This window comes from Ranitomeya imitator, chromosome 4 (genome assembly GCF_032444005.1).
Source record: "Ranitomeya imitator isolate aRanImi1 chromosome 4, aRanImi1.pri, whole genome shotgun sequence".
Lineage (NCBI taxonomy): Eukaryota > Metazoa > Chordata > Amphibia > Anura > Dendrobatidae > Ranitomeya > Ranitomeya imitator.
The window spans coordinates 141,722,716-142,249,635 of NC_091285.1; the positions used below are offsets into that span (position 1 = coordinate 141,722,716).

The 526,920-nt window shown below is 44.9% G+C and overlaps 1 protein-coding gene and 1 long non-coding RNA gene across 3 annotated transcripts; one reads left to right on the plus strand and one right to left on the minus strand.

The window, feature by feature from the left end:
* Positions 1 to 107,785: 107,785 nt before the first annotated feature.
* LOC138675604 (uncharacterized) lies at positions 107,786 to 150,877 on the plus strand. Its single transcript, XR_011320696.1, has 3 exons — positions 107,786 to 107,834; positions 109,374 to 109,453; positions 150,825 to 150,877. It is a non-coding gene; the product is annotated as an uncharacterized lncRNA (long non-coding RNA).
* RGS14 (regulator of G protein signaling 14) lies at positions 113,165 to 383,785 on the minus strand. 2 transcript variants are annotated; one of them, XM_069763976.1, is made up of 15 exons: positions 383,650 to 383,785; positions 301,475 to 301,496; positions 298,157 to 298,317; positions 290,423 to 290,515; positions 287,438 to 287,581; positions 249,928 to 250,092; positions 233,623 to 233,752; positions 202,068 to 202,177; positions 193,665 to 193,868; positions 154,414 to 154,490; positions 153,110 to 153,236; positions 130,853 to 130,934; positions 118,144 to 118,196; positions 117,606 to 117,705; positions 113,165 to 114,291 (listed from the first exon to the last, which is right to left on the minus strand). In XM_069763976.1, the coding sequence occupies exons 1-15, from the start codon at positions 383,692 to 383,694 to the stop codon at positions 113,900 to 113,902; spliced, it is 1,905 nt and encodes a 634-aa protein (XP_069620077.1). In that variant the 5' UTR covers positions 383,695 to 383,785; the 3' UTR covers positions 113,165 to 113,899. The 2 variants fall into 2 exon arrangements, with proteins under 2 accessions (XP_069620077.1, XP_069620076.1); XM_069763975.1 differs by lacking the exons at positions 301,475 to 301,496; positions 383,650 to 383,785 and adding an exon at positions 298,425 to 298,628.
* Between the last annotated feature and the right edge of the window lie 143,135 nt (positions 383,786 to 526,920).

Sequence of the window (526,920 nt, forward strand, 5' to 3'; positions counted from 1 at the left end):
GCTGTGCAAACTGTCAGATCACTGATCTGTGATGTCCCCCCCTGGGACAAAGTAAAAAAGTAAAAAAAAAAAATTTCAAATGTGTAAAAAAAATAAAAAAAAATATTCCAAAATAATGAAAAAAAAAAAAAAAATATTATTCCCATAAATACATTTCTTTATCTAAATAAAAAAAAAAAAACAATAAAAGTACACATATTTAGTATCGCCGCGTCCGTAACGGCCCGACCTATAAAACTGGCCCACTAGTTAACCCCTTAAGTAAACACCGTAAGAAAAAAAAAAAAAAAACGAGGCAAAAAACAACGCTTTATTATCATACCGCCGAACAAAAAGTGGAATAACACGCGATCAAAAAGACAGATATAACTAACCATGGTACCGCTGAAAGCGTCATCTTGTCCCGCAAAAAACGAGCCGCCATACACCATCATCAGCAAAAAAATAAAAAAGTTATAGTCCTTAGAATAAAGTGATGCAAAAATAATTATTTTTTCTATAAAATAGTTTTTATCGTATAAAAGCGCCAAAACATAAAAAAATGATATAAATGAGGTATCGCTGTAATCGTACTGACCCGAAGAATAAAACTGCTTCATCAATTTTACCAAACGCGGAACGGTATAAACGCCTCCCCCAAAAGAAATTCATGAATAGCTGGTTTTTGGTCATTCTGCCTCACAAAAATCGGAATAAAAAGCGATTAAAAAATGTCACGTGCCCGAAAATGTTACCAATAAAAACATCAACTCGTCCCGCAAAAAACAAGACCTCACATGACTTTGTGGACCAAAATATAGAAAAATTATAGCTCTCAAAATGTGGTAACGCAAAAAATATTTTTTGCAATAAAAAGCGTCTTTCAGTGTGTGACGGCTGCCAATCATAAAAATCCGCTAGAAAACCCGCTATAAAAGTAAATCAAACCCCCCTTCATCACCCCCTTAGTTAGGGAAAAATTTAAAAAATGTATTTATTTCCATTTTCCCATTAGGGCTAGGGTTAGAGTTAGGGCTAGGGTTAGGGCTAGGGTTAGGGCTAGGGTTAGGGCTAGGGTTAGGGTTAGGGCTAGGGTTAGGGCTAGGGTTAGGGCTAGGGTTAGGGTTAGGGCTAGGGTTAGGGCTAGGGTTAGGGCTAGGGTTAGGGCTAGGGTTAGGGTTAGGGTTAGGGCTAGGGTTAGGGCTAGGGTTAGGGCTAGGGTTAGGGTTAGGGCTAGGGTTAGGGCTAGGGTTAGGGCTAGGGTTAGGGTTAGGGCTAGGGTTAGGGCTAGGGTTAGGATTAGGGTTAGGGCTAGGGCTAGGGCTAGGGCTACAGTTTGGGTTGGGGCTAAAGTTACAGTTAGGGTTTAGATTACATTTACGGTTGGGAATAGGGTTGGGATTAGGGTTAGGGGTGTGTCAGGGTTAGAGGTGTGGTTAGGGTTAATGTTGGGATTAGGGTTAGGGGTGTGTTTGGATTAGGGTTTCAGTTATAATTGGGGGGTTTCCACTGTTTAGGCACATCAGGGGCTCTCCAAACGCGACATGGCGTCCGATCTCAATTCCAGCCAATTCTGCGTTGAAAAAGTAAAACAGTGCTTCTTCCCTTCCGAGCTCTCCCGTGTGCCCAAACAGGGGTTTACCCCAACATATGGGGTATCAGCGTACTCAGGACAAATAGGACAACAACTTTTGGGGTCCAATTTCTCCTGTTACCCTTGGGAAAATACAAAACTCGGGGCTAAAACATATTTTTTGTGGGAAAAAAAAAGATTTTTTATTTTCACGGCTCTGCGTTATAAACTGTAGTGAAACACTTGGGGGTTCAAAGTTCTCACAACACATCTAGATTAGTTCCCTGGGGGGTCTAGTTTCCAATATGGGGTCACTTGTGGGGGGTTTCTACTGTTTAGGTACATTAGGGGTTCTGCAAACGCAATGTGACGTCTGCAGACCATTCCATCTAAGTCTGCATTCCAAATGGCGCTCCTTCCCTTCCGAGCTCTGCCATGCGCTCAAACGGTGGTTTCCCCCAACATACGGGGTATCAGCGTACTCAGGACAAATTGGACAACAACTTTTGGGGTCGAATTTCTCCTCTTACCCTCGGGAAAATACAAAACTGGGGGCTAAAAAATAATTTTGGGGGGAAAGATTTTTTTTTTTAATTTTCACGGCTCTGCGTTACAAACTGTAGTGAAACACTTGGGGGTTCAAAGCTATCACAACACATCTAGATGAGTTCCTTAGGGGGTCTAGTTTCCAAAATGGTGTCACTTGTGGGAGGTTTCTACTGTTTAGGTACATTAGGGGCTCTGCAAATGCAATGTGACACCTGCAGACCATTCCATCTAAGTCCTCATTCCAAATGGAGCTCCTTCCCTTCCGAGCCCTCCCATGCGCCCAAACAGTGGTTCCCCCCCACATATGGGGTATCAGCGCACTCAGGACAAATTGGACAACAAATTGTGGGGTCGATTTTCTCCTGTTACCCTCGGGAAAATACAAAACTGGGGGCTAAAAAATAATTTTTGTGGGAAAAAATTTTTGTTTTATTTTTACGGCTCTCCATTATAAACTTCTGTGAAGCCCTTGGTGGGTCAAAGCGCTCAGCACACATCTAGATAAGTTCCTAAGGGGGTCTACTTTCCAAAATGGTGTCACTTGTGGGGGGTTTCTACTGTTTAGGTACATTAGGGGCTCTGCAAACGCAATGTGACACCTGCAGACCATTCCATCTAAGTCTGCATTCAAATGGCACTCCTTCCCTTCTGAGCCCTCCCATGTGCCCAAACAGTGGTTCCCCCCACATATGGTGTATCATCGCACTCAGGACAAATTGGGCAACAAATTTTGGGGTCCAATTTCTCCTGTTACCCTCAGGAAAATACAAAACTGGGGGCTAAAAAAATAATTTTTGTGGGAAAAAAATTTTGTTTTATTTTTACGGCTCTGCATTATAAACTTCTGTGAAGCACTTGGTGGGTCAAAGTGCTCACCACACCTCTAGATAAGTTCCTTAGGGGGTCTACTTTCCAAAATGGTGTCATTTGTGGGGGGTTTCAATGTTTAGGCACATCAGTGGCTCTTCAAACGCAACATGGCGTCCCATCTCAATTCCTGTCAATTTTGCTTTGAAAAGTCAAACGGCGCTCCTTCCCTTCCGAGCTCTCCCATCCACCCAAACAGTGGTTTACCCCCACATATGGGGTATCAGCGTACTCAGGACAAATTGTACAACAACTTTTGGGGTCCAATTTCTTCTCTTACCCTTGGGAAAATAAAAAATTGGGGGCAAAAAGATAATTTTTGTGAAAAAATATGATTTTTTATTTTTACGGTTCTACATTATAAACTTCTGTGAAGCACTTGGTGGGTCAAAGTGCTCACCACACCTCTAGATAAGTTCCTTAGGGGGTCTACTTTCCAAAATGGTGTCACTTGTGGGGGGTTTCAATGTTTAGGCACATCAGTGGCTCTTCAAACGCAACATGAGGTTCCATCTCAATTCCTGTCAATTTTGCATTGAAAAGTCAAACGGCGCTCCTTCCCTTCCGAGCTCTCCCATCCGCCCAAACAGTGGTTTACCCCCACATATGGGCTATCAGCGTACTCAGGACAAATTGTACAACAACTTTTGGGGTCCAATTTCTTCTCTTACCCTTGGGAAAATAAAAAATTGGGGGCGAAAAGATAATTTTTGTGAAAAAATATGATTTTTTATTTTTACGGTTCTACATTATAAACTTCTGTGAAGCACTTGTTGGGTCAAAGTGCTCACCACACCTCTAGATAAGTTCCTTAGGGGGTCTACTTTCCAAAATGGTGTCACTTGTGGGGGGTTTCAATGTTTAGCCACATCAGGGGCTCTCCAAACGAAACATGGCGTCCCATCTCAATTCCAGTCAATTTTGCATTGAAAGTCAAATGGCACTCCTTCGCTTCCGAGCTCTGCCATGCGCCCAAACAGTGGTTTACCCCCACATGTGGGGTATTGGCATACTCAGGACAAATTGTACAACAATGTTTGGGGTCCATTTTCTCCTGTTACCCTTGGTAAAATAAAACAAATTGGAGCTGAATTAAATTTTTTGTGAAAAAAAGTTAAATGTTCATTTTTATTTAAACATTCAAAAAATTCCTGTGAAGCACCAGAAGGGTTAATAAACTTCTTGAATATGGTTTTGAGCACCTTGAGGGGTGTAGTTTTTAGAATGGTGTCACACTTGGGTATTTTCTATCATATAGACCCCTCAAAATGACTTCAAATGAGATGTGGTCCCTAAAATAAAATGGTGTTGTAGAAATGAGAAATTGCTGGTCAACTTTTAACCCTTATAACTCCCTAACAAAAAAAAATTTTGTTTCCAAAATTGTGCTGATGTAAAGTAGACATGTGGGAAATGTTATTTATTAAGTATTTTGTGTGACATATCTCTGTGATTTAATTGCATAAAAATTCAAAGTTGGAAAATTGCGAAATTTTCATAATTTTCGCCAAATTTCCGTTTTTTTCACAAATAAACGCAGGTACTATCAAATAATTTTTACCATTGTCATGAAGTACAATATGTCACGAGAAAACAATGTCAGAATCACCAGGATCCATTGAAGCGTTCCAGAGTTATAACCTCATAAAGGGACAGTGGTCAGAATTGTAAAAATTGGCCCGGTCATTAACGTGCAAACCACCCTTGGGGGTAAAGGGGTTAATTATAGTAGGTCTAATACCCCTCCACAGAGAGTGAGAATTTGAGTCCAAGAAGAGGTTTCACATGTACCCGTTCAGATGGAGACGTTTATTCTCAATGAGGTAGGTCAAGCGTAGGACCTCGTATAAGAGAGATGCCGTAAAGTGGCTACGAGGTACACATAAATATGGCCATTTTTATGCGCTAAAAGCTCTCATTTTTCATATTTCTAGTGCAGTAATGCAGTTCAAATTTCGTGTTTTCAAGTTTGCATGTTTTGGCGCTGCAGTGTGCTGCCCTTTTTACTTAACTATATACGAGTTGGCGACTCTGGGTTCAGCACCTGTTCACACTCAGTCTATGTTTGGATGTGCAGGTCAGGTTTTTGAAATAAATTCACTTCTATTAAGTCCCACTTTGCTAGCGCTCCCATCTTATATCGTCCCGATGTGGATAAGCCATTCCTAATGGAGGTGGATGCCTCGTCCGTTGGTGCTGGAGCAGTCCTCTACCAGAGGGATGCTCAAGGTCGGAAGCATCCATGCTTCTTCTTCTCTAAGACTTTCTCGCCAGCAGAGAGAAACTACTCCATCGGGGATAGGGAGCTGCTAGCAATGAAGTTGGCCTTTTCAGAGTGGAGACATCTTCTGGAAGGTGCGCGGTTTCCCTTCCAGGTTTACACTGACCACAAAAATTTGGTCTACTTACAGACAGCCCAGCGGCTAAATTCTCGCCAAGCCAGATGGTCCTTGTTCTTTTCCCGGTTCCACTTTTCTCTTCATTTTCTCGCCGGGGAGAAGAATATTCGTGCTGATGCTCTCTCTCGCTCCCTTATGTCAACTGAAGAGGAGGAAGAGGAGCCTCGGCTTATTGTTCCCTCTGAGAGCCTGAGAACCGTAGCACCGGTTTCGCTTGAGTCTGTGCCTCCGGGCAAGACTTTTGTGCCCATTAATTTGCGACCGGAGGTTCTCTCTTGGGCTCATTCGTCCAGAGTGGGTGGACACTTTGGGACAAAGAGGACATCTGAGCTACTGGCGAGGACGTACTGGTGGCCGCATATGGTCCTGGATGTCAGGGATTATATTCTGGCGTGTGTCTCCTGCGCCAAAAATAAATCTCTGCGTCAAAGGCCAGCTGGGTTGCTCTATCCCTTGCCGGTGGCAGATAAGCCCTGGGAGATGGTCGAGATGGACTTTGTCGTGGGTTTGCACAAGTCTCGCGGCTGTACCATCATTTGGGTCATCACCGATCATTTCTCGAAAATGGTGCATTTGGTGCCGCTACCACGGTTACCTTCTGCACGGGCCTTGGCTGCGTTGTTCATTAAGCACATCTTCCGCCTACATGGTATGCCTGACAAAATTGTCAGTGACCGTGGTCCCCAGTTTGCGTCTCGGTTCTGGAGAGAGCTGTGTCGTCTTTCAGTATTGAGTTGAATCTCTCTTCCGCTTATCATCCCAAGACGAATGGGTTGGTAGAGAGGGCCAACCAGACCTTGGTCACATACCTGTGACATTTTGTTTCAGCCAGGCAGGATGACTGGGCATCCTTGCTATCATGGGCAGAGTTTGCACTGAACAACGCCGTAGCCGACTCCACTGGACAAACCCCATTCCTCCTCAACTATGGTCAGCATCCACGGGTACCTGTGCCTATGCCCGTGTCTTCCGCCGACTCCAGGGTGGCAGACTGGGCTGTGGAGGCACGGGATATTTGGGACCGCACTCAGGATGCCATTCGGGCCTCTAAGGAGAGAATGAGGTCCTCCGCCGATGCTCATCGGCGCCCTGCTCCGACCTTTGCTCCTGGCGACTTGGTGTGGCTCTCCGCCCGTAACATCAGGCTGCGAGTTGAGTCCACTAAATTTGCTCCTCGCTACTTGGGTCCTTTCAAGGTCCTCGAGCAGGTTAATCCTGTGGTCTATCGTTTGGCCCTTCCGCCACGCCTGGGTATCACCGACACCTTTCATGTATCCCTCTTGAAACCCGTGTATATGTCCCGGTTCTCCGAGTCATCTGCTGGGACATCGGGTTCGTCTTCGGACGATTATGAGGTGAACGCTATTTTGGGGTGCAAGGTGGTGCGTGGTAAAAAATTTTATTTGGTGGACTGGAAGGGTTATGGCCCCGAGTACAGGTCCTGGGAGCCTGTTGAGCACATTCGGGCTCCGCAGCTCATTGCTGCCTTCGAACGTAGCGAGGCCCAAGGAGGGGGGGCCCTAGGAGGGGGGGTAATGTTAGGGGTCGAGTTCCCGCTTCTGTACAGGGGGAATCTCGAGCCACCTCCGCTGCGGTCTCCCATTCTTGTCCAGCCGCAGTGAAGTCTGCTCAGCGAGGACGTCGGTCCCAGCGTCTTGCTCATTCTCACTCTGTTCTGAGAGTTACTGCTGCTTCTCCAGTCTCTGCTATTAAAGTCTGTGCTGGTCAGCAGCGAGCGGACTTCTCTGGGACTAAGTCCTTGTCTGCACGTACTGAGCATGCCCAGCGTAAGGTCTCCCGTTGGAGATCGAGGGTCATGTGCTCAGGCTCTGCAGCACATTCCATTGGTCCTTTTGGCAGGTCCTAGAAGGGCAAAAGTGCTGTGGCCACTTCCTGTGCTGCTGCTATATAAACTGCGCATGACCGCACGGCCATGCGCTAGTATTGTCAAACAATTGCTAATGTGTGTATGTTGTGAGTGCAAGTCGTCCTTGGATACCCCTACCCTATAGTATGACTGTTCGTGGAAGGTGTATGGCTGCTACCTAGCGCCCCACTTATCCTACAGCACTAGTCACACATTATAGCGTCCAGTTGCTGTGACCGCCAGTACGGCGCCGTGCACTTCCTCTGTGCTTTCCTTACCCAAGCCTGGGTGGTTAGTGGCGTTCGTCAGTGCGGCACTGCATGCTCTTCTGTTTCATTTCACACCCAGTTGCGGTGTTGCACCAGCAAGGGTCTAATCGGACTTCAATCCCAGTTGGGGTTGAGTTCGCTGACTACTTGCTCGCGCTTTAGGTGCGGTACCGCGGTCCTGTGCCTTAACAGGATTGCTTCTTTCACGCTGGGTGAGGTTAACCCACGCGTGTATACTCTAGTGTACCGCCATATAGTCTGCTAATTGCTAGCAGTAGGTTTTCACCTGCACGGTGGACCCCGGACTGCGAACGCATCTATACCATCTGTCTTGGTGCGTTCCGCCAGTCCTAACAGACGGAGCAGGCCGACCCCGAGGACACCGTGGTGGCAGGTAAGAACGCCGACCCTGCTGTTGTGAATTCTGTTGTAAAGCTCCCTCCTGTGGTCATGAATGGTACTTCGGCTGGTTCTGTCCATGGGCTTCCTCTGGTGGTTGTGAGTGGAGCTACGGCTTCTGAGTTTCCTTCCACAGGTGACGAGGTTAATTCGTTAGCTGGCTGCTCTATTTAACTCCACTTAGATCATTGCTCCATGCCACCTGTCAATGTTCCAGTATTGGTCTAGTTCTCTCCTGGATCGTTCTTGTGACCTGTCTTCCCAGCAGAAGCTAAGTTCCTGCTTGTTTTTCTCTGGTTTGCTATTTTTCTGTCCAGCTTGCTATTTTGAATTTTGTCTTGCTTGCTGGAAGCTCTGGGACGCAGAGGGAGCGCCTCCGCACCGTGAGTCGGTGCGGAGGGTCTTTTTGCACCCTCTGCGTGGTCTTTTTGTAGTTTTTTGTGCTGACCGCAAAGTTACCTTTCCTATCCTCTGTCTGTTCAGTAAGTCGGGCCTCACTTTGCTAAATCTATTTCATCTCTGTGTTTGTAATTTTCATCTTTACTCACAGTCATTACATGTGGGGGCTGCCTTTTCCTTTGGGGAATTTCTCTGAGGCAAGGTAGGCTTTATTTTTCTATCTCTAGGGCTAGCTAGTTTCTTAGGCTGTGTCGAGTTGCATAGGGAGCGTTAGGAGCAATCCACGGCTATTTCTAGTGTGTGTGATAGGATTAGGGATTGCGGTCAGCAGAGTTCCCACGTCTCAGAGCTCGTCCTATATTATTAGTAACTATCAGGTCATTCCGTGAGCTCTTTACCACCAGGTCCATTATTGTCCTTACCACCAGGTCATAACAGTACAGGTGGCCCAAAGAATTAATGCATCTCAATAGAGGGATAAGAGAAGTTCTGAGACCATTTTTTTTTCTTTGCAGTGTGTTTTGTCTCTCTTTTCCCCTTTACCTCTGGGTGGTTCAGGATACAGGTGTAGATATGGACATTCAAGGTCTGTCCTCTTGTATGGATAATCTCACTGCAGGGGTACAAAACATTCAAGATTTTGTGGTTCAGAATCCGATGTTAGAGCCTAGGATTCCTATTCCTGATTTGTTTTTTGGGGATAGATCTAAGTTTCTGAATTTCAAAAATAATTGTAAATTGTTTCTTGCTTTGAAACCTCGCTCCTCAGGTGACCCTGTTCAACAAGTGAAAATCATTATTTCTTTGTTACGTGGCGACCCTCAAGACTGGGCATTTTCCCTTGCGCCAGGAGATCCGGCATTGCGTGATGTTGATGCGTTTTTTCTGGCGCTCGGATTGCTTTATGATGAACCTAATTCAGTGGATCAGGCAGAGAAAATCTTGCTGGCTCTGTGTCAGGGTCAGGATGAGGTAGAAATATATTGTCAGAAGTTTAGGAAGTGGTCTGTACTCACTCAGTGGAATGAATGTGCCCTGGCAGCAATTTTCAGAAAGGGTCTCTCTGAAGCCCTTAAGGATGTCATGGTGGGATTTCCCATGCCTGCTGGTCTGAATGAGTCTATGTCTTTGGCCATTCAGATCGATCAACGCTTGCGTGAGCGTAAAGCTGTGCACCATTTGGCAGTATTATCTGAGCATAGACCTGAGCCTATGCAATGTGATAGGACTTTGACCAGAGCTGAACGGCAAGAACACAGACGTCGGAATGGGCTGTGTTTTTACTGTGGTGATTCCACTCATGCTATCTCCGATTGTCCTAAGCGCACTAAGCGTTTCGCTAGGTCTGCTACCATTGGTACGGTACAGTCGAAATTTCTTTTGTCCGTTACTCTGATTTGCTCTTTGTCATCCTATTCTGTTATGGCATTTGTGGATTCAGGCGCTGCCCTGAATTTGATGGACTTGGAGTTTGCTAGGCGCTGTAGTTTTTTCTTGGAGCCCTTGCAGTATCCTATTCCATTGAGAGGAATTGATGCTACGCCTTTGGCCAAGAATAAGCCTCAGTACTGGACCCAATTGACAATGTGCATGGCTCCTGCACATCAGGAGGATATTCGCTTTTTGGTGTTGCATAATCTGCATGATGTGGTCGTTTTGGGGTTGCCATGGCTACAGGTCCATAATCCAGTATTGGATTGGAAATCTATGTCTGTGTCCAGCTGCGGTTGTCAGGGGTACATGGTGATGTTCCATTTTTGTCTATTTCGTCATCCACCCCTTCTGAAGTCCCGGAGTTTTTGTCGGATTACCGGGATGTATTTGATGAGCCCAAATCCACTGCCCTACCTCCTCATAGGGATTGCGATTGTGCTATCAATTTGATTCCTGGTAGTAAGTTTCCTAAGGGCCGACTGTTCAATTTATCTGTGCCAGAGCACGCCGCTATGCGGAATTATGTGAAGGAATCCTTGTAGAAGGGTCATATTCGCCCGTCGTCGTCACCATTGGGAGCAGGGTTCTTTTTTGTGGCCAAGAAGGATGGTTCTTTGAGACCTTGTATTGATTACCGCCTTCTTAATAAGATCACAGTCAAATTTCAGTACCCTTTGCCGCTGCTGTCGGATTTATTTGCTCAGATTAAGGGGGCTAGTTGGTTCACCAAGATAGATCTTCGTGTTGCGTATAATCTTGTGCGTATTAAACAGGGCGATGAATGAAAAACAGCATTTAATATGCCCGAGGGCCATTTTGAGTACCTGGTTATGCCATTCGGGCTTTCCAATGCTCCATCAGTATTTCAGTCCTTTATGCATGACATCTTCCGAGAGTACCTGGATAAATTCCTGATTGTATATTTGGATGATATTTTGGTCTTCTAGGATGATTGGGAGTCTCACGTGAAGCAGGTTAGAATGGTTTTCCAGGTCCTTCGTGCGAATTCTTTGTTTGTGAAGGGGTCAAAGTGTCTCTTTGGAGTTCAGTAGGTTTCATTTTTGGGTTTCATTTTTTCCCCTTCTACTATCGAGATGGACCCTGTTAAAGTCCAGGCCATTTATGATTGGACTCACCCGACATCTGTTAAGAGTCTGCAAAAGTTCCTGGGCTTTGCTAATTTTTATCGTCGCTTCATCAGTAATTTTTCTAGTGTTGCTAAATCGTTGACTGATTTGACCAAGAAGGGTGCTGATGTGGTCAATTGGTCTTCTGCGGCTGTGGAAGCTTTTCAGGAGTTGAAGCGTCGTTTTTCTTCTGCCCCTGTGTTGTGCCAGCCAGATGTTTCGCTTCCGTTTCAGGTCGAGGTTGATGCTTCTGAGATTGGAGCAGGGGCTGTTTTGTCGCAAAGAAGTTCTGATGGCTCGGTGATGAAACCATGTGCCTTCTTTTCTAGAAAGTTTTCACCTGCTGAGCGCAATTATGATGTTGGCAATCGAGAGTTGTTGGCCATGAAGTGGGCATTTGAGGAGTGGCGTCATTGGCTTGAAGGAGCCAAGCATTGCGTGGTGGTCTTGACGGATCACAAGAATTTGACTTATCTCGAGTCTGCCAAATGGTTGAATCCTAGACAGGCTCGTTGGTCGCTGTTTTTCTCCCATTTTGATTTTGTGGTTTCGTACCTTCCAGGCTCTAAGAATGTGAAGGCTGATGCCCTGTCAAGGAGTTTTGTGCCCGACTCTCTGGGTGTTCCTGAGCCGGCGGGTATTCTCAAAGAGGGAGTAATTGTGTCTGCCATCTCCCCTGATTTGCGGCGGGTGCTGCAAAAATTTCAGGCTAATAAACCTGATCGTTGCCCAGCGGAGAAACTGTTTGTCCCTGATAGGTGGACGAATAAAGTTATCTCTGAGGTTCATTGTTCGGTGTTGGCTGGTCATCCTGGAATCTTTGGTACCAGAGATTTAGTGGCTAGATCCTTTTGGTGGCCGTCTCTGTCGCGGGATGTGCGTTCTTTTGTGCAGTCCTGTGGGATTTGTGCTCGGGCTAAGCCCTGCTGTTCTCGTGCCAGTGGGTTGCTTTTGCCCTTGCCGGTCCCGAAGAGGCCTTGGACACATATCTCTATGGATTTTATTTCGGATCTCCCCGTCTCTCAAAAAATGTCGGTCATTTGGGTAGTTTGTGATCGCTTCTCTAAGATGGTCCATTTGGTACCCTTGTCTAAATTGCCTTCCTCCTCTGATTTGGTGCCGTTGTTCTTCCAGCATGTGGTTCGTTTACATGGCATTCCAGAGAACATCGTTTCTGACAGAGGTTCCCAGTTTGTTTCGAGGTTTTGGCGAGCATTTTGTGCTAGGATGGGCATTGATTTGTCTTTTTCCTCGGCTTTCCATCCTCAGACAAATGGCCAAACTGAACGAACCAATCAGACCTTGGAAACATATCTGAGATGTTTTGTTTCTGCTGATCAGGATGATTGGGTGTCCTTTTTGCCGTTGGCTGAGTTCGCCCTTAATAATCGGGCCAGCTCGGCTACCTTGGTTTCGCCGTTTTTCTGCAATTCTGGGTTCCATCCTCGTTTCTCTTCAGGGCAGGTTGAGTCTTCGGACTGTCCTGGTGTGGATACTGTGGTGGACAGGTTGCAGCGGATTTGGACTCATGTAGTGGACAATTTGACCTTGTCCCAGGAGAAGGCTCAACGTTTCGCTAATCGCAGACGCTGTGTGGGTCCCCGACTTCGTGTTGGGGATTTAGTTTGGTTGTCATCTCGTTATATTCCTATGAAGGTTTCCTCTCCTAAGTTTAAGCCTCGTTTCATTGGTCCGCATAGGATTTCTGAGGTTCTTAATCCTGTGTCTTTTCGTTTGACCCTTCCAGATTCTTTTTCCATCCATAACCTATGGTTCCATCTGTTGATCCTCCTGCCCCGGTTTTGGTGGAGGGGGAGTTGAAGTATATAGTGGAGAAGATTTTGGATTCTCGTGTTTCGAGACGGAAACTCCAGTATCTGGTTAAGTGGAAGGGTTATGGTCAGGAAGATAATTCCTGGGTCTTTGCCTCTGATGTCCATGCTGCCGATCTTGTTCGTGCCTTTCATGTGGCTCATCCTGGTCGGCCTGGGGGCTCTGGTGAGGGTTCGGTGACCCCTCCTCAAGGGGGGGGTACTGTTGTGAATTCTGTGATCAAGCTCCCTCCTGTGGTCACAAGTGGTACTGCGGCTTCTGAGTTTCCTTCCTCAGGTGACGAGGTTAAGTCGTTAGGTGCTGCTCTATTTAACTCCACCTAGTGCTTTGATCCTGGCCTCCAGTCAATGTTCTAGTATTGGTCTTGCTTCCTCCTGGATCGTTCCTGTGGCCTGTCTGCTCAGCATAAGCTAAGTTCTGCTTGTGTTACTTTTGTTGCTATATTTTCTGTCCAGCTTGCTTTAATTTGTTTTTCTTGCTTGCTGGAAGCTCTGAGACGCAGAGGGAGCACCTCCGTACCGTTAGTCGGTGCGGAGGGTCTTTTTGCCCCTCTGCGTGGTTGTTTGTAGGTTTTTGTGTTGACTGCAAAGCTATCTTTCCTATCCTCGGTCTATTCAGTAAGTCGGGCCTCGCTTTGCTAAATCTATTTCATCTCTGTGTTTGTACTTTCATCTTACTCACAGTCATTATATGTGGGGGGCTGCCTTTTCCTTTGTGGAATTTCTCTGAGGCAAGGTAGGCTTATTTTTCTATCTTCAGGCCTAGCTAGTTTCTCAGGCTGTGCCGAGTTGCATAGGGAGCGTTAGGCGCAATCCACGGCTACCTCTAGTGTGGTGTGATAGGATTAGGGATTGCGGTCAGCAGAGTTCCCACGTCTCAGAGCTCGTCCTATGTTTTTTGCTTATTGTCAGGTCACTTTGTGTGCTCTGAACTTCAAGGTCCATTGTGGTTCTGAATTACCTATTCATAACACTACCCCCTGAGTTACAGTAACAAACCTCGAAACCCCGACAGATGTACATAGTTAACTGTTTCCTGCTTTTGTTGCCTTAAACCCGTCCAGGGTTATTTCTTAAAGGGATCCCTTTGTTTACCCGGGATCCCTAATGTTTTCTATTTCTTTTTCTACTTTTGCACAAAGTTTATCATTGTTTCAAAGACAGCCGGATCATGGACGGTGAATGATTCAAAACTGTTTTTGTATATAGTTTGCACCTTCTTAAAGGTGCTCCCTACTGGTTTTACAAACGAGAGAAGACTTTGCGAAGATGATGCTTCCAGGGTTAGAGAGAGAGTCCTCCTGAGAGATGTAGAAAGATGGTCGGCACAATGGCAGTAGGCTCAGCCAAGGAGCTAGGCGGTCCTGCATTGGTGAAGTTAGAATGGAGAAGAAAGTTGAGTTGTAATAGTATTTTATGGTAGGCCTTTAGTGGGTTCAGCGAACACGCCCTTAAAGGAAGAGTTAGTTATTTGTTCAGACTTTGCACTTAAGTAGAATACCCGGCTGGGTACTGAGAGTTATTTATAGTCATAATGTTATTTAAAAAAAATATTTAACTGTTATTTTTGTTTGTAACGTTCAAGTGTTCTTACCTCCCATAAAGGGAAGCACCGTTTCTATTTATTTGTTCTTAGCATTCAAAAATTTTGTATGTCTTTCACTGCATTATATTGTTGTTCTTCTTCCCAGTCCAGGAGTACTGGATTTAACCGGGGGGGAGTGCAGCGCCCCAGAGACCTGGTCGTTGCAGTATAGCGCTCTGCCACTAAGGGGAGCAGCGGTACGTCTGATGGCACTAAAGAGTTATCCTGACCAGGTATCACCAGAACACATTACACTTCACACTCCGGCCACTAGGGGGAGAAAAAGGCTTTATTTATTGGGCCACTCCTCACACTGGTAAAACTAGGGGCTGGGGAGGAAGTTAGTCAGAAGCTGACTGGGTTGGAACCAGGCAACATCCCGTGGCAGGGGGTGTTGCAGGGAGAAGGCACAGGGGGGCCCCTGTCAGGCGTGGGAACCTGGCAGAACAGAACGTAACGGAACCGCGCCTGCACACCTTGCGGCGGTATCCTAAGAAAGAGACAAGAGGGGAAGAATATTGTGGAACAGTGTAAATGAGATCAGCACAAAGGAGAGCCAGTAAGAGTTGTGCCGAGAGAGGAAGGCAACATCTTACTGAGGCGCGTAGTCGGTGGCTGGATCACCGTAGGAGTAACTGACTTCAGGCCTTACTTCAAATTCCGCTGGACAGTTAATTATAGGTTGGCTGTCTACTTTCTACACCTACGAAGACATAGGGGGCAACATTGGGAGAGGGACGTCTCTAGGGTCCTGGAAGACCTCCAAGCCTTCCCGTCAAACGGGTGGCGTCCTAGCCATAACTTATCTGGGGGACGTTAGAAACTAGCAACATCTGGAACCAAAGAACGAGAGAGAGAGAGCTGTAGAGAACGAACGAACGAGAACAGCAGTTGTGAGGACTATTCCGAATGCTCAGCAGGGTAGGACTACAACACACAGGCGCTATTGGTAGGCAACGATTTCCATCTGCGAAGGAAACTCTGGATGTGCCCATCGGACCGGCTGGTCTCTGAGAGCTCTGTTAAACGTACTCTGGATTGAGGATCCTGAAGCCTTCAGTAAAGAGGTAAAGAGACTGCAATCTTGTGTCCTCGTTATTGACTGCGCCTTACACCATCACCATCCACCTTACTGGGAAGCCCTGGGGACATACTTCACCTGTGGGAAGGTACACCATCCGGCTGCCATTCCATCACCCCAGCGGACCCCACAGCAGCGTCGGTCACCCTGACCGAACACCACAGGTGGCGTCACGAACCATTGACAGACTGTACAAATCCCTTTACTGGACGCCCCTTAGCAGGGTCACGGACCGGGTCTAGCCACCGTGACAGCCTCAGAACCGAACAAGAGAGGCCCGGTACCGAGAACTCGTGGCCCTGTGTCTGGGGGCGCTCCAACTTCAACTGTCAAAATTCTGCGATATATTCTCATGCATCACTGGTGGCTCAGTGCTGACTTGGTTAGACCTCCCACAAGGTTCTAAGCCATAGAACATCCAAGATTCTGAGACACTGGAGTAAATAGGGATTCCATTATTCCAGCCTTAAAAATCACATGGTGAAATAAAATTGAGGTAGACAACGTTTTGGCCCAAAAGAGCCTTTTTCAAGCCAGAAGTACAATAAAAACTACAGCCAGGCTTAACTTCTGGCTTGAAAAATGCCCTTTTGGGCTGAAACGATGCTTCACTTGTCTACCTCAATTGTATTTCACCATGTGATTTTTAAGGATGGAATAATGGAATAAAGATTATATTGTATCCCCATTTTCTCTGGTACCTCGGAATCTTGGATTTTCTAAAATTCTGTGATATGTCCACAGTTATTAGGATATTTTGATGCTAAATTGATTCCCCAAGATTAATTTTTATTTGCCTATAGGATTGCTGAGTTAGAAAATAACAGATGATGACTAGACTAGAGATGAGCAAACCAGAACAGTAAAGTTCGGAGTCCGTACAGAACACTTGTTGCCAGTGACAGTTCTACTTTCTGGTTAGATGTTGGAGGAGAAATTCAATATCTGCAGAGTTTTTCAGGAAATTTCTGATTGAAGTTTGTTTGCATGTTTATCCTCATCCTCTCTTATTTGCTTTCTCCTGCCTATCACTCCCCTGTGTTACACTCTATTGTTTTGTTCATCTCTTCTTCAATCCTCCCCATCCATCTCACCTCCTCCTCAGAACTGTTCCTCAACATACAATCCTCTGTCTCCAAACACAGACAGCCCCATTATGCCCTCTCCTGCTCCCATCTGCTAACACTTTTTCTGCTCCTCCTCACTGCTGATGATATTGCTCTAAATCCTGGTCCTCCTCACCACATTCCCACAGTCATTTCAACCTCCCATCCACGCTCTATCACAACTTTCTGTAACCTCACTAACCTAATACCCATTTGCCAAGCCCCCGCTTCCCCAGTCCCACTAGCAGGAGCTCTATGGGACGCTCGCTCTGTTTGCAACAAACGTTCCTACATCCATGATCTTTAATTTACTCACAAACTTTCCTTCCTCGCCATCACCGAGACCTGGCTCACCCCCTCTGACACAGCCTCTCCTGCTGCACTCTCGTATGGTGGATTCCACCTTTCCCACACCCCCTGCCCCAGTAGCAAGCATGGTGGAGGAGTTGGTTTTCTCCTGTCAGATAACTGCTCCTTCACCCCAATCCCACTGCCACCCTCCTTTCCTTTGAGGTGCATTCTGTGTGCATCTACTCTCCCACCAACCTTCAACTGGCTGTCATTTACCACCTCCAGGGCCAGCCACCACCTTCTTCGACCACTTCACCACCTGACTACTTCATTTCCTCTCCGCTGACATCCCCTCTATCATCTTGGGCGACTTCAACATCCCCATTGACACTTCCCTCTCAGCTGCCACTAAGCTTCTATCTTTCACTTCCTCCTTCGACCTCACTCAATGGTCTTCTGCAGCCACTCGCAAAGATGGCCACACACTGGACCTCATCTTCACCCGCCTCTGCTCCCTATCCAACCTCTCTAACTCACCTCTTCCTCTTTATGACCACAACCTACTTACATTCTCTTCCCTCTCCTCTCCAGGTCTACAATCCCCACTCCACATACTCGCACACCTTCGCAGAAATCTTAAAAACCTCGATCTACACTCACTGTCTACATCCCTTCTCCCTGTTACAGACATAAGTTTCTTACACAATGCGGATGCTGCTGTCACTCTATATAACACCACAATAGCTACAGATCTGGAATCCGTTGCCCCTCTCACACATACCTAAGCTCACAAAATCAATAGACAGCCCTGGCACACAAGCCTGACCAAAGAGCTGAGACGGGCTTCCAGGGTTGCTGAGCGGAGATGGAAAAGATCCCACTCCAACGAGGTCTTCATCGCATTCAAATAGTCCCTCACTACTTTGAAGACCACACTCGCTACAGCTAAACAAACCTATTTCTCATCTCTCATATCCTCCCTGTCTCACAACCCTAAACAGCTATTCAACACCTTCAATTTTCTCCTCTGTCCCCCAGCACCTCCTCGCTCTCCATTCATCTCAGCTGAAGACTTTGCCTAATTTTTCAAGCAAAAGATTGATAACATCAAAGACAGTTTTGGTCAACAACCCCCAGAGCCCTTCCTCCTAACTGCTCAGCCCTCCACCTCTAAAACCAACTTCTCCACCATTACAGAAGATCAACTCTCCACTCTACTCTCAAGATCACATCTCACCACCTGTGCACTGATTTGACCCAATCCCATCCCACTTCATCCCATACCTCACTACAGTCTTCATCCCAACCCTAACCCATCTCTTCAACCTATAACAACTGGTGTTTTCCCCTCAAGATTTAAACATGCCTCAGTCACACCTATCCTCAAAAAGCCCTCCCTTGACCCATCCTCTGCATCTAGCTATCGCCCCATATCACTTCTCCCATATGCCTCAAAACTACTGGAACAACATGTCCATCTTGAACTGTCCACCCACCTCTCTTTTTGCTCCCTCTTTGACCGCTTAAAATCACCAATGACCTGTTAATCGCCAAGGTCAAGTGACACTACTCTGTCCTTCTACTCCTGGACCTGTCCTCTGCTTTTGACACAATGGACCATTCCCCATTACTACAGACCCTCTCATCTCTTGGCATCACTGACTTGGCCCTATCTTGGATCGCATCATACTGAACATTCAGCATCTCCTACTCGCACACCACCTCCTCACCATGCCCCTATCTATCAGAGTTCCGTAATGTTCAGTCCTAGGGCCCTGCTCTTCTCCAACTACGCCTTCTTGTCTTGGGACAGCTCATAGAATCTCACGGCTTTCAGTACCACCTCTATGCTGATGACACACAGATCTACATCTCTGGATCAGATATCACCACCCTACTAACCAGAATCCCACAATATCTGTCTGCTATTTCATCCTTCTTCTCTGCTAGATTTCTAAAACATAATATGGATGAAATAGAACTCATCATCATTCCCCCATCTCACTCAATCCCCATGACGGACCTATCCATTAAAGTAAACGGCTGCCCACTGTCCCCAGCCCAAGAAGCTCACTGCCTCAGGGTTGTCCTTGATAGTGATCTCTCTTTCAAACCACATATACAATCCCTTTCCACTTCCTGCCCACTTTAACTCAAGAATATTTCACTGATCCGTACATTCCTCAACCAAGAATCTGCAAAAACCCAGTCCATGCCCTTATCATCTCCCGCCTTGACTACTGCAACTTCCTGCTCTGTGGCCTCCCCTGTAACACTCTACCACCCCTCCAATCTATTCTAAACTCTGCTGCCCATCTAATCTACCTTTCCCCCTGCTATTCCCTGGCCTCTCCCCTCTGTCAATCCTTGCACTGGGTCCCCATTACCCAGAGACTCCAGTTCAAAACCCAAACCATAACATACAAAGCCATCCACAACCTGTCTCCACCATATATCTGTGACCTCATCTCTTGGTACTTACCTGCACGCAACCTCCGATTCTCACAAGATCTCCTTCTCTACTCCCCTCTTGTCTCCTCTTCCCACAATCGCATACAAGATTTCTCTTGCGCATCCCCCTAAGGCCGCCGTCACACATGCGAGTTTTACGGACGTAAGAGCGCAGAATCTACGTCCGTAAAACTCGCAAAAAATACGGCACAATTATTCTCTATGCCCCTGCTCCTATTTGCCGTATTTTACTGATCAGTATTATACGGCTTTCTACGGCCGTACAAAATCGCAGCATGCTGCGTTTGTCACCGTACTGCGCAAGAAATACGCCAATGAAAGTCTATGGAAGCGTGAAAAATACGGATTACACACGGACAAGCAGTGTGACTTGCGAGAAATACGCAGCGCTGTTAGAGAGAAAAGCCGGTAATTCAGTGCGGTGTACAGTAAAATCACACTGACAGCTTACAGTAGAATAGGTAGAATAAATGTGTACACATAGAATAGGTATATATATATATATGTCAGTGAGACACATATATGTATATATATTAATATTTATTCCAGCGCTAGACAGCTTGAAAGCCGGTAATTCAATTACCGGCTTTTTCCTTCTCCTTCCTAAAACCCGACATGATTTGAGACATGGTTTACATACAGTAAACCATGTCTTCTCTCCATTTTTTTGCAGATTCCACACTACTAATGTCAGTAGTGTGTATCTGCAAAATTTGGCCGTTCTAGCTCTTAAAATAAAGGGTTAAATGGCAGAAAAAAATGGCGTGGGCTCCCGCGCAATTTTCTCCGCCAGAGTAGTAAAGCCAGTGACTGAGGGCAGATATTAATAGCCTGGAGAGGGTCCACGGTTATTGGCCCCCCCCTGGCTAAAAATATCTGCCCCCAGCCACCCCAGAAAAGGCACATCTGGAAGATGCGCCTATTCTGGCACTTGGCCACTCTCTTCCCATTCCCGTGTAGCGGTGGGATATGGGGTAATGAAGGGTTAATGCCACCTTGCTATTGTAAGGTGACATTAAGCCTAATTAATAATGGAGAGGCGTCAATTATGACACCTATCCATTATTAATCCAATACTAGTAAAGGGTTAAATAAAACACAAACACATTTTTTAAAATTATTTTAATGAAATAAAAACAATGGTTGTTGCAGTATTTTATTCAACGCCCAATCCAGTCACTGAAGACCCTCGTTCTGTGAGTAAAAAAACATAATAAACCAACAATATACTTACCCTCCGCAGATCTGTAACGTCCAACGATGTAAATCCTTCTGAAGGGGTTAAAACATTTTGCAGCAAGGAGCTGTGCTAATGCAGGCTGCTCCTCGCTGCAAAACCCCAGGGAATGAGGCTAAAAATAGATCAATGATCTATATTTAGCTTCATTTGCGGTGAGGCGCCCTCTGCTGGCTGTTCATAGATCGTGGGAAATTACCTAGAAAGCTCCCTGGCTTTCTGGGGTGGCTGGGGGCAGATATTTTTAGCCAGGGGGGGGGCAATAACCGTGGACCCTCTCCAGGCTATTAATATCTGCCCTCAGTCACTGGCTTTACTACTCTGGCGGAGAAAATTGCGCGGGAGCCCACGCCAATTTTTTCCGCCATTTAACCCTTTATTTTAAGAGCTAGAACGGCCAAATTTTGCAGATACACACTACTGACATTAGTAGTGTGGAATCTGCAAAAAAAATGGAGAGAAGACATGGTTTACTGTATGTAAACCATGTCTCAAATCATGTCGGGTTTTAGGAAGGAGAAGGAAAAAGCCGGTAATTGAATTACCGGCTTTCAAGCTGTCTAGCGCTGGAATAAATATTAATATATATACATATATGTGTCTCACTGACATATATATATATATATACCTATTCTATGTGTACACATTTATTCTACCTATTCTACTGTAAGCTGTCAGTGTGATTTTACTGTACACCGCACTGAATTACCGGCTTTTCTCTCTAATATATGTGTCTACTGACATATATATATATATATATATATATATATATATATATATAGACAGTATATATATATTTTCTTTTCTTTTTGGGACACATGGATCACTTCTATAGCGGTATGTTGGTTTTGCTAGCCTGCGAGAAAACCACGCAGTACGGATGCCATACGGATTACATACGGAGGATGCCATGCGCAAAAAACACTGACACACCCTGCCTACGGAGGAGCTACGGACCACTTTTTTCGGGACTTTTCAGCGTATTACGGCCGTAATATACGGACCGTATTGTTTTACGCTGTGTGTGACGCCGGCCTTACTCTGGAACTCTGTACCACAACATATTACTCTTGCCTACCATCGAAACCTTCAAAAAGAACCTGAAGATCCACCTCTTCTGACAAGCCTATAACCTGCAGTAACCACCATTTGACCAAGCCACTGCACGACCAGTTCTACCCTCGCCTATTGTATCCTCACCCAACCCTTGTAGATTGTGAGCCCTCACGGGCAGGGTCCTCTCTCCTCCTGTACCATTGTGATTTGTTTCGTACTTTACCTGTTTTTATTATGTATACCCCTCCCCACATGTAAAGTGCCATGGAATAAATGGTGCTATAATACTAAATAATAATAATTATAATAATCCTATACACTTCACATTCTGGGGTAATCCTCTGGACAGCGATAAACTCGGTCATCTCCCAGTTCAAAGGATCAGGTAGGCACCATCCATCCCTAGTCACTACATAACAGCACTATTTTTGTTCAACGTGCTTCAAACTTAATATTTCTTGGCATACATATTGCGTACACAACTCCATCCTTTGAAGAGGTTGGGGGGAGAAAAGGAATATCATAAGGGGACGAAAAGCAACATATATCCTTTGACATATGATTCATGGCAAGCGTTAAAAATAAATTGATTGAAAACCATAATATGCATGAATAAAAACATAACTAAAATGGACATTAACAGTAAGTAGCTCGCTGTGTGTGATCCCAGCCTAACAGTTAATATGCATTCAGCTTCTTTGTTATATAGGGTGAGTTCTCTATTACTATTACAAATGTGAACGTTAGTTTGTTCACAATGACGGAGACAGACAGAAGAGGCCCCCTGTGCAAGAACAATATATGGGCCCTTTGCATTTCAATAACTTATCATAATGCACAATTCTACATGTTTTGGAGATAGAAGTGCGCCCCTTACCTCTTGTGCCCCTGTGCAGCTGCCCTGGTTGCACCAATGGCATGTTCGTCCCTGTTTATTCAATACAATACAGTATATTGCAAATGTAAAAAGATCCCTATAGTGTTTGTGAAGTAAATGCTTATCTGCATTAGATATATTGCACTTCGATTGTTGGGAGATATCAATTAGATCATATACAGACAAAAGAAAAGAGTATGTAGACGGCACCAGGCTCAAAATGCACTAAAGGCCCCTTCACATTTAGCGACGCTGCAGCGATACCGACAACGATCCGAATCGCTGCAGCGTCGCTGTTTGGTCGCTGGAGAGCTGTCACACAGACCGCTCTCCAGCGACCAACGATGCCGGTAACCAGGGTAAACATCGGGTAACTAAGCGCAGGGCCGCGCTTAGTAACCCGATGTTTACCCTGGTTACCATGCTAAAAGTAAAAAAAAACAAACAGTACATACTTACCTACAGCCGTCTGTCCTCCAGCGCTGCGCTCTGCTTCTCTGCTCTCCTCCTGTACTGTCTGGGAGCCGGAAAGCAGAGCGGTGACGTCACCGCTCTGCTTTCCGGCTCACAGACAGTACAGGAGGAGTGCAGAGCGCAGCGCTGGAGGACAGACAGCTGTAGGTAAGTATGTACTGTTTGTTTTTTTTTACTTTTAGCATGGTAACCAGGGTAAACATCGGGTTACTAAGGACGGCCCTGCGCTTAGTTACCCGATGTTTACCCTGGTTACCAGTGAAGACATCGCTGGATCGGTGTCACACACGCCGATCCAGCGATGTCTCCAGGGAGTCCAGCGACGAAATAAAGTTCTGGACTTTATTCAGCGACCAACGATCTCCCAGCAGGGGCCTGATCGTTGGTCGCTGTCACACATAACGATTTCATTAACGATATCGTTGCTACGTCACAAATAGCAACGATATCGTTAACAATATCGTTATGTGTGAAGGTACCTTAACTCTTCACAACAAGGAAGCACAGTGTCTCCACGGGAGTCATGCAGCAAGCACAAATAAAGCAGGATACGGGGGTGCTTCACAAGAAAAAAACCAAGTCCAGTCCATATAGTAACGAAGAAAATGTGGCACTCACCCAGAAGAACTGCTGAATTAGTTTTCTTTATTCATCGTGCGGTAAAACAAAACATTTTTGGAGAGGCGGCTGGGATCGGGTGATGGTGCGGGGAGAAGGAAAAAAGGACGACGATCGTTTCGCGCAAATGCGACCTGGACCCGTTGAAGCGCATTTGCGCGAAACGATCGTCGTCCTTTTTTCCTTCTCCCCGCACCATCACCCGATCCCAGCCGCCTCTCCAAAAATGTTTTGTTTTACCGCACTCAGTGTACTCAGTGGGAATCAGTGTACTCAGGACAAATTGCCCATTACCAATTTCTTCTGCTTCACTTAGAAAAATAAAAAAACTGTGGGCGAAAAGATCATTTTTGGGAAAAAAATGATTTTTTATTTTTACGGCTCTACGTTATAATATTCTATGAAGCACTTGGGGGTTCAAAGTGCTCACCACACATCTAGATAAGTTCCTTAAGGGGTCTAGATTCCAAAATGGTGTCAATTGTGGGGGTTTCCACTGTTTATGCACATCAAGGGCTCTCCAAACGCAACATGGCATCCGATCTTAATTCCAGCCAATTTTGCGGTGCAAAAGTAAAATGGCACTCCTTCCCTTATGAGCTCTGCTATGAGGCCAAACAGTGGTTTACCCCCACTTATGGGGTACCAGCATACTCAGGACAAATTGCACAACTATTGGGGTCCAATTTCTTCTGATACCCTTGGGAAAATAAAAATTGGGGTGAAAAGATAATTTTTGTGAAAAAATATGATTTTTTATTTTTACAGCTCTGTGTTATAAACTTCTGTGAAGCACTTGGGGGTTCAAAGTGCTTACCTCACATTTAGATAAGTTCCTTAGGGGGTCTAGTTTCCAAAATGGTATCACTTGTGGTGGGTTTCCACTGTTTAGGCATATCAGGGTCTCTCCAAACGTGACATGGCATCCGATCTTATTTCCAGCCAATTTTGCGGTGAAAAAGTAAAATGGTGCTTCTACCTATAGAGCTCTGCCATGAGCCCAAACAGTGGTTTACTCCCACATATTGGGTATTGGCATACTCAGGACAAATCGCACAATACATTTTGGGGTCCAATTTCTCCTGTTACCCTTGGTAAAATAAAATTGAGGGCAAAATGATCATTTTTGTGAAAAAAATATGATTTTTTATTTTTACGACTCTACGTTATAAACTTCTGTAAAGCACTTGGGGGTTCAAAGTGCTCACCACACATCTAGATAAGTTCCTAAGTGAATCTAGTTTCCAAAATGGTGTTATTTGTGGGGATTTCCTCTGTTTATGCACATCAGGGGCTCTCCAAACGCGACATGGTGTCTGATCTTAAAGGGACTCTGTCACCTGAATTTGGCGGGACTGGTTTTGGGTCATATGGGCGGAGTTTTCAGGTGTTTGATTCACCCTTTCCTTACCCGCTGGCTGCATGCTGGCTGCAATATTGGATTGAAGTTCATTCTCTGTCCTCCATAGTACACGCCTGCGCAAAGCAATCTTGCCTTGTGCAGGCATGTACGATGGAGGACAGAGAATGAACTTCAATCCAATATTGCAGCCAGCATGCAGCCAGCGGGTAAGGAAAGGGTGAATCAAACACCTGAAAACTCCGCCCATATGACCCAAAACCAGTCCCGCCAAATTCAGGTGACAGGTTCCCTTTAATTCCAGCCAATTTTGTGTTGAAAAAGTAAAACTGCGCTCCTTCCCTTCCGAGCTCTGCCATGCGCCCAAACAGTGGTTTACCCTCACATATGGGGTATCAGCGTACCCAGGACAAATTGCACAACAACGTTTGGTATCCAATTTCTCCTGTTATTTTTGGGGAAAATAAAAAATTGGAGATGAAAAGATCGTTTTTGTGAAAAAATATGATTTTTTATTTTTACAGCTCTACGTTATAGAGAAGCACTTGGGGGCACTTGGGGGGCACTTGGGGGTTCAAAGGGCTCACCACAGAACTAGATAAGTTCCCTTTGGGGTCTATCTTCCAAAATCCTGTCACTTGTTTGGGGTTTCCACTGTTTAGGGACATCAGGGGCTCTCCAAACGCGACATGGCGTCCAATCTCAATTCCAGCCAATTTTGCATTGAAAAAGTAAAGTTTCTCATGTTACCCTTGGTTAAAAAAAAGTGGTCCGAATTAAATTTTTTGTGAAAAAAAGTTAAATGTTCATTTTTTTTTAAACATTCCAAAAATTCCTGTGAAGCACCTGAAAGGTTAATAAACATGTTGAATGTGGTTTTGAGCACCTCGAGAGGTGCAGTTTTTAGAATGGTGTCACTTTTGGGTATTTTCTATCATATAGACCCCTCAAAGTGACTTCAAATATGAGGTGGTCCCTAAAAATATGGTGTTGTAAAAATGAGAAATCGCTGTTTAACTGTAAACCCCTATAACTTCCTAACAAAAAAAAAAAATTGTTCAAAAATTGTGCTTATATAAAGTAGACATGTGGGAAATGTTACTTATTAAGTATTTTGTGTGACATATCTCTGTGATTTAGGGGCATGAAAATTCAAAGTTGGAAAATTGCGAAATTTTCAAAATTTTTGCCAATTTTCCATTTTTTTCACAAATAAATGTAAGTCATATCAAAGAAATTTTTACCACTATCATGAAGAACAATATGTCAGGAGAAAATATTTTCAGAAATACCGGGATCCATGGAAGCATTCCAGAGTTATTAAATTATTAAGGGACAGTGGTCAGAATTGTAAAAATTGTAAAAATTGGCTTGGTCATTAACATGCAAATCACCCTCTTGAGTAAAGGGGTTAATGGAAAGTTGAGTGGATGGAAAAAGTGTAGTAGAAAAAGGTGCACAAGCAACTGGGGTAACCGCAGCCTTGAAAGGATTGTTAAGAAAAAGCCATTCAAAAATTTTCGGGGTGATTCACAAGAAGTGAAGTGCTGCTGGATAGTGATGAGCGAATTGTTTTCCTCACCTCAGCTGCATGATTTATGGCTGCTAGCCAGGCTGAATACACGTAGGAATTCCCTAACAAAAAGGCATTCCTCACATGTATTCAGCCTGGCTAGCAGCCGTAAATCATGTAGTTGAGGCTAAGAAAACTAAATGTCCGATCACTACAAAATACTCGGAGATCACACGAGCATGCTATTCGCTTATCATTACTGCTGGAGTCATTGCTTCCAGAGCCACCTAACACAGATGTATCCAGGACATGGGCTACAAGTGTCGCATTCCTTGTGTCAAGCCACTCATGGCCAATAGACAACGCAATATGGGTATGTGCACACGCTGCGGATTTTACTACGGATCCGCAGCGGATTAGCCGCTGCAGATTCACAGCAGATTTACATGCGTTTACAGTACCATGTAAACGTATGGAAAACAAAATCCGCAGTGCACATGCTGCAGAAAAAAAACGGGCAGAAACGTAGCGTTGTTTATTCCGCAGCATGTCAATTCTTTATGCGGATTCCGCAGCGGTTTACACCTGCTCCATAATAGGAGTCCGCAGGTGTAAAACCGCAAGTGAAATCCGCACAAAAACCGCAAAAAAGCGGTAATTCCGCAGGAAATCCGCGGTGCGGATTACCTGTGAATTTACCAAAATCAGTCCTTCTCCACTGTCTCTCCCTGCCATGCTCTGCTATTTTATTGTGAAGTCATAAATCAATAAAGAACGGACCTTTTGTACGGACGGTGAGTGCTCTTCTTTTCTTTCAACTTCTTCATTATTTGCAACAGTTTTTTCTCTTGAATGAGCACCCATAGTCTGGAGTGGCTGAAGCACGCTTCTTAGCTAAGGGAAAGTGTAACAGGTGAAATAGGCTGATTGTGCGCACTTCTATTTTTTCTACATTGCTTTGTTATAAAGTATTCTAATTTACTGAGACAATGACTTTTGGATTTTCATTGGCTGTAAGCCATAATCATCAACATAAACATAAATAAACACTTGAAATAGATCACTCTGTTTGTAATGACTCAATATAATATATGAGTTTCACTTTTTGCATTGAATAACTGAAATAAATTAACGTTTTGATGATATTCTAATTTTGTGAGAAGAACCTGTACATTACCACTAAGTACTTGTTGCAGAAGCAGGAGGAGGAGGAGGAGGTGATTTCCTGAACAAAATGGGTTTGGATAGTAGTGTATAGATGTTAAAGCAACTTCTCAAAAAAAAAATTGGGGCTGCTTTTACACTACATTGCCCCATAGGGGTTACAAAGTCTGAGGAAATCCAGCCCTTGTTCAATTTTAGAACAGTCAGCTTGTCTGCATTTCCCATTGACAGGCATGTGCGCCTATCCGTTATTATTGCACAAACCAAAATAAAAACCCACTCAGACAACACACACTTGTGGCAGTGCATGGCAGCACCTCCAAGGCATACAAGGAAAGGTCGGGCAAAATGTGGAGCTTGGACAACCAATAGTTAAAGGGCACTGAAGAATAAGGAAGGATGCTGGTATGGTCACTTAAGTAGTCCTTCACCATCTTGGTCAACTTCTTCCTCCTCGTCATAGTTACACCCACAGATAGCCCTTGCAGATGTGACGGTCTCATGAAAATGGCCCAGTTGGTGGAAATTCCCCCCTCCCAAGTTGCACCTGGTGTGCCTGGCCCTCCCCACTAATCCCTGTGAGTGAACAGAACAGGTATCTCTGCCAGCAGTGCTGTCTGAGGCTATTCTTTTTATCACGTCTTCCACAACGGCCCTCTGGCATGCATGCACTGAAAATGGCACATCTACCTCCGACATGAGAGAAAATAATTTCTCCTTGTACAATGAGTCAAGAAAGGTACACAGCCAGTATTTCATGTTGGATAAAATGTCTTAACCACGAGGGTCTTGGGAAAGGCATCTGGACATGAACTCTGCCATGTATGGCAGACTACAAAGAGTCAAACGTTCATTGTCCACACCAGGAAGAACACTAACCATCCTCTCCTCCTCGCGAAGCATAGCCTCCTCCTCTTCAGGCCATCCATGCTGGATAGGCATGAACCTGGGATTGGGAGTCCCTTCTGTAGCACAGATCAAACGCTCCTGTTCCTCCACATCCTCCTCCTCCTCCTCCTGTTCCTCATCATCACCCAATGTCACTTGAGAATATTGTGTGAGGCTGGGATGTGTGGTATCAGCCACTGTAAAATCTTGCTCCAGAGCCACCTGCCAGGCATTCATTTTTCAGATTCTGCAGGGAACGTTTTAATAGACAGAGCAGCAAGATGGTTACGCTGACAATAGAGTCATCACTCAGCGCTCACCATCTTAGTGCAGTATTCAATGTTTTGAAGAACCTCAAATATGTCATCAATCCATACCAACTCAACAGTTTTGTTTTGGGGGCTGGGTGTGCTCTGATGGGCATTGAGAGGCAGGAATTCAGACACTGCTGTTCACTAAGCCTTACGAACATATTAACCGCCTACAGCCGCAACATATTTATGTAACTATTCCTGTGTTGCCCATTCAACATTTTCTTCAGATCCGGGATCCTTGTATCATGTTCTCACATGCTTTATGCATTTATGCATTTAATAGCCCTCTGTGTCTGTACTTTTACACATACTGGTTGTTAACCGGTTCATGCAGCATTACATGAACACCCGATTTACTATATTATGGCTGGTCAGAGCAATGAAAGCAATTGTTACCATCCACCTTTCGTGGCTCACCTATTTCCTCATAGATTGTAAGCTTGCAAGCAGGTCCCTTATTCCTCTTGGTATCTGTTATTTACAGTATGTGATTATTGTTATTCTGTAATGTCTTTTATTGTCTGTACAAGTCCCCTCTAAAATGTAAAGTGCTGCGGAATATGTTGGTGTTATAGAAATAAAATTATTATTTATTATTATTATGAAAGGTGCAGCGTGTCGGCAGGCCACAAATCAGTAGGTGACGAGGCAAATTAAAGTCCTTCTGCAGCAAAGCGAGTCCGGCAGAAGCCTGAGATAATTATCGGAAATGTATGCTGACATGCCATACTTTGTCAAGTAGGTCCGGCACGTCAGGGTATATTTTGAAAAAATAGTTCAGCACTTGGATCATGCATGGAATGTGTTTACCAGCATGCCAAGATTTAAAGCCACCACCAAGTTGGACCCATTATCGCACACAACCAGATGTGGTTGGAGGTTCAGCGGGGAGAGCCACTGATCGGTCTGTTCTTTTATCCCCTTCAAAAGCTTGGCTGCGTTGTTAGCTTTATCACCTAAACAGTTGAGCTTCAGCAGAGCTTGCTGCCGCTTCGCCAAGGCAGTTCTGCAGACCTTCCAGCTGGGGAGTGATGGGGAGACTAGTTTTCATGAGGAGGAGGAGGATGAGGAGAGACAGGAACTGTAATATGAGGAGACAGAAACCCTGATGGAAGTTGGTACCACTATTCTTAGTGTGGGTAAGATGTGTGATGTCCCAGCCTCTGACTCTGTTCCAGACTCCATCAGGTTCAGTCAGTGTGTCGTAAGGGAAATGTAGTGTCCCTGTCCACAAGAACTTGTCTACATGTTTGTGGTAAAATAGACCTTCTGTGTGACATCACTGGCCAGGGCACGGCTGATATTGTGTAACACATGCTTATGTAATGCGTTGATGGCACACCAGGAAAAATGGTGTAGGATGGGAGTTGAGTACCATGGGGCTGGACCCGTCAATAGGTAGCGGAAAGATTCAGTTCCCACAAGTCGAAATGGAAACATTTCCAGGGCTACCAATCTGGAAATGTGGGTGTTTAGCATTTTTGCCTATGGGTGTGTGAAGATTTCGGCTTTCTGTAAATGTCTGGAGCAGGGACAAGTGAACGAACTGGACGTGGTTGCTGACTGTTGTGTCTGTGCAACTGCAGGTTGTTGGCAGGAAGCATCAGCGCCTGCTTCATGAACAGCAGATTGGGAAGGCAATAATACAGGGGAAGGGGCAGTGGTTTCACCATCAGACAAAGTTTTTGTACCTAGGTGTTCCGCCCACCTACTGGGGTTCTTGGCTGCCGTGTGATTTTGCATGCTAGTGGTGCTCAGGTTGGCAGTGTTCTCGCCTCTTCTTAGCTTAGTTTGGCAGATGCTTCAAAGTACAGTTGTTTTGTCTGTAGGACTTTTGGAAATAAACTGCCATACAGGGGAATAGTTCACCCTTGGCCTGTTATCTAGCTGAGTAGGGGGGCCCTGTGGAACAGTTGACCAAGTTCTCCCTCTGGTCAAACCAATACACTTTTGTTGCCTGTTTTCTTGTTACCGATCTATCCCTCTCTGCTTTGCTGTGCTCGCTAGGAGTGCAATCGTGCCAGGTTAGATCAGTGGCCTCATCATCAACCACATTGTCTTCAAATTCATCAATCTGATCTTCCTTATGAGCTGAGATTTGAGGCTGACCTAATGGCAACTGTGCGTCATGATTATCCTCCACCTCTTGTGACATGAAATGACCTTCCCCAACGTGGCTTTCTTCTTGCCGTGGGTGCTCAAGTGTTTCAGCATCACTGCACTCCACTTCCTCATGAATCTCTTTAATGGTGCACATTGAGAAACCTTACAAATTACAAAGGAAGTAAACAGTTCCTCAGAGTGGCCAGCGTTGTGGTCATATGTCTCCTAGGACCCTTGATGGTGGGGGGAAGGAGAACCAGGTTGAGGATTCAAAGGCCCAGACTCTTGGCTACTGTGACTGGACCATACCAACCACCAGAACTAAGGATGCACCAGGAAGACCAAACTAAATTATATAAAATAATATCTTTATTAATTAATAGCAGTGATACAAGATAAATAAAGTCAATAGATAAGCAAATAGTGTGCGAAACAGGACAGTCTATATTCAATAATTAAAAGGAAAAAATAAACCCTGAAGCACAATTAGTATGATGAGCACTCATATATCTGTGCAAGGTAATTAGTCCCCAGAATCGGGGTAAATAGTTCCCTGAAAATTAAATTTTATATAAAAGAAAACAAATGCCAAATAGAAAAATCAACCACCAAACAATGTGCAATGATGATGCAAAAAAGTATAAAGTGCTTTAGTGCAAAAGAAGTAAACTAGGGATAGGGTCTACTCGTACATATAGGGACCTCCATTAAACACAAAATAGTGCTACACCAAAACAGAGTGCTAAGTGCATATAGTGTATAATCCAGGGACACTATTAACAATCATTACCTTAGGGCACCTCACCGTCCTGGATACGCGCACACATCCGACGCACGTTTCGGAAATAAATTCCTTCCTGACGATTATTAATTGGAATCATTATTCGGTACGAATACATGGATATTAGAAATGATGCATGCTGATCTTCCCGAATCCGAATATTTCACTATTCGATCATAACTAATGACAATGTGAACAGAATGGGTATGATGCTTTATGTCTAATGCAGGGCGTATCTGAGTCCTAATTTTTGGCAGTTCTTGTTTTCTTCATAAATTACACTGAAATATCCTATTTTTAATTTAAAAAAATCAATTTCGGTTTACTTAAATTATGTTTTGAAATCCTTTTTAAATTTTGCCTTAGATGTTTCTTTTTCGTGGATGGCACACCGATGATATACTGTTGGCAAACGAATGGAACATTGATGCAACACTGATGACACATTGATGGCACACTGATGGTACATGGATCGCACACTGTTGACACACTGATGGCACACTGATGATATACTGATGGCACATGAATGACTCAGTGATTACATACTGATCCAAAACACTGATGACACCATCACTGTTTTTTCCGGTACCTGTTTTATATGGAAGTATGAAGGCGGCATGTAGGTCATAGTAAGCTGAATACACTGACACCTTGATATCTGCAATATGATGTCTTATTACAGACAAATACATGTTGTTCTTATTTATAAATGAGCTGTTCAGCTGACATTGACCCAGAGGCGTAGCTAGAGCTTTTGCCGCCCGGGGCTGTTCCCGAGTTTGGCGCCCCCCCCCCCCCCCCCCCCGGCTCAATACCAATACACACAAAGGTTACCAAAAATGGTTTTCCTGTTTTGTAGAACTTAAACTGGGCCTAATGGTGTCACCCCCACATGCCAAACCTGTGACTTAATACCACCACACCATGACCAGACCACATAGTGACCGAATAATACTACATACAAGGGACAAATACCACAACACCATTTCCAGACCACATATTACCACCACATAGTGACTGAATACTACAATACTGATCAGTAATAAAAAAAAAAAAACACAATACTATCACCATAAGTGCCAGTATTCACAGGAGATCTGTACTTAGTATGCAGTGTCTGTGTAGAGGTAATACAGAGATCACTGGTGACATTATACACAGGACCTCTATATAGTATACAGTGTATAGTGTCAGTGTTTAGGTAACACTGACTCACCAGTGACGTCTCTAGGTGAAGTCCTTCATCTTTCATCCAGCACAGACCGCCATCATTCCTTCCAGCCAGGACTCGTCTCTGCAGGAAATAACACAGTTATCTCGAGCTCCGCTTGCAGAACACATTACTTAATTTTTCACAACTTCTACATTACACCACATGAAGACAAAAAGGCGATATAGTGTCACTCTGCACAATAACAGTACCGCTCCCCCATTTAAAACAGTATACTCAAAAAATAAAATAAATACATCACTGCAGTAATAATATCCCTTAATTAGCCCCTATGGTAACACTATTCCCCACCCTGGCCCCGTTTATCTCATTCCTGGCTCCAGCCATATGTTCTCGTATCCTGCACTCATGACTATCCATTCTACCCCATATGATCTCCCCATCCTGCCCCACCAGCCTCCATCGTATCCGTCCTGCCCCATGATCCAATCCTGCCCCATGTCTCCAATCATGCCCCAAGTCCTGCCCCCAGTGTGTCCAGCAATCTGCCCCAGTGTCCAGCATTGCCCCAGTGTGTCCAGCAGTCTGCCCCAGTGTGTCCAGCATATTACCCCCAGTGTGTCCAGCATATTACCCCCAGTGTGTCCAGCAATCTGCCCCAGTGTGTCCAGCAATCTGCCCCATGGTCTCCTGTATTGCCCCAGTGTGTCCAGCATTCTGCCCCATGGTCTCCAGTATTGCCCCATTGTGTCCAGCATTCTGCCCCATGGTCTTCAGTATTGCCCCAGTGTGTCCAGCATTCTGCCCCATGGTCTCCAGTATTGCCCCAGTGTGTCCAGCAATCTGCCCCATGGTCTCCAGTACTGCCCCAGTGTGTCCAGCAATCTGCCCCATGGTCTCCAGTATTGCCCCGGTGTGTCCAGCATTCTGCCCCATGGTCTCCAGTATTGCCCCATTGTGTCCAGCATTCTGCCCCATGGTCTTCAGTATTGCCCCAGTGTGTCCAGCATTCTGCCCCATGGTCTCCAGTATTGCCCCAGTGTGTCCAGCAATCTGCCCCATGGTCTCCAGTACTGCCCCAGTGTGTCCAGCAATCTGCCCCATGGTCTCCAGTATTGCCCCGGTGTGTCCAGCATTCTGCCCCATGGTCTTCAGTATTGCCCCAGTGTGTCCAGCATTCTGCCCCATGGTCTTCAGTATTGCCCCAGTGTGTCCAGCATTCTGCCCCATGGTCTCCAGTATTGCCCCAGTGTGTCCAGCAATCTGCCCCATGGTCTCCAGTACTGCCCCAGTGTGTCCAGCAATCTGCCCCATGGTCTCCAGTATTGCCCCGGTGTGTCCAGCATTCTGCCCCATGGTCTCCAGTATTGCCCCATTGTGTCCAGCATTCTGCCCCATGGTCTTCAGTATTGCCCCAGTGTGTCCAGCATTCCGCCCCATGGTCTCCAGTATTGCCCCAGTGTGTCCAGCAATCTGCCCCATGGTCTCCAGTACTGCCCCAGTGTGTCCAGCAATCTGCCCCATGGTCTCCAGTATTGCCCCGGTGTGTCCAGCATTCTGCCCCATGGTCTCCAGTATTGCCCCAGTGTGTCCAGCAATCTGCCCCATGGTCTCCTGTATTGCCCCAGTGTGTCCAGCAATCTGCCCCATGGTCTCCTGTATTGCCCCAGTGTGTCCAGCATTCTGCCCCATAGTCTCCTGTATTGCCCCAGTGTGTCCAGCATTCTGCCCCATGGTCTTCAGTATTGCCCCAGTGTGTCCAGCATTCTGCCCCATGGTCTCCAGTATTGCCCCGATGTGTCCAGCAATCTGCCCAATGGTCTCCAGCATTGCCCCCAGAGTCAGACATAAAGAAAAAAAAAAAAAGTAAAATCCTCACCTCTCCCACTCCTAGCGCAGGTCCGGTGCAGCCAGTCAGCGTCTCTCCGGCTCTGCGACGCTCAGGACAGAGAGGCGCGCACAGTAGTGACGTCATCGCGCCCTCTGCTCTGAGACGTCGCAGAGTCAGAGGACGCTGTAGCTGCCGGCGCCGCAGGAACCAGGAGAGGTGAGTATAGAGCGGGGGGCGGGGGCCCCCGGGGGTGGGGGGAGCCTGGTCGTGGCGGCGGACGGCGCCGCCCGAAGATTTAAAGGGGCGTCTTTTTTTTTTTTTTTCTTTCTCCTGCAGCGCCGGCCGCCCCCCGCATTGTGCCGCCCGGGGCGGACCGCCCCCCCCGCACCCCCCTTCCTACGCCACTGCATTGACCTGTATGAGACTTTGCCTACAGAGATTAATTTATATAGAAGTGGTAGAACTTCTTTTATGAGCATGTTCTGTGGATCTGCAACAGCCTGATGTACAAGGTTTATGTTGACCAAAATAAGACTATTCCCCTTGTAATGTTATTTTTGTTTTTGTTGAGGAAAAGGACTATTTATAATAAACTCTTTCAGAATAATTTACTTCTTTGAAAAACTATCCTTGTAAAAATTTTATTCCTCACAGTGGTTGTCTCATTTTGTGTTTTCTGGAGCGCTATTTCACAGCTTGCCTATGGTCGGTGCAAGGCCAAAGAAACTAGCCACTTCTTCTGCAAATGTGACTGGCAACAATAAGCAGTAAATAATAAACTAAAAAATCCCTCCAATCTTGACGAAAGAGAACATTTTTAAAAGGAATGAAATTGCAAAGTTGGATGTTTTTTACTAACATGCTTCAATGTTTTCTTTTTTAGGGCTTGCTCACATAATCGGGAAAACATCGCATTGCACGCTGACCAATATTATACAGTGATTCAGGGCTCATCTACGAGTTCTGTCTTAGCTCGGATCAGACTGAGAAAAAAAATTGCAGCATGCTGCGATTGTCTGTGAGAATCGGTTCTCACTTGCCAATGCAAGTCAATGGGTGCGAGAAAAAAATCACACGGCAAGCAGACCATGCGTGTGTAGGCCGATTTTTATGCACACATCTCAAAAGAAACCTGACATTTCAACGGTCAAGTACAGTAAACTCACAGCATGAATCGTCAGAATGGAATAGATAGAATAAAAAGAAATATGTCAGTTAGATATACAGTATATATAATAAATGATTTGTGTGTTTATTTTCCTGTACTTGTATTAAGCTGATAAATAAATAAATAAATGAAAAAATGGCGTTGGGTCCCCCTTACTTTTAATAACCAGCTAAAGGAAAGCAGACAGCGGTGAGCTGGTGTTATTATTCTGGAATAGGCCAATATTCTTGAAGCTTCAAAGTCTTTTAATAACAGCTCACAGCTGTCTGCGTAGCCTTTACTGGCTATTAAAAAGGGGAACCTCCCTAAAAAATGATGGTCCCCTCAATTTTTAATAACCAGCAAGAGCTAAGCAGACAGATGCAGGCTGAAATTAATAGGCTTCGAAGGACCAAGGATGTTGACCCCTTCCCAGACTAATAACATCAGCTGTCAGTTGCCCCAGAAATGGTGCATCCATTAAATGTGTAAATTCTGGTGCTTAGCCTCAGCTCTCCTCAATTGCCCTGGTGCAGTGGCTATAGATACTCCTGATAGACATCTCTCCACTACTAACTCCTGAGTTTGATGTCAGCCAAAAACCATTACTCTGATTGCCACCACATTAGGGCACTTGGAAAGAGCAAAGGCTAAGCATCAGAATTGGAGTATCGAATGAATGTGCTATTTCAGGCACAGCTGAGGGTTACTGATATTAGTCTGAGAAGGGACAAATATCTAATGGATCTTCCCTGCCTATTAATATCAGCCCACAGGTGACTGCTTAGCCTTTGCTGGTATTCAAAAGGGGGACCCCCACATCATTTTTTGGTCCCCCTTTTTAATAACCAGTAAATGCTATGCAGACAGCTGTGAGCTGTTATTAATAGGATTGGAAGCTACATGGATATTGGCCCCTTCCCAGAACAATAGCGCCAGCTCACTGCTATCTGCTTTCCCTTAGCTGGTTATTAAAAAAAGGGGGGATCCAACGCTATTATTTTTTGTTAAATATTTATTTAATAAGCACTAAAAAGTGATAGTTTATTACATGAAGGGGCCTTGTGACATTAAATATCTACAGGACACGTGTCCTATTTATTCATGTATTTATCTATATATCTATTCAATCTATATCTGTAAATAAGATTGCATTATTAGTTTTTAAACTAGCTTTAAATTACATGTAGAATTACAGTACGTAAAAGCATATGTTAAAAACGCATAGCATACGCATGTTATACGGATGCTAGGTGAGGAAAAAAATTGCACACTCATGTAGCGCTAGCATGACATAAGTTGAAACATATGTGGATTCCACTCATCCAACTTTTCAGGAGCAACATCGGAGCTATTTTTTTTATATGCTAAAGTGAGCAAGCCCTTAGATGATGAAACACCTTGTTTAACCCCTTTATGACATATGATGCACATTTACGTCATGTTATGTTCCTGTCTTACATCATAAGTCGTGACCTTCATCATTTGCCTTTAACAAAATATAAAGTTGCACTCTGAATTGTTTAGAACGGCAAGTCCAGAAAATTAGAACTGCATTACTGCCATAGAAAATAGGTAAGTGCTATATTATATGTACATATACAATTTTGGAAAATTGGAACTGCAATATTGCTATAGGAAAATTTACAGTAAAAAGAAGGTGGTACTTAGAACATTAATTGGCTAATGTATATGAGCTCAACTGCCACCATCAAGGCGTACTGCCAAGGTGGCAGTACCTTCTTTTTACAGACAATTTTCCTATCGCAATATTTCAGTTCCAATTTTTTGCAAAATTCAATACATCTATAACATAACGGTGGGAGCGTCACTCTGTCCGAAGCCTTTATAGACTGTGCAAGCGCGACGCACCGCACCTGCGCAGTCTGGACCAGAGTGACGCAGCCGAACTTAATTATCCCCCCCATAATATACCGGCCGTGGGGGCTCCACCCCCCTCCCACCACCTGTGCGCACCCCCCTCCCACCTCCTGTGCACCCCCCGTGTGCCTTCCCCCCCGCTGATTAAAATACTCACCTAGCTTCCGGATCCTTCGCCGCAGCGTCCTCTTCTGGCCGCAGCCTCTACTGTATGCGGTCACGTGGGGCCGCCGATTACAGTACTGAATATGCGGCTCCGCCCCTTTGGGAGGCGGAGCCGCATATTCATGATTTTAATCGGCGGCCCCACGTGACCGCATACAGGAGAGGCTGCGGCCAGAAGAGGACGCTGCGGCGAGGGATCCGGAAGCTAGGTGAGTATTTTAATCACAGCTGGGGGGGGGGCGCACAGTGGGGGAGGCGCACCGGGGGTGGGGTGGGAGGGGGGGGGGGGGCACCTGGGTCTGCATTTTAAACACTAATATTTATATGTTCCCTGCAGCAAACGCTGCTGCAGGGAACATATCAATCGCGGCTTCAGCACCAGTGGGGGGGACAGCGCTTAATGTAGCGCTGTCTCCTGCACGGCACACGGACTGCACACGGACAATGTCCGTGTGCGGTACGTGTTTTACACGTCCAGCACAGCTGCCCCCAGCACAGCCACAGCCACGCACAGCCGCCCCAGCACAGCCACGCACAGCCGCCCCAGCACAGCCACAGCCACGCACAGCCACCCCAGCACAGCCACAGCCACGCAGAGCCGCCCCCAGCACAGCCGCCCCCAGCACAGCCACAGCTACAGCCTGTTGTGAATTCTGTTGTTGAGCTCCCTCCTGTGGTCAGGAATGGTACTTCGGCTGGTTCTGTCCATGGACTTTCTCTGGTGGCTGTGGGTGTTTCTGAGTTTCCTTCACAGGTGACGAGCTTAATTCGTTAGCTGGCTACTCTATTTAACTCCTCTTGGATCATTGCTAGATGCCAGCTGTCAATGTTGTACTATGGCTCTAGTTTGCTCTTGGATCGTACTGGTTACCTGTTACAACAGCAGAAGCTAAGTTCCTCTTTGCTATTTTGCTTGTTTGCTATTTTTTCTGTCCAGCTTGCTATTGTTAAATATTGCCTTGCTTGCTGGAAGCTCTGGGACGCAGAGGGGGGCCCCCCGCACCGTGAGTCGGTGCGGAAGGGTTTTTTTTTTCCCTGCACTCTCTGCATGGCTTTTGTAGGTTTTTGTGCTGACTGCAAAGTGGCCTTTCCTGTCTTCTGTCTGTTCAGTAAGTTGTGCCTCTCTTTGCTAAATCTATTTCATCTCTGTGTTTGTGATTTCATCTTGCTCACAGTCAATATATGTGGGGGCTGCCTTTTCCTTTGGGGAATTTCTCTGAGGCAAGGTAGGCTGATTTTTCCTCTTAAGGGCTAGCTAGTTTCTGAGGCTGTGTCGAGTTGCATAGGGAGCGTTAGGAGCAATCCACGGCTATTTTTAGTGTGTGTGATAGGCTTAGGGATTGCGGTCAGCAGAGTTCCCACTTCCCAGAGCTTGTTCTGTGTTTTTGTGGCTATCAGGTCTTTCCGGGTGCTCTTAACCATCAGGTCCATTGTTGTCCTTACCACCAGGTCATAACAACAGCCGCCCCAGCACAGCCACAGCCGCCCCCAGCACAGCCGCCCCCAGCACAGCCACGCACAGCTGCCCCAGCACAGCCACGCACAGCTGCCCCAGCACAGCCACACACAGCTGCCCCAGCACAGCCACGCACAGCCGCCCCAGCACAGCCACGCACAGCCGCCCCAGCACAGCCACAGCCACGCACAGCCACCCCAGCACAGCCACGCACAGCCGCCCCCAGCACAGCCGCTTCCAGCACAGCCACAGCTACAGCCGCCCCAGCACAGCCACAGCCGCCCCCAGCAGAGCTGCCCCCAGCACAGCCGCCCCAGCACAGCCACGCACAGCCGCCCCAGCACAGCCACGCACAGCCGCCCCAGCACAGCCACGCACAGCCGCCCCAGCACAGCCACGCACAGCCACCCCAGCACAGCCACAGCCACGCACAACCGCCCCCAGCACAGCCGCCCCCAGCACAGCCACAGCCACGCACAGCCGCCCCCAGCACAGCCGCCCCAGCACAGCCACGCACAGCCGCCCCAGCACAGCCACAGCCACGCACAGCCGCCCCCAACACAGCTGCCCCCAGCACAGCCACCCCAGCACAGCCACGCACAGCCGCCCCAGCACAGCCACAGCCACGCACAGCCGCCCCCAACACAGCTGCCCCCAGCACAGCCACAGCCACGCACAGCCGCCCCCAGCACAGCCGCCCCAGCACAGCCACACACAGCCGCCCCAGCACAGCCAGAGCCACGCACAGCCGCCCCCAGTGCAGCCACCCCCAGCACAGCCACGCACAGCCGCCCCCAGCACAGCCGCCCCAGCACAGCCACGCACAGCCGCCCCAGCACAGCCACCCCAGCACAGCCACAGCCACGCACAGCCGCCCCAAGCACAGCCACAGCCACGCACAGCCGCCCCCAGCACAGCCGCCCCAGCACAGCCACGCACAGCCGCCCCAGCACAGCCACAGCCATGCACAGCCGCCCCCAGCACAGCCGCCCCAGCACAGCCACGCACAGCCACCCCAGCACAGCCACGCACAGCCACCCCAGCACAGCCACAGCCACGCACAGCCGCCCCCAGCACAGCCGCCCCCAGCACAGCCACAGCCACGCACAGCCGCCCCCAGCACAGCCGCCCCAACACAGCCACGCACAGCTGCCCCAGCACAGCCACCCACAGCCGCCCCCAGCACAGCCGCCCCCAGCACAGCCAGTCACGCACAGCCGCCCCCAGCACAGCCACGCACAGCCTCCCCAGCACAGCCACCCCAGCACAACCACAGCCATGCACAGCCGCCCCCAGCACAGCCGCCCCCAGCACAGCCACAGCCATGCACAGCCGCCCCCAGCACAGCCGCCCCAGCACAGCCACGCACAGCCACCCCCAGCACAGCCACAGCCACGCACAGCCGCCCCAGCACAGCCGCCCCAGAACAGCCACGCACAGCCGCTCCAGCACAGCCACAGCCACGCACAGCCGCCCCCAGCACAGCCGCCCCCAGCACAGCCACAGCCACGCACAGCCGCCCCCAGCACAGCCGCCCCAGCACAGCCACAGCCACGCACAGCCGCCCCCAGCACAGCCGCCCCAGCACACCCACAGCCACGCACAGCCGCCCCCAGCTCAGCCGCCCCAGCACAGCCACAGCCACGCACAGCCGCCCCCAGCACAGCCGCCCCCAGCACAGCAACAGCCACGCACAGCCGCCCCCAGCACAGCCGCCCCAGCACAGCCACAGCCACGCACAGCCGCCCCCAGCACAGCCGCCCCAGCACACCCACAGCCGCCCCCAGCATAGCCGCCCCCAGCACAGCCACAGCCACGCACAGCCGCCCCCAGCACAGCCGCCCCAGCACAGCCACGCACAGCCGCCCCAGCACAGCCACAGCCACGCACAGCCGCCCCCAACACAGCTGCCCCCAGCACAGCCACAGCCACGCACAGCCGCCCCCAGCACAGCCGCCCCCAGCACAGCCACAGCCACGCACAGCCGCCCCCAGCACAGCCGCCCCAGCACAGCCACAGCCACGCACAGCCGCCCCCAGCACAGCCGCCCCAGCACACCCACAGCCACGCACAGACGCCCCCAGCTCAGCCGCCCCAGCACAGCCACAGCCACGCACAGCCGCCCCCAGCACAGCCGCCCCCAGCACAGCCACAGCCACGCACAGCCGCCCCCAGCACAGCCGCCCCAGCACAGCCACAGCCACGCACAGCCGACCCCAGCACAGCCGCCCCCAGCACACCCACAGCCACGCACAGCCGCCCCCAGCTCAGCCGCCCCAGCACAGCAACGCACAGCCACCCCAGCACAGCCACGCACAGCCGCCCCCAGCACAGCCGCCCCCAGCACAGCCATAGCCACGCACAGCCGCCCCCAGCACAGCCGCCTCAGCACAGCCACGCACAGCCGCCCCAGCACAGCCACAGCCACCCACAGCCGCCCCCAGCACAGCCGCCCCCAGCACAGCCGCCCCCAGCACAGCCACAGCCACGCACAGCCGCCCCCAGCACAGCCACGCACAGCCGCCCCAGCACAGCCACGCACAGCCAGCACAGCCACAGCCACGCACAGCCGCCCCCAGCACAGCCACAGCCACGCACAGCCGCCCCCAGCACAGCCGCCCCAGCACAGCCACGCACAGCCGCCCCAGCACAGCCACAGCCACGCACAGCCGCCCCCAGCACAGCCGCCCCCAGCACAGCCACAGCCACGCACAGCCGCCCCCAGCACAGCCGCCCCCAGCACAGCCGCCCCAGCACAGCCGCCCCAGCACAGCCACCCCAGCACAGCCACGCACAGCCGCCCCCAGCACAGCCGCCCCCAGCACAGCCACAGCCACGGACAGCCGCCCCCAGCACAGCCGCCCCAGCACAGCCACGCACAGCCGCCCCAGCACAGCCACGCACAGCCGCCCCCAGCACAGCCACAGCCACGCACAGCCGCCCCCAGCACAGCCGCCCCAGCACTGCCACAGCCACGCACAGCCGCCCCCAGCATAGCCGCCCCCAGCACAGCCACAGCCACGCACAGCCGTCCCCAGCACAGCCGCCCCAGCGCAGCCACGCACAGCCGCCCCAGCACAGCCACGCACAGCCGCCCCCAGCACAGCCACGCACAGCCGCCCCAGCACAGCCACCCCAGCACAGCCACAGCCACGCACAGCCGCCCCAGCACAGCCGCCCCAGCACAGCCACGCACAGCCACCCCCAGCACAGCCGCCCCAGCACAGCCACGCACAGCCGCCCCAGCACAGCCACAGCCACGCACAGCCACCCCCAGCACAGCCGCCCCAGCACAGCCACGCACAGCCGCCCCAGCACAGCCACGCACAGCCACCCCAGCACAGCCACGCACAGCCGCCCCCAGCACAGCTGCCCCCAGCACAGCCACGCACAGCCGCCCCAGCACAGCCGCCCCAGCACAGCCACGCACAGCCGCCCCAGCACAGCCACACACAGCCGCCCCCAGCACAGCCGCCCCCAGCACAGCCGCCACCAGCACAGCCGCCCCCAGCACAGCCGCCTCCAGCACAGCCACAGCCACGCACAGCCGCCCCAGCACAGCCACGTACAGCCACCCCAGCACAGCCACGCACAGCCGCCCCCAGCACAGCCACGCACAGCCGCCCCCAGCACAGCCGCCTCCAGCACAGCCATGCAGAGCCGCCCCCAGCACAGCCACGCACAGCCGCCCCCGCCACAGCCACGCACAGCCGCCCCCAGCACAGCCGCCCCCAGCACAGCCACGCACAGCCGCCCCCAGCACAGCTGCCTCCAGCACAGCCACAGCCAAGCACAGCCGCCCCCAGCACAGCCACAGCCACGTACAGCCGCCCCCAGCACAACCACAGCCACGCACAGCCGCCCCCAGCACAGCCACAGCCACGCACAGCCACCCCCAGCACAGCCACGCACAGCCGCCCCCAGCACAGCCACGCACAGCCGCCCCCAGCACAGCCACGCACAGCCGCCCCCAGCACAGCCACAGCCACGCACAGCCGCCTCCAGCACAGCCACGCACAGCCGCCCCCAGCACAGCCACGCACAGCCGCCCCCAGTACAGCCACGCACAGCCGCCCCCAGCACAGCCACGCACAGCCGCCCCCAGCACAGCCACCCCCAGCCCCCAGCACAGCCACGCACAGCCGCCCCCAGCACAGCCACACACAGCCGCCCCCAGCACAGCCACGCACAGCCGCCCCCAGCACAGCCACGCACAGCCGCCCCCAGCACAGCCACGCACAGCCGCACCCAGCACAGCCAAGCACAGCCGCCCCCAGCACAGCCACGCACAGCCGCCCCCAGCATAGCCACGCACAGCCGCCCCCAGCACAGCCACGCACAGCAGCCCCCAGCAGAGCCACGCACAGCCGCCCCCAGCACAGCCACCCGCACTCGGGCAGTAGAGCCGGAGAGAGAAAGATGGGAGCAACATATGGCAGAATGGAAACAGGAACAAGCAGAATGGGTGCAGCACATTACAACAGAATGGGGGCACAGGATGGCAACAGCACATGACAGAATGGTTGCGCACCATTGGAGCAGCACATGACAGAATGGGGGTGCACGATGGGAGCAGCATATGACAGAATGGGGGCGCAAACATGACAGGATGGGGGTGCAGGATGGGAGCACATGACAGGATGGGGGTGCAGGATGGGAGCACATGACAGGATGAGGGTGCAGGATGGGAGCACATGACAGGATGGGGGTGCAGGATGGGAGCACATGACAGGATGTGGACGCAGGATGGGAGCACATGACAGGATGGGGACGCAGGATGGGAGCATATGACAGGATGGGGACGCAGGATGGAGCAGCACATGACAGGATGGGGGTGCAGAATGGGAGCAGCCCATGACAGAATGGGGGCACAGGATGGGAGCAGCACATGACAGGATGGGGGTGCAGGATGGGAACAGCCCATGACAGAATGGGGGCGCAGGATGGGAGCAGCACATGACAGAATGGGGGTGCAGGATGGGAACAGCACATGACAGGATGGGGGCGCAGGATGGAGCAGCACATGACAGGATGGGGACGCAGGATGGGAGCAGCACATGTCAGGATGGGGACGCAGGATGGTGCAGCACATGACAGGATGGAGACCATATACTAATATAAATGCTCGCCACCCGGGCGTAGAACGGGTTCAATAGCTAGTACATAATATAGCACTTAACCAATGTTCTATGGCAGTAATGCAGTTCCATTTTCTAGATTTACCATTCTAAGCAATCAAGAGTGCAGTTTTGTATTTTCTTAGAATTGTTGTGTTAGCTGGCATCTGTTCACACTAGTTGGGATATACTGGTCAGTTTCTCTATTTACCTTTATCAGTTCCACCCACAGCTGTTAGCCTGTTTAAGGGCCACTGTCACCCCCTCCAGCCGTTATAAACTAAAAGAGCCACCTTGTGCAGCAGTAATGCTGCATTCTAACAAGGTGGCTCTTTTAGTTTTTGGTACATTTATTCCCAAAATAAAGCGTTTTATAACTTCGCCAAAATACCTTTCTTTAGACAGGGAGGCAGGTCTTAACCCCCCTGCTGGAAACGCCACACTGCCGTCACTCAAATCTTCAGGGGCGCCGGGCGCCGCCCCCTCCGCGTTGTTTTCCCATAAAATCCGGCTCCTGCGCTGTTTAGTACTGGCTGGTGCAGGCGCAGTAAGCTCTGGCTATCTGACGTCACAGCCAGGCTTGCAGACTGCGCTTGTGCGGCCAGTGTGGCCACCCACCTTGGGAATCCCAGCCCTGCAGTGTGTTATGCATTATGCACAGTGTGGGGCTGGGATTCATAGGCAGGGCGGCCGCAGAGGCGCAGTCTGCAAGACTGCATGTGAGGCCAGACGGCCAGAGCTCACTGCGCCTGCACCAGCCAGTACTAAACAGCGCAGGTGCCGGATTTCATGGGAAAACAGCGCGGAGGGGGTGGTGCACCAAAAACTAAAAGAGCCACCTTGTTAGAATGCAGCATTACTGTTGCACAAGGTGGCTCTTTTAGTTTATAACGGCTGGAGGGGGTGACAGTGGCCCTTTAAATGCCGCTGTCAATATCCAACAGTGGCATTTAACATGCAAGGGGCGCATGATTACATGAAACCTTCTGTATGCCCGTGACCTGATCTCGGGTTGCTGATGGATTACCATGCTGTCCAAGGGTCTGCTGAATATAACTGTGCTTGTCATGACAATTCTAGTGTGAAATCCAGCCAGTGGTTGGCGCTCATAGGACATCATGTATTCTGCTATACATAGTAGTGCTGATGCATTGCTATGCACAAGCAGATGATCGTAGATCCAAGTTCCCTAAGTAGACTAACAAGAAAAAAAAAGGTTCAAATAACCCTTTTTTGCCCAATTAAAACTAAAATAATATAAAGTACCATATTTTCCAGCATATAAGACGACTTTTTAACCCTTAAAAATTGTCCCAAAAGTCAGGGGTCGTCTTATATGCCGGATACGGCGTGTGCAGGGAGCGATTCTGGATGTTCCCAGGGTCTGAAGGAGAGCAGACTCTCCTTCAGGCCCTGGGATCCATATTCATGTAAAAAATAAAGAATAAAAATAAAAAATATGGATATACTCACCCCTCCGAAGGACCCTGGCTCTCAGCGCTGCTATCGTCTGCCTCCGTTCCTAAGAATGCAGTGAGTGAGAGGCCCTTCAATGACATCGCGGTCAGGTGACCGGTCACCTGACCGCTCATGTGACCGCGACGTCATCGAAGGTCCTTCACTCACTGCATTCTTAGGAACGGAGGCAGACGATAGCAGCGTTGAGATCCAGGGTTCGTCGGAGGGGTGAGTATATCCATATTTTTTATTTTTATTCTTTATTTTTTACATGAATATGGATCCCAGGGCCTGAAGGAGAGTCTCCTCTCCTCCAGACCCTGGGAACCACACGCCGTATAAGATGACTGAGCGTATAAGATGACCCCCGTCTTATACGGCGGGTATATCCCAAATTCCATATTTTATATGGAAAAGTTGGGGGTCGTCTTATACGCCCAGTCGTCTTATACACCAGAAAATACGGTAAATTACTCCAATCAGAAAAATGATGTAATGAGAAATAAGAGGCACCACTAACCAAACAATACCATGAAGACCAAGGAGATCTCCAAACAAGTCAGGTACAAAGTTGTTGAGAAGTACAAGTGTAGACTTGCAGATGTCAATCAAGAGTTAACAAATTGATTAACAGATGAATACTCCACACAGGGAGAAAACAGGTATGGGAGGCAAAGGATATAACGATTTGGGTACTGGTGGGGAGAACGAGGTAAACAGGTGTTAGGCGAATGTTCAAAAAGGGGAAAGACGAGTACAACTTATCAGTCTGTCGGCTTCTTTATTGCAGCATCTCGGTCTTCAATGATGGCACCGACAACAGCGGTACGGGATGTCTTGGGGTTGTCCTGGATGGACGGAGGTCTGGTTCCTCGATGCAGATAGAGAGTCTTTGCTACACTAGGCGGGTTCCCGTACCTGCGCTTTCCTCGTACTGGTCTCAGTTCTTTATACGGTATTGCCGGAGTGTGGCTCTGCTCCGCAGCACAGGTGGGAAAGGAGTCGGTATGTCGTGGCTCAGTCACTGGTACAAGGCTAGGCAGCACGCACGCAGCAGTATCTGGTCTCATGTGTGTCACCCCCTGGCACAGGGGACGTTGGGTGAGTAGTTGTCTGATCTCCACGAGCAGTGGACAAAATTACAGGGGTTGTGCTAGGTGGGCCTACATTTACAACATGCTCCAATATAAAGGCCTGCAGCTCACCCTGTTATGCGCTCTGTCTTCCCGCCAGAACTCCTTCCTTTCTCCTGCATGCAGCCCTTTTTATCTCAGACCCGCCCCTGCTGACAAGTGTAATGGTCGGTCCAGGCCAGAAAACTCTCCCCCTTGAAATATTGGTGACAGTCCCGACAGCTCCGGAACCGGCACAAGAAAGGTACCCCCGGTCTGGTTCATCTTCCTAAACAAGTCAAGGTTGGGTTATAAAAAAAAAAAATCCAATCTCATATGATCTCCTGGAGCACCATCAAATCCATTATCATGAAATGGAAAAGTCATGGTACTACAGCAAACCTGCCAAGGGAAGGCCGCCCACTAAAACTCTCAGCCTGGGTAAGGAGGGCATTAATCAGAGAGGCAGCACAGGGACTAAAGGTGACCCTCAATGAGCTGCAGAGTTCCCAAGCAGAGACTTGAGCATCTGTCCATATGACCACAATAAGCCATACACTCAATAGCGGGCCTTTAAGGAAGGGTGGGCAGAATAAAAGCCTTTAATTACACACAAATATTGTAACGCTAAGTGCACACGATGCATTTTTTTTCGATTGTAAATGCTCCAAAAATGCAATGGAATACTAAAGCAAGGTAATTCAATGACAATCCTGAAGTGTTGTGCACATGATCAGTAAATTTCCGTCCGTATTTGCAGCAGTTTATTTTCTGTAGCATGTCAATTCTTTTTGCGTTTTTTGACTCATTGACTTTAATTGAGTCAGTCATATCTGCAGCAAAAATGCAGGTGTAAAAAGGTTTTCTTATTTACTGCATATTTGCTGCAGATTTGCTGCCAAAAATGCTGTGATTTGTCAAAGGCAAATGATGGCAGAAGAAGGAAGACTGTGTGGGTAGAGAATGTACTAAGCGGTGGGCGTGATGTCATCTGACAAAACAAAGGTGACATCAACCCAACAAATATGAACCTCACTTGTCACCGCTATAGGACAAGTGGGAAGAGCGAGGCAAAGCGCCAGAATTGGAGCATCTATAAGATGCGCCATATCTAGGGCACCTGAGAGCTGATCTTTTTAGTCTGGGGGATGCCAATATCCATGGCCCCTTCCCAGGCTATTAATATCGCAGCTGTCTGCCTAGCCTTTGCTGGTTTGACTTTACAAGGAGACCCCATGCCAATTTTTTCTGGGGTTCCCCTGTAAGCTAGCCAGTAAAGGCTAAGCAAACAGCTGTGAGCTGAAATTAATAGAGTGGGAACCTTTGGCTATTGGATCCTTCCCAGAATATTAAGAATATTAACATCTACCCTCAGCCATCGGCTTTTCCTCTGCTGGTTATTAAAATTATGTGGGAGCCCACGCAATTTTTTAAAAAACTTTTTTTTTAAATAAACGGATATTGCATTTCATGCAAATTTCTGACAGTTGCTTTTTTGTTACAGCATTTGTAGGTTAATTATGTTAATGCTCCTACATAGGCTGGTGTGTGAGTGTCTTTATTTAATATTAATGAGAATATTTGGCTGAAGAGGTTGAACATGGAAATTACATCACAATTCTTTTTTTTTTTTAAGAATATATCTTTATTTGGCTCTATGGATTTACAAAAACGCATGCAAAAAGGCATAAAAAATGAATAAAAATAAGTGCGTATTTACAGCTGCATTTTTCTGCCAAGAGAAACCTTGCAGAAATTTCTGCAAGCAAATACACAACTTGTGCACATAGCCTAAGGCTCATTTTGAGTTTGCAAAAAGAAATTTTGGAAACCCCCCAAATGTATGGAGGAAAGTGCTGTGGTCAGATGAGATCAAAATTGAACTTTTTAACCACCAAGTTAAATGCTATGTCTGGCGCCAAACCGACACAGCTCATCACCCCAAGAACATCATCCCCACAGTGAAACATGGTGGTGGCAGCATCATGCTGTATGGATATTTTTTGGCAGCAAAGACAGGAAAAATGGTCCAAGTCGTGGGAAAAATGGATGGTACATAATACAGAAATATTCTTGAGCTAAACTTGTTTCACTCTGTCAGTGATTTGAGACCAGAATAAAGGCTCACCTTCCATCAAGAAAATGACCCAAAACATACTGATAAAGCAATGTTTTGGAGTGGTCTAGTCAGTGCCCAGACCTGAATCCAATTGAGAATCTATGGTAAGACTTGAAACCATCTAACTTGAAGAAGCTTGAGCAGTTTTGCCTAAAGGAATGGGAAAAAAAATCCCAGTCGTAAAATGTGGAAAGCTCATTGAGACTTATCCAAAGCAGCTTGCATTTGTATTTGTCGCAAAAGGATGCTTCTACAAAGTACTGACTTTAGGGGGGTGAATAGTTATGCACAGTCAAGTTTTCAATTAATTTGTTCTATTTCTTGCCTGCTTCGCAATAAAAAGAAAATCAAATGCTTAAAGTTGTAGGCATGTTCTTTACATGAACTGATACAAACCCTCAAAAAAACAACAGTGAAATTCCAAGTTGTGATGTTTCAAAACACGAAAAATGCCAAGGGGGTGAATACTTTTGCAAGCCACTGTAGCAATAAGTAACTGGCCACTGCATAGCTGGCTGACAATTTAGAATTTGCGCTATAGCTAAAACTTAAAAATCCATTCTTGAAAGCATTTTTAACAAGAACTAAATTGCAAAGTTACTATTAACCCTTTTAAGGGTACCATACATTGTTATTACAGGGGGCCCACTTTTCTGAGTCCTCTCTCGTTTGCTGTTCTAAAGGTGACTGGCTGTTCTGAATTACACAATCCTTCTGTGTTTTTCTGCCGATGATTTATTTATTTTTATTCAAAACTCTTTGATAGAAAGAAGCTCCTGAAGTGTTTAAAACGAGGATACACTTAGTAAGTAGAAATATCTTCCTTGCACCCAATAGCTATAATGTTGCAGTAGATCAGGTACGGACTGGGGATGAAATTCAGCCCTGGCATTTGAAATCAAACAGGCCCATGTGTCCCCGTCCCCAATAACTAGATGCGATATATTACTAATATTGCCCTGGATGGAGGAAAGGAAGGTTTACTACAAGACCAATATTTCTAATGATACCCACGGCATGCTGAGGTTAGTGACGGAGTGACCGGCTTTGTGCTCCGTCACAACTGTTAACAGTATGGGTATCTTGAGAACATTGATTCTGTTAACAAAGTAGCAGACAAGGTGGCCCACAACCAGACCGGCCCTTCTGGCAATTGCCAGAATTGCCAAATGGCCAGTCCGGCCCTGCAGTAGATCCTGCTGCTGCGAATGTATCTGCCATCCTGGAATATTGCTATGTGCTGTGACATGTCCGATAGTGGTCTGTACTAAAGGGACGAATCGTTAGGTTTCTCGTGTGCAGCGTAACTATTCATATAATCCAGAACAAGGCATTGCGCTATGTAGTCTATTAAACATCACAAAGCTCATTAACCCAACATTTGCCATTTCCTTAGGCAAGTCATGCCAGAGCCTTATTACTGTCACTTCCGAGACTTCTTCACCGAGATAGAATCCCATTTATTTCACGACCGGCGTTGAGATTGTTGCAGTAACCCGTTATTATTGCCCAGACTGTGAGGGATTTTTGTGGCGAGTGATAAATGCCAGGCCTTTGTCTTGTAATGCTATTGTCCTATGAGAACGCTTCGGATGGCTCCTTTGAAGCAGATGGGTATTACGTCTGACACATCTGTGCTAGATACAATGATGACTCACTGGGCACTTTGCCTGGCACATGAAACCAGGAGCTGGTTATTGTCGCAGAGATGTAGGATTACAATTTGCAGATGAATTAATAGAGTAGAGTAAATGTTTAGCTCAAGGCCTAAGCATTCTTTCAAATTAATCTTCTACCCCTAGGCAATAAACTCAGGATAATGGTGAAGTTTAATATTAATGTGATTCATGAAGTGTTCGAAAGTCATTGAGTTAAGTCCGGATGTTTGTACATATTGCTGTCTTGCAGACAAGTATACACGTGTTAAAGGGAATCTGTCAACTTGCTAAGCTGTTTTTTTTTTGCTGTTTCAATATAATCAGTGTTTTATCAGCAGAAGATTATCACTACCGGAAAAGAGGTCTTGTGTCTCTTAGTCCCACCTCTCACCCAGCACTGATTAGCAGCTCTCTGTCACTATACATTGTACACAGAAATAATGGTGGTGTGGGTGGGATTATACACAGCTCGACAACTGAGCTCTGCAGCAGAGAAAACTGGGACGCTATCATAACTGCTGCACCCAGTAAAGTAAGTCGCACATTGCTGGAATCAATATCTTTTTTCTAACGCATATCTATGGCTGATTACATAGACTTTGCTGGTAAGGTAAAATGCAGCTGAAAATTTGCATTAAAAAATGTATAAAAAAAAAAAAAAAAAAGTGGCAACATAGCCTTAAAGTAAATGTGTCTGAGTTACTCCATTTTGTTATTTTCTTTCTTTTCTTTAAATGATGTAAAGCTTGTATTAGAATATTTGTATATTGTTGTATTAATTGTCCTCCTTATTATTTTGTTTTTTCCAGGTAATTATGTTTCCAGATGGATTGGCATTATGCCTGTATTGTGTACCACTGGGACATTATTATTATCCAAATTCTGCACTCTTCAACATGTATATTTCTTAAAAGGGTACTCCAGGGGGATACAAAAATATTCTAATGGCAAAGCCTTCCTAAACAGTAAAGTTAACATAAATAGTACTGTTTGTAATAGTACCTGTAATTCAGGCAAAGAGCAGAAGGATCCAGCAATGATTAAGATGAAAGTCAAAATGGGTAGGTCCCATCTCTATTATTATTATTATTATTATTATTATTTATTTTTATAGCACCATTGATTCCATGGTGCTGTACATGAGAAGGGGTTACATCAAAATACAAATATCACTTACAGTAAACAAACTAACAATGACAGACTGGTACGCAAGGAAGAGGACCCTGCCCTTGCGGGCTTACATTCTACAGGATTATGGGGAAGGAGACAGTAGGTTGAGGGTTGCAGGAGCTTCGATGGTGTTGAGGTGACCGTGTGGTCATTACAGGTTGTAACTAAGCCTTCTTGAAGAGGTGAGTTTCCAGGTTTCTTTTGAAAGATCCAAATGTGGTGGATAACCGGACATGTTGGGGCACTGAATTCCAGAGGATGGGGATATTCGGGAGAAGTCTTGGAGGCGATTGAGTGAGGTGCGAATAAGCGTGGAGGAAAGGAGGTCAGTATTAGTACCATATTTTCTGGTGTATAAGACGACTGGGCGTATAAGACGACCTGCAACTTTTCCATATAAAATATTGAGTTTGGGATATACTTGCCGTATAAGACGGGGGTCATCTTATACGCCGGGTGTCGTCTTATACGACGTGTGCTGTCCGGATGGTTCCCAGGGTCTGGAGGAGAGTCGGGCAGCAGAGTTAAGGATGGACTGGAGGGGTGCGAGAGTGTTAGAAGGTAGGCCACAGAGGAGGATGTTGCAGTAGTCGAGGCGGGAGATGATTAGGGCATGCACAAGCATTTTGGTAGAGTGAGGGTTGAGGAAGGATGGATTCTGGAAATATTTTTGAGCTGGAGGCGACAGGAGGTGGCCAGAGCTTGGATGTGCGGTTTGAAGGACAGGGCCTAGTCAAGGGTTACTCCGAGTCAGCAGATTTTGGGGACAGAGGAAATTGTGATTTCATTTATTTTGATAGATAGATCAGGTAGGGAAGATATGCGAGATGGAGGAAAGATAATTAGTTCAGATTTGTCCACATTGAGCTTGAGGAAGCGAGAGGAGAGTACCTGTAAGTACTGTACATACCTGTACACATTTACAGCCAAGTGTGCTAACATGTGGACTAAATTTGGTCTTTTAATGGCTCAAATAAAAGCTATAATACAAGACTAAAAGCCTGCATCGCTGGATCCTTCTGTTCTTTGCCTGTTCATGTTGTGGCTGCTCTGCCCTGATCCATGTGAAGCTCTGGTATGCATTGGGAACTACACATCCTTACCTGTGAGATTACTATTTTTTATTTTTATTAATACCTGTAATTCAGTGTGATTCAAGAGCTGCTCCTCACTACTCCCCCTTCTTTCTTGGACATTAAGTCACAGATGAGACAACAGGGAGCTGTTTGATGTTTCCATTTCGGCATATTTTCTAACAGCACATACTTTATACTTTATTTTGCATTTTGTGGTTTAATTTACTCACTCTGAGTGAGATCTTTTCCTTTTTTCAGCACACTTTCCCTTTTGTAGGTAATTCTCTCTCTGCTCTGACCTCCAGTTCTTTAAGAGGAACATGATGCGCTCAATTGCCTTTTAGGCATCATAAGTCCGAATTGCAATCTTCTAGTCTTAGGGCTATCTCTGCTTAAACAGGAACGAGTAAGAACTGCGAGGTCAGGATCTCTAGTCTGTATAGTAGGGCCTGTTACAGTATTTAGATTTACCTATTATCCCAAGTGAGTAGATACTCTAGCATAGCACTCCCTAGACTTGGACGACAGAGAAAAATTGATGTAATGTTGCAACCCAGGATAGTCCGGATGATGGATAAGCAGCCCCAATAAAGTTCCAGAGATATTCAAGCTGTCCTGCAGGCTCAGGGTGCATCAGTGTCAGCAGAAACTATCAGTCGACAATTGAATGAAATAAAATGTTATGGCAAGAGACCCAGGAGTATCCCACTGCTAACACAAAACATAAAAACGGTAAACTTCAGTTTGCTAAAATGTACGTGAGTAAGCCAAAATCCTTCTGAGAAAGTGTTTTGTGGACAGATGAGACAAACACAGAAATTTTTGGTAAAGCACATCATTCTACTGTTTACCAAAAATGGAATGAGGCCTACACAAAAAAGAACACAGTACCTACAGTCAAATATGGTGAAAGTTCAAAGATGTTTGGGGGTTGTTTTGCTGCCTCTGGGACTGGGTGCTATGACTGTACGTAAAGCATCATGAAATCTGAAGATTACCAAAGGATTTTGGGTTGCAATGTAGTGCCCAATGTCAGAAAGATAGGTTTGCGTACTACATCATGGGTCTTCCAGCAGAACTACAAACATACTTGAAGAAGCAAGTAGAAATGGAAAATGGAATCAAAGCATTTGAGAATTATGAAGTGGTCAGCAATGGGTCTGGATTTAAATTCCATTTAACACCAGTGGAGTGATCTTAACATTGCTGTTGAGAGAAGGCACCATTCAAATATGACCAGGAGCAGTTTGCAAAGGAAGAGTGATCTAAAATTCCAGTTGAGAGGTGTAAGAAGCTTGTTGATGGTAATCTTAAGTGATTGATTGCAGTTATTTATTCCAAAGGGTATGCAACCAAATCTACTATATAATTGTCTAAGGGTCACTTCCGTCTTTCTGTCTGTCCTTCTGTCTGTCCTTCTGTCTTTCTGTCACGGATATTCATTGGTCGCAGCCTCTGTCTGTCATGGAATCCAAGTTGCTGATTGGTCGTGGCAAAACGCCCACGACCACTGCCATGACCAATCACAGTCTGGCGGCAATATGGCCGCTCTTTCCTCCCCGCAGTCAGTGCCCGCTCCGTACTACCCTCCAGTCATCCAGTCAGCCCTCACACAGGGTTAATGCCAGCGTTACCGGAGCGCGGTGTAACGCACTCCAGTTACGCAGCTATTAACCCTGTGTGACCAACTTTTTACTATTGATGCTGTGTATGCAGCATCAATAGTAAAACGATCTAATGTTAAAAGTAATAATAATTAAAAAAAATGTTATTCTCACCCTCCGACGTGCGTGCTGTCCTCGGCAGTGCAAGCGGCAGGTTCCGGTTCCAAAGATGCTATGCGAGAAGGACCTTCCATGATGTCACGGTCATGTGACCGCGACGTCATCACAGGTCCTGCGCTCATACCAACCCTGGGACCAGAAGCTGCTGCATGCACCGCACACAGGCGCCAGGACCACAAGGGGCCCTCAGAGGGTGAGTATATGTTTCTTTTTTATTTTTTAACCTGTTACATACATGCCTGGGCAATATACTACGTAGCTGGGCAATATACTACGTGACTAGCCAATATACTACGTGTCTGGGCAATATACTACGTGACTGGGCAATATACTACGTGGCTGGGCAATATACTACGTAACTGGGCAATATACTACGTGACTGGGCAATATACTACGTGACTGGGCAATATACTACGTGGCTGGGAAATATACTATGTGGCTGGGCAATCTACTATGTGGCTGGGCAATATACTAAGTCACTGGGCAATATACTACGTGGCTGGGCAATATACTACGTGGCTGGGCAATATACTAAGTCACTGGGCAATATACTACGTGGCTGGGCAATATACTACGTGGACATGCATATTCTAGAATACCCAGTGCGTTAGAATCGGGCCACCATCTAGTATTAAATATTAAGTTGAGGGTGCCAACAAGTTTACCCGGCCCATTTTTGCGGTTTGCTGTGACATTATCTCCAATTTGCCTTTACTCGTTTTTTTTTGCACTGTTCCAATACTCACAAAGGAAATAAACGTGTATAACAAAATGTGTAATTGCAAAAATTTTCTATGAGAAATACTTCATTTACTGGAACAATTTCAAGGGTGCCAGCACTTTCGGCCATGACTGTAAATACTTCTGTATTCACAATAAATCTCAGAGCATGTTGCAATCACACTTGCTGTCACTGGGGGACACAAATAGAAAAGGGCCCCTGTGCAAGAACAATATATGGGCCATTTGCAGTCCAATAGCATATCATAATTCACAATTTCACCTGCTTACCTCTTGGGACCCAATTATTTGCGACCACAAAGGTTGCACTAATGGTATGTCCATCCGTGGTCTGAATAAAGTTTCTTGCAGTAGCATTTGTAAACTGAGAATCCTGGGAGAACACACTTTTCTGCATTGGTGTACTGGTATATAGTACCATTATTCTGTTTGGGGGACTAGGTGGGAGTCATTATTCTGTTTGGAGTGCAGTGTGGGGCTATTATTCTATTTTGAGGGGTAAGTAGGGGGCATTTATGCTGTTTGGAGGGTTATGGCAGCCATTTTACTATTTTGAGGGCTATGTGGAGGCTTTATACTCTTTGTAGGGATATGCTGGAGGCCAGTATAATGTTTTGAGAGCTATGCAGGGTCCATTATTCTGTTTGGCGGTATGTTTGTGAGCCATTATACAGTGTGGAGGATATTATATAGAGTGGGGGCCATTATTCCATGGGGGGTTGTGTAAGGGCCATTATACTGTGTGGAGTCATTATACTGTGTAGAGGACTTTGGGGAGGGCATTATAGTTTGGAGGCTATCTTAGAGTTTGGGGGCCATTATGCAGTGTGGGGGACTATGTGGGGGCCATTATACTGTGTGCAGGCCATTTTACTGTGTGGAGGGTTATGTGGGGGCCATTATACTTTATGGGAATCATACTGTGTGGAGGGCAGTGATTGGCTATTATACAATTTGGAGGCTATTATATAGTGTGGTGACCATTATGCAGTGTGGGGGGCCTGATGGGAGCCATTATACTGTGTGGGAATCATATTTAGTGGAGGGCAGTTGAAGACCTTCATGCTATGTGGAGGCTATTATATAGTGTGGGGGCCATTACACAGTGTAGGGGGCTATGTGGGGGCAGTTATACAGGATGAGTGGTTTATGTTGAGGGCCAATATACAGTGTGTGAGCATTATACAGTGTTTTGAGCTATTTGGTCATCATTATAAAGTGTGGAGGGTTGAGTGGAGGGTCATTATGCTTTGTAGAAGGCTATTATGCCATGTGGCGAGCTATTATACCATGTGGCGAGCCACTATACAGTGTGGAAGCCATCATGCTCTGTGAAGGGCTATGTGGGGGCCTCATACTGTGTGGGACGACTGTGACCATCATACTGTGTGTTGGGAACTGTGAAAGCTATGGGGCTAAGTAGACTATCGAATCACCAGTGAGGCCTATTTGTGGGACTAGGCCCCCTTAGTCACGAGTAGAGATGGGCGGACCTGTGGATGTTCATGTCCAGCGGATTCAGCCGAACAGTTAAAAAAGTTCTAGTTCAAGTATCACAACAGTATCCTGACCTGAACCCGGACCCCATTCACTTGGAGGGCCTGACCATCCAGTGTTTGCCATGCTGTCATGTGCATGACAGCACGGCAAACACTGCTTCTGATCAGCGGTAAAATCATTACCGCTAGTTAGACAGCTGATGTTCCCATGTTGTCAAATGACGTGAGCCCGCAGCTGTGATCGGAGGTATAAAGATTACCTTCATTCACTGGCGTGGACTGATGGTACTACTGCTCCCATCAACCTACGCCTGCTGGTGCTAATAACAGTGAAAGCAGGTGGCGGCTGATGGGAGTAATCATTAGCCGACACCTACGTTCTAAATAAATCATTTTGAAAAAACAGCATTGGTTCCCCTGTATTTTTGATAACCAGCCAGGGAAAACTGAGAGCTGTCAGCATTAGCGAGGCTGGCTATCAAGAACAGAAGGGTCCCCACACTGTTTTTTTTTATTATTTAAATAAATTATTTAAAAAAAACATGTTGGGCCCCCCATTTTTAGCAACCAGCCTTTCTAAAGCACATCTGGAGGCTGATAGCCTCAGGCTAAAAATAGTAGCTTTTGCCCAGCTCTTTCCACTTGCCCTGTAGCGGTGGCAAGTGGGGTTCATATTTGTGGGGTTGATGTCACCTTTGTATTGTTTGCTGACATCAGGCTCACAGATTAGTAATGGAGAGGCATCTAGAAAGATGCCTCTCCATCATTATTCCTGTAGTTATATAGAAAGAATAACACTGACTCTTTTAATGATTCTAAATTAAACCATACTCACGTCATCCACCATTACATTGAAGCCCTCGTCTCCAGTAATGAATCAAAATAAAAATAACCATATCCCTCACCTGTCCGTTGTTCTGTCCCATTCCGCAATCCATGTCTGAGGATAAATAGTTTCTATCCTGGATGGTGACAAGATGCGATTATCCACGCTGAGAACCACTGATGAATGACAAGCTACGAGCGCAGCATCAGTGACTAGTGGTGACATCATCGAGGTTACCGCCGGTCACTGAGGCTGCCTTTCCAGCTGGGCAAATGATCTTGGTGAGATCCCCAGTAGCACAGTGAGAAAGTCTCACAGTGCAGCACTGAGCTCTGTTAGAATCTGTTTAGTTTGTGACTATCTGCCATTTTCTTGTGGAGTTCTGGCTGCTGTTCTTTTTCCTCTGGTGCTTGGTTTGTCTTGGGTCAGATGTTTGTATCACTCTTTATTAACCAGCACCTGCCTCCCAGTCCTTGCTGGACAACAGTGTTAATCTGCTTGAGCTCTAGCTTGGTGCTTTGCTTTGTCTTCTGTGTGTTATTTGTGCAGTGCTGGTACCTCTGGTTCTGCTAGCCTTAGTTTCTGTTTTCTATTGGTTTCTGCAGCCTTCTTTGTGTTTTGCACTAGGAGGTGACCCATTTTTATACCCAGTCCTTAGTTCTTTTAGGGTACCCTTATCTATAGGTCTTCGCTTGAGATTAACCTAGGATCGTCGATGGGTCTATTCGCAAGGAATGAGTCACCCACTCCATCGTAGGCTTTCAGCCTAGTCATAGTGCAGGGTCAGTTTTTCCCTTCTACCGTTGTCCTGTGTTACAGATTCGTAACAAGCTCAGAGTTCACCACAGTTCACTGTGAGAAATTTCACAGTGAAGCAGCTGACTCCCCATTGGTTCTCAGCCTGGATGGTCGCATCTTGGCACCGTCCAGGTTGAAAACTATTTATCCCCAAAGATAGATTACAGCATGGGACAGAACGATGGACAGGTGAGGGATATTGTTTTTTATTTCTGTTTTATTACAGGAAAAAAGTGATTCAATTGAATGGGTGTTTGGTGAGTATAACTGTGCTTGTTATTTTTAAATAAAAAGTAAAAGTGTGTTTTGTTTTATTTCAAATAAATACTTTTTACTGGCTGTGTGTTTATTTACAATACAACTCTAGGATTAGTAATGGATAGGTGTCTCATATAATCCTCTGCATTACTAATCCGTGGGCTTGATGTCACCTGACAATACAAAGGTGACATCAACTACACAAATATTACCCCACATGCCACCACTATAGGGCAAATATCTAAGGCCTCTTACCAGCCCCCAGCTGTCTGCTTTAGCTTGGTTGGTTGTCAAAAATGGAGGGGACCCCATAAATAATTTAAAACATCGAAGTCAAGACCCTTCTATTCTTGTTAACTAGACTTGTTGAAGCTAACAATTGAAGGTCGCAGCCCCCCTGCTGTGAGTTTTGCCTGGCTGGTTATCAAAAATACTGGGGGATGCACACCTTTTTTTAAAATTATTTATTTACAGCGCCGGTGTCGGCTGATGAATACTCCCATCATCCGCCGATGGGAGAAGTAGTACCATCAGCAGATGCCAGTGACGGGAGGTAAACTTTATACCTCCAATCACAGCTGCGGGCTGATGCTGTCATTTGACAGCGTGGGAACTGCGGCTCTCTGACCGGCGGTAATGATTTTACCGCAGATCAGAAGCAGTGTTTGCCACGCTGTCATGCACATGACAAAGCTACAAAGAGGCGAACCTGAACAGTAACACGGGCCGTGTTTGGTGTCCATGCCTGAAAACAAGGTTTTCGGGATGGACGCGGAACATTACTGTTCAGGTTCACCCATTTCTAGTCGCAAGCAGTCGGAAAAGTGAATGCACATTGGTCGTGAACATATGCTATTCTGTTTATTCCCTGTAAGCAGTTTTCTTACATCATTTACATATAAAATAACACCTTATGAAAATTACCAAACTGCTTCATTTGAGTGCCACGACAGTTGGAAGAATACAAAATTAAGTCCTTCCATCCATTCAAATGCCAAGAGGTGGACATTCAGGCAAAACTTTGGAGTCAACAATTTACATAGAACAACTCTCAATCTAATGTAAATCAGTTCTATTCATCCAAGTTACAGTAAATCTTTATCTGTCAAGTCTATACAGATTATCGTGCTTCACTTTCCTCAGCTTTCCTTCCTTTCCTATGGAATAGTCACTTTTTCCGGCCATTAAAATAAACTTTGTAGTTGAGTATTACACGTATGCATTATTCTTGGAATGCCCAGATTATTTAAGAGATCTGATCATATCTAGATTATTGCATCATCCATATGTTTTTAATTTTCTAGAGCTAAATCTATGACCACAGTTTTTTTTATACATTCATCTTTAATGCAATGGTCTTTTAATCTCTTGGTGGCCAGAAACGTACGACAGAGCAACCTCCAGTTATTTAGGGTCATTTGATTGCAGCACCACATTGAAATTTTGAAACTGATAGCTGTCACCCAGGCTGGGACACAGATAGAGTGCCATGGTAGTCAGAAAACTAACAAGGGTTCCCAGGTTCGCCATGTATGTTAAAGGGAACCTGTCACCCCGTTTTTTGAGATTGAGCTATAAATACTGTTAAATAGGGCCTGCGCTGTGTGTTCCTATAGTGTATGTAGTGTACCCCGATTCCCCATGTATGCTGAGAAATAACTTACCAAAGTCGCCGTTTTCGCCTGTCAATCAGGCTGGTCAGGTCGGGAGGGCGTGGTGACATCGCTGGTTCTTCCTCAGCTTTACGTTGGTGGCGTAGTGGCGTAGTGGTGAAGACACAGCGCGCGATCTGCGCTGTAATCCCTTGCATCGGTGGGGGCGGCCATCTTCCTGGGGCCGCGCGTGCGCAGATCGAGTGCTCTGCTGCACGGGGCTTCAGGAAAATGGCCGCGGGATGCCGCGCGTGCGCATTAGAGATCGCGGCGGCCATTTTCCCAAAGCCGAGTTTGCATCTCGGCTTTGGGAAAATGGCCGCCGCGATCTCTAATGCGCACGCGCGGCATCCCGCGGCCATTTTCCTGAAGCCCCGTGCAGCAGAGCACTCGATCTGCGCACGCGCGGCCCCAGGAAGATGGCCGCCCCCACCGATGCAAGGGATTACAGCGCAGATCGCGCGCTGTGTCTTCACCACTACGCCACTACGCCACCAACGTAAAGCTGAGGAAGAACCAGCGATGTCACCACGCCCTCCCGACCTGACCAGCCTGATTGACAGGCGAAAACGGCGACTTTGGTAAGTTATTTCTCAGCATACATGGGGAATCGGGGTACACTACATACACTATAGGAACACACAGCGCAGGCCCTATTTAACAGTATTTATAGCTCAATCTCAAAAAACGGGGTGACAGGTTCCCTTTAAGGTGGCCATAGACATATTGGCTCACCTGGTGTAGTGGATTCGCTAAGTTTGGAAGATCAGAGTTAGCAGCATAAACCAGAGTCATTTACTGCAGTGGATTGATGCACAGTCATTCATGAGTTGGATAGGCTGGACACTATTTAGAACAATGAGGATTTGTAGAGTTGGATATGTTGGACTACATGTGGAACAGTATAGCTGGATATGTTGGATGATACATGGAACAGCAAGGATCAGTAGAGAAGGGTATGTGGACAAACACTTTTTAATAGTAGAGGCAAGTGTTTGAACAGCACATTGGAGCAGCAGTGCAGTGCATGCAGTCAGGCATCTTGGCACAACAATGCCGAATGTGTAGACAGCACCTTGATCCAGCAGAGCCACGTGTGTGGAAAGCACATGGAAACAGCAAAGCCGGATTGGCAAACAAGCACCTTGATATAGCAAAACTGAGATTACGGACAGCACATTGGGACAACAGAGCTGGATTGGCAAGCAGTCACCTTTGAGTTAACAGAGCTTAGTTTGCAGACAACACTTTGGAACAGCAGAGCCAAGATGGCAGATTAGCACCTTGGTATGGTAGGGCTGAGTGTGCAGACAGTACCGTAAAACAGCAAAGATTTGTTGTCAAGCAGGCACCTTGATGCAGCAGAACCAAGTATGTGGTGTGATTGTCAAGAGGCATGCTATAATGAAAGCAGCAGAGCTGAGTTAGTCAAGGATGAGTGCAGATACATGGTAGCAGTGTTTTCTTACTATCTGAATACTTAGCCTTAAAAAGCCTTGGATCATGATTCATGACATGACCGCGTATCGCCAAAACAGGGTCTTTCCCGTACTCAATCTTCCTGACCCCCACCCCATCCCCAGGGGGCCATTCTCCCCTTCTCCTGTAAATTTAAATTAAACACCAACACGTAAATTTCTTTGGATAATTTTGGCCACAGCGGCCATTTTATTAAACAAACAATAACATAAATAACAACATATATACCATATGTAAAAACCTGGAGGGGAGGGTTCTTGGGGGTAAGAAATCTGGCTCAAAAATAGGCATAAAGCCACCACCAACTTTAAAACCAAACACTTCTTTACCCTCAGCCGTGACCACCAGCTCAAGGGCACCATGTAACCCATTTCGGGCAAACCAAAACCCCAAAGCTCCCGAGGTAAATTCCCCGTCCAGAGCCCGTAAACAAAAGCCAGATCAACCCCGTAAAAACGTCATCACCACCTCCAAGAACCCCACCCCCCGCCAAAACTGCCACTGTGACAATGATAACGAAAACTCCCCTCTGGCAATAACTGATTAAAAAACCGAGATGAGAAAAAACCCAACTCCCCGGCTACCCCTCCATCAAACTGTTCACTTAAACTAATCCACAATAAAGGGAGGGAGGGTGGGCTTCTCTCCTGATGATTCACCTCACAAGTGATCCTTCCCGCACTTCTCCAGCCCCTGCCTCCTTTCCCCACTAGGTCCACCCCTTATTCAAAAATTTCCACCAATCACCTATAAGATCCCTTTTTTTTTTTTTTTTTTTTTATTCAAAACTCTAAAACTCCCTTCTTGGCAACGCAGTCATGTGGGGGCTTTCATCCAGCTGCGCCCATTACAGCCCCCCTTCTTGACCGCGTATCGCCAAAACAGGGTCTTTCCCGTACTCAATCTTCCTGACCCCCACCCCATCCCCAGGGGGCCATTCTCCCCTTCTCCTGTAAATTTAAATTAAACACCAACACGTAAATTTCTTTGGATAATTTTGGCCACAGCGGCCATTTTATTAAACAAACAATAACATAAATAACAACATATATACCATATGTAAAAACCTGGAGGGGAGGGTTCTTGGGGGTAAGAAATCTGGCTCAAAAATAGGCATAAAGCCACCACCAACTTTAAAACCAAACACTTCTTTACCCTCAGCCGTGACCACCAGCTCAAGGGCACCATGTAACCCATTTCGGGCAAACCAAAACCCCAAAGCTCCCGAGGTAAATTCCCCGTCCAGAGCCCGTAAACAAAAGCCAGATCAACCCCGTAAAAACGTCATCACCACCTCCAAGAACCCCACCCCCCGCCACACACGAACAGCCCTGACCACCTCAGGCTCGTGAGTGCCCCACCGCCACCAAAGCTCTCTCGACTCCTTCCTGTAGCCCGAGTGCCCATAAATCCATACCAACATCATTAAGATGCACTCCATCATCCCTCCAATAATTGCCAATCCCATCCTCCAGCTCCAAATGTCTAACGGCAATACCCCCGTTCCGAGACACAAATCCTGCCACCGCCCTATTCAGCTTCACCCGGGCTCTATTGATCCCTCTATGGGACCGTACATCACGCCACTTCCGCCTTGGTACAATGTCCGACCACACCGTCACAACACCCGGGAAAGATACCCACAACCGTAAAAAATCAAAACGAATGTCTCTGATCAACTCCCTCACTGGCCTAACTCCCAAATCATTTCCTCCAAGGTGAACCACCAAAATGTCCGGGGGTCGATCCAATCTAGCGGCGTTGGCAACTGCCGGCAACAAACTCCGCCATAACATACCCCGGAATCCCAACCATCTAATAACCACCGAATCCCTTACAAAGCCTAATTGCCTACCATTTCGCCTGACATCCGCACGAAGCGCACCCCAATGAACAAATGAATGTCCGATAATCCATGCCAGGAGGGAGGTTCGACCTGAAAAAACACAACAATGATTAACACCATAACAAGGCTCTCTCCCCCACAGACCTAATTCCTAATATAAGACAGATATCGATCCGAACTCCATCTGCCTATTCTTTTGATAACATCAACGCCTAGGCCCAGACCATCCGCCTCGGACGCAGCACCAATTCGAAATGAATGCGACCCGAAATTCTTCGGGTCAACACCCAACGATCCCAAACCCCTCTTCAACAGCGCCGTAAATTGGTAGCGCGACAAAAATTCCCCGTTCTGATGTCGTAACAAAGGGCCTGCCCTCAGTGCCGACAGACGCCAATAAGATTCCAAACAGTGCTGCGGGCACATCCCGCTACCGTCAACTCTCCCCAGCACCACTCGCCTACCCCTACCAAGCTGATCAGTCTTAGAACGCCTGATCCAAAATACAATACCTCCTGCCCAAAAGTCAACATCTTCCGCTAACAGACCACCCACCTTATTTTTATTTGGGGACACCAGCTCCCCCAGGCGCAAAGCGCCAAAGAACGCTAAAGAGAAGGCTAACCTAAACAATACAACCTCAAACTGCGAACTACAAATACCGCCCAAAGCCTCCCCAAGCCGTTCCAGCATACCAAAAGAAATCGGCCTACGCTTATCAAAAGACACATTGCCCTTCCGAAAACCCTTCAAAGCCTGCCTTATCAAAAAATCTTTTGTCAGATCAGCTGAACCTTGCAACCGAAAACCAAAGGCCAGACCCGCAACAACTTTGTTTAACCTCGAAACGGACCATCCCCATTCAGCCGCCTTACCCATCAAAGCCAGCAGAGCCATAATCTTATCGCCGTCGGATTCCACTGGGCCGCATTGGACCAACCAACCTTCCCACATCTCCCACGCCGCTGCATAATCCGACCATGTCCTGCTCGACAGTGAGGCCTGTATCAAGCGACCTCCCCTTCCGCAACAATCTGCCACAGATGCGAAGGACATCCCGCTCCTGTAGGTTCCGAATCTGGCGCCAGTTCCCGGAATCGGTCCCACTGAAAACGAGATAAAGCATCAGCTATATTGTTTTGGACACCTGGTACATGCACCGCCGAAATCCACGAATTCAGTTCCAAACACCTCAACACCAATTCCCTAACCAACCTAATCACGGGGGGAGAAGAGGAAGATAAACTGTTGATAACTGACACGACACTCAAGTTATCACAATGGAATCGTACCCGACGATCCTTAAAATTCTCGCCCCAAATAAACGCTGCCACTACAATTGGGAACAACTCCAACAATGCCAAATTTTTGGTTAGCCCGTTTTGCCGCCATTCTTCCGGCCACACTCCGACACTCCATTTGCCTGCACAGTAGGCGCCATAACCGGCTCCCCCTGCTGCGTCCGTATAAATTTCACAATCAAAGGCGTTCAAATCCTCCTGCTGAATCAATGATCTGCCATTATAATTTTCCAAGAAACGCTGCCAAACCAACAGATCGTCCTTGTGCTCCCGGCTCAAACGTATGAAATGATGAGCTGCACGGACTCCCGCCGTAGCTCTGGACAACCTTCGGCAAAAAATCCGGCCCATAGGCATGATCCGGCACGCAAAATTTAAGCGCCCTAGCAACGACTGTAACTCCTTCAACGTCACTTTCCTCAATTTTCCGATTCTGGACACCTCCTGCTTCAGCAACAACAATTTGTCGTCGGGCAACCTGCATTCCATCTTTCTAGAATCGATAAGAATCCCGAGAAAACTTAAGACCGTACAGGGACCCTCTGTTTTCTCCTGCGCCAAAGGGACCCCGAAATGCCCGGACACCCATTCCATGGTGGCCAATAAATTACCGCAAACCGCAGAGTCCGGGGGGCCCACAAACATGAAGTCATCCAAATAATGAATGACCGAAGCAACATCAGAAACGTCTCTAACAACCCATTCCAAAAAAGTACTGAAAGTTTCAAACAACGAGCAAGAAATGGAACAGCCCATCGGCAAACACCTGTCTAAATAAAATTCTCCATTCCAAAAACAACCTAGTAACGGAATGCTCTCCGGATGTACCGGCAGAAGCCGAAAGGCAGACTCGATGTCTGTCTTCGCCATCAAGGCCCCCGCTCCGTACATACGAACCCATTGCACTGCCGCATCGAACGACGTGTATACAACCGAGCATAATTCCTCCGCAATGCCATCGTTAACAGAACAACCTTTTGGGTACGATAGGTGCTGGATTAAACGAAACTTATTTGGCTCCTTCTTGGGCACCACCCCCAATGGAGAAACGATCACCCCTTCCATAGGCAGCGAACTAAACGGGCCCGCCATTCTTCCTAACTCCACCTCTTTTGCTAACTTACTCGAAACAACATCCGCATGTAAACTTGCTGACCTCAGATTTTTTGTAGAAAAGGGGACCGTATGATTCGGGTGAGGAATCCTAAAACCTTCAGCAAAACCGTCCCTAATCACCACCGCCTTCAACCGGTCCGGATATCTACTTAGATAAGGGGCCATCTTTTGAAGCCTCACCGGCGTCACCCCCATGACCGCTACCCCCTGCTGGCTTGCCCCTTGCTTTTCTGAAACATTTTGAAGCCCCGTGTGAAGCTCCGCTACAATGGGAACACACGTGCTTAAACCTGCAGGTATTGCCATACTTGCACTGGCCGTCATTGAACTGCCAGCACGTTCCCGTTTTTTCCTTCGCCCCTTGATACCCCTGTCCTCCTCCTCCCCCTTGTCCTGATTGCTGACTACTACTCCCCGCGCCCCCTTGAAAGGACTGCCCGTACCTCACAGGGGCCATCACCTTCAGCCACAATCCAATGTCCTTATGCTCCCATTTTATCTCAGGCCTAACCGCCTTCCGCTGCCTGAATTGTTCATCGTAACGCTGCCAAGCCTGGCCCCCATACGTACGATGTGCCTCACCAATAGAATCAAAGTAACAGAAAAGACCCGAGCAATTTTCCGGGAATTTTTCTCCTATCACACTGGCCAAGATAGCAAAAGCCTGTTGCCAATTAACAAACGTTTGCGGAATCAGGCGCCAACGCCTTTTTTCCTCCTCTTCCTTTTTGCTATCATCTTTTTTCCCTTTGTCCAGATTAAATTTTTCCAAAGGGAGGAGGGAGAAAATCTCAACAAATTCATCCTTCCAGATCTTCTCCTTCACCTCCTTCTTTAAATGGGCACCGAGGGGACCCTCAAAGCACACAAAGACCTCCCCTTTTGCCCGATCATCCAACTTTATCTCATCCTTCTTACCCGTCTCCGTTTGAACCGACACTGACACCCCAGCTGCCTGGGCCGACGCGGCCGCCCCAGACCTCACTAATTCACCGGAGCCCCCTCCCCCGGCTGTACTAACAGGATCCACCAACCAAGCCCCAGCAGGTGACCCTCCCATATTACTTGCTGGCCCCGCGTCCAATCGCCTCAAAATATGCGACATACCTGCCAAAAGCTCTCTAACGCCAGGAAGCCCAGAACCAGCGTCCCCTACCCCCTCCACTAACCCCACCGTACCCGGCACCGAAATAGGAATAGACATGTACTCACGAGGCTGCGCAGGTGCTGTGTCCCCACCAGCCGTGTCTCCGGAATCCCGCTGTTCGCCATCTTCTGGATGTTCGCTCTCAGATCCGGGGTCGTCGCTGCCGCTGAATTGCCCCAGGCCCGCGCCCCTGGCCTCCACGTCACCAGGGGGGACCGAGACTGGCGATACACTCCTGTCGCTGGACCTCCTGGCGGATCTTGACCTGACGGCTGTTTGCAATCCACCTCGGCCTCCTGGCCTACTTGCCCGACCGGCACCTGCCCCACGACCAACGCGTCCCGGGCCCAGCTGAACCACCGATGCCAGCCTGCCCGTCGCCCTACTCTGTCGTCTCGTGCCGCTGCCAGGCCCACCTAGGGGAGGTGAGCCCGCCGCTGTCACCGCTGCTCCATAGCTCCCCCTCACTGCTGCCGTCGCTGGACTCCTGGCTCCTCCTGTTGTCGCCGCCGCTGACTGTGCTGTAAGTCTGCTGTTCCTGGCGCCGCTGGGGGGCGCCGCACTTCCCCTCGATCCCGGACTAGGCCGCACTACCTGTGCGGCCCTCACCGCTGACGTCGCTGTGCTCCCTTCTCCTCCTGACTCTGCCGCCGCTGCCCGCGCTGTGCTCCGGCTGCTTCTGGCACCGCTAGAGGGCGCCGCACCGCCGCTCGCTCCCGGACTAGGCCGCACTTCCGTTGCGGCCCTGGCTTCCGCTGCGGCCCTGGCATCGGGCCGTGCCTGGCTGGTCGCCGCTCCACGTCGCCGCCTCGCGCCGGCAGAGCCGCCGGGTGGATTCCTGCCGGAGGGGGGGACGGGCAGGATGGTCGCGCCGCGTCCCGCAGCCCCCGCAGGGTCCCCGGAGGGGCTCCGCGGCCTGCGCCTGCCGCGCGGTGACATGTCGGGGGACAATCTTTCTGGGGGCCGGGTTCTCCTGGTCCTGCTGCCCCGGCTCCCGCAGTCGCCCAGCAGCCTGGTGAGCTGCTCTTCCAGCCATCCATCGCTCCTGGACCTGGATTCCCTGCGCAGCTGCTCCACGAGGCTGTCTATGGAGGCCATGGTGAGTAGCTGCACACTTCTTCTCTCCTGATGATTCACCTCACAAGTGATCCTTCCCGCACTTCTCCAGCCCCTGCCTCCTTTCCCCACTAGGTCCACCCCTTATTCAAAAATTTCCACCAATCACCTATAAGATCCCTTTTTTTTTTTTTTTTTATTCAAAACTCTAAAACTCCCTTCTTGGCAACGCAGTCATGTGGGGGCTTTCATCCAGCTGCGCCCATTACAGCCCCCCTTCTATAGAGATGTATGTAAGACAACAGATGAGCCATGTGGAAATCGTTGTGCGCTTTTTTTTTATGTAAAAGTAACGTGTGTAATATAATGTATTATGGTGATGTACATGTGAGAAAAAAGGAAATGTAGCTCCAAGAGATAAAATCACTTAACTTTAAGAGTATTCATTTAAAATAGAAATAGGCTATAAGACATACAAAAACCAAATATACCGGAGGGAGAGTGCCTGTATAAACTGTATGTGTATCGATCACATCACTCTATGTGATAAAGGTCATAGAATGGGTAATGATGGGGAGAAGGCAATGATGGGGTCAGTGGAAAGAACTATGATGGGGTGGTGGCGAGGAGGCAATGATGGAGGCGGTGGAATGGGCAATAATGGGGTGGTGGGGAGAAAACAATGATGGAGGTGGTGAGCAGGGCAATCGTGGGGGTGGGGAGAGAGCAATAATGGGATGTGGGGGGAGCAGGACAATGAGGGGTGTGGGGGATTGGTTTAGGAGGAAGGGGGATTTATAATGGGTTTAGGAACAGGGGGAGGTGGAGGAAGATGTTATTATCGATTATTATGTTTTAGACCTTCCCTTAGTATAAAGTGTACTCACTTATTATGTATAGCACAGTCCCTTAGTATATAGTGTACTCACTTATGTATACACTCCCTGACAGAAGCTATGTCTTTTATCCATGTTATGTAAATAAAAGCTTATAACCTGATATTAAATTCATCCATTGGTTGTATAAATTATTCTTTTGAAAGCTGAAACCCTCCGAAATGTGATTTAGGTTAAGAAATATTGATCAAGTTAATTGACACAGAACCGTCAGATTTTGGCAAGACAAAAGTTTTGTCACCTGGTAATATAATGCACCTAATCCTAGTTTACATCCTCACCTGTGCTCAGTAAATGATCGGTTAATTAGTGTTTGTGTATAAAAAAAAAACCCAGAGCCCCAGACCATCACTTGAACTGCAACTTGAGCTCTGACAACATGCCAAAAATCCACCCTGCAACCAAAGACTGGATTATCAAGAGGCTGAAGACCAGATCCACTGCAGAGGTGGCTGGCATCTTTAATGTGTCTCAGCGTCAAGTACAAAAAATTAAAAAAAGATTTGAAGAGACTGGAAATATGCTTGACAAGCCCAGGTCCGGCAGACCCCACAAGACAACTGCTCAGGAGGAACGTTTGTTGGTTAGAAAATCAAAAGCAAGCCCCTCTTCCACGGCAGCAGAGCTCCAACAGGCTTGGTCACCTCAAGTCCCTGTGTCAACTAGAACATTTTGTAGGATTCTGTCTCGAAATGGCCTCCATGGTCGAATCAGTGCCCAGAAGCCAGCACTAAACAAGAGGTAAATAAAAAACCGTGTGGCATTTGCAAAGTCCCACAGCCTGCTAAACAGATGGACGCTGGAAAAGTGGCAGAAGGTGGATTTTTCTGATGAATCTTCAGTAGAATTACACCACAACCGCCGCAAATACTGCAGGAGACCTACTGGAGCCCGTATGGATCCAAAATGCACCCAGAAAACAGTTACATTTGGTGGTGGAAAGATCATGGTCTGGGGTTACATTCAGTATGGGGGTGTGCGAAACATTTGCAAGGTGGAAGGCAATATCAATAGCCTAAAATATCAAGAATTATTAGCTAACTCTTATATTACAAATCATAAAAGGGGTCAAATTCTGCAGCAGGATGGTGCTCCATCTCATACATCCATCTCTACAATAAAGTTCCTCCAGGCAAAAAAGATCAAGGTGCTCAAGGACTGGCCAGCCCAGTCACCAGACATGAACATCATTGAGCATGTTTGTGGTAGGATGAAAGAGGAAGGTTGGAAGACAAAACCAAAGAATCTAGATGAACTCTGGGAGGCATGTAAGACGGCATTCTTTGCTATTTCTGATGACTTCATTAATAAATTGTATGAATCATTTTTGAACCACATGGATGCAGTCCTTCAAGCTCATGGAAGTCGCACAAAATATTAAATATGACTCTAATAGCACCACAACTTCATTCACCAATGTTATGCAACATATATTTCTATTTTAAGTTAATTATTTGTTTGAATATCACATTACGTTCTGTGGGCGACAAAACTTTTGTCTTGACAAAATCTGATCATTCTGTGTCCATTAACTGGCCAATATTTCTGCATTGATGTCAATTTATTTTCTGAACCTAAACCACATTTCGGAGGGTTTCAGCTTTCAAAAGAATAATTTATACAACCAATGGATGAATATAACATCAGGTTATTAGCTTTTATTTACATAACATGGATAAGCGACATAACTTCTGTCAGGGAGTGTACTACAGTAGCATATAGTGTACTCACTTATCTATATATATAATTGTCTAAGGGTTTTTCCGTCTGTCTGTCTGTCTGTCTTTCTGTCTGTCTGTCTGTCCTGGAAATCCCGGCTCTCAAATCCCGGCTCTCTGATTGGTCGAGGCCGCCAGGCCTCGACCAATCAGCAACGGGCACAGCGACGATGATGTCATAAAGGACGTAGAAATCCCGCGTCTGATTGGTCGAGGCCGCCAGGCCTCGACCAATTAGCAACGGGCACAGCGACGATGATATCATAAAGGACGTAGACATCTCACGTTTCTGATTCAGCGAGGGGCACAGTATCGACGTAGATGTCATAATGGTTGCCATGGCGACGATGATGTCATAAAGGTTGCCTCGACCAATCAGCGACGGGCACAGTGTGCCGCGAATTCTGGAATCATCATTGTCCATATACTACGGGGACATGCATATTCTAGAATACCCGATGCGTTAGAATCGGGCCACAATCTAGTTATGTATAACACCATCCTTAGTTACATAGTTTCCTCTTTTGCTATGTATAACACCATCCCTCATTACATACCATCCTCTCTAGTTATATATGATGCCGTCCCTTATTATATAGCTTCCTCTGCTGTTATGTACAGTGCTGTTTCTCACATAGTGTATTCTTGTTATTTTTGCTTTTCACAGCACCCTCTTTTATTAAATAGTCCCCTCTTTTGTTAGATGTAAAATGACTACTGATGGAGGGGCCGGTGATCAGACAACCAGTCCATCAGCTCCTCCTTTAGAACAGAAGCTTTCCCGTGCTCCATCAGCCATCATTGCATTATACAGCTAACAAGACAAGACGGTATGTAATAAAAAACAGGGTTCTATAAAATCCAATATGTAAGGGACGGCAATACACGTAATAAAGGAGACTATGTAATATATACATGTATGTGTTTGTGGCTATATATATGTACAGTATGTTAGGGGTCGAGTTCCTGCCTCTGCACAGGGGGAATCTCGGGCCATCTCCGCTGCGGTCTCCCATTCTTCTCCTGCCGCAGTGGAGCTTGCTCAGCAGAGACGTCGATCCCAGCGTCTCGCTCAGTCTGACTCTGTGCTTAGAGTTACTGCTGTGTTTCCTGCTTCTCCCATTGAAGTCAGTGCTGGGCAGCGGCGAGCGGACGTTTCTGGGGCTAAGTCCTGCTTTTTACATTCTGAGCATGCCCAGAGTAAGATCTCTCAGTGGAGATCGAGGGTCACATGATCAGATACTGCAGCTAAGGTCCTTGTAGCTGCTAGGACTAAATCCTGCTTTGCACTCTGAGCATGCCCAGGGCGAGATCTCTCAGTGGAGATCCAGGGTCACATGCTCAGGTGCTGCAGCACTCCATTGGTCCTTCTTTGGAAGGTCCTAAACATGCTGCAGCTATTTAAGCCTCGCATGGCCGCACGGCCATGCGCTAGTATTGTCTTGTAAATATGTGTGTGTGTTGTGAGTGAAAGTCGCTCTTTAAATAACCCTCCCTATTGAATGTCTGTTCGCGGAAGGTGTATGTTTGCTATCTAGCGCCCGACTTATCCAACAGCACGAAACACACATTACAGCTACCAGTTGCTGTGTCCGCCAGTACGGCGCCGTGTGCTTGCTCTGCGCTTTCCTGACCCAAGCCTGGGTGGTTAGTGGCGTCCGTCAGTGCGGCACCGCACACACTCTTGTGCCTTTATATTACTATTTATGTTCCTCTGACACACCCAGTTGCGGTGTTGTGCCAGCAAGTGTCTAATCGGACTTCAATCCTGTGTAGGGGTTGAGTCCGCTGACTTCTTGCTCGCGCTTTATGTGCGGTACTGCGGTCCTGTGACGCAACAGGATCGCTTCCTTCACGCAGGGTGAAGTTAACCCATGTGTGTATACTTAGTACCGCCATATAGTCCGTCTTACTAGCAGCAGGGTCTTTTACCTGCACGGTGGACCTCGGACGGCGAACGCACCTAATACCATTACACCTTATACTTGGTGCGTTCCGCCAGTCCTAACAATACTAGCGCCAAGGTCTGGCTAGTAATGACGGACGATCAGCGTTTACAGCGGTACATCCAGCAGCTGGAGGGAAGGTTGGCGGCTCTTGAGCGTTCAACCTCAGCTGTGGATGTTACTGCTGTCGCTGTTCAGGCTGCAAGTGTGGCTGCAGCTACCTTGTCCACTGCCGCCCCTGTACCGACGCTATCTCGCCTCCCGCTACCAGAGAAATTTTCTGGTGACAGTAAGTCCTGTAGGGGTTTTGTGAGTCAGTGCTCTGTTGTGAATTCTGTGGCTGAATTCACTCCTGTGGTCACAAGTGGTACTGCAGCTTCTGAGCTTCCTCCCTCAGGTGTTCTGGTGAGCTCGTTGGCTGCTTTGTTATTTAACTCCACCTGATTCTGTCTTCCTTGCTCCTTGTCAATGTTCCAGTGTTGGATCTGAGCTTCTGGATCTTTCCTGTGGCCTGCTGCTCTGCTTAGATAAGTGCTTCTTTGCTTTTGTTGCTACTTTTTCTGTCCAGCTTGTTAATTCGTTTTGCTGGAAGCTCTGAGACGCAAAGGGTGTACCGCCGTGCCGTTAGTTCGGCACGGTGGGTCTTTTTGCCCCCTTTGCGTGGTTTTTTGCTTTAGGGTTTTTTGTAGACTGCAAAGTTCTCTTTGCTATCCTCGCTCTATCTAGAATATCGGGCCTCACTTTGCTGAATCTATTTCATCCCTACGTTTGTCTTTTCATCTTGCTAACAGTCATTATATGTGGGGGGCTGCCTTTTCCTTTGGGGTATTTCTCTGAGGCAAGTCAGGCTTGTTTTTCTATCTTCAGGCTAGTCAGCTCCTCAGGCTGTGCCGAGTTGCATAGGTAGTGTCAGGCGCAATCCACAGCTGCCTTTAGTTGTGTTTAGGATAGGTTCAGGTATTGCGGTCTACAGAGATTCCACGTCTCAGAGCTCGTTCTATTGTTTTTTGGGTTATTGTCAGATCACTGTATGTGCTCTGATTGCTGGCACACTGTGTCACTGGATTGCCTACATAACAGTGCTCATTACATCTCGAGCTTCTGGCCTCTCGTTTCCCTACAGAGCGGGCTAAGGTGGGCTTTATCGTATCTTTATTGTCGGACAGGGCGTTGCAGTGGGCTACGCCGCTGTGGGAGCGTGGCGATCATGTGGTGCAGAGTGCTCCGTTATTCCTGAGCACTCTGAAACAGGTCTTTTTAGGACCTCATGTCACCCATGATACGGCGCTCCAACTGTTGGCATTGACTCAGGGCTCGTCCTTGGTCAGCCAGTTTGCCGTCCACTTCCGCACGCTAGCATCTGAGCTGGAGTAGTCGGATAAGGCCCTTATTCCTATATTTTGGAGGGGGCTGGCTGACCACGTTAAGGACGCCCTGGCCACTAGGGAGATTCCCGCCACACTGGAGGAATTAATAACAGTATCCACTCGTATTGACCTCCGTTTTCACGAGCGGAGGTTAGAGCGAGCCCAGTGTAGGCAGAGGTTTCGGCTGGCTCCCACCTTCGCCAAACCTTTGGAATCTCCAGTCCAGGCTCCTGAGTCCCATGAGCCTATGGTAGTGTCACGAGCGGGATCTAAGTCCCGGACCGCTCGTGCACTCCAGGTTTGTCATGTTTGTCAACAGTCAGGACATCTTGCCACCAGATGTCTCCAGCGGTCGAGGAAACGTCAGCGTCTAGTGGTAGTAGGTGGAGGTGCACTAGACACGGCGACGTTTGCCTCCAAATTATCCTTTAAGGGGACAATAACATTAGGCTCATCCTCCCACTCGGTAGACCTCTGCGTGGATTCTGGGGCGGAGGGCAATTTTATGTCTTCTGCCTTCGCCCAACGTCACGCAATACCCCTGGTTATGCTACGTCAACCAGTAACGGTACGAGTGGTGAATGGGTCGACACTGCCCGCACAGATAGCACATCAGACCATCCCTTTTACTCTGTCCATGTCACCATCCCATCAGGAGATTATATCTCTGCTCATCATTCCTGAGGGGATAGATGAGGTCCTGTTGGGGATACCTTGGTTACGGTACCACTCTCCTCACATCGAGTGGTTCTCAGGCAGAATTCTGGGATGGGGTGAATCATGTGGGGGTAGGTGTCACCGAGAGTGCGTTCAGGTTGCTACTACAGAGGTACCCGCAGATCTATCCTCTCTCCCCAAGCAATATTGGTCGTATGCAGATGTGTTCTCCAAAAAGGCGGCGGAGACCCTTCCGCCCCATCGCCCCTATGACTGTCCTATTGATCTCTTGCCTGGTGCTGAGCCTCCCCGGGGTCGAGTCTATCCATTATCTCTCCCGGAGACGGAGGCAATGTCTCAGTACATTCAAGAGAATCTGGCAAGAGGGTTCATCAGGAAGTCAGTGTCAACTGCTGGGGCAGGGTTCTTTTTCGTGCAGAAGAATGGGGAACTACGTCCATGCATAGACTACAGGGGTCTTAACGCTATCACCGTTAAGAACAAGTATCCTTTGCCCTTGATATCTGAGCTTTTCGATAGGCTTCGGGGAGCAAGGGTGTTTACCAAACTAGATCTGCGGGGTGCTTACAACCTGATTCGCATCCGTGAGGGGGACGAATGGAAAACGGCGTTTAACACCAGAGATGGGCACTATGAGTATCTGGTGATGCCCTTCGGGCTCTGTAATGCCCCAGCCGTTTTCCAAGACTTTGTCAACGACATCTTCCGGGATATGCTTTCCACCTCGGTTGTAGTCTATCTGGATGATATTCTCATCTTTTCTCCAGATATTGACTCCCACCGGAGAGATGTTGGCAGAGTCTTCGACCTCCTAAGGGCAAACTCTCTTTATGCAAAGTTGGAGAAGTGTATGTTTGAGCAGGAGTCTTTACCATTCCTGGGCTATATCATCTCCGCCCAGGGATTGGCTATGGATCCTGCCAAACTACAGGCTGTGATGGACTGGCAAGAGCCCCATTCTCTTAAGGCGGTGCAGCGCTTTATGGGGTTCATTAATTATTACCGCCAGTTCATTCCCCACTTCTCAACTCTGGTAGCTCCCTTGGTAGCCCTCACCAAGAAGGGAGCAAATCCCAAAGTGTGGTCTGAAGAGGTCTCCAGGGCCTTTTCTTCTACTAAGTCTCATTTTGCTAGCGCTCCCATCCTACATCGTCCCGATGTCGATAAGCCGTTTATAATGGAGGTGGATGCCTCTTCCGTTGGTGCTGGAGCAGTCCTCTTCCAAAAGGATGCTCAAGGTCGGAAGCATCCGTGCTACTTCTTCTCCAAGACCTTCACACCAGCGGAGAGGAATTATTCCATCGGGGACAGGGAGTTGCTAGCGATGAAATTGGCTTTCTCAGAGTGGAGACATCTCTTGGAGGGGGCTCGTTTTCCCTTTCAAGTTTTCACAGACCACAAAAATTTGCTATATTTGCAAACAGCCCAGCGGCTAAATTCTCGCCAGGCCAGATGGTCCTTATTCTTCTCCCGATTCCACTTCACCCTCCATTATCTCGCTGGGGAGAAGAACATTCGAGCTGATGCCCTTTCTCGCTCTGTTGTGTCATCTGAGGAGGAGGAAGGAGAGCCTCGGCTTATTGTTCCTTCTGAGAGCTTGAGAACCGTGGCTCCGGTGTCGCTTGAGTCTGTGCCTCCGGGCAAGACTTTTGTGCCCATAAATTTGCGACCGGAGGTTCTCTCTTGGGCTCATTCCTCCAGGGTGGGTGGACACTTTGGGACAAAAAGGACATCTGAGCTGCTGGCGAGAACGTACTGGTGGCCGCATATGCTCCGAGATGTCAGAGATTATGTTCTGGCGTGTGTCTCATGCGCCAAAAATAAGTCTCCTCGACAACGGCCGTCTGGGTTACTCTATCACTTGCCGGTGGCAGACAGGCCCTGGGAGATGGTCGGGATGGACTTTGTAGTGGGTTTGCCCAAGTCTCGCGGTTGTACCGTCATTTGGGTTATTACCGATCATTTCTCGAAAATGGTGCATTTGGTGCCGCTTCCACGGTTACCTTCTGCACGGGCCTTGGCAGCGTTGTTCATAAGACACATCTTCCGCCTACACGGCATGCCAGACAAAATTGTCAGTGACCGGGGTCCCCAGTTTGCGTCTCGGTTTTGGAGAGAGCTTTGTCGTCTTCTCAGCATTGAGTTAAATCTCTCTTCCGCATATCATCCCGAGACGAATGGGTTGGTAGAGAGGGCCAATCAGACTCTGGTCACATATCTACGACATTTTGTTTCTGCCAGGCAGGATGACTGGGCATCTTTATTACCATGGGCAGAGTTCGCCCTTAATAACGCTGTAGCCGACTCCACTGGTCAGACACCTTTCCTCCTTAATTACGGCCAGCATCCGCGGGTTCCTGTGCCTATGCCCGTGTCCTCTGCTGACTCCAGGGTGGCAGACTGGGCAGTGGAGGCACGGGACATTTGGGACCGCACTCAGGATGCCATTCGGGCCTCAAAGGAGAGAATGAGTTCCTCCGCCGATGCACATCGGCGCCCTGCCCCGACCTTTGCTCCTGGCGATTTAGTGTGGCTCTCCGCCCGTAACATCAGGCTGCATGTAGAGTCCACTAAGTTTGCACCTCGCTACTTGGGTCCCTTCAAGGTCCTTGAACAGGTTAATCCTGTGGTCTACCGTCTGGCCCTTCCTCCACGCCTTGGTATCACCGACACCTTTCATGTGTCCCTCCTTAAGCCCGTATACATGTCCCGGTTTTCTGAGTCATCTGCCTGGACATCGGGTTCGTCTACGGATGATTACGAGGTGAACGCTATTTTGGGGTACAAGGTGGTACGTGGTAAAAAATTCTATTTGGTGGATTGGAAGGGTTATGGCCCTGAGGACAGGTCCTGGGAGCCTGCTGAGCACATTTGGGCTCCGCAGCTCATTGCTGCCTTTGAACGTAGCGAGGCCCAAGGAGGGGGGGTAATGTTAGGGGTCGAGTTCCTGCCTCTGCACAGGGGTAATCTCGGGCCATCTCCGCTGCTGTCTCCCATTCTTCTCCTGCCGCAGTGGAGCTTGCTCAGCAGAGACGTCGATCCCAGCGTCTCGCTCAGTCTGACTCTGTGCTTAGAGTTACTGCTGCGTTTCCTGCTTCTCCCATTGAAGTCAGTGCTGGGCAGCGGCGAGCGGACGTTTCTGGGGCTAAGTCCTGCTTTTTACATTCTGAGCATGCCCAGAATAAGATCTCTCAGTGGAGATCGAGGGTCACATGATCAGATACTGCAGCTAAGGTCCTTGTAGCTGCTAGGACTAAATCCTGCTTTGCACTCTGAGCATGCCCAGGGCGAGATCTCTCAGTGGAGATCCAAGGTCACATGCTCAGGTGCTGCAGCACTCCATTGGTCCTTCTTTGGAAGGTCCTAAACATGCTGCAGCTATTTAAGCCTCGCATGGCCGCACGGCCATGCGCTAGTATTGTCTTGTAAATATGTGTGTGTGTTGTGAGTGAAAGTCGTTCTTTAAATAACTCTCCCTATTGAATGTCTGTTCGCGGAAGGTGTATGTTTGCTATCTAGCGCCCGACTTATCCAACAGCACGAAACACACATTACAGCTACCAGTTGCTGTGTCCGCCAGTACGGCGCCGTGTGCTTGCTCTGCGCTTTCCTGACCCAAGCCTGGGTGGTTAGTGGCGTCCGTCAGTGCGGCACCGCACACACTCTTGTGCCTTTATATTACTATTTATGTTCCTCTGACACACCCAGTTGCGGTGTTGTGCCAGCAAGTGTCTAATCGGACTTCAATCCTGTGTAGGGGTTGATTCCGCTGACTTCTTGTTCGCGCTTTATGTGCGGTACTGCGGTCCTGTGATGCAACAGGATCGCTTCCTTCACGCAGGGTGAAGTTAACCCATGTGTGTATACTTAGTACCGCCATATAGTCCGTCTTACTAGCAGCAGGGTCTTTTACCTGCACGGTGGACCTCGGACGGCGAACGCACCTAATACCATTACACCTTATACTTGGTGCGTTCCGCCAGTCCTAACACAGGATATATTATATTTTTATGTATATACTAGCTGTACTACTCGGCTTCGCCCGGGTTAATAACTGCTGTTAGCAAAATAGAATGTATTAATAAAAATTTATTCTGCACACAAAAACCACAAAACAAATAGATAGAAATGTAATTATTAAAAGGCAAAAACTAAGCTAATAGAAGCATTTCACAACATATATTTCAACACCAGAGATATTCCACACAGATTTAACTAAATTGGCCAAGTAATGTGAAGTAATCTTCTACTACTTTTTCAAGAGCCTTTTGATAAACGACATTCTTAGTTTTTTCTTCAGGTGCAAAGACGAACAGATTTTTGGCTGTTCTAACTCTTGAACAGGCCACATAAATTTGACCATGAGAAAAGCATGGAGATTTTAAATCGATTCCAACTACTTTCAAGGACTGTCCCTGAGCCTTGTTGATGGACATAGCAAATGCCAGTTCAACAGGAAACTGGAGGTGTTGAAAATCAAAAGGCAAATCAGATGGAAAAAGAGGAATTGTTGGAATGAAAACATATTCTCCTGTGGCACATCCTGTCAAAATGGTTGCCTCAATTACATGTGGAAACAGGTTCTTAATCAAGAGTCTTGTTCCATTACACAGCTTTGGTGGATCCAAATTTCTCAATAGCAGAATAGGTGATCCAGGTTTTAGAAATAGGAGGAAGTTGTGAGGAGGAAGTTATTGTGGCTCCAAGGATTTGAGGAACTCAGTTGGATAAAATAATGCTTGAGCAGGGTCTATTACTGTATCCACTGACTTGTAGATTATGCACACACCTGGAAGGAGATTTAGAATTTGAAGATTGATCTTGTTGACGCTGTCATTTTTGGGAGCATTTTGAAGTTGAATGTTTGGAAAAACCTTTGCTTTCAACTCCTCAATGGAAGTTACAATGCAACAAAATTTGCTTGGGAAAGTGATCTGTCCAGTGGTTGAGTTTACTGGTTCCTTGCCATCTCCAATAGTCAGCAGCTGGCTAGAAAACAGTCCAGCAGAAACATCACCTGTCATGTAGACCCTCATGTTTGTGTTCAGTGACATTTTCTTTACTTTTCTCCAAAGGTACAATGCTTTGAGACAGGCATTGAGTTCGTCTTCAGTGGTTGATCTTGGAATAACAGGTAGTGTTTGGAGGAAGTAACCTGCCAAAACAACAACTTCTCCTCCCATGATATATTTGTTGCTACGCAGGTCTTGCAGCAGTCTGTCCACTGCTTCCAGAGCCCTTTTGTGTGACATGGTGCATTCATCCCAATTGATCTCACTGCATTTTTGAAGCAATTTGGCCAGTCCTGATCCATTGGCAATATTACACATAGGGCTGTCACTATGAGACAGGTTAAGTGGTAGTTTGAATGTTGAATGTGCTGTCCTGCCACCTTTTTAAAGCGTAGCTGCAATTCCAGAAGATGCCACTGCAAGTGCAATCTTTCTTTGTTGTCGAAATTTTGCCAGGAGCAAGTTGATTGCAAATGTCTTTCCTGTTCCAGCTGGAGCATTAAGGAAAGGAAGACAATCCCACCTTTCTTGATTTCACTGAAACTTAAAATGTAGTTATAGGTGTCCCTTTGATCTGGTATCAATATTGGCTCGTTCTGAGACACAAATGCTGTCAGTTCATCAATATTGTAGTTTGTTTCTATGAAAATCTCCCTACACATTTGGATGCCTTCAGGATTTCTTATTTGAGCAGGCAAACCAAGCAACTGTAAGGCTCTTCCTGACATTGCTATGCACTGATCTTCAAGCAGCATTAACCCCTTAAGCCCCGAGGGTGGTTTGCACGTTAATGACCGGGCCAATTTTTACAATTCTGACCACTGTCCCTTTATGAGATTATAACTCTGGAATGCTTCAACGAATCTTGGCGATTCTGACATTGTTTTCTCGTGACGTATTGTACTTCATGTTAGTGGTAACATTTTTCGATATAACTTGCATTTATTTGAGAAAAAAATGGAAATTGAATTTTTATACCCTTAAATCACAGAGATATGTCATGCAAAATACTTAATAAGTAACATTTCCCACATGTCTACTTTGCATCAGCACAATTTTGGTACAAAATTTTTTTTTGTTAGGGAGCTATAAGGGTTAAAAGTTGACCAGCAACTTCTAATTTTTACAACACCATTTTTTTTTAGGGACCACATCTCATTTGAAGTAATTTTGAGGGATCTATATGATAGAAAATACCCAAGTGTGACACCATTCTAAAAACTGCACCCCTCAAGGTGCTCAAAACCACATTCAAGAAGTTTATTAACCCTTCAGGTGTTTTACAGGAATTTTTGGAATGTTTAAATAAAAATGAACATTTAACTTTTTTTCACACAAAATTTATTTCAGCTCCAATTTGTTTTATTTTACCAAGGGTAACAGGAGACAATTGACCCCGAAAGTTGTTGTACAATTTGTCCTGAGTACGTTGATACCCCATATGTGGGGATAAACCACTGTTTGGGCGCATGGCAGAGCTCGGAAGGAAAGGAGCGCCATTTGACTTTTCAATGCAAAATTGACTGGAATTGAGATGGGACGCCATGTTGTGTTTGGAGAGCCCCTGGTGTGCCTAAACATTGAAACCCCCCACAAGTGACACCATTTTGGAAAGTAGACCCCTTAAGGAACTTATCTAGATGTGTGGTGAGCACTTTGACCCACCAAGTGCTTCATAGAAGTTTATAATGCAGAGCCGTAAAAATAAAAAATCATATTTTTTCACAAAAATGATCTTTTTGCCCCCAATTTTTTATTTTCTCAAGGGTAAGAGAAGAAATTAGACCACAAAAGTTGTTGTGCAATTTGTCCTGAGTACGCTGATACCCGATATGTGGGTGTAAACCATTGTTTGGGCGCGTGGGAGAGCTCGGAAGGGAAGGAGCGCCATTTGACTTTTCAATGCAAAATTGACTGGAATTGAGAAGGGACGCCATGTTGCATTTGGAGAGCCCCTGATGTGCCTAAACATTGAACCCCCCCCCCACAAGTGACACCATTTTGGAAAGTAGACCCCCTAAGGAACTTATCTAGATGTGTTTTGAGAGCTTTGAGCCCCCAAGTGTTTCACTATAGTTTATAACGCAGAGCCGTGAAAATAAAAATTCTTTTTTTCTTCACAAAAATGATATTTTAGCCCCCAGTTTTGTATTTTCACAAGGGTAACAGGATAAATTGGACCACAAAAGTTGTTGTCCAATTTGTCCTGAGTACGCTGATACCCCATATGTGGGGGGGAAGCACTGTTTGGGCGCATGGCAGAGCTCGGAAGGGAAGGAGCGCCATTTGGAATACAGACTTAGATGGATTGGTCTGCAGGCGTCACGTTGCATTTGCAGAGCCCCTGATGTACCCACACAGTAGAAACCCCCCACAAGTGACCCCATATTGGAAACTAGACCCCCCAATGAACTTATCTAGATGTGTTGTGAGAACTTTGAACCCCCAAGTGTTTCACTGCACTTTACAACGCAGAGCCGCAAAAATAAAAAAAATCTTATTTTTCCCACAAAAATGATTTTTAGCCCCCCACATTTTTATTTTCCCAAGGATAACAAGAGAACTTGGACCCCAAAAGTTGTTGTCCAATTTGTCCTGAGTACGCTGATACCCCATATGTTGGGGTAAACCCCTGTTTGGGCGCACCGGAGAGCTCGGAAGGGAAGGAGCACTGTTTTACTTTTTCAACGCAGAATTGGCTGGAATTGAGATCGGACGCCATGTCGCGTTTGGAGAGCCCCTGATGTGCCTGAACAGTGGAAACTCCCCAATTCTACCTGAAACCCTAATCCAACAACACCCCTAACCATAATCCCAACGGTAACCCTAACCACACCACTAACCCTGACACACCCCTAACTCTAATCCCAACTCTAATCCCAACCGTAAATATAATCCAAACCCTAACCCTAACTTTAGCCCCAACCCTAACCCTAACTTTAGCCCCAACCCTAACCCTAACTTTAGCCCCAACCCTAACCCTAACTTTAGCCCCAACCCTAACTCTAACTTTAGCCCCAACCCTAACTTTAGCTCCGAACCCTAACCCCAACCCTAACCCTAGCCCTAACCCTAACCCTAGCCCCAACCCTAACCTCAACCCTAGCCCCAACCCTAAACCTAGCCCTAACCCCAGCCCCAAACCTAGCCCCAACCCTAGCCCTAACCCTAGCCCCAACCCTAGCCCTAACCCTAACCCTAGCCCTAACCCTAACCCTAGCCCTAACCCTAGCCCTAACCCTAGCCATAACCCTAGCCCTGATGGGAAAATGGAAATAAATACATTTTTTTAATTTTATTATTTTTCCCTAACTAAAGGGGGGTTTGAATTACTTTTATAGCATTTTTTATATCGGATTTTTATGATTGGCAGCTGTCACACACTAAAAGACGCTTTTTTATAGCAAAAAAGTTTTTGCGTCTCCACATTTTGAGACCTATAATTTTTCCATATTTGAGTCCACAGAGTCATCTGAGGTCTTGTTTTTTGCGGGACGAGTTGACGTTTTTATTGGTAACATTTTTGGACACGTGACAGTTTTTGATCACTTTTTATTCCGATTTTTGTGAGGCAGAATGACCAAAAACCAGCTATTCATGAATTTCTTTTGGGGGAGGTGTTTATACCGTTCCGCGTTTGGTAAAATTGATAAAGCAGTTTTATTCATCGGGTCAGTACGATTACAGCGATATCTCATTTATACCATTTTTTTATGTTTTGGCGCTTTTATACGATAAAAGCTATTTTATAGAAAAAATAATTATTTTGGCATCGCTTTATTCTCAGGACTATAATTTTTTTATTTTTTTGCTTATTATGCTTTGTGGCTGCTCATTTTTTGCGGGACAAGATGATGTTTTCAGCGATACCATGGTTATTTACATCCGTCTTTTTGATCGCGTGTTATTCCACTTTTTGTTCGGAGGTATGATAATAAAGCGTTGTTTTTTGGCTTTTTTTTTTTTCTTACGGTGTTCACTGAAGGGGTTAACTAGTGGGACAGTTTTATAGGATGGGTCATTACGGATGCGGCGATACTAAATATGTGTACTTTTATTGTTTTGGTTTTTTTTTAGATAAAGAAATGTATTTATGGGAATAATATTTTTTTTAATTTATTTATTTAGTAAATTTTTTTTTTTTTTACACATGTGGAAATTTTTTTTTTTTACTTTTTTACTTTGTCCCGGGGGGACATCACAGATCGCCGATCTCACAGTTTGCACAGCACTCTGTGAGATCGGCGATCTCACTCATCGCTGCAGTCTTACAGAGCTGCAGCTGCAGCCTGCTCCTGACCCGGAAGTACTCCCTGCAGGACCCGGATGCAGCTCTGCGGCCATTTTGGATCCGGGGACTGCAGGGAGAAGGCCTCGGTACAAGATGAGCACATCACCTTGTACCGATCGTCTCGGGGAAGCACGCAGGGAGCCCCCTCCCTGCGCGATGCTTCCCTGTACCACCGGCGCATCACGATCATGTTTGATCGCGGTGTGCCAGGGGTTAATGTGCCGGGAGCGGTCCGTGACCGCTCCTGGCACATAGTGCCGGATGTCAGCTGCGATAGTCAGCTGACACCCGGCCGCGATCGGCCGCGCTCCCCCCGTGAGAGCGGCTGATCGCCTATGACGTACTATCCCGTCGGTGGGAATTAAGGCTCACCCCACCTCGATGGGATAGTACGTCATATGGGATTAAGGGGTTAAAATTTCATTGAACATTTCCTCAGTGAAGTTGATGAGTTGCTGAGGATTTTCCTTCCTAATCTGCATGAGGATGTCCTCACTGAGATCAGTTTTGTATTTTGTCCAAATCTCAAGAGGATTTGAAATGCTACAGGTTGTTAGAATAATAGCAAAGAGGTGTCTTAGTCGCTTTGGGGTTTGTGTGGCTGCTGCTTCACTGAGGGTCATGTCCCAGTGTCCATCATTTTCCAGAAGTCCTTTTCTTTGGCAAGCTTCCCTGAATGTTTCACACACATGGCCTCTGACGGTCTTCAGGTCAGAAAATGATGTAGGTGCATGTTGAAAATATAGAAAATGATGTAGGGACTTTGAAAACATGAAGTAACATGCGCAGGTAGAAGCACTCTGCATGTTGCATCTTCAGTGGTGCTCATGCATGGCTGGAGTCCGGCGATCATAGCTGGTGCGTCATGTTGGCCTTGGCAATGCCAGGAACTGACCCTGTGCGTCCGGTCACATGACGTGGCCGGTGTTGGTTTCCGGGTCATCTTAGCAGTGCATGCGCCGTACATGCTGCGGCTGCGGTCATCGGCGTCACATACAATTAGGGCAGTATATAAACCACACAAATTGAACAAACATACACCCCCTGACGAAGGAACAGTGCATCCGAAACGCGTGTCGGAGTGCCCCAGATAGCACTGGCGGTCCATATTTATCTACCAGGGATTCAAGCTTCAGGAGGCTAATTTGCATATTCCAGGTGCCTTCTGGGAGAAGCGAAGTCTCCCTAAGCTAGAAGATCGTTGGGTACAGCCGGGACCAGCTGCTTCGAAAGCATCACCAAACCAGGGATTCAAGCTTCAGGAGGCTAATTTGCATATTCCAGGTGCCTTCTGGGAGAAGCGAAGTCTCCCTAAGCTAGAAGATCGTTGGGTACAGCCGGGACCAGCTGCTTCGAAAGCATCACCAAACCAGGGATTCAAGCTTCAGGAGGCTAATTTGCATATTCCAGGTGCCTTCTGGGAGAAGCGAAGTCTCCCTAAGCTAGAAGATCGTTGGGTACAGCCGGGACCAGCTGCTTCGAAAGCATCACCAAACCGCGTGCCTTACGGCGCGCGAATTTTTGCCTGTAGGACATTATTGCAAGAGAGCTTGGCTGAGTAGATTACACAAGGAGGAAAACACACAGCAAGTCAGCAGGATCTAGGAGCAACATGGCAGATGTGACAACCTACATGGTGAGCTGCAGCATGTGCTACATGTTCACAGATCGACCAGAAGAAGAATCCAATTTCACCTGTCAGAAGTGTAGACTAGTGGCCCTTTTAGAAGAAAAGGTGCGGGGTCTGGAAGAAAGAATAGCAACTTTGAAACTCATCAAAGAGAATGAAGACTTTCTAGACAGAACAGAAGCATCTCTACTGGTCACAGAAGGTGCAAAAAGTGTCAGAGAACCTCCAAAAGCAGATGAGTGGAAGCATGTGACCAAAAGAAGCAAGAAGACCATGGAGAAATCACCAACCACACAACTGAAGAACCGATATCAAATCTTTGTAGAGGATGAAGATGGCACACCTAAGAATGAAGCAATACCAGCAAGCAAAAAAGAAAAGGGCACACAGCAACAAGTGACAGCAAAAAGTACAGCCAAGAAGCAACGAAGAGTGGTGGTGGTGGGAGACTCACTACTGAGAGGCACAGAAGCAGCCATCTGCAGACCGGACATAACTGCAAGAGAAGTATGCTGCCTTCCAGGTGCGATGATCAAGGATGTGACCGATAGGATACCAAAGCTCTTCAGCTCCAAGGACGTCCACCCATTTCTTCTGATACATGTTGGCACCAATGACACGGCAAGGAAGGACCTACCGACAATCTGCAAGGACTTTGAAGAGTTGGGGAAGAAAGTAAAGGAACTGGATGCACAGGTAGTTTTTTCTTCTATCCTTCCAGTAGATGGGCATGGCACCAGGAGATGGAACAGGATCCTTGATGCAAACAACTGGCTAAGACGATGGTGCAGACAACAAGGATTTGGATTCCTGGACCACGGTGTGAATTACTGGAATGATGGACTCCTCGCCAGAGACGGACTACACCTCAACAAACCTGGGAAACACACATTCGCCAGAAGACTCGCTACACTCATCAGGAGGGCGTTAAACTAGAAGAAGAGGGGACGGGAAGAAAAACATTAGACTCGTACAAAGACGACCCAGGAAAACATACTCAGAAGGGAGGTAAGAACATTTCTAAAACAATCCACAGTGAGGAGATTGGAACAAAACAAAATCCTCTAAACTGCATGCTCGCAAACGCCAGAAGCCTGACAAACAAGATGGAAGAACTAGAAGCAGAAATATCTACAGGTAACTTTGACATAGTGGGAATAACCGAGACATGGTTAGATGAAAGCTATGACTGGGCAGTTAACTTACAGGGTTACAGTCTGTTTAGAAAGGATCGTAAAAATCGGAGAGGAGGAGGGGTTTGTCTCTATGTAAAGTCTTGTCTAAAGTCCACTTTAAGGGAGGATATTAGCGAAGGGAATGAAGATGTCGAGTCCATATGGGTTGAAATTCATGGAGGGAAAAATGGTAACAAAATTCTCATTGGGGTCTGTTACAAACCCCCAAATATAACAGAAAGCATGGAAAGTCTACTTCTAAAGCAGATAGATGAAGCTGCAACCCATAATGAGGTCCTGGTTATGGGGGACTTTAACTACCCGGATATTAACTGGGAAACAGAAACCCATAAAGGCAACAGGTTTCTGCTAATAACCAAGAAAAATTATCTTTCACAATTGGTGCAGAATCCAACCAGAGGAGCAGCACTTTTAGACCTAATACTATCTAATAGACCTGACAGAATAACAAATCTGCAGGTGGTTGGGCATCTAGGAAATAGCGACCACATTATTGTACAGTTTCACCTGTCTTTCACTAGGGGGGACTTGTCAGGGAGTCACAAAAACACTGAACTTTAGGAAGGCAAAGTTTGACCAGCTTAGAGATGCCCTTAATCTGGTAGACTGGGACAATATCCTCAGAAATGAGAATACAGATAATAAATGGGAAATGTTTAAGAACATCCTAAATAGGCAGTGTAAGCGGTTTATACCTTGTGGGAATAAAAGGACTAGAAATAGGAAAAACCCAATGTGGCTAAACAAAGAAGTAAGACAGGCAATTAACAGTAAAAAGAAAGCATTTGCACTACTAAAGCAGGATGGCACCATTGAAGCTCTAAAAAACTATAGGGAGAAAAATACTTTATCTAAAAAACTAATTAAAGCTGCCAAAAAGGAAACAGAGAAGCACATTGCTAAGGAGAGTAAAACTAATCCCAAACTGTTCTTCAACTATATCAATAGTAAAAGAATAAAAACTGAAAATGTAGGCCCCTTAAAAAATAGTGAGGAAAGAATGGTTGTAGATGACGAGGAAAAAGCTAACATATTAAACACCTTCTTCTCCACGGTATTCACGGTGGAAAATGAAATGCTAGGTGAAATCCCAAGAAACAATGAAAACCCTATATTAAGGGTCACCAATCTAACCCAAGAAGAGGTGCGAAACCGGCTAAATAAGATTAAAATAGATAAATCTCCGGGTCCGGATGGCATACACCCACGAGTACTAAGGGAACTAAGTAATGTAATAGATAAACCATTATTTCTTATTTTTAAGGACTCTATAGCGACAGGGTCTGTTCCGCAGGACTGGCGCATAGCAAATGTGGTGCCAATATTCAAAAAGGGCTCTAAAAGTGAACCTGGAAATTATAGGCCAGTAAGTCTAACCTCTATTGTTGGTAAAATATTTGAAGGGTTTCTGAGGGATGTTATTCTGGATTATCTCAATGAAAATAACTGTTTAACTCCATATCAGCATGGGTTTATGAGAAATCGCTCCTGTCAAACCAATCTAATCAATTTTTATGAAGAGGTAAGCTATAGGCTGGACCACGGTGAGTCATTGGACGTGGTATATCTCGATTTTTCCAAAGCGTTTGATACCGTGCCGCACAAGAGGTTGGTACACAAAATGAGAATGCTTGGTCTGGGGGAAAATGTGTGTAAATGGGTTAGTAACTGGCTTAGTGATAGAAAGCAGAGGGTGGTTATAAATGGTATAGTCTCTAACTGGGTCGCTGTGACCAGTGGGGTACCGCAGGGGTCAGTATTGGGACCTGTTCTCTTCAACATATTCATTAATGATCTGGTAGAAGGTTTACACAGTAAAATATCGATATTTGCAGATGATACAAAACTATGTAAAGCAGTTAATACAAGAGAAGATAGTATTCTGCTACAGATGGATCTGGATAAGTTGGAAACTTGGGCTGAAAGGTGGCAGATGAGGTTTAACAATGATAAATGTAAGGTTATACACATGGGAAGAAGGAATCAATATCACCATTACACACTGAACGGGAAACCACTGGGTAAATCTGACAGGGAGAAGGACTTGGGGATCCTAGTTAATGATAAACTTACCTGGAGCAGCCAGTGCCAGGCAGCAGCTGCCAAGGCAAACAGGATCATGGGGTGCATTAAAAGAGGTCTGGATACACATGATGAGAGCATTATACTGCCTCTGTACAAATCCCTAGTTAGACCGCACATGGAGTACTGTGTCCAGTTTTGGGCACCGGTGCTCAGGAAGGATATAATGGAACTAGAGAGAGTACAAAGGAGGGCAACAAAATTAATAAAGGGGATGGGAGAACTACAATACCCAGATAGATTAGCGAAATTAGGATTATTTAGTCTAGAAAAAAGACGACTGAGGGGCGATCTAATAACCATGTATAAGTATATAAGGGGACAATACAAATATCTCGCTGAGGATCTGTTTATACCAAGGAAGGTGACGGGCACAAGGGGGCATTCTTTGCGTCTGGAGGAGAGAAGGTTTTTCCACCAACATAGAAGAGGATTCTTTACTGTTAGGGCAGTGAGAATCTGGAATTGCTTGCCTGAGGAGGTGGTGATGGCGAACTCAGTCGAGGGGTTCAAGAGAGGCCTGGATGTCTTCCTGGAGCAGAACAATATTGTATCATACAATTATTAGGTTCTGTAAAAGGACGTAGATCTGGGGATTTATTATGACGGAATATAGGCTGAACTGGATGGACAAATGTCTTTTTTCGGCCTTACTAACTATGTTACTATGTTACTATGTTACCTGCAAATATGATTGAAGTAAGTGTTTTCTCATATCGCCTACTAAATAGCACTTAAGCACACTTTTTTTTTTGTATTTGGCTTTAACGCAATTTTATTGCACTATCACTTTATCCTTGCCATCTTTTTTATCATGCACATTGTGGCACCTTTTTTTACATAAATAACGCACTTTTTATATTTTTTCTTGCTTTCCAATTGGGCGGTTTTTAATGACCTCATGGATATTTAAATTACTTATCATGGCAGCCAGATAGCTACGGGCACTAGAATATTATATACATTTATACTCAATTATTTTTGATTTTAGTATTGTGTCTTATGTATTAATGATTGGTACCTAATAAATTGATAATTATGTGATTACATTCCCTGTCGTGATTACTTTCTTGACTTTGCTATGTGGTGAGCACGATACCCCTGCATTTGACGGATGAACAGTGTAGACGCGACCAAGAGTATCAGTTGCTTTCACCCCTGGATAGCCATAAATATCAAGCCCCCGTTTCCTCCGTTCCAGTTTTTTTCTGAAGGCATTCCAAGTGTAGTACTTTTGTAAATCACAGTAGAGAATTGTTTTTGCAAAAAGGTCTTGTTGACACAGCTCAAAAAATGCCAAGAGGGTGGTCTTAGGTGGTGTTGAGAGCTGCTGTGCAAGTTTCCTGGGTTAAAGTAAATTCTCTGTCCATTTTCCAAGTGCACACTCAGATGCACAACTGGTGGGTAGCGCTCATAAATGGAGATTCCTAGTATTCTCCAAACAGCTTCATTGCTGCTTATGTACCTGCCCATCTGGAATGCCTCCACTTCATCAATAATAGGTCCATTTTTCTTGAGTTCAAAAACTGCTTGATCACTTCCTTTGTGGACATATTTGCAGATATACTTGATTGATTTCACAGAGTGGCAAGATTCAACATTTATGTGGGCCTGGAAGATTTTTGAGAGCAAAGGGTTTTAAGTCACTACCCACCTGTTGTCAATTTCTATCTCTTGGAGTGATGATCCAACACGCATTTTGAGCTTTGCTGTGAAACTGGATATCCATCTTGTCCTGTTTGGGTTTCTTGGACCAGGGATCGTGGGTAATGCTTTGAACACCTGCCATAAATCATACAGGGATAATTTTTGTTGAGACTCCCAAACGGACCATGGATCATGTTTATTGTGATGGTGTCAAACAGCAATGGGTCAATCTGAAGGTCTGGCAATTCGGCATTGATGATATTGTCAATTTTGGTAGGCTCTATTTTTTGCTTCAGCCAGATCAAGATGTGGGCGTGAGGAAGGCCTCTTTTTTGCCATTCAACTGAATACATCCAGCACTGCGTCTCACCATAAATATGTGATTTTGTGATGAGATTAGTCATTTGTGAAAGTTTCTGTTTGAAAACCCGAGCAATAAGGTCATGGCGTTTCACTGTTTTTTGGCACGGCAACAGGTGCCCTCCAATTTCCTCCCAGGCAGGATTGCAAGTAAAGGTGATGAAAAGATCTGGACGGCCATACTTTCTCACATAAGTCATTGCAGCCTGTGTGTATTCATGCATGTGTCGTGGGCTTCCAGTGACAGTTGATGGAAGAATAACCATTTTCCCCAACTCTTTTGGATCAGCATAATTTGCAACAGGATCTCTGAGGGGAATATATTCCTCTGCCCTGAGCTTCTTTTGATTTAGTCGGATATATAAAAGACGTTCACTCTCAATCTTTGCATACATGTCATCAATAAATTGGTGGAAGAGGTGTTTGCATTTCAAGATGCGATTTTCCTCTGCAAATCTTGTCATGATCCTATATGCATAGAAGTCCATGGCAGACACTTTTTTTCCTGAAGGGTTGCCTGTTGTAGGATCTGTCTGAGGTATTCCAAAGTGATAGCCATCCTGTCCCTGCCAAAAGATGATTGGATATTGCAGTGCATCATAGGACCTGTGAGTTTCTGCTACTCGTTGCAAACTATTGTTCCTTTTCTGAAGCACAATGCCATGGCTTTGAAAATCATTACCTACAATCAAGATGGCTACCTCATCAAATGTGGGAGCATTGAAATGTCGCTGATGTTCTCCTTGTGGTGTTTTGTCAGCTCGAATGACAACTTTGTAATCGTCATTTGGCATGCATTCAAGTGCAGTCTTGAAAAGTTGAACATATGGATTGTTGGAGTGAAGGAATTGCAAAATAGTGACAATATCAAGGCGAGTGTTAGGAATTAAAGAGCATCTCCGCTGAGCCTCTGCTTCTGCATTTCCCATGAAGAAGAGTTGAGGAAATTGAGGTTCTTCTCCTTGTAATGGAAGCAGTGAGCCAATTGAGTGGTAAACCTGTCCTCGAACTTTAAATGTCAGCATAAATCCTGTTGTAAACATTTCTTTTGTTGCACCAAATGATGTCATTTGGAAGCTGGAGTTGTACTTCCTGATGTTGTCCCAGAAATGCTTTGATATTGTACTGGTACCTGTCATCAGAGACTTTAGGGGATCTGGTGGTGACAGGAGAGGTGGAAGTTTTATCTTGCCATTTGCACAGCATAAACCTGGCGGTTCATCTTTCCATTTCAGGGTACTGCAGTACATGCAGACCACATCCATTTTTCCTATCTGAACTTTAGGATTATCCTGATAGTTTATGTCTGACTGGTAACAAAAGGCAGCATGTTTCAAATCTCCAACCATTTCCTGTGCCCTGGTGGAAGAAATAGCAATTCTCTTAGTGGCAAGTCGGCCTTCTCTCTGCTGAGATGACTCATTGGCCCTTGAGGAAGCAGTTCTTCTTCTCTTATCTGCAAGCCTCGCTTCCCTCTCCTCAGAAAGTTCATTGGCTCTTGATGAAGCAGTTCTTGTTCTCTTGTCTGCAAGACTCACTTCCCTCTCCTCAGAAAGTTTATTGGCTCTTGAGGAAGCAGCTCTTGTTTTCATGTCTGCAAGCCTCGCTTCCCTCTCCTCAGAAAGTTCTTTGGCTCTTAAGGAAGCAGTTCTTGTTTTCATGGCAGCTGACATTCGTGCCATGGAATTCCTTTTCTTATGAGGCATTATTGTGGTAAAAATAGTCTGTAACTGGCAGTTTCTATATTCTCTCACATAGAGGTAATGTGACTGACATCAGCCTTTCCACCAACACACCCTAACTAACATGCTATTACCTTACACAAGCTTTGTTATACTGAGAATGTCCTTTGTTGCCTATATTAACCAATCAGAGCTCAGATTAATTAACTGTAGCAAAATAGAAGCTGAGCTGTGATTGGTTGCTATTGGCAGCCTGAAAAATCCCCAGCCAACAGGAAGCCCTCCCCCTGGCAGTATATATTAGCTCACACATACACACAATAGGTCATGTGACTGACAGCTGCCGTTTTTCCTATATGGTACATTTGTTGCTCATGTAGTTTGTCTGTTTATTAATCATATTCTTATTTTTGAAGGTTTATACCAGATTTGTGTGTGTTTTAGGGCGAGTTTCATGTGTCAAGTTGTATGTGTTTAGTTGCGTGTGGCGACATGCATGTAGTGACTTTTGTGAGATGAGTTTTGTGTGGCGGCATTCGTGTAGCAACTTTTTGTGTGTCGAGTTGCATGTGACAGGTTAGTGTAGCAAATTGTGTGCAGCAAGTTTTGCGCATGGCAAGATTTGCGCGTGGCGAATTTTATGTGTGGTGCATTTTGAGTATGTGCAAGTTTTGTGTGAGGCAACTTTTGCATGTGTTGCAACTTTTGTGCATGTGGCAATTTTTCCACGTGTGCAAGTTTTGCATGTGGCGAGTTTTCCATGAGGTGAGTTTTGCACGTGTGACGAGTTTTGTGTGAGCCTAGTTTTGCATATGGCGAGTTTTGCGCGTGGCGAGTTTTGAGCGGCGACTTTTGTGTTTCGACTTTTATGTGGTGAGGTTGGTGTCTGTGTGGTGAAATGTGTGCTGAGGGTGGTATATGTGTTCAAGCACGTGGTAGTGTGTGTCGCATTTTGTGTGTGTGTTCATATCCCCGTGTGTGGTGAGTATCCCATGTCGGGGCCCCACCTTAGCAACTGTACGGTATATACTCTTTGGCGCCATCGCTCTCATTCTTTAAGTCCCCCTTGTTCACATCTGGCAGCTGTCAATTTGCCTCCAACACTTTTCCTTTCACTTTTTCCTCATTATGCAGATAGGGGCAAAATTGTTTCGTGAATTAGAATGCATGAGGTTAAAATTTCGCCTCACAACATAGCCTATGACGCTCTCGGGGTCCAGACGTGTGACTGTGCAAAATTTTGTGGCTGTAGCTGCGACGGTGCAGATGCCAATCCCGGACATACACACATACATACATACACACACACACACACACACATTCAGCATTATATATTAGATATATAGCATACCTCCCAACTTTTGAAGCTGGGAAAGAGGGACAAAGTTAGTGGCGCGCAACGCGCGCCACGGCAAATTTTAGGCCACGCCTCTGACCACACCCATTCACTAGTCACACCCATATCCACGTCTCAACCACACCCATTTAGCACTGCTGATCACAGTGTTCATAAAGAATAATTATAAACAAAAAAATATGGCCACACAGTGCTCCATACTGTATAATGACCACACATGATGCTCAATACTGTATAATGGCCACACAGTGCTCCATACTGTATAATGGCCGCACATGATGCTCCATACTGTATAATGGCCACACAGTGCTCCATACTGTATAATGACTGCACATGATGCTCCATACTGTATAATGGTCACACATGATGCTCAATACTGTATAATGGCCACACATGATGCTCCATACTGTATAATGGCCGCACATGATGCTCAATACTGTATAACGACCCCACATGATGCTCAATCCTGTATAACGGCCACACATAATGCTCCATACTGTATAATTGCCGCACATGATGCTCAATACTGTATAATGACCCCACATGATGCTCAATACTGTATAGTGGCCCCACATGATGCTCCATACTGTATAACAGCCACACATGATGCTACATACTGTATAACGGCCACACATGATGCTCCATACTGTATAACAGCCACACATAATGCTCCATACTGTATAACGGCCACACATGATGCTACATACTGTATAACGGCCACAGATGATGCTCCATACTGTATAACGGCCGCACATGATGCTCCATACTGTATAATAGCCACACATGATGCTCCATATTGTATAACGGCCACACATGATGCTCCATACTGTATAACGGCCACACATGATGCTACATACTGTATAACGGCCACACATGATGCTCCATACTGTATAATAGCCACACATTATGCTCCATACTGTATAATGGCCCCACATGACGCTCAATACTGTATAATGGCCCCACATGACGCTCCATACTGTATAATGGCACCACATGATGCTCCATACTGTATAATGGCCCCACATGATGCTCCATACTGTATAATGGCCCCACATGATGCTCCATACTGTATAATGGCCCCACATGATGCTCTATACTGTATAATGGCCCCACATGATGCTCCACACTGTATAATGACCGCACATAATGCTCCATACTGTATAATGGCCCCACATGATGCTCAATACTGTATAATGGCCACACATGATGCTCCATACTGTATAATGGCCCCACATGATGCTCAATACTGTATAATGGCCACACATGATGCTCCATACTGTATAATGACCACACATGATGCTCCATACTGTATAATGGCCCCACATGATGCTCTATACTGTATAATGGCCCCACATGATGCTCCATACTGTATACTGACCGCACATAATGCTCCATACTGTATAATGGCCCCACATGATGCTCAATACTGTATAATGGCCACACATGATGCTCCATACTGTATAATGATCGCACATGATGCTCCATACTGTATATTGGCCGCACATGATACTTCGTACCGTATAATGGCCACACATAGCTACTCCTACACACGTGGCTGCGCTCTGTACACTTTGCATACACGGCTCCGCTCCATACACACGGCTCCACTCCATACATCTCAAACACACACGGCTCCGTTCCGTTCACCTCGTACACATTCAGCTCCACTCCATACACCTCATACACACACGGCTCCGCTCCATACATCTCGTACACACGGCACTACGTATACCTCATACACACACCGCTCCGCTCCATACACATTGCAGAAGCTACTCCGCTCCGTATACCTTGCACACACACGGCTCCGTTGCGTACACCTCATACACATATGGCTCCTCTCCATACATCTTGTACACACACGGCACTACTCCGTACACCTCGTACACACACGGCTCCGCTCTATACACATTGCACACACTGCTCCGCTCCGTATACCTTGCACACACATGGCTCTGCTCCGCACACCTCGTACACACGTGGCTCTGCTCCGCACACCTCGTACACACGTGGCTCTGCTCTGTACACCTCGTACACACGTGGCTCCACTCCATACACCTTTCACACTCTGCTCTCATCCGAACACCTCTTACACGACTCCGCTCCGTACACCTCGTACACACGACTCCGCTCCGTACACCTTTCACATGCTGCTCCGCTCAGTACACCTTGTACACACGCGGCTGTGCTCCGTACGCCTCGTACACATGGCTCCGTACACCTCTTACACACGACTCCGCTCCGTACACCTTTCACACGCTGCTCCGCTCCGCACACCTCGTACACACGCGGCTGTGCTCCGTACACCTCGTACACACGCGGCTGTGCTCCATACACCTCTTACACACGACTCCGCTCCGTACACCTTTCACATGCTGCTCCGCTCCGTACACCTTGTACACACGCGGCTGTGCTCCGTACACCTTATACACATGGCTCCGTACACCTCGTACACACGACTCCGCTCCGTACACCTTTCACACGCTGCTCTGCTCCGTACACCTCGCACACACGCGGCTGCGCTCCGTACACCTCGTACACACGCGGCTGTGCTCCGTACACCTCCTACACACGCGGCTGTGCTCCGTACACCTCGTACACACGGGGCTGTGCTCCATACACCTCGTACACACGCGGCTGTGCTCCGTACACCTCCTACACACGCGGCTGCGCTCCGTACACCTCGTACACACGCGGCTGCGCTCCGTACACCTCGTACACACGCGGCTGTGCTCCGTACACCTCCTACACACGCGGCTGTGCTCTGTACACCCCTTACACACACGGCTCCGCTCCGTACACATTTCACACGCTGCTCCGCTCCGTACACCTCGCACACACGCGGCTGCGCTCCGTACACCTCGTACACACGCGGCTGTGCTCCATACACCTCTTACACACGACTCCGCTCCGTACACCTTTCACATGCTGCTCCGCTCCGTACACCTTGTACACACGCGGCTGTGCTCCGTACACCTTATACACATGGCTCCGTACACCTCGTACACACGACTCCGCTCCGTACACCTTTCACACGCTGCTCTGCTCCGTACACCTCGCACACACGCGGCTGCGCTCCGTACACCTCGTACACACGCGGCTGTGCTCCGTACACCTCCTACACACGCGGCTGTGCTCCGTACACCTCGTACACACGCGGCTGTGCTCCGTACACCTCCTACACACGCGGCTGTGCTCTGTACACCCCTTACACACATGGCTCCGCTCCGTACACCTTTCACACGCTGCTCCGCTCCGTACACCTCGCACACACGCGGCTGCGCTCCGTACACCTCGTACACACACGGCTCCGCTCCGTACACCTCGTACACATGCGGCTGTGCTCCGTACACCTCGTACACACGCGGCTGTGCTCCGTACACCTCGTACACACGCGGCTGTGCTCTGTACACCCTTTACACACACGGCTCCGCTCCGTACACCTTTCACATGCTGCTCTGCTCCGTACACCTCATGCACACGGCTCCGTACACCTCGTACTTGACTCCGCTCCGTACACCTCGTACACACGACTCCGCTCCGTACACCTTTCACATGCTGCTCCGCTCAGTACACCTTGTACACACGCGGCTGTGCTCCGTACACCTCGTACACATGGCTCCGTACACCTCTTACACACGACTCCGCTCCGTACACCTTTCACACGCTGCTCCGCTCCGCACACCTCGTACACACGCGGCTGTGCTCCGTACACCTCGTACACACGCGGCTGTGCTCCATACACCTCTTACACACGACTCCGCTCCGTACACCTTTCACATGCTGCTCCGCTCCGTACACCTTGTACACACGCGGCTGTGCTCCGTACACCTTATACACATGGCTCCGTACACCTCGTACACACGACTCCGCTCCGTACACCTCGCACACACACGGCTGCGCTCCGTACACCTCGTACACACGCGGCTGTGCTCCGTACACCTCCTACACGCGGCTGTGCTCCGTACACCTCCTACACACGCGGCTGTGCTCTGTACACCCCTTACACACACGGCTCCGCTCCGTACACCTTTCACACGCTGCTCCGCTCCGTACACCTCGCACACACGCGGCTGCGCTCCGTACACCTCGTACACACGCGGCTCCGCTCCGTACACCTCGTACACACGCGGCTGTGCTCCGTACACCTCGTACACACGCGGCTGTGCTCCGTACACCTCGTACACACGCGGCTGTGCTCTGTACACCTCGTACACACGCGGCTGTGCTCTGTACACCCTTTACACACACGGCTCCGCTCCGTACACCTTTCACATGCTGCTCTGCTCCGTACACCTCATGCACACGGCTCCGTACACCTCGTACACACGCGGCTGTGCTCCGTACACCTCGTACACACGCGGCTGTGCTCCGTACACCTCGTACACACGCGGCTGTGCTCCATACACCTCTTACACACGACTCCGCTCCGTACACCTTTCACATGCTGCTCCGCTCCGTACACCTTGTACACACGCGGCTGTGCTCCGTACACCTTATACACATGGCTCCGTACACCTCGTACACACGACTCCGCTCCGTACACCTCGTACACACGCGGCTGTGCTCCGTACACCTCCTACACGCGGCTGTGCTCCGTACACCTCCTACACACGCGGCTGTGCTCTGTACAACCCTTACACACACGGCTCCGCTCCGTACACCTTTCACACGCTGCTCCGCTCCGTACACCTCGCACACACGCGGCTGCGCTCCGTACACCTCGTACACACACGGCTCCGCTCCGTACACCTCGTACACACGCGGCTGTGCTCCGTACACCTCGTACACACGCGGCTGTGCTCCGTACACCTCGTACACACGCGGCTGTGCTCTGTACACCTCGTACACACGCGGCTGTGCTCTGTACACCCTTTACACACACGGCTCCGCTCCGTACACCTTTCACATGCTGCTCTGCTCCGTACACCTCATGCACACGGCTCCGTACACCTCGTACACACGCGGCTGCGCTCCGTACACCTCATGCACACGGCTCCGTACACCTCGTACACACGCGGCTGCGCTCCGTACACCTCATGCACACGGCTCCATACACCTCGTACACACTCGGCTGCGCTCCGTACACCTCATGCACACGGCTCCGTACAACCCTTACACACACGGCTCAGCTCCATACACCTCGTACACCCACGGCTCTGCTACATCCAACCTGTAAACACCTCCTGACCTCACACATACGCTGCCTTACCCTCCTCCGGCGCCATGGCAACCAGCAAAGTCCTGTACACGGAGGTCCTCCTCCCGAATCCGATCATGTGACCCCTGACTCCTCCCATCCTGTGACCTCATCACAGGTCCTGTGCACAGAGCAGCCATTATGTGCTTCTGTGCTGGCCGGGTGCAGGGAGCTCTCAGCTGACCGACCGGGTGATTCACATACCTCCCAACCAGTGCGGGACAATTAATGTCCCGCCCGGGATCGCGGGGCTGACTGTCAAAATCAGGACAGTCCCGCTGGATCCGGGACGGTTGGGAGGTATGTATATAGCTTTGCCACCTTAAAAGGAGGGGGGCCCAGACACATTTCCTGCACAGGGCCCCAAGCTGTCTGTGTCCGCCCCTGTGATGTACAGTATATAAAATGTTAATGCATAATGTGAGTATAGCATAAGGATAAGCTTAGGACAGCATAGGATATATAATAAGGATCATAGGTTCAGCATGTAGGATAGGAAATGGTTGAGGATAGAGCTAGCCCAGTGTATGATGTGCTGATAAAAATGACAGTACTTCCTGGTTAGAGAGAGTTCAGTGTCAGCTAGTGAGTGAAGTCTAGTAAAGGCCAAGTTCAAGTGCAGTGGGTTGCTAAGTGCAGTATGGGCTAACCGTTAGAGGCAGTGGAGTACCCTGATGGACATTACAACAGTGTCTGAAGCCCAGGGCTCGGGTCAGGTACCAAAGAGCTTCTTCTGACATGATGAGGTCAGTGGATTTGGAATTTTACATGAGGGGCAGATGGCCATATACAACTTTAGCCCTGGTTCTCAGGGTAGGTGGCATATCCCCCTCTCTGGCTTTCCTAGCCCTTGGGAATCTTCCTCACCTCTATCAGTATATGTGGATTGCAATACCTTCCACACCCATTTGGTCTGAGCCCATCTTTTCCTGTAGCTTCACAAGCTGAGTATGCCCCTGGCCCCCAACATCTATCTCGAGGGAGCCCTTTACCGTTAGATGGAATCACATGGAAGGATATTTGTGGCAATCCACTGCCCCGAATATTAGGCTCTCGTTATCCTTAGCCGCCAAAAGTCCTGTTGCGTACTTACTGTTGCCCTCGCATTGACTGGCCTGTCACTTCCTGGACTAACACTCAGTTCCCCCTCCCAAACTGGGCTGGCTAGTAACCCTCAACTAACTCTATGCCTGTTGTGTTACTAGGTAAACTTCACCTGCATTCTAGACAGTGACATCTTGTGACCGCTAGTTATTACTGCAGCAGACAGGGTCATTACAATTGATAGAACAAGGAAATATGTGAGGAACAAAACATTCTGCACCAAAGTAGACTGATTCTTCAGGGGGAATATGGCAGCTGGTCCATCTCCTTACACCTGCTTTTTGAGAAAGGGGGAGGTCTACCAAAACATTGCCACAGGTGTGTTTCCCTAATTATTGGTCAGTGTCTCTGCTTTCCTGCTCAATCTATGGAAGTGCATGTCTGCATAGGAATCACCGACACCCAGGATCTGTCTGCAAGTCAGAACCTTGCTCTAGCCTCTACCGCAGTTTGGATGATTTGTTCACGGTGGTGAATATATTACAAAGTTGCTTGTATATACTGGATGAAATATTTTTGATTAAATTATGAAGAAAAATTACTTGTGCCATTTTCTGTTTTGTATGATATTGTTCTATAGACTGATTGTCGTGGGGTTATCGCAATGTAGCTGAGCCAGAAGACTGTAGCAGCTGGTTGCTCCTACTCCGCTGCTGAGGAGAAGAAGTTTATTAAATGTGTTTAATTCTTCCAGCAGAACAGGGGTTAATCAGCCATGTTGGAAATCCCTGTGTTCAGCTGTGCGTAGCTAGCCACGGCTTTTCCCTATAAAATCTGGGCTGTATTACCAAGTCCTTTTCAAAGTTAGCTCTTGGTTTATGACAAAAGGATTGAGAGAAGTTGGTATGAGAAGGAGTGCTGGAGGAGTTATAAAAATATTTAGAATTGAGAGTCCTCAGTGGTTGATACCTTTTAATGGCTAACTGAAAAGATGACAACAAATTGCAAGCTTTCGAGACTACTCAGGTCTCTTCATCAGGCTTAGAGTAAAACAAATTCTGAAGAATCACATATTTATGCACAACACAGCACAGAAAAATGCCATAGATAAGACAGGTGACGTTAAGCAGAATTACCATTATGTGAGTGATAAACAATTATGTCCATAAATATTGGAGCAGTTCATAGATAAGGATTGTGAATGTTTTATTGTCCTCTGATTGGGGTCGGGTTGTATGTTATGGTGACCCCACATGGTGTCAACCACTGAGGACTTTCAATTCTAAATATTTTTCTATCCACTGGCTAACACCATACCAAGATATATATCTTTCCTGGATCAAAATGGAGGAGTTATAAGTGACTGTTGTTTGGTTTGTACGCTTGATAATCCATTATCTTTCCCTCTTTTGCTTTCTTCCCCTTCCTGCACACCCTGGTGGATTCCTCTGTTATATGTGAGTGAATATTTTGTGTGTGTGTGTAGTTTTCAGTTTCTCCTTGTCTTTGTTGCCCTGTTTGTTAGGTTGGTGTACTGCAGTGCACAGTAGCACCCTTCTTCCCTGGGTGGGTGAAGGGGACAGATGAAGGGCTAACTTAAGAGATAAGGCAAGGGCGAAGGCCCCAGCGTCTTTGCCATCTGAAGTATCCCTGGGTACAGGGCGAGCTAGGGCCAGGAAACAAGCCCCTGGTCCCAGGTCACTCGACAGCTGTGTCGTGACACTGATTAAAAGAGAAGTTTGAAGTGCTTTTAAGAACATTGCAGAGAGCCCTCCATACCTCAGTAACAAATTGCACATCACGGACAGAGACTATTCAAGCAGGAAGATGATGGAACTTGAAACTTTCAGAAGAAAACTGGTACCAGCTGTTACGTTTATGGAACACCAGCTAATGAAACAAAAGGAGACATCGTGAAAAATTGGTCTACCGTGATCAAGATTGTAGTAAATCTGTACCTCCGGAAGATCTGTAACAACATGCATGAAAATTTCAGTCTATGGTTCTAATGGAATAGATATTGGTTGTAGAGGAACAAAAGGCACTTGATGAGAAGATTTCAATTGAGAACAATCAGAACAAGATGCCACAAACTTGTAAATGTCCTTTTTCACTCAGGTAATGAATAAAAATGGTGAAGAAGTCCTGTAGTTAGTTTTACTCCCATAAGAATAGGAAGGCAAGAATGATGGGCCAAAGCTAAGAATTTGCAAAGAAATGCTTTAAAGACAAAAATCATCGTTTGGGATTACCATATGAGTGGTCTAGAACCAAAGCCAGAAAAATACAAGACCTATGAAACTTGAAGGCTTGAATTACAGAGTTTAGCCTCTTCTTTGCGTTACGACTTGTTCTGATGAACTGCCAGTATAAGTGGGTGAAACGAAAAAATCATTTCAGAACTTTAAGGTCGACAGTTTTGGACCAGTCAACAATATAGACTTTCTTTGGATTCATACACAGACCATTAGAAGAGATGATATATCCCAGAAATTTCAATTAATAATGTTTAAAAAAGCATTTTTCAAGTTTGCCATAAAGATTATTGTCTTGCAATATCTTTAACACCAAGTGGACATGTAATAATTGTGAATCCAGAACTTAGGCGAAAATGAAGATAGAATTCCGGTAGATTAAAACATTCTCATGTTAAATCACAAAAACATTTACAGTAATTAATACAATCCTGGTGATATGGCTGGAGTGTAACACTACCCAAAGTACATGATGAGGCATTCATAATAACCTTGTCACCCTCTATACAATGCTGATCAGGTTGTACACTCCACTCCACACAGATCTAATATAGCGAATGTATAGTGCTAAAAATAAGGGGCAAAGAATACCAGTCTTTCAAAGTGATTATATTTACACCCCTAGAGAATAAAAAAGGACTGTGGTAAAAAAAAAAAAAAAGCTGCAGCCTTTTGGCCTAAATAGTTGCATGCATCCTGAATGGGAAAGTACTAAAATAAATAATATTGTATAGGAATTTATAGATTTAATATCTATTAAGTAAGGGTGAGTCATGTGCACAGACCTCGTAAGGTGTCATATACACTGTGTGCAGAATTATTAGGCAAGTTGTATTTTAGAGGATTATTTTTGTTATTGATCAACAACTATGTTCTCAATCAGCCCAAAAGACTCATAAATATCAAAGCTTAATATTTTTGGAAGCTGGAGTGGTTTTTTTTTAGATTTGGCTATCTTAGGATATCTGTTTATGCCTGTAACTATTACTGTGCAGAATTATTAGGCAACTTAATAAAAACCAAATATATTCCCATCTCACTTGTTTATTTTCACCAGGTAAACCAATATAACCGCACAAAATTTAGAAATAAACATTTCTGACATGCAAAAAACAACCCCCCCCCCCAAATTAGTGACCAATATAGCCACCTTTCTTTATGATGACACTAACAGCCTTCCATCCATAGATTCTGTCAGTTGCTTGATCTGTTTATGATCAACATTGCATGCAGCAGCCACCACAGCCTCCCAGACACTGTTCCGAGAGGTGTACTGTTTTCCCTCCCTGTAGATCTCACATTTTATGAGGGACCACAGGTTCTCTATGGGGTTCAGATCAGGTAAACTAGGGAGCCATGTCATTATTTTTTCCTCTTTGATACCTTTACTTGCCAGCCACGCTGTGGAGTATTTGGAGGCATGTGATGGAGCATTGTCCTGCATGAAAATCATGCTTTTCTTGAACGATACCGACTTCTTCCTGTACCGCTGCTTGAAGAAGTCGTCTTCCAGAAACTTGCAGTAGGTCTGGGAGTTGAGCTTCACTCCATTCACAAACTAAAAAGGTCCCACAAGTTCATCTTTGATAATACCGGTCCATACCAGTACCCCACCTCCACCTTGCTGGCGTCTGAGTCGGAGTGGAGCTCTCTACCCTTTCCTATCCAGCCTCTGGCCCATCCATCTGGGCCCATCACGAGTCACTAATTTCATCAGTCCATAAAGCCTTTGAAAAGTCAGCCTTAAGATATTTCTTGGCCCAGTCTTGTTGTTTTATCTTATGTTTCTTGTTCAAAGGTGGTCGTTTTCAGCCTTCCTTACCTTGGCCATGTCCCTGAGTATCGCACACCTTGTGCTATTTGTTACTTCAGTAACGTTGCAGCTCTGAAATATGGCAACACTGGTAGCAAATGGCATCTTGGCAGCTTCACGCTTGATTTTCCTCAATTCATGGACAGTTATTTTGCGCCCTTTTTGCCCAACACGCTTCTTGCGACCCTGTTGGCCATTTGCCATGAAAGGCTTGATTGTTCGGTGATCACGCTTCAAAAGTTTGGAGACTGCTACATCCCTCAGCAAGACATCTCACAATTTTGGAATTTTCAGAGCCCGTCAAATCTCTCTTCTGACCCATTTTGCCAAAGGAAAGGAAGTTGCCTAATAATGACGCACACCTTATATAGGGTTTTGATGTCATTAGACAACACCCCTCCTCATTACAGAGGTACAAATCACCTGATTTACTTAATTGGTAGTTGGCTCTCAAGCCTGAACAGCTTGGAGTAGGACAACATGTATGAAAAGTATCATGTGATCAAAATACAACTTGCCTAATAATTCCTCACACAGTGTAGAGTTGCTATGGATTATTATGACATATTAGTGGGTACATACTTATATGCCACCCATTTGAAGCACACCATTATTTTTCATAAAATTAAAGTCACAGACTGAAAGTATTGGTATAGACTGCATCATCAAACATTTCAACCACTGGATCAGACCAGGGGCAGATACAAACAGAAGAGGGCCCCTGTGCAAAAAACATTATATTAACCCTTTGTAGTCCAATAATGTGTCAGTAACAGAGGCTGCTTGCTGCTTTTGAGTTGGAAATGGGCCCTTTGCCTCTTGAGCCCCTGTGCGACTACAAAGGTTGCACCAATGGTATGTTTTCCGTAGCCCCAGACATAAAGATAACTGTAAAAGTCAGCCGTAGATAATAGATTGACAAAACTAGAAGATTTTACTGGAAAATGAATGATTGGCCAGCTATTCTATAATGGATGATTGATAGATGAAAAAATCCAACATGGCAGATCAAACTATTAGCAGATAATTTCTTGCTAATTGGTCATTTATCTGCAGCTTTTAGATTAGTCATAACATCTACTGTGTGCCCATCACAGCAAATGATACACAGTATTATACAAAAGTTTTAGGCAGGTGGGGAAAAATGCTACAAAGTAAGAATGCTATCAAAAATAGAAATGTTACTAGATTATTTTTATAAATTAAGAAAAAGCAAAGTGAATGAACAAGAGAGAAACCTAAATCAAATCAATATTTGGCGTGACGTCTCGTTACCTTCAAAACAGCATGAATTGTTCTAGGTTCACTCGCTCACAGGTTTTTGAAGGAACTCGGCAGGGAGGTTGTTCCAAACAACTTGGAGAACGAACCACAGATCTTCTGTGGTAGTTGATTTGTGCAAATCCTTGTATCTCTTCATGTAATCCCAGACTCGATGGCATTGAGAGCAATACAGTAATGAGTGGCTGCAGGCAACAGTGAGACATGATGGAGGTTCTCAGCAAGTTTGGGGCTGTATTTCAGCAAATGGATGTGGTGATTTGGTGAGGGTTAATGGTACTATTGAATTGCCTCAACCATGAGTAAAAAATAGTAACTGGAGTGCACAAAATGTAATCAGGTGCTCTGGACTTATTACAAAATATTTCATATTTTAACTCCTATCAGAAGTGTGAAACACAATGGAGGTTCCTTGTAAGGTTGAGGTTGCATTTCAATAATTAAAGTTGAGAATTAGGTCAGAATTAATGGTGTCTTCAATGCTGGCAGATATTTATCTATCATGTAATACCATCAGGGAGGAGTCTAATTGGATCTGAATGTATTCTGCAGCAGGAAAAAGACCCCAAACATACAGCAAATGTCAAAAAGAATGATGTTCAGCATAAAGAAGAATAAAAGGTTCTGGAAGTGATGATATAGGTCCTAACAGAGCCCTGACCTGAACATCGACATCTGTGTGAGATTACAAGAGGAAGCAAAAGGATTTGCACAAATGTACATACAGTAGGTTACAGTATTTTGCAACCACCCTGCTGAGCCCCTTCAAAAGTGTATGCAAGTGTTCCTACAGCAATTGATGCCTTGAGGCTATTTTGATGGCAAAATGTCATGACACTAAATAGTGATCTGATTTAGGTTTCTCATTTGTTCACGCACTTTGCATTTTGGTAAGTGAAACAAATCTAAACTACTAACACTTCTATTTCTGAAAGCATTCCTACTTTGTGGCATTTTTGCCACACCTTCTAAAACTTTTGCACAGTACTGTACTTGTTTTTATCTTGTAATCTTCAGTTGCATGATGACATTTGTATATTCTGCACAAGATCTCTTAAAAAGTGAACCAGGGTGTCCATGTGCCAGGGGGTCCTACGGCAAAGCCCCTGGCACTGTTCTTGACTTGCAGGATACAGCAGTGCGCTCTTCAAGGTGGATCCCTGCACCTTGATGCTTTCAAGAGTATTTTCATTGATACGATCACCTTAACCCTGCTGTTCTGTTCGTGTCATAGTGACACGAACCGACTTTTTGCAGCCCTGTAGATTTTTTTCTGTAAGTCTATAAAACTTGAGACTCCTTGACTTTTCCTCATTTGGGGGGACCTACCTATGAGTATTTTTTTTTTTTTCGCTTACTTTTTGCTACACGCAAAAAGTTACACTTGTTGTGTTCGGGTCATAGTGACCCGACATCGTTTTTTACAGCTGTGAGGCCATATTTTCAGTGAAATAAAGGAGTTATAGCCTCAGTTGGGTCTATTTATTGCATCTACTATTGTATATCAATTGATTTATTTCCTAAATTATTTCAATGGGGTCGTACACACGCTCTACCGGGGGTATGCATTGAGATTCTAAAATGTAGAGTGCATCCGGAGAGATCACTAGGTGTGCACTACACGTGTATAAAATGCGCAGAACGGACTGCTCAGAACGTGCTAAGACATTTTTTTTTGTAAAGCTGAGCTGTAAAGTTTTGCAAATAATTTTTTTTTGCTAAGTAAGTCTGTCTTCCTGGCTTATCTGCTTGTTTTCAGAAGGGTTCTTATCTCCTCTGCTCTTATCAGTACACATATGCTAGCCCAGACATGTTACCGTTCAGTTTCTTTGGAGAGCAGCTGTGTACATACCTCTGTTCCAGGATATCTCTGTTTCAGGGAGTACCTTTGTTTTCTACAGGTATGTTGCTTGTTATGCTTTTACTAATCAATTCTATTGATAGATTGTATATTGTAAAGGAATACTTTTATTGTATTTTATTACATGTAATTAGTGTTATTACTGTGTGATACACTGCTCTACACTTAGCATGATAGATTGCTGGATATTGAGCACTGGTATGCTTTGATGTAGTATAGAAGCTCTTATTGTTTTTGAAGCTGTTTTTTTTCTCAGACTTTATTATTATTGTTTACTTACAAAGGTTTTTTTTTATTACAAAATATGTGTAGTTTTCTATTTTTGTTTTGCTCATTGATCTGTTTTTTCAGAATAAAAACAAAAAAAAAAGATTTCTAGTTCATTTTTCTTTTTTTTTTACTACCAAACATGCTCACAAACAGTCTAGTAAGCAAAAAGTATTAAAAAAATGGAGTTAGAGTGTCTAAAATCAAGGTTTAATAAGCCGGGTCATAGTGACCCGGAACACTACAAGTGTATAGTAAATGCGAACAAAACAGCAGGGTTAAATTAACAGAAGAGCCACAATGAGGTGCAATTGTAGGTATATGTTTAACAGCCCTGATTTATACACTTTCCACATGTTCCAAATGTGAACAGGCAGTTTAAGGCACCGGCTTTTGTACATGATTGTCCTCAAATACACTTGTAAGTAAAGGAATGGTTACATTTGCATGGATGTGTTTGGGTAAAAGCTTGGTGTGTTTCTTTATGCAGATTTCACAGTGAATTTCTGTTTGTGTAGGACAAACCCAAACTAAACCCTGCTGTGGTTACATAGAAAGTTAAACCATATCTGTCCTCAAAAGAAGGAGGAATGTCATTGACTTTCATATCATTTATTTTTTTCTTGTCTTTCAGCTCGGTTTTCGCATGGTCAAACTACACGATTTCCAAGTTAAAGGGAACCTGTCATGTAAAAAAACGCTATTAAGCTCCAGATTTGGGGTTAGTCTGCAGGCTAATAGTGTTCTGACACCCCCTGGCTACCACATTAGGAACGAAGCTGCCAGGAGGAAATTGACTTTATTTCTTCCGGAAGCTTTCGAATTCCAGTCCAGCACGGTTTCTGTGTATAGAGAGCTGTAACTGCGTCCTGGCAACGGGGCTCCCAGTGCCAGCGCCGCAGTGTCAGAACATGATTACTGCAGACTAACCCCATATTAGGCTCCAGGTTAATGGCGTTATTTTACGTGACAGGTTCCCATTAAATGCTGGTATGTAAATTAGTCCCTAAAGTTATTTATGGATTTTATGTTTTTTACCAATTTTTGTGATACTTTTACATTTTTTTTTTAAATTTTTAAACACTCACTTGTCTTGTTTTCACTTGATTAAGCAGAGTAAAGCAGCCATATTATTGTGGTCAGTTCATCAGTTCCTCCCGAACTAAAAATTGATTATATGGCAATCTATGATTATATTGTAAACAGAATCTGAGAGATCCATATTTAAAAGTATAAAAGCTTACAAGAAATGTTTTGTTTTTACTTCTGTAAATTTATTTTTATTGTGTGATTTTATTTCTTTGCGATTAAGGCTGGAAGCCTTCTTGTGTGATGATACAGGTGAAGAACTGCTGGAATCCAATATCCAAAAGAGCATGAGCGGGGTAGCAGGTAATATTCTCAGGAGGACTAGTAGCTTAAAATGATGGGAGTAATCCTGTGAGGAGTAGTACCAGTCTGGGAAAGACAGTTCACAGGAGCTGGAGCCTGGAGCTAGACAGAAGGTCAGACACAATACTCCAGTTCCATATGTTCGGAAGTAGGGCCAAACAGGAAAGATGGCTTTTACAAGAATGACCTCGGCCATTTTAATAAAAGGAAAATTCAGAAAAATAATAATAATAAAATGCTGTGTGCATTGTTCAGATTTAAACCATTAGCCTTTAGACCGAAAAATACAGTCATAGCCAAACCACAAATAAAACATAAAACTTTTCATTAATTCATAAAGAAAAAGGTATAAAGTGTATATTGTTTATTGAAGTGCGTAATTAAAAGCACACAGAACTCCTAGAAGGTTATACTGTATATATTCTTATTATTATTGGAAAAATTCCAATATTCCGCTAATGTATTACTAAATTCCCAACGAATGGTGCGCTGATACTTGCATTGATAACCTATCAGATAATGATATCAGATATATTGTGATCCCCCATATATGAAATTAATTATTATCTACTATAATGCACTGTATAGTTCTCAGATATAGTAACAGCTAATTAATGATGTTAATAAATAGAAACATTTAGGACTGGATTTGAAACTGGATTTAATCTAACGTGATGCTTCTATATGAACTTTCAGCATGACTATGCGTATGGTCATCACATGAGACAGCATCTTAGTAACACAAGCAGCTTCAGTCCACTATCTATTTAGTCACGATTTTTAGATCATATTCCGTACTGATATTGTTCTTCCCAGGGGTAGAGTGCCATCCAATCCACACAGGCAAAGAAATCAAAGCATAGTTGTTCATAAATTAAGTTATATGTAATAATGAGAAACGATACAGGGAAAAAGCATTGCACACGCTTACTGAAATTTATTTAATACTTTGTACAAAAGCTTTTGTTGGTGATGACAGCTTCAAGCCTCCTCTTGTATGGAGAAACTAGTCGCATGCATTGCTCAGGTGTGAAATTGCTGATGTATTGTCTGTATTGAACCAGTACTTACACCAAGAACTTCGTCATACAGTATCAACTTAATTACAGAAGCATATATGAAGATTCCAGAAGAAGTTTTATTCTCAGGCTGAATTCTTGTATTTCGCACAATAGCAACAACAGTAGCTGTAACAGTTGCAGCAAGTGAAAACATAATTATGAACCAGGAATCTACAGAGATGAACGTCAGATAATGATTGCTGGAAAACACTAACTGAGGAAGAAAGGATGGGTTACCTACATCAGAGCTGGACTACAAGGAGAGGGACAGGACAAACTTAAAAAGCAAACGTGATTGCATAGCAGTATAGCAACAACAATATAATAATAATAATACAATACTGTATGATTCCCAAGTCATGGGACATGACAGGCACTGTCTGATGTGATGACCATACTAATAGTCATGCGAGAGCCCATATATAAGCAGCCCTTTGGATGCAAATACAGACATAAATATATCTTAACAGCATTAATTAGCTATTACTACACTGCTCAAAAAAATAAAGGGAACACTAAAATCCCACATCCTAGATATCACTGGATGAAATATTCCAGTTGTTAATCTTTATTTATTACATAGTGAAATGTGTTGAGAATAATAATACCAAAAAAATGATCAACGTAAATCACAACAAATATCCCACGGAGGTCTGGAGTTGGAATGATGCTCAAAATCAAAGTGGGAAATTAAGTTACAGGCTGATCCAACTTCAGTGGAAATGCCTCAAGACAAGGAAATGATGATCAGCAGTGTGTGTGGCCTCCACATGCCTGTATGACCTCCCTACAGTGCCTGGGCATGCTCATGATGAGGCGATGGATGGTCTCTTGAGGGATCTCCTCCCAGACCTGGACTAAAGCATCCGCCAACTCCTGGACAGTCTGTGGTGCAACGTGACGTTGGTGGATGGTGCGAGACATGATGTCCCAGATGTGTTCAATCAGATTCAGGTCTGGGGAATGGGCGGGCCAGTCAATAGCTTCAATGCCTTCATCTTGCAGAAACTGCTGACACACTCCAGCCACATGAGGTCTGGCATTGTCCTGCATTAGAAGGAACCCAGGGCCAACCGCACCAGCATAAGGTCTCTCAAGGGGTTTGAGGATCTCATCTTGGTACCTAATGGCAGTCACGCTACCTCTGGCGAGCATAGGGAGGGCTGTGCGGCCCTCCAAAGAAATGCCACCCCACACCATTACTGACCCACTGCCAAACCAGTCATGCTGAAGGATGTTGCAGGCAGTAGATCGCTCTCCACGGTGTCTCCAGACTCTGTCACATGTGCTCAGTGTGAACCTGCTTTCATCTGTGTAGAGCACAGGGCACTAGTGGCGAATTTGCCAATCCTGATATTCTGTGGCAAATGCCAAGCATCCTGCACGGTGTTGGGCTGTGAGCACAACCCCCATCTGTGGACATTGGACACTCAGAACATCCTCATGGAGTCGGTTTCTAACCATTTGTGCAGACACATGCACATTTGTGGTCTGATGGTGGTCATTTTGCAGGGCTTTGGCAGTGCTCCTCCTGTTCCTCCTTGCACAAAAGCTGAGGTAGCGGTCATACTGCTGGGTGGTTGCCCTCCGCAGGCCCCCTCCACATCTCCTGGTGTACTGGCCTGTCTCCTGGTAGTGCCTCCAGCTTCTGGACACTACGCTGAAAGACACAGCAAACCTTCTTGCCACAGCACACATTGATGTGCCACCCTGGATGAGCTGCACTTCCTGAGCCACTTGTGTGGGTTGTAGAGTCCATCTCATGCTACCTTGAGTGTGAAAGCACAACCAACATTCAAAAGTGACCAAAACATCAGCCAGAAAGCATCGGTACTGAGATGTGGTCTGTGATTCCCACCTGCAGAACCACTACTTTATTGAGGATGTCTTGATAATTGCCAATAATTTCCATCTGTTGTCTATTCCACTTGCACAACAGCATGTGAAATTGATTTTCAAACAGTGTTGCTTCCTAAGTGGACAGTTTGATTTCACAAAAGGTTGATTTACTTGGAGTTATATTCTGTTGTTTACGTGTTCCCTTTATTTTTTTGAGCAGTGTATATCGGAGAGCTATATCGGCTTTATAATGGATAACAATAATTATTACTTTCAGATAAGGGAATCACAATATATTAATATTTGATAGGTTCTCAAAGCAAGCATCCGGGAACCAATTGTTTGGAATTTAATTATGCATTAGCGTAATCTTTGAATATTCCCAATAGTGATAATATCTATGAACTGCTGTAGATTCAGTGTGCTTTTAATTGTGCACTTCACACTTTTTGGTTATTATACATTAATTGAAAGTTACATTTTAGTTGTGGTTTGGTTTTAATGAGATTTATTGGCCTTAGGGCCATTGGTTTATATTGATACTTAATCCCTACTAATACTACAGAGTCTGTTGAATATAGCGAGAAGCAGATTTGCCACTTTCTGGGGGGTAGTACTAGAGGCAGGGGTCTGTCATTGCTTTAGGCCTGATATTTGGTAGAAATATTAGCCTTCATTACAATTCTGTCCTCTTATGACTGCACTAGTTGAACATTTAATAGAAGGGTTAGCCTACTGTTGAGGCTTAATGGCCATTAAAACTAATATTTTGATATAGAAAGTCATCTAAAAACAAAAACACGACTATAAATAATAATAATAAAAAAGTTGATTTAATCAGTAAATCATTTTTGCTAATTCCTTTAAGCTTAGATTGTACACAGAAACGACAATGGCAGGTCTTCTTTAGGGTTCAGATGTTAAGGATGTCTCCCCACAAGGATCTATACAAAGGTCATGCGTTTCTTACTTATTTTACAGCATATGTGCAGTTTCATGGATTTCACTCTTTCCTTGGTAAAAATTCCATTCTTGCCCTTAATTTGAAGTGGTAAAATCTGCTACATGTGAATAAGGCTCTCAAGACGCAGTTTACATGCATTGTACCCATGTAGTGAAAAATTGAATTAACAAGTGTTCATGCTGCAGTAATCTATCTATTAGTGAATGGTAATAAAGCAGTAAAAAGTGGTGAGAATGCCAGAAGTAAATACCATCATATCAATTACGGCATTAGTACAAGGCTCGGCATAATCATGTTTTGATATTAGGAATTTAGCAACGCCACAAATATACCAGAATACGCCTTTTGCATGAATGGATAGCAATGCAGTCATGTTGACTTGGTCTTATGGCTCCTAGCCCAATGAAAAATATCTAACACACTACGTGGTGCCATTTAAGGATGTCTTTTTACGTGGCAGAGAGACCTTCAGGCACCAAGGCTCAGCTACTACTGCTACCTTATAGCTACAGTCCTGGACAAGCCATGCATGGCTAGTATCTTAAATGGATTAATACAATAAATAGTAGATATGGTTAACGATTAAAGCATAGTGATCTTCTCCTCTATGCACAATTTTTCCATTTGGGCAGTGGTTACATTGTCAACCATCGCTGTAGAAGCTGTGTCGTGACTATCAATGGAAATGCTAGCGGAGGCATTGGTATTCTCTAAATTAGAATGTACACAGCACTCTACTGATGTGCTGCCGGAGGAAATGTTTTTTTCATTGCAATTTTCAGCAAATATATCTGGACCTGATGGAGCAGTCTCCGTCCCTATAGCAGTATCTTGACAAGTTGTCTGGCAATGATCACACTTCTCATCTGCTGGGAGTTTCAGAAACTCAGGTAGAATAAGGTCATCTTTACAGAGGAGTCCACGCTGGTCGTCAGCCCGGGTATTCTGCACTCTATTCAGCATCTCTACCAATCCTAAAAATGAAAAATAATGCAATAGTTGTAGCAACTTTATTCAAGTAAAAGGAAGAAATGCAGTAGAACAAAAACCATAACCTTTAAAGCCCAGATGAAGTCTTATAGGGAAATTATAAAGTTAAGTTCTTCCTAGATGTCGTTCACCTTTAATGTCTCCAGCCTGGGAATTGTGTCATCCGCTTGCCTCGGCTAGTTCTCTCTGTTCTTCTGTATGTCAGGTTACCATGGGGTTCAGCACTGTCTAAAAACTACTGAAACACCCAGCTCTTCTATATCATTGGGCAATTCTGCTATTCCCCTGGCCAGTACTGGCTTGGACTTTGTGGGTGGATCTGTAGTACCAAGCAGCTCCAACATTTCTATAATGGCTCCAACCGGGTACTACAGATGAAAAGACTAATGGTATGGATCTGTAGTACCTGGCCATGGCCACTATAGTTTTGATGGCGCCAGACCTGATAAATCTGATAGGTGGGGGTGCCTGGTGTTGCATCCATTGGATAGGCCATCAATAAAAAAGTAGTAGTCAATCTCTTTAACAGTGGTAAGGAGGTATTAAGAGTTAATAGAAGTAAGAAGGTATACACCAACAAGTATGATCCCACACACAGTATGATGGCCCCTACAGTCCCCCACAAAGTATGATCCCCCCACATCCACAACCAAATTATTAGGCTCCACAGCCCCGAACAAAGTATGATAGCTCTCACAGCTCCCCACCCAGTATAATGGCCCCTAGCAGCCCCTAAAATGTATGATCCCACACACAGAATGGTGGCCAGCAGTATCATTTCCCAAAGTATGATGGGCAGCACAGCTCCCACATAGTGTAATGCCCCCTACAGCCTCCTCTACACAGTATGATAGTCCCTACAGCCCACTATATATAGTATGGTTGTAAATATGGCCCCCAACAGCATCCTAACAAAGTATGATCACCCCCACAGAATTGTCTCCCATAGCCCTTTAACACAGAATGATGACCCTCACAGACTGATCCCTTACAGATCCCTAACACAGCATGAACACACCCACACAGGGTCAGACTGGGGTGACTAGGGCCCACCAGGGGAATTGACTCTAGGGGCCCACCCTATGGCTACCATAAACGGTTTTACTACTTGTTCATTTTTTACCTCTCTCACTAAAAGTTGTGCCTTTTAGCAAGCTGTACAGTGTTCAAAGGAGAATGGTACTGTACTATATCAAAATGTTTCTTGTTAAGCAATTTATTAATTGTAGTTAACAGAATCTGCTACCTAAAATCAGTAGTAGTTTTTCTCACACATAGAAATCCCTTGTCCTAGGTAAATTACCCAGTCCGTAAGCCAACATAAACAATATTCAAAGTGAAGCAAAATTTAGCCACCAGGGGGCGCAGCTTCGGTGACAGCACAGTGGACACGGGAATTCTGTCGGTGGGACAGGTAAGACCTAATTTAAATTAGTAGACTATCTAATGATAGTCTCTGGGAAATTTACGGTGCAGCAACGGAGCTTCGCCGCATTGTAAACAGACATGCTGCGTTCTGGAAAGACGCGCCGCATGTCCATTTACGCAAGTCTGCAGCATGCGTCTCTGAACGCATAGTGGAGACGAAATCTCATGAAATCCCCTCCACTATGCTGTAACATCTGGAAGTTGCGTGTTTGATGCTGCGGCTGTATGCAGCGTCAAACACGCAGCGTTTCCTGACCGTGGAAACATAGCCTAAGAAGAGTGCAGTGTGTGTGTGTATATCTTATATAGGGCCAAGATTTTGATCTGTGATGCATCATGTGTAAAATAAAAAAACATTGCTATTGTGCACTATTAGCCAATGATGGGATCATGGAGGATGGGATGGAGACTGCACTCACCCTGAAAAAATGTATTGCACTTTAGGGGCAGCAGGGTTAGAGAGAGAAATGTAGCTGGGCCAGCACTTTCAGGGAGGGTGTCAGGCTCAGCAGCTCACCACACAGCCATCGCTACACTCTACAAGGCAGGACAGAAGGAGAGCAGAGAGTGCCTAGTCTGAAGACAGTTGTGTGTATGTCAGACTCATTCACAGAGTCACACACCACACAGCCGGCGGCAGGACAGTGGGAGTTGGGGTCCGGGAGAGCAGAGTGAAGTAAGTCACCGACACCAACTACTACTCACCATATAGAAAACCCAAAAGAAAACACATGGAGTACACGTCCCATCTTAGAAATATAAAAATATACGTTTTTATTTCACAATATTTAAAAAACACGCAAAGTCATCAACAAGTACAGAACATACAGATAAGGGAGACTTGGGGCAGCACTGAAAAAGTCACAGCTACGGTAAACCTCAGAGATCCGCTCATACCATTTTATAATAAAGATGCCAACAAGTGCAAATACTTAGGGTAAAGAATGCCACCGCCTCCGGAAATCTGCAAGTAAATATCTACACCTCCCCCAGTGGGGTGCCGATAGTCCAGAAACAACACCCTATATCATAGCAAAAAACGGTTTAGTGGCTCTTACCCATATAATGTAAACTGCGATCTCCAGGGGTCACCGCCGCAGCCCCAACGCGCATTTCGCGTCGGCTTCGTCAGGGGGCAGTCACCACATAGCCAGCACAGCAGTACACAGCAGGAGCTGTGAGGGAGCCGGGAGAGTAGAGTGTGGCGTCACCACTGCCTTAGCCACCAAGAGAGCGGGAAAGCAGAGCGCAGTGCGTGTCACCACCCACAAAGAATGTCAAGGTCCTTATCCTGTGGCGACAGTGAGGGAGCCAGGGTCGCCGCTGTCGGAGGTATGGTACGTGTGCACAACACTGCAACAACTTTGGATGTGCTTTTTAAAGGGCCCATGCTTTTAAAGGGCCCACGTTTTTAAAGGGCCCCCCGCGACCCTGGGGCACACCAGGCATTTACCCGCTACCCCACCAGGCCAGTCCGATTCTGCACCCACAGTCCTCCAACACAGTATAACACCACAACCCCCCACACAGTATAATTGTCCCAACAGTCCCCAAAACAGTATGATGCCCCATATCGCTAAAATACAGACTGATGATCCCTCAACATTATGATCCTCCTAAGTCACCCAAACACAGTATGATGGCCCCACATGTGAATGGCAATAAAACCAAAATACTACTCCCCTCGCTCCCCCTTTGCCCTGGTGCACTGGTCCAGTCTTTGCTCTGGAGAAAGTAAAATTCCAAAGCAGGCAAAATTTTGTGACATCATCACTTCTATTGCTAGTGAGGGGAGGGGCACATTTCAATTTTTATCTCAACAATACCACAAGACAATAGAATATTCTGCAAGCAGTGCTGATATGTATACCTTCAATATCCTGGTTATGCCGAAATATCTTCTGTTTGTCTGGTGTTATTCCACTTCGTCTGTGTGTTAGTGATGTATGATGATCACTATCCGCTTCATTCTGTGACCAAAGGACAAAATATAATTTAAAATGAAAATCTACCACTATTTCGATTTGGTATAGAATCATTGTATAATATATAACATATTGTTTTACATGCATGGCCATGTAATCCATATATGCAAAGCAATATTCCAGGTATTGTATATTTGGTTTGATCTGAGGATACACTAGCCCTTTAGGTTGCCAGACCAATTATACAACAATATCTGATACATTACATTAAAATGTACTTCCACTTAAAACATGAAATTTGCTATATTTTGGTAAATCAGAAGAATAAGAACACTTAAAGATTAAGAATACATTATTTTTAATTACAGGCGTATTAAAGGGATTATCCATTAAAAACATGTATCATCTACCTATTGGTTAACATTGCCGATAAAACAATATCACTTTTATAGAAAGTTCCTATGACTTATTTGCAAGACTCACCGTGCTGTGTTCTTCAGTTGTACTCCCTGATGCATGCTTGACGTCCTTCATATCTGCATTTGTGCAAATTACAGAATACTTTATTAGTTTTTTTTCCAAAACAGAATTATACATAGAGACAGTGACCTACACTGACAAGCAAAAGGATAACAATGTTTTGAACTTTTGACTTTCAGCCTTCATATCCCACCATCTACTACTGCTTCAAATGTGAGACTACTATCATTTTATAGAAAATCATCTTGCTTAACTCATACATAAATATGATTTGCAACTATTTTGCATATGATTAGTTATGCAGATTCTTGTCCTGTTACTGTTTTGATCCAAAAAATTTAAATTAAAATTTGTATTATTTTGTGAGTATTTTGTAAATCCTCCCTTGGCTTTCAACACTGCCTGAATCATTCTGGGCATGCTCTCGATCAGATTCAAACATGTCTCAATCGAAATCTGATCCCAGGTCTCTTCTACATGTTTCCAAGATGGTGCATGTTGGTCGACTCACTTAGTTATATACACACGTGATCAAAATTGTTGGTGCTCCTCGTTTAACCCCTTAATCCCATATGACGTACTATCCCATCGAGGTGACCTGGGACTTAATTCCCAGTGATGGGATAGCACGTCATAGCCGATCAGCCACATTCATGGTGGGAGCGCGGCCGATCGCCGCCGGGTGTCAGCTGATTATTACAGCTGACATCCGGCACTATGTGCCAGGAGCGGTCACGGACCGCTTCCGGCACATTAACCCCCAGAACACTGCGATCAAACATGATCGCAGCGTTCCAGGATCATAGGGAAGCATCGCGCAAAGAGGGGGCTCCCTGCATACTTCCCTGAGACCCTCAGAACAATGCGATGTGATCGCGTTGTTCAGAGGGTCTCCTACCTCCTCCTCCCTGTAGGCCCCAGATTCAAAATGACCGTGGGGCTCCTTCCGGGTCCTGCAGGGAGGTGGCTTGCAAGTGCATGCTCAGAGTAGGCGCCAGCAAGCTTCCCTGCAGTGCCTGTCAGATCGCTGATCTGACACAGTGCACTGCAAAGTGTCAGATCTGTGATCTGATAATATATAGTGATGTCCCCCCCGGGGCAATGTTGTAAAGTAACAAAAAAAATATTTACATGTGAAAAAAAAATTCCTAAATAAAGAAAAAAAAATATTGTTCCAATAAATACATTTCTTTATCTAAATAAAAAAATAAATAAAAGTACACATATTTAGTATCGCCGCATCCATAACGACCCGACCTATAAAACTGTCCCACTAGTTGACTCCTTCAGTGAAGACAAAAAAAAAACGAGGCAAAAAACACTTTATTATCATACCTCCAAACAAAAAGTGAAATAACACATGATCAAACAGGTAGATATAAATAACCATGGTACCACTGAAAATGTCATCTTCTCCCGCAAAAAACTAGCTGCCATACAGCATCATCAGCAAAAAAATAAAAAAGTTATAGTCCTCAGAATAAAGCGATGCAAAAATAATTATTTTTTTATATAAAATAGTTTTTATTGTATAAAAGCGCCACAACATAAAAAAATGATATAAATGAGGTATCTCTGTAATCGTACTGACCCGAAGAACAAAACTGCTTTATCAATTTTACCAAACGTGGAATGGTATAAACGCCCCCCCTCCCCAAAAGAACTTCATGAATAGCTGGTTTTTGGTCATTCTGTTTCACAAAAATCGGAATAAAAAACAAAAAATGTCACATGCTCAAAAATGGTACCAATAAAAACGTCAACTCGTCCCGCAAAAAACAAGACCTCACATGACTCTGTGGACCAAAATATGGAAAAATTATAGCTCTCAAAATGTGGAGACGCAAAAACTATTTTTTGCAATAAAAAGCGTCTTTTAGTGTGTGACAGCTGCCAATCATACAAAATCTGCTAAACAAAAACATTATAAAAGAAAATCAAACCCCCATTCATCACCCCCTTAGTTAGGGAAAAATAATAAAATTTTCCCATTAGGGTTATGGTTAGGGTTAGGGTTGGGGCTAAAGTTAGGGTTAGGGCTACAGTTAGGATTGGGGCTACAGTTAGGGTTAGGGTTAAGGCTAAAGTTAGGGCTAGGGTTGGGGCTAAAGTTAGGGTTAGGGCTACAGTTAGGGTTGGGTCTAAAATTAGTGTTGGAGCTGAAGTTAGGGTTAGGGCTAAAGTTAGGGTTAGGGTTGGGGCTAAAGTTAGGGTTTGGATTACATTTACGGTTGGGATTAGGGTTGGGATTAGGGTTAGGGGTGTGGTGAGGGTTATGGTTGGGATTAGGGTTAGGGGTCTGTTGGTGTTAGGGGTGTGGTTAGGGTTGGGAATAGGGGTGTGTTGGGGTTAGGGGTGTGGTCGGGATTAGGGTTAGGGGCATGTTTGGGTTAAGGGTGTGGTTAGGGTTATGGTTAGGGTTGGGATTAGGGTTAGGGGTGTGTTTGGGTTAGGGTTTCAGTTAGAATTGGGGGGGTTTCCACTGTTTAGGCACATCAGGGGCTTTCCAAACGCGACATGGCATCCGATCTCAATTCCAGCCAATTCTGCGTTGAAAAAGTAAAACAGTGCTCCTTCCCTTCCGAGCTCTCCCATGCACCCAAACAGGGGTTTATTCCAACATATGGGGTATCAGCGTACTCAGGACAAAATGGACACCAACTTTTGGGGTCCAATTTTTCCTTTTACTCTTGGGAAAATACAAAACCGGGGGCAAAAATATAGTTTTTGTGGAATAAAAAGAATTTTTATTTTCATGGCTCTGCGTTATAAACTGTAGTGAAACACTTGGAGGTTCAAAGTTCTCACAACACATCTAGATAAGTTCCCTAGGGGGTCTTCTTTCCAAAATGGTGTCACTTGTGGGGGGTTTCAATGTTTAGGCACATCAGGGGCTCTCCAAACCTGACATGGTGTCCTATTTCGATTCCACTCAATTTTGCTTTAAAAAGTCAAACGGCGCTCCTTCCCTTCCGAACAATGCCATGCGCCCAAACAGTGGTTTACCCCCACATATGGGGTATCAGCGTACTCAGGACAAATTGTACAACAACTTTTGGGGTCCAATTTCTCCTGAAAGCCTTGGGAAAATACAAAACTGGGGGCTAAAAAATAATTTTTGTGAGAAAAAAGAACTTTTAATTTCACGGCTCTGCGTTATAAACTGTAGTGAAACACTTGGATGTGGTGTGGTCCCTAAAAAAAATGGTGTTGTAAAAATGAGAAATTGCTGGTCAACTTTTAACCCTTATAACGCCCTAACAAAAAAAAAATTGGTTCCAAAATTGTGCTGGTGTAAAGTAGACATGTGTATTTTGTATGACATATGTCTGTGATTTAAGGGCATAAATATTCAAAGTTGGAAAATTGTGAAATTTTTCGCCAAATTTCCGTTTTTTTCACAAATAAATGCAGGTAATATCAAAGAAATGTTACCACTATCATGAAGTACAATATGTTTAGAGAAAACATTGTCAGAATTACCAGGATCTGTTGAAGCGTTCCAGAGTTATAACCTCATAAAGGGACAGTGGTCAGAATTGTAAAAATTGGCCCGGTTATTAACATGCAAACCACCCTTGGGGGTTAAGGGGTTAATGAGAGAAAAACCCACAATGGTCACAGAAATAACTTGAATCTGACAAAAGTTATAATAAATTAAAAATCTATGAAAATGAACAAATGAAAGTCAGATATTGCTTTTCAACCATGCTTCCACAGAATTTAAAAAAATAAAATAAAACTTCCACTGATGGATTTGATAGTGCTACGAGGGATCATCAGAGATTGGGATATCTAATATATAATTGCCTAGAATACTACTTCCTGCAATTTGTGCCAACTTCCGTGGCTTTGTCCGGAGCTAATGTCCGGAGCTAATGTCCGGAGCTAATGTCCGGAGATAAGTGACGTCAACAGTGTCCAGTGTCTGATTGGTTGCCGCCTGCTGCGAGCGACCAATCAGAAACGTGCCGTACTGTGACACACTCCGCCCGCCATTTTGGTGTGATTTTTGAATTTTTACCTCACAGCAAGTTTCTACTGCGTGGAGGCGGGCACAGTGACGTTGCTCTTCAAGCTCCTGCCGAATTTCGTCAAAAAAATGATAATACCATTTACCAAAACTATATATATTTAGTTGTGAAGTGGTTCAGTGACATTTTCACACCAATTTTGAACTTTTGTTTGGTGTTTTCTCCATATACTGCCTATTATTTTTGTTCTTTCTTACTATTATTTATTAATTGTATTATTCTTACATTTGAATAAATAAAGTATATATGGATTCTAGACTCCCGATTCTTTAGAATCGGGCTGCCATCTAGTTTTCTATAACCCAACTCTAATTTGTACTTCTCAACAACTTTGTCCCTGACTTGTTTGGAGATCTGCTTGGCCTTAATGGTGTTGTTTGGTTTATGTTACCACTTTCTTAATGGTGTTGTAGCCTCTGTGGCCTTTCAGAAAAGGTTTCTAAACTGAAAGATCATTTTTGGTGAAGAAAAATATGCAGGTATAGCAGGATGTGAAAAGTTTAAACCATAATGTCTTAGTTTCCTCACTTCAGCATGGATTTTAATATTAGTACAGTTTAATTAAATTAGTGATATGCGTAAAAGTAAGCAATGCATGACCAATTCAGTGCCATACAAAAGTGTAAAAGTAAACAATGCTCTACCAATGTGTGAAAGTGAATAACACCCTAGCCACTCAATTCCATCCAATTTGTTAAAATAAACGTTGCCCTACCAACTGAATGTCAACCAGTATGTGAAAGTAAACAATGCCCGACTAATTCAACTTCCCTCTACTGTTTTTACATTTGTAATTCTGTATTTTTTCATGAACTCACTTTACCTTAGTTCTCGGCTACACTCAATACATCAAATCCAGCTTCTTTGTTCATAATAGTCAGACATAGAAAACGTTCACCTAAATCATTTAATCAAATTGCCCTTTTTCCCAAAATATTTTAAGGCTTCACATATGTCTTGCATTGGTGGCCTAACATCTTTTATTGTTCATGCTTGCAAGGTGGAATAAAATCTGAACTTGAGGATCCTCAATAATGCAGCAAAGAAATGCACCAAAAAGATGCAAATATGGCAGCGAATACCTGTGGAAAGCCCGCCAGGGCCATGGGGAACTCGGTACCGGGTCCGGTACTTAAAAGGTTGTGTCAAGGCGGCGACGACCTGGTCCGTGGCCCTGGGCGCCCATGTAAAAGGGATAGTTTTTAAAGGGAGTTGTTAAGTAATAAAAGTTTGTGATGCCACCTGTGGTACTCGGTCACGCTGCTTGAAGGGGTCCTCTGGGGGTGATGGTACTGCAACAAAGATGTTATCACTTCCCACAGGTGAAGCAGGGTCCCTGTTGTGAGTTCTGTTTTTGGGCTCCCTCTGGTGGTTACTGATGGTACTGGGTGACTTGTGTTCTCTGCGGTCTCTGGTGTCCACCTGTTCCATCAGGTTATGGGAGTTTCCTATTTAACCTGGCTTTTTTGTCATTTCCTCGCCGGCTATCAATGTAATCAGCGTGTCTTTTTACCTCTGCTCCCTGCGTCTGTTATCTTCAGGACAAGCTAAGTTTTGATTTTCCTGTTCCACGTTTTGCTTTATTTTTGTCTTTGTCCAGCTTGCAGATATGTGATTCCTTGCTGCTGGTTGCTCTAGTGGGCTGAAATTACTCCTCATGTTCCATGAGTTGGCACATGAGTTCAAGTAATTTCAGGATGGTTTTTTGAAGGGTTTTTCGCTGACCGCGCAGTTCACTTTTGTATCCTCTGCTATCTAGCTTTAGCGGGCCTCATTTTTGCTGATTCTATTTTCATAACTACGTATGTGCTTTCCTCTCATTTCACCGTTATTACATGTGGGGGGCTGCTATTTCTGTGGGGTGTTTCTCTGGAGGCAAGTGAGGTCTGTGTTTCTTCTAATAGGGGAAGTTAATCCTTCGGCTGGCGCGAGACGTCTAGGAATCATCGTAGGCACGTTGCCCGGCTACTGCTAGTTGTGTGTTTAGGTTCAGGATCGCGGTCAGCTCAGGTTCCATCACCCTAGAGCTTGTTTTGTTTTTGTGCTTGTCCTTTTGTGATCCCCTGCCATTGGGATCATGACAGTATAGCCGGCCAGAAAAAATTGGTCATCGTTTTGGCTGAAGTAGGAGGAAAAGTAGTCTGAGGAAGATTTTTTTTTTTTTTTTTTTTTTCACTCCTCAGTGTTTGCTGCCTAGCCTTAATTGCAGCTTGGCTGCTTCTATCCTCCTCTTAATCCTTGAATGGCTCTGACCTCAGCTGTTTATCATGGACGTCCAGAGTTTGGCTTCCAGCCTGAATAATCTTGCTGCTAAGGTTCAAAATATACAAGATTTTGTTGTACATGCTCCTATGTCTGAACCTAGAATTCCTATCCCAGAGTTTTTTTCTGGAGATAGATCTAGTTTTCTGAATTTCAGGAACAATTGCAAGTTGTTTCTTTCCTTGAAATCTCGCTCCTCTGGAGACCCTGCTCAGCAGGTCAAGATTGTTATATCTTTTCTGCGGGGTGACCCTCAGAATTGGGCATTTGCATTGGCACCAGGGGATCCTGCGTTGCTCAATGTGGATGCGTTTTTTCTGGCATTGGGTTTGCTCTATGAGGAACCTAACCTAGAGATTCAGGCTGAAAAAGCTTTATTGGCTCTCTCTCAGGGGCAAGATGAAGCAGAAATATATTTTCAGAAATTTCGGAAATGGTCGGTGCTTACTCAGTGGAATGAGTGCGCTTTGGCTGCAAAATTCAGAGATGGCCTTTCTGAGGCCATTAAAGATGTTATGGTGGGGTTCCCGGCGCCTACAGGTCTGAATGAGTCCATGACTATGGCTATTCAGATTGATCGGCGTTTACGGGAGCGCAAACCTGTGCACCATTTGGCGGTGTCTTCTGAACAGGCACCTGAGATAATGCAATGTGATAGAATTCAGTCCAGAAGTGAACGGCAAAATTATAGGCGGAAAAATGGATTGTGTTTTTATTGTGGTGATTCAGCTCATGTTATATCAGCATGCTCTAAACGCACAAAAAAGGTTGATAAGTCTGTTGCCATTGGTACTTTACAGTCTAAGTTCATTCTGTCTGTGACTCTGATTTGTTCATTATCATCCATTTCCGTCTATGCCTATGTGGATTCAGGCGCTGCCCTGAGTCTTATGGATTGGTCATTTGCCAATCGCTGTGGATTTAGTCTGGAACCTCTGGAAGTTCCTATTCCTTTGAAAGGAATTGACTCTACACCTTTGGCTATGAATAAACCTCAGTACTGGACACAAGTGACCATGCGTATGACTCCCGTTCATCAGGAGGTGATTCGCTTCCTGGTACTGTATAATTTACATGATGTCTTAGTGCTTGGTCTGCCATGGTTACAAACTCATAACCCAGTCCTGGACTGGAAAACAATGTCTGTGTTAAGCTGGGGATGTCAGGGGGTTCATGATGATGCATCTCCGATTTCTATCGCTTCATCTACTCCTTCTGAGGTTCCGGTATTTTTGTCTGATTATCGGGAGGTTTTTGAGGAGCCTAAGCTCAGTTCGCTTCCTCCTCACAGGGATTGCGATTGTGCTATAGATTTGATTCCTGGCAGTAAATTCCCTAAAGGTCGTTTGTTCAATCTGTCAGTGCCAGAGCATACTGCTATGCGGAATTATGTTAAGGAGTCCTTGGAAAAGGGACATATCAGTCCATCTTCGTCCCCTTTGGGAGCAGGTTTTTTTTTCGTGGCCAAAAAAGATGGTTCCTTGAGGCCTTGCATAGATTATCGTCTTTTGAATAAGATTACAGTCAAATATCAGTATCCTTTGCCATTGTTGACTGATTTGTTCGCTCGCATTAAGGGGGCTAAATGGTTCACTAAGATTGATCTTCGGGGTGCGTATAATCTTGTGCGGATAAGGCAGGGTGATGAGTGGAAAACCGCATTTAATACGCCTGAGGGTCATTTCGAGTATTTGGTGATGCCTTTTGGACTTTCTAATGCTCCTTCTGTCTTCCAGTCTTTTATGCACGATATTTTCCGTGAATATCTGGATAAATTTATTATCGTGTATTTGGATGATGTTTTGGTTTTTTCTGATGACTGGGAGTCTCATGTTCAGCAGGTCAGGAAGGTGTTTCAGGTCCTGCGGGCCAATTCTTTGTTTGTAAAGTGTTCTAAATGTCTCTTTGGAGTCCAGAAGATTTCTTTTTTGGGGTATATTTTTTCCCCTTCTACTATTGAGATGGATCCCGTCAAGGTTCAGGCTATTTGTGACTGGACGCAGCCTACATCTCTTAAGAGTCTACAGAAGTTCTTGGGCTTTGCTAATTTTTATCGTCGCTTCATAACTAATTTTTCTAGTGTTGTTAAGCCTTTGACGGATTTGACTAAGAAGGGTGCTGATGTTACTGATTGGTCTCCTGCGGCTGTGGAGGCCTTTCAGGAACTTAAGCACCGGTTTTCTTCTGCTCCTGTGTTGCGTCAGCCAGATACGTCGCTTCCTTTTCAGGTTGAGGTTGATGCTTCCGAGATCGGAGCGGGGGCGGTTTTGTCACAGAGAAGCTCCGATGGCTCAGTGATGAAGCCATGTGCGTTCTTTTCTAGAAAATTTTTGCCCGCTGAACGGAATTATGATGTTGGTAATCGGGAGCTTTTGGCCATGAAGTGGGCATTTGAGGAGTGGCGTCATTGGCTTGAGGGTGCTAGACATCGTGTGGTGGTCTTGACTGATCACAAAAATCTGATGTACCTTGAGTCTGCCAAGCGTCTGAATCCTAGACAGGCTCGTTGGTCACTGTTTTTCTCCCGTTTCAATTTTGTGGTTTCATACCTGCCAGGTTCAAAGAATGTGAAGGCGGATGCTCTTTCTAGGAGTTTTGTGCCTGACTCCCCTGGAAATTCTGAGCCCACTGGTATCCTTAGGGATGGGGTGATTTTGTCGGCTGTCTCCCCAGACTTGCGACGTGCTTTGCAGGAGTTTCAGGCGGATAAACCTGATCGTTGTCCACCGGAAAGACTGTTTGTTCCGGATAATTGGACCAGTAGAGTCATCTCCGAGGTCCATTCTTCTGTGTTGGCAGGTCATCCTGGAATATTTGGTACTAGAGACTTGGTGGCCAGGTCTTTTTGGTGGCCTTCCTTGTCGAGGGATGTGCGTTCTTTCGTGCAGTCTTGTGGAGTTTGCGCTCGGGCTAAGCCTTGCTGTTCTCGGGCCAGTGGATTGTTGTCACCTTTGCCTATCCCGAAGAGGCCTTGGACGCACATTTCCATGGACTTTATTTCGGATCTCCCTGTCTCTCAAAAAATGTCCGTCATATGGGTTGTGTGTGACCGCTTTTCTAAGATGGTTCATCTGGTACCCTTGCCTAAGTTACCTTCCTCCTCTGAGTTGGTCCCTCTGTTTTTTCAAAACGTGGTCCGTTTGCATGGCATTCCGGAGAACATCGTTTCTGACAGGGGATCCCAGTTTGTGTCTAGATTTTGGCGGACGTTCTGTGCTAAGATGGGCATTGATTTGTCCTTTTCGTCTGCATTCCATCCCCAGACGAATGGCCAGACGGAACGAACTAATCAGACTTTAGAAACTTATTTAAGGTGTTTTGTTTCTGCTGATCAAGATGACTGGGTTTCCTTTTTGCCGCTTGCCGAGTTTGCCCTTAATAATCGGGCTAGTTCTGCTACCTTGGTTTCTCCTTTCTTTTGTAATTCGGGGTTTCATCCTCGTTTTTCCTCTGGTAAGGTGGAGCCTTCTGATTGTCCTGGAGTGGACATGGTGGTGGATAGGTTGCATCAGATTTGGAGTCATGTGGTGGACAATTTGAAGTTGTCCCAGGAGAGGGCTCAGCAGTTTGCTAATCGCCGTCGCCGCGTGGGTCCTCGACTTCTTGTTGGGGACTTGGTGTGGTTGTCTTCTCGTTTTGTTCCTATGAAGGTCTCTTCTCCTAAGTTTAAGCCTCGGTTCATCGGTCCCTATAGGATCTTGGAAATTCTTAACCCTGTGTCGTTTCGTTTGGATCTCCCGGCATCGTTTGCTATTCATAATGTGTTCCATCGGTCGTTGTTGCGGAAGTATGAGGTACCTGTTGTTCCTTCGCTTGAGCCTCCTGCTCCGGTGCTGGTTTAGGGTGAATTGGAGTATGTTGTGGAGAAGATCTTGGATTCTCGTGTTTCCAGACGGAAACTCCAGTATTTGGCCAAGTGGAAGGGTTATGGTCAGGAGGATAATTCTTGGGTGATTGCCTCTGATGTTCATGCTGCCGATTTGGTCCGTGCTTTTCATAGGGCTCATCCTGGTCGCCCTGGTGGTTCTCGTGAGGGTTCGGTGACCCCTCCTCAAGGGGGGGTACTGTTGTGAGTTCTGTTTTTGGGCTCCCTCTGGTGGTTACTGATGGTACTGGGTGACTTGTGTTCTCTGCGGTCTCTGGTGTCCACCTGTTCCATCAGGTTATGGGAGTTTCCTATTTAACCTGGCTTTTTTGTCATTTCCTCGCCGGCTATCAATGTAATCAGCGTGTCTTTTTACCTCTGCTCCCTGCGTCTGTTATCTTCAGGACAAGCTAAGTTTTGATTTTCCTGTTCCACGTTTTGCTTTATTTTTGTCTTAGTCCAGCTTGCAGATATGTGATTCCTTGCTGCTGGTTGCTCTAGTGGGCTGAAATTACTCCTCATGTTCCATGAGTTGGCACATGAGTTCAAGTAATTTCAGGATGGTTTTTTGAAGGGTTTTTCGCTGACCGCGCAGTTCACTTTTGTATCCTCTGCTATCTAGCTTTAGCGGGCCTCATTTTTGCTGATTCTATTTTCATAACTACGTATGTGCTTTCCTCTCATTTCACCGTTATTACATGTGGGGGGCTGCTATTTCTGTGGGGTGTTTCTCTGGAGGCAAGTGAGGTCTGTGTTTCTTCTAATAGGGGAAGTTAATCCTTCGGCTGGCGCGAGACGTCTAGGAATCATCGTAGGCACGTTCCCCGGCTACTGCTAGTTGTGTGTTTAGGTTCAGGATCGCGGTCAGCTCAGGTTCCATCACCCTAGAGCTTGTTTTGTTTTTGTGCTTGTCCTTTTGTGATCCCCTGCCATTGGGATCATGACAGGTCCCCAGGGCTTCCGGTGTGTTTGGCCAGAGTGGTGTGGTTTCAGAATAAACAGAGGACCCAGGGTTGCAGTCTCTTTACCTCTTTACTGAGGGGGTCAGGCAGCCACAGTCTGGGGTACCGGACCACAGGTACAGGTATGGTCCGGCCAGCTTGGAAGTGATTCTGGAATCTCCCACCAGGTGGGATTGAAAGCCTTCCCTTTAGCGCTGTGGTGTTGTAGTCCCTTGCTGCCTTAGGCCTCACACAAGGGCCTCACGTTTTCTCTCTGTCACCCTTGTTGGTAGGACACTACCCGCACGACAGGTAGCTTGAGCCTTTTTACAGGATCTCTAACACGACCTGGGCTCTATCTGCTACTGTGTCCTCGGGTGTTAATGATGGGCAGGTAACTTGCAATCTGCAGTTTCTGCTGTGGGGCATAGCGTTACTCCCAGAACCTCGGTCTTCCGGCTACCGGTATCTGTGCTCAGCGTGGAGGAAGCCCAGTCGCAGCTTCTGTCTCCAGCTCTTCACTCACCTTTACTCCTTTTCCTCCTTCACGCTCTTTACAACTTATTCCATCCTTCCCTTTTCCAGGAGCTGCAGAACTTGGTCTGCACGACCCCTGCTTTCCTCACAGAAGCTGCAGCACTTCTTGTGGCTGCATGGCTCCTCCTTTCCTCTGTCTCTCTCACAGATTCCTCTCACTGACTACTTTCCCTCCAGCCAGAATATAAATAGGGGAGCCACCCACAAGCTGGATCAGAGCTCCCGCTTCTGGCCTGGAGTAAGAACATGTTGCATGTTTGTGAATACCTGACAAAAGGAATCCTTCTTCGCTTCCCAGCATGACATCACTCTCCCCATGAGGAAAGCAATGCCACTGTAACAACCAGGAACCTGGGGTCTTACACCTGCATCTCAGCTGCAGCTTTTTTTTTTTTTTTACTACCAATAGATAAGGTTTTGGCTGCAGAAACAAATGCAGCAATAAAGCAATGTCTGAACATAGTCAAAGAGCAAGGCCCAATAGACCAGCTGTTGAATTTCCTGTAAATCTTCAAAACCAGGTGGAAAATTTTTGTTTAAAGACATGTGCACACGTTTAGTATTTGGTTAGTATTTTACATCAGAATTTGTAAGCCAGAACCAGAAGTGGAACAATCAAATGAAAAGTTTAAGAGAAACACGTCACTACTTCTGTATTTATCACCCACTCCTGGTTTTGGCTTATAAAGACTGACGTGAAATACTGACCAAATACTGAATGTGTGAATGTGGCCAAACTCACAAAACCAGTTGGCTGATTGTAATTACAGCTGTGTTTTGAAGATGAAGCAGCTCTTTTGCAAAATAATCAGTTTAAATGTTTCATAGACCTCTTGGTGACACTGTCCAAGGCCACTCTGTTTGGCCTTACCCTTATCAATAAAACAACTTCATTCATTAAAAATGAACAATGAATTTCTAATTATACAGTAGAAAGCCAAGATGACTCTATCTGCAGATGAGCACACTTCTCGGTCATATACCAACCCCTACGTGGAACACTAACCGATGATAAATATTTGCTGACTGCAAATTAGGTTCACAACAGCTGGTAACAGAGGTTATAGTCTCACCTGGAAGAACTTGCAAAATCAGAGTCTGTCCTGCCATCTCTCTGATAGAAGCAGCTTGGTCTAAAACTTGTGTCTCACCCATCTGTTTAAAGAGAACAATATCACGATCAGTCATTTACAATCAAGAGTTCTCATTAGATTGATAGAAAGAAAAAATATAAACGGATTCTGTCTATTTTGTCTATGTGTCTTGTTTTAGTGAAAAGGGTAGTCCAGCAGTTAGGGCCATAGTTGATTGACTACATAAAAGCCAATCGACAGTCATTTAATAGCCTTTTTAGACAGGCACCGCACTTATGATTCGGACAGAATGATCAGCTTTAATGAGATGTCATTGTTTTCAGCAGCACAGGTTCTGTTTACACAGCATGATGTGCTTCCAGGACTGATGATTTTTAGGCAAGCTTTAAGAATAACTATCACCTGTTATGAACATGTTCACACACTCACACAGAAATGGAAACTGAAGGAAAGAACTTAGAAAGGACTTCAGATGCCGTACTTGCACCCAAGTCATCATTGTACAGACCAGGATAGTCCCAAAGCACATAAAAAATTCATACCACGAGATACGGCCTTCCCAAAACCCTGTCTGATGACAAATGCACACTTAGCAGGATGCAGCAGGCCTCCACTCCAATACCTCATATAGTGTATGTATTTATCATATGCATGCATTTTTTGCACTATATCATATCCTTTTCTGCAGGATGTGGCCAGCCCTATTTATGTTGGCTAGGTTTTTCTGGGGCGTCTTTCACTTTGCGCTGCATTTTTATAGTGCTGGGCAGCCCGCCTGTTAATACAAGGGGCGTCATCAATAGGTTGCATACAGACACTGTGCACCGCACCTATCAGTGTGACTGGCGTCCTATGTGAGTTATATCAATGTGCATTTTTTCTGCTAGGCAGCCAACCCCTGCAATGTTTGGTTGGGGTGGTTGTTTTTATCAAATAGTTTGCAGCTGTGCCGCTCCTAGCCTTTATCAGTGGAGGCCTGCTGCATCCTGCTAAGTGTGCATTTGTCATCAGACAGGGTTTTGGGAAGGCCGTATCTCGTGGTATGTATTTTTTCCGGGTTTTTTTTGTCCCTAAGCACATAACCAACTAAAAACATGTCCTCGACCTGGTTCCCTAAAAGGCCATCGATGGGTTTCTCATACATCCTGAGGTACCAGAAGGGAAGCCGCAACACAAATCCTAAAAAGGGGAAGGAAAGCGTGCAGTGAGACATGAGAACCCATGGTAAGATACTAAAGATGTTCACACAGGACAGACAGGGAAAAACACAGAGAGCCAAAAAATAAACAGTCTAATTGAAAAACCTCCCAGAATCCCAGACATAAAAGAAAGGGAAGGGTGATGGGGAGAAGTTCTCACAGTCAGACCACAGGAAAAGTAACTGTGGTTAATGATAATCTCTGCTTGAGGAGATGGAACTCCTAACACCAGCTGCACAGAAGTATAGCCAGCAAAGAAAGTCTGTGAGAGGTGATTATATAAAGTCCATCCCAAAATGTGATAGGTCAGAACCAAAAGAGAAAACAGGAAACACCTGAAATGAAACAAAGCAAGAAAATGAAAGCAAGTACAAAAGAACCATCAGCATTTGGACAGAGACGAACCGGACTATGGTTCAACAGAGATAGAGATGACAAAGCACAATTAAAAAACATTGGTCCGAGGGTTCATATTACAGCATAACTACTTTGTGTATGAAGGTCAACATTACAACATTACAACATGTTTGATGGGGGACCGCCATGGGGACGCGGTTCGCGAAAAGCTATGCAAATGTATATGTTGCCAAATGTGAGGATTCTCATATTCTAATTGGAGGTCGACTACACTCAGGCCTAGTCATGTGGCACCGGTTCATAGATGACATTTTATTCATATGGGAAGGCTCTCAAACTGACCTAAACAGATTCATTGCAGATCTTAATTTTAACCAGTACGGCCTAGAATTTACTCCAAATATCAGCAAAACTAACATCAATTTTTTGGATTTAAATATTTATGTGGAAAAAAAACAACTATATGCAAAATGTCATCTCGAAAAGAGGTTGATTCAAACAGTTTCATCCATATTACCAGCTGTCATCTACCGGTGTGGCTAGCCAATATACCAAAGAGCCAATACACCAGGATCAGACGTAACTGTTCCAACATGGTGGACTACAACAGAGAAGCCAAGCACTTAACACAGCAATTTATGGATAAGGGCTATCCAAGACCCCTATTGGAGAAGGCACAGTGTGATGTAGCCCTTCTACCAAGAGAATCTTTGCTGAAGAAGAATGGCACCAAAATTGACAAGGGGACCAATAGTAATAAAAGTGATACTAATAATGGGAATCTACGGGAACAGATTTCAAATTTACCATTTATTACACAATTTCATACAAATCACAAAAAAATTTGTTAATATCATACACAAACACTGGTCAGTTATGAAAAAAGTAATAGGGGACTTCCTGCCCACCAACCCCAGGTTCATATTACAGAAAATCCCAATCGCTGGGCCATCTCATAGCCCCCAAAACCAAAATGATCGGTACAAAAAAGTTACATGACTTTAACCCCTTTACCCCCAAGGGTGGTTTGCACGTTAATGACCGGGCCAATGTTTACAATTCTGACCACTGTCCCTTTATGAGGTTATAACTCTGGAACGCTTCAATGGATCCTGGTGATTCTGACATTGTTTTCTCGTGACATATTGTACTTCATGACAATGGTAAAAATTCTTTGATAGTACCTGCGTTTATTTGTGAAAAAAACGGAAATTTGGCGAAAATTATGAAAATTTTGCAATTTTCCAACTTTTAATTTTTATGTAATTAAATCACAGAGATATGTCACACAAAATACTTAATAAGTAACATTTTCCACATGTCTACTTTACATCAGCACAATTTTGGAACCAAAATTTTTTTTTGTTAGGGAGTTATAAGGGTTAAAAGTTGACCAGCAATTTCTCATTTCTACAACACCATTTTATTTTAGGGACCACATCTCATTTGAAGTCATTTTGAGGGGTCTATATGACAGAAAATACCCAAGTGTGACACCATTCTAAAAACTACGCCCCTCAAGGTGCTCAAAACCATATTCAAGAAGTTTATTAACCCTTCTGGTGCTTCACAGGAATTTTTTGAATGTTTAAATAAAAATGAACATTTAACTTTTTTTCACAAAAAATTTAATTCAGCTCCAATTTGTTTTATTTTACCAAGGGTAACAGGAGAAAATGGACCCCAAACATTGTTGTACAATTTGTCCTGAGTATGCCAATACCCCACATGTGGGGGTAAACCACTGTTTGGGCGCATGGCAGAGCTCGGAAGCGAAGGAGTGCCATTTGACTTTTCAATGCAAAATTGACTGGAATTGAGATGGGACGCCATGTTTCGTTTGGAGAGCCCCTGATGTGGCTAAACATTGAAACCCCCCACAAGTGACACCATTTTGGAAAGTAGACCCCCTAAGGAACTTATCTAGAGGTGTGGTGAGCACTTTGACCCACCAAGTGCTTCACAGAAGTTTATAATGTAGAACCGTAAAAATAAAAAATCATATTTTTTCACAAAAATTATCTTTTCGCCCCCAATTTTTTATTTTCCCAAGGGTAAGAGAAGAAATTGGACCCCAAAAGTTGTTGTACAATTTGTCCTGAGTACGCTGATAGCCCATATGTGGGGGTAAACCACTGTTTGGGCGGATGGGAGAGCTCGGAAAGGAAGGAGCGCCGTTTGACTTTTCAATGCAAAATTGACAGGAATTGAGATGGGACGCCATGTTGCGTTTGAAGAGCCACTGATGTGCCTAAACATTGAAACCCCCCACAAGTGACACCATTTTGGAAAGTAGACCCCCTAAGGAACTTATCTAGAGGTGTGGTGAGCACTTTGACCCACCAAGTGCTTCACAGAAGTTTATAATGTAGAACCGTAAAAATAAAAAATCATATTTTTTCACAAAAATTATCTTTTCGCCCCAAATTTTTTATTTTCCCAAGGGTAAGAGAAGAAATTGGACCCCAAAAGTTGTTGTACAATTTGTCCTGAGTACGCTGATACCCCATATGTGGGGGTAAACCACTGTTTGGGCGGATGGGAGAGCTCGGAAGGGAAGGAGCGCCGTTTGACTTTTCAAAGCAAAATTGACAGGAATTGAGATAGAACGCCATGTTGCGTTTGAAGAGCCACTGATGTGCCTAAACATTGAAACCCCCCACAAATGACACCATTTTGGAAAGTAGACCCCCTAAGGAACTTATCTAGAGGTGTGGTGAGCACTTTGACCCACCAAGTGCTTCACAGAAGTTTATAAAAATAAAACAAAATTTTTTTCCCACAAAAATTATTTTTTTAGCCCCCAGTTTTGTATTTTCCTGAGGGTAACAGGAGAAATTGGACCCCAAAATTTGTTGCCCAATTTGTCCTGAGTGCGATGATACACCATATGTGGGGGGAACCACTGTTTGGGCACATGGGAGGGCTCAGAAGGGAAGGAGTGCCATTTGAATGCAGACTTAGATGGAATGGTCTGCAGGTGTCACATTGTGTTTGCAGAGCCCCTAATGTACCTAAACAGTAGAAACCCCCCACAAGTGACACCATTTTGGAAAGTAGACCCCCTTAGGAACTTATCTAGATGTGTGCTGAGCGCTTTGACCCACCAAGGGCTTCACAGAAGTTTATAATGGAGAGCCGTAAAAATAAAACAAAAATTTTTTCCCACAAAAATTATTTTTTAGCCCCCAGTTTTGTATTTTCCCGAGGGTAACAGGAGAAATTCGACCCCACAATTTGTTGTCCAATTTGTCCTGAGTGCGCTGATACCCCATATGTGGGGGGTAACCACTGTTTGGGCGCATGGGAGGGCTCGGAAGGGAAGGAGCTCCATTTGGAATGAGGACTTAGATGGAATGGTCTGCAGGTGTCACATTGCATTTGCAGAGCCCCTAATGTACCTAAACCGTAGAAACCTCCCACAAGTGACACCATTTTGGAAACTAGACCCCCTAAGGAACTCATCTAGATGTGTTATGATAGCTTTGAACCCCCAAGTGTTTCACTACAGTTTGTAACGCAGAGCCGTTAAAATTAAAAAAAAAAATCTTTCCCCCCAAAATTATTTTTTAGCCCCCAGTTTTGTATTTTCCCGAGGGTAAGAGGAGAAATTCGACCCCAAAAGTTGTTGTCCAATTTGTCCTGAGTACGCTGATACCCCGTATGTTGGGGAAACCACCGTTTGAGCGCATGGCAGAGCTCGGAAGGGAAGGAGCGCCATTTGGAATGCAGACTTAGATGGAATGGTCTGCAGACGTCACATTGCGTTTGCAGAACCCCTAATGTACCTAAACAGTAGAAACCCCCCACAAGTGACCCCATATTGGAAACTAGACCCCCCAGGGAACTAATCTAGATGTGTTGTGAGAACTTTGAACCCCCAAGTGTTTCACTACAGTTTATAACGCAGAGCCGTGAAAATAAAAAATCTTTTTTTTTCCCACAAAAAATATGTTTTAGCCCCGAGTTTTGTATTTTCCCAAGGGTAACAGGAGAAATTGGACCCGAAAAGTTGTTGTCCTATTTGTCCTGAGTACGCTGATACCCCATATGTTGGGGTAAACCCCTGTTTGGGCACACGGGAGAGCTCGGAAGGGAAGAAGCACTGTTTTACTTTTTCAACGCAGAATTGGCTGGAATTGAGATCGGACGCCATGTCGCGTTTGGAGAGCCCCTGATGTGCCGAAACAGTGGAAACTCCCCAATTATAACTGAAACCCTAATCCAAACACATCCCTAACCCTAATCCCAACAGTAACCCTAACCACACCTCTAACCCAGACACACCCCTAACCCTAATCCCAACCCTATTCCCAAACGTAAATGTAATCTAAACCCTAACTGTAACTTTAGCCCCAACCCAAACTGTAGCCCTAGCCCTAACCCTAGCCCTAACCCTAATCCTAACCCTAGCCCTAACCTGTTATGGCTGGCAATCAGGCAACACAGCGTGCAGTAATCAGCGCACATACAGAGATCTGGCAATAACCAAAAACAATAGGACGAGCTCTGAGACGTGGAATCTCTGTAGACTGCAGTACCTGATCTATCCTCACACAACTATAAGCAGCAGTGGATTGCGCCTATCACTACCTATGCAACTCGGCACTGCCTGAGGAGCTGACTAGCCTGAAGATAGAAATACAAGCCTGACTTACCTCAGAGAAATACCCCAAAGGAATAGGCAGCCCCCCACATATAATGACTGTTAGCAAGATGAAAAGACAAACATAGGAATGAAATAGATTCAGCAAAGTGAGGCCCGATATTCTAGACAGAGCGAGGATAGCAAAGAGAACTATGCAGTCTACAAAAAACCCTAAAACGAAAACCACGCAAAGGGGCAAAAAGACCCACCGTGCCGAACTAACAGCACGGCGGTGCACCCCTTTGCTTCTCAGAGCTTCCAGCAAAAGTTAATAGCAAGCTGGACAGAAAAAACAGAAAACAAACTAGAAGCACTTATCTAGCAGAGCAGCAGGCCCAAGGAAAGATGCAGTAGCTCAGATCCAACACTGGAACATTGACAAGGAGCAAGGAAGACAGACTCAGGTGGAGCTAAATAGCAAGGCAGCCAACGAGCTCACCAAAACACCTGAGGGAGGAAGCCCAGAGACTGCAATACCACTTGTGACCACAGAAGTGAATTCAGCCACAGAATTCACAACAGTACCCCCCCCTTGAGGAGGGGTCACCGAACCCTCACCAGAACCCCCAGGCCGACCAGGATGAGCCACATGAAAGGCACGAACAAGATCTGGGGCATGGACATCAGAGGCAAAAACCCAGGAATTATCTTCCTGAGCATAACCCTTCCATTTGACCAGATACTGGAGTTTCCGTCTAGAGACACGAGAATCCAAAATCTTCTCCACAATATACTCCAATTCCCCCTCCACCAAAACAGGGGCAGGAGGCTCCACAGATGGAACCATAGGTGCCACGTATCTCCTCAACAACGACCTATGGAATACATTATGTATGGAAAAGGAGTCTGGGAGGATCAGACGAAAAGACACCGGATTGAGAATCTCAGAAATCCTATACGGAACAATAAAACGAGGTTTAAATTTAGGAGAGGAAACCTTCATAGGAATATGACGAGAAGATAACCAAACCAGATCCCCAACACGAAGTCGGGGTCCCACACGGCGTCTGCGATTAGCGAAAAGCTGAGCCTTCTCCTGGGACAAGGTCAAATTGTCCACTACCTGAGTCCAGATCTGCTGCAACCTGTCCACCACAGAATCCACACCAGGACAGTCCGAAGACTCAACCTGTCCTGAAGAGAAACGAGGATGGAACCCAGAATTGCAGAAAAATGGAGAGACCAAGGTAGCCGAGCTGGCCCGATTATTAAGGGCGAACTCAGCCAACGGCAAAAATGACACCCAATCATCCTGGTCAGCGGAAACAAAACATCTCAGATATGTTTCCAAGGTCTGATTGGTTCGTTCGGTCTGGCCATTAGTCTGAGGATGGAAGGCCGAGGAGAAAGATAGGTCAATGCCCATCCTACCACAAAAGGCTCGCCAGAACCTCGAGACAAACTGGGAACCTCTGTCAGAAACAATATTCTCAGGAATGCCATGTAAACGAACCACATGCTGGAAGAACAAAGGCACCAAATCAGAGGAGGAAGGCAATTTAACCAAAGGCACCAGATGGACCATTTTAGAAAAGCGATCACAGACCACCCAAATGACCGACATTTTTTGAGAAACGGGAAGGTCAGAAATGAAATCCATCGAAATATGTGTCCAAGGCCTCTTCGGGACCGGCAAGGGCAAAAGCAACCCACTGGCACGTGAACAGCAGGGCTTAGCCCGAGCACAAATTCCACAGGACTGCACAAAAGTACGCACATCCCGCGACAGAGATGGCCACCAGAAGGATCTAGCAACCAACTCCCTGGTACCAAAGATTCCTGGATGACCGGCCAGCACCGAACAATGAAGTTCAGAGATAACTTTACTAGTCCACCTATTAGGGACGAACAGTTTCTCGGCCGGACAACGATCAGGTTTATTAGCCTGAAATTTCTGCAACACTCTCCGCAAATCAGGGGAGATGGCAGACACAATGACTCCTTCCTTGAGGATACTCGCCGGCTCAGATAACCCCGGAGAGTCGGGCACAAAACTCCTAGACAGAGCATCCGCCTTCACATTTTTAGAGCCCGGAAGGTATGAAATCACAAAATCAAAACGAGCGAAAAATAACGACCAACGGGCCTGTCTAGGATTCAAGCGCTTGGCAGACTCAAGATAAGTAAGGTTCTTATGATCAGTCAAAACCACCACGCGATGCTTAGCACCCTCAAGCCAATGACGCCACTCCTCGAATGCCCACTTCATGGCCAGCAACTCTCGGTTGCCCACATCATAATTACGCTCAGCAGCAGAAAATTTCCTGGAAAAGAAAGCACATGGTTTGAACACTGAGCAACCAGAACCTCTCTGTGACAAAACCGCCCCTGCACCAATCTCAGAAGCATCAACCTCGACCTGGAACGGAAGAGAAACATCAGGTTGACACAACACAGGGGCACAGCAAAAATGACGCTTCAACTCCTGAAAAGCTTCCACGGCAGCAGAAGACCAATTAACCAAATCAGCATCCTTCTTGGTCAAATCGGTCAATGGTCTGGCAATGCTAGAAAAATTACAGATGAAGCGACGATAAAAATTAGCAAAGCCCAGGAATTTCTGCAGACTTTTTAGAGATGTCGGCTGAGTCCAATCCTGGATGGCCTGAACCTTAACCGGATCCATCTCGATAGTAGAAGGGGAAAAGATGAACCCCAAAAATGAAACTTTCTGCACACCGAAGAGACACTTTGATCCCTTCACGAACAAGGAATTAGCACGCAGTACCTGGAAAACCATTCTGACTTGCTTCACATGAGACTCCCAATCATCTGAGAAGATCAAAATGTCATCCAAGTAAACAATCAAGAATTTATCCAGATACTCACGGAAAATGTCATGCATAAAAGACTGAAAAACAGATGGAGCATTGGCAAGTCCGAACGGCATCACCAGATACTCAAAATGACCCTCGGGCGTATTAAATGCCGTTTTCCATTCATCTCCCTGCCTGATTCTCACCAGATTATACGCACCACGAAGATCAATCTTAGTAAACCAACTAGCCCCCTTAATCCGAGCAAACAAGTCAGAAATCAATGGCAAGGGATACTGAAACTTAACAGTGATCTTATTAAGAAGGCGGTAATCAATACACGGTCTTAGCGAACCATCCTTCTTGGCTACAAAAAAGAACCCTGCTCCCAATGGTGACGACGATGGGCGAATATGTCCCTTCTCCAGGGACTCCTTCACATAACTGCGCATAGCGGTGTGTTCAGGTACGGACAAATTAAATAAACGACCCTTAGGGAATTTACTACCAGGAATCAAATCGATAGCACAATCACAATTCCTATGCGGAGGTAGGGCATCAGACTTGGACTCTTCAAATACATCCTGAAAGTCCGACAAGAACTCTGGGATGTCAGAAGGAATGGATGACGAAATAGACAAAAATGGAACATCACCATGTACTCCCTGACAACCCCAGCTGGTTACCGATATAGAGTTCCAATCCAATACTGGATTATGGGTTTGTAGCCATGGCAACCCCAACACGACCACATCATGCAAATTATGCAGTACCAGAAAGCGAATAACTTCCTGATGTGCAGGAGCAATGCACATGGTCAGCTGGGCCCAGTACTGAGGCTTATTCTTGGCCAAAGGTGTAGCATCAATTCCTCTCAACGGAATAGGACACCGCAAAGGCTCCAAGAAAAATCCACAACGTTTAGCATAATCCAAATCCATCAGATTCAGGGCAGCGCCTGAATCCACAAACGCCATGACAGAATACGATGACAAAGAGCACATTAAGGTAATGGACAAAAGGAATTTGGACTGTACAGTACCAATAACGGCAGAGCTATCGAACCGCCTAGTGCGTTTAGGACAATTAGAAATAGCATGAGTAGAATCACCACAATACAAACACAGTCTGTTCAGACGTCTGTGTTCTTGCCGTTCTACTTTAGTCATAGTCCTGTCGCACTGCATAGGCTCAGGTTTACTCTCAGACAATACCGCCAGATGGTGCACAGATTTACGCTCGCGCAAGCGACGACCGATCTGAATGGCCAAGGACATAGACTCATTCAAACCAGCAGGCATAGGAAATCCCACCATTACATCCTTCAGAGCTTCAGAGAGACCCTTTCTGAACAAAGCCGCTAGTGCAGATTCATTCCACAGAGTGAGTACTGACCACTTCCTAAATTTCTGACAATATACTTCTACATCATCCTGACCCTGGCATAAAGCCAGCAGATTTTTCTCAGCCTGATCCACTGAATTAGGCTCATCGTAAAGCAATCCCAGCGCCTGGAAAAATGCATCAACATTACTCAATGCAGAATCTCCTGGTGCAAGAGAAAACGCCCAGTCCTGTGGGTCGCCGCGCAAAAAAGAAATAATAATCAAAACCTGTTGAATAGGATTACCAGAAGAATGAGGTTTCAAGGCCAAAAATAGCTTACAATTATTTCTGAAGCTCAGGAATTTAGTTCTGTCACCAAAAAACAAATCAGGAATCGGAATTCTTGGTTCTAGCATCGATTTCTGATCAATAGTATCTTGAATCTTTTGTACATTTACAACGAGATTATCCATTGAGGAGCACAGAGCCTGAATATCCATGTCCACAGCTGTGTCCTGAAGCACTCTAATGTCTAGGGGAAAAAAAAGACTGAAGACAGAGCTAAGAAAAAAAAATGCTGTCAGGATTTCTTTTTTCCCTCTATTGGGAATCATTGGTGTGGCTCCTTGTACTGTTATGGCTGGCAATCAGGCAACACAGCGTGCAGTAATCAGCGCACATACAGAGATCTGGCAATAACCAAAAACAATAGGACGAGCTCTGAGACGTGGAATCTCTGTAGACTGCAGTACCTGATCTATCCTCACACAACTATAAGCAGCAGTGGATTGCGCCTATCACTACCTATGCAACTCGGCACTGCCTGAGGAGCTGACTAGCCTGAAGATAGAAATACAAGCCTGACTTACCTCAGAGAAATACCCCAAAGGAATAGGCAGCCCCCCACATATAATGACTGTTAGCAAGATGAAAAGACAAACGTAGGAATGAAATAGATTCAGCAAAGTGAGGCCCGATATTCTAGACAGAGCGAGGATAGCAAAGAGAACTATGCAGTCTACAAAAAACCCTAAAACGAAAACCACGCAAAGGGGCAAAAAGACCCACCGTGCCGAACTAACAGCACGGCGGTGCACCCCTTTGCTTCTCAGAGCTTCCAGCAAAAGTTAATAGCAAGCTGGACAGAAAAAACAGAAAACAAACTAGAAGCACTTATCTAGCAGAGCAGCAGGCCCAAGGAAAGATGCAGTAGCTCAGATCCAACACTGGAACATTGACAAGGAGCAAGGAAGACAGACTCAGGTGGAGCTAAATAGCAAGGCAGCCAACGAGCTCACCAAAACACCTGAGGGAGGAAGCCCAGAGACTGCAATACCACTTGTGACCACAGAAGTGAATTCAGCCACAGAATTCACAACACTAACCCTAGCCCTAACCCTAGCCCTAGCCCTAACCCTAACCCTCACCCTAGCCCTAACCCTAGCCCTAACCCTAGCCCTAACCCTAACCCTAGCCCTAACCCTAACCCTAGCCCTAACCCTAGCCCTAGCCCTAACCCTAACCCTAGCCCTAACCCTAGCCCTAACCCTAGCCCTAGCCCTAACCCTAGCCCTAACCCTAGCCCTAACTCTAACCCTAGCCCTAATGGGAAAATGGAAATAAATACATTTTTTTAATTTTTCCCTAACTAAGGGGGTGATGAAGGGGGGTTTGATTTACCTTTATAGCGGGTTTTTTAGCGGATTTTCATGATTGGCAGCCGTCACACACTGAAAGACGCTTTTTATTGCAAAAAATATTTTTTGCGTTACCACATTTTGAGAGCTATAATTTTTCTTTATTTTGGTCCACAGAGTCATGTGAGGTCTTGTTTTTTGCGGGACGAGTTGACGTTTTTATTGGTAACATTTTCGGGCATGTGACATTTTTTGATCGCTTTTTATTCCAATTTTTGTGAGGCAGAATGACCAAAAACCAGCTATTCATGAATTTCTTTTGGGGGAGGCGTTTATACCGTTCCGCGTTTGGTAAAATTGATAAAGCAGTTTTATTCTTCGGGTCAGTACGATTACAGCGACACCTCATTTATATCATTTTTTTATGTTTTGGCGCTTTTATACGATAAAAACTATTTTATAGAAAAAATAATTATTTTGGCATCGCTTTATTCTGAGGACTATAACTTTTTTATTTTTTTGCTGATGATACTGTATGGCGGCTCGTTTTTTGCGGGACAAGATGACGTTTTCAGCGGTACCATGGTTATTTATATCTGTCTTTTTGATCGTGTGTTATTCCACTTTTTGTTCGGCGGTATGATAATAAAGCGTTGTTTTTTGCCTCGTTTTTTTTTCTTACGGTGTTTACTGAAGGGGTTAACTAGTGGGCCAGTTTTATAGGTCGGGTCGTTACGGACGCGGCGATACTAGATATGTGTACTTTTATTGTTTTGTTTTTTTATTTAGATAAAGAAATGTATTTATGGGAATAATATATATTTTTTTTTCATTATTTTGGAATATTTTTTTTTATTTTTTATTACACATTTGAAAATTTTTTTTTTTACTTTTTTATTTTGTCCCAGGGGGGGACATCACAGATCAGTGATCTGACAGTGTGCACAGCACTCTGTCAGATCACCGATCTGATAGCAGTGCAGGCTGCTTCACAGTGCCTGCTCTGAGCAGGCTCTGTGAAGCCACCTCCCTCCCTGCAGGACCTGGATCCGCGGCCATCTTGGATCCGGGGCTCGAGCAGGGAGGGAGGGAGGTAAGACCCTCGCAGCAACGCGATCACATCGCGTTGCTGCGGGGGGCTCAGGGAAGCCCGAAGGGAGCCCCCTCCCTGCGCGGTGCTTCCCTGCACCGCCGGCACATCGCGATCATCTTTGATCGCGGTGTGCCAGGGGTTAATGTGCCGGGGGCGGTCCGTGACCGCTCCTGGCACATAGTGCCGGATGTCAGCTGCGATAGGCAGCTGACACCCGGCCGCGATCGGCCGCGCTCCCCCCGTGAGCGCCGCCGATCGCGCTGGATGTACTATCCCGTCCATGGTCATAGGGGCCCACCCAACATGAACGGGATAGTACGTCCGATGTCAGAAAGGGGTTAAAACCCCGGCCAAAACAAAAACTAGGTTTGCACCGTGTGGGGTGTGTTCTGCTTGCATACACACCACTTTTAAGAAAAAGAGGCAACTAACATTTTCAAATGTGGATAAAACAAAAGTGTTTATTATTAGAGACTATATATCCTGCAACTCAAAGGGTGTTATTTATATTATACAATGTCCGTGTAAGAATCTCTATGTGGGCCGTACAAAACGGCATCTCAGCATACGCTTAAAGGAGCACGGTAAGAACATTTTAAAAGGTTTTATGGGACACCCCCTCTCACGCCATTTTAAAGAAAAACACAGACAGTCCTTAAAAGACATCCGTTTTTGTGGTATTCAGATGGTACACTAAAGTTGGAGGGGGGGTGATTTTATCAAACAAATGTCCAGGAGGGAGTCCGCATGGATCTTTATGCTGGATTTTCTGGCCCCTAACGGCCTTAATCATGAGCTGGAGCGATATGCCTTTTAATTGTATCCAGTATAGACGAATAGTATAAGATCCCTGCCATGTACATTTAAATATATGTTCATGAATGTGTGCATGTAAATAGACGCATATAAATATATACAGTCTCCCCTTTTATTCGTCTCTTTTTTACTCCTCCTTTTTATCCCGTTGTAATAATACTATACTCCGTTTGCCACTGGTTGCTAAATAAACAACCGGTATAAGTTTTATTACAAATTAATTTTATTTTAATTTAATGTAATCTGTATTTTTTATATATATCTTTTTCTCTTTTAATCCCACTTTTAATCTTATTTAATAAAATTATGTTTTTATAAAAATATGAACACACAACTAACTTGAGGTCCATTGCAATATGGGCAGCACATTTAATATCCCTGGTCATCACAGAGCTAATAGGACAATTTGGTATGCGAAGGGTTAATATGAAGAGGCGGAGATAGTGACCAAGGGCAATATAAGCGGAATCGCACGTAGGGGTCCGTAACCCTGATGAAGAGGTGCGATCCACTTCGAAACGCATTGGTTAATTTTGACTCCCCTGTGTTTCCATAAGACCAGTGACGTCACTCTTAGGTTGAGCGGACGAGCAGCATCGGCCATCTTTTTTTCCTCCTCGTGTAACCAGGGATGCTACCGGCCAGGGCGCCTCTGGCTCTGCACTTCATGGCACTTCCTCTGCACCTTACGCTCAGTCCTACGAGCGGTACAGGAACCACACATACCCGTCCAGCTCCATACAGAATCATAAGCACCAGCTATCTACTCTGCGAAAGACGGGGCATCCTCACGCAGCACCTTACCTATCTCCTCTAAAGGTATGTGAGACGGGATGTATATTAACCAGGTTGTGATTCTTTAATTAAATCACCAATTAAACCCTCATAAGGAAGGTTCAATGTAAAGAAATCCCTGAGTGTGGCTGACTGGTTCTTTCTTTAGCCTATTATCTATTCATGCACTTTCGTTTGTAACTAGTCAAACCACCAGTTCCTGACCAAAATCCTCCATAGCGGTATTTTTAACAATCACTTTTCATGTAAATATATTCGACAGAGGCCAGCACAGCTTCTGTTTAAAATACCAGCTGCTTTTTCTTTATCCTTTCTCCCCTTTTGACACAAACACATTCAGCGCCAGTGTGGTTTATTGGTGAATAATATAAGCAGACTTAAAAGTCATCATTTTCAGCAGCACATCGACCTGATTAATCAGGCTCTGTTATGCTCAGAACAATGCCAGCCTATACACACTGAACAATCTATTGGAGATTTTTCAGTGTTGATTGGTTAGTGCCGTCTGCCTGTGTAAACAGGCTTTAAACCCCTTAACGCTCACCAATACAACTTTAAATGGCGGCAGTTAAGGGTACTTATTCTACAGTGCCACTTATTAATGGTGCTGAAGAGTAAGGTTATAGCACTCCCAGCGTCGGAAAATCTCCAGGGTCTTGGCTACCGGGGGTAGGCGAGACCACAGAGAACATGATTCAGGTGGGTTGTTACCGTCTCCAGTGTTGTGATTGCCATTTTTCACTGAATAACGGCAACTGCAAAAAAGTTAGATTTCCCATTTGTTTATCTCTCCTTTGATATGATCTAGCATACCAGAGAAGAGAAAAATTGGGTCCCCCGAGCCCCCCCCGGTACTTCCGGCATCCCCTGGTTCCTCCGACTCTGTGCCTCAGCCAGCAGCATCTTGTTTTGGGAAAGAAAATTGTAGGTGCATGTGCAGTGCACAAACCAAGATCTACCAGCCGGCACCCAACAACAATAAAAGATCTTTCCTATTGGTTCATTTTGATCACTGTGATAGACCCTATTATAGTGATGAAAATAAAAAAAATAGCAAATCAAATAGTTTATCACCCCCTTTGTTAGGTAAAAATTAAAAAAAATATATATTTTTCAATTTTCCCTTTAGGGTTAGGGTTGGGGTTAGAGCTAGGGTTAGGGCTGGGGCTAGGGTTAGGGTTGGGGCTAGGGTTAGGGTTGGGGTTAGAACTAAGGTTAGGGTTGGGCTAGGGTTAGGGTTGGGGCTTGGATTAGAGCTAGGGTTAGGTTTTTTCTTGGGTTGGGGCTAGGGTTATGGTTGGGGCTAGGGTTAGGGTTGGGCAAGGGTGAGGGTTGGGGCTAAGGTTAGGTTTGGGACTAGTGTTGGGGTTAGGGTTGTGTTGGGTTTATGGTTGTGTTGGGGCTAGGGTTGTGGTGCTGGGGTTAAGGTGGTGTTGTAGTTAGGGTGGTGTTGGGGTTGCGATTAGGGTTAGGGGTGTGTTGAGTTAAGGGTAAGGGTTGGGTTAGGGCCGTGTTAGGGTTGGAGTTAGAATTAGGGGGTTTCCACTGTTTAGGTACATCAGGGGTCTCCAAATGCGACATGGTACCCGCAATTTATTCCAATTTTGCATTTAAAAAGTCAAACGGTGCTCCCTCCCTTCTGAGCCCTGCCATGCGCCCAAACAGTAGCTTTCCCCCACATTCGGGGTATCGGCTTACTCAGGAGAAATTGCACAACTAATTTTGTGGTCTATTTTCTCCTGATACCCTTGTGAAAATAAATAAGTTAGGTTCCAAAGTAATTTTTTTGTGAAAAAAGTAAAATTTACATTTTTTCCTTCCACATTGCCTTAATTCTCGTGAAGCACATAAAGGGTTAATAAACTTCTTGAATGTGGTTTTACGCACCTTGAGGGGTGCAGTTTTGGGTATTTTCTGTTATATTGACCCCTAAACTCACTTCAGATGTGAGGTGGTCCCTAAAAAAATGGTTTTGTAAATTTTGTTGGAAAAACTAGAAATCGCTGGTCAACTTTTAACCCTTATAACGTCCTAATAAAAAAATTATGTTTCCAAAATTGTGCCGATGTAAAGTAAACATGTGGGAAATGTTATTTATTAACTATTTGGTGCCATATGATTCTCTGATTTAAGGGCACAAAAATTAAAAATTGCTATATTTTCAACATTTTTGCCAAACTTCTGTTTTTTTCAGAAATAAACGCAAGTCATATCGAAGAAATTTTACCACTATCATGAAGTATAATATGTCACGAAAAATGAGTGGGGTCTGTTGAAGCTCTCCAGAGCTATAAATTGGCTCTGTTACTAAGGGGTTAAACAACCACCGATTCGTAAATATCATGTAAACGTAACCCCAGACTGAAAAGCCCCTTTAATGGTTTCAGCTTTTGCATATACAGTAAATTCTGTCTGCTAAGTAGATTATGCTTAAACTGCTACTTAGGATAGAACCTGCTCAATATTCTTACCATATATAGGATTGCTATAAGAGTGAGCCATGATATATACTAGTGATTGCAACCCTCTTATCTCATTCATCTATAGAAACCATTATAAATGTAATCCAGTCCTATATCTGTAATCAATTTCAGTACTTACGTAATTGTGCTTCTAAAGTCTTACAATTACACAATGCAAAGCCACAAGGCAGTCATGTATGGTTAAAGAAATGTACAACATAAACCACAATAAAGCCATGCAGTCTTCTGATGATCAATTTCGGCTGTCAATTATCACTAAAACAGGCATGAATAATCCAGTATGGTAACTGGTAATGTATGCAGATTAAGTGCAGTACACATAATTAACCATCTCCATTTCAGCACAGCTATGGGCGTAGCAAAATCAGTTACTTCAGAATTGTTTTATATAAAATAATGATCTTAAAAGACTTGTTTGGGTTGCAAATCCAACTGCAGGATCATTATCACATCGGTAAGACTACTACAACTGTTAAGTCAAAATTTCTCTTTAGTGTGATAAATATAATTCATATGTATCATTCATGTCCAGCTCGTTGTTCACATAAGATCTACCCTGAATCCATTTATCGGCTTAAAATTACATTTTGTTTAAAAGGCACCCTCCCCAACAGGGTGGTGGAAAAGCAACAAAGAATTATTACCGGTAGGTAGTATGGTGATCTACTAGTGAGTTGTGAGGTCCCCTGTGTCCTGAACCAAAAGTCCCTGGTTTTTGTGTGGCCAGTCTTGAACCCGTTGTCCCTCGCCCTAGTGCGGCCGGTGCCTGAACCTCAACCCCTGGTCCGTGTATGGCCAGTATCTGAATCAGTATCCGAGACCCGTGTATCTGAGCTTGTGTCCATCTGTGTATCCAGATTGTCCTATCAATCTCTGAATCAGCCCTGTCTGAGACTCTATGTGAGTATCCGTTCTCCCGTGGATTCTGAATCTAGAAGTCTGAACTGAGCTGGCGTCCATGTCAGTAACAATTCTGCGGAAGATCCAGAACCTATTAGTCGAGATGGAGCCAGAGTCCTATCCATGTCTGCTGACCATTGAGTTCAGCAGCTGCAGTACAGGGGACTGCCAATGAGTGGTACCGGCAGCTAAGCCAGACTCCACCATCAGGAGCTCCAATGAACACCAAGTAGCCTCTTAGCTACTGATAAAATATATATTTTTTGTTCTCTTAGCTGCTTAGGGTTCACACTGCGTTATGGTGGTACGTTTAACGGACTACGTTACACTGCGGCATAACGCGGTGTAACGTAGTCTGTTAACGCCGCCATAGACTGCAATGTCGGACGCATCGCTAGCGCACGCCCACAATGGGCGTGTGCTAGCGATGTGCCGTCATTTGAGTGACGGACCTGAGACGCGGGCTGCAGCGTTTCCAGGTCCATCACTGCTAGCGCAGATGGAGCTAGCAGATGCTCCATCTGTGCTAGCGCTGTGCAAAGTCGGCACTTGCATTAGCGCAGTCCGTTTAACGTATGCGTTGAACGGACTGCACTAACGCAATGTGAACCTAGCCTTAGCTATGCCTCTCCTAGTTAAGCCCGACTCTGTAGCACAGTGGGTTCACAGTGGGGTCAGCAGCTGCAGTATCGGGGACTGCCTAGGAGTGCTACCTCTCAGCTACCTGCAGCTCAAGCCTGACTCCACCATCATAAATATGTTTGGGATTGTTAAAATTGCCACATTATTTCAGTCACAGCACATTTAATGAGGAGGAAACATTTATCGGGATATTAGTAGAGTGATGCTAAGACACTTGATGACCTTCATCAGAACATAACTGATCTGACCAGATAATGAAACTCTGACTCATTTCCGACTCCAACAATTTGTGTGACATGTGGCTGGCAACATTTCCTTTTGTGTAATATGCTTGTGCATCATAATGACTTTTTTTAAGTATCTGACAACAAAAGGGGAAATTACATAATTGCAAAATTAATTAACACTTGTGAAATTTCACATCAGCAATGGTATAATGTTCTGAAGGGAACACCTTAAAGGGAACCTGTCATGTGAAAAAATGCTAGTAACCTGCAGATATGGGGTTAATCTGCAAATTAACAGCATTCTCAGCCTGCCCAGCACCCGCACATAGACCCCCACTGCCGGGATGAAATTAATTTTATTCCCCCTAATAGCGTTTGGGTTTTAGTCCCAGGGCAGGTTCCATCCAAGCTATTACTGCGCCCACTGCACTGACTGACAGCAGGATTTGCATCAGGGCTGGCTGTCAGTCGATACTGAGGGAGTGGTTACAGCCGCCTCTCTCTATACGCAGAGCATTAACTGAACCCAGCCTTGTGACTGAATCCTGAACGCTGCTGGGAGGGCAGTAAATAAAATTAATGTCCTCCCAGTAGCGGGAGTCTAAGTGCAGACACCAGGAAGGTTCACAATGCAGATTAAGCCAATATCTGCCAGTTAATAGCATTTTTTTAGCTTTAAAGGGAAACTTTCACATCTGATAACACTAACAGGTATAGGGTAAATCTGCAGGTTGATAGTATTATGAATATCCCCAGCCTACATACTGAAAGTACGGCACCCTGGAGCCACCAACTTTCAGTCATACATAATATAATCAGTGTAGCAAAAAATAAGACAAAATGTGTGTGTAAGGTGAATGATGACATAAATGTAAGGTGACACAAAATAAATATACAAAGTATAACTGAAATATATGAAAAAAATAAAAATTAAAGTCCTGAAGCATAATACTGTATATAAAAATATATTGTGTATATAAATACATTAATAAATAAAGTGTAAGGTGAAACAGTCCCACTTGGAGTAATCCTTGAATATTTCTTCTTTCACCCATATATATTTTTCAAAAAGAAGACCCCCAAAGATGAACGAGAAGAAATCCAGAACGAGGCGCCCACCACAGGTAAGAGGTACACGGGAATATTCTCAATGCAAAAACCCAATAGGTATAGTCTGTACAAAATTCAACACCACTTTGCTCTGAAATAATTGTATAACATGTGGTGGGTGTTTGGTGCCATTTTTCAGGTTTCCCACTTTTTAATAACTTTGGCTGTGTTTTTGATGCTTTTCTGTTAATAAAATGTTGTGCTTTTTATTATTATCGTTTCTTGTGTACATTTTTTACTTTCTGATTCTATTGCATTGTACTGAACCCTATACATGTTCTTTTAGTTTGGCACTCTGTTTGTATTTTTTGACATTTTTGGACCTTGGTTATTTTGATGCCTTAATTTTTGACCCAACTTCCATTATATTATATACAAATTGATACAGTCCAAAGTATAAAAAATTTAAAAAGATTGTTCCCCTTTAGGGGAAATTATTTTTCTTCCTTAAATGCATGGATTGGCTACAAATTTTTTTTTGTAATTGGGTTTAAAAAAAAAAGTTGCACTGTTTGCCTTCTATAGCCTCTGAGTTGCCCTGAGCTCATTCTCACTGTCCAATAGGAGAGTTTCTAACCTTTTTAGCTGTCTTTTTGGCGCTGGATTATAATACTTCCTAGATTCTGTTGCCTTACTTTAGAATACCAGTCTTAACGAATCCAAATACCTTCAACTAAGAATGTACCAGCATTTCTTCCAGTATAGCTGATTTATGACCAAAGACCACATAAAAGTTGAATGTGCAAGGAACAAACAACCGGTAAAAGCAAAAAGATGCAAATTTTTTCATGAAACCCATTTGCAAAAAAATGATATTTAGCCCCAAAGTCATACATTTAAAAAAAAATGTCAACATAGGTGGCTAAAGATGTGTCCACACATTACAGATTTATAGTGAACACAGATCACATCCTAAATGTCTGAGAGATGGAATCCTCACGTTAGGACCTACAATCTTTTTAGAAAAAAAGTAAGTCCCAATCACAAACCCTATTTAGCAGACAAGGCTTGTCTGTCTCCATAACTTAATGAGGGCACCACGCACGTGCGCCGCCATCTCTCCATTTCATCTCCCATGTGCTTTGGCCTGTCACACAGGAGTGAGGTGCCCCAACCTAACAGAAATGTGTAATATTTTGGGTGGGGATGGTTGTATCTCTATTTACGGAGACCCATAACTTTTGTCTCTGTTGGAAATTGTTTCTCCGGTGTCAAACTGTAGTTTTGTACCGTTTAGGATCATTTTTAATGCTTCTCATTTGGGAGGTTGCTAAAATACTTTTTGAAGAATTACTTTTATACTTTGGAAGGTAAAACTTTTACAGACTTGGTGAAACCAAATGTGCTGAAAAAATAAAAAAAAGTTGCTCTTTTATTTTCTCAATGGGAATTAAAGTTTTATAGGTTTTTTTATTTAAATATTTGTAAAATAGTTTATTTTTTTAGTTAAAGGCTATAAAAGCTAAAGGCAGTCAAGGCTATTATAAGCAGGTTCTATCTGTCAGCTGGCAACCACAGTCCATGGACCGGGCTCAGTCCTTGAGCCTGCTATGCATGCATTGCAACTAACATCTGCATATGGAACAGGCGTTCGGAAAGGTTTACAAAAGAGACTAATGTCTGGCAATTTATGGTTGTGTATCTATTGCATGATGCTGCAAGGCCCAGAACTGAACTCCTGCTTCCAGATATTCATAGTGTTTTTTTCAAGTACCACTAGGGGGAACACACTTACTGAGTTGCTGTAGAAAAATATTTAGAATTGAGAGTCCTCAGTGGTTGATACCTTTTAATGGCTAACTGAAAAGATGGTAACAAATTGCAAGCTTTCGAAAGCTTGCAATTTGTTACCATCTTTTCAGTTAGCCATTAAAAGGTATCAACCACTGAGGACTCTCAATTCTAAATATTTTTCTATCCACTGGCTAACACGGTACCAAGATATATTTCTTTCCTGAGTTGCTGTAAAAATTCATATGTACCGAGATCCCCCTGGTGGTGGGTGCAGGCAGTTAGTCCTAATCTGGTCATGTACTATGTAAAGAGAAAAGCAGGGATTTAGGCCTGTATAAGGCTATATACATAATACTTTTTTTATATAGAGCCCTTTGATTGAATGGTAGTTCCATGGTCTGCTCATGTATAATTCTGTAGAGAAGTAGTCAGATTTTTATTAAATATTCTTGCTTGCAAGAAAAACAAGTCCAGCCATAAGAAGACATTAGGGAAAACAATTCCAGTACTTACCTTTAGTAGAACGACATGCTTGTTACATAGTCCATATTTCTTCAATGTTGACTGCAAAGCTTCATGTATGGTCTTTGTATGCTTAGACACAATGCGCAAACTTTTATTCATGGGCTCAATCTGTAAACTAAAAATGTGCCAATTGTCAATTTACAGCACAAACAATTTTAACAAAAATGCGTGAATGAGTCTTTCCATATAATTTGCCCAAGTCACTTTTTTAGGCTGGATTGATTACTACGGAACACAAATTGGCAGCTCAGTAGGAGATGGCGCCCCCAGGGATCAGACATTTATCGCCTATTCTGTGTGTAGGTGATAAATATTTATTATGGGAAACCCCAATAAATTTGGAATAAATATTAGATATTTATTGGTGGAACTTGCGATATTGGTTGCTATCTGACAGAAGTACAATATCCATGGCAAAGCATTAAACTTGGGGTATGTGCACACGCTGCAGATTTTGCTGCAGATCCGCAGCGTTTCCGCAGATGTGTAAGCTATCCACCCCAAAGGCAATAATGCATCAGAGATGCAGGCTTTTAAACTATACACTGATAACAAGCTGGATGGTCTCTCTCCTCTTGAGTCTGTACGAGACAACATCCGTGGTTTCCATAAAGAATATCAAAGAATTTCACATTTTGATTCATCTGACCAGACAAGTTTTCTATTGTGCCTCAGTCCATTTTAAATTATATTTGGTCCAGAGATCAAGGAATATACTTGTCCACCGAACCACTTTCACCCTGTTTTTCATAAATACAACGCTGGCCTTAGATGTGTGTATTGGATCATTGTCATGTTGGAAAAGTGCATGTCTACCAATGGTATGAAGTGGTAGCATCTCTTTCAGTATAGAGCAGGACATCTGTAAACTCATGATACAATCTATAAAATGTAGCTCTCTGATACTAGCAGCAAATGATTGACAGGTCAAACCTGTTGCATTTTCAGATTGTTGGTTCGAACTGTCCACAGCTGCGCCTCTAAAGCTTAGGTTCTTACTAAGGAAAATAGCTGCCTCTAACATGCTGTGTGGTAGTGGGTTGTAATCTGGGCTACGGGCAGTAGATTGTAGAATTAAAACCCCCTCATTCTTGAGAATGGAAAGGATTTTTAATAAGAGCTGCAATTCTAACCATTAATGATGATGAGACCACCCTTTAATCAGACCAATAAGAAATTCATGTTGTCAGGTCACTTAGAAAACAATTGTCAGAGGATCCAGCTATTAAAGAAATTAGATTTGCTTTTGTGAAGACGCCATCAAACTGTTCAAGTAAAGAAATTGAACTTACTCAAAACTGATCCTGTTCTCCAACTTCACTTCTTGGTCAGTAAGAACGGTGCATTCCTGATCAAGGGCCAGTGCCTTCTGCAAGAACAACCCAGATACAGTATTGCAGTTAAAAGGATGCAGCAATGCAATAGGTCACAAATCACAATCCCAGGAGAGCCAACAGGTGGAGTTCAGAAATCTCCCTGCAGGACCAACCATTTAGCAACACCATATTTTCAGCTCTATCTTACTCTATTTCAATGGTGGACATATTGTATCATTGGAGAGAGAGGACCGCTTGTGCAGTCACACCCGGGTCCACTTCCACCTCCAAAGCAGCAAGGAGCTATTGTCAATTCAGAACTATTGAACTGAAAAGTGCCCACAGACTGTCCTTACACAGGGCTCTTTTCTGTCTGTGTCTGCCATTGCTCTATTACTATATATAACCTCTTCTTTGAGAGTACTTTCCCTCTAGATTCTAAAAGAACCTTCTCACACAAGTTTTGGGAGGCCATCTTAAAGAAGTTTTGTTGCATATCCTGTATAACACTGAAATGCTGAAATACTAGACTTGGCACACATCAGGAGGCTTATAAAAATGGGACGAGCTCCTCACTCCTCAAGTCCCCAGCTCCAACTACCTAACTCCTCCCTCTAGTTTCCATCACAATGACATAACTGTCACTCTCTCCACCCACACTTTCTACCTTGTCCCTCCCTGGCCTGGAGAGGTTTAATGTTGGGTGCTAGTGTGTGGGTACTGAGTAGTGTACCCTCCTTACCCGAGAGCGGAGTACCACACCTCTGGCTGAGGTGTAGTACCTCTGTGGTTACTGGACCCTCAGGGGCACCACACAAGCACTAGAATGCTTTCTGCATCTGTCACAGCCAACACTACATTTATCCGGTATACAGCTAGGGACATATAATGTCCCTAGCCATACTTACTAGTCCATGAATCACTACCTGCTCTTCTTCCAAACTGCACACATCACTAGGATGGCCTTCACTCAATGTGGGGTCTAGGAACTCATCATCCTCCATATCATCTTTCACCCACTCCTCATGCCTGCTCTCCATACTGGCCTGCACGCACTGCAGAAAAACACTGCAGTTGAAAACTGTGTTTTATCATCCTCTGAGATGTGCTGCAGTGCTCCAATGACAATGTGCACTAGCCCCCTCTTGTACTTATCCTCCAACATATTAAGTGGTGGGCATCAATGCACTCAGTTTCTTCCACTTCTGGGGTAGGGCCAGGCAAATAGGCCAAGGAACCCCAGCCAGCCAACTTATCAAAAAGCAGAAGAGACTGCTACATGACTTGGGGCACAGACTGATTGGCTGATTTGCAAGGGGGTGAGGTGGAAGCTGAATAACCATGAACTTCAGGTACCAATCTGCACTTTCTACAGGAGACGATATAGAAGATAATGCAAAGGAACTGGAGGCACTCCCAACCATCCAATCTAACACTGTTTCAACATGATCTGGCCTCACCATTTGTGTAGTGGTACTTGGCCCTACAAAATGTCACAGAACATCCTGTTGCCTCCATGAACCAGAAGAAGATGCTTCCTTTAGGCAAATAGCAGGCACAGAATGACCACATCCTCTCCCTGCAGCAGCTACGCCACCAACAACATCAGCAGCTGCACCAGAGGCACCACGCCACTAGATGTCCAGCACAAATCCTGAAATTTACAGTTTGAGTTCGCTCATCTGTACTCAGCGCCGGTGTTAGGGGCAGTCAGACCAGGCAGCTGCCAAGGGACCCTGCTCCTCCAGGGGCCCCCAGTCAGTGGCCACTATGGGGTCCCCGAGCAAGAGGGGCCCAGCGCCACCCCCTCCCCACATAGTGCATTCAACTTATCAGCATCATAGATGTCAATAAAGTTGAAAGCAGTGATGGAGGATAGAGCGTCATGTTACGCTCCCTCTCCCTTAACTCCCCCTCTGCCTCTGACTCAGTGTGTTTCAGCAGTGGAGCTGATGAGACGCTCTGCAGAAGTCAGCAGCTGGGGAACAAGGAGGAGAGGTAAGTATTGTGTGTGTGTCTTCTGCACGAAACTGTGTGGGGGACTGCACTATACTGTGTGGGGGGCTGCATTGTACTGTGTGTGGGGACTGCACTATACTGTGTGTGGGGACTACACTATACTGTGTGGGAAGATTGCACTATACTGTCTGTGGGGGGACTGCACTATACTGTGTGTGTGGGAGGCTGCATTATACTGTGTGTGGGCAGGGCTGGCATTATGGGCAGGCAGCCACCAAGGGCCCCTGCTACTCCAGGGACCCCCAGCCAGTTGCCACTATGGAGCCCCTGAGTAAGATGGGCCCCACGCTGCCCCCTCCTCACATCGTGCATTCAACTTATCAGCATTATAGATACTGATAAAGTTGGAAGCACTGATGGAGGAGAGAGCATCATGTGATGCTCCCTCTCCTTTCTCTCCCCCTCTGACTCAGCATGTTTTCAGCAGTGGAGCTGATGAGATGCTGAGACGCTCTGCAGAATTCAAAGCAGCTGGGGAATGAGGAAGAGAAGTATTGTGTGTGTCTGTGACTGCTACACTATACTGTGTGTGGGGGGACTACTATACTGTCTGTGTATGGATGCTGCACTATACTGTGTGAGTGGGGGCTGCACTATACTGTGTGGGAGTACAGCACTATACTGTGTGTGTGAAGAGACTGCACTATACTGTGTGTGGGGGACTGCACTATACTGTGTGGGGTCTACATTATACTGTGTGGGGCTGCACTATACTGTGTGTGTGTTTGTGGGCTGCATTATACTGTGTGTTGGGCTGCATTATACTCTGAGGAGGCTGCTTTATACTCTAGGGGGCTGCATTATACTGTGTGTGGGGGGCTGCAATATACTCTGAGGGCGCTGCATTATACTCTGAGGGCACTGCATTATATTGTGTGTGGGGGCTGCATTATACCATGTATGAGTGCTCCACTGTGTGTGTGGGTGCTGCACTATACTGTGTGTGGGGGGATGCACTATACTGTGCGTGTATTTGTGGGTCTGCATTATACTGTGTGTAGTGCTGCATTATACTGTAAGGGGGCTGCTTTACAGTCGGGGGCTTGCATTATACTCTGAAGGGGCTGCATTATACTCTGACGGGCTGCGTTATACTGTGTGTGGGGGCAGCATTATACTCTTGGGTGGCTGCATTATACTCTGAGGGTGCTGCATTATATACTGAGTGCTCTGCATTATACTGCATGTGTGTGGGGGGCTGAATTATACTGTGTGTGGGGCTGCACTATACTGTGTGTGGGGTACTGCCCTATACTGTGTGTGTGTTTGTGGGGAACTGCATTATACCGTGTGTAGGGTTGCATTACACTCTGATGGGGCTGCTTTATACTCTGTGGGGCCTGCATTATACTCCAAGGGGGCTGCTTTATACTATGGATGGGCTGCATTATACTGTGTGTGTGGGGGGCTGCATTATACTGTGTGTGTGGGGGGGCTGAATTATACTGTGTGTGGGAGCTGCACTGTGTGTGGGTGCTGCACAATACTGTGTGTGTGTTTGTGGGGGACTGCATTATACTGTATGTCAGGCTGCATTATACTCTGAGGGGGCTGCTTTATACTTTACAGGGCTGCATTAGATTGTGGGGGGTGTGGTGCTGCATTATACTTTTGGGGGGCTGCATTATACTCTGAAGACACTGCATTATGCCTTGAGGGTGCTGCATCATACTGTGTGTGTGTGGGGGGGCTGCATTATACTGTGTGTGGGGGGCTGCATTATACTCTGAGGAGGCTGCTTTATACTCTGGGGGCTGCATTATACTGTGTGTGGGGATGCATTATACTCTTAGGGGGCTGCATTATACTGTGTGGGGGGGCTGCATTATAGTGTGGGTGAAGGGGGCTGCATTATATTGTGTCTGTTTGTGGAGAGGGCTGAATTATTCTGTACAGGGGTGGGGCCTACATTATACTATTATACTGTGTGCGCGAGGCTGCATTATACTGTGTGTGTGCGGGCTGCATTATACTCTGAGGGAGCTGCATTATACTCTGAGGGAGCTGCATTATACTTTGAGGGGGGCTGAATTATGCTTTATGAGGGTACTACATTATAGTCTATGAGGGGGACTGCAGTATACTCTGAGGGGGCTGCAGTATACTTTGAGCGGGGGGCAGAATACTCTATCAAGGACCATGGGAAGTGCTATGTACTATATGGAACCTGCATTATACTGGATCAAGGACTATCTATACCAATCATTCTTCCTCAGCCGGAGTAAGGCTAGGTGCACACGGTCAGTAAATGATGCGGGTTGGACGTTGCATACTTGTGCAGTATCCTGATGTTACAGCATAGTGGATGGCATTTCAAGAAATCTCATGCTCACTATGCGTGCACAGATGCCCGCAGCTCACCCGCAGAGATGGACATGTGGCACATCTCTCCAGACCGCTGCATGTCAATTTATCTTTTTTTTGTCTCCGCAAGATAAATTTCACCTGTACAATGTATTGGACGCGGTGAATCCACATGGTTCAATGAATACATGTGGATTCACCTGCGTTCAATAGCGGGCAGCGCTTTGGGTGCAGCGGACATGTGCTGCGTCCAAAGCGCTGCCAATTACTGAATGTGGGAAAATACCCTAAAGAGGCCGGGAAACAAGCGTTAAACAACTTCACTATTATCCATTGCTCTCGTTTAGCGGCCTTGAACTTAGCTCTTGTAAATACAACAGAAATATTTCTGTGTGATGGTGCAATATGTGAACATTTGTGGCCCCACTTTAAACTTTTGCCCAGATTTCATGTGGACAGCGCATTGACAGCACACGGATGAAAAGTAGAAAATGGGACCGATTATTTATACGCAAGTGTGAGCGAACCCTTAGAGATGCCGCATTGGGGATGCATTTTTAAATATTGGCATAGAAAGTCTTCCAGATTTAAGGCGGATCAGATTGTGTCTAGTCACAATTCCTTTCATGTTCTCCTTCATGCTAATTGTTCAGTCTGGCGAATTAGATTTCTCATTTTCTATATAAAAAAAATAGTTAAAAAAATTCTCCCCACAGTTCAATTCAAACACTAAATGGTGACAAGTGAGAGGTATCTTTGAGTGTTTATTCATTCCTATTAAACTGTTATCGTTAACTTTGATGACCACATTCTTTTCTGAGGTATTTTCAAGATGTAATACTTCAATCCAATAAACATATGTCCATATTTTATTTTTTTTCTGAATTAGGCCTAAAATGGGGTTACCTTTACCAAAAATCTATATATATAATTGTCTAAGGGTCATTTCCGTCTGTCTGTCCTTCTGTCTGTCATGGATATTCATTGGTCGCAGCCTCTGTCAGTCATGGAAATCCAAGTCGCTGATTGGTCGTGGCAAAACAGCCATGACCAATCAGCGATGGGCACTGTCTGGAAGAAAATGGCCGCTCCTTCCTCCCTGCAGTCAGTGCCCGGCGTCCGCATACTCCCCTCCGGTCAGCGCTCACACAGGGTTAATGGCAGGGTTGACCGCGGTTTAACGCACTCGGTTAATGCTGCTATTAACCCTGTATGACCAACTTTTAACTATTCATGCTGCCTAAGCAGCATGAATAGTAAAAATATCTAATGTTAAAAATAATAACAAAAATAAAAAATAGTTACATTCTCACCCTCCGGCTGGACCCCGGATCGAAGCGGCTGGTTACAGATGCTCCTCACGACGCCCCGATGACCGTTGCATGCATTGCGGTCTCGCAAGATGATGATGATGACGTGCGGTCTCGTGAGACCGCTACGTCATCATCTTGCGAGACCGCAATGCAAGCTTCAGACCAGAGCGAGCGACGAGCATCTGTAATCGGCCGCTTTGATCCAGGGTCCACCCGGAGGGTGAGTATGTAACTATTTTTTATTCTAATTCTTTTTTTTTTAACATACTACGTGACTGCCCAATATACTATGTGACTGGGCAGTATACTACGTGGCTCTGTGCTGTATACTACGTGACTCTGTGCTGTATACTACGTGGCTCTGTGCTGTATACTACGTGGCTCTGTGCTGTATACTACGTGGCTCTGTGCTGTATACTACGTGGCTCTGTGCTGTAAACTACGTGGCTCTGTGCTGTATACTATGTGGCTCTGTGCTGTATACTATGTGACTGGGCAATATACTACGTGGCGGGGCAATATACTATGGGTCTGTGCTGTATACTACGTCGCTGTGCAATATACTACGTAGCTGGGCAATATACTACGTGGCATGGCAATATACTATGTGACTTGGCAATATACTATGTGGCTGGGCAATATACTACTTGTCGCAATATACTACTTAGCTGGGCAATATACTACGTGGCTGGGCAATATACTACGTGACTGGGCAATATACTACGTGGCTCTGTGCTGTATACTACGTCGCTGTGCAATATACTACGTAGCTGGGCAATATACTACATGATTGGGCAATATACTACGTGGCTCTGTGCTGTATACTACGTCGCTGTGCAATATACTACGTAGCTGGGCAATATACTACGTGGCTGGGCAATATACTACGTGACTGGGCAATATACTACGTGACTGGGCAATATACTACGTGACTGGGCATTGGGCAATATACTACATGGCTCTGTGCTGTATACTACGTCGCTGTGCAATATACTACGTAGCTGGGCAATATACTACGTGACTGGGCAATATACTACGTGGCTGTGCAATATACTAAGTGGCTGGGCAATATACTGCTCACACAGGGTTAATGGCAGCATTAACGGACCACGTTATGCCGCGGTGTAATGCACTCCGTTAATGCTGCTATTAACTCGGTGTGACTAACTTTTTACTATTGATGCTGCCTATGCAGCGTCAATAGTAAAAAGATCTAATGTTAAAAATAATTAAAAAAAGTAAAAAATAGTTATATACTCACCGTCCGTCGGCCCCCGGATCCAGAACAGGCCTTTCCCGCTCCTCGCGACGCTCCAGTAACCGCTCCATGCATTGCGATCTCACGCGATGATGACGTAGCGGTCTCACGAGATCACTACGTCATCATCTCGCGAGACTGCAATGCACTCTTGGGACCGGAGTGCGAGGAGCATCGGTAAATGCTTCGCCTGGATTCGGGGGCCAACAGAGGGTGAGTATATAACTATTTTTTATTTTAGTTCTTTTTTTAACAGGGATATGATTCCCACATTGCTATACACTATGTGGGCTGTGCTATATACTACGTCGGCTGTGAAATATACTACGTGGGCTGTGCAATATACTATGTGGGCTGTGCAATATACTACGTGGGCTGTGCAATATACTATGTGGGCTGTGGAATATACTACGTGGCTGTGCAATATACTACGTGGCTGTACAATATACTACGTGGGCTGTGCTATATACTACGTGGCTGTGTTATACACTACATGGGCTGTTATATACTACGTGGGCTGTGCAATATACTATGTGGGCTGTGGAATATACTACGTGGCTGTGCAATATACTACGTGGCTGTGCAATATACTACGTGGGCTGTGCTATATACTACGTGGCTGTGTTATACACTACTTGGGCTGTGTTATATACTGCGTGCGTGGGCTGTTATAAACTATGTGAGCTGTGTTATATGCTACGTGGGCTGTTATAAACTACGTGGCTGTGCTATATGCTATGTGGGCTGTTATACACTCCGTGGGCTGTGCTATATACTCCGTGGGCTGTGCTATACACTACGTGGCTGTGCTATGTACTATGTGGCTGTGCATTATACTACATGGCTGTGCTATATACTACGTGGCTGTGCTATGTACTATGTGGCTGTGCTATATACTATGTGGCCGGCCGCAAACAATCAGTGACAGGTGGAGTCCAGCCGCGAATTGGCGCGGGATTTGAACCACGCTTCGCTAATTGGTCGCGGTTGGCCGAATCCTGTGTATTCAATGTATTATTCTAAAATCTTCATAAATAAATTACATACATATTCTAGAATACCCGATGCGTTAGAATCGGGCTACCATCTAGTTTCGTTAATAAAGTGGCTTTTTAATATCAATATTATTTCACTTAAAAATATTGCATGAGATAACTAAGTGCTTTTAGCCTATGTCTAGTTTTCAGGGACGGCTTACAAAGCCAAGCTTTCCTTGGATTCTCTGAAAGAAGCGACACTTTGCCTTCAGCTTCTCAATGATTTTTATGTTTTCCTCTAAAGTCAGTGGAGTCCACATAAGTCTTTGGACATGGCAGTAACAAATTACATTGCAGACTTCTTTGGCCTTTATTGAATTCAGCAGAAACAGAGAAATCATGCCTCATTTTGGCAGTTAAACTGACCACAAGATGGTGGATTTCATCTTTGCAATATAGAAGTACTTTATGTATGACAGAATTATTCTATAGTCAATTTGCTATTAGCAAACATAGCTGTGATGAGAAGACGGTAGATTCTATTTTCTTGTCCCAAATAAATTTGAAATTAATATATTTTTACATAATTTATATGTTCCATGAAAAGTCCAGTTATCTTGAGAATTTATTTTTTTAAGTGGTTTATCTTTTATAATCTTAATTACTTACAAAGAAAAAGTCCTTATTTCATCCTCTTTATGTTTCACTAGTTTTTATTTTGAGAAAACTGTGTGACAGCCATTACTAAGCATATGGAATACATAGTGGATGCTTTCCTGAAACGGAAAGTACTTGCAAGCAGCATAATACAAAGAATAGCAGGTTTAACCAGAATCCTTTGCAGTAGGCAGAGCTATGCAAATCATCTCTTTCCACCCCTGTCTAATCCACAGCGCTTGGAACCGCCAAGCGTGCAATGCTGCGGATTAGTTTCTAAATTTACACAGCCAACCAATTCCTACCTGTGGACACGTGTTTCGGGCTTTAGGCCCTCATCAGCACAGGGCTGGAATTGGTTGGCTGTATGGAGTGGGGCTCGGTGAGCAAGCGATACATACATGCTAGCCACCTTAGGGAGAGACCCAAGTTGGGCTAAATGTAGCGGGACGAAAGAGACCGAAAAGCCCTCTACTTAAAGGAAATACATAGTGGATGCTTTCCTGAAACGGAAAGTACTTGCAAGCAGCATAATACAAAGAATAGCAGGTTTACCCAGAATCCTTTGCAGTAGGCAGAGCTATGCAAATCATCTCTTTCAAGCTTGCAAGTACTTTCCGTTTCAGGAAAGCATCCACTATGTATTTCCTTTAAGTAGAGGGCTTTTCGGTCTCTTTCGTCCCGCTACATTTAGCCCAACTTGGGTCTCTCCCTAAGGTGGCTAGCATGTATGTATCGCTTGCTCACCGAGCCCCACTCCATACAGCCAACCAATTCCAGCCCTGTGCTGATGAGGGCCTAAAGCCCGAAACACGTGTCCACAGGTAGGAATTGGTTGGCTGTGTAAATTTAGAAACTAATCCGCAGCATTGCACGCTTGGCGGTTCCAAGCGCTGTGGATTAGACAGGGGTGGAAAGAGATGATTTGCATAGCTCTGCCTACTGCAAAGGATTCTGGGTAAACATGCTATTCTTTGTATTATGCTGCTTGCAAGTACTTTCCGTTTCAGGAAAGCATCCACTATGTATTTCCTTTAAGTAGAGGGCTTTTCGGTCTCTTTCGTCCCGCTACATTTAGCCCAACTTGGGTCTCTCCCTAAGGTGGCTAGCATGTATGTATCGCTTGCTCACCGAGCCCCACTCCATACAGCCAACCAATTCCAGCCCTGTGCTGATGAGGGCCTAAAGCCCGAAACACGTGTCCACAGGTAGGAATTGGTTGGCTGTGTAAATTTAGAAACTAATCCGCAGCATTGCACGCTTGGCGGTTCCAAGCGCTGTGGATTAGACAGGGGTGGAAAGAGATGATTTGCATAGCTCTGCCTACTGCAAAGGATTCTGGGTAAACCTGCTATTCTTTGTATTATGCTGCTTGCAAGTACTTTCCGTTTCAGGAAAGCATCCACTATGTATTTCCTTTAAGTAGAGGGCTTTTCGGTCTCTTTCGTCCCGCTACATTTAGCCCAACTTGGGTCTCTCCCTAAGGTGGCTAGCATGTATGTATCGCTTGCTCACCGAGCCCCACTCCATACAGCCAACCAATTCCAGCCCTGTGCTGATGAGGGCCTAAAGCCCGAAACACGTGTCCACAGGTAGGAATTGGTTGGCTGTGTAAATTTAGAAACTAATCCGCAGCATTGCACGCTTGGCGGTTCCAAGCGCTGTGGATTAGACAGGGGTGGAAAGAGATGATTTGCATAGCTCTGCCTACTGCAAAGGATTCTGGGTAAACCTGCTATTCTTTGTATTATGCTGCTTGCAAGTACTTTCCGTTTCAGGAAAGCATCCACTATGTATTTCCTTTAAGTAGAGGGCTTTTCGGTCTCTTTCGTCCCGCTACATTTAGCCCAACTTGGGTCTCTCCCTAAGGTGGCTAGCATGTATGTAAGCATATGGACTGATTTACTGACTGGTAAATTTGACACTACATAATGAAGACACCATTCACCTCCTTTGTTCATTGCAAGGACTATAAACCGCAAGGTTCGAAACACGTCTGCCCTCATACTTCTTCCCACATTGGGGGTTGTGACTTCTGTATGGATTAATTTTAAGAATGTTTCAATATAATTACTAAACAAAGATTTTATGGGACTAGTTGAGCTGGATCATACCTTTTTCGCTCGACTGACACAAAGTTTGGTTTTCACAAAATTGCAGCTTCAGATTTTACATTAACAATTTGCATTAACGCTAGATTGTTATCAAGCTTTATTATAACTGCAAAACATATTGCATTCATTACTTGCTATGAAAATTAACTAAATCACAAAAAAAATATTTCCACTGATTTGAAGTTTTGCCACAAAATGATTCATGATTTCAGTGATCTTCTTATGTCTGAAGAAAGTATTATCGAGGACAAGGCAGCTGATGTCCCTGTTATGCTGATTAAATTATTAGAGCAGACTCATGGCACAGCTATGACAGCAGTACAATTTCATTTGGAGAAATACAGAGCATATGCTACACCTTTGAAATGGTTTATTTTGCTGTCACTTGATTACCTTTTGAAACATAACTATTTCATGTTCCAATCGAAATTTCCGTTTACACTTCTCTCATTCTATGTATGTTTATTTGGTTAATAATAATTGCCTTGATATATGAATCTGATAAAACAAGTGGAGTATGACGCCCTAAAAAAAAAATCAGGAACTATGAATTTTAATAAAAAAGTATACAAAATTTTATTGAACAAATATACAGACAAAACAAGTAAAAAAGTTCAGTTATAATAATGGTTAAATAGTGATGGCACATAGGACAAAAAACCGCAGCACCTACCAACCTTGTGTTGCCAAAAATGGTGCTGCACTCGAAAGGCATGATCAAAAAGTACACTGTATAGTGTTATGGCACTTCAATTAAACTCTCCCAGGAAACACTGAAACATTACCCACAACAATGTGTGAATATAGTCAGACAATTCTGGCCAATATCTCAAAGGATATTAATACCGATGGTGCCCAAATAATGCAGAAACTAGCCTGAACACAAGTAAAACATGTGTCAACTAGGATAAAGTGCCAAGTGTCTATAGAAAGTGCTATTCATAGTGTTAACCCATGTGGGACATGGATGGGATGCGTGCGCTGTCCTAAAACCCAACACACGTTTCGCGCTGATGGCTTCTTTGGGGGGGCTTGTGTGTGTCGCTGTGTATAGGCGGGCCATAGATACTCCCTTCACACCTGATTTGTAATTGCCACCACTCTATGGAATGCATGGGGGGCAGGTCCCGGACCGCACCACAGCACTTCCAGCCATCCCCGTGTCGAAGCAGGTCAAGGAAAAGTTTCCTGTGACATCAGATGCACTGAGCTAATTGGATGCCTTCCGGGGTGTGGGCGAAACCATAACACACCGTGCATGCGTGGACTGTGGTGGCCATCTTGGATGATGGAACAAGTGTGGGCAGCACCGTGAGTACTAAAGGAGGCATCTATAATACAATTACAATATAATATAGACAAAAGTAATATGTCAAAAAGCACACATAATACTGCGGTGGATCCAGGTTGGAAGAAATTAGTCGTCGATGATCACATAAGTCATCCAATATCCAGCCTGGTCACCGTAATGCCTATGTATGCAATCCTGGGCTGATGGTATAGAGGGGCATCCAGGCACACTCCTCAATATATAGAGCACTTCATCGATAGAAATCCAACTATACATACTGAATATAAATAAGAAAAGAATAAAAATAAAATTAATAACAACAGCAACAGATTAAAAAACAAGAGAAACAGAAAGGGAACACTGCGCCAGTGATTAGGAATAGGTGTAAAAGAACACGAGAGATATTAGAAAAAAACCTCTGAAACCTAGGTGCCGAATATTATAGAAAGGGTACAAATGAATGTTTCTCGTCCAACCCATGGGGCAACAGTGACACTCCAGCTGAGCCAGGAATTTTTTTAAATCACCACCTCTAGTGCCACAATGCACCCTGTCGATAACTAATGTCTTGAGTGCATCCAGGTCGCAATTTTGGCACAGTATTATGTGTGCTTTTTGACATATTACTTTTGTCTATATTATATTGTAATTGTTTTATAGATGCCTCCTTTAGTACTCACGGTGCTACCCACACTTGTTCCATCATACAATATGGCCGCTGCGGTGCACGCATGCACGGTGTGTTCTGGTTTCGCCCACACCCCAGAAGGCATCCAATTGGCTTGGTGCAGGTCATCTGACATCACAGGAAACTTTTCCTTGACCTGCTCCAAAGCCGGGATGGCAGGAAGTGCTGTGTTGCGGTCCGGGACCCACCCCCATGCGTTCCATAGAGCAGCAGCAATTACAAATCAGGTATGAAGGGAGTATTTATGGCCCGCCTATACACAGCAATACACGCAAGCCCCCCGAAGAAGCCATCAGCGCGAAACGTGCGTTGGGTTTTAGGACAGCGCACGCATCCCATCCATGTTCCACATGGGTAAGCACTATGAATAGCACTTTCTATAGACACTTGGCACTTTATCCTAGTTGACACATGTTTTACTTGTGTGCAGGCCAGTTTCTGCATTATTTGGGCACCACAGATATTAATATCCTTTGAGACATTGGCCAGAATTGTCTGACCATATTCACACATTGTTGTGGCCAATTTATCTGTGTTCCCTGGGAGAGTTTAATTGAAGTGCCAGTGTACTTTTTGATCGTCCAGCGTCATTTTTGGCAACACATGGTTGGAAGGTGCTGTGGTTTTTGGTCCTATGTGCCAGCCCATCACCATTTATCCATTATTATTGCTGAACTTTTTTTTACTTGTTTTGTCTGTATATTTGTTCAATAAAATTTTGTATACTTTTTAATTAAAATTCATAGTTCCTGATTTTTGGGGGCATCATACTCCACTTGTTTTATGGCATTCATTCATTATGGGAGCTGTCCCGTTTTCTTTCTGCACTCCAGCACTTTTTCCTTATGGGGAATGATTGTATGTGTTTTGGAGATGTCCGTGTTTGTTAAACTTGATATATGGTAGAAACATTTTTGTGCATTTTCATGTGTTTTATACTTTTGCTCAAATCAAAAAAATGTTTTGTTTTTCTTTATTTCTGGCTATTAGAATGTGGATCTAATGTGCACTTCATTGCGTGCATTGCATTTATTCTATTACCATCATGTGTGTTCCTCTCTTCTCTTCTGCCACAGGTTCCAACTTATGGGCGGTGAGTTTGTTCCAACCTATTGTAATTATCCTTATGTTTAGACAATGTATTTATGTTGGATTGTTACACTTATGCATCAGTTAGCCTATGACTAAGGGTGTGTATACACCTGAAATGTGTCAGGTACGAGGCCTCACCTTTTAATGTTTTAACTACATTTGAATAAAGAATCCATTTTATCCCTGGATGGTTGTGCCAGAATCTCTCCCAGTTTTTGTCTAAGAGCAGACCAGTTGAGTCAGGCTACTTTCACACATCAGTTTTCAGCATCAGGCTCAATCCGGCTAATTTTCAAAAAAACGGAACCAGCGAATGTTGCTGCCAGATGCGTTTTTTTTTCCTATAGACTTGTATTAGTGCCGGATTGCACCTGATGCGTTTCGTCTGGTTTTCACCGGATCCGGCAAATCTGCCGTTTCCGGTTTCTTGAAAAAACGTCCATAGCAACGTTTTCTGTCTCCGGTCAAAAAGCTGGAAGCGCCTAAGCCGGCGCTTCCGGCTGTTTGCTAGAATGGAAGTCTATGGGTGCCAGAAGGTGCCGGATCCAGAAAATGCCGGATTCCGTTTTATTAAACTGAGCATGCTCCAAATTTTTTTTAATCCAATAATCTAGATATGCTAGCCGGATCCATCGAAAAAACGGATCCGTCGCATCAGTTTTTCACAATCTGCGCCGGATCCAGTTTTTCCAACATTTGCCGGGTTGTGCCTGATGCAAAAAACCTGAAAAGCTTTAGGCTTTGTTCTCACAATAAACTTTGATGCGTTTTTAACTGCATATTTTTTGCTGCATAAAAAATGCAGCATCTTACGGTTCCAGCAGAGTGGATGGGATATATAGAAATCTCATGCCAACTGTCCTTTTTATTAAGTCGGTATAAACTGACCTGCGGTGCGTGTTTCAAATCTCCACCGTATCAATTTCTCTTGCTGGACCCTGAGTTATTTCTGTGCAGAATTTCACCATAGAATTGCATTTGATGCGGAAAATCCGCAGGTAAAAAATGACCATTCATTTTTAGTGTGTTTCCGTGGCAGAACCACATTAAAAACGCATGTAATCCGCACTTAGCAAGTATATTAATAAAGTTTTTGTCAAAGCTTGCCAAATCAGACAGGGTGATTTTCTGGATTTGTTTTCTCATTATAGCTCTCATAGTTGTGGTCTTCCTATGATTTAAATTACAGGCCTCTCTCATCTTTTTAAGTGGGAGAGCTTGCACACTTGGTGGCAGACTAAATACTTTTTCCCCACTGTATTGCTTATGACTGGCAATAGCCAAGTGTAAGTGAATCTAGCGGTGTTTCTGTCATAAGGTGAGATTCCAACTCCCCGAACCCCAAGCACGGATAGTCCAAAGTTATGGGCGGCATTGGCCTGACAGACTTTTAACAGTATCCAAGTTCTCATGATGCTGAGACTGATACCAGATGTAGCAGAACAGAAAGCTATTTGTACTTTGGCAAGCAGCTGCCATTTCTAGCTTTGATGTGAGGCCTATACCACAAATGGATCGTCGGGTGGATCAATGACGTCACTAAATCGTGGGAACATCATGCTGTATATAGGGAGCTGTGTAGTCATCATACTGCATGCACACCTTCTAACTTTTACAGAACAGAAAAAAGTACACACAATGCAACAAGGCAAATTTTGACGATACCCCTAGCCACACCAAAGCCTCACCCAGGGCCACCATCAGGGCATTACTGCCCTCACTGGCGTATGGGGCCCTGTGAGCAGAGGGATCCCGCCTCTTTTCTGCTCACCGGGCTCCAGAGGCAGGATCCTAACGCTTCAGTAAATGATCATGTGTCCTCAGGCTCACCTTCAGTTAAAATCTGGTGCCATGCAGGAGATTCCTCACGCTGCAACAGTTAAAAGCCGCCAGCCACTCACAAGTCGGCAGCTCACTTCCGTGCGCACATCCATGATGTAAGACATTGCAGTCATACGACGGTCTGCGCCTCAGCTGAATCATAGCAGGGGACACTGATGGACCTCGGCCAGGTAAGGAGAAACTTTTTTTTTGTAAAGCCGGAGTATGGGTGTCAGGTCCGAGCATTAATACATGAACAATTTAATGGAAAGTGGATTGGTCGTCGTTGGCCAGTTGAATGGCGGTGTTGTTATCGGTGTGTCAAGAGTGGGAGAAGAGGGTTGCATTGACAATCCAACACAATGGGCAGCACTTTGAACACATTTTATAAGTGGTCGTAAACTTGTAAATAACTCATGAAAGAATAAAGTTACGTTAAAACCAAGCTTACCATTGTTTTTCTTGTGAAATTCTCAATAAGTTTGATGTTGTAGATTGTGAGCCCTCGCGGGCAGGGTCCTCTCTCCTCCTGTACCAGTTGTGACTTGTATTGTTCAAGATTATTGTACCTGTTTTTATTATGTATACCCCTCCTCACATGTAAAGCGCCATGGAATAAATGGCGCTATAATAATAAATAATAATAATAATAATAATCTATATATATAATTGTCTAAGGGGTACTTCCGTCTTTCTGTCCTCAACTTCCGTAACGGAAATCCCGCGTCGCTGATTGGTCTCGGCAGCTGCCTGTCATGGCTGCCGCGACCAATCAGTGACGGGCACAGTCCGATTAGTCCCTCCCCTACAGTCACAGTGCCCGCCGCCCACTCCATACTCCCCGCAGTCAGTGTCCCCGGCGCTCCGCTCCATACTCCCCACAGTCAGTGTCCATGGCGCTCCGCTCCATAATCCCCGCAGTCAGTGTTCCCGGCGCTCCGCTCCATACTCCCCGCAGTCAGTGTCCTCGGCGCTCCGCTCCATTCTCCCCGCAGTCAGTGTCCCCGCCACCCGCTCCATACTCCCCGCAGTCAGCGCCTGCTCCATACTCCCCTCCAGTCACCGCTCACACAGGATTAATGCCAGCGGTAATGGACCGCGTTATGCCACGGGTAAAGCACTCCATAACCGCTGCTTTTAACCTTGTGTGACCAAGTTTTACTATTGATGCTGCCTATGCAGCATCAATAGTAAAAAGATCTAATGTTAAAAATAATAAAAAAACAAAAAACCTGCTATTCTCACCTTCCATCGTCGGACGATGCGCTCGCGCAGGCCGCCATCTTCTGTTCCCAGAGATGCATTGCGAACTTACCCAGAAGACTTAGCGGTCTCGCGAGACCGCTAAGTCATCTGGGTAATTTCGCAATGCATCCTGGGAACGGAAGATGGCGGCCGCATCACACAGCTTCGCTGGATCCCAGGGGTGAGTATATAACTATTTTTTATTTTAATTATTTTTTTTTTTAATGGGGATATGGTGCACACACTGCTAAATACTGCGTGGGCAGTGTTATATACCTACGTGTCTGGGCAATATACTACGTGACTGGCCAATATACTACGTGACTGGGCAATATACTACGTTGCTGAGCAATATACTACGTCGCTGGGTAATATACTACGTCGCTGGGCAATATACTACGTAGATTGGCAATATACTACGTGACTGGGCAAAATACTACGTGGCTGGGCAATATACTACATGACTGGGCAAGATACTACGTGACTGGGCAAGATACTACGTTGGCTCTGTACTGAATACTACGTCGTTGGGCAATATACTACATCGCTGGGCAATATACTACGTGACTGGGCAATATACTACGTCGATGGGCAATATACTACGTCGCTGGACAATATACTACGTGACTGGGCAATATACTACATGGCTCTGTGCTGAATACTACGTCGCAGGACAATATACTACGTCGCTGGGCAATATACTACGTGACTGGGCAATATACTACATGGCTCTGTGCTGAATACTACGTCGCTGGGAAATATACTACGTCGCTGGGCAATATACTATGACGCTGGGCAATATACATCGCTGGGCAATATACTACGTAGCTGGGCAATATACTACGTGACTGGGCAATATACTACGTGACTGGGCAATATACTACGTGGCTGGGCAATATACTACGTGACTGGGCAATATACTACGTGGCTGGGCAATATACTACGTGGCTGGGCAATATACTCCGTGACTGGGCAATATACTACGTGATTTGGCAATATACTATGTCACTGGACAATATACTACGTGACTGGGCAATATACTACATGGCTCTGTGCTGAATACTACGTCGCTGGGCAATATACTACATGACTGGGCAATATACTATGACGCTGGGCAATATACATCGCTGGGCAATATACTACGTAGCTGGGCAATATACTACGTGACTGGGCAATATACTACGTGACTGGGCAATATACTACGTGGCTGGGCAATATACTACGTGGCTGGGCAATATACTCCGTGACTGGGCAATATACTACGTGACTTGGCAATATACTATGTCACTGGACAATATACTACGTGACTGGGCAATATACTACATGGCTCTGTGCTGAATACTACGTCGCTGGGCTATATGCTACATCGCTTGGCAATATACTACGTGACTGGGCAATATACTACATGGCTCTGTGCTGAATACTACGTCGCTGGGCAATATACTACGTCGCTGGGCAATATACTACGTGACTGAGCAATATTCTACGTGGCTGTGCAATATACTACGTGGCTGGACAATATACTACGTGACTGGGCAATATACTACGTGACTGAGCAATATACTATGTGACTGGGCAATATACTACGTGACTGGGAAATATACTACATGTCTGGGCAATATACTACGTAACTGGGCAATATACTATGTAACTGGGCAATATACTACATAACTGGGCAATATATTACGTGACTGGGCAATATACTACGTGGCTGGGCAATATGCTACGTGGTTGGGCAATATACTATGTGGCCTGGGCAATATACTACTTGGACATGCATATTCTAGCATACCCGATGCGTTAGAATCGGGCCACCATCTAGTAATAATAATAATAATAAGTCACATGACCCTCTACCCCTTTAAAAAAATATTGTTGGATCCAAAACGTCCGACTTCAAAATGACCGCCATGGTCACCACCCACCTTGAAAAGTTTTCCTCCTCCCATATACTAATGTGCCGCAAACAGGAAGTTGATATCACCAACTTGTCATGGTTAGGACAAGGTTAATGTCCTGTTCTCTCAGGGTTAATGTTGTTAGCCTCTCATTCAAGATGGGAGGGCTATTTATACTCGCTCCTAACCTGGTATCCTTGTCAGCTATAGGTTTTTCTGCAGTCTCTATGCTTGACCTCTGAAGTGTGTGCTGGCTTGTATAATGTCTTGCTGTCAAGTGTTTTATTAATTTTTCTGGATTACTGACTTCTGGCTTGGCTTCTGACTATTGCCTGACTCTCCCTGTTGGTATCTTGTAATCTCCTGGCTATGACCTCTGCTTGTTTGACTATTCTTTTATGCTTGTTCCTTCTCTGTTTCCCGGTGTCTGGCTCCACCCCCTGACCGCCTCCCACTGTCACATGATCTAAGGTCCTGTTGCTTTACCTGATCACTCTGTCTCATGTGGAAGGTCCTGTTGGTGGTCAGGTTAGTTACGCGGTGTCTGGTCCAGCTTCGTTGCTGCTGGGTGCAGTTACCCCTGCAGCATTAATACTGGGTATCGTAACACAACAATTCCCATTTTATTTAGGTGTATCCATATAAATGGCCCACCCTGTACTGCTATGGAGGTGCTTTATACTACTATGGGGGTGCATTATACTGTTAGGCGGGTGCATTATACTACTATGAAGCTGCATTATATTACTAAGGGGCGAATTATACTATGGAGGTGCATTGTACTACTATGGAAGTGCATTATACCGCTATGGGGGTGCATTATACTGCTATGGGAGTGCATTATATTATGGGAATGCATTATACTACTATGGGGGTGCATTATACTGCTATGGAGGTGCATTTTACTATGGGAATGCATTATACTATTATGGTGGTGCATTATACTGTGGGAAAGCATTATACTTCTATGGGGCTGCATTATACTATGGGAATGCCTTAAACTACTATGGGGCTGCATTATACTACTATGGAGGTGCATTATACTATGGAGATGCATTATACTACTATGGGGGTGCATTATAATACTATTGGGTGCATTATACTACTATGGGGATGCATTATACCGCTATGAGGCTGCACTATACTATAGGGGTGCATTATACCGCTGGGGGGTGCATTATACTACTATGGGGATGCATTATACTACTATGGGGGTGCATTATAAAACTATGGGGCTACATTATACAACTACGGGGCAACATTATTCTACTTATGGGGTGCATTATACCGCTATAGGGGTGCATTATACTACAATGGAGCTGCATTATATTACTATAGTGGTGCACTATACTAATGTAACTGTCATACAATGGTCTGCGCGTCAGCTGAATCATAGCGGAGCACAATGCTGGACCTCGACCAGGTTAGGAAAAAGGTATCTTTTGTAAAGCCGCAGTATGTGGATGCATTATTCTGGTATGGGGATGCATTATACTGGTATGGGGGATGCATTATACTGCTAAGGGAGTGCATTATAGTACTGTGGGGCATATTATATTATGGGGGTGCAATATATCGCTATGGGGGTGCATTATACTACTATGAAGCTGTATTATACTACTAAGAAGGTGCAGTATGCTAATATGGAGCTATTTTAAACCACTATAGGGGTGCTTTATGCTACTACGGGACTGCATTATACTGCTATGGAGGTGCATTATACTATGGGGCTGCATTATACTATGGGAGTGCATTATACTAGTATGGGGGTGCATTATACTGGTATGGGGGTAAATTATACTGCAATGATGGTGCATTATACCACTATGGGGGTGCATTACACTGGTATGGAGGTGCATTATACCGCTATGGTGGTGCATTATACTACTATGGGGATGCATTATACTATGGGGTTTCGTTATACTAAGGGGGTGCATTACACTACTATTTGGCTACATTATACTATGGGGTGCATTATACTACTATGGAGTTGCATTATACTATGGGGGGTGCATTATACTACTATGGGGGTGCATTATACTGGTATGGGGCTGCCTTATACTATTGGGGTACATTATAATGCTATGGGGGTGTATTATACTGATAAGAGGTTGCATTATATTGGTATTGGGGTGCACTATATTGGTATGGGAGTGCAGTATACTACTATGGGTGTGCATTATACTACTGTGGGCTGCATAATACTATGGAGGTGCATTACACTGGTATAGACCTGCATTATATTGTTATGGGGTGCATTATACTGCTATAGAGCTGCATTATACTGGTATGGGGGTGCATTATACTACGATGGAGGTGCATAATACTATGGGGGTGCATTATACTACTATGGGGGTGCATTATACTGCTAAGAGGCTACATTATACTTGTATGGGGGTGCATTACACTACTATGGGGCTGTATTACACTACTAATGGGGTGCATTATACTGGTATGGGGGTCCATTATACTGCTATGGGGTGCATTATACTGCTATGAGGCTGGATTATACTATGGGGGTGCATTATACTCATATGGTGGGGCATTATACTATGGGGTGCATTATACTACTATGGGGCTGCATTATAGTATGGGGTGCATAATACTACTATGGGAGTGAATTATACTGCTATGGGGATGAATTATTCTGCTATGGTGCTGTATTATACTGGTATGAGGGTGCAATAAACTGGTATGGTGATGCACTATTATCGGGGTCCATTACACCACTACGGTGGTGCATTATACTACTTTTGGGCTGCATTATACTATGTGGTGCATTATGCTACTATGGAGGTGCATTATACTGGTATGGGGGTACATTATACTGCAATGGTGTTACATTATACTTCTATGACGGTGCATTATATCGCTATGGTGGTGCATTATACTACTATCGAGCTCCATTATACTATGGGGTGCACTATACTATGGGGGTGCATTATACTGCTATGGGGTTGCATTATACTGTTATAGGGCTGCATTATACTATTGGGGTGCATAATACTATTGGGGTGCATTATACTCCAGGGGTGCATTATAGTGCTATGCGGGTGCATTATTCTACTATGTGGTGCATTATACTGCTATGGGATTGCATTATACTCTTGGGGTGTTTTACACTACAGGGTGCATTATACTGCTATGGGAGTGCATTATACTACTATGGGGGTACTGTTGTGAATTCTGTGGCAGAGCTCCTCCTGTGGTCACAAGTGGTACTTCGGCTGATTCTCTCTGTGAGCTTCTGTTGGTGGAGGGAAGTGGTACTGCGGCTTCTGAGTTTCCTCCCTCAGGTGATCTGGTGAGGTCGTTAGGTGCTTCTCTACTTAACTCCACCTAATGCTTTGATCCTGGCTTCCTGTCAATGTTCCAGTGTTGGACTTGCTTTTCCCTGGATCATTCCTGTGGCCTGCTGCTCTGCATACTAAGTTCTTCTTTGCTATTTGTTTGCTATTTTTTCTGTCCAGCTTGTCTAATTTGTTGCTGGAAGCTTGGGGACGCAAAGGGTGTACCTCCGTGCCGTTAGTTCGGTACGGAGGGTCTTTTTGCCCCCTTTGCGTGGTTTTCTTTAGGGTTTTGTGTAGACCGCAAAGTTACCTTTTCTATCCTCGATCTGTTAAGAAAGTCGGGCCTCACTTTGCTGAATCTATTTCATCTCTACGTTTGTCTTTTCATCTTAACTCACAGTCATTATATGTGGGGGGCTGCCTTTTCCTTTGGGGTATTTCTCTGAGGCAAGGTAGGCTTATTTTCTATCTTCAGGCTAGTTAGTTTCTCAGGCTGTGCCGAGTTGCATAGGGAGCGTTAGGCGCAATCCACGGCTGCCTCTAGTGTTGTTTGGAGAGGATTAGGGATTGCGGTCTGCAGAGTTCCCACGTCTCAGAGCTCGTTCTATGATTTTGGGTTATTGTTAGATCACTGTATGTGCTCTGACCGCTATGTCCATTGTAGTACTGAATTGCCTTTCATAACAGTACAGGAAGCCAAAAGTACTAATGATTCTCAATAGATGGAAAAAAGAAGTTCTGAGACCATTTTTTTTCTTTGCACTGTGTTTTGCCTTTTTTTTCCCCTAGACATTTGGGTGGTTCAGTACACAGGTGTAGCGATGGACATTAGAAGTCTGTCTTCATTTGTGGATCAGCTCTCGGCAAGAGTACAAAAGATTCAAGACACTATTGATCAGAAAGCTATGTTGGAACCAAGAATTCCTCTTCCTGATTTGTTTTTTTGGAGATAGAACTAAGTTCCTGAGTTTCAAAAATAATTGTAAATTATTTCTGGCCTTGAAACCTCGCTCCTCTGGTGATCCAGTTCAACAGGTTTTGATTGTCATTTCTTTTTTGCGCGGCGACCCTCAGGACTGGGCATTTTCTCTTGCGCCAGGAGATCCTGCATTGAGTAATATCGATGCGTTTTTCCAGGCGCTCGGATTGCTGTACGATGAACCTAATTCAGTGGATCAGGCAGAGAAAAATTTGCTGGCTCTTTGTCAGGGTCAGGATGAGATAGAGGCATATTGTCAGAAATTTAGAAAGTGGTCCGTGCTCACTCAATGGAATGAATCTGCGCTGGCAGCTATGTACAGAAAGGGTCTCTCTGAAGCCCTTAAGGATGTCATGGTGGGATTTCCTATGCCTGCTGGTTCGAATGAGTCTATGTCTTTGGCCATTCAGATCGGTCGACGCTTGCGTGAGCGTAAATCTGTGCACCATTTGGCGGTATTACCTGAGCTTAAACCTGAGCCTATGCAGTGCGATAGGACTTTGACCAGAGTTAAACGGCAAGAACACAGACGTCTGAATGGGCTGTGTTTCTACTGTGGTGATTCCACTCATGCTATCTCTGATTGTCCTAAGCGCACTAAGCGGTTCGCTAGGTCTGCCACCATTGGTACGGTACAGTCAAAATTTCTTCTGTCCGTTACCTTGATCTGCTCTTTGTCATCGTATTCTGTCATGGCATTTGTGGATTCAGGCGCTGCCCTGAATTTGATGGACTTGGAGTATGCTAAGCATTGTGGGTTTCTCTTAGAGCCCTTGCAGTGTCCTATTCCATTGAGAGGAATTGATGCCACGCCTTTGGCCAAGAATAAGCCTCAGTACTGGACCCAGCTGACCATGTGCATGGCTCCTGCACATCAGGAGGTTATTCGCTTTCTGGTGTTGCATAATCTGCATGATGTGGTCGTGTTGGGGTTGCCATGGCTACAGGTCCATAATCCAGTGTTGGATTGGAAATCCATGTCGGTGTCCAGCTGGAGTTGTCAGGGGGTACATGGTGATGTTCCATTTCTGTCAATTTCGTCATCCACCCCTTCTGAGGTTCCAGAGTTCTTGTCTGATTACCGGGATGTATTTGATGAGCCCAAGTCCGATGCCCTACCTCCGCATAGGGATTGTGATTGTGCTATCAATTTGATTCCTGGTAGTAAATTCCCAAAAGGTCGACTGTTTAATTTATCCGTGCCTGAGCACGCCGCTATGCGCAGTTATGTGAAGGAATCCCTGGAGAAGGGGCATATTCGCCCGTCATCGTCACCATTAGGAGCAGGGTTCTTTTTTGTAGCCAAAAAGGATGGTTCGCTGAGACCTTGTATAGATTACGCCTTCTAAATAAGATCACGGTTAAATTTCAGTACCCCTTGCCATTGTTATCTGATTTGTTTGCTCGGATTAAGGGGGCTAGTTGGTTCACCAAGATAGATCTTCGTGGTGCGTATAATCTGGTGCGAATTAGGCGAGGAGATGAATGGAAAACTGCATTTAATACGCCCGAGGGTCATTTTGAGTATCTAGTGATGCCATTCGGACTTGCCAATGCTCCATCAGTGTTTCAGTCCTTTATGCATGACATCTTCCGAGAGTACCTGGATAAATTCCTGATTGTGTACTTGGATGACATTTTGATCTTCTCGGATGTTTGGGAGTCTCATGTGAAGCAGGTCAGAACAGTTTTTCAGGTCCTGCGTGCTAAGTCTTTGTTTGTGAAGGGATCAAAGTGTCTCTTTGGTGTGCAGAAGGTTTCATTTTTGGGGTTCATCTTTTCCCCTTCTACTATCGAGATGGATCCTGTTAAGGTCCAAGCCATCCATGATTGGACTCAGCCGACATCTCTGAAAACTCTGCAAAAGTTCCTGGGCTTTGCTAATTTTTATCGTCGCTTCATCTGCAATTTTTCTAGTATTGCCAAACCATTGACCGATTTGACCAAGAAGGGTGCTGATTTGGTCAATTGGTCTTCTGCTGCTGTGGAAGCTTTTCAAGACTTGAAGCGTCGTTTTTCTTCTGCCCCTGTGTTGTGTCAACCAGATGTTTCTCTTCCGTTCCAGGTCGAGGTTGATGCTTCTGAGATTGGAGCAGGGGCTGTTTTGTCGCAGAGAGGTTCTGATTGCTCGGTGATGAAACCATGCGCTTTTTTTTCCAGGAAGTTTTCACCTGCTGAGCGAAATTATGATGTGGGCAACCGAGAGTTGCTGGCCATGAAGTGGGCATTCGAGGAGTGGCGTCATTGGCTTGAAGGAGCTAAGCATCGCGGGGTGGTATTGACTGATCATAAGAACTTGACTTATCTTGAGTCTGCTAAGCGGTTGAATCCTAGACAGGCTCGTTGGTCGCTGTTTTTTGCCCGTTTTGACTTTGTGATTTCGTACCTTCCGGGCTCTAAAAATGTGAAGGCGGATGCTCTGTCTAGGAGTTTTGTGCCCGACTCTCCGGGTTTGTCTGAGCCGGCGGGTATCCTCAAGGAAGGAGTAATTGTGTCTGCCATCTCCCCTGATTTGCGGCGGGTGCTGCAAAAATTTCAGGCTAATAAACCTGATCGTTGTCCAGCGGAGAGACTGTTTGTCCCTGATAGGTGGACCAATAAAGTTATCTCTGAGGTTCATTGTTCGGTGTTGGCTGGTCATCCTGGAATCTTTGGTACCAGAGAGTTGGTGGCTAGATCCTTTTGGTGGCCGTCTCTGTCGCGGGATGTGCGTGTTTTTGTGCAGTCCTGTGGGATTTGTGCTCGGGCTAAGCCCTGCTGTTCTCGTGCCAGTGGGTTGCTTTTGCCCTTGCCGGTCCCGAAGAGGCCTTGGACACATCTCTATGGATTTTATTTCTGATCTTCCCGTTTCTCAAAAGATGTCAGTCATTTGGGTGGTCTGTGATCGCTTTTCTAAGATGGTCCATCTGGTACCCTTGTCTAAATTGCCTACCTCCTCTGATTTGGTGCCATTGTTCTTCCAGCATGTGGTTCGTTTACATGGCATTCCAGAGAATATCGTTTCTGACAGAGGTTCCCAGTTTGTTTCAAGGTTTTGGCGAGCCTTTTGTGCTAGGATGGGCATTGACTTGTCTTTTTCCTCGGCTTTCCATCCTCAGACTAATGTGTTGGGGATCTGGTTTGGTTATCTTCTCGTCATATTCCTATGAAGGTTTCCTCTCTTAAGTTTAAACCTCGTTTCATTGGTCCGTATAGGATTTCTGAGGTTCTTAATCCTGTGTCTTTTCGTCTGACCCTTCCAGATTCTTTTTCCATACATAACGTATTCCATAGGTCATTATTGCGGAGATACGTGGCACCTATGGTTCCATCTGTTGATCCTCCTGCCCCGGTTTTGGTGGAGGGGGAATTGGAGTATATTGTGGAGAAGATTTTGGATTCTCGTGTTTCTAGACGGAAACTCCAGTATCTGGTTAAATGGAAGGGTTATGCTCAGGAAGATAATTCCTGGGTTTTTGCCTCTGATGTCCATGCTCCCGATCTTGTTCGTGCCTTTCATGTGGCTCATCCTGGTCGGCCTGGGGGTTCTGGTGAGGGTTCGGTGACCCCTCCTCAAGGGGGGGGGTACTGTTGTGAATTCTGTGGCAGAGCTCCCTCCTGTGGTCACAAGTGGTACTTCGGCTGATTCTCTCTGTGAGCTTCTGTTGGTGGAGGGAAGTGGTACTGCGGCTTCTGAGTTTCCTCCCTCAGGTGATCTGGTGAGGTCGTTAGGTGCTTCTCTACTTAACTCCACCTAATGCTTTGATCCTGGCTTCCTGTCAATGTTCCAGTGTTGGACTTGCTTTTCCCTGGATCATTCCTGTGGCCTGCTGCTCTGCATACTAAGTTCTTCTTTGCTATTTGTTTGCTATTTTTTCTGTCCAGCTTGTCTAATTTGTTGCTGGAAGCTCGGGGACGCAAAGGGTGTACCTCCGTGCCGTTAGTTCGGTACGGAGGGTCTTTTTGCCCCCTTTGCGTGGTTTTCTTTAGGGTTTTGTGTAGACCGCAAAGTTACCTTTTCTATCCTCAATCTGTTAAGAAAGTCGGGCCTCACTTTGCTGAATCTATTTCATCTCTACGTTTGTCTTTTCATCTTAACTCACAGTCATTATATGTGGGGGGCTGCCTTTTCCTTTGGGGTATTTCTCTGAGGCAAGGTAGGCTTATTTTCTATCTTCAGGCTAGTTAGTTTCTCAGGCTGTGCCGAGTTGCATAGGGAGCGTTAGGCGCAATCCACGGCTGCCTCTAGTGTTGTTTGGAGAGGATTAGGGATTGCGGTCTGCAGAGTTCCCACGTCTCAGAGCTCGTTCTATGATTTTGGGTTATTGTTAGATCACTGTATGTGCTCTGACCGCTATGTCCATTGTAGTACTGAATTGCCTTTCATAACAGGGTACACTATACTACCATAGGCTGCACTATACTATGGAGGTGCATTATACTGGTATGGGGCTGCATTATATTGGTATAGGGGTGCATCATACTGCTATAGGGCTGCATTACACAACTATGGGGTGCATTATAATTCTATGAGGCTGCATTATACTGCTATGGATGTACATTATATTGGTATGGGTGTGCATTATACTACTATAGGGGTGCATTATACTATGGGGGTGCATTACACTACTATAGGGGTGTATTATATTACTATGGGGTGCATTATACTGCTAAGAGGCAGCATTATACAGGTATGAGATTGCATTACAATGGTATTGGGGTGCATTACAATACTATGAGGCTGTATTACACTACTATGGGGTGCATTATACTGGTATGATGATGCATTATACTGCTATGGGGGTGCATTATGCTGCTTTGAGGTTGCATTCATTATAATATGGGGGTGCATTATACTGGTATGGTGGTGCATTATACTATGGGGGTGCATTCTAGTTTAATGGGGTGCATTATACTGGTATGGTGGTGCATTATACTACTATGGGGCTGCATTATACTCCTAAAGGCATGTATTATACTCTTATAAGAATGCATTATACTGGTTTGGAGCTTCCTTATACTACTATGGGGTGCATTATACTACAACCCCTGGCAAAAATTATGGAATCACCGGCCTTGGAGGATGTTCATTCAGTTGTTTATTTTTGTAGAAAAAAAAAGCAGATCACAGACATGGCACAAAACTAAAGTCATTTCAAATGGCAACCTTTTGGCTTTAAGAAACACTAAAAGAAATCAAGAACAAAAAATGTGGTAGTCAGTAATAGTTACTTTTTTTTAGCCAAGCATAGGGGAAAAATTATGGGATCACTCAATTCTGAGGAAAAAATTGTGGAATCACCCTGTAAATTTTCATACCCAAAATTAACACCTGCATCAAATTAGATAGGCTCGTTAGTCTGCATCTAAAAAGGAGTGATCACACCTTGGAGAGCTGTTGCACCAAGTGGACTGACATGAATCATGGCTCCATCACGAGAGATGGCAATTGAAACAAAGAGGAGGATTATTAAACTCTTAAAAAAGGGTAAATCATCACACAATGTTACAAAAGATGTTGGTTGTTCACATTCAGCTGTGTCTAAAATCTGGACCAAAAACAAACAACATGGGAAGGTTGTTAAAGACAAACATACTGGCAGACCAAAGAAGACATCAAAGCGTCAAGACCGGAAACTTCAAGCAATATGTCTCCAAAACAGGAAATACACAACAAAACAAATGAGGAATGAATGGGTGGCAATTGAAGTCAATGTCTGTTACCGAACTGTAAGAAACTTACTGAAGGAAATGGGATATACATACAGAAAAGCTAAACGAAAGCCATCATTAACACCTAAACAGAAAAAAACAAGGTTACAATGGGCTAAGGAAAAGCAATCGTGGACTGTGGATGACTGGATGAAAGTCATATTCAGTGATGAATCACGAATCTGCATTGGGCAAGGTGATGATGCTGGAACTTTTATTTGGTGCCGTTCCAATGAGATTTATAAGGCTACGTTCACATTGGCGTTCCGCCAATGTGCGTCGCTGTTGCGCCGGCGACGCAGCGGCGACGCGCCCCTATGTTTAACATAGGGGACGCGTGCGTTTTTTGGGTGGCGTTTTTTGACACTTGCGTCGTTTACGACGCTAGCGTCGGATGCAAGAAAATGCAACAAGTTGCATTTTCTGTGCGTCCGATTCTCGTCAAAAAACGACGCACGCGTCGCAAAACGCGCGCGTTTTTGCGTGCGTTTGTGCGCGTTTTTTCGTGCGTCGCGCGTTGCGTCGCTGACGCAGGGCGGCCCAACGCTAGTGTGAACGTAGCCTTAGGATGACTGCCTGAAGAGAACATGCAAGTTTCCACAGTCATTGATGATATGGGGCTGCATGTCAGGTACAGGCACGTCAGGGGAAATGGCTGTCATTACATCTTCAATAAATGCACAAGTTTATGTTGATATTTTGTACACTTTTCTTATCCCATCAATTGAAAGGATGTTTGGGGATGATGAAATCATTTTTCAAGATGATAATGCATCTTGCCATAGAGGAAAAATTGTGAAAACATTCCTTGAAAGAAGACACAAGGTCAATGTCATGGCCTGCATATAGTCCGGATCTCAATCCAATTGAAATCTTTGGTGGAAGTTGAAGAAAATGGTCCATGACAAGACTCCAACCTGCAAAGCTGATCTGGCAACAGCAATCAGAGAAAGTTGGAGCCAGATTGATGAAGAGTACTGATGGACACTCATTAAGTCCATGCCTCAGAGACTGCAAGCTGTTATAAAAGCCAAAGTTGGTGCAAGAAAATACAAGTGATGTTTTGGAGTGTTTTTTGTTTGGTTTGTTTTTCATGATTCCATAATTTTTTCCTCAGAATTGAGTGATTCCATAATTTTTCCCCTAAGCTTGGTTAAAAAAGTAGCCATTACAGACTATCACATTTATTGTTCTTGATTTCTTTTAGTGTTTCTTAAAGCCAGAAAATTGCCATTTGAAATTACTTTAGTTTTGTGCCAGTCTGTGATCTTTTTTTCTACAAAATTAAACAACTGAATGAACACCCTCCAAGGCCGGTGATTCCATAATTTTAACCCCATATGAGTATAATGCTGCCCCATAGTACAACCCTTGTACTATGGGGCAGCATTATACTCATATGGGGGTTCATTATACTGGTATGGGGCTGCATTATACTGGTATGGGAAAGCATTATACTGGTATGGGGGTGTATTACACTGCTATGGGGTGCATTATGCTACTATGGAACTGCATTATATCACTATGAGGCTGCATTATACTCTTATGGGGCTGCATTATACTCCTTTGGGGCCGCATTACACTTGTATGTGGGTGCATTATACTGTTATGGGGCTGCATTATATTGGTATGGGGCTGCATTATACTGAAATGGTGTTACATTATACTGCTATGGTGATGTATTATACAACTGTGGGGCTGCATTATACTATGGGGTGCATTATAGCATTATACTTCAATGGGGCTTCATTATACTCCTATAGCGGTGTATTATATTACTATATGGCTGCATTATACTGGTATGGACTGCATTATACTCCTATGGGGCTGCATTATACTGGTATGGGGTGTATTATACTGGCATGGGGTGCATTATGCTCCTATGGGGGTGCCTTATACTGATATGGGGGTGCATTAGACTGCTATGGGGTTGCATTATATTGGTATGGGGGTGCATTACACTATTGTGGGGGTGCATTATACTGCATTGGGGGTGCATTATGCTACCATGTGGCTGCAGTATACCACTATGGGGCTGCATTATACTACCATGGGGCTGTATTATACTCCTATGGGGGTGCTTTGTACTCCTATGGGATGTATTATACAACCATAGGGGCTGCATTATACTGCTATATATGATTTTGGGATGCATTATACTATTATATATGATGCATTATACTGCTATGGGGGTGCATTATACTGCTTTGAGGTTGCATTATACTATTAGGTGCATTATACTGGTATGGTGATGCATTATACTACTATGGGGCTGCATTATACTATGGGTGTGTATTATACTACTATGGGGCTGCATTATACTATGGGAGTGTGTTATACTCCTATAAGGATGCATTATACTGGTATGGAGCTTCCTTATACTGCTATAGGGTGCATTATAGTACTATGGTGGTTTATTATTTTACAATGGGGGTGCATTATACTGCTAAGGGGCAGCATTATAATGGTATGGGTGAGCATTATACTGGTATGGGGGTGTATTACACTGCTGGGGTGCATTATGCTACTATGGGTGTGCATTATATTACTATGAGGCTGCTTTATACTCTTATGGGGCTGCATTATACTCCTTTGGGGCAGCATTACACTTGTATGGGGGTGCATTATACTGTTATGGGGCTGCATTATATTGGTATGGGGCTGCATTATACTGGTATGGTGTTACATTATACCACTATGGTGATGCATTATACAACTGTGGGGCTGCATTATACTATGGGGTGCATTATAGCATTATACTTCCATGGGGCTTCATTATACTCCTATAGAGATGCATTATACTACTATACAGCTGCATTATACTAGTATGGGGGTGCAATATACTGGTATGGACTGTATTATATGCCTATGGGGCTGCATTATACTGGTATGGGGTGTATTATACCGGTATGGGTTGCATTATGCTCCTATGGGGGTGCATTATACTGATATGGGGTGCATTATATTGGTATGGGGGTGCATTACACTATTATAGGGGTGCATTATACTGGTATAGGGGTGCATTATACTACTATGGGCTGCAGTATACTATGGATGTGCATTATACTGGCATGAGGCTTCATTATACTTGTATGAGGCTGCAATATAATGGTATGGAGGTGCATTATACTGCTATGGGGCTGCATTACATTACTATCAGGCTGCTTTATACCACTATGGGAGTGCATTATATTACTATTGGGGTTCAATATACTTCTATGAGGTTACATTATACTGCTAAGGGGTTGCATTATACACTTATTGGGCTGCATTTTGCAGGTATTTGTGTGCATTATACTGGTATGGGGGTGCATCATACTACTATCAGGCTGCATTATACTGCTATGGGGATGCATTATGCTACCATGCGGCTGCAGTATACCACTATGAGGCTGCATTATACCACTATGGGGCTGCATTAGACTATCATGGGGGTTCAGTATACTACCATAGGGCTGTATTATACTCCTTTGGGGGTGCTTTGTACTCCTATGAGGGTGCATTATACTACCATGGGGCAGCATTATACTGCTATATATGATTTCGGGATGCATTATACTATTATATATGACTATGGGGGTGCATTATACTTCTATGGGGGTGCATTATACTACTATATATGACTATGGGATTAATTATACTATTATGGATGACTATGGGGCAATATGGATAGACATGAGGTAAAATTGGATGACACATTGGAGCAGAATGTGGGATATTATTACTGTAGGGCCTAATTAAAGGATATTTATTTTTGAGGATACTGTTTTTAGTGTCAGGGCGGAGACGTCTTGAAACTGTGCAGAGCAACACGGTCGCTTCTTTCTTCATCTGGGGTAGCATAAAGGTTGGGGAATGTGAACTAGATAGCTGTGCTATTTTCTGCAGACACGAGTCCTGGCTGGAAGAAGTTATGGAGGTGTGCACTGAATGAAGATGAAAAGCGAAGATGAAGGACTTCAACTAGAGACTTCACCGGTGAGTCAGTGTGTTATCTCTCCACTGACACTATACACTGCATACTATATACAGAGATCCTGTGTATAATGTTACCGGTGATCACTGTATTATCTGTGCAGTGACACTATATACAGAGCTTCAGTTTATAATGTCACTGGTGATCACATTATTTCCTTTACACTGACAGTCACTAAATATAGAGCTCCTGTGTATAATGTCACTACGGATCACTGTATTACCTGTACACTGACACTTTACACTATACACTATATGCAGAGTTCCTGTGGATAATGTCACTGATGATCTCTGTATTAGCTGTACACTAATACTATATACATAGCTCCAGTGTATGTCACTGGTGATCACTGTATTACATGTACACATTACATGTACACTGACACTAAACACTGTGTACTATATACAAAGCTCCTGTGTATAATGGCACTTATGGTAAAATTAGAATTTTTTTTATTAATCATCATTATTGTAGTATTCAGTCACTATGTGATTCTAATATATGGTCCGGGTGGAGCCTGGGCAGAGTCTCAAGGGGGCCCGAAAATGTTGCCAGTTTATGGCTCCGAAATTTCTGGTGGCAGCCTTAATGGGGGCAGTAGGTTGTATTTACGCAACTGTGGGGGCCATCACAAAATGTATAGAGCGCCGTGGGGGACATCATACTTTATATAGGGAGCTGTGTCATACTGCATATAGTATCAAGTCCTGTCTTGGGACATCATACTGTATAAAGGGACCCGTGCAGCCATCATACTGTTTATTGGAAGCTTTTGGGGGCATTATAATGTATATAGGAAACTGTGGGAGACATCATACTATGTATAGGAGTTATGAGGGCATTACAATGTATTTAAGGAACTGTGGGGACCATCAAAAAATGATGAGTTGAGAAGGACATCATGCTTTATGTAGGGAGCAGTGCAGTCATCTGTATAGGGCTGGCTATGTGGTCATTATAGTGTATAGAGAGAGCTATGGGGGACATCATATTTTATACAGGGATCTGTGGGGGTATTATACTATATGATGGGAGTGCTTGGAATATTGTACTGTTTATATGGAGATGTGAGGCCATCATACTGTATATAGGGATTATGAAAGCATTTAATTGTATATAGGGAGCTGTAGGGGAAATTATACTTTATAGGGGCATTATACAGGCATGGCCAAAAGTATTGATACCCCTGCAATTCTGTCAGATAATACTCATTTTCTTCCTGAAAATGATTGCAAACTCAAATTCTTTGGTATTATTATCTTCATTTAATTTGTCTTAAATGAAAAAACACAAAAGAGAATGAAGCAAAAAGCAAAACATTGATCATATCACACAAAACTCCAAAAAATGGGCCAGACAAAAGTATTGGAACCCTCAGCTTAATACTTGGTTGCACAACCTTTAGCCAAAATAACTGCAACCAACCACTTCTGGTAGCCATCAATGAGTTTCTTACAATGCTCTGCTGGAATTTTAGACCATTCTTCTTTGGCAAACTGCTCCAGGTCCCTGATATTTGAAGGGTGCCTTCTCCAAACTGCCATTTTTAGATCTCTCCACAGGTCTTCTATGGGATTCAGGTCTGGACTCATTGCTGGCCACCTTAGAAGTCTCCAATGCTTTCTCTCAAACCATTTTCTAGTGCTTTTTGAAGTGTGTTTTGGGTCATTGTCCTGCTGGAAGACCCATGACCTCTGAGGGAGACCCAGCTTTCTCACACTGGGCCCTACATTATGCTGCACAATTTGTTGGTAGTCTTCAGACTTCATAATGTTATGCACACGGTCAAGCAGTCCAGTGCCAGAGGCAGCAAAGCAACCCCAAAACATCAGGGAACTTCTGCCATGTTTGACTGTATGAACCGTGTTCTTTTCTTTGAATGCCTCTTTTTTCTCCTGTAAACTCTATGTTGATGCCTTTGCCCAAAAAGCTCTACCTTTGTCTCATCTGACCAGAGAACATTCTTCCAAAACATTTTAGGCTTTTTCAGGTAAGTTTTGGCAAACTTCAGCCTGGCTTTTTTATGTCTCGGGGTAAGAAGTGGGGTCTACCTGGGTCTCCTACCATACAGTCCCTTTTCATTCAGACGCCGACGGATAGTACGGGTTGACACTGTTGAACCCTCGGACTGCAGGGCAGCTTGAACTTGTTTGGATGTTAGTCGAGGTTCTTTATCCAACATCCGCACAATCTTGCGTTGAAATCTCTTGTCAATTTTTCTTTTCTGTCCACATCTAGTGAGGTTAGCCACAGTGCCATGGGCTTTAAACTTCTTGATGACACTGCGCACGGTAGACACAGGAACATTCATGTCTTTGGAGATGGATTTGTAGCCTTGAGATTGCTCATGCTTCCTCACAATTTGGTTTCTCAAGTCCTCAGACAGATCTTTGGTCTTCTTTCTTTTCTCAATGCTCAATGTGGTACACACAAGGACACAGGACATAGGTTGAGTCAACTTTAATTCATGTCAACTGGCTGCAAGTGTGATTTAGTTATTGCCAACACCTGTTAGGTGCCACAGGTAAGTTACAGGTGCTGTTAATTACACAAATTAGAGAAGCATCACATGATTTTTCGAACAGTGCCAATACTTTTGTCCACCCCCTTTTTTATGTTTGGTGTGGAATTATATCCAATTTGGCTTTAGAACAATTTTTTTGTGTTTTTTTTCATTTAAGACAAATTAAATGAAGATAATAATACCAAATAATTTGTGTTTGTAATCATTTTCAGGAAGAAAAATTTGTTGGATTCATTAGCGAACGTCATGTCGCGTTTGGAGAGCCCCTGATGTGCCTAAACAGTGGAAACCTCCCACAAGTGACACTATTTTGGAAACTAGACCCCCAGGGAGCTTATCTACATGTGTGATGAGCAGCTTGAACCCCAAGGTACTTCACATAAGTTTATAACGTAGAGCCGTGAAAAAAAAAAAATCACATTTTTGCTACAGAAATGTCCTTTTAGCCCCATTTTTTTATTTTCACAAGACACCAGTGTCTTGGCATTAGGGAGAGCAGGTAAAGCACTGAAGTGCACCATTTAACTGAACCTATCCACCACAACTAAGATAATAGTCTTACCAGAGGAATAAGGAAGATCTCTAATAAAATCCATGGATAAATGTGTCCATGGCTAGTATGCTATGTGTAATGGTAGAAGAGCCCCAGAACGACGAGTATGCGGGATCTTGGAATGCGCACAGACATTACAGGAAGAAATAAAGTCGACTACATCCCGATGCAACTTTGGCCACCAAAAACGACAAGAAAAGAGGTGCAAAGTTGCTGTATTATCTGGATGACCAGCAAGAGCCGAGATGTGATGTGCTCCTAGAGTTTTGAGACGCAGATGCAATGGTAAAAATAATTTCCCTGAAGGATAAGTAGGCCATCCCCCTGAGCCTTCAATATCTCTCCCTCCAGCTCAAAACACAAGACAGAGATGACCACCCATTCGTGTAAAATAGGACAGAGTCATCTGAACCACCACCCATCCGAGCAAACTTCGAGACAAAGCATTACCTTTGACCTTCTTAATCCCAGGATGGTAAGTAACACTTACACTTAAATTACAACTGGTAAAAAACAAAGACCATGTAGCTTGTCTAGGATAAAGATGTTTATCGGATTCGAGGTACAACAGATTTTCATGATCAGTAATGACAGTGACAGGGTGGACTGCCCCCTCTAAAAATTAATGCCACTCCTCAAAAGCCAACTTGATAGCCAAAAGTCCTCTATTGCATACATCATAGTTTCTTTCAGACAGTGAAAATGTCATGCTGTGGTGGTCTTCAGTAAGGAAGGGGGGCCTCAAACTGTCCCTGGAAGTCGGACCCCAAATATCCCTGTCTCAAGGGTACTCTTGAAGGTAGAGAGGCCCAAATCTCCGACCTTATTATTCTCCTGTTAAATCCTGATCTGTCCCCTCCCCCACCTCATGAGGCAGAAATATAAGGTAAAAAAGACACAAAGACAAAACAGGGATAACAGAAAACATATATCATACAAACACACTAACCAACAATAGGGAGGAGGATAGGGGCAGGGAGGAATAAACTAAATGGAAACACACACGTACTACAGCAGACCACAGATCACTACTACAACAACTTCACTCCGACCACTTAGTATTAGAACACAGCACAGGAAGATGAATCATTCACTGATAGGGACAAGAAGGTCTCCCACTTTTTATAGGAAGAGGTAATGATCATATCAGAAGCAGCTGAAATAGGGCTGCATGTTTCTTTCTGACCAGCATAGAAAGGGTCTATAACCTCTTCAGCACCAGAGGAGACTAAATCCATTTAATATGGGAAACAAATCTCACCATCTCTAAAGAAGACCAGCTATTCATTACCCAACCCTGACAGTCTAATTCCAGGTCTTCCAGGGGCGTGTGACACCCTTGTGACAAATAGTATGCGGATTAAATATATAGAGCTCAAAGGACTAGAAGAGCAGAATCTCCCCTCCCTCAAGTGACCCCAATTTAGAAAGTATACCCCTATGGGAATTTATCTGCAGAGGTAGTGAGGATTTTGATTCCATTGGTGTTTTCCAGAAACAAACAGCAATGGATGTTGCTAAGTGAAAATTGCAACCTGCCATTGTAGTGAACAGTACATTGTAGTGACCAGTACGTTGTGCACAGCTTCTTTTGGGGGCAAGGAGCCATAGCGCTTTTCAGCAGTAACGTGGAAGCCCCTATATTTCCACTGACAGATGGCAGACCTGAGTGTTTACTTTCTTTTTTGTGGGTTGATTTGAAGGTCGTGTTTGGAACACTTTACATAACGTTTGGGATCAAACGTTATCTGACTCTCTAAGCTGAGCACTTACATCGAGGTTTCCATCTAAATTTCTGAGTGACTTGATTCAGATGAAAATCCCAAGGGAGCCACTTACTATATTGAAGCAGCAGAATTACTCTTGACTGTGTCTGTCCTCTGTTTAGCGTTGTCATTTTCAGAAGTGCACAAAACTGTGACCGACTACACTTTTATGCACGCCTAAAAAGACTAATACTGCCGGATCAGGTCAGATGGCGTCAACAGTGTGCTTAATCTGCCTCATTATGGAGAATCTTCCATCGGTGGCTCTGCTTGAATCACGTATTTCAGAGATTTACACAGAAACCCCAGTGTAAGAGCTCAGCGTGGAGCACAGGATAAATGTGAACAAAGCCTTACTGCGAGCTTTCGGAGGCAGAATGGACAAGTCGACAGCAGGTGAAAAATTGATTTTACTGTATTTATCTTTTACGCTGTTCCCCGTGCGGTATAAGTGATTGGACGACTTTATTCTTCGGGACCGGACGATTACAGCGATACCAAATTTATATTGTTTTCTTTATGCTTGACAGCTGTCACAAACTAAAAGACGGGGTTTTTTTTTACAAAAATATTTTGAAAGCTATAATTTTTCCATATTTCGGGCAACCCTTTCATGTGAGGGTTTGTTTTTTTGTGGGACAAGTTGACGTTTTTATTGGTACCATTTTCAGGCACATGGCATCTTTTGATCGCTTTCCATTCCGATTTTTGTGAGGCAAAATGAACAATCACCAGCAATTGTTTTTTGGGGTCCTTTTTTATGCCAATCCACGTGTGGTAAAATTGACAAGACAACTTTGTTCTTCAGGTCAGTACGAATACAGCGATACCAAAATTATATATTTTTTATGTTTTGGTGCTTTTACGTAATAAAAACTATTTTATAGAAATAAATAATTATATTTGCATCGTTTTATTCTGAGAGCTATAATTTCTATAACATTTTTATTTTTCCACTGATTGAGCTGTATGGTGGAATTTTTTTGAGTAAGATGAAAGAGCTGTACCATTTGTCTTTTTATCACAGTTTCTTCGACTTTTGCTTGGCAATTTGATTACAAAGAATCCTACATCTATACAGTGTGTATATATATATATATTTATTTATTTTATCATTATTATTATTTTGTGATTTTTTAAATGTAGTTTTACAACTTTCACTTTTTTACTTTGGCCCACTATGGGACTTTCTGGTGACCCGCAATGATGTCACAGGGGTGCCGATCCAATGGCAGAGGCAGGTTCCTCCCTTTGCCTGCTCTGCGAAATCGATCACATAATTTTGCGGGTTAAAGTGCCAGGAGCAGTGTGGCACCCCTCTTGGCATTGAGTGCTGGGGCCTGCTGTCAGAATCAGCTGACACTGCACATCCGATCGCCATGACGTAAACATAGGTCCAAGGTCATTAAGTACCAGGCGACCTGGAAGTATGGATACGTCCAAGGTCATAAAGGGGCTAGTAAGGTGCAATTAGCCTCTGCCTGTGTTTTTTAATTCCTTTGGATCAACATGTTAGGTTACAATTTTAATTGGATGTAGTAATGTCTTCTTTCAACCTTAAAACTATGAAACAGAAATGAAGAACATAGTCTTCATGCTTTTCAGTGTGTAGTAGCCACTGCCGGATACTGCAGATCAACTCCTATTTAAGAGAATAGGAGCTGATCTGCTCCTAATTTGCAATGGGGCCCCGGCACTTTTAGTTACACTCCTGAGACCAACAGCACTAAATAATATTTTATGTCTTCTAATTACTTCACTACACAAATACCTGATCATTTCCAGCCAGATACACTTTAACTTCAGAAGAATTATATCCTCTTTTTTCACAGACTCCAGCGAGCATTTCTCGTATGCTAAGTCCTGGCTTGACAGCAGTGAGTGAAGCGGTGCCATCTGGGAGGTAAACACAGCAGTATTTGATAGGTTTGCTGTCTGCATCACGTTCTGTGCTGCCCAAACTGCCACTGTCATGCTAAAAAAAGAAAAAGAAGAAAAGAAATGAAATAAACCTCCTAAAGACTCGCGTAACCCCGGGCACATTTTATCCCTGACTTAATCTGTTGATGATGAAGGGGTTGACTGACCTTGTAAAAGGAAACAGACTCATTACTGTAATCTGGGTATGAGATGCCTCTAATAGCTTGATGATTCAGGCCAAGCAAGACAGTGGGTAAATAAATGTAAGCTAAAGGACTCATCTCACATACAATGTAAGGCCTCTTTCACACGTCAGTGTCTCCGGTATGTGTAGTGACAGTTTTCTCACATACCGGAGACACTGACACACGTAGACCCATTAGGATCAATGTGTTTCTGCACATGTGCGTGTTTTCACACGGACCGTGTGTCCGTGTGCAAAACACGTAGACATGTCCGTTTTTTACCGGCAGCACGGACCACACTGCGGACAGCACACATGCACACGGAGAACAGTGTACACTCTCCTCCATGTGCACATACCGCCTGCAGGAGAGACAGAGCTACAGTAAGCGCTGTCCCCGCTGCGTGTGGTGCTGAAGCCGGTATTCATTCCTTCTACCCAGCAGCGTTCGCTGGAGAGAAGGAATGAAAAATAAATGCTTTTTTTAAAATTTTCCCTCAAAAATAAAGTTTGTGCGTCCCCTCCCGCCTCCCATCCCCTGTGCGCCGCCAACCCCCCACCCCCCCGGTTGCTTGTTAGGAAATACTCACCGAGCTCCTGCGATGCGCATATTCCTCACTGTAATGAGCAGGACCATGTGACCGCTCACATAGGACCTGCTGCCGGCGCAGAGAGGAGACATCGCAGGAGATTGGTGAGTATTTCCCGGCAGGCAAGCGGGAAGTGGTGGCACACAGGGGATGGGAGGCGGGAGGGGACACACAAACTTTATTTTTCAGGGAAAATAAAAAAAAACATTGATTTTTCATTCCTTCTCTCCATCGAACGCTGCTGGGGAGAAGGAACGAATGTCGGCTTCAGCACCACATGCAGGGGACAGCGCTTAACTGTAGCGCTGTCTCCTGCACGGTCCGTGTGGTCCTCAGTCGGCACACGGGCAGCACACGGCTGCCGCACATGTGCCATACTGATGTGCTACGTGTGTCACACGGACACGGATAATTCCAGTACCGATTTCTCCGGTACCGGAATTATCTGGACATGTGAAAGAGGCCTAACATGCAGAATTTTTTTTTTTAAAAAGGAAGATACACTAACTGCAATATTGCTACAAAAGATCACAAAACAAAATGCTGTGTATACTAGAGACTTTGAATTAAAAAAAAAGATAATAATACACTGGTTGTGTACCCTCCTCTCCTCACTAATTTCTGCAACTACTGTGCAGGCATATAACAGAGCTGAGTTACAGTGGGGGAAATAAGTATTTGTTCCCTTGCTGATTTTGTAAGTTTGCCCACTGACAAAGACATGAACAGTCTATGATTTTAAGGGTAGGTTCATTTTAACTTTGAGAGATAGAATATCAAAAATAAAATCCATGGAATCACATTGTATAAATTCTATAAATATATTTGCATTTTGCAGTGATAAATAATTACTGGATCCCCTACCAACCATTAAAGGGAACCTGTCACCCCCAAAATCGAAGATGAGCTAAGCCCACCAGCATCATGGGCTAATCTTCAGCATTCTGGAATGCTGCAGATAAGCCGCCGATGTATCCTGAAAGATGAGAAAAAGAGGTTAGATTATACTCACCCAGGGGCGGTCCCACTGCAGTCCGGTCCGATAGGCGTTGCGGTCTAGTCCGGGGCCTCCCATCTTTTTACGATGACGTCCTCTTCTTGTAGTCACGCTCCGGCTCCGGCGCAGGCGTACTTTGTCTACCCTGTGCACTGCAGTACTTTGCTCTTCCCCCAAAAGGGTAGACAAAGTACGCCTGCGCCGGAGCCGCAACATGAATCCAAGAAGAGGACGTCATCGTAAGAAAATGGGAGGCCCTGGACTGGACCATGATGCCGATCGTACAGGGACCGCCCCTGGGTGAGTGTAATATAACCTCTTTTTCTCATCTTTCAGGATACATTGGCGGCTTATCTACAGCATTCCCGAATGCTGTAGATAAGCCTCTGAGGCTGATGGGCTTAGCTCACCTTCGATTTTGGGGGTGACAGGTTCCCTTTAAGGCTATGTGCACACGCTGTGGATTTTGCTGTGGATTCGCAGCAGTTTTCCATGAGTTTACAGTACCATGTAAAACTATGGAAAACAAAATCCGCAGTGCACATGCTGCGGAAAAAAAACGCACGGAAACGCTGCATTGTTTATTCTGCAGCATGTCAATTCTTTGTGCGGAATCCGCAGCGGTTTACACCTGCTCCTCAATAGGAATCTGCAGGTGTAAAACCGCAGGTGGAATCCGCACAAAAACCACGGAAAAAACGTGGTAAATCTGCGGTAATTCCGCAGTAAATCCGCAGTGCAGTTTTTCTGTGGATTTACCAAAATCAGTGCGGAAAAATCCGCACAACATTCCGCAACGTGTGCACATACCCTAAGGCATTCTGGCTCCTACAGACCAGCTAGATGCGCCCAATTGACTCGTTACCTGCATTAAAGACAGCTGTTGTCACGGGGCAGAAATAGGAAACAGGAGATGAGGAATCTGGGCCCCTGAACTGCCCCTCAGGCTAGAGGAAGCCCTGTCTTTCCTTAACTTTGGGGTACCCTTGAAGGTGGGGAGGCCCAAGTCACCGACCTGTCCCTGTCTCCTGTTAAACCCTGAACTAAACCCCCAACCTCCACCCCAGGAGGTGAACAGTGTAAACAGCACCACAAAGGAAATAAACAGGAATAAACAATATGAGAGTGAGGGGAACACGATACCAAAAGGTGAATGCACAAACTACAAAGTAACAAAACTCAGAACTGAGTTTGTGCACGCCGCTGCAGACTCCACAAAACAGATTGTACAGCAACTGAGCTCCAAACACCAGACTTGGCTGACACCAGGGAGCTGCTACTGCGAGGTTGGTCTCCTGAAAGGAACTGTATGACCAACAGTCAGCTGATGCACCAGGTGACCTTATAAAGGATGGTGGGAGTGGTCACAAACATCAGCTGACCCAGCAGCAATGCAATCAATAACACCAGCGGCCACCGGGGGGGGGGAGCTGCATTAACCCCCCATGACCAGAAAGGAAAAAAGGTTTAAATGAGAGGGAAACCAGATCTGCCACAGATCCAAACATGGATCGTGACAGTACCCCCCTCTGGACACTCAACATCAGACCTCACCAGACCTGCCTATGGTGAGGACGCCTCGATCCACCAGAGTTCACCTCGTCAGGCACCTGACTCTCAGGTTTATGGCAAACGCGAACTCATGAAAATGCCACCAACGAAGGCGCCACAAACCTCCAGAGGGCCGACCTGGGCAATGAGTTGTGTACATGCATAACTGGGGGTAATTCCAACTGAAAAGTCCCAGGGCGGAGAATGGCCGACACCCGATATGGCCCAATCACCCTGGAACTCCAGGTCCCAGTTGCACACTTCCATCTGATTTTTTGGTGGACACCCATACGTACTCATTCACACACAGGTCTGGACCTGAACGTTTATTTCCACGCAAACGTTTGCAACAGGACAGAGAATTCTTTGAGGAATTCACAACAGAGGCGTCCCCCTGTGTCACTACACTCACACCCCCAAAATGCTCCGAGGGAACCACCACCCTCATCTGATCTCTCCTCCTAAGAGGACTCTGACCCACCGGTTAAACCTGTAGTTAGGGTAAAGTCTTGCCCCTAGTCCCTGGCAGCACCTCTGCTGCCCCCACTGAAGGGGACGGGGTAGGTTTTAGAAGAACGGCAGAGATCGTAGCTCCCGGGCAGCAGTCCTTACACGACCGACCCCAGCTGATTACTTCCCTGGACCGCTAGTCTATGACCGGGTTATGTCTTTTCAACCAAGGGAGTCCTAAAACCATGGGAATTGGTATGCCCTCCAAGACGTAGCATGATAAATACTCTTCATGACAAGCCCCTATATGCAGATGTATATTGTCTACGACTTGTGTAATGCTCCCCTGGCTGAGCGGAGCAGAGTCAATGGCCTGGACGCTTAAGGGTTTCGCTAGCGTCCTACTCATCAGGCCATGGGTCTGGACAAAATGAGCATCCACCAAATTGACTCCTGCTCCACTGTCAACAAGCACCGGAATATTCTCAGTTACCCCACCAATAACCACCTCAGCAGGTAAGGTACACTGAGACGAAAAAATGGAGGAAATATACACACCCTGGTCGCCTCCCTCCACACGACCAGGAGGACACGGCTCTTTAGATAGTGCAGGTACTTTGGCACGTGCTGGGCAGACATTAATACAATGACCAGTCTACCCACAGTAGAAACATGCCCCCACTCCACGGCGAACCACAGGCAACCCAGTTTGGGAACCTACTCCTCCCACCAGCATGGGTTCGTCCGCCTGCCCAGGTGTGTCCTCCTCCCTAGCAAGGAAAATAGGGGGCACATTTGGTGTATGCCTCTCCCTCAAGCGTCTATCCACCCAGATGGCAAGGGACATGGCGGCCTCCAACGACCTGGGGGCTGCGTACTGCACTAGAGTATCTTGCAACCTAGGGGACAGACCTTGCACAAAATGGCTCCTAGGGGCAGGATCATTCCACTGTGTGTCTGTGGCCCACCTCCTGAACTTTGAACAGTACTCCTCAGCCGGCCGACCCCCCTGCTTGATCTTATGGAGTCGGGATTCCACCAGGGAGACGCCATCTGGATCACCATACACCAGAGCCAGAGCCGTAAAAAACTCGTCCACCGACCGTTGGGATGGGGAATCGGTCAGCAGGGAGAAGGCCCAGGATTGGGAATCACCCTTAAGAAGGGAAACGATGATACCCACCCGTTGTTCCTCACTCCCTGATGAACGAGGGCGGAGCCTGAAGTACAACTTGCAGGCCTCCTTAAAAACCCAAAATTTATCTCTCCCTCCAGAGAACCTGTCTGGGAGAGATATCTTGGGTTCTGGTTGAGCCTGTACCTGAGCCGAGGCCCAAAACCCCAACAATTGCTGCAGCTGCTGCACCACCTCACCACGCAGCACCTTACACTCCTCGGTGAGGTCTGTAGCAAATGGGCAAAGGCCTGCATTTGAGCCAAGGCTCAACAGAAAAAAAAAAGGAACGGTTGGTTATAATGTCACAGGGCAGAAATAGGAAACAGGAGATGAGAAATCTGGGCCCCTGAACTGCCCCTCAGGCAAGGGGAAGCCCTGCCTTTCCTTAACTTGGGGGTACCCTTGAAGGTAGGGAGGCCCAAGTCACTGACCTATCCCTGTCTCCCGTTAAACGCTGAACTAAACCCCCAACCTCCACCCCAGGAGGTGAACAGTGTAAACAGCACCACAAAGCAAATAAACAGGAATAAACAATATGAGAGTGAGGGGAACACGATACCAAAAGGTTAATGCACAAACTACAAAGTAACAAAACTCAGAACTGAGCTTGTGCACACCGCTGCAGACTCCACAACACAGATAGTACAGCAACTGAGCTCCAAACACCAGACTTGGCTGACACCAGGGAGCTGCTACTGCGAGGTTGGTGTCACGCCGTAAGTGGTGTTAAAGGGGCAGGATGGCATACTGGGACCCGCACCTGTCCCTACCAATTTAATGGGGCCCTGGCTTTCCCTTATCTCGGGGGTACCTATGATGGTTAGGAGGCCCGAGCCGCCAGCATATCCCTGTCTCCTGTGCAGGCCCTATCAGTGGCCCCCTCTCCCCCCAAAGGAGGTGGACTGCACCAGTGTAATAATACAACAAAAAACAGGGTATACAGACAAGGTAACTAAAAGTCTCAAACTCACCAAATGCTCACACATTCAACAACCACAGAGGAAAAACAGAGAAGGGAAGAGAAGGAATAAACTAGGAAGGAAAACAGGTTAAACATGCAACCAAAAACAGCAGAAACCATTCTCTGTAAATAAACCTCCAACACCAACACTATGCTCCTTCAACCTCCAAGCCAGGCAGTAGAACTGATCATTGACAATAGCTGAAGTCAGGACTGGGTCTATATAGAGGATCAGATTACAAAATCCACTTCAGCTGAGAGAGACCCAGCTCTCAGCAACTCAGCAATAAGGTTAACTCCTGCACTGCTGGCACAAAGCAGCCAGGTCAGAATATAGGTGAAGAGCTTCTGTTCACTGTGTGTGAACAAGGCTCAGAGCACTGCTGTTCTCTGGAACCTCTCTGTCACGGTAGCCCCGTGACAGTTGGTCTCCTGAAAGGAACTCTATAACCAACAGTCAGCTGATGCACCAGGTGACCTTATAAAGGATGGTAGGAGTGGTCACAAACATCAGCTGATCCAGCAGCAATGCAATGCAATAACACCAGCGGCCACCGGGGGGTAAACTGCATTAACCCCCAATGACTAGAAAGGAAAAAAGGTTTAAATGAGAGGGAGACCAGATCTGCTACAGATCCAAACATGGATCGTGACAGTTGTCTTACATAGTCACCTTTATAAAAGCCTCCTGTCCACAGACTCAATTAATCATTCAGACTCTAACCTCTACAACATGGGCAAGACCAGAGAGCTTTACATATGTCAGGGACAAGAACATAGACCTGCACAAAGCTGGAATGGGCTGTAAACCCATAAATAAGATGCTGGATGAGGAGACAAATGTTGGTTCAATAGGAAGAAAATGGAAGAAATGTGGTCAAATGAGACAAAAATTGAGGTCTTTGGCATTAGCTTGACTTGCCGTGTTTGGAGGAAGTGAAATGCTGCCTATGACCCATAGAACACCATCCCCACTGTCAAGCATGGAGGTGGAAACATTATTTTTGGGGGGTGTTTCTCTGCTAAGGGCACAGGACTACTTCACTGCATCAATGGGAGAATGGAAAAAGCCATGTGCCATAAAATTCTGAGTGACAAACTCCTTCCCTCCACCAGGACAATAGAAATGGGTCGTGGTTTGGTCTTTCAGCAAGACAATGACCAAAAACAGACAGCTAAGGCAACAAATAAGTGGCTCAAAAGAAGCACATTAAGGTCATGGAGGGAGTTGAAGCTCCGAGTTGCCAAGCGACAGCCTCAAAATCTTAATGATTTAGAGATGATCTGCAAAGAGGAGTGGACCAAACTTTCTCCTGACATGTGCACAAACCTCATCATTAACTACAAAAAAGTCAGACTGCTTGCCAACAAGGGTTTTACCACCAAGTATAAAGTCTTGTTTGCCAGAGGGATCAAATACTTGCACATACTCACTGCAAAATGTAAATAAATTTATAGAATTTATACAATGTGATTTTCTGGATTTTATTTTTGATATTCTATGTCTCAATGATAAAATGAACCTACCATTAAAATTATAGACTGTTCATGTCTTTGTCAGTGGGCAAGCTTACAAAATCAGCAAGGGATCAAATACTTATTTCCCCCACTGTATGTATTACTGCAAACCCTTCTAGATCGCAACTCACAATGGTCTCAGCTCTATCTCTAATCCCATACTGACTGTTGTAAGATGAAACCTGGGAAGTGTTTGTAATGATACATATCTCAGCTCAGCTGTATCTCTAAACAGCAGCTGCAAAGTTATGTATCATTACAAACCCTTTCAGATCTCATCTCATAGTGCTGTCAACTTGGACACTACCTCCACACTGACTGCTGTAAGGTGAGATCTGGAAGTGTTTGCAAAAATACATAACTCAGTTTTGAAGTAGCTATACACAGTAAATGCAGAAAACGGAGGGCATGTACTTTTCTCCCGAGTATGAGGCTGACAGTTTATGATAAATCTCTTGGCTATGGCCAGTTGAACTATAACATAAATTATAATCTAAACTTTACAAGCTAATATCTCTGTAGTGGAGAGGAGAAGTTAAAAATTAAAACTATGTTGTATTTAGCTCTGCAGCCGCTATGCTACAATATTTCACGATGTGGTTAGCTTAATATGCTCAAACCGATGAAAGGTCCTTTAAAAAAAGAGTTGTACGGGATTGATCAGCTGAAAACAGCTCTGGTGCCTGGGTGACGTGAACACATGAAATGGAGCTGCAAAGCGCAGTGCCATTCAGCATTTAATAAGATACCGAAAAGTGTATTTCTTGTACTTTAAATAACACAGCATCTGATAAACAGGAAGAGATATGTATTGTATGTTATGTACCTCAGATTTTCCAGAAAAAGAAGAGATGATGCTTAAATCCATGCTCGTTGCAGAGTTCAGAGATCCATCAGACTCCGGACGTGATAAAAGTCCATTGTTGTCTAAGGCATCTAGCAAAATAGATGCAACAAGTTATGATTTATTTCTGCTGATTATGATTCAAGATGTGTATACAGTATATGCATACATTATATATATATATATATATATATATATATATATATATATATATATACATACAGTATGTACTAGCTGAAGAGCACAGCGTTGCCCGGGCATAGTAACTAGCTGTGGTTAATTAAAGGAAATTACATTGATTATATTGCACATAAAAATATTTCACATCATATACTCAACACTACAGATTTGCAACACAAATTAACTAAACGATTATCTAAGTATTGATAGTATTTTATTTTCAACTCATTTAAGAGCCTTTTGGATAAACAATATTTTTGGTTTTTCCTTCCAGTGCAAAGATGAACAGAGTTTTGGCAGTTCCAACTCTTGACCATGAGAAAAGCATGGAGATTGCAAATCGATCCCTACTACTTTCAAGGACTGTCCCTGAACCTTGTTAATGTACATTGCAAATGCCAATCAAAGTGGAATCCTGAGGCATTTAAAAAAAAAGGCAGATCAGATGGAATGAGTGGAATTCTTGGAATGAAAAGGTCCTCTCCTTTGGCACATCCTGTTGATGAGCTGTGTATCTAATCCTATCCTGTGTGATACCATCTGCTGAGTTGTGTATCTAATTCTGTCCTGTGTGTTACTGTCTGCTGAGCTGTGCACCTAATCCTATCCTGTGTGATACTGACTGCTGACCTGTGTATCTAATCCGATCCTGTGTGTTACTGTCTGCTGACCTGTGTATCTAATCCTATCCTGTGTGATACTGTTTGCTGAGCCGTGCATCTAATCCTATCCTGTGTGATACTGTCTGCTAAGCTGTGTATCTAATCCTCTCCTGTATGTAACTGTCTGCTGTGCTGTGTATCTAATCCTATCCTGTGTGATACTGTCTGCTGAGCTGTGTATCTAATCCTACCCTGTGTGATACTGTTTGCTGAGCCGTGTATCTAATCCTATCCTATGTGATACAGTCTGCTGAGCCATGTATCTAATCCTATCCTGTTTGATACTGTCTGTTAAGCTGTGTATCTAATCCTATCATGTGTGTTACTATCTGCAGAGCCATGTATCTAATCCTATCCTATGTGATACTGTCTACTGAGCCGTGTATCTAATCCTCTCCTGTGTGTTACTGTCTGCTGAGACATGTATCTAATCCTCTCCTGTGTGTTATTGTATGATGAGCCGTGTATCTAATCCAATCCTGTGTGATACTGTCTGCTGAGCCGTGTATCTAACCCTATCCTATGTGATATTGTCTGCTGAGCCGTGTATCTAATCCTATCCTGTGTGTTACTATCTGCTGAGCTGTGTATCTAATCCTATCCTGTGTGATACTGTCAGCTGAGCCATGTATCTAATCATAATCTGTGTTACTGTCTTCTGAACCATGTATCTAATCCTCTCCTGTGATACAATCTGCTGAGCTGTGTATCTAATCCTCTCCTATGTGATATGAGTCACCGAGCAAGAGCAGTGGGGTACTCGGTACCAGGTCCGGTCTCAAGGGGTTTGTCACGGTGGCTGCGACCCAGTCAATGGACCTGAGGCTCAACGTAAAGGGTGAACGGTCTTTAAAGGGGTGTTCGGTCAGTAGTGGGACCGACGCTGCGTTAAAGGGGTCCCCTGGGGGATGTTGAGGTAGCACGGGTGTTACACTTCCCACAGGTGAAGCGGGGTCCCCAGGGGTCCTAAGGTGTGTGGCTAGGATGATATGTGCCGGTGAATAAATGGAGGAGACAAGTTGTAAGTCTTTACCTGGTTTACTGTAGGTTGCTGGCTACAGTCCAGGGTACCAGGCACGGGTGATGGTGGTCCGGCTGGCTCAGAGGCAATGGAGGGTTCCCTTGTTCCAGTAGAAGTCCATGAGCCTTTCCTCTAGCACCGTTAAGGATGAAGTCCCTGCTGCCTGAAGCTTCCTACAGGGTCCTCAGTTTCCCCCTGTCCTGGGACAGGTACCTGCACAACGGGCAGCTTGAGCCGTTTTGCAGGGACTCTAACATGCCCCGGGCTCCTTAGTTGCTGCTGCGTCTCAGGCATGGTGTGGGCTAATTACATACAGTTCCTAGCCCTCCGGTTCTGATCTGTGTCCTAGAGTCCCACAAAAGCCTCGGGCTCCTGGTTCCCGGTACTGCGCTTTGGCTCTGAGGGTGCCCAGACACAATTCCCCTCTGAGCCCTGTTCCTCTCCTTAATTCCTTTAGTCTCTAGGTCAGGATACATAAATCCTAGGGAAGATCCCCTGAATCCGAGTCTTGAGCTCCCCCTCCTGGCCTGGATTCAGAATGTGTTGCATGTGTGTGCCTTACCAGGTGAAGAGAACTCCATTGCCTCTGAGCATGACATTACCCTCCCCGAAGGAAAAGCGACATCACCGCAGCAACTGGTCAGCTGGGGTGCTGCACTTACAGTCTGCTGAACTGTGTATCTAATCCTATCTTGTGTGACACTGTCTGCTGAGCTGTCTATCTAATGCTATCCTGTGTGTTACTGTCTGATTTGCCGTGTATCTAATCCTATCCTATGTTAGTCTGCTGTTATGACCTGGTGGTCAGGACAATAATGGACCTGGTGGTTAAGAGCACACGGAATGACCTGATAGTTACTGATAATAAAGGATGAGCTCTGGGACGTGGGAACTCTGCTGACCGCAATCCCTAAACCTATCAAACACAATAGAAATAGCCGTGGATTGCGCCTAACGCTCCCTATGCAACTCGGCACAGCCTAAGAAACTAGCTAGCCCTGAAGATAGAAAAATAAAGCCTACCTTGCCTCAGAGAAATTCCCCAAAGGAAAAGGCAGCCCCCCACATATAATGACTGTGAGTAAAGATGAAAATACAAACACAGAGATGAAATAGATTTAGCAAAGTGAGGCCCGACTTACTGAACAGACCGAGGATAGGAAAGGTTACTTTGCGGTCAGCACAAAAACCTACAAAAAGACCACGCAGAGGGCGCAAAAAAGACCCTCCGCACCGACTCACGGTGCGGAGGCGCTCCCTCTGCGTCCCAGAGCTTCCAGCAAGCAAGACAACAAATTAAATAGCAAGCTGGACAGAAAAATAGCAAACCAAAGAAATACAAGCTGGAACTTAGCTTCTGATGGGAAGACAGGTCACAAGAACGATCCAGGAGTGAACTAGACCAATACTGGAACATTGACAGGTGGCATGGAGCAAAGATCTAAGTGTGGAGTTAAATAGAGCAGCAGCTAACGAATTAACCTCGTCACCTGTGAAACTCAGAAACACACACCAGAGGAAGTCCATGGACAGAACCAGCCGAAGTACCATTCATGACCACAGGAGGGAGCCCGACAACAGAATTCACAACAGTACCCCCCCCTTGAGGAGGGGTCACCGAACCCTCACCAGAGCCCCCAGGCCGACCAGGATGAGCCAAATGAAAGGCACGAACCAGATCGGCAGCATGAACATCAGAGGCAAAAACCAAGGAATTATCTTCCTGACCATAACCCTTCCACTTGACCAGGTACTGGAGTTTCCGTCTCGAAACATGAGAATCCAAAATCTTCTCCACCACATACTCCAACTCCCCCTCAACTAACACCGGGGCAGGAGGATCAACAGATGGAACCACAGGCGCCACGTATCTCCGCAATAACGACCTATGGAACACATTATGGATGGCAATAGAAGCAGGAAGGGCCAAACGAAATGACACAGGATTGAAATCAGAAATCAGAATCAGAAATCTTATACGGACCAATGAAACGAGGTTTAAACTTAGGAGAGGAAACCTTCATAGTAACATAACGAGACGACAACCAAACCAAATCCCCAACACGAAGTCGGGGACCCACACAGCGCCGGCGGTTAGCGAAACGTTGAGCCTTCTCCTGGGACAATGTCAAATTGTCCACCACATGAGTCCAAATCTGCTGCAACCTATCCACCACAGTATCTACACCAGGACAGTCTGAAGACTCAACCTGCCCTGAAGAGAAATGAGGATGGAAACCAGAATTGCAGAAAAACGGCGAAACCAAAGTAGCCGAGCTGGCCCGATTATTAAGGGCGAACTCAGCCAACGGCAAAAAGGACACCCAATCATCCTGATCAGCAGAAACAAAGCATCTCAGATATGTTTCCAAAGTGTGATTAGTTCGTTCGGTTTGGCCATTTGTCTGAGGATGGAAAGCCGAGGAAAAAGACAAATCAATGCCCATCCTAGCACAAAAGGATCGCCAAAACCTTGAAACAAACTGGGAACCTCTGTCAGAAACGATGTTCTCCGGGATACCATGTAAACAAACCACATGCTGGAAAAATAATGGCACCAAATCAGAGGAGGAAGGCAATTTAGACAAAGGTACCAAATGGACCATCTTAGAAAAGCGATCACAAACCACCCAAATGACCGACATCTTTTGAGAGACGGGGAGATCCGAAATAAAATCCATAGAAATATGCGTACAGGGCCTCTTCGGGACCGGCAAGGGCAAAAGCAACCCACTGGCACGAGAACAGCAGGGCTTAGCCCAAGCACAAGTCCCACAGGACTGCACAAAAGAACGCACATCCCGTGACAAAGACGGCCACCAGAAGGATCTAGCCACCAAATCTCTGGTACCAAAGATTCCAGGATGCCCAGCCAACACTGAACAATGAATCTCAGAGATAACTCTACTAGTCCATCTATCAGGGACAAACAGTTTCTCCGCTGGGCAACGGTCAGGTCTATCAGCCTGAAATTTTTGCAGCACCCGCCGCAAATCAGGGGAGATGGCAGACAAAATTACCCCCTCTTTGAGAATACCCGCCGGCTCAGGAACACCCGGAGAGTCAGGCACAAAACTCCTTGACAGGACATCAGCCTTCACATTCTTAGAGCCCGGAAGGTACGAAACCACAAAATCAAAACGGGAGAAAAATAACGACCATCGAGCCTGTCTCGGATTCAACCGTTTGGCAGACTCAAGATAAGTCAAATTCTTGTGATCTGTCAAGACCACCACGCGATGCTTGGCTCCTTCCAGCCAATGACGCCACTCCTCGAATGCCCACTTCATAGCCAACAATTCACGATTACCAACATCATAGTTATGCTCAGCAGGCAAAAACTTTCTAGAAAAGAAAGCACATGGCTTCATCACCGAGCCATCAGAACTTCTTTGCGACAAAACAGCCCCTGCTCCAATCTCAGAAGCATCAACCTCAACCTGAAACGGAAGCGAAACATCTGGCTGGCACAACACAGGGGCAGAAGAAAAACGACGCTTCAACTCCTGAAAAGCCTCTACAGCCGCAGAAGACCAATTGACCACATCAACACCCTTCTTGGTCAAATCAGTCAACGGTTAGCAACAGTAGAAAAATTAGCGATGAAGCGACGATAAAAATTAGCAAAGCCCAGGAACTTTTGCAGGCTCTTCACAGATGTCGGCTGAGTCCAGTCGTAAATGGCCTGGACTTTAACAGGGTCCAACTCGATAGTAGAAGGGGAAAAAATGAACCCCAAAAATGAAACCTTCTGAACTCCAAAGAGACACTTTGACCCCTTCACAAACAAGGAATTCGCACGAAGGACCTGGAACACCATTCTGACCTGCTTCACATGAGACTCCCAATCATCCGAAAAGACCAAAATATCATCCAAATACACAATCAGGAATTTATCCAGGTACTCTCGGAAGATGTCATGCATAAAGGACTGAAATACTGATGGAGCATTGGAAAGCCCGAATGGCATAACCAGGTACTCAAAATGGCCCTCGGGCGTATTAAATGCTGTTTTCCATTCATCGCCTTGTTTAATACGCACAAGATTATACGCCCCTCGAAGATCTATCTTTGTGAACCAACTAGCCCCTTTAATACGAGCAAACAAATCAGACAGCAACGGCAAAGAATACTGAAATTTGACTGTAATTTTATTAAGAAGGCGGTAATCAATACAAGGTCTCAAAGAACCATCCTTCTTGGCCACAAAAAAGAACCCTGCTCCTAACGGTGATGACAACGGGCGAATATGGCCTTTCTCCAAGGATTCCTTTATATAACTCCGCATAGCGGCGTGTTCTGGCACAGATAAATTGAACAATCGGCCCTTAGGAAACTTACTACCAGGAATCAAATTAATTGCACAATCGCAATCCCTATGAGGAGGTAGGGCACTGGCTTTGGGCTCATCAAATACTGTACATCCCGATAATCCGACAAAAACTCTGGAACTTCAGAAGGAGTGGAAGACGAAATAGACAAAAATGGAACATCACCATGTACCCCCTGGCAACCCCAGCTGGACACAGACATAGATTTCCAGTCCAATACTGGATTATGAACCTGTAGCCATGGCAACCCCAAAACGACCACATCATGCAGATTATGCAACACCAGAAAACGGATATCCTCCTGATGTGCAGGAGCCATGCACATGGTCAATTGGTCCAATACTGAGGTTTATTCTTGGCCAAAGGCGTAGCATCAATTCCTCTCAATGGAATAGGATACTGCAAGGGCTCCAAGAAAAAAACACAGCGCCTAGCATACTCCAAGTCCATCAAATTCAGGGCAGCGCCTGAATCCACAAATGCCATAACAGAATAGGATGACAAAGAGCAAATCAGAGTAACAGACAATAGAAATTTAGACTGTACCGTACCAATGGTGGCAGACCTAGCGAACCGCTTAGTGCGCTTAGGACAATTGGAGATAGCATGAGTGGAATCACCACAGTAAAAACATAGCCCATTCCGACGTCTGTGTTCTTGCCGTTCAGCTCTGGTCAAAGTCCTATCACATTGCATAGGCTCAGGCCCATGCTCAGATAGTACCGCCAAATGGTGCACAGCTTTACGCTCACGCAAGCGTCGATCGATCTGAATGGCCAAGGACATAGACTCATTCAGACCAGCAGGCATGGGAAACCCCACCATGACATCCTTAAGGGCTTCAGAGAGACCCTTTCTGAAGATTGCTGCCAGGGCACATTCATTCCACTGAGTGAGCACAGACCACGTTCTAAACTTCTGACAATATATCTCCGCTTCATCCTGACCCTGACACAGAGCCAGCAAGATTTTCTCTGCCTGATCCACTGAATTAGGTTCGTCATAAAGCAATCCAAGCGCCAGGAAAAACGCATCAACATCACGCAATGCCGGATCTCCTGGCGCAAGGGAAAATGCCCAGTCTTGAGGGTCACCACGTAACAAAGAAATAATGATCTTTACTTGTTGAACAGGGTCACCTGGGGAGCGAGGTTTCAAGGCAAGAAACAATTTACAATTATTTTTGAAATTCAAGAACTTAGATCTATCACCAAAAAACAAATCAGGATTTGGAATCCTAGGCTCTGACATCGGATTCTGAACCGCAAAATCTTGAATGTTTTGTATCCTTGTAGTGAGATTATCCATCCAAGAGGACAGACCTTGAATGTCCATGTTTACACTAGTGTCCTGAACCACCCAGAGGTAAAGGGGAAAAGAGAGACAAAACACACTGCAAAGAAAAAAAAAATGGTCTCAGAACTTCTCTTATCCCTCTATTGAGATGCATTAGTACTTTGGGCCACCTGTACTGTTATGACCTGGTGGTCAGGACAATAATGGACCTGGTGGTTAAGAGCACACGGAATGACCTGATAGTTACTGATAATAAAGGACGAGCTCTGGGACGTGGGAACTCTGCTGACCGCAATCCCTAAACCTATCAAACACAATAGAAATAGCCGTGGATTGCGCCTAACGCTCCCTATGCAACTCGGCACAGCCTAAGAAACTAGCTAGCCCTGAAGATAGAAAAATAAAGCCTACCTTGCCTCAGAGAAATTCCCCAAAGGAAAAGGCAGCCCCCCACATATAATGACTGTGAGTAAAGATGAAAATACAAACACAGAGATGAAATAGATTTAGCAAAGTGAGGCCCGACTTACTGAACAGACCGAGGATAGGAAAGGTTACTTTGCGGTCAGCACAAAAACCTACAAAAAGACCACGCAGAGGGCGCAAAAAAGACCCTCCGCACCGACTCACGGTGCGGAGGCGCTCCCTCTGCGTCCCAGAGCTTCCAGCAAGCAAGACAACAAATTAAATAGCAGGCTGGACAGAAAAATAGCAAACCAAAGAAATACAAGCTGGAACTTAGCTTCTGATGGGAAGACAGGTCACAAGAACGATCCAGGAGTGAACTAGACCAATACTGGAACATAGATCTTTGCTCCATGCCACCTGTCAAAGTGGAGTTAAATAGAGCAGCCAGCTAACGAATTAACCTCGTCACCTGTGGAAGGAAACTCAGAAACACCCACCAGAGGAAGTCCATGGACAGAACCAGCCGAAGTACCATTCATGACCACAGGAGGGAGCCCGACAACAGAATTCACAACAGTCTGCTGAGCCGTGTATCTAATCCAATCCTGTGCGATAGTCTTCTAAGCTGTGTATCTAACCATATCCTATGTGATACTATCTGCTGAGCCATGTATCTAATCCTATCCAGTGTGTTCCTGTCTGCTGAGCCGTGTATCTAATCCTTTCCTGTGCAATAGTGTGTGAGCCGTGTACCTAATCCTAACCTGTGTGTTCCTGTCTGCTGAGCCATGTATCTAATACTCTCCTGTGTGTTATTGTCTGCTGAGCTGTGTATTTAACCCTATCCTGTGTGATACTGACTGCTGACCTGTGCATCTAATCCTATCCTGTGTGATAATGACTGCTGAACCGTGAATCGTATCCTGTCCTGCGTGATACTGTCTGCTAAGCCGTGCATCTAATCCTATCCTGTGTGATACTGTGTGATGAGCCATGTATCTAATCCTATCCTGTGTGATACAGTCTGCTGAGCAGTGTATCTAATCCTATCATGTGTGATACCGTCTGCTGAGCCGTGTATCTCATCCTATCCTATGTTACTGACTGCTGAGCTGTATATCTAATCCTATCTTATGTGATACTGCCTGCTGAGCTGTGTAACTAATCCTATCCTGTGTGATACTGGGCTGTGTATCTAATCTTATCCTGTGTGATACAGTCTCCTGAGCTGGGTATTTAATCCTATCTTGTGTGATACTGGGCTCCTCCTGGGCTACCCCTGCAGTCTGTGTCAGAGGGTGGTATGTGTCGGCATGGTAATAAATTATGTTATTTCCAGCTTTACAGAAGGAGGATAGTGCAGCGCCCCAGGGTCCTGGTTGTTGCAGTAATATCATTCTCCTCTAGGGGGGTGTGGTGTTACCTTTGGAGGCAAAGAAAGACAACCGAATCCAAGTATCACAAACATACAACAAGTTTTGCACTCCAGGCCACCAGGGGGTTCTATGCTCCTATTTATTAGGGCACTCCTCACACTTAGATAAAACTGGTTGCCTGGGAAGGAAGTTAGGCAGTTGCTGGCTGAGCTTCGCTCAGTTAGTTGGTCCCTGACAGGGGTGGGATCCTGTCAGAGGCCGGGACAGAAGGACACGGAGCTGCGCCTGCCCTGAGTGCGGCAGCTTCTGGGAAGAGACACTGAAAGAGAACTGTATTGTAGAGAGAGGGGAGAAGTCGTAGCAAAGGAGTGGAGATCAGAGGAGTTCTGCCCTGCACAGGCTGCCTCCTTCTGAGGCGCAGGATTCCGGTAGCTGGAACACCGAGGGAGCAACAGTCCTTTATGCCTTGCTCCAGAGACCGGCAGAACAGCTAATTTCACGTTACCTGTCCACCCCTACACCCAGGAGGCAAGGTGGCAACGCTTAGAGGCTGGGGCATGGTAGAGTCCCTGTAAAACACCTCAAGCCACCGGTCATACGGCTTTGTCCTATCGATCTGGGGGACAGAGAGAGACATAACATCTGTAACATCTTCAACAGTTGTGAGGAACTTATGAGAAGCTTAGCAGTAAGGTACTACAACACACGGCACTAGAGGAAGGCTACTGATTTCTAACTGGATAAGGGGACTCTGGACTCACCTCCAAACCGGCCGGACTCTGTCTGCCCTGTGGTCTGTGCTCTGGACTGTGGATACTGAAACCTTCAGTAAAGGTAAAGAGACTGCAACCTTGTGTCCTCGTTCTTCACTGCACCTCACACCATCCAACATCTACACTCTGGGAAGCCCTGGGGACATACTTCACCTGTGGGAAGGTATACCATCTAGCTGCCATAACAGCACCCCAGCGGATCCCTTAAAGCAGCGTCGGTCACCCTGTCCGAGTACCACAGGTGGCGTCACAAACTATTTCTTTAAAGACCTTTCCCTTTTACACGGACGTCCCAGGGCCACGGACCGGGTCAGCCACCGTGACATCTCCCCGTGAACCGCAGGACCCTGTACCGAGTACCCCACGGCCCTGGGGGCGCTCCAATAACACCATAGAAATCATAAGAATAATAGGTCTCAGTTACCACAACTGTCTACAAGGAAAACTGTTGCTCATAGCTACCAATTACAGCTCAGCTTCTTATAAACAGCTCTGGTGAAATGAAAGATGCTTAGAGATTGGTTGCTGGGTGGAGTGGGCGTGGCAGATACACACACATTCTTAGTGATTGGTTGCCGATACATACACAAACACACACACACACATACATGCACTCATTTTTATATACCGTATATACTCGAGTATAAGCCGACCCGAGTATAAGCCGACCCCCCTAGTTTTGCCACAAAAAACTGGGAAAACTTATTGACTCGAGTATAAGCAGCTACTGGTAAATTTCAAAAATAAAAATAGATGCTCCAGACCATTCATTATTGCCCCATAAGATGCTCCATATAAAGCTGTGCTATATATAATGCTCCATACTGTTCATTATTGCCCCATAGATGTGCCATAGAAAGCTCTGCCATATAGTGCTCTGCACCGTTCATTATTGCCCCATAGATGTGCCATATAAAGCTGTGCCATATAGTGCTCTGCACCGTTCATCATTGCCCCATAGATGTGCCATATAAAGCTGTGCCATATAGTGCTCTGCACCGTTCATTATTGCCCCATAGATGTGCCATATAGTGCTCTGCACCGTTCATTATTGCCCCATAGCTGTGCCATATAGTGCTCTGCGCCGTTCATTATTGCCCCATAGCTGTGCCATATAGTGCTCTGCGCTGTTCAGTATTGCCCCATAGCTGCCATATAGTGCTCTGCGCCGTTCAGTATTGCCTCATAGCTGCCATATAGTGCTCTGCGCCGTTCAGTACTGCCCCATAGCTGCCATATAGTGCTGTGTGCCGTTCAATACTGCCCCATAGCTGCCATATAGTGCTGTGTGCCGTTCAGTACTGCCCCATAGCTGCCATATAGTGCTGTGTGCCATTCAGTACTGCTGCATAGCTGCCATATAGTGCTGTGTGCCGTTCAGTACTGCCCCATAGCTGCCATATAGTGCTGTGTGCCGTTCAGTACTGCCCCATAGCTGCCATATAGTGCTGTGTGCCGTTCAGTACTGCCCCATAGCTGCCATATAGTGCTGTGTGCCGTTCAGTACTGCCCCATAGCTGTGCCATAGAAAGTTCTGCCATTGCTGCTGCTGCTGCAATAAAAAAAAAATGCCATGCTCACCTGTTATGAATAGGTAATTCAGAACCACAATGGACCTTGAAGTTCAGAGCACACAAGTGACCTGACAAAAACCACAAAACATAGGACGAGCTCTGAGACGTGGGAACTCTGCTGACCGCAATCCCTAAACCTATCAAACCACACTAGAGGTAGCCGTGTATTGCGCCTAACGCTCCCTATGCAACTCGGCACAGCCTGAGAAACTAGCTATCCCTGAAGATAGAAAAATAAGCCTACCTTGCCTCAGAGAAATTCCCCAAAGGAAAAGGCAGCCCCCCACATATAATGACTGTGAGTAAAGATGAAAATACAAACACAGAGATGAAATAGATTTAGCAAAGTGAGGCCCGACTTACTGAATAGACCGAGGATAGGAAAGATAGCTTTGCGGTCAACACAAAAACCTACAAACAACCACGCAGAGGGGCAAAAAGACCCTCCGCACCGACTAACGGTACGGAGGTGCTCCCTCTGCGTCTCAGAGCTTCCAGCAAGCAAGCAAAACCAAAAAACCAAGCTGGACAGAAAATATAGCAACAAAAGTAACACAAGCAGAACTTAGCTTATGCTGAGCAGACAGGCCACAGGAACGATCCAGGAGGAAGCAAGACCAATACTAGAACATTGACTGGAGGCCAGGATCAAAGCACTAGGTGGAGTTAAATAGAGCAACACCTAACGACTTAACCTCATCACCTGAGGAAGGAAATTCAGAAGCTGCAGAACCACTCGTGACCACAGGAGGGAGCTTGATCACAGAATTCACAATAGTACCCCCCCCTTGAGGAGGGGTCACCGAACCCTCACCAGAGCCCCCAGGCCGACCAGGATGAGCCATATGAAAGGCACGAACAAGATCGGCAGCATGGACATCAGAGGCAAAGACCCAGGAATTATCTTCCTGACCATAACCCTTCCACTTAACCAGATACTGGAGTTTCCGTCTCGAAACACGAGAATCCAAAATCTTCTCCACTATATACTCCAACTCCCCCTCCAACAAAACCGGGGCAGGAGGATCAACAGATGGAACCACAGGCGCCACGTATCTCCGCAACAATGACCTATGGAATACGTTATGGATGGAAAAAGAATCCGGAAGGGTCAAACGAAAAGACACAGGATTAAGAACCTCAGAAATCCTATACGGACCAATGAAATGAGGCTTAAACTTAGGAGAGGAAACCTTCATAGGAATATAACGAGATGACAACCAAACCAAATCCCCAACACGAAGTCGGGGACCCACACAGCGTCTGCGATTAGCGAAACGTTGAGCCTTCTCCTGGGACAAGGTCAAATTGTCCACTACATGAGTCCAAATCCGCTGCAACCTGTCCACCACAGTATCCACACCAGGACAGTCCGAAGACTCAACCTGCCCTGAAGAGAAACGAGGATGGAAACCAGAATTGCAGAAAAACGGTGAAACCAAGGTAGCCGAGCTGGCCCGATTATTAAGAGCGAACTCAGCCAACGGCAAAAAGGACACCCAATCATCCTGATCAGCAGAAACAAAGCATCTCAGATATGTTTCCAAGGTCTGATTGGTTCGTTCAGTCTGGCCATTTGTCTGAGGATGGAAAGCCGAGGAAAAAGACAAATCAATGCCCATCCTAGCACAAAAGGCTCGCCAAAACCTCGAAACAAACTGGGAACCTCTGTCAGAAACGATGTTCTCTGGAATGCCATGTAAACGAACCACATGCTGGAAAAACAATGGCACCAAATCAGAGGAGGAAGGCAATTTAGACAAGGGTACCAAATGGACCATCTTAGAAAAGCGATCACAAACCACCCAAATGACCGACATCTTTTGAGAGACGGGGAGATCTGAAATAAAATCCATAGAGATATGTGTCCAAGGCCTCTTCGGGATCGGCAAGGGCAAAAGCAACCCACTGGCACGAGAACAGCAGGGCTTAGAACGAGCACAAATCCCACAGGACTGCACAAAAGAACACACATCCCGCGACAGAGACGGCCACCAAAAGGATCTAGCCACCAAATCTCTGGTACCAAAGATTCCAGGATAACCAGCCAACACCGAACAATGAACCTCAGAGATAACTCTATTCGTCCACCTATCAGGGACAAACAGTTTCTCTGCTGGGCAACGATCAGGTTTATCAGCCTGAAATTTTTGCAGCACCCGCCGCAAATCAGGGGAGACGGCAGACACAACTACTCCCTCTCTGAGAATACCCGCCGGTTCAGGCAAACCCGGAGAGTCAGGCACAAAACTCCTAGACAGGGCATCCGCCTTCACATTTTTAGAGCCCGGAAGGTACGAAACCACAAAGTCAAAACGGGAGAAAAACAGCGACCAACGAGCCTGTCTAGGATTCAACCGTTTGGCAGACTCGAGATAAGTCAAGTTCTTGTGATCAGTCAAGACCACCACGCGATGCTTAGCTCCTTCAAGCCAATGACGCCACTCCTCGAATGCCCACTTCATGGCCAGCAACTCTCGATTGCCAACATCATAATTTCGCTCAGCAGGCGAAAACTTCCTGGAAAAGAAGGCGCATGGCTTCATCACCGAGCAATCAGCACCTCTTTGCGACAAAACAGCCCCCGCTCCAATTTCAGAAGCATCAACCTCAACCTGGAACGGAAGCGAAACATCTGGTTGACACAACACAGGGGCAGAAGAAAAATGACGCTTTAACTCTTGAAAAGCCTCCACAGCAGCAGAAGACCAATTGACCACATCAGCACCCCTCTTGGTCAAATCGGTCAATGGTTTAGCAATACTAGAAAAATTACAGATGAAGCGACGATAAAAATTAGCAAAGCCAAGGAACTTTTGCAGACTCTTCAGAGATGTCGGCTGAGTCCAATCATAAATGGCCTGGACCTTAACAGGGTCCATCTCGATGGTAGAAGGGGAAAAAATGAACCCCAAAAATGAAACCTTCTGAACACCAAAGAGACACTTTGATCCCTTCACAAACAAAGAATTAGCACGCAGGACCTGGAACACCATTCTGACCTGCTTCACATGAGACTCCCAATCATCCGAGAAGACCAAAATATCATCCAAGTATACAATCAAGAATTTATCCAGGTACTCTCGGAAGATGTCATGCATAAAGGACTGAAAAACTGATGGAGCATTGGCAAGTCCGAATGGCATAACTAGGTACTCAAAATGGCCCTTGGGCGTATTAAATGCAGTTTTCCATTCATCGCCCCGTTTAATACGCACAAGATTATATGCACCACGAAGATCTATCTTGGTGAACCAACTAGCCCCCTTAATCCGAGCAAACAAATCAGATAGCAGCAGCAAGGGGTACTGAAATTTCACCGTGATTTTATTTAGAAGGCGATAATCAATACAAGGTCTCAGCGAACCATCCTTTTTGGCCACAAAAAAGAACCCTGCTCCCAATGGCGATGACGACGGCCGAATATGACCCTTCTCCAAGGATTCTTTTACGTAACTCCGCATAGCGGCGTGCTCAGGTACAGATAAATTAAACAGTCGACCCTTAGGAAACTTACTACCAGGAATCAACTCGATAGCACAATCACAATCCCTATGCGGAGGTAGGGCATTGGACTTGGGCTCATCGAATACATCCCGGTAATCAGACAAGAACTCTGGGACCTCAGAAGGGGTGGATGATGAGATAGACTGAAATGGAACATCACCATGTACCCCCTGACAACCCCAGCTGGACACAGACATTGATTTCCAATCTAATACTGGATTATGGACTTGTAGCCATGGCAACCCCAACACGACCACATCATGCAGATTTTGCAACACCAGAAAGCGAATATCCTCCTGGTGCGCAGGAGCCATGCACATGGTCAGCTGGGTCCAATACTGAGGCTTATTCTTGGCCAAAGGCGTAGCATCAATTCCTCTCAATGGAATAAGACACTGCAAGAGCTCCAAGACAAACCCACAGCGCCTAGCAAACTCCAAGTCCATCAAATTCAGGGCAGCGCCTGAATCCACAAATGCCATGACAGAATAGGAAGACAAAGAGCAGATCAAAGTAACGGACAAAAGAAATTTCGACTGTACCGTACCAATGGTGGCAGACTTAGCGAACCGCTTAGTGCGCTTAGGACAATCGGAGATAGCATGAGTGGAATCACCACAGTAGAAACACAGCCCATTCTGACGTCTGTGTTCTTGCCTTTCAGCTCTGGTCAAAGATCGCACTGCATAGGCTCAGGTTTATGCTCAGATAATACCGCCAAATGGTGCACAGATTTACGCTCACGCAAGCGTCGACCGATCTGAATGGCCAAAGACATAGACTCATTCAGACCAGCAGGCATAGGAAATCCCACCATGACATCCTTAAGGGCTTCAGAGAGACCCTTTCTGAAGATTGCTGCCAAAGCACATTCATTCCATTGATTGAGCACAGACCACTTTCTAAACTTCTGACAATAAATCTCTTTCTCATCCTGACCCTGACACAGAGCCAGCAAATTTTTCTCTGCCTGATCCACTGAATTAGGTTCATCGTACAGTAATCCGAGCGCCAGAAAAAACGCATCAATATTACATAATGCAGGATCTCCTGGCGCAAGGGAAAATGCCCAGTCTTGAGGGTCGCCACGTAATAAAGAAATAATGATCTTAACTTGTTGAACTGGGTCACCAGAGGAGCGAGGTTTCAACGACAGAAACAGTTTGCAATTATTTTTGAAACTCAGAAATTTAGCTCTATCTCCAGAAAACAAATCAGGAATAGGAATTCTTGGTTCTACCATAGAATTCTGAGCCACAAAGTCTTGAATATTTTGTACTCTTGCAGTGAGAAGATCCACACATGAAGACAGACCTTTAATGTCCATCACCACACCTGTGTCCTGAACCACCCAAATGTCTAGGGGGAAAAAAAGGCAAAACACAGTGCAAAGAAAAAAAAATGGTCTCAGAACTTCTTTTTTCCCTCTATTGAGAAGCATAGTACTTTTGGCCTCCAGTACTGTTATGAATAGGTAATTCAGAACCACAATGGACCTTGAAGTTCAGAGCACACAAGTGACCTGACAAAAACCACAAAACATAGGACGAGCTCTGAGACGTGGGAACTCTGCTGACCGCAATCCCTAAACCTATCAAACCACACTAGAGGTAGCCGTGGATTGCGCCTAATGCTCCCTATGCAACTCGGCACAGCCTGAGAAACTAGCTATCCCTGAAGATAGAAAAATAAGCCTACCTTGCCTCAGAGAAATTCCCCAAAGGAAAAGGCAGCCCCCCACATATAATGACTGTGAGTAAAGATGAAAATACAAACACAGAGATGAAATAGATTTAGCAAAGTGAGGCCCGACTTACTGAATAGACCGAAGATAGGAAAGATAGCTTTGCGGTCAACACAAAAACCTACAAACAACCACGCAGAGGGGCAAAAAGACCCTCCGCACCGACTAACGGTACGGAGGTGCTCCCTCTGCGTCTCAGAGCTTCCAGCAAGCAAGCAAAACCAAAAAAGCAAGCTGGACAGAAAATATAGCAACAAAAGTAACACAAGCAGAACTTAGCTTATGCTGAGCAGACAGGCCACAGGAACGATCCAGGAGGAAGCAAGACCAATACTAGAACATTGACTGGAGGCCAGGATCAAAGCACTAGGTGGAGTTAAATAGAGCAACACCTAACGACTTAACCTCATCACCTGAGGAAGGAAACTCAGAAGCCGCAGTACCACTCGTGACCACAGGAGGGAGCTTGATCACAGAATTCACAACACTCACCTCTCTTGCTTGCAGCTCCCGGCGTCTCGTTCCGGCGTCTCTGCGCACTGACTGATCAGGCAGAGGGCGCCACGCACACTATATGCGTCATCGCGCCCTCTGACCTGAACAGTCAGAGCACAGAGACGCCAGGAAGATGGAGCGGCGCCCGGCGGCTGGAACGCGGACAGGTGAATATAAAATACTTACCTAGTCCTGGCGGTCCTGACGCTGCCCCTGCCCGTCACGCGGTCTTCGGTGCCGCAGCCTCTTCCTCTATCAGCGGTCACCGTTACCGCTGATTAGAGAAATGAATAGGCGGCTCCACCCCTATGGGAGGTGCAGCCGCCTATTCATTTCTCTAATGAGCGGTCCCACATGACCGCTGAAGATGGGAAGAACTGCTGCACCGAAGACCGTGGGACAGGCGGGGAGCGCCAGGATCGCTGGGACTAGGTAAGTATGCCTCAGCGCCCTCTCCCCCTCACCCGCCGACCCCACCGCTACCGTGACTCGAGTATAAGCCGAGAGGGGCACTTTCAGCCCAAAATTTTGGGCTGAAAATTTCGGCTTATACTCGAGTATATACGGTATATAGATATATATATAGATATATATATATAGATATATATATATATACAGTGCTGCTCACAATTATTGGCACTCCTTCATTTTTTTCATAGACTGTACGATATCGTCATAAATAAATGGAAATATTCCATAGTATTATCCTCAGGGGTTTTAACCCCTTAACCTCCTATGGTGGTTTGCATGTTAATGATCGGGCCAATTTTTACAATTCTGACCACTGTCCCTTTATAAGTTTATAACTCTGGAACGCTTCAAAGGATCCCGGTGATTCTGATATTGTTTTCTTGTGACACATTGTACTTCATGTTGGTGGCAAAATTTCTCTGATATTACCTGCGTTTATTTGTGAAAAAAATGGAAATTTGGAAAGTGTAGCAATTTTCCAACTTTGAATTTTAATAAGTTGATAAGTAACATTTCCCACATGTCTACTTTACATCAGCACAATTTTGGAACCAAAATTTTAGTTAGGGAGTTATAAGGGTTAAATGTTGACCAGCGTTTTCTCTTTTTTACAACACCATTTTTTTTAGGGACCACATCACATTTGAAGTAACTTTGAGGGGTCTATATGATATAAAATAGCAAAAAGTGACACCATTCTAAATACTTTACCCCTAAAGGTGCTCAAAACCACATTCAAGAAGTTTATTAACCCTTCAGGTGTTTCACAGGAATTTTTGAAATGTTTTTTAAAAAAAGAACATTTATCTTTTTTTCACAAAAAAATTACTTCAGATCTAATTTGTTTTATTTTTTTTAAGGGTAACAGGAGAAATTGGACCCAAAATGTTGTTGTACAATTTGTCCTGAGTGCGCCGATACCCCATTTGTGGGGGTAAACCACTGTTTGGGCGCACGGCAGAGCTCAGAAGGGAAGGAGCGCCATTTGACTTTTCAATGCAAAATTGTCTGGAATTGAGATAGGACTCCATGTCGCGTTTGGAGAGCCCCTGATGTGCCTAAACCCCCCATAAGTGACACCATTTTGGAAAGTAGACCCCCTAAGGAACTTATCTAGATGGGTGGTGAGCACTTTGAACCCCCAAGTGCTTCACAGAAGTTTATAATGTAGAGCTATAAAAATAAAAAATCATATTTTTTTCACAAAAATGATCTTTTCGCTCCAATTTTTTATTTTCCAAAGGATAACAGGAGAAATTGGACCCCAAACGTTGTTGTGCAATTTTTCCTGAGTGCGCTGATACCCCATGTGGGAAACCACTGTTTAGGTGCATGGGAGAGTTCGGAAGGGAAGGAGCGCCGTTTTGGAATGCAGACTTTGATGGAATGGTCTGCGGGCATCACGTTGCGTTTGCAGAGCCCTTGATGTACCTAAACAGTAGAAACTCCCCACAAGTGACCCCATATTGGAAGCTAGACCCCCAAAGGAACTTGCCTTGACATGTTGTGAGAACTTTGAACCCCCAAGTGTTTCACTAAAGTTTATAACGCAGAGCCGTGAAAATAGAAAATCATTTTTTCCCACAAAAAATATATTTTAGCCCCCAAATTTTTATTTTTTGAAAGGTAACAGGAGAAATTGGACCAAAAAAGTTGTTACCCACTTTGTGGGGGTAAACCACTGTTTGTGCGCACGTCGGGGCTCGGAAGGGAAGTAGTGACGTTTTGGAATGCAGACTTTGATGGAATGGTTTGCGGGCATCACGCTGCGTTTGCAGAGCCCCTGATGTGCCTAAACAGTGGAAACCCCCCAATTCTAACTCCAACCCTAACCCCAACACACCTCTAACCCGAATCCCAACCCTAACCACACCCCTAACCCCAACACACCAGTAACCTCAACACACCCCTAACCATAACCCTAACCACACCCCTAACCCAAACACACCCCTAACCCTAATCCCAACCCCAACACACCCCTAACCCCTATCAGAACCCTATCTATAACCCTAATCAAACCCCTAACCCTGACAAACCCCTAACCCAACCGTAAATCCAAACCCCAACTCTATCACCCACCCTAACCTAACTTTAGCCCCAACCCTTACCCTAACTTTAGCCCAAACCCTAACGTTAGCCCCAACCCTAATGGGAAAATGGAAATAAATGCATTTTTTTATTTTATTATTTTTCCCCAACTAAGGCGGTGATAAGGGGGGTTTTGATTTACTATTTACAGTGGGTTTTTATAGCGGGTTTTTATGTTTGGCAGCTGTCACACGCTAAAAGACTCTTTTTATTGCAAAAAATAGTTTTTGCGTCACCACATTTTGAGAGCTATCATTTTTCCATATTTTGGTCCACAGAGTCATGTGAGGTCTTGTTTTTTGTGGGATGAGTTGACGTTTTTATTGGTACCATTTTTGGGCACATGACATTTTTTGATCGCTTTTTATTCCAATTTTTGTTAGCAGGAATGAACAAAAACCAGCAATTCATGAATTTCTTATGGGGGGCGTTTATACCATTCCGCGTTTGGTAAAATTGATAAAGCAGTTTTATTCTTCGGGTTAGCACGATTACAGCGATACCTCATTTATATAATTTTTTCATGTTTTGGCGCTTTTATACAATGAAAACTATTTTATATAAAAAATAATTATTTTTGCATCACTTTATTCTGAGGGCTACAACTTTTTTTTTTCGTTGATGATGCTGTATGGCGGCTCGTTTTTTGTGGGACAAAATGACGTTTTCAGCGGTATCATGTTTATTTATTTCTGTCTTTTTGATCGCGTTTTATTCCACTTTTTGTTCGGCGGTATGATGATAAAGCATTGTTGCCTCATTTTTTATTTATTTTTGTACGGTGTTCACTGAAGAGGTTAACTAGTGTGACAGTTTTATAGGTCGGGTCGTTACGGACACGGCGATACTAGATATGTATACTTTTATTGTTTTTTTTATTTACATAAAGAAATGTATTTATTTGAACAATATATATATTTTTTTTCTTTATTTAGGAATTTTTTTTATATTTTTACACAGTGTATTTTTTTTTTTACTTTGTCCCAGGGTGGGACATCACTATACAATCATGGCCAAAATTATTGACACCCCTGCAATTCTGTCAGATAATACTCAGTTTCTTCCTGAAAATGATTGCAAACACAAATTCTTTGGTATTATCATCTTCATTTAATTTGTCTTAAATGAAAAAACACAAAGGAGAATGAAGCAAAACATTGATCATTTCACACGAAACTCCAAAAATACCCTCACCCTAATACTTGGTTGCACAACCTTTAGCCAAAATAACTGCGACCAACCGCTTCCGGTAACCATCAATGAGTTTCTTACAATGCTCTGCTGGAATTTTAGACCATTCTTCTTTGGCAAACTGCTCCAGGTCCCTGATATTTGAAGGATGCCTTCTCCAAACTGCCATTTTTAGATCTCTCCACAGGTGTTCTATGGGATTCAGGTCTGGACTCATTGCTGGCCACCTTAGAAGTCTCCAGTGCTTTCTGTCAAACCATTTTCTAGTGCTTTTTGAAGTGTGTTTTGGGTCATTTTCCTGCTGGAAGACCCAAGACCTCTGAGGGAGACCCAGCTTTCTCACACTGGGCCCTACATTATGCTGCAAAATTTGTTGGTAGTCTTCAGACTTCATAATGCCATGCACACAGTCAAGCAGTCCAGTGCCAGAGGCAGCAAAGCAACCCCAAAACATCAGGGAACCTCCGCCATGTTTGACTGTAAAGACCGTGTTCTTTTCTTTGAATGCCTCTTTTTTTCTCCTGTAAACTCTATGTTGCTGCCTTTGCCCAAAAAGCTCTACTTTTGTCTCATCTGACCAGAGAACATTCTTCCAAAACGTTTTAGGCTTTTTCAGGTAAGTTTTGGCAAACTCCAGCCTGGCTTTTTTATGTCTCGGGGTAAGAAGTGGGGTCTTCCTGGGTCTCCTACCATACAGTCCCTTTTCATTCAGATGCCGACGGATAGTACGGGTGGACACTGTTGTACCCTCGGACTGCAGGGCAGCTTGAACTTGTTTGGATGTTAGTTGAGGTTCTTTATCCAACATCCGCACAATCTTGCGTTGATATCTCTTGTCAATTTTTCTTTTCCGTCCACATCTAGGGAGGTTAGCTACAGTGCCATGGGCTTTAAACTTCTTGATGACACTGCGCACGGTAGACACAGGAACATTCAGGTCTTTGGAGAGGGACTTGTAGCCTTGAGATTGCTCATGCTTCCTCACAATTTGGTTTCTCAAGTCCTCAGACAGTTCTTTGGTCTTCTTTCTTTTCTCCATGCTCAATGTTGTACACACAAGGACACAGGACAGAGGTTGAGTCAACTTTAATCCATGTCAACTGGCTGCAAGTGTGATTTAGGTATTGCCAACACCTGTTAGGTGCCACAGGTAAGTTACAGGTGCTGTTACTTACAAAAATTAGAGAAGTATCACATGATTTTTCCAACAGTGCCAATACTTTTGTCCACCCCCTTTTTATGTTTGTTGTGTAATTATATCCAATTTGGCTTTAGGACAAATTCTTTTTGTGTTTTTTTATTTAAGACAAAGAATATGAAGATAATAATAACAAAGAATTTGTGTTTGCATTGATTTTCAGGAAGAAAATGAGTATTATCTGACAGAATTGCAGGGGTGTCAATACTTTTGGCCATGACTGTAAATTATCAGGTGGCTGATCTGACATTTTGCATAGCACTGTGTCAGATCAGCGATCTGACAGGCAGTTTATGAGGATTGCCGGCGCCTGCTCTGGAGCAGGAGCTCGCAGGCCACCACCCTGCAGGACCCAGAAGGACCCCCGCGACCATCTTGGATCCGAGGCTTGCAGGGAGGAGGACGGAGGAGATGCTCAGAACAACGCAATCACATCGCGTTGTTCCGAGGGTCTCAGGGAAGCACACAGGGAGCCCCATCCCTGCGCGATGCTTCCCTGTGCCACCGGAACGCTGCAATCATGTTTGATTGCAGTGTTCTGGGGTTTAACGTGCGGGGAGCGGTCTGTGACGTTTCTTGTAGCCATCAATAAGCTTCTTGCACTTCTCAGCTGGTCAGGACTCATTGTTGGCCTTTTTAAAACAGTCCATTTTTTCTTTTTCAACCATTCCTGTGTACTTTTGGATGTTTTCTTTTGGTCATTATCTTGCTGGAGGACCCATGATCTTCAAATCAAACCAAGTTTCTTACACTTGGTAGGACATTTTGCTCTAAAATCTATTGATAATTCTCTGATTTCATGATTCGTGTAATTCGGTCAAGGCCTCCAGTACCAGACACAGCAAATGAACCTCACAGCATTATGGATCCTGTTGTGAATTCTGTTGTCGGGCTCCCTCCTGTGGTCATGAATGGTACTTCGGCTGGTTCTGTCCATGGACTTCCTCTGGTGGGTGTTTCTGAGTTTCCTTCCACAGGTGACGAGGTTAATTCGTTAGCTGGCTGCTCTATTTAGCTCCACTTGGATCTTTGCTCCATGCCACCTGTCAATGTTCCAGTATTGGGCTAGTTCACTCCTGGATCGTTCTTGTGACCTGTCTTCCCAGCAGAAGCTAAGTTCCTGCTTGTTTTTCTTTGGTTTGCTATTTTTCTGTCCAGCTTGCTATTTTAATTGTTGTTTTGCTTGCTGGAAGCTCTGGGACGCAGAGGGAGCGCCTCCGCACCGTGAGTCGGTGCAGAGGGTCTTTTTGCGCCCTCTGCGTGGTCTTTTTGTAGGTTTTTGTGCTGACCGTAAAGCAACCTTTCCTATCCTCAGTCTGTTCAGTAAGTCGGGCCTCACTTTGCTAAATCTATTTCATCTCTGTGTTTGTATTTTCATCTTACTCACAGTCATTACATGTGGTGGGCTGCCTTTTCCTTTGGGGAATTTCTCTGAGGCAAGGTAGGCTTTATTTTTCTATCTTCAGGGCTAGCTAGTTCCTTAGGCTGTGCCGAGTTGCATAGTGAGCGTTAGGAGCGATCCACGGCTATTTCTAGTGTGTGTGATAGGATTAGGGATTGCAGTCAGCAGAGTTCCCATGTCCCAGAGCTCGTCCTTATTATCAGTAACTATCAGGTCATTCCGTGTGCTCTTAACCACCAGGTCCATTATTGTCCTGACCATAACAGTACAGGTGGCCCAAAGTACTAATGCATCTCAATAGAGGGATAAGAGAAGTTCTGAGACCATTTTTTTTCTTTGCAGTGTGTTTTGTCTCTCTTTTCCCCTTTACCTCTGGGTGGTTCAGGATACAGGTGTAGATATGGACATTCAAGGTCTGTCCTCTTGTATGGATAATCTCACTGCAAGGGTACAAAACATTCAAGATTTTGTGGTTCAGAATCCGATGTTAGAGCCTAGGATTCCATTTCCTGATTTGTTTTTTGGTGATAGATCTAAGTTCTTGAATTTCAAAAATAATTGTAAATTGTTTCTTGCCTTGAAACCTCGCTCCTCAGGTGACCCTGTTCAACAAGTAAAGATCATTATTTCTCTGTTACGTGGTGACCCTCAAGACTGGGCATTTTCCCTTGCGCCAGGAGATCCGGCATTGCGTGATGTTGATGCGTTTTTGCTGGCGCATGGATTGCTTTATGACGAACCTAATTCAGTGGATTAGGCAGAGAAAATCTTGCTGGCTCTGTGTCAGGGTCAGGATGAAGCGGAGATATATTGTCAGAAGTTTAGAAAGTGGTCTGTGCTCACTCAGTGGAATGAATGTGCCCTGGCAGCAATCTTCATAAAGGGTCTCTCTGAAGCCCTTAAGGATGTAATGGTGGGATTTCCCATACCTGCTGGTCTGAATGAGTCTATGTCTTTGGCCATTCAGATCGATCGACGCTTGCGTGAGCGTAAAGCTGTGCACCATTTGGCGGTCTGAGCATGGGCCTGAGCCTATGCAATGTGATAGGACTTTGACCAGAGCTGAACGGCAAGAACACAGACGTCGGAATGGGCTATGTTTTTACTGTGGTGATTCCACTCATGCTATCTCCAATTGTCCTAAGCGCACTAAGCGGTTCGCTAGGTCTGCCACCATTGGTACGGTACAGTCTAAATTTCTATTGTCCGTTACTCTGATTTGCTCTTTGTCATCCCATTCTGTTATGGCATTTGTGGATTCAGGTGCTGCCCTGAATTTGATGGACTTGGAGTATGCTAGGCACTGTGGTTTTTTCTTGGAGCCCTTGCAGTATCCTATTCCATTGAGAGGAATTGATGCTACGCCTTTGGCCAAGAATAAGCCTCAGTACTGGACCCAATTGACGATGTGCATGGCTCCTGCACATCAAGAGGATATCCGCTTTCTGGTGTTGCATAATCTGCATGATGTGGTCGTCTTGGGGTTGCCATGGCTACAGGTTCATAATCCAGTATTGGACTGGAAATCTATGTCTGTGTCCAGCTGGGGTTGCCAGGGGGTACATGGTGATGTTCCATTTTTGTCTATTTCGTCTTCCACTCCTTCTGAAGTTCCAGAGTTTTTGTCGGATTATCGGGATGTACAGTATTTGATGAGCCCAAAGCCAGTGCCCTACCTCCTCATAGGGATTGCGATTGTGCAATTAATTTGATTCCTGGTAGTAAGTTTCCTAAGGGCCGATTGTTCAATTTATCTGTGCCAGAACACGCCGCTATGCGGAGTTATATAAAGGAACCCTTGGAGAAAGGCCATATTCGCCCGTCGTCATCACCGTTAGGAGCAGGGTTCTTTTTTTGTGGCCAAGAAGGATGGTTCTTTGAGACCTTGTATTGATTACCGCCTTCTTAATAAAATTACAGTCAAATTTCAGTATCCTTTGCCGTTGCTGTCTGATTTGTTTGCTCGTATTAAAGGGGCTAGTTGGTTCACCAAGATAGATCTTCGAGGGGCGTATAATCTTGTGCGTATTAAACAAGGCGATGAATGGAAAACAGCATTTAATACGCCCGAGGGCCATTTTGAGTACCTGGTTATGCCATTCGGGCTTTCCAATGCTCCATCAGTATTTCAGTCCTTTATGCATGACATCTTCCGAGAGTACCTGGATAAATTCCTGATTGTGTATTTGGATGATATTTTGGTCTTTTCGGATGATTGGGAGTCTCATGTGAAGCAGGTCAGAATGATGTTCCAGGTCCTTCGTGCGAATTCCTTGTTTGTGAAGGGGTCAAAGTGTCTCTTTGGAGTTCAGAAGGTTTCATTTTTGGGGTTCATTTTTTCCCCTTCTACTATCGAGATGGACCCTGTTAAAGTCCAGGCCATTTACGATTGGACTCAGCCGATATCTGTAAAGAGCCTGCAAAAGTTCCTGGGCTTTGCTAATTTTTATCGGCGCTTCATCGCTAATTTTTCTAGTGTTGCTAAACCGTTGACTGATTTGACCAAGAAGGGTGCTGATGTGGTCAATTGGTCTTCTGCAGCTTTAGAGGCTTTTCAGGAGTTGAAGCGTCGTTTTTCTTCTGCCCCTGTGTTGTGCCAGCCAGATGTTTCGCTCCCATTTCAGGTTGAGGTTGATGCTTCTGAGATTGGAGCAGGGGCTGTTTTGTCGCAAAGAAGTTCTGATGGCTCGGTGATGAAGCCATGTGCTTTCTTTTCTAGAAAGTTTTCGCCTGCTGAGCGTAATTATGATGTTGGTAATCGAGAGTTGTTGGCCATGAAGTGGGCATTCGAGGAGTGGCGTCATTGGCTTGAAGGAGCCAAGCATCGCGTGGTGGTCTTGACAGATCACAAGAATTTGACTTATCTTGAGTCTGCCAAACGGTTGAATCCGAGACAGGCTCGATGGTCGTTATTTTTCTCCCGTTTTGATTTTGTGGTTTCGTACCTTCCAGGCTCTAAGAATGTGAAGGCTGATGCCCTGTCAAGGAGTTTTGTGCCTGACTCTCCGGGTGTTCCAGAGCCGGCTGGTATTCTCAAAGAGGGGGTAATTTTGTCTGCCATCTCCCCTGATTTGCGGCGGGTGCTGCAAAAATTTCAGGCTGATAGACCTGACCGTTGCCCAGCAGAGAAAATGTTTGTCCCTGATAGATGGACTAGTAGAGTTATCTCTGAGATTCATTGTTCAGTGTTGGCTGGGCATCCTGGAATCTTTGGTACCAGAGATTTGGTGGCTAGATCCTTTTGGTGGCCATCTTTGTCACGGGATGTGCGTTCTTTTGAGCAGTCCTGTGGGACTTGTGCTCGGGCTAAGCCCTGCTGTTCTCGTGCCAGTGGGTTGCTTTTACCCTTGCCGGTCCCGAAGAGGCCCTGGACGCATATTTCTATGGATTTTATTTCGGATCTCCCCGTCTCTCAAAAGATGTCGGTCATTTGGGTGGTTTGTGATCGCTTTTCTAAGATGGTCCATTTGGTACCTTTGTCTAAATTGCCTTCCTCCTCTGATTTGGTGCCATTTTTTTTCCAGCATGTGGTTCGTTTACATGGTATCCCAGAGAACATCGTTTCTGACAGAGGTTCCCAGTTTGTTTCGAGGTTTTGGCGATCCTTTTGTGCTAGGATGGGCATTGATTTGTCTTTTTCCTCGGCTTTCCATCCTCAGACAAACCGAACGAACTAATCAGACCTTGGAAACATATCTGAGATGCTTTGTTTCTGCTGATCAGGATGATTGGGTGTCCTTTTTGCCGTTGGCTGAGTTCGCCCTTAATAATCGGGCCAGCTCGGCTACTTTGGTTTCGCCGTTTTTCTGCAATTCTGGTTTCCATCCTCGTTTCTCTTCAGGGCAGGTTGAGTCTTCGGACTGTCCTGGTGTGGATACTGTGGTGGATAGGTTGCAGCAGATTTGGACTCATGTGGTGGACAATTTGACATTGTCCCAGGAGAAGGCTCAACATTTTGCTAACCGCCGGCGCTGTGTGGGTCCCCGACTTCGTGTTGGGGATATGGTTTGGTTTGTCGTCTCGTTATGTTCCTATGAAGGTTTCCTCTCCTAAGTTTAAGCCTCGTTTCATTGGTCCATATAAGGTTTCTGAGGTTATCAATCCTGTGTCATTTCGTTTGGTCCTTCCTGCTTCTTTTGCCATCCATAATGTGTTCCATAGGTCGTTGTTGCGGAGATACGTGGCGCCTGTGGTTCCATCCGTTGATCCTCCTGCCCCGGTGTTGGTTGAGGGGGAGTTGGAGTATGTGGTGGAGAAGATTTTGTATTCTCGTATCTCGAGACGGAAACTCCAGTACCTGGTCAAGTGGAAGGGTTATGGTCAGGAAGATAATTCCTGGGTTTTTGCCTCTGATGTTCATGCTGCCGATCTGGTTCGTGCCTTTCATTTGGCTCATCCTGGTCGGCCTGGGGGCTCTGGTGAGGGTTCAGTGACCCCTCCTCAAGGGTGGGGTACTGTTGTGAATTCTGTTGTCGGGCTCCCTCCTGTGGTCATGAATGGTACTTCGGCTGGTTCTGTCCATGGACTTCCTCTGGTGGGTGTTTCTGAGTTTCCTTCCACAGGTGACGAGGTAATTCGTTAGCTGGCTGCTCTATTTAGCTCCACTTGGATCTTTGCTCCATGCCACCTGTCAATGTTCCAGTATTGGTCTAGTTCACTCCTGGATCGTTCTTGTGACCTGTCTTCCCAGCAGAAGCTAAGTTCCTGCTTGTTTTTCTTTGGTTTGCTATTTTTCTGTCCAGCTTGCTATTTTTATTGTTGTCTTGCATGCTGGAAGCTCTGGGATGCAGAGGGAGCGCCTCCGCACCGTGAGTCGGTGCGGAGGGTCTTTTTGCGCCCTCTGCGTGGTCTTTTTGTAGGTTTTTGTGCTGACCGCAAAGCAACCTTTCCTATCCTCAGTCTGTTCAGTAAGTCTGGCCTCACTTTGCTAAATCTATTTCATCTCTGTGTTTGTATTTTCATCTTACTCACAGTCATTATATGTGGGGGGCTGCCTTTTCCTTTGGGGAATTTCTCTGAGGCAAGGTAGGCTTTATTTTTCTATCTTCAGGGCTAGCTAGTTCCTTAGGCTGTGCCGAGTTGCATAGGGAGCGTTAGGAGCAATCCACGGCTATTTCTATTGTGTGTGATAGGATTAGGGATTGCGGTCAGCAGAGTTCCCACGTCTCAGAGCTTTTCCTTGTTATCAGTAACTATCAGGTCATTCCGTGTGCTCTTAACCACCAGGTCCATTATTGTCCTGACCACCAGGTCATAACAGGATCCTCCACCATGCTTAACTGTTTGGTGTTCTTTTCTTTATAAGCTTCACTGCACTGTCTGCAACTAAAACTGTTGCTTTGCATTGCGAAAAAGCTTTTTTTCTGTTTCATCTGTCCATAGAATATTTTCCCAGAAGGATTCTGATTTGTCAAGGTACTCTTTGGGATAGATCAGTCATTCCTTGTCAATTTTCCTTTTTCCCCAATGTCCAGGGAGGTTTTGATGATGCCATGCTTGGGAAAAGTCTTAATAACATTGCACACTGTTGAAACTGGGATACCAAGGTCTTTTCAGATGGTCTTATACCATTTACCATTTGGAGTCGAAATGCGTTGAGTGGGTCATGTCGACCATGTAAATGTTTCTTTTGTATGCACCATATTTTCTTTTGAAAAATAAAATCCAGTCCTGTTAAGTTGGACTTCAATTTTTTTCATTGCCCTTGATGTGAGGCCAGGGCAAGGCCTTGTGTCTGAGCCCCAGGTGTATGAGCATAGACCAACTGGGTGAGCTGGAATCAAGTTTCTATATTTGCTAATAATAGTAGTTCTAATGTCCTCAGACAGCTCTTTTGCCTTCAACTTTGTGACAAAAGAACAGGGCCTACTGTTAGGTGTCGAGTTAGGTGTCTGAATCATACCCATCCCTAGAGTTGTTGAATGCTCGTGAATGTTGGAGCTGCCTAGTGCCAGTTAGTGCCATCCAGTGCCAGTTAGTGCCATCCAGCACATCCAGCGACTAAATTTTCGCCAGGCTAGATGGTCCCTGTTCTTTTCCTGGTTCCACTTCTCCCTTCATTTCCTATCCAGGGAGAAGAACATTTGCGCCGACACTCTCTCCCGCTCTTTGGTGTAATCAGAGGAGGAGGAGCCTCAGCTAATTCTCCCCTCTGAGAGTCTGAGAACTGTGGCTCTGGTGTCGCTAGAGTCTGTGCCCCTTAGCAAGACTTTCATGCCATCTAATTTGCGACCAGAGGTTCTCTCTTGGGCTCACTCGTCCAGGGTGGGTGGACATTTCGGGATCAAAAGGAAATCAGAGCTTCTGGCGTGGATGTACTGGTGGCCACATATGGCCCGTGATGCCGGAGACTATATTCGGGCATGCGTCTCTTGCGCCAAGAATAGGTCTCCTCGACAACAGCCTGCTGGGTTACTTTACCCTCTACCGGTGGCAGATAGGCCCTGGGAGATGGTCGGGATGGACTTTATGGTAGGCTTACCCAAGTAGTTACCAATCATTTCTCCAAGATGGTGCATTTGGTGCCTCTCCCACAGTTACCTTCTGCACGGGCCTTGGCGGCGTTGTTTGTTAAACATGTATTACGCTTACACGGTATGCCTAAGATTGTCAGTGACTGGGGTACCCAGTTTGTGTCTTGGTTCTGGAGAGATCTTTGTCGCCTACTTAGCATTGAGCTGAATCTCTCTTCAGAGTACCATCACGAGACGAATAAGTTGGTAGAGAGGGCCAACCAGACCCTGGTCACATATCTATGACATTTTTTGTCTCGGCCAGGCAGGATGACTGGGCATCCTTGCTACCAACTCCACTGGGCAGACCCCATTCCTTCTTAATTAAGGCCAGCATCCGCTGGTTCCTGTGCTCATGCCCGTGTCTTCCGCCGACTCTAGGGTGGCAGACTGGGCAGTGGAAGCACGGGACACCTGGGACCGCACACAGGATGCCATCCGGGCATCCATGGAGAGAATGAGGGTCTCTGCCAATGCACATCGGCGCCCCGCTCTGACCTTTGCTCCTGGCGACTTAGTGTGGCTCTCCACCAGGCTGCGAGTTGAGTCCACTAAGCTTGTGCCTCGCTACTTAGGTCCCTTCAAGGTTCTGAAACAGGTTAATCCTTTCGTCTACCGTCTGGCTCTTTCTCCACGCCTGGGTATCACCGACACCTTTCATGTGTCCCACTTAAAGCCCGTTTACATGTCCAGGTTTTCCGAGTCATCTGCCGGGACATCGGGTTCGTCCACGGATGAGTACGAGGTTAATTCTATCTTGGGGTACAGCTACCACTGTAGCAGTGTCGAGCGCAAGAGGTCTAGAGAGACTCTTACCCTGAGTCTTGGGGCAGAGTTTTGTGATTCCTTACTTGCGCTCTCTGTGCGGTATTGCGGCCCTGTGACGCAACAGGATTCGCTTCCTTCATACCGAGTGAAGCTAAGCCGTGTGTGTCTTCTCTTAATACCGCCAGCGTAAGATGCTACATTTTTTTGTGCAACAAGAATATGTAGCATCAAAAATTAATCAAAAACTCATGGTGGGAACAAGTGTATTTTGAGGGGTAGTTTATATGACAGCTTCGATGTATTACAAAGCTCTGTATCTCAGTTGGTGATTGCTGATCAGTATCTTTAATATCTTATATCCATGCCCCAAATATCGTAATAAGACCCAACTCTGGCTTTTATGCCAATATTGCTGATGGAATAAAGTTACCGAAATGACAGTTTTATGAAAATGTCCCATTATTGCAAATCCTAATATCATGTTATTATCACAATTACACAGCAAATAAAATGTAAAATATGTAAGAACATTAATTTCACCTCTAACATTTCCTCTGCGATCCTTTCTTTTGAAGGATCTATTGTGTCCTCTGCAATTATCGGTCAAATTGTCTAATCCGGATGCCTCGACACCAAGGGGCAACGACTTCCCAGGTCCCAATTTCTTTTTCTTAAAATAAAAAAAAGATTCATTGTAAAAACAAACCAGATTTTTGTCTTTAATAGATGATATTTTCATGTAACATTTAATACAAGTAGAAAATATTATTTAGAATACTATTCTCACTTATAAAGTGGCAGTTATTGATGAGCAAGCTTGAGTCTCCGCCCCACATGTTTGGTGCTTTTAAGACAGCCAATAAACATGTGAGAATTGCCTAATAGTGACTCTAAGGCCAAGGTCACACTTGTGAGTGCAATGCGAGAAACTTGCTTGAGCCTCTCACCTCAATACCCGACACTGCCACCAGCACTCAGGACTGAAGCGTGCGCCTGCATGTATTTCTATGCAGCTGAACGCTCCGGTCCCAAGTGCCGGTGGCAGTGGCGGGTATTGAGGTGAGAGACTTGCTCGAGTTTCTCTTATTGCACTCGCAAGTGTGACCCCGGCCTAATGCTGTGGCTATCTTGGTTGTGGTATTAATGTGATTGCCTGGCTGCATAAATTCATCAGGTCTATATAAGACCTGTGACGCTATGCTTATCACACTGTACCACGGAAACAGAGCAGGAAGAGGTGCTGGTGAGAGAGAGACAGAATTGCCTCTGTGTAGTAGCCACGGATTCAAGCACATTAACATTTCTTTTACGTACAACAGCCCTTCTGATGGCTAATGATAATTAATAGTAATACTGCTGTAAGCAGCACTTAGGAAGAGATTGTGCTGACGGGATAGTGAAGGACAGCATAGGGTGAATTGCATATCCTTTATGCTGCAGCCTGCAACTCATACCAAAACCCCTTCTCAGGGCTAATATTCTTCATGCTCTTAATCCTGCAAATTGTTCTGAGCAGAGAAATATTATACACCATTTTTACTGCAGCAGCTGTGCGTCAAAATCATACAGTCATGCTTGGATGGATCTCAAAAGCATCGCTATATTGCTCCTGCAGTATAACCAGTCCATCTGAGGTGTGCAAAGTATCCTGCAATAGTAATACTGCAATTTTTTTCAGCAGTAAAATTTTATATGGCATTTATCGTGCTATAGTTGTGCCTCAAAACACAAAAAAATAGTTTGGTTAGAAATAGCATCGCTATTAGCGATGAGCGAATAGTGAAATACTCAAATTCTGGAAAATCGGCACAAATACTTTCTAATATCTGTGTATTCGTACCAAATAACGGATCCAATGCAAGTCAATGGGAAAGCTGAATATTATTCTGCTGGACCTAACAAACAGGTCTGAGGGCATGAGAAAAAAGCTGAAATGGATGGAATATATAGATTTAGATGAAAAGCCGGCAATTCATCTGCCGTGTACAGTAAAATCACAATGTGAAAGGTTAAAATAGAATAGATGGAATAGATATATACACAAGAAAACACAGATATAAAGATGTCAGTGACACACACATATATATGTATATACAGTATATGACATCTATCTATCTATGAAAAGCCGGCAATTTACTGGGGAATAAAGGGAACACTTAAACAACAGATTATAACTCCAAGTAAATCAAACTTCTGTGAAATCAAACTGTTCACTTAGGAAGCAACTCTGACAATCAGTTTCACATGCTGTTGTGCAAATGGAATAGACAACAGATAGAAATTATTGGCAATTATCAAACACACTCAATAAAGGAGTGGTTCTGCAGGTGGGGACCACAGACCACATCTCAGTACCAATGCTTTCTGGCTGATGCTTTGGTCACTTTTGAATGTTGGTTGTTCTTTCACAGTAATGGTGATAGGGCTAGCGGAATGCACCGAGTATAGGAAGGAAACAACAAGGTGCGTTCCCAGCCCGGGGTCCACCGTGCAGAGATATCTGCTGCAAAGTAATAGGCGGCACTATATGGCGGTATAAGCGAACTCTGTTAACTTCACAGAATCGCCAATATGAAAACGCTGTGCCCTGTTCACCTCACAGAGGATCACAGCTATCTAACTGAGCATAGCAAAGAGTGGTCATGCAGTTAGCATAGCACACAAACAACTCCTCACCAGAGGTGCCGGTATTCTAGGGGCTTATTTCAGCCGATCCCTGAATCCAAGCATACAAAACTCCTCACCGGAGGTGCCGGTATTCTAGGGGCTTATTTCAGCCAACCCTAACCACATGCAGACATGACCACCAAGTAGCAAAGCTCATAACACAGGTTGATACTAGCGCATGGCCGTGCGGCCATGCAAACCTTTTATAGCTGCAGCAGACAAGGACCTTCCTAGTGGTCCAATGGGAGCTACTACAGGGCCTGAGTGTGTGACCCCTGACCTCCAATGAGAGGTCCTCCCGTGAGCATGCTCAGTGTGTGCACAGCAGGACTTAGTCCCAAAAAAGTCTGCTCGCCGCTGACCAGTGCAAGCTACAACAGCAGAGCCTGGTAAGACAGCAGTAACTCTTTCCACAGTATCAAACTGAGTGAGACGCTGGGACCGATGTCTCCGCTAAGCAGGCTCCACTGCGGCTGATGTAGAATGGGAGACCGCAGCAGATATGGTTTGAGATTCCTCCTGTGCAGCGGTGGGAACTCGACTCCTAACATGGCCCCCCTCCTTGGGACTTACTACGCTCAAATGCTGCAATGAGCAGTAGAGCCCGAATGTGCTCCACAGGTTTCCAGGTTCTGTCCTCTGTGCTGTGACCCTTCCAGTCCACCAGATAATATTTCTTGCCACGTACCACCTTGCACCCCACGATAGCATTCACCTCAAACTCATCCATGCATGAATCCGATGTCCCGGCAGATGACTCTGAAAACCGGGACAAATAGACGGGCTTTAAGAAAGAAACGTGAAAAGTGTTGGTGATACCAAGGCGCGGAGGAATAGCCACAAAATATTTATTTCTGAACTCTTCCTGAGTTAAAACATTAGTATTGTTGTTTCTAAATGATTATGAACTTGTTTTCTTTGCATTATTTGAGGTCTGAAAGCACTGTTTTTTTTTCTTAATTTTGATCATTTTTCTTTGTCAGAAAAAAAAATCAAAATGTATTGCTTGGAAATTCGGAGACATGTTGTCAGAAGTTTATAGACTAAAATAACAATATACATTTTACTTAAAAATATACCTATAAAGAGATAAATCAGACAAACTGAAAATTTTGCAGCGGTCCTTTGATTTTTGCCAGAGCTGCAGATATTTTAAAAAGTGCACATATATGGCATCGCCACGTCCTGAACGGCCTGACCAATAAAAATGTTGAACCAGTTAACCCCTTCAATGAACACTGTAAAAAAATGATGCTTTTTATCATACCACTGAACAAAAAGTGGAATAAAACGCGATAAAAAAAATGCATGTAAAAAAAATGGCATGGCTGAAAAAGTCATCTTGTCTTTCAAAAAACACAATACAGCTCAATCAGCGAAAAAATAAAAAGTTACTGCCGTCAGAATAAAGCAATGCCATAATAATTATTTTTTCAATAAAATAATTTTTATTGCATAAAAGCAACAAAACACAAAAAAGCTACATAAATGTTCTACTGCAGTAAGTTTCTGACCCGAAGGAACGTTATAATAAAAAAATCCAATACACTATTTCTGAATTGCTGGTGTTTGTTCATTCTGCCTCCCAAAAATTGGAATAGAAAGTGAGAAAGTGACCAAAAAATGGCATGTTCTCAAAAATGATGCCAATAAAAACGTCAATAAAAATTAAGCAATCACATGACTGTCAGCAAAAATATGGAAAAATTATAACTCTCAAAATATGGCCATACAAAAACTTGTTTTTGCAAAAAAAAGAGTCTTTTAATGTGTGACAGCAGCCAAACGTAAAAAAACACTATAAATCTGGTATCGCTGCAATTGCACCGACTAAAAGAATAAAGTAATCTGATCACTTATACTGCATGATGAACAGCATAAAAAATAAGTAAAAGCAATTATTTACCTACTGTTTATTTGTTCATTCTGCCTCCCAAAGATCACAGTAAGGCTTGGCAAATATTTATCCTGCTCTCTAGACGGAGCAGTTAAACCGCGGTTTCCATGTAAATCTCTGAAATACGTGATTCAGACGTCCCTTCCAAGTCTTTCTCTATGGCCGGAGTCACACATGCGAGAAACACGTCCGTGTCTCGCATGTGAACAGCAAGCTCTGGCACCGGCACTTCGGAGCGGAGCGTGCGGCTCCATGTGTTGCTATGCGGCCGCACACTCCGCTCCGAAGTGCCGGCGCCAGAGCTTGCTGTTCACATGCGAGACACGGACGTGTTTCTCGCATGTGTGACTCCGGCCTATGGCTAAGCAGCACTATACAGCCACTTAGAAAGTTTGTCTACATTCAGCAGAAATTGTGAGACAAAATTCGGTGCCATTGCTGCCCATTTTCCCTTGTGAAATGTAAAATCTGGGGCTAAAACTAAATTTTGGTTGTAAAAACATTATTATTTTTTCTTCACTGCCTAGTGGTATAAAATTCTGAGAAAAACCTGTGGTGTCAATATGACCACAGCGCCCCTAGAGGAATTCATTGAGAAGGGTAATTTGTAAAATGGGGTCACCTATAGGGGGTTCTGCTCTTCTGGCACCTCAGGGGCTTTGCCAATGTCACATGGCAGCCTTAAAGCAGTCCAGTAAGATCTGAACTCCAATATGGTGCTTTTTCCCTTCTAACCTTTGCACAGTACCTCAAAAGTAGTTTTGGACCATATATGGGATATTGGCGTACTCAGGAAAAATTACACAACAATTTTATTTTTACGGCTCTAATTTATAAACTTCTGTAAAGCATCTGGGGGATCAAGGTGCTCACGACACATCTAGATACATTCCTTGAGAAGTTTAGTTTCCAAAATGGGGTAATTTTGGGTAGTTTCCACTGTTTAGGCACAACATGGGCTTTCAAAATGCAACATGACACCCACAGACCATTCCATCAAAGTCTTGGATCCACAACGTCACTCCTTCTTTTCTGAGGCCTGCTGTGCACCCAAATAGTAGTTTTCCCCCACATATGGGGTATAATCATACTCAGGAGAAATTGGACAACACATTTCTGGGTCCATTATCTCTTGTTACCCTTCTGAAAATGCAGAGTTTGGGTCTAAAATCATTTTTGTGGAAAAAATTTGATTTTATTTTATTTTCATGGCTCAACATTATAAACTTCTATGAAGCACCTGTGGGTTCAAGGTGCTCACCCCCCACTTCAAGATGAGTTCCCTCAGGGGTCTAGTGTTATGGACCTGGTGGTTAGGAGCACCCGGAACGACCTGATGGTAAAACTAACACAGAACAAGCTCTGGGAAGTGGGTGCTCTGCTGACCGCAACCCCTAATCCTATTCCACACACTAGAAATAGCCGTGGAGCGTACCTAACTCTACCTAGACGCCTCTTCACAGCCTAAGAGCTAACTAGCCCTAGAGATAGAAAATAAAGCCTACCTTGCCTCAGAGAAATTCCCCAAAGGAAGAGGCAGCCCCCCACATATATTGACTGTGAGTTAAGATGAAAGTCACAAACACAGGAATGAAACAAGTTTCAGCAAAGGGAGGCCAGACTAACTAAACAGACTGAGGATAGGAAAGGTACCTTTGCGGTCAGCACAAAAAACTACAAAAAGACCACGCAGAGTGTGCAAAAAGACCTCCGCACCGACTCACGGTGCGGAGGTGCCACTCTGCATCCCAGAGCTTCCAGCTAGCAAGGCAAAATCATGATAGCAAGTTGGACAAGAAAACAAAGAACAAATAATAAACTAGCAGGGACTTAGCTTCTGCTGGAGTAGACAGGTCACCCGAAAGATCCAAGAGCGAACTGAACCAGTACAAGAACATTGACAGCTGGCATGGAGTAACGATCTGAGTGGAGTTAAACAGAGCAGCCAGCCAAAAAATAAACTACGTCACCTGTAGAAGGAACCTCAGAAGCAGCAGCTCCACTCACAGCCACCAGAGGGAGTCCATGGACAGAACTCGCCGAAGTACCATTCATGACCACAGGAGGGAGTTTGTTGTGAATTCTGTGGCTGAATTCACTCCTGTGGTCACAAGTGGTACTGCAGCTTCTGAGCTTCCTCCCTCAGGTGTTCTGGTGAGCTCGTTAACTGCTTCATTACTTAACTCCGCCTGATGCTGCTATCCTTGCTCCTTGTCAATGTTTCAGTGTTGGATCTGAGCTTCTCCTGATTGTTCCTGTGACCTGCTGCTCTGTATAGCTAAGTGCTTTTTGCTTTTTTGTTGCTTTTTTTTCTGTCCAGCTTGTCTTTTGTTTTGCTGGAAGCTCTGAGACGCAAAGGGTGTACCGCCGTGCCGTTAGTTCGGCACGGTGGGTTTTTTTTGCCCCTTTGCGTGGTTTTGTTTAGGGTTTTTTGTAGACTGCAAAGTTCGCTTTACTGTCCTCGCTCTGTCCTAGAATATCGGGCCCCACTTTGCTGAATCTATTTCATCCCTATGTTTTGTCTTTTCATCTTACTCACAGTCATTATATGTGGGGGGCTGCCTTTTCCTTTGGGGAATTTCTCTGGGGCAAGTCAGGCCTATTTTTCTATCTTCAGGCTAGCTAGTTTCTTAGGCTGTGCCGAGTTGCCAAGGTAGTTGTTAGGCGCAATCCACAGCCGCTTTTAGTTGTGTTTAGGATAGGATCAGGTGTGCAGTCTACAGAGTTTCCACGTCTCAGAGCTTGTTCTTGTATTTTTGGGTATTTGTCAGATCACTGTGTGCGCTCTGATCGCTAAGCACACTGTGTTTCTGGATTGCCTTCATAACACCTGTCATTAGCAAACATAACAGTACAAGGAGCCCAAACTAATGATTCTCAATAGAGGGAAAGAAAAAGTTCTGACATCATTTTTTTTTTTTCTGCTCTGTGTTCACTTTTTTTTTTTCCCCTAGACATTTGGGTGATTCTGGACACAGGTGTGGACATGGATATTCAGGGTCTGTGCTCTTCAATGGATAATCTCGTTATAAATGTACAAAAAATTCAAGATACTATTGATCAGAAATCTATGTTAGAACCAAGAATTCCTATTCCTGATTTGTTTTTTGGAGATAGAACTAAGTTTCTAAGTTTCAAAAATAATTGTAAGCTATTTCTGGCCTTGAAACCTCATTCTTCTGGTAATCCTATTCAACAGGTTTTGATTATTATTTCTTTTTTGCGCGGCGACCCTCAAGACTGGGCATTTTCTCTTGCGCCAGGAGACCCTGCATTGAGTAGTGTCGATGCGTTTTTCCTGGCGCTCGGATTGCTGTACGATGAGCCTAATTCAGTGGATCAGGCTGAGAAAAATTTGCTGGCTTTGTGCCAGGGTCAGGATGATATAGAAGTATATTGTCAGAAATTTAGGAAATGGTCAGTACTCACTCAGTGGAATGAATCTGCGCTGGCAGCTTTGTTCAGAAAGGGTCTCTCTGAGGCTCTTAAGGATGTCATGGTGGGATTTCCTATGCCTGCTGGTTTGAATGAGTCTTTGTCTTTGGCCATTCAGATCGGTCGACGCTTGCGCGAGCGTAAATCTGTGCACCATTTGGCGGTACTGCCTGAGGTTAAACCTGAGCCTATGCAGTGCGATAGGACTATGACTAGAGTTGAACGGCAGGAATACAGACGTCTGAATGGTCTGTGTTTCTACTGTGGTGATTCCACTCATGCTATTTCTGATTGTCCTAAGCGCACTAAGCGGTCCGCTAGGTCTGCCGTCATTGGTACTGTACAGTCCAAATTCCTTCTGTCCATTACCTTGATATGCTCTTTGTCGTCGTTTTCTGTCATGGCGTTTGTGGATTCGGGCGCTGCCCTGAATCTGATGGATTTGGATTATGCTAAACGTTGTGGGTTTTTCTTGGAGCCTTTGCGGTGTCCTATTCCATTGAGAGGAATTGATGCTACACCTTTGGCCAAGAATAAACCTCAATACTGGGCCCAGCTGACCATGTGCATGGCTCCTGCACATCAGGAAGTTATTCGCTTTCTGGTGTTGCATAATCTGCATGATGTGGTCGTGTTGGGGTTGCCATGGCTACAAACCCATAATCCAGTATTGGATTGGAATTCCATGTCGGTATCCAGCTGGGGTTGTCAGGGGGTACATGGTGATGTTCCATTTTTGTCGATTTCGTCATCCACCCCTTCTGAGGTCCCAGAGTTCTTGTCTGATTATCAGGATGTATTTGAAGAGCCCAAGTCCGATGCTCTACCTCCGCATAGGGATTGTGATTGTGCTATCAATTTGATTCCTGGTAGTAAATTCCCTAAAGGTCGATTATTTAATTTATCCGTGCCCGAACACGCCGCTATGCGCAGTTATGTGAAGGAATCCCTGGAGAAGGGACATATTCGCCCATCGTCATCACCACTGGGAGCAGGGTTCTTCTTTGTAGCCAAGAAGGATGGTTCGCTGAGACCGTGTATTGATTACCGCCTTCTTAATAAGATCACTGTTAAATTTCAGTATTCCTTGCCATTGTTATCTGACTTGTTTGCTCGGATTAAGGGGGCTAGTTGGTTCACTAAGATAGATCTTCGTGGTGCGTATAATCTGGTGAGAATCAGGCAAGGAGATGAATGGAAAACTGCATTCAATACGCCCGAGGGTCATTTTGAGTATCTAGTGATGCCGTTCGGACTTGCCAATGCTCCATCTGTGTTTCAGTCTTTTATGCATGACATCTTCCGTGAGTATCTGGATAAATTCCTGATTGTTTACTTGGATGACATTTTGATCTTCTCAGATGATTGGGAGTCTCATGTGAAGCAGGTCAGAATGGTTTTTCAGGTCCTGCGTGCTAACTCTTTGTTTGTGAAGGGATCAAAGTGTCTCTTCGGTGTGCAGAAAGTTTCATTTTTGGGGTTCATCTTTACCCCTTCTACTATCGAGATGGATCCAGTTAAGGTCCAAGCCATCCAGGATTGGATTCAGCCGACATCTCTGAAAAGTCTGCAAAAGTTCCTGGGCTTTGCTAATTTTTATCGTCGCTTCATCTGTAATTTTTCTAGCATTGCCAAACCATTGACCGATTTGACCAAGAAGGGTGCTGATTTGGTTAATTGGTCTTCTGCTGCTGTGGAAGCTTTTCAGGAGTTGAAGTGTCGTTTTTGTTCTGCCCCTGTGTTGTGTCAGCCAGATGTTTCTCTTCCGTTCCAGGTCGAGGTTGATGCTTCTGAGATTGGAGCAGGGGCGGTTTTGTCACAGTGAGGTTCTGATTGCTCAGTGATGAAACCATGTGCTTTCTTTTCCAGGAAGTTTTCGCCCGCTGAGCGTAATTATGATGTGGGCAATCGAGAGTTGCTGGCCATGAAGTGGGCATTCGAGGAGTGGCGTCATTGGCTTGAAGGAGCTAAGCATCGCGTGGTGGTATTGACTGATCATAAGAACTTGACTTATCTCGAGTCTGCCAAGCGCTTGAATCCTAGACAGACCCGTTGGTCGTTATTTTTTGCCCGCTTGACTTTGTGATTTCGTACCTTCCGGGCTCTAAAAATGTGAAGGCGGATGCTCTGTCTAGGAGTTTTGTGCCCGACTCTCCGGGTTTATCTGAGCCAGCGGGTATCCTCAAGGAAGGAGTCATTGTGTCTGCCATCTCCCCTGATTTGCGGCGGGTGCTGCAAAAATTTCAGGCGAATAAACCTGATCGTTGTCCAGCAGAGAAACTGTTCGTCCCTGATAGGTGGACTAATAAACTTATCTCTGAACTTCATTGTTCGGTGTTGGCTGGTCATCCTGGAATCTTTGGTACCAGAGAGTTAGTGGCTAGATCCTTCTGGTGGCCATCTCTGTCACGGGATGTACGTACTTTTGTGCAGTCCTGTGGGATTTGTGCTAGGGCTAAGCCCTGCTGTTCTCGTGCCAGTGGGTTGCTTTTGCCCTTGCCGGTCCCAAAGAGGCCTTGGACACATATTTCGATGGATTTCATTTCTGACCTTCCCGTTTCTCAAAAGATGTCAGTCATTTGGGTGGTCTGTGATCGCTTTTCTAAAATGGTCCATCTGGTGCCCTTGGCTAAATTGCCTTCCTCCTCTGATTTGGTACCTTTGTTCTTTCAGCATGTGGTTCGGTTGCATGGCATTCCTGAGAATATTGTTTCTGACAGAGGTTCCCAGTTTGTTTCAAGGTTCTGGCGAGCCTTTTGTGGTAGGATGGGCATTGACCTATCCTTTTCCTCGGCTTTCCATCCTCAGACTAATGGCCAGACCGAACGAACCAATCAGACCTTGGAAACATATCTGAGATGTTTTGTTTCTGCAGACCAGGATGATTGGGTGTCCTTTTTGCCGTTGGCTGAGTTCGCCCTTAATAATCGGGCCAGCTCGGCTACCTTGGTTTCTCAATTTTTTTGCAATTCTGGGTTCCATCCTCGTTTCTCTTCAGGACAGGTTGAGTCTTCGGACTGTCCTGGTGTGGATTCTGTGGTGGATAGGTTGCAGCAGATCTGGACTCAGGTAGTGGACAATTTGATCTTGTCCCAGGAGAAAGCTCAACTTTTCGCTAATCGCAGACGCCGTGTGGGTCCCCGACTTCGTGTTGGGGATCTGGTTTGGTTATCTTCTCGTCATATTCCTATGAAGGTTTCCTCTCCTAAATTTAAACCTCGTTTTATTGGTCCGTATAGGATTTCTGAGGTTCTCAATCCTGTGTCTTTTCGTTTGACCCTCCCAGACTCCTTTTCCATACATAATGTATTCCATAGGTCGTTGTTGCGGAGATACGTGGCACCTATGGTTCCATCTGTTGAGCCTCCTGCCCCGGTTTTGGTGGAGGGGGAATTGGAGTATATTGTGGAGAAGATTTTGGATTCTCGTGTTTCTAGACGGAAACTCCAGTATCTGGTTAAATGGAAGGGTTATGCTCAGGAAGATAATTCCTGGGTTTTTGCCTCTGATGTTCATGCTTCCGATCTTGTTCGTGCCTTTCATGCGGCTCATCCTGGTCGGCCTGGGGGCTCTGGTGAGGGTTCGGTGACCCCTCCTCAAGGGGGGGGTACTGTTGTGAATTCTGTGGCTGAATTCACTCCTGAGGTCACAAGTGGTACTGCAGCTTCTGAGCTTCCTCCCTCAGGTGTTCTGGTGAGCTCGTTAACTGCTTCATTACTTAACTCCGCCTGATGCTGCTATCCTTGCTCCTTGTCAATGTTTCAGTGTTGGATCTGAGCTTCTCCTGATTGTTCCTGTGACCTGCTGCTCTGTATAGCTAAGTGCTTTTTGCTTTTTTGTTGCTTTTTTTTTCTGTCCAGCTTGTCTTTTGTTTTGCTGGAAGCTCTGAGACGCAAAGGGTGTACCGCCGTGCCGTTAGTTCGGCACGGTGGTTTTTTTTTGCCCCTTTGCGTGGTTTTGTTTAGGGTTTTTTGTAGACTGCAAAGTTCGCTTTACTGTCCTCGCTCTGTCCTAGAATATCGGGCCCCACTTTGCTGAATCTATTTCATCCCTACGTTTTGTCTTTTCATCTTACTCACAGTCATTATATGTGGGGGGCTGCCTTTTCCTTTGGGGAATTTCTCTGGGGCAAGTCAGGCCTATTTTTCTATCTTCAGGCTAGCTAGTTTCTTAGGCTGTGCCGAGTTGCCTAGGTAGTTGTTAGGCGCAATCCACAGCCGCTTTTAGTTGTGTTTAGGATAGGATCAGGTGTGCAGTCTACAGAGTTTCCACGTCTCAGAGCTCGTTCTTGTATTTTTGGGTATTTGTCAGATCACTGTGTGCGCTCTGATCGCTAAGCACACTGTGTTTCTGGATTGCCTTCATAACACCTGTCATTAGCAAACATAACAGGAGTTCGATAACAGAATTCACAACAGTCTAGTTTCCAAAGAGGTATAACCTATGAGGAGTTTCTACTGTTTAGGCATATCAGGGGCTCTCCAAATGCTACATGACATCCGTTAATTATTCCAGCAAATTTTACATTAATAAAGTTATACGGCACCTGCCCTTCCAATTCCTGCCATGCGCCCAAACAGTAGTTTTGCTCCACATATGGTGTATCGACATAGGAGAAATAGCACAACAAATTGTATGGTAAAATACTTCTGCCCCTAAAATTGGGGTCTAAAATCATTTTTGTGGATAAAATTTGATTTTATTTTATTTTCATGGCTCAACATTATAAACTTCTGTGAAGCACATGGGGGTCAATGTGCTCACCACATATCTAAATTAGTTCCATGGGGGGTTTAGATTCAAAATGGTGTAATTTGTGGGTGGTTTACACTGTTTAGGCACATCAGGAGCTCGCCAAACGCGACATGGCATCCGATAATTATTTCAGCAAATTTTGCATTTGAAAATTCAAATGTCCTTCCTTCCAAACCCTGCTATGTGCCCAAACAGTGGTTTTCCTCCACATATGGAGCATAAGAAGAAATTGCACAACACATTTTTGTGCCCATTTTTTTGCTAACCTTGAGAAAGTAAAATTATTGTGATAAAAAGTGAAGTGTTAATTTTTTCCTTCCACGTTCCAAAAAATCCTTTGAAGCACCTGGAGGGTTAATGAACTTCTTGAATGTGGTTTTGAGCACCTTGAGGGGTACAGTTTTTAGAATGGTGTCACTTTTGGGTATTATCTGTCCCTTATGACCCTTCATAGTCACTTCATGATGTGGTCCTTAAAAAAATTGTTTTGTCAATTTTGTTGGGAAAATGAGAAATCAATGGTCTACTTTTAACCCTTATAACTTCCTAATAAAAAATTGTGCTAATGTCAAGTAGACATGTGGGAAAAGTCATTTATCAACACATTTTTGTGACATAGCTCTCAGGTTTAAGGGCATAAAAATAAAAAGATTAAAAATTGCTACATTTTCCCAAAATTTCTGTCTTTTTTTCACAAATAAACACAATTCATATTGAAGAAATTTTACCACTATCATGAAGAAAAAGTTGTCATGAAAAAAATGGAATCAGTGCGATCCGTTGAAGCATTCCAGAGTTATTACCACATAAAGTGACACTGGTCAAAATTGTAAAATTTTGCTTGGTCATAAAGGTGCAAACAGGCTTGGGGGGTAAAGGTGTTAAGGTAATGTGTCACATACATTTTTTAAAATGACCAATAATACCACATACAAGGAATAAGTGCTGCCACACCATGAACAGACTGCATATTACCACTACATAGTGACCGATTAATAACACATATAAGGAACAATACCACCACACCATGACCAGATCACATATTACTACCACATAGTGACCGAATACTACAATACTGATCATTAATAAAAAAAAACATAGCACTAATATCACTCTAAGTGCCATTATACATATAGTTTACAGTGTATAGTGTAAGAGTACAGGTAATCCACATACATCCACTTAGTGGGAGTGCTTCTATAAATAAAATATAAATTACATCATTCTAAGGCTACTTTCACACTAGCGTCAGAATCTCCACGTCGCAATGCGTCGGGCAGAGATTCCGACGCTAGCATTTGACGCACTGCACAACGGGTGCAGCGGATGCATTTCTCTGGCGCATCCGCTGCCCCATTGTGAGGTGCGGGGAGGTGGGGGCGGAGTTCCAGCTGCACATGCGCGGTCGGAAAAAGCGGTCTGACAGGAGCAAAAAACGTTACATGTAACGTTTTTTGCTCCCGGCGGTCCGCCACAATACGGCGCAACCGTCGCATGACGGTTGCGACGTGTGGCAAAGCGTCGCAATGCGTCGCTAATGTTAATCTATGGGGCAAAAACGCATCCTGCAAACAACTTTGCAGGATGCGTTTTTTGCCATAAACGACGCATTGCAACGTCTGGCAAAAAACGCCAGTGTGAAAGTAGCCTAAGGAATAACCATCTGTTCTCTTGAAAAATATTTAGTTTACAATTGCCAAGGGAGCTGCCAGCAGCGGATCTTGATGATTTGTGTGTCCAATTGCATTCACCATGGCAGAATATTCCTCCAATAACATTAACCCCTTAATGACCTTGGGATTTTCCGTTTTTCCGTGTTCATTTTTCGCTCCCCTCCTTCCCAGAGCCATAACTTTTTTATTTTTCCGTCAATATGGCCATGTGAGAGCTTATTTTTTGCGGGACGAGTTGTACTTTTGAACAACATCATTGGTTTTATCATGTCTTGTACTAGAAAACAGGAAAAAATTCGAAGTGCCGTGAAATTGCAAAAAAAGTGCCATCCCACACTGGTTTTTTGTTTGGCTTTTTTGCTAGGATCACTAAATGCTAAAACTGGCCTGCCAATATGATTCTCCAGGTCAGTACAAGTTCATAGACACCAAACATGACTAGGTTATTTTTTATCTAAGTGGTGAAAAAAAATTTCAAACTTTGCTAAAAAAAAAAAAAATGCGCCATTTTCCGATACTCGTAGCGTCCCCATTTTTCATGATCTGCGGTCGGTTGAGAGCTTATTTTTTGCGTTCTGAGCTGGCGTTTTTAATGATACCATGTCAGTGCAGATACGTTCTTTTGATCGCCCGTTATTGCATTTTAATTCAATGTCGCAGCGACCAAAAAAACGTAATTCTGGCGTTTCAAATTTTTTTCTCGCTAAGCTGTTTAGCGATCAGGTTAATGCTTTTTTTTATTGATAGATCGGGCGATTCTGAACGCGGCAATACCAAATATGTGTAAGTTTGATTTTTTTTTTATTGATTTATTTTGACTGGGGCGAAAGGGGGGTGATTTAAACTTTTATATTTGTTTTATTTTTTTCACATTTTTTTTAACTTTTTTTTAAAACTTTTGCCATGTTTCAATAGCCTCCATGGGAGGCTAGAAGCAGGCGCAACGCGATCGCCTCTGCTACATAGCAGCGATCTGATGTTCGCTGCTATGTAGCAGAATTGCAGGTGTGCTGTGAGCGCCAACCACAGGGTGGCGCTCACAGCTACCGGCGATCAGTAACCATAGAGGTCTCAAGGACCTCTATGGTTACTATTCAGAAGCATCGCCGACCTCCGATCAAGTGACGGGGGTCGGCGATGCGATCATTTCCGGCCGCCCGGCCGGAAGCGGTAGTTAAATGCCGCTGTCTGAGTTTGACAGCGGCATTTAACTAGTTAATAGGCGCGGGCAGATCGCGATTCTGCCCGCGCCTATTACGGGCACATGTCAGCTGTTCAAAACAGCTGTTCAAAGCGGAACTTCTGACCTCGGACGTACTATCCCGTCCGAGGTCAGAAAGGGGTTAATAACTTGATTGATAGCATGACAAGTTGTATAGGTGCATTTATTGCTGCACATGGAGCTCATACTCCATACTGAATAAATCTACAGTAGATAACTTGAAAAGTTTGTTTTCATTTTCTCATCCTTTCCATATCACTAACATGTCTAGCCATCCTGTGATTTACATAATCCCTGTTATGAACTGGTGATTCAGAACCACAATGGACCTAGTGGTTAAGAGCACACAAGGTGACCTGATAGTTACTAATAACATAGGACGAGCTCTGAGACGTGGGAACTCTGCTGACCGCAATCCCTAATCCTATAATACCACACTAGAGGTAGCCGTGGAGCGCTCCTGACCAGACCTAGGTGCCTCGGGCACAGCTTGAGAAACTAACTAGCCCTGAAGATAGAAAGATAAGCCTACCTTGCCTCAGAGAAATTCCCCAAAGGAAAAGGCAGCCCCCCACATATAATGACTGTGAGTAAAGATGAAAATACAAACACAGAGATGAAATAGATTTTAGCAAAGTGAGGCCCGACTTACTGAATAGACCGAGGATAGGAAAGATAGCTTTGCAGTCAGCACAAAAACCTACAAACAACCACGCAGAGGGCGCAAAAAGACCCTCCGCACCGACTAACGGTACGGAGGTGCTCCCTCTGCGTCTCAGAGCTTCCAGCAAGCAAGAAAAACCAATATAGCAAGCCGGACAGAAAAAATAGCAAACAAAAGTAACACCAGCAAAACTTAGCTTATGCAGGGTAGACAGGCCACAAGAACGATCCAGGAGAGGACAAGACCAACACTGGAACATTGACTGGAGGCCAGGAACAAAGAACTAGGTGGAGTTAAATAGAGCAGCACCTAACGACTTAACCTCGTCACCTGAGGAAGGAAACTCAGAAGCCGCAGCCCCACTCACATCCACCAAAGTAAGCTCATGGACAGAACCAGCCGAAGTACCACTCATGACCACAGAAGGGAGCTCGACCACAGAATTCACAACAAATCCCACAGTTTTTCCTTCTTTGTGTTGCGCATTTAATATTGAAGAGTGTAAGACTATAAAGCCTTTAGATTGGATTACCTTTATCGCCCCAGTGGTGATAGCAGCACAGCCTGAGTTTAGCCTAGTTGGTGAGAAATTAAGATTCGGCAAAGGGCGTCCTTCCACCTCCGATACCATGCACTCTTGATATAAAGGGGACTTAACAAAGCGAGCATAGCTGTCAAACTTCATTAAATTGAAGATCTGTGAAAAACAAAACAAGAGCATTTAAATTTTTCTCTTTTCTAACATTTCCAGATCACCAAAAGCTGCTACTGCGCAGGCGCAGGCGGCTACATCAAGGAGGAGGACATTTTTTTCCCTCTCCAGCAATATGGTGCCGTCGATGCCTGCACAATAGCAGCTATCAGATCCGGTGTAAGGAGTCACAGAGACTGTTTTATATTCCCCAAGAGCAAATTCCGTTTAAACGTTGTTAAATGTTGCTAATTGCATGTTTTAGTGTCTTATGCTACTCTGGATATATATATATATGATATGTACATTGTGAGCAGAATTATTAGGCAAGTTGTATTTTGATCACATGATACTTTTTATACATGTTGTCCTACTCCAAGCTGTTCAGGCTTGAGAGCCAACTACCAATTAAGTAAATCAGGTGATGTGCATCTCTGTAATGAGGAGGGGTGTTGTCTAATGACATCAAAACCCTATATAAGGTGTGCTTAATTATTAGGCAACTTCCTTTCCTTTGGCAAAATGGGTCAGAAGAGAGATTTGACAGGCTCTGAAAAGTCTAAAATTGTGAGATGTCATGCAGAGGGATGCAGCAGTCTTGAAAATGCCAAATTTTTGAAGTGTGATAACCGAACAATCAAGCGTTTCATGGCAAATAGCCAACAGGGTCGCAAGAAGCGTGTTGGACAAAAAAGAAGCAAAATAACTGCCCATGAATTGAAGAAAATCAAGCGTGAAGCTGCCAAGATGCCATTTGCCACCAGTTTTGCCATATTTCAGAGCTGCAACATTACAGGAGTAACAAAAAGCACAAGGTGTGCGATACTCAGGGACATGGCCAAGGTACGGAAGGCTGAAAAACGACCACCTTTGAACAAGAAACATAAGATAAAACGTCAAGAGTGGGCCAAGAAATATCTTAAGACTGATTTTTCAAAGGTTTTATGGACTGATGAAATGAGAGTGAATCTTGATGGGCCAGATGGATGGGCCAGAGGCTGGATCAGTAAAGGGCAGAGAGCTCAACTTCGACTCAGACGCCAGCAAGGTGGAGGTGGGGTACTGGTATGGTTGGTATAGTTCAAGAAAAACATGATTTTCATGCAGGACAATGCTCCATCACATGCCTCCAACTACTCCACAGCATGGCTGGCCAGTAAAGGTCTCAAAGAAGAAAAAATAATGACATGGCCCCCTTGTTCACCTGATCTGAACCCCGTAGAGAACCTGTGGTCCCTCCCAAAATGTGAGATCTTCAGGGAGGGAAAACAGTACACCTCTCGGAACAGTGTCTGGGAGGCTGTGGTGGCTGCTGCACGCAATGTTGATCATAAACAGATCAAGTAACTGACAGAATCTATGGATGGAAGGCTTTTGAGTGTCATCATAAAGAAAGGTGGCTATATTGGTCACTAATTTTTTTTTTTTTGGGGGGGGGGTTGCATGTCAGAAATGTTTATTTCTAAATTTTGTGCCGTGATATTGGTTTACCTGGTGAAAATAAACAAGTGAGATGGGAATATATTTGGTTTTTATTAAGTTGCCTAACAATTCTGCACAGTAATAGTTACCTGCACAAACAGATATCCTCCTAATATAGCCAAATCTAAAAATAACCCACTCCAACTTCCAAAAATATTAAGCTTTGATATTTATGAGTCTTTTGGGTTCATTGAGAACATAGTTGTTGATCAACAATAAAAATAATCCTCTAAAATACAACTTGCCTAATAATTCTGCACACAGTGTATATACTGTTGTATACTGCATACTGTAAGATGTGCATTATGTTGTAGCTTAGGGAAAGTGCAGTTAGTAGTTAGGACACTAGATGGGGCATGAAAGTGTAAATAGTTAACATAGCAGGGGCCAGCTGTGGATAAGATGGGAGGATTTCCTAGTTAAAGTTCAGTGGAGCCAGGGAGCTCCGTTAGCCAGAGGCGTATCTGGGGGGGGGGGGGGGGGATTTGGGGCATATACCCTTGCGCAGTCGGCAGGGGGGCGCAGTCGGGCTGCCTAATGTAGCAGTCCTCAGTGTCTTCAGCCCCCCGGACTGAGAGTTGGCTGTTCTCTGTTCCAACTGTCAAGCTGGCTCCCAACATGGGCAGACATACCACATGTGCAGCCTGTGCGGCTGCACCAGGGCCCGAAGGTGGAGGGGGGCCCCTGCAGGGTGGCTAATAATAATCCCTGCAGCTCTGCTGCCTGCAAAAAAAAATAGCAGTGGAGCTGCAGCGATCTGTCTTCCTGCTTCCTGCCCACACTTCCTCTCACACAGGCAGCGCCACTGGTTGATGTCATCATTCAGCGACCGGCTGTGCCAGAGGAAGGTGATGGAGATGCTGCAGCACAGTGTGCAGAGAAGTGAGAGGTTGTGTGTGTGTAGAGGTGAGAGGTACTGTGCGTGTGCATGCGTAGCACTGCGGGGGAATGTTCAGAGAGGTAAATGGTGTTGTGTGTGTCTGTGTGTATAGGGGAGGAAAGGGCAATGATGGGGAGAAGGCAATGATAGGGTGATGTAGAGGGCAATTATGGGGGTGGTGGGGGAGGAGGAAATGATGGGTGTGGTGGAAAGGACAATGATGGGGCTGGGGGGAGGAGGAAATGATGGAGGTGGTGGAATGGGCAATGATGGGGTAGGGGAGAAGGCAATGATGGAGGTGGTGGAATGGGTAATGGTGGTGGGGGGAGAATGCAATGATGGTGGTGGGGGAGGAGGAAATGATGGAGGTGGTGGAAAGGGCAATAATGGGGGATGGAGGGTGGAGGAAATGATGGAGGTGGTCTACCACCTCCAATTCCACCTACCAATGGACAAGGATGGTGGTGGTGGAAAGGGCAATGATGATGGTGGAGGGGGAGAAAATGATGGAGGTGGTAGAAAGGAAAATGATGGGGATGGTGGGGGAGGAGGAAATGATGGAGGTGGAGAGAGGGCAATGATAGAGATAGTGGAAAAGACAATGATGGGAGTGGTGGGAAGGAGGCAAAGAAGGGGGTGGTGGAGGAGAAGGCTGTGATGGAGGTGGTGGAAAGGGCAATGAAGGGATGGTGGGGAAAAAGCAATGATGGAGGTGGTGGAAAGAACAATGATGGGGTGGTGGGGGAGAATGCAATGATGGTGGTGGTCGATAGGACAATGATGGTGGTGGTGGAAAGGGCAATATTGGGGGTGGTGAGGGAGAAGGAAATGATGGAGGTGGTGGAATGGGCAATGATAGAAGTGGTGGGGAAGGAGGAAATAATGGAGGTCGTGGAATGGCCAATGATTTGGGGTCGTGGGGGAGAAAGCAATGATAGTGGTGGTGGAGAAGGCAATGATGGATTTGGTGAAGAGAGCAATGATGGGGTGGGGTAGAGGACAATAATGGGATGCGGGGGAAGGAGGACCATGAGGGGTGTTGGGGATTGGAATGGGAGGAAGGAGGACTTATAACAGACTTAGGAACAGGGGGAGGTGGTAGAAGACGTTATTATCGCTTATTATGTGTAACACAGTCCCTTCGTATAGAGTGTACATACTTATTATGTATAACACAGACCCTTAGTATATAGTGTACTCACTTATATATAGCACAGTCCCATACTGTAGTTTCCTCTTTTATTATGTATTATTATTATTTATTATTATAGCGCCATTTATTCCATGGCGCTTTACATGTGAGGAGGGGTATACATAATAAAACAAGTACAATAATCTTGAAAAATACAAGTCACAACTGGTACAGGAGGAGAGAGGACCCTGCCCGCGAGGGCTCACAATCTACAAGGGATGGGTGAGGATACAGTAGGTGAGGGTAGAGCTGGCCGTGCAGCGGTTTGGTCAATCGGTGGTTACTGCAGGTTGTAGGCTTGTCGGAAGAGGTGGGTCTTCAGGTTCTTTTTGAAGGTTTCGATGGTAGGCGAGAGTCTGATATGTTGTGGTAGAGCATTCCAGAGTAGGGGGGATGCACGAGAGAAATCTTGTATGCGATTGTGGGAAGAGGAGATAATAGGGGAGTAGAGAAGGAGATCTTGTGAGGATCGGAGGTTGCGTGCAGGAAAGTACCGGGAGACGAGGTCACAGATGTATGGAGGAGACAGGTTGTGGATGGCTTTATATGTCATGGTTAGGCTTTTGTACTGGAGTCTCTGGGTGATGGGGAGCCAGTGCAGGGATTGACAGAGGGGAGAGGCCGGGGAATAGCGATGTTATAGATGTATAACATCATCCCTTATTACGGACCACTCTCTATAGTTATATATGGTGACGTCCCTTTTTATATAGCTTCCTCTGCTGTTATGTACAGTGCTGTCTCTTACACAGGGATTTAATATGTGTGGGTGAGATTTGGAGTGGGGATCAGGCATTTAATGTGTGTGGGCAGATTTGGAATGGAGATGGGGCTATTTATTGTGTCTGGGGAGATTTAATGTGTGGGGGAGATTTGAGGACACAAAATGAAGAGCAAAGGGGGAGATGGGGGCATGTATGAGGAAACAGTACGGGGGAATTGGGGACATGTATGAGGAAACAGTACGGGGGAATTGGGGGCATGTATGAGGAAACAGTATGGGGGAATGAGGGGCATGTATGAGGAAATAGTATGGGGGAATGGGGGCATGTATAAGGAAACAATATGGGGAATGAGGGTATGCATGAGGAAACAGTACTGGGGAATCAGGAGCATGTATGAGGAAACAGTATGGGGGAATGAGGGGCATGTATGAGGAAATAGTATGGGGGAATGTGGGCATGTATAAGGAAACAATATGGGGAATGAGGGCATGCATGAGGAAACAGTACTGGGGAATCAGGAGCATCTATGAGGAAACAGTATGGGGGAATGGGGGGAATATATGAGGAAACAGTATGGGGATGGGTGCAGACAGTATGGGGAGCGAATGGGGGAATGTATGCGGACACAGTATGAGTAGCGATGTGAAAAATGTATGTGGACAGAGTACGGGGAGTGAGGGTGATGGGATGTGTGCAGACACAGTATGGGGAGCCATGTAAGCAGGCAGTATAGAAAGTGAGGAGGTAAATATATGAGGAGGCAGTATGGTGAATGGGGATGTGAGAAGAGACAGTATGAGGAAGGAGGGGAATAGTGTGGGGTGACAGTATGGGGGGAGAAAAGTGAGTGGGCACAGAATTGAAACTGAGTAGTGGGGGCGTGCGTAGCATGGAGGGACTGTGTAAGGGCACAGCTAGGAGGGGACAGTATACCAATGATGGTAAGTGTGATGAGAGAGCACAATAAAAATACTGGGCCCTATAGGAGGGACCCAGTATGAGAGGACAGTGTGAAGAGGGAGCTGGTATGGAAAGGAGAGGTCATTGTAAAGAGCATGTACCATAAGAGGGACAGTGTGGTGGTCATATTTTAGGCAGACAATATAGTGAGGGGTAATTTTTTATTCAGGAGCATTATAATGACACTTCTATCTTTAAGGTCATCATGTGGAGATTTTCTGCAAAAGAGTGGAGAAGATGGAAGTCTGCAGAGACGAGCTGTGGATGAGAAAACTCATAATGGGGTATGGACAAGATGAAGAAAAGAAGAATGACTCCAGAGATGACATCATATATAAGGTACCTGGATGTAAATGTTATTTGTGATACTAACTAATGCTCATGTTTTAATTTATGTTAAGATCTTTAAAGGAGTTGTCCAGGTTTGTAATGAGTCTTTAGCCTTTCTTTGTGACTGCAGACATCTGAATTCTCACAGTGCGCCCTGCACGTTCTCAGGATTCTCTCATCATGTGTTGACGAGGCATATGTGGCCTCACTCAATGAAAATGAACTGAGCGAGGCCGGGCACGTCTAGTTGGAATATGGTCAGAAGTATACAAATCGCATGCTTGTGCTGGCATGTCTGTCCACCGGCAAGGGAGAATCCTAAAGGTGAGCAGTGCATTAGATGTGAGAATTCAGAAGCCTGCAATGTCAGGATTTAGCTCTGGATGTTCCAGTAGTCATCACAAGGACACTTCACTCATATGCGTCTTTCATATTATGGTCCTGTGACAACGAGCTTCTCTTCCTGTTTTTCTCAGTTTTTCACAGAACATTGAGAGCATTAGGGAGAGCAGCTCGTCGGTACATGACTAAGTGTGCAAATCGCATATGTCCTTGGGAAGGGGGGGCGCCAAACTGAATTCTTGCCCTGGGTGCCTGAAATCCTAGATACACCTAGATACACCTCTGCAGACAGCTCAGAAGGGCCTGAGAGCCCAGGCAATCTCGGTGGGCTCTAGAACCCGGGGCAACACAGTCGGTCCTGTAACATTGGAAGCTAGAAGCCCAGACATCCAAGGCCAGGAGATCAGGAATTGCAGCAGCACAGGAACGCAGGTGGTTCTATCATGTGGCAGCTAACTACGTGGGCAGATGCCCTTTTGTCTGGGGTGAAAAGGACATGGAAACTCTAAGAGTAGGGAAGCTAGACAGGGAGGGCACTGCGACTCCGGATAAGACGGTTCGATCCAGGTACATGCTGAAGGACATGAGGGAGAGCACAGGAAAAGCAAAGGATGTAAACTGTGTGGAACCCTGTGTTGATGCAGCAATAGACATTGATGTGCTGAGAGAAGAAACCAGTAAAGTTGTCTGTTTTTAAGTTGAACTCGGACTCTGTCTCTATTTGTGCAACAACACCAGCAGCAGAACTTCGGCCGCTCAGTACACAATCCTATCCTGCAGTAGATTCCACTTCTTAGTTACCATTACAAGGGCACACCACTACTTCCTGGTATGAACGCTGTACTGTAATAACACCCATGACATTATCATTCACAGGGGCAACTCTGTTCTACTGTACAGTAGACATTCCCAGATCCAAGATGGCAAGAAGCCAGCTGAGAGAGACTGCACTACATGTGATCGAGCAAGAGCACTGGAGCTACAGCATGACAGTTCCAGTACCAACTGAAGGTTGGGCTACTTTCACACATCAGGTTTTTGCTGTCAGGCACAATCCGGCGAATTTTGAAAAAACGGATCCTGCTGCCGGATCCGTTTTTTTCTCATTGACTTGTATTAGCGCCAGATTGTGATGCATGGCTCAAATTTCATCCGTTTTTTGCCGGATCCGTTGTAAATTCGTTTTCCGGCGGCAAGAGAAAGTGTACATAGAAACGTTTTATCTGTCCAGTGAAAAAACGGACAGTGATAGATCTGGCGAAAAACAGTTGAAAAGTGAGTTGAAATAATGGAGTCCGGTGACCGATTCCGTTTTTTTTAAAACAAATCATGCATTTTCCATTCTGGTCTCTCTCTCTCTCTCTCTCTCTCCTTCCTCTTTCCCGGATCATTGCTCTTCCCCTGATCATTAACCACAAAAAAATACTACCCGGAACAGCTAGTCGGATCTGGCAAAAAATTTGATTCATTTCATCAGTTTTTCACAATTTGCGACTGATCCGTTTTTTTCAAAATTTTTGAATTGTGCCTGACAGCAAAAACCTGATGTGTGAAAGTAGCCTTAAATAGTAGTGATGAGCGAGAAGTAAAATGCTCGAATACTCAAATGGAGCAGGTTGGATGCTCGGACAGGCTTGATTCGAGAAACGAGTACAATGGAAGTCAATGGGAAACGCTGGCATTTTTCTGGCAGACGTTATAAGGAGGACAAGGGGGGGCAGAAAAATAGCTGAAATGGATGGAAACAGCGCTCAAATGGAAACGGAACAGGTCACTGCTGTGAATAATGTTTTCAGAATATTACAGTGGGTACGGAAAGTATTCAAACCCCTTTATATTTTCCAATCTTTGTTTCATTGCAGCCATTTGGTAAATTCAAAAAAGTTTTTTTTCTCATTAATGTACACTCTGCACCCCATCTTGACTGAAAAAAAAAAGAAATGAAGTAATTTTTGCAAATTTATTAAAAAAGAAAAACTGAAATATCACATGGTCATAAGTATTCAGACCCTTTGCTCAGTATTGAGTAGAAGCACCTTTTGAGCTAGTACAGCCATGAGTCTTCTTGGGAATTATGCAACAAGTTTACACACCTGGATTTGGGGATCCTCTGCCATTCTTCTTTCAGATCCTCTCCAGTTCTGTCAGGTTTGATGGTGAACGCTGGTGGACAGCTATTTTCAGGTCTCTCCAGAGATGTTCAATTGAGTTTAGATAAGGGCTCTGGCTGGGCCAGTCAAGAATGGTCACAGAGTTGTTCTGAAGCCACTCCTTTGTTATTTTAGCTGTGTGCTTATGGTCATTAAAGTTAAGTAAATAAGGCAGCACACTGCAGCGCTAAAACATGTAAACTTGAAAACACGAAATTTGAACTGCATTACTGCACTAGAAATATGAAAAATGAGAGCTTTTAGCGCATAAAAATGGCCAATTTTATGTGTACCTGGTAGCCCCTTTACGGTATCTCTCTTATACCAGGTCCTAAACTTGCCTTACCTCGCTGAGAATAAACGTCTCCATCTGAATGGGTACATGTGAAAACCTCTTCCTAGACTAAAATTCTCTCTCTCTGTGGAGGGGTATTGGACCTGCTGTAATTAAAACACCTGAAGCTAGGAGGCGGAGTGCACGATCAGAAGGCTAAAGAATACATTTCAAAAACCTGACCGGCACATCCAAACATAGACTAAGTGTGAACAGGTGCTGAACCTAGAGTCGCCAACTCTAGTTGGCGACTCTAGGTTCAGCACCTGTTCACACTTAGTCTATGTTTGGATGTGCCGGTCAGGTTTTTGAAATGCTTATGGTCATTGTCTTGTTGGAAGGTGAACCTTCGACCAAGTCTGAGGTCCAGAGCACTCTGGAAGAGGTTTTCATCTAGGATATCTCTGTACTTGGCCACATTCGTGTTTCCTTCAATGACAACCAGCTGTCCTGTCCCTACAGCTGAAATACACCCCCATAACATGATGCTGCCACCACCACATTTCACTGTTGGGATTGTATTGGGCAGGTGATGAGCAGTGCCTGGTTTTCTCCAGACATACCACTTAGAATTATCACCAAAAAGGTCTATCTTCGTCTCATCAGACCAGAGAATCATATTTCTCTTAGTCTGGGAGTTCTTCATGTGTTTATTTAGCAAACTCTATGCAGGCTTCCATATGTCTTGCACTGAGGAGAGACTTCCATCGGGCCACTCTGCCATAAAGGCCCGACTGGTGGAGGGCTGCAGTGATAGTTGACTTTGTGGAACTTTCTCCCATCTCCCTACTGCATCTCTGGAGCTCAGTCACAGTGATCTTGGGGTTCTTCTTTACCTCTCTCACCAAGTCTCTTCTGCCATGATTGCTCAGTTTGGCTGGACGGCCAGGTGTAGGAAGACTTCTGGTGGTCCCAAACTTCTTCCATTTAAGGGTTATGGAGGCCACTGTGCTCTTAGGAACCTTGAGTGCTGCAGAAATCCTTTTGTAACTTTGGCCAGATCTGTGCCTTGCCACAATTCTGTCTCTGAGCTCCTTAGCCAGTTCCTTTGACCTCATGATTCTCATTTGGTCTGAAATGCACTGTGAGCTGTGAGGTCTTATATAGACAGGTGTGTGCCTTTTCAAATCAAATCCTATCAGTTTAATTAAACACAGCTGGACTCCAATGAAGGAGTTAGAACCATCTCAGGAGGATCACAAGGAAATTGACAGCATGTGACTTAATTATGAGTGTCAGAGCAAAGGGTCTGAATACTTATGACCATGTGCAGCGTCGGACTGGAGTACCTTGGGCCCACCAGAGAAAAATCATTCTTGGGGCCCACCACGCAGTTTAAAAATACCACCCAGGATAGATCCTATGTACCACACTACACACGAGAGCTGACAGATCCTCTATATACTACACCACACGGGAGGGGGGGCAGATCCTCTGTATACTACACCACACAGGAGAGCCGACAGATCCTCTATATACTACACCACACAGGAGAGCTGACAGATCCTCTATATACTACACCACACAGGAGAGCTGACAGATCCTCTATATACTACACCACACAGGAGAGCTGACAGATCCTCTATATACTACACCACACAGGAGAGCTGACAGATCCTCTATATTCTACACCACACAGGAGAGCTGACAGATCCTCTATATACTACACCACACAGGAGAGCTGACAGATCCTCTATATATACTACATCACACAGGAGAGCTGACAGATCCTCTATATACTACACCACACAGGAGAGCTGACAGATCCTCTATATACTACACCACACGGGAGAGCTGACAGATCCTCTATATACTACACCACACAGGAGAGCTGACAGATCCTCTATATACTACACCACACGGGAGAGCTGACAGATCCTCTATATACTACACCACACAGGAGAGCTGACAGATCCTCTATATATACTACATCACACAGGAGAGCTGACAGATCCTCTATATACTACACCACACGGGAGAGCTGACAGATCCTCTATATACTACACCACACGGGAGAGCTGACAGATCCTCTATATACTACACCACACAGGAGAGCTGACAGATCCTCTATATACTACACCACACGGGAGAGCTGACAGATCCTCTATATACTACACCACACAGGAGAGCTGACAGATCCTCTATATATACTACATCACACAGGAGAGCTGACAGATCCTCTATATACTACACCACACAGGAGAGCTGACAGATCCTCTATATTCTACACCACACAGGAGAGCTGACAGATCCTCTATATACTATACCACACAGGAGAGCTGACAGATCCTCTATATACTACACCACACAGGAGAGCTGACAGATCCTCTATATACTACACCACACAGGAGAGCTGACAGATCCTCTATATATACTAAATCACACAGGAGAGCTGACAGATCCTCTATATACTACACCACACAGGAGAGCTGACAGATCCTCTATATACTACACCACACAGGAGAGCTGACAGATCCTCTATATACTACACGACACGGGAGAGCTGACAGATCCTCTATATACTACACCACACGGGAGAGCTGACAGATCCTCTATATACTACACCACACGGGAGAGCTGACAGATCCTCTATATACTACACCACACGGGAGAGCTGACGGATCCTCTATATACTACACCACACGGGAGAGCTGACAGATCCTCTATATACTACACCACACGGGAGAGCTGACAGATCCTCTATATACTACACCACACGGGAGAGCTGACAGATCCTCTATATACTACACCACACGGGAGAGCTGACAGATCCTCTATATACTACACCACACAGGAGAGCTGACGGATCCTCTATATACTACACCACACAGGAGAGCTGACGGATCCTCTATATACTACACCACACAGGAGAGCCGACAAATCCTCTATATACTACACCACACAGGAGAGCTGACAGATCCTCTATATACTACACCACACAGGAGAGCTGACAGATCCTCTATATACTACACCACACGGGAGAGTTGACAGATCCTCTATATACTACACCACACAGGAGAGCCGACAAATCCTCTATATACATACATATATATAAACATATATACATACATCTCTATATACCACACCACACAGGAGAGCAGTAATGTAAGTCCAGTGTGTGTAGTAAAATACTTGCCGGTGGCCATATTCCACTGCAATGAAGACACAAGCAACGACACAGCGGCAGAAGACGGCGACTGCTGCGTATTTTATTACACACAGGGAAGCTTTCTGTTGGGGGCGAGACATTGTTTTTGTTAGTACGATTTTGGGATAGATGTAATGTTTTCATCATTTGTTATAGCTTTTTTTGTGGAATTGTGGTGAACAGAAAAAAGGACATTTGGCATTTGTTTCTTTTTACGGTGTTTTCTAATCAAGTTAATTGTTTTTTATAGTTTTATCGATCGGACTTTTCTGAACCCAGCAATACCAAATATTTGTTGTTTTTTATTTTTAAAATATATTTATTTTCAATGGGATAAAAAGGGTGATTTAAACTTTTAGGAATTTTTTTATTTTCTTTTTATCTTTCACTGGTACAGTTAGCCCCCTTAGGCTTTGTGCACACGTTGCGGATTCTCTGCGGATCCGCAGCATTTTTTGCGGTGCAGAAACGCTGCAGATCCGCAATTGATTTACAGTACAATGTAAATCAATGAGAAAAAAAATGCTGTGAACACTTTGTGGAAAATCCGCTGCGGAAACGCTGCGGTTTAAAAGAAGTAGCATGTCACCTCTTTTTTGTGAAACTGCAGCGTTTTTGTACCCATTCCATTATAGAAAACCGCAGGGGTAAAAAGCGCAGCAAATCCGCAAGAAAACCGCAGCAAAAACGCACAAAAAACGCTGCGGAATTGCACAAAAAAATGCGACAAATCCGCAGGTGCGTTTTCTGCCAGGAGAGGCTGAATACGTACCATATATTCCTAAGCCTAATCCGCAACGTGTGCACATAGCCTTAAAGGACATGAAGATGCGATCATCCGATCACATGTGCTATTATATACAGTGATGCCACAGCATCCCTGCATATAGAAGAAATGATTGTCTCCTTTAAAGCTCAGCTACAGGAAGAAGACCCCTGGCTGTCATTAAAACCCATCGGTGTCCCACGATCACCTCATGGGCACCAATGGGTGAGAGAATGATACGCACGCATGCTGGCATGTGTTATATGCTGCAGTCAGAGATTGACACTGGCATTTAACACGCGCCATACATGTAACGCAGATGTCGTAAAGGTGTTAATCACCTGAGGACCCCCTTCACCACTGTGTCACCCAGTATCCTATGGGCCCCCTCCCCCACTGTGTCACCCAATATCCTCCTCCCCCAACGTTTCACCTCTATTTTCCTGTGGGCCTGCTCAGAGAGTGAAAGGGAAGCCACAGTAAGACGATGCAGATTTTGCTGCGGATCCGCAGTATTTCCGCAGCTGCGGATCCGCAGCAGTTTCCCATGCGTTTACAGTACCATGTAAACCTATGGGAAACAGAAAACGCTGTGCCCATGTTGTGGAAAAAAACGCGTAGAAACGCAGCGGTTTACATTCCGCAGCATGTCACTTCTTTCTGCGTTTTCCGCAGCGGTTTTACAACTGCCCTTATGGAAAACCGCAGTTGTAAAACCGCAGTGGAAAACGCAGAAAAACCGCGGTGAATCCGCAGCGGTTTTCCACTGCGGATTTATCAAATCCGCTGCAGAAAAATTCGCAGTGGACCCAGAATACATGTGCACATAGCCTAAAATAGAGGTAGGGGAGGGGGCCCACAAGAAAATTAGAATATCACTGTGGGCCCCCTCCCCTGTGTCACCTATAGGATGCATGGGGCCCCCTCCCTTAACTGCCTCTGTGGCCGGAGATCTACTCAGGTGCAGGCATCATATAGCTATGTACTTACAGTCACACTGCAGCCATCAGACTCCCTCTGCTCCACTGCTGCTTGGGTAGGACTGCTGAGCTGACCAATCACAGCACAGCTCCTTGCCTGAGCTGTGCTGTGAGCTCACACAAAGAAAACTAACGCTGATTGGCTGAATTGCAGCCAATCAGCGTTTACACTGCTGCCCAGGGCATTTTTGAAGAGGAGCAGAGCCGTGGAGCACAGGAGACAGGTGACTGTGGGTCAGCTGCTGTGTGCTGTCTGCTCTCAGCCTCACAGTCAGCTGTTCCTCTGACTGCTGGCTGTATTGAGGGTCAGCACTCTGCACACACCGCTCTCCTGGCAGAGGAATGGCAGCGGCAGCAGGTGATGTGAAGGAGCTGCTCCTGCACTTCCCATCACCTGTGCAGTCTGCCAGCTGCTGCGATATGAGCATGATGCAGGGGCCGGGCAGGCACAAATGAAGGAGGCAGGAGCTGGGGGCGGGGCCCACCGGAGGATTGTCCGGTGTCCCGGTGCCCCAGTCCGACCCTGACCATGTGATATTTCAGTTTTTGTTTTTTATTAAATTTGCAAAAATGTCTACATTTCTGTTTTTTTTCAGTCAACATGGGGTGCAGAGTATAAAATGAACTTTTTTTTAAATTTACCAAATGACTGCAATGAAACACAGAGTAAAAAATTTAAAGAGGTCTGAATACTTTCCGTACTCACTGTATATCACTTTTATGGAGTGACATTAAAACATACATAACCGAAAACATTTTTTTACAGGAAAAAATATTAGGAAACATTTGTTCCTGTATCATGACTTCTATATAATGTAAAATTTAATGGGAAAAATGCACCCCCGCCACCACTTAGGCTATGTTCTCAAGTAGAGTTTTTTTGGCTTTGTTTATTTATTTTCTGACTGCTTTCCATGGTAAAAAAACCGATGCAAAAATACGAAAAGCATTGATATGCTGTTTCTTTCAAAAACACAGCAGTTTTCCATGTCAGTCAGGAAAAAAACTCAATCATGTGCATGAGAATTCTAATATGCATATTGCCTCTTCTGAGAAAAAGAGGACTTAAACTCTATAGCGCCACCTGTTGGGCGATCCTACAAGTTACAATCAACTCTTTAACGAGTCGTGCAATATGACTTAGGATAAAAGCCAAATTAGTATCTGAATTCACAGACACGGTGTTTCGGGCTGTTGGCCCTCGTCAGTGCGAAGCATGAGAACTAATTTGGCTAGGTGAGCCACTCCTTTGTTGTCTTAGCTGTATGTTTTGGGTCATTGTCTTGCTGGAAGCCCCAGCCACCATCCATTTTTAATGTCCATGTCGCAGGGGAAAGGAGTTTGTCACTCAGGATTTTACGGTACATGGCTCCATCTATTCTCCCATTGAAGCGGTGAAGTAGTCATGTGCCCTTAGCAAAGAAACACCCCCAAAATATAATGTTTCCACCTCCATGCTTGACAATGGGGATGCTGTTCTTTGGGTCATAGGCAGCATTTCTCTTCCTCCAAACACTGCGAGTTGAGTTAATGCTAAAGACCTCAATTTTTGTCTCATCTGACCACAGCACCTTCTCCCAATCACTCACAGAATCATCCAGGTGTTTATTGGCAAACTTCAGATGAGCATGCACATGTGCCTTCTTGAGTAGGGGGACTTTGCGGGCACTGCAAGATTTTAAACATTTACGGTGTAATGTGTTACCAATGGTTTTCTTGGTGACTGTAGTCACAGCTGCCTTGAGATCATTAGCAAGTTTCCCCCGTATAGGTTTAGGCTGATCTCTCACCTTCCTCATGATGAAGGGTACCCCACGAGGTGAGATTTTGCATGGTGCCCCAGATCGATGTCAATTGACAATCATTTTGTATTTCTTCCATTTTCTTACTATTGCACCAACAGTTGTCTCCTTCTCACCCAGCATTTTAACTTATGGTTTTTTAGCCCATTCCACCTTTGTGCATGCGTATGATCTTGTCCCTGACATCCTTATAAAGCTCTTTGGTCTTTCCCATGTTGTAGAGGTTAGAGTTTACTGATTAATTGAGTCTGTGGATAGGAGTCTATTATAAAGGTGACTATGTAAAACAGCTGTCTTTAATGCAGGTAACAAGTTGATTAGGAGTATCTAACTGGTCTGTAGGAGCCAGAACTCTTAATGGTTGTTAGGGGAACAAATACTTACCGTATATACTCGAGTATAAGCCGACCCGAGTATAAGCCGACCCCCCTAATTTTGCCACAAAAAACTGGGAAAACTTATTGACTCGAGTATAAGCCTAGGGTGGAAATGCAGCATTTACCGGTGAATTTCAAAAATAAAAATAGATCATTATTTCCCCATAGCTGCGCCATATAGTGCTCTGCACCGTTCATATTGCCCCATAGATGCTGCACAGATGCCCCATATAGTGCTGTGTGCCGTTCATATTGCCCCATAGATGCTGCACAGATGCCCCATATAGTGCTGTGTGCCGTTCATATTGCCCCATAGATGCTGCACAGATGCCCCATATAGTGCTGTGTGCCGTTCATACTGCCCCATAGATGCTGCACAGATGCCCCATATAGTGCTGTGTGCCGTTCATACTGCCCCATAGATGCTGCACAGATGCCCCATATAGTGCTGTGTGCCGTTCATACTGCCCCATAGATGCTGCACAGATGCCCCATATAGTGCTGTGTGCCGTTCATAGTGCCCCATAGATGCTGCACAGATGCCCCATATAGTGCTGTGTGCCGTTCATATTGCCCCATAGATGCTGCACAGATGCCCCATATAGTGCTGTGTGCCGTTCATAGTGCCCCATAGATGCTGCACAGATGCCCCATATAGTGCTCTGCACCGTTCATATTGCCCCATAGATGCTGCACAGATGCCCCATATAGTGCTGTGTGCCGTTCATACTGCCCCATAGATGCTGCACAGATGCCCCATATAGTGCTGTGTGCCGTTCATACTGCCCCATAGATGCTGCACAGATGCCCCATATAGTGCTGTGTGCCGTTCATACTGCCCCATAGATGCTGCACAGATGCCCCATATAGTGCTGTGTGCCGTTCATAGTGCCCCATAGATGCTGCACAGATGCCCCATATAGTGCTGTGTGCCGTTCATACTGCCCCATAGATGCTGCACAGATGCCCCATATAGTGCTGTGTGCCGTTCATATTGCCCCATAGATGCTGCACAGATGCCCCATATAGTGCTGTGTGCCGTTCATATTGCCCCATAGATGCTGCACAGATGCCCCATATAGTGCTGTGTGCCGTTCATACTGCCCCATAGATGCTGCACATATATCTGTGCCATGGCCACTGCTGCTGCAATAAAAAAAAAAAAAAACACATACTCACCTCTCTTGATTGCAGCTCCCAGCGTCCGATCCCGGCGCCTCCATCTTCCCGGCGTCTCTGCTCTGACTGATCAGGCAGAGGGCGCCGCGCACACTATATGCGTCATCGCGCCCTCTGCCTTGAACAGTCAGAGCGCAGACGCCGGGAAGATGGAGCGGCGCCCGGCGGCTGGAACGTGGACAGGTAAATATAACATAGTCCCAGCGATCCTCGCGCTGTCCCTGCCTTCCTCCCCGTCTTCTGTGCTGCAGCCTCTTCCTGTCAGCGGTCACCGGCACCGCTGATTAGAGAAATGAATAGGCGGCTCCACTCCTGTGGGAGGTGGAGCCGCCTATTCTTTTCTGTAATGAGCGGTCCCACGTGACCGCTGAAGAGGGGAAGAAGCTGCAGCACAGAAGACGGGGAGGAAGGCAGGGACAGCGCGAGGATCGCTGGGACTAGGTAAGTATACCCCAGCGCCCTCTCCCCCTCACCCGCCGACCCCACCGCTACCGTGACCCGAGTATAAGCCGAGAGGGGCACTTTCAGCCCAAAAATTTGGGCTGAAAATCTCGGCTTATACTCGAGTATATACGGTATTTCTCACCTCAAAATGCAAATACATATATATAATTTATACAATGTGATTTTCTGGGTTTTATTTTTGATATTCTATTTCTCAATCATTAAATTAACCTACCCTTAAAATTATATGTCTTTGTCAGTGGGCAAACTTACAAATTCAGCAAGGGATCAAATACTTATTTCCCCACTCTATATATATACAGCTATGTGAAAAACTGTTTGCCGCTTCCTGATTTCCTATACTTTTTCATGTTTATCACACTTAATTGTTTCAGATCAACAAACAAACTTAAGTATTAGACAAAGATAACACAAGTAAACACAAAATGCAGCTTTTAAATTAAGGTCTTTATTATAAAGGGAAAAAGAAATCCAAACTTACAGGGCCCTGTGAAAAAGTGATTGCACCCCCAATTAAAACATAAATTAACTGTGGTTTATCACATATTTGGGAAGCTGAGTTTAAATTCCCTATCCCCACACAAGCCTGATTACTGCCACACCAGTTCTCCATCATGAAATCACTTAAATAGGAACTGCCTGAGAAAGTGAGGGTATGTGCACACATTGCGGATTTTGATGCGGATCCGCAGCGGATTGGCCGCTGCGGATTCGCAGCAGTTTTCTGTGAGTTTACAGTTCCATATAAACCTATGGAAAACAAAATCTGCAGAGCACATGCTGCGGGAAAAAAAAAACGAGCGGAAACGTAGCGTAGTTTATTCCGCAGCATGTCAATTCTTTGTGCGGATTCTGCAGCGGTTTACACCTGCTCCATAATAGGAATCTGCAGGTGTAAATCGTCAGATGGAATCCGCAAAAAATCCGCAAAAAATTTGCGGTAATTCTGCAGGTAATCCACAGTGCGGTTAGCCTGCGGATTTACCAAAATCAGTCCAGAAAAATCTGCACCACTTTCCGCAACGTGTGCACGTGGCCTGAAGTAGACCAAAAGAGACTCAAATGCTAGAAATTATGGAACAAATGAGAAACAAAGTAATTGAGATCTATCAGTCTGGAAAAGGTTATAAAACCATTTCTAAAACTTTGGGACTCAAGTGAATTACAGTGGGAGCCATTATACACAAATGACGAAAACATAGAACAGTGTTGAACCTTCCCAGGAGTGGCCAGCCAACCAAAATTACCCCAAAAGTGCAGCAAAGACACATACAAGATGTCACAACAGACCCCACAACAACATTCAAAGAACTTCAGGCCTCACTTGCCTCAGTTAAAGGGACACTGTCACCTGAATTTGGAGGGAACAATCTTCAGCCATGGAGGCGGGGTTTTTGGGTTTTTGATTCACCCTTTCCTTACCCGCTGGCTGCATGCTGGCTGCAATATTGGATTGAAGTTCATTCTCTGTCCTCCGTAGTACATGCCTGCACAAGGTAAGATTGCAACTCAGGGAAACTACTGCGAATCTGCAGAGGCCAATCCGCTGTGGATCCGCAGCAAAATCCGCAACGTGTGCACATACCCTAAACCTAAGTATGACAGGAATGTTTTAGTTTTCCTAATTACGTACAGTATTCTGCAAAAGTCTTAGGCAAGTGTGGAAAAAATGCTGCAAAGTATGAATAGTTTCAAAAACAGAAGTGATTATATTATTTTTTATCAATAAATAAAATGCAAAGTGATGAACAAAAGAAAATCTAAATCAAATCAATATTTGATGTAACCATAGTTTCTTTTCAAACGAGTAACAAAACATCAATTCTTCTAGATGTGCTTGAGCACAGTTTTTAAAGCGAACCTGTCAGCAGGATTGTGCACAGTAACCTACAGACAGTGTCAGGTCCGCACTGTTATACTGATTAAAATGACACCTTGGTTGATAAAATCCGTCTTGTGGTTTTTGTTTAATCTGTATTTGTAGATTGTAAGCTCTCACGAGCAGGGTCGTCTTATTTTGCTTTAACTATTGTATTGTTGACGTTGTTACTTATGACTTTTGTGTTTGAATCTGTTAAACTGTAAAGCGCTGCGGAATATGTTGGCGCTATATAAATAAAGATTATTATTATTATTTGCAGTTTTCAGGTAGTGAGGCGGCCTGTGGGGGCTCTCTTCATGTGGTACTCTGCTGAAAGGGAACCTGTCACCTCCAAAATCGAAGTTGAGCTAAGCCCACCGGCATCAGGGGCTTATCTACAGTATTCTGTAATGCTGTAGATAAGCCCCCGATGTATCCTGAAAGATGAGAAAAGAGGTTAGATTATACTCACCCATGGGCGGTCCCGCTGCAGTGGGTGTCGCGGTCCGGTCCGGGGCCTCCCATCTTCATAGGATGACGTCCTCTTCTTGTCTTCATGCTGCGGCTCTGGCGTACTTTTTCTCCCTGTTGAGGGCAGAACAAAGTACTGCAGTGCGCAGGTGCCGGGCTTCTCTGACCTTTCCTGGTGCCTGCGCACTGCAGTACTTTGCTGCTTTGTACTCTTTATACACTTGCTTAAAATGTTTGAACAGTACTGTATATTGGAGAAATATTTTCACATTTATTCTCCTTTTACAGCATAAAATTTCTCAGGAGATGACATTCTCCGTTTACTATACTGTGAGTGTTATATATCCACAAAATTTGCTCAATACTATTTCTCAACGCCCCTCCATAACGGGGAACACTGTACCATAAACAGTTAAATATATCACTAAAGGTGTGACCAAAAAATATAGACTGACCTCACCATGGTACTATATTTAAAAACAATATTTTATTGAAATAATCTTCATAAAAACAACATAGGAGGCCTCCTGAAGAAGCGGTGTGAAACGCGTGTCGGGACAGAGGGACGCCGAGGTTTATCCACATGTGGCTGACTACAAGGTATACTCTTTAATATATGTATATTTAAGCTCATTTATGAGGGTGCACGGCTTACCGGGATATCGAGAGGATTAGCGTTTAGCTACCCAGTTATGGTAATGTTATAACAGTCAGGCAGGCACGTGCATCCTTGGCTTATCATCTTGTATGAATTTTACTATATCTTCGTGATACACGATATGTATATATTCTGATGAGTCAGTCCATTGTTTAGGGTTAACCTATGGCAGAGTTGTCCCTTTTCTTGTGGTTCCAGTACCCTTGTCTGTCAATAGATTATATGTTGTTTTTATGAAGATTATTTCAATAAAATATTGTTTTTAAATATAGTACCATGGTGAAGTCAGTCTATATTTTTTGGTCACACCTTTAGTGATATATATACTGTGAGTGTGGCTGCAATGACTCCCCAACACATCGATAGACGGCCTACTGGGCAGCGTGTGTGTGCACAGAGCAACCTGTCAATCAATGTGCTAGGGAATGATTACATGACTGAAAGCCAGTGGCTACATGGAGGATATGCTAACAAAACCCCCAAAATAAAAAAAAATAAAAATGAGTCTATATCCTATAGCAATTAAATAAGTGAATAGTAATAGTACATCTAAACAACACAGGGTACTTAGATAATGATATTGTGATTAAAAAAAGCATAAAAGCCATCCCACCACAACAAGATATTCCTATCAGGATGGAGCGTAAGGTACAGTATATACTCATTTTGTTTGTTATTTTGCTTTTCTTGGCTTTTGTCTGTGAAATGGCCACCGTTTGAACGTGCTCTTAAACTTGGCTTGTATACCAGCTTATATTCCTGATCATTTTATTTTGATGTGTGGACCCCTTTCTGAACTAAGTCATCTGTATAGCTTCCCCTGGATGGGTGTCTCAGTCAGGACCCTGTCCTGCTCTGACCTTATTCAGGCTGATGTTGTTTGATACAAGGTAAGGTTTTAAGCTTTTAGAGACAGCTTTAGGAAAATCCTGATGGGTATACCTTGTCATGATGGGATAGCGTTTATGCATTTTTGTTCAAAATAGCATTAACTAAGCACCCCATATTGATTATGTGTACTATTACCAATTATTTACTTTGCTAAGTATACTTCTCATAATACCAAATCAGGTATATCCATTCAAAAGCACAATAATAAATACTACCTGAGATATTTGATCTCTGGTGAAGAAGGCACATATGCTATATATATTAAGATATTCATTCTTTATTAATACATTTCATAAAAATTAAGAAAATTAAAAAATATGCAGCGAATATCCAATTGTAGCATACACCCATGGACAGGGCTGGCATTAGGGGCAGGCACGCCAGGCAGCTGCCTAGAGCTCCTGCTCCTCCAGGGCGTGCCACTAATAGCGGCATACCATGTGGCCACTATGGGGCCTGTGAGTAAGAGGGGCCCGGCGTCGCCCCCCGCACCGCGCATTCAACTTATCGGCATCATAGATGTTAATACAGTTGAAAGCACTGATGGATGGAGGAGGGAGCGTCAGGTGACGCTCCCTCTCCCATCATTCCCCTCTGCTTGTGACTCATCGGGTGCGCAATGATGTCCCTTCAGTGTGTGCCATGCTGTGCCAGTAGTGGAGCTGATAAGACCGGAGCAGAGCATTGAGCAGCGCGGGAAACAAGAAGGAGAGATGAGTATTGTATGTGTCTGCATTATACTATGTGTGTAATACTGCTGGACTGTAGGACTGCATTATACTGTGTTTGTGAGGGGGCTGCATTATACCGTGTTGATGGGGGCTGCATTATACACTGAGGGGAGCTGCATTGTACTCTGAGGAGGGCTACAGTATTCTCTGAGGAAGCAGCATTATACTCTGAGGGGCTGCATTATACTCTGAGGTGGCTGCAGTATTCTCTGAGGGGGCTGCATTATACTCTGAGGTGGCTGCAGTATACTCCAAGGGAGCTGCATTATACTCGGTGGTGCTGCTATCATGAGACAAGTTGAATACTTTGCCTCAAGCGGTGAAGCATTCCTAAAGACAGGGGGCGGCAGAGCGGCAGTCAGAAGTTAGAACACGTGGTGCCGACTCTCCCTGCAATCCCTGCTCTGACACTTGCTGGCAGTGCAGACAGTGTCACAAACAAGCTAACGTGCGGCGTGCCCGACAGGTGACTGTTACCATCCGGCCCGGGCTGAGGTGCAGAGGTGGTGCCCTGTCTCTTGACCTGCTGGCTGCTGTGCTGGGAGTCGGACACACACATTGCTGGGACTCGGAGCAATAACCGGCAGCAGTAAGTAACTATAAAAAAAAACATCATTCGCCCCCCCCCCCCCCCCATCCTCCACATGCTGCTGCACAGCTCTGTCACGGTTCACAGCTTCCCTCCATCAGATTGTCAGACTCAGAAGTAGATTCAAGGAGCAAGTGCCTGGTGTCCATGCAGAGACTCAGATTAACTGAATTTCTTAAAGCAGTGGAAGGAAAGAGTTTAACCCCTTCCCGACCCATGACGCCACGTAGGCGTCATGAAAGTCGGTGCCATTCCGACCCATGACGCCTATGCGGCGTCATGGAAAGATCGCGTCCCTGCAGATCGGGTGAAAGGGTTAACTCCCATTTCACCCGATCTGCAGGGACAGGGGGAGTGGTAGTTTAGCCCAGGGGGGGTGGCTTCACCCCCTCGTGGCTACGATCGCTCTGATTGGCTGTTGAAAGTGAAACTGCCAATCAGAGCGATTTGTAATATTTCACCCATTATAACGGGTGAAATATTACAATCCAGCCATGGCCGATGCTGAAATATCATCGGCCATGCCTGGAAATACTAGTGTGCCCCCACCCCTCCGATCGCCCCCCCCACCCCCCCGATCTGGCCGGTACACTGCTCCGGCTCCCCTCCGCCCTGTGCTCCGCTCCCCCCCGTGCTCGTGTCCGCTCCCCCCGTGCTCCAATCACCCCCCCGTGCTCCAATCACCCCCCCTGCACTCCGATCCACCCCCCCCGTGCTCCGTTCCACCCCCCCGTGCTCCATTCCAGCCCCCCGTGCTCCGTTCCACGCCCCCCGCGCTCCGTTCCACCCCTCCCGCGCTCCGATTCCCCCCCCGTGCTCCGATCCCCCCCCCGTGGTCCCCCCCCACCCTATCATACTTACCGATCCAGCCGTGGTCCCGTCCGTCTTCTCCCGGGCGCCGCCATCTTCCAAAATGGCGGGCGCATGCGCAGTGCGCCCGCCGAATCTGCCGGCCGGCAGATTCATTCCAAAGTGCATTTTGATCACTGAGATATAATCTATCTCAGTGATCAAAATAAAAAAAATAATAAATGACCCCCCCCCCCTTTGTCACCCCCATAGGTAGGGACAATAAAAAAATAAAGAAATTTTCTTTTTTCCACTAATGTTAGAATAGGGTTAGGGTTAGGGTTAGGGGTAGGGTTAGGGGTAGGTCTAGGGGTAGGGTTAGGGGTAGGGGTAGGGTTAGGGTTAGGGTTAGGGGTAGGGTTAGGGGTAGGGTTAGGTGTAGGGGTAGGGTTAGGGTTAGGGCTAGGGTTAGGGTTAGGAATGTGCACACGTATTCTGGTCCTCTGCGGATTTTTCCGCTGCGGATTTGATAAATCCGCAGTGCTAAACCGCTGCGGATTTATGGCGGATTTACCGCGTTTTTTTCTGCGCATTTCACTGCGGTTTTACAATTGCGATTTTCTATTGGAGCAGTTGTAAAACCGCTGCGGAATCCGCACAAAGAAGTGACATGCTGCGGAATGTAAACCGCTGCGTTTCCGTGCAGTTTTTCTGCAGCATGTGTACAGCGATTTTTGGTTCCCATAGGTTTACATTGAACTGTAAACTCATGGGAAACTGCTGCGGATCCGCAGCGTTTTCTGCAGCATGTGCACATACCTTTAGAATTAGGCTATGTGCACACGGTGCGGATTTGGCTGCGGATTCGCAGCAGTGTTCCATCAGGTTTACAGTACCATGTAAACATATGAAAAACCAAATCCGCTGTGCCCATGGTGCGGAAAATACCGCGCGGGAACGCTGCGTTGTATTTTCCGCAGCATGTCAATTCTTTGTGCGGATTCCGCAGCGTTTTACACCTGTTCCTCAATAGGAATCCGCAGGTGAAATCCGCACAAAAAAACACTGGAAATCCGCGGAAAATCCGCAGGTAAAACACAGTGCCTTTTACCCGCAGATTTTTCAAAAATGGTGCGGAAATATCTCACACGAATCCGCAACGTGGGCACATAGCCTTAGGGTTGGGGTTGGAATTAGGGTTGTGGTTAGGGTTAGGGGTGTGTTGGGGTTAGGGTTGTGGTTAGGGGTGTGTTGGGGTTAGGGTTGTGATTAGGATTATGGCTACAGTTGGGATTAGGGTTAGGGGTGTGTTGGGGTTAGTGTTGGAGTTAGAATTGAGGGGTTACCACTGTTTAGGCACATCAGGGGTCTCCAAACGCAACATGGCGCCACCATTGATTCCAGCCAATCTCGTATTCAAAAAGTCAAATGGTGCTCCCTCACTTCCGAGCCCTGACGTGTGCCCAAACAGTGGTTTACCCCCACATATGGGGTACCAGCATACTCAGGACAAACTGCGCAACAATTACTGGGTTCCAATTTCTCCTGTTACCCTTGTGAATCTAAAAAAATGCTTGCTAAAACATAATTTTTGAGGAAAGAAAAATGATTTTTTATTTTCACGGCTCTGCGTTGTAAACGTCTGTGAAGCACTTGGGGGTTCAAAGTGCTCACCACATATCTAGATAAGTTCCTTGGGGGGTCTAGTTTCTAAAATGGGGTCACTTGTGGGGGGTTTCTACTGTTTAGGCACACCAGGGGCTCTGCAAACGCAACGTGACACCCGCAGACCATTCCATCAAAGTCTGCATTTCAAAAGTCACTACTTCCCTTCTGAGCCCCGACGTGTGCCCAAACAGTGGTTTACCCCCACATATGGGGTATCAGCGTACTCAGGAGAAACTGGACAACAACTTTTGGGGTCCAATTTCTCCTGTAACCCTTGGGAAAATAAAAAATTCTGGGCTAAATAATTATTTTTGAGGAAAGAAAACGTATTTATTATTTTCACGGCTCTGCATTATAAACTTCTATGAAGCACTTGGGGGTTCAAAGTGCTCACCACACATCTAGATAGGTTCCTTTCAGGGTCTAGTTTCCAAAATGGGGTCACTTGTGGGGGGTTTCTACTGTTTAGGCACATCATGGGCTCTGCAAATGCAACGTGACGCCCGCAGAGCATTCCATCAAAGTCTGCATTTCAAAACGTCACTACTTCAATTCCAAGCCCCGGCATGTGCCCAAACAGTAGTTTACCCCCACATATGGGGTATCACCGTACTCAGGAGAAACTGGACAACAAATATTGGGGTCAAATTTCTCCTGTTACCCTTGGGAAAATTAAAAAATTCTGGGCTAAATAATTATTTTTGAGGAAAGAAAACGTATTTATTATTTTCACGGCTCTGCATTATAAACTTCTATGAAGCACTTGGGGGTTCAAAGTGCTCACCACACATCTAGATAAGTTCCTTTGGGGGTCTAGTTTCCAAAATGGGGTCACTTGTGGGGGGTTTCTACTGTTAAGCCACATCAGGGGCTCTGCAAACGCAACATGACGCCCACAGAGCATTCCATCAAAGTCTGCATTTCAAAACGTCACTACTTCACTTCCGAGCCCCGGCATGTGCCCAAACAGTGATTTACCCCCACATATGGGGTATCAGCGTACTCAGGAGAAACTGGACAACAACTTTTGGGGTCAAATTTCTCCTGTTACCCTTGGGAAAATAAAAAATTGCGGGCTAAAAGATCATTTTTGAGAAAATAATTTATTTTTTTTATTTTCATGGCTCTGCGTTATAAACTTCTGTGAAGCACTTGGGGGTTCAAAGTCCTCACCACACATCTAGATTAGTTCCTTTGGGGGTCTAGTTTCTAAAATGGGGTCATTTCTGGGGGATCTCCAATGTTTAGGCACACAGGGGCTCTCCAAACGTGACATGGTGTCCGCTAATGATTGGAGCTAATTTTCCATTTAAAAAGCCAAATGGCGTGCCATCCCTTCCGAGCCCTGCCGTGCGCCCAAACAGTGGTTTACCCCCACATATGGGGTATCAGCGTACTCAGGACAAACTGGACAACAATATTTGGGGTCCAATTTCTCCTATTATCCTTGGCAAAATAGGAAATTCCAGGCTAAAAAATCATTTTTGAGGAAAGAAAAATTATTTTTTATTTTCATGGCTCTGCGTTATAAACTTCTGTGAAGCACCTGGGGGTTTAAAGTGCTCAATATGCATCTAGATAAGTTCCTTGGGGGGTCTAGTTTCCAAAATGGGGTCACTTGTGGGGGAGCTCCAATGTTTAGGCACACAGGGGCTCTCCAAACGCGACATGGTGTCCGCTAACAATTGGAGCTAATTTTCCATTCAAAAAGTCAAATGGCGCGCCTTCTCTTCCGAGCCCTGCCGAGTGCCCAAACAGTGGTTTACCCCCACATATGAGGTATCGGCGTACTCGGGAGAAATTGCCCAACAAATTTTATGATCCATTTTATCCTACTGCCCATGTGAAAATGAAAAAATTGAGGCGAAAAGAATTTTTTTGTGAAAAAAAATTACTTTTTCATTTTTACAGATCAATTTGTGAAGCACCTGAGGGTTTAAAGTGCTCACTAGGCATCTAAATTAGTTCCTTGGGGGGTCTAGTTTCCAAAATGGGGTCACTTGTGGGGGAGCGCCAATGTTTAGGCACACAGGAGCTATCCAAACGCGACATGGTGTCCGCTAACGATGGAAATAATTTTTCATTCAAAAAGTCAAATGGCGCTCCTTCCCTTCCGAGCCTTACCATGTGCCCAAACAGTGGTTTACCTCCACATGTGAGGTATTGGTGTACTCAGGAGAAATTGCCCAACACATTTTAGGATCCATTTTATCCTGTTGCCCATGTGAAAATGAAAAAATTGAGGCTAAAAGAATTTTTTTGTGAAAAAAAAGTACTTTTTCATTTTTACGGATCAATTTGTGAAGCACCTGGGGGTTCAAAGTGCTCACTATGCATCTAGATAAGTTCCTTGGGGCGTCTAGTTTCCAAAATGGGGTCACTTGTGGGGGAGCTCCAATTTTTAGGCACACGGGGGCTCTCCAAACGTGACATGGTGTCCGCTAAAGAGTGGAGCCAATTTTTGATTCAAAAAGTCAAATGGCGCTCCTTCCCTTCCAAGCCCTGCCGTGCGCCAAAACAGTGGTTTACCCCCACATATGAGGTATCAGCGTACTCAGGACAAATTGGACAACAACTTTCGTGGTTCAGTTTCTCCTTTTACCATTGGGAAAATAAAAAAATTGTTGCTAAAAGATAATTTTTGTGACTAAAAAGTTAAATGTTCATTTTTTCCTTCCATGTTGCTTCTGCTGCTGTGAAGCACCTGAAGGGTTAATAAACTTCTTGAATGTGGTTTTGAGCACCTTGAGGGGTGCAGTTTTTAGAATGGTGTCACTTTTGGGTATTTTCAGCCATATAGACCCCTCAAACTGACTTCAAATGTGAGGTGGTCCCTAAAAAAAATGGTTTTGTAAATTTCGTTGTAAAAATGACAAATCGCTGGTCGAATTTTAACCCTTATAACTTCCTAACAAAAAAAAATTTTGTTTCCAAAATTGTGCTGATGTAAAGTAAACATGTGGGAAATGTTATTTATTAACTATTTTGTGTCACATATCTCTCTGGTTTAACAGAATAAAAATTCAAAATGTGAAAATTGCGAAATTTTCAAAATTTTCGCCAAATTTCCGTGTTTATCACAAATAAATGCAGAATTTATTGACCTAAATTTACCACTAACATGAAGCCCAATATGTCACGAAAAAACAATCTCAGAACCGCTAGAATCCGTTGAAGCGTTCCTGAGTTATTACCTCATAAAGGGACACTGGTCAGAATTGCAAAAAACGGCAAGGTCTTTAAGGTCAAAATAGGCTGGGCCTTGAAGGGGTTAATTACAAGGGGCAGCCATGAAAGTAATGAATTTTAGATGTTATCTCAACTCAGCAAAGATTTTATAAACTTTCCACTGATTGGACGTCTTACTTCTTTCACTTGGCAAATTGCTGCTCTGATTTTCCCATCTTAAGGCTTTAAAGGGAACCTGCCATTATTACAGCTGTGAATGCTTTACGCTGCGACAATTCAGAGAAAAAAAAAGAAGAAAGAAAGAAAAGCTTGGAAAGCAGAACAGGAACCATGTGTCTCGGCAGTCCAAGGCTGGTCTTCAGCGGCTTCTCCCGCCCCAATAACTATGACTGACAGGTCTCTCCGAAATCAGTATGTACACACATAGAGACTTGTCAGTCAATGGGAGTGGGGTGGGGAGAAGCCATCAGGGGCTTGACTAGGAGTAGTCTGCTGAGACACAGTCCACAGCCGACTTCTGAAAAATATGGTGGGCAGCGCGAGTCAGATGATAGCTCCCCTTTACAGCTTTAAGAAAGTTTGCAGAACACTTACCCACCAAAAAAACTGTTATTCCCAACTTATAATTTATGGCAGAATATAATATTCTAATAGCGCACATGAACCTCGTGGCCGCTGTCAACGTGGAGTGGCCGCACATTCGCAGGTCTATATATTCACTTTTATGGGAGTTTGAAAAACCTGCTAAATATAGTCTGCTCGGATGTTTTTTGTGCTCCTCTGGAGGAGAATATAGAGCCACATCTATCAAGAGTTTGGCTGCAGGATGTTGGCTCAGTGGTTAGTAGCACTGTTTTGGTACCCAGTTCAGATCCCACCATTCTGCATAGAGCTTGTATGTTCTCCTTGTGATTCTGTGGGTTTCTTCTGGGTTTTCTGTGTTCCTCCCACAAGGTTTACATTTTCACACTGGGAACTGTATAAAAATTGCCCCAAAATTTGACCCACAATTTCTGCTGAATGCATAAATACCCCATACATGGATATACAGTACTATTTAGCCATACGGTAGAGACTCGGGAGGGACAGAGCGCTATTTGTCGCCTGGAGCACAGATTTTCCTAGACTAGTTTGCGGATTCCATATAAAGAGCCCCAAAGTGCTAGAAAAGCTAAATACCCCCTCAAGTGATACCCTTTTGGGAATTTATCTACAGATGTAGTGACAATTTTGACTCCATGGGTGTTTTCCAGAAACAAGCAGCAGTGGATGTTGCTGATTGAAAATTGCAAACTTCCACTGTTGTGACCAGTGCTCTGTAGTGACCAGTACATTGTAGTGACCAGTACATTATGCCCAGCTCTTGCTTCTGGAGACACGCACCTGTAAATTAGGCGGACTCTCATCACTACAGAAATGCCAAATATGTGGGCGCTATATGTGGTTTAAGCACAACGGGGCTCAGAAGGGAGGGAGGGCATTTGGATTTGGGAGCAGAGAATTTGCTGAATTTCTTTTGGCTTGTGAGTTGCCATTTCGCTTTTCCAGGGCCTTTATGCTACCAGTAACATGGAAGACCCCTATGTTTCCATTAACATGACAGACCTGAGTGGGGACTTGCTTTTTTTGTGGATTGAGTTGAGGCTTTTATTGGGAACATTTTACATAACATTTAAGAGATCACATTTATCTGGCGCTCTACACAGACCACTTACTTTGGGGTTTCCATCTAAATCTCTGAATGATGTGATTCAGATGAAACCCCCAAGGGATCTATTCACTATAACGAGGCAGCAGAGTTAGTCTGGACTTCGTTTGGCCTCTGTTCCATGGTTTCCTTTTTTTCAGAAGTGCACAAATTTGTGGCCGACCGCACTATTATGCAATCCTAAAAAGGACACCGCCGGATCACAGGTCTTATGGCATCCACAGTGCCTCCATTTGCCTCATTATAGGGAATTTTCTGCCGAGGGTTCTGTCTGAATCACGTATTTCAGATATTTACATGTAAGCGTTCAGCACAGAGCGCAGAATAAATGTGCGCCAAACCTTACTGAGATCTTTGGGAGGCAGAATGAAAAAATGAACAGCATTTTAAGAATTGGTTTTATTTATTTTTTATGCCGTTTCTTGTGCGGTATAAGTGATTAGGCGACTTTATTTTTCAGGTCGGTGCGATTACAGCGATACCAGATTTATATAGAGTTTTTATGTTTGGCTGCGGTCACACACTAAAAGATGCTTTTTATTGCAAAAACTAGTTTTTGAATCACTATATTTTGAGAGCTATCATTTTTTCATATTTTTACCCACATAGTCAGGTGAGGGCTTATTTTTTGCGGGACGAGCTGACTTTTTTATTGGTACCATTTTCGGGCACATAATATTTTTTGATCGCTTTCTAGTCTGATTTTTGCAAGACAGAATTAACAAAAACCAGCAATTCAGGAATTGCTTTTTGTTTTGTTTCTTTTATTCCATTCCAGGTGTGATAAAATTGGTAAGACCACTTTATTCTTCGGGTCAGTACGATTACAGCAATGCCTCATTTAAATAGTTTTTTTATGTTTTGACACTTTTACACAATAAAAACTATTTTATAGAAAAAAAATATTTTTGCATCATATTATTCTGAGAGCTATGACTTTTTTTCTGCTGATGATGCTGTATGACGGCTTTTTTTTTTTGCAGGACAAGATGACGTTTTCAGCGGTACCATTTTTATTTACATCCGTCTTTTTGATCGCGTTTTATTGCACTTTTTGTTCAGCAGTATGATGATAAAGCATTGTTTTTTTGCTTTGTTTTTTATTTATTTTTTTACAGTGTTCACTTAATTAGTGGAACTGTTTTATAGAGCAGGTCATTACGGACGCGGTAATACCAAATTGGTTTACTTTTATTGTTTTTTTATTTATTTACACAAATAAATTTATTGGGAAATATTTGTTTCTTTTTTTTTCTTTATTTAAAGATTTTTAGAAAAATATTTTTACAATTCATAATTTTTTTTTTTTTACATTTTTTACATTGTCCCATGATGGGACCTTGCTATATTACATCAGATCGCTGATCTGACACTCTGCACTGCAGAGTATTAGGGTATGTTTCCATGAGGCATATTGGCAGCGCTTTGAACGCAGCGGATTAAAAGGGATGCCACGGTGGCTGCGACGCGGTCCATAGCCCTTGGCGCTCAATTAAAGGGAACCTGTCACCCCCAAAATCGAAGGTGAACTAAGCCCACCGGCATCAGGGGCTTATCTACAACATTCTGTAATGCTGTAGATAAGCCCCCGATGTAACCTGAAAGATGAGAAAAAGAGGTTAGATTATACTCACCTGGTTGGGCGGTCCGATCCGATGGGCGTTGTGGTCCGGTCCAGGGCCTCCCATCTTCTTACGATGATGTCCTCTTCTTGTCTTCATGCTGCGGCTGCGGCTCCAGCGCAGGCGTACTTTGTCTTATCTTTTAGGATACATCAGGGGCTTATCTACAGCATTATCTACAGTGGGTGGATCCAGCTTTCGCACCAGTTCTTGAACTCCACCAATGGCAACACATCTTCTCCTTCCTTTATCCGCCTCATGGTGCAATAATGGTGGCAATTACACAAATCAATACTGTCCATTACAGTCCATGGTGCACAGGACCTATTTCAATGGGTCGGTCCATCCTGTTCATGACGCCAAGGTTGAGTTAAAAGGGATGTCACGGTGGCTGTGACCCGGTCCATGACCCTGGGCGCTCAATTAAAATGAGAAAGGTCTTTTAAGGGATTAGTAAAGTTTGTATAAGTTTGTGACGCCACCTGTGGTTCTCGGTCAGAGGGACCGACGCTGCTTAAAGGGGTCCTCTGGGGTGATGTTAATGCAGCAAGATGGTGACGCTTCCCACAGGTGAAGCGGGGTCCCCAGGACCATTACTATTTGGTTCCCCTTTAAATCATTGGCACTAAGCACTTTATTTATTTGCCCATTCGTGTACCTGGTTGTCTGGACATTGGTAGCCTTCACTACCTGATCCCAGTCTGATTAATTGTTTAATTATTTTGTAATCAATAAAATTTACTTTTTTCTATTCAATTGGGCGTTGTTACTCTTATTTTTCTATATTGTTTGCACCTTCAGGTGTGGGTGTGGGCAATTTACATAAAGTCCTATGTCCTTCTGGTTCTGCCGTGCCACCTGGAGTACAAAACATCCTCGGGCTCCCGGTGCCCAGTTCCTGTGCTTCGGCTCTGAGGGTGCTCGGTCACAGTTCCCCTCTGTGCCCCTTTCCTCCTCCTGTGCTTCTTTCCTCTGATGCTTCACCACATTCACCCCCTCGGGTTCACTTCCTTTCCTGGAGCTACAGCTCAGTCCTGGAAGCACGGCTCCGCTGTCTGCTCTCCACTCCTCTCCCTTCACTGTCTGCTCCAGACTGAACTCACTCCTCCTCTAGACCAGAACTCTTAAAGCTGGGGAAGCTCCCCTGAATATGGGTTCTGAGCTCCCCTTCTGGCCTGGATTCAGAATGTGTTGTATCTAGGTGGGTTTCCTGGTAAAGGGAATCCTCCTTGCCTCCAATCATGATATTACTCTCCATGAAAGGAAGGTAACATCACTGTAACAGTTGGATACCTGGGGTGTAACACATACATAGTCAACTCTGCTTGATATGCACACATATAGCTTTACTGCATATGTGACGCCTGACAAGGCCGTGGGGTACTTGGTACCGGGTCGGTACATAAAAGGATGTTTCACGTCGGCGACCCGGTCAGTGGCCCTGGGCACCCATGTAAAAGGTGGTTTGAATAAAGTTTGTGTTCGTGATGCCACCTGTGGTATTTGGTCAGAGGGGACCGACGCTGCTTAAAGGGGTCCTCTGGGGTGATGTTATGGCAGCTAAGATGATATAACTTTCCACAGGTGAAGTTGGGTCCCCAGGGCTCCCGGTGTGTAGATGAGGATGGTGAGTGGTGTAGTAAAGAATGGAGGACACAGGTTTGCAGTCTCTTTACCTGGTTTACTGAAGACTTCAGACAGCCACAGTCCAGGACACCAGATCACAGGTATAGGCAGGGTCCGGCTGACTTGGAAGTGAGTTCAGAATCCCCTTTACCAGGTGGAGTTAGAAGCCTTCCTACTAGTGCGGTGGTGTAGTCCCTTGCTGCCTGTGGCTTCCGTCAAAGTCCTCACTGTTCTCACTGTCCTCCTTAAAGGTGGGACACAAACCTGTATGACAGGTGGCTCGAGCCTTTTTACAGGGTCTCTGTCACGACCCAGGCTCTATGTGCCACTGTGTCTCCAGGGTGTTAGGGCGGACAGGTGATGTGTAGTCCAGCTGTCCTGCCGGTTTCAGCTGTACCTCTTGGAGTCGACACAACCTCTGTCTTCCAGGTACCGGTATCAGCGCTCTGCAGGGAGGTAGCTATTCTCGTCAGTTCTTTCCTCTCCCTTGCCTTGCTCTCCTGCATGTTCTCTACAATGTGTTCTTCTCTCTGTATTCTCTCTATCCAGGAGCTGCAGCGCCCTCGTGGCTGCAAGGTACTCACTCTCCTTTCTGCCTCAGACTGCTCCAGTCTGCTGTCTGGCACTAACTTACTTTCCCTCCAGACCAGAATATATATATATATAGGGGAGCCACCCATAAGCTGGATCAGAGCTCCCCCTTCTGGCCTGGAGTGTGAACATGTTGTATGCTTGTGGTTACCTGATAAAGAAGATCTTCCTTCGCTTCCAAGCGTGACATCACTCTTCCCGTGAGGAAAGCAATACCACTGTAACAACCAGGACCCTGGGGTGTTACACATACCCTTACAGGTCTGATACATGCGCATGCACATGTAATCATAGCTTTGCTCCTTCAACATTCAGCTCTGCTATATCAACACAAACACAAATCAAGTACAGCACATATACATAACTCAGCTACATCAACACACACATACTACTGTAGCTTAGCTACATCAATACACACAGCTCAGCTACATCAACAAGCATAGTTCAGCTACATCAACACATACAGCTCAGCTACAACAGACACATAGCTCAGCTACAACACACACCCAACTCAACTACAACATGCAAACAACTCAGTAACAGTATACATACAGCTCAGCTACATCAACACACACCTCAGCCAGGAACAGACCCAGGTATAGGAGGAACCCGGTGCAAAACAATATATGGACCTTTACTGTCCAATAGCTCATCATAATGTACAATTACATCATTAAATTACATACACATTGTATACATTACAACATTTTCTTTCTAAACATGTCCATCTACTTTAGAGGTGGAAATGGACCGCCTTAACTCTTGGGTCACTATGAGGCTGCAGAGGTAGCACCAATAGTATGTCCACAGCTGAGATTTAGCTACATCATTAAATTACATACACACTGTATGCATTACAACATTTTCCTTCAAAACATGTGACTGATTACATGTCCTGATAGGTCTTTTAAATAGGTACCTTTCTCTCCTGCCCTGTACTGATTAAACCAGGGGCATAGTGTACATAGAAATCATTGGGCCCTATAGCAAATGCCCTAATTAGGCCACCACACTCCCCACACACCCAAAAAATATTTAATTTTGTAGACGGGCTCATAGAGCCAAACTTTTAAAAACACAGGAAGGGATGTGCTCGTACACAGTAATTGTGCCTCTTTTGAAGACTTTTGTGTTCTCACCCACTACAATACCTCCTTCATTTCCACCATAGAGTATGATGACTCCCGACACATTATGATATTCCCACAGAGAATTCTCCGCACTATTTGTGATGCACCCACAATTCTCCCCATACACATTAAGATGCCACCATGGAACACCCATCACAGTATGATGGCCCCACAGTGACCCTCAACACATTATATTGCCTCCCAGAGCCCCTTTAAATCTCAGCATGATACCCCTAAGGTTCCCCCAAAACAGTGTAATGTCCTCATAGTTCTCTGACACACAGTACCATGGCTCCCTCAGCCTTGCATACTTTGCTTGATAGCCTCCACAGCAACCATGCACAGTATGATGGCCCCCACAGCCACCCACACACAGTATGATGGCCCACATGCAGTATACTGGTCCCCCCACACAGCATCATGGTTATTACACAGAGTATCAGGGTCCCTACAATCTATCAGTACAGTCATTAAATAAAACAGAACTAATCACCTAAGAAAAACAAAACTACTCCCCTAGCCCTGTTCGCCCAATAGTGCAGCATGTGGATAATGCTCTGATCTAGTGATGTCTTTGTGCCTTGTACATTGAGACTCAGATCATTAGATTGAATGGTATACCAGGGAGCTTTCTGTTACACCATTCTATTCAATGGTATCTGCATCCTAGGGATGCAGATACCTTTGAAATTATGATGATGGGCGGGAGCGGCGAGCTCGACACTGGGCCCCATTTCAGACTCATGAGCCACATAGTGTCCATGTGGTCTGCCACTAAGGTTGGTAACAACTCCGGATCAAAATGATCAGAGTCATGCAGGAGTAAAGAAAGGATTCTGTGTCAGCGTTCTCCTCGATCAAGCTGCATCTAGACTATAAGATTCACACTTTTTAGTTACATTTTTCTTGTGCATCATAGCCCAAAAAATACAGTAAGTTTATTTCCCCCTGTATCAGTTGCTACAGTAAGACAACCTATCATATTATTAACGAAACTTGCCTGCAAATTAAACCTATATCTGCAGGCAAATAGCATTTTTGGATATGAAATGTTCTTTAACCCCTTAATGACCGTCAATACGTCTTTTAACTGACCTGAGATATAAGAGAATAGCCTCCCCAAACAGATGACAATCCAGCATCTGTTGGTTGTGCACTATAGCTGACAACTTGCTGTATCAGCCACGATCAGTATTTGCACCTTCTAAATCTGTTTAACCCCTTAGATGCTGCTGTCAATAGTGACTACATCATTATAAATGGTTAACAGAGTGTGGGGGCTTCTTCTTTATCCCAATTGGTGCCCTCAGATCACGATTTTGTTGTCCTGATGTTTGCGATGGCAATTCATGACCAAATAGCGGCCTTAGAGTCTGACGGCTATAGTAATCTGTTTAGAAGTTAGCAACATTTAGGTGGTAAAAATACACATTTTCATTTCTGTCATACCACTTTGCATTAATTCCTGTAAAGCACCTGAAGGGTTAATAAACTACCTGACAGCAGTTTTCAATATGTTTAGGGGTGCTGTTTTTAAAATGGTATCACGTTTGGGGGTTTCCCAATATATGGGACCCCTAAAGTCACTTCAAACCTGGATAGTCCCCTAAAAAAATAAATGTGGTAAATTTCTTTGAAAAAATGAAAAATTGCTGCTACATTTTTAAACCTCCTAAAATGCTAACAAAATAAAATAACATTTTATAAATGGTGCTGATGTAAAGCAGACATGTGGGAAATGTTATTTATTAATGGTTTGCTGTTGTATGACTATCTGGATTAAAGGGATAATCATTCAAATTTAGAAAATTGCTAATTTTTAACATTTTTCTCAAATTTTTTATATTTTTTATAAATAACCACAAAAAATGTTGAACTAAATTTACCATTATCATAAAGTATAATGTGTCACGAAAAAACAATCTCAAAATCACTGGGATTTGTTGAAGCGTTGCAGAGTTATTACCACATAAAGTGACACTGGTCAGATTTCAAAAATTTGGCTCGGTCACTAAGGGGTTAAGTCTCAGTTTTATTTTAAATGTCACATGAGAATTTGGGTTGAAGTTACAGTAGGTTGTTCATAAGGAGTAAATTTGCTGTAGACATTTCTGTAATAAAGACATTTATTTAATACATGCTAATATATTTAAAGTATTTCTGAAGCTTGTCTGGATTTTTGCTAAAACCAACCCAATGAATGTGACAGCGAATATTTACTTGAGTTGGTATCTACTTTCCATGTAGAAAAAGAGTGGAAAGATTAAACCTTGTAAATAAGTCCATCTATTCTTGGCTGAGATAAAGCTAGACATGTTGTCACGCCCCCGGAAGAAGCTGGTTGCGAAACGTGCGTTGGGGTGAGGTGGGACGCTGGGTCTGCTGCAGGTAGATATCATTATTGTTGCTTCTGGTTACACTCGTATATGTAATACTATTGCACTTTATGCATGCTGAGGCAGCTAGTAGGTTACCAGGCTATATATATATATATATATGAATACGATTACTATTCTGCAATGTATATTTTTGATGCTGTATTTATCCTATACATTGTTATCCAGCTTCAAACCTTTTGTTAGGGTGCTTGTGCACTTTGTTGCACCACTATTTATTTCTGTTCAATAAAGCTTTTTTTGTATCATACTCCATTCTGGATCTCTTCGTTTCGGCTCCTTGTTAGGGTTAGACGGAATAAGGTTATTATGTTGTTACCTGCAGCTGCTGAACTTTGAAAAGTTCAGGAGTGGGTTTCTCCAGCATCTCCTCTGTGATAACTGCCTGCTGATCCACATTGACTGGACACAACGAAGTACTTGAGAGATATTCATTGTATATCCGACGAGACTCTTGTATGAGCTTCAAAACAATATGATAGGTAATGTCAGACAAAAAAAACTTCATTATTGCTATTAAATGAGAACAAAAATTTAAGACAAAGTGTTCACAAACTCGAGTTTTACCTTTGAGCTGGGACATGGACCCAAAGATCCCATGCAGATATAACACAAATAAGGCTTATACCTTTATTTCGGCAGATGAGCTCGATCTATTGGGGTGATATTTTGAGAATCCTTCCTTGGCCTTTCGTAATTGCACTTTGTTACCTACAGAATTGCTGATGAGAACTGATTGAGGTCCTTTCCAATGTATATTGTCTTGCCCATATTTGGACCACTGTCTCAGCTTATTTTGGATAATGTCTTTTACATCCAACTTAGGCTAAGGATATATGGTGAACAAGAAACTAAATAGATGACAAAAGAAAGTACCAAAATTGCTTAAATGTAAAAAAAATCTAAGGACGTATTTCAGACTGAGTCCTTAAAAAGTTGAAGGGGATAACCAAGAGTTTAATACTGATGGCCTATCCTTAGGCTAGGTCATTATTTGTCTGATCGGTGGGGGTGCGACACCTGACACCCCTGTCAATCAGCTGTTTCCAGTGTTTGCGGTGACCAAAACTGCTCAGTTGTGTATCTGCAAAGATTCATCAACTGTATATTAGGGTGCAAAGGAAATGCATGGTAAAAATTAAGTAGCAAGTTTTTGAAGGTCTTACCTCCTAATGTTGTTCCTTTTTGGTCATAGATATTTTATAATTTTCTTTTTTTAAGATTAGTTATCATTTACTGGTTGCTCAATGGCACATCATATTGAAGTTTTAAATGTTTGCTTAGTATTTATCGTCATGCATATCCCGTGTTATGTATGGTATGTTATGTCGTTTACCGATCAAATTAATTGATTTTATATTTTTGACAGATCAAGAGTTTCTGAACTCGGCGATACCAAATGTGTGTGTGTGTGTGTATATATATATATATATATATATATACTGTATATATATATAAATATATATATATATATATACTGTATATATATATATATATATATATATACATATATACCTTGAGCAAGTGGTAAATCTAAATTTAATGTCAACCTATTTTACCTGGTGAATCCTTATGTCAAAAGGAACAAATCTGAGGGGTAAGACTTACCAATTTGCAAAGTTCATTTTTCCTTGGCACCCTACTGTATATTGGTTGCAGCCGGTTACAACACATCCGGCCTCTATTTAAATCAATTGGGGGTGGAGGTGCAGTACCTGTCAATGGCCAAAATTACATTGAAGGAGCTGTGCTTTGCCACCATGCTGACCACTTATCCAGAAGAGCATTGGTGAGGTCAGACACTGATGTTGTCCTGACTCATAATTTCCATTCTAGTTCATCTCAAAGTTGTTCGACGGTATTGAGGTCAGGGCTCTGTGTGGGCCAGTACAGTTCTTCCACACCAAAGTAGCCCAACCATGCCTTAATGGATCTTTCTTTCTCACTGGGGAATGATCATGCTGAAAAGGGAAAGGGCCTTCCCCAAAATTGCTTTTACAAAGCTGGAAACATACAGTTGTTCACAATGTCTTGATATGCTGAAGAATTTCCCTTCAATAAACTAAGGCATCTAGGCCAACTCCTGCAAAACAACCACAAAACATGATCCATCTTCCAGCAACTTTAAAGTTGACACTATACAGTCAAGCAGGTATCTTTCTCCTGTCTTTGACAATACCCTGATTCATCCATAACACTGCCATATAGAAAGATAATTCATCTCTACACTCCATATTTCCACGGCTCCAGTATCTAGTGGTGACATGCTTTACACCACTCTATCAGCTGTTTAGCATTTTTCTTAATCATGAAATGAATGAAGCAGCTCATTCATAAATCTCCCAGTGCACAGTTTTTGTGCTTATCACGCCGGTGACGCACAGGAGGTAGGTGTCGCCCTTCTCACTGCAGTAATCGCTCTGCTCTTTCCAGTCTCGGTCTTTGTCACTAAGCTGCCTCTTGCTACATTTCCAACACTGCTGCATCATCCTGCTGCTGGTGACTGTCTACCTAGCTATATGGAGGCGCGGCCAGATTCTGCAGGAACTTAACCCCACTGTGTACTGCAGAGGTTAGCTTGCACGGCCTATCCCCAAGCAGTAGGGGATTTATTAGATGGTTCCTCCCTTCACTCCTGGTCTGATCTAAGGTTCTAGTCCAGTTCATTTCTAGTTTCCTGTAAGGTACTCTGACCCATCTAACCTACTCATTTATTTTGAATTCTCTGCTCCTGACCTCTACTACGTATATTGAACCAGTGCTGCCTGCTCTGACCTCAAATTCTGACCATGTCTTTGACTTCATCCACCTGTACCTCATACCCATGACACTGACCTTCTGATTAGCTGCTTCAGACCCGAGGACTGCCCTGCAGTAGTACCTGGTAACTACCAAAGGCCAAGTCTATCCTCTTTATACACTGATCAGTAACTGAAACTGTACAGTTGCCACCTCTATGACTGGAAGCCAAATGCTGCTGGGGGAATAAAGTTACCGTAATTTCTCCCCGGCAGCGAAGCTCTCAGTGTCGGCGCTGCACAGTATCAAAAGGCAATTTCTACTCACCTACATTGATAGGTTTATCTATTATTTTACCTTAGTATTTTGTAGGATATATAATTATGATCAAAACTCGTAGCCTTGTTTGTTCTATACTGTTATTTTAGCAAAAGAAATAAGTCAACTGTAAAATGACTATGTAGAAAGCAACATAAATGTATTAATTGTGAATGATTACAACCAGGATGAGCAGAATATGCATCTAATTTACTAACAATAAAATATTTAATGGACAAGGTAATACCTGCTCAGTATCCTCTGCAGGAATGTTCTGGTACTTTTCACAAGATTTCCAGAAATATATATTCTCAGCACTGTATTCTTTCTTTAGAAATTCCTGGAGAAAAGAATATTATATAATTGAAGAAGTTACATATAGAAAAATCTTACCGAATATGAATAAAAATGTGACAATTTAATTTTTAGTCATCTCAGACTGTGTCACTGATTTATACATCTATATACTTTTGTAGGGCTTTTTAGGTCTCTTGTAACTGGTAGTATTAGTACAGTGTTTTGATGAAATAAAGTAGTTGACATGCAGCGATAAGTTGTAATATGAACTGGCTTTCATGAACAGGTTTAACGCTAGCGATTCCATCTACAAACCATGGCTTTCACCTATTAACCCTTGCACAGGGATCTGAAATTACACAGGGGCTGCTGGGTTGAGTGTTATGCTAGGCAATTCAGTAACACAATGTACATAGCGATCAGAGCACATACAGTGATCTGACAATAACCCAAAATAATAGAACGAGCTCTGAGACGTGGAAACTCTGTAGACCGCAATTCCTGATCCTCTCCAAACACAACTAGAGGCAGCTGTGGATTGCGCCTAAGGCTCCCTATGCAACTCGGCACAGCCTGAGAAACTAACTAGCCTGAAGATAGAAAAATAAGCCTACCTTGCCTCAGAGAAATACCCCAAAGGAAAAGGCAGCCCCCCACATATAATGACTGTGAGTAAGATGAAAAGACAAACGTAGGGATGAAATAGATTCAGCAAAGTGAGGCCTGATATTCTAGACAGAACGAGGATAGGAAAGATAACTTTGCGGTCTACACAAAACCCTAAAGAAAACCACGCAAAGGGGGCAAAAAGACCCTCCGTACCGAACTAACAGCACGGAGGTACACCCTTTGCGTCCCAGAGCTTCCAGCAAAACAAATAGACAAGCTGGACAGAAAAAATAGCAACAAATAGCAAAGAAGCACTTAGCTATGCAGAGCAGCAGGCCACAGGAATGATCCAGAGAAACACAAGTCCAACACTGGAACATTGACAGGAAGCATGGATCAAAGCATCAGGTGGAGTTAAGTAGAGAAGCAGCTAACGACCTCACCAGATCACCTGAGGGAGGAAACTCAGAAGCTGCAGTACCACTTTCCTCCACAAACGGAAGCTCCCAGAGAGAATCAGCCGAAGTACCACTTGTGACCACAGGAGTGAACTCTGCCACAGAATTCACAACAGTACCCCCCCCTTGAGGAGGGGTCACCGAACCCTCACCAGAGCCCCCAGGCCGACCAGGATGAGCCACATGAAAGGCACGAACAAGATCGGGAGCATGGACATCAGAGGCAAAAACCCAGGAATTATCTTCCTGAGCATAACCCTTCCATTTAACCAGATACTGGAGTTTCCGTCTTGAAAGATGAGAATCCAAAATCTTCTCCACAATATACTCCAATTCCCCCTCCACCAAAACCGGGGCAGGAGGCTCAACAGATGGGACCATAGGTGCCACGTATCTCCGCAACAATGACCTATGGAATACGTTATGTATGGAAAAAGAATCTGGAAGGGTCAGACGAAAAGACACAGGATTAAGAACCTCAGAAATCCTATACGGACCAATAAAACGAGGTTTAAACTTAGGAGAGGAAACCTTCATAGGAATATGACGAGAAGATAACCAAACCAGATCCCCAACACGAAGTCGGGGACCCACACGGCGTCTGCGATTAGCGAAAAGTTGAGCCTTCTCCTGGGACAAGGTCAAATTGTCCACTACCTGAGTCCAAATCTGCTGCAACCTGTCCACCACAGTATCCACACCAGGACAGTCCGAAGACTCAACCTGTCCTGAAGAGAAACGAGGATGGAACCCAGAATTGCAGAAAAACGGCGAAACCAAGGTAGCCGAGCTGGCCCGATTATTAAGGGCGAACTCAGCCAAAGGCAAAAAGGACACCCAGTCATCCTGATCAGCAGAAACAAAGCATCTCAGATATGTTTCCAAGGTCTGATTGGTTTGTTCGGTCTGGCCATTAGTCTGAGGATGGAAAGCCGAGGAAAAAGACAAGTCAATGCCGATCCTACCACAAAAGGCTCGCCAAAACCTCGAAACAAACTGGGAACCTCTGTCAGAAACAATATTCTCTGGAATGCCATGCAAACGAACCACATGCTGGAAGAACAAAGGCACCAAATCAGAAGAGGAAGGCAATTTAGACAAGGGTACCAGATGGACCATCTTAGAAAAGCGATCACAGACCACCCAAATGACTGACATCTTTTGAGAAACGGGAAGGTCAGAAATAAAATCCATAGAGATATGTGTCCAAGGCCTCTTCGGGACCGGCAAGGGCAAAAGCAACCCACTGGCACGAGAACAGCAGGGCTTAGCCCGAGCACAAATCCCACAGGACTGCACAAAAGTACGCACATCCCGCGACAGAGAGGGCCACCAAAAGGATCTAGCCACTAACTCTCTGGTACCAAAGATTCCAGGATGACCAGCCAACACCGAACAATGAAGTTCAGAGATAACTCTATTCGTCCACCTATCAGGGACAAACAGTCTCTCCGCTGGGCAACGATCAGGTTTATTAGCCTGAAATTTTTGCAGCACCCGCCGCAAATCAGGGGAGATGGCAGACACAATTACTCCTTCCTTGAGGATACCCGCCGGCTCAGATAAACCCGGAGAGTCGGGCACAAAACTCCTAGACAGAGCATCCGCCTTCACATTTTTAGAGCCCGGAAGGTACAAAATCACAAAGTCAAAACGGGCAAAAAACAACGACCAACGAGCTTGTCTAGGATTCAAGCGCTTGGCAGACTCGAGATAAGTCAAGTTCTTATGATCAGTCAATACCACCACGCGATGCTTAGCTCCTTCAAGCCAATGATGCCACTCCTCGAATGCCCACTTCATGGCCAGCAACTCTCGGTTGCCCACATCATAATTTCGCTCAGCAGGCGAAAACTTCCTGGAAAAGAAAGCGCATGGTTTCATCACTGAGCAACCAGAACCTCTCTGTGACAAAACAGCCCCTGCTCCAATCTCAGAAGCATCAACCTCGACCTGGAACGGAAGAGAAACATCTGGTTGACACAACACAGGGGCAGAAGAAAAACGACGCTTCAACTCTTGAAAAGCTTCCACAGCAGCAGAAGACCAATTGACCAAATCAGCACCCTTCTTGGTCAAATCGGTCAATGGTTTGGCAACACTAGAAAAATTGCAGATGAAGCGACGATAAAAATTAGCAAAGCCCAGAAACTTTTGCAGACTTTCCAGAGATGTAGGCTGAGTCCAATCATGGATGGCTTGGACCTTAACCGGATCCATCTCGATAGTAGAAGGGGAAAAGATGAACCCCAAAAATGAAACCTTCTGCACACCAAAGAGACACTTTGATCCCTTCACAAACAAAGAATTAGCACGCAGGACCTGAAAAACCGTTCTGACCTGCTTCACATGAGACTCCCAATCATCCGAGAAGATCAAAATGTCATCCAAGTACACAATCAGGAATTTATCCAGGTACTCACGGAAGATGTCATGCATAAAGGATTGAAACACTGATGGAGCATTGGCAAGTCCGAACGGCATCACTAGATACTCAAAATGACCCTCGGGCGTATTAAATGCAGTTTTCCATTCATCGCCTTGCCTGATTCTCACCAGATTATACGCACCACGAAGATCTATCTTAGTGAACCAACTAGCCCCCTTAATCCGAGCAAACAAATCAAATAACAATGGCAAGGGGTACTGAAATTTAACAGTGATCTTATTAAGAAGGCGGTAATCTATACACGGTCTCAGCGAACCATCCTTCTTGGCCACAAAAAAGAACCCTGCTCCCAATGGCGACGACGACGGGCGAATATGCCCCTTCTCCAGGGATTCCTTCACATAACTGCGCATAGCGGTGTGCTCAGGCATGGATAAATTAAACAGTCGACCTTTTGGGAATTTACTACCAGGAATCAAATTGATAGCACAATCACAATCCCTATGCGGAGGCAGGGCATCGGACTTGGGCTCATCAAATACATCCCGGTAATCAGACAAGAACTCTGGAACCTCAGAAGGGGTGGATGACGAAATTGACAGAAATGGAACATCACCATGTACCCCCTGACAACCCCAGCTGGACACCAACATGGAATTCCAATCCAATACTGGATTATGGGCTTGTAGCCATGGCAACCCCAACACGACCACATCATGCAGATTATGCAACACCAGAAAGCGAATATCCTCCTGATGAGCAGGAGCCATGCACATGGTCAGCTGGGTCCAGTACTGAGGCTTATTCTTGGCCAAAGGTGTAGCATCAATTCCTCTCAATGGAATAGGACACTGCAAGGGCTCCAATAAAAACCCACAACGTTTAGCATAATCCATGTCCATCAAATTCAGGGCAGCGCCTGAAACCACAAACGCCATGACAGAATACGACGACAAGGAGCATATCAAGGTAACGGACAGAAGAAATTTTGACTATACAGTACCAATGGCGGCAGACCTAGCGAACCGCTTAGTGCGCTTAGGACAATCAGAGATAGCATGAGCGGAATCACCACAGTAGAAACACAGCCCATTCAGACGTCTGTGTTCTTGCCGTTCAACTCTGGTCATAGTCCTATCGCACTGCATAGGCTCAGGTTTAATCTCAGGTAATACCGCCAAATGGTACACAGATTTACGCTCACGCAAGCGTCAACCGATCTGAATGGCCAAAGACATAGACTCATTCAAACCAGTGGGCATAGGAAATCCCACCATGACATCTTTAATGGCTTCAGAGAGACCCTTTCTGAAAATGGCTGCAAGCGCATACTCATTCCATTGAGTGAGCACGGACCATTTTCTAAATTTCTGGCAATATAGCTCTATCTCATCCTGAGCCTGACAAAGAGCCAGCAAATTTTTTTCTGCCTGGTCTACTGAATTAGGCTCATCGTACAGCAATCCAAGCGCCATGAAAAACGCATTGATATCACTCAATGCAGGATCTCCTGACGCAAGAGAAAATGCCCAGTCCTGAGGGTCGCCACGCAAAAAAGAAATGACGATCCTAACCTGTTGCGCTGGGTCACCTGAGGAACGAGGTTTCAAAGCCAGAAACAGTTTACAATTATTCTTGAAACTCAGAAATTTAGTTCTATCTCCAAAAAACAAATCTGGAATAGGAATTCTCGGTTCTAACAAAGAATTCTGAACCACAAAATTTTGAATATCTTGAACTCTTGCCGTGAGCTGATCTACACATGAAGACAGACCTTTAATGTTCATTGTAACACCTGTGTCCTGAACCACCCAAATGTCTAGGGGAAAAAAAAGACAAATCACAGTGCAAAGGAAAAAAAATGGTCTCAGAACTTCTTTTTTCCCTCTATTGAGAATCATTAGTACTTTTGTCTTCCTGTACTGTTATGCTAGGCAATTCAGTAACACAATGTACATAGCGATCAGAGCACATACAGTGATCTGACAATAACCCAAAATAATAGAACGAGCTCTGAGACGTGGAAACTCTGTAGACCGCAATTCCTGATCCTCTCCAAACACAACTAGAGGCAGCTGTGGATTGCGCCTAAGGCTCCCTATGCAACTCGGCACAGCCTGAGAAACTAACTAGCCTGAAGATAGAAAAATAAGCCTACCTTGCCTCAGAGAAATACCCCAAAGGAAAAGGCAGCCCCCCACATATAATGACTGTGAGTAAGATGAAAAGACAAACGTAGGGATGAAATAGATTCAGCAAAGTGAGGCCCGATATTCTAGACAGAACGAGGATAGGAAAGATAACTTTGCGGTCTACACAAAACCCTAAAGAAAACCACGCAAAGGGGGCAAAAGGACCCTCCGTACCGAACTAACGGCACGGAGGTACACCCTTTGCGTCCCAGAGCTTCCAGCAAAACAAATAGACAAGCTGGACAGAAAAAATAGCAACAAATAGCAAAGAAGCACTTAGCTATGCAGAGCAGCAGGCCACAGGAATGATCCAGAGAAACACAAGTCCAACACTGGAACATTGACAGGAAGCATGGATCAAAGCATCAGGTGGAGTTAAGTAGAGAAGCAGCTAACGACCTCACCAGATCACCTGAGGGAGGAAACTCAGAAGCTGCAGTACCACTTTCCTCCACAAACGGAAGCTCCCAGAGAGAATCAGCCGAAGTACCACTTGTGACCACAGGAGTGAACTCTGCCACAGAATTCACAACAGTTGAGGCCATGGAGTAGGTTGCTGGCTGATGGAGCAAGTGGCAGAAAGAATGGTCATCATGTGGGGTCATTACCAGGAGAATAAAGTCAGGGACAGAAATGGAAATCAGAAGAATAGTTAGTAAATTGGTAGCGGTCAGTAAAAGAATCAAAGAGGTGGAATAGATGCTGAGCAACAGGAATGAATGAAGGGTAGTATAGAATATAACCAGCAGTGGAAGTCCGAGACTTAGGAGAATAGAAAGCAGCAAGCCAGGGTCTATCCCCTAAGCTTTCATGCTGGTGATAGCATAAATCCCAGGAGCAAAACAAGGCTACTGCACAGTCATCCTGTATCGCCCAGCACATATGTGGAAACACAGGCGACAGGTACAGGCAGGGATCTTACATGAGTATACTGTGCATTTACTACTGACAGTGACAACTGATATCAGCAACTGCTAATTTCAAGTTATACAACTCAGATCCTGAACATGTTCCTTAACCAAGGTATCTGTAATTTCCATATTCCACCGCATTCTAGTGGTGTTAATTATTAATATATTGAGATGATAAATACTTTGATGGGTGGAGTACTTCTTTAATGTATCTTTTATGATCCCTCATACTTACCAGTACCCCTATTTGGACGTATTCTTTAAAACTAACCGGTTAGTTCCAGATGACCAATCAACTGAGCAGAGGACATGAGAACAGCTGTGACTGCTCCGTGCTGCACAATACCCTGATGACTGAACCAATGACGATAACATTATTTTCTCCTTTTACTGATGACTGTTATTTGTGACAGACACATGCTTCAAATGCTAATTGTCAACTCTAACATGGTTCCCTTTAATGAAGTAGGGTGTAAGATATTTTGTACTTATTATCCAGTACTGTCTTAGCTTTGGTTTGTGGAGTCATTTGCCATGTTCAAAACACATATATAAACTGATTGTAAATGTAACAGCTCATGTTGCAGGATATTATATTGAATGTCTGTGGTCAACCAAAAGCAAATTGTATATGTAAAGTCTTTACTGAATCTTGAAAACCCTTTAGCTCATTTAACACAACATTGAATTATAGAAACCCAGCTGAAATGTAACTATCTATCATGAATCTTGGGGCTCGAAAACTATCCTCCAGAGTGCTAACTAACATTGGCTGAACCCTCCATTATCGACAGGTTAAGGAGAAGTTAAGGATAAGACATGTCAGATTTCGGACTACTGATCCTTTTGTCTCAAAGAAATGAGCCGCAGCCAGAAAATTATAGCATTGACTCTCTCACAGAGAACACAGGAGATCCAAGCAGAGTGAATACTCCTGTTTATAGGGCAAGATAGCTACCAGCTGAAGGATCGGCTCAACCATCAGTCGGCCAACAACAATCTAAAATGTATGGTGGCTTTAAAAGCTTCTTTTCTGATATCAAATTCATGACTTTTTAAAAAGAATACTTTAAAATACTTTTAGTTTTTATCAGCTTTTCAGGTAATGTATGATTCTTAATATACCGTGAAATATTCAACCCCGAGTGAGTCTTGGAGAAGCCTTTCAAATGATACTGCCCAGCTGGCAACTGAATGCTCTGATCCAAGTCCTGCAGTCTGGACACTTGGCAAACTGTTGAGACTCTTGTCACTGCCGCGACCACCTAAATCGGCGTTGTTCAACTCTACAAAAGAGCGATATTAATCAGTATACAACTTTGAATATTAACACTGAATATAGCTTTCACCATAAAATATAGCTGTGGTACAAACATATAAAGATCTCACTTACCTTTATCATGGTTATGATGACTATGCAATAAAGCCTGCTTCCAAAAACCAACGATATACGTGTGAGCTGCTGGAAGCATGGCCCTACATGCCATCAGATGCCCTTCTTATCTATTGCTAGGTGTTATGCATACTAAAATGTGTTCAAGTACTTTCCATTGAAGCAGAAACAAAAGGGAAGTGACCTGTCTGGCACTAGAGAAGAGTTCTGTGCACCACTTCTGGTCTCCAGTACACTGTCAGAATTTCTCATATAATCATTTCAGTGTTTAGTGGCAGAAGTTGCTGTGAGATGGCTAAGAAGAATTTGCCCTCAAGCAGACTACCGTAATTGCTTATGGTCAAGACATGCTTACGTAAAAAAGCATTAAGTGTTCTTCCAATGTTATGGACGGGGCATTAGCACAAACATTCGTTAAGCGCATCTTACTTTGTTGATCAGCAGTACCTCACCTCGTATAAATAAGGATGTGCTGCCAACAATGATGAAAACTGGGGAGAGCAACAATCATAATATCCCATGATAATTGTATATAAGTAAATGTAAGAAAGTGAGTGCCATCTTTTTGGTATATCGACACTTGTCGCAGGCAGATAATTTGCTCACATTAATTGGCTTTGGGTAAAGCCACATGGACCATTTCCACTGCAAACCTCCCAGAGCAGAAAAGCCACAGCAAAATATGGAGAGGGAAATAACGCCACAGATATCGTAGAAATAGTGCAGTTAAGCTTCACATGTGCATTGCAAAGGGTTAAATCCGTAGTAAAATTGTGCAGATTTATAATCTGCAGAGCCTGTCAAATTACACTTCAGATCCTGTTTTTGCAGCCCGTGCAAACTCGAAAATCTAGAAAATCTACTGCGTATGCATTCCATGTGTACATACACTTACTGTCCCATTAGGCGTAGAGAGCAATTTTGTCACAGTTTTATTATGTGTTTTAAATTTAACGCTATTCACCATTGGTGCAAAAATAAATTGTGAAAAACATATTCTGTGGGTCAGTACAACTATGGCAATACCACATTTATGCAGTTATTTGTTTTTGTTTTAATTACTTTTGTACAATTATACAGTCTTCTAAAAAAATGAATATTTTTGGGACACCATATACTGAAAGCCATAAGTTTCACAATTTTTCATCAACTGAGCTGTATGCGGGTTTATGTTTTTCAAGATTTAGTTCTCATTGGCGAGATTTTGTGTGGTTTTGATCACTTTTTATTACACTTTTTGGGTAGCAAAACTGAATAAAACACCGTAATTCTCTATTGTATTTATTTTTTAAAAACTATCCATTATTATTGTCATGCTATCTTTATTCTGTGAATTAATACAATTACAGCAATACCAAATTTATAGAATTTTTTTTATCTTTGCTACTTTTGCAGAACAAAGAACTTTAAAAAAAATCTTTTTCTTGGTCACCATGTTCTGATACCCATAACGTTCTTATTTTTCTGTAGATGGAGCTGTAGGAGTTTTTGTTTCCGTGGGAATAGCTGTAGTTTTTACTAATACAATTCTTGAGAACAAATTGGCCAAATAGTATTTATCAGCAAAGTACTTATAAGTTTGTGAGCACACATATGGATCGCCCCCACGTAAGGGCAATGGGGTACTCGGTACCGGGTCCTTCAGTTCCCTCAGCTGGGATGTCACGGTGGCCCGACCCGGACCGTGGCCTTAAGAGGGGCGTCCAATAAAAGGGGTTTAGAGTTTGTAGATAACGGTAGTGTTCGTGACGCCACCTGTGGTATTCAGTCAGGGTGATCGACGCTGCTTAGGGGTCCGCTGGGGTGATGGAATGGCAGCTAGATGGTATACCTTCCCACAGGTGAAGTATATCCCCAGGGCTTCCTAGAAGTGTAGATGGTGATGGTGGGTGGTGCAAGGCGCGGTGAATAATGAGGACACAATGGGTGCAGTCTCTTTAACTTTACTGAAGGCTTCAGCATCCACAGTCCAGAGTGCCGGATCACAAGGTAGGCAGAGTCTGATGGCAATTCCAGAGTCCCCTTATCCAGGTGGAAATCAGTAGCCTTCCCCTTGCGCACAGTAACGTAGTAGGTCCCTACGTGCATTAGCTCCCATAGGGTCATCACTCTTGTTACTCTTCTCTCTGTCCCCCAGATGAATAGGACAAACCCGTATGACGGCCGTGGTGGCCTGAGGCTATTTTATAGGGACCCTAGTGTCGCCCCTCCTCCGCGTTGCCACCTTGTCTGCTTAGGTTCTTAGGTCGGGAAGCCAACTTGGAATCGACTGTCCTGCCGGTCTCTGAAGTAAAGCGTAGAGTCTATTACTCCCTCGGTGTTCCGGCTACCGGATCTGCGCTCAGTGGGAGGCAGCCTGCTTCTAGCTGGTCTCCCACTGGTGTTATACTCCTGTTGCTATGACTTCGGTGCTCACTCACTACGGCACACTTCCTTTCTTGTCCTTCCTTAGGAGTCTGCCGCATGGGTTGCAGGCGCAGCTCCGTGTCCTTCATTCCTCCCTGGGCCGAGCCCAGTCTGCTCCTCTCCTTCTGACTATCTCCATCTCCCTCCAGTGAGCTTCTCCTTCTCCTCCAACTGACCTCACTTCCTAACCAAACCCCCAGTTTTACCCAAGTGTGAGGAGTGGCCTAATAGATAGAACCTTTTGCTCCCCCTGGTGGCCGGCGTGTGAAGTGTGTGTGTGACTGTGATACCTGGCAGGGTGAGCTCCTTTGGTGCCATCAGACGTAACATCGCTCCCCCTAGTGGAAGAACGACATTACTGCAACGATGAGGATTCTGAAGCGCTGCACATACATTTTTGAGGGCAGTGCTGCTGCAAAAACACCTGAAAAATTACTATTATTTTTAAACCACTTGAAACACTTTTCCTATTTATTTTATTTTGTAAAACCATTCTGAGTTTTTGTTCAGTTTTTTGGTGTTTTTTTCCAAAACGTACACTTACTGTAATGCTGTGACTATTGTTTCATTCACATACAACAGAAAGTAACAATTCAGAAATGGCATAAAAAATATTTCCCTATTGTTTTTTTCAGGTGACTCACCTCCATCAGATACGGCCAGCACCTGTAAGGGAAAAATACATTTGTTATTACTATTGCTGATTAAATAATTATGTAATCACTTATGCTACCAAGTTAATTAGCTGACCATACCCAGTTTAAAGTCAACCACAAGGACTACTTCTGAAGCTTATCATTATTAAATTTTATGCAAATGATTGAAGTGGCCATTTTGCTGTTGTCTGATAAAAATATTATTGGTTACATTTAATTTTTAGGGTTGGGTTGGGTTCTGAAGCTAAGCATGTATGTCATGATGGACCAGGATTGGATGACAAAAAAATTATATTGTATAAATTATATAAATTTATTTGCATTTTGTAGTGAGAAATACTGTAGGTATTTGATCCCTCTGTCAAACAAGACTTAATACTTGGTGGTGGTAAAACCCTTGTTGACAAGCACAGCAGTGAAACACTTTTTGTAGTTGATGAGGAGGTTTGTGCACATGTCGGGAGGAATTTTGGTCCACTTCTCTTTGCATATCATCTCAAAATCATTAAGATTTTGAGGCTGTCACTTGGCAACTCGGAGCTTCAACTCCCTCCATAAGTTTTCTATGGGATTAAGGTCTGGAGACTGGCTAGGCCACTCCATGACATAGTAACATAGTAACATAGTTAGTAAGGCCGAAAAAAGACATTTGTCCATCCAGTTCAGCCTATATTCCATTATAATAAATACCCAGATCTACGTCCTTCTACAGAACCTAATAATTGTATGATACAATATTGTTCTGCTCCAGGAAGACATCCAGGCCTCTCTTGAACCCCTCGACTGAGTTCGCCATCACCACCTCCTCAGGCAAGCAATTCCAGATTCTCACTGCCCTAACAGTAAAGAATCCTCTTCTATGTTGGTGGAAAAACCTTCTCTCCTCCAGACGCAAAGAATGCCCCCTTGTGCCCGTCACCTTCCTTGGTATAAACAGATCCTCAGCGAGATATTTGTATTGTCCCCTTATATACTTATACATGGTTATTAGATCGCCCCTCAGTCGTCTTTTTTCTAGACTAAATAATCCTAATTTCGCTAATCTATCTGGGTATTGTAGTTCTCCCATCCCCTTTATTAATTTTGTTGCCCTCCTTTGTACTCTCTCTAGTTCCATTATATCCTTCCTGAGCACCGGTGCCCAAAACTGGACACAGTACTCCATGTGCGGTCTAACTAGGGATTTGTACAGAGGCAGTATAATGCTCTCATCATGTGTATCCAGACCTCTTTTAATGCACCCCATGATCCTGTTTGCCTTGGCAGCTGCTGCCTGGCACTGGCTGCTCCAGGTAAGTTTATCATTAACTAGGATCCCCAAGTCCTTCTCCCTGTCAGATTTACCCAGTGGTTTCCCGTTCAGTGTGTAATGGTGATATTGATTCCCTCTTCCCATGTGTATAACCTTACATTTATCATTGTTAAACCTCATCTGCCACCTTTCAGCCCAAGTTTCCAACTTATCCAGATCCATCTGTAGCAGAATACTATCTTCTCTTGTATTAACTGCTTTACATAGTTTTGTATCATCTGCAAATATCAATATTTTACTGTGTAAACCTTCTACCAGATCATTAATGAATATGTTGAAGAGAACAGGTCCCAATACTGACCCCTGCGGTACCCCACTGGTCACAGCGACCCAGTTAGAGACTATACCATTTATAACCACCCTCTGCTTTCTATCACTAAGCCAGTTACTAACCCATTTACACACATTTTCCCCCAGACCAAGCATTCTCATTTTGTGTACCAACCTCTTGTGCGGCACGGTATCAAACGCTTTGGAAAAATCGAGATATACCACGTCCAATGACTCACCGTGGTCCAGCCTATAGCTTACCTCTTCATAAAAACTGATTAGATTGGTTTGACAGGAGCGATTTCTCATAAACCCATGCTGATATGGAGTTAAACAGTTATTCTCATTGAGATGATCCAGAATAACATCCCTCAGAAACCCTTCAAATATTTTACCAACAATAGAGGTTAGACTTACTGGCCTATAATTTCCAGGTTCACTTTTAGAGCCCTTTTTGAATATTGGCACCACATTTGCTATGCGCCAGTCCTGCGGAACAGACCCTGTCGCTATAGAGTCCCTAAAAATAAGAAATAATGGTTTATCTATTACATTACTTAGTTCTCTTAGTACTCGTGGGTGTATGCCATCCGGACCCGGAGATTTATCTATTTTAATCTTATTTAGCTTCTTTTTGAGCCACTCCTTTGTTGCCTTGGCTGCATGTTTTGGGTCACTGTCTAGCAGGACGACCCAGACACAACCCATTTTTAATGTCCTGGTGGAGAGAAGGAAGTGGTCACTCAGGATTTTATGGTACATGGCTCCATCCATTTTCCCAATGATGCAGTGAAGTACCGTATTTTTCGGACTATAAGACGCACCGGACCATAAGACGCACCCCAAATTTGGGGTGAAAATTGCAGAAAAAAAGATTTTTTATAACATGGGGGTCCGTCTTATTGTCCGAATTTACAGTATCTTATGGCGGTGGCAGAGCAGGGTCACAGGAGGCAAGGTGGGGTGATGCTGGGATGAGGAGGTGCTGGGATGAGATGTGCCCTTAGCAGAGAAATACCCCCAAAACTGTTGTGAATTCTGTTATCGAACTCCCTCCTGTGGTCATGAATGGTACTTCAGCGAGTTCTGTCCATGGACTCCCTCTGGTGGCTGTGAGTGGAGCTGCTGCTTCTGAGGTTCCTTCCACAGGTGACGTAGTTTATTCTTTGGCTGGCTGCTCTGTTTAACTCCACTCAGATCATTACTCCATGCAAGCTGTCAATGTTCTTGTACTGGTTCAGTTCGCTCTTGGATCTTTCTGGTGACCTGTCTACTCCAGCAGAAGCTAAGTCCCTGCTAGTTAATTATTTGTTCATTGTTTTCTTGTCCAGCTTGCTATCATGATTTTGCCTTGCTAGCTGGAAGCTCTGGGATGCAGAGTGGCACCTCCGCACCGTGAGTCGGTGCGGAGGTCTTTTTGCACACTCTGCGTGGTCTTTTGTAGTTTTTTGTGCTGATCGCAAAGCTACCTTTCCTATCCTCTGTCTATTTAGTAAGTCTGGCCTCCCTTTGCTGAAACCTGTTTCATTTCTGCGTTTGTGACTTTCATCTTTACTCACAGTCAATATATGTGGGGGGCTGCCTTTTCCTTTGGGGAATTTCTCTGAGGCAAGGTAGGCTTTATTTTCTATCTCTAGGGCTAGTTAGCTCTTAGGCTGTGAAGAGGCATCTAGGCAGTGTTAGGTACGCTCCACGGCTATTTCTAGTTGTGTGATAGGATTAGGGGTTGCGGTCAGCAGAGCTCCCACTTCCCAGAGCTTGTCCTGTGTGAGTTTAACCATCAGGTCGTTCCGGGTGCTCCTAACCACCAGGTCCATAACACAAAACATAATGTTTCCACTTCCATGCTTGACAGTGGGGACTTTGTTCTTTAGGTCATAGGCAGCTTTTCTCTTCCTCCAAAAACGGTGAGCTGAGTTAATGTCAAAGACTGAGAAGTTTTTTCGAGACATATTGTACTTCATAATAGTGGTAAAACTCCTTCAATATGACTTGTGTTTATTTATGAAAAAATGGAAATTTGGCCAAATTTAGAAAATGTTGCTATTTTAAAACTCTTAATTTGTGGGCCCTTAAATCAAAGAGATATGTTACACAAAATAGTTCATAAATAACATTTCCCACATGTCTACTTTACATCAGCACAATTTTGGAAGCATCATTTTTTTGTGTTATAAAGTCATAAGGGTTAAAACTTGACCAGGGATTTCTAATTTTTACAGCAAAATTTGCAAAACCATTTTTTTAGGGACCACCTCACATTTGAAGTGTGTTTGGGGGGCCTATATGATAGAAAAAACCCAAAAGTGACTCCTTTCTAAAAACTGCACCCCTCAAAATGCTCAACACCACATTCATATTAACCCTTCAGTTGCTTCATGAGAACTGAAGCAATGTGGAAGGAAAAAATGAACATTTAACTTTTTTCACAAAAAAATTACTTTATACCCAAACTTTTTATATTTTCACAAGGGTAACAAGAGAAAATGCACCACAAAATTTGCTATGCCACTTCTCCTTGGTATGCTGATACCCGATATATTAGGGAAATCTACTGTTTGGGTGCACGGAAGGGGTCAGAAGGGAAGGAGCACCATGAGACTTTTTGAACCCAAAATTGGCTTGAATCGAGAGCGGACGCCATGTTTCGTTTGGAGAGCCCTTGACATACCTAAACAGGGAAAACCCACCACAAGTGACACCCCTCAAGGATTTTATCCAAGGGTATAGTGAGCGTTTTGAATCTACAGGTACGACACAGAAGTTGATAACATTGAGTTGTCATGTTGAATATGTCATCATTAGTGTTGAGCGCCAGTACTTGCTACTCCAGCTTGTATCGGGTGTTCGGGTATGCACCGAACATCACGGGTGTTCAGTGACATGCTCAAGTCCCTGCCCTGCATGTTTCGCAGCTGTTGGACACCCCAAAAAAACATGTGGGGATCTGCGATACTCCGTGCACACCTGAGCACCTGATGGAAACTCTATTAGTGAGCACTTATGTTCCACACTAGCCATCACATCGTTATCACTTTTTTTACTTTTGAAAAAAAAAAACAATTCTAACTCCAACACTAACACAACCTTAACTCCAACCCTAACACAACCTCAACCCTAATCCCAACACAACCTCCCAACCCTAACCCTATTCCTAACTCTATCACAGCCCCACCACGATCTAACCCTAAGCCCAACCCTAACTGAAAAGAATGAAAAAAAAATTGTATTTTGTATTTTTTTATAACTAAGTAGTGGCAAAGGGGATTGGAGTAACTTGTTTTTATTTTGATCACTAAGATATGGTCTATGGGAAAGGGAAAGGGGGACGTTTAGGGAAGTCACGTAGGCTAGGAGTTAAGTCCTAGCAGTACAGGTCCTGATTTGGTGCACCTGGATATCTTCAGTCTTGCTCACCATTATTGGCACCCCTTCATTTTTTCATAGACTGTAGAATATCTTCAGAAATAAATGAAAATGTACCAAAGTTACAGTATATCCTCTGGAATATTTAATTAGTGGTCCAAAGTAATACAGAAAGAAATCATTGTTTTTCAACTTACATGTTGATGTGAATACTTTTCTGCCCAATGATGACAGAAGTATTATAGGATTGATACCTTTATTGGCTAACCAGAAAATAATATGTTTGCAAGCTTTCAGAGCAAAGAGGCTCCTTCTTCAGACCTGAAGAAGGAGCCTCTGTGCTCTGAAAGCTTGCAAACATATTATTTTCTGGTTAGCCAATAAACGTATCACTCCTATAATACTTCTGTCATCATTGGGCAGAAAAGTATTCACATCGATTTTTCTGGCTAACACGGTACCACAATACAATTTGTTATTGTACATCAACTTACATGTTGCAATTTCAAAGAAGAAACAGAGTAAACAGCAGGTGCAGCAGTAAAGACTCCCCTAAATAATACTTGGTTACACACCCTTCGGTATTGAATACAGCCGCCAAACATTTCTTGTAGCCATCAATAAGCTTCTTGCACTTCTCAGCTGGTGTTTTCTCCCACTTTTCCTTTGCAGTTTGTTCAAGTTCTTGAATGTTTGGAGTGACCTTTTTGCCAATGACAGATTTCAGCTCACCCTAAGGATATTCAATGGAATTGAGGTCAGGACTAATTGCTGGCCATTTTAACACAGTCCATTTGTTTCTTTTTCAACCATTCCTGTGTTCTTTTGGATGTGTGCTTTGGGTCATTGCCTTGCTGGAGTACTCATGATCTTCGAATCAAGACAAGCTTTCTTACACTAGGACATTTCACTCTAAAATCTCTTCATAATTCTCTGATTTTATGATTTTTGTGATACAATCAAGGCCTCCAGTACCAGATGCAGCAAAGCAAACCCACAGCATTATGGATCCTCCAATATGCTTAACTGTTGTTAGGGTGTTCTTTTTCTTATAAGCTTCATTGCACCATCTGTAAACAAACTGTTGCTTTGCATTGCGAAAAAACTCTATTTTTCTTAGATTTGTCTACATTGTGCACAATTTTCCCTGAAGGATTTTGGTTTGTCAAGGTACTCTTTGGCAAAGATTAGTTGTACCTTTTTATGTCTTTTCTTCAGCAGTGGTTTCTTCCTTGGTTGTCGCCCATAAAGCTCTGCTTGGTTTAGTGGGTGGCATATGGTACTTGTTGAAACCTTGACTCCAGTGTTAGGAGTCGAGTTTCCTCTGCTGCACAGGGGGAATCTCGATCCGTCTCCGCTGCGGTCTCCCATTCTCCTCCAGCCGCAGTGGAGCCTGCTCAGCAGGGACGTCGATCCCAGCGTCTCGCTCAGTCTGACTCTGTGAGAAGAGTTACTGCTGCTTCTCCAGCTTCTGCCTTTAAAGCCAATACTGGTCAGCAGCGAGTGGACTTCTCTGGGACTAAGTCCTTGTCTGCGCACACTGAGCATGCCCAGGGCAAGATCTCCCGTTGGAGATCGAGGGTCATGTGCTCAGACTCTGCAGCGCATTCTATTGGTCCTCTTGGCAGGTCTTGGAAGGGCAAAGTTTCTGTGGCCGCTTCCTGTCCTGCAGCTATATAAACTGCGCATGACCGCACGGCCATGCGCTAGTGTACAACTTTATACGTGTGTTTGTTGTGAGTGCAAGTCGTCCTTTAAATACCCCTACCCTACTGTATGATTGTTCGCGTATGGTGTATGGCTGCTATCTAGCGCCCGACTTAACACTCAACGTGTCACACACGTGTCAGCGTCCTCTGCTGTGACCGCCAGTGCGGCGCCACGCGCCTGTGTGCGCTTCCTGACCCATGTCTGGGTACTTAGTGGTGCCTGCCAGCACGGCACAGTTTGCACTTCGGTGCCTCTATTGTATATACTTTTCACACCCAGTTGTGGTGTAGTGCCAGCAAGGGTCTAATCGGACTACTATCCCTGTTGGGGTCTAGTTCGCTGACCACTTGCTCGCGCTCTATGTGCGGTACCGCGATCCTGTGACGCAACAGGATCGCTTTCTTCACGCTGGGTGAGGTTTAACCCACGCGTGTATACTTATGAGTACCGCCATATCGTCTGTCATGTCCTAGCAGCAGGTTTCACCTGCACGGTGGACCCCGGACTGCGAACGCATCCATTACATCTCTCTTGGTGCGTTCCGCCAGTCCTAACATTACACTAGCGCCAGGGTCTGGCTAGTGATGACAGACATACAGCAATCTCTGCGGCATATCCAGCAGCTGGAGGGTAGGTTGGCGGCTCTCGAGAGCGCGACCTCAGCTGTGGATGTTACTGCAGTAGCTGTACAGGCTGCCAGCGTGGCTGCAGCTACTATGTCCATTGCCACCCCTGTTCCGACATTATCTCACCTCCCGCTGCCAGAAAAATTTTCTGGTGATCGCAAGTTTTGTAGGGGATTTGTGAGTCAGTGCTCTATTCATCTCGAGCTCCTGGCTACACGTTTTCCCACAGAGCGGGCTAAGGTGGGATTTATTTTGTCTCTATTGTCGGACAGGGCGTTGGAATGGGCTACGCCGCTGTGGGAGCGTGGCGATCATGTGGTGCAGAGTGCTCCGCTGTTTCTGAGCGCTCTGAAACAGGTCTTTTTAGGAACTCAAGTCACCCATGATACTGCGCTCCAATTGCTGGCATTAACTCAGGGTGAGTCCTTGGTCAGTCATTTTGCCGTCCAATTCCGCACCTTAGCATCTGAGCTGGATTGGTCGGATAAAGCTCTTATCCCCATATTTTGGAGGGGCTTGGCTGACCACGTAAAGGACGCTCTGGCCACTAGGGAGATTCCTGCCACACTGGAGGAGTTAATAACTGTCTCCACTCGAATTGACCTCCGTTTTAACGAGCGGAGGTTAGAGCGAGCCCAGTGTAGGCAGAGGTTTCGGCTGGCTCCTACTTTTGCCAAACCGCTTGAATTTCCAGTCCTGGTTCCTGAGTCACATGAGGCCAGGGAGGTGTCACAAGCAGGATCTAAGTCCCGGACCGCTTGTGCACTCAGGGTCTGTCATGTTTGCCAGCAGTCAGGACATCTAGCCACCAGATGTCCTCAGCGGTCGAGGAAACGTCAGCGTCTAGTGGTAGTTGGTGGAGGTACACTAGACACGGCGACGTTTGCCTCTAAGTTGTCCTTTAAGGGGACAATTACTATTGGCTCATTTTCCCACTCGGTAGAGCTCTGCGTGGATTCTGGGGCGGAGGGCAACTTTATGTCTTCTGCCTTCGCCCAACGTCACGCAATACCCTTGGTTATGCTTGCTCAACCAGTAACGGTGCGAGTGGTGAATGGGTCGACATTGCCCTCACAGATAACACACCAGACCATCCCTTTTACTCTGTCCATGTCGCCATCTCATCAGGAGATAATTTCTCTGCTCGTCATTCCGGAAGGAATTGATGAGATCCTGTTGGGAATACCTTGGCTACGGTACCACTCTCCTCATATCGAGTGGTCCTCAGGCAGAATTCTGGGTTGGGGTGAATCTTGTGGGGGTAGGTGTCAGAGGGAGTGCGTTCAGGTTGCTACTACTGAGGTATCCGCAGATCTATCCTCTCTTCCCAAGCAGTATTGGTCATATGCAGACGTATTCTCCAAAAAGGCGGCGGAGACCCTTCCGCCCCATCGCCCCTATGACTGTCCTATTGACCTCTTGCCTGGTGCTGAGCCTCCCCGGGGTCGAGTCTATCCGCTATCTCTCCCGGAGACGGAGGCAATGTCACAGTACATACAGGAAAATCTGGCAAGAGGGTTCATCAGGAAGTCAGTGTCACTTGCTGGGGCAGGATTCTTCTTCGTGCAGAAGAAGAGTGGGGAATTGCGTCCATGCATAGACTACAGGGGTCTTAACGCCATCACCGTTAAGAATAAATACCCTTTGCCTTTGATATCTGAACTGTTCGATAGGCTTCGGGGAGCAAGGGTATTTACTAAATTAGATCTGCGGGGTGCTTACAACCTGATTCGCATCTGTGAGGGGGACGAATGGAAGACGGCTTTTAACACCAGGGATGGGCACTATGAATATCTGGTGATGCCCTTTGGGCTCTGTAATGCCCCAGCCGTTTTCCAAGACTTTGTGAACGATATCTTCCGGGATATGCTTTCCACCTCGGTCGTAGTCTATCTGGATGATATTCTCATCTACTCTCCAGATATTGACTCCCACCGGAGAGATGTTTGCAAAGTCTTCGACCTCCTACGGGCAAACTCCCTCTATGCCAAGTTGGAGAAGTGCATGTTTGAGCAGGAGTCCTTACCTTTCCTTGGCTACATCATCTCAGCCCAGGGATTGGCTATGGATCCTGCCAAACTACAGGCTGTGATGGACTGGCAGGAACCTCATTCTCTTAAAGCGGTGCAGCGCTTTATGGGGTTCATCAATTATTATCGCCAGTTCATCCCGCATTTCTCAACTTTGGTAGCCCCTTGGTTGCCCTCACCAAGAAGGGGGCAAATCCTAAATTGTGGTCTGAGGAGGTCTCCAAGGCCTTTATCTCTATAAAGTCACACTTCGCTAGCGCTCCCATACTTCATCGTCCCGATGTTGATAAGCCATTTATCATGGAGGTGGATGCCTCTTCTGTTGGTGCTGGAGCAGTCCTCTTCCAAAAGGATGCTCAAGGTCGGAAGCATCCTTGCTTCTTTTTCTCCAAGACCTTCGCACCAGCAGAGAGGAATTATTCCATCGGGGACAGGGAGTTGCTAGCCATGAAGTTGGCTTTCTCAGAGTGGAGACATCTCTTGGAGGGAGCACGTTTTCCCTTCCAAGTCTTCACAGATCACAAAAATTTGGTGTATCTGCAGACAGCTCAGCGGTTGAATTCTCGCCAGGCCAGATGGTCCTTGTTCTTCTCCCGGTTTCATTTCACCCTCCATTTCCTTTCTGGGGAGAAGAACATTCGGGCCGATGCTCTCTCTCGCTCCGTTGTGTCATCTGCGGAGGAGGAGGAGGAGCCTCGGCTTATTGTCCCCACCGAGAGTTTGAGAACCGTGGCCCCGGTTTCGCTGGAGTCTGTGCCCCCGGGCAAGACTTTTGTTCCATCTAGTTTGCGGCCGGAGGTTCTCTCTTGGGCGCACTCGTCCAGGGTGGGTGGACATTTTGGTACTAAAAGGACATCTGAGTTACTGGCGAGGACATACTGGTGGCCGCATATGGCTCGTGATGTCGCGGAGTACGTTCGGGCGTGTGTCTCTTGCGCCAGGAACAAGACTCCTCGGCAACGGCCAGCTGGTTTGCTTTACCCTCTGCCCGTGGCTGACAGGCCCTGCGAGATGGTCGGGATGGACTTTGTGGTGGGCTTACCCAAGTCTCGTAATTGCACCATTATCTGGGTGATCACCGACCATTTCTCCAAAATGGTGCATTTGGTGCCTCTTCCACGGCTACCATCTGCACGGGCGTTGGCTGTCTTGTTTATCAAGCATATCTTTCGCTTACACGGTATGCCAGACAAAATTGTTAGTGACCGGGGTCCCCAGTTTGCGTCTCGATTCTGGAGGGAGCTATGTCGTTTACTCAGTATTGAGTTAAATCTCTCTTCGGCATATCATCCCGAGACGAATGGGTTGGTAGAAAGGGCCAATCAGACCTTGGTCACATATCTGCGACATTTTGTTTCTGCCAGACAGGATGACTGGGCATCCTTGCTACCGTGGGCAGAGTTTGCACTTAACAATGCCGTAGCCGACTCCACCGGTCAGACTCCATTCCTCTAAAATTACGGCCAGCATCCGCGTGTTCCAGTGCCCATGCCTGTGTCTTCCGCTGATCCCAGGGTGGCAGACTGGGCTGTGGAGGCACGGGACATTTGGGATCGCACGCAGGATGCCATTCGGGCCTCCAAGGAGAGAATGAGGTCCTCCGCCGATGTTCATCGGCGCCCTGCTCCGACTTTTGTCCCTGGCGACTTGGTGTGGCTCTCCGCCCGTAACATCAGGCTGCGAGTTGAGTCCACTAAGTTTGCTCCTCGCTACTTGGGTCCCTTCAAGGTTCTCGAACAGGTTAATCCTGTGGTCTACCGCCTGGCTCTTCCTCCACGCTTGGGTATCACCGACACCTTTCATGTGTCCCTCTTGAAACCCGTATACATGTCCTGGTTTTCCGAGTCATCTGCCGGGACATCGGGTTCGTCTACGGACGATTACGAGGTGAACGCTATTTTGGGGTGTAAGGTGGTACGCGGCAAAAAGTTCTATCTGGTGGATTGGAAGGGTTATGGTCCAGAGAACAGGTCATGGGAGCCTGCTGAAAACATTCGGGCCCCACAGCTCATTGCTGCCTTCGAACGTAGCGAGGCCCAAGGAGGGGGGGGCCCTAGGAGGGGGGGTAATGTTAGGAGTCGAGTTTCCTCTGCTGCACAGGGGGAATCTCGATCCATCTCCGCTGCGGTCTCCCATTCTCCTCCAGCCGCAGTGGAGCCTGCTCAGCAGGGACGTCGATCCCAGCGTCTCGCTCAGTCTGACTCTGTGAGAAGAGTTACTGCTGCTTCTCCAGCTTCTGCCTTTAAAGCCAATACTGGTCAGCAGCGAGTGGACTTCTCTGGGACTAAGTCCTTGTCTGCGCACACTGAGCATGCCCAGGGCAAGATCTCCCGTTGGAGATCGAGGGTCATGTGCTCAGACTCTGCAGCGCATTCTATTGGTCCTCTTGGCAGGTCTTGGAAGGGCAAAGTTTCTGTGGCCGCTTCCTGTCCTGCAGCTATATAAACTGCGCATGACCGCACGGCCATGCGCTAGTGTACAACTTTATACGTGTGTTTGTTGTGAGTGCAAGTCGTCCTTTAAATACCCCTACCCTACTGTATGATTGTTCGCGTATGGTGTATGGCTGCTATCTAGCGCCCGACTTAACACTCAACGTGTCACACACGTGTCAGCGTCCTCTGCTGTGACCGCCAGTGCGGCGCCACGCGCCTGTGTGCGCTTCCTGACCCATGTCTGGGTACTTAGTGGTGCCTGCCAGCACGGCACAGTTTGCACTTCGGTGCCTCTATTGTATATACTTTTCACACCCAGTTGTGGTGTAGTGCCAGCAAGGGTCTAATCGGACTACTATCCCTGTTGGGGTCTAGTTCGCTGACCACTTGCTCGCGCTCTATGTGCGGTACCGCGATCCTGTGACGCAACAGGATCGCTTTCTTCACGCTGGGTGAGGTTTAACCCACGCGTGTATACTTATGAGTACCGCCATATCGTCTGTCATGTCCTAGCAGCAGGTTTCACCTGCACGGTGGACCCCGGACTGCGAACGCATCCATTACATCTCTCTTGGTGCGTTCCGCCAGTCCTAACACCCAGACTGTTCCAGGTTGGCTTTCACGTCTTTGGATGTTTTATGTGGTGTTTTTTCCACCATTCTCAACAACCTTTGAAGAGATCACTTGTCAATTTTGCTCTTTCCCCCATATCCAGGGAGGTTCTTGACTGCTCCATGCTTGCAAACTTCTTAATAACATTGTGCACTGTTGAAATTAGGAAACCAAGGTCTTTGGAGATGGCCTTATACCCTTTGGAAGTCCTGTGTTTGCTAATGAAAGCAGTTCTGATGTCCTCAGACAGCTCCTTTGTGTCACCAATGTGACAAAGGAACATGGCCTACCATGTGGCTTTTTAAAACACTGAAGTCATCATTCATAGGCTAATTCATGTCACATGGGCACCAACAGTTAATCACAGGTGATTCTCATTTGTGATTTACCATAGAGGAGTCAAAATATGTTTCCATACTAATTTAATGTAAATGGTGCCAATACCAGTGTCACGGCAAGCTTTAGGTATTTCTATTTTTCCCTCCCATTGTTTTTTTGTTTTAAACTATTATTTATCATTTTCTCTTTTGTATTTAACATGAGTGCTTTATACAAAAAACTGTTTCACTTCATTCATTTTTTTCAGGAGATATTCCACATTATGTACTTAAACTTCATGGATACCAGTAACGATAAGCAGGACTGTGTGAAGAGAATCGGGCCATGTGTCACTCTGGTCAGTCAGCTGGTGAAGCTGAGCAGAGTTTGTTGTGTTGGAGATAGACTAACTAGAATCCTTCTGAGAAAAGACTGCGCAGGCCATGTGCACCAAACTGCAAGTATAACTGATTGATATGGACGATAGCTGTTTTGTGTGACTGAGCAGAGACTAGCTCAGCCGTTTATGAGTAGTCATTGTCTGTTCTGTTTAGTTAGCGCCGGGACAAGGGTAGAGATTTATGATGTTTTTGGTTTTTGTTGGTGTGCAACCAGTGAAAATAAATGTTATTCTGTGTAATTTTGTGTGATATGAAAACCCTTGTGGCTTTGTGTTCCAAGTATATATATATATATATATATATATATATATATATATATATAGATATAGATATAGATATAGATATAGATATATATATTAACAGTTCTTTTGTCCCTTTTACTTACCTGATATCTTTTCTTTGTGGTTGTTGTTTGTTTTAAACCCTTTGTGCCATCGGACGGAATAGTACGTCCGATGGCAGAACCCCCGCTTTAATGCGGGCTTCGGGCGATCAGAAGAACGGCGATCACAGCGGCGATAACGGACGATCACAAGAACCTATCTGCACCACAATGTGGTACAATTAAAAATGTAAGCAAAAAATAAGCCCTCACCCAACCCCTGATCATGAAAAATGGAGACGCTATGGGTAACCGAAAATTGCGCAATTTATTTTTGTTTGTTTGTTTTTTAGCAAAGTTTGGAATTTTTTTCACCACTTAGATAAAAAAGACATGTTTGGTGTCTATGAACTCGTAATGACCTGGAGAATCATAATTGCAGGTCAGTTTTAGCATTTAGTGAACCTAGCAAAAAATCCAAACAAAAAACAAGTTTGGGATTGCACTTTTTTTTCAATTTCACAGCATTTGGAATTTTTTTTCCCATTTTCTACTACACGACATGGTAAAACCAATGGTGTCGTTCAAAAGTAAAATTTGCCCCACAAAAAATAAGCCCTCACAATGGCCATATTAACTGAAAAATTAAAAAATTATGGCTCTGGGAAGGAGGGGAGCGAAAAACGAAAACACAAAACCGAAAAAGCTCCGGTCATTAAGGGGTTAATACTGCTGTAGGACATTCACTATTGGTAATGTTGCTCAATGTAAATAATGTTGGCAGAATGGTCCATTGACCATAATAATTGATTAGCTGCTGAAAAACAGGTAGGCTGACAAAGCCCTTATACTCAGTACACATTCTTATACTATAACAGTGTACCTTAACCCATTGACCCACTGTTACTGAGGCAGACAAATAGTTTCACCTGTGCAACAGCAAGTAGTTCAAAACATTGACCTAATCGCACGTATGACATCCCATACATGAGACTCACCAATATTGCTCTGCACAGAGCACCTATTTTGTGGAGATCATTCAGTTATACTTAGGGATACAGTCATAGGGCCATTCTGTAGGTGCTCATACACATTTGATGAAAGACAGCACCAGCCAACTCTATTATTTGTAAGTGAGTAGATGCCACATCTTTTGTTTAACCACAACCAGAGCAGCAGCACATTCCCCTCTCCTTAATAGAGATGCAAGCAAGATCATTCTAGACCAGTGTGCAGACGTATCTAAGAGTCAGGTCGAACAGCTATAAAGCTGGGTTCACATTACGTTTAAGCAGTCCGTTAGATGGACTGCATTACACTGTGGCATAATGCGGTGTAGCGCAGTCCGTTAACACTGCCATTAAGCCCTATTTCGGGTGCATCGCCAACGCATGCCAAAATGGGCGTGCGCTAGCGATGTGCCGTCATTGAGTGATGGACCCTCGGACGCGGGTTGCAGCATTTCCGGGTCCGTCACCGTTAGCTCAGATAGAGCATCTGCTAGCTCTATCTGCATTAGCGCGATCGAATTTCGGCACTTGCGTTAACGCAGCCCATTTAACGCATGTGTTGAACAGGCTGCTTTAACGCAATGTGAACCTAGCCTTAGTAAGGGAAGTATTTAGTTTTTTTCCACATACAAAGTGCATTTTAATTAATAGATCTTGAATAAAAATAACTTCCACAATTGGATGTGTGTGTCCCTGCTATGTTCTGTATAATGGCTGTGCCTGACTGCACAGGAAAATGTTCTGATTATATCACATATCCTGGACAAGGGAGGAAGCAAAATAGACATTACAGGAGGTGATCACAACTGATTCTTTTTGGCAGGCAAAACATTTCACTATCTGTTTTTAAGGAATGTTTTACCTCAAAGAAAGAATCAGCTGTGATCTCGTGCTGTAATGTCTGTATACTCTATTGGATCCCCCCCAAGGGCAGTGGGGTACTCGGTACCGGGTCCTGCAGTTCGCAGGGGGATGTCACTGTGGCTGACCCGGTCCGTGGCCCTGGGACATCCGTGTAAAAGGGGAAAGGTCTTTAAGGAGAATGTTTGTGACTCCACCTGTGGTATTCCGTCAGGGTGACTGACGCTGCTTTAAGGGGTCCGCTGGGGTGATGTTATGGCAGCTAGATGGTATACCTTCTCATGGGTGAAGTATGTCCCCAGGGCTTCCCGGTGTGTAGATGGTGGATGGTGCGAGGCGCAGAGAAGAACGAGGACACAAGGTTGCAGTCTCTTTACCTTTAACCCTAGAACGCATATTGGGGGCCTTTTGCTATTATCTGCAAAATTACTTTAGTTAGAATTTTTAAACTCCAGGTATTCCTCAAGTATGTTGTTGTTGATAATATCCAGTTGTTCATATAATTTTTTTCATAGGCATTATGGTGTAACAATGCTTGTTTGGTGAAAACTACATCTGTACAAATTGGGGGCCTTTTAGGCCCCCATGTATTTTTTATCATGTTCTCAGTAGTGTTTGTGTCTCAAGTTACTTTATTTGTACTCAGTAATGCTGGTGGAGGGGCCAGGGTGTGGATAATAACATGTGAGGATGTCATGTGATTTTTGGAGGGAGTGATAAGGCCATGACATCACCTCAGGTCCTTCGGAACACAGTAATGAGCTGTGTATAGAGTACTGAGGACAGTATACACTGTGAGCTAATTGCTGAAGGACCTGTGATAAGATAAGCTGTTGAGAGAAAATCTGATTCATTTTCAGTTTCTGTTTCTAAGAAGCTTGCAAAGGCTAGTGCTTGTGAGCCATAAAAATCCAGAGAATTGTACACCACTTAAAAGTATAAAAGGTAAGAGCTGCTGAGGGTGAGAGGAAGAAGGGGGGACATTACACTTACAGTGTGTCACACACAAGCAAAGAGTGGACAACCCTGATTCTGTTCATTGTTTTTTCTTTTAGTTTGCTAACATCTAGTCAGCAATGGCACACTCTTCCTCCTAGTGTCTGACTGACCAAGAGATTGAAGCAATTATGTTTCAAAGCGATGATGAAAGTGAACTATCTTTGTCTGATGAAGAATATCTGCCACCAGCTAATCAAACATCCTCATCCAGTGATTCTTCTGATGATGAAGAAGTGAATCTAGTGGATCCTCAAGAAGTGATAAGCAGAACATCCAAAACGAATGTTTTTTGGGACAGTAATCCTACATTAGTCGGACGTACTCCAACACACAATATTGTGAGACAGGCTCAAGGAGCTGTGGGAAGTCCCAGTTACTTTAACCCTAAAGATGTATTCTGTACTTATTTTTCTGACAATATTGCAGAAGAGGTCCTATTATGTTCAAACCTAGAAGGAAGACGTATCACTTCTGCAAAAAATAAGTCCTGGAAAAATATCTCAAAAGAGGAACTTTATGCATATATTGGACTTTTACTGCTGGCAGGGAGTCAAAAATCGTATGATGTCCCAATACGAGAATTATTTCTGGACCCACTTTCTGATCCACACTATAAGGCGACAATGTCAGTGGGCAGATATGAGGAAATTAGAAGAATCATTCGCTTTGATGATAAGCGAACTCGTGCAGCGAGGTTTGAAACAGACAAATTAGCCCCTATCAGTTATATCTGGAACATATTTATCAAAAATTGCACAAAACTTTACAATCCTAGTACTAATGTTACTGGAGATGAGCAACTTGTACCGTTCAGAGGACGCTGCAAGTTCATACAATACATGCCCAGCAAGCCAGCCAAGTACGGAATAAAAATCTTCTGGATGTGTGATTCTGCAAATTATTATGGCATAAATGGCGTAATCTACTGTGGCAAAGAGGTTGGTGCACCAGTACAGAAGGATCTGGGGTCTGAAATAGTCAAAACTCTTGCTGTTCCAATATACAATTCAGGTAGAAACATTACCATGGACAATTATTTCACCAATGTTGAACTAGGCAATTTTCTGCTTGCAAAAGCTATTACACTTGTTGGTACTATAAAGCAAAACAGACGAGAAATTCCCGAAGCACTGAAACACAATCGTCAGCGAGCACTTTATGAGAGTGTCTTTTGATTCAATAACAAAGCGACTTTGGTATCTTACAAGGCGAAGAAGGAGAAATCTGTAATTTTACTCAGTACCATGCATCACGATTGCAGTGTTGACAGCAATGACAAAAAAATTGAAACCAGAAATCATCCTGCATTACAATACAACAAAAGGAGGTGTAGATAAAATGGATGAGATGGTGGGAGAATATTCGTGTAAGAGGCAAACAAAACGATAGCCTGTAGTACTATTTTCAAATATGTTTGATGTTGCAGCCCTAAATTCATTCATTATTTATACCAAAACTCATCCGGAATTTCATGCACAGAGGAAGGACAGGAGACGCATATTCTTGAAGGACCTTTGTCATGAACTTGTAATGCCTCACATGATAGAGCGAAGCGACTTGAAATGCTTGCCAAAGCAAACTAAAGAAGCAATGAAACGGTGTGGCGTACAGTTTCAGATTATTCCAGAGCCAGGAGAAAGAAAACGAAAGCGTTGTTTCATGTGTTCAAGAAACATAGAGAGGAAAACTGAGCGATATTGTTCCACTTGTAAGGAAACTGTTTGCAAAGAACATTCTTCTGAAAAAATAACATGTCAGAATTGTTTGGAAGACTAATATAATAGAAAAGAAAGTTAGAATAAAAATGTAGCTGCAGCTAGTTTGCTATAGATTTCTATGCGTTTTTGTGTGTTTTCCTGTCTTTGTGTGAAATTTGGGGAAAAAAAGATTTTGTCCACTATTCATATTTTATTGAGCAATTTTGAAATAAACTTGTGAAAGTTATTTAAGTGTGTTTTTCTACATTATGTGCATGGTGGCCTAAAAGGCCCCCAATACATTAATATGTATATTTTTAACGTCATGCGTTCTAGGGTTAATGAAGACTTCAGCATCCACTGTCCAGGGCACCAGATCGCAGGGCAGGCAGAGTCCGACCGGTTTGGAGGCAAGTCCAGAGTCTCCTTATCCAGGTGGAAATCAGTAGCCTTCCCTTGCACTGCGGTGGTGTAGTCCCTTACTGCATATGGCTTCACATAAGGGTCTCACAGATGTGGTGTTTCGTTCTCTCCGTCCCCCATATACGATAGGACAATACCCGTATGACTGGTGACTTGAGCCTGTTTATAGGGTCTCTTAAGGAGTAGAGGTCCTTACTCCCTCGGTGTTCCGGCTACTGGGATTTGCACCTCAGAAGGAGACAGCTTGAGCGGGGCTGGTCCCCTTCTAGTATCCTCTCATTTGCTTCGACTTCCTTCACTCTCGCTGCAATACAATTCTGCCTTTCAATGTCTCTTTATGGGAGCTGCAGCTCTGAGGGCATGCACAGCTCCTTTAACCTTCCATCCTCTTCAGACTCTGGTCTGGAACTAACAGAGCTCCTGTGTGGAGTTCTCCAGGAACTGAACTAACTTTCCCTACAGACTACCAGTTATATACAGTATATCTGGGAAGTGACCTAATAAATAGGAGCAGAAGCTCCCCCTGGTGGTCTGGAGTGTGAAATGTGTTGCATGTTTGTGATACCTGGATGCAGTTATCCTTCTTTGCCTCCAAACACAGTATCACTCTCCCCAAGAGGAAAGCAATACCACTGCGATGACCAGGACACTGGGGCACCGCTCTATTGCGTCCTCCCCTGTCCAGGAGATGTGGTATGATCAGACCATGTTCACACATGGTTAGACACAGTCAGACACAGTACATTTACAACACTCAGATCAGCTCACGGGCATCACTGTAGCATGGCTAGAGGGATACAGAAGACTTAGACCATACACCTCCCACCGAGGACAGCTTGTCGTTGCCTCAGGGCAGCCTGGCACACATGGGCAAATACATGCTGCTGTGCCTGCGCAATGACCGCCGAGTTGACCGTATTGTTACCAGTGCAGATTATTGGGTTGCCACCTTGCTGGATCACCGCTGTGAGGACAACATACCATCAATTACTGGTGTAAGAGCTTCAAATGCGTGAATACAAGCAGACGCTGGTAGAGAAACTACTGATGGCTTTCCTACTTGACGGTGGTGGCTCAGTGAAAGAACAAGGCAGAGGCGGGAAGGAATTTGACAATGCAGCTGGGCTACTGCCAGCACCTCGGAAGGCAGGGTTAGCTTGGCCAAAACATACAGCATCATCATGTAATATTAGGGTCTGAATTAGCAGGAGCCAGTGTTACAAAAGCATGGCGGATGAGAACATGTCCACGCATCTCCACATACTAACAGATGGGTCTGCCTTATGTAATTCTGGGTGTCCAATTTGGACACATGTCTTTAACTTGTCCTTTATGCCTTGAAGGTGCTGGCCTGCCATGAGCAAGTGTGCTGTCAGAAGATGTATTTAGCACAGCAGGGGGTGTGATCACAGATAGAGGCATCTGCCTGTCCACATCCAATATGGGGAACCTAACATTCCTTAAAATGTACCTGGTGTTAAGCGTTGGGATTCTCCCGCTGCACGAGACAGATCCCAAGCCTTATCTGCCTCTACGGTCTCCCATTCAGCTTCAGCCACTGCAGAGCATAGACGTCGGTCGCAGCATCTTGCTCACGCTTGTGCTGTTTGGTTACTGCTGGCTCTCCAGCCAAGTCTATGGTAACCAGTCATAGGCAGCGGTGACAAGACCCTCTGGAGTCTAAGTCCAGAAATCACCTTATTGAGCTTGTCCGTGGGGTGGCATCTTCCTATTAATGGTCAAACGCTTCTGGCTCTGGTGATGTGGAAGCTCCACATTGGCCCATGTGCGACTGACCGTAAGTGTTTGGGGTGGAGCCTTATGTATTAAAGGCCTCCAGCGGCATATGCAGGCACACTAGTATCATTTTATGTACAGCTATGTGAGTGAGTCTCTAACACTCTGTCTGCAAGCGTTGTGTGTCTCTCTAGCCTGGGACTGTACACGTATGCAGGCAGCTAGCGTCAGTGGGGGCAATTAATCAGTGACTTAGCATCTGGTTCCTATATGTGTGCGGTTAGCACAGAAGAGTTCCAGAGCAAGAACAACCCTAGTCAGGCTATTAAGCTCAGAGCACCTGTACTGTTTCTGTGTGCGAGTGACACAGCTCAGTTGCAGAGCTTCTCTTTTGTTTCTGTTTGTGATTGACACGTCTCAGTTGCAGTGCATCTGTTCCGTTTATGTGTGCGAGTGACACAGCTTAGTTGCAGAGCAGCTCTTTTGTTTCTGTATGTGAGTGACACAGCTCACTAGCAGAGCTTCTCTTTCATTTTTGTACTGTTCCTCTCTGTGGAATAACAGACATTGGAACTCAGTGTCCTGTTCACACTGAGTGGCATTTACCCAGTGTGTACAAGCAATTGCTCGCCGTATGTTTCGTCATTGTTTTCTAGCAGCAGTTTTCCATCTCTGCACGGTGGACCCTAGGTTGCGAATGCACTTTTTTATTTATTTTATTTAGTGCAATCTGCCAACCCTAACACCAGGCGTGGATTCCACAGGACCTCTTTATACTTTTGGATGACTTGACAACTATACCAGCAACACCCAGCAAGATTTCAACTCTATTTGCCATTCGTTTCATTTGGGTGCCTCCTCCCAAAACAAAAAAACTTGCATAAAGACGGACAAGTGATGGCGTGATGGATATTGTTGTTTTTTATTTTTGTCTTATTACAGGAGACCATGATTCAGTGGAATGGGTGATGACGTAAGTATGGTTTAATTTAGATTCATTAAATAAGTTTGTGTCATTCTTTCAAATAAAGGACTATAATCTGGATGTGTGTTTATTTACAACTAGCTGAAGAGCCTGAAGAGCCCGGCGTTGCCTGGGCAGAGTAAATATCTGTGGTTAGTTATAGCACCTCACTTCTCTTATTTTCCCATCACGCCTCTCATTTTCCCCCTCACATCTTTCATTTTCCCCTCTCACATCTCTCATTTTCTCCCTTACACCTCTTATTTTTCCCCTCACTCCTCTTATTTTCTCCCTCACTCCTCTCATTCCCCCTCACTAGGGTTGAGCGAAACGGGTCGAACATTTTCAAAAGTCGCCGACTTTTGGCTAAGTCGGGGTTTCATGAAACCCGATCCGACCCCTGTGCGGGGTCGGCCATGCGGTACGCGACTTTCGCGCCAAAGTCGCGTTTCAATGACGCGAAAAGCGCCATTTCTCAGCCAATGAAGGTAAACGCAGAGTGTGGGCAGCGTGATGACATAGGTCCTGGTCCCCACCATCTTAGAGAAGGGCATTGCAGTGATTGGCTTGCTGTCTGCGACGTCACAGGGGCTATAAAGAGGCGTTCCCGCCGACCGCCATCTTACTGCTGCTGATCTGAGCTTAGGGAGAGGTTGCTGCCGCTTTGTCAGAAGCAGGGATAGCGTTAGGCAGGGTCCATTAACCACAAAACCGCTTGTGCTGCAGCGATTTGCACTGTCCAACACCACCCTCGGTGTGCAGGGACAGTGGAAGTTTTTTTTTTTTTTTTTTTCCCCTCAGCGCTGTAGCTCATTGGGCTGCCCTAGAAGGCTCCCTGATAGCTGCATTGCTGTGTGTACGCCGCTGTGCAAACCAACTGCTTTTTTCAAAGCACAAATCCTCTTGTTCCTTCCTTTCTGCACAGCTATCTTTTTTGTTTGTCCACACTTTTTATTTCATTTGTGCATCAGTCCACTCCTTATTGCTGCCTGCCATACCTGGCTGAGATTACTGCAGGCAGGGAGATAGTAGCTGCCTGCCATACCTGGCTGAGATTACTGCAGGCAGGGAGATAGTAATTGTAGGACATTCCCTGTTTTTTTTTTTTTTTTTTTTTTGGTGGGAGATTAAGATTGGCAATTTGGCATTTCTGCTAGAGTGCCATCCCTGTGTGTGCCATCTCTCTCACATAGTGGGCCATAGAAAGCCTTTTCATTTTTCTGTATTTTTTTTTGTGGGGTGTATAAATTCTCCCTGATAAAAATACAGTGGGAGATTAATATTGGCCTTTGGGCTTGTGTGCCAGTCCTGAGTGTGCCATCTCTCTCACAAATAGTGGGCCATAGAAAGCCTATTTATTTTTTTTTTTGGTTTTATAAATTCTCCCTGAAAAAAAGGGAGATTAATATTGGCCTCTGGGCTTGTGTGCCAGTCCTGAGCGTGCCATCTGTGCCAGCCCTGAGCGTGCCATCTCTCTCACAAATAGTGGGCCATAGAAAGCCTATTTAATTTTTTTTTTTGTTTTATAAATTTTCCCTGAAAAAAGGGAGATTAATATTGGCCTCTGGGCTTGTGTGCCAGTTGTGAGCGTGCCATCTGTGCCAGTCCTGAGCGTGCCATCTCTCTCACAAATAGTGGGCCATAGAAAGCCTATTTAAATATTTTTTTGGTTTTATAAATTCTCCCAGAAAAAAAGGGAGATTAATATTGGCCTCTGGGCTTGTGTGCCAGTCCTGAGCGTGCCATCTGTGCCAGCCAGCCCTGAGCGTGCCATCTCTCTCACAAATAGTGGGCCATAGAAAGCCTATTTAATTTTTTTTTTTGTTTTATCAATTTTCCCTGAAAAAAGGGAGATTAATATTGGCCTCTGGGCTTGTGTGCCAGTTGTGAGCGTGCCATCTGTGCCAGTCCTGAGCGTGCCATCTCTCTCACAAATAGTGGGCCATAGAAAGCCTATTTAAATATTTTTTTGGTTTTATAAATTCTCCCAGAAAAAAAGGGAGATTAATATTGGCCTCTGGGCTTGTGTGCCAGTCCTGAGCGTGCCATCTGTGCCAGCCAGCCCTGAGCGTGCCATCTCTCTCACAAATAGTGGGCCATAGAAAGCCTATTTAATTTTTTTTTTTGTTTTATCAATTTTCCCTGAAAAAAGGGAGATTAATATTGGCCTCTGGGCTTGTGTGCCAGTTGTGAGCGTGCCATCTGTGCCAGTCCTGAGCGTGCCATCTCTCTCACAAATAGTGGGCCATAGAAAGCCTATTTAAATATTTTTTTGGTTTTATAAATTCTCCCAGAAAAAAAGGGAGATTAATATTGGCCTCTGGGCTTCTGTGCCAGTCCTGAGCGTGCCATCTGTGCCAGTCCTGAGCGTCCCATCTCTCTCACAAATAGTGGGCCATAGAAAGCCTATTTTATTTTTTTTTTGGGTTTTAGAAATTCTCCCTGAAAAAAGGGAGATTAATATTGGCCTCTGGGCTTGTGTGCCAGTTGTGAGCGTGCCATCTGTGCCAGTCCTGAGCGTGCCATCTCTCTCACAAATAGTGGGCCATAGAAAGCCTATTTAAATATTTTTTTGGTTTTATAAATTCTCCCAGAAAAAAAGGGAGATTAATATTGGCCTCTGGGCTTCTGTGCCAGTCCTGAGCGTGCCATCTGTGCCAGTCCTGAGCGTCCCATCTCTCTCACAAATAGTGGGCCATAGAAAGCCTATTTTATTTTTTTTTTGGGTTTCAGAAATTCTCCCTGGAAAAAAAAAGGGAGATTAATATTGCCCTTTGGGCTTGTGTGCCAGTACTAAGCGTTCCATCTCTCTCTCTCTCTCAGTCAGTGGGCCATAGAACGCATATTTTTGGTTTTATTTGTTTTCTAAATTCTCCCTGAAAAAATCATTTTATTTTATTTGGTTTCTAAATTCTTCCTGATAAAATCATATTTTTTTTATTATTTTTATTTCTAAAGTCTCCCTGAAAAAAAAAAAAAAAAAACAACCAAAAAAACAGTGGGAGATTAATATTGGCCTTTCTGCTTGTGTGCCAGTCTTGACTCCTGGGTGTGCCATCTCTCTCTCTCTCTCTCTCTCTCTCTCTCTCCAATTGTGGTCCATAGAAAGCCTATATTTTTTTTCCTTGATTTGGGTTCTAAAATCTACCAGAGAAAATAACTACATCAATCATTGGTAGAAAAATATTGGCCTCTGGGTTTGTGTGCCACTCCTGACTCCTGTGTGCGTCATCTCTCAGTCAGTGGGCCATAGAACGCCTATTTTTGGTTTTATTTGTTTTCTAAATTCTCCCTGAAAAAATCATTTTATTTTATTTGGTTTCTAAATTCTTCCTGATAAAATCATATTTTTTTTATTATTTTTTTTTCTAAAGTCTCCCTGAAAAAAAAAAAAAAAAACAGTGGGAGATTAATATTGGCCTTTCTGCTTGTGTGCCAGTCTTGACTCCTGGGTGCGTCATCTCTCAGTCAGTGGGCCATAGAACGCCTATTTTTGGTTTTATTTGTTTTATAAATTCTCCCTGAAAAAATCATTTTATTTTATTTGGTTTCTAAATTCTTCCTGATAAAATCATATTTTTTTTATTATTTTTTTTTCTAAAGTCTCCCTGAAAAAAAAAAAAAAAAAAACAACCAAAAAAAACAGTGGGAGATTAATATTGGCCTTTCTGCTTGTGTGCCAGTCTTGACTCCTGGGTGTGCCATCTCTCTCTCTCTCTCTCTCTCTCTCTCTCTCTCTCCAATTGTGGTCCATAGAAAGCCTATATTTTTTTTCCTTGATTTGGGTTCTAAAATCTACCAGAGAAAATAACTACATCAATCATTGGTAGAAAAATATTGGCCTCTGGGTTTGTGTGCCACTCCTGACTCCTGTGTGCGTCATCTCTCAGTCAGTGGGCCATAGAACGCCTATTTTTGTTTTTATTTGTTTTATAAATTCTCCCTGAAAAAATCATTTTATTTTATTTGGTTTCTAAATTCTTCCTGATAAAATCATATTTTTTTTATTATTTTTTTTTCTAAAGTCTCCCTGAAAAAAAACAAAAAAAAAAAAAACAAAAAAAAAACAGTGGGAGATTAATATTGGCCTTTCTGCTTGTGTGCCAGTCTTGACTCCTGGGTGTGCCATCTCTCTCTCTCTCTCTCTCCAATTGTGGTCCATAGAAAGCCTACATTTTTTTTCCTTGATTTGGGTTCCAAAATCTACCAGAGAAAATAACTCCATCAATCATTGGTAGAAAAATATTGGCCTCTGGGCTTGTGTGCCACTCCTGATTCCTGTGTGCGTCATCTCTCACTCAGTGGCCCATAGAAAGCATATAGTTTGTTACATTTGTTTTCTAAATTCTCCCTGCAAAAATCTATTTTTTTTTTTTTGGGGGGTTTCTAAAGTGTTCCTGAAAAAAATAAAAATAAAAAAAAAATAATAGTGTGACATTAATATTAACATTTGTGCTTCAGTGACAGTCCTGCGTGTGGGGCATCTCTCTAATTTGCAGCCACCAAAAAAAGAGTGTGTAACATTGGGCCTGATTTTCGCTGTGGTCTCACCAACCTGTAAAGGGGTAGCTAAATCATACTGAAGTTATAGCTCACCGTGTAAGTTGTGTGACTGCAACAAATAACGTTAGTTTGGTTACGTTTTTAAAACAATGAGGAAGTCTAGTGGAAGAGGTCGTGGCCGGGGGCGTTCATTGTCAGCTGGTAATGAGGGTAGTGGTAGTGGTGGAGCATCAGGTGGTCGTGGGGGAAAAAATATTGCACCTAAGTCTGGAGCTGTGGAGCCAGGTTCGTCGTCCGGCTACACAAGGCCTCGAACGCTCCCTTTTCTGGGATTAGGAAAACCGCTTTTAAAGCCGGAGCAGCAAGAGCAAGTTTTGGCTTATCTTGCTGACTCAGCCTCTAGCTCTTTTGCCTCATCTCGTGAAACTGGTAAAAGTAAAAGCAGCGCGTCGTTAGTGGATGTTCACGGTCAGGGACAAGTCACTTCCTTGTCCTCTTCAGCAAAAACAACAACAGAGAAGAATGCAGCAGGCGACACAACGGGTTACTCCATGGAGCTCTTTACACATACCGTCCCTGGCTTAGAAAGTGAAGCAGTTAACAGTCCATGCCCATTACAAATTGAATCTGACATGGAGTGCACTGACGCACAGCCACAGCCAGACTACTATGCTGGTCCTTTGACTCAGACCACAACATTGCCCTCGCAGGGTGCTGATCAAGAATCAGACCCTGATGAGACTATGTTGCCCCATCACGAACGCTATACCACCGAACGACACGGTGACACAGACGAAGTTGCGCAGGAGGTACAAGAAGAGTTATTAGATGACCCAGTTCTTGACCCCGATTGGCAGCCATTGGGGGAACAGGGTGCAGGCGGCAGCAGTTCTGAAGCAGAGGAGGAGGAGGGGCCGCAGCAGGCATCAACATCGCCACAGGTTCCATCTGCCGGGCCCGTATCTTGCCCAAAACGCGTGGCAAAGCCAAAACCTGGTGGAGGACAGCGTGGCCATCCGGTTAAAGCTCAGTCTGCAATGCCTGAAAAGGTATCCGATGCTAGAAAGAGTGCAGTCTGGCATTTTTTTAAACAACATCCAATTGATCAGCGCAAAGTCATCTGTCAAAAATGTTCTACTTCCTTAAGCAGAGGTCAGAATCTGAAAAGTCTCAATACTAGTTGCATGCATAGACATTTAACCACCATGCATTTGAAAGCTTGGACTAACTACCAAACGTCCCTTAAGGTTGTTGCACCCTCGGCCAATGAAGCTAGTCATCAACGCAACATCCCTTCCGGCAGTGTAGGACCACCATTTAGCGCACCACCTGCTGTATCTGTGCAGGTATCTTTGCCAGGCCAAAGCAGTCAGGGTCAGGGAATCACCAGTTTCGTAGTAGGAAACACTGCATCTAGGGCACCGGCGGCAACAATACCATCTCCCACCGTCTCTCAGTCTGCCATGTCCACCGGCACCCCCGCTAGTTCCACGATCTCCAGCTCTCCAGTCCAGCTCACCCTACATGAGACTATGGTTAGAAAAAGGAAATACTTAGCCTCGCATCCGCGTACACAGGGTTTGAACGCCCACATAGCTAGACTAATCTCGTTAGAGATGATGCCCTACCGGTTAGTTGAAAGCGAAGCTTTCAAAGACCTGATGGACTACGCTGTACCACGCTACGAGCTACCCAGTCGACACTTTTTTTCCAGAAAAGCCATCCCAGCCCTCCACCAGCATGTTAAAGAGCGCATCGTCCATGCACTCAGGCAATCTGTGAGCACAAAGGTGCACCTGACAACAGATGCATGGACCAGTAGGCATGGCCAGGGACGTTACGTGTCCATCACGGCACACTGGGTAAATGTGGTGGATTCAGGGTCCACAGGGGACAGCAAGTTTGGGACAGTTCTGCCTAGCCCACGGTCTAGTAAACAGTTGTCTGTAGCCGTTCGCACCCCCTCCTCCTCCTCCTCCTCGTCCTCCTGCAGAAGCAAGAGCTCGTCCACAGACCGCAGTCGCACAAACACTCCATCCGCACCTGCCACTGTTGCACACCAGGTCTCCCATTATGGGGCAGCTACTGGCATACGTCAGCAGGCTGTATTGGCTATGAAGTGTTTGGGCGACAATAGACACACCGCGGAAGTTCTGTCCGAGTTCTTGCAGCAAGAAACGCAGTCGTGGCTGGGCACTGTAGATCTTGAGGCAGGCAAGGTAGTGAGTGATAACGGAAGGAATTTCATGGCTGCCATCTCCCTTTCCCAACTGAAACACATTCCTTGCCTGGCTCACACCTTAAACCTGGTGGTGCAGTGCTTCCTGAAAAGTTATCCGGGGTTATCCGACCTGCTCCTCAAAGTGCGTGGACTTTGCGCACATATCCGCCGTTCGCCTGTACACTCCAGCCGTATGCAGACCTATCAGCGTTCTTTGAACCTTCCCCAGCATCGCCTAATCATAGACGTTGCAACAAGGTGGAACTCAACACTGCACATGCTTCAGAGACTGTGCGAACAGAGGCGGGCTGTTATGTTTTTGTGGGAGGATACACATACACGGGCAGGCAGTAGGATGGCAGACATGGAGTTGTCAGGTGTGCAGTGGTCGAAGATTCAAGACATGTGTCAAGTCCTTCAGTGTTTTGAGGAATGCACACGGCTGGTTAGTGCAGACAACGCCATAATAAGCATGAGCATCCCCCTAATGCGTCTGCTGATGCAAAGTTTGACGCACATAAAGGATCAGGCGTCTGCACCAGAGGAAGAGGAAAGCCTTGATGACAGTCAGCGATTGTCTGGTCAGGGCAGTGTACATGACGAGGTACCGGGCGAAGAGGAGGTGGAGGATGAGGAGGATGATGGGGATGAGTATATTTTTAATGAGGAAGCTTTCCCGGGGGCACGGGAAATTGGTGGCGTGGCAAGGCCGGGTTCTGGTTTTTTGAGGGACACAAGTGACGTAGATTTGCCTGCAACTGCCCCTCAACCAAGCACAACCGCAGATTTGACAACGGGAACTTTGGCCCACATGGCGGATTATGCCTTGCGTATCCTCAAAAGGGACACACGCATTACAAAAATGATGAACGATGACGATTACTGGTTGGCCTGCCTCCTTGATCCTCGCTATAAAGGCAAATTGCAAAATATTATGCCACATGAGAACTTGGAACTAATATTAGCAACAAAACAATCAACTCTTGTTGACCGTTTGCTTCTGGCATTCCCTGCACACAGCGCCCGTGATCGTTCTCACACGAGCTCCAGGGGCCAGCAGACCAGAGGTGTTAGAGGGGCAGAAATCAGAAGTGGCGTTGGACAGAGGGGTTTTCTGACCAGGTTGTGGAGTGATTTTTCTATGACCGCAGACAGGACAGGTACTGCAGCATCAATTCAAAGTGACAGGAGACAACATTTGTCCAGTATGGTTACAAACTATTTTTCATCCCTTATCGACGTTCTCCCTCAACCGTCATTCCCATTTGATTACTGGGCATCCAAATTAGACACCTGGCCAGAATTGGCAGAATATGCATTGCAGGAGCTTGCTTGCCCGGCAGCTAGTGTCCTATCAGAAAGAGTATTCAGTGCTGCAGGTTCAATACTAACAGAAAAAAGGACTCGTCTGGCTACCCAAAATGTAGATGATCTAACCTTCATTAAAATGAACCACAACTGGATTTCAAAATCTTTTGCCCCACCCTGCCCGGCTGACACCTAGCTTTCCTATGAAAAGGTCTTGCCTGTGGACTATTCTGAATGACTTTTCCAATCTCGTAATTTTCTTCACCTGATTGTCCAGCATACGACATGTTTCCACCTCACGAAATGGCCAAACTCCCCACACGGGGCCGTGCTATCGCCACTTTGCGCTTGGACCCTTGAGAGTGCTGTTTGTCTGAAGAGGTGGGTGTGGCCGCTTTTGGTCGACGGCACTGCCACTGGGTCCCTCATAGTACAATAAAGTGTCTCTGGCGGTGGTGGTGCGCACCCAACGTCAGACACACCGTTGTAATATGAGGGGCCCTGTGCCTGTACCGCCGGCCACAAGACAGTTCCCCCCCCCAGCTCAAACAGTGCTCTACCACTAGCAAAATTATCTCTCACAGCTTCACCAATGTGTAGTCTAGCCGCTGACATCCTTCAATGCCTGGCACTGACAATACCATTGTTTTGACATTTTTGTTATGTTAGGCCTTCGAAGCCTGTCTGCGGTCCCTTCTTTCTACAACTACTACACTGACCAGGCCACTGCTGGCCGTGTTACCCTGGAACCAATTTAAAAGTGCCTACAGTCAGCCCAATTTTGTTATGTTAGGCCTTCGAAGACTGTCTGCCGTCACTCCTTCCACTAGACTTCCACTGACCATACACTGCTGCCCATGTACCCCTGGAACCAATTTAAAGTGCCTACAGCCAGCCCAATTTTGTTATGTTAGGCCTTCGAAGCCTGTCTGCGGTCACTCCTTCCACTAGACTTCCACTGACCAGACCACTGCTGCCCGTGTACCCCTGGAACCAATTTAAAAGTGCCTACAGCCAGCCCAAGTTTGTTATGTTAGGCCTTGGAAGCCTGTCTGCGGTCACTCCTTCCACTAGACTTCCACTGACCAGACCACTGCTGCCCGTGTACCCCTGGAACCAATTTAAAAGTGCCTACAGCCAGCCCAAGTTTGTTATGTTAGGCCTTGGAAGCCTGTCTGCGGTCACTCCTTCCACTAGACTTCCACTGACCAGACCACTGCTGCCCGTGTACCCCTGGAACCAATTTAAAAGTGCCTACAGCCAGCCCAAGTTTGTTATGTTAGGCCTTGGAAGCCTGTCTGCGGTCACTCCTTCCACTAGACTTCCACTGACCAGACCACTGCTGCCCGTGTACCCCTGGAACCAATTTAAAAGTGCCTACAGCCAGCCCAAGTTTGTTATGTTAGGCCTTGGAAGCCTGTCTGCGGTCACTCCTTCCACTAGACTTCCACTGACCAGACCACTGCTGCCCGTGTACCCCTGGAACCAATTTAAAAGTGCCTACAGCCAGCCCAAGTTTGTTATGTTAGGCCTTCTAAGCCTGTCTGCGGTCCATTCTTTCAACTACTACTACACTGACCAGGTCACTGCTGCCCGTGTACCCCTGGAACCAATTTAAAATTGCCTACAGCCAGCCCAATTTTTTTATTTTAGGCCTTCGATGCCTGTCTGCGGTCCATTCTTTCAACTACTACTACACTGACCAGGTCACTGCTGTCCGTGTACCCCTGGAACCAATTTAAAATTGCCTACAGCCATGTGTTATTATTTTAGGCCTTCGATGCCTGTCTGCGGTCACTCCTTCCACTAGGCCTCCACTGACCACACCACTGCTGTCCGTGTACCCCTGGAACCAATTTAAAATTGCCTACAGCCAGCCCAATTTTTTTATTTTAGGCCTTCGATGCCTGTCTGCGGTCCATTCTTTCAACTACTACTACACTGACCAGGTCACTGCTGTCCGTGTACCCCTGTAACCAATTTAAAATTGCCTACAGCCATGTGTTATTATTTTAGGCATTCGATGCCTGTCTGCGGTCCATTTTTTCAACTACTACTACACTGACCAGGTCACTGCTGCCCGTGTACCCCTGGAACCAATTTAAAATTGCCTACAGCCATGTGTTATTATTTTAGGCCTTCGATGCCTGTCTGCGGTCACTCCTTCCACTAGGCCTCCACTGACCACACCACTGCTGCCCGTGTACCCCTGGAACCAATTTAAAATTGCCTACAGCCAGCCCAATTTTTTTATTTTAGGCCTTCGATGCCTGTCTGCGGTCCATTCTTTCAACTACTACTACACTGACCAGGTCACTGCTGCCCGTGTACCCCTGGAACCAATTTAAAATTGCCTACAGCCATGTGTTATTATTTTAGGCCTTCGATGCCTGTCTGCGGTCACTCCTTCCACTAGGCCTCCACTGACCACACCACTGCTGTCCGTGTACCCCTGGAACCAATTTAAAATTGCCTACAGCCATGTGTTATTATTTTAGGCCTTCGATGCCTGTCTGCGGTCACTCCTTCCACTAGGCCTCCACTGACCACACCACTGCTGTCCGTGTACCCCTGGAACCAATTTAAAATTGCCTACAGCCATGTGTTATTATTTTAGGCCTTCGATGCCTGTCTGCGGTCACTCCTTCCACTAGGCCTCCACTGACCACACCACTGCTGTCCGTGTACCCCTGGAACCAATTTAAAATTGCCTACAGCCAGCCCAATTTTTTTATTTTAGGCCTTCGATGCCTGTCTGCGGTCCATTCTTTCAACTACTACTACACTGACCAGGTCACTGCTGTCCGTGTACCCCTGTAACCAATTTAAAATTGCCTACAGCCATGTGTTATTATTTTAGGCATTCGATGCCTGTCTGCGGTCCATTTTTTCAACTACTACTACACTGACCAGGTCACTGCTGCCCGTGTACCCCTGGAACCAATTTAAAATTGCCTACAGCCATGTGTTATTATTTTAGGCCTTCGATGCCTGTCTGCGGTCACTCCTTCCACTAGGCCTCCACTGACCACACCACTGCTGCCCGTGTACCCCTGGAACCAATTTAAAATTGCCTACAGCCAGCCCAATTTTTTTATTTTAGGCCTTCGATGCCTGTCTGCGGTCCATTCTTTCAACTACTACTACACTGACCAGGTCACTGCTGCCCGTGTACCCCTGGAACCAATTTAAAATTGCCTACAGCCATGTGTTATTATTTTAGGCCTTCGATGCCTGTCTGCGGTCACTCCTTCCACTAGGCCTCCACTGACCACACCACTGCTGTCCGTGTACCCCTGGAACCAATTTAAAATTGCCTACAGCCATGTGTTATTATTTTAGGCCTTCGATGCCTGTCTGCGGTCACTCCTTCCACTAGGCCTCCACTGACCACACCACTGCTGTCCGTGTACCCCTGGAACCAATTTAAAATTGCCTACAGCCATGTGTTATTATTTTAGGCCTTCGATGCCTGTCTGCGGTCACTCCTTCCACTAGGCCTCCACTGACCACACCACTGCTGTCCGTGTACCCCTGGAACCAATTTAAAATTGCCTACAGCCAGCCCAATTTTTTTATTTTAGGCCTTCGATGCCTGTCTGCGGTCCATTCTTTCAACTACTACTACACTGACCAGGTCACTGCTGCCCGTGTACCCCTGGAACCAATTTAAAATTGCCTACAGCCATGTGTTATTATTTTAGGCATTCGATGCCTGTCTGCGGTCCATTTTTTCAACTACTACTACACTGACCAGGTCACTGCTGCCCGTGTACCCCTGGAACCAATTTAAAATTGCCTACAGCCATGTGTTATTATTTTAGGCCTTCGATGCCTGTCTGCGGTCACTCCTTCCACTAGGCCTCCACTGACCACACCACTGCTGTCCGTGTACCCCTGGAACCAATTTAAAATTGCCTACAGCCATGTGTTATTATTTTAGGCCTTCGATGCCTGTCTGCGGTCCATTCTTTCAACTACTACTACACTGACCAGGGCACTGCTGGCCGTGTACCCCTGGAACCAACATCAGAAAATATAAAAATAAGTATTTTGCTTATAAAAAAGAAAATACTGGTGAGATATCAAATGCAGACATTTTAACATTAAAAACAAACACACAACTCTAATCTGGTACAGTACTAAAAATGGCCACCAGCTACAATTACTTTCTCCTGCAAGTAGTTAACTGAAAGTTTTTTTAAATTGAAAACACACATATGGCATCCACCGAGTGTTGTCCTGTCGCGTCTTCTTTATATTATTGCCGAGAAGATGCAAAATAATGAAAATAATAAAATCATTAATTACCAAAATAATAGAGAAAGTCAACACCACATTGCAAATAAACATTCATTCCAAATAAAGAAGCAGGGCGCGTCCGAGGGTGAGTATATACCTAATAAGAATATAATCACCCTCGGACGCGCAATGCTTATTTCCAACAGCCTTCCTTCCTAAGAATCAGCCCTTCCGTCGTGTAGAGAGACGTTGTGTTACACTCCAAGGTGTTCCCCAGGTTGCCTTTCCTGAGCTTCGATCTTCCGGCTCTCGTTTAGTAGTTCTTGGAAACTACTCTGCATTAGGCCTTCAAATTGGGTATGGGGTGTAGAGAGATGGTGTGTTCCACTCCAAGGTGTTCCCCAGGTTGCCTTTCCTGAGCTTCGATCTTCCGGCTCTCGTTTAGTAGTTGTTGGAAACTACGCTGCATTAGGCCTTCAAATTGGGTATGGGGTGTAGCGAGAGGGTGTGTTACACTCCAAGGTGTTCCCCAGGTTGCCTTTCCTGAGCTTCGATCTTCCGGCTCTCGTTTAGTAGTTCTTGGAAACTACACTGCATTAGGCCTTCAAATTGGGTATGGGGTGTAGAGAGAGGGTGTGTTACACTCTAAGGTGTTCCCCAGGTTTCCTTGCCATTGCTTCGGTCTTCCGACTCTCGTTTAGTAGTTGTAGAAAAGTACACTGCATTAGGCCATACAAAATGGGTATGGGGTGGAGAGAGATGGTGTGTTACACTCCAAGGTGTTCCCCAGGTTGCCTTTCCTGAGCTTCTATCTTCAGGCTCTCATTAAATTGTGGTTAAATGGAACAACTGCATTTGGCGTACTAGTTGGTTTGGGGCCTACTATCGGTGTCTGCCACTCCTTGCTGTTCTCCTCCACTGAACAAAGCTGTGCCGCCTGTTTACTACGGTTGCCAATTTTGAACTGCATTTCGACTACTTACTGATTTGGCCCTACTCTCTGTGTCAGCCTCTCATTCCAGTTGTCCTCCACTGCAATGCCCCCTGGTTATTCCTGTGTTACCAATTTTGAACTGCATTTAGCCCACTTTCTTCTTTGGGCCTATATCTGTGTTTCCACTTCATCGTGCCCATTGCCCAGCCAGTGATAGATGAGTCTGCTGGTACATTGACCCATAACGCAACATTCCCCGTGCACGCTACACAACAACATTGTGACCCTGCTGAAAGTCAGGTTGCTCTTCCCGCATACCATACCACCTTACACGGGGACAAAGAGGAAGGTGCAGATGAAAGTGCAGGTTCCTTCATCAGGTGGGGGGAGGAATACTAGTTGGCGACGTCACTGGCACAGGGCCTCTCATAGTACGCAAAAGTGTTGCTGCCGGTGGGAGGCGCCCCCGCCGTGCAAACACACCGCTGTACTTTGAGGGGCCCTGTGCCAGTGCCAATGCCAACGAGTGGGCCCCCCCTGCTTGCTCAGGTTCACAGCACTTGCAAAGTTGAAATACTTACCTCTCCCTGCTCCACTGCCGTGACGTGGTCCAGATTTCCTGGGCCCACTAATTACTTGAACCAGCCCTACCCCCCACAACTTTAGCCAAATGACCCCCAATTTCAAATGCCTTCCAATTATTATAAGGTAAATTACGCTTGACAAGCTTCATTAAGAAGAATGGATGGTTTTGACATTAAAATGGCCACTCTAGGTGTTTTCCTGGCCCCCACTCACTGCCGACTATGCTGCCCCATTGACTTGCATTGGGTTTCGTGTTTCGGTCGATCCCGACTTTACGTCATAATCGGCCGATTTCACTCGACCCGACTTTGGACATAGTCGGGTTTCGCAACACCCGGCTCGACTCTAAAAAGGTCAAGGTCGCTCAACTCTACCCCTCACTCCTCTCATTCCCCCTAATACTTGCCATTTCGACCACACATTTGTCATTTTCTGATTACTCCACTATTTTCTCTCACTCCTCTCATCTTGCATGCACACCTTTTCATTTTCACCTCATACCTCTCATTTTCATCTCACACCTCTCATTTTCATCTCACACCTCTCATTTTCCCCTCAGTATATACATGTTTGTCATCTCCCTTATGTATACTGTATTATACACCTGTATGTCATCTCCTGTATATAGTATATACCTGTATGTCATCTCCCCTGTATAGAGTATATACCTGCTGTATGTCATCTCCTCCTATGTATAGTATATACCTGTATATCATCTCCTCCTGTTTAAAGTATATACCTGTAAGTCATCTCCTCCTGTATATAGTATGTACCTGTATGTCATCTCCTCCTGTATTAGACCGCATTCACATGTTATTTGGTCAGTATTTTTACCTCAGTATTTGTAAGCTAAATTGGCATCCTGATAAATCCCCAGCCAACAGGAAGCCCTCCCCCCTGGCAATATAGATTAGCTCACACATACACATAATAAACAGGTCATGTGACTGACAGCTGCCGTATTTCCTATATGGTGCATTTGTTGCTCTTGTAGTTTGTCTGCTTATTAATCAGATTTTTATTTTTGAAGGATAATACCAGACTTGTGTGTGTTTTAGGGCGAGTTTCATGTGTCAAGTTGTGTGTGTTGAGTTGCTTGTGGCAACATGCGTGTAGCGACTTTTGTGAGATGAGTTTTGTGTGGCGACATGCGTGTAGCAACTTTTTGTGTGTCAAGTTGCATGTGACAGGTTAGTTTAGCAAGATGTGTGCAGCAAGTTTTGCGCACGGCGAGTTTTGCGCGTGGCGAGTTTTATGTGTGGTGCCTTTTGAGTATGTACAAGTTTTGTGTGAGGCAACTTTTGCATGTGTTGCAACTTTTGTGCATGTGGCAATTTTTCCGCATGTGCAAGTTTTGCATGTGGCGAGTTTTCCATGAGGTGAGTTTGGCACATGTGAAGAGTTTTGCATGAGCCTAGTTTTGCATGTGGCGAGTTTTGCATGTGGCGAGTTTTGAGCGGTGACTTTTGTGTTTCGACTTTTATGTGGCGAGGTTGGTGTATGTGTGGTGAAATGTGTGCTGAGGATGATATGTGTTCAAGCATGTGGTAGTGTGTGGCGCATTTTGTGTGTGTTCATATCCCCATGTGTGGTGAGTATCCCATGTCGGGGCCCCACCTTAGCAACTGTACGGTATATACTCTTTGGCGCCATCGCTCTCATTCTTTAAGCTGTCGGCTTGATGTCATCGGACAATGCAAAGGAGACATCAGCCTCACAAATATAAACCCCACTTGCCATCACCACTGGGCAAGTGGGAAGAGCCAGGCAAAGCTCCATATTGGCAAATCTAATAGATGCGCCTTGTCTGGGGTGGCTGTGGGCTGCTATTTTTCAGATGGGAGCCAATATCCAGAGCCCCTTACCAGCCTGAGAATACCAGCCCCAACCTGTCAGCTTTAGCTTGACTGGTTGTCAAAAATGAGGGAGACCCCACACCTTTTTTTCAAATTATTTATTTGAATAATTAAAAAAACAGAATGGGGGTCCATCTATTCTTCATAACCAGCCTTGCTGAAGCTGACAGCTGAGGGTTGCAGCTCAAAGCTGTCAGTTTTGCCTAGATGGTTATCAAAAATACAGGGTAACCTACGTTAAAAATAAATAAATAAATATTTACAGCGCAATTGATGGGTCAGTTTATGCCACTTTTACTTGTGTCTAACCCTAATTTTAGCTATTTTGGCAACTTTTTGGCTCCCCTGAAGGTGTTGTCCATGTGTTTGCTTTTGCTTCCCATTGAAGTCAGTGGGGTTTCAGTATGTTCGTCAAATTGTTCGGTGAACATTGGGACATTCGCCGATCCATACCTTGAAAGGTTTGCTCATCTCTAACCTTTTGCCTCTTCCACCTATACTGTCATGTCCACCTCTTCCTTCACTTGAACCTACACCTCTTGTTTCTAGATAGCTATTTTATTTTTCTAAAATGTAGGTTATTTTAAGCCCGTTCCATAAAAAATGTAAATACAAAAAAAAAGAAGAAACAAAAAGTACAAAAATTCAAAAAAAGGTTCCACCCATACTACAATATCCACCCTTTCCTCCACTTGGACTTAGGCCTCCTGGTTTAATATCCATAAAAAAAAACAATGTGTTGGATTACCCCTCCTTTTACTCTATGTATTTATTTTACTCAGCTATATAGCACCATGAATTTCACAGCACTTTACAGACATTATAGGCACTGTCCCCATTAGGGCTCAAAATCTAATTTCTCTATCAGTATGCAGTATATTTGGAGTGTGGGAGAAAACCTGAGTAAAATCATGCAAATTTGGGGAGAAGATACAGTACAAACTCCTTGAAGATGTTGTACATGGTTGGATTTGAGACCAGAACTCCAGTGCTACAAAACTACAGTGGCAACCACTGAGCCACTTTGCTGCCCTGCCTCTTCCACCTATACCACCATGTCCACCTCCTCCAGATTTTCTTTTTATTTCTGCTCTGCTTAGCGTAGGGTCAGGGCTCAGGTGTAGTAAGACACAGTATTAGGTTTTGTGTTTGCACAGCTTTCCAAAAACACTCTCTATGTGTACTCTGCACCTGTGTCTGTGATAGTACCGTGCATAACCAAAAGTTTTTGCAATTTTTCATTGTTTTGGTGGGAGTGATGTGCACCTAAAGATATTTTTCTACTCCTATGCCAGCATTTCTGTGATAATACTATGCCAAAAGCCGCTGTGTATATTCTTTAACCCATGTCTATGGGATTACTGTGCCAAAGGCCACTGTGTGTATTATTTAACCTACATATATGTGTGAGTACTATTCCTTTTAGCTGCTGTTTTTACTCTGCAACCCTGCCTGTTAAGGTACTGTGTCCTAATGTCTGTGTTTTAATCATCTTCTCTGGAGAAAATGTGAAAACATGCTTTGTGGGTGAAATTTTGAATCAACTTCTCTGGGGTAAATTATTTTTATTATTATTATTATTCATTTTTATAGGGCCATTTATTCCATGGCGCTTTAAACGTGGAAGTGGCAATTATAGACAAGTACAATAAACATGAGCAAAACAAGGCACATACAAGTACGGAGGGAGAAAGGACCCTCACAGTCTATAGGGGATGGGTGAGGATACACTAGGAGAGGGTAGAGCTTGTTGTGCAGCGGTTCAGCAGACTAAGGATCACTGCAGGTTGTAGGCTTGTTGGAAGAGGTGGGCCTTCAGGTTCTTTTTGAAGGTTTCCGTGGTAGACAAGAGTCTGATGTGTTGGGGTAGAGAGTTCCAGAGTATGGGGGAAGCACGGGAGAAGTCTTGTATGTGGTTGTGGGAAGAAGAGACAAGAGGGTAGTAGAGAAGGAGATCTTGAGAGGATCGAAGGTTGCGTGTGGGTAAGTACCTAGAGACCATGTCACAGATGTATGGAGGAGACAGGTTGTGGATGGCTTTGTATGTCATAGTTTTGACCTCGAGCCTCTGGACAATAGGAAGCCAGTGAAGGGCTTGGTAAAGAGTGAAGGCTGGAGAATAACGAGGAGACAGGTAGATTAATTAGGCAGCAGAGTGTAGGATGGATTGGAGAGGTGCGAGAGTGCTAGAGGGGAGGCCAGAGAGTAGGAGGTTGCAATAGTCGAGGCGGGAGATGATAAGGGTGTGTGCCCCAGTGTTTTTGTGGTTTCATTATCAAGAAATGCACAGATCTGGGAAATATTTTTGAGTTTGAGTCGGCAGGAAGAGGCAAGGGCTTGGATATGTGGCTTGAAAGAGATGGCAGAGTCGAGGATTACCCTGAGGCACCGAGTGTGTGGGACTGGGGAAAGTGAGCAGCCATTGACATTAATGGATAGGTCTCGTGGAGGGGCAGAATGTTATGGGGGAAAGATGATGAATTCTGTTTTGTCCATGTTCAGTTTTAGAAAGCGAGCAGAAAAGAAAGCTGAAATGGCAGACAGACATTGTGGGATTTTGGTCAGTAAGGGAGGTCAGGTTCAGATCTGCGTGTCATCGGCGTAGAGATGATACTGTAAACCATGGGATTCTATGAGCTGTCCCATGCTAACGGTGTAAATGGAGAAGAGCAGGGGCCCTAGGACTGAGCCTTGGGGAACACCGACAGACAAGGGGTGAGGTGAGGAGGTGGTGTTGGAGAGGGAGACACTGAAAATTCGGTCTGTTAGATATGACGAGATACAGGATAGGGCCAAGTTTGTGATGCCAAGAGATGAAAGAATCTGTAGCAGGAGGGAATGGTCGACAGTGTCGAAGGCCAAAGACAGGTCCAGGAGAAGGAGGACAGAGTAGTGTCGCTTGCTCTTGGCGGCTAGCAGGTCATTGGTGACTTTAATTAGGGCAGTTTCAGTTGAGTGATGCGGTTGGAAGCCAGATTGTAACCAGTCAAAGAGGGAGCAGGAGGAGAGGTGGGAGGACAGATCAAGATGAACATGCTGTTCCAGTAGTTTGAGGCATAAGGGAGAAGAGATATCAGGCAATTGCTAGATTCAGATGATGGGTCGAGGGAGGGTGTGATCGAGGCAGGCTTGAAAGATGAGGGGAAGACCCCATTTGTAAGTGAGAGGTTGAAGAGGTGTGTTAGGGTTGGGATGAAGACTGTGGCAAGGTTAGGGATAAGGTGAAATGGGAGCGGGTTAAGCATACAAGAGGTGAGATGTGATCTTGACAGAAGGGTGTATAGCTGATCTTCTGTCATTGTGGAGAAGTTAGTTTTGGAGGAAAAGGGCTGAGAAGTGAAGAGGCGCATTGGGGGCTGCGGGCCAAAGCTTTCTCTGATCGTATTGATCTTCTGCTTAAAGAAGGAGGCAAAGTCTTTGGTAGAAATGAGAGGAAAGGAAGGAGGTGCTGGGGGGATGGAGTAGAGAATTGAAAGTGTTGAAAAGCTGGTTAGGGTTGTGAGACAGGGAGGATATGAGAGATGAGAAGTTTGTTTTGCGGCAGTGAGTGTGGACTTGAAGCTGGCGAGGGACTGCTTGTATGCGATTAAGTGCTCAGCAGAGTGGGATCTCTTCCATTTTCGTTCAGCGACCCTGAAAGCCCAAGTCAGTTCTTTGGTCAGGCTGGTCAGCCAGGGCGGAAACACACAAAAAGGCACAGTAAAACCAAAAAATACTCTGTTGCAAAAAATATCAGTAAACAGCAAGTGCTAATAAAGGGGTGGAAAAACACAGGGTATTTGGTTAATAAGTTTTTGCAAAAAATGTATATTAAGCCGCTCTATCAAACATCAAGGTATACCCATAATAGAGCAGTCCTAACTAATGTATGTAATCCCTATCTGATGTATTTAAAGGGAACCTGTCACTCCCCCCAGGCAGTTTTAACTAAAAGAGCCACCTTGTGCAGCAGTAATGCTGCATTCTGACAAGGTGGCTCTTTTAGTTCTGGGTGCTGTAACTGCCAAAATAATCAGTTTTGTAATTTGTCCTAAATACCTTTTCTTCAGTTAAGGAGGCAGGCCTTTCCCCCTGCTGCAGACGCCACACAGCCGTCACTCAAATCTTCTTGGCGCCGGGCGCCGCCTCCTCACCGCTGTTTTGAAATGAGCCGGTGCCTGCGCTCTTTTCTCCTGCCTTGGGCAGGAGCAGTGAGCGCTGCCTGTCTGTTCTCATATGCAGTCCAGCTGACTGCGCCTGTGCGGACGCCCTGCCTGTGAATCCCAGCCCCGCAGTGTCTTCTTATTTATTCATACTATATTACTTTTCTGAATCCTGCTCATACAGGTAAGTAGTAAGGTGGAGGTATGTTTCGTCAAAAAGAAATCTGACACATGCCCCGCCCACTATCAAATCGATATCAAATTGATATCAAAATGATATCAAATTGTATCAAATTGATCTTATAGGGAATTAAATAGATATCGTATGGCTATCGTAGTGTGTTAAAGGGAATAAAATAGATATTATACAGTGATCGTAGTGCATGAAAGTGTATTAAATTGATTACTGACACGATTCCCACAAATTGATAACAAAGTGCGCTGTTTTATAAGCCGATTGATACGTTAATGAGAATTGTTTCCTTGTGCCTATTATTTTATAGGGTCAATAATTATTCCAAAGTGAAACAAAGTGCGATTGATCCGATAATCAGAATTTGATTGTGCCTATTATTTTATAGGGACAATAATTATATAGGTTTTTGCTGCAGCTATTATTTATATAGGTTCTATTATGTATAGTGTCGATATTATGCTTTTATTGTCAATTTGGTACGCTAAAAAGTACTGAGTAAAATAAAGAATGAGAGACGCTTTTTTCAGATTAAAGTTATAATGTTTATTGAACAAAATCAATGACATTTTATAAAGACGTATGAATAAATTTCATTGTTCAATTAGAATCAATCAGTTACAACACATTTCTTGAAATCCAAAATACAGAGCAATTAAACAAATCTTTTTTTCAGAAAATAGTTATTTTTATTTTAATCAAATCAATTATCCCGCAACACTCGCTATTATAATCATACTAGATGGTGGCCCGATTCTAACGCATCGGGTATTCTAGAATATGCATGTCCATGTAGTATATTGCACAGCCATGTAGTATATTGCCCAACCACATAGTATATTGCTCAGTCACGTAGTATATTGCCCAGTCACGTAGTATATTGCCCAGTCACGTAGTATATTGCCCAGCGACGTAGTATATTGCCCAGCGATGTAGTATTCAGCACAGAGCCACGTAGTATATTGCCCAGCTACGTAGTATATTGCCCAGCCATGTAGTATATTGCCCAGTGATGTAGTATATTGCCCAGTCACGTAGTATATTGCCCAGTGACGTAGTATATTGCCCAGCGACGTAGTATTCAGCACAGAGCCATGTAGTATATTGCCCAGCTACGTAGTATATTGCCCAGCCACGTAGTATATTGCCCAGCCACGTAGTATATTGCACAGCCACGTAGTATATTGCCCAGCCACGAAGGTATATTGCCCAGCCACATAGTATATTGCCCAGTCACGTAGTATACTACCCAGTCACGTAGGTATATAACACTGCCCACGCAGTATTTAGCAGTGTGTGCACCATCTCCCTGTTAAAAAAAAATAATTTAAATAAAAAATAGTTATATACTCACCCCTGGGATCCAGCGAAGCCGTTTGATGCGGCCGCCATCTTCCGTTCCCAAGATGCATTGCGAAATTACCCAGATGACTTAGCGGTCTCGCGAGTATGGAGCAGCCGCCTGGGACACTGACTGCGGGGAGTATGGAGTGGGCGGCGGGGACATTGACTGCGGAGAGTATGGAGTGGGCGCCGGGGACACTAACTGCGGGGAGCATGGAACGGGGAGTATGGAGTGGGGCCGGGGACACTGACTGCGGGGAGTATGGAGCGGGCGGCGGGGACATTGACTGCGGGGAGTATGGAGTGGGCGCCGGGGACACTGACTGCAGGGAGTGTTATGATCTGGTGGTTTAGGAACAACATGAGACAAGCTCTGAAGGAGGTGGTATTTGTACTGACCGCAGACCCTGAACCTAGCAGCGCAACTAGAAATAGCCGTGGGGGGTACCTGACGCTCCCTAGACCCCTCGGCACAGCCTAAGATCTAACTTCCCCTAAAGATGGAAACAGGAAACCTATCTTGCCTCAGAGAAAATCCCCAAAGGAAAGATAGCCCCCCACAAATATTGACGGTGAGAGGAGGGGAAAATAACATACGCAGAGATGAAATCAGATTTTAGCATAGGAGGCCAGTCTAGCTTGATAGATAGGACAGGAAAGGATACTGTGCGGTCAGTATAAAAACTACAAAACAATCCACACAGAGTTTACAAAATCTCCACACCTGACTAAAGGTGTGGAGGTAAATCTGCTTCCCAGAGCTTCCAGCTAACAGAAAAAAATGCATAATGACAAGCTGGACAAAAATAGAATGCACAGAACAATAAGTCCACAACATGTAGACTGAAATGAGCAAAGCCAGAACTTATCTTTGCAGAACTGGTCAGGAAACCAGGAGAATCCAAGCAGAGATGTGAATCCAGCCAGAGAACATTGACAAGTGGCATAGGCCGAAGACTAGAGCCAGGTTAAATAGCAGAGCCAGGAGAGACGATTAGTGAAAGCAGCTGCTAAAGCTAAACCCAAGGAGCGGCAGTTCCACTCAAAACCACCAGAGGGAGCCCAAGGGCAGAATTCACAAAAGTGCCATTTACAACCACCGGAGGGAGCCCAAGAACGGAATTCACAACAGTACCCCCCCCTTGAGGAGGGGTCACCGAACCCTCACCAGAGCCCCCAGGCCGATCAGGACGAGCCAAATGAAAAGCACGAACCAAATCGGTAGCATGGACATAGTTGGCAACAACCCTAGAATTATCCTCCTGGCCATAACCCTTCCACTTGACAAGATACTGGAGCCTCCGCCTCGAAAAACGAGAATCCAAAATCTTCTCAACCTCATATTCCAACTCTCCCTCAACCAACACCAGGGCAGGAGGGTCAACCGAGGGGACAACGGGCACCACATATCTCCGCAACAAAGATCTATGGAAAACACTATGAATGGCAAAAGAGGCTGGAAGAGCCAAACGAAAAGAGACCGGATTAATAATCTCAGAAATTTTATAAGGACCAATAAACCGAGGCTTAAACTTTGGAGAAGAAACCTTCATAGGAACATGACGAGAAGACAACCAAACCAAATCCCCCACACGAAGTCGGGGACCAACACGCCGACAGCGGTTAGCAAAACGTTGAGCCCTTTCCTGAGACAACATCAAATTGTCCACCACATGAGTCCAAATCTGCTGCAGCCTGTCCACCACAGAATCAACACCAGGACAATCAGAAGGCTCAACCTGCCCAGAAGAAAAACGAGGATGAAAACCAAAATTACAAAAGAAAGGTGAAACCAAAGTAGCTGAACTAGCCCGATTATTAAGGGCAAACTCGGCCAACGGCAAGAAAGACACCCAATCATCCTGATCAGCAGACACAAAGCATCTCAAATAGGTCTCCAAGGTCTGATTAGTTCGCTCAGTTTGGCCATTAGTCTGAGGATGAAACGCCGAAGAAAAAGACAAATCAATGCCCATCCTAGCACAAAAGGCCAGCCAAAATCTAGAGACAAACTGAGAACCTCTGTCAGACACAATATTCTCCGGAATGCCATGCAAACGAACCACATGCTGAAAAAACAATGGAACCAGATCTGAGGAGGAAGGCAACTTAGGCAAAGGTACCAAATGGACCATTTTAGAGAACCGGTCACAAACAACCCAGATAACAGACATCTTCTGGGAAACAGGAAGATCCGAAATAAAATCCATGGAAATATGCGTCCAGGGCCTCTCAGGGACCGGCAAAGGCAAAAGCAACCCACTAGCGCGGGAACAGCAAGGCTTGGCCCGGGCGCAAGTCCCACAGGACTGCACAAAAGCACGCACATCGCGAGACAAGGAAGGCCACCAAAAGGACCTAGCAACCAAATCTCTGGTACCAAAAATCCCAGGATGACCAGCCAACACTGAACAATGAACCTCAGAAATTACCTTACTTGTCCATCTATCAGGAACAAACAGCTTCCCCACAGGACAGCGGTGAGGCCTATCAGCCTGAAATTCCTGAAGCACCCAGTGCAAATCAGGGGAGATAGCAGAAAGAATCACCCCCTCCTTAAGAATGCCAACCGGCTCAAGGACTCCAGGAGAATCAGGCGAAAAACTCCTAGAGAGGGCATCAGCCTTAACATTCTTAGATCCCGGAAGATACAAGACCACAAAATCAAAACGGGAGAAAAACAGGGACCATCAAGCCTGTCTAGGACTCAGCCGCTTGGCCGACTCGAGGTAAATCAGATTCTTATGATCGGTCAGGACCACAACACGGTGTTTAGCTCCCTCAAGCCAGTGTCACCACTCCTCAAACGCCCACTTCATAGCCAACAACTCCCGATTGCCGACATCATAATTGCGTTCCGCAGGCGAAAACTTTCTGGAAAAAAAAGCACACGGTTTCATCAAAGAACCATCAGACTCCCTCTGAGACAAAACGGCCCCTGCCCCAATCTCAGAAGCGTCGACCTCAACCTGAAAAGGAAGAGAAACATCCGGTTGACGCAACACAGGGGCAGAAGTAAATCGGCGTTTAAGCTCTTGAAAGGCCTCAACAGCCTCAGAGGACCAATTCGTCACATCAGCGCCCTTCTTCGTCAAATCAGTAAGGGGCTTAACCACACTGGAAAAGTTGGCAATGAAACGGCGATAGAAATTAGCAAAGCCCAAATATTTTTGAAGACCATTCACAGATGTGGGTTGGATCCAGTCATGAATAGCTTGGACCTTAACAGGATCCATTTCTATAGACGAGGGAGAAAAAACAAAACCCAAAAAAGAGACCTTCTGAACTCCGAATAGGCACTTAGACCCCTTCACAAATAAAGCATTATCACGAAGGATCTGGAACACCATCCTGACCTGCTTCACATGAGACTCCCAATCATTGGAAAAAATCAAAATATCATCCAAATATACGACCATGAATTTATCAAGATAATTGCGGAAAATATCATGCATGAAAGACTGGAACACAGATGGAGCATTAGAGAGCCCAAATGGCATCACAAGGTATTCAAAATGGCCTTCGGGCGTATTAAATGCAGTTTTCCATTCGTCACCCTGTTTAATACGAACAAGATTATATGCCCCTCGGAGGTCAATCTTAGTAAACCAACTAGCCCCCTTAATCTGAGCAAACAAATCAGTAAGCAAAGGCATGGGGTATTGGAATTTGACCGTGATCTTATTAAGAAGACAATAATCAATACAGGGTCTCAAGGAGCCATCATTCTTAGCAACAAAAAAGAAACCCGCTCCCAATGGTGACGAAGAGGGCCGAATATGCCCTTTCTCCAAAGATTCCTTAACATAGCTCCGCATGGCGGCATGCTCTGGCACAGACAGATTGAAAAGTCGGCCCTTAGGGAACTTACAACCAGGAATCAAGTTAATAGCACAATCACAGTCCCTATGTGGAGGAAGGGAACTGGACTTGGGCTCATCAAATACATCCTGGAAATCCGACAACAACTCAGGGACCTCAGTAGAGGGGGAAGAGGAAATTGACATCAAAGGAACGTCACTATGTACCCCTTGACAACCCCAACTAGTCACAGACATAGTTTTCCAATCCAGCACCGGATTATGTTCCTGCAACCATGGAAATCCCAGCACAACAACATCATGCAGGTTATGCAACACCAGAAAACGGCAATCTTCCTGATGTGCAGGAGCCATGTACATAGTCATCTGTGTCCAGTACTGAGGTTTATCCTTAGCCAAGGGTGTAGCATCAATGCCCTTCAAAGGAATAGGGCTCTGCAAAGGCTGCAAGGAAAAACCACAGCGCCTGGCGAATTCTAAGTCCATTAAGTTCAGGGAAGAGCCTGAATCCACAAATGCCATGACAGAAAAGGACGACAATGAGCAAATCAGGGTTACAGATAAGAGAAATTTAGGGTGTATCGTACTAATGGTAACAGACCTAGCGACTCTCTTAGTAAGCTTAGGGCAATCAGAGATAACATGAGCAGAATCACCACAGTAAAAACACAGCCTATTCTGACATCTGAATTCCTGCCGATCTATTCTAGTCAAAATCCTATCACATTGCATAGGTTCAGGACTATGCTCAGAGGATACTGCCATATGGTGCACAGCTTTGCGCTCGCGCAGACGCCGATCAATCTGAATGGCTAGAGACATAGATTCGTTCAAACCGGCAGGCGTAGGAAAGCCCACCATAACATCTTTAAGGGTTTCAGAAAGACCTTTTCTGAAAATAGCAGCCAGAGCCTCTTCATTCCATTTAGTGAGCACAGACCATTTTCTAAATTTCTGGCAGTATAACTGCTGCTTCCTGACCTTGACTCAGGGCCAACAGTGTTTTCTCAGCATGCTCTACAGAGTTAGGTTCGTCATACAATAATCTGAGCGTCTACATTCAATAATGCCGGATTCCCTGTTTCAAGAGAAAAAGCCCAGTCTTGAGGATCACCACGCAGCAAGGATATGATGATTTTCACCTGCTGAATGGGATTACCTGAAGAACGGGGTTTCAAAGCAAAAAACAATTTGCAGTTATTTTTAAAGTTCAAAAACTTGGATCTGTCCCCAAAGAACAAATCCGGAGTAGGAATTCTGGGCTCTAAAGCCGGAGTCTGGACAACATAGTCCTGGATACTCTGTACTCTTGCAGCCAGTTGATCCACACGAGAAAACAAACCCTGAACATCCATGCCAGAGCATATATCCTGCACCACCCAGATATCAAGAGGAAAAAAGAGGCAAACCAGAGCACAGAAAAAAAAATGGTTCAGAACTTTCTTTTCCTTCTTTTGAGATACATGTAATTCATTTTTAGCCACTTGTACTGTTATGATCTGGTGGTTTAGGAACAACATGAGACAAGCTCTGAAGGAGGTGGTATCTGTACTGACCGCAGACCCTGAACCTAGCAGCGCAACTAGAAATAGCCGTGGGGGGTACCTGACGCTCCCTAGACCCCTCGGCACAGCATAAGATCTAACTTCCCCTAAAGATGGAAACAGGAAACCTAACTTGCCTCAGAGAAAATCCCCAAAGGAAAGATAGCCCCCCACAAATATTGACGGTGAGAGGAGGGGAAAATAACATACGCAGAGATGAAATCAGATTTTAGCATAGGAGGCCAGTCTAGCTTGATAGATAGGACAGGAAAGGATACTGTGCGGTCAGTATAAAAACTACAAAACAATCCACACAGAGTTTACAAAATCTCCACACCTGACTAAAGGTGTGGAGGGTAAATCTGCTTCCCAGAGCTTCCAGCTAACAGAAAAAATCCATAATGACAAGCTGGACAAAAATAGAATGCACAGAACAATAAGTCCACAACATGTAGGCTGAAATGAGCAAAGCCAGAACTTATCTTTGCAGAACTGGTCAGGAAACCAGGAGAATCCAAGCAGAGATGTGAATCCAGCTAGAGAACATTGACAAGTGGCATAGGCTGAAGACTAGAGCCAGGTTAAATAGCAGAGCCAGGAGAGACGATTAGTGAAAGCAGCTGCTAAAGCTAAACCCAAGGAGCGGCAGTTCCACTCAAAACCACCAGAGGGAGCCCAAGGGCAGAATTCACAAAAGTGCCATTTACAACCACCGGAGGGAGCCCAAGAACGGAATTCACAACAGGGGAGCATGGTGCGGGGAGTATGCTGCGGGGAGTATGGAGCGGGTGGCGGGGACACTGACTGCGGGGAGTATGGAGCGGGCGGCGGGCACTGTGACTGTAGGGGAGGAAGTAATCGGACTGTGCCCGTCGCTGATTGGTCACGACAGTCATGAGACCAATCAGCGACGCAGGATTTCCAATACAGAAGTTGAGGACAGAAAGACGGAAGTACCCCTTAGACAATGATATATATACAGTTAGGTCCATATATATTTGGACAGAGACAACATTTTTCTTATTTTGGTTATAGACATTACCACAATGAATTTTAAACAAAACATTTCAGATGCAGTTAAAGTTCAGACTGTCAGCTTTTATTTGAGGGTATCCACATTAAAAATGGATGAAGGGTTTAGGAGTTTCAGCTCCTTAACATGTGCCACCCTGTTTTTAAAGGGACCAAAAGTAATTGGACAGATTCAATAATTTTAAATAAAATGTTCATTTCTAGTACTTGGTTGAAAATCCTTTGTTGGCAATGACTGCCTGAAGTCTTGAACTCATGGACATCACCAGAAGCTGTGTTTCCTCCTTTTTGATGCTCTGCCAGGCCTTCACTGCGGTGGTTTTCAGTTGCTGTTTGTTTGTGGGCCTTTCTGTCTGAAGATTAGTCTTTAACAAGTGAAATGCATGCTCAATTGGGTTGAGATCGGGTGACTGACTTGGCCATTCAAGAAGATTCCACTTCTTTGCTTTAATAAACTCCTGGGTTGTTTTGGCTTTATGTTTTGGGTCATTGTCCATCTGTAGTATGAAACGACGACCAATCAGTTTGGCTGCATTTGGCTGGATCTGAGCACACAGTATGGCTCTGAATACCTCAGAATTAATTTGGCTGCTTCTGTCCTGCGTCACATCATCAATAAACACTAGTGACCCAGTGCCACTAGCAGCCATGCATGCCCAAGCCATCACACTTCCTCCGCCGTGTTTTACAGATGATGTGGTATGCTTTGGATCATGAGCTGTACCACGCCATCGCCATACTTTTCTCTTTCCATCATTCTGGTAGAGGTTGATCTTGGTTTCATCTGTCCAAAGAATGTTCTTCCAGAACTGTGCTGGCTTTTTTAGATGTTTTTTAGCAAAGTCCAGTCTAGCCTTTTTATTCTTGATGCTTATGAGTGGCTTGCACCATGCAGTGAACCCTCTGTATTTACTTTCATGCAGTCTTCTCTTTATGGTAGATTTGGATATTGATACGCCGACCTCCTGGAGAGTGTTGTTCACTTGGTTGGCTGTTGTGAAGGGGTTTCTCTTCACCATGGAGATTATTCTGTGATCATCCACCACTGTGGTCTTCCGTGGGTGCCTAGGTCTTTTTGCATTGATGAGTTCACCAGTGCTTTCTTTCCTTCTCAGGATGTACCAAACTGTAGATTTTGCCACTCCTAATATTGTAGCAGATTCTCGGATGGGTTTTTTCTGTTTTCGCAGCTTAAGGATAGCTTGTTTCACCTGCATGGAGAGCTCCTTTGACCGCATGTTTACTTCACAGCAAAACCTTCCAAATTCAAGCACCACTCCTGAAATCAACTCCAGGCCTTTTATCTGCTTAATTGAGAATGACATAACAAAGGGATTGCACACACCTGTCCATGAAATAGCCTTGGAGTCAATTGTCCAATTACTTTTGGTCCCTTTAAAAACAGGGTGGCACATGTTAAGGAGCTGAAACTCCCAAACCCTTCGTCCAGTTTTAATGTGGATACCCTCAAATGAAAGCTGAAAGTCTGAACTTCAATTGCATCTGAATTGTTTTGTTTAAAATTCATTGTGGTAATGTCTATAACCAAAATTAGAAAAATGTTGTCTATGTCCAAATACATATGGACCTAACTGTAGATAGATGAAAACATAATATTTCTTACATAATAATTTATAGCAATACAATTGATAAATGCTACATAGCGAGCCATGTGGATAGTAGTATCAGTGATACTCTTTTTTTAAGTCCCATTGGCCCTTGAGCGATACCTATTGGGGTGGAGTGGAATGGACGGATCGCACGGCGTGGTGTGAATAGAGTTCGTGGCTTAGATGCCCCATCAGTTTTGTTCAATGGAATTTTTAATCGATCAAATTGTTCTCTAGTAGTGGAATTACCCACAACGGTGGAGGGCATATTTAATTCAGCCATCGCCTGCATAAACGTATCCCTGCCCCGGGGTAAATTCTTCCTGGACATGTCATGACTCTGAGTTGTGTTACGCACCAAATCCAGCATGTTAGAGCCAGGAATTACGGTTCCTTTGAATATAAATTCACTTTTGTCATTCCACGATGTAATACTTTGGTTCTGTAACAGTCTGCTTAGTAAAAATTCTGCTTTTTTTTTATATCGAGGATTTACATGACTTACAATTTCAAAAACATCTGTATTTTTATCAGCTTCAGAATTCAACAATTATTGGTGATCAGATTCAGGAGTGCTAATGATTTTTAAAGTTGATAGTTCCTCTGCATCATGTTTAACCCCTTTCTGACATTAGACGTACTATCCCGTCGAGGTGGGGTGGGCCCGTATGACCACCGACGGGAGAGTACGTCATATGCGATCGGCAGCGCTCACGGGGGGAGCGCCGCCGATCGCGGCCGGGTGTCAGCTGATTATCGCAGCTGACATCCGGCACTACGATGATCCATGAAAGATGATCGCGATGTGCCGGCGGTAAAGGGAAGCATCGCGCAGGGAGGGGTCTTACCTCCCTCCCTGCCTGCTCCAGGCCCGGATCCACTGTGAAGGCTGCACTGCTATAAGTGAGATCAGTGATCTGACAGAGTGCTATGCAAACTGTCAGATCATTGATCTGTGATGTCCCCCCCGGGACAAAATAAAAAAGTTAAAAAAAATTTTTCCAAATGTGTAAAACAAATTAAAAAAAATATTCCTAAATAATGAAAAAAAAAAATTATTATTCCCATAAATACATCTCTTCATCTAAATAAAAAAAAAAAACAATAAAGTGCACATATTTAGTATCGCCGCGTCCGTAACGACCCGACTTATAAAACTGGCCCACTAGTTAACCCCTTCAGTAAACACCGTAAGAAAAAAAAAAAAAACGAGGCAAAAAACAACGCTTTATTATCATACCGCCGAACAAAAAGTGGAATAACACGCGATCAAAAAGACAGATATAAATAAGCATGGTACCGCTGAAAACATCATCTTGTCCCGCAAAAAACAAGCCACCATACAGCATCATCAGCAAAAAAATAAAAAAGTTATAGTCCTGAGAATAATGCGATGCAAAAATAATTATTTTTTCTGTAAAATAGTTTTTATCGTATAAAAGCGCCAAAACATAAAAAAATGATATAAATGAGGTGTCGCTGTAATCGTACTGACCCGAAGAATAAAACTGCTTTATCAATTTTACCAAACGCGGAACGGTATAAACGCCTCCCCCAAAAGAAATTCATGAATAGCTGGTTTTTAGTCATTCTTCCTCACAAAAATCGGAATAAAAAGCGATCAAAAAATGTCACGTGCCCGAAAATGTTACCAATAAAAACATCAACTCATCCCGCAAAAAACAAGACCTCACATGACTCTGTGGACCAAAATATGGAAAAATTATAGCTCTCAAAATGTGGTAACGCAAAAAATATTTTTTTGCAATAAAAAGCGTCTTTCAGTGTGTGTACGGCTGCCAATCATAAAAATCCGCTAAAAAATCCGCTATAAAAGTAAATCAAACCCCCCTTCATCACCCCCTTAGTTAGGGAAAAATTAAAAAAATGTATTTATTTCCATCTTCCCATTAGGTCTAGGGTTAGAGCTAGGGTTAGGGTTAGGGTTAGGGCTAGGGTTAGAATTAGGGCTAGGGTTAGGGCTAGGGTTAGGGCTAGGGTTAGGGCTAGGGTTGGGGCTACAGTTAGGGTTGGGGCTAAAGTTAGGGTTAGGGTTTAGATTACATTTACAGTTGGGAATAGGGTTGGGATTAGGGTTAGGGGTGTGTCAGGGTTAGAGGTGTGGTTAGGGTTACCGTTGGAATTAGGGTTAGGGGTGTGTTTGGATTAGGGTTTCAGTTATAATTGGGGGGTTTCCACTGTTTAGGCACATCAGGGGCTCTCCAAACACGACATGGCGTCCGATCTCAATTCCAGCCAATTCTGCGTTGAAAAAGTAAAACAGTGTTCCTTCCCTTCCGAGCTCTCCCGTGTGCCCAAACAGGGATTTACCCCAACATATGGGGTATCAGCGTACTCAGGACAAATAGGACAACAACTTTTGGGGTCCAATTTCTCCTGTTACCCTTGGGAAAATACAAAATTGGGGGCTAAAAAATAATTTTTGTGGGAAAACAAAAAGATTTTTTATTTTCATGGCTCTGCGTTATAAACTGTAGTGAAACACTTGGGGGTTCAAAGTTCTCACAACACATCTAGATGAGTTCTGGGGGGTCTAGTTTCCAATATGGGGTCACTTGTAGGGGGTTTCTACTGTTTAGGTACATTAGGGGCTCTGCAAACGCAATGTCACGCCTGCGGACTATTCCATCTAAGTCTGCATTCCAAATGGCACTCCTTCCCTTCCGAGCCCTCCCATGCGCCCAAACAGTGGTTCCCCCCACATATGGGGTATCAGCGTACTCAGGACAAATTGGATAACAACTTTTGGGGTCGAATTTCTCCTCTTACCCTCGGGAAAATACAAAAATGGGGGCTAAAAAAATAATTTTTGTGGGAAAAAATTTTTGTTTTATTTTTATGGCTCTGCATTATAAACTTCTGTGAAGCTCTTTGTGGGTCAAAGCGCTCAAAACACATCTAGATAAGTTCCTTAGGGGGTCTACTTTCCAAAATGGTGTCGCTTGTGGGGGGTTTCAATGTTTAGGCACATCAGTGGCTCTCTAAACGCAACATGGCGTCCCATCTCAATTCCTGTTAATTTTGCATTGAAAAGTCAAACGGCGCTCCTTCCCTTCTGAGCTCTTCCATGCGCCCAAACAGTGGTTTACCCCCACATATGGGGTATCAGCGTACTCAGGACAAATTGTACAACAACTTTTGGGGTCCAAATTCTTCTCTTACCCATGGGAAAATAAAAAATTGGGGGCGAAAATATAATTTTTGTGAAAAAATATGATTTTTTATTTTTACGGTTCTGCATTATAAACTTCTGTGAAGCACTTGGTGGGTCAAAGTGCTCACCACACATCTAGATAAGTTCCTTAGGGGGTCTACTTTCCAAAATAGTGTCACTTGTGGGGGGTTTCAATGTTTAGGCACATCAGGGGCTCTCCAAACGCAATATGGTGTCCCATCTCGATTCCAGTCAATTTTGCATTGAAAAGTCAAATGGCGCTCTTTCGCTTCCGAGCTCTGTCACGCGCCCAAACAGTGGTTTACCCCCACATATGGGGTATCGGTGTACTCAGGACAAATTGTACAACAACTTTTGGGGTCCATTTTCTCCTGTTACCCTTGGTAAAATAAAACAAATTGGAGCTGAAGTAAATTTTTTGTGAAAAAAAGTTAAATGTTCATTTTTATTTAAACATTCCAAAAATTCCTGTGAAGCACCAGAAGGGTTAATAAACTTCTTGAATATGGTTTTGAGTACCATGAGGGGTGCAGTTTTTATAATGGTGTCACACTTGGGTATTTTCTATCATATAGACCCCTCAAAATGACTTCAAATGAGATGTGGTCCCTAAAAAAAAATGGTGTTGTAAAAATGAGAAATTGCTGGTCAACTTTTAACCCTTATAACTCCCTAACAAAAAAAATTTTGGTTCCAAAATTGTGCTGATGTAAAGTAGACATGTGAAAAATGTTACTTATTAAGTATTTTGTGTGACATATCTCTGTGATTTAATTGCATAAAAATTCAAAGTTGGAAAATTGCGAAATTTTCATAATTTTCGCCAAATTTCCGTTTTTTTCACAAATAAACGCAGGTACTATCAAAGAATTTTTACCACTATCATGAAGTACAATATGTCACGAGAAAACAATGTCAGAATCACTGAGATCCGTTGAAGGGTTCCAGAGTTATAACCTCATAAAGGGACAGTGGTCAGAATTGTAAAAATTGGCCCGATCATTAACGTGCAAACCACCCTTGGGGGTAAAGAGGTTAACATGAGTCAAGTATCTCTGTAGTACATCACTATATTTTTTAATTTTCACATCGTCCAGTATATCACAACGTTGTAAAATCTCAGCAATTTTTCCATCAACGCTCTGGCGTAGGTTGGTTGTAATAGTTTAACCCCTTCATGACCCAGACTATTTTGACCTTAATGACCTGGCCGTTTTTTGCAATTCTGACCAGTGTCCATTTATGAGGTAATAACTCAGGAACGCTTCAACGGATCCTAGCTGTTCTGAGATTGTTTTTTTCGTGACATATTGGGCTTCATGATAGTGGTAAATTTAGGTCGAAAATTTTTGCGTTTATTTGTGAAAAAAATGGAAATTTGGCTACAATTTTGAAAATTTCGCAATTTTCAAATTTAGAATTTTTATTAAACCAGAGAGTTATGTGACACAAAATAGTTAATAAATAACATTTCCCACATGTTTACTTTACATCAGCACAATTTTGGAAACAAAATTTTTTTGCTAGGAAGTTATAAGGGTTAAAATTTGACCAGCGATTTCTCATTTTTACAACGAAATTTACAAAACCATTTTTTTTAGGGACCACCTCACATTTGAAGTCAGTTTGAGGGATCTATATGGCTGAAAATGCCCAAAAGTTACACCATTCTAAAAACTGCACCCCTCAAGGTACTCAAAACCACATTCAAGAAGTTTATTAACCCTTCAGGTGCTTCACAGCAGCAGAAGCAACATGGAAGGAAAAAATGAACATTTAACTTTTTAGTCACAAAAATGATCTTTTAGCAACAATTTTTTTAGTTTCCCAAGGGTAAAAAGAGAAACTGGACCCAAAATGTTATTGTACAATTTGTCCTGAGTACGTCGATACCTCATATGTGGGGGGAACCACTGTTTGGGCGCACGACAGGGCTCGGAAGGAAAGGAGCGCCATTTGACTTTTGAATAAAAAATTGGCTCCAATCTTTAGCGGACACCATGTCGCGTTTGGAGAGGCCCTGTGTGCTAAACATTGGAGCTCCCCCACATGTGACCCCATTTTGGAAACTAGACCCCCAAAGGAACTTATCTAGATGCATGGTGAGCACTTTGAACCCCCAGGTGCTTCACAAATTGATCCGTAAAAATGAAAAAGTACTTTTTTTTCACAAAAAATTTCTTTTAGCCTCAATTTGTTCATTTCCACATGGGCAACGGGATAAAATGGATCCTTAAGTTTATTGGGCAATTTCTCCTGAGTACACTGATACCTCACTTGTGGGGGTAAACCACTGTTTGGGCACACGGCAGGGCTCGGAAGGGAAGGAGCGCCATTTGACTTTTTGAATGAAAAAATTAGCTCCAATCGTTAGCGGACACCATGTCGCGTTTGGAGAGCCCCTGTGTGCCTAAACATTGGAGCTCCCCCACATGTGACCCCATTTTGGAAACTAGACCTCCCATGGAACTAATCTAGATGTGCGGTGACCACTTTAAACCCCCAAGAGCCGTGAAAATAAAAAATCATTTTTCTTTCCTGAAAAATTATTTTTTAGCCCGCAATTTTTTATTTTCACAAGTGTATCAGGAGAAATTGGACCCCAAAAGTTGGTGTCCAGTTTGTCCTGAGTACGCTGATACCCCATATGTGGGGGGGAACCACTGTTTGGGCATGCATCGGGGCTCGGAAGGGAAGTATTGATGTTTTGGAATGCAGACTTTCATGGAACTGTCTGCATCAACTGTCGGCATCATGTTACGTTTGCAGAGCCCCTGATGTGCCTAAACAGTAGAAACCCCCCACAAGCGACCCCATTTTGGAAACTAGACCCCCCAAGGAACTTATCAAGATGTGCGGTTACCACTTTAAACCCCCAAGTGCTTCACAGAAGTTTATAACGTAGAGCCGTGAAAATAAAAAATAGCATTTTTTCACTAGCCTAGAATTAGGCTATGTGCACACGGTGCGGATTTGGCTGCGGATCCACAGCGAATTGGCCTCTGCGGAGTCATAGCAGTTTTCCATCAGGCTTACAGTACCATGTAAACCTATGGAAAACCAAATCCGGAAAATACCGCGCGGAAACGCTGTGTTGTATTTTCCGCAGCATGTCAAATCTTTGTGCGGATTCCACAGCGGTTTACACTTGTTCCTCAATAGGAATCCGCAGCGGAATTCCTCACAAAAAACACTGGAAATCCGCTGTAAATCCGCAGGTAAAACGTAGTGTCTTTTACCTGCGGATTTTTCAAAAATGATGCGGAAAAATCTCACACGAATCCACAACGTGGGCACATAGCCTTAGGGCTAGGGTTGGAATTAGGGCTAGGGTTGGAATTAGGGCTAGGGTTGGAAATAGGGTTAAGATTAGGCTTGTGGTTAGGGTTATGGTTAGGGTTAGGGGTGTGTTGGGGTTAGGGTTGTGGTTAGGGTTGGGATTAAGGTTAGGATTATGGTTAGGGTTGGGATTAGGGTTAGGGGTGTGTTGGGGTTAGGGTTGTGGTTAGGGGTGTGTTGGGGTTAGGGTTGTGATTAGAGTTATGGAAAGAGTTGGGATTAGGGTTAGGGGTGTGTTGGGGTTAGTGTTGGAGTTAGAATTGAGGGGTTTCCACTGTTTACGCACATCAGGGATCTCCAAACAAAACATGGCGCCACCATTGATTCCAGCCAATCTTGCATTCAAAAAGTCAAATGGTGCTCCCTCACTTCCGAGCCCCGAGGTGCGCCCAAACAGTGGTTTACCCCCACATATGGGGTACCAGCATACTCAGGACAAACTGGGCAACAATTATTGGGGTCCAATTTTTCCTGTTACCCTTGCGAAAATAAAAAATTGCTTGCTAGAACATAATTTTTGAGGAATGAAAAATGATTTTTTATTTTCACGGCTCTGCATTATAAACTTCTGTTTATCTCAATTCCAGCCAATTCTACATTGAAAAAGTAAAACAGCACTCCTTCTCTTCCAAGCTCTGCGGTGCGCCCAAACAGTGGTTTACCCCCACATATGGGGTATTGACGTACTCAGGAGAAATTGAAAAACAACTTTTGTGGTCTAATTTCTTCTGTTACTCTTGTGAAAATAAAAATTTTGGGGCAAAAATATCATTTTTGTAGAAAAAAATGCTATTTTTTATTTTCACGGCTCTACGTTATAAACTTCTGTGAAGCACCTGGGGGTTTAAAGTGCTCACCACACATCTAGATAAGTTCCTTAAGGGGTCTAGTTTACAAAATGGTGTCACTTGTGGGGGGTTTCCACTGTTAAGGCACATCAGGGGCTCTCTAAACGTGACATGGCATCCAATCTCAATTCCAGCCAATTCTGCATTGAAAAAGTCAAACGGCGCTCCTCACTTCACTTTGGTGCGCCCAAACAGTGGTTTACACCCACATATGTGGTATCGGCATATTCAGGAGAAATTACACAACAAAATTTATGGTTTATTTTCTGTTTTTACACTTGTGAAAATAAAAAAAAATGGTTCTCAAGTAAAATGTTTGCAAAAAAAAGTTAAATGTTCATTTTTTCCTTCCACATTGTTTCAGTTCCTGTGAAGCACGTAAAGGGTTAATATACTTCTTGAATGTGGTTTTGAGAACCTTGAGGGGTGCAGTTTTTAGAATGGTGTCACACTTGGTTATTTTCTATCATATAGACCCCTCAAAATGACTTCAAATGTGATGTGGTCCCTAAAAAAAATGGTGTTGTAAAAATGAGAAATTGCTGGTCAACTTTTAACCCTTATAACTACCTAACAAAAAAAAAAAAATTGTTTCCAAAATTGTGCTGATGTAAAGTAGACATGTGGGAAATGTTATTTATTAACTATTTTTCTTGACATATCTCTCTGATTTAAGGGCATAAAAATACAAAGTGTGAAAATTGCAAAATTTTAAAAATTTTCGCCATATTTCCGTTTTTTTCATAAATAATCGCAAGTAATATCGAAGAAATGTTATGACTAACATGAAGTACAATATGTTGCGAAAAAAACAATCTCAGAACCAGTGGTATCCGTTAAAGCGTTCCAGAATTATAACCTCATAAAGTGACAGTGGTCAGAGTTGTAAAAATTGGCTCGGTCATTAAGTACAAAATTGGCTCTGTCACTAAGGGGTTAATACACTTTCATAAAACTACGATTGCCGTATAATATCTATTTAATTCCCTATAAGATCAATTTGATACAATTTTATATCACTTTGTTATCAATTTGATATCAATTTGATAGTGGGCGGGGCACCTGTCAGATTTCTTTTTGATGAAACATACCTCCCCCTTCCTACTCAGGTACTATACATATAACCAGGTTTTTAAATACATCAGATAGGGATTACATGCTTTAGTTAGGACTGCTCTAATATGGGTATACCTTGACGTTTGGTAGAGCGGCTTAATATACATTTTTTGCAAAAAACTAATTAACCAAATACCCTGTGTTTTTCCATCCCTTTTTTTACCACTTGCTGTTTACTGATATTTTTTGGTTTTACGGGGCCTCTTTTTGTGTTCCAGTTTCTTGGTGGTGGGAACAGTGTCCCTACAGGCTTGTTCACCGTGTGCACGGCTCATGTGTTTCTGTTTTAATCATTGTTTTCTTGTTTCTACAACATTAGAGAAGTTTCCACCCCTCCTTGTGAGCCGTGCACATAAAAGCCGTTCTATGCTACATGTCCACATTGGACATTACCTTTCTGAATCCTGTTCATACAGGTACTATACATATGACCAGGTTTTTAAATACATCAGATAGGGATTTCATACATTAGTTAGGACTACTCTAATACGGGTATACCTTGATATTTGGTAGAGAGGCTTAATATAAATTTTTTGAAAAAAAAACGTATTAACCAAATACCCTGTGTTTTTCCATCCCTTTATTAGTGTTTGCTGTTTACTGATATTTTTTGCAACAAAGTATTTTTTGGTTTTACTGTGCCTTTTTTTTGTGTCCCAGTTTCTTGGTGGTGTGAACAGTGTCCCTACAGGCTTGTTTACTGTGTGCACGGCTCATGTGTTTCTGATTTGGTCAGCCAGGGCTGCCTGTTGATTGTACAAATTTTGCTATGTGTGGGGGGGCGGCCGAATCAGGTGTTGCTGTTATTGTGGTGTTATAAAAAGTGGCAGCAGCATCTGTGTCATGAAGGGAAACTATGTCTGTAAGAGAGAGAAAGGACTCAGAAAGTGATTGTAAATTGAGGTGTTTGAGATTTCTGCGAGGGTGAGTGAGTTTGTGGAGTGGGGTTGTGCATTAGGAGAGGAGAGGGAAGAGAATGTCAGTAGGTTGTGGTCAGACAGGGGGAGGGGTGACTTAGTGAGATTAATAAGGGAACAGAGGTGGGTGAAGATAAGAAACAGTGTGTTACCATCTTTGTGAGTGGACACAGAGGACCATTGAGTGAGGCCAAAAGAGGCAGTGAGCGACAAAAGTTTAGAGGCAGCAGAAGTGGAAGTGTCAATGGAGATGTTGAAGTCGCCCATGATGATAGTGGGGATGTCAGCAGACAGAAAATGAAGCAGCTAGGTGGTGAAGTGGTCGAGAAATGTGGAGATGGTTAGTTCTGGGGGGGCGGTAGATGACAGTGAGCTGGAGGTTGGAGGGGGAGTAGATGCAGACTGAGTGAATCTCAAGCGAGAGGAGAGTAGCAGAGGGGGGTAGTGGAATTGGGGTAAAGGAGCAGGTGTCCTACAGGAGCAAGCCAACTCCTCCACCACGTTTGTTGCTGGGGCGAGGGGTGTGAGAGAGGTGGAATCCGCCATAAGAAAGTGCAGCTGTATAGGATTGTGGCAGGGGGTTAGAAATGAGTGTGGGGATGTGTTGAGGAGGGCCAGGATTTGGGGATATGTTGCCTGCAATGAGGAGTAGCAGACAGCGTTAGAAGGTGGGAGCAGGATAGGACAAGGTTTGGCCGTGTGTGTCTGGAGAAAAAGGCTTGAATGTGAAGGAACACGTCAGAGGAGAAGGTGAGATGGCTGGGGAGGATGGAGGGAGAAATGACTACTTCCTTACTTGGTGGAGGGATTACAGGAGATTGGAAAAAAATACGCTAGTGAAGATAAAAGTTTAAATCTGTGAGTGAAATTTGTAAGCTGCTTCTCTAGGGGTACTCTGCCCCATGCTCTGTGGGTGAAATTTAAAACTTCACTGCAAGCCTCATAGCGGACCTCCAGCTTGATCCAAGATCATACTAACCGCTTTTTGTCAGTGGCTGCTTGTACGCTACTGGAGTTGAAATTTTGGAGCTTTGGGGCAAATGTGAAAACATGTGCGGCATCCCGGGGTCCTGGTCGTCGCAGTGGGAGAGAGTGATGCTATGTTTGGAGGCAAAGAAGGATAACTGCATCCACAAACATGCAACATATTCACACTCCAGACAACCAGGGGGAGCTTCTGCTCCTATTTATTAGGTTACTCCCCATATATATATAACTGGTAGTCTGTAGGGAGAGGTAGAACGTTCCAGACCAGAGTCTGAGGAGGATGGAAGGTTAAAGGAGCTGTGCATGCCCTTAGAGCTGCAGCTCGCAGAAAGAGACATTGAAAGGCAGATCTGTATTGCAGCGAGCATGAAGGAAGTCGAATCAAAGGAGAGGATATCAGAAGGGGGCTAGCCCCGCTCAAGCTGTCTCCTTCTGAGGCGCAACATCCCGGTAGCCAGAACACCGAGGGAGTAAGGACCTCTACGCCTTATTTCAGAGACCGGCAGGACAGCTAATTGCAGGTTACCTGTCCGCACCTACACCCAGGAGGCATGGTGGCACCTACAGAGCCGGGTTATCTAAGAGACCCTATAAACAGGCTCAAGTCACCAGTCAAGCGGGTATTGTCCTATCCTATATAGGGGACAGAGAGAGCGAAACATCGCATCTGTGAGACCCTTATGTGAAGCCATAGGCAGTAAGGGACTACACCACTGCAGTGCAAAGGAAGGCTACTGATTTCCACCTGGATAAGGGAACTCTGGACTTGCCTCCAAACCGGCCGGATTCTGCCTGCCCTGTGATCTGGTGCCCTGGACTATGGATGCTGAAGTCTTCAGTAAAGGTAAAGAGACTGCAACCCTGTGTCCTCGTTCTTCACTGCGCCATTCATCATTCACCATCTACACACTGGGAAGCCCTGGGGACATACTTCACCTGTGGGAAGGTATACCATCTAGCTGCCATAACATCACCCCAGCAGACCCCTAAAGCAGCGTCGGTCACCCTGACAGAATACCACATGTGGCGTCATGAACATTTCACTTTTAAAGACCTTTCCCTTAGACACGGACGTCCCAGGGCCACGGACCGGGTCTGCCATCGTGACATCCCCCTGTGAACCGAAGGACCCGGTACCGAGTACCCCATTGCCCTTGGGGGGCGATCCACATGCTCTGTTAGTGAAATTGTTCAGAAGATTATATGGGGTGTGGCAAAGTCACTGGCAAAGTACTGGAGAGGAAATATGTTTCACTGAGGCTATTAGGTTAAGTGATTTGAAACCTGGACATTTGCTCCAGCACACAAAGTGCTGGAAGGGGTTAATCAGTCATTTTAAGGGCTAGGTTTATAAGTAAACAGCTGAAGAGTGGGTGGGAGGCTGTTCACCATATCTCCTCCCCAGGGTAGGGTCTAGGATGTAAATATTTGGCCTTCTGAGACATTCAGTGTTTGGTAGACCTGGAGAGAGGTACTCGTATGTGTCCTGATAAGTAAAGCTTAACTGATGTATGTTTGTTTGCCTGAGCAGGTGGATCACCAAAACAACACGGACTGCGCTGCCTGTTATGTTTTTCTTTAGGCCAGAAAGGCCATGTTTATTTTTGCTATCTGTGCACTGACTTATGCAGCACCTTTACTAAACCAGTAAGAGACTTAAAGAGACAATTTACCTTTGTCTACCTCATGTAAAGTCGAATGAGCCAATCTACCACAGGGGGTACTCTGGACCATGTTCTGTTGGTGAAATTTTAAATAAGATTATGTGGGAGTACTCTGGGCCATGCTCTGTAGGTGAAAAATGTTTTGCAGGTTCTTTGGGATTTCTGTGCCCCATGGTCTGTGTGTGAAATTTGTGATCAGCTTCTGTGGGGGTATTGTGCCAAGAGCAGCTGTGTTTATTCGTTAACCCATATCTGTGTAAGTACTGTGCCATTAAGCTGATGTGTGTACTCTGTAACCCTGCTTGTGGGGGCACTGTGACCCATTGCATGGGTGTGACAATGAAATCAGCTTTCTTAGGAAACTGTGAAAATGTTTATTTTCTAACATAAATATTCTAATTTGGTCAGTTATTCTATCATTTGGAGTTAACAGTGTGAGCAAAAACAGGTTCATTTTATATGGGGATCTTTATATCACTGCAAACCCTAGATTAAAAGAAGTTAGAACAGATGCGTGGTCTGAGGTTGCTCCAGGGAGATGTCTGATAGATGTAAGAAAAATATAATATCTATATATAATTGTCTAAGTGGTACTTCCGTCTTTCTGTCCTCAACTTCCGTAACGGAAATCCCGCGTCGCTGATTGGTCTCGGCAGCTGCCTGTCATGGCTGCTGCGACCAATCAGCGACGGGCACAGTCCGATTAGTCCCTCCCCTACAGTCACAGTGCCCGCCGCCCGCTCCATATGCAGTGCCCCAGAGACCTGGTCGTTGCAGTATGGCACTCTGCCGCTAAAGAGAGTGGCGGTACGTTTGATGGCACTAAAGAGTTCTCCTGACCAGGTATCACCAGAACACATTACACTTCACACTCCGGCCACTAGGGGGAGAAAAAGGCTTTATTTATTGGGCCACTCCTCACACTGGTAAAACTAGGGGCTGGGGAGGAAGTTAGTCATAAGCTGACTGGGTTGGATTCAGGCAACATCCCGTGGCAGGGGGTGTTGCAGGGAGAAGGCACAGGGGGGTCCCTGTCAGGCGTGGGAATCTGGCAGGTGCCTAGCAAACAGAACAGAACATTACGGAACCGCGCCTGCACACCCTGCGGCGGTATCCTGAGAAAGAGACATGAAGAGAAGGATATTGTGGAACAGTGTAAACGAGATCAAGCACAAAGGAGAGCCAGTAAGAGTCGTGCCGAGAGAGAGAGAGGCAACATCTTACTGAGGCGCGTAGTCGGTGGCCGGAATACCGTAGGAGTAACTGACTTCAGGCCTTACTTCAAACTCCGCCGGACAGTTAATTATAGTTTGGCTGTCTACCTTAAATTTCCTAAGAAGACATATGGGGCAACATTGGGAGAGGGGCATCTCTAGGGTCCCGGAAGACCTCCAAGCCTTCCCATCATACGGGTGCGTCCTAGCCAAAATATATCTGGGGGACGAGAAACTAGTAACATCTGGAACTAAAGAGAAAGAGAGAGAGAGCTGTAGAGAACGAACAAACGAGAACAGCAGTTGTGAGGACTATTCCGAATGCTCAGCAGGGTAGGACTACAACACACAGGCGCTAGTGGTAGGCAACGATTTCCATCTGCGAGGGAAGCTCTGGATGTGCCCATCGGACCGGCCGGTCTCTGATAGCCCTGTTAAACGTACTCTGGATTGCGGATCCTGAAGCCTTCAGTAAAGAGGTAAAGAGACTGCAACCTTGTGTCCTCGTTATTGCCTGCACCTCTCACCATCGCCACCTACATCACTGGGAAGCCCTGGGGACATACTTCACCTGTGGGAAGGTATACCATCCAGCTGCCATTCCATCACCCCAGCAGACCCCATAGCAGCGTCGGTCGCCCTGACTGAACACCACAGGTGGCGTCACGAACCCCTGACAGACTAGTTACCACCTTTATTGGACGCCCCTTAGCAGGGTCGCGGACCGGGCCTAGCCACCGTGACAGCCTCAGAACCGAACCAGAGAGGCCCGGTACCAAAACGCGTGGCCCTGTGTCTGGGGGCGATCCAACTTGGTGTCAAGAACAGGATCGTGCTTAAGCCTGAAGAATTGGGTCATGTGTGCCTTGGAACTGTGATTGAAACGTGTTGGACTGTAGTTTATTGCAAAGACTGTGTACTGCTATTGCCGCAAGATTCCCGCCAAAACCGCCGCCATTGCAGCGCCACGAGGGGCGCAGGGAAAGAAGAAGGGCGTGGAAGTGGGCGTAAGCGAGCTGGAGAGCGCGAAAGATAATGGCCGCCCAGTCTAAGCATTGCTGTATCCTGAGGGCATGTCCGTCAGCGGCTGAGATCCGCCTTCTCATTCTCCATGGCGGGTGGAGACAATGGAAACGGGACCGCCCTCGGAAAAGAGCCCGGGAAGAAGACCCAGAGGAGGAGACAAAGATGGCAACGTCCAGGCCACCGCATGGCGACAACCCGGCCAGGCAGAGACCTGCACCCCCTGCAGCGACCTCGGAGTCGTCACGGCTGCAGAGACTTCCCATTGCGGAGCAGCTGGAGGGAAAACCCGGCAGATGGATGCCCGTCGGTGGGATGGCCGCGGCCGAAGCCCGGCATCTGGCGCGCTGCCTGAAGGCCCAAGCTCATGTGAGTTCCCGATTGGGCCACCCGACAGAGATTCGCCTGTCGCCCATGTCTCCTCCTTTACCCGTTCCGGCCACGGCGGACCCCCGAACCCGGCCAGGGGATTGTGTACCACAGGGGTCGGATCTGAAGATCTTGACGGTGACGGAGCATTAGCGACGCCTGGTGGCGGCCCGGAGGAAGCAGCCTCGACCCGCGATCCTAGTCGACCTCACGGAGGAAGTGGAGGCCTTGCCGTCGCACTGGGGAGTGGTGGTCTTCTACAACCCCAAGGAGGAGAAGGGGGTCATCCAGGAGATTGGAGAGTCCATGCAGGTCCGTGTTGATCGGAGCGAGGTGGAGGCGTGTTGGGGGATGGTCGAAGACCGCGACTTAAGACCTGGAGATGCGGTAACTTATACCCGATGGTCGAGGGGAGCCGGCTGGACGGCCAGGGGCGTTCAGCAGTGTGCAGTCCTCCAGGTCGCAGCTGGGGTCCCGGATGATGAGGTCCCCGCTGCGGATCGCCGGGCTGACCAGGCCCCGCATGCGACTGTGGATTCCACCCATGCTCAACGGAGAGGAGTGGTCTGCGAGGTAAGACCACAACCTTCACAGAACTAAACCTCGAAACCCCGATATATGTACATAAGTTATTTAACTGTTTCCTGCTGTTGCTGCTACTTTGAACCCGACCAGGGTTAACTCCTAGGGATCCCTTTGTTTATCCGGGATCCCTATTGTTTTCTATTTCTTTTCTAAGTTTGCACAAAGTTCATCATTGTTTTAAAGACTGCCGGATCAAGGACGGTGAATGATTCAAAACTGTTTTTGTATATAGTTTGCACCTTCTTAAAGGTGCTCCCTACTGGTTTTACAAGTGAAAGAAGACTTTGCGAAGATAATGCTTCTGGACATGACGCAGAAGGTCTTGCTTTCAGTGGACTTGCAGACAGAGAAAGAATCTGCACTACCTCTTAAAGACTTGGGTCCCTCTTAAAGGGAATGTTACCTGAATGTTGCAATAAAAAGTTGAAACGTTAATAATGTTGAAATTTAGGAATTTTGATAATGTTGACAGAGACTGAGGACAGGAAAGCTTGAAGTGAACCCGTAGGGGTTAGAGAGAAAGTCCTCCTGAGAGATGTAGAAAGATGGTTGGCACAATGGCAGTAGGCCCAGCCAAGGAGCTAGGCGGTCCTGCATTGGTGAAGTTGGAACGGAAAGAAAGTTGAATTGCTGTTATAGTATGTTATAGTAGGCCTTTAGTGGGTTCAGCTTATACGCCCTTAAAGGAAAAGTTAAATCAGAGTTTGCACTTAGTAGAATACCCGGCTGGGTACTGAGAGTTATTTATAGTCAAAGTGTTATTTAAAAATATTTAACTTTTATTTGTTTTGTTTGTAACGTTCAAGTGTCCTTACCTCCCATAAAGGGAAGCACCTTTTCTATTTACTTGTTCTAAGCATTTCAAAAATTTTGTATGTCTTTTGCTGTATTATATTGTTGTTCTTCTTCCCAGTCCAGGAGTACTGGATTTAACCGGGGGGCAGTGCAGCGCCCCAGAGACCTGGTCGTTGCAGTATGGCACTCTGCCGCTAAGGAGAGTGGCGGTACGTCTGATGGCACTAAAGAGTTCTCCTGACCAGGTATCACCAGAACACATTACACTTCACACTCCGGCCACTAGGGGGAGAAAAAGGCTTTATTTATTGGGCCACTCCTCACACTGGTAAAACTAGGGGCTGGGGAGGAAGTTAGTCAGAAGCTGACTGGGTTGGATTCAGGCAACATCCCGTGGCAGGGGGTGTTGCAGGGAGAAGGCACAGGGGGGTCCCTGTCAGGCGTGGGAATCTGGCAGGTGCCTAGCAAACAGAACAGAACATTACGGAACCGCGCCTGCACACCCTGCGGCGGTATCCTGAGAAAGAGACATGAAGGGAAGGATATTGTGGAACAGTGTAAACGAGATCAAGCACAAAGGAGAGCCAGTAAGAGTTGTGCCGAGAGAGAGAGAGGCAACATCTTACTGAGGCGCGTAGTCGGTGGCCGGAACACTGTAGGAGTAACTGACTTCAGGCCTTACTTCAAACTCCGCCGGACAGTTAATTATAAGTTGGCTGTCTACCTTAAATTTCCTAAGAAGACATAGGGGGCAACATTGGGAGAGGGGCGTCTCTAGGGTCCCGGAAGACCTCCAAGCCTTCCCGTCATACGGGTGCGTCTTAGCCAAAATATATCTGGGGGACGAGAAACTAGTAACATCTGGAACTAAAGAGAAAGAGAGAGAGCTGTAGAGAACGAACGAACGAGAACAGCAGTTGTGCGGACTATTCCGAATGCTCAGCAGGGTAGGACTACAACACACAGGCGCTAGTGGTAAGCAACGATTTCCATCTGCGAGGGAAGCTCTGGATGTGCCCATCGGACCGGCCGGTCTCTGATAGCCCTGTTAAACGTTCTCTGGATTGCGGATCCTGAAGCCTTCAGTAAAGAGGTAAAGAGACTGCAACCTTGTGTCCTCGTTATTGCCTGCACCTCTCACCATCGCCACCTACATCACTGGGAAGCCCTGGGGACATACTTCACCTGTGGGAAGGTATACCATCCAGCTGCCATTCCATCACCCCAGCGGACCCCATAGCAGCGTCGGTCTGACCGAACACCACAGGTGGCGTCACGAACCCCTGACAGACTAGTTACCACCTTTATTGGATTCCCCTTAGCAGGGTCGCGGACCGGGCCTAGCCACCGTGACAGCCTCAGAACCGAACCAGAGAGGCCCGGTACTGAAACGCGTGGCCCTGTGTCTGGGGGTGATCCACATACTCCCCGCAGTCAGTGTCCCCGGCGCTCCGCTCCATACTCCCCGCATTCAGTGTCCCCGTCGCTCCGCTCCATACTCCCCGCAGTCAATGTCCCTGGTGCTCCGCTCCATACTCCCCGCAGTCAGTGCCCGCTCCATAATCCCCTCCAGTAAACGCTCACACAGGGTTAATGCCAGCGGTAATGGACTGCGTTATGCCGCGGGTAACTCACTCCGTTACCACCGCTATTAACCCTGTGTGACCAAGTTTTTACTATTGATGCTGCATAGGCAGCATCAATAGTAAAAAGATGTAATGATAAAAATAGTAATAAAAAAAAAAAAACTGCTATACTCACCCTCCGTTGTCCGCTGAGCCGCTTGCGCCAGCCGCCATCTTCCGATCCCAGAGATGCATTGCGAACTTACCCAGAAGACTTAGCGGTCTCACGAGACCGCTAAGTCATCTGGGTAACTTTGCAATGCATCTTGGGAATGGAAGATGGCGGCCGCATCACACAGCTTCGCTGGATCCCAGGGGTGAGTATATAACTATTTTTTATTTTAATTACTTTTTTTTTAACAGGGATATGTGCCCACACTGCTAAATACTGCGTGGGCAGTGTTATATACCTACATGTCTGGGCAATATACTACGTGACTGGGCAATATACTACGTGGCTGGGCAATATACTACGTGACTCTGTGCTGTATACTACGTCACTGGGCAATATAGTACGTGACTAGGCAATATACTACGTGACTGGGCAATATACTACGTGACTGGGCAATATACTACGTGACTGGGCAATATACTACGTGGTTGGGCAATATACTACGTGGTTGGGCAATATACTACGTAACTGGGCAATATACTACGTAACTGGGCAATATACTACGTGGCTCTGTGCTGTATACTACGTGACTGGGCAATATACTACGTGGCTCTGTGCTGAATACTACGTTGCTGGGCAATATACTACATCGCTGGGCAATATACTACGTCGCTGGGCAATATACTATGTTGCTGGGCAATATGCTATGTGACTGGGCAATATACTACGTGGACATGCATATTCTAGAATACCCGATGCGTTAGAATCGGGCCACCATCTAGTAAGCACAATATAGAGTTTCTCCCAAGAGAAAAGCATGTCAATTCTTTCACCCCAGGATTATGAAGTCTCTACATATTGTACCAACCAATTTCTGGTACAAATTCATCTAAATGGTGTGGACAATTTGAGGAATGGAGGAAGAGGCCATACCAAACCAATCTAAATCAGGGTGGATTAAAAGGTTAAACTAACCAATGCAAACTACCATGGCCTGAGGAAATGATGCTGCAACTTTGCTCCTTCATATAAATTTGATATCGAGGCCAGTGAGGGTAAATATAATCCCAACATAACAAATGAATGACAATCTATGCAACTTTGTATAAAGACATAGGTGGTGATCTGTCAAAGATTTTTCGCCAGATTTTTTTTTTTTTGTGTAACGTGAGGTTCCACTATAAAATGTGAGTTCTGGCATTTTTATGCCATTCAAGCCCCAGCTCCAACAAAGTGAACAGTGCTTGGGCAGGACGGGGCTTTCCAACCACCGCTCATCAAATTCATCATGAGCAATAGCATTCACTATACCACAGTGGCATAGGCTGGGCTGGAAACAAATTTGTGATGAGGCGTACATATCAGTGAATGCCACTAACGCACTTTGCGTGATTTATTATGCAGCGTGTGCCTCTTCATTAATCATTAGCAGTGATGTGACGTGCACTACTGGGATGTTGCTCAAGTTGGGTCCCAAACCAAATTTTGTGATAAAGAAACTTGCCACTCAACTTTTGAAGATGTGAAGACAATTTAATGCAGTCAAATCTGTAGTGCAGAGTTCAAACTTTCTGTCTAAGGCTGCCGTCACACTAGCAGTACTTGGTCAGTATTTTTCATCAGTATTTGTAAGCCAAAACCAGGAGTGGAACAAATAGAGGAAAAGTATAATAGAAACATATGCATCACTTCTGCATTTATCACCCACTCCTGGTTTTGGCTACAAATACTGATGTAAAACACTGACCAAATACTGATAGTGTGATAGCAGCCTAACAGTGACCTTTATCAGTGTACTGACTGCTATTATGATGTAGAGTGATATTAAGCGAGAATGAGACACAGTGTCTCCTTGTATCCTATGTTGTATTTAACAGCTTCAAAAATTTAGATCACCGTTACAGGTTCCTGGACAAGGGGTATGGTCTTAAATCAGGAGAGTGTTAGAAACGGTATATTGTCCTTTATGGTACATATATCCAGTTATTTATATATATAAAGTTGAGTGTATGTATGTATGTGTGTCGAGCCACGCCCACTTCACATAGCACCACCCACTCCGCATAGTCACACTCACTCCACACGCAAAGCCCCGAATAATAAACATCTAATATATATATGTATATATATATATATATATATATATATATATATATATATATATATATATATATATATTAGCTGAAGAGCCCGGCGTTGCCTGGGCATAGTAAATATCTGTGGTTAGTTATAGCACGTCACTTCTCTTATTTTCCCATCACGCCTCTCATTTTCCCCCTCACATCTCTCATTTTCTCCCTCACACCTCTCATTTTCTCCCTCACTCCTCTCATTCCCCCCAACACTTGTCATTTCGACCTCACATCTGTCATTTTCCAATCACTACACTATTTTCCCTTACTCCTCTCATTTTGCACTCACACCTTTTCATTTTCACCTCACACCTCTCATTTTCACCTCAGTATATACATGTTTGTCATCTCCCTTATATATAGTATACACCTGTATGTCATCTCCTGTATATAGTATATACCTGTATGTCATCTCCCCTGTATACAGTATATACCTGTATGCCATCTCCTCCTATATATAGTATATACCTGTATGTCATTTCCTCCTATATATAGTATATACCTGTATGTCATCTCCTCCTATATATAGTATATACCTTTATGTCATCTCCTTCTATATATAGTATATACCTGTATGTCATCTCCTCCTGTATATAGTATATACCTGTGTGTCATCTCCCCTGTATATAGTATATATCTGTGTGTCATCTCCTCCTGTATATAGTATATACCTATATGTCATCTTCTATATATAGCATATACCTGTATGTCATCTCCTCCTGTATATAGTATATGCCTGTAGGTAATCTGCTCCTGTATATAGTATATACCTGTGTGTCATCTCCTCCTGTATTTAGTATAAACCTGTATGTCATCTCCTCCTGTATATAGTATGTACCTGTATGTCATCTCCTCCTCTATATAGTATATACCTGTGTGCTATCTCTCCTGTATATAGTATATATCTGTGTGTCATCTCCCATGTATATAGTATATACCTGTGTGATCTCCTGTATTAGACCTCGTTAACACGTTATTTGCTCAGTATTTTTACCTCAGTATTTGTAAGATAAATTGGCAGCCTGATAAATCCCCAGCCAACAGGAAGCCCTCCCCCTGGCAGTATATATTAGCTCACACATACACATAATAGACAGGTCATGTGACTGACAGCTGCTGTATTTCCTATATGGTACATTTGTTGCTCTTGTAGTTTGTCTGCTTATTAATCAGATTTTTATTTTTGAAGGCTAATACCAGACTTGTGTGTGTTTTAGGGCGAGTTTCGTTTGTCAAGTTGTGTGTGTTGAGTTGTGTGTGGCGACATGCATGTAGCGACTTTTGTGAGGTGAGTTTTGTGTGGCAACATGCGTGTAGCAACTTTTTGTGTGTCGAGTTGCATGCAACAGGTTAGTGTAGCAAGTTGTGTGCAGCAAGTTTTGCGCATGGTGAGTTTTGCGCGTGGTGAGTTTTATGTCTGGTGCCTTTTGAGTATGTGCAAGTTTTGTGTGAGGCAACTTTTGCATGTGTTGCAAATTTTGTGCATGTGGCAATTTTTCCGCGTGTGCAAGTTTTGCGTGTGGCGAGTTTTCCATGAGGTGAGTTTAGCACTTGTGGCGAGTTTTGCGTGAGCCTAGTTTTTGCATGTGGCGAGTTTTGCGCGTGGCGAGTTTTGAGCGGCGACTTTTGTGTTTCGACTTTTATGTGGCGAGGTTGGTGTATGTGTGGTGAAATGTGTGCTGAGGGTGGTATATGTGTTCAAGCACGTGGTAGTGTGTGGCGCATTTTGTGTGTGTGTTCATATCCCCATGTGTGGTGAGTATCTCATGTCGGGGCCCCACCTTAGCAACTGATCGGTATATACTCTTTTGCACCATCGCTCTCATTCTTTAAGTCCCCCTTGTTCACATCTGGCAGCTGTCAATTTGCCTCCAACACTTTTCCTTTCACTTTTCCCCATTATGTAGATAGGGGAAAATTAGTTTGGTGAATTGGAAAGCGCGGAGTTAAAATTTCACCTCACAACATAGCCTATGACGCTCTCAGGGTCCAGACGTGTGACTGTGCAAAATTTTGTGGCTGTAGCTGCGACGCCTCCAACACTTTTCATTTAACTTTTTACCCATTATGTAGATAGGGGCTAAATTATTTGGTGAATTGGAAAGCGCAGAGTTAAAATTTCACCTCACAACGTAGCCTATGACGCTCTCAGGGTCCAGACGTGTGACTGTGCAAAATTTTGTTGCTGTAGCTGCGACGCTTCCAACACTTTTCCTTTCACTTTTTTCCCCATTATGTAGATAGGGGCAAAATTGTTTGGTGAATTGGAACGCGCGGGGTTAAAATTTCGCCTCACAATATAGCCTATGACGCTCTCGGGGTCCAGACATGTGACTGTGCAAAATTTTGTGGCTGTAGCTGCGACGGTGCAGATGCCAATCCCGGACATACACACACACACACACACACACACACACACACACACATACACACATTCAGCTTTATATAGTAGATATATATATATATACAGTACAGACCAAAAGTTCGGAAACACCTTCTCATTTAAGGGTTTTCTGTATTTTCATGACTATAAAAATTGTAAATTCTCACAGAATATATTATATACTTAACAAAAAAGTGTGAAACAACTGAAAATATGTCTTATATTCTAGGTTCTTCAAAGTAGCCACCTTTTGCTTTGATGACTGCTTTGCACACTCTTGACATTCTCTTGATGAGCTTCAAGAGGTAGTCACCGTAAATGGCCTTCCAACTATCTTGAAGGAGTTCCCAGAGATGCTTAGCACTTGTTGGCCCTTTTGCCTTCACTCTGCGGTCCAGCTCACCCCAAACCATCTCGATTGGATTCAGGTCAGGTGACAGTGGAGGCCAGGTCATCTGGCATAGCACCCCATCACTCTCCTTCTTGGTCAAATAGCTCTTACACAGCCTGGAGGTGTGTTTGGGGTCATTGTCCTGTTGAAAAATAAATGATGGTCTAACTAAACGCAAACCAGATGGAATAGCATGCCACTGCAAGATGCTGTGGTAGCCATGCTGGTTCACTATGCCTTCAATTTTGAATAAATCCCCAACAGTGTCACCAGCAAAGCACACCCACACCATCACACCTCCTCCTCCATGCGTCACGGTGGGAACCAGGCATGTAGAGTCCATCCGTTCACCTTTTCTGCGTCGCACAGACACGGTGGTCGGAATCAAAGATCTCAAATTTGGACTCATCAGACCAAAGCACAGATTTCCACTGGTTTAATGTCCATTCCTTGTGTTCTTTAGCCCAAACAAGTCTCTTCTGCTTGTTGCCAGTCCTTAGCAGTGGTTTCCTAGCAGCTATTTTACCATGAAGGCCTGCTGCACAAAGTCTCCTCTTAAAAGTTGTTGTACGGTTGTATCTGCTGCTAGAACTCTGTGTGGCAATGTCCTGGTCTCTAATCTGAGCTGCTGTTAACCTGCGATTTCTGAGGCTGGTGACTCGGATAAACTTATCCCCAGAAGCAGAGGTGACTCTTGGTATTCCTTTCCTGGGGCAGTCCTCATGTGAGCCAGTTTCTTTGTATCGCTTGATGGTTTTTGCAACTGCATTTAGGGACACTTTCAAAATTTTCCCAATTTTTCAGACTTACTGACCTTCATCTCTTAAAGTAATGATGGCCACTCGTTTTTCTTTACTTAGCTGCTTTTTTCTTGCCATAATACAAATTCTAACAGTCTATTCAGTAAGACTATCTGCTGTGTATCCACCAGACTTCTGCTCAACACAACTGATGGTCCCAACCCCATTTATAAGGCAAGAAATCCCACTTATTAAACCTGACAGGGCACACCTGTAACGTGAAAACTATTTCCGATGACTACCTCTTGAAGCTCATGAAGAGAATGCCAATAGTGTGCAACAAGAAAGAAATATATCTTGGTACCGTGTTAGCCAGTAGATAGAAAAATATTTAGAATTGAGAGTCCTCAGTGGTTGATACCTCTGGAAAGCTTGCAATTTGTTACCATCTTTTCAGTTAGCCATTAAAAGGTATCAACCACTGAGGACTCTCAATTTTAAATAGTGTGCAAAGCAGTCATCAAAGCCAAAGATGGCTACTTTGAAGAACCTAGAATATAAGACATGTTTTCAGTTGTTTCACACTTTTTTGTTAAGTATATAATTCCACATGTGTTAATTCATAGTTTTGATGCCTTCCGTGTGAATTTACAATTTTCATAGTCATGAAAATATAGAAAAATCTTTAAATGAGAAGGTGTGTCCAAACTTTTGGTCTGTACTGTGTATATATATACTGTATATGTAATATCTAATATATATATATTTAATAAATATTTAATCTAATATATATATTGCATAGTCAAATCTTCTTGACCACAACAGGTTACACTGCCTGTGTTGCCCATAGCAACCAAACATTAAGCATCTTTCATTTCACCAGAGCTGTTTAAAAAATGAAAGCTGAGCTGTGATTGGTTGCTATGAGCAATAGTTTTCCGTGCAGACAGTTGTGGTAACTGAGGCCTATTATTCTTATAATTTCTATGGTGTTATTGTCCGTCTGTAAAGTTGGAAATAACACAATTTATTACCGTGCTGACACAGACCACCCCCTGACACATACTTCAGGGGGAGCCCAGAATCAGGAATTTCTCTTTGTCTGGTATGAAGCATCTCATTACCTTAAAAATTTAAACACAGATTAAAAAATGAAACACAAGATGGATTTCTCCAACCCAGGTATCATTTCAGTGTAACAGCGCCAACCTGACAATACCTGGTTCGCTTTAAACTTATTTATACAGCTACAACTAATGTCACTCTAAATTAGTCCTTCTTTGAAATTTCTAACTAAATGGTATTACACTCCCACAAGGTTGAAATCTGCTTTCTCTAAGGGAAAAGATGTACTACGCCTCAAAGAGCAAAACTTACAGAAAGAAGAAAGGGAGCCAAGACTTACAGAAATTAATACACAAATGGAAGAAAGGGAGACAAGAGCTGCTTCCTCAAGGGCCACTGAAACATCTCAGCAGAGAGAGGCAAGATTTGCAGGCAAGAGAACAAGAGCTGCTTCCTCAAGGGCCACTGAAATGTCTCTGCAGAGAGAAGCAAGACTTAGACATGAGAATCGCAATTGCTTCCACCAGGACACAGGAAAAAGTAGGAAATTTGAAATACTCTGCCTTTTGCTACCACACAGACATCAACTATCAGGATAATCCAATTGTTAACATAGGAAAAATGGATGTGGTCTGCATGTACTGCAGTGCCCTGAAGTGGAAAGATGAACCGCCAGGTCTATGCTGTACAAATGGCAAGGTAAAACTGCTGTCTCTCCCGTCACCACCAGATCCCCTGAAGTCTCTGATGACAGGTACCACTGCAATATCAAGCCAGTTCTTGAACAACATCAGGAAGTACAATTCCTGCTTCCAAAGGACATCATTTGGTGCAAAAAGAGAAGTTTTTTTTTAAATGGATTTATGCCCACGTTCAAAGTTAAAGCACAGATTTACCTCTCAATTGGCTCGCTGCTTCCATTACAAGGAATTTTTTCAACTCTATTTCATTGGAAATGTAGAAGCAGAGGCTCAGCAGATATGCTCTATAATTCCAAATACTCACCTTGATATTGTCACTAACTTGCAGAAGTTCCTTCACTTAAACAATTCATATGTTCAACTTTTCAAGACTGTACTTGGATGCATGCCAAGTGATGATTACAAAGTTGTAATCAGAGCTGACAAAGCACCACAAGGTGAGCATCAGCGGCGTTTCAATACCCCCACATTTGATGAGGTAGCTATTTTGATTGTGGGTAATGAGTTTCACAGCTCTGACATTGTGCTTCAGAAAAGGAACAATGGTTTGCAACGGTGGCAGAAACTCACAGGTTCCATGATGCACTGCAATATCCAATTATCTTTTGGCAGGGACAGGATGGCTAGCACTTTGAGATACCTCATACAAATCCTGCAACAGGCACCCTTCAGGGAAAAAAGTGTCGGCCAGGGACTTCTATGCCTATAGGATCATGACAAGAGTTGGTGAGGAAAATCACATCCTCAAATGCAGACATCTCTTCCACCAATTCATCATTGACATGTAAAATTGAGAGTGAACGTCTTCTGTATATCCGACTAGTTCAAAAGAAGCTCAGAGCCAAGGAATACATTCACTTTAGAGATGCTGTGGCAAAAGATGTTTGTTATAAGTAACTACGCAATTAGGCACTTAGTTGCCCGGGCAAGGCAGGTCTCTTCAGCTAGTATCTTATAAAAAGGAGGGTACTAGATGCCGAGGTTAACCCGTCGTGCTCCCTGTGATTAATGTTGTCAGATGAGAAGTGAAATCTATTACACGATCAAACACGGTATCTGCTGCTAGGTTTAGACCATTAGTCTAAATTTTTCAAGCCGTTAAATACAACATAGGATACAAGGAGACACTGTGTCTCATTCTCCCTTAATACCACTTTACGTCAGAACAGCAGTCGGTACACTGATAAAGGTCACTGTTAGACCCGAACGTCTGGACTCTGTACTACAGTTTTGACTGCATTAAATTGCCTTCACATCTTCAAAAGTTGAGTGCCAAGTTTCTTACTCTTAAGGTACCGTCACACTAAGCAACGCTGCAGTGATACTGACAACGATGTCGATCGTTGCAGCGTCGCTGTTTGGTCGCTGGAGAGCTGTCACACAGACAGCTCTCCAGCGACCAATGATCCCGAGGTCCCCGATAACCAGGGTAAACATCAGGTTACTAAGCGCAGGGCCGTGCTTAGTAACCCAATGTTTACCCTGGTTACCAGCGTAAACGTTAAAAAAACAAACACTACATACTTATCTTCAGCTGTCTGTCCTCCGGTGCTCTGCTTTCCTCTGCACTGTCAGCGCCGGTCAGCCGGAAAGCAGAGCGGTGACGTCACCGCTGTGCTTTCCGGCTGGCTGGCGCTGACACAGGATGCAGGAGGAGTGCAGAGAAGCACAGCGCCGGGGACAGACAGCTGAAGGTAAGTATGTAGTGTTTGTTTTTTTAACGTTTACACTGGTAACCAGGGTAAACATCGGGTTACTAAGCGCAGCCCTGCGCTTAGTAACCCGATGTTTACCCTGGTTACCAGTGAAGACATCGCTGGATCGGTGTCACACACGCCGATCCAGCGATGTCAGCGGGAAGTCCAGCGACGAAATAAAGTTCTGGACTTTGTTCAGCGACCAACGATCTCCCAGCAGGGGCCTGATCGTTGGTCGCTGTCACACATAACGATTTCCTTAACGATATCGTTGCTACGTCACAAAAAGCAACGATATCATTAACGATATCGTTATGTGTGACGGTACCTTTAGTTAATCATTAGCATCCACTCCAAAATGGCCCGTCATCAAGATTGACCAAATAATCACCTTATCTTGAATAATCGACCCCATTGCTTTCAACTGGGTCTTTCTGAAGCACCCCTGATTCCCATCTAACAGATCTATAGAAAAGAATGGAGACTCCCCTGGAGAATGTTGTTTGTACTGAGTGGGATAACCACTGTACCTGGGGTTTATCCTGAAAGTGGATCTCTTGTAAACAAATAATTCGCGGGCAAACTCTCTGAATATGTAAAAATGCAATAGCATTTTTTTTGGGTGCTACCCAATCCACTTACATTTCACTAAAGTACACACAGTGTCATGAGCTAGACAAGCAAGATGAACTAACAAGGTAAAGTAGACTAAAGATGAACCCAATAGATTATCGCGTGAAACTCAGTTTAGCTGTTATTGAGACGGTAACAGGTTTAGATGATTGCAAGCTTTCTTCTGTATCGCCACATTAGGGCTTTATGAGAGTACCATGGCAATTTCCACTAACGAGGTAGATTGTACAAATGAAGTGACATAGAGTGCAAACTACATGCCACATGTTATAAAGTGCAAATGGAGGAGATCAGGGGGCTACATGGATGAAGAAACCCAAAACGTTATGATGCCACCAAGTGCAGCTTGATTTCGTTTGTTGTTGTTAAGATCCATTCGCACTGATTGTGTATATTTTCTGTCCTGATTTTAGTGTAAGTTGTTATCATAACACATATTAGGAGTAGGATAGCTTCCATTACTATATGAATGGGTTGCAGAGGGGTTCCCAATAATTATTATATTATAGAGACATGTTTCTGGTGTTTTTTTTATGTCTTTAAAGTGTTTGTACCTCTAAATATTTCAACAAACGTATTTGATTTTTTTGTTATGTCTAATACTTTGGGTGTGTGCTCAATTCAATTAATGTGTTTTATTCTTCGTATCATATGCTATTGTTTTGCCACATTGTTTACGTGTCATGATTATTTTCTGGTGCCCCTCCTCCTTTTTTCTCTTGTACATTTGTTTTTTTCTATGTCTGCAGTCCCATAGGCAATTAAAAGTAAATTCCAGACAACCCCTTTAATGTAGTATTGATTTGTCAATCAATTACTTGTATTTGTGTCTTCAATTTAAAAATTCCTGTTAATAATTTATTTCCTTTTGTCTCATCTAAGAGCCACATTTGAACTGTGGCCTACAGAATAGACTTCATGCACAAAAAGCATTTTAGGCTATGTGCACACGTCAGGATTTCTTGCAGAAATTTCCTGAACAAAACTGGACATTTTCTGCAAGAAATCCGCATGCGTTTTTCTCGCGTTTTTTGCTTGGTTTTCTTTTGCAGATTTTTTGCATTTTTTTCTGAAGATTTCCAAATCAATAATATAGTGGGAAATCCGCAAAAAATCTGCAAAATTAATGAACATGCTGCGTTTTTTACCGCGATGCGTTTTTTTTTTTTTGCGGAAAAAAATGCAACATATGCACAAAAATTTCGGAATGCATTATAAATGATGGGATGCATATGTATGCGTTTTTTAAAGCGTTTTTATCGCTTTTTATAGGGAAAAAACATGGAAAAAATGCGTAAAATCCTGAACGTGTGCACACAGTCTTAAAGCAAACACCCATGGATGTCCTGAAATAATTTTTTTATGCTGATCTACATTAGGCCCAGTAGCAGTTTGAAGATCAGCCTAAGGCATAATGTAGTCATCATACCTGTGTATATAAAGAAAGTGTTTTTGAAACATAAAATCTGCAAGCAATTTTGAAAATGGACCACTTATTAGATGAAACAGCACAAGGCTCTATTCACATCAGTATTTCTGTCTTCTTTCTTCAGCTAGAACAACGTAGATTTAATCTCTACAGTAATATGAAAGCAAATAAGATGGAAAAATAACTGTTTCCAATCAAACTTAAGATCCAATAAGATTAAATTTAGTTCAATTAAAAAATATAAATTACAAATTCATCAAAAAATTAAGCCATGTGGTAGATATGAATAATGCCTCATGCATTCTAGTGGAATGTTAAAAGTATGTTTCTAGTCGCCATTCTTTGTATGGAAGGAAAGAGAGTATGCCCATTGTGGCTTCATATTGTTATGTTAGAGTAGCAACTCACTTGGGATTATAGGTAAAGCTAAAAACTGCCACTCACCCTGCTGGTTCATGTACAGACTAGAGATCCTGACCCCAAAGTCGCTAGTGGTTCCTGCGTTAGCTTAGATAGCCCTAACCACAGACTAGAAGAAGATGGCACCTCGAACCTATGCTGCCTATGAAAGGCCATCGAACCCTTCATGTTCCTCCTAGAGGACCGTAGGGCAGAGCAGAGTATAAATTGCCTACAAAAGGGAGTTTGCTGAAAAAAAGGAAAGAGTGACTAAAATAAACCACAAAATACAAAGTAAAGTATCAAGTATGTTTCGTTACTGCCACCTACTTCCTAAAAATAAGAAGAATATAGATGCAGAGTAAAGAACAGAAACAGTTAAGAGATAACCCCTAGCTAGAATATCAATTACTGGCTTTAAACTACAGCAGAATGGCTGGACATTCAAATGAGACTATCACCAGCAAGAAATGCCAGCAGGGGGGAAAGAATATAGACGCACCAGAAAGGTGATAGGGCAAACAAATGATAACAGCTGTGTAATGCTAAACGGACTGCAGCAAGAATAACAGAACCTAAACACCTGGAGAAAAGGTGTATCTGCTGTGGCTCAGTGCACAGAGAAGCCAACCACAAAACACAGGCTCAAGGGTTCAAATTCAGAAGCATGACACATATAACTGTATGGGATATATGGAAACGGATGTGTGTTCTCACTTAGCTGTTCCATATTTGCCAGGGAGATGCATGGAACAGCAGAATTCTTGACATCTCTCTTTACAAACAGCTACCTGTAGCAGACATACTGTTGAGGAGAACCTGGGACTCGTACCAATGATTAGTGGGGTTTCAAGCAATCAAATAGTGGGCATACATATGAGATATCTCTTGGTGGAATAGTCATTTACTGACACCTATCTCTTCAAACTCCACCACTTGTATGAAAAGAGGGGAACACTTCATGTGCAGGACCAATATGCTATAGAGACATTTGTTTGTGTATACTGAGATGTTATACTCTCCTATTGAGGTTGCACGTGAGGCACAACACTCTCCTTTACGTTATATAGGATTTCAGCCATGTGCTCTGCTGGATGGAGGTTATCCCTGACACTGAAGACACTCCACACTTACAGTCTTGAGACTACTAATATTAGTAAGATTTTTTTATAGCCTGATGCATGTCTGTGGTTTTGCTGATGAAGAATCAGGTCAAATTCACTTTTTTGGACATAGTAGAAAAAATGTTGCTAACATTTCTAGTCTCCAGACTGTTATTGGGGTAGCTCATCCAATGCCAAAAAGAACCTTCCTCCATTTAGCATTTTTTTCTTAATTCTCCCATGCATGAAAACTTTCATCTTGGCAAAACATTCATGTGTTTTCAATAGGAAGATTGGGGTAATCTGTTGCCAGACACCACTTGGTATAGTTTATTTCCCTGGAGATGAAAAAGATCCGACATTTACATTCAATCTGTCTTTTTTTTTCCTCCTATCTGGATACTTCCATACACACTAGATGGTGGTCTGGTCCCACTATTATTGGGTGGTTCGGCCAGCGTGAATCGAAGTTTTAGAGGAACTGTTTGGATTGATAACAAATAATGTTTATAGGATGCATGTTTTCCCTCACAAAAAAATGCGACATTTTTTATAATGTGTACACAGAAGACTGTACTTCCTTAATCGAAAGCTGGCCATATGCAGTAGACTACGGTCAATAGGTTCCAATGACCATTTATTGGATAGCCATCAGATGTTTTCTCCATCCTAAATAAGTGAAAACAAATGATCTTTTAGTTCCTTCTAGAGATAAGTCTTAGCCAAAGGTGTCCAGCAATACCTTACTGCTCTGTCCTCATAGAAAAATTAATCATGCTTGGCCAAACAAGTATGCATATGTATGGAGTTTTAGCAGGAGGAATATCCGGTAACAGCTATTAAATGTGTTCGGCCAAACACAAAACTCATACCTCTTATGGGATTATATACTTCAAAGATTGATTATATAGCAAAACATATACAAGAAAGCTGTGTATGGACTTATTTCGGCCTCTGTGGTGCACAGCTGTACTTCAGCCTAGTTATACTAAGCGGTAATATTTACTGGAAGATAAGCTAACCGGACTGAGCAGTATAAACACTGAGCAGGCCGGATTATTTATTAGGAATATCTAACTGGCTACAAACTGCTCCACTTTAACCCACTTCTGTTAAAATAATGTATTCCAGCTCGGTGAAGGAACGCATTCATTAACACGAGCAGAGCATCTCGTGAAGAAACGACAGCCGAGGCCAAATGAAGAGATATCTCGTCAGCTGGAAATGACCTTATCAGGCTAGGCTTGTCAGCAGGAAGAAAGAAGCACTTACCAATCTGCCATTAGGAACGTCCAGAAATTTCATTTTCCCTGGCATCCTCTCATATGCCTATTGCAATGTTTGTCATTTCTGAAGAGATGATGGGACTAGTGAAAACTGAACCACCCAGCCCCTATCAACCTATGGCATCCTTAAAAGCCATACTACCGCTTTCCACCAAAACCACAGGAAGCGTTGCTGCAGAAACGAAACCACAGCAGGAAGCTATGTTCTCAGATGACGAAAAGCTATTCTCTTTAAAATGTACACAAATGTGTTTAATGAAGGTGGGGGTCCACACATCTCATCACTGCTCACCTTCTCTCACCATATGGTGACCACAATTCTGGAAATCCATTACGAGACAAAGTACTGTAGGAATCACATGTATACTCTAATAGATTAGTGCTGGTTATTTCCAGTTATTACTATGGCATAATGCAGTCTTAGATTTATACTATTGGGTGTCGTCCACTTTTATTCTTCAGCTGTGCAATGGAATAAGCACAATTTTTTGTAAGAATCTACAACACTCTGTTTTACACTAGAAATAACTGCTATTTACAGAAGTTAAAAGGGCCTATGCCAAGTTATCACCTATGCATGGGATCAGTGATAGCTTATAAATCAGTGAGTGTCCGACCGCTGGGACCGATTGGCGAAACAGGGCAATTTTGATATCTTTTAAAATGGAGCTGCAGTGCGCATGCTCAACCGCCACTTCATCCTGTCTGTATGGGGCTGCCAAGTGCTGCATTCTGCTTTTTAATAAAGTCTCATAAAGCATGAATGGAGTAGCATTCATACATCCGGGCTGCCACTCCTTTACGTAATGGGGATAACAGTGCCTTGTTGAATAAAATTCTCCATTCTGCTGATTGGTGCGGGTTCCTGCGTTTGGATCTCCACCGATGAAGAAGTATGTTTTAGGCCACACTGAATAATCAGTATTTGGTCATTTATTTGACATCAGTATTTGTAAGTCAAAACCAGGAATGGAAGAAAAGTATAATAGAAACACGTCACCACTTCTGTATTTATCACCCACTCCTGGTTTTAGTTTACAAATATTGATGTCAAAAACTGACCAAATACTAACAGTGTGAACTTGGCCTTAACTGGACAATCTCCTTAGAAAGTACTTGTCCTCTCACGTAAACCAGAGCAAAAGAATGGTCTTGCTGACCTCATTTTTGACAAGAATTTAAGAGGAACCTGACAGCTGATACATCCTCCAAGATCCACGGGCAGCATGTATCAGGCACTGGCTGCATGATTGCAGCCATATACTGGGGCTTCTCACAAAATTAGAATATCATCAAAATGTTAATTTATTTCAGTTCTTCAATACAAAAAGTGAAACTCATAATATATAGAGTCAATGCAAACAGAGTGATCTATTTCAAGTGTTTATTTCTGTTAATGTTGATGATTATAGCATACAGCCAATGAAAACTCAAAAGTAATTATCTCAGTAAATTAGAATAATTAACAAAAAACACCTGAAAAGGCTTCCCAAGCATTTTAAAAGGTCCCTTAGTCTGTTTCAGTAGGCTCCACAATCATGGTGAAGACTGCTGACTTGACAGATGTCCAGAAGGCAGTCATTGACACACTCCACAAGAAGGGTAAGCCACAAAAGGTCATTGCTAAAGAAGCTGGCTGTTCACAGAGTGCTGTATCAATAACATATCAATAAAAAGTTAAGTGGAAAAAAAAGTGTGGTAGAAAAAGGTGCACAAGCAGCTGGAATAACTGCAGCCTTGAAAGGATTGTTAAGAAAAGGCCATTCAAAATTTTGAGGAGATTCACAAGGAGTGAACTGCTGCTGGAATAATTTCTTCATGAGCTACCACACGCAGATGTATCCAGGACATGGGCTACAAGTGCCCCAATCCTTGTGTCAAGCCACTCATGGCAAATAGACAACGCCAGAAATGTCTTACCTGGGCCAAGGAGAAAGAGAACTGGACTGTTGTTCAGTGGTCCAAGGTGTTGTTTTCAGATGAAAGTAAATTTTGCATTTCATTTGGAAATCAATGTCCCAGAGTCTGGACGAAGAGTGGAGAGGCCACAATCCAAGCTGCTTGAGGTCTAGTGTGAAGTTTCCACAATCAGTGATGGTTTGGGGAGCCAGGTCATCTGCTGGTGTAGGTCCACTGTGTTTTATCAAGTCCAAAGTCAACGCAGCCGTCTACCAGGAAATTTTAGAGCACTTCATGCTTCCCTCTGCCGACAAGCTTTTTGGAGATAGAAATTTCATTCTCCAGCAGGACTTGCCACCTGTCCACGCTGCCAAAAGTACCAATACCTGGTTTACAAACAACAGTATCACTGTGCTTGATTGGCCGGCAAACCCACCTGACCCTAACCCCAATGAGAATCTATGGGGTATTGTCGAGAGGAAGATGAGAGAAACCAGACCCGACAATGTAGCTGAAAGCTGCTATCAAAGCAACCTGGAGTTTTTTAACACCTCAGCAGTGCCACAGGCTGATTGTCCCCATGCCACACTGCGTTGATGCAGTAACTGATGCAAAAGGAGCCCCGAGCAAGTATTGAGTACATTTTGTCATGGGGTTACAGCGACAGTGTGGAGCCAGAAGACCATAGCACCTGATTGCTCCTACTCCAGCGCTGAGAAGAAGCACTTCTCCTTCATTTTAAATGTGTCTGTTTCTTCTGGCAGAACAGGGGTTAATCGGCCATGTTGGAAATCCCTGTGCACAAAGCTGTGCTAGGTTATCCACACCATTTCCCTTTATAATCTAGGCTCTGTTACTAATCCTTGTCAGAGCTAGCTTTATTGCTGCATGGCTAAGGTGGGAGAGGAGTTCATATGAGGAGAGTTGAAGGAGTTATAAGTGACTGTTTGGTTTGTATGTGTGGTAATTCCTTATCCTTCTCTGCTTTGGTTAATTCGCCTACCTTCACATCCTCTGTTATATGTGAGTAAATATTTTGTATGCCTGGAGCTTTCTGTTAACCCTGTCGGGTTGGTGTACTACAGTGCACAGTAGCGCCCCCTCTTCCCTGGGTAAGGGAAGAGAACAGACGGAGGGCTAACATAGGAGATAAGGCAAGGACAGAGGCCCTGGCATCTTCACTGTCTGAAGCATCCCAGGGAGCAGGGCAAGCTAGGGCGCTCCTAGTGTTAGGGACAGGGAAGGAGCCCCTGGTCCTGGGTCACCCAACAGCTGTGTCATGACACATTTCAGTAGGCCAACATTTCGGATTTTAACCCCTTCCCGACCTGTGACACAGCGTATGCATCATGAAAGTCGGTGCCAATCCGACCTGTGACGCATATGCTGTGTCACAGAATGATCGCGTCCCTGCAGATCCGGTGAAAGGGTTAACTCCCATTTCACCCGATCTGCAGGGACAGGGGGAGTGGTAGTTTAGCCCAGGGGGGGTGGCTTCACCCCCCCCCCGTGGCTACGATCGCTCTGATTGGCTGTTGAAAGTGAAACTGCCAATCAGCGATTTGTAATATTTCACCTATTATAACTGGTGAAATATTACAATCCAGCCATGGCCGATGCTGCAATATCATCGGCCATGGCTGGAAACATTGATGTGCCCCCACCCCACCCCACCGATCGCCCCCCCAGCCGTCCGATCTGTCCTCTACGCTGCTCCACTCCCCTCCGTCCTCCTGTCCGCTCCCCCCCGTGCTCTTGTCCGCTCACCCCCGTGCTCCAATCACCCCCCCCGTGCTCCAACCACCCCCCCTGCACTCCGATCCACCCCCCCTGCAGTCCGATCCACCCCCCCTGCAGTCCGATCCACCCCCCGATGCTCCAATGCACCCCCCCGTGCTCCGATCCACCCCCGTGCTCCGATTTACCCCCCCATGCTCCGATCCACCCCCCCGTGCTCCCCCCCACCCCATCATACTTACCGAGCCTCCCGTGGTCCGTGGTCTTCTTTCCTGGGCGCCGCCATCTTCCAAAATGGCGGGCGCATGCGCAGTGCGCCCGCCGAATCTTCCGGCCGGCAGATTCGTTTCAAGTGCATTTTGATCACTGCGATAAAACCTATCGCAGTGATCAAAATAAAAAAAATACTGAATGACCCCCCCCCCCTTTGTCACCCCCGAAGGTAGGGACAATAATAAAATAAAGATTTTTTTTTTTCTTCCACTAAGCTTGGGGTAAGAATTAGGGTTAGGGTTAGGGTTAGGGGTAGGGTTAGGGGTAGGGTTAGGGTTAGGGTTAGGGGTAGGGTTAGGAGTAGGGTTAGGGGTAGGGTTAGGGTTAGGGGTAGGGTTAGGGGTAGGGTTAGGGTTTCTTTATGTGCACACGTATTCTGGTCCTCTGCGGATTTTTCTGCTGCGGATTTGATAAATCCGCAGTGCTAAACCACTGCGGATTTATGGCAGATTTACCGCAGTTTTTCTGCGCATTTCACTGCGGTTTTACAACTGCGATTTTCTATTGTAGCAGTTGTAAAACCGCTGCGGAATCCGCAGAAAGAAGCGACATGCTGCGGAATGTAAACCGCTGCGTTTCCGTGCAGTTTTTCTGCAGCATGTGTACAGCGATTTTTGTTTTCCATAGGTTTACATTGAACTGTAAACTCATGGGAAACTGCTGCGGATCCGCAGCGTTTTCCACAGTGTGTGAACATACCTTTAGAATTAGGCCATGTGCACACGGTACGGATTTGGCTGCGGATCCGCAGCAGTGTTCCATCAGGTTTACAGTACCAAGTATACCTATGGAAAACCAAATCCGCTGTGCCCATGGTGCGGAAAATACCACGCGGAAACGCTGCGTTGTATTTTCCGCAGCATGTCAATTCTTTGTGCGGATTCCGCGGCGTTTTACACCTGTTCCTCAATAGGAATCCGCAGGTGAAATCCGCACAAAAAACACTGGAAATCCACAGTAAATCCACAGGTAAAACGCAGTGCCTTTTACCCGTGGATTTTTCAAAAATGATGCTGAAAAATCTCACACGAATCCGCAATGTGGGCACATAGCCTTAGGGTTAGGGTTGGGTTGGAATTAGGGTTGTGGTTAGGGTTAGGGGTGTGTTGGGGTTAGGGTTGTGGTTAGGGGTGTGTTGCGGTTAGGGTTGTGATTAGGGTTATGGCTACAGGTGGGATTAGGGTTAGCGGTGTGTTGGGGTTAGTGTTGGAGGTAGAATTGAGGGGTTTCCACTGTTTAGGCACATCAGGGGTCTCCAAACGCAAATGGTGCTCCCTCACTTCCGAGCCCCGACGTGTGCCCAAACAGTGGTTTACCCCCACATATGGGGTACCAGCATACTCAGGACAAACTGCGCAACAATTACTGGGGTCCAATTTCTCCTGTTACCCTTGTGAAAATAAAAAAATGCTTGCTAAAACATCATTTTTGAGGAAAGAAAAATGATTTTTTATTTTCACGGCTCTGCGTTGTAAATGTCTGTGAAGCACTTGGAGGTTCAAAGTGCTCACCACATATCTAGATAAGTTCCTTGGGGGGTCTAGTTTCTAAAATGGGTCAATTGTGGGGGGTTTCTACTGTTTAGGCACACCAGGGGCTCTGCAAACGCAACGTGACACCCGCAGACCATTCCATCAAAGTCTGCATTTCAAAAGTCACTACTTCACTTCTGAGCCCCGACGTGTGCCCAAGCAGTGGTTTACCCCCACACATGGGGTATCAGCGTACTCAGGAGAAACTGGACAACAAATATTGGGGTCCAAATTCTCCTGTAACCCTTGGGAAAATAAAAAATTCTGGGCTAAATAATTATTTTTGAGGAAAGAAAACGTATTTATTATTTTCACGGCTCTGCGTTATAAACTTCTGTGAAGCACTTGGGGGTTCAAAGTGCTCACCACACATCTAGATAAGTTCCTTTCGGGGTCTAGTTTCCAAAATGGGGTCACTTGTGGGGGGTTTCTACTGTTTAGCCACATGAAGGGCTCTGCAAATGCAATGTGACGCCCGCAGAGCATTCCATTAAAGTCTGCATTTCAAAACGTCACTACTTCACTTCCGAGCCCCGGCATGTGCCCAAACAGTAGTTTACCCGCACATATGGGGTATCACCGTACTCAGGAGAAACTGGACAACAACTTTTGGGGTCAAATTTCTCCTGTTACCCTTGGGAAAATAAAAAATTGCAGGCTAAAAGATCATTTTTGAGAAAATAATTTTTTATTTTATTTTCATGGCTCTGCGTTATAAACTTCTGTGAAGCACTTGGGGGTTCAAAGTCCTCACCACACATCTAGATTAGTTCCTTTGGGGGTCTAGTTTCCAAAATGGGGTCATTTGTGGGGGATCTCCAATGTTTAGGCACACAAGGGCTCTCCAAACGTGACATGGTGTCCGCTAATGATTGGAGCTAATTTTCCATTTAAAAAGCCAAATGGCATGCCTTCCCTTCCGAGCCCTGCCATGCGCCCAAACAGTGGTTTACTACCACATATGGGGTATCAGCGTACTCAGGACAAACTGGACAATAACATTTGGGGTCCAAGTTCTCCTAATACCCTTGGCAAAATAGGAAATTCCAGGCTAAAAAATCATTTTTGAGGAAAGAAAAGTTATTTTTTATTGTCTTGGCTCTGCGTTATAAACTTCTGTGAAGCAGCTGGGGGTTTAAAGTGCTCAATATGCATCTAGATAAGTTCCTTGGGGGGTCTAGTGTCCAAAATGGGGTCACTTGTGGGGGAGCTCCAATGTTTAGGCACACAGGGGCTCTCCAAACGCGACATGGTGTCCGCTAACAATTGGAGCTAATTTTCCATTCAAAAAGTCAAATGGAGCGCCTTCCCTTCCGAGCCCTGCCGTGTGCCCAAACAGTGGTTTACCCCCACATATAAAGTATCGGCGTACTCGGGAGAAATTGCCCAACAAATTTTAGGATCCATTTTATCCTACTGCCCATGTGAAAATAAAAAAATTGAGGCGAAAATAAATTTTTTGTGAAAAAAAAGTACTTTTTCATTTTTACAGATCAATTTGTGAAGCACCTGAGGGTTTAAAGGGCTCACTAGGCATCTAGATAAGTTCCTTGGGGGGTCTAGTTTCCAAAATGGGGTCACTTGTGGGGGAGCTCCAATGTTTAGGCACACAGGGGCTCTCCAAACGCGACATGGTGTCCGCTAACGATGGAGATAATTTTTCATTCAAAAAGTCAAATGGCGCGCCTTCCCTTCCGAGCCTTACCATGTGCCCAAACAGTGGTTTACCCCCACATGTGAGGTATCGGTGTACTCAGGAGAAATTGCCCAACAAATTTTAGGATCCATTTTATCCTGTTGCCCATGTGAAAATGAAAAAAATGAGGCTAAAAGAATTTTTTTGTGAAAAAAAAGTACTTTTTCATTTTTACAGATCAATTTGTGAAGCACCTGGGTGTTTAACGGGCTCACTATGCATCTAGATAAGTTCCTTGGGGTGTCTAGTTTCCAAAATGGGGTCACTTGTGGGGGAGCTCCAATTTTTAGGCACACGGGGGCTCTCCAAACGTGACATGGTGTCCGCTAAAGAGTGGAGCCAATTTTTCATTCAAAAAGTCAAATGGCGCTCCTTCCCTTCCAAGCCCTGCCGTGCGCCCAAACAGTGGTTTACCCCTACATATGAGGTATCAGCGTACTCAGGACAAATTGGACAACACCTTTCGTGGTTCAGTTTCTCCTTTTACTATTGTGAAATCAAAAAAATTGTTGCTAAAAGATAATTTTTGTGACTAAAAAGTTAAATGTTCATTTTTTCCTTCCATGTTGCTTCTGCTGCTGTGAAGCACCTGAAGGGTTAATAAACTTCTTGAATGTGGTTTTGTGCACCTTGAGGGGTGCAGTTTTTAGAATGGTGTCACTTTTGGGTATTTTCAGCCATATAGACCCCGTAAACTGACTTCAAATGTGAGGTGGTCCCTAAAAAAAATGGTTTTGTAAATTTCGTTGTAAAAATGAGAAATCGCTGGTCAAATTTTAACCCTTATAACTTCCTAGCAAAAAAAAATTTTGTTTCCAAAATTGTGCTGATGTAAAGTATACATGTGGGAAATTTTATTTATTAACTATTTTGTGTCACATAACTCTCTGGTTTAACAGAATAAAAATTCAAAATGTGAAAATTGCGATATTTTCAAAATTTTCGCCAAATTTCCGTTTTTATCACAAATAAACGCAGAATTTATTGACCTAAATTTACCACTATCATGAAGCCCAATATGTCACGAAAAAACAATCTCAGAACCGCTAGGATCCGTTGAAGCGTTCCTGAGTTATTACCTCATAAAGGGACACTGGTCAGAATTGCAAAAAACGGCAAGGTCTTTAAGGTCAAAATAGGCTGGGTCATGAAGGGGTTAAAATAATTTTTCACGCTGGTGTTATAAAGTTTTATAATTTACTGAGATAATGATGTTTGGGTTCTCATTGGCTGTAAGCCATAATCAACAACATTATCCCCTTACTGACCTCGGACGGGATAGTACGTCCGAGGTCAGCTCCCCTGCTTTGATGCAGGGCCCGGCGAGGAGCCCGCATCAAAGCCGGGACATGTCAGCTGTTTTCAACAGCTGACATGTGCCCGCAATAGCGGCGGGTGAAATCGCGATTCACCTGCCGCTATTAACTAGTTAAATGCCGCTGTCAAACGCTGACAGCGGCATTTAACTACCACATCCGTCCAGGCGGCCGGATATGAGCGCATCGCCGACCCCCGTCACATGATCGGGGGTCGGCGATGCTTCTCCATTGTAACCATAGAGGTCCTTGAGACCTCTATGGTTACTGATCGCCGGTAGCTCTGAGCGCCACCCTCTGGTCGGCGCTCACAGCACACCTGATTTTCTGCTACATAGCAGCGATCCAATGATCACTGCTGTGTAGCAGAGGCGATCGAGTTGTGCCAGCTTCTAGCCTCCTATGGAGGCTATTGAAGCATGGCAAAAGTTAAAAAAAAAAGTTAAAAAAAATGTGAAAAAAAAAAATATATAAAAGTTTAAATCACCCCCCTTTTGCCCCAATCAAAATAAATCAATAAAAAAAAAATCAAACCTACACATATTTGGTATCGCCGTGTTCAGAATCGCCCGATCTATTAATAAAAAAAAGCATTAACCTGATCGCTAAACGGCGTAATGAGAAAAAAAATTGAAACGCCAGAATTACGTTTTTTTGGTCGCCGCGACATTGCATTAAAATGCAATAACGGGCGATCAAATGAACGTATCTGCACCGAATTGGAATCATTAAAAAGACAGCTCAGCACGCAAAAAAAAGCCCTCAACCGACACCAGATCATGAAAAATGGAGACGCTTTTTTTTTTTTTTTATTAGCAAAGTTTGGAATTTTTTTTCACCACTTAGGTAAAAAATAACCTAGACATGTTAGGTGTCTATGAACTCGTAATGACCTGGAAAATCATAATGTCAGGTCAGTTTTAGCATTTAGTGAACCTAGCAAAAAAGCCAAACAAAAAACAAGTGTGGGACTGCACTTTGTTTGCAATTTTACTGCGCTTGGAATTTTTTTCCCATTTTCTAGTACACGACATGGTAAAACCAATGATGCCGTTCAAAAGTACAACTCGTCCCACAAAAAATAAGCCCTCACTTGGCCAAATTGACGGAAAAATAAAAAAGTTATGGCTCTGGGAAGGAGGGGAGCGAAAAACGAACACGGAAAAATGAAAAATCCCAAGGTCATGAAGGGGTTAACAGAAATAACCACCTGAAATAAAAATTACTCTGTTTGTAATGACTCTATATAATAGGAGTTACACTTTTTGTATTGAATAACTGAAATAAATTAACTTTTATTGATATTCTAATTTTGCGAAGCACCTATATATGTACCTCTGAAACATGGTGTTTCAGAGAAAAATATTGTATAAAAGTCACCGTTGACTGAGCCACGCTACTGCCTTGAAGAGACAGGTCTCCTTGTTTGCACCAGTAGGGATAAAGTTGCCCTGTAGCCCAAGTGTAAAAGTTACCCAATAAATGATATGTACTACAAAAAAGGTGCAATAAAAGCAAGTTGTCCTGTAAGGCTATGGGCAAATGTTGCGGATTTCGCTGCGCATCCGCAGCGGATCTGCAGCTGCGAGTCCACAGCAGCTTTCCATGCATTTACAGTACAATCTAAACCTATGGGAACCGCAATCCGCAGTGCCCATGCTGCGGAAAACAACGAACGGAAACGCTGCGGGTTACATTCCGCAGCATGTCAAATCTTTGTGCGGATTCCTCTGCGGTTTACACCTGCTCCACAATAGGAATCCGCAGGTGTAAACCGCAGGTGGAATCCGCACAAAATCCGCATAAAAAGGCGGTAAATCCACAGGTAAAACGCAGTGCCTCTTACCTGCGGATTTCTCAAATCCGCTGCGGAAAAATCCGCCGAGCTCCAAACTACGTGCGCATATACCCTAAGAGTGGTGATCTGTACTGTCATGTTCCTACCCCTGAAGACACCAATCACGTTATGTAGATAATGACGTGTTTTATACACATATTGTGTTATGTGAAATGTGAACTAGGTACTGCAATTTTAGTTCTTATTGTAAATAGACTGTGATATGCTAGTGTACAGCATAGGGAAGAGACATAGATTAGAATCTAGGACATAAGATAAGGTCAATAGACTTTGTAAATACCGTTATGAGTAACTGTAGTTAGCTGAAGGTATAGAATATGATACCGCTAATGTTTGGAACTAGCCCACTGTGGGATGGGGTTAGTGTTAGTGAAAAGCAGGCACTTCCTGATAGTTAATTAGATAGGAAAGTACAGTAAAGGTACCTTCACACATAACGATATTGTTAACGATATCGTTGCTATTTGTGACGTAGCAACGATATCGTTAATGAAATCGTTATGTGTGACAGCGACCAACGATCAGGCCCCTGCTGGGAGATCGTTGGTCGCTGAATAAAGTCCAGAACTTTATTTCGTCGCTGGACTCCTGCTGACATCGCTGGATCGGCGTGTGTGACACTGATCCAGCGATGTCTTCACTGGTAACCAGGGTAAACATCGGGTAACTAAGCGCAGGGCCGTGCTTAGTAACCCGATGTTTACCCTGGTTACCATGCTAAAAGTAAAAAAAAACAAACACTAGATACTTACATACAGCCGTCTGTCCTCCAGCGCTGTGCTCTGCACTCCTCCTGTACTGGCTGTGAGCCGGAAAGCAGAGCGGTGACGTCACCGCTCTGCTTTCCGGCTCACAGCCAGTACAGGAGGAGAGCAGAGAAGCAGAGCGCAGCGCTGGAGGACAGACAGTGGTAGGTAAGTATCTAGTGTTTGTTTTTTTTTACTTTTAGCATGGTAACCAGGGTAAACATCGGGTTACTAAGCGCGGCCCTGCGCTTAGTAACCCGATGTTTACCCTGGTTACCGGGGACCTCGGGATCATTGGTCGCTGGAGAGCTGTCTGTGTGACAGCTCTCCAGCGACCAAACAGCGACGCTGCAGCGATCCGGATCGTTGTCGGTATCGCTGCAGCGTCGCTTAATGTGAAGGGGCCTTAACCAAAATCAAGTTGAAATTCCGTAGGCGTCTAGAGTCAGCAAGTATCTATCGTTCATGGCAGTGGGAGGCCTTACTAGAATCCGCTTCGGACATTCCTGCAATGTCCGGAGCTCAGGGCTCAGTATGGGTACTATGGAGAGTGCCTTATGCTCTGGCGTACAGTGGACGATGCACGTTGATCTGCGAGAAGGAACAATAAAGAATCCTTGGTGGACAGCGAGACTGGACAGGAAATTTCAAGGGCTGAGGGAGTCAGTGAACGTGGGGATAGTACGGGAGAAACGGATAGCGATGCTGAGGGCATGCTGTGTTAAGTAAAACAAGGAAAGGGAAGGGTCGTGCCCAATTCTGCATGTTGCAATCTGGTGTACTTGGATTGTCCAGTAAACTTTTGGTTGTTCAAACGAACCGGGTGTCGCTTGTTCTATGTGCAGCAACACCAAAGATGGAGGCCTGGTGGAGCCGAAGTTTTGTGGCCTACAGTAAGTGTGATCCACCCCACACATGGAATGCAAAATTGGCTGAAGTAGATAACCAATTCTATGCCGTGATTGCAGAGCCCTTGATGTGCATAAACAGTGGAAAACCTCTAGAAGGGACCCTGTTTTGGAAAGTAGACATCTCAAGAAACTTATCTAGATGTGTGTTGAGCACCTTAAACCAACAGGTACTTCACAGAATTTTATATCACTGAGCCCTGAAAATTAATAAATACATTTTTTTCCCACAAAAATGTTGCTTTAGCCTCAAATATTTCACTTTCACAAGGATAACAGGAGAAAATAGAACATACAATTTGTTGTGCAATTTCTCCCGAGTACACTGATAATACCACATATGTGGTGGAAAAGTACTGTTAGGGCACATGGCAGGGCTCGGAAGGGAAGGAACGCCATTTGACTTTTGGAAGGCAAAATTGGCTGGAATAGATAGCAGATGCATTTTCACGTTTGTAGAGTTCCTGATGTGCCTAAAAAGTGGAAGTCCCCCATATGTGATCCCATTTTGGAAACTAAATCCCTAAGGGATTTTATCTAGAGGTGTGGTGAACACCTTGAACCAACTGGAGCTTCATAAAATTATATATAGTAGTTACAAAAATGTTGCTTTAGCCCCAAATATTACATTTTCAAAACGATAACAGGAGAAAAAAATAACATAAAATTTGTTGTGCAATTTCTCCTGAGTTCACCAATATCACATATGTGGTGTAAAACTACGGTTTGAGAGCATGAGAGGGCTCGTAAAGGAAGGAGAGCCAATTGGTTATAACGTTGAGCTGTGAAAATGAACATGAATGAAATCGCAACCTTGTTGTGTCGATGAGACCAGAGCTAACGCACTAATCAACAATAGGGAGGGGGATAGAGACATGGAGGAATAAACTATATGGGATCAGGGACCAGGAGATAAACACACACATACTTCAACAAAACCACGGAACACTACTAAAATAACTGTACTCCAACCACTTAGCTTTAGCACATAGCACAGGAAGAAGAATCTTTCACGGGCAGGGCTGAAATGCCCAGAGCCAGAATATATAGAAGGAGTAAATAATAAGCAGATGCAGCTGAGAACAACCTGGCTGTATGGAAAGTGTCCTTAACCCTCTCAGCACCAAAGGAAAGGCAATCCATTTAAAATAAATCACATGATCTCCAAAGAAGAGTACGATTCACTAGCTGATGTGACAGTCTAACTCTAGGTCTTCCAGGGGGACGTGGCACTCTTGTGACAGCCGGGTGATGTTGGCATGATGCAGTTGGCGTGATGAGCATGCTCCGCAATTCAGCAGGCCCACAGGCTAGTTGCTGATCACATGGTTCCCCACGTGATCCGTTACCATGGATGCAAAAAGATCCTGGCAGGCATGACAGTATAACATCACCTTGAGAAAACAATACCAAAAACACACAAAACGCGCATCGGGGACTTTGTTATCCATTCTCATGACAATCTGATTCCTTTCTTGGCATGGGTAAGATGTTTCCCTTTATAATTATTATGCTAATTATGCCTATTTGGCTTGAGATACTTTATGGTATATACCTATAGGATTTTCCTTGCCCATTTAAATAAGTATTTGACATTTGTCTAATTTAATTTTTTCATAACCTTCTTATTTAAATACCTCTTAATTGCTCTATTTCATGCTTTAATTTAATGATACAGTTTCAAATTTCTGAATCCAATATTTAACTGCTTGTTTTTCCTCCCCTTCTTACAACAGCCATACATTTTTGGATTCGGACTAGGTTATAGGCTCCTCGAATATCAAGCTTGGTAAATATTCGTGCTCCCCTTAGGCGGTCAAAGAGTTCAGGAATAAGAGGCAATGGGTATTTGTTCTTCACGGTAATGTTGTTTAGGCCTCTGTAGTCAATGCATGGTCAAAGAGTGCCATCCTTTTTCTTCACGAAAAAGAAGCTGCCCCAGCAGGAGAAGATTTTCGAATGAAGCCTCTGGCGAGATTCTCCTGAACATACTCCGACATGGCTTGAGTCTCTGCAGGAGAGAGAGGGTAGATTCTTCCTCTAGGAGGAGTGGTGCCAGGAACGAGATCAATAGGGCAGTCGTAGGATCGATGTGGGGGAAGAGTCTCAGCCTCCTTTTTGTCGAAGACATCTGAATGGGAGCTATAAAGAAAGGGTAACCCGGAAGGGATACAGAGGGAACAAGGAAGACCAACAGGACGCACTGGCAGCAGACACCGAGCACGACAAGAATCTCCCCAACGTAGAATATCACCCTTATGCTAATCTAAGGTGGGCTCGTGGGTTCGCAACCACGGAAGACCAAGAAGAACTGGATGAGAGATACTGGCTAAAACATAAAACGTCATTTTCTCTTTATGCAGGGCCCCTACCTGAAGCTCTACCAGCTGCGTAACCCGGGGTATCGTCTCTTGCAGGTGCTTGCCGTCCACAGAAGCGAGAAAGAGGGGATTTTCTAAAGTCCTAACAGGGACAGAAAATTTAATGACTTCCTCTAACCTAATAAAATTCCCCGCAGCACCCGAGTCTATATAGGCCTCTAAAGAAAAACGTTTACCATCAACATGCACCTAAGGAGGCCTCTCTTACCTGACCAAGGCCAAGGAGTTTTCCGGACAGGCTCGAAGAAGATGGGAGGCACTCCCACAGTAGAAACAAAGACCTTGGGTGCGTCTCTCCTTGCGACGTTGTTCAGATAATTTAAGGCCATCGACTTGCATCGGCTCTGGTGCTGATACAGAAGTGGACGCCCTGAGACAAGGACTGGGTGTTATGCGAGAAGACGGTGGAGGACGAGGAAACCTTCTCTCACAGGCTCGCTCCTGAAAGTGAAGGTCAATACGAGTGGCCAAAGCAATCAAATCCTCCAAAATGGTTGGAGTATCACGACCGGCTAATTCATCCTTTATACATCCGGATAGCCCCCGCCAGGATGCCCCCACCAAAGCTTCATTATTCCAACCCGAATCGGAAGATAAGGTCCGGAACTGAATAGCGTACTGACCAACGGTTAAGGACCCTTGGTGGGAATTAAACAAAGGCTGTGTAGTAGAGGCCAGGCGACCCGGTTCTTTGAAAACTCAATGAAAAGTCTCCAAAAAAGAAGTCAGTTGAGGGAGCACAGGGTCATCGTGCTCCCAAAGAGGGTTTACCCATGCCAAAGTGTCTCCTTCTAAGTGAGAAATTATGAAGGCCACCTTGGCCCGATCAGTAGGGAATTGCAGAGGCAAGAGTTCAAAATGGAGACTAGAGTTGAGAGACTTTTACTTTTTTCGGACCGAGTCGGGTTTCGCGAAACCCGACTTTGTCAAAAATCGGGTCGGGTGAAATCGGCCGATTATTGCGAAAAGTCGGGGGCAGGCCGAAACACGAAACCCAATGCAAGTCAATGGGGAATCAAAGTCGGCAGTGAGTGGAAGACAGGAAAAGACCTACAGTGCCCATTTTAATGCCAAAAACATAAATTCTTATTACTTAAGCTTGTCAATCTTAATTTACTTTATCATAATAGTTAGGCATTGAAAACTGGGGGTCATTTGGCTAAAGTTGTGGGGGGTAGGGCTGGCTCAAGATTTTCGTGGGCCCAGGAAAAGCGGAATACGTCACGGCGGTGGAGCAGGGAGAGGTAAGTATTTCAACTTTGCAAGTGCTGTGATCCTGAGCAAGCAGGGGGGGCACTCGTTGGCACTGGCACAGGGCCCCCCATAGTACGGCGGTGTATTTGACGGCGTGTGGCGCCTCCCACTGCCAGAGACTCTTTTGCGTACTATGAGGGGCCCTGTGCCAGTGACGTCGCCAACGAATATGCCCCCCCACCTAATGAAGGAACCTACACTTTCATCTGCACCTTCCTCTTTGTCCCAGTGTAAGGTGGTATAGTATGCGGGAAGGGGAACCTGACTTTCAGCAGGGTCAGATTCTGGCTGTGTAGAGTGCAAGGGGAATGTAGTGGTCTGGGTCAATGTACCAGCAGACTCATCTAGCAGTGGCTGGGCAATGGGCAGGATGAGGAGGAAACACAGATATAGGCCCAAATAATAAAGTAGGCTAAATGCAGTTCAAAATTGGTAACAGGACTAAACAGGCGGCATTACTTTGTTCAGTGGAGGAAAACTGTAATGAGTGGCAGACACAGTTAGTAGGCCCAAATAATAAAGTAGGCTAAATGCAGTTCAAAATTGGTAACAGGACTAAACAGGCGGCATTGCTTTGTTTAGTGGAGGAAAACTGTAATGAGTGGCAGACAGTTAGTAGGCCCAAATAATAAAGTGGGCTAAACGTCTGCCAAAAAAATGTTCATAAATAAACAGGCGACATTGCTTTGCTCAGTGTCGGAAAATTGTAATGAGCAGCAGACTAAGTTAATAGGCCCAAATAATAAAGTGGGCTAAATGTCTGCCAAAGAATTGTTCATAAATAAACAGGTGGCATAGCTAGGTTCAGGGGTGGGCTCCTCTGCTGAGTAGCAGACAGTGGTAGTAGGCGCAAAGTATTAACTGGTCTAAATGGAGGCCAGGGCCCCTGTATATTTTAACTATCATCTATCATTTCAACAAATTTGTATTGGCAGTGCCATTGAAGGATTTAACAGCACAGACTACACAGTTGTGGAGCAGGAAGAGGTAAGTATTGCAAGTGGTAGAGCACTGTTCGAGCTGGGGGGGAAAACTCTCTCGTGGGTGGCAGTCCTGGCACAGGGTCCCTCATATTACGATGGTGTGTCTGATGTTGGTTGTGCACCATCACCGTCAGAGACACTTCATTGTACTATGAGGGACCCTGTGCCAGTGCCGTCGCCCAAGAGTGGGCCCACCCACCTGTCCAGGCAAACGGCACTCGCACGGGTGCTTCGCCAGATGGCGACCACGGCCCTGTGGGGGGAGTCAGCCCATTTAGTGAGGTATAAAAATGGCCTATGGTGGACATTCAGCAGCTGCAAATGGAGGAATTGGAGAAGTCAGTAAGAGGAGGCCAAAATCAAGACATTTTTCAGGCAAGCTACGTGTCAGCAGGGGAAGGTGGGGCAAAATAATTTGAAATCCATGATTGGTTCATTTTAATGAAGGTTAGATCATCAACATTTTGGGGAGCCAGACGTGTCCTTTTTCGGTCAGTATTGAACCAGCAGCACTGAAGACTCTTTCTGAGAGCACACTAGACGCTGGGCAAGCGAGCTCCTGTAATGCATATTTTGCCAATTCGGGCCAGGTGTCTAGTTTAGATGCCCAGTAATCAAAGGGCAATGACCTGTGAGGGAGAACATCGATACTGGTGGAAAAATAGTTGGTAACCATACTGGACAAATGCTGTCTCCTGTCACTTTGAATCGATGCAGCAGTACCTGTCGTGTCTGCGGTCATTGCAAAATCACTCCACAACCGGGTCGTAAATCCCCTCTGTCCAACGCCACTTCGGCTTTGTGAACCTCTAACACCTCTGCCATGTTGCCCCTTACAGCTCGTGTGAGAACAATCACCTCCGCTGTGTGCTGGGAATGCCTGAACCAAACGGTCTACAAGAGTTTCTTGTTTGGTAGCCAATATTTGCTCAAGGTTCTCATGTGGCATGATAGTTTGTAATTTTCCTTTGTATCGTGGATCCAGGAGGCAGACCAACCAGTAATCGTCAGTGGTCATCATTTTGATAATGCGGGATTGAGGAGCACTTTCTTGAAAATCTACATCACTTGTGGCCCGCAAAAACCCTGTACCTGACCTTGCAATGCCACCAGTTTCTATTGCCCCCTGAGAAGCATCCTCCTCCCATAAATATTTACCCCATCATCCTCCTCCTCTTCATCCACCACCTCGTCCCGGAGACTTCCCTGAGCAGACAATGGCTGACTGTCATCAAGGCTTCCCTCCTCCTCAACCGCAGACGCTAGCTCCTTGATGTGCTTCAAACTTTGCATCAGCAGACTCAATAGTGGGATGCTCATGCTTATGATGGCGTCGTCTGCACTGACCAGCCATGTGCATTCCTCAAAACACTGAAGGACTTGACAGAGGTCTTGGAGCTTCGACCAGTGCACACCAGACAACTCCATGTCTGCCATTCAACTGCCTACCCGTGTATGTGTATCCTCCCACAAATACATGACAGCACGCCTCTGTTCGCACAGCCTCTGAAGCATGTGCAGTGTGGAGTTCCACCTTGTTGCAACGTCGATTATTAGGCGGTGCTGGGGAAGATTCAGAGATTGTTGATGGTTCAGCATACGGCTGGAGTGTACAGGCGACCGGCGGATGTGTGAGCAAAGTCTGCGCACCTTCAGGAGCAGGGCTGGTAAATCAGGGTAATTTTTGAGTAAGCAGTGCACCACCAGGTTCAAGGTGTGAGCCAGGCAAGGTATCTGTTTCAGTTCTGAAAGGGCTATGGCAGCCATAAAATTCCTTCCGTTATCACTGACTACCTTGCCTGCCTCAAGATGTACACTGTCCAGCCATGACTGAGTTTCTTGCTGCAAGCACTCGGCCAGTACTTCCGCGGTGTGTCTGTTGTCGCCCAAACACTTCATTTGCAGCACAGCCTGCTGACGCTTACCACAAGCTGTTCGATAATGGGACACCTCGGGTGCAACACTGGCAGCTGCGGATGGAGTGGTCATGCGACTGCACTCTGTGGATGAGCTTTCGCTTCTGGAGCAGGAGGAGGAGGAGGGGGGGCGAACGCCTACAGCCAACTGTTTCCTAGACCGTGGGCTAGGCAGAACTGTGCCACTATGGCTGTCCCCTGTGGACCCTGCATCCGCCACATTAACCCAGTGTACCATGATGGACACATAACGTCCCTGGCCATGCCTACTGGTCCATGCATCTGTTGTGAGGTGCACCTTTCTACTGACCGATTGCCTCAGTGCATGGACAATGCGTTCCTTTACATGTTGGTGGAGTGCTGGGATGGCTTTTCTCGCAAAGGAGTGTCGACTGGGTAAGTCATAGCGTGGTACATCAGGGCTTTGAAATCTTTGCTTTCAACCAACTGGTAGGGCATCATCTCTAACGAGATTAGTCGATCAATATAGCCGTTCAAACCCTATGTACGCGGATGAGAGGAAGATACGATACGATACGATACGATACACTTTATTGATCCCGTGGGAAATTATGGTATCACAGCAGCACAACTTAAACCATAAAAAACATAAAGGAATTACATAGTTGACATGACAGTTTGTTGACAGAAGAACATTATACATTATACATTAGAATAGGACATACACAACGAGTGAACTGAAATGTAGAGAAATAAGTAGACTTTCACCTTGGTGGTTTAACCCTAATGTTATTATTGTACATTCCCATGGCAGTTGGCACAAACGATTTCCTATATTTTTCCTTCTTACACCTCAGAAGTATTAGCCGGTTACTGAAGGTGCTCTTCTGTCTCATGAATAGCTCATATAATGGATATGCATTATTGTTCATAATCGCCATACACTTTTTCAGAGTTCTTCTCTCCACTACCTCCCCAAAAGAGTCCAGATTACAGCCCACAGCAGAACTTGCCTTCTTGATAATCTTTTTCAGCTTATTAGCATCAGAGGCCCGCACACTACTACCCCAGCACGTGATTGCAAAAAAGATGGCACTTGCCACTACAGATTGGTAGAACATTTCTAACATTTTGCTGCACACATTAAAAGACCTCAGTTTCCTTAGGAAATACAATCTGCTCATTCCCTTCTTGTAGACAAACTCTGAGTGGCATCTCCAGTCCAGTTTGCTATCCAAATGGACCCCCAAATATTTGTAACTCTCCACCTGCTCGACCTCCTGACCTGCAATAGTTATCGGTAAGCATTCCAACTTAATCCTGCTATAGTTGGCCACCAACTCCTTAGTTTTCTTAACATTTAGTTGTAGATAGTTACCATTGCACCAATCCACGAAATTCGACACCACACTTCTGTATTCCTCATCCCCCTGATCTCCCCTAATGCATCCCACAACCACGGAGTCATCCGAAAATTTTTGAAGGTGGCAAAGTTCAGATTTATACTGAAAGTCTGAAGTATACAGTGTGAATAGAAAGGGCGCAAGCACCGTTCCCTGGGGGGCACCTACACTGCTCAATAATCTGCTTGACACCACTGCTCCCATCTGTACAAACTGTGGCCGATCTGATAGGTAGTCAGTTATCCAATTTCTCATCCCCTCCTCAACCTTCATATCAGTCATCTTTTTGTGTAGTAAAAGTGGCTGCAGGGAGTTAAATGCACTCGAGAAATCGAAGAACATCGCTCGCACCGTGGTTCCGTCAATCTCCAGAAATGAATGTACCCTATGTAACAGAGAGAGAGTAGCATCATCCACCCCCAATCTATGTCGGTAAGCAAACTGAAGGGGATCGATAAAAGCATTGACCCTTGGTCTTAAGTGAGCAAGCACTAATCTTTCCAAGGCCTTCATAGCGTGAGATGTTAAGGCTACAGGACGATAGTCATTTAGGGTTGCAGGAGAAGAAGTCTTGGGTACCGGCACCAGACAGGAAGTTTTCCATAACACAGGTACCCTCTGTGTTTGTATACTTCCATTAAATAGGCGTGTAAAGACAGTACACAGCTGGTCTGCACAAACTTTAAGGACACGTGAGCTGAGTCCATCTGGTCCTGCAGCTTTACCAATGTTAAGTGACTTAAACTGCCTCCTCACATTATTTTCGGATACTCGAAATAGTACTTTCTTTTCCTATCGAGAGTCTCTTGTACGGTGAGCTGGACTGGAGAGCTGCATATGGTGGAACTACCGGGGATGGTGGTGGACATGGCAGATTGAGAGAGGCTTGGTGATGGTATTCTTGATGTGGGCCTACCTACAGTGTTTCCAACCAAGAACCTTGTGATTCCCTGACTGCTTTGGCCTTGCAACAATACCTCCACATTAGCTACTGGTGGTGTCATAACTGGTGGGCATCCAGTGAGGGAAGCAATGTTGTGTTTCTGACTAGCTTCAATATGAGCAGGTGCACCAATTGTACGGGACGTTTGGTAGTTAGTCCATGCTCCCAAGTGCCTGCTGTTTAAATGTCAACGCATGCAGGTTGTATTTAAATTTTGAACATTCTTCCCCCTGCTAAAGGTCTTGGAGCATTTCTTACATATAACTTTGGACTGATCATTCGGATCTTGGTTAAAAAATTGCCACACTGCACTCGTAATACTATGGAATACCTTTTCAGGCTTTGCACGCTGTGCTACTGTCACCGGATGGCCACGCTGTCCTACACCTGTTGTGGATTTTGACACACGTTTTTGGCCTGATATGGGCCTGCCAGATGACAGCTTGTGCGATATAGATGGCTGCTGCAGATCATCCTCCTCTGCTTCTGAGCTACAGGCAGTGGCACCCTCTTCCCCCAATGGCTGCCAATCTGGGTCAACAACTGGGTCATCTATCTTCAATGTCATGTGCACGGTCCTCTGTGTCACCGTGTAAGGTGCTATAGCGTTCGGGACTGGGCACCATAGTCTCATCAGGGTCAGATTCTGGCTCAGTACACAGCGAGGGCAATGTAGTGATCTGAGTCAATGGAACAGCATAATAATCTAGCTTTGGCTGTGCATCTGTGCACTCAATGTCCGATTCATCTTGTAATGGGCTTTTATCAATTTCCCTCTCTAACCCAGGCACGGTATGTGTAAAGAGCTCCATGGAGTAAAGTGTAGTATTGCCTTCCGCATCCTTCACTTTTGTTTTGGGTGAAGGACACAAGGAACTACTTTTTCCGGACCAGGAGCAGCCATTGACGACTCGCTGCTTTTAGATTTTGAACCTTCTGAAGAGGAGGCGAAAGAGCTAGAGGATGAGTCAGCAAGGAAAGCCAAAACTTGTTCCTGCTGCTCCGGCTTTAAAAGCTGTTTTCCAACTCCAAGATAATGGAGCCTTCGAGGCCTTGTGTAGCCAGACGATGACGCTGGCTCAACACCTCGAGCCTTTAGTGCTATCTTAATTTTCCCAGTACCACCAGATGCTCCACTACCACCACCACCATCAGTACCAGCTGGCAACGACCGCCCACGACCTCTTCCACCAGACTTCCTCATTTTGGGGGAAATGTTTCCAAAATAACAACCGTTATATGGTACTGTTAAACAAGGTAGAAGGTGTGCATTAACTTTTGGAGAATTTATAGCTCCCTTTTTTTGGCAGGAAGGCTGCAGCCAAAAACAGGCCCTGTGTATTGCACTACACAATATCAGTGGCAGAACAAGGCTGCCAGATATACGACCAACAGAACAGACGTATAGAAACTTGTGGGCAATTTAAAACTCCCTTTTTTGGGGGGAAGAATGCAGCAATAAAAAAAGCCCTGTGTACACTACACAATGTCAGTGGAAGAAAGTGGCTGGCAGATATACGGCAAACAGAACTGACGTATAGAAACTTGTGGCCAATTTAACTCTCCCTTTTTTTGGGGGGGGAGAATGCAGCAATAAAAAACAAGCCCTGTGTACACTACACAATGTAAGTGTCAGAACGTGGCTGGCAGATATACGACCAACAGAACTGACGTATAGAACCTTGTGGGCAATTTAACTCTCCGTTTTTAAGGAGGGGGGGGGGAGAATGCAGCAAAAAAACAAGCCCTGTGTACACTACACAATGTCAGTGGCAGAACGTAGCTGGAAGATATATCAAAAAATACAAGGGCTGTAGTACAATTGCAATCTCCCTACAATGATCAAAGGACAAGTATGGCAGCAATAAAAAGAACTGCTGCACACAAAAGAGTGTGGACAAAGAAGCAAGAGAACTGTGCAGAAAGGAGCAACAGGATTTTTGTTTTTAAAAAAGCAGTTGGTTTGCACAGCAGCGGTACAAACAGCAATGCAGCTATATCTGCCCTGGGGACCATGGAGAGCTGAAACATCTTTGCGGCATCACCAACTGCCCTAGTGGATCTGAACTGCAGCGTCGGCCATATTGACCGAACACCACGGGTGGCGTCTTGATCAAATCTCCCATAAACTTTATTCCCCTTTAATGAACATTTTTCATTGGACACCCAGGGCCACGGACCAGGTCACTGCTGCCGTGATACATCTGTTTAAGTACCGGCCCGGTACCGAGTATCCCCACGGCCCTTGCGGGTGCTCCATATATCTATTAGGATATATGCTTGTAATTGTAAGAAATTACATTGTTATTTAGTATGCATTTTTTCTTGCAGGTCATATAAAGGCGACCTTTGTTGTTTTTTATTATAGGACACTCGTACATTCACTGGGCAGAAAGTAGAGCGGAAGTGTGCCCTGAAGGTCTTAGTTTGGGCATGCACAGCTGGTCAGTTATATGGTAAGGTGTGCGAGGACTACGTTGGACTTAAGTTTTCTCAATATTTATTCAGAGTAGTAGGCAGTGTGCAGGTAATGTGATTCTTATAATACATACAGGTAACAATGACTTCATAAGGTAAAAGTGGGAAATTTTGGTGTTTCTTAAGAAACACAACATGTCAAGTTTCAGCATATTCTTCAGCAATGCAACCATAGTGTGGTCAGAAATTGTGACCAGGACAAATTGGCGGAATTTGGCGGCCTTTAGGAATTGAGAAAGCAAGAAGCTTGTTGAATATATGGGTGTCAAAACACGTACAAACCATGGGTGGTATAGTGGTAAAGCAGAGTGAATTGGAGGGAGACAACACCAATTTGCTTTTAGAGATAAGGTACATCTTAATGAAATTGGGACAGACATTTTTCTTTCTCAGTTAAAAGATGGTCTGGAAAAAACTTTGATTCTTTCGGCTGGGGTTGGTTGCAACACAACATAGGTGTACTTTGTTTTCCTCCATGGCAGTTTTTCTTGTTCATGCCTAATTATGTGTTATTCAGCAAGGCCCACTATATGACAGTGGTTGGCCTTTGGGGGGTTAAAAGAGGAGCTCGGTGGAAAGAAAGGAAATTGGCATGGATGGAGTTTTGGAGTAGTTTCGGTTTAAATAAAGCTGTGGCCAGCCCACTTAACCCACATAAGTCTCATTGTTTTACTATTGGTAAAGGTTTTTAAGTTAGCACCCTACGTTTGGTATAAGACTGCTGTATCACACTCCTGAGCTAAAGGAATACTCCAGGGTGATAAAAAAAAATATTTTTATGGCCATACCTTCATAAACAATAAAGTTAATATGAATATATTACTGTTTGTAATCCTCACAGTACCTACATTTCAGTGTAATGCTGGAGCTGCTCCTCACTGCTCCCCTGTCCCTTCTGGGACATCAGGAGGGGTGGCCTATTCCAGGTTCCTAATAGCAGCTAGCCCCTTGATGTTGTCTCTCTCAGTCTGAGATGAGGGGGAATGATGAAAGCTTCCTGCTAGTAGAACTGTAGTGAAGGAGGAATTATCAGGAGGCTGACTTCTACTAGAAGTTGAGGAATGGCCATACCCCCTGGTCTCAGACTTCAGACAAGTAGACATCAGGGGGCTGGCTGCTACTAAAAACCTGGAGCAGGGGACATCCCGGCCTTGTACTCTCATCTCAGACTGCAGTGTTTTCATCAGAAGAGCTTTGCAGTCTGTGACGAAAACTGCACTGAGAAGTTGAGGTTGAGAGCCTGTAATATTTATAGATTAGTAAGTGCTGCAAAAGCATGTTCTGAACACATGGTAACATAGTTTTTAAGGTTGAAGGAAGACTTTAAGTCTAGTTTAAGTTTTAGTCTAGTTCAACCCATATCCTAACCTAACATGCCCTAACATGTTGATTCAGAGGAAAGCAAAAAAAAACCCCATGTGGCAAACAGTAAGCTCCACATTATAAAAAAAAATTCCTTCCCGACTCCACATACTGCAATCAGACTAGTTCCCTGGATCAACGCCCTATCAAAGAATCTGTAACGCCCGTGGGTTTATATCTTGTTTCTTCGGTGTTACTCTGCATGTCTCTGCTTTAACCCTTTGCACCTCTCCCATTAACTTGCAGGGATACTGTAGTCTGTTACCTATATGGATGCGGGTCAGTTCCCTGTGCCGCTGCGTAGCTGTGCATGTGCTGTGATGTCTTGGTGTGAACATATATTCCCCTTAAAACACTTTTTAACCCCTTTACCCCCAAGGGTGGTTTGCACGTTAATGACCAGGCCAATTTTTACAATTCTGACCACTGTCCCTTTATGAGGTTATAACTCTGGAACGCTTCAACCGATCCTGGTGATTCTGACACTGTTTTCTCGTGACATATTGTACTTCATGACAGTGGTAAAATTTCTTTGATATTACCTGCGTTTATTTATGAAAAAAATGGAAATTTGGCGAAAATTTTGAAAATTTCACAATTTTCCAACTTTGAATTTTTATGCAATTAAATCACAGAGATATGTCACACAAAATACTTAATAAGTGACATTTCCCACATGTCTACGTTACATCAGCACAATTTTGGAACCAAAACTTTTTTTTGTTAGGGAGTTATAAGGGTTAAAAGTTGACCAGCAATTTCTCATTTTTACAACACCATTTTTTTTTAGGGACCACATCTCATTTGAAGTCATTTTGAGGGGTCTACATGATAAAAAATAACCAAGTGTAAAACCATTCTAAAAACTGCACCCCTCAAGGTGCTCAAAACCACATTCAAGAAGTTTATTAACCCTTCAGGTGTTTCACAGGAATTTTTAGAATGTTTAAATAAAAATGAACATTTAACTTTTTTTCACAAAAAAATTACATCAGCTCCAATTTGTTTTATTTTACCAAGGGTAACAGGAGAAAATGGACCCCAAAGGTTGTTGTACAATTTGTCCTGAGTATGCTGCTATCCCACATGTGGGGGTAAACCACTGTTTTGGCGCATGGCAGAGCTTGGAAGGGAAGGAGCGCCATTTGACTTTTCAATGCAAAATTTACTGGAATTGAGATGGGATGCCATGTTGCGTTTAGAGAGCCCCTGATGCGCCTAAACATTGAAACCCCCAACAAGTGACACCATTTTGGAAAGTAGACCCCCTAAGGAACTTATCTAGAGGTGTGGTGAGCATTTTGACCCACCAAGTGCTTCACAGAAGTTTATAATGCAGAGCCGTAAAAATAAAAAATCATATTTTTTCACAAAAATGATATTTTCGCCCCCAATTTTTTATTTTCCCATGGGTAAGAGAAGAAACTGGACCACAAATGTTGTTGCCAATTTGTCCTGAGTACGCTGATACCCCATATGTGGGGGTAAACCACTGTTTGGGCGCATGGCAGAGCTCGGAAGGGAAGGAGCGCCATTTGACTTTTCAATGCAAAATTTACTGGAATTGAGATGGGATGCCATGTTGCGTTTAGAGAGCCACTGATGTGCCTAAACATTGAAACCCCCCACAAGTGACACCATTTTGGAAAGTAGACCCCCTAAGAAACTTATCTAGATGTGTGGTGAGCATTTTGACCCACCAAGTGCTTCACAGAAGTTTATAATGCAGAGCCGTAAAAATAAAAAATCATATTTTTTCACAAAAATGATCTTTTCGCCCCCAATCTTTTATTTTCCCAAGGGTAAGAGAAGAAATTGGACCCCAAAAGTTGTTGTACAACAATTTGTCCTGAGTAGGCTGATACCCTATATGTGGGGGTAAACCACTGTTTGGGCGCATGGCAGAGCTCGTAAGGGAAGGAGCGCCATTTGACTTTTCAATGCAAAATTGACTGGAATTGAGATGGGACGCCATGTTGCATTTAGAGAGCCACTGATGTGCATAACCATTGAATCCCCCCACAAGTGACACCATTTTGGAAACATTGGAAAATAGACCCCCGAAGGAACTTATCTAGATGTGTTGTGAGAACTTTGAACCCCCAAGTGTTTCACTACAGTTTATAACGCAGAGCCGTGAAAATAAAAAATCCTTTTTTTTCCACAAAAATTATTTTTTAGCCCCCAGTTTTGTATTTTCCCAAGGGTAACAGGAGAAATTGGACCCCAAAAGTTGTTGTCCAATTTGTCCTGAGTACACTGATACCCCATATGTGAGGGGGAGCCACCGTTTGGGCGCAGGGGAGAGCTCGGAAGGGAAGGAGCGCCATTTGGAATGCAGACTTAGATGGAATGGTCTGCAGGCGTCACATTGCATTTGCAGAGCCCCTAATGTACCTAAACAGAAGAAACCCCCCACAAGTGACCCCATATTGGAAACTAAACCCCCCAAGGAACTTATCTAGATGTGTTGTGAGAACTTTTAACCCCCAAGTGTTTCACTACAGTTTATAACGCAGAGCCGTGAAAATAAATCTTTTTCCACAAAAATTATATTTTAGCCCCCAGTTTTGTATTTTTCCAAGGGTAACAGGAGAAACTGGACCCCAAAAGTTGTTGTCCAAAGTGTCCTGAGTACGCTGATACTCGATATGTGGGGGGGAACCACCATTTGAGCGCATGGCAGAGCACGGAAGGGAAGGAGGGTCATTTGGAATGCAGACTTAGATGGATTAGTCTGCAGGCGTCACATTGCGTTTGCAGAGCCCCTAATGTACCTAAACAGTAGAAACCCCCCACAAGTGACACCATATTGGAAACTAGACCCCCCAAGAAACTTACGGTAGCTAGATGTGTTGTGAGAACTTTGAACCCCCAAGTGTTTCAATACAGTTTATAACGCAGAGCCGTGAAAATAAAAAATCTTTTGTTTTCCACAAAAATTATTTTTTAGCCCCCAGTTTTGTATTTTCCAAAGGGTAACAGGAGAAATTGGACCCCAAAAGTTGTTGTCCAAAGTGTCCTGAGTACGCTGATACCCCATGTGTTGAGGTAAACCCCTGTTTGGGCGCACGGGAGAGCTCGGAAGGGAAGGAGCACTGTTTTACTTTTTCAACGCAGAATTAGCTGGAATTGAGATCGAACGCCATGTCGTGTTTGGAGAGCTCCTGATGTGCCTAAACAGTGGAAACCCCCCAATTATAACTGAAACCCTAATCCAAACACACCCCTAACCCTAATCTCAACGGTAACCCTAAACACACCCTTAACCCTGACACACCCCTAACCCTAATCCCAACCCTAATCCCAACCGTAAATGTAATCCAAACCCTAACCCTAACTTTAGCCCCAACCCTAACCCTAACTTTAGCCCCAACCCTAACCCTAACTTTAGCCCCAACCCTAACTGTAGCCTTAACCCTAGCCCTAACCCTAACCTTACCTCATTGGCTATTTAGTCGATGTTCTAGATATGTCGGTTTATGTTAAACTAGCCCTAACCTTAACCTTAGCCCTAACCCTAACCCTAGCCCTAACCCTAACCCTAGCCCTAACCCTAACCCTAACCCTAGCCCTAACCCTAACTCTAACCCTAGCCCTAACCCTAGTCCTAACCCTAACCCTAGCCCTAACCCTAGCCCTAACCCTAATGGGAAAATGGAAACAAATACATTTTTTAAATTTTTTAAATTTTTCCCTAACTAAGGTGGTGATGAAGGGGGATTTAATTTACTTTTATAGCGGGTTATTTAGCGGATTTTTATGATTAGCAGCCGACACACACTGAAAGACGCTTTTTATTGCAAAAAATATTTTTTGCGTTACCACATTTTGAGAGCTATAATTTTTCCATATTTTGGTCCACAGAGTGATGTGAGGTCTTGTTTTTTGCGGGACGAGTTGACGTTTTTATTGGTAACATTTTCGGGCACGTGACAATTTTTGATCGCTTTTTATTCCGATTTTTGTGAGGCAGAATGACCAAAAACCAGCTATTCATGAATTTCTTTTGGGGGAGGCGTTTATACCGTTCGGCGTTTGGTAAAATGGATAAAGCAGTTTTATTCTTTGGGTCAGTACGATTACAGTGATACCTCATTTATATCTTTTTTTATGTTTTGGCGCTTTTATACGATAAAAACTATTTTATAGAAAAAATAATTATTTTTGCATCGCTTTATTCTGAGGACTATAACTTTTTTATTTTTTAGTTTATGATGCTGTATCATGGCTCATTTTTTGCGGAACAAGATGTCATTTTCAGCGGTACCATGGTTATTTATTTCCGTCTTTTTGATCGCGTGTTATTACACTTTTTGTTTGGTGGTATGATAATAAAGCGTTTTTTGCCTCGTTTTTTTTTTACCGCGTTCACTGAAGGGGTTAACTAGCGGGACAGTTTTATAGATAGGGTCGTTACGGATGTGGCGATACTAAATATGTGTACTTTTATTGTTCTTTTTATTTAGATAAAGAAATGTATTTATAGGAACAATATTTTTAATGGGGGGGAAATTTTGGGGGGAATTTAAAAAAAAAATTTTTTACACATGTAAATATTTTTTTTTACACTGTAACATTGCCCCGGGGAGGGGGGGGGGGGGGGCATAATGTTATAGTGTAAGATCACTGATCTGACACTTCGCTGTGCACTGTGTCAGATCAGCGATCTGACATGCACCGCTGCAGGCTTCACAGTGCCTGCTCTGAGCAGGCGCTGTGAAGCCACCTCCCTCCCTGAAGGACCCGGATGCCGCGGCCATCTTGGATCCGGGCCTGCAAGGAGAAGGAGGAGGTAACAGACCCTCGCAGCAACGCGATCACATCGCGTTGCTGTGGGGGTCTCAGGGAAGCCCGCAGGGAGCCCCCTCCCTGCGCGATGCTTCCCTATACCGCCAGCACACCACGATCATGTTTGATCGCGGTGTGCTGGGGGTTAATGTGCCGGGAGCTGTTCCGTGACTGCTCCTGGCACATTGTGCCGGATGTCAGCTGCGATAGGCAGCTGACACCCGGCCGTGATCGGCCGCGCTCCCCCTGTGAGCGCGGCCAATCGCTATGACGTACTATCCGATCGGTGGTCATACGGGCCCACCCCACCTCGATGGGATAGTACGTCAGATGTCAGAAAGGGGTTAATGATAGATAATTTTAAAAACACCTACCCAGTGAAAAACTAGAGTTAGATACCCAAATACCTGACTAAAATTTACAAATTTACCTATAGTTACCGTACAGTAGACCTAAAATTGCCCCTGCCTGGCTGTTGAGGTTGGCACCATAAGAAACGATTTTTTGGCACCCCCCACTCAATGTGGGCTATCCTTCACTTCTCTATTACAGCCCTATAGATATAGGTTGGAAAACAATGTAATATAGGATAGAAATGAAGAAAGTAATTTTGTGAATCCAACAACACTTCATATAAATTTCCTGCGGGTATCTTGTAGGCATCAAGATAAAGTCTCCATTAACATCACAACTAATGTCTGGTACTCCACAATATTCCATATAGAAAAGCACGTGTGGTGTAGGATCAGCATATACACCAAATAAATGGAAAATCATAATAATAATGATGATTAAAATCCAAAACATATTAGGAGTTTCATACACCCCTTTTGAAAACCCACACCATGGCCCATCATAATGTGCTTAGCACATGCATCCGATACAGACCAGATATTAAGACTAGATAGATAATAAATCACAGTGATAGATAATCAGGAGCAAACTTAGCATGAGTTGGATGCACCCCTGTGATGTGATGTCTTTGCTCTGCTGCATGACCACCCGCATGTGTGGTCCCTGGCTGCCACTGTAGAAGCTATCCATGGGTTGCAAGGTCTTCTGCAGCTGGTGCATGACTTTCCATGTGTGTTCGGGCTAGCAGTCGCTGCCAGGTGCCCTAAGCCACAGTTCCTGTGCTGTCTGTGCTGGAATGGTTTCTGTTTGTGCTTAGGGTGCACGCGGCCACACTTTCCTTGCTTTTATTAGGGTTTGTGCGTTGCTTTCTTCAGCCTATCGCTGAGGGGCAGCTCCTATATAAACTCTCTCTTTCCTGTTGGGCATTGCCAGAACATTGCATTGTGCTTCTGAGTCTTGCCTTGTGAGTTAGGTATCCAGCTCCCGTTCTGTCTGCAGTCTGTTCTAGGAGAGATGGTACTAGTCTTCTGCCTGTTCTGGGGTCAGAGTACCCAGATCCATTAGTATCTCGTTTTTCAGCCTGTTCTGGGGGCAGAATACCCAGAACCGTTTGTGTCTCGTTTTTCCGCCTGCTCTGGGGGTAAAGTACCCAGATCCGTTTTTGTTCGTGTCTTGTTTTTTCCGCCTGTTCTGGGGGCAGAGTACCCAGATTTGCTTATCCTGGAGGCTGCATATCCAGTACCTGATCCTCTCTGAACTTTGTCCTCTGTGTTATGTTCCTGAAGTCCTTTTCTGTCCTACACCCCGTACTCAGTGACTGGGAACTTCCTGGGCTCATCTTTTAAAGATGGAGTCCGGTGTTCTTGCTGAGCGTTTACTACGCTGTGCTCAGCCTGCTATGCGGTGCTAACTCTGTCTGTTCCAGGTCCAATCTGGTGGTGCTTGCACTATCTCGCTTGAGTTCCTTCCTAGGTCTGATGCCCGGAGCCTGATGGCCGTAGCTAAGAAGCTGATGACCTCCGCTGCCCGGTCCTGTGCATCCGTGTCCCAGTCGATGACCTGGGCTGCCACGCCAGTGTCCCAGATGTCTATCCGGTGTTTAGATGTCCAGCCTGTGTCCTGATGTCCTGATGTCTAGCCTGTGTCCGATGACATGATGTCTAATCTGAATCCGATGTCCTGAGGTCCAGTCTGTGTCCAGATGTCCTGCCCGTGTCCGATGTTCTGATTCCAACCTGTGTCCTGATGTCCTGCCTGTGTCCTGATGTCCTGCCTGTGTCCTGATGTCCAGCCTGTTTCCTGATGTCCTGATGTCCAGCCTGAGTCTGATGACCTGATGTTCAATCTGAGTCTGATGTCCTGAGGTCCAGCCTGTGTCCAGATGTCCAGTCTGTGTCCAATGACCTGATGTCCAAATCTGAGTCCGATGTCCTGAGGTCCAGCCTGTGTCCAGATGTCCAGCCTGTGACCTGATGTCCTGATGTTCTGCCTGAGATCCGTTTTTCCACCGGTTCCCCGGGGTTCACCCTGTGATGAAATCTGTCCTTGGTCGGTGTCTGATGTTCTCCTGTGCAGGCCCTATCAGTGACCCCCTCTCCCCCAAGGGAGGTCGACTGCACCAGTGTATAAATATCACAATTAACAGGTAAACAGACAAGGTAAAGGAAAGCCACACTTAGCTTAATGCTGCAAGGCACAGCACAGCAGAAAGAAACACCAGATACAACGGACACAGCTGTAGAACAATAGTTCCCAGCTAGCTCCTACTCCTGGCTTGGTCGCTGAAGAATGAACTAACACCGACAGTCAGCTGATGAACCAGGTGACCTCTTAAAGGATGGAGGGAGTGGTCAACACAAACATCAGCTGACCCAGGAGCAATGCAGTAACATCAGCGGCCACCTTTGTTCTGCATTAACCCCCGATGACCAGAAAGGAAAAAAGGTCTAAAACTGAAGCAAACCAGATCTGCCACAAATCCAAAATTGGATCGTGACATAACCTTTGTGGTTTTTCTCTGCACCCGCTCTAGTTCAGCTATGTCTTTCTTATTCACCAGAGACCAGAACTGTACACAGTATTCTAAGTGTGGTCAAACTAGTGATATGTATAGAGGTAAAATTATGTTCTCCTCATGAGCATCTATGCCTCTTTTAATGCATCCCATTATTTTATTTGCCTTTGCAGCAGCTGCATGACACTGGCCACTAAATGTGAGTTTGTCATCCACTCATACACCTGACTGGAGTCTTTTTCAGTGACAGTTTTGCCCAGTGTTTGACAGTTAAGCACATAATTATGCATTTTATTTCTTCTGCCCAAGTGTATGACCTTACATTAATCCCCAGTTAAGCTCATTTGCCATTTATCAGCCCAAGCTTCCAGTTTATATATATCCTCCTGTAATATAAAATTATGCTCTTCGGTATTGATTACCCTGCAGAGTTAAGTGTCATCTGCAAAAAATGAAATTCTACTCTGTATGCCCCCTACAAGGTCATTAACCCCTTTCTGACATCAGACGTACTATCCCGTCGAGGTGGGGTGGGCCCCTATGACCACCGATGGGATAGTACGTCATATGCGATCGGACGCGCTCACGGGGGAAGCGCGGCCGATCGCGGCCGGGTGTCAGCTGCCTATCGCACGGACCGCTCCTGGCACATTAACCCCCGGCACACCGCGATCAAACATGATCGCGATGTGCCGGTGGTACAGGGAAGCATTGTGCAGGGAGGGGGCTCCCTGCGGGTCTCCGTACCTCCCTCCCTGCTCCAGGCCCGGATCCAAGATGGCCGCGGCATCCGGGTCCTGCAGGGAGGGAGGTGGCTTCACAGAGCCTGCTCAGAGCAGGCACTGTGAAGCCTGCAGTGCTGTAAGTCAGATCGGTGATCTGACAGAGTGCTGTGCAAACTGTCAGATCACCGATCTATGATGTCCCCCCATGGGACAAAGTAAAAAAGTAAAAAAAAAAATTTCCAAATGTGTAAAAAAAATAAAAAAAATATTCCTAAATAATTAAAAAAAAAATATTATTCCCATAAATAAATTTCTTTATCTAAATAAAAAAAACAAAACAATAAAAGTACACATATTTAGAATCGCCGCGTCCGTAACGGCCCGACCTATAAAACTGGCCCACTAGTTAACCCCTTCAGTAAACACCGTTAGAAAAAAAAAAAAAAAACGAGGCAAAAAACAACGCTTTATTATCATACCGCCGAACAAAAAGTGGAATAACACGCGATCAAAAAGACAGATAAAAATAACCATGGTACCGCTGAAAGCGTCATCTTGTCCCGCAAAAAATGAGCCGCAATACAGCATCATCAGCAAAAAAATAAAAAAGTTATAGTCCTGAGAATAAAGCGATGCATAAATAATTATTTTTTCTATAAAATAGTTTTTATCGTATAAAAGCGCCAAAACATAAAAAAATGATATAAATGAGGTATCGCTGTAATCGTACTGACCCGAAGAATAAAACTGCTTTATCAATTTTACCAAACGCGGAACGGTATAAACGCCTCCCCCAAAAGAAATTCATGAATAGCTGGTTTTTGGTCATTCTGCCTCACAAAAATCGGAATAAAAAGCGATCAAAAAATGTCACGTGCCCGAAAATGTTACCAATAAAAACGTCAACTCGTCCCGCAAAAAAACAAGACATCACATGACTCTGTGGACCAAAATGTGGAAAAATTATAGCTCTCAAAATGTGGTAACGCAAAAAATATTTTTTGCAATAAAAAGCGTCTTTCAGTGTGTGACGGCTGCCAATCATAAAAATCCGCTAAAAAATCCGCTATAAAAGTAAATCAAACCCCCCTTCATCACCCCCTTAGTTAGGGAAAATTTAAAAAATATATTTATTTCCATTTTCCCTTTAGGGCTAGGGTTAGGGTTAGGGCTAGGGTTAGGGTTAAGGCTAGGGTTAGGGCTAGGGTTAGGGCTAGGGTTAGAGTTAGGGTTAGGGTTAGGGCTTGGGTTAGGGCTAGGGTTAGGGCTAGGGTTGGGGCTAAAGTTAGGGTTAGGGTTGGGGCTAAAGTTACGGTTAGGGTTTAGATTACATTTACAGTTGGGAATAGGGTTGGGATTAGGCTTAGGGGTGTGGTTAGGGTTACTGTTGGGATTAGGGTTAGGGGTGTGTTTGGATTAGGGTTTCAGTTATAATTGGGGGGTTTCCACTGTTTAGGCACATCAGGGGTTCTCCAAACATGACATGGCGTACGATCTCAATTCCAGCCAATTCTGCGTTGAAAAAGTAAAACAGTGCTTCTTCCCTTCCGAGCTCTCCCGTGTGCCCAAACAGGGGTTTACCCCAACATATGCAGTATCAGCGTACTCAGGACAAATAGGACAACAACTTTTGGGGTCGAATTTCTCCTCTTACTCCCGGGAAAATACAAAACTGGGGGCTAAAAAATAATTTTGGGGGGAAAGTTTTTTTGGTTTTTTTTCACGGCTCTGCGTTACAAACTATAGTGAAACACTTGAGGGTTTAAAGCTCTCACAACACATCTAGATAAGTTCCTTAGGGGGTCTAGTTTCCAAAATGGTGTCACTTGTGGGGGTTTCTACTGTTTAGGTACATTAGGGGCTCTGCAAACGCAATGTGACACCTGCAGACCATTCCATCTAAGTCTGCATTCCAAATGGCGCTCCTTCCCTTCCGAGCCCTCCCATGCGCCCAAACGGTGGTTCCCCCCCACATATGGGGTATCAGCGCACTCAGGACAAATTGGACAACAAATTTTGGGGTCCAATTTCTCCTGTTACCCTCGGAAAAATACAAAACTGGGGGCTAAAAAAATAATATTTGAGGAAAAAACTTTTTGTTTTATTTTTACGGCTCTTTTTTATTTTATTATTTTAATAAAATAAAAATAATGTTATATTGGACTGCTTGGTTGGTTCGTGGTGTTTTTTGTTGCTTTATGATCTAATTTCCTGGCTGTCCTCGTATTTTTACATCGGTCCGGCTTCTTGGTAGTAGGCACTATATATTAGTTTACTCAATACTTATTTGGCAAGACTATCCCCTCACTTCCACGTTAAGCACTCCTTTGTTTCTATTATTGATTATAAACTTCTGTGAAGCACTTGGTGGGTCAAAGTGCTCACCACACCTCTAGATAAGGTCCTTAGTGGGTCTACTTTCCAAAATGGTGTCACTTGTGGGGGGTTTCAATGTTTAGGCACATCAGGGGCTCTCCAAACGCAACATGGTGTCCCATCTCGATTCCAATCAATTTTGCATTGAAAAGTCAAATGGCGCTCCTTCGCTTCCGAGCTCTGTCATGTGCCCAAACAGTGGTTTACCCCCACATATGGGGTATCGGTGTACTCAGGACAAATTGTACAACAACTTTTGGGGTCCATTTTCTCCTGTTACCCTTGGTAAAATAAAACAAATTGGAGCTGAAGTAAATTTTTTGTGAAAAAAAGTTAAATGTTCATTTTTATATTAAAACATTCCAAAAATTCCTGTGAAGCACCAGAAGGGTTAATAAACTTCTTGAATATGGTTTTGAGCACCTTGAGGGGTGCCGTTTTTAGAATGGTGTCACACTTTGGTATTTTCTATCATATAGATCCCTCAAATGACTTCAAATGAGATGTGGTCCCTAAAAAAAAATGGTGTTGTAAAAACGAGAAATTGCTGGTCAACTTTTAACCCTTATAACTCCCTAACAAAAAAAAATTTTGGTTCCAAAATTGTGCTGATGTAAAGTAGACATGTGGGAAATGTTACTTATTAAGTATTTTGTGTGACATATCTCTGTGATTTAATTGCATAAAAATTCAAAGTTGGAAAATTGCGAAATTTTCATAATTTTCGCCAAATTTCCATTTTTTTCACAAATAAACGCAGGTACTATCAAATAATTTTTACCACTATAATGAAGTACAATATGTCACGAGAAAACATTGTCAGAATCAGTGGGATCCGTTGAAGCGTTCCAGAGTTATAACCTCATAAAGGGACAGTGGTCAGAATTGTAAAAATTGGCCCGGTCATTAACGTGCAAACCACCCTTGGGGGTAAAAGGGTTAATAAACATGTTAAAAAGAAGCAGGCCTAATACTGACCAATGTGGTACCCCACTGTTAACTGTGACCCAGTCCGAGTGTGTTCCATTAATCACCACCCTTGGTTTCCTATACCTGAGCCAGTTCTTAACCCACTTACACATATTTTCCCTATTCCCATTGTTCTCATTTTATTTATCAACTTTTTGTGTGGCACCGTATCAAAAGCTCAAAAGTCTATATACACTACGTCCACTGCGTGTCCTTGGTCCAGTCCGGAACTTACCTCTTCTTAGAAATTGATCAGATTAGTCTGACATGAACGGTCCCTAGTAAACCTGTGCTCATACTGGGTCATGAGGTTATTCCTCTTCAGATACTCCAGCATAGCATCACTTAGAATGCCCTCCAGGATTTTACCCATAGTAGAGGTTAAGCTTACTGGCCTATAATTTCCGAGTTCAGTTTTTGTCCCCTTTTTGAATATTGGCACCACATTTGCTATACGTCAGTCCTGTGGTACAGACCCTGTTATTATGGAGTCTTTAAAGATCAAAAATAATGATCTATCAATGACTGTACTTAATTCCTGCAGTACTCGAGGGTGTATCCCATCAGGGCCCGGCGATTTGTCAACTTTAGTGATTGTTAGACGCCACCGTACTTCCTGCTGAGTTAAGCAGGTGACATTTAATGGGGAATTTTTGTTATCACTGATCATGTTGTTCGTCATGGGATTTTCTTGTGTAAATACTGTTAAAAAAAGTCACTTAGCATATTGGCTTTATCCTTATCCTCATCCACCACTTCACCCAGACTATTTTTCATCTGTTAAAGCACCACACTTTAAATGTACGACCCCTGACCCCGTTCTTATACTCACCTCTTATACTTTTATGCTCACCTTCCGGTGACTTCACCTTTTACCAACGCCACTCCGGTCCCGTGGTGCCATCTCTGCCCGTAAATTCTGACTGTCCAGAAGTCAGAAGTTACATCACAAGAGTTCAATTCAAGCTCAATATCAGAGCCAGAATGAGGCTGTATTGAAAAGTGACTTATGGCGTGCTCCATTAAACACTGGAGCTGCCGGGGAGTCACTTTTCGACAGAGATCGACAGGAGCGAAGCTGGGAAAGAATGAAGGTGGTGGCAGGTGAGTATGAGATAGGGGCAGAGGAATTAAATTTAAAGCACCACTCCAGGGGTGCAATAAAAAACACTGCTGTGGCGCTTTAAAATAAAGAGAAAGTGACAACCCCCTTGTCATGACTCTGTTGTCAGGTGTCCCAGCACCAGGGTTTCCTTCCCTGTCCCTAACGCTAAAGGCGCCCTACCTCACCCTGTTCCTCTGGTTACTTCTGATGGTGATGCTGCTGGGACCACGTACCTTGCCTTAGCTCCTGAATCCATCCTCAGTCTGTACCCTTCCCCACCCAGGGAAGAGGGGAGTAGTAGTGTACCATAATACACCAACCAGACTAACAAGGTAATATGAACAGGGGTAATGAAAAATACCGAAAATACAAATATACTCACACATATAACAGAGGTATGCATCGGGGAGTGGAGGATGGGGTTAAACCAATGTCGGGGAAGAAAGGGAATTATCATACACTCAAAAACTAGCAACAGTAACAGATAAATCCACCAACCACCACCTACTCAATTATCCACCAACAACCTCCAGCCTTGCAGAAAAAGCTATCTATCACAATGAGTGCTAGCCAGGGCCCAGATAGTATAGGAGATGGGAGTGGCTAACAGGGCACAGCTGAGGGCATTCGGTCCGGGAGCTCTCAACAGAGCAAATTAACTCCTGCACTGCTCAAAGAAATTGACACTGTTTAATACAAAGGTGAAGTGCTTCTAACCAGTGCAGGAATAGGGGAAATCAGACGCTGTGGTCTTCTGGCTCCGCCTCTGTTGTGGTAAACCCGTGACACCCCTTTAAACCTTTGCCTGTTAGTGTGATTCAGCAGAATGCTCGAGTTGGGTACCGAGTCTACAGGGAACATGTATTTAACCTGGCGTTTCATATCTCAGTGTTATTGTACTGAATAATTTTACTCGTATTTCAATAACAGACACACTGAAATCATTTTTCTTCACAATACGAAATACGAAATCGCGCAAGGGGCTGGTGTAGATTTCAGCTGTTATTTACATCAATTTCTTGTGTAAATTATGGTAAATCCATCAACGTGCGGACAAGTCTGTCTCTCCCACTAAACACCGACAACAAAAGTGGCAAGGGAGATGGAAAATGAGCAAAAAGTCTGAAATTTTTGCCATACTTGCTACTTTTGATCCCACATTTGTAATGCATGGCCCTTCAAAAATTTATTAAGTATAATAATCAGTATTTGGAAAATTAAAGGGGTTGTCCAGCCTTAGTGTTCTAGTCTGTTTATGTGACTACAGACGTGTGAATCCTGCACTGTGTGCTGTGAGGAGTCTCTTGTGCCAGAGTCGGGAGCGGGAAGTGTGTGGCTGTAAGTAAGTGATTTGCATATATGCAGTCACATGCCAACTAGACTTGCGCGGCCTTAATAAATGCAAGTGTATTGAGAGAAGCCTAACACATCTAATCAGAATGTGGCCAAAAGTATGCAAATAACATACTTGTGGTCATGTGACCGCCCACTCCAAGCACCAGAGAAGTAGTTTAATGAACAAGATTGAGCAAGGAACTGAAAAATTAGAGTACGTTAAATTTAACAAAGCAATATGGTAGTCAAAAAATGCCAAATATATGTATAAAAAATACCCAAAACCTTTGACATGCAGTCTGGCAGAAAAATAGATCAGCTTTCTTAACTTCCTCTTAGAAAGCAGAAACTCTTCTGATGCAACATGTTACAGTCTGGCAAACCATGACAATACAGCATAGTAACACGATAAAGCTGCACAACTAAGCTGGGATAAAACAAATTACACAGCTCGAACATTACTGTGTATTATACAATGCTCGTGCAAAAAATTCCCCTTAAAGGGAATATTCCATCTGAAAATGACCTTTTACTTTAATCACATTTTTGTGTTAAATGTGTTTTTTGACAGTTTTTTTCCATATCACAATCTATATATTTATAATAAGAGAAATCTCAACTTGCAATTTTCACACTGGCAGATGAGGCTTTTTTAGACACATACTTACTGTTGCTTCAGGAAATACACTTGTACATTACCAGCAATAGACTGAATCAAATCCTATCTTTTGTATTGAAGCATGTAATCAGCATGTACAAAGGTAATTGTGAAGAGAGGAGAAACCAGGTCATACGTGACAAGGGCTCATACTACAAAATCTTTGGGCCACTTGTGGGTTCCCCCAAACTTTAACCCAGCTCCGCCTTCACCTCGTGAACCTTCCACAGTCCCACTGCCCACTCTTGGAAAAACTCCACGTCTGTACTATGTCCATACCAGAAAAAGGTAAGTGCAACATGTGCAGCCACTGCCGTGGGCGGGGCATGCGCAAATGGAGATCTTGGAGCTGAGATCTCATCTCCCCAGGGGTCCCAGGCTTTCACTAAATGTTGGCGGGGCCCTCGCACCACTGAACACCCACAGTGTCACACCTCCAAATACCCCTTTATCCCAGCCTGCGGCCTGCAGCAACCCCCCACTTTTGCCTCCTCCAGCAGCGACCCTGGGACCCTGCTCCACCACAGCCGGTAAGGTATATTCGAATTATAAGATGCACCCCCAATTTTCCCCCATTTTTGGGGGGAAAAATGTGTGTCTTATAATCCGAAAAATACCGTAAGTGTATAATTGATACTGTGTAATAGTCACAGAACAGAGAGGGGTTAAAGGTCTAAGTATAATCTCTATTCAAAGTAAAGATTCTTCCCTTTATTGATATCATAGAGAGCAAGTGACCTCTATACACAACACAATCCACTATACCAAGACAAATAATACCACATAGAAGGGACTAATACCGCAACAACATGACCAGACCACATATTACCATTTACAGGGGACTAATACTGCCTCTCCATGACCAGTCCACATATTACCACCACAGAGTGACGGAGTAATATCACATACAAGGGACAAATACCTCCACACCATGACCAGACCACATATTACCACCACATAGTGAAAAGTAATATCACATACAAGGAACAAATACCATCACACCATGACCAGACCACATATTACCACCACATAGTGACAGAATAAAACCATATACAAGGGACAAATACATGCACACCATGTCTAGACCACATGTTACCATCATGCAGTGTCTGAATAATACCATATACAAGGGACAAATACCGCCACACCATGATCAGAGCACATATTACCACCACATAGTGACCGAATAATACCATACAATGGACAAATAGTGCCTCACCATGACTAGACCACATGTTACCACTACATAGTGACTGAATAATACCACATACAAGGGACAAATACTGCCACACTATGACTAGATCACATGTGACAATGAAGAAATGTAAAGATCACCAAAACTTATAAATGCTACAGGGTGCTACAATTAAACATGCAAAACATGAATTCGAAGTTTGAAGAAAATAGCTGTACAGAATGATGGTGCATACCCAAAGTTATGTACTAATAAGAAATGGCTTTATTAACCCCATTACAACCTGGGATGTATGTGTGCTGTATGTCCAAGGTCACCTCCCCGTTTGCGAGGGCTCCGGCGATAAGTCCACAACTTTTCCTGCTGGAGATCCCTGTAGTTGTCATTGTCGGATAACTATGAGTGCCGCCCAGTGGCCGGCGCTCATAGTAGATGAGCATTTTAACTACACACAGCAGGGCTTCAGTACTGCTCTGTGTAACACAAGTTATCAGAAGATCACAGCTTCTAGTCTCCCGTGGAGACTAAAGAAGCCAGTAAAAGTAAAGTTAAAAAAATGTTTTAAAAAATATAAAAGATTAAATCACTACCCATTCACCCCATTCAAAATAAAGAAATTAGTATAAAATACACATATTTGGTGCCGAGTTGAGAAACACCCGATCTAGCAATATATAAAACAACTCATTTGATCGGTAAATGACATAACGAGAAAAAAATAGAAATATCAGAATTAAGTTTTTTTCTTCGCCTCAACAGTGCTATAACGGTCAAAACATCATATCTACACCAACATGATAACAATAGAAACATCAGCTCGGCACACAAAAAAAAGCTCTCACCCAGCCAAGATCACGAAAAATGTCTCAGAAAATGGTGACTTTTTTTTTTTTTTTTACAAACTTTGGATCTTTTTTCACCACTCAAATAAAAAAGAACCTAAACATGTTTGGTATCTCAGAACTCATAATGACCCGGAGAAGCATAATGGCACATCACTTTTAACATTTAGTGAACAAGGTTAAAAAAAAATTGTGGAATTACACTGTTTTTTGCAATTTCACTTCACTTTGAATTTTTTTTTCTCATTTTCAGTACACTATATGGTAAAACCAATGGTGTCTTTCAAAAGTACAACTCGTCCTGAAAAAAACAAGCCCTCACGTGACCATATTGACTGAAAAGTGTTAAAGTTATGGCTCTTGGAAGAAAGGGAGCAAAAAAATGAACACTCAAAAAGGGAAAACCCAAGGCTATGAAGGGGTTAAACATGCAAGTGCTGAGACAATTTTTAAAACAATTTAAAAATGTAGACACAAAAGCAAAAAACAATGGGTGACATAATAGTACCGGAAGATATAAATATATAGTATTCAAAAATTGTAGCTATGTGCAGAACGGTATGGAAAGTTTTCAGACCCCTTTAAATTTTTCACTCTTTCATTGCAGCCATTTGGAAAATTCAAAAAAGTTCATTTTTTTCTCATTAATGTACAATCTGCACCCCATCTTGACTGAAAAAAAAACAAATGTAGTAATTTTTGCACATTTATTTAAAAAGAAAAACTGAAATATCACATGGTCATAAGTATTCAGACCCTTTGCTCAGTATTGAGTAAAGCACCCTTTTGAGCTAGTACAGCCATGAGTCTTCTTGGGAATGAAGCAACAAGTATTTCACACCTGGATTTGTTGATCCTCTGCCATTCTTCATTGCAGATCCTCTCCAGTGTAGGAGGGTGGTGCTGTTATGGACAGTAAGGAACATGCTGTTATTTTAAGAGACTGCACCCTCTTGTCTGGCAGGATGGAATGTTCTGCTTCTCCCCTGGAATATACTGTGTGAATGAACTGGACTGTGCAGATGGCAGGGGTGGAGCCTGAACAGCATGTGTGAGCTGAGGCTTCTGCAGAGAGAACTTTGTGCTTATAGCTGCAAGAGAGGAGAACTTTGTGCTGATATAGCTGCAAAATAGGACCCCCAGCCTGTAACATAGTGGACTTGTGAGATTTCACAGACTTTTCTGTGTGCAGCGAGGGTGGCTGTCCTGTGTTAGTTCGAGGAGCCATGAAGATACCGAGAAAGGGATTTACAGTTTCCAGGAGCACCTCCAGGACCCCGAAGCAAGGAGAAGACCGCATTTCACGGAGCTGGCAGAAAGCCGTGCGCACCACCATACTAGACTGTAGGAGCCCTCCCGGGACTGGATCTGAGTCCCCAACATCACAGTGAGTTTGTTCCTGTTTTGTGCACATGTCAGGGCCTAGTGTAGGCATCAATAGTCAGAACACGGCAGCCGTGAGGCCTTCTTAGTAAAGGACAGGGAGGTTATACGTAGAGTAGCATCAATCTTTGTTGATTGTTTGCATTTATTTGTGTGACATATATTGAGTCTGTAACAGTTGGAGAACCGTGCTACTTTACGGACAAGCTAAAGAATATAACTCTTGTAAATTATGTTTTGCCATTGCATACCCCTGTTTGCATCTTCCTCATTCACTTCATTCCTTGCCTTCCAATAAATCTACCCTCTGTTGTTTGCACCTCAGCTTGTGTACAGTAGTCTTCCTGCACCGTGGTGGTCCCCCGGCCATCGCTTCACCAGTTCCGTCAGATTGGATGGTGAACGTTGGAGGACAGCCATTTTCAGGTCTCTCCAGAGATGTTCAATTGAGTTTAGGTCAGGGCTCTGGCTGGCCCAGTCAAGAATGGCCACAGAGTTGTTCTAAAGCCACTCCTTTGTTATTTTATCTTTGTGTTTAGGGTCATTGCCTTGTTGGAAGGTGAACTTTTGGCCAAGTCTGAGGTCCAGAGCACTCTGGAAGAGGTTTTCATCCAGGATATCTCTGTACTTGGCTGCATTCATTTTCCTTTAGTGGCAACTAGTCATCCTGTCCCTACAGCTGAAAAACACCCCCATAGCATGATGCTGCCACTGCCATTTTTCACTGTTGGGATTGTATTGGGCAGGTGATGAGCAGTGCCTGGTTTTATCCACAAATACCACTTAGAATTATCACCAAAAAGGTCTATCTTCGTCTCATCAGACCAAAGAAACTTATTTCTCACAGTCTGGGAGTCCTTCATGTGTTATTTTTAGCAAATTCTATCTTGCACTGAAGAGAGGCTTCAGTTGGGCCACTCTGCCATAAAGGACCAACTGGTGGAGAGCTACAGTGATAGTTAACTTTGTGGAACTTTCTCCCATCTCCCTACTGCATCTCTGGAGCTCAGCCACAGTGATCTTTGGGTAATTCTTTACCTCTCTCACAAAGACTCTTCTCCCACGATTGCTCAGTTTGGCTGGACGGCCAGGTCTAGGAAGACGTCTGGTGGTCCCAAACTTCTTTCATTTAAGGATTATAGAGGCCATTGTGCTCTTAGGAACCTTGAATACTGCAGAAATTCTGTTGTAACCTTGGCCAGATCTGTGGCTTGCCACAATTCTGTCTCTCAGCTCCTTGGCCAGTTCCTTTGACCTCATGATTCTCATTTGGTCTGACATGCACTGTGAGCTTTTAGGTCTTATATAGACAGGTGTGTGCCTTTTGAAATCAAGCCCTATCAGTTTAAACACAACTGGTCTCCAATGAAGGAGTAGAACCATCTCAAGGAGGATCACTAGGAAATGGACAGCATGTGACTTAAATATGAGTGTCTGAGCAAAGGGTCTGAATACTTATGACCTTGTGATATTTCAGTTTTTCTTTTTTATTAAATTTGCAAACATTTCTACACTTCTGTTTTTTTAGTCAAGATGGGGTGCAGAGTGTACTGTTAATGAGAAAAACAATTAACTTTTTTGAATTTACCAAATGGCTGCAATGAAACAAAGTATGAAAAATTTAAAGGGGCCTGAATACTTTCCGTGCCCACTGTACATTCTGTATGTTCACACCCCTACATACAGTTATACATTAATTATACAGTAAACATGATATGAAGAAAGCCTGTAAGATACAGTGAAGGTAATTCAATTGTAACATAACAGAATACAAAATATTAAGCACCTAGTATAGTGTACAACCTAGTATGAAGGGTAATATACCCACTCGGCAGAAGAAGGATGAATACCCTGCAGCCCAAGGAAGATATATTTATATAAGTAACAAAGAAGATTGCTGAAAGGACAGTATAATACCCCAAATATAAGAGAATACCAGGCATCTACAGTGGGGCAAAAAAGTATTTAGTCAGTCAGCAATAGTGCAAGTTCCACCACTTAAAAAGATGAGAGGCGTCTGTAATTTACATCATGGGTAGACCTCAACTATGGGAGACAAACTGAGAAAAAAAAATCCAGAAAATCACATTGTCTGTTTTTTTAACATTTTATTTGCATATTATGGTGGAAAATAAGTATTTGGTCAGAAACAAACAATCAAGATTTCTGGCTCTCACAGACCTGTAACTTCTTCTTTAAGAGTCTCCTCTTTCCTCCACTCATTACCTGTAGTAATGGCACCTGTTTAAACTTGTTATCAGTATAAAAAGACACCTGTGCACACCCTCAAACAGTCTGACTCCAAACTCCACTATGGTGAAGACCAAAGAGCTGTCAAAGGACACCAGAAACAAAATTGTAGCCCTGCACCAGGTTGGGAAGACTGAATCTGCAATAGCCAACCAGCTTGGAGTGAAGAAATCAACAGTGGGAGCAATAATTAGAAAATGGAAGACATACAAGACCACTGATAATCTCCCTCGATCTGGGGCTCCACGCAAAATCCCACCCCGTGGGGTCAGAATGATCACAAGAACGGTGAGCAAAAATCCCAGAACCACGTTGGGGGACCTAGTGAATGAACTGCAGAGAGCTGGGACCAATATAACAAGGCCTACCATAAGTAACACACTACACCACCATGGACTCAGATCCTGCAGTGCCAGACGTGTCCCACTGCTTAAGCCAGTACATGTCCGGGCCCGTCTGAAGTTTGCTAGAGAGCATTTGGATGATCCAGAGGAGTTTTGGGAGAATGTCCTATGGTCTGATGAAACCAAACTGGAACTGTTTGGTAGAAACACAACTTGTCGTGTTTGGAGGAAAAAGAATACTGAGTTGCATCCATCAAACACCATACCTACTGTAAAGCATGGTGGTGGAAACATCATGCTTTGGGGCTGTTTCTCTGCAAAGGGGCCAGGACGACTGATCCGGGTACATGAAAGAATGAATGGGGCCATGTATCGTGAGATTTTGAGTGCAAACCTCCTTCCATCAGCAAGGGCATTGAAGATGAAACGTGGCTGGGTCTTTCAACATGACAATGATCCAAAGCACACCGCCAGGGCAACGAAGGAGTGGCTTCGTAAGAAGCATTTCAAGGTCCTGGAGTGGCCTAGCCAGTCTCCAGATCTCAACCCTATAGAAAACCTTTGGAGGGAGTTGAAAGTCCGTGTTGCCAAGCGAAAAGCCAAAAACACCACTGCTCTAGAGGAGATCTGCATGGAGGAATGGGCCAACATACCAACAACAGTGTGTGGCAACCTTGTGAAGACTTACAGAAAACGTTTCACCTCTGTCATTGCCAACAAAGGATATATTACAAAGTATTGAGATGAAATTTTGTTTCTGACCAAATACTTATTTTCCACCATAATATGCAAATAAAATGTTAAAAAAACAGACAATGTGATTTTCTGGATTTTTTTTTCTCAGTTTGTCTCCCATAGTTGAGGTCTACCTATGATGTAAATTACAGACGCCTCTCATCTTTTTAAGTGGTGGAACTTGCACTATTGTTGACTGACTAAATACTTTTTTGCCCCACTGTATCTCATTGTGTTCATCATGCACACACAGGCCTGACCCAACTGTGCTGCTCTCATAACATCGGTCAGTGTGCTATGTGATAAAAAATCAGATAGCACAAGCCTGATTTATATTCTTGTTTGCAAAAAAAGCTTGGTGGCATTGGACTTCTGGATTGTCATTATTAGTTTATTACTTTCTACATTCCTATGGGCAAATAAAAATAAATCTTGAAAAACCTGTTTAAGTTATTTCAAGTTTGGAAGTGTGATGACTTTCCGTTTGTTGTGGATCTGATCGCCGGGACCACCACGATCCTGAAAAATGTAGCTTTGAAGATAACCATGTAAATGGAGCTGTAGTAAATCATACGGATTGCGACGCCATTCACATGTGTCTCTTGAAATAACTCCTTTAAGAGAGCATTGAGGGGCATGACAAGGTCAAAGCAAAATTTACTGATCGGGACAGATGGGTGTTATAGTATGTCGGCTGGTGGGGTTTTTGTGGCAGGGCTGCTTTTTTGTCTCAGTCCTGGTAAAGGCAGGAATGCCCTGATGGCGGCCCTGTGTGTGACATTGTCTATTGTAATTGGTGTATCCTGTGTTATCAGTTGCATGTAGAGTTACTTGTCATAGTAATTCTGCCTTTGATGAAAAGGAGTCTGCTGAAAATTCCTCTTGAAAGGACTTGACATATGAAGCTAAAATAGCTTCACTGGCCAGTGTAAAATTGAATTACAATATTTCTAATTTTGTGGGGGGTGGAGTTTAACCCCTTAACAACCACCAATACACATTAAAAGAATGGGCCTTACTCCCCCATTGCTGTTTTAAAAAGGTGATTGGAAATAAGGGTATCGCGCCCCCAGATTCTGAAAATCTCCAAAGTTTCAGTTACCGGGGTTGTAGCTGAGACACTGGAGAACACAGTCAGGGCCAGATTTTCTGGTGCCTGATCAGGTGAAAAAAAAGTGTGCGCTATTAAAATAATTTATCTTCTGACATGATATACATGTCAGAGAAGAGAGAAATGATGAACCAAATCCCCCCCACCCAGTACCTTTGTCTTCCCCGGGCCTTTCTGCTCCATTTCCTCTTCATACAAAAAATGACAGGTGTATACGCAGTGTGCTCTAAGAAATCTGCTAGCCAGCAACCAGCAACAATGGGTTTTTTCCTATTGGTTCCTTTTTATCACTGTGATTGACCCTGTCACAGTGATCCAAAGTCAATAAGTAGTATGCCATCCCCCACTGTGCCACCCCAGTGTCAGAATATTGTTTTCTATTTTAGAATTTTTATTTCTTTCATTCTTTTCCATTAGGGTTAGGTTTAGGGTCCTGCTTAGGGTTGGGCTTATACAGTTAGGGTTGGCCATATAGGGTTAGGGTTGGGCTTATTGTTAGAGTTAGGGTTGGGGTTGGGTTCAGGGTGAGGATTGGGCTTAGGGTTGGGTTGAAGTTATTGTTAGCGTTGGGTTTTAGGGGTTGGTTTGTACTCAGGGTTCGATGAGACGATGACTAGTGGTGAGCGCAAGTATTCGCCACTTGAGTTTGGTACAGGGTGCTCCAGTATGCACCAAGTACCACGTGTGCTCAAGTGACATGCTCGAGTTTCCATCCCACATGTTTTGTGACTGTTAGACAGCCCAAAAAAATGTGGGGATTGCCTTCCATACACAGGAATCCCAATGTGTTTTTTTTTTTGGTGCCTAATGGTTGCGATACATGCGGGGCGTGTTGTGGCTGGCAATCAGGCAACACAGCGTGCAGTAATCAGCGCACATACAGAGATCTGGCAATAACCAAAAACAATAGGACAAGCTCTGAGACGTGGAATCTCTGTAGACTGCAGTACCTGATCTATCCTCACACAACTATAAGCAGCAGTGGATTGCGCCTATCACTACCTATGCAACTCGGCACTGCCTGAGGAGCTGACTAGCCTGAAAATAGAAATACAAGCCTGACTTACCTCAGAGAAATACCCCAAAGGAATAGGCAGCCCCCCACATATAATGACTGTTAGCAAGATGAAAAGACAAACGTAGGAATGAAATAGATTCAGCAAAGTGAGGCCCGATATTCTAGACAGAGCGAGGATAGCAAAGAGAACTATGCAGTCTACAAAAAACCCTAAAACGAAAACCACGCAAAGGGGCAAAAAGACCCACCGTGCCGAACTAACAGCACGGCGGTGCACCCCTTTGCTTCTCAGAGCTTCCAGCAAAAGTTAATAGCAAGCTGGACAGAAAAAACAGAAAACAAACTAGAAGCACTTATCTAGCAGAGCAGCAGGCCCAAGGAAAGATGCAGTAGCTCAGATCCAACACTGGAACATTGACAAGGAGCAAGGAAGACAGACTCAGGTGGAGCTAAATAGCAAGGCAGCCAACGAGCTCACCAAAACACCTGAGGGAGGAAGCCCAGAGACTGCAATACCACTTGTGACCACAGAAGTGAACTCAGCCACAGAATTCACAACAGTACCCCCCCCTTGAGGAGGGGTCACCGAACCCTCACCAGAACCCCCAGGCCGACCAGGATGAGCCACATGAAAGGCACGAACAAGATCTGAGGCATGGACATCAGAGGCAAAAACCCAGGAATTATCTTCCTGAGCATAACCCTTCCATTTGACCAGATACTGGAGTTTCCGTCTAGAGACACGAGAATCCAAAATCTTCTCCACAATATACTCCAATTCCCCCTCCACCAAAACAGGGGCAGGAGGCTCCACAGATGGAACCATAGGTGCCACGTATCTCCTCAACAACGACCTATGGAATACATTATGTATGGAAAAGGAGTCTGGGAGGGTCAGACGAAAAGACACCGGATTGAGAATCTCAGAAATCCTATACGGACCAATAAAACGAGGTTTAAATTTAGGAGAGGAAACCTTCATAGGAATATGACGAGAAGATAACCAAACCAGATCCCCAACACGAAGTCGGGGTCCCACACGGCGTCTGCGATTAGCGAAAAGCTGAGCCTTCTCCTGGGACAAGGTCAAATTGTCCACTACCTGAGTCCAGATCTGCTGCAACCTGTCCACCACAGAATCCACACCAGGACAGTCCGAAGACTCAACCTGTCCTGAAGAGAAACGAGGATGGAACCCAGAATTGCAGAAAAATGGAGAGACCAAGGTAGCCGAGCTGGCCCGATTATTAAGGGCGAACTCAGCCAACGGCAAAAATGACACCCAATCATCCTGATCAGCGGAAACAAAACATCTCAGATATGTTTCCAAGGTCTGATTGGTTCGTTCGGTCTGGCCATTAGTCTGAGGATGGAAGGCCGAGGAGAAAGATAGGTCAATGCCCATCCTACCACAAAAGGCTCGCCAGAACCTCGAGACAAACTGGGAACCTCTGTCAGAAACAATATTCTCAGGAATGCCATGTAAACGAACCACATGCTGGAAGAACAAAGGCACCAAATCAGAGGAGGAAGGCAATTTAACCAAGGGCACCAGATGGACCATTTTAGAAAAGCGATCACAGACCACCCAAATGACCGACATTTTTTGAGAAACGGGAAGGTCAGAAATGAAATCCATCGAAATATGTGTCCAAGGCCTCTTCGGGACCGGCAAGGGCAAAAGCAACCCACTGGCACGTGAACAGCAGGGCTTAGCCCTAGCACAAATTCCACAGGACTGCACAAAAGCATGCACATCCCGTGACAGAGATGGCCACCAGAAGGATCTAGCAACCAACTCCCTGGTACCAAAGATTCCTGGATGACCGGCCAGCACCGAACAATGAAGTTCAGAGATAACTTTACTAGTCCACCTATCAGGGACGAACAGTTTCTCGGCCGGACAACGATCAGGTTTATTAGCCTGAAATTTCTGCAACACTCTCCGCAAATCAGGGGAGATGGCAGACACAATGACTCCTTCCTTGAGGATACTCGCCGGCTCAGATAACCCCGGAGAGTCGGGCACAAAACTCCTAGACAGAGCATCCGCCTTCACATTTTTAGAGCCCGGAAGGTATGAAATCACAAAATCAAAACGAGCAAAAAATAACGACCAACGGGCCTGTCTAGGATTCAAGCGCTTGGCAGACTCAAGATAAGTAAGGTTCTTATGATCAGTCAATACCACCACGCGATGCTTAGCACCCTCAAGCCAATGACGCCACTCCTCGAATGCCCACTTCATGGCCAGCAACTCTCGGTTGCCCACATCATAATTACGCTCAGCAGCAGAAAATTTCCTGGAAAAGAAAGCACATGGTTTGAACACTGAGCAACCAGAACCTCTCTGTGACAAAACCGCCCCTGCACCAATCTCAGAAGCATCAACCTCGACCTGGAACGGAAGAGAAACATCAGGTTGACACAACACAGGGGCACAGCAAAAACGACGCTTCAACTCCTGAAAAGCTTCCACGGCAGCAGAAGACCAATTAACCAAATCAGCACCCTTCTTGGTCAAATCGGTCAATGGTCTGGCAATGCTAGAAAAATTACAGATGAAGCGACGATAAAAATTAGCAAAGCCCAGGAATTTCTGCAGACTTTTTAGAGAAGTCGGCTGAGTCCAATCCTGGATGGCCTGAACCTTAACCGGATCCATCTCGATAGTAGAAGGGGAAAAGATGAACCCCAAAAATGAAACTTTCTGCACACCGAAGAGACACTTTGATCCCTTCACGAACAAGGAATTAGCACGCAGTACCTGGAAAACCATTCTGACTTGCTTCACATGAGACTCCCAATCATCTGAGAAGATCAAAATGTCATCCAAGTAAACAATCAAGAATTTATCCAGATACTCACGGAAAATGTCATGCATAAAAGACTGAAAAACAGATGGAGCATTGGCAAGTCCGAACGGCATCACCAGATACTCAAAATGACCCTCGGGCGTATTAAATGCCGTTTTCCATTCATCTCCCTGCCTGATTCTCACCAGATTATACGCACCACGAAGATCAATCTTAGTAAACCAACTAGCCCCCTTAATCCGAGCAAACAAGTCAGAAATCAATGGCAAGGGATACTGAAACTTAACAGTGATCTTATTAAGAAGGCGGTAATCAATACACGGTCTTAGCGAACCATCCTTCTTGGCTACAAAAAAGAACCCTGCTCCCAATGGTGACGACGATGGGCGAATATGTCCCTTCTCCAGGGACTCCTTCACATAACTGCGCATAGCGGTGTGTTCAGGTACGGACAAATTAAATAAACGACCCTTAGGGAATTTACTACCAGGAATCAAATCGATAGCACAATCACAATTCCTATGCGGAGGTAGGGCATCAGACTTGGACTCTTCAAATACATCCTGAAAGTCAGACAAGAACTCTGGGATGTCAGAAGGAATGGATGACGAAATAGACAAAAATGGAACATCACCATGTACTCCCTGACAACCCCAGCTGGTTACCGACATAGAGTTCCAATCCAATACTGGATTATGGGTTTGTAGCCATGGCAACCCCAACACGACCACATCATGCAAATTATGCAGTACCAGAAAGCGAATAACTTCCTGATGTGCCGGAGCCATGCACATGGTCAGCTGGGCCCAGTACTGAGGCTTATTCTTGGCCAAAGGTGTAGCATCAATTCCTCTCAACGGAATAGGACACCGCAAAGGCTCCAAGAAAAATCCACAACGTTTAGCATAATCCAAATCCATCAGATTCAGGGCAGCGCCTGAATCCACAAACGCCATGACAGAATACGATGACAAAGAGCACATTAAGGTAATGGACAAAAGGAATTTGGACTGTACAGTACCAATAACGGCAGAGCTATCGAACCGCCTAGTGCGTTTAGGACAATTAGAAATAGCATGAGTAGAATCACCACAATAGAAACACAGTCTGTTCAGACGTCTGTGTTCTTGCCGTTCTACTTTAGTCATAGTCCTGTCGCACTGCATAGACTCAGGTTTACTCTCAGACAATACCGCCAGATGGTGCACAGATTTACGCTCGCGCAAGCGACGACCGATCTGAATGGCCAAGGATAGGGTTGAGCGAAACGGGTCGAACATTTTCAAAAGTCGCCGACTTTTGGCTAAGTCGGGGTTTCATGAAACCCGATCCGACCCCTGTGCGGGGTCGGCCATGCGGTACGCGACTTTCGCGCCAAAGTCGCGTTTCAATGACGCGAAAAGCGCCATTTCTCAGCCAATGAAGGTAAACGCAGAGTGTGGGCAGCGTGATGACATAGGTCCTGGTCCCCACCATCTTAGAGAAGGGCATTGCAGTGATTGGCTTGCTGTCTGCGACGTCACAGGGGCTATAAAGAGGCGTTCCCGCCGACCGCCATCTTACTGCTGCTGATCTGAGCTTAGGGAGAGGTTGCTGCCGCTTTGTCAGAAGCAGGGATAGCGTTAGGCAGGGTCCATTAACCACAAAACCGCTTGTGCTGCAGCGATTTGCACTGTCCAACACCACCCTCGGTGTGCAGGGACAGTGGAAGTTTTTTTTTTTTTTTTTCCCCTCAGCGCTGTAGCTCATTGGGCTGCCCTAGAAGGCTCCCTGATAGCTGCATTGCTGTGTGTACGCCGCTGTGCAAACCAACTGCTTTTTTCAAAGCACAAATCCTCTTGTTCCTTCCTTTCTGCACAGCTATCTTTTTTGTTTGTCCACACTTTTTATTTCATTTGTGCATCAGTCCACTCCTTATTGCTGCCTGCCATACCTGGCTGAGATTACTGCAGGCAGGGAGATAGTAGCTGCCTGCCATACCTGGCTGAGATTACTGCAGGCAGGGAGATAGTAATTGTAGGACATTCCCTGTTTTTTTTTTTTTTTTTTTTTTGGTGGGAGATTAAGATTGGCAATTTGGCATTTCTGCTAGAGTGCCATCCCTGTGTGTGCCATCTCTCTCACATAGTGGGCCATAGAAAGCCTTTTCATTTTTCTGTATTTTTTTTTGTGGGGTGTATAAATTCTCCCTGATAAAAATACAGTGGGAGATTAATATTGGCCTTTGGGCTTGTGTGCCAGTCCTGAGTGTGCCATCTCTCTCACAAATAGTGGGCCATAGAAAGCCTATTTTATTTTTTTTTGGGTTTTATAAATTCTCCCTGAAAAAAAGGGAGATTAATATTGGCCTCTGGGCTTGTGTGCCAGTCCTGAGCGTGCCATCTGTGCCAGCCCTGAGCGTGCCATCTCTCTCACAAATAGTGGGCCATAGAAAGCCTATTTAATTTTTTTTTTGGTTTTATAAATTTTCCCTGAAAAAAGGGAGATTAATATTGGCCTCTGGGCTTGTGTGCCAGTTGTGAGCGTGCCATCTGTGCCAGTCCTGAGCGTGCCATCTCTCTCACAAATAGTGGGCCATAGAAAGCCTATTTAATTTTTTTTTGGTTTTATAAATTTTCCCTGAAAAAAGGGAGATTAATATTGGCCTCTGGGCTTGTGTGCCAGTTGTGAGCGTGCCATCTGTGCCAGTCCTGAGCGTGCCATCTCTCTCACAAATAGTGGGCCATAGAAAGCCTATTTAAATATTTTTTTGGTTTTATAAATTCTCCCAGAAAAAAAGGGAGATTAATATTGGCCTCTGGGCTTCTGTGCCAGTCCTGAGCGTGCCATCTGTGCCAGTCCTGAGCGTCCCATCTCTCTCACAAATAGTGGGCCATAGAAAGCCTATTTTTTTTTTTTTTTGGGTTTTAGAAATTCTCCCTGAAAAAAAAAGGGAGATTAATATTGCCCTTTGGGCTTGTGTGCCAGTACTAAGCGTGCCATCTCTCTCTCTCTCTCTCAGTCAGTGGGCCATAGAACGCCTATTTTTGGTTTTATTTGTTTTCTAAATTCTCCCTGAAAAAATCATTTTATTTTATTTGGTTTCTAAATTCTTCCTGATAAAATCATATTTTTTTTATTTTTTTTTTTTTCTAAAGTCTCCCTGAAAAAAAAAAAAAACAGTGGGAGATTAATATTGGCCTTTCTGCTTGTGTGCCAGTCTTGACTCCTGGGTGCGTCATCTCTCAGTCAGTGGGCCATAGAACGCCTATTTTTGGTTTTATTTGTTTTATAAATTCTCCCTGAAAAAATAATTTTATTTTATTTGGTTTCTAAATTCTTCCTGATAAAATCATATTTTTTTTATTATTTTTTTTCTAAAGTCTCCCTGAAAAAAAAAAAAAAACAACCAAAAAAAACAGTGGGAGATTAATATTGGCCTTTCTGCTTGTGTGCCAGTCTTGACTCCTGGGTGTGCCATCTCTCTCTCTCTCTCTCTCTCTCTCTCCAATTGTGGTCCATAGAAAGCCTATATTTTTTTTCCTTGATTTGGGTTCCAAAATCTACCAGAGAAAATAACTACATCAATCATTGGTAGAAAAATATTGGCCTCTGGGCTTGTGTGCCACTCCTGACTCCTGTGTGCGTCATCTCTCAGTCAGTGGGCCATAGCTAAATCATACTGAAATTATAGCTCACCGTGTAAGTTGTGTGACTGCAACAAATAACGTTAGTTTGGTTACGTTTTTAAAACAATGAGGAAGTCTAGTGGAAGAGGTCGTGGCCGGGGGCGTTCATTGTCAGCTGGTAATGAGGGTAGTGGTAGTGGTGGAGCATCAGGTGGTCGTGGGGAAAAAAATATTGCACCTAAGTCTGGAGCTGTGGAGCCAGGTTCGTCGTCCGGCTACACAAGGCCTCGAACGCTCCCTTTTCTGGGATTAGGAAAACCGCTTTTAAAGCCGGAGCAGCAAGAGCAAGTTTTGGCTTATCTTGCTGACTCAGCCTCTAGCTCTTTTGCCTCCTCTCGTGAAACTGGTAAAAGTAAAAGCAGCGCGTCGTTAGTGGATGTTCACGGTCAGGGACAAGTCACTTCCTTGTCCTCTTCAGCAAAAACAACAACAGAGAAGAATGCAGCAGGCGACACAACGGGTTACTCCATGGAGCTCTTTACACATACCGTCCCTGGCTTAGAAAGTGAAGCAGTTAACAGTCCATGCCCATTACAAGTTGAATCTGACATGGAGTGCACTGACGCACAGCCACAGCCAGACTACTATGCTGGTCCTTTGACTCAGACCACAACATTGCCCTCGCAGGGTGCTGATCAAGAATCAGACCCTGATGAGACTATGTTGCCCCATCACGAACGCTATACCACCGAACGACACGGTGACACAGACGAAGTTGCGCAGGAGGTACAAGAAGAGTTATTAGATGACCCAGTTCTTGACCCCGATTGGCAGCCATTGGGGGAACAGGGTGCAGGCGGCAGCAGTTCTGAAGCAGAGGAGGAGGAGGGGCCGCAGCAGGCATCAACATCGCCACAGGTTCCATCTGCCGGGCCCGTATCTTGCCCAAAACGCGTGGCAAAGCCAAAACCTGGTGGAGGACAGCGTGGCCATCCGGTTAAAGCTCAGTCTGCAATGCCTGAAAAGGTATCCGATGCTAGAAAGAGTGCAGTCTGGCATTTTTTTAAACAACATCCAATTGATCAGCGCAAAGTCATCTGTCAAAAATGTTCTACTTCCTTAAGCAGAGGTCAGAATCTGAAAAGTCTCAATACTAGTTGCATGCATAGACATTTAACCACCATGCATTTGAAAGCTTGGACTAACTACCAAACGTCCCTTAAGGTTGTTGCACCCTCGGCCAATGAAGCTAGTCATCAACGCAACATCCCTTCCGGCAGTGTAGGACCACCATTTAGCGCACCACCTGCTGTATCTGTGCAGGTATCTTTGCCAGGCCAAAGCAGTCAGGGTCAGGGAATCACCAGTTTCGTAGTAGGAAACACTGCATCTAGGGCACCGGCGGCAACAATACCATCTCCCACCGTCTCTCAGTCTGCCATGTCCACCGGCACCCCCGCTAGTTCCACGATCTCCAGCTCTCCAGTCCAGCTCACCCTACATGAGACTATGGTTAGAAAAAGGAAATACTTAGCCTCGCATCCGCGTACACAGGGTTTGAACGCCCACATAGCTAGACTAATCTCGTTAGAGATGATGCCCTACCGGTTAGTTGAAAGCGAAGCTTTCAAAGACCTGATGGACTACGCTGTACCACGCTACGAGCTACCCAGTCGACACTTTTTTTCCAGAAAAGCCATCCCAGCCCTCCACCAGCATGTTAAAGAGCGCATCGTCCATGCACTCAGGCAATCTGTGAGCACAAAGGTGCACCTGACAACAGATGCATGGACCAGTAGGCATGGCCAGGGACGTTACGTGTCCATCACGCCACACTGGGTAAATGTGGTGGATTCAGGGTCCACAGGGGACAGCAAGTTTGGGACAGTTCTGCCTAGCCCACGGTCTAGTAAACAGTTGTCTGTAGCCGTTCGCACCCCCTCCTCCTCCTCCTCCTCCTCGTCCTCCTGCAGAAGCAAGAGCTCGTCCACAGACCGCAGTCGCACAAACACTCCATCCGCACCTGCCACTGTTGCACACCAGGTCTCCCATTATGGGGCAGCTACTGGCAAACGTCAGCAGGCTGTATTGGCTATGAAGTGTTTGGGCGACAATAGACACACCGCAGAAGTTCTGTCCGAGTTCTTGCAGCAAGAAACGCAGTCGTGGCTGGGCACTGTAGATCTTGAGGCAGGCAAGGTAGTGAGTGATAACGGAAGGAATTTCATGGCTGCCATCTCCCTTTCCCAACTGAAACACATTCCTTGCCTGGCTCACACCTTAAACCTGGTGGTGCAGTGCTTCCTGAAAAGTTATCCGGGGTTATCCGACCTGCTCCTCAAAGTGCGTGGACTTTGCGCACATATCCGCCGTTCGCCTGTACACTCCAGCCGTATGCAGACCTATCAGCGTTCTTTGAACCTTCCCCAGCATCGCCTAATCATAGACGTTGCAACAAGGTGGAACTCAACACTGCACATGCTTCAGAGACTGTGCGAACAGAGGCGGGCTGTTATGTTTTTGTGGGAGGATACACATACACGGGCAGGCAGTAGGATGGCAGACATGGAGTTGTCAGGTGTGCAGTGGTCGAAGATTCAAGACATGTGTCAAGTCCTTCAGTGTTTTGAGGAATGCACACGGCTGGTTAGTGCAGACAACGCCATAATAAGCATGAGCATCCCCCTAATGCGTCTGCTGATGCAAAGTTTGACGCACATAAAGGATCAGGCGTCTGCACCAGAGGAAGAGGAAAGCCTTGATGACAGTCAGCGATTGTCTGGTCAGGGCAGTGTACATGACGAGGTACCGGGCGAAGAGGAGGTGGAGGATGAGGAGGATGATGGGGATGAGTATATTTTTAATGAGGAAGCTTTCCCGGGGGCACGGGAAATTGGTGGCGTGGCAAGGCCGGGTTCTGGTTTTTTGAGGGACACAAGTGACGTAGATTTGCCTGCAACTGCCCCTCAACCAAGCACAACCGCAGATTTGACAACGGGAACTTTGGCCCACATGGCGGATTATGCCTTGCGTATCCTCAAAAGGGACACACGCATTACAAAAATGATGAACGATGACGATTACTGGTTGGCCTGCCTCCTTGATCCTCGCTATAAAGGCAAATTGCAAAATATTATGCCACATGAGAACTTGGAACTAATATTAGCAACAAAACAATCAACTCTTGTTGACCGTTTGCTTCTGGCATTCCCTGCACACAGCGCCCGTGATCGTTCTCACACGAGCTCCAGGGGCCAGCAGACCAGAGGTGTTAGAGGGGCAGAAATCAGAAGTGGCGTTGGCCAGAGGGGTTTTCTGACCAGGTTGTGGAGTGATTTTTCTATGACCGCAGACAGGACAGGTACTGCAGCATCAATTCAAAGTGACAGGAGACAACATTTGTCCAGTATGGTTACAAACTATTTTTCATCCCTTATCGACGTTCTCCCTCAACCGTCATTCCCATTTGATTACTGGGCATCCAAATTAGACACCTGGCCAGAATTGGCAGAATATGCATTGCAGGAGCTTGCTTGCCCGGCAGCTAGTGTCCTATCAGAAAGAGTATTCAGTGCTGCAGGTTCAATACTAACAGAAAAAAGGACTCGTCTGGCTACCCAAAATGTAGATGATCTAACCTTCATTAAAATGAACCACAACTGGATTTCAAAATCTTTTGCCCCACCCTGCCCGGCTGACACCTAGCTTTCCTATGAAAAGGTCTTGCCTGTGGACTATTCTGAATGACTTTTCCAATCTCGTAATTTTCTTCACCTGATTGTCCAGCATACGACATGTTTCCACCTCACGAAATGGCCAAACTCCCCACACGGGGCCGTGCTATCGCCACTTTGCGCTTGGACCCTTGAGAGTGCTGTTTGTCTGAAGAGGTGGGTGTGGCCGCTTTTGGTCGACGGCACTGCCACTGGGTCCCTCATAGTACAATAAAGTGTCTCTGGCGGTGGTGGTGCGCACCCAACGTCAGACACACCGTTGTAATATGAGGGGCCCTGTGCCTGTACCGCCGGCCACAAGACAGTTCCCCCCCCCAGCTCAAACAGTGCTCTACCACTAGCAAAATTATCTCTCACAGCTTCACCAATGTGTAGTCTAGGCGCTGACATCCTTCAATGCCTGGCACTGACAATACCATTGTTTTGACATTTTTGTTATGTTAGGCCTTCGAAGCCTGTCTGCGGTCCCTTCTTTCTACAACTACTACACTGACCAGGCCACTGCTGGCTGTGTTACCCTGGAACCAATTTAAAAGTGCCTACAGTCAGCCCAATTTTGTTATGTTAGGCCTTCGAAGACTGTCTGCCGTCACTCCTTCCACTAGACTTCCACTGACCATACACTGCTGCCCATGTACCCCTGGAACCAATTTAAAAGTGCCTACAGCCAGCCCAATTTTGTTATGTTAGGCCTTCGAAGCCTGTCTGCGGTCACTCCTTCCACTAGACTTCCACAGACCAGACCACTGCTGCCCGTGTACCCCTGGAACCAATTTAAAAGTGCCTACAGCCAGCCCAAGTTTGTAATGTTAGGCCTTGGAAGCCTGTCTGCGGTCACTCCTTCCACTAGACTTCCACTGACCAGACCACTGCTGCCCGTGTACCCCTGGAACCAATTTAAAAGTGCCTACAGCCAGCCCAAGTTTGTTATGTTAGGCCTTGGAAGCCTGTCTGCGGTCACTCCTTCCACTAGACTTCCACTGACCAGACCACTGCTGCCCGTGTACCCCTGGAACCAATTTAAAAGTGCCTACAGCCAGCCCAAGTTTGTTATGTTAGGCCTTCGAAGCCTGTCTGCGGTCACTCCTTCCACTAGACTTCCACAGACCAGACCACTGCTGCCCGTGTACCCCTGGAACCAATTTAAAAGTGCCTACAGCCAGCCCAAGTTTGTTATGTTAGGCCTTCGAAGCCTGTCTGCGGTCACTCCTTCCACTAGACTTCCACAGACCAGACCACTGCTGCCCGTGTACCCCTGGAACCAATTTAAAAGTGCCTACAGCCAGCCCAAGTTTGTAATGTTAGGCCTTGGAAGCCTGTCTGCGGTCACTCCTTCCACTAGACTTCCACTGACCAGACCACTGCTGCCCGTGTACCCCTGGAACCAATTTAAAAGTGCCTACAGCCAGCCCAAGTTTGTTATGTTAGGCCTTCGAAGCCTGTCTGCGGTCACTCCTTCCACTAGACTTCCACAGACCAGACCACTGCTGCCCGTGTACCCCTGGAACCAATTTAAAAGTGCCTACAGCCAGCCCAAGTTTGTTATGTTAGGCCTTCGAAGCCTGTCTGCGGTCACTCCTTCCACTAGACTTCCACTGACCATACACTGCTGCCCATGTACCCCTGGAACAAATTTAAAAGTGCCTACAGCCAGCCCAAGTTTGTTATGTTAGGCCTTCGAAGCCTGTCTGCGTCCCGTTCTTTCAACTACAACTACACTGACCAGGCCACTGATGGCCGTGTTCCCCTGGAACCAATTTTAACTTGCCTACAGCCAGCCCTATGTTATTATGTTAGGCCTTCGAAGCCTGTCTGCGTCCCGTTCTTTCAACTACAACTACACTGACCAGGCCACTGATGGCCGTGTTCCCCTGGAACCAATTTTAACTTGCCTACAGCCAGCCCAATGTTAGGCCTTTGATGCCTGTCTGCCGTCACTCCTTCCACTAGGCCTCCACTGACCTGTCTATTGCTGCCCGTGTACCCCTTGAACCAACATCATTAAATATAAAAAAAATTAATTTGATTATAAAAAATAAGATCGTGTTGAGATCTCAAATGCAGACATTTTAACAATCAAAACAAACACACAACAAATATCTGGAACTGTACTACAAAGGTCCAACAGCTACAATTTCTTTCTCCTGCAATAAGTTAACTGAAAGTTTTTTGGAGTTGTTAACACAGATATGGCATCCACCGAGTGTTGTCCTGTCGCGTCTCCTTTAAATTATTTCCAATAAGATGTTAAACTATTAATTTAATAAAATCAATAATTAAAAAAATAATTGAGTAAGTCAAAAGCACATTGCAAATAAACATTAATTACAAATCAAGAAGCATGGCGTGTCCGAGGGTGAGTAGATACCGAATAAGAATATAATCACCCTCGGACGCGCAATGCTTATTTACAACAGCCTTCCTTCCTAAGAATCAGCCCTTTCGTGGTGTAGAGAGAGGTTGTGTTACACTCCAAGGTGTTCCCCGGGTTGCCTTTCATGAGCTTCGATCTTCCGGCTCTCGTTTAGTAGTTGGTGGAAACTACGCTGCATTAGGCCTACAAATTTGGTATGGGGTGTAGAGACAGGTTGTGTTACACTCCAAGGTTTTCACCAGGTTGCCTTTCCTGAGCTTCGATCTTCATGCTCTCGTTTAGTAGTTGTAGAAAAGTACGCTGCATTAGGCCTACAAAATGGGTATGGGGTGGAGAGAGATGGTGTGTTACACTCCAAGGTGTTCCCCAGGTTGCCTTTCCTGAGCTTCGATCTTCATGCTCTCGTTTAGTAGGTGTCGGAAAGTAGGCTGCATTAGGCCTAAAAAATGGGGAATGGGGTGGAGAGAGATGGTGTGTTACACTCCAAGGTGTTCCCCAGGTTTCCTTGCCATTGCTTCGGTCTTCCGACTCTCGTTTAGTAGTTGTAGAAAAGTACACTGCATTAGGCCTAAAAAATGGGTATGGGGTGGAGAGAGATGGTGTGTTACACTCCAAGGTGTTCCCCAGGTTGCCTTTCCTGAGCTTCGATCTTCATGCTCTCGTTTAGTAGGTGTCGGAAAGTAGGCTGCATTAGGCCTACAAATTGGGTATGGGGTGGAGAGAGATGGTGTGTTACACTCCAAGGTGTTCCCCAGGTTGCCTTTCCTGAGCTTCGATCTTCATGCTCTCGTTTAGTAGGTGTCGGAAAGTAGGCTGCATTAGGCCTACAAATTGGGTATGGGGTGGAGAGAGATGGTGTGTTACACTCCAAGGTGTTCCCCAGGTTGCCTTTCCTGAGCTTCGATCTTCATGCTCTCGTTTAGTAGGTGTCGGAAAGTAGGCTGCATTAGGCCTACAAATTGGGTATGGGGTGGAGAGAGATGGTGTGTTACACTCCAAGGTGTTCCCCAGGTTTCCTTGCCATTGCTTCGGTCTTCCGACTCTCGTTTAGTAGTTGTAGAAAAGTACACAGCATTAGGCCTACAAAATGGGTATGGGTTAGATTGAGATGGTGTGTTACACTCCAAGGTGTTCCCCAGGTTGCCTTTCCTGAGCTTCGATCTTCATGCTCTCGTTTAGTAGGTGTCGGAAAGTAGGCTGCATTAGGCCTAAAAAATGGGGAATGGGGTGGAGAGAGATGGTGTGTTACACTCCAAGGTGTTCCCCAGGTTTCCTTGCCATTGCTTCGGTCTTCCGACTCTCGTTTAGTAGTTGTAGAAAAGTACACTGCATTAGGCCTAAAAAATGGGTATGGGGTGGAGAGAGATGGTGTGTTACACTCCAAGGTGTTCCCCAGGTTGCCTTTCCTGAACTTCGATCTTCATGCTCTCGTTTAGTAGGTGTCGGAAAGTAGGCTGCATTAGGCCTACAAATTGGGTATGGGGTGGAGAGAGATGGTGTGTTACACTCCAAGGTGTTCCCCAGGTTTCCTTGCCATTGCTTCAGTCTTCCGACTCTCGTTTAGTAGTTGTAGAAAAGTACACAGCATTAGGCCTACAAAATGGGTATGGGGTGGAGAGAGATGGTGTGTTACACTCCAAGGTGTTCCCCAGGTTGCCTTTCCTGAGCTTCTATCTTCAGGCTCTCATTAAATTGTGGTTAAATGGAACAACTGCATTTGGCGTACTAGTTGGTTTGGGGCCTACTATCGGTGTCTGCCACTCCTTGCTGTTCTCCTGGTTTCCTGTCCTGAAATTCCATTTTCAGCCTCTCGTTAAGTAGTTGTTAATGTTAGACTGCATTTGGCCTACTAGTTGGGTTGGGGCCTACTATCGGTGTCTGCCACTCCTTGCTGTTCTCCTCCACTGAACAAAGCTGTGCCGCCTGTTTACTACGGTTGCCAATTTTGAACTGCATTTCGACTACTTACTGATTTGGCCCTACTCTCTGTGTCAGCCTCTCATTCCAGTTGTCCTCCACTGCAATGCCCCCTGGTTATTCCTGTGTTACCAATTTTGAACTGCATTTAGCCCACTTTCTTCTTTGGGCCTATATCTGTGTTTCCACTTCATCGTGCCCATTGCCCAGCCAGTGATAGATGAGTCTGCTGGTACATTGACCCATAACGCAACATTCCCCGTGCACGCTACACAACAACATTGTGACCCTGCTGAAAGTCAGGTTGCTCTTCCCGCATACCATACCACCTTACACGGGGACAAAGAGGAAGGTGCAGATGAAAGTGCAGGTTCCTTCATCAGGTGGGGGGAGGAATACTAGTTGGCGACGTCACTGGCACAGGGCCTCTCATAGTACGCAAAAGTGTTGCTGCCGGTGGGAGGCGCCCCCGCCGTGCAAACACACCGCTGTACTTTGAGGGGCCCTGTGCCAGTGCCAATGCCAACGAGTGGGCCCCCCCTGCTTGCTCAGGTTCACAGCACTTGCAAAGTTGAAATACTTACCTCTCCCTGCTCCACTGCCGTGACGTGGTCCAGATTTCCTGGGCCCACTAATTACTTGAACCAGCCCTACCCCCCACAACTTTAGCCAAATGACCCCCAATTTCAAATGCCTTCCAATTATTATAAGGTAAATTACGCTTGACAAGCTTCATTAAGAAGAATGGATGGTTTTGACATTAAAATGGGTACTCTAGGTGTTTTCCTGGCCCCCACTCACTGCCGACTATGCTGCCCCATTGACTTGCATTGGGTTTCGTGTTTCGGTCGATCCCGACTTTACGTCATAATCGGCCGATTTCACTCGACCCGACTTTGGACATAGTCGGGTTTCGCAAAACCCGGCTCGACTCTAAAAAGGTCAAGGTCGCTCAACTCTAGCCAAGGACATAGACTCATTCAAACCAGCAGGCATAGGAAATCCCACCATTACATCCTTAAGAGCTTCAGAGAGACCCTTTCTGAACAAAGCCGCTAGTGCAGATTCATTCCACAGAGTGAGTACTGACCACTTCCTAAATTTCTGACAATATACTTCTACATCATCCTGACCCTGGCATAAAGCCAGCAGATTTTTCTCAGCCTGATCCACTGAATTAGGCTCATCGTAAAGCAATCCCAGCGCCTGGAAAAATGCATCAACATTACTCAATGCAGAATCTCCTGGTGCAAGAGAAAACGCCCAGTCCTGTGGGTCGCCGCGCAAAAAAGAAATAATAATCAAAACCTGTTGAATAGGATTACCAGAAGAATGAGGTTTCAAGGCCAAACTTAGTTCTGTCACCAAAAACAAATCAGGAATCGGAATTCTTGGTTCTAGCATCGATTTCTGATCAATAGTATCTTGAATCTTTTGTACATTTACAACGAGATTATCCATTGAGGAGCACAGAGCCTGAATATCCATGTCCACAGCTGTGTCCTGAAGCACTCTAATGTCTAGGGGAAAAAAAAGACTGAAGACAGAGCTAAGAAAAAAAAATGATGTCAGGATTTCTTTTTTCCCTCTATTGGGAATCATTGGTGAGGCTCCTTGTACTGTTGTGGCTGGCAATCAGGCAACACAGAGTGCAGTAATCAGCGCACATACAGAGATCTGGCAATAACCAAAAACAATAGGACAAGCTCTGAGACGTGGAATCTCTGTAGACTGCAGTACCTGATCTATCCTCACACAACTATAAGCAGCAGTGGATTGCGCCTATCACTACCTATGCAACTCGGCACTGCCTGAGGAGCTGACTAGCCTGAAAATAGAAATACAAGCCTGACTTACCTCAGAGAAATACCCCAAAGGAATAGACAGCCCCCCACATATAATGACTGTTAGCAAGATGAAAAGACAAACGTAGGAATGAAATAGATTCAGCAAAGTGAGGCCCGATATTCTAGACAGAGCGAGGATAGCAAAGAGAACTATGCAGTCTACAAAAAACCCTAAAACGAAAACCACGCAAAGGGGCAAAAAGACCCACCGTGCCGAACTAACAGCACGGCGGTGCACCCCTTTGCTTCTCAGAGCTTCCAGCAAAAGTTAATAGCAAGCTGGACAGAAAAAACAGAAAACAAACTAGAAGCACTTATCTAGCAGAGCAGCAGGCCCAAGGAAAGATGCAGTAGCTCAGATCCAACACTGGAACATTGACAAGGAGCAAGGAAGACAGACTCAGGTGGAGCTAAATAGCAAGGCAGCCAACGAGCTCACCAAAACACCTGAGGGAGGAAGCCCAGAGACTGCAATACCACTTGTGACCACAGAAGTGAACTCAGCCACAGAATTCACAACAGGGGCGGGGACTCGAGCATGTCACTCAACCCCATAACAGTAAAATCTGCTTTATAATATGGCGCTCCTTCTCTTCTGAGTTTTGTACTGTGCCTCAAAAGTAGTTCCTGATTACATGTATGGTATTGGCGTATTCAGGAGACATTGCACAACAAACTGGTAGGATCAGTTTTTCCTATTAAACCTCATAAAGTCCTTATAAAAATTAAAAATTTGGGGCTAAAACAACATTTTAGAGGTAAAATTGCAATGATTCTTTCTTCACCTCCCAATGGTATGAATTTCTGTGAGGCACATGTAGTGTCAATATGCTCACTGCATCCCTTGATACAGGAAATATATATATCTTGGTACCATGTTAGCCAGTAGATAGAAAAATATTTAGAATTGAGAGTCCTCAGTGGTTGATACCTTTTAATGGCTAACTGAAAAGATGGTAACAAATTGCAAGCTTTCGAGACTACACAGGTCTCTTCATCAGGCAAAGACTAAAACAAATTCTGAAGAATCACATCTTTATGCACAACTGTTAAAAAATGGTTATTTCGCAAAAATATCTAATCAGGACTATTCACTATACTCTTAAAAGAAAAATGTCACGGTATTCTCATGAAAAATATAGTGGTTTATTGAATTATCCACCATTGCAGCAAAAACATAAAAGTAGATGAAATAGTTACGAACAGATTGTCCATGTGTAAATATCAGCGCTTGTCTTGTTACTCATCTTTCCCAAGGTCCTGAATGGTAAAACCGTCTGTCTGTGTGAAGTTTGAAGTCATCATGGCATGGAGTAGAATTATGACTATCAGCTGTTGCTTCTTTGTCCGATGTCCATGGTGAAGGCAGGGGTGACAGTCCCACGTGACAAAAGGCCCCACACCCTCCTAAGAGACGTTTATATATGTTTCCTACAGACCACGTGTCCTCTGTATATGGTGATAACTTATACTCTGAGCTACATACACAGAAATAGCTTTTGATAGTGTCAGCAAGAAGCAATGTGCTCAGTACAGGATTGAGAATAATTCAATTACGGTAATAATTAATATTTAACAACAACATAACGTTGTGCATAAATTTGTGATTCTTCAGAATTTGTTTTAGTCTTTGCCTGATGAAGAGACCTGTGTAGTCTCGAAAGCTTGCAATTTGTTACCATCATTTCAGTTAGCCATTAAAAGGTATCAACCACTGAGGACTCTCAATTCTAAATATTTTGCATCCCTTGATTAATTCATTGACAGGTATAGAGTGTAAAATCATGTAACTTATGGGGGATTTCTGCTGTTCTGACACTTCAGGTGCTCTGCCAATTTGGCACCCTCAAATCATTCCACCAAAATCTGAACTCCAATATGGCTCTTCTCTTTCTGAGCTTTGCATTGTACCTCAAAAGTATTTTTCAACCACATATGGGGTATTGGTGTACTCAGGAGAAATTGCACAACAGTTCATTTTGCTCTGTTGCCCTTGTGAAAAAGAAAAATTTGGGACAAATACAACATTTTTGCAGGAAAGATTTATTTTTTAATTTTCACAGATCAACGGTATAAACTTCCGTGAAGCACCTGTGGGTTCAATGTGCTCATCAAACATCTAGGTACATTCCTTGAGGGGTCTAGTTTCCAAAATGAGGTTACTTGTGGGGGATTACTACTGTTTAGGCACATTAGGAGCTCTCCATGCACTACATGGCATCTGATAATGATTCCAGTAAACCTTGTCTTCAAAAAGTCAAATGGCGCTTTCACTTCCGAGCCCTACTGTACACATACGGTAGTTTTCCCTCACATATGGGGCATTGGCATACTCAGCAGAAATTGCACAACACATTGTATGGTCCATTTTCTCCTGTTACTCTAGCAAAAATGCAAAATTTGGAGCAAAACGACCATTTTTGTGGGAAATATTCGATTCTTTATTTTCTACGTTATAAACTTCTGTGAAGCACCTGAGGGTTCTAGGTGCTCACCACACATCTACATACATTCCTTGAGGGCTCTAGTTTACATAAAAGTGTCATTCACGGGCGTTTACACTGTTTAGGTATATTAGGGTCTCTCCAAACTCGGCATGGCATCTGCTCTTGTTTCCAGCTATTTTTGCATTCATAAAAGTCAAAAGGTGCTCCTTCCCTTCTGAGCTCTGTGCCCAAACAGTAGTTTTCTCCATTGTACTCAAGAGAAATTGCACAACTAATTTTGGGTTTAATTTTCTCCTGTTTCACATGTGAAACTAAAAAATTAAAGGCTTGAGTAAAATTTTGGTGAAAAAAGTAAAATGTTAATTTTTCCTTACACATTCCATTAATTCCTGTGAAGCACCTGAAGGGTTAGTAAACTTCTTCATAGTGGTTTTTAGGACTTTGAGGGGTGCAGTTTTTAGAATGGTGTCACTTAGAAAATACCCAAACATATAGATCCCCTGAAGTCACTTCGAATGTGATGTTGTCCCTAAAAAAATGGTTATGTAAATTATGTTGGAAAAATGAGAAATTGCTGATCAACTTTGAACCCTTCTAACTTCCTAACCAAAATCAATTATGTTTCAAAATGATGCAGATGGAAAGTAGACATGTGGGAAATGTTATATACTCATGTATAAGCCGAGATTTTCACTTTTTTTGTGCTGAAAATGCCCCCCTCGGCTTACACAAGTCACGGGCCCAGAAAGCCGGCGGGGGAGGAGGAGCAGGGAGTCAGCAGCTGTAGCACAGTGACAGCTGCAGCCGCTGGCTTCCAGAAGACATCAATACTCACCCTCCATCACTGTATATCTGTCCCTGCATCTCTGTCCAGGCACCAGCAGCTCTTTCCTGTTCTTGTGCTGAGCGGTCAGGTGGTACCGCTCATTAAGGAACTGAATATGTACGTGTCTGCACTCATATACATGACCTAAATGAGCGGTACCAGGTGACTGCTCAGCACAGGAAGAAGCTGCTGTACTGGGACAATGAAGATACAGGGACGTTCAGCAACGGTGCGAAGAGCGTGAGGATAACGGGGGAGGACGCCGAGCCATGCATACAAGATGGGACGGGGAGGACGCCGTGAGCCATGCATACAAGATGGGACGGTGGAGCCATGCATGCAAGATTGGACGGGGAGCCATGCATACAAGATGTGATGGGGGAGCCATGCATACAAGATGGGATGGGGGAGCTATGCATAAGTAAGGAGGTGAAACACCAGAAGAGTCTGGGGGTGGTTACCTTCTTGGCTCTGTGCCTGGAACCATGTGCTGCGGGTTCCCCTGGGGGCAGACTTAGAGACTGGGACAGGAAGGAAGCGGGCAGAGAGCGGGAAAGGCACAGGCGCAAGGGACAGAGCAGCGTGAGCAGCGGTCAGAGCAGGGTGCAGCTGCGCTCCGGGAGAGAGAAAGCTCCCGGTCTGAGGACAAGTACAGGGAGACTGCCCAGAAAGACTGCATCTTGTGAGTACTTGAAAGCAGACTCTGCTGTGACTGGAGAGGGGCGCTTTGAGACCCGTGTAGAGACATTGGACTGTGCAGAGACTTCGACCCCCCTGGTCCCCGCGGTATCAGTACAGAGACTGTGATTCCTGGTACAGAGACTTAACAGCGCAGAGTCCCTGATTCCTGGTACAGAGACTCAACAGTGCAGAGCTCCTGATTCCTGGCTGTGCTGTAAAAGCTAAAGACTCAGAGCCTGTACATACCACATTAACTCCCGAAACCCCAGGCTCCTGGAGACTACTCAGCCCACGGACAACAGAGGAACGACCAATGCCGCTGTTTCTCGGCGCCTACATTGGAGAAGACGACCCTTCAAGCAAGTCCTCATCAGACTGATAAGTGTTCTTCTCTCAAGAAATCTTGCTTACTTCTGTTACACTGTTTGACTCCCATATTTTTGCACTGTTTTATTGCTAGTTATTTTCCATTGCTTCCTCCCTGCGAGGAGAACCTGATTCCTGTTATTAAAAACCTCAACTGTTGGTATGTCTGTTCCATGGTGACATACTCAGTACCTGCATACTATTACATTTGGCGTAGTCAGCAGGATGTCACATGGTAGCGTGGACAGGGCAGACCAAGCAGCTTGGGAAGTTCCCAGGTCTAGCATTTCCCTGGGAGCCATGTTGAATAATTTGCCAAGGTTCACTGGGAACAATGTAATGCTGTGGAGTTGGACGGAGCGTATCCGGGAATGATGCGGATGCATCCCATGACACCAGCCCTGGAGGCAGAAATAGCATTGATCGCCCTGGAGGGGGACGAGCGGGAATATGTCATGCATAGGTCCCCCCGGGAGAGAGATACCCTGGACAAAGTTCTGCGCATACTTAAGGAGACGCATGGAGACCCCACTGACGTAGGGGAACTATGCATGCGACTGTTTCACCGGGTACAATGGGAGGGGGAGACCGTGACCCAATTCATGAACGCCCTTCAGGAGCTTCACACTGCTATCAGACGAAAGGACGGTGTAGGGGTTGGGTCAGTTGATGTGGTGCTCAGAGATCAGCTGGTGACGGGACTGCGTGACGCAATGATGAAACAGGCACTGCGAGAGCGCATGCGAGTAAAGCCAGAGATGACTTTGTCTGAGGTTGGCAGTGAGGCGCGTGTGCGAGAACAAGAACAGGGAGTGACGGGGCTGGTGGGAAGGGTGCAGAGCGGGGAGATAACCACCACCGCAGGCAATATCCCCCAGTGGGTGGAGGACCTGAGAATGGAGATTAGACAGGTACGTGAAAAAATGGCGACCTCCAGAAGAACTCTGGCAGAAGGGCCTGGCCCTCTGGTGCGAGACAGAGAAGCTGACCCCCGAAGGGAGGGTGAAATTACCAGGAGGATAAGCCCTCTTACATGCTACACTTGTGGAGAATACGGCCACATTGCTCGATGGTGTCCCCGGCAGAGCCAACCATCCCCGCGCCCTCCTTTAAACTAGGTGGCTCTAAGCTTGAGGGGCACCGCTCAGAGCGTGAAGAACAGAGGAGGAGTAGTAAAAGTCCCCACAGCCTTTTTTCCACATGCCCTCTGGTCTGGGCAGAAATCAATGGAAGAGCAGTGCGGTGCTTGATAGAAACTGGCTCACAAGTGACCACCATGCCTGAGAGATATTTCCGCCGTCACTTCACAGAGGCGCTATGGTCCGAATGGGGCCCTGTAATCAAGCTTATGGTGGCCAATCACTTGCCCATCCCGGTCGCAGGGGTGATATGGATGAACATAGAGGTCTGCGGAATAGACCTCGGGAGAAGAGGAGTGGTACTGGTGGATGCAGAGGTAGCTAAAGACCATACCGTGACCCTGGGCATGAATGTGTTAAAAGACCTCGGAAGCCTGGTTTTCAATGAGTCCCCGAAACAGTCCCTGCAACAATGGAGCGACCAAACCCCCAGAAAAGGGTCTTTCAACAACTGATACGGACTGCCCAGGTCCGGGAAGCATACAGTGATGGAAAGGAACTCGGCAAAGTCGTCGCCCCTGCCTCAGTCAATCGAGTGTTGCCCCCTGGGCAGACGGTGCTTCCCCTGCCTATACGAGCTGGCATCCCACTGGAAGGGGTCGAAGTCCAAATTGAGCCCAGCAGAGGCGACCAGCTGCCGTCAGGAATATTGGTCGCACGGTCCCTGACTACCATGCGGGATGGAACTGTCCTTGTGCGCTGCATAAATTTGGGGAGACAGAAACAACTTTGCCCCCTAGAAGCAAAGTCGCTCAAGTCCTGGGCCTCCCAGACGAGTTGGTCCCCACTGAGGCGGTACAGCTGACAGCAAGGCCAGAAGATCCGTGGCTGGTGACCGTCAAAGCGGAGGCAGCTCTGGACCCCAGATTACTGCAAGAAGGGCGCCAGATACTGGAACGCATGAGGGCGGAGCTCTCAAAACTTACTCCGCAGCAGGTACCTCAGGTGGAAGCCGTATTGGGAAAATTTCAGGATGCGTTCGCCAAAGATAAAGATGACTTTGGACGTACCACGGCCATCACCCACGAGATACCCACCGGGGATGCGACACCAATCTGGGAACGGTACCGCCAAATACCCCCACAGATGTACCAGGAGGTGAAGGGAATGCTGTCACACATGCTGAAGAAGGGAGTTATGCGCGAGAGTCAGAGCCCCTATAGTCTTGGGGAAAAAGAAAGACGGGTCCTTGCGGTTCTGTGTGGACTATCGCCGGCTCAACGCTCGCACAGTGCGGGACTGGTACCCACTGCCCAGGATAGAGAAGTCCCTGACGGCACTAGGGAATGCCAGACATTTCTCCACGCCTGCGCGCCTCTGGTGATGCGATGTGGAGTGCCGGGCGGTGGTGCGCCTGCGCGTCTCTGACGATGCGGTGTGGAGTGCCGGGCGGTGGTGCGCCTGCACTCCTCTGATGAAGCGGTACGGAGTACCAATCAATGAATCGATGACGCATCATACTCTGGGCTATGGTAGGGGGTATTACATTGGTGGGAGGTACGGTCTTCGGCTATATGGGAGTCAATGATTGGCATGGAGAAGAGACATAACGTTAGAAGAAGCTGGACAGCTATTGGTTCTCTCTATGGACACGCTATACTATGTGGACGGTGATTGGAGGACGCTACCATGACAACACTGAAGCCGGAACTGGTTTGTTTACAAACTATTGTGATTACTGCAGTTTTCTAGGATCTGGTGGACAATAATCATCTGCCCTTTATTTTGTTAGTATGGGCGGTTGGGGGCTTTTAACTTTATGTAGTTTGATGTCTGTTTTGATATATATCTACATTGATTATTTGGTAATGGGCGGCTGGATGGGGATTGGCGCCCTGCGTGGCATACACTCTATTTAAAGCCGAACCCAGGCACTGTATTGTATGCTTGACAAAGACCCACTAGGGTCGAAACGTTGCTATCATGGCTGAATAAATTCACTGGTTTTTGATCTATACATCTGGATGGAGCGCTGTCTATTTCTATTCTTGGTATATCGTTTGGTCCTAGTGGGTTCCCTGGACCTGGACGGGCGCTCCGGCCTATGAGTGCTGTCAGCCAACCTTTTGTTTCTTGGCATTTCTCCACGTTAGTCTTGGCCAGCGGCTACTGGCAGGTGCCCATGTCTGAGCAAGACCGAGCCAAAACGGCTTTCATCCTTCCGATGGGACTGTATGAGTTCGACTGGATGCCTTTCGGCCTAGCAAACGCCCCAGGAACATTTCAGCGACTCATGGAGAGATGTCTGAGAGACCTGAACTTTGAAGCCACTTTGATCTACTTGGATGATATCATCGTCTTTGCCCCCGCCTTTGAGGACCATTTGCAGAGACTAGAGCAAGTTCTGAGTCGGCTACAGAAGTATGGCGTGAAAGTGAAACCCCAGAAATGTCACCTCTTCCGTACCGAGATTGAATACTTGGGACACGTTGTCTCCGCTGAGAGGGTGAGTCCTTCCCAGGAGAAGATCGCTGTGGTACAAGAGTGGCCAACTCCAAAAACTGTGAAAGATGTGCGTGCATTCCTGGGACTCACAGGATACTTCAGACGCTTCGTAAAAGACTTTACCCGCCTTCCTAATCCACTCCAGGAGTTGTTGAGGGGAGTGCCCTCTTGCGCCAAAAACAGGAACATACAGTGGGGGAAGCATCAGGAGGAGGCATTCTTGGCTTTGAAGAAGGCTTTGACAGAGGCCCCCGTGCTGGCCTACACTGACTTCACACAACCATTCATATTGCACACTGATGGGAGCCTGCAGGGCCTCGGGGCCGTCCTATCGCAGATGCAGGACGGGAAAGAGCGCGTCAACGCATATGCCAGTTGGTCTTTGCATGACTCGGAAAGGAATCCAGAAAACTACAGTTCATTTAAGCTGGAGTTGTTGGCGCTGGTGTGGGCAATGACTGAGAAGTTCGTGGAATATCTGGCTGGCTCAGAAGTTCATGTACGCACCGATAACAATCCGTTGGCCTATCTCGAGAATGCCAAGTTAGGTGCCCTAGAACAACGTTGGGTAGCCAGAATGGCCAAGTTCCGATACAGAATTTCGTATAAAAGTGGAGCTGAGAATGTTCATGTGGATGCCCTCCCCCGAGTAAACTGTCGCAAACCAGCACCCAGCCAGGATGAAGAACTGGAAGATGTGGAGGTTCCAGGTTTTGGAGAGACAGCCAGGACGGTGACAGCGGCGCGGGAAATTGAACAGGAAGAGGCCTGTGTGAATTTGCTGGAGCAGCCCCGCGATGAGTGGGTCCGAGTGCAGCAGGAGGATCCGGAGCTAGTTCAGTTGAGAAGGTGGGTTGTGTCTGAACAAATGCCCAATCGGCACAAGAGGAGGTCCATGTCACCTGAAGTACTGAAGATGCTACGCCAGTGGGAGAGGCTCCAGTTGCGGGATGGTATCATGTACCGGAAGGTATTCCTGCAAAGAGAACTCAGTCTTGTATGGCAGACGGTGATTCCCACGTCCTTGACTGACCAGGTGGCTAAGGAAGCACATGAGAAAGGAGCACACTTTGGGCCAGAAAAAACTTTCCAGTGGTTACAGCACCTATTTTATCATCCCCACTTAAGGAACATTGTGGAGAAAGTATGTCAGCAATGCAGAAGTTGTGAGCTGGTCAAACCACCAGAACAACGAGCTCCCACAGAGACGGTGAGGTCTTCTGGCCCCATGGACCTACTGGCAATAGATTACTTGACAATTGGACCAGCACACCAAGGCTATGAGCATTGTTTAGTGATGATAGACCACTTTACTAAATTTGCCGTAGTGACACCCAAGCGGGACCAGACTGCCGAGTCTGCTGCTCACGCAATCTGCAAACACTTTATACAGGTGTACGGGTATCCCAAGCACATCCATTCTGATCAAGGGGCCTGCTTCCTCGGAAAAGTGATGGAGGAGCTGCACCAGCTGTACAAAATCGATAAGTCCCAGACCACCCCTTATCATCCACAGGGGAATGGGGCTTGTGAAAGATTTAACCACACTCTGATTCAAATGCTGAGGACCCTGGAAGAGGACCAGAAGGTGAAATGGACTGAGTCCGTCCCTGAATTGGTGTGGGCATATAACAATCGGAAACACAGCACCACCGGATTCACCCCCTACTCTTTGTTCTTTGGACGACCCGGAAGGGGCTGGCAGAGCTGGTGCTGGAACCCGAGGAGGACTACCCACGGACGGGGGTGTACTCATGGGTTTAAGAATGGAGCGCCCCCAGACACAGGGCCACGGGTTCTCGATACCGGGCCCCTCAGTCTCTGTATTGGGGTCGTCACGGTGGCTAGACCCGTTCCGTGACTGTGCTAAGGGGCGCCCAATGAAAGGTGATGGTGTGATGCATTGTGCGAGGCGCGATGAATAACAAGGACACAGGGTTGCAGTCTCTTTACCTCTTTACTGAAGGCTTTGGGATCTGCAATCCAGAGCACTGCTAACAGGGCTGGCTGAGACCGGCCGGTCCGAAGGCACATCCAGAGTTTCCTTTGAAGGTGGAAATCAGTGCCTACCCACTAGCGCCTGTGTGTTGTAGTCCTCACAACTGTTGTTGTTATGATCAGGCGGCCTTGGAACAACATGAAAAAACCTTCGCTGGAGTAGTGGTAACTATACAGACCGCTAACCCTGAACTTATCACAAATACTAGAAGTAGCCGTGGGGTGTGCCTATCCAGACCTAGACACCTTGACACAGCCGGAGGACTAATTATCCCTAAAGATGGAAAATAGGAAAACTGACTTGCCTCAGAGTAGACCCCCAAAGTATAGGCAGCCCCCCACAAATAATGACGGTGAGTAGGAGAGGAAAAGACACACGCAGGTGGAAAACAGATTTAGCAAAGGAGGCAACTTCTACCTAGATAGGGAAGTATAGTACAGGATACTGAGCGGTCAGCACAAAAAACTACAAAATATCCACAGCAGAAAAATACAAAAACTCCATCACCTAACTAAAGGTGTGGAGAGTATATCTGCAACTCCAGCGAATCCAACCAGACTGAGAAAACAACAGGACAGTCGAAGCTGGAACAAAATAGAAACTATGTACCGCATGAAAAAATAGACACACAGCCTGTGAGCCTAAGAAAAAGAATCAGACACTTATCTTTAGCTGAAATGGCAGCAGGCAGGAGAGGCCAGGCAGAGAACCATTACTGGCAATAGAACATTGACAACTGGCAGGGACTAATGAGTCCTGCAAAGCTAAATACCCCAGTCAGCTTTGCAATTAGCAGATACACCTGTCCAATCCTGCAGTCCAGGCACAACTGCATTACCATCTACAACCACCGGAGGGAGCCCAAAAGCAGAATTCACAACAGTTGTGTCTGTGTTCATTCGTTCTTTCTCTCTCTCTTTGTCCCCCAGATGATATGGTTAGGACGCACCCGTATGACGGGTAGGCCTGGAGTTATTCTGGGACCCTAGAGATGCCCCTCTCCCACAGTTGCCTCCCTTGTCTGCTTAGGTCATTTAGGTGAGACAGCCAACCTATAATTAACTGTCCTGCCATGTTGAAGTAATGCGTAAAGTCTCTTACTTTCTCGGTGCTCCGGCCACCGCTATGCGCCTCAGAAGGATGTTGCCTCTGTCTCACGGCACGACTCCTACTGGCTCTATCTCCTTTACACTGTGATCCCGCTTCTCACCTCTCCACAATCAACTTCGCTTCATGTCCTTTCTTAGAATACCGCCGCAAGGTAGTGCAGGCGCGGCTCCGTAACGATCTGTTCTCTTTCTAGACCGCTGTCAGGATCCCACCCCTGACACGTCCTCTCCCGAACTCTCCCGGGCTCTTTCTGTCTCACTTCCTGTCCAACCCCCAGTTTTACCAGAGTGTGAGGAGTGGCCTACTAGATAGAACCACTCCCCCTGGTGGCCGGAGTGTGAAGTGTCATGTGTGTTTGTGATACCTGGTCAGAACTCCTTTAGTGCGATCAGACGTACCATCACCCCCCTTAGCGGCAGAGCGTCATACTGCAACGACCAGGTCTCTGGGGCGCTGCAAGAACATCGTCGTCGGCTGCGGACAATTCAATGTCTAGTGCAGAACCGGCTGCAAGAATTGGAGCATCCCCAGGTAGCTCTTCAAAAGGGGACAGCCCTGCGTCCTGGAGACCGAGTCTTAGTGAGGGAAAAGCACCCACACAACAAACTAGAGTACCGGTGGGAGAAAATGCCGTACCGAGTGAAGCGGCGGCTCGGCAACGGGGGTCCCATTTATGAGGTCCAGCCCGAAACGGAAGAGGGGACTCCCACCCGCACACTGCACAGGAATATGTTGCATCTATGTTTGTCTCAAGATCCTTAATCAATCCAATTGGCTCCAGCGCCCCCACCGGCTGCGCCAGTGATCAATGTGGATGTGAAAGATGAGGAAGACTCCCAATCTCTCCCAGGGAACCCAGGAACAGGGCTGGTGCCTGAAACTACCAACATATCGGAGGAAGCCTCGACTCCTCCTACAGCAGTTGACACCACCGCCCCTGCTGATTTGAGACGCTCTGAACGTTCAACGACTGGTGTACCCCCTGTTCGCTACAATCAGGATGAGTTCATCTGGCAGCAGATTGTGCAAGGACTGGAAGATTGCCAACAGGAACTCCTGAAAATCTCGCCTGTGGAATGGCGAGCAGAAAGAGGGGGGGAATGTAAGGAGGTAATACACCAGAAAAGTCTGGGGGCGGTTACCTTCTTGGCTCTGTGCCTGGAACCATTGAGCTGTGCTGCGGGTTCCCCTGGAGGCAGACTTAGAGACTGGGACAGGAATGAAGCAGGCAGAGAGCGGGAAAGGCACGGGCGCAAGGGACAGAGCAGAGTGAGCAGCGGTCAGAGTAGGGTGCAGCTGCGCTCCGGGAGAGAGAAAGCTCCCGGTCTGAGGACAAGTACAGGGAGACTGCCCAGAAAGACTGCATCTTGTGAGTACTTGAAAGCAGACTCTGCTGTGACTGGAGAGGGGCGCTTTGAGACCCGTGTAGAGACATTGGCCCGTGCAGAGACTTCGACCCCCTGGTCCCCGCGGTATCAGTACAGAGACTGTGATTCCTTGTACAGGATTTAACAGCGCAGAGCCCCTGATTCCTGGTACAGAGACTTAACAGTGCAGAGCCCCTGATTCCTGGCTGTGCTGTAAACGCTAAAGCCTCAGAGCCTGTGCATACCACATTAAATCCCGAAACCCCAGGCAGGAGGCTCCTGGAGACTACTCAGCCCACGGACAACAGAGGGACGACCAGTGCCGCTGTTTCTCGGCACCTATGTTGGAGAAGACGACCCTTCAAGCAAGTCCTCATCAGACTGATAAGTGTTCTTTTCACAAGAAATCTTGCTTACTACACTGTTTGACTCCCATATTTTTGCACTGTTTTATTGCTAGTTATTTTTCATTACTTCCTCCCTGCGAGGAGAACCTGATTCCTGTTATTAAACCCCTCAACTGTTGGTCTGTCCAATGGTGACATACTCAGTACCTGCTTACTATTACACATACAACGAGGGGACAGGGGGAGCTTCACAGAGCAGGACAGGATGAGGGAACCACGCATACTGGGATAGAAATGAGGGGACAATACATACCCGGCTTATACTCGAGTCAATAAGCTTACCCAGTTTTCCGTGGCAAAATAAGGTGCCTTGGCTTATACTCGGGTGCGCTTATACTCGAGCATACAGTTATTATTTTATGTGGAATAACTATGATTTAAGGGCATACAAATGTTAAGTTTGAAAATTGTTAAATTTTCAAATTTTTTGTCAAATTTTTTTGTCAAATTTTTGATATTTTCATAAATGTACTCAAATCATATCGACCAAAATTTACCACTAACATGAAGTACAATATGTCATAAAAAAAGCATTCTTAGAATCACTGGGATATGTTGACGTGTTCCAGAGTTATTACCACATAAAATGACACTGGTCAGATTTCAAGAATTTGGCCTGGTCATTACAGTCAAAATTAGCTCCAGCACTCAGGGGTTAAAACAAATTATGATATGAAAACAAAAAATATGTAATCTTCTGATGATATATTACCTTTAATTCCCTAGAAAATATACTGTGGTGTCTAGATTTTAAGGCGTACTCAGAAGTTAGTGTTTGTCATCGTCACGTAGTCAATTTTTTTCCCATAGACAGCACATATATTTTATGTACTATGGGGCTGTTTAACCCCTTCATGACCCAGCCTATTTTGACCTTAAAGACCTTGCCGTTTTTTGCAATTCTGACCAGTGTCCCTTTATGAGGTAATAACTCAGGAACGTTTCAACGGATCCTAGCGGTTCTGAGATTGTTTTTTCGTGACATATTGGGCTTCATGTTAGTGGTAAATTTAGGTCAATAAATTCTGCGTTTATTTGTGATAAAAACGGAAATTTGGCGAAAATTTTGAAAATTTCGCAATTTTCACATTTTGAATTTTTATTCTGTTAAACCAGAGAGTTATGTGACATAAAATAGTTAATAACTAACATTTCCCACACGTCTACTTTACATCAGCACAATTTTGGAAACAAAATTTTTTTTTGTTAGGAAGTTATAAGGGTTAAAATTTGACCAGCGATTTCTCATTTTTACAACGAAATTTACAAAACCATTTTTTTTAGGGACCACCTCACATTTGAAGTCAGTTTGAGGGGTCTATATGGCTGAAAATACCCAAAAGTGACACCATTCTAAAAACTGCACCCCTCAAGGTACTCAAAACGACATTCAAGAAGTTTATTAACCCTTCAGGTGCTTCACAGCAGCAGAAGCAACATGGAAGGAAAAAATGAACATTTAACTTTTTAGTCACAAAAATTATCTTTTAGCAACAATTTTTTTATTTTCCCAATGGTAAAAGGAGAAACTGCACCACGAAAGTTGTTGTCCAATTTGTCCTGAGTACGCTGATACCTCATATGTGGGGGTAAACCACTTTTTGGGCACACGGCAGGGCTTGGAAGGGAAGGAGCGCCATTTGACTTTTTGAATCAAAAATTGGCTCCACTCTTTAGCGGACACCATGTCACGTTTGGAGAGCCCCCGTGTGCCTAAAAATTGGAGCTCCCCCACAAGTGACCCCATTTTGGAAACTAGACGCCCCAAGGAACTTATCTAGATGCATAGTGGGCACTTTGAACCCCCAGGTGCTTCACAAATTGATCCGTAAAAATGAAAAAGTACTTTTTTTTCACAAAAAAATTATTTTAGCCTCAATTTTTTCATTTTCACATGGACAACAGGATAAAATGGATCCTAAAATGTGTTGGGCAATTTCTCCTGAGTACACCAATACCTCACATGTGGGGGTAAACCACTGTTTGGGCACATGGTAAGGCTCGGAAGGGAAGGAGCGCCATTTGACTTTTTGAATGAAAAATTATTTCCATCGTTAGCGGACACCATGTCGCGTTTGGATAGCTCCTGTGTGCCTAAACATTGGCCTCCCCCACAAGTGACCCCATTTTGGAAACTAGACCCCCCCAAGGAACTTATTTAGATGCCTAGTGAGCACTTTAAACCCTCAGGTGCTTCACAAATTGATCTGTAAAAATGAAAAAGTACTTTTTTTTCACAAAAAAATTCTTTTCGCCTCAATTTTTTCATTTTCACATGAGCAGTAGGATAAAATGGACCATAAAATTTGTTGGGCAATTTCTCCCGAGTACGCCGATACCTCATATGTGGGGGTAAACCACTGTTTGGGCACTCGGCAGGGCTCGGAAGGGAAGGCGCGCCATTTGACTTTTTGAATGGAAAATTAGCTCCAATTGTTAGCGGACACCATGTCGCGTTTGGAGAGCCCCTGTGTGCCTAAACATTGGAGCTCCCCCACAAGTGACCCCATTTTGAAAACTAGACCCCCCAAGGAACTTATCTAGATGCATATTGAGCACTTTAAACCCCCAGGTGCTTCACAGAAGTTTATAACGCAGAGCCATGAAAATAAAAAATAATTTTTCTTTCCTCAAAAATGATTTTTTAGCCTGGAATTTCCTATTTTGCCAAGGATAATAGGAGAAATTGGACCCCAAATATTGTTGTCCAGTTTGTCCTGAGTACGGTGATACCCCATATGTGGGGGTAAACCACTGTTTGGGCGCACGGCAGGGCTCGGAAGGGATGGCACGCCATTTGGCTTTTTAAATGGAAAATTAGCTCCGATCATTAGCGGACACCATGTCACGTTTGGAGAGCCCCTGTGTGCCTAAACATTGGAGATCCCCCAGAAATGACCCCATTTTGGAAACTAGACCCCCAAAGGAACTAATCTAGATGTGTGGTGAGGACTTTGAACCCCCAAGTGCTTCACAGAAGTTTATAACGCAGAGCCATGAAAATAAAAATAAAAAATTATTTTCTCAAAAATGATCTTTTAGCCTGCAATTTTTTATTTTCCCAAGGGTAACAGGAGAAATTTGACCCCAAAAGTTGTTGTCCAGTTTCTGCTGAGTACGCTGATACCCCATATGTGGGGGTAAATCACTGTTTGGGCACATGCCAGGGCTCGGAAGTGAAGTAGTGACGTTTTGAAATGCAGACTTTGATGGAATGCTCTGTGGGCGTCACGTTGCGTTTGCAGAGCCCCTGATGTGGCTTAACAGTAGAAACCCCCCACAAGTGACCCCATTTTGGAAACTAGACCCCCAAAGGAACTTATCTAGATGTGTGGTGAGCACTTTGAACCCCCAAGTGCTTAATAGAAGTTTATAATGCAGAGCCGTGAAAATAATAAATACGTTTTTTTTCCTCAAAAATAATTATTTAGCCCAGAATTTTTTATTTTCCCAAGGGTTACAGGAGAAATTGGACCCCAATATTTGTTGTCAAGTTTCTCCTGAGTACGGTGATACCCCATATGTGGGGGTAAACTACTGTTTGGGCACATGCTGGGGCTCGGAATTGAAGTAGTGACGTTTTGAAATGCAGACTTTGATGGAATGCTCTGCGGGCGTCACGTTGCGTTTGCAGAGCCCCTGATGTGCCTAAACAGTAGAAACCCCCCACAAGTGACCCCATTTTGGAAACTAGACCCCGAAAGGAACTTATCTAGATGTGTGGTGAGCACTTTGAACCCCCAAGTTCTTCATAGAAGTTTATAATGCAGAGCCGTGAAAATAATAAATACGTTTTCTTTCCTCAAAAATAATTATTTAGCCCAGAATTTTTTATTTTCCCAAGGGTTACAGGAGAAATTGGACCCCAAGAGTTGTTGTCCAGTTTCTCCTGAGTACTCTGATACCCCATGTGTGGGGGTAAACCACTGTTTGGGCACACGTCGGGGCTCAGAAGGGAAGTAGTGACTTTTGAAATGCAGACTTTGATGGAATGGTCTGCGGGCGTCACATTGCGTTTGCAGAGCCCCTGGTGTGCCTAAACAGTAGAAACCCCCCACAAGTGACCCCATTTTGGAAACTAGACCCCCCAAGGAACTTATCTAGATGTAAGGTGAGCACTTTGAACCCCCAAGTGCTTCACAGACGTTTACAACGCAGAGCCGTGAAAATAAAAAATCATTTTTCTTTCCTCAAAAATGATGTTTTAGCAAGCATTTTTTTAGATTCACAAGGGTAACAGGAGAAATTGGACCCCAGTAATTGTTGCGCAGTTTCTCCTGAGTACGCTGGTACCCCATATGTGGGGGTAAACCACTGTTTGGGCACACGTCAGGGCTCGGAAGTGAGGGAGCACCATTTGACTTTTTGAATACGAGATTGGCTGGAATCAATGGTGGAGCCATGTTGCGTTTGGAGACCTCTGATGTGCCTAAACAGTGGTAACCCCTCAATTCTACCTCCAACACTAACCCCAACACACCCCTAACCCTAATCCCAACTGTAGCCATAACCCTAATCACAACCCTAATTCCAACCCTAACCCTAAGGCTTTGTGCCCACGTTGCGGATTCGTGTGAGATATTTCCGCACCATTTTTGAAAAATCCGCGGGTAAAAGACACTGCGTTTTACCTGCGGATTTACCGCGGATTTCCAGCATTTTTTGTGCGGATTTCACCTGCGGATTCCTATTGAGGAACAGGTGTAAAATGCTGCGGAATCCGCACAAAGAATTGACATGCTGCGGAAAATACAATGCAGCGTTTCCGCGCGGTATTTTCCGCACCATGGGCACAGCGGATTTGGTTTTTCATATGTTTACATGGTACTGTAAACCTGATGGAACACTGCTGCGAATCCGCAGTGGCCAATCCGCAGCCAAATCTGCACCGTGTGCACATAGCCTAATTCTAAAGGTATGTGCACACGCTGCAGAAAACGCTGCGGATCCGCAGCAGTTTCCCATGAGTTTACAGTTCAATGTAAACCTACGGGAAACAAAAATCGCTGTACACATGCTGCGGAAAAACTGCACGGAAACGCACCGGTTTACATTCCGCAGCATGTCACTTCTTTGTGCGGATTCCGCAGCGGTTTTACAACTGCTCCAATAGAAAATCGCAATTGTAAAACCGCAGTGAAATGCGCAGAAAAAAAACGCGGTAAATCCGCCATAAATCCGCAGCGGTTTAGCACTGCGGATTTATCAAATCCGCAGCGGAAAAATCCGCAGAGGACCAGAATACGTGTGCACATACCGAAACCCTAACCCTAACCCTAGTTCTAACCCTACCCCTAACCCTACCCCTAACCCTACCCCTAACCCTAACCCTACCCCTAACCCTAACCCTACCCCTAACCCTAGCCCTAACCCTAACCCTACCCCTAACCCTAGCCCTAACCCTAACCCTACCCCTAACCCTACCCCTAACCCTACCCCTATCCCTAACCCTAACCCTAACCCTACCCCTAACCCTAACCCTATTCTAACATTAGTGGAAAAAAAAATGTCTTTATTTTTTTATTGTCCCTACCTATGGGGGTGACAAAGGGGGGGGGGGTCATTTATTATTTTTTTTATTTTGATCACTGAGATAGATTATATCTCAGTGATCAAAATGCACTTTGGAACGAATCTGCCGGCCGGCAGATTCGGCGGGCGCACTGCGCATGCGCCCGCCATTTTGGAAGATGGCGGCGCCCAGGGAGAAGACGGACGGGACCCCGGCAGGATCGGTAAGTATGATGGGATGGGGGGGACCACGGGGGGGGGGTATCGGAGCACGGGGGGGGAATCGGAGCGCGGCAGACGTGGAACGGAGCACGGGGGGCGTGGAACGGAGCACGGGGGGGCTGGAACGGAGCACGGGGGGCTGGAACGGAGCACAGGGGGGGTGGATCGGAGTGCAGGGGGGGTGATTGGAGCACGGGGGGGTGATTGGAGCACGGGGGGAGCGGACAAGAGCATGGGGGGGAGCGGAGCACTGGACGGAGGGGAGCCGGAGCAGTGTACCGGCCAGATCGGGGGGCTGGGGGGGGCGATCGGAGGGGTGGGGTGGGGGCACATTAGTATTTCCAGCCATGGCCGATGATATTGCAGCATCGGCCATGGCTGGATTGTAATATTTCACCAGTTATAATAGGTGAAATATTACAAATCGCTCTGATTGGCAGTTTCACTTTCAACAGCCAATCAGAGCGATCGTAGCCACGAGGGGGTGAAGCCACCCCCCCTGGGCTAAACTACCACTCCCCCTGTCCCTGCAGATCGGGTGAAATGGGAGTTAACCCTTTCACCGGATCTGCAGGGACGCGATCTTTCCATGACGCCACATAGGCGTCATGGGTCGGATTGGCACCGACTTTCATGACACCTACGTGGCGTCATGGGTCGGGAAGGGGTTAAATGCCCATTTTTATTTTTGCAAAGTTACAAAGGTGGAGAAGCCATCCAAACATCCTCTCTGAACACTTCTCTAATGTTATTGTTTGTACCTGCTGTTTTATGACATAGCTATGTGGTTTTATATTCACTAGCCTGCAGCAGCTTGTTAGCCTAGGACAAAGTTAACACTTAATGTCAGCCCAGGTGGGGAAGAGTTACTGGGACATTTTGTACAGGAAAGTAGAACTTGTTCACTTCTTACAGTTGAGCTATTGGATTAGCAAGAAGCAGGTCAGGTCGTTCCGTACGCAGCAATACCAAATATGTGTACGTTTATTTTATTTTTTTTCTTAAAAATTAGTGATGAGCGAATATACTCGTTACTAGCAACTCGATTCCCTAGCAACCAGGCAACCCCCACATGTACTTATGCTGGCTAACAGATGTAAATCATTCAGCTGCGGCAATAAAAACTAAATTTCCGAGCACTAAAAAATACTCGGAGGACACCCGAGCAGTGTCGGACTAGGGTGACAAGGGCCCACCAGTAACATTGACTTTGAGGGGGCCCATTTTTCACTTGCATACAAATATTATACTACCTAGCTCACAAATTTACCTATATCTCTATATAATAATAAACTGGGTAGTGTAGTTAATGAATGATGAGATGCTGCTTTTTTCTGTACAAAGTGAATCAAGTGAATTATGCCAAGTACTGCCCATACAGTGGGGTTGGGGGCCCAGATACGAATATATTGGCTCATCACTAATAAAAATGTTTATTTATGAGTACAATATATTTTGATTGTTCTAAATTATTTTATTTATTTTTTAATATTTTTACAATTTGTAAAAACTTTTTTTTTTTTTACTTTTTTTAACAAAAAAACAGACATATGAAGATGCCTATAAACCACTGGTCCCAATCTGTAGCTTGGGAGCCACATGTGGCTCATAGGCCAATGATGTGTGACTTGCGGCTATTGCCAGCTTTGTGCGGTTGTTGCACCCCAGGAGTTCGGGTACCACAGTAGTGCTGCCTTCCTCTCAGGGAGGGTAGTGCTATGCCTGGAGACAAGTGAGATTCCCTTTGGCAGGTTATTACACACACAACACCTTCCAAATCCAGGCCAGGAGGGGGACCTCAAAACCCTGTTTTAGGGCAGCTTCCCTGGATAAAGATCCTGGTTTGGAGGTGGAGTAAGTTTAGTCTGTTCAGACAGTCTGTGAGCGAGGACAGACAGGGATGGAGCACAGTGGAGATACAGGACTCCAGGAGGCTATGAGAAAGGCCTCCACTGAGTCAGAGCGCAGTAGTTGGGAACCGGGAGCCCGAGGCTTTTGTGAAACTATAAGACACAGAGCAGAACCGGAGGGCATAGGATCACATGGACATTGCCCATTTGCACCTGTGGCACAGCAGCACCTTGGAGCCTTGAGTCTCAGTGAAAGGAGCCCAGTAAGCACGGCACAAGCTGCCTACCATACAGGTATCTGTCCCAGGACAGGGGAACGAATTAGAACTTTGCTGTGAACACTTAGTGGCAGCAGGGACCTCAGTTACAGCAAGCGCAGAGTGGAAGGCTTCTACCTGACCTGCAAGGGCATTCTGCTTGTCTCTGGACTGTCTGGACTCCTAATTCACCTGTTGCCGGTGCCCTGGACTGGGGCCTGTCATCCGCAGTAAACCAGACTTACAACTTGTCTCCTCTCAATTATTCACTGGCTATACCATCCACACCCTACACCATAGGAGCCCTGGGGACCCTGCCTCACCTGTGGGAAGTGTAACATCTGTGGTGCCCCAACATCCCCCAGGGGACCCCATTGATGCAGTGTTGGTCCCCAATACAGACCGAACCCCACAGGTGGCGTCACAACAAACTTTGAACATTTTCCCCTTTAAAGTTGAGGCCCAGGGCCACGGACCGGGTTGCAGCCACTGTGACATCCCCCTTTGCGACCGGACCCGGTACCGAGTACCCCATTGCCCTTGGGGCGACTCACGGTAGCACCAAGTCTATCAAACAACTAGGAAGAAAGATCTCTAGATAGTGACTTTTGTGAGTGGCCCTGCACAGAAGAGCAGACCTAGATGTGCATATACTGGGCTTGGGGAGGGATAAATGAACTAAATAGTGATCAACAGATCGGTCATGATTGTTTGTCTCCGCTTATCAAAAAGTGATGACTCTTTTGGATCCCAAATGGATCCCGATTAAATATATGTTCATTCATAAGGTAAACACATACCGCTCTGGCAAAAATTAAGAGACCACTGCAAAATATTCAATTTGTCTAATTTTTCTCTTTATAGGTATATCTTTGAGTAAAATGTAAATTTTTCATTTATTCTATAAACTACTGACAACATATGTTAGGGCTAGGGGAACGCACCAAATAATAAAGAGGTAGATATGAGGTGCATTCGCAGCCCGGGGTCCACCGTGCAGAGATGGTACCTGCTGCTGAGCAATGGTGGATGGATGCTTACTCACACGTGGGTTTAGACCTCACCCAGTGTGAAAAGGAGCGATCTCTGTTGCTTCACAGAGTCGCCTAAATAAATGCTGTGCCCTGTTAGCAGTCACAGGGTGCAGCTGAAGACACTAGTGGCATCCCTGAGATTCACCCCCACTAAGCTGGTGCCTAGTCTCACTCTGATCCTTGGTGGCTTTTGAGCCTGCACCTGAGGACGCCGAGCGTCAGCAGCTGAGACAAAGCGGGAGTTCCCACCCTACACTGACCGATTGTCATGTTAAAGGATTACTGCGCAGATCATGCTCTGGTGTGAGATAGCACTGTCAGGTGCTAGGTAGCTCCTCCATTTGCTAGCAGTCAACAACTCTAGGAAGGGGAATGATTCAGAGCTTTCATCCATCGACAGGCATACATCCACACACACATGAAAATAGGTTTACACTAGCGCCATGCAAACCTTTTATAGTAGTAGCGCTCTGGGACCTTCCTGGTGGTCCAATAGGAGTCGCAACAGGACCTGAGCATGTGACCCCCGACCTCCAATGGGAGGTCGTCCCGTGGGCATGCTCAGTATGGGAAAAGCAGGACTTAGTCCCTGAAACAAGCAAGCAAGCAATAAATTTTGTATTTTTCTCTGAAAAAGAGAAGTGGTCAAAATTACAAAAAAAACAGTGCATTCGGACCTCAAATAATGCAAATACAAGCTCATAATCACTTAGAAACAAAAATACTAATGTTTTAACTCAGGAAGACTTCAGAAATCAATATTTTGTGGAATAACCATGATTTTTAATCACAGCTTTCATGCGTCTTGGCATGCTTGCCACCAGTCTTTCACACTGCTTATGGCACAAAAATGTAAGCAGTTCTTCTTTGTTTGATGACTTGTGACAATCCATCATCCTCTTGATTTCATTCCAAAGGTTTTCAATGGGGTTTAGGTCTGGAGATTGGGCTGCCCATGACAGCGTTCTGATGTAGTGGTCTCTTAATTTTTGCCATAGCTATATGTTAAGTAAAATCACTGCTTTCCAAAGTAGTCGAAGCTTCGGCCACCTGTAGCCAATAAATGTGGTGGGTGTGTGGGAATTCAGTTGACAGCCATTCAAAAACTGCAAGTGAATTTGACAGTGGTGCCGAACCCCATCATTGCTAAGTGCTAACCTGTAGATACTGAAAGATAGAAAAGGCGATTGATAGTATCATGGGAATGCGTGATGCGAGGATACCAAACTAGGGTAAAGTGGAAACCCCTGAATGTCAGTATACTGCCTTGGTATGATTTCTGTAGGGACACTTTAGTTATGATTATACTTATGATGGGGGTTCTGGTTGTCACCACTGGCTTTTGGATGTGGCTCATGACCTTCTCTAGGAGCTGAATGTGGCTCTCAACTTAAGAAAGGCTGGGGACCACTGCCATAGACTATAAATGGGCACACATTCTATTCTTTAAAAACATAGATAGAACACAGACATCTGAATAAGGCCTAATACTGCATTTATACATTCATGTGTCATGGTCTGTAATTTACAGACCCACCATGGATCTTCCAGCCTAAACTTAACAGACTAATAAGCAAATAAGAGGCTGTCAAGTTTGGGTCAGGAGACCTGCGGCCTGCCAGTGCATGTTGGTTGATACACGGACTGCGACACAAAGAAGTGTGAATCTAACCTAATACTAAGGATCTCAAGACTTGATGTTGTAAGTCAAATTTTTAAAAATGCGAAGGGCAGAAGTATCATTTCTTGGCACAGTTGCAGCTTTTATGGTGTTTTCTCACCTCTCTCTTGTCCAAGGAGCGGTTGATGTAGAAAGACTTGGAGGCTTTGAATTTACTCCTTAGTGAAGATAGCCGGCTTTTCGTGTTTCTGACCTCCCAGAAAGAGAACTCCAAAAACTGAAGGGAACGCTAAGAATGAAAAGAGATTGACATGTTTAGATATATACAGTTATTAATGAGAGCAGTCAAGTTCAGTGGAAATAATTCTTTGATTCAGCTACATCTTCAAGACACTGCTTATTGCATCAAGTCAAGTGAATTTTAGCTTTTCCAAAGAGCTTTACATGTCATCAAAAAATGCTAAACAAATTAGCAGTTCTAAATATATCCACAGAAGACACAGCTACAAGTCCCAGCTGAATGGTGGCCTTAGCTAGAGGAAAATATTCATCTTTTCACCCTAGTCTAGTTGCATTTTGACAAATAGTGATGACTGGCTAATATACTAAAAGATAGGTCCATCTACACACAAAAACTGACAATAAATGCATCCTGCTACTTGTGCGAGCAGGTTTCGGGATGCAGTAACGGACAGGAGACAGAGCAAGAGTTAACTTGATTTACTGGAACAGGGGTTGGCTCCAAAACATAAACCCAAACACACAGACAATGTCATTAAGGATTATATTCAACATTAAGACGGACAATGTTTCCTGTAAGATATGATATGGCCCCAATTGTTCTTGCTGGGATCACATGAACATACAGTAAGATTTCCACTAGCCTAAGTCTAGAGTAGATTTGTGCTTAGTTCTCCAAGATGTTTGGAACAATCTCCCTTCTGAGCTCCTGTAAAAACTTTGTGTAAGTGTACCTAGAAGAATTGATGCAATTTTGAAGGCAAAGGGTGGTCACACCAAATATTGATTCGATTTCTCTTTTGTTCATACACTTTGCATTTTGTTAATAGATAAAAAATAACATTATTAATACTTCTATCTTTTAAAGCATTCTCACTTTGCACTTATTTTTTCCACACCTGCCTAAATCTTTTGCACAGTACTGTATATATTATGCACATTTTTAGCATGGGACTCTAAGGGCGGCATATGCCATGGAATATGCAAGACACTTACACTGAACGTATACATGGAGCTTAATCACCACATGTACTCTGAGTCTGACACATGACTGACGTGATGTGAACAGACATTAGAGGTCATCATAGGAAACAAAACATTTGTCTGGTCCCTCTAACAAGGTCTTACTGTATCTGACTTATTTGTGGAATTTCTGGTAAGTGAAAAAGCCTTCTCGTCATGACCCAACTTGGTTAACAATGTTTACATTACATTGATTATTTTAGAGAATATTTTGCATCTTGACTTAATGACAGAGTCAGATGCTATAAATGTATAGCTACAAAAACACAGGCGCAGAAGCACTTCTGATAAGTACCGTACTTTATGTACAGGCTTACTTCCTAAGAACTATAATATTTTTAATCCAATATTTTTATCCGCATATATCCAGCCAAACCTTTCTTACTTTGTGTGACGGGTAAACACGGTGCAGGCAGATTGTCCAATATTTGTTCAGGATAGTTGCCATAACAACTCTTCTTCCATATCTCATGTCAGTGCATGACACCAAGGCCCTTAGTCATATCTTAGTGACGATCCTTGATCATCTGTGCTCATGGAAACCAACCTTCATTGACTGGACATTGCTATACTACAAGGAGGACATGGCAGGTTGTGTCTGCAAATGTCTAGGACTATGGATCACAAAGCATGCATTCAGTCTGTAAAGAATCTCTTGTATGTTTTCAATTATAGATCCACAGCTTAAAGGGAGAGAATTACACTTCTCAAAGAGAGACAATATTTCATCCACTCTGCTGTTACAATACACAACAATACTATTAGCACTCTCACATCAAGGGCAGAATACTACAAGTACCTATCAATTCAACTTCTATAGTATAATGTGACCACACTTATACTTCATTTATTTAATGGTAAAGTGCATGTGGACCTTTGTCATGTACAAGAAATGTTAATATGTGTATTAACGTTTGTTATGCGGATTATCCATGCTTCCAAGGAGATATTGTGGAGAAAAGAAAAAGCTGTGCAGAAAATAGTGCACACACTCAAGGATAAATACGGTATATAAAAAGAGCTTTATTGAAAACAAGAAGTGCCAAAATATATAAAAACAATTAAAAAACACATACAGAGACAATGAAAGTAGGCAGGGAGGGATTCAATAATCCTAGAAAAAATAAGTATACATGTAATAGCAATAAAATTGTTGTAATAATAGGGTTACCACAGAATATATACTGCAGATATAAATACACAGGCCATAGATATTATGAGAAAAATAATAATAAGGCTTTATCGCGTAATAAAAATGTGCTATAACAGTAGAAAAATATGCTTGTGACTAGGTACTGTACATCTTCAAATCAACCACCTGAGTACAAACATAAAGGTAAAAATGCAAAAATGTGGTTCAGTCAAATACCCTAAGATACCTGGGTTGTAGCTCCTGAGATATTAATGCCTAATAAGAAGATCAAGCACATGTAAGGTGAAAATCCTGCCAGAGTAGACTTTGTTATGAAATATCATAAATGTGATAAAAAAAACTTAGACTTTAAAAATGGAAGATATAAACAAAGTGTCATAGAGTCAAATGCCAGCATCTGTAATGTGTATACAATACCAGTGAGTGGAACCGCATATCCCTGCCAAACCCAACACATGTCGCTATTACATATAGCTTTGTCAGGGGTAGTCGGTATAATGTCAGTCATGTCAACTTTAAGACTTCATGAGTGCACTTACTAATGCCTCAATGAATGCTAACACCTGTGACGGGCATCCATTGAGCATCATGCTGGGTCAATTAGCGGTGACGCGCATGCGCAAATCAGTGCTGTGCGTTCCATGGCTGAGGAGATATTCCGAAAAAGGATTCAGAGGACGTCATGTAGGAAAAACAAAGCAGTTTATTCTCAACGCGACTCGAAGTTGGACTAACTTTTCATCAGGAGAACCACAGTAATACATCATACATTATTCCTGTGGTTCTCTTGATGAAGAATTTAGTCCAACTTCAAAACGCAGCAAGATTAAACTGCTTTGTTATTCTTACATCATGTCCTCTGGATCCTTATTGGGGATATCTCATCGTCAGCGCAGATTACCACTCTTATTCTCCAAACAGACGCTAGCATGGCAGGTTTTCCTGTCCCGAGGGTGCTTCAGCAGCTTGCTTCTTGCTTTTATTCCTCATTTGTGAGTTTCACAAACCTCAAAAGTGAGCAGTTACCTGTTCCTTCATATGTACTTGCCTACTGGATAAGAACTTATTGCGTTTGTTGTCTCCCATGTATCTATGGAAGAAAAGCATCATCAATCCAAAACAAGACATGCCAGATTCTTAACTCCCCTGAAAATAATCTGTTGTGCTCTCCATATATCTTAGACTGTCGGCTGAACCTGCTGATTTTGTTGTCTCCCATCCAACATAAGTATTACTTTACACTGTTGTTGGCGCAGTTCTGTACTACTTCCTTTCAGGCCCAGCTTTCTCTGGCACATTTCCTTGTGGTCTTGCAAGTTCAGAGCTCTTTGTGGATTTCCCTATAAAGTATACTTTCTAGGCTGTAGTTACATGCTCAAGTCTCTAGCAAACCAACATGGCCATGAAAGCTGGAATTTAAGTAAGGAAAGTAGTTCAGGAATCTCCACATAGATATATGAGATGTCAGGTCATGTGTGGATAATACTGTATGCTAAGACGCACAAAAAAATCACTAAATCCCATAGCAATTCTGTACCCGTAGGTCAATAAAAAGTGAAAAGGAACATTAAGAATTAAGTGGATCAAATGAATGCCATATATCTAGCTGTACTGTCTGTAATTAGGTAATTCATTGATGTGATTATTGTGGGCAGCAGCACAGTAAAAAAGAATAGACTGCAAGCAATAGGGCCTTAAGCGGGTTCAGCCGGCAGTCTAAGATATATGGAGACCACAACAAATTATTTTCAGGGGAGTTAAGAATCTGGCATGTCTTGTTTTGGATTGATGATGCTTGTCTTCCATAGATACAAGCTGCCACTAGATGCCTGGCAGCAGCTCTCTCATAAAGCGCACAGGACTGCTGGACATATCAAGTGGTCGTGTGAATGGGACACAGTTCGGAGAGATAGATAGTTTGGCGCACAGTTATCTAATGTGTATTGGTGGCTGGTCATACACATGAGGTAGCTGTTGGGCGAATGCTCTTTTGACAGATAACTCTCCTGATTCCCCATGCTCAGCTCAGTCTTCATGTGTTTTCATTGGACAGAGAGGAAAAGATATTGCAAAACTTATCTTCTCTGAAAACAAATGGATAGGGAGTTTAACTATTAAACTTTTTTAACTTGAAAAAGTCTGGAGGTCCAATACACATTAAATGGCTGGCCTTGCCGAAATCAGCGGGTTCAATCCAGAACGGTCTGTAAAAAATAGGACACCTTTTTCCCTGCCCGTAGAAAAATTTAAAGTGTCCATGATTTTTGTTAAGCCAAAGAAACCTATATAGATTATTTTGACTGTAATTATCATCATTTTACATTTTACAGTGGATGCAACTAACTGATGTCTTTACATCAGAACTATGGCTTGTAGATATGTATCAGTTATAATCATAATGATTTACTATGGTTGTCCAATGTGTCCATGCTTTTTCAGTAAGCTGTCCTAAAAAAATAAAAAGTCAAGTTGGCAAACCTGGTTTCTGTTGACTTTCACCTAATGTTTATGGGGGGCCTTAGGTTAGTTTGAAGTAGTGGAGCAATGCTGCTTTTACACTCATAGTATGTAGCTTAAAACTATCCAATGGCTCCCAAATATCAGATGGAGGGTAAAAGAGTTGTTATTTTGACCTGGTATACATCACTATACCTTTTTCTTCTGCTGTAAGAAGTAAACAGTTCCAGAGGTGGCTCGACTCAGAGACTCGATCTATTGACCTCTAGCTGTGGGTCAGTTTCTCAGTTTGACTATGTTGAATCTGTCCAACTGCTGATAATGCTCTTGTCTTTGTTTTCCTGTGCTACTTCTATGCAGGAGGTTTCACTTCCTTTTGGTTTGTACTATCATATCTTGGGATGGGCTATTTATACTCTCCTGGCACATACAGTCCTTCCTGGCTATATCCCAAGTTAGATGGATGTTTTGGAGTCCCAGTTCCCCAGTGAAGAATTATCTTCCTGAGGTTTTCTCTATTGCTTCCCCTGTGGTTTGTTTGCATGTTCCCCTTCTCAGCACTTTTCCCATTTTGTTACATATAGGGGGTACAGCAGGGTATGAAGGTTTTTACATATACCAAAGGTCTTTTTGGCCTTCTTTCTTTTCTTTCCATCTTTCACACATGACTGTATGAACATGTCTTTAGCCCTGTGTCTCACCCTCTGTGCGCACTTCATACTGTTATTGTGGTTTTGGATAATACTCTTTGATAGTTGAGGGTCCAGTTAAGGACACTAAGGGTTTGCCAACGTTGAATGGTTGCGCCACTGTGTAATTTTACGGTGCCAACCTCTGAGGTCAGGCAGGGACAAATCAGGGTCAGGTTATTACCTAGTCTGCATACAAACCTGTGGTCTGCAAGTTTAACATCTCTCCTGGTTTGTTCATCCCCGTGTGAGTGCTAGAGTGCACAACAAGAGGCATTCATTACAAAAAATTATACTTGAATGTATAAGTAGGTAAGTCCTTCAGATGAATACCTCAAATAGATACAATAAATATCAGTGTAAAATCTAATACTGTATATGAGCATAGAATGAGATTTTACACAGTTGTTTGCAGTCTGTACATGGAGCAGCAGTCTGTGTACTGTACTGATAGGAGCTGCACACAAAAATTACAGCTTTAGCTACGACTAAATGAAGAGTTTCATCATGCTTACTTTTTAGTTAGCGCTGTTGCCTTGCAGTGCTGGGGTCCTAATCAAGAAGGGCGACATCTGTATGGAGTTTAAGCATTTGCCAAAATTGGCGCGATATTGAAGAATGCAATAATACATTTAATGATGGATGCACATTAGTGATGAGCTAGCTCCATACTTGGGGTGCTGAAGTACGATTGTTACTCGATCTAGTATTCCGTGTGCTTGGGCGCCATGCACAAGTCTCTGCCCCGCATGTTTTGCACCAGTTAGACAACCAATAAACAAACGGGAATTGCCTGCCATACACATTAATGAAGTAGCCTCATTGGCTACTGGCATTACTGGGATTGGCCAGCTGCATCACATTATTGGGTCTCATATAAGACCAGGTGACACTATGATCGACACTCTCTCCTCCGGAAGTAGTTCAGGCAGAGTTGATATAGGAGGGATAGCTTATTTTAGAGCAGGCATGTAAGCAGTGTTTAATATTGTTACTGAGGTACTTGTATACCGCTGCTGCACCATCATTTTCAGGGCTACATACTGTCCTTCCTGTAGTATCCCTGCATTCAGTGTAGGGATAGCTGGTGGAGGAGGGATAGCTGTGGATTAGAGGCATATAGGCATGGTTTATTGCATTACAGTCCTTCTATAGGTATACTGCTGCTGCAATATGTGAACGTTTGCAGGCATGTATTATATGCCTAATTTAAAATGCGCAAGAAGTTTGGAAAGGGATGGATAATTGGACGTGCAGAGGCAGAGGCAGTGGGTCAGGTGAAAGTATGCCTGCTGCGGGAGCACAACAAACAAGCTAAAATTTCCCTAGCTTCCTTTCCCACCTTGTAGGGGGGCGCGGAACATCACTCTTGAAGCCAGAACAATGCGAACAGGTGATTGGTTTGATACCAGATTCAAATGTTCCTTTTTTTTCTGGTGTATTCCCCTACACCCGTTCCCACTTAAAAAAAGGTATACAGTTCGTGATTTCTTAATTTTCTTGTCCTCCTCCTCCACCATATCAACAGAGTCATCATGTGGCTCTCATCATATATGATATCTTGATATAGAATATTTATTCATGAGTGGGGGCGTGATTTTGGTGCATTGTATGTTATTTAATGTTTTTAGATGTATTGTCTAAGGTGATAATAAAGGTTTTGGAAATTTTTCATTATGTGGTTGTGCCTACCTCTATTAGTCTAGTCTTTCCTTTATGCATTAGTTTTTACAGACTAGGTACTGCACACCTTCTCTATAGATTGGCTTTATATCAACAGTAGTGCACCCTTTCTTGTCTCTTTATTGTCCAGAAAGCCGGTGGGGGAGCGACAGAGCAGCGGTAGGAGCCGACGGCTGTAGCTGTAACTGTGCAGCTGCTAAAGTGAAATGAATATTCATTTATCTTATAGCGCACAGTGACAGCTGCAGCTGCAGAAACCAGCTTCCAGAAGACATCATACTTACCCTCCTCCGCGCCGTCACAGCAACTTGTTGGTCCTGGCTCCGGCAGCTCTTCCTGTGCTGAGCGGTCACGTGGCACCGCTAAATAAGGTAATGAATATGCATGCGTCTCCACCCCCATAGGCATGGAGCACATATTCATTACCTTAATGAGCCGTGCCACGTGATCCCTCAGCACAGGAAGAGCTACTGGAAGCTGGAACGAGATGCTGCGACGGCGTGGAGGAGGAGGGTGAGTAGGATGTTTTCTTTTTGTAATAAGAAGCAAGCATACCAGGATGGGGGAGAGCCATGCGTACAACGATGAGACCAGGGGGGAGCCATGCATACAACAACGGGACCGGGGGAGCCATGCGTACGATGGGACCCGGGAGCAATGCATACAACGACAGGACCAGGAGAGCCATGCATATGATGACGGGACCAGGGGAGCCATGCATACAATGATAGGATGGGGAGAGCCACGCATACCAGGACAGGATGGGGGAGCCACGCATAGCAAGACAGCGACGGGGGAGCCACACATAGCAGGACAGGGATGAGGGGACAATGCATACCCGGCTTATACTCGAGTCAATAAGCTTACCCAGTTTTCCGTGGCAAAATTAGGTGCCTCGGCTTATACTCGGGTCGGCTTATACTCGAGTACATACGGTAATCATTTTTATTTTGTTAGAATTTGTAATGCAGCTTTGTTGTAGGACAACATGCATTGCCTCTAGCAAGTGTAAAAGAAGGCCTTCTTCATATGGCCGTAATAATGCACATAACATTCATACCATTGCCATAGGCATCTACGATGCTGTTAGTTTGGGTCAGGGCAAGAATTGCAGTTGTAATTATGATGCATTTACCTACATAAATGGGAAGACAATCAATCTATCTGAGCATGTGATGAGACCATGTGCATGGCCTTTTTCACAAACTGCACTAAAGATCCTAAACTAAACTGAGAGTCAAGTTTTCATTAAAATACATATGCATATATGAAACCTGCATATATAGCAAATCCCTCATGAATATTTCCATTATTAGAAAGGTTCTTTTTACGATAAAGCACTATACAGAAGAAATGACAATATCTGTCCACATATCTAATTAGGGTACATGGACGTCATAGATTGGTTACCCACTTATCTGATTCTGCAAGCCACACTTGAGGACCAACCTGTAAGATTGCCTTCAACTTGACCGGACTCCAGTCGTCCATATGTTACAATAAGAATTATTCATATGAATGGTAACCATGTAATATATTTCCCCTGCAGTTCTTCTTTCTTACATTCTCTAATAATTAGTGTGCCTGCTATTTTTAATTCATGAAGCAGGCCAGTCACACATATGCATATCATTGGAAGTTAATTAATAACATTCCACTTTGTCAGATGGTGTGAGGAAATAGCGAATATGTTCCATTTTAAAGGGGAAAACTGACTCTGAAAAAGGTCATTTTAAGATAGATTGTTTTTAGATACTAGATAGAAGATAGTTTACATAAATAGATACTAGATAGATAATAGACAGATAGATACTAGATAGATAGTAAATACTTATATTACCCATTTCCCCATTAATAATTTTACAACTTGATATTACCGTTTTCCTTATCACCTGGATATGTTCCTAAACATTCTGACAATGTTGACAATGATGAAGTAGGAACATACCATATGGATAAGAGGGACAACGTTCTAAGAAAAGATGCTCCAACATTCTTATTTCATAGTGAATGCAAAACTTTACTAAAACTATCAAATCAGGAAAGCTGAAAAGTCACCATGCACACGCACACGGCTGTATTTCATATGTGGATTGTACACATGTACCATATGTGCACATACTCAGTAGACACCGAGGCAGATGTTTTGCTCTTGGAGTCAGAGTCTGAAAGTCTTCCTTGATTCTCCAGGAGAATAGAGATTGTGACATGCTGCATAACACGCTATAATCCACATGTAAACCCAGATTTGCTTCCAGGAGAAAGTCATACCCCATGGAGTGGTAGACAGGGTGTCTACTGATCCAACTACAGAACAGTTGAGAAGTCAAGTGCGATACAAATGGTTATTAAGATAATCGGGGATTGATTTTTTGTTTCTTTCAGATTATCTAGCAAAATGAGCTTATAAGGTGGGTTGCAAGCCTGACTTTGGCTCTGTTAGGTATGAATTATGCATAGTTCAACTCCACTCAGTATTTGGATGAGATATGACCCATCACTGCTTTAGGCCTTACCATATGCCAATACTCAATTTAGACGCTTCATCATTTATTACTCCAATAACATGACAATCTGACAGCTTCACTACAACTACACTGGTAGAGATGCCCGCTACTTTTTCAAAGATGAAAGAGCTAAGGAAATAACAGTCCTTTTACTGTTCTTGGTTAAAGCCACTTTTATATCATTTACAATATTTAAAAAGGAGTCTGCATCTCCTATTAAATGTAATCCCTATAAAAATCATACTGTACTGTAGCTTTTACTTATTTTATTTTACCTATAAAACTTTTTGTTGAATTTGTAACTGACAGGATCTCAGTGCACCATTCTGCACCCCCATCCCCAATTACAATGCTCCACATTTCCCTTTTTGTTGATTGACAGCACTTTCTTTGGAGCACTGCCTGGATTGAATCTTCTTCACTAGTGTTGAGAATTCCGATACTGCAAGTATCGGGTATCGGCCGATATTTGCTGTATCGGAATTCCGATACCGAGATCCGATATTTTTGTGAAATCGGAAATCGGTATCGGAGTGTGCGGTGCGTATGGTTCCAAGGGTCTGGAGGAGAGGAAACTCTCCTTCAGGCCCTGGGATCCATATTAATGTAAAAAAATAAAGAATAAAAATAGAAAATATGGATATACTCCCCCCTCCGAAGAACCCTGGCTGTCACCGCTGCAAGCGTCCGCCTCCGTCCTTAAGAATGCTGTGAGTGAAGGACCTTCGATGACGTCGCGGTCAGGTGAGCGGTCACGTGACCGCGACGTCATCGAAGGTCCTTCACTCACAGCATTCTTAAGGACGGAGGCGGACGCTCGCAGCGGTGACAGCCAGGGTTCTTCGGAGGGGTGAGTATAGCCATATTTTTTATTTTTATTCTTTATTTTTTACATTAATATGGATCCCAGGGCCTGAAGGAGAGTTTCCTCTCCTTTAGACCCTGGAAACCATGCAGGATACATTCCGATATTTGTGTCCCATTGACTTGTATTGGTATCGGAACTCGGTATCGGCGAGATCCGATATTTTGCCGGTATCGGCTGATGCCATCCGATACCGATACTTGCAAATATCGGAAGGTATCGCTCAACACTATTCTTCACCCTATATATTAGCATCACCTCTTCGGTCACATGTCGCTGCCTGAATTGAATCTTCTACACCCTATATGTTTGCATCAGCTGTTAGGTCACATGTCGTTGCCTGAATTGATTCCTCTACACCCTATATGTTAGCACCAGCTCTTAGGTCACATGTTTGATAAAGTAGAGAAAATCCACAGGTGATGAACATAACTTTGAATGAATTTAAGTGTATACAAGAAAAAAAGACATACAATTTAAAATTAGTGCAAAAACATTATTCCAAAATGTTTAAAAAATGTTGCAACTTTCCTAGAACATAAAAATAACGTTAAACATGTGTGCTTAAAGAGGATCTATTACTAAATCCTAAGTGAGCAGGTTTTGCTCTTGTTTTATTCCTGAGTAGCACTAGATGAACAGGCCCATATCTCTGGAACTGCACGGAAGATGGAAGACAAAAGCAAAATAAAAAAATAGTAGAAATACTAGTCACTTTTGACCTGGTGACAGGTCCTCTTTAATGGTGTTGGACACCAATATCTAAATGGCATGCATAGAATCCTGACAGTCTTGGGTAAGAACTGTGGCACCCATGTTTACCAAGATGGGGTGATGACTTAGTCCTCAGCTATTCAGTATTACTAGGAGGCAGATTCGCACTATGCCAGGCTTCACCCAGTATTACAGGTGCAGTATACCCATTGGAAAGTTACTTGGCTGCAGGGCGGGCCATGGTGTTGCCCTTCCCTCGAATATGTAAATTAGAATTTATTAGAAAGTTTGTACGTATCTAGTGTCCTGTTTTATGTGGCATTCATTTATTCCAGAAACCTATTTAACACTGTCTAACATGTACAAATACATACAAGTGGGGAGATCTTTGGAAAAGAAAACTATGCATGATGCAAAATAAGGCGCATGTTGTACATTGACTACATATCTAGTGGCCCCCAAAATATGATGGACATGTGACAAAGGCTTTCGGGGTCTGATAGCAGGAAAACCTACAAATTATGGGGTAGTGGCCAGTAAGACTATCAAAAGTGCAAAGAGAATACATGTCATGAAAATATTGTACCTTCCTTTGTGGTTCTGAGAACATCCTGGGAATGATCCGTACAGCAGCGGGAGGAACATCAGGACATGAGCTGATACAAGTACACACGGGGACAGACTTCTGAAGCATGGAAAAAAATCCGCACAGATGCTGACGTCTGTAAGAAGCGTGCAAGCTCCCGCTTTGTCAGGAAAGTAAACAACACACTGATTATGGAAAGAAAGTACATTGGACCAAAACAAGCAGTCGGCATGCAGCAGAGCTGCGGAGTGTGCATGGGCCGCGGCTACTCCACCTCACCAGGCTGCTGTCACACTTCCCGCTGGGACAGAACATACCTCACGGAGGGTCATCATCAGTGCCCACAAAGCTTGCACTTGGCATTTATTTTTGCTCAGACGATAAATGCATTAATATAACACTTTGTAATAAATATTATTTAACAAAAAACGTCTAATGTAATCTAAATCACTAGAATTTAGACTAAAGAGTTGCTCTTGTTTAGAAACAATATCACTTTTGTTGTTTGGGCTTATTGTCGTATTGCAGTTCAGTCTCATCCACTTGAATGTGCTGCAATACAGCGTTATGTCTGGCGCTTCATAGCCCTTGGTCCAGGTGAGCAGTCGCTATGTATTACGGACATATGACTTTGAAGGGGAAAAGGTAGGTGACTAAGTGTCCCTAAATTTAGAATAAACCTAATAAATTAACCTAAAGTTGGATTTCTGCTGGTGGCCCTTTACCAGAGAGCAGCGCAACACAGTAACACTGATAAATGTATCTGTCACCATATTTTGGGGAGAGTTTTTCAAGGAGTCCAATGCAAAACTGGCAGCACTATGGCAGGGCTGACTTAGTGATACAGCACAGCTGAGTTTGTCATGGAGCCCAATCTATAGCTGATACAGCATATCTGAGCGAATGATATAGTAGAGCTGGATTTGCCACAGGGTCTAGTAGAACAGAAGTGGCAGATAAAATAGCAGAGTACAAAGCAGCATAGCACAGCTTGGCTTATTAGGTGTCCACTGCAGAATTGACACAGGGAATCAGTCCACAGAAGTGGTGTGTACGTATATATATATAAATATATATATATATATATATATATATATATATATATATATACAGGATATATATATATACAGTTATATGAAAAAGTTTGGGCACCACTATTAATCTTAAGCTTAGTGTTTTATAAAAAAATGTTTTTTTGGCAACAGCTATTTCAGTTTCATATATCTAATAACTGTTGGACACAGTAATGTTTCTGCCTTGAAATGAGGTTTATTTTACTAACAGAAAATGTACAATTCTGCATTCAAACAAAATTTGACAGGTGCATAAGTATGGGCACCCCACCAGAAAAGTGACATTAATATTTAGTAGATACTCCTTTTGCAAAAATAACAGCCTCTAGTCGCTTCCTGTAGCTTTTAACGAATTCCTGGATCCTGGATGAAGGTGTTTTTGACCATTCCTCTTTACAAAACAATTCCAGTTCAGTTAAGCTTGATGGTCGCCGAGCATGACAGATGGTCAATGATATTCAGGTCTGGGGACTGGGATGACCATTCCAGAACAGTGTAATTGTTCCTCTGCATGGATGCCTGAGTAGATTTGGAGCGGTGTTTTGGATCATTGTCTTGCTGAAAGATCCATCCCCTGCGTAACTTCAACTTTGTCACTGATTCATGAACATTATTGTCAAGAATCTGCTGATACTGAGAGGAATCCATGCGTCCCTCAACTTTAACAAGATTCCCGGTGCTGGCATTGGCCACACAGCCCCAAAGCATGATGGAACCTCCACCAAATTTTACTGTGGGTAACAAGTGTTTATCTTGGAATGCTGTGTTTTTTGGCCGCCATGCATAATGCCTTTTTGTATGACCAAACAACTCAATCTTGGTTTCATCAGTCCACAGGACCTTCTTCCAAAAAGAAATTGGCTTCTCCAAATGTGCTTTTGCATACCTCAGCCGACTCTGTTTGTGACGTGCTTGCAGAAACGGCTTCTTTCGCATCACTATCTCATACAGCTTCTCCTTGTGCAAAGTGCGTTGTATAGTTGACTGATGCATAGTGACACCATCTGCAGCAAGTTGATGCTGCAGCTCTCTGGAGGTGATCTGTCATGATCCCAATGGCAGGGGATCACAAAAGGACAAGCACAAAAACAAAACAAGCTCTAGGGTGATGGAAACTGAGCTGACCGCGCTCCTGAACCTAACCACACAACTAGCAGTAGCCGGGGAACGTGCCTACGATGATCCTAGACGTCTCGCTCCAGCCGAAGGACTAACTTCCCCTATAAGAAGAAACACAGACCTCACTTGCCTCCAGAGATACACCCCACAGAAATAGCAGCCCCCCACATGTAATAACGGTGAAATGAGAGGAAATCACAAACGTAGAGATGAAAACAGAATAAGCAAAAATGAGGCCCGCTAAAGCTAGATAGCAGAGGATACAAAAGTGAACTGCACGGTCAGCGAAAAACCCTTCAAAAAACCATCCTGAAATTACTTGAACTCATGTGCCAACTCATGGAACATGAGGAGTAATTTCAGCCCACTAGAGCAACCAGCAACAAGGAATCACATAACTGCAAGCTGGACTAAGACAAAATGAAAACAAAACATAGAACCGGAAAATCAAAACTTAGCTTGTCCAGAAGATCACAGACGCAAGGAGCAGAGGTAAACAGACACGCTGATTACATTGATAGCCGGCGAGGAAATGACAAAAAAGCCAGGTTAAATAGGAAACACCCATAACCTGATGGAACAGGTGGACACCAGAGACTGCAGAGAACACAAGTCACCCAGTACCATCAGTAACCACCAGAGGGAGCCCAAAAACAGAACTCACAACAGTACCCCCCCCCTTGAGGAGGGGTCACCGAACCCTCACGAGAACCACCAGGGCGACCAGGATGAGCCCTATGAAAAGCACGGACCAAATCGGCAGCATGAACATCAGAGGCAATCACCCAAGAATTATCCTCCTGACCATAACCCTTCCACTTGACCAAATACTGGAGTTTCCGTCTGGAAACACGAGAATCCAAGATCTTCTCAACAACATACTCCAATTCACCCTCCACCAGCACCGGATCAGGAGGCTCAAGAGAAGGAACGACAGGTACCTCATACTTCCGCAACAATGACCGATGGAACACATTATGAATAGCAAACGATGCCGGGAGATCCAAACGAAACGACACAGGGTTAAGAATTTCCAAGATCTTATAGGGACCGATGAACCGAGGCTTGAACTTAGGAGAAGAGACCTTCATAGGAACAAAACGAGAAGACAACCACACCAAGTCCCCAACAAGAAGTCGAGGACCCACGCGGCGACGGCGATTAGCAAACTGCTGAGCCTTCTCCTGGGACAACTTCAAATTGTCCACCACATGACTCCAAATCCGATGCAACCTATCCACCACCATGTCCACTCCAGGACAATCAGAAGGCTCAACCTGACCAGAGGAAAAACGAGGATGAAACCCCGAATTACAAAAGAAAGGAGAAACCAAGGTAGCAGAACTAGCCCGATTATTAAGGGCAAACTCGGCAAGCGGCAAAAAGGAAACCCAGTCATCCTGATCAGCAGAAACAAAACACCTTAAATAAGTTTCTAAAGTCTGATTCGTTCGTTCCGTCTGGCCATTCGTCTGGGGATGAAATGCAGACGAAAAGGACAAATCAATGCCCATCTTAGCACAAAACGTACGCCAAAATCTAGACACAAACTGGGATCCCCTGTCAGAAACGATGTTCTCCGGAATGCCATGCAAACGAACCACGTTTTGAAAAAACAGAGGGACCAACTCAGAGGAGGAAGGTAACTTAGGCAAGGGTACCAGATGAACCATCTTAGAGAAGCGGTCACACACAACCCAAATGACGGACATTTTTTGAGAGACAGGGAGATCCGAAATAAAGTCCATGGAAATGTGCATCCAAGGCCTCTTCGGAATAGGCAAAGGAGACAACAATCCACTGGCCCAAGAACAGCAAGGCTTAGCCCGAGCGCAAACTCCACAAGACTGCACGAAAGAACGCACATCCCTCGACAAGGAAGGCCACCAAAAAGACCTGGCCACCAAGTCTCTAGTACCAAATATTCCAGGATGACCTGCGAACACAGAAGAATGAACCTCGGAGATGACTCTACTGGTCCAATTATCCGGAACAAACAGTCTTTCCGGCGGACAACGATCAGGTTTATCCGCCTGAAACTCCTGCAAAGCACGTCGCAAGTCTGGGGAGACCGCCGACAAAATCACTCCATCCCTAAGGATACCAGTAGGCTCAGAATTTCCAGGGGAGTCAGGCACAAAACTCCTAGACAAAGCATCCGCCTTCACATTCTTTGAACCTGGCAGGTATGAAACCACAAAATTGAAACGAGAGAAAAACAGTGACCAACGAGCCTGTCTAGGATTCAGACGCTTGGCAGACTCAAGGTACATCAGATTTTTGTGATCAGTCAAGACCACCACACGATGTCTAGCACCCTCAAGCCAATGACGCCACTCCTCAAATGCCCACTTCATGGCCAAAAGCTCCCGATTACCAACATCATAATTTCGTTCAGCGGGCGAAAATTTTCTAGAAAAGAACGCACATGGCTTCATCACTGAGCCATCGGAACTTCTCTGTGACAAAACCGCCCCCGCTCCGATCTCGGAAGCATCAACCTCAACCTGAAAAGGAAGCGACGTATCTGGCTGACGCAACACAGGAGCAGAAGAAAACCGGCGCTTAAGTTCCTGAAAGGCCTCCACAGCCACAGGAGACCAATCAGTAACATCAGCACCCTTTTTAGTCAAATCCGTCAAAGGCTTAACCACACTAGAAAAATTAGTTATGAAGCGACGATAAAAATTAGCAAAGCCCAAGAACTTCTGTAGACTCTTAAGAGATTTAGGCTGCGTCCAGTCACAAATAGCCTGAACCTTGACGGGATCCATCTCAATTGTGGAAGGGGAAAAAATATACCCCAAAAAAGAAATCTTCTGGACTCCAAAGATACATTTAGAACCCTTTACAAACAAAGAATTGGCCCGCAGGACCTGAAACACCTTCCTGACCTGCTGAACATGAGACTCCCAGTCATCAGAAAAAAACAAAACATCATCCAAATACACGATAATAAATTTATCCAGATATTCACGGAAAATATCATGCATAAAAGACTGGAAGACAGAAGGAGCATTAGAAAGTCCAAAAGGCATCACCAAATACTCGAAATGGCCCTCAGGCGTATTAAATGCGGTTTTCCACTCATCACCCTGCCTTATCCGCACAAGATTATACGCACCCCTAAGATCAATCTTAGTGAACCATTTAGCCCCCTTAATGCGAGCAAACAAATCAGTCAACAATGGCAAAGGATACTGATATTTGACTGTAATCTTATTCAAAAGACGATAATCTATGCAAGGCCTCAAGGAACCATCTTTCTTAGCCACAAAAAAGAAACCTGCTCCCAAAGGGGTGAAGATGGACGGATATGCCCCTTTTCCAAGGACTCCTTAATATAATTCCGCATAGCAGCATGCTCTGGCACTGACAGATTGAACAAACGACCTTTAGGGAACTTACTGCCAGGAATCAAATCTATAGCACAATCGCAATCCCTGTGAGGAGGAAGCGAACTGAGCTTAGGCTCCTCAAAAAGCTCCCGATAATCAGACAAAAATACCGGAACCTCAGAAGGAGTAGATGAAGTGATAGAAATCGGACATGCATCATCATGAACCCCCTGACATCCCCAGCTTTACACAGACATTGTTTTCCAGTCCAGGACTGGGTTATGAGTTTGTAACCATGGCAGACCAAGCACTAAGACATCATGTAAATTATACAGTACCAGAAAGCGAATCACCTCCTGATGAGCGGGAGTCATACGCATGGTCACTTGTGTCCAGTACTGAGGTTTATTCATAGCCAAAGGTGTAGAATCAATTCCTTTCAAAGGAATAGGAACTTCCAGAGGTTCCAGACTAAACCCACAGCGTTTGGCGAATGACCAATCCATAAGACTCAGGGCAGCGCCTGAATCCACATAGGCATCGACGGAAATGGATGATAATGAACAAATCAGCGTCACAGACAGAATGAACTTAGACTGTAAAGTACCAATGGCAACAGACTTATCAACCTTTTTTGTGCGTTTAGATATGCTGATATAACATGAGCTGAATCACCACAATAAAAACACAATCCATTTTTCCGCCTATAATTTTGCCGTTCACTTCTGGACTGAATTCTATCACATTGCATTATCTCAGGTGCCTGTTCAGAAGACACCGCCAAATGGTGCACAGGTTTGCGCTCCCGTAAACGCCGATCAATCTGAATAGCCATAGTCATGGACTCATTCAGACCTGTAGGCGCCGGGAACCCCACCATAACATCTTTAATGGCTTCAGAAAGACCATCTCTGAATTTTGCAGCCAGAGCGCACTCATTCCACAGAGTAAGCACCGACCATTTCCGAAATTTCTGACAATATATTTCTGCTTCATCTTGCCCCTGAGAGAGAGCTAATAAAGCTTTTTCAGCCTGAATCTCAAGGTTAGGTTCCTCATAGAGCAAACCCAATGCCAGAAAAAACGCATCCACATTGAGCAACGCAGGATCCCCTGGTGCCAATGCAAATGCCCAATTCTGAGGATCCCCCCGCAGGAAAGATATAGCAATCTTGACCTGCTGAGCAGGGTCTCCAGAGGAGCGAGATTTCAAGGAAAGAAACAACTTGCAATTATTCCTAAAATTCAAAAAACTAGATCTATCTCCAGAAAAAAACTCTGGGACAGGAATTCTAGGTTCAGAGATAGGCGTATGTACAACAAAACCTTGTATATTTTGAACCTTAGCAGCAAGATTATTCAGGCTAGAAGCCAAACTCTGGACGTCCATGATTAACAGCTAAAGTCAGAGCCATTCAAGGATTAAGAGGAGGAAAGAAGCAATAAAGCTGCAATTAAGGCTAGGCAGCACACACTGAGGAGGAAAGAAAAAAAAAAAAAAAATAACCTCAGACTACTTTTCCTCCTACTTCAGCCAAAACGATGACCAATTTTTATTTTTTATGGCCGGCTATACTGTCATGATCCCAATGGCAGGGGATCACAAAAGGACAAGCACAAAAACAAAACAAGCTCTAGGGTGATGGAAACTGAGCTGACCGCGCTCCTGAACCTAACCACACAACTAGCAGTAGCCGGGGAACGTGCCTACGATGATCCTAGACGTCTCGCTCCAGCCGAAGGACTAACTTCCCCTATAAGAAGAAACACAGACCTCACTTGCCTCCAGAGATACACCCCACAGAAATAGCAGCCCCCCACATGTAATAACGGTGAAATGAGAGGAAATCACAAACGTAGAGATGAAAACAGAATAAGCAAAAATGAGGCCCGCTAAAGCTAGATAGCAGAGGATACAAAAGTGAACTGCACGGTCAGCGAAAAACCCTTCAAAAAACCATCCTGAAATTACTTGAACTCATGTGCCAACTCATGGAACATGAGGAGTAATTTCAGCCCACTAGAGCAACCAGCAACAAGGAATCACATAACTGCAAGCTGGACTAAGACAAAATGAAAAACAAAACATAGAACCGGAAAATCAAAACTTAGCTTGTCCAGAAGATCACAGACGCAGGGAGCAGAGGTAAACAGACACGCTGATTACATTGATAGCCGGCGAGGAAATGACAAAAAAGCCAGGTTAAATAGGAAACACCCATAACCTGATGGAACAGGTGGACACCAGAGACTGCAGAGAACACAAGTCACCCAGTACCATCAGTAACCACCAGAGGGAGCCCAAAAACAGAACTCACAACAGTGATCTGAGGATTGTTCTTGACTGATCTCACCATTCTTCTTCTCTGCCTTTCTGATGTTTTTCTTGGCCTGCCACATCTGGCCTTAACAAGAACTCTACCTGTGTTCTTCCATTTCCTTACTATGTTCCTCACAGTGGAAATTGACAGGTTAAATCTCTGAGACAGCTTTTTGTATCCTTCCCCTGAACAACTATGTTGAATAATCTTTGTTTTCAGATCATTAGACAGATGTTTTGGGGAGCCTGTTGTGAGTTCCGTTCTGGAGCTCCCTCCTGTGGTTGCTAATGGTATGTTTGCGAGTTCTGCCCTTGGGCTCCCTCTGGTGGTTTCAAGTGGAACTGCTGCTCCGTTAGGTAGCTGTGGCAGCTGCCTTCACTAATCGCCTTGCCTGGGTTTGTTATTTATACCTGCTCTGGTCCTTAGTCCATGCCTGCTGTCAATGTTCTTGGTTGGATTTGATTCTTCCCTTGGATTTCTCATATGGCCAGTCCTTGTCTGCAAAAGATAAGTTTTGCTAGTTTTGTTTGTCCATTTGCTTGGACTCTATTGCTTTGCATTTTGTCTCTTTTGTCCAGCTTGTCACTATGTCTGTTGTGAATTCTGTGGCAGAGCTCCCTCCTGTGGTCACAAGTGGTACTTCGGCTGATTCTCTCTGTGAGCTTCCGTTGGTGGAGGAAAGTGGTACTGCGGCTTCTGAGTTTCCTTCCTCAGGTGATGTGGTGAAGTTGTTGGGTGCTGCTCTATTTAACTCCACCTAGTGCTTTGATCCTGGCCTCCAGTCAATGTTCTAGTACTGGACCTGTTTCCTCCTGGATCGTTCCTGTGGCCTGCTGCTCTGCATAGCTAAGTTCCGCTTTGCTATTTTGTTTGCTGTTTTTTCTGTCCAGCTTGTCTATTTGTTTTTTCCTGCTTGCTGGAAGCTCTGGGACGCAGAGGGTGTACCTCCGTGCCGTTAGTTCGGTACGGAGGGTCTTTTTGCCCCCTTTGTGTGGTTTTTGTAGGGTTTTGTGTTGACCGCAAAGTTACCTTTCCTATCCTCGCTCTGTTCAGAAGGTCGGGCCTCACTTTGCTAAATCTATTTCATCTCTACGTTTGTCTCTTCATCTTAACTCACAGTCATTATATGTGCGGGCTGCCTTTTCCTTTGGGGTATTTCTCTGAGGCAAGGTAGGCTTATTTTCTATCTTCAGGCTAGCTAGTTTCTCAGGCTGTGCCGAGTTGCATAGGGAGCGTTAGGCGCAATCCACGGCTGCCTCTAGTGTGGTTGGAGAGGATTAGGGATTGCGGTCAGCAGAGTTCCCACGTCTCAGAGCTCGTTCAATGTTTTTGGGTTATTGTCAGGTCACTGTATGTGCTCTGACCTCTATGTCCATTGTGGTACTGAATTACCTTATCAGAACATATGTCTTATTCAGGCTAGCTGGAAGCTCTGGGAAAGCAGATTTGCCCCTCCAAACCGTGAGTCGGTGTGGAGTTCATTTTTGTAAACTCTGCGTGGATTTTGTAGTTTTTAATACTGACCGCACAGTATCCTTTGCTCTCTGTCTATCTAGTTTAGTTTTGGCCTCCCTTTGCTGAAATCTAATTTCATTTCTGTGTTCGTCATTTCCCTCTCCTTTCACAGTCAATATTTGTGGGGGGCTGTCTTTCCTTTTGGGGGTTTTTCTGAGGCAAGATAGCTTTCTATTTCCTTCTTTAGGGGTAGTTATATCTGAGGCTGTGACGAGGTGTCTAGGGAGTGTCAGGAACATCCCACGGCTATTTCTAGTTGTGTTGTTAGGATTAGGGACTGCGGTCAGTAGAGATACCACCTTCTCAGAGCTCGTTCCATGTTGCGTTTTAGCCACCAGGTCATCTCAGTGTGGCCTCTTAACCACCAGGTCATAACAGGAGCCCATGATGCCACTCTTCAGAGGAGATTCAAACAGGAGAATAACTTGCAAGTGGCCACTTTAAGTAGCTTTTCTCATGGCTATGAAGTTCAAAGCTCAATGAGGTTAGAAAACAAAAAAAAGTGCTTCAGTAAGTCAGTAAAAAGTAGGTAGGAGTATTTAAAACAAGAAAATGATAAGGGTGCCCATACTTATGCACCTGTCAAATTTTGTTTGAATGCAGATTGCACATTTTCTGTTAGTACAAAAAACCTCATTTCAAGGCAGAAACATTACTGTGTCCAACAGTTATTCGATATATGAAACTGAAATAACTGTTGCAAAAAAAACAATTTTTTATAAAACATTAAGCTTAAGATTAATAGGGGTGCCCAAACTTTTTCATATGACTATATATATATATATATATATATATATATATATATATATATATATATATACAGTGGGGCAAAAAAGTATTTAGTCAGTCAGCAATAGTGCAAGTTCCACCACTTAAAAAGATGAGAGGCGTCTGTAATTTACATCATAGGTAGACCTCAACTATGGGAGACAAACTGAGAAAAAAAAATCCAGAAAATCACATTGTCTGTTTTTTTAACAATTTATTTGCATATTATGGTGGAAAATAAGTATTTGGTCAGAAACAAACAATCAAGATTTCTGGCTCTCACAGACCTGTAACTTCTTCTTTAAGTGTCTCCTCTTTCCTCCACTCATTACCTGTAGTAATGGCACCTGTGTCAGTATAAAAAGACACCTGTGCACACCCTCAAACAGTCTGACTCCAAACTCCACTATGGTGAAGACCAAATAGCTGTCAAAGGACACCAGAAACAAAATTGTAGCCCTGCACCAGGCTGGGAAGACTGAATCTGCAATAGCCAACCAGCTTGGAGTGAAGAAATCAACAGTGGGAGCAATAATTAGAAAATGGAAGACATACAAGACCACTAATAATCTCCCTCGATCTGGGGCTCCACGCAAAATCCCACCCCGTGGGGTCAGAATGATCACAAGAACGGTGAGCAAAAATCCCAGAACCACGCGGGGGGACCTAGTGAATGAACTGCAGAGAGCTGGGACCAATGTAACAAGGCCTACCATAAGTAACACACTACGCCACCATGGACTCAGATCCTGCAGTGCCAGACGTGTCCCACTGCTTAAGCCAGTACATGTCCGGGCCCGTCTGAAGTTTGCTAGAGAGCATTTGGATGATCCAGAGGAGTTTTGGGAGAATGTCCTATGGTCTGATGAAACCAAACTGGAACTGTTTGGTAGAAACACAACTTGTCGTGTTTGGAGGAAAAAGAATACTGAGTTGCATCCATCAAACACCATACCTACTGTAAAGCATGGCGGTGGAAACATCATGCTTTGGGGCTGTTTCTCTGCAAAGGGGCCAGGACGACTGATCCGGGTACATGAAAGAATGAATGGGGCCATGTATCGTGAGATTTTGAGTGCAAACCTCCTTCCATCAGCAAGGGCATTGAAGATGAAACGTGGCTGGGTCTTTCAACATGACAATGATCCAAAGCACACCGCCAGGGCAATGAAGGAGTGGCTTCGTAAGAAGCATTTCAAGGTCCTGGGGTGGCCTAGCCAGTCTCTAGATCTCAACCCTATAGAAAACCTTTGGAGGGAGTTGAAAGTCCATGTTGCCAAGCGAAAAGCCAAAAACATCACTGCTCTAGAGGAGATCTGCATGGAGGAATGGGCCAACATACCAACAACAGTGTGTGGCAACCTTGTGAAGACTTACAGAAAACGTTTGACCTCTGTCATTGCCAACAAAGGATATATTACAAAGTATTGAGATGAAATTTTGTTTCTGACCAAATACTTATTTTCCACCATAATATGCAAATAAAATGTTAAAAAAACAGACAATGTGATTTTCTGGATTTTTTTTTCTCAGTTTGTCTCCCATAGTTGAGGTCTACCTATGATGTAAATTACAGACGCCTCTCATCTTTTTAAGTGGTGGAACTTGCACTATTGCTGACTGACTAAATACTTTTTTGCCCCACTGTATATATATGTGTGTGTGTTCTTTGTTTTTCATATGCAGTCTGACTGATGGAGGTTATTACTGTATATGACAGAAAAGTCTCCTTTATTTTTTAATAGCCTGCACACAATAAAATTATTTTCTAACATCATTTACCTGAGAGCCAAGTTTTCTACCTGATTTACATGGAGTAGCACTCTACTTGGGCACTAGAGTTGAGCGACCTTGACCTTTTTAGAGTCGAGCCGGGTTTCGCGAAACCCGACTATCTCAAAAGTCGGGTCGAGTGAAATCGGCCGATTATGGCGAAAAGTCGGGATCGACCGAAACACGAAACCCAATGCAAGTCAATGGGGCAGCATAGTCGGCAGTGAGTGGGGGCCAGGAAAACACCTAGAGTGCCCATTTTCATGTCAAAACCATCCATTCTTCTTAATGAAGCTTGTCAAGCGTAATTTACCTTATAATAATTGGAAGGCATTTGAAATTGGGGGTCATTTGGCTAAAGTTGTGTGGGGTAGGGCTGGTTCAAGTAATTAGTGGGCCCAGGAAATCTGGACCACGTCACGGCAGTGGAGCAGGGAGAGGTAAGTATTTCAACTTTGCAAGTGCTGTGATCCTGAGCAAGCAGGGGGGGCCCACTTGTTGGCATTGGCACTGGCACAGGGCCCCTCAAAGTACAGCGGTGTGTTTGCACGGCGGGGGCGCCTCCCACCGGCAGCAACACTTTTGCGTACTATGAGAGGCCCTGTGCCAGTGACGTCGCCAACTAGTATTCCTCCCCCCACCTGATGAAGGAACCTGCACTTTCATCTGCACCTTCCTCTTTGTCCCCGTGTAAGGTGGTATGGTATGCGGGAAGAGCAACCTGACTTTCAGCAGGGTCACAATGTTGTTGTGTAGCATGCACGGGGAATGTTGCGTTATGGGTCAATGTACCAGCAGACTCATCTATCACTGGCTGGGCAATGGGCACGATGAAGTGGAAACACAGATATAGGCCCAAAGAATAAAGTGGGCTAAATGCAGTTCAAAATTGGTAACACAGGAATAACCAGGGGGCATTGCAGTGGAGGACAACTGGAATGAGAGGCTGACACAGAGAGTAGGGCCAAATCAGTAAGTAGTCGAAATGCAGTTCAAAATTGGCAACCGTAGTAAACAGGCGGCACAGCTTTGTTCAGTGGAGGAGAACAGCAAGGAGTGGCAGACACCGATAGTAGGCCCCAACCCAACTAGTAGGCCAAATGCAGTCTAACATTAACAACTACTTAACGAGAGCCTGAAAATGGAATTTCAGGACAGGAAACCAGGAGAACAGCAAAGAGTGGCAGACACCGATAGTAGGCCCCAAACCAACTAGTACGCCAAATGCAGTTGTTCCATTTAACCACAATTTAATGAGAGCCTGAAGATAGAAGCTCAGGAAAGGCAACCTGGGGAACACCTTGGAGTGTAACACACCATCTCTCTCCACCCCATACCCATTTTGTAGGCCTAATGCAGTGTACTTTTCTACAACTACTAAACGAGAGTCGGAAGACCGAAGCAATGGCAAGGAAACCTGGGGAACACCTTGGAGTGTAACACACCATCTCTCTCCACCCCATACCCAATTTGTAGGCCTAATGCAGTGTAGTTTCCAAGAACTACTAAACGAGAGCCGGAAGATCGAAGCTCAGGAAAGGCAACCTGGGGAACACCTTGGAGTGTAACACACCCTCTCTCTACACCCCATACCCAATTTGAAGGCCTAATGCAGTGTAGTTTCCAAGAACTACTAAACGAGAGCCGGAAGATCGAAGCTCAGGAAAGGCAACCTGGGGAACACCTTGGAGTGTAACACACCCTCTCTCTACACCCCATACCCAATTTGAAGGCCTAATGCAGCGTAGTTTCCAAGAACTACTAAACGAGAGCCGGAAGATCGAAGCTCAGGAAAGGCAACCTGGGGAACACCTTGGAGTGTAACAAACCCTCTCTCTACACCCCATACCCAATTTGTAGGCCTAATGCAGCGTAGTTTCCGACAACTACTAAACGAGAGCATGAAGATCGAAGCTCAGGAAAGGCAACCTGGGGAACACCTTGGAGTGTAACACACCCTCTCTCTACACCCCATACCCAATTTCAAGGCCTAATGCAGTGTAGTTTCCAAGAACTACTAAACGAGAGCCGGAAGATCGAAGCTCAGGAAAGGCAACCTGGGGAACACCTTGGAGTGTAACACACCCTCTCTCTACACCCCATACCCAATTTGAAGGCCTAATGCAGCGTAGTTTCCAAGAACTACTAAACGAGAGCCGGAAGATCGAAGCTCAGGAAAGGCAACCTGGGGAACACCTTGGAGTGTAACACACCCTCTCTCTACACCCCATACCCAATTTGAAGGCCTAATGCAGCGTAGTTTCCAACAACTACTAAACGAGAGCCGGAAGATCGAAGCTCAGGAAAGGCAACCTGGGGAACACCTTGGAGTGTAACACACCCTCTCTCTACACCCCATACCCAATTTGAAGGCCTAATGCAGTGTAGTTTCCAAGAACTACTAAACGAGAGCCGGAAGATCGAAGCTCAGGAAAGACAACCTGGGGAACACCTTGAAGTGTAACACAACGTCTCTCTACACCACGGAAGGGCTGATTCTTAGGAAGGAAGGCTGTTGGAAATAAGCATTGCGCGTCCGAGGGTGATTATATTCTTATTAGGTATATACTCACCCTCGGACGCGCCCTGCTTCTTTATTTGGAATGAATGTTTATTTGCAATGTGGTGTTGACTTTCTCTATTATTTTGGTAATTAATGATTTTATTATTTTCATTGTTTTGCATCTTCTCGGCAATAATATAAAGAAGACGCGACAGGACAACACTCGGTGGATGCCATATCTGTGTTTTCAATTTAAAAAACCTTTCAGTTAAATACTTGCAGGATAAAGTAATTGTAGCTGGTGGCCATTTTTAGTACTGTACCAGATTTTAGTTGTGTGTTTGTTTTTAATGTTAAAATGTCTGCATTTGATATCTCACCAGTATTTTCTTTTTTATAAGCAAAATACTTTTTTTTTTATTTTATGATGTTGGTTCAAGGGGTACACGGGCAGCAGTAGACAGGTCAGTGGAGGCCTAGTGGAAGGAGGGACCGCAGACAGGCTTCGAAGCCCTAACATAATAAATTGGGCTGCCTGTAGGCAGTTTAAAATTGGTTCCAGGGGAACACGGGCAGCAGTAGACAGGTCAGTGGAGGCCTAGTGGAAGGAGGGACCGCAGACAGGCTTCGAAGCCCTAACATAATAAATTGGGCTGCCTGTAGGCAATTTAAAATTGGTTCCAGGGGAACACGGGCAGCAGTAGACAGGTAAGTGGAGGCCTAGTGGAAGGAGGGACCGCAGACAGGCTTCGAAGGCCTAACATAATAAAATGGGCTGGCTGTAGGCAATTTAAAATTGGTTCCAGGGGAACACGGGCAGCAGTAGACAGGTCAGTGGAGGCCTAGTGGAAGGAGGGACCGCAGACAGGCTTCAAAGGCCTAACATAATAAAATGGGCTGGCTGTAGGCAATTTAAAATTGGTTCCAGGGGAACACAGGCAGCAGTAGACAGGTAAGTGTAGGCCTTGTGGAAGGAGGGACCGCAGACAGGCTTCGAAGGCCTAACATAATAAATTGGGCTGCCTGTAGGCAATTTAAAATTGGTTCCAGGGGAACACGGGCAGCAGTAGACAGGTAAGTGGAGGCCTAGTGGAAGGAGGGACCGCAGACAGGCTTCGAAGGCCTAACGTAATAAAATGGGCTGGCTGTAGGCAATTTACAATTGGTTCCATGGGAACACGGGCAGCAGTAGACAGGTCAGTGGAGGCCTAGTGGAAGGAGTGACGGCAGACAGGCATCAAAGGCCTAACATCATAACATTGGGCTGTTGGCAATTTAAAATTGGTTCCAGGGGTACACGGGCAACAGTGGTCTGGTCAGTGGAAGTCTAGTGGAAGGAGTGACGGCAGACAGGCATCAAAGGCCTAACATAATAACATTTGGCTGTTGGCAATTTAAAATTGGTTCCAGGGGTACACGGGCAACAGTGGTCTGGTCAGTGGAAGTCTAGTGGAAGGAGTGACGGCAGACAGGCTAAGAAGGCCTAACATAACAAAATTGGGCTGGCTGTAGGCAAGTTTAAATTGGTTCCAGGGGAACACGGCCAGCAGTGGCCTGGTCAGTGTAGTAGTTGTAGAAAGAACGGACTGCAGACAGGCTTCGAAGGCCTAACATAACAAAAATGTCAAAATAATGGTATTGTCAGTGCCAGGCATTGAAGGATGACAGCGCATAGACTAAACATTGGTGAAGCTGTGAGAGATAATTTTGCTAGTGGTAGAGCACTGTTTGAGCTGGGGGGGGAACTGTCTTGTGGCCGGCGGTACAGGCCCAGGGCCCCTCATATTACAATGGTGTGTCTGACGTTGGGTGCGCACCACCACCGCCAGAGACACTTTATTGTACTATGAGGGACCCAGTGGCAGTGCCGTCGACCAAAAGCGGGCACACCCACCTCTTCAGACAAACAGCACTCTCACGGGTGCTGGCGCAAAGTGGCGATACCACGGCCCCGTGTGGGGAGTTTGGCCATTTTGTTAGGAGTAAACATGTCGTATGCTGGACAATCAGGTGCAGAAAATTACGAGATTGGAAAAGTCATTCAGAAGAGTCCACAGGCAAGACCTTTTCATAGGAAAGTTAGGTGTCAGCCGGGCAAGGTGGGGCAAAAGATTTCGAAATCCAGTTGTGGTTCATTTTAATGAAGGTTAGATCATCTACATTTTGGGTAGCCAGACGAGTCCTTTTTTCAGTTAGTATTGAACCTGCAGCACTGAATACTCTTTCTGATAGGACACTAGCTGCCGGGCAAGCAAGCTCCTGCAATGCATATTCTGCCAATTCTGGCCAGGTGTCTAATTTGGATGCCCAGTAATCAAATGGGAATGACGGTTGAGGGAGAACGTCGATAAGGGATGAAAAATAGTTTGCAACCATACTGGACAAATGTTGTCTCCTGTCACTTTGAATTGATGCTGCAGTACCTGTCCTGTCTGCGGTCATAGCAAAATCACTCCACAACCTGGTCAGAAAACCCCTCTGGCCAACGCCACTTCTGATTTCTGCCCCTCTAACACCTCTGGTCTGCTGGTCCCTGGAGCTCGTGTGAGAACGATCACGGGCGCTGTGTGCAGAGAATGCCAGAAGCAAACAGTCAACAAGAGTTGATTGTTTTGTTGCTAATATTAGTTCCAAGTTCTCATGTGGCATAATATTTTGCAATTTGCCTTTATAGCGAGGATCAAGGAGGCAGGCCAACCAGTAATCGTCATCGTTCATCATTTTTGTAATGCGTGTGTCCCTTTTGAGGATACGCAAGGCATAATCCGCCATGTGGGCCAAAGTTCCAGTTGTCAAATCTGCGGTTGTGCTTGGTTGAGGGGCAGTTGCAGGCAAATCTACGTCACTTGTGTCCCTCAAAAAACCAGAACCCGCCCTTGCCACGCCACCAATTTCCAATGACCCCGGGAAAGCTTCCTCATTAAAAATATACTCATCCCCATCATCCTCCTCATCCTCCACCTCCTCTTCGCCCGCTACCTCGTCCTGTACACTGCCCTGACCAGACAATGGCTGACTGTCATCAAGGCTTTCCTCTTCCTCTGGTGCAGACGCCTGATCCTTTATGTGCGTCAAACTTTGCATCAGCAGACACATTAGGGGGATGCTCATGCTTATTATGGCGTTGTCTGCACTAACCAGCCGTGTGCATTCCTCAAAACACTGAAGGACTTGACACATGTCTTGAATCTTCGACCACTGCACACCTGACAACTCCATGTCTGCCATCCTACTGCCTGCCCGTGTATGTGTATCCTCCCACAAAAACATAACAGCCCGCCTCTGTTCGCACAGTCTCTGAAGCATGTGCAGTGTTGAGTTCCACCTTGTAAGAACGTCTATGATTAGGCGATGCTGGAGAAGGTTCAAAGAACGCTGATAGGTCTGCATACGGCTGGAGTGTACAGGCGAACGGCGGATATGTGCGCAAAGTCCACGCAGTTTGAGGAGCAGGTCGGATAACCCCGGATAACTTTTCAGGAAGCACTGCACCACCAGGTTTAAGGTGTGAGCCAGGCAAGGAATGTGTTTCAGTTGGGAAAGGGAGATGGCAGCCATGAAATTCCTTCCGTTATCACTCACTACCTTGCCTGCCTCAAGATCTACAGTGCCCAGCCACGACTGCGTTTCTTGCTGCAAGAACTCGGACAGAACTTCCGCGGTGTGTCTGTTGTCGCCCAAACACTTCATAGCCAATACAGCCTGCTGACGTTTGCCAGTAGCTGCCCCATAATGGGAGACCTGGTGTGCAACAGTGGCAGCTGCGGATGGAGTGGTTGTGCGACTGCGGTCTGTGGACGAGCTCTCGCTTCTGCAGGAGGACGAGGAGGAGGAGGAGGAGGAGGGGGTGCGAACGGCTACAGCCAACTGTTTCCTAGACCGTGGGCTAGGCAGAACTGTCCCAAACTTGCTGTCCCCTGTGGACCCTGAATCCACCACATTTACCCAGTGTGCCGTGATGGACACGTAACGTCCCTGGCCATGCCTACTGGTCCATGCATCTGTTGTCAGGTGCACCTTTGTGCTCACAGATTGCCTGAGTGCATGGACGATGCGCTCTTTAACATGCTGGTGGAGGGCTGGGATGGCTTTTCTGGAAAAAAAGTGTCGACTGGGTAGCTCGTAGCGTGGTACAGCGTAGTCCATCAGGTCTTTGAAAGCTTCGCTTTCAACTAACCGGTAGGGCATCATCTCTAACAAGATTAGTCTAGCTATGTGGGCGTTCAAACCCTGTGTACGCGGATGCGAGGCTAAGTACTTCCTTTTTCTAACCATAGTCTCATGTAGGGTGAGCTGGACTGGAGAGCTGGAGATCGTGGAACTAGCGGGGGTGCCGGTGGACATGGCAGACTGAGAGACGGTGGGAGATGGTATTGTTGCCGCCGGTGCCCTAGATGCAGTGTTTCCTACTACGAAACTGGAGATTCCCTGACCCTGACTGCTTTGGCCTGGCAAAGAAACCTGCACAGATACTGCAGGTGGTGCAGAAAATGGTGGCCCTACACTGCCGGAAGGGATGTTGCGTTGATGAGTAGCTTCATTGGCTGAGGGTGCTACAACCTTAAGGGACGTTTGGTAGTTAGTCCAAGCTTGCAAATGCATGGTGGTTAAATGTCTATGCATGCAACTTGTATTGAGACTTTTCAGATTCTGCCCTCTGCTTAAGGTAGTTGAACATTTTTGACAGATTACTTTGTGCTGATCAATTGGATGTTGTTTAAAAAAATGCCAGACTGCACTCTTTCTAGCATCGGATACCTTTTCAGGCATTGCAGACTGAGCTTTAACCGGATGGCCACGCTGTCCTCCAACAGGTTTTGACCAGAGGCGTAGCTAGAGCTTTTGCCGCCCGGGGCTGCTCCCGAGTTTGGCGCCCCCCCCCCCCTCCCCCCCCTGCTCAATACACACAAAGGTACCAAAAATAGTTTTCCTGTTTTGTAGAACTTAAACTGGGCCTAATGGTGTCACCCCCACATGCCAAACCTGTGACTTTTAAATAATTAAAATCAGAGAGAACAAATGACCGCCATACACAACAGAATCCACTATACCAAGACCAATAATATCACATACAGGAAGAAACACCACCACACCATGACCAGACCACATAGGGACCAAATAATACTATATACAAGGGACAAATACCGCCTCACCATGACCAGATCACATATTACCACCACTTGGTGACCAAATAGTACATACAAGGGACAAATACCACAACACCATTTCCAGACCACATATTACCACCACATAGTGACTGAATACTACAATACTGATCAGTAATAAAAAAAAAGCACCATACTATCACCATAAGTGCCATTATACACAGGAGATCTGTACTTAGTATGCAGTGTCTGTGTAGAGGTAATACTGAGATCACTGGTGATATTATACACAGGAGCTCTGCATATAATGTATAGGTACAGTGATCACTGGTGACATTGTACACAGGACCTTTGTATATAGTATACAGTATATAGTGTCAGTGTATAGGTAACACTGACTCACCAGTGACGTCTCTAGATGAAGTCCTTCATCTTTTATCCAGCACAGACCGCCATCATTTCTTCTAGCCAGGACTCGTTTCTGCAGGAAATAACACAGTTATCTCGAGCTCCGCTTGTAGAACACATTACTTAATTTTTAACAACTTCTACATTACACCACGAAGAAAAAAAGGCGATATAGTGTCACTCTGCACAGTAACAGGACCGCCCCCCATTTAAAACAGTATACTCAAAAAATAAAATAAATACATCACTGCAGTAATAATATCCCTTAATTAGCCCCTATGGTAATATCCCCCATCCTGGCCCCGTTTATCTCATTCCTGGCTCCAGCCATATGTTCTCCCATCCTGCCCTCATGAGTATCCATTCTACCCCATATGATCTCCCCATCCTGCCCCATCAGTCTCCATCGTATCCATCCTGCCCCATGTCTTTCATTCTGCCCCGTGTCTCCAATCATGCCCCGTATCTACATTCTGCCCATGCCTCAAGTCCTGCCCCCAGTGTGTCCAGCATATTACCCCCATGTTGTCCAGCAATCTGCCCCAGTGTGTCCAGCAATCTGCCCCAGTGTGTCCAGCAATCTGCCCCAGTGTGTCCAGCAATCTGCCCCAGTGTGTCCAGCATTGTCCCAGTGTGTCCAGCATTGCCGCCAGTGTGTCCAGCAATCTGCCCCAGTGTCCAGCATTGCCCAGTGTGTCCAGAAATCTGCCCCAGTCTGTCCAGAAATCTGCCCCAGTGTCCAGCATTGCCCAGTGTGTCCATAAATCTGCCCCAGTCTGTCCAGAAATCTGCCCCAGTGTCCAGCATTGCCCAGTGTGTCCAGAAATCTGCCCCAGTCTGTCCAGAAATCTGCCCCAGTGTCCAGCATTGCCCAGTGTGTCCAGAAATCTGCCCCAGTCTGTCCAGAAATCTGCCCCAGTGTCCAGCATTGCCCAGTGTGTCCATAAATCTGCCCCAGTCTGTCCAGAAATCTGCCCCAGTGTCCAGCATTGCCCAGTGTGTCCATAAATCTGCCCCAGTCTGTCCAGAAATCTGCCCCAGTGTCCAGCATTGCCCAGTGTGTCCAGAAATCTGCCCCAGGGTCTCCAGCATTGCCCCCAGACAGACATAAAGGAAAAAAAAAAAAAGTAAAATCCTCACCTCTCCCGTTCCCAGTGCAGGTCCGGTGCAGTCAGCGTCTCTCCGGCTCTGCGACGATCAGGACAGAGAGGCTGAGCGCGCAGTGATGATACAATCGCACCCTCTGCCCTGAGACGTCGCAGAGTCAGAGGGCGCTGAAGACGCTGGCTGCAGCTACCGCGCAGCCGCAGGAACCAGGAGAGGTGAGTATTATTAGCGCTGGCACCGGGGGAAGGGGGCGGGCGCCCGAAGACTTAAAGGGCCCACGTTTTTTTTTTTTTCTCCTCCTTCTGCAGCGCCGGCCGACCCGCCCCCCGCAGTGTGCCGCCCGGGGCGGCCCGCCCCCCCCGCACCCCCCTTCCTACGCCACTGGTTTTGACTTTGCCACGCGTTTTGGCCAAGATACGGGCCCGGCAGATGGAACCTGTTGCGATGTTGATGCCTGCTGCGGCCCCTCCTCCTCCGCTTCAGAACTGCTGCCGCCTGCACCCTGTTCCCCCAATGGCTGCCAATCGGGGTCAAGAACTAGGTCATCTATTACCTCTTCTTGTAGCTCGTGTGCAACTTCGTCTGTGTCACCGTGTCGGTCGGTGGTATAGCGTTCGTGATGGGGCAACATAGTCTCATCAGGGTCTGATTCTTGATCAGCACCCTGCGAGGGCAATGTTGTGGTCTGAGTCAAAGGACCAGCATAGTAGTCTGGCTGTGGCTGTGCATCAGTGCACTCCATGTCAGATTCAACTTGTAATGGGCATGGACTGTTAACTGCTTCACTTTCTAAGCCAGGGACGGTATGTGTAAAGAGCTCCATGGAGTAACCCGTTGTGTCGCCTGCTGCATTCTTCTCTGTTGTTGTTTTTGCTGAAGAGGACAAGGAAGCGACTTGTCCCTGACCGTGAACATCCACTAACGACGCGCTGCTTTTACTTTTACCAGTTTCACGAGAGGAGGCAAAAGAGCTAGAGGCTGAGTCAGCAAGATAAGCCAAAACTTGCTCTTGATGCTCCGGCTTTAAAAGCGGTTTTCCTACTCCCAGAAAAGGGAGGGTTCGAGGCCTTGTGTAGCCAGACGACGAACCTGGCTCCACAGCTCCAGACTTAGGTGCAATATTTTTTTTCCCACGACCACCTGATGCTCCACCACTACCACTACCCTCATTACCAGCTGACAATGAACGCCCCCGGCCACGACCTCTTCCACCAGACTTCCTCATTGTTTTAAAAACGTTACCAAACGAACGGTATTTGTTGCTGTCACACAACTTACACGGTGAGCTATAACTTCAGTATGATTTAGCTACCCCTTTACAGGTGGGTGAGACCACAACGAAAATCAGCCACAATGTTACACACTCTGTTGTTGTTGGCAACAAATGAGATGGCACACACGCAGGACTGTCACTGAAGCGCAAATGTAAATATTTATCTCCCACTGATTTGTGTTTGTTTTTTTTAAAAGGGAGACTTCAGAAAAAAAAAAATTTAAAAAAAATTATTTTTTACAGAAGAATTTATAAAACAAATAAAATGAAATGATTGTTTCAGGGAGAATTTAGGAAAAAAAAAAAAAAAAAAGGCTTTGTAGGGCCCACTGAGTGAGAGAGGACGCACACAGGAGTCAGGAGTGGCACACAAGCCCAGAGGCCAATATTAATCTCCCACCGATTGATTTAGTTATTTTTTTTGGTAGATTTTGGAACCCAAATCAAGCAAAAAAATTAATAGGCTTTCTATGGCCCACAATTGGGGAGAGAGAGAGAGATGGCACACCCAGGAGTCAAGACTGGCACACAAGCAGAAGGGGCAATATGAATCTCCCACAGATTTTTTTTTTTTTTTCAGGGAGACTTGAGAGAAAAAAAAATACAAAAAAAATGATTTTTTTCAGGAATAATTTAGAAACCAAAGAAAATAAAATGATTTTTTCAGGGAGAATTTAGAAAACAAATAAAACAAAAAATAGGCTTTCTAGGGCCCACTGAGTGACAGATGACGCTCACAGGAGTCAGGAGTGGCACACAAGCCCAGAGGCCAATATTAATCTCCCACTGATTGATTTAGTGATTTTTTTTGGTAGATTTTGGAACCCAAATCAAGCAAAAAAATTAATAGGCTTTCTATGGCCCACAATTGGGGAGAGAGAGAGAGATGGCACACCCAGGAGTCAAGACTGGCACACAAGCAGAAGGGGCAATATGAATCTCCCACAGATTTTTTTTTTTTTTTTTTTTTCAGGGAGACTTGAGAGAAAAAAAAATACAAAAAAAATGATTTTTTTTCAGGAATAATTTAGAAACCAAAGAAAATAAAATGATTGTTTCAGGGAGAATTTAGAAAACAAATAAAACAAAAAATAGGCTTTCTAGGGCCCACTGAGTGACAGATGACGCACACAGGAATCAGGAGTGGCACACAAGCCCAGAGGCCAATATTAATCTCCCACTGATTGATTTAGTGATTTTTTTTGGTAGATTTTGGAACCCAAATCAAGCAAAAAAATTAATAGGCTTTCTATGGCCCACAATTGGGGAGAAAGAGAGAGATGGCACACCCAGGAGTCAAGACTGGCACACAAGCAGACGGTGCAATATGAATCTCCCACAGATTTTTTTTTTTTTTTTTTTCAGGGAGACTTTAGAGAAAAAAAAATACAAAAAAAATGATTTTTTTCAGGAATAATTTAGAAACCAAAGAAAATAAAATGATTTTTTCAGGGAGAATTTAGAAAACAAATAAAACAAAAAATAGGCTTTCTAGGGCCCACTGAGTGACAGATGACGCACACAGGAGTCAGGAGTGGCACACAAGCCCAGAGGCCAGTATTAATCTCCCACTGATTGATTTAGTGATTATTTTTGGTAGATTTTGGAACCCAAATCAAGCAAAAAAATTAATAGGCTTTCTATGGCCCACAATTGGGGAGAGAGAGAGAGATGGCACACCCAGGAGTCAAGACTGGCACACAAGCAGAAGGGGCAATATGAATCTCCCACAGATTTTTTTTTTTTTTTCAGGGAGACTTTAGAGAAAAAAAAATACAAAAAAAATGATTTTTTTCAGGAATAATTTAGAAACCAAAGAAAATAAAATGATTTTTTCAGGGAGAATTTAGAAAACAAATAAAACAAAAAATAGGCTTTCTAGGGCCCACTGAGTGACAGATGACGCTCACAGGAGTCAGGAGTGGCACACAAGCCCAGAGGCCAATATTAATCTCCCACTGATTGATTTAGTGATTTTTTTTGGTAGATTTTGGAACCCAAATCAAGCAAAAAAATTAATAGGCTTTCTATGGCCCACTATTTGTGAGAGAGATGGCACGCTCAGGACTGGCACACAAGCCCAGAGGCCAATATTAATCTCCCATTTTTTTTTTTTTCCAGGGAAAATTTATAAACCCAATAAAAAAAATAATAATAAATAGGCTTTCTATGGCCCACTATCTGAGAGAGAGAGATGGCACGCTTAGGACTGGCACACAAGCCCAAAGGCCAATATTAATCTCCCACTGATTGATTGATTGATTTTTTCAGGTAGAATTATGAACCCAAATCAACCAAAAAAATAAATAGGCTTTCTATGGCCCACTATTTGTGAGAGAGATGGCACGCTCAGGACTGGCACACAAGCCCAGAGGCCAATATTAATCTCCCACTTTTTTTTTTTCCAGGGAAAATTTATAAACCCAATAAAATAATAAAAAAATAGGCTTTCTATGGCCCACTATCTGAGAGAGAGAGAGATGGCACGCTTAGGACTGGCACACAAGCCCAAAGGCCAATATTAATCTCCCACTGATTGATTTAATGATTTTTTCAGGTAGAATTTAGAACCCAAATCAAGCAAAAAAATTAATAGGCTTTCTATGGCCCACTGAGTGAGAGATGGCACACACAGGAGTAAGGAGTGGCACACAAGCCCTGAGGCCAATATTTTTCTCCCACTGATTGATTGATTGATTTTTTCAGGTAGAATTATGAACCCAAATCAACCAAAAAAATAAATAGGCTTTCTATGGCCCACTATTTGTGAGAGAGATGGCACGCTCAGGACTGGCACACAAGCCCAGAGGCCAATATTAATCTCCCATTTTTTTTTTTCCAGGGAAAATTTATAAACCCAATAAAAAAAATAATAATAAATAGGCTTTCTATGGCCCACTATCTGAGAGAGAGAGATGGCACGCTTAGGACTGGCACACAAGCCCAAAGGCCAATATTAATCTCCCACTGATTGATTGATTGATTTTTTCAGGTAGAATTATGAACCCAAATCAACCAAAAAAATAAATAGGCTTTCTATGGCCCACTATTTGTGAGAGAGAGAGATGGCACGCTCAGGACTGGCACACAAGCCCAGAGGCCAATATTACTCTCCCACTTTTTTTTTTTTTCCAGGGAAAATTTATAAACCCAATAAAATAATAAAAAAATAGGCTTTCTATGGCCCACTATCTGAGAGAGAGAGAGATGGCACGCTTAGGACTGGCACACAAGCCCAAAGGCCAATATTAATCTCCCACTGATTGATTTATTGATTTTTTCAGGTAGAATTTAGAACCCAAATCAAGCAAAAAAATTAATAGGCTTTCTATGGCCCACTGAGTGAGAGATGGCACACACAGGAGTAAGGAGTGGCACACAAGCCCTGAGGCCAATATTTTTCTCCCACTGATTGATGTTGTGATTTTTTCTGGTAGATTTTGGAACCCAAATCAAGCAAAAAAATAAATAGGCTTTCTATGGCCCACTGAGTGAGAGATGACACAGACAGAGATGGCACTCTAGCAGAAATGTCAATCTTAATCTCCCACAAAAAAAAAAAAAAAAAAAAAAGGAACTGTCCTTCAATTACTATCTCCCTGCAGTAATCTCAGCCAGGTATGGCAGGCAGCAATAAGGAGTGGACTGATGCACAAATTAAATAAAAAGTGTGGACAAACAAACAAGATAGCTGTGCAGAAAGGAAGGAACAAGAGGATTTGTGCTTTGAAAAAAGCAGTTGGTTTGCACAGCGGCGTACACACAGCAATGCAGCTATCAGGGAGCCTTCTAGGGCAGCCCAATGAGCTACAGCGCTGAGGAAAAAAAAAAAAAAGGAGCTTCCACTGTCCCTGCACACCGAAGGTGGTGTTGGGCAGTGGAAATCGCTACAGCACAAGCGGTTTTGTGGTTAATGGACCCTGCCTAACGCTATCCCTGCTTCTGACGAAGCGGCAGCAACCTCTCCCTAAGCTCAGATCAGCAGCAGTAACATGGCGGTCGGCGGGAACTCCCCTTTATAGCCCCTGTGACACCGCAGACAGCAAGCCTATCACTGCAATGCCCTTCTCTAAGATGGTGGGGACCAGGACCTATGTCATCACGCTGCCCACACTCTGCGTTTACCTTCATTGGCTGAGAAATGGCGCTTTTCGCGTCATTGAAACGCGACTTTGGCGCGAAAGTCGCGTACCGCATGGCCGACCACGCACAGGGGTCGGATCGGGTTTCATGAAACTCGACTTCGCCAAAAGTCGGCGACTTTTGAAAATGTTCGACCCGTTTCGCTCAACCCTAATGGTGACCACAGAGACTAGTTATCCCCAAATAGGACTAAATGATTTCCTCTACAGAATATTAGAGATATCAAATTGGACTAGGTTATGACCTATGAAGAGGCTGAAGTTGGAATAGCATCTACAACACTCAGCGTCAAACCTAGTTGCATGAACAGACAATAAAAATACCATCGGTAGTAGCATATGATATAAACAGTGCTACTGGTGGCTATATAAATAATGTAAAAGGAACAATCTCACCGGTTCCAAGATGTGGGCACAGGAGCACCGGATAGTCTCTGGTCAGAGGATGATCCGGAAAATAAAGGAGACGACAGTCCCTATGTCAGTCCCTATGGGGCTATCAGTAAGCTATCCCCAAAGCTCCTGCCCTTACAAGGGCAGTCCACAGCTACCCCTGTATAAACATGTATAAACATGCCCTGCACATCTTGGAACCGGTGAGATTGTTCCTTTTACATTATTTATATAGCCACCAGTAGCACTGTTTATATCATATGCTACTAGAAGAAAATTCACAATTAAGTAAAACAAGCAAATAAATGGGAATAACCTAGGAAAAACCACATATATTGAAAATGCAGAAATAGCATAATAATAAAAAATACTTGTATATCAGAAACTTTATGTGATAGAGCAAAACTAAGCATATTTTTGGAATCAGCACATCAAACTCCATAAAAACATACCTTTGCTGATGATTTTTTGTGCTGACCAGTGTAATGATTCCCCATTGTACCTCCTTATAATAATGACCCCCAGTGCCTCTTTATTGGAATAATGCTCCTAAGCAGGGGCGTACATAGAAATAGCAGGCGCCCCATGGAAAAAGTCCTATCATGTTACAGTCAAAGAAAGGCAAATCTCCCAATTTTTTAAGAAATGAAGAAGGACATGCATTGCAGAACTTGTTATTTTGTCCCTTCTGAAGTGGCCTCACCCACAATGATAACCCATTGATGACCACTGTTGAGTATTATACCCCCACACAGTACACTGTGTGCAGAATTATTAGGCAAGTTGTATTTTAGAGGATTATTTTTACTATTGAACTATGTTCTCCATAAACCCAAAAGACTCATAAATATCAAAGCTTAACCCCTTCCTGACATCTGACGTACTATCCCGTCGAGGTGGGGTGGGCCCCTATGACCACCGATGGGATAGTGCGTCATACGCGATCGGCCGCGCTCACGGGGGGAGCGCGGCCGATCGCGGCCGGGTGTCAGCTGCCTATCGCAGCTGACATCCGGCACTATGTGCCAGGAGCGGTCACGGACCGCTCCCGGCACATTAACCCCCGGCACACCGCGATCAAACATGATCGCGATGTGCCGGAAGTGCAGGGAAGCATCGTGCAGGCAGGGGGCTCCCTGCGGGCTTCCCTGAGCCCCCCCGCAGCAACGCGATGTGATTGCGTTGCTGCGAGGGTCTCCGTACCTACCTCCCTGCTCCAGGCCCGGATCCAAGATGGCCGCGGCATCCGGGTCCTGCAGGGAGGGAGGTGGCTTCACAGAGCCTGCTCAGAGCAGGCACTGTGAAGCCTGCAGTGCTCTGAGACAGATCGGTGATCTGACAGAGTGCTGTGCAAGCTGTCAGATCATAGATCTGTGATGTCCCCCCTGGGACAAAGTAAAAAAGTAAAAAAAAAAAAAATTTCCAAATGTGTAAAAAAAAAAAAAATCCTAAATAATGAAAAAAATATATATATATTATTCCCATAAATACATTTCTTTATCTAAATAAAAAAAACAATAAAAGTACACATATTTAGTATCGCCGAGTCCGTAACGACCCGACCTATAAAACTGGCCCACTAGTTAACCCCTTCAGTAAACACCGTAAGAACAAAAAAAAACGAGGCAAAAAGCAACGCTTTATTATCATACAGCCGAACAAAAAGTGGAATAACACGCGATCAAAAAGACGGATAGAAATAACCATGGTACCGCTGAAAACGTCATCTTGTCCCACAAAAAACGAGCTGCATACAGCATCATCAGCAAAAAAATAAAAAAGTTATAGAATAAAGCGTTGCAAAAATTATTTTTTCTATAAAATAGTTTTTATCGTATAAACATAAAAAAATGATATAAATGAGGTATCGCTGTAATCGTACTGACCCGAATAATAAAACTGCTTTATCCATTTTACCAAACGCGGAACGGTATAAACGCCTCCCCCAAAAGAAATTAATGAATAGCTGGTTTTTGGTCATTCTGCCTCACAAAAATCTGAATAAAAAGCGATCAAAAAACGTCACGTGCCCGAAAATGTTACCAATAAAAATGTCATCCCGCAAAAAACAAGACCACACATGACTCTGTGGACCAAAATATGGAAAAATTATAGCTCTCAAAATGTGGTAACGCAAAAAATATTTTTTGCAATAAAAAGCGTCTTTTAGTGTGTGACAGCTGCCAATCATAAAAATCCGCTAAAAAACCCGCTATAAAAGTAAATCAAACCCCCCTTCATCACCCCATTATTTAAGGAAAAATTAAAAAAAAGTATTTATTTCCATTTTCCCATTAGGGTTAGGGCTAGGGTTAGGGTTAGGGCTAGGGTTAGGGCTAGTGTTAGGGCTAGGGTTAGGGCTAAGGTTAGGGTTAGGGTTAGGGTTAGGTCTAGGGTTAGGGTTAGGGCTAGGGTTAGGGCTAGGGTTAGGGTTAAGGCTAGGGTTAGGGTTAGGGCTAGGGTTTGGGCTAGGGTTAAGGCTACAATTAGGGTTGGGGCTAAAGTTACGGTTAGGGTTTAGATTACATTTACGGTTGGGAATAGGGTTGGGATTAGGGTTAGGGATGTGTCAGGGTTGGAGGTGTGGTTAGGGTTACTGTTGGGATTAGGGTTAGGGGTGTGTTTGGATTAGGGATTCAGTTATGATTGGGGAGTTTCCACTGTTTAGGCACATCAGGGGCTCTCCAAACGTGACATGGCGTCCGATCTCAATTCCAGCCAATTCTGCGTTGAAAAAGTAAAACAGTGCTCCTTCCCTTCCGAGCTCTCCTGTGTGCCCAAACAGGGGTTTACCCCAACATATGGGGTATCAGTGTACTCAGGACAAATTGGACAACAACTTTTGGTGTCCAATTTCTCCTGTTACCCTTGGGAAAATACAAAACTGGGGGCTAAAAAATAATTTTTGTGGGAAAAAAAAGATTTTTTATTTTCACGGCTCTGCGTTATAAACTGTAGTGAAACACTTGGGGGCTCAAAGTTCTCACAACACATCTAGATAAGTTCCTTGGTGGGTCTAGTGTCCAATATGGGGTCACTTGTGGGGGGTTTCTACTGTTTAGGTACATTAGGGGCTCTGCAAACGCAATGTGACGCCTGCAGACCATTCCATCTAAGTCTGCATTCCAAATGGCGCTCCTTCCCTTCCGAGCCCTCCCATGCGCCCAAACAGTGGTTCCCCCCCATATATGGGGTATCAGCGCACTCAGGACAAATTGGACAACAAATTTTGGGGTCCAATTTCTCCTGTTATCCTCGGGAAAATACAAAACTGGGGGCTAAAAAATAATTTTTGTGGGAAAAAATGTTTGTTTTATTTTTACGGTTCTGCATTATAAACTTCTGTGAAGCCCTTTGTTAGGTGTCGAGTTCCCGCTTCTGCACAAGGGGAATCTCGAGCCATCTCCGCTGCGGTCTCCCATTCTTATCCAGCCGCAGTGGAGTATGCTCAGCAGATACGTCGGTCCCAGCGTCTTGCTCAGTCTCACTCTGTACAAAGAGTTACTGCTGCTTTTCCTGCTTCTGCCATTGAAGTCAGTGTTGGGCAGCGGCGAGCAGATGCTTTTGGGGCTAAGTCCTGCTTTTCTCTTTCTGAGCATGCCCAGGGCAAGATCTCCCATTGGAGATCGAGGGTCACATGCTCAGGAACTGCAGCACATCCCATTGGTCCTCCAGGAAGGTCCTGAAAGGGCAAAACTTTGGTAGCAGCTTCCCATTGGTCCTTTATTGGAAGGTCCTGAACGTGCTGCAACTATATAAGCTGCGCATGACCGCACGGCCATGCGCTAGTGTACATTTGTAAATGTGTGTGTGTTGTGAGTGAAAGTCGCTCTTTAAATAACCCTCCCTATTGAATGACTGTTCGCGGAAGGTGTATGTTTGCTATCTAGCGCCCGACTTAGCCATCAGCACGTAAACACACAATACAGCGTCTTATTGCTGTGACCGCCAGTGCGGCGCCTTGTGCTTTCACGGCGCTTTCCTGATCCAAGCCTGGGTGGTTAGTGGCGTTCGCCAGTGCGGCACTGCATGCACTCTCGTGCTTCTATTGCTGTCACTCTGACACCTCAGCAGTGGTGTCGAGCGCATGAGGTCTATGTACTCAAATCCTGTGTCTTGTGATTGAGTTCTGAGACTCGTTGCTTGCGCTCTTGGTGCGGTACCACGGCCCTGTGACATAACAGGGTTCGCTTCCTTCACACAGGGTAAGGTGTTATGATAAGGTAATTCAGTACCACAATGGACATAGAGGTCAGAGCACATACAGTGACCTGACAATAACCCAAAAACATAGAACGAGCTCTGAGACGTGGGAACTCTGCTGACCGCAATCCCTAATCCTCTCCAACCACACTAGAGGCAGCCGTGGATTGCGCCTAACGCTCCCTATGCAACTCGGCACACCCTGAGAAACTAGCTAGCCTGAAGATAGAAAATAAGCCTACCTTGCCTCAGAGATATACCCCAAAGGAAAAGGCAGCCCCCACATATAATGACTGTGAGTTAAGATGAAAAGACAAACGTAGAGATGAAATAGATTTAGCAAAGTGAGGCCCAACTTTCTGAACAGAGCGAGGATAGGAAAGGTAACTTTGCGGTCAACACAAAACCCTACAAAAACCACGCAAAGGGGGCAAAAAGACCCTCCGTACCGAACTAACGGCACGGAGGTACACCCTCTGCGTCCCAGAGCTTCCAGCAAGCAGGAAAAAACAAATATACAAGCTGGACAGAAAAAACAGCAAACAAAATAGCAAAGTGGAACTTAGCTATGCAGAGCAGCAGGCCACAGGAACGATCCAGAAGGAAACAGGTCCAATACTAGAACATTGACTGGAGGCCAGGATCAAAGCACTAGGTGGAGTTAAATAGAGCAGCACCTAACGACTTCACCACATCACCTGAGGAAGGAAACTCAGAAGCCGCAGTACCACTTTCCTCCACCAACGGAAGCTCACAGAGAGAATCAGCCGAAGTACCACTTGTGACCACAGGAGGGAGCTCTGCCACAGAATTCACAACAGTACCCCCCCCTTGAGGAGGGGTCACCGAACCCTCACCAGAGCCCCCAGGACGACCAGGATGAGCCATATGAAAGGCACGAACAAGATCGGGAGCATGGACATCAGAGGCAAAGACCCAGGAATTATCTTTCTGAGCATAACCCTTCCACTTAACCAGATACTGGAGTTTCCGTCTTGAAACACGAGAATCCAAAATCTTCTCCACAATATACTCCAACTCCCCCTCCACCAAAACCAGGGCAGGAGGATCAACAGATGGAACCATAGGTGCCACGTATCTCCGCAACAATGACCTATGGAATACGTTATGTATGGAAAAAGAATCTGGAAGGGTCAGACGAAAAGACACAGGATTAAGAACCTCAGAAATCCTATACGGACCAATGAAACGAGGTTTAAACTTAGGAGAGGAAACCTTCATAGGAATATGACGAGAAGATAACCAAACCAAATCCCCAACACGAAGTCGGGGACCCACACAGCGTCTGCGATTAGCGAAACGTTGAGCCTTCTCCTGGGACAAGGTCAAATTGTCCACTACATGAGTCCAAATCTGCTGCAACCTGTCCACCACAGTATCCACACCAGGACAGTCCGAAGACTCAACCTGCCCTGAAGAAAAACGAGGATGGAACCCAGAGTTGCAGAAAAACGGCGAAACCAAGGTAGCCGAGCTGGCCCGATTATTAAGGGCGAACTCAGCCAAAGGCAAAAAGAACACCCAGTCATCCTGATCAGCAGAAACAAAGCATCTCAGATATGTTTCCAAGGTCTGATTGGTTCGTTCGGTCTGGCCATTAGTCTGAGGATGGAAAGCCGAGGAAAAAGACAAGTCAATGCCCATCCTACCACAAAAGGCTCGCCAAAACCTCGAAACAAACTGGGAACCTCTGTCAGACACGATATTCTCTGGAATGCCATGTAAACGAACCACATGCTGGAAGAACAATGGCACCAAATCAGAGGAGGAAGGTAATTTAGACAAGGGTACCAAATGGACCATCTTAGAGAAGCGATCACAGACCACCCAAATGACTGACATCTTTTGAGAGACGGGAAGATCTGAAATAAAATCCATAGAGATATGTGTCCAAGGCCTCTTCGGGACCGGCAAGGGCAAAAGCAACCCACTGGCACGAGAACAGCAGGGCTTAGCCCGAGCACAAATCCCACAGGACTGCACAAAAGTACGCACATCCCGCGACAGAGATGGCCACCAAAAGGATCTAGCCACTAACTCTCTGGTACCAAAGATTCCAGGATGACCAGCCAACACCGAACAATGAACCTCAGAGATAACTTTATTCGTCCACCTATCAGGGACAAACAGTTTCTCCGCTGGGCAACGATCAGGTTTATTAGCCTGAAATTTTTGCAGCACCCGCCGCAAATCAGGGGAGATGGCAGACACAATTACTCCCTCTTTGAGGATAACCGCCGGCTCAGATAAACCCGGAGAGTCGGGCACAAAACTCCTAGACAGAGCATCCGCCTTCACATTTTTAGAGCCCGGAAGGTACGAAATCACAAAGTCAAAACGGGCAAAAAACAGCGACCAACGAGCCTGTCTAGGATTCAACCGCTTGGCAGACTCGAGATAAGTCAAGTTCTTATGATCAGTCAAGACCACCACGCGATGCTTAGCTCCTTCAAGCCAATGACGCCACTCCTCGAATGCCCACTTCATGGCCAGCAACTCTCGATTGCCCACATCATAATTTCGCTCAGCAGGGGAAAACTTCCTGGAAAAGAAGGCGCATGGTTTCATCACCGAGCAATCAGAACTTCTCTGCGACAAAACAGCCCCTGCTCCAATCTCAGAAGCATCAACCTTGACCTGGAACGGAAGCGAAACATCTGGTTGACACAACACAGGGGCAGAAGAAAAACGACGCTTCAACTCTTGAAAAGCTTCCACAGCAGCAGAAGACCAATTGACCACATCAGAACCCTTCTTGGTCAAATCGGTCAATGGTTTAGCAATACTAGAAAAATTGCAGATGAAGCGACGATAAAAGTTAGCAAAGCCCAGGAACTTTTGCAGACTTTTCAGAGATGTCGGCTGAGTCCAATCATGGATGGCTTGGACCTTAACAGGGTCCATCTCGATAGTAGAAGGGGAAAAAATGAAACCCAAAAATGAAACCTTCTGAACTCCAAAGAGACACTTTGATCCCTTCACAAACAAAGAATTAACACGCAGGACCTGAAACACCGTTCTGACCTGCTTCACATGAGACTCCCAATCATCCGAGAAGATCAAAATGTCATCCAAGTACACAATCAGGAATTTATCCAGGTACTCTCGGAAGATGTCATGCATAAAGGACTGAAACACTGATGGAGCATTGGCAAGTCCGAATGGCATTACTAGATACTCAAAATGGCCCTCGGGCGTATTAAATGCAGTTTTCCATTCATCGCCTCGCTTAATACGCACAAGATTATACGCACCACGAAGATCTATCTTGGTGAACCAACTAGCCCCCTTAATCCGAGCAAACAAATCAGATAACAACGGCAAGGGGTACTGAAATTTAACCGTGATCTTATTTAGAAGGCGGTAATCTATACAAGGTCTCAGTGAACCATCCTTCTTGGCTACAAAAAAGAACCCTGCTCCTAATGGCGACGATGACGGGCGAATATGCCCCTTCTCCAAGGACTCCTTCACATAACTCCGCATAGCGGCGTGCTCAGGCACAGATAAATTAAACAGTCGACCTTTTGGGAATTTACTACCAGGAATCAAATCGATAGCACAATCACAATCCCTATGCGGAGGTAGGGTATCGGACTTGGGCTCATCAAATACATCCCGGTAATCAGACAAGAACTCTGGAACCTCAGAAGGGGTGGATGACGAAATAGTCAGAAATGGGACATCACCATGTACCCCCTGACAACCCCAGCTGGACACAGACATGGATTTCCAATCTAATACTGGATTATGGACTTGTAGCCATGGCAACCCCAACACGACCACATCATGCAGATTATGCAACACCAGAAAGCGAATAACCTCCTGATGTGCAGGAGCCATGCACATGGTCAGCTGGGTCCAGTACTGAGGCTTATTCTTGGCCAAAGGCGTAGCATCAATTCCTCTCAATGGAATAGGACACTGCAAGGGCTCCAAGAAAAACCCACAACGCCTAGCATACTCCAAGTCCATCAAATTCAGGGCAGCGCCTGAATCCACAAATGCCATGACAGAATATGATGACAAAGAGCAGATCAAGGTAACGGACAGAAGAAATTTTGACTGTACCGTACCAATGGTGGCAGACCTAGCGAACCGCTTAGTGCGCTTAGGACAATCAGAGATAGCATGAGTGGAATCACCACAGTAGAAACACAGCCCATTCAGACGTCTGTGTTCTTGCCGTTCAACTCTGGTCAAAGTCCTATCGCACTGCATAGGCTCAGGTTTAAGCTCAGGTAATACCGCCAAATGGTGCACAGATTTACGCTCACGCAAGCGTCGACCGATCTGAATGGCCAAAGACATAGACTCATTCAGACCAGCAGGCATAGGAAATCCCACCATGACATCCTTAAGGGCTTCAGAGAGACCTTTTCTGAAAATAGCTGCGAGCGCACCTTCATTCCATTGAGTGAGTATGGACCACTTTCTAAATTTCTGACAATATACCTCTATTTCATCCTGACCCTGACACAGAGCCAGCAAATTTTTCTCTGCCTGATCCACTGAATTAGGTTCATCGTACAGCAATCCGAGCGCCAGGAAAAACGCATCGATATTACTTAATGCAGGATCTCCTGACGCAAGAGAAAATGCCCACTCCTGAGGGTCGCCACGTAAAAAAGAAATAATGATCCTAACTTGTTGAACTGGGTCACCAGAGGAGCGAGGTTTCAAAGCCAGAAATAGTTTACAATTATTTTTGAAACTCAGAAATTTAGTTCTATCTCCAAAAAACAAATCAGGAACAGGAATTCTCGGTTCTAACATAGAATTCTGAACCACAAAGTCTTGAATATTTTGTACTCTTGCCGTGAGCTGATCCACACATGAAGACAGACCTTTAATGTCCATCGCTACACCTGTGTCCTGAACCACCCAAATGTCTAGGGGAAAAAAAAGGCAAAACACAGTGCAGAGAAAAAAAAATGGTCTCAGAACTTCTTTTTTCCCTCTATTGAGAATCATTAGTACTTTCGGCCTCCAGTATTGTTATGATAAGGTAATTCAGTACCACAATGGACATAGAGGTCAGAGCACATACAGTGACCTGACAATAACCCAAAAACATAGAACGAGCTCTGAGACGTGGGAACTCTGCTGACCGCAATCCCTAATCCTCTCCAACCACACTAGAGGCAGCCGTGGATTGCGCCTAACGCTCCCTATGCAACTCGGCACAGCCTGAGAAACTAGCTAGCCTGAAGATAGAAAATAAGCCTACCTTGCCTCAGAGAAATACCCCAAAGGAAAAGGCAGCCCCCACATATAATGACTGTGAGTTAAGATGAAAAGACAAGCATAGAGATGAAATAGATTTAGCAAAGTGAGGCCCGACTTTCTGAACAGAGCGAGGATAGGAAAGGTAACTTTGCGGTCAACACAAAACCCTACAAAAACCACGCAAAGGGGGCAAAAAGACCCTCCGTACCGAACTAACGGCACGGAGGTACACCCTCTGCGTCCCAGAGCTTCCAGCAAGCAGGAAAAAACAAATATACAAGCTGGACAGAAAAAACAGCAAACAAAATAGCAAAGCGGAACTTAGCTATGCAGAGCAGCAGGCCACAGGAACGATCCAGGAGGAAACAGGTCCAATACTAGAACATTGACTGGAGGCCAGGATCAAAGCACTAGGTGGAGTTAAATAGAGCAGCACCTAACGACTTCACCACATCACCTGAAGAAGGAAACTCAGAAGCCGCAGTACCACTTTCCTCCACCAACGGAAGCTCACAGAGAGAATCAGCCGAAGTACCACTTGTGACCACAGGAGGGAGCTCTGCCACAGAATTCACAACAGTGAGGTTAGCCCATGTGTGTATTCACTTTGTACCGCCATATAGTCCGTCATTACTTGGCAGCAGGTTCCATCTCTGCACGGTGGACCCCGGGCTGCGAACGCACCATACTCTATCTGTCTTATTATTTGGTGCGTTCCGCTAGCCCTAACATTACACTAGCGCCAGGGTCTGGCTAGTAATGACGGACAAACAGCAATCCTTGCGGTATATCTAGCAGCTGGAGGGTAGGTTGGCGGCTTTCGAGAGCTCAACCTCAGCTGTGGATGTTACCGCAGTTGCTGTACAGGCTGCTAGCATGGCTGCAGCAACCTTGTCCATTGCCACCCCTGTTCCGACATTATCTCGCCTCCCGCTGCCAGAAAAATTTTCTGGTGATAGCAAATTTTGTAGGGGATTCGTGAGTCAGTGCTCTATTCACCTCGAGCTCCTGGCTGCACGTTTTCCCACAGAGCGGGCTAAGGTGGGATTTATAGTGTCTCTCTTGTCGGACAGGGCGTTGGAATGGGCTACACCGCTGTGGGAGCGTGGCGATCATGTGGTGCAGAGTGCTCCGCTGTTATTTATCTTTAACATTCTGATCTTTATAAAGATCAATAGAAGGGTAACAGTCTACATGACCCTCTTCTTGTGGAAACTATCCCACATTAGATCTTTAAAACTATTTATTTACACCTTATAAGTATTTGTACACTTTATATTAAGTTATGGTGTGGTGGTGGTTTCATTTTTGATAAGATCCTGTAGGGTCACAAGGGAGAGCCGTCGACGAGTGGGGGCGCCACATCGATTTTAGGGTGCCAACCTCCGCGTGAGGTAGGGTGAGTGAGGGAAAGATCACGCCCCCCCCACCGTTTAGTCTCTATCCTTTCATATATTGTTTGTGTTAAGATAGATTAAGGTGTTACTGTCTCCTGACCTGGTTTTATGGGTATTTTTACTCAGTATTTATTAAAAGTTATATTTTAAAGGGTTTTTTTCAGATTTCTGGTTATACCTCCGAATTATACCCTGTATGTATTGTTTTTTGGTTACTACTGCAGCACATCCCATTGGTCCTCCAGGAAGGTCCTGAAAGGGCAAAACTTTGGTAGCAGCTTCCCATTGGTCCTTTATTGGAAGGTCCTGAACATGCTGCAACTATATAAGCTGCGCATGACCGCACGGCCATGCGCTAGTGTACATTTGTAAATGTGTGTGTGTTGTGAGTGAAAGTCGCTCTTTAAATAACCCTCCCTATTGGATGACTGTTCGTGGAAGGTGTATGTTTGCTATCTAGCGCCCGACTTAGCCATCAGCACGTAAACACACAATACAGCGTCTTATTGCTGTGACCGCCAGTGCGGCGCCTTGTGCTTTCACAGCGCTTTCCTGACCCAAGCCTGGGTGGTTAGTGGCGTTCGCCAGTGCGGCACTGCATGCACTCTCGTGCTTCTATTGCTGTCACTCTGACACCTCAGTAGCGGTGTCGAGCGCATGAGGTCTATGTACTCAAATCCTGTGTCTTGTGATTGAGTTCTGAGACTCGTTGCTTGCGCTCTTGGTGCGGTACCACGGCCCTGTGATGTAACAGGGTTCGCTTCCTTCACACAGGGTGAGGTTAGCCCATGTGTGTATTCACTTTGTACCGCCATATAGTCCGTCATTACTTGGCAGCAGGTTCCATCTCTGCACGGTGGACCCCGGGCTGCGAACGCACCATACTCTATCTGTCTTATTATTTGGTGCGTTCCGCTAGCCCTAACACCCTTGGTGGGTCAAAGCGCTCACCATACATCTAGATAAGTTCCTTAGGGGGTCTACTTTCCAAAATGGTGTCACTTGTGGGGGGTTTCTACTGTTTAGGCACATTAGTGGCTCTCCAAACGCAACATGGCGTCCCATCTCAATTCCTGTCAATTTTGCATTAAAAAGTCAAACGGCGCTCCTTCCCTTCCAAGCTCTCCCATGCGCCCAAACAGTGGTTTACCCCCACATATGGGGTATCAGCGTACTCAGGACAAATTGTACAACAACTTTTGGGGTCCAATTTCTTCTCTTACTCTTGGGAAAATAAAAAATTGGGGACGAAAAGATAATTTTTGTTAAAAATATGATTTTTTATTTTTACGGTTCTGCATTATAAACTTCTGTGAAGCACTTGATGGATCAAAGTGCTCACCACACCTCTAGATAAGTTCCTTAGGGGGTCTACTTTCCAAAATGGTGTCACTTGTGGGGGGTTTCAATGTTTAGGCACATCAGGGGCTCTCCAAACGCAACATGGTGTCCCCATCTCAATTCCAGTCAATTTTGTATTGAAAAGTCAATTGGCGCTCCTTCACTTCCGAGCTCTGTCATGCGCCCAAACAGTGGTTTACCCCCACATACGGGGTATCGATGTACTCAGGACAAATGGTACAATAATTTTTGGGGTCCATTTTCTCCTGTTACCCTTGGTAAAATAAAACAAATTGGAGCTGAAGTAAATTTATTGTGAAAAAAAGTTAAATGTTCATTTTTATTTAAACATTCCAAAAATTCCTGTGAAACACCTGAAGGGTTAATAAACTTCTTGAATGTGGTTTTGAGCACCTTGAGTGGTGCAGTTTTTAGAATGGTGTCACACTTGGGTATTTTCTATCATATAGACCCCTAAAAATGACTTCAAACGAGATGTGGTCCCTAAAAAAAAATGGTGTTGTAAAAATGAGAAATTGCTGATCAACTTTTAACCCTTATAACTCCCTACCAAAAAAAATTTTGGTTCCAAAATTGTGCTGATGTAAAGTAGACATGTGGGAAATGTTACTTATTAAGTATTTTGTGTGACATATCTCTGTGATTTAATTGCATAAAAATTAAAAGTTGGAAAATTGCGAAATTTTCTAAATTTTCGCCAAATTTCCGTTTTTTTCACAAATAAACGCAGGTAATATCAAAGAAATTTTACAACTATCATGAAGTACAGTATGTCACGAGAAAACAATGTCAGAATCACTAAGATCCGTTGAAGTATTCCAGAGTTATAACCTCATAAAGGGACAGTGGTCAGAATTGTAAAAATTGGCCCGGTCATTAACGTGCAAACCACCCTTGGGGGTGAAGGGGTTAATATTTTTGGAAGTTGTAGTGGGTTATTTTTAGATTTGGCTATCTTAGGAGGATAGCTGTTTGTGCAGGTAACTATTACTGTGCAGAATTATTAGGCAACTTAATAAAAACCAAATATACCGTATATACTCGAGTATAAGCTCACCCGAGTATAAGCCGACCCCCCTAATTTTGCCACAAAAAACTGGGAAAACTTATTGACTCAAGTATAAGCCTAGGGTGGGAAATGCAGCAGCTACCAGGGAATTTCAAAAATAAAAATAGATGCTCCATACCGTTCTTATGGCCCCATAGATGCTCCATAGAAAGCTGTGCCACATATAATGCTCTGCACCATTCATTATGGCCCCATAGATGCTCCACATAAAGCTGTGCCATATAGAATGCTCTGCACCGTTCATTATGGCCCCATAGATGCTCCACATAAAGATGTGCCATATTGAATGCTCTGTACCGTTCATTATGGCCCCATAGATGCTCCATAGAAGTCTGTGCCATATAGAATGCTCTGCACCGTTCATTATTGCCCCATAGATGCTCCATAGAAAGCTGTGCCCCATATATAACGCTCTGCACCGTTGATTATGGCCCCATAAATGCTCCTTATAAAGCTGTGCCCCATATATATTGCTTTGCACTGTTGATTATGGCCCCATAGATGCTCCTTATAAAGCTGTGCCCCATATAGAATGCTCTGCACTGTTCATTATGGCCCCATCGATGCTCCTTACAAAGCTGTGCCCCATATATATTGCTCTACACCGTTGATTATGGCCCCATAGATGCTCCTTATAAAGCTGTGCCCCATATATATTGCTCTGCACTGTTGATTATGGCCCCATAGATGCTCCATATAGAATGCTGCTGCTGCTGCAATAAAAAGAAAATCACATACTCACCTCTCTTCGCTCAGGACGCCGGCGCTTTCAATATTTACCTGCTCCTCGTGCGGCTCCTTCTCCAGCACTGACGCTCAGCAGAGGGCGCGCACTGACTACGTCACCGCTCCCTCTAACCTGAGCGTCACTGCTAGAGGACGCTGGAGACGGAGCAGCACTGGAGCGAGGAGCAGGTAAATATCGCGCAGCGCTCCCCTCCCGTATACTTACCTGCTCCCGGCGCGGTCCCTGCTTCTCCCGACGCTGCATCTTCTTCCTGTATTGAGCGGTCACAGTTACCGCTCATTTACAGCAATGAATATGTGAATCCACCCCTATGGGAGGTGGAGCCGCATATTCATTGCTGTAATGAGCGGTACTATGTGACCGCTCAGTACAGGAAGAAGATGCAGCGCCGGGAGAAGCAGGGACTGCAGGGACCGCGCCGGAGCAGGTAAGTATAACTAGACAGCCCCCGCTCCCCCTCCCTTGCCGACTCCCGGGTATGACTCGAGTATAAGCCGAGAGGGGGACTTTCAGCCAAAAAAATGGGCTGAAAATCTCGGCTTATACTCGAGTATATACGGTATATTCCATATCATTTGTTTATTTTCACCAGGTAAACCAATATCACTGCACAACATTTAGAAATAAACATTTCTGACATGCAAAAACAACCCCCCCCAAAATTAGTGACCAATTAGTGACCTTTCTTTATGATGACACTCAACAGCCTTCCATCCATAGATTCTGTCAGTTGCTTGATCTGTTTATGATCAACATTGCGTGCAGCAGCCACTACAGCCTCCCCAACACTGTTCCGAGAGGTGTACTGTTTTCCCTCCCTGTAGATCTCACATTTTATGAGGGACCACAGGTTCTCTATGGGGTTTAGATCAGGTGAACAAGGGGGCCATGTCATTGTTTTTTCTTCTTAGAGACCTTTACTGGCCAGCCACGCTGTGGAGTAGTAGGAGGCATGTGATGGAGCATTGTCCTGCATGAAAATCATGTTTTTCTTGAACGATACCGACTTCTTCCTGTACCACTGCTTGAAGAACTTGTCTTCCAGAAACTGGCAGTAGGTCTGGGAGTTGAGCTTCACTCCATCTGCAGTGCCCCAGAGACCTGGTAGTTGCAGTACGGCGCTCTGCCGCTAAGGGGAGCAGCGGTACGTCTGATGGCACTAAGGAGTTCTCCTGACCAGGTATCACCAGAACACATTACACTTCACACTCCGGCCACTAGGGGGAGAAAAAGGCTTTATTTATTGGGCCACTCCTCACACTGGTAAAACTAGGGGCTGGGGAGGAAGTTAGTTAGAAGCTGACTGGGTTGGAACTGGGCAACATCCCGTGGCAGGGGGTGTTGCAGGGAGAAGACACAGGGGGGTCCCTGTCAGGCGTGGGAACCTGGCAAGTGCCTAGCCAACAGAACAGAACGTAACGGAACCGCGCCTGCACACCTTGCGGCGGTATCCTAAGAGAGAGACAAGAAGGGAAGAATATTGTGGAACAGTGTAAACGAGATCAGCACAAAGGAGAGCCAGTAAGAGTCGTGCCGAGAGAGGAAGGCAACATCTTACTGAGGCGCGTAGTCGGTGGCCGGATCACCGTAGGAGTAACTGACTTCAGGCCTTACTTCAAATTCCGCTGGACAGTTAATCATAGGTTGGCTGTCTACCTTCTACACCTACGAAGACATAGGGGGCAATATTTCGAGAGGGGCGTCTCTAGGGTCCCGGAAGACCTCCAAGCCTTCCCGTCAAACGGGTGGCATCCTAGCCATAACATATCTGGGGGACGTTAGAAACTAGCAACATCTGGAACCAAAGAACGAGAGAGAAAGAGAAAGCTGTAGAGAACGAATGAAGGAGAACAGCAGTTGTGAGGACTATTCCGAATGCTCAGCAGGGTAGGACTACAACACACTGGCGCTATTGGTAGGCAACGATTTCCATCTGCGAGGGAAACTCTGGAAGTGCCCATCGGACCGGCCGGTCTCTGATAGCCCGGTTGAACGTGCTCTGGACTGAGTATATTGAAGCCTTCAGTAAAAAGGTAAAGAGACTGCAACCTTCTGTCCTCGTTATTGCCTGCACCTCACACCATCACCATCCACCTTACTGGGAAGCCCTGGGGATATACTTCACCTGTGGGAAGGTACACCATCCAGCTGCCATTCCATCACCCCAGCGGACCCCACAGCAGCGTCGGTCACCCTGACTGAACACCACAGGTGGCGTCACGAACCCCTGACAGACTGTACTACCACCTTCATTGGACGCCCCTTAGCAGGGTCACGACCGGGTCCAGCCACCGTGACAACCGCAGAACCGAAGGAGAAGGGACCGGTACCAAGTGACTTGTGGCCCTGTGTCTGGGGGCGATCCACATCCTCAACCCGAAAAGGTCCCACAAGTTCATCTTTGATGACACCAGCCCATACCAGTACCCCACCTCCACCTTGCTGGTGTCTGAGTCGGAGTGGAGCTCTCTGCCCTATACTGATCCAGCCTCTGGCCCATCCATCTGGCCCATCAAGAGTCACTCTCATTTCATCAGTCCATA

Coding starts and splice junctions, on each gene's coding strand:
- RGS14 (XM_069763975.1), bottom strand. CDS start 298,518: ATGGCATGTAGGGCCATGCTTCCAGCAGCTCACACGTATATCGTTGGT. Junction 202,178..233,622: donor TCGCAGAGGAAATGTTAGAG/GTGAAATTAATG, acceptor CTATTTTGCTAG/ATGCCTTAGACAACAATGGA. Junction 118,197..130,852: donor GATTTTGCAAGTTCTTCCAG/GTGAGACTATAA, acceptor GCACAAATGCAG/ATATGAAGGACGTCAAGCAT.